Below are 576,716 nucleotides of genomic sequence, written 5' to 3'. Positions count from 1 at the left end.
AGAGAAATGCAAATTAAAACATCTCTGAGGTAACACTTCACACCTATCAGAATGGCTAACATTATAGAAAAGGAAAATGACAAATGCTGGAAGGGTTGTGAGAAAATAGGAACACTGGTGGAGGAGCCAAGATGGTGGCTGGAAAGCAAGGGCTTGCTTAAGCTCTCCCCCAGGTCACTATAAACACCTATAAAAATGGCTCTGAACAAATTCTAGAGCTGCAGAACCCATGAAATAGCAGAGGGAAGCAGGGCTTCAGCACAGGAATGCCTGGATGGTGGCTGGGAAGGGTCTATTGCACGGAGCTGGGAACAGAGTGGAGCAGAGCACAGTGTGGGCCATGCCAGGACCAAGCAGACAGGCAGAAGAGAATGTAGTGCCCAGAATCAGTGAGCTGAGGCAGTTACCAGACTTCTCAATCCACAAACACCAAAGACAACAGAGCAGATTAGTGGGAAAGACTGCTGGGACAGAGTGAAAGGAGTCAGTGGTCAGCCATGGCCCTGGAGGCAGCAGAGGTGGTGCAGCTCTGAGGCTACTTCCAGAGCTACAGCTGCAGTTGCTTCTGGCCCCAGGCCCACCTGGTGGGAGGAATTAAGTGACAGATTAAATCGGGAGTGCAAAGCCTGCTTTGCCCTGCTTGGATCTGAGCCGCAATCCTGATTGGCAGTTCTTGGGGGAGAAGGAGCGCTGGTGTGGCAGAGCTTGCTGTGTAGAAGTAGCTCTGAAAATAGCAGCACAAGGCCCCTAAAGCTTGGGACAAAATACTCTCTACTCTACAAGCAGTCATACCCCGAAAAAAGTTCAAGAGTCAAGTAGTTGGCTGAGAACATGGCCAGGCAGTGAAAACAGTCTTAGATTCAGACTCAGACTTTGAAATCTTTTTTGGTGACAAAGAAGACCAAAACATACAGCCAGAAGAAGTCAACAAAGTCAAAGAGCCTACATCAAAAGCCTTCAAGAAAAATATGAATTGGTTTCAGGCCATGGAAGAGCTCAAAAAGGACTTGGAAAAGCTAGTCAGAGAAGTAGAAGAAAAATGGGAAGAGAAATGAGAGAGATGCAAGAAAGCCATGAAAAACAAGTCAATAACTTGCTAAAGGAGACCCAAAAAAGTAGTGAAGAAAATAACACATTAAAAAATAGTCTAACTCAAATGTCAAAAGAGTTCCAAAAAGCCAATGAGAAGACTGCCTTGAAAGGCAGAATTAGCCAAATGGAAAAGGAGACCCAAAAGACCACAGAAGAAAATACCATCTTAAAAATTAGATTGGAGCCAGTGTAAGCTAGTGACTTTATGAGAAATTAAGATATTATAAAACAGAACCAAAGGAATAAAAAAATGGAAGACAATGTGGAATATCTCATTGGATAAACCACGGACCTATAAAATAGATCCAGGAGAGAGAATTTTAAAATTATTGAACTACCTGAAAGCCATGATCAAAAAAAGAGCCTATCTTTCAAGAAATTATCAAGGAGAATTGCCCTGATATTCTAGAGCCAGAGGGTAAAATAGAAATTGAAAGAATCTGCTGATCACCTCTTGAAAAAGATTCTAAAAAGAAAACTCCTAGGAATATTGTTACCAAATTCCAGAGTTTTCAGGTCAAGGAGAAAAATACTGCAAGCAGACAGAAAGAAACAATTTGAGTATTATGGAAACACAGTCAGGATAACACAAGATCTAGCAGCTTCTACATTAAGGGATCAAAGGGCTTGGAATACAATATTCTGGAGGTCAATGGAGCTAGGATTAAAACCAAGAATCACCTACCCAGCAAAACTGAGTATCATGCTTCAAGGCAACATATGGATTTTCAATAAAATAGAGGACTTTCAAGCTTTCTCAGTGAAAAGACCAGAGCTGAATAGAAAATTTGACTTTCAAACACAAGAATCAAGAGAAGCATGAGAAGGTAAACAAGAAAGAGAAATCATAAGGGACTTACTAAAGTTGAACTGTTTTGTTTACATTCCTACATGGAATTATGATGTATGTAATTCATGAGACCTTTCCCAGTATTAGAGTAGCTGAAGGGAATATACATATATATATGCAGAGGGCACAGGGTGAGTTGAATATGAAGGGATGATATCTAAGAAAATAAAATAAAATTAAGGGATGAGAGAGGAATGTATTGGAATAAGGAGAAAGGGAAAGATAGAATGGGGTAAATTATCTCACATAAAAGTGGCAAGGAAAAGCAGTTCTATTGGAAGGGAAGAGTGGGCAGGTGAAAAGGAATGAGTGAATCTTGCTCTCATCGGATTTGACTTGAAGAGGGAATTACATGCACACTCAATTTGGTATCTTATCCCACAGGAAAGAAGGAGGAAGGGGACAAAAAAGGGGGATGATAGAAGGGAGGGCAGATAGGGGGAGGAGGTAATCAAAAGCAAACACTTTCAAGAAGGGACAGGGTCAAGGGAGAAAATTGAATAAAGGGGGACAGGCTAGGATGGAGGGAAATATAGTTAGTCTTTCACAACATGAGTATTGTGGAAGTATTTTACATAATGATACATGTGTGGCCTATGCTGAATTGCTTGCCCTCTTAGGGAGGGTGGGTGGGGAGGGAAGAAGGGAGAGAATTTTGAACTCAAAGTTTTAAAAGCAGATGTTCAAAGAAAGTTGTTTTTGCATGCAACTGGGAAATAAGATATACAGGCAATGGAGCATAGAAATCTATCTTGCCCTACAAGAAAGTAAGGGAAAAGGGGATGGGGGGAGTGGGGTGATGGAAAGTAGGACTGACTGAGGAATGGGACAATTGGAATATATGGCATCTTGGAGTGGGGGGGAGGGTAGAAATGGGGAGAAAATTTGTGATTCAAAATCTTGTGGAAATCAATGCTGAAAACTAAAAATATTAAATAAATAATAAAATATGGAAAAATTACTATGAGGACAATATAAAAATATACTGTAAAAAGATGTATCCTAACATCAAATTTTAACATGTGTTTTGATCCAATGAATATTTTGTAAAGGGTAATATATCTCTCACTTGCTACAGTGTCAAACCCACTGCTGTCCTTTGTAGTCAAATGTCATCCCTGTGGTAGGAAGGTATTAGATACCCCATTCCCCACCTCATTCCTTTCCAGAGGCAGGGAACAGATTTTCATTGTAGCATGCCTACTTATAAAGCCATTTTTTTGATAGCTTTGATGTCCACATTATTGGTGTCTTATGCTAGAAGCATTATAAATATAGTGAAGATAATAAAGAGAAAAGCTTTCCTAACAAAAAAAAAATAAAGAAAATAGGAACACTAATGCATTGTTTATGGAGTTGTGAACTAATCCAACCATTCTGAAGGACAATTTGGAACTATGCCCAAATGGCTATAAAACTGTGCATTCCCTTTAACCCAGAAATACCATTACTAGGTCTGTATGCCAAAGAGATCAAAGAAAAGGAGAGAGGACCTGCATGCATAAATATATTTATAGCAGCTCTTTTTGTGGTGGCAAAAAATTGAAAATGAGGGGATGTCCATCAATTAGGGAATGAACGAATGATATATGATTGTGATGGATTACCGCTGTAATATTAGAAATGATAACCAGGATGATTTCAGAGAACCCTGAGAAGATTTGTATAAACTGATACAAAATGAAGTGAGCAGAACCAGATCATTGTTCACAGTAACAGCAATATTATAATGATAATCAACTGTGAAAGACTTAGCTACTCTGATCAAGACAATGATCCAAGACAATTCCAACAAACCCATGATGAAAAATGTTATCCACCTCCACTTCAAGGGAGAAAGAGAAGTGCTGAACTCTGAGTGCAAAATGAAGCATATTTATTTCATTTTATTTGTGGTTCTTATTTTTTATTCTTTTTTTTTGTTTCTTACCATATGGCCAATATGAAAATAAGCATGACTTCACATGTATAATTGGTATAATATTGCTTGCCTTTTCAGTGGGTGGCAGAGGAGCTGAAGGGAGGAAGAGAATTTGAAACTCAAAATTTGGGGGAAAATGGATGTTAAAAATAAATTAATAAAAAACAAACTGCAGGAAAATACTGTTCTCTGAGCAAGGGATTGAGGGTAGAAAAAGATCTTGGGAAAGAATTCAGACCTCTGAGTCTTGCCAAAAAAGAAAGGAACAAAATTAATAACTCTCTCCTTTTGGATGAACAGATTTTTTAATTATCTTATGAAGAAGCAACAAGATTTAGTGGAAAAAATAAAGAACACCTGAGTTTGAATTCCAACTCTGCTATATTATCTTCATGACCTTGGGCAAGCCATTTTCCTTCTCTGATCTTCAATTTCCTCATCAATAAAATGGGGGTTTCTATCCAATCTCTCTCACAAGGTAATTGTGAGAATCCAATGAGATTAAGCCTTTTCTACATATAAATATAAGTACCTTATTTTATTTAATTTAATATGTTATGGTATTCTATCATGGATTATTTTCCAAGAATGAATCTTCCCTACATTGCAAGAGCATATTGTATAATACACATGTAATTCCATTAGTTGGATATTTATTGAATTGAATGAGCCTTCTTATAAAGCTGTCCAGGGGCATTTTGATATTCTCTTTATTATTAGTTTTAGTTGACTGCCTCTCATCTAACCAATCTAAAAGCATACATCATGGCACTTACTATGTACAATTCACTGTTTTAAGCACTGTGTAAACAAAGACAAAAACAAATGAAATAGTCCCTGCTCTTTTTAAAAAATAATTAATTAATTTTTAATTTTTAGCATTCACTTCCATGAGATTTTGAATTTTGAATTTTCTCCCCTACTCTCTCCTCCCCCCTCCTCAAGATGTCATGCAATCTGATATAGGCTCTACTTATATATATATATATTCTTATTAAACATATTTTCACATTAGTCGTGATGTAAAGAAGAGTTAGAACTAATGGGAGGAACCACAAGAAAGAAGAAACAAAATGAAGCAACAAAAGAAAAGGAGAGCAAATAGTATGCTTCCATCTGCATTCAGACTCAAAAGTTCTTTCTCTGGACGTGGATAGTATTTTCCATCATGAGTCTTTTGGGGGTTTTCTTAGGTCCTTGCATTGCTGAGAAGGGCTATGTCTATCAGTCAGTCATCACACAATGTGGCTGTTACTGTGTACAATGTTCTCCCGGTTCTGCTCATTTCACTCTGCATCAGTTGATATAAGTCTTTCCAGGTTTTTTTAAAGTCTGCCTGCTCATCATTTCTTATAGTGCAATAGTATTCCTTACATTCATGTACCACAACATGTTCAGCCATTCCCCAGCTGATGGATATCCCCTCAATATCCAATTTTTTGTGACCACAAAAACAGCTGCTATAAATATTTTTGTACGTGTGGGTCAATAGTTTCTGCTCTTGTGGAGATTATATTTTCCTGGGAAAGACAATGTATATTTGCAATATATAGGTATAAAAAAATATGCCCAATCATTTAGGTAGAGAAGGATCTAGGATGCACCACTAGAGACAACTGTTCTGCCATAGTCTAGTTTGCAGGAAAATGATAGATTTAGAGTTGGAAGAAATATTATATTCATCTAGTCTAACCACCTCATTCTATAGTTAAGGCAATTGAGACTCCATAGAAGATAAGTGACTTACCCAAGGTTACACAGGAAGTGAGTAGCAAAGCTTAGATTTGAATTCCAGATCTCAGATTTTGAATCCCACACTATTTTTGCTGTACCTCCAAAGGAAATAAGTGAAAAATATAGACAGGCCTTGTAATTCAGATTTTTGATCAAAAAAGCCTAAAGGAAAGGGCTACAGCTCTGTTCTGTGTTTTAAAAAATAATATATCTGTTTCTTTTCACCTTTCAGAGATAGCACATAGAAAAAGTAAAGGCAATGACAACCTTGGTTGCCCTGACAGCAATGAATTCCAGATTTGTCCGGTTGTTGTTGTTCCAATGAAGAGCTCTGCCTTCATAATTTTGACTTTAAATGACTCTTAAGAGAAAAGACAGAATTGCATACTTCTCCAAGAACATTAAAAATGAAGTCTATTATCTGTAGAATTACCAAGATCATATGTCTTTTCCAGTGCACCAACTATTTAATAAGTGAAATTTGCAGAAGAAAAGAGTTAAGTATACCTGCTTCTCCCTCTTATGTTCTCCTACATGGGTTGAACTAGAAAAAAATATACATATATATATATATATATATATATATATATATATGTATACACATATGTGGATATACACACATGTACACACACACTCACACACACATATATATGTATATATATGCATATATATATTCTATTGGGATATGAGATGTATGATGTTTTGGTTGAAAATCTTGAATGCTTTTATTCACATAATTTGGGAAATCCATGTTAATTTCATCTTTAAAATTAATGATGAAAGCTTACTTTTTCCTCTGGGAAATCCTACCTTATTAAGCTCACCCAAATCTAATAGGCCTTTTAACTTAAGATCTCTGAAAATCTATAAACATAACATGTTATATTTATTTGAACTTATCCTTGTATTTACTTTGTAAGTGCTTTTCCATTTCTTTTTGTTGTGTATCCAAATCTGAACAATAAACTCCTTGAGGTCATGAACCATTTTTGTTTCTTTTCTGACATCCAAGGCCCATTGCTATAGTAGCTAGTAGAGTGCTTAATAGGTGCCTCAATAAAGTTGATAGACACTAGAAAAGCAATTATAACGGCACTACAGAAGACTGGAATGATCAACTAATAATATTTATAGAAAATCTTTGCAAAGATATTTAAAAATAGACTCAATATTCATGTTTATAAAATGGCAAAATAGAGTCTACCCTGAGAGGTATTTATTTAGTCCAAATTTCTATTGTGTTCTCAGGATTTATCCACAGCAATCTTGTATCATTTAAATCTGTTCCCAGGTAAAGTACTTACATAAATGTCTTATATCTTAGCTACTCTATGGTAATGTTTTTACTAATAGTTAATATTCACACCAACTAGTACAACCTCAAATAGATTCTAGGAAGAAATCTATTTATAGAGTGTGTTCCTAATAATAACCTGATGAAAATACAATTGTGTAATTCATTTTCACATCTGGCATTTAAGATATTGTGCTTCAAATCTTTTGCAAGAAAATGAATTGGTTGTTTTAAGTGGAAAAATTCTCTGATTTTTAAAAGTTATTTAACAAAGCTGTTTAGCTCAGATATTTGTATCTTTGGTGATGGGGGCAGGGGTAGTAAAAGGAGATCAACAGTATAGATTTGGATCTATAGGATCTGTTATTCTATTTAAGTAATATCCATGTCCATTTTGGAATGCTATAAGTTGTGAGTCAGATTTACTCAGGACCCAAGGAGTAAAAGCTTCAGCTTAATTCCCCAGTCATTTTTCTGGGGTTTTATCATTGTTGTTATTGTTAGGTTGGGGTGGGGGATGGTGGGCATGGGCTATTTTTGAATGGAGAAGAAACCTTAGGAATCTGAAGGTTAGATTTTCTTTTTTTCACATACTAGATAAGCAAATAGTATCTAAGCAAGTAAAAAGAGATTTACACCTTTTTCTCAAACTGCACAGAGGAAAGCATTGTAAAAGCCAAAGTGAATCAAACAAGATTATAGAATCCCAGGACTTAGAACTTTGAGATACAAAAACAGTAATGACAAGCAAATGTTTAACCCTAAATCATAACAGAAAGAAAATCCAGGATTTTTCTAAATATTTATTTAAAAACCATTGAGAAAAGAATAAAAAAGATAATCTGTCATATTTTTCAACTTTCGCACTAGCTTGCACCTTATTCTTATGGTTTTTCTTTAATTGATTTCACTTCTATCATAATTTTGTTTAAAATAAATGTCTACATTGTTTATTATATGATCCAAGACATCTGTTACCCACAATTGGAAAAAATGTACTAGTAAGGCCTACATCATCCTAAGTACCACCATCTACAAGGGTAGGTAAGACTGAGATTATAACTTAGTTAACTTATTAACTTAGTTATCATATTGAGTGCCTATCATATTACTACACATTCTTGGTTACTTTAAAAATGTTTGTTGAAACCAAAATGAAAAATCTAAAAAGAAATAAGCAGCTTCTAGAAAATTCAGCTCTATTAAATGACAACAACCATCACTGAAACTTGGAACTCTAAACTCAATGATATGTAGAATTTCTGAAAACTCACTAAAGAATAACATTTACTAGATAATAGTGACAATAATCACAATTTAGATATTAGTCATAATATACATTTCAATGCCTGTCTGAATGGTGGGCTTAGGGTTAAGTACGGGATAAGTATGTTGTAGTCATCTAGGACATAGAATTTGAAGAATATTGATAAAAGATTCATCCACTGTCTTAGATCTACTTGAAATAGCTTTTTAACAGGTAAGAAAAGAGCATGACAGGGTAAAACAAATCACTTAATGCTACTGTGGAAAGCCCTAAAACTATAGCAGCATGGTGACATGATGTGGAAGGAAAAGAAGGGGAAAATAGACACCTTTTCTGAGCATATTAACATAGAAAGCATGGAAGAACACAATTCACACTTTCAATAGTCAGAATCTAAAATAAAACAGAATCTAGTCCAACTTCTCTGAAGTGAATTAGCAAGTGAAACAAAGTATGCTAAGTCCAACAGTTTATGAGAATCACTTCCTCCTCATTTCAGAATTTTCCTTTGCTTTCTTTGGTAGTTTGAAAGCCTAGGAAAGTTTTTTTTTGTTTGTTTCTGAAAGAGGTGATTCAATAATTTGTGGGGAATAGGATGAAGAGAATTGATGGACAAATTCAATAAAGGGCAAAAAACAGTGAATTGATCAAGCTCCACTCACCTCATCCCCTTTTTCTCTTCCCCATATCCAATTTAACAGTACACAATCTGATGTTTCCCTAATGCACAAAGACAATTACATGAGCAGAGACCAGGGAAAGCATTTACTTTTACACTGTAAAGTTTACAGAATTATTCATAGTTTAAAAAAAACTCATCACCAGATGATAAACATTTAGAGAGAGAGAAACGAAAATGCTAAAAATGCTTTTCTTCTCTAATACACATAAAAGTTTGATTAAAACTTAATTAGCTCTAGGGCATTGGTTTTCAAACTTAATGAAGTAAAGGAGATATTTTTATGGAAAAATGTGTGCCCCACAAACACTTTTTATAAAACATGCACTTCAAATAATATCCCAGCTTTTATTTTATTCAAAACAAATCAAGAATTTACTATTATTAACATAATATACAAATCTTTTTTTAAAAAAATAAAAAGTAACATTCAGATATTTGTATATTTATTAAAAAATTATGTTATCATTTAAGAAAAATAATAAGACCATTATTAGTCTGATGTTTGAATTCTTTTGTGGCATGACTTCTCAACTTGTGATGTCACTCATGATAATGCCACTCATAATTATTTTCCAAACACTAATCAAGACCAATAGTCTGTATTCATAACAACTATAGCAACAAACTCCCATTTTGCATGAATAAGAAATTCAGATATGAGGAAAAATTGCTTCACTTTTGTCAACTAATGTACTCTTCATTCACCATAACCAAAATACAGTGAGATTGTCTCATTCAAATATTTATTTAAACATACTATCACAAGATAAGTCTATTAACATTATTTTTCTAAAGGAGTAAGAATAAATGCATCCTATTTGTCCATAGCAAATGTATTCCTTATCTATCCTTACTCAGAAATATCCAGTTTTTTAAAACAAAATGAGAGTAGCTTCTCTGGGTCAATCAAGAAGGTATTTTTTCTAGTTTTATTTTTCAAATCAAATGCTTTCTTTTTTAAAATGGGGACCATATTAAATATCATTTTAATATGTTTTGTAAATATATTTTTGAAACTGCATTTGCACATTGTGCATTTTCATAAATTCAATAACTATCTTTTTGTATCAGAGTATGAATTTGAGCAACGTGCATTGATTCATTTGTGACATTCTTTTTTTAGCCCACCAAAAATACAAATTTCAGGAGAAAATTTTTATTAGAAAATGAATTTGCTTTATATTAATTATTATCACTAAAATGCTATTTTTTATTTAGGGTAACTCTTTTTGTGGTGGCTAAGAATTGGAAATCAAAGGGATGCCCATCAATGTGGGAATGGCTAAACAAGCTATGATATATGATTGTAATGGAATACTATTCTGCTGTAAGAAATGACAAGCAGGATGATTTCAGAAAAAACTGGAAAGACGCACATGAACCGATGCTGAGTGAAATGAACAGAACTAGGAAAACATTGTACACAGTAATAGTCACAATGTGAATGACTGATTTTTATAGATTTAGCTCTTCTCAGCAATGCAAAGACCTAAAACGATTCCAAAAAACTCAGAATAGAAAATGCCATCTGCATCCAGAAAAAGAAATATGGAGTCTGAATGCAGATCAAAGAAGATTGTTTTCTTCTTTTTTTTGTTTTGTTTTATGTTTTTCTTTCTCATGGTTACTCCAATTCATGCAAATTCTTCTATACAACACAAATAATGTGAAAATATGTTTAATAAGAATGTATATGTAGTGCCTATATTGGATTGCACGCTGTCTTGGAGAGAGGGAGGAGAGAGAGGGGAAGAAAATTTAAAACTTATGGAAGTGAATGTTGAAAACTAAAAATAAATAAATTAACTTTAAAAAAAAAGGAAGAAAAACCTGGAAAGACTTATATGAACTGACACAAAGTGAAGTTAACAGAACAAGGGAAACATACATAGTAACAGTAATGTTGTTTGATTGTGAATGACTTAGCTATTCTCAAAAATAACATATTACCTAACTCCAGAAAAAGAACTAATATTGTTTGAACACAGATCTTTCTTTCAATCTTTTTCTTTTGAGTCTTTTTGTACAAAATGACTAATATGGAAATGTTATACATGATTGCACATGTATAACCTATATCTGATTGCTTACCTCTCAAGAAGGGGGAAGGAATTGAAGAAGGGATAGAATGTAGAAATCTAAACTTTAAAAAACCAAAATGTTAAAACATTGTTTTAACATGTAATTGTGGGGAAATAACACACAAACATATGTAATATATAGATATATATGTGTGTATAATATATATGCTTTCTTTTAGCTAAATTTTTGAAATATTTTGGCATGGGATTGTGGGGGCTGCTAAGTTTATTGCTCTTATTTGGGGAAATGTATGTAGCTCCCCAGTCACATTTCTTTATGTAAAGGATTGTTTAGCACTGAATATATTTTCTTCAGTGGTCTTTTGGACCTCCTTTTCCATTTGGCTAATTCTGCCTTTCAAGGCATTCTTCTCATTGGCTTTTTGGAGCTCTTTTGACATTTGAGTTAGTCTATTTTTAAGGTTTTATTTTCTTCAATATTTTTGGGGGTCTCCTTTAGCAAGTCATTGACTTGTTTTTCATGATTTTCTTGCATCACTCTCATTTCTCTTCCCAATTTTTCCTCTTCTTCTCTTACTAGCTTTTCCAAATCCTTTTTGAGCTCTTCCATGGCCTGAGACTAGTTCATGTTTTTCTTGGATGCTTTTGATGTAGGCTCTTTGACTTTGTTGACTTCTTGTGGCTGTATGTTTTGGTCTTCCTTGTCACCAAAGAAAGATTACAAAGTCTGAGTCTGAATCTGAGTGCATTTTCACTGCCTGGCCATGTTCCCGGCCACCTACTTGAGGTATAACTGCTTGTAGAGTAGAGAGTACTTTGTCCCAAGCTTGAGGGGCTGCGCTGTTGTTTTCAGAGCTATTTCTGCACAGCAAGCTCTGCCACACGAGCCCTCCTCCTCCCCCAAGAACTGCCAACCTGGACTAGACTCAGATCTAAGCAGGCTCTGCACTCCTGCTCTGATCCACTGCTTAATTCCTCCCACCAGGTGGGCCTGGGACCAGAAGCAACTGCAGCTGCAGTTCTGTAGCTGCACGTCCTCTGCTGTCCCCAGGGCTGTGGCCTACTGTGAACTCCTTTCCCTCTGTCCCCCACAGTTTTTCCCACTAATCTTCTCTCTTGTCATTGGTGTTTGTGGGTTGAGAAGTCTGGTAACTGCCACAGCTCAACGATTCAGGGCACTAGGGCCTGTTCTGCCCGGCTGCTGGTCTGCTTGGTCCAGGCACAGCCCACATTGGGCTCTGCTCCCCTCCACTCCCAGCTCAGTGCTATAGACCTTACCGCAACCATCTAGGCTGTCCTGGGCTGGAGCCCTGCTTCCCTCTGCTATTTTGTGGGTTCTGCAGTTCTAGAATTTGTCCAGAGCTATTTTTTATCATTGTTTGGAGGGTCCTGGGGGAGAGCCCTAGGCAAGTCCCTGCTTTCCAGCCACCATCTATAATGTTATTATTAAAGAATTGTTTTTAAAGACCAATAAAATTAAGAAATCAATAACCAGTTTATTTTGCTGACAGGGAAATGAACATTATAATCAAAACCAAACATGAAAGGGGACAACCAGAAAAAAAAAACAATTCTCAAGCATAGTTACACATCGTTACATGACAGCAAAACTGAACATTTTGGTGAAATGGGTTGATATCTGCAAAAATGAAAAATGTTTAAGTGGATAAAACCAGAAATCAAAAATCTATAAAACCCAATCTCAGAGGGAAAAAATGAATAAGCCATAAATGAACTGCTGCAGAGAAAAAGCACCAATAACAGAGAGATCCTCAAGTGAATTCTTTCAACAAATAACCCATATACTATATCACCTTTTCAAAAATAGGAAAGGAAAGCATTCTGCCTACTTCTTTGTACCCCAAAGTTATGGTCATGGTACCAAAGTCAGGGAAGGTGAAATTCTTCCAGCCCTATGCTAAAAACAAGTTTAGATAGTGTTCAATTTTCTGTTTGCTTCAGTAACTTTAAATAGCTTAGAATTCTATAACTAAAATTCTATTCTTTCTCTCTTAAAACATTTTCTTGAGGAAGCTCTTAGGCAAAGCTGTTAAAACCCATTGCCATAAGCTAAGATATTTGAGGAAGATTAAGCTAAATAAATATATAAGTGGTAACTGTTCTGTACCTAGGAGAAAAAGAAAGGGATGCTACCCAGCTCCGTGGTTGGAGGAATTTAGACATAAGATTTTATGCTCCCTGTACATGACAGGATGCTTCCATCCTTGTGGTCTAAAAAGATCTAGAAAGTGGAAGTTAGAATGAGATGAGATCTTTCCAAATGGGCAAGAAAGACTTGGAAGCAGCTACAATTCCCATTTGTGGACTTGGGGACCAATTAATCAATCAAAAAAACAAGCACTCACTATGTTCCGGGTACTATGCTAAGCACTGGGGATACAAAGAAAAGCAAAAATATAGCCACTGCTCTCAAAGAGCTCACATTATGATAAGGGAGACAACATGCAAATGATTATGAACATAGAAGATATACACACTAAAAATGGAAGGTAATCTCAAAGGTAAAATCACTTGAAGGAAGAAAAGGGATGGGAAAAGCCTCACACAGCAGGCAGGATTAGAGCTAACTCTTGAAGAAAACCAAGGAAGCTTGAAGGCAGAGGTGAGGAGAGAGAACATTTCATACAAGGGGCATAGATAGTGGAAAAGCAAAGTCAGGAGATGGAATATTGTATGTGGGGAGGAGAACAAAAATTTCATGGTAGCTGGATCAGAGAATAAACCTGTAAGAAAACCAGAAAGGTAGGAAAAGCTGAGGTCATGAAGGGCTCTAAAAGCCAAACAGAGGGTTCATTTGATCATGGAAGTAATAGGGAGCCACTGGGGTTTACTCAATAGGGAGGTGACAATCAGACCTGAGCTCTTCAGGAAAATCACTATCAGCTAAGTAGAGGATGGATTGGACTGGGGAAGGCTTCAGGCAGAAGAATCAGTTAAAAGACTATTATAATAATCCAGGCAGGAGATGATGATGGCCTCTAGTAGGACAGAGCAGTGTGAGTGGAAGGAAGGGGACAGATATTGTAAAGAAGTGGGGGTGCGGGAGGATGACAATTTGGCAATAGATTTCACCTATAAGGTAAGTATGAGTTAGAGGCTGCCTATTTTATTGAGACTGAGTTTGGATGCCTGGGACTGTACATTTTCATTGTGTATTTACATTGCACTAGAACAAATAGCCATATTTTACACTAATATAACTTCCAATAGTTTGAATATGAATTCATATGAACAGATCAGGGGATTCATTGTTCATAATAATTGGAACACAGCTCTAATAGAAAAATGGCGGAATGGATGGTTTGGGTCAATATTGCTTCCTTATAAGGAGGGAGAAAAAGGAAGCCAGAAACCAAAGTAAAGAGCAAGTGCTAGGATATAGAGAATCCTCACAGCTTAGTTGAGTGAAACATACACAAAACATCACAGGAGACTTAGTCTATAATCAGGAGGCCAAAATTATGATTGGGATTATGCTATGTTATGTTATGAAAACTCAACTACTAGGTCCTTCTAAGTCTTGTCTTCTCTATCTAGACATGCCTAAGCACTGCATCAACTCATCCTTACATGACATGGTTTTCTGTTCCTGCACAATCCTAGTCATACTCTTCTGCAATACAAATTTTCTGTATCCTTCCTAAAATGTGGCACCCAAAAGTAAGCACAACAGTGCTTCAGAAATGACTTGGCCAGGTTGCAGTATATACAACAGCACTGTCACATCCTTTGTTATAGGAGTTATACCTTTCAATGTAGCCCAACACCACAGCTTGTATGTTTGTTTTGATTGCTATATTACACTGTTAACTTATTTCAAATGAAATGAATTTTGTTTATTCTTCACCATTTTAAGTATACCACAGAAATCACAGATTTATCCAAAATCGCAATTTTATCTTTAATAAAAGTCTACCCAATTTCAAGAATTACCTGGGGAAGCAAAATTATAGGGTGGTTAATCAAAATGTTTCATAGATCCTTTATCCAGTATTTAATAATGATGACAGTATTTATGTTCACATATACATAACAAAAATAATAATTAAAATATACCTAGTGAATAATGAAGGTATAGTTTATCTTTAGTCCTTCTAAAGAGAGATTACTAAATGGACCACCATCAATTAGCAATTTATGCTTACCTGGAGCGTCCTCAAAATTCAAAGATTTAATTATTTCCATAAAATTCCTCCTCACTTATAGAGTTTTCAAATGGGACTTATTTAGAAACTTAAAGATTAAATTACTTAGGGGGCAGAGCCAAGATGGCGGCTGGAAGGCAGGGACTTGCTTAAGCTCTCCCCCAAATCCTTCCAAACACCTGTAAAAATGGCTCTGAACAAATTCTAGAGCTGCAGAAACCATGAAATAGCAGAGGGAAGCAGGTCTCCAGCCCAGGACAGCCTGGACGGTCTCTGGGAAGGGTCTATCGCAAGGTGCTGGGAGCGGAGACTCAAACCCAGACTCTAGAATCTTTTTTTGGTGACAAAGAAGATCAAAACATACAGCCAGGAGAAGTCAACAAAGTCAAAGAGTCTACATCAAAAGCCTCCAACAAAAAGCAGGGCTCTAGCCCAGGAAAGCTTGGATGGACACAGGGAAGGTTCTATCGCACGGAGCTGGGAGCAGAGCAGAGTAGAGCCCAGCATGGGCCATGCCAGGACCAACCAGAACAGGAGCCAGGCAGAACACGCCACAGGGCCCTGAATCATTGAGCTGTGGCAGTTACAGGACTTCTCAACCCACAAATGCCAAAGAAAACAGAGAAGGTTAGTGGGAAGAACTTCTAGAACCTAGTGAAAAGAGTGCGCCATCAGCCCCAGCCCGAGGGGCACAGAAGTGGCGCAGCTCTGGGGCTGCTTCTAGCTGCAGTTGCTTCCAGCCCGAGGACCACCAGGTGTGAGGAATTAAGCAGTGGATCAGAGCAGAAATGCAGAGCTTGCTTGGATCTGAGTCTAGGTCCAGGTTGGCAGTTCTTGGGGGAGGAGGAGGGCTGGTGTGGCAGAGCTTGCTATGTAGAAGTAGCTCTGAAAACAGCAGCACAAGGCCCCTAAAGCTTGGGACAAAGTACTCTCTACTCTACAAGCAGTCATACCCTGACAAAAAGATCAAGGGTCAAGTAGTTGGCTGGGAACATGAACAGGCAGCAAAAATGGTCTCAGATTCAGACTCAGACTTTGGAATCTTTTTTTGGTGACAAAGAAGATGAAAACATGCAGCCTGAAGAAGTCAACAATATCAAAGAGCCTACATCAAAAGCCTCTAACAAAAATATGAAATTGGTCTCAGTCCATGGAAGATCTCAAAAAAGGATTTGGAAAAGCAAGTAAGAGAAGTAGAGGAAAAATTGCAAAGAAAAATGAGAGTGATGCAAGAAAATCATGAAAAACAAGTCGATGACTTGCTAAAGGAGGCCCAAAAAAATACTGAAGAAAATAACACCTTAAAAATAGACTAACTCAAATGGCAAAAGAACTCCAAAAACCCAATGAGGAGAAGAATGCCTTGAAAGGCAGAATTAGCCAAATGGAAAAGGAGGTCCAAAAGACCACTGAAGAAAATACTACCTTAAAAATTAGATTGGAGCAAGTGGAAGCTTTATGAGAAATCAAGATATTACAAAACAGAACCAAAGGAATGAAAAAGTGGAAGACAATATGAAATATCTCATCGGAAAAACCACTGACCTGGAAAATAGAGCCAGGAGAGATAATTTAAAAATTATTGGACTACCTTAAAGCCATGATCAAAAAAGAGCCTAGATATCATCTTTCAAGAAATTATCAACGAGAACTGCCTTGAGATTCTAGAGCCAGAGGGTAAAATAGAAATTGAAAGAATCCACTGATCACCACTTGAAAAAGATCCCAAAAAGCAAACTCCTAGGAATGTTGTTGCCAAGTTCCAGAGTTCCCAGATCAAGGAGAAAATACCACAAGCAGCCAGAAAGAAACAATTTGAGTATTGTGGAAACACAATCAGGATAACACAAGATCCAGCAGCTTCTACATTAAGGGGTCAAAGGGCTTGGAATATGATATTCTGGAGGTCAATGGGCCTAGGATTAAAACCAAGAATCACCTACCCAGCAAAACTGAGTATCATGCTCCAAGGCAAAATACAGATTTTCAATAAAATAGAAGACTTTCAAGCTTTCTCAGTGAAAGGACCAGAGCTGAATAGAAAATTTGACTTTCAAACACAAGAATAAACAAGAAAGAGAAATCATAAGGGCCTCACTAAAGTTAAACTGTGTTGTTTGCATTCCTACATGGAAAGATGATGTGTGTAATTCACGAGACCTTTCTCAGTGTTAGGGTAGTTGAAAGGAATATACGTATATATAGACAGAGGGCACAGGGTGAGTTGAATATGAAGGGATGATATCTAAAAAAATAAAATCAAATTCAGGGATGAGAGAGGGAGAAAGGGAGAGGTAAAATGGGGTAAATTATCTCACATCAAAGTGGCAAGAAAATGTAGTTCTGTTGGAAAGGAAGAGGGGGCAGATTGCGAGGGAATGAGTGAATCTTGTTCTCATCGGATTTGATCTGAGGAGCGAATAACATACACACTCAATTGGGTATCTTACCCAACAGGAAATTAGGGGGGAAGGGGATAAAAAAGGGGGGATGATAGAAGGGAGGGCAGATGGGGAGGGGGAGGTAATCAAAAGCAATCACTTTTGCAAAGGGACAGGATGAAGGGAGAAAATTGAATAAAGGAGGACAGGATAGGATGGAGGGAAATATAGTTAATCTTTCACAACATGAGTATTGTGGAAGTGTTTTACATAATGATACATGTGTGGCCTATGTTGAATTGCTTGCCTTCTTAAGGAGGGTGGGCGGGAAGGGAAGAGGGGAGAGAATTTGGAACTCAAAGTTTTTGCATGCAACTGAGAAATAAGATATATAGGGAATGGGACATAGATGGGATATAGATATCTATCCTGACCTACAAGATAGTAAGGGGAAAGGGGATGGAGGGGGGAGTGGGGTGACAGAATGGAGGGCTGACTGGGGAATGGGGCAATCAGAATATATGGCATCCTGGAGTTGGGGGGAGGGTAGAAATGGGGAGACAATTTGTAACGCAAAATCTTGTAGACATCAATGTTGAAAACTAAAATATTAAATAATAAAATAATTGTTAAGAAAAAGAAGATTAAATTACTTAAAGAACCATTATCTCAGTAGATATATGACTAAAAGATAGTAATAAACAGTTTTCCACAAAAGAAAGCATCAGATAGTCAAAAGCTATATGAAAAAAATTTTACATCCCTAATATGAGAAAAAGAAATTAAAACCTTTACCTATAAGGTTTAAAAAATTTATAAATGATGGAAATTCTCAAGTATTATTGAGGCTGATGAAAGGAAGACAGTAGATTATTACAGATTTGAATGCATTCAACTATTCTAGAATAAAATTTCAAATTTTACAAGAAGTTAATGCCATTGGATTCAGTAATCCTCTTAATGAGTATAAACAATCAAGGAAGTCAAATATAGAAAAGAAGTTACTACATAAACCAAAACAATCATGGTAGGAGAACACTAGGAACAAAATAGGTATCCATCAATTAGAAAATGACTCAACCATAAAGTGTCATATGCTTGTAATGGAATGCTACTGCACCATGAGAAACTATGAAATATTTGTATGAACTGATAAAGATTGAAATATGGAGAATAAAACTTATACATAGTTATTATGAGAATTCAAACTGAAAAGCAATCACTCATATAATGGCCAATCTTGGCACCAGAAAAAAGATAACAATAAAAACTGTATGCCACTTAGTAGAAAGATGGGAAACTATAAATGAATGAATGAAAATTAAATGAATAAATGAATGAAAATGTATTTATTAAGCAATTATTATATGTCAAGTTCTGTGCTAAGTTTTAGGTATACACATACAAAAGTAGAAATAGACCTTGCCCACAGTAAACCTGCATGCATTGGTAGAGACAGCACATCCTAAGATAATTGTACTCAGGGCTATTTTATTTCAGAGAGTCACAAGATTGTAATTGGAGTCATTATGGAGTAAGTGACACATACCTTCCAACAGCAATGACAGTATTGCTTTGATGATAGTTCCAGATCTAGAGAGAAGAAGAAAGAAGTATAAGCACCCAATGACAAGACAGCTGGTGCTGGTAGGAAGCAAAATGAGAAATGCCAAGAGCCTAGATATAATGACATGTGACACTTATCAACCAGGATGTTATTGGTACATTTGAAGCCTAGGGCAGGGGTTCTGGAACTGAAAAGGCTAATTCTTTGAGGGTATGGTCATTTCTTGCATATGCTATCAAAAACAGTCACTTATTCAATTGGTTTTACTTGACTATTTTTCTTTGTTACAAGGGCATGTTCAATGTGAGGTAGGAAGGAGGCAGTGTATTGGGAAATGATTATGGTATGAAAAACACAAATGTTCACAATAACCAAATAAGATCTCATGAGGAATTTTCTCTAATGGGTTACAACACTTCCATGCCTCCCTAGCTTATGTTAATATTGTCCACATCTTCCCATAAATTTGTTACAGGGGGCTCCACTCAACGTGCTGAGGGTACCTTCATGTTCTTTGATATTACACGGTTGATCGGTTGTTGTCCTTCATTCTCGAAGACACCAAAATGATGTAGCTATGTTGGGGCGAAGGTACGGTGTGTCCAACTGTGGCTGATCAGACCAATATCAGGTCAGAAGTCTCTACCATAGGTCAGGCACAAATAGTCCATGACAAGGATAGCATTGAAGAACACAATCACACTCAGTCATCTCTTGCTCTCATCACATTATCAGTATGTATTTTTCTCACACATTTCTTTGATAACATCCTTTTCTGCTGCTTTCCCTTCATAATTCCTTATTTATAATTTATTTCCTGCTATGAACCCCCCAGATTATTGCTTGATTGATCCTCAATTTCAATTCTTCAGAATGTAGTTTTATGTGATTCGCAACCTATATGTGTATTTATTATGCTCACCTATGCCCACTTTTGCATTGAAGTCACTGATTATCCATTCTCTACTCAGCTGCCAGAATAATTTTCCTAAAGTTTAAGTCTGACCACATGCCTCAACAAACTCCAATGACTCCCTAGTACCTTTAGGAACAAATACAAACTCTGTTTGGCATGTTAAGCGCATCATAATGGGAACCCAACATAACCTTCTGGTCCATTATATAGCATTCCTTTTCACACATTTCACATTCCAGTAAAACTGTATTTCTTACTGTTCTACACACACAGCACTGTGTTGCCTTTGTCCTTGCCTTTGCACTGGCCATCTCCAGACCTTGAAATCACTCCTTCCCAATATCCACCTCAAAAATTTCTAATTTTTTTCAAGACCAAGCTCAAATGCAACCTTCTACTTGAAGCCTTTCTTGATCCTCCTGTCAGTGCCCCTCATCATCTTGCTTCTATGTTTCTACATTTTATATCTCTATGAAGCTATCATCCATCTATATTTATGTATCATTGCCCCCAATAGAATATATACTCCTTAAAAGCGGAGATTGTTTCACTTTAGCTTGTATCCTCAGTGCCTACCACCTGATGAGTACCTAATAAATGCTTATTAATAGATTATGAAAGTATGTGCTGATTTAATTTAAACCTTATCAAAGACTTCACAGAATTTCTCTACCTCTTCAACCTCTGCTGTGGTTATTAGTATATAAACTACAATCATTTTGAAATTGTCTTTTTGCAAATACTTGTGAGCACTGCAATACAAACTTGCCAAGTGTCCCATGAAATCATATTTCCTGCGGCTTTTATACACATAATAAAAGCAACTGCTCAAATTCCTTTACTTGCTACACCATTGAGAATGTTCAAAGCCATCTTTCCATGTAACTGCAGCTGCCTTCTGTCTTTTGGTTTCATATATAGCAAGAAAGTCAGGGCAGCTAGATGGTGCAGTAGACAGAGTGCTGGGCCTGGAGTCAGGAAAACTGAGTTCAAATCTGACCTCAAACATTTACCAGCTGTATCACCCTGGGCAAGTCACTTAACCCTGTTTGCCTCAGTTCCTCATCTGTAAAATGAGCTGGAGAAGAAAATGGAAAACTGCCGCAGTATCTTTGCCAAGAAAACTCCATACAGGGTCACGAAGAGTGGGATATGACTAAAATGACTGAATGACAAAATAGCAAGTAAGTCAAATCAACACGATTCAATTCTTAAAGCAGTACGTCCACTCACCAGTAATTGTACGTGAATTTCCAATTGACATTACAAGCAGCTAAACTAATGTTTAGAATGTTATGTGCAAGATTTTTTGAATCTATTTCCTTCTCTTCTGTCACCCTGCTATCATCACTTTAAATATAGAAATAGTCCACATAAAATTTCCTTCTTTTATGGGTAGCCATATTCAAAGAATCCATCACCAAGTATTCAGCCTACTAGTTGATGAGCAGTTCTGTATTTGGCTAGACAGGTCCTTCGCAAGCAGACACTATCTATTCCCACAACTACATTCAAAAGCTTTCAAGGGTGATAAAATAGGCCAGAGCTCATAATCTACTGTCATAGTCTTCCAAAACCCAAGGCCACCTCCATCCCATGAGGCCACATCAGACTACGTGAAGGTATATAAAAAAAGAAAAAGCATTAATAAAATAAAAATAATAAAATTTTGAAAGTCAAGCTTATTTGTTTAATTTTATCTCTTTAACAAACCTGAATTGTCACTACCATATACTGTACTTTTACAATAAATACAGAATCCTGGGGCAATAATGTAACCCACAGGCTTCTAAACAATTACAAATGGTATAATGCTTTAACATGTTCTCTTTGAATAAGTGCTAGCAAAGATCTCTGAATTTATAATGGTATTTTCAAAATACGGTGGGGTGGGGTTTTTTTTGCTTTTTTGTCAAACAAAACATTCAATTCATTAAAAACTATTCACCATTCTTCTCTCTTAGTTCTTGAGTTGTTTTTTTTCCCAATCACATCATGTATTTTTGCTTCATGTATATTCAATTTTTATTTCTTCTCCTTAGTGTCACATATTTTTTTCACCATTAATGTTCCTTAAACTAAGATTTAAGAGCTTTCCACATAGTTCTCTGTGAATTTACTGAACCCGGGTGGCTGAACATAAATAATTTTTCTATCCTTTTTTTCAGAATCTTCATCTCAGTCAGCCAAACCAAAGTTATATAGATGTGCTATCAATTCCCCTTTGGGGGCACCTAGAAGCACCAACATGATGCTATGAGAGAAATGCAAAAGTTCATTTCTAGACAGCTTTGTCTACCTAACCCCAGACACTGTACTTTTATGACCTAGAACATAAATTGGAAGGGCCCACAATGGCCATCTGGTCCAACACATGGCAGGAAAAGAATTCCTACTACAACATACCTCTCCATAGTCATCTAACTTGAAGACCCCCGATGGAAGGAACCCACAGCTTCCTGAGGCAAGTCATTCCACTATTTGATAGTTCTAATTATTAGGAAATGTTTCCTGATAATAAACCTGAATTTGCCTCTTTGTCATTTATATCCATGTTCCTGGCCCCAAAGTCTCCCTCTCCACTCTCCACCTCACCCAAGGTCAAACAGAACAAATATAATTTTCTCTTTTCTGAATAACAATGATTCAAGTACTTAGATAAATCTATGTCTACCCCAAGTAATCTCTTTTTAAGACTGAAAACATAACCCTTTTTTCAATGGTTCTCATGAAGTACGGCCTTTAGGCCCTTCACTATTCTTGTTGCTCTTTTCTGAACATTCTCTAGCTTATCAATGTCCTTCCCAAACTGAACATCAGTCTTCTAGTGTGGTCCGATCAGGACAAAGCACTGTGGAATTATCACCTCCTTATTCCTCAGATCTGGGCCTCTCAATGTAGCCTAAGATCACCTTAGCTTTCTTGGCTGCCATATCACACTGCTGACAAGTGTTAAGATTTCAGAAGCCATGCTTCTTTTTTAAAACAAACTACTATCTAGCTATGCCTACCACTTATACCCATCTTATACTCTTAAAAGTGTTTTTTAAACCCAATTAAAATATAGGTGACTAGAGACAAGTTCCAATCCAAAAAACATTTGTTAAGTGCTGATGATGCACTAGGCACTGTGCTAAGCACCAGGGATACAATAAATTAAACAAAAGAAAGTCACTGCCCTCAACAAGCTTACACTCTAAAAGGGGAGATAACACACAAAAGGAAGCAGGAAATGGGGGGCAATAGGACACCAGAGCTTAGCCAACAGGCGAGCATCTTGTTCCCCCTAGCTGAAACCAGGCAGGGCAGCAGATGCAAAGTGTAGTGATTAGGAAGTCCAGTTAAACAAAGGCATTGGGAGGAGTACGGTACTTTGCCCTCCAGCCCTACAAACAGAGGGGAGAGGAGACTAATGGAGGTGAAGTCAACCAAGTCTTGAGTTGACAGCATACTGATAAGCTTAGAAATGGTGAACTTATCTTGGAGGGGAATCTTATTCTGTGGAGTTGAAATCAGACAGAGCAGCAGGTATAAAGTAAAGACAAGGTAGAAGTGAAGATAGTTATACAAAATACAAAAACTTGTCAGTAAATTATGATTCTATGGGGTAAACTTTTTTAATTTTACAGTTGAAGAAACTGAAGTTAAGTGACTTGCCCAGGGTCACACAGTTACTAAGTTTTAGAGGCTAGATTTGAACTCAGTCTTCCTGACTCCAGGCTTAGTACTCTATCCATTTGCCACCAGATGCCCAAGTAATTTTATTAAAATACTATTTAGATCAAAGTTAGACAAAAATATTTTTGTTTAGCTTCTTTAAATTATCTGGTGATAGAGATTTATGCATAAAGGGAAATAAGTTAGATTTTCTTTTAATATATCTTAGAAATTGCTGCAAAGATTTGTTTTCATAGATAACTTTCTCTTCTAATTTAATAGTATTTTGTTTGTGCAAAAACTTTTTGGTTTTTTTGTAATTATAATCCATCTTATTTTCTGTCATCGTCTTTATCCCTTGTTTGGTCATGAACTCTTGCCCTGGCCATAAATGTGAATGGTAATTGCTTCCTATTCCTCTAATTTGTTTATGATGTGGCCTTTTATATCTAAGACATACCAATTTTGAGATTATCTTAGTATACAGTGTGAGGTGGTGATCTATAACTAAACTCCTGCCAGGCTGCTTTCCATATTTCCTAGTAGTTTTTGTGGAATAGCAAGTCCCTACCCTAACATCTGCAGAATATTTGAGTTCATCGAATTCTGGCCTACTAACTTCATTTGCTTCTTTATATTGCGTGCTTCATCTATTTCACTGATCAATCTATTTTAATCATATGAAACTATTTTGATCATTACTTCTTCAAAGTATGATTTGAGAACTGGAATTGTTAGGCCTCCTTACTTCTTTTTTCATAATTTCTCTTGTGATTTTTCACTCTCCTCACAAACATCAGTTCTTGAAATGTGATCTGGGAACCCCTGGTGTTCCCCAAGACTCTTTCAGGAGACTTCCAAAGTCAAAACCATTTCCATAATCATACTAAGACATTTTAATTTCTAAGGTTGTAAATATCAATAGTGATCCACATAAACAAAGCCATTTCCTTTATGGGGCAGCATCTTCAATAATTTTTGAGGGGAAGGGTCCTAAGATGAAAAAGTTTGAGAACCATTGCTCTAGATGAATTTCATTATTATTTTTTCTTTCTTGTTGCTGTTCAGTCATTTCAATGGTGTCCTACTCTTCCATTTGGGGTTTTCTTGGCAAAGATGCTGGAGTGGTTTGCCATTTCCTTTTCCAGCTCCTTTTACAGATGAGGAAATTCTATAAAATAATTTCTTGATAGTTTGATTGGCATGACACTGAATAAGTAAGTTAATTTTGGTAGGGTAATTTTATTATATTGACCTAGGCTACTCATAAGTAATTATTATTTCTGAAATTATGTAGGTCTATACTTATGTAAAGAGTGTTTTTGAAGCTCTATTTCATATTTCCTCTGAGTGTCTAGGTAGGTCAATTCCCAAATATTTTATATGTAACCCAGACTTGACTGGGCATGCCTGATTTTTATAAAATGGATACCTCTGGGTCCCCCCACCGCATGGGTGGAGGGTAGCTTCCTTCGAGTGGCTGCCTGTGTCTTTAAAACTGGTGGTTCTTTTCTGTCGTTCTCTTTCTGCTACTCTTTTTCCACCACATTTAATGGCTTCATCCAGTGGGTGAAGATGACAATTCACCCATATCAGGGGCTCCATGAACTGAATTGGCAAGAGAGAAAGGACTTTCTTCCCCTGTACTCCCTCTTTCAGCTCCTTCCAAGAAATGGGCCTGGGAGGTGTTTGTGTTCTGTGTTGGTTGTCCTCCTCACCTCAAGTGCCAGAGATAATACTTACAGCACCAGAGTTGAAAGGCCAAACCCCACCTCAGTGTTAAGTTCCAAGCACCTTAGTTTCTCAGGGCTCCCATACCAAACTGACTGGCTGCACCATCCCACTTGCAATCCTGTCTACAAGATGATCAGCCTGAAACCTGAGGAGGAGAAACACAGAACAGAAACAAATATCCCATATTGACCATTTGCCAGTCACGGTAAAAAAGGGAGAGGTGGGGAAGGAAATCCTTTCCATCTCACAGGATCAGTTCAATGGGACACAGAGGCCTGCCTGCATGTTAGGCAAAGTGGGTATGTCCAGTCAAGCCTAGGTTATACAGATATTATGTAGTGGGGTTGTTTTGGCTTAAAAATTGGGTAGGTAGGTTTTAATAAATTTAAAAGTTGTAAAAGACACATCTGTTAGCACTGAATATATTCAAAATGACACATGAAAGGAGTGCAGATTTATTTTAGACCTTGATTAATTGCATGAGCTTTCTTTTTATTGTTTTGTTACATTTTTATTTATTTTGTTAAATATCTAATATTTATTTTTCATTTTTTTATTTTGAGTTTCTCCCTCCCTCCAACCGTCCTCCACTCATCGAGAAAGCAATGCAAAACATATTTCTATATTAGCCATGTTTTTTTTAAAAAGCAAGAGAAATGATATTTAAAATGTATGCTTCAATTTGCAATCAGAGTTCATTAGTTCTTTCTCTGAAGGTAGATAGCATTTTTGGCAATGGGTTCATTGGAATTGTCTTGGATCATTGTATTTGTATAGTTATTTTAAATGGAGTTAATCTTTCTGTTCCTGCTAAAGGTTTTTGGTAAGGTATTAAAAATGTTGATGATTTATATAGGTTCATTTTATATCCTGAAACTTGACTATATTTCTTAATTCTTTCAATTAAAATTTTTATACAATTTATGGATATTTTTGTTTGTTATATCACCATAGCATCTCATGCATTCCTTCTGCTACCTCTCCCCAATTTGTCATCCCATATGGCAAATAGTATTTTTTAAGAAAAACAAGTCAGTACAATAAATTAAGACAGTCTGAAAATGAGCAATATTTGACCCTTGTGGACCTCCCACATACATGAAGGGGTAGGTTAAGGATGTCTTCTCATATCTCTTCATTTGAGTCCCACTTGATTTTTATAATCTTGTTACATTTACTTTTGATTTTTTGATGTATCATACTTCCCATTTACATTGCTGTAGGTACTGTGTATATTGGCTCTACTTACTTCATGATGTATCAGTTCATATTGATCTTTCCATGTTTCTCTATATTCATCTCACACCTCATTTCTTACATCACAACAGTATTAAATTACATTCATGAATCACAATTTGTTTAGCTATACCTCAATTAAGGAGCATTTACTTTGTTTCCAATTCTTAGATCTTCCCCCAAAAAATGCTGCTCTAAATATTTTAAATTATACGGGGACTTTTTCTCTTATTGATGGGTTATGAGCTTGGGTTATAAGCTCAGTAATAGAGTCTCTGGTTCAAAGGGTATAGACATTTTAGTCACTTTATTTGCATAATTCAAAATGGCTTTCCAAAATGGTCATACTACTTCATAACTTCACCAATAATGTAATAGAGTTTCTATCTTCCCCAAACCCTGCCAACATTGACTGTTGCTATTTTTGTTATTTTTGACAATTTGAAACCTCACCATTGTTTTGATATACATTTCTTTTATGATTTGAAACATTTTTATATGAGTTGTGAATAATTTTCAGATCCTATGAGAAATGTTTGTTCATACTCTATGGTCATTTATCTATAGGGGAATGGCTATTAGTCTTACATAGCTTTCTATGTCTTACATCAGATTTCTATGATAAAGGGTTGGTATACAAGATATAGAAACAGTATACATACATATATGTATATGCATATATGCATATTGTTTCTATATCTTGGATACCAACCCTTTATCATAGAAATTTGATAGAAAGATTCTTTCTCCATTTGAACATTTCCCTTCTTATCCTAGATTCATTAATGTTATCTATATAGAAGCTTTTCAGTTTGAAGTTATCAAGGTGATCTATTTATCTTCTGTAATTGCTTCTATCTCTCATTTGGTTAGGAATATATTTTTTATTCATAACTGTGAGAAGTTTATGGTCAGTTTCATTTCTAATTTTTTAGATTATAATCTTTAATATTAGTATCTTTAATATTATGTATCCATTTTGAATGTACTGTGGTGCATGGTGTAAGATGTTGCTCTAAACCTAATTGCTGTGTGACTGCTTCATCAGAAAGCATGGTTCACATCTCATGACATATACAAAGCTAAATTTAAAATAGGTAGATGATGTAGATATAAAGGGTGATTACACAAGCAAAGTAGGGGAGCATAGAAAACTACCATGGAAAACAGACCTATGGAAAAGGGAAGAATTTATGATGAAACAAGTGATTAAAAAGATCATGGGAAGTAAAATGAATAATTTTGATTACATGAAATTAAAAAAGTTTTTGCACAAAAACCAAAGTAGTCAAAATTAGAAGAAAAAAGAAAAGTGGGGGAAATTTTGTAGCAGGTTTCTCTGATGAAGGCCTTATTCCTAAGATGTATAGGTAACTGAACTAAATTTATAAAAACAATAGCCATTCTCTAACCGATAGTCAAAGGATATTAACAGGCAATTTTTAGAAAAAATCAAAGCTGTCTATAGTCATATATAAAAATGCTCTAAATACTTAAGAAATATGTGACCTTGGGCAAGTCACTTAACCCCAATTGCTCTGCCTTCACCTCTCTGAAAAATGTTCTAAATCTTTATTTATTAAAGAAATGGGAATTAAAACAACTCTGAGGTACTACCTCCCACCTGTCATATTGGCTAATATAACAGAAAAGGAAAATGACAAATGTTGGAGGCGATGTGGAGAAATTGGGACACTAAAGCCCTGCTGGTGGAGTGGCGAACTGATCCAGCCATTCTGGAGAATAATTTAGAACTATGCCCAAAGGGCTATAGAACTGTACATTCCCTTTGACCTAATAAAACCACTGTTAGGTCTGTATTCCAAAGAGATCAAAGAAAACAGAGAATGGTCTACGTGTGCAAAAATATTCATAGTAGCTCTTTTTGTGGTGGCAAAGAATTGGAATTTGAGGGGACGCCAATTAGGGAATGGCTGAACAAGTCATGGTATATGATTGTGAAGAAATACTATTGTGCTGTAAGAAATGACAGGAAGGATGGTTTCAGAAAAACCTGGAAAGACTTATATGAACCGATGCAAAGTGAAGTGAGTAGAACTAGGAGGACATTGTACACAGTAAAAGCAATATTGTAACATTGAAAGACTATAACATACTTATCTACTCTGATCAATAAGATGATTCAAGACAATTCTGAAGGATCCATGATGAAAATGACTATCTTCCTCCAAAGACAGAACTAATGAACTCTGGTTACAAATTGAAGAATAATTTTTTTTACCTTCTTTATATTTCTTGCTTTTATTGTCCTTTTTTGCAACATGGTTAATATAGAAATGTTTTGCATTATTTCCACATACAATTGATATCATATTGCTTCTCAATGGGTGAGAAAGGGATAGGATTTGGAACTCAATTTTTAATGAATATCTTTAAAAATAAATAATTATTAAAGGAAGGTGCCATTCACAATGCACTCTATGAGATTGGAGTTTGATTTGCTTATGACTTATTCAAAGGAATTAAGTGTACCTTTTTATTCTGCTCTCTAACCATCTCCCCATTCCTTCCTGTTTTCCTATTACGTTGAATGTATATAACACCAATTTCATGTGAAAAATTTGTACATTTGGGTTCTTTGCTATTTTGATTAGTCCAAAGAAGATGAGGCTCAAATAATACCTGCTTCCCCCTCCCATCTCTAACTCATTATTGTATAATATTCTACTTACCCAGGTTATTTGAAAGAATAACTTCAATCATTCCCCCCTTTCTTCCCTTTCTTCTCTAGTGTATTCCTTTTTTCATTCCCTTATTTTAAGATCATCAAAACAAAATAAAACAACTTCCAGGCCCTTATTTAATTTCCTCTTTGACCCCTGATGTATTAGGGTTCAACGGGAACACTTGGGTTTTCTTTTTTCCTTCCAATTAGAATAAAAACATTTCAACTTTGTGTCATCCTTCTTAATTACTCAAAAGGGTTCACATTTTTGTGTTTCACTTGATTCTTTTGCTTGTATTTCAACATTTCTACTGAACTTTGGCATTTTCATCAGGAATGCTTGCATATCCATGTTTTCCTCATACAATTATATTCAGTTTTGCAAAGTAACTCATTCTTGGGTGTAGCATTATATCCTTTGCCTTTTGTAATATCATATCAATCTTTTCTTGTCATATATTGTATGATCCTGACTGAGACTCCTCAGTACCTGAACTCTTACTTCTGGTTCACTGCTTTTCTAAGGTATAAGCTTTCAATCTTGGCTAAGATGTTCCTGGGAGTTTTCATTTGGGGAGTTCTTCCAGGAGGTGACCAGTAGATTCTTTATATTTTCACTTTGCCCTCTGCTTTCAATGGGTCTGAGGTGTTTGTATTCAGGATCTCTTGATATATGCTGTCCAAATTCTTTTTTTTCTTTTGGTGAGATTTCAAATGGCCCAGTGATTCTTGTGATTTTTGTTTTCTTTGACCTTTTTACTAGGTCAATTGTTTTATATGGGATACTTCATGCTTTCTATTAATATTTTCAGTCTTTTTACTTTATTCTAAAGTAACTCATTGTCTCATAAAGTAATTAATGTCTCTTTTGGTCAATTCTAATTTTTAGCATAATTACTAAGAGAATAATTCTTTGAAGCATTACCTCTACAATTCTCTTTTCTTCACACAATCATTCCTTGGGGGGTCTTATTTCACTAATAATATGATGTTTAAGTTTTGCTTTATTTATTCCTGAAATTCTAGTTGTCCTTGTGGCCAAGCTGTGTTTTTCTTTGAGACTGTACTTGTAGAGGTATAATTGTAGATGTGGAGATATTCTCTTCTTCTTGAGCATATGTGGTTCTATATTAGCTCTTTATCATAAGTGTCTTTTTTAAAAATGCATTTATTCTCTGAGCCTTATTTTCTGAATTAAGACTGCGTTAAGACCACATGCTGGAGGACTGTTATGATCTTGATTGGTCCTGATCTTTATTCTCTGATGTCCAACTGCTACTTTCTTTAGTTACTGAGTGATGTGTTCTTCAAGGATCTCAAGGGAAACTCAGGTCAGAGAGCTACAAACTTTCACTGAACTCTAAGCGGTCTGATCTAGGAAAAAATCTGATGATCTGAGTCCAGATATGATAGATGGATTCTGTCTCCCTTATAATTAACTGAAATTTTATTCAGGTTCAAAGTTATAGAAGCAGCTTTTGCCATTTTTGTTGTTGTTGTGGTGGTGGTGGTGGTGGTTGTGGTTGTTGGTCTCCACACTGGTTCCATGACCCTCTCATTGCTCTGGTACATAGATAAAAGCTCTAGCCAAGTATGGGACTTTCTGATTTGCCTTCCACCACCACTCCCACTCCCATCCCAGTTCTTATATGCCTCTAGCTGTCTCTCTATGCTAACTTGAACTGGAAAATGATCTGTTATGGTTTGTAATTGGATTTCCCAATCACAGCTGAGTCTGGTGCTCTTCCTTGATCTTTGTTGGAGAAAATATGGAAGAAAGCTGGTTTATATGGCTTCTTCCTACTCCACCATCTTTTCTAGTCTTTCTATACCAATCATTCTCTGTTCTAATAAAATTGGCTGGGGGTCTACTATCCTCTTCCTTCTGTACTTGACAACCCTGGTGACTAGACCAGTTCTTTTCATATCTCCATAAGTTAAAAATCCTTCTTTCTCTTTGAAGATCAACTCAGATGTTACCTCTACCTATGATTCCTAATTTCTTCCCTAATTCCTCAACCGAAAGTGATCACTCCTTCCATATGTCCCTCAATACTCTCTACTCAACTTCTCCTGTGCACTTATATCACTCTCTCTTATATTACAGTCATACTTTTACATATTTCATCCCTTTTCTAGATTAAAAAATCCAAGTATCACAGCACCACGAAATTTGAGAGCTTGGAAGGGATTTGTGAGGGTTCATGGATAAAGTGCCAAGAAAGAACATAACCACTCAAAGGATCATAAATCAGGGACTTTATTATGCATAGACATGCAAGCATGCAGCTCCTCAGCCTTACAATGGTACACAAGCAAATGATGGCTCACATGTACTTTTCAGATATACCCCAACAGAGAGCCCAGATAACTTACATCTGCCCTTATATCTGATTATTCTTGATGGGAAAATACACAGGAACTGAATGGGAAGAGGACTTTAAGGTGAGTCAAACAGCCGGTAGTCTGTACTACAATCCTCTTTATTGATTGAGTGTTATGATTAAGAAAGTTTGCTAAGCTCATATATCTGGATTAGATGAAGCTTGCTAAGCTGATAGTTTGCTAACCTTGCATTCCTCACCTAAATGTAGCTGACCATGCCAGTTACTGAGTCCACAGGAACTTCCAATACATAATCAGGCTAATCAGTGATCAAATATGGAATTGCTTCTGCCAACTACCAAGGGTCCAAACCCCACAGGAGCTTAGTGCTAATCTAGTCCAACTTATGCACAAAAAAGAGCCCCCACTATAACATGCCCAACAAATCATCATCTAGACTTTGCTTAAAATTTCCAAGCAAGGGGAACCCATCAACTCCCAAAGATGTTCATTTTGTTATTCAACCATGTCAGTCGTGTCTGACTTTTCATGACCCTTTGTATCAGGAGGGCCGAGTTTATAATCTCAAAGAGGATCATAAACATGTCTGAAAGGTTCGGAACCGCCGGATATAAGAAACTCTCAAAGTAGAAGGCAGAAGAATCAAAACATTTATTTAGGCTCCACAGTAACCAACCCATGAACCAGAAGCCCCATTTTGATATGTTGATCATAATCTTCCAGGCCCAATAAGTACGCCTTGCAAGAGTAACCAGGAGGCTACAGAGAAGCATGATTGCGTAAAGCAAAATCATGCTTCCCCCTCGATGGTAATAAGATTACCCACTGGCCTGAAGTCTTTGTTCAGCTTCCTCCCGTAGATCAGCTCTGCTACTGGCAGCTCCTGCCTCAGCTGTGTCTGTGGCTGAAACTGACGTAACTGTCGTAACTGCCTCTGTAACTGCCTCTGGCTCCAACTGTCGCTGTAACTGTCGCTGTAATGGCCTGAAGTCTTTGTTCAGCTTTCTCCCGTAGGTTAGCTCTGCTACTGGCAGCTCCTGCTTCAGCTGTGTCTGTCGCTGTGGCTGTAACTGACGTAACTGTCGTAACTGCCTCTGTAACTGCCTCTGTAACTGTCGTTGTAACTGTCGCTGGCTCCAACCGGAAAAGGAAGAGAGGAAGAGAGAACTCTCCGAGCTGTCCTCTCCCCTCTTATAGGGTCTCTGACATCATCAAGCTCCGCCCAAATGACCAGGGCCGATTGGTTCCTGAGTTGGCCCCTCCCCCTAGCATAGACATTAACACCTCCCCTCAGCCAGCCCCATGACTCCTCACACAGGAAGTTCTGGTCCTGCCCCGGAAGAGCAAGCCCCAGCGTCCAGGGAAGCTCAATGAGGTAAACTGAGTCATTCAAAGAAAACAAAAGCCATTCTGGCTACACCCTTTTTGGGGTTTTTCTGGCAAAGATACTGGAGTGGTTTGCCATTTCCTTCTCCAGCTCCTGCAGATGAGGAAACTGAGGCAGACAGGGTTAATGTCTTGCCCAGAGTCACACAGCTAGTAAGTGTCTGAGGCCAGATTTCAACTCAGGAAGATGAGACTCCTTGACTCCAGGCCCAGTGTTCTAGCGGCTTTGTCACCTGGCTACCCATTTTGGCTAACTCCGATTGTTAGGAAATTTTTCCTATCAAATCTAAATTGATCTCTTTGCCATCTCCTGGTACTGCACTCTGGGGCCAAACACAATAAGTTTGACACCTTCTCCACATGAAAGCCTTTCAAAAACTTGAAAATGGTTATGCTATACGCTTAAGTCTTCCTTTTGCTAGGCTAAACATTCCCAGTTCCTTCAACCAATCCTCCTATGTCATACTCAAGGCCCTTCAACATCCCTGCTACGCTCCTCTGGATATTCTCTAGCACTTCTATGTCCTTAAACCATGGTGCCTAGAACTGAATCCAGTACTCCAGATGTGACTTGGCAAAGGTAGAGTACAGCGTGACTATCACTTCTAAATTTCTAGAAACTATACCTCTCTATTTCATCTCAAGGTCACATCAGCTTTCTTGGTGGTCATATCTTACTTCTGACATTTATTGAAACTTCAATTCAATAAAACATCCAGATTGTTTTTAAGCACAACTGATATCTAGCCACACATCCCTAATCTTACGCTCATGAGGTTGATTTTTTTGTACCTAAGTATAAGACTATTGAATTTCACATTATTAAATTCAGCCTAATGTTCTAACCGTAATACTCTACTGTCAAACTCAAAAAGAAATGGATGCCTATCTCTCTATATTGACTTCAAAAACCACAAATTAACATTAGCCATGCTGTATTGTGTTTTGATTTTTTTTGTTAAACATTTCTAAATTACATTTTATTCTGGTTCAGCTTCAATCTGTAACTTTGCTGACATTAGTGACCTTGAGTCTGTGAGTTTGACACTTTTGCTATAGCCTATAAAGACCTTTTTGCATCCTAACTCTATCATCCTAGTCTTAACTATCCTTCTTTGCTTTGTGGCATCTACAAATCTGATGAAAATGCCATATTTACCTTCATCTAATTTATTAATAAAAATATTAAACTTTAGATCCCTGGAGTACTTCACTAGAAAATTCCTGCCACATTAACAATGAACCATTAGCAACTACTCAAGTCCAGCCATCCAAATAGTTCTGAATCCAACTGATTAGACTATCATTTAATCCGTCAGTTCTCAAAATGTGGTCCAAGGATTCCTAGGTGTTCTTAAACCCTTTCAAGGGTCATACAACATCAAAATTATTTTCATAATAATACTAAGACATTTTAATTTCTTATTTGGTCAATACCAATACACATATTATGGACATATGTATATGTGTGTATATGAATCATATAATATGTATACATATATTATGTATTCTACATAAACAAAAGTTTTTAAGATCCTCAATCATTTTTAAAAGTGTTTAGGATTCCTAAGACCAAAAGGATTGAGAATCATTGATCTAACGCAGATTAATCTGTTTTTCAACAAGAATAATGAGTTACTTTATCAAAACTTTTCTAAAATCTAGGTTAAACTATCTTCATAGGATTCCTTTCATCGATTATGTTAGTGATCTTACAAAAAAGAAAATTAGTTTAGCTTGATCAATTCTTGATGAAACCATATTGATTCTTTGTAATTAATGAACTTTTCTAGAAGTTCTCCAATCATCTTTTTGTGAAGTTAAATGATTATAAACACTTTGAGAGAAGAGACAGCATGCTATGTTTCATATACAGTTAAGAATTCAAAGTAACTTTGGCTGGTGGAGTTGTGAACTGATCCAGCCATTCTGGAGAACAATGTGGAACTATGCCCAAAGGGCTATAAAAACTTTCATACCCTTTGACCCAGCAATACCACTTCTAGGGTTGTATCCCAAAGAGATCACACAAGTGGGAAAAGGACCTGTATGTACAAAAAATGTTTATAGTGGCTCTTTTCATAGTAGCAAAGAATTGGAAATCAAGGGGATGCCTATCAATTGGGGAATGGCTGAACAAGTTGTGGTATATGAAGGTAATGGAATACTATTGTGCTATAAGAAATGGGGAAGATACAGACTTCATAATAACCTGGAAAAACCTACACAATATAATGCTGAGTGAGTGGAGTGAGTGGAGCAGAACTAGGAGGACATTATACACAACCACAGATATACGGATTCTGTGATGGCTAACCTTGATAGACTTAGCTCTTCTCAGCAATACAAGGTGCAAAGACAACTCCAAAGGACTCAGGAGGGAGAGAGCTATCTACATCCAGAGAAAGAACTATGGAGACTGAATGCAGATTGAGGCAAACTGTTTGCTCTCCTTTTTTTTTTCTTTTGCTTTCTCTCTTTTGTTTTTGTTTTTGGTTTTTTTTTTTTTGGTTTTGTTTCTTCTTTCTCATGATTCATTCCATTGGTCATAATTCTTCTTTACACTTTGACTATTGTGTAAATAAGTTCAATGTTATATGTAGAAGATATATCAGATTCCATGCCGTCTTGGGGAGGGGGGGGGTAGAAAATCTGGAACTCAGGATCATGAGGAACTGAGTGTTATAAACTAAAAAAGAATCTTAATAAAAAAGAGATCATCTATCTAGCACAAAATCATTATTTTACCAATGGCAATAATAATTTTGTTGTTCAGCATCATGTCTCCATGGCTTAGCATAGTGCATATAATGGGTTTTGATGAATGTTTATTAGATATCTGAATTAAGTAAACCTTTGTCAGTCACCAAATTTTAAAATCCAAATTTCTTCTAACCTTTCCTCATAGGCCAATCCTTGAAAAAATTGTTTGCTTTTTCCCTTCTTTATTCATATTTCAGAATAAAGCACAGGGGCTTACAATTCACATTTATCCCTAGAACATGAGACCTGATTTGTTTCTTTAGTATAAATGGCATTCACCCATTTACAGCATTCTTTTTGAATAATAATTAAATTTAGGCATATACATTAAACTTCCAAAAAATGAAATTAAAAATGTTCCTTAGACCTGGAGACTATTCTTTAATCAGCTTTCATAAAGTATTTGGGGCTATGCAGCTACATTTTCTTAGAATGCACATTTTATATGCCCATGACCTGAACCACCACTTGATTGTGACTAACAGAGGTTCTTAAGTCAAGTAATTTCAACATTCATGTCTTACCCCTTTCCTCCTATTTCTTAATACTCCCAAGATGTCTGGGACCAATAAACTTTAAAATTTAAATTTAGGTTTTAGCTACTCTTCATTGCATTAATCACTCATTTGAAGTACTTTTAACTAGTAGGAAAGTAAATCAGCATTAAGTGGGATAAGCTGAAAACTTGCTTCAGAGCTAATAGAAACCGGAACGTAATTTTGAGGAAAATTGGTACAATATGAAACCTGTTGATTATCAAGGAAACAGCCTTAAAAGGAAAGGAAAATGGCACAGGAAAGAGTAAGGTGGGGGGATGTAAATCTATTCTACTATTTGTATGAGTATAATACATATATATATATATACATATATATGTATATTTATATTATATAAAATACACACATATATAACACACACACATACATATAATACAACCATATACGTTTAACAAATAGATATACTGTCCATTCAGGAAATTTGATAGTGGGATGTAGTCATGAAGTAATTCCTACCTTATACTCTGGCTTTCCTACATTAATATATTTAAATTTATAATTGATATTATGTGTTTATTTTTTAAAAAAAATAAAAGAAATAACAGCTAAGGGACTAAATCTAGAAACAACTATAGAATTGCCAATGTCAAAGCAAATAAATTTCCCATTCTCCCCCCAACTCATCATGAGACTGCCCACAGCATAGAGAGTAAACAAGGTGTCCTAGCATAACCAAGATTACAAGTTCATAGGATTTAGAGCCAAAAGAAATACTACCATACCATACATCTTACCTCACTAATCTTTGCCCCACCACCATCATGGTCTCCCATTCAGTGGCCTCATATCAGTTATCCCAGCCATTGAACAGTGGCACCCAATCTCAAATACAGGTACTTTGCATGCAACTTGCCTAAGTGAAATTTGCAACATCTGCCCAGGACACAAAATTTGTAAATGTAGTTTCCCCTAATCCAGTCGTGAAGCCTAGATAAGTGAAGCAATTTGACTGGAGTAGTATAGATGTTAAGTGCTAGAGGCAAAATTTGAACCAAGATATCCCCTGACTTAAATTTATTATCGTAACATGCTTCATTCTTCGGTAGTATACACTTGTCCCGTACTCTAGAGAGAGATAGAACTAATCAATCGTGTTTAAAAACAATCACAATTTCTAACCAGGTTCCATTTTAAAAAGGAGTCTATCTCTGCTTCTATATATTACGACATAATATTCACATAACCTTAGTGTTCACATTATGTAAAAGTAAAAAAGTCATAAGGAATATATGTATATTTTATACTTACTGTATATTGCCAAAGAATTATAAGTGAAACATCTTTAAAACTCCATCTGATTTGAAACAATTGGTTGGTTTATTAGCCAAAAGACTATTATTCAATAATGCTCTGTGACCAAGAAGAGTAAGAGTTGGAAGTTCTCAGAATTATGGTGTGGGCAGGGCAGACTATGCTGCTATGTGATTAATTTCCTATTTATTCCAAAATACTTGGAAAAAAAGTATTGCATAGCATCAATATGATGAGCCACACTGAGAATTCTTCCAAGAACCTGAGCTTTTCTAATTAACTTTTTGGGCATTTTACCAACTATAAAAAAGTCAGAAAAGGTTTACATAAGAAAAATATTTTCTTTATGATTCAATTTTTCTAACTTTGGCATTTTTCCTGAGTTTTCATTCCTTCTTGAATATTTGCTACTGGTGATTATTCATTTATTATTAGCACTCAATATACAGCACAGTACAAACCATTCTCTTGCATTATTTTTGTTGTATTAGTTTTTTACAAATGTCCTGAGAGACAAAGCCATCCTTCAAATTGTGTTTCAAAATGTGCTCTCCTATTCTGTTTGTGTTAAAGCAAACCAGAGCAAGCTTTGCAATATCCTGTTTGATCTGGTTTTGTGGCTCTTCCTTAGAACTTAAGACTCCATAAACTTGAAGAATCTGTGTTTGCTTCATGGATAATAATTAATCAAAAACATAGAGGCAAATTATGATAAAGATAGTTTATGTGGCAACCAGGACTGGATTGACAATGGAATGGGTTAGATCAGAGAAGGTTAGTAACTAGAAGAATCATAAAGAAACCACCAAAGAATCCAGAAAGTTTCCAAAAGTTAATGATAGGAGAAAACCAGGACAAATGGGTCACAAATCAAGGGATGGGTGGAAGTCTGTGCAGACAGGCCATTGATGTTGGGTAATTCCAGGGCAGAGAAGTTAGTGCATACTATTGTTCACAAAAACAAACCCCAAAATCTGAAATGGTTTTAGAAAGGAATTTATTAGGTCATTTTGTGGAAAAGAGCAAGCTTCAAAGGAGGCATGACTCCCTTTCATCCAGGCCCTGGAAGGATGACATTGTATGATTTAAACAAGGAAACCCACACATGAACCATGCATATATAGTTAAGGAATTTTGCTGAGAGGACAACTTGAAAGCAAGGTAGATTGAAATGGATATTAGCAAATATAAATATTAATTAAAATTTGGGCAAAACTAAAACACAGAGGACCTTTTGAGTGGACTCAAAATAAGACCTAAATGTGCGGTCCCAAAACAACAATGTGGGTGGATCCAGGATCTAGGAGAGCCCCAAATTCCTTGTAGTAATCTCTGACATTCCTGGACAGTTACTGAGGTAAGGGAGATATTTGGGATTCAGACAATCTCTAGTTTGATTTAAACAGTATAATAATTTTTATTAATCATTATTAATAAAAATATAAGTTTTCCAAACAACAAAATAAAGCATTTTCTATAGTACCAATTACAAGTCAAGGGAGTCTGATGACAGGCAATAAAAGTTCGGGCTAGCAGATATCATAAAGAATAGCAAACCTTCAGAACCTGAAATCTGGTAACAAAAAGTTCCAACTTGTCATTTTATATTTATATAAATGGGAGCTATACTGGAGGTACTTTATCCTTCATAAGGAGGATCACATAGGTAGAATGACAAAAAGATGATTGACTGCCCCACTCACAAATCAGATCCTCCAGCATTTAATAAGGAAGCCAAAAACTCAACTGGAGAAAGCCAATGATGAGTTTATTTGGTTAGAGATACAAATGATGAACATAGAATCAGCAGTTTAGGTGTTCAAGTGAATTTGCTATTGTGATAACTGAAATTGATCTTAATGTTACAAAATCCATTGTCATGGAAATTACTTAGTTCATTTGACAAATGTTGAGTAAGTATCCACTCTAGGCAGCGCACTATGGTAGGCTCTGGGTTAGATACAAAGTTTAGGTTAGACTTGATCCCTGTTCTCAAATACACAGAAGAGTAAAAAGATGGCTCAAACACACATAAGAGTAACAAACAATAGTATGAGATAAATGCTTTAGAGAACTTCAAATTAAAGTGCAAGGTGATGTCCATGCAGGAAGTTCTTTTATTGATCACAGGCTAGGATGGAAGTGGGTATCATTTGAGTTGGGCTCTTAAGGAAGAGTACAGAATTCAACTGGTAAAGAGTAAAGAGAACAAGGAAGGGGATTCTAGGTATAGGGAGTAATATGTACAAAAGAATACAAAAATAAGAGCAGAGGACTCATTCTGGGGACAGAAAGATGACCAGGTTGGCTAAAAGGTAGAGTGATTGGAATAGAGCAACAGTAATGAAAGGTGGTAACAAAGAACAGTGGCAAATTTGAGGAGGCCTTTGAATGTCAGGCAAAGGGAAATAAACTTACCCCCATAAGCAATATGGAATAAGTGGAGATTTTTGAGCAGAGAGATAATATGCAAGATCCACGCATAAGAAAGTTGAGTCTGGCTGTGCTGTGAGGTATGGCTTGGAAGAAAAAAAAGAATGGAAACTATTAGAGTAGTCCAGAAGGTTGGTGATAGGGGCCTGTACTAGGCTGGTGGCAATGGGAATAGAAAGGAAGAAACAGATGAAACAGATGTATCAGTGAAGGAATTGGCAAGACTTAATAAATGATTAGATAATAAGGGAGAAAGTGAGGGAAGAGTCAAAGATAATACCATGGTTACTATGAAGAGGAGATAAATGGTAACGCCCCACACAGAAATGGAGCAGACAATTTAAGATGAATGAGCTTTATTTTAGACTTGATGGAGGTACACAATTGGAGTTCAGAAGAGAAGTCAGGACTGAAGATAGAGACCTGAATTCCATCTGTATAGACCTCGTAATTGAAGCCATGAGAATGAATGAGAATACCAAGGGACAGAATATAATGAGAAAAGAATGCCAAGGGCAGACATTTGAGGAATATCCACATAAGGGATCTCAAGAGTCAGCTGTTAGAGAAGTACAAAAATGAAAACAATGCACAGCAGAAAACAAAAGAAAACACAAGGAAGCAAAGAAAAGATGGACAATTCTCAACACAAGGTGTATTATTTATCATACAGGCTTTTTTGAAATGAAAATTTATTATTACATATTTTGAATCTTCTTTTATGTTCTGCTATGCACATGATGTTTTTTTTTCTTTCTTACTTTGTATTTAGGTTTATGATATGTTTTAGTTTCTTTTCTCTGTTCTGTGTTCGTGTTCTGGTAAAATTTTAAAAAAACAAATTTTTTTTTAAAATGAAAACAATGCAATTACAAGATCATGGATTTAAAGCTATAGAAAAGACATTAAAGGTCACTGAATCCAATGCCAGAATTTTACAATTAAGAAAATTGATCTTCAGAGAAATTAAAGGGCTTACCCAGCACAAGAAGGCTAGCATTTATTGAAGGCAAGATTGAAGCTCAAGTGTTCTAGATCACACAGCCAGTGCCCTATCTATGACACCATGTTTATTATGTTGCTAAAGCCAAGAAAGGAGAGTATCCAGTAGGAGAAAAGGGCTATTTCAATAATTCAATTCAACATTCATTAAGGGCCTACTTAGTGCCATCTACTGTCTTAGACTCACTCAAAAAGCAGCACCCAAAGACTTAGAAGGCCATATGTGGTCTTGAGGCCACAAATTCCCCACCCCTAGTCTAGGGATGAGGAATACAAAAACAAAAAATAATTCCTGTACTCAAGGAGCTAATATTCTGCTGGAAGTATATAATATTTACAAAGATTGAATAACAATAGTATAATTTGTGGAAGGAAAAAGTGCTAATAACTAAGGGAATCTGAAAATGCTTCCTATAGGAGGTAGTACCTGAAACGAGACTTGAAAGAGCTATGGATATTAAGAGATGGAGGTGAGGAGGGAATGTATTCCAGAAATACAAAGGCCTGAAGGCAGGAGATGGAATAGGTATGAAAAAAGCAAGTAGAATGTTTTGGCTGAAATGGAGAGAACATAAAATGAAGTAATATAAAATGTCTGGACAAGGTAGACTGGAACCAAAATAACACTAATAATAACTGATATTCACATAGCATTTTCAAGTTTGCAAAGCACTTTATGTAATTATCACATTTGAGCCTTACAACAACCCTGTGGAGAGATATCCCCATTTTACAGATAAAGTAACAGAGGTTCAGAGTATTTTAGTAACTTAGTTATAGTTATGCAGGTAATACACATTTTGTGAGCAGTATCTGAACCCAGGACTTCCTGACTTCAAGTCTAACACTCTACCATAGTACAACAGTGTTTAAAAAAAAGTGCTGCAGAGGGGTTAAAGAGGATGACAATGGAGAAAAAGCCTTTGGATTTGACGGGCTATTGAGGTTTCACTGGTATGTCATGAGATGAAACACCTAATTATGAGGGATTGAAGGAAAAGTACAAAATGAGGAGGTGAGATCATCAGATAGAAATTTTTTTTCAAAGAAATTAGGCAATGAAGGGGAGGAGATAAATAAGACAGAACCTAAATAAAATAGAAAAATCATAGGACCAATGATAAAGAACTGGAGGGATCTGAATTCTCTGACTTTACAAGTAGGAAATCAACACTCAGTAAGGGTAAGTTACTTGTACAAGGTTGTAACATAGTAAGCAAAAAGAAAGGTGGGGATTGAACCAGGTCCTCTGACTCCAAATACAATATTCTTTCCAACCTCCTAGGACAGTGGAAGGATTTTTACTTGATTTTAGCATTGAGGAAACCAGAGCATATTTCTAGGAAAATAATAATGATACAATAGAAAAGTTTTGAATATTACAGGGATGATTGAGATCCTAGAGAAGGTGACAGAAACTTAGACAGAAAAATGAGGATTAAAGATTCCTCTTCTTTTATAACTGAAGGAATGAGAGAGCAGGTAATGATGCTTAGAAATGGAGGCCACCCGGTGACGGAACCAACATGGCCACATGAAAACAGCATCTTACCGGAGCTCTCTCACAAGGTCTGTCAGATTCCTATGAAAAAGTGAATTTGAGCAGATTTGAGAGAGTTAAAAACGACGAGCAGTCTGAGTGGGGCAAATTTCCAAGCCGTGAGAGTCTGAAAGGCCAAAGGCACGAATCTGTAGGCTCGGAGAGTGCTTGGCTTGCGGAGCTTCTCCAGACCAAAGCGGAAGTTGCCAGCCGGGAAACCCACGTGGGAGACAGGCTGGGAGAAAGCTGGGTGTCCGAAACCGGTGGAGATCCCTGGGCCTCCCAACACAGGACAGCAGTCTGTGGAAGCCACGAGAGGCAGCACAATGCCACCAGCCCATGAAACACCAACTCATTCCTTCAGCCCAAATGAATGAAACCCGGATTCTTGAACTTCCAGGAGGCATAACGGCCAGGTAAATGGCTCTAATCCCTTCCCCCCTCACCCAGAGAATTCCTTGGGGAAAAAAAATAAAGAACACTGGAACAGAGGAGAAAGAAATGGGGCTTCAGTGGTCAAATAGTAGAAGTTCATTAGTCCCAGACGGGCAGAGCCGGCAGGGGTCAACACCAGGAGCCTAGACATAATTTTGCTCCCCCAGGGGAAGTGCCAGACATCAGCTCAAACAACAAACAGCTGAGACCATTGCTGAAAAGCATCAGTGCTGGAGAACACCCACAAGGAGTGAGAAGTCAGGGAGCCAGACCCCTACCCCACACCTCAGGAAATTGAAGGCTATAATTCTAGACTCACAACCCCCAGAATAAGAAAGCTGGGACAAAGAACCCTGAGCCCCAAAGTCAGAAATTTGTTGCAAAGCCAGGAAAAGGCAAAACAACATGAAGAAGAACACAAAAAAACCAAGGACAATAAATTCTTTTTATGGAGACAGGCATGATCAAAATAACAATTTGGAAGAGGGCAGCAACGACACTATAGATACATCTGATACCTCAAAAGATAATGTGAACTGGTCTCCAGCCCAAAAAGCATTGCTGAAAGAGCTAAAGGAGAATTTTAAAAACCAAATCAAAGAGTTAAAAGAAAACATGGAAAAAATGGGAAAAGTCCCTAAAGAATAAGATTGGCAAAATGGCCACATAGATTCAGAATCTAAATAGAGAAAATGACACCCTGAGAGGTAAAATCAACCAATTGGAAAAGGAGACTCAAAAGCAAAATGAAAACACTAACTCATTAAAACTTAGAGTTGAACAAGTAGAAGCTAATGAATCTATGAGGCACCAAGAAGTAGTAAAACAAAATGTAAAGAATGAAAAAATAGGAAAAAATGTAAAATATCTGATTGGGAAAAAAACTGACCTAGAAAATAAATCCAGGAGAGACAATTTAAGAGTTATTGGTCTACCGGAAATCCACGATGAAAAAAAGAGTCTTGACAGTATCTTCGAAGAAATTATCAAAGACAACTGCCCAGAGGTCCTAGAACCAGAGGGCAAAATAGTCATTGAAAGAATTCACTGATCACCCCCTGAAAGAGATCCCAAACTGAAAACACCAAGAAATATTATAGCCAAATTTCAGAACTGCAAACTCAAGGAGAAAATACTGCAAGCAGCCAAAAAGAAGCAATTCAAATATCGCGGAACTACAGTCAGGATCACACAGGATCTCTCAGCTTCCACATTAAAAGACAGGAGAAATTGTAATATGATATTCTGAAGGGAAAAGGAGCTGGGACTACAACCAAGGATCAACCACCCAGCAAAATTAAGCATAATTTTTCAGGCAAAGAGATGGACCTTCAATGAAATAAGGGAATTCCAGACCTTCCTGATGAAAAGGCCAGAACTCAATGGAAAATTTGATCTCCAAATACAAAACTCAAGAGAGACATAGAAAGGTACACAGGGGGAAAAATCCCCACAAACCGTATTAGCCAATAAGGGCAGGTTGTTTGCATCTTTATGTGGGATTATATCATCTTAAGTATGTTTTATATATATACATATACATGTCAGTCTTGAGAATGGTACAGCTATTATGGCAATTGAAAGGGATACACATAGATTGTGAATGCCTGTATAAATTAACTGGTGTAAGGATAAAAAACATAAGTAAGAGATGTAAAGGGAGGGCTATGAGAGAAGAGGTAAGGAGGTAGTAGAAAAGGGTAAATTACACCAAATGAAGTGGCACAAAAACATATTATAGTAGAGGGAAAGAAGGGAGGGAGAAGAGCAGTACTTGAGCTTTACTGTCATCTGTTCTGGTTCAAGAAGGGAATAACATGCCCTGATAAGTTTAGAAATCTGACTTGTGGTGGCATACTCAGTAGAGCACCAGCCCTGGAGTCAAGAGGACCTGAGTTCAAATCTGGCCTCAGACACTTGACACATGTACTAGCTGTGTGACCTTGGGCAAGTCACTTAACCCCAACTGCCCTGCCAAAATGCAAAAAAAAAAAGAAATCTAACTTGTCCTATGGGAAGTAGGAGGGGAAGGGGGGGATAAAAAGGGAGGGGGGTGGTCAGAAAGGAGGGGAGAAGTAGCAAGTGGGAAACAGTAAGATAAGGGAGGGAAATAAAGAGGGAGGGTAAACTGAGGAAGCAAAACTTTGTTGAGGAGAACTGGAAAGGGAGAAATAAAAGCACAAACAGGAGGAAATAGGATGGAGAAAAAGACACAGATAGAAATCTTAACTGTGAACGTGAATGGGATGAACTCTCCCATAAAACAGAAGTGGATAGCAGAATGGATTAAAAACCATAATCCTACAATATGCTGTTTACAATAAACACATTTGAAACAGGGGGATACACACAGGGTAAAGGTAAAAGGCTAGAGTAAAATATATTGCACCTCAGCTAAAGTAAAAAAAGCAGGTGTAGCAATCCTAATCTCAGACAAAGCAAAAGTAAAGATAGATTTAATTAAAAGAGATAAGGAAGGACATTATATCCTGCTAAAAGGAACCATAAACAATGAAGCAATATCATTGTTTAACATATATGCACCAAGTGGTAAGGCATACAGATTCTTAGAGGAGAGGTTAAGGGAGTTACAGGAAGAAATAGACAGCAAAACTATAATATTGGGAGACCTCAACCTCCCCCTTTCTGAACTTGATAAATCTAACCTCAAAATAAATAAGAAAGAAGTTAAGGAGGTAAACAGAATGTTAGAAAAGGCAGATATGATAGACCTCTGGGGAAAACTGAATGGGGATAAAAAGGAATATACTTTCTTCTCAGTGGTACGTGGCATATACTCAAAAATTGACCATGTACTAGGGCATAAAAACCTTACAATCCAGTGCAGAAAGGCAGAAGTAGTCAAAGCACACTTTTCAGATCATGATGCAATAAGAGTTATTTGTAACAAAGAACCATGGAAAAATAAGCTAAAAATTAATTGGAAACTAAATAATCTAATTCTAAAGAATGAGTGGGCCAAAGAACAAATCAGAGAAACAATTAATCACTTCATTCAAGAGAATGACAATAATGAAACAACATACCAAAACTTATGGGATGCAGCAAAAGCAGTTCTTAGGGGAAGTTTTATATCTCTAAATGCTTACATGAATAAAATAGGGAAAAAGGAGATCAATGATCTGGGCATACAGCTGAAAAAGCTAGAAAAAGAGCAAATTGAAAATCCCCAATTAAATACCAAATTAGAAATACTGAAAATCAAAGGAGAGATTAATAAAATTGAAACCAAGAAAACTATTGAATTAATAAATAAAACAAAGAGCTGGTCTTATGAAAAAACCAATAAAATTGATAAACATTTGGTCAATTTGATTTAAAAAAAAGAAAGAAGAAAATCAAATTACCAGTATCAAAAATGAAAAGGGTGAGTTCACCTCTAATGAAGAAGAAATCAAAACAATAAGGAATTATTTTGCCCAATTGTATGCCCATAAATTTGACAACCTTAGAGATATGGATGAATATCTACAAAAACATAAACTGCCCAAGTTAACAGAAAAGGAAGTAAAATTTCTAAATAACCCCATCTCAGAAAAAGAAATTGAGCATGCCGTCAATGAACTCCCTAGGAAAAAATCTCCAGGGCCAGATGGTTTTACATGTGAATTCTATCAAACATTTAAAGAACAACTAATTCCAATACTTTGTAGACTATTTGGGAAAATAGGTGAAGAAGGAGTCCTACCAAATTCTTTTTATGACACAAATATGGTACTAATATGCAAACCAGGTAGAGTCAAAAAAGAGAAAGAAAATTATAGACCAATTTCTCTAATGAATATTGATGCAAAAATTTTAAATAAAATATTAGCAAAAAGATTGCAGCAACTTATCACAAGAATAATATACTATAACCAGGTAGGATTTATTCCAGGAATGCAAGGCTGATTCAATATTAGGAAAACTATTAGCATAATTGACCATATCAACAACAAAACTAGCAGAAACCATATGATCATCTCAATAGATGCAGAAAAAGCCTTTGACAAAATACAACACCCATTCCTATTAAAAACACTAGAAAGCATAGGAATAAATGGAACCTTCCTTAAAATTATAAATAGCATCTACCTAAAACCATCAACAAGCATTATTTGTAATGGGGATGAGCTAGATGCATTCCCAATAAGATCAGGGGTTAAACAAGGATGTCCATTATCACCCCTACTATTCAATTTAGTACTAGAAATGTTAGCTGTAGCAGTAAGAGAAGAAAAAGAAATTGAAGGAATTAGAATAGGAAAAGAAGAAACTAAATTATCACTTTTTGCAGATGATATGATGATTTATTTAGAGAATCCTAGAGAATCAAGTAAAAAACTACTTGAAATAATAAACAACTTTGGCAAAGTTGCAGGATATAAAATAAACCCACATAAATCCTCAGCATTCCTATACATTACTGACAAAGCCCAACAGCAAGAGATAGAAAGAGAAATTCCATTCAAAGTTACTGTAGACACTATAAAATATTTGGGAGTCTGCCAAGTCAAACCCAGGGCTTATATGAACATAATTATGAAACTCTTTTCGTGCGAATAAAGTCAGATATAAATAAATGGAAAATATCAGTTGCTCATGGTTAGGCCAAGCTAATATAATAAAAATTACAATTTTACCTAAATCAATCTATCTATTCAGTGCCATACCAATTGAACTACCAAAAAATTATTTTACTGAGCTGGACAAAATAATAACAAAATTCATCTGGAAAAACAAGAGGTCTAGAATATCTAGGGTATTAATGAAAAGAAATGCTAGAGAAGGTGGCCTAGCCATACCAGATATTAAACTATACCGCAGAGCAGCAGTCATCAAAACTACCTGGTACTGGCTAAGAAACAGAGGTGTGGATCAGTGGAATAGGATAGGAATACAAGATGGAGAAGTCAACAACTATAGCAATCTACTCTTTGATAAACCCAGAGAGGCCAGCTTCTGGACTAATAATTCACTATTTCACAAAAACTGTTGGGAGAATTGGAAAATGGTAGGGAAGAAACTGGGCATAGACCAATATCTTACACCATATACCAAAATAAATTCAAAATGGGTTCATGATTTAGGAGTAAAGGCTGATACTATAAGTAATTTGGGAGAGCAAGGAATAGTTTACTTTTCAGATTTACAGTAAAGAAAAGAATTCATGACCCAACAAGAGACAGAGAGCATTACAAAATGCAAAATGGATAATTTTGATTATGTTAAATTGAAATGTTTTTGTACAAAAAAAGCTAATGCAACAAAAATTAGGAGGGAAGCAAAAAATTGGGAGAAAATCTTTACAAATAGTATCTCTGATAAAGGCCTCATTTCTAAAATATACAGGGAACTGAGCCAAATATATAGGAATACAAGCCATTCCCCAATTGAGAAATGGTCAAAGGATATGAACAGACAGTTTTCAGAGGAAGAAATTAATTAAAGCTCTCTCTATAGGCATATGAAAAAATGCTCTAAATCACTACTGATTAGAGAAATGCAAATCAAAACAACTCTTAGATACCACATCTCTCCTGTCAGATTGGCTAAAATAACAAAACAGGAAACTGATAAATGCTGGAAAGGATGTGGGAAAATTGGAACATTGTTACATTGCTGGTGGAGTTGTGAGATGATCCAGCCATTTTGGAGAGCAATTTGGAGCTATGCCCAAAGGGCTATAAAAATGTTCATACCCTTTGACCCAGCAATACCACTTCTAGGATTGTATCCCAAAGAAATCACACAAGCGGGAAAAGCACCCATATGTACAAAAATATTTATAGCAGCTCTTTTTGTGGTAACCAAGAATTGGAAATCAAAGGGATGCCCATCAATTGGGGAATGGCTGAACAAGCTGTGGTATATGAAGATAATGGAATACTATCGTGCCATAAGAAATGGGGATGATACGGACTTCATAACAACCTGGAAAGACCTACATGACATAATGCTGAGTAAGTGGAGCAGAGCCAGGAGAACATTATATACAACCACAGATATATGGATTCTGTGAGGTCCAACCCTGACAGACTTCGCTCTTTTCAGCAACACAAGGTACAAAGACAACTCCAATGGACTCACAATGAAGAACGCTATCTACATCCAGAGAAAGAACTATGAAGTTTGAATGCAGATTGAGGCACACTTCATGCTCGCCTTTTTTTCCCCTTTTTTTCTTCTCTTTCGTTTTTGTTTTTGGGGGTTTTTTTTTTGGTTCTGTTTCTTCTTTCTCATGATTCATTCCATTGGTCATAATTCTTCTCCACAACTTGGCTAGTGTATAAATTAATTCAATGTGAAGTTATATGTGGTAGTTATATGAGATTCCATGCTGTCTTGGGGAGGGAGGGGGGAGGGAGGGGTGAAAATCTGGATCTCAAAATTATGTAGAACTGTGTGTTGCAAACTAAAAATTTTAAAAAACAATTTCCCACAAAAAAAAAGAAATGGAGGCCATCCAATAAGAGATCGCTCAACTCTTGTCCTCAATTCCTGAAGAAAGAGTTCATGATATATGTCATAAATGTGAGAATGTAGGGAGCAGGGATGTTTGGAAGGGTAGAAAGAGAAGAAAAGATTTGGAACAGGTTGCTGTGGGAAATCAGACTGGAACTGAATAAGAGTAGAGTAGAATAACTTCCAGGTAGCAGTGAGAACTCAGCTGGGGTTATGTAATATTAGTCTGTCAGCAGTTGGAGGAGCTCAATTTAACAATTTTCTCCAGAAATGTTCAGCAGAAGCAGAGAAATTCGATGATGGAGGTTACCTATAGGTCAGCAATGGTGGAAATTTAGAGGAGCAAAGGATTCTAGGGAAGTACTTAGTGATATATTAAAGAGTATAACCATGGGTCTTGAAGAAAGTGAAACCACAGTGTAGAATAAGGGCTGGGAGAACAGAGATTTGTCAGTGGAACAGAAGTCACAATAAGGGGAATTTTAAAGTTAGTATGAATGAAAGGAAAGGTAAAAGAGTAAGTAACTGGTCAAAAAGTCTCAAAGTTCTTTATCTTTTAGGTGGTACAATTCCAAGAGATGGGAAAATTTAATGTCTGAAGGAAATGGGGTGGAGGAAAAGGTCACTGAGGTGAGAATATGGAGAAATTGAAAGGTTGGTTTTTTAGAATGGCAATTAACATAAATATCAAAATTTTGAAGATGGTAGGAGATGGGGTGGAGACAAAAATCATGATTCAGGTACTGAAGTTATTAAACAAGCTGGGAGAATGACCTAGAGGTCAGTAGATGGCATTAACAAGGATAAACAAAGAATGATGTAGATGGATTGTATGTACATCAAAAAAATGAAAGAACCTATACGAACGGTCTAGAAGTGGTAGTGTGTCACAGACAGCATACATATAGAAGAAGTGGCCTTTCATGCTGGGGAGGGTTGAAATGGATATTTTTTTTCCATTTCATAGCAAGGGTTTGATTAAAGTGAGGTAGCAGACATAAAATTGGTTTAAAAGGTCAAGGACGTAGGGCACACACATTTTCACATAGTGAAACTAGGAGATGAGTAAAAAAGATAAATAGGAGTTGGTTTAGGGAGGTCTGAGCCTGATTTGAAGTATTCTCATCAAAGAAGAAATTGTTCCCTTGACTTATGTTAGAGAGCATAGAGAGAAAGACAAGAAGTATTGACCTCAAAGTGTGAAAGGTTCAAGTTCTGCCTCAAAAACTTACTAGCTATGGGAACCTGGGAGAGCCAATTAACTTCTCTGAGTCTGTTTCTTCAACAGTAGAATGTTGGACTTGATGACCTCTAAGCTTCCTTCTAGTTCTAAAATATATTATCTTATGATCTATGACCTTACTACTCAGAGAATCCCACTTTGGCTTGCTTGTTGTGTCTTCTGGATCACCTCCATGTCAGTGGCAAACATTATTGGCAAGTGTGTTTCCCTGTTTTATGCCTTGTTTGATATTACTAGTCAGAGGGTGACTGAACAAAGTTATTTCTATCATCATACATTCCAAGGAATCTTGTATATGCATATTAAAAGATAATCTTTAAGGCCGCATTTTGCTCAACTTAATCAATTGCTATTTTAGCACCAACAAGCAATAAGCCAAATTTGAGCTTGTATTCTCTACATCAGTTAGTCAACTTAAAAATTATAAAATTGACATTTACTACATGTGTGACCTTGGGGAAGTAGCTTAACCTCTCTGGATCTCAGTTTCTTCATTTGTAAAATGAGGGGAGAATTCTAGGTGGCTCTGAGATCATGTCCAGCTCAAACTCTATTATCCCTTGTGATCTGCTATGAGATACTACTTGCAAAAGCTTATTATTCCCTTCTAATGTTCTCATTAGGGATGCTCTGAATGCAGATTTAAGTTATTCTCATTAAAATTTTATATAGAAGGGAAGGGAAGCGTATGGATCAGCAGTTATCGATTTAAGTGACACAGTGAAGCAAGTCCCAGACCTGGAGCCAGGAAGACCCAAGTTCAAATCTGGCCTCACACATTTACTGGCTGTGTGACCCTATTTATCTCCATTTCATCATTTGTAAAATGAGCTGGAGAAGGGAATGACAAACTACTCCAGTATCTTTGCCAAAAAAAACCCCAAATGGGGTCACAAAGAGTCAGACACAACTGAAATGACTGAAAAAAGTCATTGATTTGCTCTTGTTTGTGATTTGGAATGAATCTAAGTTTTTTTGTCAATGCCTTTAGTATCTTTCCTTCCTTCAGATGCCTTAAGAATAAATCCCCTCAAAGTCTCAGAGTTGTATGGATTTCTTTTAAGAGGTTCTACTATGTTCTAAGGCTTGACACCATCAAGCACAACATCATTGAAAATAGAGGAATATCTGGAGGAACTTGCTAAATGAAACCTATGCATACAGCGCAGTAAAAGGAACACTGTACCTAGAATTAGAAGAACTGGAGTCTGTCTCTAGCTCTGCAACTTATCAGAAGTTGTGACAACCTTAGGCTGTGGAGACTTAAACCCTCTGAGACTCAGTTTCTATATCTGCAAAATGGGGAGAAAGAGGTATGCGTTTCCTAACTCATAATATGGTGAATGTAAAACGAGATAATGCATGTGAGACACTTTGTAGCATATAAACATCAGCTGGTACCTTGTTATTGGTATCACGACTTATTTATGCATACCAAGCCAGACACAGATCACCGCACTAGTGGTATGTTTAAGTATAGTGTTGGTCTTCACCATGAGGAAAGAATAGCCCCAGGAGAATGGGACCAGCAGTAACTGTAGCTTTTAAAGTAAATAGACAACAGGGAAAACTTAGACAATTACCCTTTGTTCACTCCCTGAGCCACGAATTTGATTTCTCTGAATTAGGCTTATTACAATAAATATAAATGCACAACATGATTATTTATGGGAAGGAAATAGACAAAAGATGTTGATTTGCTACTACCTAAACCTCATTTTCTGACTGTCTCCCCTAGAGGCCCTTCCCATTTGTTGCTCCAGTGTATTCTCATTGTTGTTCAATGATACAAGTCTAAGCTGCTCATCAATTCGCCTCCCCTCCCCCATTCTCTCTTTCTCTCCCTCTCTCATTCCATGTTAATAGTTCCCCTGAAATCCTATCACTTTGCTGGAGGATTGATGTAAGTCTCCAGCAATTAACATAATTACAAGCCTGATTATCTTCTAATTGCATTATGAGTATTTGGTTATTCACTACACAAATTAGGGGAAATTAAAGAGGAGTAAGATCCCGTGGTGTGGGCGGCATGCTTTCTAAAACAGTGATGAGCCTCTGAATGCCAGCAGATAAAGAGAAGGTGAAGACCATTTTACATTCCTGTTGGTTAACAGTTGTTACCTTTCATCTCAGCAAGTGGAGGCTTTTCTTCTTCTTTTGTTTTCTTTGCTAATGGCAGGCATAGGTCTTAACTGAATTGTTCCTAAGTTCCCCTCCCAGATACAAGGTACTTAAAATAAACTACACCAATTCCACGTTGGTTCATGTAAGTAAGATATGTGGCAAAAAGATGACAGTTGTAAGTGCTTGCTGTTAGATGTGTCGGCTGGGGAGCCAAATCACTGAAAGATATCAATAATTCATAAATATAATCATGGGATGATGTTCATGGTGGTGAAGAAAATGAAGTTGTAAACAGCTTGGAGGGTTGTAAGTGCTTTGATGTCTTTTTTATGCTCTGTGTGATGTCATATCGGGGGAGTGGCTAGAACTAGAACTTGAGGAGAGGAAGTTTGAAAAGTCAAGTCTTTTTCAAGGGTGAGTTTAATATACATAATTCATAAAAGACAAGCCTCGACCTGAGATGAGATGAGATGATTCGACATGTGAGTTCCCAAGGACAAGGGTTCTTTTGCAGGGTGGGGATGAAGGGAGAGTTGAGGTAAAATTTGAGAGAGAGAGAGAGAGAGAGAGAGAGAGAGAGAGAGAGAGAGAGAGAGAGAGAAATGTGACACTAATCTATTTCTTTTCTGTTCTAAAGCAAGCAACAAGTACTTTTATATCAGGAAGACAAATTGAAGATGTAAGTCGAATAAAGCAATCAACTAATGAGAATCCCAAACTACACATAACAATCAATTACCAGATAACAAAACTATACTGAAAGGACTTGTGTTTTGCACTTTATCCAGGATCCCAAATTGATCCCAATTTGATCCCAAATTGGATCAAATCATCATGGAAAACACTTCTCTTCTTTTACTCAAAATAAAGAAAGTGTTTCATAAAACCACGTGACCTTGGAAATGGAAAAGACTTAAGTGTCCATCCAGCACAACCCATTCCAAAAAGAGAATGTCTTCTAAAACATTCATGACAAATGGTCGTTTAGATTCTACTTGAAGAGCCCCAGTGATTGATAATTCACTTCCTTCTGAGGCTGATCATTCCCTTTGGACAGATCCAAATTGTTAAAAAGTAGAATAGTAGAATACTGTGTATTGGAAAAATTCTGGTTTTTCTTTTCTTCTTCTTCTTTTCTTTTCTCCAACAAGGCTGGATATCTCCATCTTGCCCAGGTGAGAGATATAGTGGCCACTAGTAGATCTATTTCTGATTAGGAGGGAAAATTAAATCTGCTCTGTTTTTGACTTTGGCAAGTTTGCACTTCCTTGGACAACCTGGTGCCCTCCCCCATCCTTGAGAGTATACCGTATTAGTGCCAGACTTAGTATGGACACCTGAGTTGCTTTAGCCCTACTGCAGCTCAAAACTCCTGAGTTCAAGTGATCTTCCAGCCTCAGCCTTCCCAGTAGCAGAGATGACAGGCATGACATGATGTCATGCCAACACCAAGACTGGTAAAATTGGCTTTTCTATAACTGATAGCTATTGCTTGAATTCCTCCCTCTTAGGTCACACTAAACAAGCATAAACCCTTTTTGTACAAGACAACCCTACTAACGAAAACTCAAAAGTGCACCAGGGGAAAAGAAGAGAAACAAGTAGAAGTGTCACCTGAGAGGCTCAGCCTTAATGAACTTAAGCTGTGACATGAAGAGTGAATCCACAATGGTCTTGTGAATGACTTCTCTTAGGACTCTATGCAAAATTCACTGAAACTGCTGGGTCCATCCTCACTCTATGCTTTAGGACAGATATGATGCCTTCCCAACCCCCTCTCTATAAAGAGCCTTGTACAGCCTTCCATTCTAAGCTCCCTCTTCTGCCCTCTCCTACACCTCAGACTTTCTTCCTTCATTTGCTCCACTTTCTAACTAGGAATTGGTCATTTTTACCTGCGCCAGGTCAATCCCTCCTTCTCTTCTAGGAAGTTACCCACTTGGTCATTCACTCCTTCTCTTACCTTCCATTTCTTCTTATCCGCTGGTTCCTCCCCTGTAATCCACAAATAGGCCTAGATTTTACCTAATCTTAAAATTATTTACTTGACTTTGTCATTTCCTCAAATTCTTATCCTAATCTCTTCTCCTTTTCACAGGGAGAAAGAAACTACTTACACTGTCTAGCACAGTACCATGTCTGGAGTCAGGAAGACCTGAGTTCAAATCTGACCTGAGATATTTACTAACTGTGTGACCCTGGTAAAATCATGTAAGCTCTGTTTCCCTCAGTTTCCTCATCTGTAAAATAAGAGCAATAATAATAGTACCAACTTTCCAGGTGTGTTGTGAGGATCAAATTAGATAATAATTGTAAAGTGCTTAGCACCGTGCCTGGCACATAGTAGGTACCACATAAATGTAAGCTATTACTTATCATCATATGGTTTTCTTTCTAGACTGAAACTGCTCTCTATGGTTACCAATGACCTCTCCTCTTTTTTTTGAAACCTGATCATAGGTTCATATTCTTCCCTTACTTTTAATCACTCCCTTCATAGTCTGCCTTCCAGCACTGTAGTTTGTTTTGATTTTGACTTCTCCCTCACTTATCCTACCCCCTCTTTTGAATCAACTTCTCGTCCCCACCTAGATTCCTGGTAAGTTAATGTATTTCTACATCAACCTCTTTTTATGTCTGCTGTTCATAACTGTGTGTTCAAACCTTCTTTGTCTGGTTCAGATGAAAATGAAGTTCATGTAATACCTGTTCTCCTTACCCTTTCCTTCAGGTTTACATAGTTTTCATCTATCCCACCTTATTATATGATATAGGCTCCCTACTCTCCTGATCCTTTCTTCTCTAGAATATTTCTTTTTTCCTCCCCTTTATTATTTCTTTTAAGATGATCAAAATATAACTAAATCACCCCCAATCCATTTTTTTATCTTATTTAACTGCCTCTGTGACACTTGAAAACCTTAGGATTTTGAAGGGATATTTGTTTCTTCTCCCCCAAATAGAATGTATGCACTTCAACATCCTCTAACCCCTTTCAAGTACTCAAATATATTTATCTTTATAGCTTTCTCTTGACTCCTGTGTTTGCATTTCAAAGCTTCTACTCAGCTCTAGTCTTTTCATCAGGAATGCTTAAAAGTCTCCTATTGCATTACAGATTCTTTTTCCCTCATGGAATTATAATCAGTTTTACAGGGTAAATTATTCTTGATTGCAAGCCTTTATTTTTACCTTTCAGAATATCATATTTTGAGGACTCTTTTCCTTTATGGTGGAATATGCTGAATCTTTTTTAATTTTATTTTTATTCCGAAATTAACAAACTCCAAATAAAATAAGTATTTCCATATACAAGGTAGAAGCCAAAAAAGCAAACCACGATTGTACATGAAACTTTGACTATCATGTACAGCCTGTTTCTTCTTTTAAGAATATAATAAATTCAAGATGTAGATATCAAAGCTGTCCTATTTATTTGTGTCTCCTTCTGGCCTTCTTTCTGTTCTCACGCATTCTTAAAAATACGTCAATAACCTTTTTTTTTTCTTTCTTTGCTTTTCTTTTTCCTTTGTGGTAACAACATTCCCACAGTAGCCATGTTCTGAAAATAAATTTCTCATTCTGTAGGTTGAGTCACTCACGTCTCTAACAGGAGGTAGGTAAGAAGCTTCTTCACTGGTCCTCTGGAACAGTAGTTGGTCATTGCATCAATTAGCATTCTTAAATCTTTCGAAGTTGTTCCCCTGGTTCTGTTCACGTTATTAACTTTGCATTAGTTTATACAAATCTTCCCAGATCTTTCTGAAACTATCCTTTTTAACATTTCTTACAAAATTATAGTGATACATTTGTATTCCATATAACACTTCCAAACTTCTCCCATCTTCCTCAAACCTCCCATGGTTTCACCTCCTCCTACCATAACTTTGCCTTATATTTTCCTGAAAAAACTGAGGTCCAGAGTTCACCTCTTCTCCCCTCCTACTCACCACATAATACTCAGACCTTTCTGCCCCATCTGCTCTTTCACCCTTATCTCACATGAAAACATGGTCCTTCTACTTGTTGACGCAAACACATTTACCTGTACAAGTGATCTCATTCCTTTCCATCTTCTCCAGCAAACTGCTCCTTCTATGATTTCCATGGTCACTTATATTCAATCTCTCTCTCTGTCTAGTGGCCTCTTCCCTAACTGCCTACAAACAGGACCATGTCTACCTCATCTTCAAAAAACCTCACTTGATCCATCCCATCCTCACTATTGCCCTGTAACTCTTTTGTCTTTTGTAGCTGAAATCCTTGATAAGGCCATCTAAAATAGGTGCTTACACTTTTCCTCTCACTCACTTCTGGATTCACATCTACAATCTGGATTCTTGCTTTATTATTCCACCAAAACTATTCTCTCCAAAATTACCAGTGACTTCTTAATTGCCAAATCCAATGACTTTTCTCTGTTTTTGTCTATCTTGATCTCTCTGAAATTTTGACATTATTAATCACCTCTTCTCCAAGATATTCTCTTCTCTCCAGGTTTTTGGAACTCTCTGCTCTCCTGATTCTTCTCCTACCTGTGTAATTGTTCCTTCTCAGTCTCATTTACTGGATCTTCAGCCATGTTACTCCTGGTGACCACAGATGTCCCAAAGGGACATCTTATGGGCCTTTTTCTTTTTTCCCTCTACTCTACTTCCCTTTGTGATCTCATTAGCTCCCATGGATTAAATTATAATCTTCATGCTGATGATTCTCAAATCTACCTATCCAGTGCTAACTTCTCTGCTGACTTTCAATCTCACACTTCCAACTGCCCAAAAAATGAGTTCAGACTCATTATATTTGCCCCAAAACACTCCCCTGCTTCCAAGATTCCCCTGCTACTGTCAAGGCCACCGCGATTCTCCCAGTCCTCCAGGCTCACAAGCTACGTGTCAACCTCAACTATTTACTGTCTCTCATCCTTTATATCCAATCTGTGGCCAAGGCCTGTCAATTTTACCCTTGCAATATCTCTTGAACATTACCCTTCTTCTCCTCTGATATCACCACCAATTCTCATGCCTCAATATGTTCAACCAAAATAGCCTGTTGATGACTCTGCCTGCCTCAAATCTCTCCTCACTCAATTTTCCTGAAGTAAAGATGTGGCTATGTCACCCCCTCCCCCACTCAATAAACCATATTAACTCCCTACAACTTCAAAGTTCAAATACAAAATCCTCTATCATTCAAAGCCATTTATAACCTAGCCTCACTCCTCCACCTTTCCAGTCCTCTTACATCTTATATCCCCACCACCACCACTACCATCACATATTCATTAATCTTATTGTTCTTCAAACAAGACTCCATCTCTTGTCTCCAGGTGCTTTATGTGTCTGTTTTTCAGGATTAAAATGCTCTCCTTCCTCATCTTAACCTCCGAGCTTATTTCAAGTTCCAACTAAAGCCCCACCTTCTATAGGAAGCCTTTCCTTGTCTCTCTTCATTCTATCACCATGCTCTGTTGGTTATTTCTGATTTATCTTGCATATATTTTATTTGTCCATAGTTGCTTGCATGTTGTCTTCCTCATTAGATCGTGAGATCCTCAAGTATTGGGACTGTCTTTTGCCTTTCTTTGCTTTCTCAGTGCTTACTTAACACCATGTCTGGTATGTATAGTACGGATTTAATAAATGCTTGTTGACTCACTCACTGACTGACATTGATATATCATACATTACATTGGCAAAAGGCCCTTGGAGAATGCTCAGATTACCTAAGATGAAAGGCTTCATGAAAGGGCCTGCCTGGGCATGCCCAGATCTCCCAACATAGAGAAACCCTTCTCCTAGAAGTTTCCCTCCCATTATGCATTTTCCCACCACATAAATGGGAGTAGCCTCTGTTTTATGAGAGTTGGGCATGTTCCAGGGCCCTTACACATCCATATGCCATAATTTGTTCAGCCATTTTCCAATCACTGCACACCACCTTTTAAGTTTCTGCTATAACAAAAAGAATAGCTATAATTTTTTTATATATTGTTGCTTTTCCTCTTCCATTGAACAACTAGTAATAGAAGCTAGTAGTCACATCACCAGGTCACAATTTAGTGATATTTTTGGTCACAGTTCCAAACTGCTTTCCAGAATGGTTGTATCAATTCACAGCTCTACCATGATTGCATTAGTGTACCTATTTTCCTGCAGTGGCTCCTATTGTCATCATTTTCCTCTTTTATCATCTTCAACATTCTGATAGACATGACGTAGATCTTCACCGTTACTTTAATTTTAATTTCTTTAATTATTAATGATTTGGGTCATTTTTAATATGGTGCTGATATAGCTGTCAACATTCTATCAATCTGATGGATTCCTCATTACTTGAATGCTTGCTTCATGGCTTCTTACGGCAAGTTTTCCTGAGTTGAAGCTCTGGATTTTAGCTATGATATTCCTGAGAGTATTCATCTTTGGATTTCTTTCAGGAAGTGAATTTTCATTTTGACAATTGATTCTAACAGATCTGGGCATTTTAATTTATTATTTCTTGAAATGTGATATATAGGCTTTTTCTTTTGTCATATTTTTCAGATAATTTGATTACTTTTAGATTGTATCTTTTTGTTCTATTTTTAGGTCAGTAGTTTGTGCTGGAATATATCTTACATTCTCTTCTGTTTTCTTTTTCAGCATTTTGAATTTGGTTTAATATTTCTTGTTGTCTCATGAAGTCATTGATTTCTCTTAGGTCTGTTCTAATTTTATGAATACATTTCTGGACAAGTTTATTATTTTATTTTCTAAGCTATTACTTCTCCTAACAAATATTTTCTGTGTAACTGTTATATAATTTATAATCTCTTCTTTCACTTATTCCAAGTACTCTTGCAGTCAGTCTTGGAGTCATTATTTTCCTTTCTGAGGCTCTGCTTGAAGTTTTTTATGACATTAGTCCCTTCATCTTGGTTTTCCTCTTGGAAAATTTTTGACTGATAATATTTCTTAGCATTCAGTGTTAGCTGAAGCTGCAAGCCACCTTGAGGGAAAATCAGGAGGCAGAATGTTCCAGGCAAGTCAAAACACTGCGTCCACCTTGAATATCATGTCCCCTCAGATCTTGATGGAGATAGCTCAGAACACTAAACCCAAGGGCCTTGAAAATAGCAATGTGTCCTCATACATCCCTTCCATTTGAATGTGAGCTTCTTTTGAGTAGGGATTTCTATTTTTGATTTGTATCCTCAATACTTAGGTTTGGCCAGAGTGGCCTTTGTTTTCCTTGAGTGACTCAGCTTACCTTGCTGGTTGCTGCTGCTTCTCTTCCAGGAAGTGGAGAACTTCCTTGTGATGAGTCATGGGGCTGGCTGAGGGGAAGTGTTAACTCCAGAGCCACGCCCTATTGGGTGTTAACCTGGTCTATGCCAGGGGGAGGGGCCAACTCAAGAACCAATCAGCCCTGGTCATTCAGGCGGTGCTTGAGGATATCGAAAACTCTATAAGAGGGGAGAGGACAGCTTGAAGACCCCTTTTTTCCTTTTCCAGTTGGAGCCAGAGATGCCTACAACTGAAGCTGAGCTGCCAGTAGCAGAGCTGACCCACATGGAGCGAGGAGTGCTGAGTAAGGACTGGAGGCCAGTGGGTAATCTTCTTGCCGTAGAGGGGAAGCATGTATACGATTTTGCCTTATACCATCTTGCTTCTCTGTGGCCTCCTGGTTACTCTTGTGAGGCGGACTTATTGGGCCTGGAAGCTTTTGATCAAAATATCAAAATGGGGATGCTGGTTTGTGGGCCTGTTACTGTGGAGTGTAAATACATGCTTTAGTTCTCCTGCCTTCTGCCTAGAGAATTCCTTATATCCCGCAGTTCCGAACCTTTCAGGCACATATGAGATTCTCTTTGAAATCAGAAATTCTGCCTTCCTAATATATTAGGAAAGTACTTTGCACATAGTAAGCACTTAATGATTTTGTCATTTATTCAATGTCTTCTTCTGTTTACTCAGGCTCAGTTCTTGATTAGAGATTTTGTGGCAAACTCATGGATGAGGTGGTCAGGCCCAGTTTACTCCTGACCTCAATTTTCTGAGTTCTTGTTGCTGGTTTATACTTCCCTTGTTATGAATAATTTCAGAATAGTAGTTGACTTCAGTATACCCCGTCAAAGCTCTGTGGTTGGCTCTTCTTAATCAGGACACTGGATATCCTAGAACACCTTCTAGGAATACAAGAGAAAACCAAGCTGCTTAATTTAGAGTTTGGGCAGTGGATAAAGTACTGGACTTGGAGTCACAAAGACATGGGTTTAAATCCTACCTTTGATATTAACTATATAAGCACAGATATCAGCAGTTAACATTCTAATTTCAATTTATTTCTCATCTTTAGGTAATTCCTGCATAGGTCCTTGAAACATTATTATGAGGAGTTACTTTTCATTTCCATGCCACTCTTTGTAGTGTTTGTTTAGGTGAGGTTACTAAGCCTGGTGACTCTGAATGGAGTAAAGAAAGAAGAGTGGATTGGGGGAAGGGTGGTAGGAAGGAATAGGAATAGTAAAGTCCCTAATTACTAGAACAGTGGCGTCAAACTCAAATATTAATGGGGTCACTACACCATAGATAAGAATCCTTCCTGGCCCTTTATTGACTTAGAGAACTACTTACTGAGATTGTCTATTTCCTACTATTTATGTTGTTAAAAATTTGCAGGTTTATGCAGAATGCAGCTGTGTTTGACACCTCTGAGCTGGAACAATGCAATGAGTTTTACTTCTTTTCCTGTTGGTGGAGGCAAGGAATATCACTAACAACCATCTTGGTACTACCAACTAAGGCTCTAAGATAATAACGCACATTTATGTAGCCAGTAAAGGTTTACAATCTTCACAATCATCCCTATGAAGTAGGCAATAGAATCATAGATTGAGAATTTAACCTCTAAAGGTCATCTAGCCCAACTCCTTCACTCAATAAATGGGGAAACTGAGGCCCAGAGAAACTAAGTGACTTTCCTGAGCTCACACAAGTAGCAAATGTCAGGGTCAAGAATCGTACCAGTTCTTTTAATTATACTTTGCAAGTAATATTGTTAACAATACGCATTTTTTAGCTCAGTTAGCTGAGATTCAAAGATTAGAATTATTTGCCCAGAAATACAGAGCAGTGAATATTGTACCTAAAACTCAAATCCAGACCTTTCTTGATTCCAAATCCAGTGTTCTTTTCATCATGTCATTCTGTCTCCACTGAAAAGATTCCAAACCATCAATTAAGGTTTTGTTCTTATCAGTATATTCAACTGTCTGTATTTCTAGATATTCTTGAAACATCTGTATCAATAAACACATTTGATAATTCTGGTGCTTAGAGCCTTGATGCATACGTTATTCCCTACACGATAGACCCTGGGACCTACATGCAGCAAGACATACTTATACGTGAACTCAAACAAAAACATTTATTGTTGAAAAACGTGAAACTTACATATAGTTTCTTGGCAAAAAAAAATCAACCAAGGGTATTTCTCTACTACAGCTGGCATGAACAATGCATAATACCAAGAATAAAAAAGCAAGAACAGCCTTCACACTATTAGTTACCCAAGGAATGATGGTTGTATTTTACAGTGTTTAAAGGGAAACTTTACCCTGCAGTCATTGTTAAAGTTAATTTATATGATGATGCAAAACTTTCACAAAATACTTTATACTGCCATCACTATATTTTCTCTTTATTGGTTATATAGATAACATTTTCACTGTTATCAGCCTCCTGATTTTTTTTTGAATTTTAGAATATATTTTATAGGAGTGGAGTTTATTACCAATTACAGTAACATAGTGCTACACGAAAATACATAAACAGCAGTGAATCCTGGAAAATCAAGGTCAGGATACTATAAATTCCTATGTGAGAAAAGGGAATTGACTGGACCTTTACTTTTTGCTCCCATCTCATATTCAAGTTCAAGTTCAGCCACTTACTTTGTGACCATGGACAGATCATAGGCTCCAAGGTTCAGGGTCATAGCTCTTGCTCTTAAGCTTGAAGGAAATCCATATCTATTCAATTTTACCTCCTCATTTTCCCCATAATAAACAGAGTGCAAGGTGGTTAAATGACATGTCCAAATTCATATGGTAGCAAGATTCAAAAATGTGATTTAAACACTAGTCTCCCAAGTTTTGAACCAGTTTTTTTTCCTCTGAATAAAATTCCTCCACTTATTCTCAGTGGTCTCATGTGAAAAATACATATGATACCTGCTCCTCTTATCTTACAAGTTGTTGGTGATGAATTATAGATGCAACAATACATATAGAATGTCTTTGGAAATTACAGAAATCTATATATTTCATGGCATCATTTAGTTATTCATATTTTTCTTTAAAAGTATTTGGTATGGCATTTTTGCTTCTTTTTTTAATTTAATATTTTATTTTCTCTGATTATGTGTAAACATTTTTAACATTCATTTAAAAGTTTTTTCAGTTTCAAATTCTTTCCCTCCTTCCTTCTGCCACATTTCCCTCAATAAGAAGGCAAGCAATTTGATATAGATTATACATGTGCAGTCATGCAAAACATATTTCCATGTCAGTCGTGTTGTAAAAGAAAACACAGATTTAAAAAAGAAAAGAAAAAGGAAGTAAAGAAAATATATGCTTTAATCTGCATTCAGACTCCATCAGTTCTTTTTCTAGATATGGATAGCAATTTTTATCATAAGTCCTTCATAATAGTCTTAGATCATTGTATTTCTGAAAATAGATAAGCAATTCACAGCTGATCATCATACAATATTGCTCTTACTATATGCAATGTTCTTTGGTTCTGCTAATTTCACTTTGCATCAGTTCACATTAGTCTTTCCAGATTTTTCTGAAAGCATGCTGTTAGTCATTTCTTATAATACAATAGTATTCCATGACAATCACCCATACCCAATTGATGGTCATTCCCTCAATTTTCAATTCTTTGCCAGCAGGGCCATGTCTAGTTGTCCTGACATATATCTTGCCACTGGACCCAGAAGGCTCCGGAGGAGAAAGTGAAGCTGGTGACTTTGCACAACCCTCCCTAATTTAAATCGAATTCACTTGCAAGTCATGGCATTACCTTCCTGATTTCATGGTCCTCTACAAGAACAAAAGACAAAGCAACAATTCTTTGCCACCGTATAAAGAGCCACAATGAATATTTTGTATATCTAGGTCTTTTTTCCTTTTTCTTTGATCTCTTTGGCCTACAGACCTAGTAGTGGTATTATTTTTTCAAAGGGTATGCATGGTTTTATACCCATTTGGGCATAATTCCAAATTGCTCTACAGAATGATTGAATCAATGTAATACTTCACCAACAATGCATTGGTGTCTCAATTTTCCTACATTCCTTCCAACATTTGTCATTTTCCTTCTCTGTCAAATTAGCCAATCTTATAGGTTTGAGGTGGTAGCTCAGAGTTGTTTTAATTTGCATTTCTCTAATCAATAGTGATTTAGAGAATTTTTTCATATGACTATAGGTAGCTTTGATTACTTCACCTGAAAAATGCCTATTCATATCCTTTGAACATTTATCAATTTAGGAATGACTCATTCTATAAATTTGACTCAGTTCTCTATATAGTTGAGAAATGAGGTCTTTATCAGGGAAATTTGCTATAATTTTTTCACAGTTATGATTGCTAAATATGTATTTCCCTCTATCCTATTTTTCCTTATTTATTTTTATTTTCTCACTCTCTCTCTCTCTCTCTCTCGCTCTCTCTCGCTCTCTCTCTCCTTTCACTCTGTCCATTCTCAAAAGTGTTTCTTAAAAGTGTTTTGCTTCTGACTTTTACCTCCCCCAATCTCTCCCTTCTGTCAGTTCCCCTTCCCTTCTCTTATTCCCCTACTCTCTCACTTTCCTGTAGGATAAGAAAGATTTCTATACACAACTGAGTGTGTATGTTATTTCTTGTTTGAGTCAATTCTGAGGAAAGTAAAGTTCACATGCTTTCCCCCCACCTCTCTCAACTTTCCCCCACTGTAAAAGCTCTTTCATGCTTCTTTTATGTCACATAATTTAGCCAATTCTACCTCCCCCTTTCCCCTTCCCTCAGTATTATTCCTCTTTCTCACCTCTTAGTTTTATTTTTTCACATAATTGTCCCATAATATTCAATTCACACCCATTCCTTCTGTCAATGTATACTCATTCTAACTGATAAGGAATCACATTTCCATTTGGTCGATTCTACTTTTTTGATCATGGCTTTCAGGTAGTCCAATAATTTTTAAATTGTCTCTCCTGGATCTATTCTCCAGGTCACTGGTTTTTCCAATGAGATATTTCACATTGTCTTCCATTTTTTCATTCCTTTGTTTCTGTTTTATAATATCTTGATTTCTCACAAAGTCACTAGCTTCCACTTGCTCCAATCTAATTTTTAAGGTAGTATTTTCTTCAGTGGTCTTTTGGACCTCCTTTTCCATTTGGCTAATTCTGCCTTTCAAGGCATTCTTCTCATTGGCTTTCTGGAGCTCTTTTGCCATTTGAGTTAGTCTATCTTCAGTACTTTTTGGGTGTTCTTTAGCAAGTCATTGACTTCTTTTTCATGATTTTCTTGCATCACTCTCATTTCTCTTCCCAATTTTTCCTCTACTTCTCTTACTTGCTTTTCCAAATCCTTTTTGAGATCTTCCATGGCCTGAGACCAATTCATAATTTTCTTGGAGGCTTTTGATGTAGGCTCTTTGACTTTGTTGACTTCTTGTGGCTGTATGTTTTGGTCTTCTTTGTCACCAAAAAAGATTCCAAAGTCTGAGTCTGAATCTGAGACCATTTTTGCTGCCAGTTCATGTTCCCAGCCAACTACTTGACCCTTGAGCTTTTTGTCAGAGTGTGACTGCTTATAGAGCAGAGAGTACTTTGTCCCAAGCTTGAGGGGCTGTGCTACTGTTTTCAGAGCTACTTCTACACAGAAAACTCTGCTATATCAGCGCTCCTCCTTCCCCAAGAACTATGAACCAAGACCACGACCCAGATTCAAGCAGGCTCTGCACTTCTGCTCTGATCTGCTGCTTAATTTCTCCCACCAGGTGGGCCTGGGGTGGGAAGCAACTGCAGCTGGAGCTCTGGAAGCAACCCCAGAGGTGCATCACTTCTGCCCACCCCCCTGGGGCGAGGGCCAACCGCACACTCATTTCACTCCAATCTAGCAATTTTTCCACTAACCTTCTCTGTTGTCTTTGGTGTTTGTGGGTTGAGAAGTCTGGTAACTGCTGCAGTTCAATGATTCAGGGCCCTACCACCTGTTCCACCTGGCTCCCAGTCTGGTTGGTCCTGGCATGGCCCATGCTGGGCTGTGCTCCGCTCTGCTCCTAGCTCCATGTGATAGACCCTTCCCAGCGACCATCCAGGTGTTCCTGGTCTGGAGCCCTGCTTCCCTCTGCTATTTTGTAGGGTCTACAGTTCTACAATTTGTTCAGAGCCATTTTTTAGAGGAGTTTGGAGGGACCTGGGGGAGGGCTTAAGTAAGTCCCTGCTTTCCAGCCACCATCTTGGCTCTACTTTTTAAGTCAATTCTACTTTTTAAGGAATTATTTTCATCAATGAATTGTTGTCAATTCTACTTTTTAAGGAATTATTTTCATCAATGAATTTTTGTACTTTTATCCATTTGGCCAATTCTGCTTTTCAAATGGAATTTTAAAAGTTAAAACCTAAATAAAACAAGGAAAATTCCAAATAAAGCAGAATACAAAAAAAAAATTAAAAAGAAAAGAAAACCTGATTGCCAAGTACTTAGAATGAGGGTGTAACTACAATTGAACCCTGGGTTTTAATTCTGAGTTTCCTGGTAGCTAAATCAAACAGAGTAACATGCTGGGTCATATAGTTCTCACTGTTTTGTTTTGTTTATTTTTTTAAAGCAAAGCATATAAAATGCATTAGGAGCCATACTCCTTTTCCTGCTGACAATAGATATCATAATGTATGATGCCTTCAATAAGAGTTTGGTAAAAAGATACAGAAATGTACTTCAAATGCACATTTTTTTGTGTTGTCCCTTTCTTAATATTATTCTTACCTGTTTAAGTAAGAGGTTATACGTAAGTTCCTTAAGTGACTAAAATACCAACAATTACTGCCAGTCTACGGTATTCCAGGCCTTGAATATTTAAATAGCTAATCTTTAATTCTTAATGCCACTCTCAAGTTTTTTACATTTGTAAGTACGGAGCTCCATGAAGATAGAGATCAAATAAAATAAGGAAGCAAAGGACTATGTGAAGGAATATAATAGAAAAAAAATTTTTGCTTTAAATAGTATTTATTTTTCCCACAATTATATATCAAAAAATATTTAGCATTCATTTTACAAGATTTTGAGTTCCAAATTTTTCTCCCTCCCTCCTTCCCCTGCCCTCTTCTGAAAATGGTAGGCAGTTTAATATAATTTGTACATGTGTTATGATGTAAAATATATTTGCATATTCATCACAGTTGTGAAAGAAGAAATAGATCAAAAGGACAAAAAACTACCAGAAAGAACAAAGTAAGAAAAAAAATATGCCTCATTCTGCATTCAGAATGCCTATCAGTTCTTTATCTGGATTTGGATAGTATTTTCCTTCATGAATCCTTTGCACTTGTCTTGGCTCATTGTGTCGCTGAGAAAAGCTGAGTCATTCATAGCTTATTGGCACACAATGTTGCTGATATTGTGTACAATATTTTCCTGGTTCTGCTCATTTCACTTTGCATCAGCTTTTTCAAATCTTTCCAGGTTTTTCTGAAATCTGTGTGTTCATCACTTCTTATAGCACAATAGTATTCTCTTACCTTCATATACCACGGCTTGCTTAGCCATTCCCCAACTGACGGGCATCCCCTCAATTTCCAATATTTTGCCACAATGAATAGGGCTGCTATAAATATTTTTTGCACATATAAGTCCTTTTCTCTTTTTTATGTTCTCTTGTGGACACAGACCTAGTAGTGGTATTGCTGGATCAAAGGGTATGCACAGTTTGGTTGCCCTTCAGGCATAGCTCCAAATTCCTCTCCAGAATGGTTGGATTAGTTCTCAAATCCACCAACACTGCATTAGTATCCCAAAAGAAAATATTTAAAAAAAATAGAAACCACCAATAATAAACTTACTAGAGTAAAAAAAAATGCCAGTATAAATGAAGAGACCAAAAAGTTCAGAAAATAACTCAAATATATTAAAAATTAAAAGACAGACTTCATCAAAAGCAGCCACCTCAGAACTGCTAATGTCCCAGAAAATTTAGAAAAACAAAATAATTTGAGTATCATATTCAAGGAAATAATTCAAGAAATCTTTCTAAAATTATCAAAAGCAAGCAATAATAAACACGTGAAAAAAATATACAGGACATTAACATTAGAAATTTCAAGTTTCAAATCACATAAAAACATTATGATTAAACTGTGGCATATCAGAAGACAAAGAAAAAATCCTGTAATCTGCCCAAAAATATATATATTCCAAAGGTTGCTTCAAAAGAAATACAAGGAATAATCAGAGAAATTAGAATGTGCTATATGCAAAATTAAGACATATAGGCCACAATCTCAATTTCTATCTAGTAAAACTCAACATGGCTGATTTAGGTAAGAGATGGACATTTTCAAGTCACTTGAGTTTTTAAAACCCGTCAGGAGACAGACTCATTTCAGGGAAATTTTTGAAGAAAAGCCAAGTCTTTAAGCCAAAAAGATAAATGCTTAAAATATTCCTCATTTATCAAATCAGGAGAAATTGTTAATTAACCCTGAGAACTTTTATAATATTGCAGGTAGGAAAAAGAAGAAAAATTAAAAGAGGGTTAAAAGGGGAGAAACAGGATAAACTCAAAGCTTAGAGTGAGAAAGACTAGAGGTTCAAATCCCACTTCACATACTAACTGGATGATCTTGGCATGTCTCTTAACCTCTCTATGATTCAACTTCTTTAACTTTAAAATGAGGACGTTATTCTTTAAAGCTCTTCCTAAACCTTTGATCTTATGAAATCAAATCAAAAAGAGAAAAGATTAAAATTAATAAATATACTTTTAAGAGCGCAGGTAAGCTAACCAACCTCACTCCACTCCCCAAAATAAATATTAAATGGAAAAGGGATAAATAAGCATAGGAACAAAAAGAGAATAATCTCTTTCAGGTGAGGAAAAAGGAAAATACCAGGAAATGAGCAAACTCTAAAAATAATAAACAAATATTTTAGATTAAAATGTTATGAAGAGAATTTAACAAAAGAGGAGGGGAAATTACTGTTTAACTTTAACACTGGCCTCAGAAAGAAAATGGTATCTAGTATAAGACATATCAAATTGGATTTTAAGAAAAAAACACTTGAAAAGAAATAAAAGAGGATGTAAACTCAGTGAAGATTTAAATTCAGTAATGTGAGAGCTGTCATCAGTAAGTATAGAGCAAGACAAAATAATAATAAAAATCAACAACCTGGAGAAATCCATGAAATATTTGAATAAAAAAGAAATAAAATTGTCATGCTGGGAAAAAAATGGACACAAGATAAAATATGCCTGAAGCAAAGATAAAAGAATGAGAATAGTTTGGAGAAGTGATTTAAGATTCATCAGACTATCTAAAAGAATCCAAACACTATTTTTCAGGAAATTACTAAAGAAAATTTCACATCAGTATTATGATCAAGAATTGACTTTTGATAAGTAGGTTCAACCTAGCACCAACAGAAAGAAATGTCATTTTCAACACACATTGTCAGCTAATGCTAGAACTTCATCAATTAAGAAAGGATTTTGAGATAAGGCGAAAATAATTTACCAAGGAATTCTGATTATTGGAAGAGATAGAATTATTAGAATAGATAGCACAGGATGTGATTTGTCAAATTCAAGAATTGAGCTTCAACAATTAATCTTCTACCCAGTTTAATTTGGATTAATATTTGGAAATAAGATAAAAAGTAATTTTTTAAAGTTTCCATATTTCTAAGCTTTCAGTGGGAGAAAGGGAACTTTGCAAGGGCTTTGCATATTCATGTTAATCCAAGAGCAAATTTCTAGTAATTTCTGAATAGGCCACTCCAGGGGAGACTTTTGCTATGCTAATCAATGGTGAACTACGGAAAGCCATAGTAAACAGGTTAAGTCAATGACACTGAAGAAGATTAAAAAAACACCCCCGTGGATGGTATCATAAAATCATAGATCTGGCCTAATGAGGAAATAATTATTCACTTGGAGACTTAGAATACTAAATTTCAATTTCTATTTTTACCTTCTTTCTACAAAGTGTTCAAATTGCAAATCAGGAAATCTTAATTCAAGGTTTGATTTTTTCAGTTGGGAGATCACAATATTCCAGGAGAATACAAAAAAGTCTAAGACCACCCAAAACCAAGTGGGCTTATGGGCTTTCTGCTTCACCCTTCTCTTTATGAATATTATTATTCCAGTTCATTACCTAACAGTCCTGTTGGTTTCTGTCCATGTCAGACACTCTTCCACTCACTTCAGTTCATCATTCTTAATAAAGTGAGTGACATATTCTCTTAAACAAAACAAAATAAAACAAAAAAAGAAAGTTTTTTCAGTAATTTTTGTCAAATGCTGGATTTTTGCCCCTAATTCTTAGATTTTTAGTTTTAGCAAACACTAAATCACTATGGTTCCTTATTACTCTGTATCGTGTACCTAATCTATTCCATTGATTTACCAATCTATTTCTCAGCCAGTATCAGATTGTTTTGATAATTAATGCTTTGTAACATAGTTTGAAAGATGGTACTGCTAAACTCCCTTCCTTTACATTGTTATTGATGCCATTGGTGTTCTTGATCTTTTATTCTGTCAGATGAATTTTGTTATTATTTTTTCTAGCTCTATAAAATAATTATTTAGTAGTTCGATTGGTATGACACTGAATAAGTAAATTAATTTAAGTAGAATTGTCATTTTTACTATATTGGCTCAACCTGTCCATGAGCAATTAATATTTCTCCAATTGTTTTCATCTGTCTTTACTTCTGTGAAAGTGTTTTGTAATTGTGCTCATATAGTCCCTGGGTTTGTCTTGGAATTTAAATTAAATATTTTGTAACATCTGCAGTTATTTTAAGTGGAATTTGTTTATCTGTTGCTGCTGGGTTTTGTTAATTTAATTTAATTTATTTATTTAATAACATATAGAAATGCTTATAATTTATGTGGGTTTATTTTATATCCTCCTACTTTGCTGAAGTTGTTAATTGTTTCAACTAATTTTTTTAGTGGGTTCTTAGGATTCTCTTAACATATGGTCATATAATCATACAATCACAAAGAGTGATAGATAGTTTTGTTTCTTCATTGCCTATTTTTATTCTCTCAATTTTTTTCTTGCCTTATTACTATAGCTAGCAATTCTAATACAATATTGAATAACAGCAGTGATGATGGTCATCCTTGCTTCACCTCTGGCTGGGAAGCCTTCTAGTTTTTCCCTATTACAGATAATGCTTTCTCTTGGATTAAGATAGATGCTACTTATTATTTTGGGAAAAGCTCTATTTATTCTTATGCTTCCTGGTGACTTTAATAGGAAGGGATGTTGCATTTTGTCAAAAGCTTTTTCTACATCTATTGATATAATTGAATGATTTTTGCTGTTTGACTATTTGTATGGTTGAATATGCTTATAATTTTCCTAATATTGGGCCAGTGCTATAATCCTGATATAAATCCAACCTGGTCATAGTGAATGATCTTTCAAATATACTGCTACTGTTTGGAACTATGCCCAAAGAGCACTCAACATCCAACAATACTACTATTAGGTTGGTATACCAAAGAGATCATAATAAAGAGAAAGGGACCTATATGTACAAAAATGTTTATAGCAGCTATTTTTGTGGTGGCAAAGGATTATAAATTGAGGGAATGCCCATCAATTGGGGAATGGCTGAACAAGCTCTTATATCTGATTGCAATGGAATACTATTGTGCTATAAGAAATGATGAGCAGGTGAGTTTCAGAAAAACCTGGAAAGACTTACCTGAACTGGTATTGAGTGAAATGAGCAGAACCAGAACATTGTGCATAGTAACAGCAACATTATGTGATCAACAACTATGATTGACATAGTTCTTCTCAGCAATGCAATGATCCAAGACAATTCCAAAAGACACATGATGGAAAATATTATCCACATCCAGAGAAAGAACTGGTGGACTCTGAATGCCGATCAAAGCACACTATTTTCACTTTATTTTTTTATGGCATTTTCACCTCTTTTGTTCTGTTTCTTCTTTAACAACATGACTAATATAGAAATATGTTTTACATGATTGCATGTACATTACCAATACAAGTTGCTTATCATTCTGGAAAGGGGGAAAGAGAGGAAAAAGGGAGAAAATTTGGAACTCAAAATTTTATTTAAAAATGAATGTCAAAAACTGTATTTACATATAATTGGAAAAAATAAAATATTATTTAAGAAGGCAATCATTATTTTAAAAAAGATATATTACTACACTCTCTTTGATAGTGTTTTATTTACAGTTTTTTCATTGATATTCATTGGAGAAATTCACTTATAGTTTTCTTTTTCTGATTCTGTCCTCCCTGAATTAGGCATCAAAATTATATTTGTGTTGTTAAATGAATTTGGTAGGACTCCTTCTTTATTCATTTTTTTCCAAATAGTTTATATTGTATTGGGATGAACTGTTCCTTAAATGTTTGGTAGAATTCACTTGTTAATCCATCTAGTCCCTGGGATTTTTTTTCTTAGGGAGCTCATTTATGGCTTGTTCATTCTTTTTCTATTCTAGGGTTATTTTAGTATTCTATTTCCTCTTCTGTCAATCTAGACAATTAATGTTTTTGTTAATATTTTATCCATTTCACTAAGATTGTCAGTTTTATTGACATATAATTGAGCAAAATAACTCCTAATAATAAAGAAGTCCTCTGCTTTATTAATTGCTTTAATTTAATCTTCATTGATGGTATCTTGTTCCTTTCATTTTTGACATTGCTAATTTAGTTTTCTTTTTTTAATCAAATTAACCAATGCTTTAATCTTTTTATTATTTTACTTTCATAAAGCCATGTCCTAGTTTTATTTATTAATTCAATGGGATTTTTTTTACTTTCAATTTCATTAATTTCTCTTTTTATTTTTAAGATTTCCTTTTTGGCATTTCATTGGGGGTTTTAATTTGTGCATTTTTCCTAGTTTTGTAGTTGCATGGACAATTCATTAATCTTCTCTTTCTCTTTTTTATTGATGCATACATTTAGAGATATAATTTTTCCCTAAGTACTGCTTTGGCTACATTCCACAAATGTTGATATGTCATCTATGTTGTCATTCTCTTTAACGAAATTATTGATTGTTTCTATGATTTGTGCTTTGAACTGTTCATTCTTTAGGATTAGACTGTTTAGTTTTCAAATAATTTTTAAGCTGTGCTTCAATGACCCTTAATTGAATGTAATTTTTATTGTATTTTGGTCTTAAAAGGGTACATTTAATATTTTTGCCTTTCTGCATTTGGTTGTGAGGATTTTATTCCCTAACACATGATTGGTTTCTGTGAAGGTGCCACGTAGAGCTGAGAAAACAGTCTACTCTTTTCTATTTCCATTCATTTTTCCCCCAAAGGTCTATCATATCTGACTTTTCTAAAATTCTATTTATCTCCTTAACTTCCTTCTTATTTATTTTATGATTAGACTTATCTGCCTCTGAGAAGGGAATGTTAAGGTGCCTCACTAATATAGTTTTATCATCTCTATAACCCATTTAACTTTTCCTTTAAGTATTTGGATGCTATGCCATTTGGTACAAATATGTTTAATATTTTTATTACTCATTGTCTATGGTACCTTTTAGCAAGATATAGTTTCCCTGCCTATTTCTTTTAGTTCAGTCTATTTTTTCCTTTTGCTTTGTCTGAGATCATAATTGCTACTGCTGCTTTTTTTTTACTTCAGCTGAAACATTTTAACTCTCTGTGTTATATTTTAACATTTTAACTCACTTTGACTCTGTGTGTGTCACTATTTCAAGTATATTTCTTGTAAACAACATATTGTTGGATTCTAATTTCTAATCTAGTCTGTTATCTACTTCCATTTTATGGGTGGAATTCATCCCATTCTCATTCACAATTATCACTATTAACTGTGCATTTGCCTCCATCATATTTTTTCTTCTATTTACCTTTCTCTCTCTTTTTACTCTGTCTCTCCTCAAAGGCCTAATTTGCTTCTGACCACTGCCTTCCTTAAGCTTTTCTCCCTTTTATCACACTCACCCTTACCCTTATTCTTATTTCCCTGTTGGGTAAGAAAGATTTCTATTACCAAGTATACACACACACACACACACACACACACACACACACACACACACACACACACACATATCTTCTCTTTCTGAACCAATTCAGGTATGATTGTGTGTCTTAATCTTCCCTGTCATCATAGTTGTTTTTTTATGATCAGGTTCTTTTTTGTTGTTTGCTTATTTTTCCAATCTATTTTTTAACTTTATTAGGTTAGAGTTGGACTCTGTTCTTAGGATGGGATTGAGGTGGGGGGTACTGTCCCAAGTTTTAAGCTTTTTTGCACTGTTGTTTTCAGAATTAGTTCTGGAGGTTTTGCAGTTTTCGATGCTTCTGAAGTGATGTGGTCTAGGGATAGGTATAGTCGCTGCCTTGCCAGCCCTTACCCAGGAAGAGACCTCATTCCTTACAGCTGCAAGTGATGCTGCTCCTCAGGGCCCTATTCCCTTGGAACTAAAACTGAAACTATTCCTCAGGGCCCCTGATCACTTGTGATCAAAGGCACTCCTCTAAACTCTGGAACCATGGGTATAGGCAATAGAGTTGCCAAAATGCACCTGTTCTGTATGCAATATTAGCATAGGAGTTCCCTGTAATCTCTTTTTGCCCAGTTGCCAGATCCCCTTACCATCTCCCAAAGCTTCTCTTGCTGCTGTTGCTATTGTGAAGGCCCACACCTTGTGTTGCTGCCATGTGAGCTCCAGGCCAGTCCCCACTCCAGTGTCCCAAACCTCTCCTCCTGAACTCCTAAATTGTCTGATCTTTTGTTGGTTCTGCCACTCCAGAATTCAATTTGAAGCATTATTTTGAAGTCCTTTGGAAGGGAATGTTGGGGAGCTCAGCTGTAGTGCTGCCTATCCTTGGCTTCCATCTTGATTCTTCTCCTCCATGACTGACTATTCCTTAGATTTTTTTGTTCAAACTTCATTAAAGCTATGACTACTAGGTCCCTCCAAAGACAGTGTTGGGCCTTTTTCTCTAATCTATCTCTCATGCTGATTTCTTCAGCTCTTATAGGCTCAATTATCATCTCTATGCAGATGATTTCCAGATCTCCAACACCAATCTCTCTCCTGATATCCATCCAGTCCTGTATTGCCAATTACTTCTTAGACAGAACATCTCATAGGCACCACAAATCCAGTCTTTCTAAAGCAAGAACCCATTATCATTCCCCAACCCAAACCCTACCTTCATCCTGACTTCCTTATTATTGTTGAAGGTATGACCATCCTTCCAGTCACCAAGGCCCACAAACTCAGTATTATCCTCAATTCCTCATTTATACACACCCCTACATATCTAATCTGTTATCAAACCTTTTGAAATCTACCTTCACAACATCTCTCTTATACTCCCCCTTCTATCTTCTCACACAGCCCAGTCTATCACCTCTCCCTTGGACTATTGAAATAGCCTTCTAATTGTTCTCCCTACCTTTAGTCTCTCCCTGCTCCAGTTCATCCTCCACTATTCTTAAATTGCAGGTCTGACCATGTCTCTTCCCCCATACACAATACACTCCAGTGGTCATTTGCTAGTCTATTTGATACCTACAGTACAGGTACCTCTACATAAGCCATTTATTAATATCTCTACATACTAAAGTTAGAGTTTCTCTATAGCCTGTATTAGCCTTCTTATAAGGGATATTTTGACTCTCCTTTTCTAAAAAGTCTTTGCTGATTATACAAAAAATCTAACAGTGGCTCCAGAGAACTAATGATGAAACACGTGCTATGTAAAGCCCTTCACCAGCAAGCCTCTTCTTACCTTTCCAGTATCTTTACACATTATTCCCATCCATTCAATCTACAATCCATGCAAAACCCTATTTCCTGTCCTGTCCCCTACACTTGGAATTCTCTGCTCTTCCACTCTGTCTCTTAGCTTCTCCACCTTATTCCAAGATTCAACTTAAATCCCACCTTCTGCAGGAAATCTTTCTCAGTTCCCTTAGCTGTTAGTGCCTTCCCTATGAGATGACTTCACATCTACTCTGCATGTATCTTCAATGTACCTACTTATTCACATTTTGTCTTTTCCCGTTAGTGTGTGGGCTCCTTTAGGGAAGTGTTTTTGCCTTTTGTCTATCCAGGAATTATCACAATGGCACATATTAAGTGCATAATAAATTCTTCTTGACTCACTGACTAATTGACTGATGGCCTACTTCTATAGATTGTTTATTCAACTGTATTTCATGGTCTTGACATTCAGCATTTTCATCCACTTGGTTCTTTCTATGTAGACAGTTAGTCCAAACTCTTTTAATGATTATGAACCTCATTTAAGTGGCTTTGCAGTGCTTAGGGGCTTGATGCAAATTGCATTATATCATCCACACACAGAACCTATTAGGAATGGCCTTTCTCCATGTGCTCTGAGCTAGCCATTCTCTGTGATGGTGCAAACATCTCTGGTAAAGCAGGTCTCCCTTGCATGATATTAATAATCTATAAAATGGGGGTGTTGAACTAAATAGTCTTGAAGGGTCCTTTTGGTTCTAAATGCCCATGAACCTATTAACCAAATGGATGATAATAAAGAGAGTTTGTGAATTAAAATAAATGTCAAAATGCTGTTTCTTGAGCCTGTGCACCTGAATTGTGGACTCCCCAGGGATGCAGTTCCTTTAACAAAGGTAAAAAACAAACAAAGTAGTTATTTGTTGTCTTATTACTTCAGTGAGGAAAGTTGACTCCTTGCTTAGCTGTCAGGGAAAATAATGTATTTCCTTGTCACTTTATTTATCCACCTGCAGTAAGGTAAATATAGGCTAAGTCATTATTTATTTAGCTTTTGCAAGACATCCATCCAATAATAGATCATAAATGGTATTCAGAAAAGAAACTTTGTTTTTTCATTGCAGAGAAAGTGTATTAGAGCATTATATTTCAAAAGAAACAAGTAATATATAAAAGTTAGCATTTTGAAGGAGAACAGATGTCCAAAAAATCAGTTATGTTGCTTTCTTACCTTATTCAACCACTTAAAAAGTAAAGGTTTGCAATATTTACATTCACATAAGCAAATATATATATGTTCCATGTGGCAAATAGTTTTTTTAATTGACATTTACTTTGCTGAGTCATATATATTCTTCTTAGAAAAAATGCCCATATATCTTCATAAAGTCATTATGTGATTTTAAAACTTTACCTTTTGAACTTGAGTGATGTATGTTATTGGCATGATAGAACCATATGGTTTGAGGAAAGAAATAAAATGGTGTATTTTCTTCACAGTTTCTAAGGGCTTGAATTCTACTATCGTATACAATCTACCTTTCTATCTATGCACCAGTTTTCTTTTTACCATAGGCCCTGAGATAAGAATATTGCTTATATGATGGTGTGATGTAGCTGTCATGAACTTTAATGAGTGTTCTTTTAACTAATGTTTAGATTAGGTTGTTTAAACCATACTATATGCTAAGTTAAATATAATACCAGAATAAGTACACATAAATTTCATGAAGACTATAAGCTATTTATAGTATCTATCATACATGTACATATTATATACAATAAGCTTTAGGTATATTTTCTAAAATAATATTAACTATAATATTCCTTTAGGAAATTACATCTTTACCACAAAGTAAAATGTGAAAGTTTGAAAAAGAAAAAAGTTGATGCAGAAAAATCATTGAATGGAAGTCAGAAAACCTCAGGCTGAATACCAGCTGTGACACTAAGTAGCTATGTAACCCTGAACAAATTACTTAACTTCTCTGGGCTTCAGTTTCCTCATCTGTAAAAATAGAGGTTCACATGAGATGATCTCAAAGGCCCCTTCTGGCTCTAGGATGCTATGTTCCTACAGCTTTTAAAGTCAAATTTTATGAAATATATTTTTATTCTATAATTACATATAAATAGCAGAGTCTAGGTGATACACACCTGGCCTTGGGGTCAAAGGATCTGAATTCAAAACCTGCTTCTAACACATACTGGCTGTGACATTTCCTGAACAAATCACTTCCCGTCTTAATGTCTCAAGCTATTATAGGAGTCAGCACATCATGACTAGAGGACCAAAACATGTTTTGGTTAGGCCAGCAAGCTGAGAATGTTTTTTACATTTCTAAATAAAATAAAATTTTATTTTAAAATTTTAAAAAAACAACCTCAGTTGATGAGGTCGCACAGATCAAAGTTGGTTGGATTTGACTCATAGGCCATAGTTTCCCGACCTCTGTTCTAAGACAGTAAATTGCAAAGGAGGTGCTAACTTTAAGCTCTTTACTTGCATAAGGGATAAGTTCAGTAGTGTGCTGGTAAATGTTTAACACCTATCTCTCTGGGGAAAAAAATGTGCCCATACCACATATTCAAATGATGTTAAGCTTTCAAGTTTCACAGAATCTCATCAATCAAAGGGACCTCAGAGGTCATCTGGCCAAACTGACCCTGTAGAGAAATGCCTTCTATATCATTCCCAAAAAGTGGTCAGTCCATGGTGTTTGAAGATGGCTGGTAAGAAGCCCTATTCTTGTGCATTGCTCTTTTTTGATAGCTTTAATTGTTAGAAAGCTTTTCCTTGAACATTGTACGCAGAACAGCAATATTGCATGATGATCAACTGTGAATGATTTTGCTATTCTCAGCGATACAATGATCCAAGACAACTCCAAAGGACTCATGATGGAAAATGTTATATACATCAAGAGAAAGAACTGATGGAGTCTGAATGCAAATCAAAGCATACTATTTTTCACTTTATTTTCTTATGTTTTCTTTTTTTGGACTGTCTTCTTTCACAATATGACTAATATGGAAATACGTTTTACATGATTCCACATATATAACCTAAATCAAATTGCTTACCATCTCAGGGAGGGAGCAGGGAAAGAATAGAAAGAGGAAGGAAGAGAATTTGGAACTCAAAAATTTTTAAATGAATGTTAAAAATTGTCTACCCATAATCAGGAAAAAATATTTTTTTTTAAATTTTAAAAGAAAGCTTATGTAAAGCTGACATCTCCCTACACCTTCTACACATTTTTACTAGTTGTACCCTCCATGGCCAGACATAATCCTTGTACATTATGATAGTTACTGTGAATAATGCTCTCCTAGTTCTGCTCATTTCACTCAGCACCAGTTCAGGTAAGTCTTTCCAGGTTTTTCTGAAATCTGCCTGCTCAACATTTCTTATAGCACAATAATATTCCATTACATTCATAAATCATTGTTCAGGCATTCCCCAACTGATAGACATTTCCTCACTTTCCATTTCTTTGCTACCTCAAAAAGAGCTACTATAAACATTTTTTTTACATGTAGATCCTTTTCCCCTCTTTTAGTGATCTCTTTGGAATACAAACCTAGTAGTGGTAGTGAAATCAAAAGGTATGTACAGTTTGATTGTCCTTTGGGCATAGTTCCAAATTACTCTCCAGAATGGCTGGATCAGTTCACAACTCCACCAGCAATGCGTTAGTGTCCCAATTTTCCTACATCTTATCCAACATTTGTCGTTTTCCTTTTTTGTTATATCAACCAGTCTGATAGGTGTGAGGTGGTACTTCAGAGTTGTTTTAATTTGCATTTCTCTAATCAATAGTGATTTAGAGCATGTTTTCATATGGCTATAGATAGCTTTAATTTCTTCTTCTGGAAACTGCCTGTCCATTTCCTTTGAGCATTAATCAGTTGGGGAATGACTTGTATTCTTATAAATTTGGCTCAGTTCTCTTTATGTTTGAGAAATGAGGCTTTTATTGGAAACACTTGCTATAAAAATTGTTTCCCATCTTTCTGCCTTCCTTCTAAGCTTGGTTGTATTGGTTTTGTTTGTGCAAAAGCTTTTTTTTGAGGGGGGGAGGTAGGGCAATTGGGATTAAGTGACTTGCCCAAGGTCACACAGCTAGTAAGTGTGTCAAGTGTCTGAGGCTGTATTTGAACTCAGGTCCTCCTGACTGCAGGGCCAGTGCTCTACTCACTGCACCACCTAGCTGCTCCCAACTTTTTACCTTATTTATGATGGTTTTTAGAATATTGCTAGGAAATAATTTCAAGGTATTGACTTACTAGCCCACAGTTGAGAAATCTTCTTGTCCTCCCTTTCAAAAACTGGGGCGATGTTTGCCCATCTTTAATTTTGTAGCACCTTCCTGGCTACACAGAATTTTTCAGAGGTCACTGACAGGAATTCTCCAATGACAACTGCAAGTTTCTCTGTTTTATGAGGTGTTGTACAGTAACACCTTTGGGGCAAAAGATTGTTTTATTTCAGCAATGCTTATAAAGCTAGCATTTCCTGTTCTTCACAATGACTGATTTAATTCTATAATAATGTACACATGATCCAGTGCTTTTCATTATCCTTCGTCATCATTCTTCATCACAATATTATTATTCCCATTACATAGATGTGGAAACTGAGGTACAGAGAGGTTAAGGAACTTATACTTACAAAAACAAGTGAGAGAGTTTAGATGATAAAGGGAATATATTCCCCAGCAGATTGCTCCCTCTATAATTGCCCTCTCTTAATTATCTCCAGTCTCTCCCTGCCTACTGTCTATTATGCTGCTACTTATAAACATGTCGCTGTATCTCCCATCGTCAAAAACACTCATTTGATCCATATACGCCTGCTGACTACCATCCCATATCTTTCTTTCCTTTTCTGGCTAAACTCCTTAAGGAGGCTATCTACAATAGGGATGGAGAGAACAAGCATTTATTAAGCATTTAATGTATTCCAGGCACTGTACTAAGCACTTTACAAATATTCTCTCATTTGTTCCTTGAAGCAACCCTGTGAGGTAGGTGCTATTATGATCCCCATTTTACAGCTGAGAAAACCAATGCAGATAGAGACTAAGTGTTTTGCCCAGAGTCACAAACCTAGTAAGTGTCAGAGGACAGATTTGAATTCAGGTCTTCCTGACTACACACTTAGCACTCTACACACTACACTACCTAGCTAGTTGCTAATGGGTGCACCCACTTCCTTTCCTCTCATTCTCTTCTGACCTCATCATTCAACCAAAACTGCTTTCCCCAAGTAACTAATGATTTTTTAATTACCAAATAATTGTAAAGTACTTAGCATAGTGGCTGGCACGTAGTAAACATTGTATAAATGTTAGCTATTAGTTATCATTATTAAATCTAATGGCCTTTTCTTAATCCCCATCCTTCTTGATCACTCTGCAGCCATTGAAATTGTAGATCAACCTTTATTCCTTAATACTCTCTTCTCTCTAGGTTTCTGTGACACTATTCAATCCTTCTCTTGCCTATCTGATAACTCCTCAGTCTCTTTTGCTGAAACTTTATCTGCATCATTCCCACTAAAGATGAGTGTCCCATAGGTCTCGGTCCTTCTTCCATTGCATATTCTCCTATGTTACTTCTCTTTATAATTTCATCTACTCACATGGATTCACTCATTATCTCTGTGCTGATGCCTCCTAAATCTACTTATTCATCCCTAACTTCTTTGCTGACATCCTGTCTTTCTTCTCTAATTGTCTATTAGACGTCTCAAATTGGATGTCCCGTAGACATCTTAAGTTCAATGTGTCCAAAACTAAACACATCATCTTTCCCCACAAACCCTCTCCTCTTCTGAACTTCCTTATTTCTATGAAGGATACCACCATCTTCCCAGTCTCCCAGTCTAGGTATCATCTTTAACTCCCCACTTCTCCCTCCCCAACCCCAGATCCAGGCAAAATTGTTGATTTTACCTTATTAAAACCTCAGTAACACCTACTTTCTCTTCTGATACTTTCACCATGCTGTTACAGGTCCTCACTACCTCATGCCTTGACTATTGCTCTCCCTGTATCATCTCTGTGCATTACAGCACATTCTTCATTCACCTGTCAAATTGATTTTAAAATAAAAGTCTGACCATGTTACCCTCCTATTCAATAAACTCCAGTAGTTATTTATTACCTCAAGGATCAAATATAAAATCTTCTATTTGGCACTCAAAGCCCTTCATAACCCACCCTTCCTACCTTTCTAGTCTTCTTCTATCTTATATCATCATCCTCCATGTACTCTGTAATCCAGTCACACTGCCTCCTTGCTATATTCCTTGAGCAAGACACTCCACACATTTTCGCCCACCGCTCTCCTGGAAATCCATGTCTGGCATTCTTTTCCTCTTCATCTCAAACTTCTGGTTTCCTTGGCTTCCTTTAAGTCCTGGTTAAAATTCCACCTTCCATAAGAGTTTCTTCCTGATCCCCCTTAATGCTAGTGTCTTTGATCTGTTGATTCTTGTCCAATTTATACAGCATATATCTTGTTTGCGCATAGTTGTTTGCATGCTATTTCCCCCATCACACTGTGAGATCCTTCAAATCAAAGATTGTCTTTTGCATTTCTTTGTATCTCCAGTACTTAGCACAGTGTCTGGTGCACAGTACAACTTAATAAATGTTTATTTACTACATGATTCATTCAAACTCACATAGTGAATAAATGAGGGCACCTTGGACTCCCTGATTCCCATAGGACTTTAATACTAAAAAGACCTTAAAGATGATTTAGTACAATTTCTTCATTTTCAAAGATGAGGAAACTGAGGCTCAGAGAGGTGGCATTCCTTAACAAATGTCACAAAGCGAATTAGCGTCAGAACTAGAACTAGAGATCAAATTTTCTTCTAGTCTAGGGAACATTCTACTACAAATATAATGATATTTCCCAGCTCAAGAATCCTTTTCTTTTTTCCCTTACATTAAATCAATGCAGCAAAATTTAATAGCAAAGAATGTATTTTATGATATATGGTATCAAATTTATTGTGGAGTTTTGGGCATTCCTATTTTGAAAAGTACCTTGCAAAAATTATTTCTTTGGAATATTAATGATAAGAAAATAATGTACCAGATGTCTTATCCTCAAATTCATTCACAGGGTTGGGTATCACCAGGAGTGTCTTTAAAACAAATCAAATAGGGGTGGAGCCAAGATGGTGGCTAGAAAGCAGGGACTTGCTTAAGCTCTCCCCCAAATCCCTCCAAACATCTGTAAAAAATGGCTCTGAACAAACTTTAGAGCGGCAGAACCGATGAAATACCATAGGGAAACAGGTCTCCAGCCCAAGAGAGCCTAGATGGTCACCGGGAAAGGTCAATCACACAGTGCTGGGAGCAAAGCACAACCCAGCGTGGGCCATGCCAGGACAGACCAGACCAGGAATCAGCTGGCCAGAACCGGCCTTAGGGCCATGAATCATTGAGCTGTGGCAGTTACCAGACTTCTCAAACCACAAACGCCAAAGAGCAGGTTAGTGGGAAACTGCCAGATCGAGTTCTGAGTGATGCAGCCACCAGCCCTGGGGGTGGCAGAGGTGATGCAGTGGTGGCAGGGGCAGCAGCAAGAAGCTCCTGAGGTGCTTCCACAGCTCCAGCATCAGCTGCTTCCCGAGTCCCTGGCTCACACGGTGGGAGGAATCTAGCAGCAGATCAGAGCGGGAGTGCAAGGCGTGCTTTGTGGGCACAAAGGAAGGTTCTCTTGCTGTGTCCTGCTTGGATCTAGATTGCGGTCCTGGTTGGCAGTTCTTGGGGGAGGAGAAGCACTGCTGTGACGGAGCCTGGGGTGACAGTGGAGGAAAAGTTGCTCTGAAAACAGCAGTGCTTGGACCCTAAAGCTTGGGACAAAGTACTCTCTACTCTACAAGCAGTCATACTCTGATGAAAAGCTCAAGGGTCAAGTAGTTGGCTGGGAACATGAACAGGCAGCAAAAACGAACTCAGACTGAAACTCGGACTCAAACTCAAACTCTAGATTCCTTTTTTGGTGACAAAAAAGATCAAAACATACAGCCAGAAGAAGTCAACAAAGTCAAAAAGCCTATGTCAAAAGCCTCCAAGAAAAATATGAATTGGTCTCAGGCCATGAAAGAGCTCAAAAAGATTTGGAAAAGCAAGTAAGAGAAGTAGAGGAAAAATTGGGACAAGAAATGAGAGTGATGCAAGAAAATCATGAAAAACAAGTCAATGACTTGCTAAAGGAGACCCAAAGAAATACTGAAGAAAACAACACCTTAAAAGATAGACTAACTCAAATGGCAAAAAGAGCTCCAAAAAGCCAATGAGGAGAAGAATGCCTTGAAAGGCAGAATTAGCCAAATGGAAAAGGAGGTCCGAAAGACCACCATACTACCTTAAAAATTAGATTGCAGCAAGTAGAAGCTAGTGACTTTATAAGAAATCAAGACATTATAAAACAGAAACAAAGGAATGAAAAAATGGAAGACAATGTGAAATATCTCGTTGGAATCCAAGAGAGAGAATTTAAAAATTATTGGACTACCTGAAAGCCATGATCAAAAAAGAGCCTAGATATCATCTTTCAAGAAATTATCAAGGAGAACTTCCCTGAGATTCTAGAACCAGAGGGTAAAATAGAAATTGAAAGAATCCAAAAATCGCCTCCTGAAAAAGATCCCCAAAAGAAAACTCCTAGGAATATTGTTACCAAATTCCAGAGCTCCCAGATCAAGGAGAAAATACTGCAAGCTGTCAAAAAGAAACAATATGAGTATTGTGGAAACGTAATCAGAATAACACAAGATCTAGCAGCTTCTACATAAGTGATCAGAGGGCTTGGAATATGATATTCCAGAGGTCAATGGAGCTAGGATTAAAACCAAGAATCACCTACCCAGAAAAACTGAGTATAATGCTCCAAGGCAGCATATGGATTTTCAATAAAATAGAGGACTTTCAAGCTTTCTCAGTGAAAAGACCAGAGCTGAATAAAAAATTTGACTTTCAAACACAGGAATCAAGAGAAGCATGAAAAGGTAAACAAAAAATAGAATTCATAAGAGACTTAATAAATTTTAACTGTTTTGTTTACATTCCTACATGGAAAGGTGATGCGTGTAATTCATGATACCTTTCCCAGTATTAGGGTAGTTGAAGGGAATATACAGATAGAGAGAGAAAGAGGGCACAGGGTGAGTTGAATATGAAGGGATGATATCTAAAAAATGAAATAAATTTAAGAGTTGACAGAGGAATATATTGAGAGAGGGAGAAAGGCAGAGATAGAATGGGGTAAATTATCTCACATAAAAATGGCAAGAAAAAGAAGTTCTGTTGGAAGGGAAGAGGGGGCAGGTGAGGGGGAATGAGTGAATCTTGCTCTCATTGGATTTGACCTGAGGAGGGAATAACATACACACTCAATGTGGTACCTTACTCAACAGGAAAGTAGGGGGAAGGGGATAAAAAAGGGGGGATGATAGAAGGGAGGGCAGATATGGGGAGGAGGTAATCGAAAGCAATCACTTTTGAAAAGGGACAGGGTCAAGGGAGAAAATTGAATGAAGGGGGACAGGATAGGATGGAGGGAAATATAGTTAGCCTTTCACAACACGAGCATTGTGGAAGTGTTTTACATAATGATACATGTGTGATCTATGTTGAATTGCTTGCCTTCCTAGGGAGGGTGGGTGGGAAGGGAAGAGGGGAGAGAATTTGGAATTCAAAGTTTTAAAAGCCGATGCTCAGAAAAAAGTTGTTTTTTGCATGCACCTGGGAAACAAGATATACAGGTAATGGGGCATAGATATCTATCCTGCCCTACAAGAAAGTAAGAGGAAAGGGAATGGGGGTGGGGGGAGTGGGGTGACAGATGGGAGGGCTGACTGGGGAATGAGGCAATCAGAATATATGCCATCTTGGAATGGGGGGGAAGGGTAGAAATGGGGAGAAAATTTGCAACTCAATATCTTGTGGAAATCAATGTTGAAAACTAAAATATTTTTTAAAATGATAAAATTCAAAAAAAAAAGAACAAATCAAATATCAGGGCCTAAGAGATTCTCTACCCCTCTCCATGTCTTGCCATGTTAAAAGGTATACAAAGGAGCCCCCATTCTGACAAGTACAAAGTTTCTGGTCTACATTTTGTATAACATTTTGATATTAGAGGGTCTTGCTATATAACATCCTTTGCATGTCAGAATTTTCTTCTGTTATTGGTCAAGATAATCTGTTTCTATGGAGAAAAATAATGGTAAAATTAGTGAAATGAAGAGGACTTCTGGGGGGAAATTTTACATAGATAATATGTTGTTATATAGTTTCACCAAAAAGTATATTTAACAGCTTTTCTACCTTATGGAAACTTTCTTCAATGATACTAAATTGTCAGTTGGACATGATAAGTGTCAAATTCTTAATGTATGCAAAAGAAGGACAAAGACTAGATGCTTTGAGTTTAAGTCTGTAGATCAAATTGAACCAATAGATGAAGGCAATATTTACAAATACCTTGCTCTCTTCCAACTAGGACTTTTAAAGCTTAAAGCTATCAGGGAGAAAGTTGCGGGTAAGGTATGTCAAGAGATTTATTGACACATTGAAATCAACATTTGATCAGAAGAGCACATTTAAAGCAATTAGCACTTAAGCAATACCAGCCTGTCAGAACAGGAAAATGAACCATAAATGATCTGGGAAACATTCTAACAAAAACTCACATGATATAACCAAAACATAGGTTTCATAACCCTAAGGCATCTATAAAAAAATTAACACTTCCTAATCAAAAAGTAAGAAGACTAGTAAATATTCTTTGAGTACATGACAAATAGTTTAAAAATCCACTAAGTAGGACCATAGATTTAGAACCTGGGAACAGGGGGAAGGAAACTGAAATAATCTAATAGAATCCTTTGTTTTACAGGTATGGGAAATGATGGGTAGAAATTACAGATGAACCTAAGTGATTCATCTCAATATTAAACTAGAAGCAAGAGATATGTAAATGACTTGTCGATAGTCACAAAGGAAGTAAGTGGAAGAGCAGGGATATTTTTGAGATAGGCAGATGTCCATTCCTTCATTAAGCAATATTAATGTTGAGAATAGAAACATGCCATGCACATTACTTTCAAAACTCTCATGCTTGTCTGGGCTTCCTTCAGAATGCTCTTCTATTCTCTTCTGTACTTTTTTTAAAAAAATGTTACAGTGGCCTTTTGGGGATGCCATCCCTATGGCAAACACCTCTCTATCTCTTCCCATCCCTCTCCACAATTAAAAGGGAGTGAAAAAAGAGGACTTTTGATAATCATAACAAATAAACAAAATTCACATAATGACCATGTCTAAAAATGTATGTCTCTTTCTGCATCTTAATGTCCATAAGCTGTCAGGATGTAGGTAACATGTTTTATCATAGTTCCCCTGAAGATATGGGTGGTCATTGCATTTGTCAGTGTTCTTAAATCTTTCAAAGTTTACCATTTTATTGTCCTTGTATAAATTGTTCTCTTGGGGTTTTTTTTCGCTTCAATTTGAGAAACTTCATAATTCCCAGAATTCTCTGAAATGATATATTTCATCATTACTTATGGCACAATAACATTCCGTTACATTTATATACCTCAATTTGTTCAGCCACTCTTCAACTGTCTAAGGGGCAATCTAAGGCAACTGCTTTGATTCTAATTATTTTCTTTTCTTTTTTATTCCAAATTCAGGATTGAGAAGTTTGTTTTCCTTGTGACTAATCCCTCCCTGGTATTATCCTCTCTCTTTACTTCATTCCCTATTGTATCTTGTTCTTTGCCTGTTGAGTTGTATGTATTTCCAGATAAGTTTTTGTATATGCAAATATATATGCATTTATGTAGTATGTATGTTTGTATGTAAAAGTAAGTAAAAAGGTAAAAGAAAGTAAAAAGTTTTATGTATTTCCAGATAAGGCTAAGGTAAATAAATATATATATGAACTAATTGGGGAAATAATGTTATGCTTAAAGGCATCATAGGTGATGAATCACTATCAATATTTATTTAAATTACATACATCTATTAACATAGCTTCTAAACACCTAAAAGAAAAGTTATTCAAATTGGAGTGGGATATAGTAAAAGGATAATACTGAAGGATTTTAAAGTACCACTTTCGGACATAGACAACTCCAACCAGAAGATAAATGATAAATAAAATGCCTCAATATAACTTCAGAAAAAATAGAGATGATAAATTTCTGACAATTACTGAATGGGAGTAGAAAGTATTAGAAAGTATAAAAAGAAAGTGGATATTAGAGATATCAGAAAGTATGTAAAGTACTTAATAGAAAGCATTTCCCCCCCCCTCCAAAAAATGGACTGTTTAACTGGATTATAATGATTTATCATTAGTATGTAGAAAAGAAGAAATGCTAAATACATTATCTGCTAATCATAAGGTAATAAAAATTATATTCCATGAAAGGCTCTTAAAGAAAGAATTAAAAAGTAATTGGAGACTAAATAACATGATCCTAAACAGGCTGTGCATCAAAGAAGAAATTATGAAAACAATAGAAAAGTTCATCAAAGAAAATAACAATAGTGAGACAATATGCCAAAGTAGTCCTAAAGTCAAAATGTATATTTGTATATGCTTTTATCAGCAAAAGAGGAAAAGCAAATAAATGAATTGAACATGTAGTTTAAAATGCTTGAACTTGAATATTTGAACTTGAAATCAACAATTCTCAACTAAAAAAAATAGAAATTCTGAAAATTAATGAAGACATCAATAAAATTAAATATAAAAATATTGAATTGATAAATAAAACAAAGGTGTATTTTTAACTAATAAAATATAAAATAAAATATGTAATTAATAAAATACGTAAAATATATAACAGTTAGATAACCTGATTTTTAAAAGGAGGAGCAAAAACAAAGTTGTTTCTATCAAAAATGAAAAAGGAGAACTTACAACAATTGAACAGAAAATAAAGGAAATTATCAGAAAATATTGTGCTCAATTACACGTTAACTAAACCAAATTTGTTATATCTACACCAAACCATTTCTGTTGGTGTTGTATTCAATCCTCCTTTGACCACTTTAGATGAGCGAGGTTCATCTGGTGCCCACTTTTCCCAACCCTTCTTCCATATTTGTGTATAATTCTCATTATAAGAAGTAGGGAATTCCACTCGTTTCTCCTTCAAGTATTCAGAAAAAAAAAACAATTTACCCTTCCCACCAGGACCTTTATTTTTCTTATAGAAGTCTTTGATGACATTAAGGTTCTGAAGAAGAATCTGTTTCTTCTTCCCCTGTTAGAATATAAATACAGAATCATCATACTTCTCCTTCCAATGGCTAAAATAAATTCACTAGGTTTTTTTCTGGATACTTGTATCTGTAATTGAAATTTCTAGTGAGTTTTGGCCTTTTCATCAGAAATATTTGAAAGTCCTCTATTCCATTGTTGTTGTTCAGTTGTATCTGACTCTTCATGAACCCATTTGGGGTTTTCTTGGCAGAGATACTGGAGTGATTTGCAATTTCCTTCTCCAGTTCATTTTACAGATGAGAACTGAGGTAAATAGGATAAAGTGACTTGCCCAGGGTCACAAAGTAAGTGTCTGAGTACAGATTTAAACTCAGGCCTGGCACTCCATTCACTGTTCCATCTAGCTGCCCTCTATTTCATTAATGTTCCATTTTTCTCCCAGATTGCAAAGGTTCATAAACTGAGATATATAAGTTTTCCAAACATATTGATAAGTATATTTAAATATAACTGATTTCCTTTATTATATTGCTGATTTTATTTCATACATTCAAAACCATTACTTGAAAAAAGATTTATAGGCTTACCCAGAATTCCAAAGGGGTCTGTAGAAAAAATTTTTAAAAGGGAAAAAAAACTCTGCTATAGGATTAAATTCAGTTTGGTATAGAAAGTTAATGATAATTATAAGCCTATGGCTTTTGTCTTTTGGATTATTGTATTCCAAGATCTCTTGCGATTTTTAGTAGAAGCTGTGTGAGTCTGACTGTAGTGCCTTAGAACTCTCAGTTGCATGCAAAAACAACTTTTTTTGAGCATCAGTTTTTAAAACTTTGAGTTCCAAATTCTCTCCCCTCTTCCCTTCCCACCCACCCTCCCTAGGAAGGCAAGCAATTCAACATAGATCACACATGTATCATTATGTAAAACACTTCCACAATGCTCGTGTTGTGAAAGGCTAACTATATTTCCCTCCATCCTATCCTGTCCCCTTTTATCAATTTTCTCCCTTGACCCTGTCCCTTTTCAAAAGTGATTGCTTTTGATTACCTCCTCCCCCATCTGCCCTCCCTTCTATCATCACCCCTTTTTTGTCCCCTTCCCCCTACTTTCCTGTTGGGTAAGATACCCAATTGAGTGTGTATCTTATTCCCTCCTCAAGTCAAATCCGACGAGAACAAGATTCACTCACTCCCCCACAACCTGTCCCCTCTTCCTTTCCAACAGAACTGCTTTTTCTTGCCACTTTAATGTGAGATAATTTACCCCATTTTACCTCTCCCTTTCTCCCTCTCTCATCCCTGAATTTGATTTTATTTTTTTAGATATCATCCCTTCGTATTCAACTCACCCTGTGTCCTCTTTCTCTCTATATATGTATATTCCCTTCAACTACCCTAATACTGGGAAAGGTCTCATGAATTACACGCATCACCTTTCCATGTAGGAATGTAAACAAAACAGTTCAACTTTAGTAAGCCCTTTATGATTTCTCTTTCTTGTTTACCTTTTCATGCTTCTCTTGATTCTTGTGTTTGAAAGTCAAATTTTTTATTCAGCTCTGGTCTTTTCACTGAGAAAGCTTGGAAAGTCCTCTATTTTATTGAAAATCCATATGCTGCCTTGGAGAATTATACTCAGTTTTTCTGGGTAGGTGACTCTTGGTTTTAATCCTAGCTCCTTTGACCTCTGGAATATCATACTCCAAGCCCTTTGATGCCTTAATGTAGAAGCTGCTAGATTTTGTGTTATTCTGATTATGTTTCCACAATACTCAAATTGTTTCTTTCTGGCTGCTTGCAATATTTTCTCCTTGATCTGGGAACTCTGGAATTTGGTGACAATATTCCTAGGAGTTATCTTTTTGGGATCTTTTTCAGGAGGTGATTTTTGGATTCTTTCAATTTCTATTTTACCCTATGGTTCTAGAATCTCAGGGCAGTTTTCCTTAATAATTTCTTGAAAGATTATGTCTCTTTTTTTTGATCATGGCTAGTCCGATCATCAGGTAGTCCAATAATTTTTAAATTCTCTCTCCTGGATCTATTCTCTAGGTCAGTGGTTTTTCCAATGAGATATTTCACATTGTCTTCCATTTTTTCATTCCTTTGTTTCTGTTTTATAATTTCTTGGTTTCTCATAAAGTCACTAGCTTCCACTTGCTCCAATCTATTTTTAAGGTGGCATTTTCTTCAGTGGTCTTTTGGACCTCCTTTTCTATTTGGCTAATTCTGCCTTTCAAGGCATTATTCTCCTCATGGGCTTTTTGGAGCTCTTTTGCCATTTGGATTAGTCTATTTTTTAAGGTGTTGTTTTCTTTAGTATTTTGGGGTCTCCTTTAGCAAGTCATTGACTTGTTTTTCATGATTTTCTTGCATCACTCTCATTTCTTGTCCCAATTTTTCCTCTACTTCTCTTACTTGCTTTTCCAAGTCCTTTTTTAGCTCTTCCATGGCCTGAGACCAATTCATATTTTTCTTGGAGGCTTTTGATATAGGCTCTTTGACTTTGTTGACTTCTTCTGGCTCTGTGTAGCCAGAATGGAGTTTGTTTTCTTTGAATGACTCAGCTTGCCTCGTTGAGCTTTCCTGGACGCTGGGGCTTGCTCTTCCGGGGCAGGAGGCCCAGCGACCATGCCAGGGAGCGGAGAGCTTCCTGTGTGATGAGTCGTGGGGCTGGCTGAGGGGAGGTGTGTTAACGTGGTCTACGCTAGGGGGAGGGGCCAAGTCAAGAACCAGTCGGCCCTGGTCGTTCAGGCGGCGCTTGATGATGTCAAAAACTCTATAAGAAAGGAGAGGACAGCTTGAAGATTCTCCTTTCCTTTTCCGGTTGGAGCCAGAGATGCCTACAGCCAAAGCTGAGCTGCCGGTAGCAGAGCTGACTAGAGGCTAGTGGGTAATCTTCTTACCGTAGAGGGGAAGCATGTATACAATTTTGCCTTATACCATCTCACTTCTCTGTGGCCTCCTGGTTACCCTTGTAAGGCAGACTTATTGGGCCTGGAAGCTTTTGATGAAAATATCAAAATGGGGACGCTGGTTTGTGGGCTTGTTATTGTGGAGTGTAAATACATGCTTTAGTTCTCCTGCCTTCTGCCTAGAGAATTCCTTATATCCTGTGGTTCCGGACCTTTTAGGCACATATGAGATTCTCTTTGAAATCAGAAATTCTGCCTTCCTAATATACTCTGTGTTTTGATCTTCTGTCACCAAAAAAAGATTCTATGGAAGTTGGGCAGTCTAATTCCTTCTCAGGCAGCCATTTTGTCAGGTGATTCTTTATCTCTATTTAACTAGTTTTGTGACCTTTTTTACTCTGGGCCTCAATTTCCTCCTCTGAAAAATAGCTAGAATAGCTAATTTCTAAGATTCCTTTCAATTTCAAATTTACAATCCCATAAAGATGATTTAAAAGTTTCTGCAAGAGATCAAAATATATGCTCTGTAGAATAGAAATTAGAAATAAGTTGATTACAATTACTCTTTGACATAGTATAATAAATGCTTATTATAGCAATGACACAAGAAAAAGAAATCAAAGGAATAAGACTACCCAAAGAAGAAAAAATATTCCTTTTTGTAGATGGTTCGATGATTTGCTAAGAAAACCCTAGATAGCCAACTAAAAATTAATTGGACCTAACCTCAAAAAAAATGCAGGATATAAAATAGATCATCAGTATTCCTATATATTATCCACAAAACCTACCTGGAAGACAAAGAAAGAGAAATCCCACTCAAAATAAATACAGAATGCACAAAATATTTGGGAGAGCTTCTACAAAGACAAACTTTAGAAATATAAAAACAGTTGTAAAACACTCTTGAGAAAAATAGACAGATATAAATACTTGAAGAAACATGCATTATTTGTTAAGACAACATCACAATATAACAAATGACAGTAACATCTAAATTAAATTGTTTATTCAATGCCATACTAATCAAAAGTATGAAATGACTATTTTAGAGAGCTAGAAATAAATAAGGGCAAAATTCAACTGGAAGAGCAAAGGTCAAAATTTCAAGGACAAAAAGCCCAAAAAAGTGTCAAAAAGGTAGCTAAGCAGTACTAGATCTTAAACTACACTACAGGCAATGGTCATTAAAAAAAAACTTGGAAGTGGCTAAAAAGGAGAAAGAATGAGCAGTGCAATAGATTAGGCACATGGTATTCAGAAGTGTTATAACCAGGAACTTAATGTTCAAAAAAGAAAAAATAAATAAATAAATGTGCCAGCTCTTGGGATAAGGTCTCACTACTTAAAGCAAGAAAGCAATATGTCAGAAATTAAATATTGACTAATGTCTCATACAGAAAATACAAAGATAAACTCCAAATAGATACATGACTTAAAACAGTCATAACACAAACAAATTAGAGGAGCAAGGGAAAAACTTATCTTTTGCAATTATGGGTAAGTAAGGAATTCATGACCAAACAAGCGATAGAAAGGATCATAGAAGATGAAATGAATGATTTTGATTGTATGTTTTTTTTAATTGCACAAACAAAATTAATGCTGTTATAATTAGACAGGAAATAAGTAGCTAGGAAAAAATCTTTTCATCAAGTTTCTCTAGTAGAGATCTTATATACAAGACACATAGACAACTGATTAAAATTTATAAGGACAAGAACAAATTTCCAATAGACAAATGATCAAAGAATATTGACAGGCAGTTTTCAAGAAGAGAAATCTAAGTTATTAATAGCTACATAAAAATTTTACAAAACACTAAAAATTAGAGAAATGAATATAAAAGCAATTCTGAAGTTTTATCTCACATTTGTCAGATTGGCAAAGATGACCAAAAAATGAAAATGAAAATAATTAGAGGGACTAATAGAAAACAAGCACTCTAATACCTTGTTGATACAGATATAATGAACTGGTCTAGCTATTCGGAAAAGCAATCTGGAACTATGTCCCAAAAGTCACTAAACCAATCATGCCCCTTGAGCTCAACAATACCACCACTAGGTCTTTACCCCAAAGGGATCAGAGCAAGGGGAAAAGGATATAGATGTAAAAAAATTATAGGTAATTAACTTTTGGTAGCAAAAAAACTGGAGACCAAGGAGATTTCCATCTATTAGAAAATGACCAAAAAATGTGCTAAATTGATGTGACATAATATTATTGTTCCATTAAGAAATGAATGGTTTTAAAGAAAACTGGGAAGACTCGTATGAACTGAGGAAGAATGAAGTGAGCAGAAAGAGAAAAAAATACAACAATGAAATTATATAGAAAACTTTGAAATATTTGAGAACTTTGATCAATGTAGTGACAAACCACAATTCCAGAGGACTGGAAGCAAAAAATACCACCCACATCCTGACACAACTACAATGGCATCAAGATGGGGAATGAGACATAATATTTTTAGAAAGAGACAATGTTTGCTTTCCTTTATGATGCATATTTGATTTTTTTTTATTTTTGTGCATGTTTTTGTTCAACTGGGGTTAGCAATGAAGAGTGGAGAGAAAATAAATATTTGTTAATTTTAAAATTACAATTTTAAAAGAAAAAATAGAGGAAAATAATAATGCTAAATCTATTTGATAGAGGAAAGTAATTTCAAATGGGAAAAAAAGTTAAAAGAAAAGGAAGTATATTAGTACTCTACCTGAAACTACTTTCAAAGGTCACAGAAAACTAGCATTTCATCTACTATGTAAAATTATATTTTGTGTGTCCCTGGTAATATTCTGACTATAAAAAATATTGGCAGCCCAAAAGCTCTTTTGGCATCATGTCTAAGAACTCATCCCTATGAGGAATGTTTCCATTGCCAGGGATTGGTTTTTTGTCAATTTATTGTATTTTCATGTTATCTGAATGTGAGACATGTCCAATCAAACTAAATAGGCTTAGCAAATTAAATGAAAGCATTATGAGTCTTTTCCTCATGCTGCCTACGTCATTTTGCCAATAACGAAGATGTTGGATAAAAATACTAGATATATTCAGCAGCCATTTGAAAAAATTTAAATTGCCAAATGATTTACCACTTATAAATAGATTTCAATTGCATAGGGAAATTTTAGTCAACACAAAGCACTAAAATGACAAGCCTTATACATTTTTATATAAAGAATTCTCATTAATTTTAATGATATTTAAGATTACTGTAGGATTGGACTATAAACACCTACAAAACATAAATTTTCTGAGTTAATTTCTTTTTGGGGGGTGACGGGGTAGAGCAAATAATTACTTTGACCTATTTTGAAACCAAAATAGAATCTGTGAGATTTTTATCACATAAAGAAAGCCATATGTAAAGAGGTGTAGTAAATCTATATACACAAGCAGTCTTGGCTAATTAAAAATACTAAATTGCATAATCTGAAAATTAGTGTTTGTAACAAAATCAGCTACTCAACCTTGAATACAGCATTATGTGTGTGCAGCTATAATGAGCTGCTTTCCTATGATGCACAGTCCTTGACATTTGTCCTAATCCTTAGACCACCCAAATATAGCAATCTGCTATTTGAAAAAGGCACCCTACAAGTTCCCCTTTTCTCTTCTTAAGGCTATATTTTTTAAAGAGCCATCAGTTATCAGTAGACTCCACTCATCATGTTAATGGCTTCTATAAATACTCTGACAGATCATCCTTCTCTAAATTGTCTCACAAGGAAAGGATGAGAAATTTGTACTTAGATATTGTGACTAGAACCACAAGACAGCATTCTGCCTCTGGTGAGCATAATGAGAAGGACATCAAAGGCTTTGCCTGTTGGATTCATTCCCTATTCAAAGAAAGGTAAGTTTAGTCTGAAAAAGAAAAATATCCCACCAAGACACTGTTCCTGTTTATTTTCTCCTTTGACAGAATAATGTTGTAGTCAGTGCACTAGGCTTTGAATTTCATTTATTGTGAAACTGCTAGTGAGACACAAGATATGCCTTATATGAACTACTTCTATGTATGTTCAGGGTAAGGAAGTTAGATAAAGGTTACTCCAGGGGGGATAGGGAGCCACCAAATAATTTTGAGCAAAAGAGTGGCATGCTCAGATCTATGGATAGAAAGGAAAAGAGAGGAAAGAGGGAGGGAAAGACCTCTTAGGAGCTTTTTGTTAATTCATATGGGTGATAATGAGGACAATGACAAAGAAAAGTCTGGAGTGAGAGATATTACTTTATTAGTTAAATGAATCCATGATCTTGTCAATGTGGTCACTCACCCTAGCAATACAAAATACAACTCATCTGTACCTACCCATCCTGTCCATTTACAAAGTCCTCTGCATAGCATTTAAAGCTCTTCATAATTTGGTCCATGAACTCTATGATTCTGCTCCATTGACCTGCTTGTTGCTCCTCAAATATGGCACTCCACCTCTAGTCTCTCTGTGTTTACACTGGCTCTCCCTAAGCCTGAAATGGTCTCCCTCCTTACTTCTGCCTCTTAGGTTTCCTTGGTTTCCTTCAAAACTCAGCTCATATCCCACCTTCTAGAAGAGGCCTTCCCCTGGCCCTATATATAGTGCTAATGCCTTCCCCTCTAAAACTACCTTCCATCTATTCTGTCCATATCTTATCGGTGCAGTTATTTGCATGTTGCCGCCTCAATTAGAATGTGAGCTTCTTAAGGGCAAGAACTTTTTTTTTGCCTTTCTTTGTATCCTCAGCACTTAGAACTGTGGCTGGCACATCATAAATGCTTAAGAAATGTTTATAGGCTTGATTTGCTGATTTTCATAAATCTTCCACAGGATATTTACCCAACATGTTGGAGCCTCTCTCTAGTTCTTTTGACATTGTAGGTTTAAGGGCAACAAGACAACAAGAGTTTATTAAGCATTTACTATGAGCCAGACATTGTGTTAAACACTGAGGATACAAATACAAACAAAAGAACACACAAAAGGGACCTGAAAAACAGGAGACTGGAGAAAATAAAAGTACCTATGTGAAGACCATGGTATTGAAATCCAGACAGTCAGAAGCATACCAGGAGAGGAATGAAGGTTGATAGGTCTCGACCCTCCCCAAAATGAAGACCCCATAAGGAACTCATCAATTGCAGAAGTGAGTCAGCATGGTAGAGGAAAAAGACATTCCTAGGTGAGAAGATTGAAGGATTCCAGGGTTACACTGCCACCGAGTCAATAAGTTAATTTCTGGGAAATCAGAAGCACAGGCAGGAAGGAAATGGTACACAGAACTATCCACCATAAAATATCCTTCGTCCTGCTCTTCTCCTTGGCCCATCTTTTTTCCAGTTATACATCTCTCTGATGAAATCCTTTATGCTGCTCCTCCTTTGCAATTCTTCTTTGTAATGTATTGCACGCAGCCTGCTTACACCCATCATGCACCTCTCCATGGCAACCCATAAAACAAAGGAAAATACAAACTGGTCCTCAGTCCTGTGAGAGACATTACAGAGGGTAACATTGATAGAACTTGGTGTTTAGCTGTGGGAAAGAAGGATTAGACTTGTTCTGCTTGGAACTAGAGTGCAGAACCAGGAGCACTGAAAGAAAGTTTCAGGAAATCAAATCAAATTAAAAACCATTTATGTGTTATGTGCCAGGCAGGTAGATGTTGAATACATTTAAAGAAAAACTTGTCAAATGGGATTCCAGGACAGATAATGGGTTCCCAACACTGTAGGTCATCTACTAAGAGCTGAATGACCACTTGCCAGTAATACTCTAGATGGAATTCCTTTCCAGATACTGGATAGACTAGATGACCTCAGGGATCCTTTCTAGTTATACAGTTTTGCAAGTCTCATTGAATATGAAAACATCGAAGATTGGGTGAGTAGTAGTATCTCTTAAAAAACTAGAGAAGTCAGAAAGAAAAGCAAATTTCAGGGGAAAGATGAGTTCAGTTTTTTAGATGTTGAAATTGAGATACTGAAAATCCAACCACAGGTTGCCCATAGGTACATGGAGACCTGGAACTCCCAAACAAGGGCAGGATTGACATGGCCACCCAGTAAGTTTCCAATAAATACTTGTTGATAATTGATAGATTATTGAAGCAAGTAGGTACAAGATTACCAAGACACACATCTTTCATCAGAGAGCTCTGTTTTTCCATTCACAAAGAATAACCATAGTCCTCATGTGTTTCCCTTTGTCCAGACTCTTAAGTCATTTGCAGATGTGTTGCAAAATAGAAATAAACTAGGCCTGGATGTCAAGAACTCAGCTGCAGAATGGAATTGATACAGGGAGCCCAAGTTTAACAGCCTGACCAACAGAGATGCTGCACCCAAAATACAGCAGCATAAGAACATCTTGAGAAAAGGAGGACTCGGACCTTCATTTACCAGAGGTATGAGTTGCCCTAGCCACATGTGTTTGTGTGCTTCACTCCCAGAGGAATATTTGCTCCCCCTCTTTCCAAAGATGCTATGTATATTTGTAGGGAATGCACACCAGATCTAAGGACAGGGATGTTTTTAACCATTTAGCAATTATCCCATCTTAGTAAATGCCTTTATCTTAAGCTAATTATATCTACCAGCTAACTATTAAGCGAAGTTCACAATCGAGTCTTGTGAACAATATTTTTATTAGTGAAGATCCAAAGAGGACCTTTGAATTTGGGTAAAGAGTAATGCTCCTAGGGACCAAACCTGCAAACCTGCGAGTGCCAAGTTGAAAAGGTAGACCAAAGGGTTTACTATTCAAAAAAAAATAAAATTTTTAATGAACTTTTAGCACATATATTCTAATTTTCTACTTTCTGCCTAGTGAATAAGAATTAAAATCACAACAAACTTCCAAGTTCAAGTTGAGCATTACTCCCACCACTTAACTATTAAAAGCTGTGTTTCTCTCAACTGGTTTTCTGCAACCCCATTCTGTTTCTCTAACCCACAGACTGCCCCCCCAAGCTCCTTTGAGAGACCCTGGACTTGGCAGTCCCTGGCTATTTTCAATGGCTCTCTGGACAAGGGGATAATTAACAACCTCTTATTTCCTTATTATTCTTAGATCACTTCACAATTCTGCCAGTCTTCATTTCCTGTTATAGACTATTCTTTTCTCTCAGTCTAGGCCACCCTTTGCCTGCTATTCAATTCAATTCAACAAATATTTATGGAGTGCCTACTATGTGCAAGGATCTGAACTAAGTTAAAACTCTCCATTCCTCCTTCTGTTTGCTTCCTGGCAACCATCTGCCTTTCAAAAAATGGAGGAACACTATGGTCTCTGCTTCAGCAGCATATGCTCCCTTCTGAATCTGCATTTGGGAACCCATCCTTCTATTTCTTAAAGGGACCAGATTCCTTTTCTCCTCTGCATTTTAGACATAAGAAATGGAACAGAACATGTTTTAAGTAAACTTAGGCAGTAGTTTCTTCCCACCAGCTATTAAATCTATATGGCATCATGATTTGTAAGGTAATATGCTTCTTGAAATTATTTCTGTATCTAAATCAGCCTGAAACCCTAAGACTGAGTATACAAGAGTTCTTTCCATGCCTAGTTAAGTCCTTTTCCCTTGAGCTTTGTGACCAAACACAACTCCTTTCCCAGCTCTCATCTCTAAATTCAGAATGAAGCAGTGCTGTCTGTTTATCAAAAATACATTGGGGCCATCTACCCTGCCAGTGCCTATTTTCTCAGATTCCAAGAGAAGCTGGTAGAGAGGGAAAGAAGAAATGCACACTTACACAGTCCTCAAATGAAATATAATTATTATTGTTCACATGTGTTTTCCTAAATGCTCACTTACCAAAAGAATCATAGATATGTGGCTATCCAATGGCATACCAATCTGGGAGTAAGCATACTATTTTATTTTAAATTAAGAATTGATTACCAAAGCATCCATTTCTTACTACTAGATAAATTGGATGCAACAAGCAGGTGCTTGGGTTTTTTTAAGAAGCAAATTTTGAAATAAATTAAACTCAAAGCATTTTAACTTGTTTGGCTAACAATACGAAGTGAATATAGTTTTTTTGGATTAAGGTAATTAATAGATCTTAAATTTCAGTCAGGTGATCCTTTTGTCTTCATGATTATGTTTTGTATAGCTCAAAGTTGTTGAATTTTTCATTCAAATTCCTAAAGAGTAAGGGTCTGAGCATTTCTGGAGCTCAAATCTACAAGTCAGTTCATTTGGCTTTTTTTTTTAACATCTACCTTTTTTTTTAACCAGGAAGGAAGTTGAGAGGTGTTAAGAAAACAATGGGTACATTTGATAACAGATAAAACCAGGGTCAGTGTCTCATTCACCAGCATTTTCCCAGGCAGAGGCACATTTTCTGAGGGGTCATCAGGTCTTCGTAGACAGCATTCTTTCTGCCAGGCACTTTGTAATGTGCAATGAACAGTGTCATTTATTTTCATTTCCTTATACTTAATTGCATGCTTCTTGCTTCCAACATTAAGCCAGAAGGCAGGTGGCAGAAGCAGTAAACTAGGTTGCTACTAGCTGTCTTAGTAGTTACGGGCCATGCTACCCTCCTTTTGAAGCAACCTGATTGTTTACAATTCAGCAGGAGCTATTGAACTGGAAAAACACTCTCTCTTCCATTGCACACTCAATACATTTTCCTTCTGCTTTGGAAAAAAAAAATCAGCCACTGTACAGCATGGCAGCAAGTAATAATAAAAGTAAAACTTCTTGTTCCTTTCAGCAAGATGGATCTGAGGGTGATGGGTGGGATCACCCCAATAGCAGAAAACAGAGAGAAAGAATTACCTTGTAAAATTCCTGCTATTAACTACAAAATCACAAAAAGCAAGAAATGATTGGTCCAAAGGCAACTCTTGAGTTAGAAGACAACAGAAGTGTTACTTCTGAAATGTTAGTATCTATTCATAAGTGTTGCACAAATCAACTTTAAATTGATGGCCTTAAGACCCATTAGAAGGCTGAGCAAGCTAACTCTCCAGTGTACTTAATTACTCAATGGAGAGGGACTAAACTTGTGATTTCATTGATAAAGGAAACTACCGATGAAGAAACAGCTAGTACCAGTGCAGGTCTGCATGTTCTTTTCAATTTAAGAGTTTTAAAGAGCTACCTAGAGCCACTGAATGATTAAGTGACTTTTCCAGCATCACACAGACAGTGTGCGTCAGAGGGAGGAATTGAACTCAGGTTTCCTTGTCTTACTTCTTGGCCAGCTCACTCTCCACTATATTATGCTGCCAGCCTCAGTGATATTTTTAAAATATGTGATCATTTCTCAATATTTACATTAATTTAATTTTAAGAAATAAGACCAAATAAAGAAAAGAGCCTTTTGGTGTTCCTCCTACCTTTCCCCCATCAGTGAGTCAATAAATACTTATTAAGAACCTACTATGAGCAAGGCACTACACTAATCACTTACCTCCCCTCCCCCACTCATGAACTTTTGTTGCTGAGCAAAAGCAATATTAATACCTTTTTTTCTTCTTTTACTAATAGATGTGACATTTAACTCATAGAGATTTATTGACATATTTAGACCAAATGATAATCCTTGTTTCTATTACTGTCTTCAAGTAGCATTTTATGACACATAAATTATGGTTTTACAATGATGTCCTACTAGTTGCTGTTCTGGTGTCCTTCAAAATGTGAGAAAGCACACTATATTGCCGTAGTAAAGAGTAGCAAATGTCAAAGGAGTTTAATTTCCTCAGCCTATTTAGTCTTATGTATACAGTGAAGCCATATTCTGTGAAACCTTTTTTCTCTTCCTGGTGATAACATTCCCCACAAAGGTTGTTGGAGGTGGGAGGGGACTAAAGTGAGAACTTAGCCAAACCCAGCCTTCAAATAGGGAAGCAGGGCCTGGGAGAGCAGATTGCCAATGCTAGCACTATCCAAAGGGTCAAAGACCATGAAAGTCAAAACCTAGAAGCAGGCATTTTTAGCTTGGGTCCCCGAACTTGTTTTTATTACATTTGATAACTATATTTCAAAAGAATAAGTTTGCTTTGTAATTCTTTGTTTTGTTTTGTGCTTTTAAAAACATTCTTTTGAGAAGGGATTTGTAGGCTTCAGCAGACTACCAAAAGAGCCCAGGACAAAAAAATGGTCTGAAGGCCTCCCTTGAGTTTCTCTCTTCTGTTCTATGAGGACTTCAAGAGTCTAAGCTCTTACTGTAAAGTAAGGCATTGTAGCACAGGAAAAATACTTAAAACTGAGGAAACTGAATGCTTTTCTTTTGGACATCAGCACATATCAGAATGCTTTTTTTTTTCCCCATAAACTTCGCCTCTATGCTTCCCTCTTTCCGTCTCACATTTCCATCTCCATATTTGCCTTTCCCCTTGATTATACCATTTTTATTCACTGTACCTATCTACAACTTCCCAACAAATGAGGTTCACTGCAAACTGTTTTCCAGAATTCTACAAAGATAAGATAATGCCATATCATACAGTATTTGAAATATTTATCAAACAAGTATTTGAGAAGCAGCATATTTACTGGCTAGAGAAAGCATGAGTTAGGAAGGGCTGATTTTTTTGTCTTTATATACCCTAGGTCTCAGAAACCATATGTCAGTAGTGGGCCTTAGATTTAAGAGATATAAGTTCAAGTCCTGCCACTGACATATACTGGCTATGAGATAAAAGGCAAGTTATTTAAATTCTCAGGCAGCTCTCAGAAGAACAGCGGCAGATCTGCTTTAGTAGAAGAATTTTCTTATCCTGAAGTTCTCTGTAGTCAAGATTTTTCTTGGCTTGTTTGTTTGATTATTTGGTTGGTTGGTTGGTCCAGACCTATGGTTCCATTAGCGTAAGATGTGAAAACTCCCTCCCCACAGAAATGTGCAAGTATTGGTAACTTAGGGCTCCTAGAGTTTTCTGGGGCACAGAGGAATTTGGTAACTTGCCTGGATTTAGAAGCTCTAAAGGTATTTTGGGGGGTGAAGTTGTTTGTTCAGTCATTTTGAGTCATGTCCAACTCTTCATGACACCATTTGGGGTTTTCTTGGCAAAGATACTGGAATGCTTTGCCATTTCTTTCTCTTACAGATGAGGTAATGTGAGCGAACAGGTTTAAGTGACTTACCCAGGGTCACACAGCTAGCATCCAAGGCCAGATTTGAACTGAGGAAGATGAGTCTTCCTGACTCTGGGTCCAGTATTCTATCTACTGCATCACCTTAAGGGATTAGAGTCACCCAATTACTATGAACTCATGGTAACAGAAACACTAAAAAAAACTATAGGGCAAATAAGACTGATACAGGTCAGTAATATACTCAAAATATTAGGTGTGCTTCTAAATTTGAATGTTTTTAAATATTCATTGAAGTTAGGCACAAAAACAAGACTTGTTCTTCATCAACAAAGATTTATTTAAGAGGGAGCAACAACTCAAAATTAAGTATCATCAATGAATAAATTGCTAAATCAACATTTGTTTAGCACTTACTATGTTTGTGACATTGAGCCAAATATTAAGGAAATAAGGGCAAAAATGAAGCTGTCTTTGCCCTCAAGGAGCTTATATTTTACTAGGGGGAAAAATTTTCACATGTGAATATGTGTGTGTATACAAACATATATATGTATATACATACACACACACACACACACACACATTATAGTACAAAGCATCATAACATTTTTTTAAAAACCTAAGTAAAGAAATAATAATTGTCATGATTAGGCTATATCAAAATAATTAAAATGGCAATCCTGCTTACATTAGTTTACTTATTTAGTGATATACCAAACAAACTACCAAATAATTAGTTTAAGGACTTAGAAAAAAATAGTGAAATTCATCTGGAAGAAGAAAAGGTCAAGAATGTTAAGAGATATAATGAAAAAGGTGATAAGAAATTGGGCTTATCATTTTAGATTCTCATACTACAAAGTAGTCATCACGACTATTTGATACTGGTCAAAAAATAGAGAACTCAAAAAATGCAACAGACAAGGAACACAACACAACATACAGAAGCAAATGAACATAGTATAATGTTGATAAACCACTACTTGACAAAAATTGCTAAGGAAATGGGAAAGCAATCTGGCAATAAAAAGGCAGGGGGGACTCCAAATGAATACATAACATAAGTTTAAAAGTTTATGCCATTAAAAAACTAAAGCAGCAAGAAATAAACTGTCTTTTGCAACTCTGGATGAGGAAGAATTGAAGATGAAACAAATGACAGAAAAAATCATAGAAAATAAAATGGACAATTTTAATTATATAAAATTATAAAGGTTTTGGATGAAAAAACCAATGCAACTAAAATGAAAAGGAATACAGATAACTAGGAAAAATACTTATATCAAGTTTCTCTGATAAAGGTCTTATATTCAATATATAAGGAACTGATTCAAATACAAAAGCTCAAGAGCTACTTCCCAATAGATAAATTGTCAAAGGATATGAACAAAATATTTTCAAAGGAATTAATCCAAGATTAACTTGAAAAATCACTAATAATTAGGGAAACAAATTAAAGCAACTCTGAGGTTTTACCTCATATTGATTAGATTGGTAAGTGTGTGCCCCCCCCCCTGCAAAAAAAGGAAAACAAAGCTTGATGGAGGGGCTATGAGAAGACAGGCACACTAATGCACTATATTAATTCTTCCAATCATCATAGAAAGCAATTTGACACTATACCCAAAATGTCACTAACCTGGGCATACTTTTTGATCCAATAATACCATTACTTGTCTATCTCCAAAAAGCAGATCAAAGAAAGAGTTAGTACAAATACTACATGCACAAAAAAAGAGTAGCATCTATTTTTGTAGTGGTAAAGAACTAGAAATGGTTGACCACAAATTGGGGAATGGCTGAACAAATTATGATACATGAATTCAATGGGATATTAGTGTGCTATAAGAAATTTGAAAAGGAACAGATTCAGACAAACCTGCAAAGGCTTTCATTAACTGATACCAAGTGACTTCAGAAGAACCAGTAGAACAATTTATACAATAACAACAACATTGTAAAGACAATTTTGAAGACTTAATAAATTTTATCAATGCAATAATAAACTATTTCAGAGAACCAGTGATAAAGCACACTATCCATCTCCTGACAGAACTGATAGACTCAAGATACAGTATAAGACATATATTTTTGGATAAAACCAATGTGGAAACCTGTTTTTTTGCCTAACTAAACACATTTGTTACAAAGGTTTTGTTTTTCTTCTTTTTTTCCAATGTAAGGGTGATAGGGGTGGTAGGAATAAGGTTGCCCCCCCAAAGAAAATAAAGAAAAAAGTACCACTGAAACATTTTAAAATGCACAAGTATGGCCAAAAAGATGCAGACCCAGACATTTTCTCTCTTATCGACTAATCAAAAAATTAAAAAATTGAAAAACCACTCAAAAGAGGAATCATTCAACAGTTAGAGCAGTTACAACTGAATCCATAGAACAATAAAGGAAGAAAACTGACAAGGTAACAGCTGTATAAATGAACACTGGAAACCTCTAATCCTTAAGCCAATCACTGAACACCCCTTTTCTATCAATCTCCAAGTTCAGACAGGAAGCGCAAACCATCCCAAGGGCTTATATTTTGGGACCCAAGTAGAGATTCTTCTCCTTTTACAGAGACTCTTCTAGGACTCCAATCCATTATAAGTGTTTTGGGAATAACAAATAGACTCTGTCCCTATGGCAGAGACCGCATCCTATTGCAAAAAGAACAGTAGGTATTGATGCTATTCAGCCATGTATAATGGGGTAAATAAGGTTTTCCTCTGCTTATAGGGTCCCTAAGTTATATGGTAGAACTAGTTCCAATTTGAATACCTACCCTGCCCTGCCCAAACCCAGCACAGTCAGAGAATGAATTCCAATTGATATGACTCCAGAAACTACTTAAGGTAAGGTCTGTTAGATCTTTATAATTTTGTTACATTCCCTTTTGATTTTCTTATGTGTGGTTGTTCTTTCCATTTGCTTTGTGGTAGTTATTGGGTACATTGTTTTTTTGCCTGTGCTTACTTCATTCTCTATCAGTTCATATAACTCTTTCCATGCTTCTTTGATTCAAAAGGTACAGACATTTCAGCCACTTCATTTTCATAATTCTGAATTGCTTTCCAAAATAACTATACCATTTCATGGTTCCACCAAACATGAATTACCATGCCTATCATTCCACAACCCCTTCAACATTAACTATTATGATTGTTTTTCATCTTTTTCAATTTATAGGGTATGAGGTGAAACCTCAAAATTCTTTCAATATACATTTCTCTATGACATAGAAGTTTAAAAAACACAGATCAAAAAGATATTTTTAAATACACAAGGAGATAAAAATGGATATGGGATTTAAAGAAATAGAAGGAATGAGAGTGGAGGAGTAAGCCTGAAACACTAAGGACTAACTCCACAATACTTCCCCCACTAGTGAATCAATATATTTTGTTGGGGTGGGGTCAACAACATTGATTTGGGAGGGTACATAAATGGGGAGAAAATGGAGGAGAATGTGTGATGAGCCCTAATCAACTGCATGAATAAACAATAAAGAGGTACAGATCCTATAGTCACTCAGAAAGGAGCTGGAGGAGAATGAAAGTGGTAGCAAAAGTTAGAGACTGAAACAGGGGGGTGGTCTCAACTCAATGAAGGAGGTTCTAAGTTCTATTTAAGAGTCCTAGGAAAAAGCTCTATGTCCTTTCTGGAAGATGGAGGTCTTATGATGGATCTAATCTGAGGGGATTTGGTGCCCAGGGAGAGCATTTTTCTCTGAGGAAATGTTGTGCCTCCATGGACATCCTACTTCAGAATAAGGGAAATAAGATCCCATATAAGTCGGGAATATTGATAGTAAAATTTTAAAATAAAATCCTATCAAAGAGACTACAGCAATGAATCCAAGAAATCATTGATTATGAACAAATTAGATACTGGGGATGCAAGTATAGTTCAACATTATGAAACCATTTAATGTATTTAATATTAAAAACAAAAATGCCCCAAACCACATAACTATCTCGATAGACTTTGGGGTGGGAGTGGGGAGAGGTGAAGGAGAAAACCTTTGACAAAGAACTCTCTTATGGAGAATGTTCATAGACATAGAAGGATCTTTTTTTAGTATCATAAAAAGAATCTATCAAAGACCAAAAGCAAACATCATATATGCAGTGGAAATATACTACAAATTTTCCTAATAAATACAGAAGTGAAGCAAGGATAGCCCTTTTTTGGTTATTATCTGATATGGTTCTAGAATAGCCAGCAACAGCAATAATAAATGAAAATAAAATTAAAACATAAAGATGGGCAACGAGAAGAAAAACTTGCCAGTGACATGACAGTTTATTTAGAAAATCCTAAGGAATCAGCAAAGAAACTGAAATAATTAATTATTTGAGCAAAAAAATATAAAAAATAAACTGACAGAATCAACAGCATTTCTATATATTAATAACAAAATCCAGGAGGCAAAAAGAAGAAAAATTTCATGGAAAATAGTTACAAAATGTATAAAATGTTTCAGAATCAGTCTACTACAGTACACCAAGCACACTCTCTACTTGTATTGATTCAATCACAAAGTGCTCTTTAAAGAAATGAAGAACTTAAATATCTAGAGTAATATTCAATCTTCTTGGTTGAGTCATGCCAATGTAATAAAAAATGACAATATAAAAAATGATGAGTCATGCCAATATAATAAAAATGACAATCAAAGTATGAAAGGGATACTTTATAGAACTGTATAAAATAATGCCAAAATGGATTTAAAGGAACAAAAGGCCTAAATTACCAAGGCAAATAATTTTAAAAGGCAGGAATGCAGAGGAAGTATTTCAAACTATATTATAAAGCAGTAATCATCAAAAAACATTTGGTATTCATTTAAAAAACCATAACAGTAGAAAAATGAAACAAATTAAGGAAGGAAGAATCAAAAATAATAGAACCCAATGATGTAGTGCTCAAACTAAAACTAAAAATATAAATTACATAAGAAAGAATTTGCTATTTGATAAGAGCTGCTGGGTAAATTAGAAAACAGTCTGGAAGAAATCAGGCCTAGACTAACATATTGCAACATATTCCATAATAATTCCAAAATGAATATATGATCTAAATATTAGAGACTATACCTTTAAACATAAGAGAAGTGGACCATATACCATCCATTGAATCAGTTACCAAAGAAAATGTGGAGTCAATAACAAAATATCATATAGATAACTTTGGTTACATGAAAATGAAAAGCTTTCCAACAAATAAAATTAAGGCAACTAACATAAGAAGGGATGTAGGCAACTGGGGGAAAATGCGTTGAATATACAAAGGTTTGATTTAAAACTAAAAGAAATACATAAGCCTAAAAGTGGTTAAAGGATTTGACCACTTTTCAAAAGAACAGTTCTTAAATGACAAATCATAAACTAATAGTTTATGACTATATGAAAAAAATGCTCCAAATCACTAAATCACTAAAGAGCTATGCAAACAAAATAACCAATAAGTTTCATCTCCTACCCAGCACATTGGCAAAATGACAAAAGACTAGAAAAGTCAATGTTGGAGGGATTATGGAAAGTCGTTACGATGTTGCTGTTGTTGTTCAGTCATTCAGTCATACCTGAATCTTCATGGTCCTGCAGACCACAATGTCCATGAGGTTTACTGGGTAAAGATACTGGAGTGGTTTGCCACTTCCTTCTCAAGGCAAACAGAGTTTAAATGACTTGCCCAGAGTCACACAGCTAGTGAGTATCTGAGGCTAGATTTGAACTCAGGCTTTTCTGACACCAAGCCCAACACTTTACACACTGAGACACCTAACTGCCTCCTAAGTATACTAATGCATTATTATTGATGTAACTTAGTACAACCATTCTGGAAAGTGATTTGGAATTATAAAAACAAAGTGGTTAAAATATTTGAGGCAGAGATTCCACTATTAGGCACACATCCCAGGGATATCAATTGCAAAAAGTAAAGGCTCCATATACACCAAGATATTTAAAGTACTCGTAGCAAAGAACTGGAAACAAAATAGATATCTCCCTATTGGATGCTTAAACAAATTGTATTTAGAAAATTACTGTACATTAAGAAGCAACAAATGTTATGAAGACAGAGAAACACGAAAAGACTCATGAACTAAGGCAAAGTGAAACAGAATCAAGTAAGCAATATACATAATGACTAGAACAACATAAAATGAAAAGAACAACCACCACAAAATGATCAAAACCGAATGTTGCAAATTTATAAAAAGCAGGCTTAACTCCAAAGAAGCAAGAGAAAACTTGTCCTCTTGATCTTTTGCAAAGGTTTGGATCCATGAATATGGAATATTGTATATAATATCAGATTTTCTTTCATATGTTGATTGGGTTTTGTGATTTTTTTTCCTCTTTCTTTTTAAAAAATTCTTTGTTATAAGGGAAAGGAGGGCTTTCAGGGGAAATCAAAATGATATAGAAACCAAAAAAATCTATTTCTAAAATGCATAAAAGAGAACAGAAAGAAATAATAAAAGAATCACAGACAGGCAGGACAACACTGAAAGTTATGTAATATGTCAGAAGCCAAGATGGCAGAGTAGTAGGAAGAAGCACAATGGGCTTCCCCCCATCAAAAAAAATTCCTCCAAACACATCTAGAAAATCCATTTGCTTGAATCCTGATGAGAAAGTTCAAGAAAACATGACAGTAGTAATGTTTTGCAGGCCAGGTCAGCAGAAGTAAACAGACAGAGTGATCTGAGGACATTAGGGACTTAGTCTGTGTTTCAACAATCTGGCTAGCAGCTTCTGTGGGGGTATAAGATCCACCCACAGCCAGCACCCAGAAAGCTGCCAACAACACAGGTTCTTTTGATCTGCTTAACTAAGGAAAGCAAAGTGAAGGGGTTTGACAAGCTTACTTTAATTCAGCACACAAATATCATTCACTTAGTTCAGGGAAAAAAGCCAGCACCCTGAACTTCAGAACAAAATACAAGCAAATCACAAACATCAACAGACAGACCTTGTCTGATTCAAATACCAATACATAGTTACCAGAGTTCAACAAAGTCTCAGCATCCGAGTTTACAAGGTAGAGGGCTCCTTAGCTACAGCTGCCCGGAGTCTCCTCATCAACACCATCTCAAGAACCCTGCACAAATGGCTCTGTCCTCCCTTCTTATAGGGCTTCAGATGTCATCAAACGAATAACTGTATATAGATATACAGATATAAAGCTTAGGCTCTGGTAATTGGTTCTTGAGTTGGCCCCTCCCCTTAGGACCCTGGGAGGTTCACATCCACATAGATTAGATTAACACCTAATAGTGCATGGCTCTGGAGTTAACACCTCCCCTTAGCCAGCCCCACCTTGGGCCCCACCCCAGTCACCAATCCACACCAACATAGGTTCCACACCTAATAGGGGTTTGGGTCTGGGGCTTAGCACCTAGTAAGGCTCAATGAAATACACTGAATTACTCAAAACAAAAGCCAAACTCTTCAAGGGCACTTGTTGAACTAAGTGCTAAGGAGCCCATTTTGCTTACCAACACAGTCTGAGATAAGTAACTTATAATCCTGGAAAGGTAAGTTGGAGTCAGGGTGTGCAGTGCTGAACAGATGTTCTAATAATCTAATTCTAATTCTAAATCTAATCTAATTCTAATAATCAAGGGAATGGCATAGTCAGACCTACGTTTTAGGAAAATCACTTGGCCAACTCTATGAAGGAAGGCTTGGACAGAAGAAAAAACCTGGCAGTAGACCAACTAGAAAGGTGATGAGCGTCTAATTTAGGCAGGTTGTCCTGTAAGAGGAGAGAAAGGGATGTATGTGTGAAATGTCAAAATGTCAAGAAGGTCAAAACAACAAAACTTGGATGACTTCCAGTCTGTGAACCTGGATAACTAGAGGGATGGTGGTATTCTCCACAAAAATAATTAGATATTATAAAATGACTCTAATTTAGGCAGCAAAATAAAGCTTATTATTTAAGGGCTTATTAGTCTATGTGTACTTGAAGTGGGTTCATATTTAAGGTCATTTAACAGTAGGAAAATAATATACCTAGAGTCAGGAGAGCTTGATATAAGCTGGGATCAAAAAGGGTAACCAGAATGTTAATCTGTGATCATAGGATTTAGAACTAGAAGGGAACTTGGGGGACATATAGTCCAATGCTTTCATTCTACAGATGAAGAAACTGAAGTCCAGAGGGGGATAAATGACTAGACCAGAGTCACATAAGTACTAAATGACAGAAGCAAGATCTGACTCTAAATCCAGGGATCTCTTTATTATATCACATGGTCTCTTTGGCCAGAGTTCATTGAGGTAAACTCATCCAGAAGACTAATCAGTCTTGAAACAGAGTTCAGAGAAGCAGGTCATACCTAGGGAGAACGGTATGGTCAGCTAACCCTAGAAAGGAAACTACAGGGAGAGAAGACTTAATAGAGAAGGGAAAAATATGAGCTAGACTTGAAAAACTGAAAAGTTTTGGCAGAAATGAGGAAGAATGCATCAACGCATGAAGAAAGATTTGGGAACAAGAAGCACAGGATATGTTTAAAGGACAAAAAAAATCCAATATGCTTAGAATAAAAACTGTTGAAGAGAAATGATGTAAGATACAGCTAGACATGTAGATTAGTGTGAAACTTTGGAAGGGTTTGAATATATTGGGATGAAGAACAAAGAAATGAAGAAAGGAAAGAAGGAAGAAAGGAAGGAAGGAACAAAGGGATGGAGGAACGAAGGAAGGAAAAAACAGCACAGGGAAGAAGAGAAGGAGGAAGAAAAGGAGGGAAGGTGGAATTAAGGGAAGGACGAAAGAAGGGAGAAAGAGAGGAAGGAAAGAAACATTCAAACTTTGTTGTGGTCAGTGTCAGAATAGTCAATATGGGAAGTCAAAGCATATAGATTCATAGAATTTCAAAGCTGGACAACACTTTATTGACCATAACAAAATCCTTTCATTCTAACAATGAAGAAATGGAGGCCAAGAGAATTTAAATGACTGCCTAAGGTTGCACAACAAATGAGTACTGGCAGAGCTAGAACTAGAACTCAGATCTCCTGACCCCTAGGTCAGTGCCCTTTCAATCATATACTACAGTACATTTCAAATATAATACAACAGTTATAAATACAGATGATTAAGAAAGTGATGGGCCAATAGCCAAAGTAGTGAAGGCAGGTGGCAGAGCTGGCTTGGGAGGAGAAGATGATACATTTTGTCATGCGTCTCCCTGTGAGTGAAAACTATATTACAGTCACTACTGCTTTCTAGGACATTCAAGACATTTTCTGACATTTTGCATTATTACTTACAGCCTCCTTAGGTAGATTATACCAGAGGAAAATCTTTGGTTTACAAATTCCTTGTGGCATCTTCAAAAATATTTGGGGAAAGCAGATAAGCAAAAATACATACATACACATATGCATATATGCATGAGTATATATCTATATGTATATTGTGTATATTTGACAACTTCAAAAATAATGAATGGCTTTTGCAGAATGCTTTCATCAAGTTCTCAATAAACTGAGGAGTTGAGTAGCAATAAAGCATAGTTAGAATTCAATAATTGTTCTGAATAGATTTTCTATCTTTATAAAACTTTATATCTTCCATCACATTGCCAGAAAGTTTGGCTGCCACACAATTATTTTTTTTTGCCACAGTAACTCATGAAGGCCATCTACCAAGCTGGCCACAGTACACAGAAGTGGAAGTACCACCCTCACACCACTTAAATCACAGACATTTTAAAAATTTGAATAGAAGGAAGAACACTGGACAGGGACCCAGGAAGATTTAAGCTCAAATCCTACTTCTAATATTTACTAACTGTTTAAGTTGACTCGGGCAAGTCATTTAATGTCTTAAGCCTCCTTTTCCTCACCTATAAAACAAGAATAATAATGCCTACAGACATGTTATGAGTTACCAGTGCTAAAGATGTATGCAAAGTGTTTTGTAAAGCTGAGAGTACTAATTGCATGTCCATTATTTTTTCATCTACAATTATGGTGGTCATAAATGCAGGCCTCCATGTTACCAGAAATAACATGTATAGAAATGGCATAAATGACATTATTTAGATATCCATGTTACCAGGAATAACATATATAGAAATGGCATAAGTGAAATTATTTAGATGACAAATTCAAGAGTCAAATCTAGTCATGTAGCAAGAATGAAAGACAGCAGAGGAACACCCCAGGGGGCGTTTCTATCAAAAGATGGATAAACAATGAGGACATTGGTACTCAGATAAAAGATTCAAAAGGTGTTGTAGATAATATGCACTAAACACTTTCCAAAAACATTACAATATATGCATTCAGATTATTGGCAGGAAAGGGTAAAGATGAAAGTAAATACTAAAATTGAAAAAAGATAAAACGTGAAGATTTCACTGTAACCCATTTTAATAAATTGTCCACACTAAAACATGAAGCATAGAAAGACACAAGGATATTGACTATTACCAATCCTGCACACATTAGTTAAGCCCAAAAAAACCAAGTTCCCACAACTAGAAAGCACAAAGAGTCTGAATGCTCTCTTTTAGTCAGGCAAAAAAAAAAAGCAGCCAAGGGCAATATCATTTGCAAATCACTACAGAGAGTCTGGCAAATAAAATAGGGAGAAGTCGTAGAGGAAACCAGTCAACAAAGGATTTGGCATGAGATCAAGCTAAGCCAAATTCCATTAAATCTCACAAAGTAGAAGTAAAAGTAATTAAAAATACAACTTCTTGCACTTTTAGAGCAATATATACATATTGACAATCACCACATTTCCATTTTATTGCCTTTGTGCCTGATATACTATTTGAAGTGGTAAAAAAAAATTTAGGGGGCAGTTAGGTGGCGCAGTGAGTAGAGCATCGACCCTGGAGTCAGGAGGACCTGAGTTCAAATCTGGCCTCAGACACTTGACACACTTACTAGCTGTGTGTGAACTTGGGCAAGTCACCTAACCCCAAATGCCCTGCCTTCTCCACTCCAAAAAAAACAAAAAAATTTAGGAAGATAATATCAGAAGAGGTTGGGCCTGATTAAATGCCTACAGAAGAATTTTATGCTGAAGATGATATAATTTTTGAAACATTGATGGACTTTTCTCAAGATATTTAAAGGTAGATGGAAAAGACTAGGAAAAGATCACAGACAGTGCTTTTTATGCCCCCCCCAAAAATAACCAAGAAGACATTAGCAGCTTTATTGAGCCATATACATACTTCTCTCTGCAAAATTTTGATGCATACATGAAGGAGTAACCTTGGTGAAACCATGAGAAGGAATAACCAGCATGTGCAGAGGACCACATTCTGATACTAGCAACAATAACTAAGAATATAAGATCTGGCTATGTTCACCATTTGATAATGTTAGGAACTCAACTGGCATAGGACAAAATGCAATCTTATAGATTCTCTTCAGAGGATATATCTCCCACACAGATAACAAAAAATAATAATGAAAAATAGGATGCTCAACTCTACTTGCAAGTTGAAACTTGAATTAAGAAAACAATTTTTATGCAAAGAAGTATATTTGTAGGTTGTACTGTATTGTTGCTTACCCTTCCTTAAGAGAAAATATTATTTCTTGTTTTTTCTATTCACTCTGAGGTCTTTTCTTCATAAATTACAAAAGACTGAGTACGGCTTATAAAGTTTGTATGTAATTAGTGTTTGTGTCCTCTATTCTATTTCATTCTGTCTCCATCAGGAATTTACCCCACTCATCATTCATTACAATCTAATTCAACTTCAGTCTGTTAACACAAGTCTCATACAACCTTCAATCTTTTCTTTTCTACTGATTCCTGCCACACATCCTACAAATTTCTCATACTTAAAAAAGAACTTCCCTCGACTGTGTCATGCCCTTAAGTTCACTCTCTTCTCTTTCACTACTAACTTCAGAATTAAAATAATCTATACTCACTGCCTCTACTCACCATCCACTCACTCTTCAGTCCCTTTTATAGATATTATATACCACTTCAGTCCACATATATATGTATGTATGTGTGTGTCTATATATATATATATATATATATATATATATATATATATATATATATATATATATATGTGTGTGTGTGTGTGTGTGTGTGTGTGTGTGTGTCATATACCTCCTAATTATAAGCTCCTTGAAGGCAACAATTCTATATTTTTTTCATTTTTGTATCCCCAATGCTTAGACTACCTAGGTGTTATTGCTGAACCAAGTTATCAGAGTTTATTATAATTCAACAATCTTCTAAGTATTGATGTTAAGTGAGGCATTAAACAGTGAGATATATTTTCACTAATGTCACTGTAGATGTCCTGCATCAAGACCCTCAAAAAAAAAGGAGCAATCACCAAATTCTTCTGATAACAAATAATATTGTTAAAATTTCACGGAGCCCCATAGCACCACAAAGCCTCTTCAGTGAAATTAATAGAATTGTAAAAGAGATGATCTAAATATCTACAAAAGAAAAACAAACTGAATAAAAAATTAGCATTGCCTAAACTGGGATATGCAATTGTATTAAGTGAAGAAAAAAGATGGGCCCAAAATTGAGCAATTTAGTAGCAGAGGGAGATTGGATTGCATTATAGCTGGGAATTTGCATGGTTGTTTCAATTTTCTGTGATTTGTTTTTTTGTGGGGGGTGGGGTTTGATGGCACAAAAGGTTATCTCATTAATGCCAATATTATGATACTGGCTGGTTAAGAATCATTGTATGACATCTCAAAAGAGTTAAAATTAAGGGGGCAGAGCCAAGATGGCAGCTGGAAAGCAGGGACTCCCTTAAGCTCCCCACCAGGTACCTCCAAACACCTATAAAAAATAGCTCTGAACAAATTCTAAAGCTGCAGAACCCATGAAATAGTGAAGGGAAGCAGGGCTCCAGCCCAGGACAGCCTGGATGGATGCTGGGAAGGGTCTATCACAAGGGGCTGGGAGCAGAGTGCAGCAGAGCACAATGTGGGCCGCACCAGGACCAACCACACCAGGAACTGGGCAGAACAGGCATAGTGTCCTAAATCAGTAAGCTGTGGCAGTTACCAGACTTCGCAACGCACAAATGCCAAAGACAACAGAGAAGGTTAATGGGAAAAGCTGTGGGGACTGAGTGAAAGGAGTTCATGATTGGCCACCACCTTGGGGGCAGCTGAGGTGGTATAGCTCTGAGGCCGCTTCTAGAGCTACAGCTGCAGTTATTTCTGGCCCCTGGCAGACCTCGTGGGAGGAATTAAGTGGCAGATTAGAGCAGGAGTACAGACCCTGCTTGGATCTGAGTGGAGGTCTGGGTTGGCAGTTCTTGGGGGAGGAGGAGAGCTGCTGTGGCAGAGCTTGCTGTGTAGAAGTAGCTCTGAAAATAGCAGCACAGCCCTTCAAGCTTGGGACAAAGTACTCTCTACTCTACAAGCAGTCATATCCTGACAAAAAACTCAAGGGTCAAGTAGTTGGTTGGGAACATGAACAGGCAGCAAAAACGGTCTCAGATTCAGACTCAGACTTTGGAATCTTTCTTTGGTGACAAAGAAGGGTAAAACATACAGCCAGAAGAAGTCAACAAAGTCAAAGAGCCTACATCAAAAGCCTCAAAGAAAAACATGAACTGGTCTCAGGCCACGGAAGATATCAAAAAGGATTTGAAAAATCAAGTAAGAGAAGTAAAGGAAAAATTGGGAAGAGAAATGAGAGTGATGCAAGAAAGCCATGAAAAATAAGTCAATGACTTGCTAAAGGAGACTCAAAAAAATACTAAATAAAATAACACCTTAAAAATAGGCTAACCCAAATGGCAAAAGAGCTCCCAAAAGGCAATAAGGATAAGAATGCCTTGAAAGGCAGAATTAGCCAAATGGAAAAGGAGATCCAAAAGACCACTGAAGAAAATACTACTTTAAAAATTAGATTGGAGCAAGTGGAAGCTAGTGACTTTTATGAGAAATCAAGATATTATAAAACAGAACCAAAGCAATGAAAAAATGGAAGACAGTATGAAATATCTCATTGGAAAAACCACTGACCTGGAAAATAGATCCAGGAAAGATAATTTAAAAATCATTGGACTACCTGAAAGCCATGATCAAAAAAAGAGCCTAGATATTATCTTTCAAGAAATTATCAAGGAGAACTGCCCTGATATTCTAGAGCCAGAAGGTAAAATAGAAATTGAAAGAATCCAAAAATCACCTCCTGAAAAAGATCCCAAAAAGAAAACTCCTAGGAATATTGTCCCCAAATTCCAGAGTTCCCAGGTCAAGGAGAAAATACTGCAAGCAGCCAGAAAGACACAATTTGAGTATTATGGAAACACAATCAGAATAATACAAGATCTAGCAGCTTCTACATTAAGGGATCAAAGGGCTTGGAATATGATAGTCTGGAGGTCAAAGGAGCTAGGATTAAAACCAAGAATCACCTACCCAGCAAAACTGAGTATAATGCTCCAAGGCAACATGTGGATTTTCAATAAAATAGAGGACTTTCAAGCTTTCTCAGTGAAAAGACCAGAGCTGAATAGAAAATTTGACTTTCACACACCAGAATCAAGAGAAACATGAAAAGGTAATCAAGAAAGAGAAATCATAAGGGACTTACTAAAGTTGAACTGTTTTGTTTACATTCCTACATGGAAAGATGATGTGTATAATTCATGAGACCTCAGTATTAGGGTAGCTGAAGGGAATATATATATATACATATATATACACATACATATGTACATACATATATATATAGACAGAGGGCACTGAGTGAGTTGAATATGAAGGGATGATATCTAAAAAAAATCAAATTAAGGGATGAGAGAGGAATATATTGAGAGAGGGAGAAAGGGAGAGATAAAATAGGGTAAATTATCTCACATAAAAGTGTCAAGAAAAAGCAGTTCTGTAGGAAGGGAAGAGGGGGCAGGTAAGGGGGAATGAGTGAATCTTACTCTCATTGGATTTGACTTGAGGAGGGAATAACATGCACACTCAACTGGGTATCTTACCCCACAGGAAAGAAGGAGGAAGGGGATAAAAAAGGGGTATGACAGAAGGGAGGGCAGATAGGGGGAGGAGGTAATCAAAAGCAATCACTTTTGAAAAGGGACAGTGTCAAGGGAGAAAATTGAATAAAGGGGAACTGGGTAGGAGGGAGCAAAGTATAGTTAGTCTTTCACAACATGAGTATTGTGGAAGGGTTTTACATAATTATACATGTCTGACCTATGCAGAATTGCTTGCCTTCATAGGGAGGGTAGGTGGGGAGGGAGGAGGGGAGAGAATTTGGAACTCAAAGTTTTAAAAGCAGATGTTCAAAAAAAAAAAGTTGTTTTTGCATGCAACTGGGAAATAAGATATACAGGCAATGGGGAATAGAAATCTATTTTGCCCTACGAGAAAGTAAGGGAAAAGGGGATGTGGGGGCAGCAGGATGACAGATGGGAGGGCTGACTGGGGAACGGGGCAATCAGAATATATGCCATCTTGGAGTGGGGGGGAGGGTAGAAATGGGGAGAAAATTTGTAATTCAAAATCTTGTGGAAATCAATGCTGAAAACTAAAAATATTAATTAAATAATAATAATTTTAAAAAGAGTTAAAAATAATCCAAAAGAAAATGGAAAGATACACAGTGGTCATAAATAGAGTACAGTGTGTTATCAACTACAAATTCCATGTAGAGTGACATAAACTGAACTATAGAAAACAGTTATGGATAGAAAAGAAAGTTTTTGCGCAGGTATCAAAAATGATAGACAATAGATAGACAGCCCATAATCCCTGGACTCCTGTGATACTAAATACATAAGAAGAAATTCTCCAATACACAAGATTGATTATCTATGGAATTTTTACAAGAAAAAACATGGATAAGAATTCCACAAGGTAACAAAGTTTGGATGGGATGATATGAATAGAGAAGTACCTACATCTTCACCAAATTAAACAAAACAGAAAGAAATTTTGGTGAGGCATCTTTGAATCTATACTATACATAGATATTCACAGGAATGTCACCTTTAAATACAAATGGCAAATTATGTGCATAATTAAACTTGAAAATTCTCAATTTAGCTTATGCTCTTGGATTCAATAGATTCAGCATTTAATTCTATGGCAGTAAATGTTTGTTTGTGCTTAGACAACTGCTAGAGAAGGAGGATCCTCAAGGGAAAATGATCCAGTATAAATGAGATTAATGTTTAGACCTAGGAAAATCACCCATGAAAGGAGCTTCATTGAAGGCTTTCCACATGTTGACACGAGTACCCTGATTGATAGGGAAAAAAACTCAATCAAGAGGACCGTCATGTCCCTGAGGGATACTGAACCTGCCTCAATTTGTCCTCAAACTACAGACCAAATGGATAGTCTACTGAATAGGGATAGAGAATGACTTTTTCTATGTTCTTGAGAAACTTGGCTCTTCTATAGATGTTATATATGTCTTCTTAGCTAATTACATTTGCACCATTTATGAGTCATCAAAACATTAGAGCTATAAAGAACTTTATAGGTCATTTAGTCCAACTCCATCATTTGAAAGATAAGGAAACTGAGGCCCAGATTGTATAAGAAATGTGTCAATATTCTCACAGCTATTAGCAGAGAGGAAAGAACCCCAATTAGTAAACTTGTTCCAATTTATCTTTCCACCCTTATTTTACTTTATTCGCTTTCATACACACAATATTCCAGCCAAACTGGGCTATTAACTATTCCCAGTTTCATCCTACAGCCCATGCTATTTCTCTGCATTTTAACGTGCAATCCTCCTTGCCCAGAAGCCATTACTCTATATCATCTCTACTTGTTGATATCCTTCCTAGAGGCTTTTCTTCATGTTAATATTTAGTTTGTCATAAATAATTACAATCATTTTAATTTTTAAAAACACTGGAGCAGGCATGCTTTTCATGCAACAACTTAGCCAGCTGATCAGAAGAAATGTTTTAAGCACATATTAATATACTCTTCAGATCATCTACCTATAGCATTGGTCAAAACAAACAAACCATATTTAAAAAAGGCATGCTGTGATTTGATTACCAAAGGCTTTTTAATTGTTAAATTCCAAGGGCCTTTTCTCAGTCTTTATCCTAAATGACTTCCCTACCACATTTAGCCCTGTTAAAGATCCCCCGTTCTTGGAAACTCTCACTGCCCTGGGTTTTCTCTACATTGTTATCTCCTGGTTCTCTTCTTTACTTCACGTAGTCACTTCAAAGGACTTGATGACATTGAAGGGTACTGACCTTTTGTTTGGGACTTTCTATTTCACCTTCCTATACAGCAGGGTTTCTTAATTGTGTGTGTGTGTGTGTGTGTGTGTGTGTGTGTGTGTGTGTTGTGTTGTGTTTTACAGACTCCTTTGGCAATCTGGTGAAGGTTATAGATCTCTTCTCAGAATAATGTTTTTAAATATGTAAAATACATCAGACTGTTAAAATATAGTTTTTAATTATTTTTTAAAAAAATTATGGCCCTCAAGTTAAGAACCACTGCTAGAAATATCTTTTGAGAGGACAAAAGTGATTTCCTAATTAGGTCTTAGTGATTAGAGTTTTGTTTGGCACAACATCTTGGCCCCTCCTAGAAGGAAGACTTCTGGGGTTCCATGTAGAAATCCAAGTTCAGATGCCCAAAGGGCTAAAAAACATGCGTACACTTTGACCCAGCAATACCACTCTAGGACTGTATCCCAAAGCAATCACACAAGCGGGAAAGGGCCCTGTATGTACAAAAATATTTATAGCAGCTCTTTTTGTGGTAGCAAAGGAATGGGAATCAAGGGGATGCCCATCAATTGGGGGATGACTAAACAACTTGTGGTATATGAATGTAATGGAATTCTATTGTGCTATAAGAAATGGGGAACATACAGACTTCATAATAACCTGGAAAGGCCTATATAATCTTATGTTGAGTGAGGGGAGCAGAACCAGGAGAACACTGCACACAACTACAGACATATTGCTTCTGTGATGACTAACTTTGATAGACTTGGCTCTTTTCAGCAATACAAGGTTCAAAGACAGCTCCAAAGCACTCAAAATGGAAAGAGCTATCTCATCCAGAGAAAGAATTATGGGATCTAAATGTAGATCGAGGCAAACTTTTTGCCCTCTCTTTTTTCTCTTCTTTTTTTGTTTTGTATCTTCTTTCTCATGATTCATAATTCTTCTATACAACTTGACTATTGTGTAAATAAATTTAATGTGATGGTATATGTATAACATATATTGGATTCCATGCCATCTTGGGGGGGGGAGAAGAAGGACAGGGAGAAAATTTGGAAATCAGAAACTTGTGGAACTGAGTGTTGTAAACTAAAAATAATTTTTTTTAAAAAAGAAAGAAAATCAAGTTGAGGAGTTTAGGAATCTAATTTTCTACCAAAAGGGAGTTAGATTTCCCAAAAAGTTTGCCTCTTGAAGGGAGAACAGGATTTTCTACATGGAACCCCACAATTAGATGAGAGACAAGTGACTACAGTCACAAGAGAGCAAAAGATTTGCTTTCCATTTCTCTTTTTTTATATAGTATACATCTAGTGCAAAGTTAATTTTTCTGGCATCCCCAAAGCACGCTTCCTTTATAGGAGGTTCAAACCCTCCTATTTATTATATAGGAGGTTCAAACCATGGATTTGATCTAATTTGGGGGGAAGAGGGAGGCAAGTGGGACTTCTAGAAAAGGAAAAGAATTGTGCTTATTGCTCTCCTGTTACTAGCAATTGCATTTATAATCCTTAGATATGTATGAGTTAGGGATCTCTTTATGAACATCTAGAAAACTAGATAAAGTCTAGATACTTTCTCAAGTCCCTTCTACCTCTAAGATTCTAAAATACTATGACCAGTCCAGTTTGGAACAAATATATACAGCACAAGGGAGATTGAAATAAGATTGGCAAAGAGGGTTTAAGCAAGATCATATAAAGACTTGAAGGTCAATCTAAGGAGTTTGTGTCAATGAAGGTTTGTTTGTTTGTTTTTTTAACATTTTTGAGATTACTTTAGAAATAATATGAAGGATGGATTGAAAAGGGTAAAAACAAGGCAGGGATATCAGCTAAAAGAATATTAGAATATTCCAGATGAGAGATAATGAGAGCCAGAACTAAGTTCGGTGACAAGTACATGGAATAGGAGAATCTATGTAAACTACCATGGAGAAGAAATTCACAGGTCTTGACATCTGACAGGATCTGAAGGGAAAAGGAGAATCCAAGGTTTTGAATCTGAATAGTATAATGATAACTGAAACTAGGGGAGTTGATGAGATTGCCACAGGAGAGATTATGAAGAAAGTTTTTTTATTCAACAGATATTTATTAATTTCCTAAGACTTGTGAGACATTGTGCTGAATGCTGAGTCCATTGGACTAATCATCATTTTTGGTGTAGGATGTGCAGGTACTTTGTTTTTCTTTGATCATAGTCTTTACTATATTTTCTTGACCTAATGATCCTGCTTCACATTGATAGGTAGTAACAGAACATAAAATTGTCCATTATACTATCAAAAAATAAATTCTAAAATGGTTAGAAGAATATATCAGTGCATTCTCAATTTCAGTTAAAATTCTTTTTTTTACAAAAAGTATCTCTCCCTCTTACAAATTAAATGTATGGTTTCTATCCTAAATCATATATATAGTTTAATAAAGATATTTCTATGACACAAAAATCACAGAAGCTCTCTTCATGCACAAAATTGTTCTGTGTACTTAATCATCATTGCTGATTACCAGTGCTAGAGGCAATGTAACAGTGGATAGAGAGCCACCAACAAAGTCAGGAAGATCTGAATCCAAATACTCTTTCTGACACATTCCAGCTGTGTGACTAGAGGCAAGTCGCATAAACTCTCAGTGTCCCAGGCAATCCTCTGAGAATATAAGTTGTGGAAGAGTTGCTGACCCACAACAGGGAATTTCTTCACAGAGAGCTCCCTATATTTAGGAAATCACATCCAGACTGAAAAAAAAAACCCAAGAATAAAAACTATACACAAGATAGATGTGTGTGTGTGTGAGTGAGAGAGAGATACACAAAGAAACAGACAGAGAGAGAAGGGAGGGAGGGAGGTAGATGTAGATAGACAGATGAACAGACTGACAGATGGATGGATGGATGGATGGATGGACAGATGGATGGATGGATGGATGGATGGATGACTAAGACAGAATTTGAATGTCAACTAGATGAGGTCATGTTGTAGATTGGATAACATTCTGAGCTTAGCATCAGAATGAAAGTCATGTATTCAAACTCTACCTCTAACATAAGCTGTGTCAACACCTGGAAGTCACTTCATCCCTATGACTGACAGTTTCCTCATCTGCAAAATGCAGGAAGTAATACTTGGACTATCTACCTCACAGGGCAGCAAGGAGACTCCAACGACATAATGTAGAAAAGGTAATAAAAATCTATTATCTATCACATGACATTAAATAATATTATATAAAAGATTAATGGAAAAATGTTTTACACATGGCTATACCTAGAATTGTTAAAGCATTTCACTAAAAGCATTTCAAATAATTTGGATTCATGGATTGAAAATTATTTTTCAATTCAATTGCCTAATTCAATGTTGACAAAAACATATTGACAAATTTTAATTGTTATAAGAACTCAAGTTAATTCTAAAAGAATTAAAATCCTAAGCGTCCAATTCATTGGAATCCTATCTGAATGCTGTGCTCTGAAAAGCTTTCTGATGTCTAAATCTTCCAATAGCAGAAATTACTTCCACCTCCTGCTATGTAAGTTTCATAAAGGCAAAGTAAAGAGGGCTGAGTATTTGCAATCATTTTAAAACTGACCATCACCTACCAACCAAATGTATACTAGGAATCGGATCAAGTAACTGGTCTTTCCCAAAGCATAACATAGAATTTTTCATGTATCATGAATTCTGCCAGTTTCAGTTCTCTCATCCATGAAGACAGAGTATAACTTCTCCAAGCCTCACATCAGAGTCCAATGTTTCATAAATGAAAAAATGGCATTTTCATTATAGTCTAAGTGTTTTTCCTTAAATTTTCTAATTCAGTCATGCCTAGCAGAAAAATATTTCTTTATTTCCTCATTCAAGAGTATTAAGAAATAATTACATCGAAGCAAAAGTTCAGACTTCGATGCATCTTACCAGAAAAAGGTACCTAAAAGTTGCCAGCATCCTGATTTTCAGTTTTTCATCAGTTTCACCAAAGGTATTTTAGCATTGTAGCTTTGTTTATAGTTGGCATTGATACTAGACGTAAAAATATGGGTTGTGTTTTAACTATATTTGGACCATCTGAAACAATATGAAAGGAGAAAAATCTTCATTTTAAAAATATAATATTGAAAAAAAAATTCAATATATATGGTGGATCTTAAGGACATTTCGAATTGAATAGTATTAGGCAATGATACATGCAACCAATATGGTTTGACAACTTGTCTTTCAAGAGAAAATCTAACATATCTATTAATTGATGCAACCTAAACCAGGTGATAAAATTGCACCAAATCAGAAGTCAAGTAAAGTCAACAAGTAATTATTAAGAAGCTACAATTTGCCAAGCTCTGTTCTAAGTGCTAGAGATACAAAAACGTCAAAACAAAAGAAAACCCCACTTTCTATCATTTTACCTTTTCAATAAACTTACATTCTAAGAGAAACAGGCAAACAACTATGTTAGCTCTCCCTCAAAGTGTTTAATTCTATTGGGAGAGATTACATGTGCATGTAAAAATGTATTCAAAATAGACACTAAGCTTGGTGGTACAGTGGGCAGAATGCCAAGCCTGTAGTCAGGAAAACTCATCTTCATGCATTCAAATACAGCCTCAAACACTACTAGCTGTGTGACCCTGAGAAAGTCACTTAACCTTGTTTGCCTTAGTTTTTTCATCTGTAAAATGAACTGGAGAAGAAATGGCAAACCATTCTAGTATCTTTGCCAAGGAAATCCCAAAAAGAGTCACCAAGAGTCAGACACTACTAAAATGACAACTTTTTGTGATAGACTACTAGTAATGGGGCGGGGCGGAATCAAGAAAGATTTCACATAGAACACTGAGCTTGAGATAAACTCTTTAAAGGAAAATAAGGACGAATTTCAAGAAGGAGAAGTGAGGAGGGAGCACATTCCAGGCTTGGTAGATAGCCAGTGCCAAGACTCAAAGATAGGACATGAAGACTAGAGATGTAAGATTGTACATCATATGTGAGAAGCAGCAAGAATAAACAAATACCATTCTCCTTAGTCTTATTCCTGGCTTGACAGCTCCTCATAGTGATGTGGGCTGTTTAGGAACACTATGAAAAATCACGACAAAATTATCTCTCTCATTGTTGGTGGGAATGAAGAATTCTTATCTGTGTTGCAACATCTTATTTTATTGTGAGCCTGTATTTAGGATTCTGGAAAGGATTATTCCCCTTCATGGGGGGAAGGGATGGATTGTTGCTGAAGTGTAACCCAATGAGTACCCATCCACAAGACAGCAGGTACTATTAATGCCTGGAAGAGTAATCTCTTATATGTTTGGTCTTCTCTAGCAAATCTGAACTCCCCAACTTGGTCCATTACTCTGCATTACTAATCCTGGCACTGTCCAGGATGCATTTCTATGGGTATAACAGGTGTCTTATCTTCTATTTGATGACCTTCCATGCCTAATCCCTGTTCTTATATGAGTACAGGTACCTTTCCCAGTGCGTGGCATTAGACTACTGAATCTGTCCTTTCCTGTCCTTGTACATAAGGGAAAACAGTTTCCTTGTGGACTCCTCAAAGAAATTTTAATTGTCTGTTAGTACTGTTAAGGAAGGTAAGTGAGAGTATTTAGTTTTATTATTTGCAGGGCCAATTAGGACAGAAGGTAAGCTAAACCAAGATACTGATCCCAGAGACATGGTGGTGATGTGATACTTCTTATTTGGACGATCTGAGAAATGGAGAAAGGGGGAAGTCGGTAGTGACAGGGCAGATATGTGGCATATCATCAGAGTACTAGGCAAAGGGCTGGAGCTATTCTTATAAACTGGAAAAGGTAGAAGGGAACTCACTACCATATCTCATTATATCCTGGTAGTTTTAACAACCATTTAGTGAAATAACTTTAGCGCAAGTGATAAAGGCAGAGAGGAATGAGAAAAAACAGGACAGCCAAGGAAATGGAATCATTACAAGCTACAGTTTAGGTGAAGAAGATTCTGAACCGGAAAGAGAAATCTTTGGAATCCAAATAGAGAAATGCCTTTCTCAAGTCTTGGATTCCTCACCTGAAAAAGAGACCAAGTTTGCTCTAAAAGTGTCTGAGAATTCTAAGGCTTTACCAACCCTTCTGTATCTTGTTCTAATAAATGTATCTGAGTTGAATATGGGATTAAGCTTGCTTCCTACTAGATAATTCTAAAGTGAAAGGGAATAGCTAAGGTATGTTGTATATAAGCCCTATGTCACTATTACATTAAAGAACAAAGTTTTTAGTTGTTTCTAAAACTAGAAGTATGTAACCTTTTACTTTTTGTTTAGCCCCTGTGCATTGCCCTGAAGTTACTTGTTACTAACATGTAAACTATAGAAATTCCCACACCCATCAAAATCTGAGGATGAAGAGTATTAGAATCCTTTAAGTCAGGAGCACTACAAGTGAGAATGAATTGAAGCAGATTGATAATTATAATGATAAGGAACAATAATAGCCAGCATTTCTATAGCACTTATTACATGCCAAGCCCTATGCTAAGCACTTTACAATTATTATCTCATATGAACTTCATAACAACCCTCAGACAAGGATGCTATTATTATCCTCATTTTACATTTGAGGAAACTGAGGCAGAGAGAGATGGAGTGTCTTGTCTTATCAACTGTGTTTGGGTAGTTGGTGTGATGATAATGGATACCTGAAAGAAGGCAGAACTTTTGTTAAAAATCAGCTTTATTTATCAAGGAAAATGACCTGTGGACTGAGAAGGAATAAAAATTGCTTAAGAGAAGATGAAAGTCAGGATAAATGGGGAAATAGCCAGAAAGCCCCTCACTGTCCTCAATGTGTTCAATTCACTCAGCCCTGAAGAACAATATCCCAAGTTACTGAAAGAGCTGACAGGTATGATGCACCAGCCATCGTCAGTAATTTTTGGGAAAATTGTGGAGAATAGGTGAGGCATCATGGGAATGGAAACAGACAAATTTTGTCTATGTTTTCAAAAAAAGATAAGGCAGAGTCTAGAAACTGTTGACTAGTAGGCTTGACTTTTTTTTTTCTCACAAAACTGTAAAATATATTCTAAAAGAGATGATCTGTTGTAAAGTCAAATAGTAAGTGAAAGATCTTTCCAGTCCATTGAATATGCTTCAGGTGGGGCCAACAAAGGGAAGCCTGATTAGAGACAGGCCCACACCCTTTCACTAACTAGATGTGAGGCTCCAGGCTAGTTAGCAAACTAGTTTGCTAGTTTGAGAGAGACATGAAGCCCTCAGGGCCCTAAGGGGAGTTGCTAAGACCAGAGCAAATGGTATGTGCACTGAGTTCTAGTCAATCAGATGACTAGGACTGTATAAAAAGAGAGCCCAGAACTGAGAGGAGCAAGATTCAGAAGCAGACATCAAGAAGACACTGAGGCAGCAGACATTGAGGGAGAGCCAGCATCAAGAGAGACTGCAGAGCAGAGAGTGCAGAACAAGAGAGAGTTTCAGAGATCAAGGAACTCGGAGTCAGCAGAGCTGCAGGAGAGAGTGCTGAATGGAGAAGTAGGATTCATGAGTGATTGTTATGAGAAGGCCCAAGCAGGGGAGGGGGAGATTACAGTATGGCTTGCCTCCTTGCTATAATACTTTGTTATAATTTCTTTGCTGCTACATTTGAGGTGGGCTTACTGGGTTTTGGAATATAATTGCTACTATATGGAATTGGAATTATTGGTCCTGGGATTGGATTCCCTTGTGTCTAAATAAATATTATACTTCCTCTTTCTTCTATCTAGAGAATTTCTTATACTTCATGATTCTGAACCATTCAGGCATGTTCATGGTCATCTTCGAGGTCATGAATCTTGCCTTACTGCTGTACTGTGAGCGTTGAGAATGAGAAGCTTCATCCTGTAAGTCAGTCCATCCATCAAAAGACAACAAATATTTATTAAGTCTTTATATAGGTACATGGGTACAAAGCATTGTGCTGGGTGCTAGGGGTACAGAAATAGACAAAAGATAGTCTTGTTCTCAAGGAAATCATAGTCAAATGGAGAAAGGATCATACAAGTTAGTTAAGTGTTCCAGCCAGAACTTTAATTGAAGGCCTTTGACTTCATGTGACACTAGTTCACATTCAGGTATCATGTATCTACATTCCATTCCACAGGCAGAAATATTGCCCTTGGACTCAAAAGCAGAAGAAAATAGAGGATGGAGATCCAATATGAGACTCTGAAATGACCCTGAGAATTTAACATGTAGCCATAGCCTCTTTCTCAACCACCTTCCTTCTTCCTTTCTACCACCTTGTTGATCCACTGAAGATGTCTGGTCAGAATCTGTTTTGAGGGGGGACAGAAACTTAATTTCTTGGACCATATGAGAATGATAAATTAAATTCAATGAAGCCACCAAATATATTAAAAATATGTCAGATTTCCAGTTTGATTTTTTAATTCCTTTTTAAGTTCTTCCAAGAACTCTTTCTGGGCTTGTGAACATTTAATGTTACTCTGTATTATATATTTAAAAGGAATAGCAAGTTGTATGTAATAGATTTGAAGTTTCATGCGCAATCATCTTTTTTTATTATACTATGTGATGGAAATGCTTGTTTTATTCCATAAATTAAAAATAAAATAATTTTTAAGTATCAGATTTCCTAGGAAAAATGTAGAGCTCTGAAAGTCCTATTACTTGCCACGACCTAGAATTCATTTTTTTTAATTCACATCTGCATATACTTGCTTCAAATTTCTGTACTGATCTATAGGAAGCATATTTGGTTTTGCCATACATGTGCTTCATTTATTTTTTATTATGTATTTCATTGTTCAATTATGCACATGCAGTAAACAATTTTGAACTTTCCAAAACCTCTCATGGATTCTCCAAAGCCTCTGTTATTATAGTTAATTATATCTCCTGTTTTCATATGAAATAGGTAAAAGTTGAAATCCCTTAAGGTTCACTTATTTTGTAGTGATTTTGTGATATGTATAGATAGATACAGATATGTAAGATATATGTGCATAAACATATATAAGTATACATGCATACACATACAATAGGAAAATTATTTAACCACAGAATACCAAAGGTCTTCAGCCTCTGAAAGGGATAGTATTGGACAAATATGTTTTTCTCCATATGCAAAACAGGTGATAGACATTGGACAGAAAGCTGGCCTCAAAACCAGGAAGACAGATTCAGGTCACACCTTTAACACACACCCTGGATCCCAGGGCAAGTTACTTATTAACCTTGCAGTGTTCTAAGTGAGAGATGTCAAACTCTCCGCCTCAAGCAGCTTGTAAAACTCAGAATGAGGCACTACAACAGGTTAAAATGTAATGGGGGAATATTTAACAAAATAAATAAAAATACAATGCAACATAGATCACGTTAATTTATGGCTTTCTAAGTAATATAGGGCCAGCCAGGATCTTTCCTATTGGAATTTGACAACACTCTAAGACTATAAATGGCAGCAAAGGTGCTGACTTGCGTTGATAGCATTTCCTCGCTTAGGAGAAGTCAACAACAGTGAAATCAAAGGTCTAGTCTTATCCCTATGCAAAATGGGAATTAATGGTAATAAGGCAGCTAGATAGTACAATGGAGAGAGTGCAAGACTTGGAGTTGTGAAGGCCTGGATTGAAATCCTGCCTCAGATACTTACATATCCTGTGACCCTGGGCAAGTCACTTTAGTCTCTCCTGGCTTTAGTATCCTCATCTGTAAAATGGAGATAATACTAGCCTCTACCTTAACAGGGGTGATACGAGGAGCAATGAGTTAACATATGTAAAGCACTTTGCAAACCTTAAAGTACAATATAAAAGCTAGTGATTATTACCCTATAGCTACATAATAAACTCTAATTTGCTGTTTTAAATGATGGCTATTGAGAAGTAATTATCCAGTTCAGAGTTCACACTAGCAGAGCCATTTATGTATTAATTCACTCAAAAAATTATTTAAGGCTTAACCTACACATAGCAGAGAACTGGCTGGAGGAGAAAGAGAGAAGGTCTAGCCCTGGAGTCAGAAAGGTTTACTTTTAACTGATCCTAGCTGTGTAACCAAGGGAAAATGACTTAACTTTGCAGTGTCCCAGGTGCAGAGGAGTTAAGAGATCCACACAGGTAGAAAGAATCCCCTACATTGATGAAATCACAGGTTTAGGCATAATAAGAATAAGAATATCAGCAGCCACATTATGCACTCTCTGCTTTCCAGAACGTGACAATCAAGGCAATATGTATGGAATAATTAAGAAATGTGGCAAGGCAATTTAATGTCACATGAGTAGTGGTGCCTAGATAGTAAAGTACAACCCCTAAATCCCATTTACCAGAGGGAAAAGGTCTTACTGTACTGATCTCTGTATTCAGAATATGTGATACTCTACTTCTTCCTAAAAGAGAAAATACTGCATCAAAAATCACCACTTCTTTATTTGCCTGTCTCTTTAGCCAGTAAACCTTGTTTTCTCTCAAAGGGATATCTAGTATCTCGTGGAGTTTACATGTGTATTCTGCTTGTGAAAAGAAAGTTTGCCTACTAGCTTTCAAAACTCACGTGCCCATATTCCCCTATTTCTATTTGTTCTAGAAAGGAGTCATCTCAATTGGAGAGATAATCTTAACGCAATCGAGCTTAAGTAATTCCTTATGGTTATCCAATAATTTGTTGAAATAATGTAACACATCTAGTAAAATCTATCTCCACTATTATATACATATATGTGTGTTTTCACACCCACATAAAATTATACTGTTCTCTCTAAATCCTTCGTCACAGAAAATCTGTTCCTAGAAACAGCCATCCATTTGTTCTCTTCTTTTACTGGCTTAACTATTCTTAATAATTTCTCACCCCAGTCAGCACCTCTGATGTGAAAATGATGCCTCCTCATGCAAATTACATGGGACTCCATGTATCCTCAGGATGTTCCTTCAAACTCTCAATTAAAAGCATTGGACCTCTCTTTTTCTTTCCCATGCAAGGAGAGGATGCCAGTTGAGTATGTATGCTCCAGGCTATTGAGAGAAGCATATGTATCTATCTCATATGTTTGCGTTACCAGCACCAGTAGGAAAGAAAGAAAACATGAAGACAAAACTGCTTCCTTTTTACCAAAAAATGAAGGCAGATAAAAATCAAATGCCTAGGAATGATGAGCAGAATATTTTAAAAATCATTTTATTAAAAAATTTATAGGCTACAATTTTCATTTTAATTTTGAGGTAATCTCTTAGGCCAGAGACCTTCTTGGAAAGAAGAATCAAATCCCTTTTCAGAAGTGTTACACACCTATTGGTCCCAACTGCATTTGAAGGAAAACAAGGCTAAAATTTGCATTTACTTCTTTTTGTGCACGTGTCATTTTATCCCCAATAGAATGTAAGTTCCTTGAGAGTAAGAACTGTTTCATTTTTTAAATTTTCCCCTTGCCTATCACATTGCCTGTCAAACAACAGATGCTTAATAAATGCTCATTGAATGAATATACATCCCACTGAAATCCATGATGAGCTGGTACTAACCCTAACCAGTGAACTAAGATGTGGAAGTCCTAAAGTAGAGTTTAACAAAATAGTCAGCAATGTTAGAAATTATAATGATAAGAGGGGAAAAACATACCCATTATTCCACCATATATGACAAAGTCACAATTTCCCCAGTTTCTTGCCACTACTTCCTAGTAGAACTCAGGAAATTCCTTATAATTAACTGCTATTATAGATACTCCTCTTTCCATAATTCTAACTTTCAAAAAATAACAAAAAAAGTTAAAAATCAATTAAAATCTGTACCTCACAGAGAATCTTAAATGCCATCATCTTATAGATTCAGACAAAACGGTCATCTTATGAAAACCCCAGAACTTTCCTCAGGAAGACCCCAGTTCTTTACTTTGATTGTAATAGTACTTTTTTATTTTTCATTTTCCTCTTCACTAAGTTCTGCTAAATTTCTTATCTCCTCCCCCTCTTTTTTCACTCTTTGGGCTTGTTGTCAAAGTTGGCAGGAAGTAAAGGAAGGCAACCTGGTTAGAGTTGAAGATTTCCCTTGGTATTATCCTGAAAAAGAAGAGCTTATTTGTTAATTGGGCAATATTGATCAACTCAAAATAAACCTTTGCTCCACATCCACCCTCTGGACATTATGAGGGTACTTTACAGTTTTCATTATGATGTTAAATGAAGTCTAAAGTCATGAAGGATTTGGTACCTCCTAGAACTTGTAAGCATGGCAGTCAGTGCCACTGGATTATGAAAGGAATACTTCCATGATCTAAATCTACAAAACCCTTCTTTGGAAAGGATCATGGGTAGGTTCCCGGTAGGCTCAAGGACTGTACTTCCTGACATTTTGAAGACTTTGACTCAATCTTAAAATGGAGACTTTCCAGGGAAACATGTTTCATAGGTCTCATAGGAATTAGAACTCAAACAGAGCTCAGATCTTGGAGAAAGCAGCATCTCCTCATTTTACTGATGAGGAAATGAAAATCTAAAGAGGTCTCTTAGGTAGTAAATGGCAAAACCAGGATCCAAATACAGATGCTCTAAACCCAAATCCAGGGCTCTTTCAATTATATCCATGTTTCATTAAAGTTCCAAACCCAGGATATATCTCATGGATGATTGTGCTCTCTCATTGATACATTAAGTCAACAAATATTTCTTGAGTATCAGCGTACTAAAGTAACTATGATATAGAGAATACTGTCAGCATTCCATTAGTAAACATAACACATTTTTTGAAAGGCTTTACAGTTTACAAAGTTTAGAAAACACTTTCTTCACAACTGCCTTGTAGGACAGGTATTACAAGTCTTATTAACACTATTTTAGAGATAAGGAAACTGAGGCCCAGAGAAATGAAAACTTGTCCATACTATAGTAAGTCTGAGCATGGATTCAACTTAGATCTTCTGGCTCAGAATCCAGTGCTTTTTCCTTTATGCCACTATACTTTGATTAACTTCAACTTGCTGGCCAACAGATACAGAAAACACTTCTTCCTCAGGATTGCTATTCCATGCCCTGATCTCAGGAAAAACAACACAGAGCAGAAGGAACAGCCAGGAATTTAAAGTCCAATGTCAGTTTACCTAGGCAAGTACATACTTGTCATACTTGGTGCTCATAACTTCTGTCAGGAAAAGGGGAGAGCCCTCCTCTGTCAATGGAAGTCCAAGAAGGAGCTGGCAGAAGCCTAGAAGACATGTGGTAAAGAGAGAGTGAGAGAAAGGTACCATCTTTGTTCCCTCCTTTTATAGCCTATTGAGAGGGTGACTTTTGATAACTCAGTTACCCATCCATCTTTGACACAGTTCCATAACTCAGGAGCAAATAAAGAATATTTCTGTGGTCCTCAAATGCAAGTCCTTCAGCACTGATTTAGAAGATACATCCATTTACATATATATATATATATAATATATATATATATATATATATATATATATATACATATGGTATGTGTGTATGTGTATATGTGTGTGTGTGTGTGTGTATGTATATATTCTTAACAAGTATACACAACTTAATGGAAGGTAATGTTGGAAGGAAGGTGCTACCAGCTGGGGGAGGGAGGACAGGAAAGGCCTCCTATAGAAGGTCGAATTTAAGCTTAGATTTGAAGGAAGCCAGGGAAACTGTATTAGAGGAGAACTGACACAGCATTAGAGGAATGAGGAAAACTCAGTGCAGAGGCAGAGAGAAAGGAGACTGAATGTCATAATCTGGGAATAGTAAGTAGACTGATATAGCTGTATTATAGAATATGCGGAAAGTAATAAAGTATAAGACCAATAGTATGGGCAGCTATGTGTCTCAGGGAATGGAGCACCAGATCACCAGCTAATGGAGTCAGGAGGACCTGAATCCAAATATTCAAATCCAGCCTCAGACACTTACTAGCTGTGTGACTTTGGACAAGTCACCTAAAAGAAGAAGAAGAAGAAGAAGAAGAAGAAGAAGAAGAAGAAGAAGAAGAAGAAGAAGAAGAAGAAGAAGAAGAAGAAGAAGAAGAAGGAGGAGGAGGAGGAGGAGGAGGAGGAGGAGGAGGAGGAGGAGGAGGAGGAGGAGGAGGAGGAGGAGAAGGAGAAGGAGAAGGAGAAGAACAAGAAGAAGAACAAGAAGAAGAACAAGAAGAAGAACAAGAAGAAGAACAAGAAGAAGAAGAAGGGCAAAGGGAAGGGGAAGGGGAAGGGAAGGAAGAATGAGAACAACAAAAAGAACGAGAACAAGAAGAACAAGAACAAGAAGAAAGAGGTAGAAAAAGTGTATGGGGGTAGGGAATCTGTGGCCTTGAGGCCATATGTGGCCTTCTAGGTCCTTGGGTGCAGCCTTTTGACTGAGTCCAAGTTTTACAGAACAAATCCTTTTATTAAGGGGCTTTGTTCTGTGAAGTTTGGATTTAGACAAAAGGCCCAACTTAAGGACCTAGAGGGCCACATGTGGCCTCAAGACCACAGGTTCCCCACCCCTGGAGGTTATAAAGAGCTAGCACAGTACCTGGAACATGATAAGCAATTAATAAATGTTGATCGATAGAAGGCAATGATTATTTCTAGGGATGGGGGTATGTATTATAGGAAGTTTAATGAATGCTAAGGAGGAGGCAGTGGCACAATAGATGATAATTATGGTGGTCATAGGATGGGATACAACAAAGACTACAAGTATCACACATAATAAAGTTACCAAAAAATACTGATGAATGGATCAATATCCAACTGGAAGGACCTGGGCCTCTGAACTCTGTCCTCTGCTCTGTCCTATTCAATATTTTTCTCAGTAACTTTGTTTGAAATGAAGCTGAAAAAGATGGCCAATATGTCAGGCAGCTGAATTATGATTCAAAAATAATGACAGATTAGAACACATGCCAAATCGGAAAAGAAGTGATTTATTAGGGATAAATGCAAAGTCCTACACTTAGGGGCATGGAAGAAAGAAAGAAAGAAAGAAAGAAAGAAAGAAAGAAAGAAAGAAAGAAAGAAAGAAAGAAAGAAAGAAATAAACAAAGAAAGAAAGAAAAAGAAAGAAAGAGAGAAAGAAACATACAAACAGTTCTATATAAGTATGGAAAGGTAGAAACATGACTTAACAGAAATATGTGTAAAAAAGAACTAAGGGCTTTATATCTAATTGAAGTTCAAGCCAAATAAGCAATATTATCTGATTTCCAAAAATATGAGTATTATTTTATGTGGCTTTGATATAAGTATAATGCCAAGACAAGGGATGTCTGCATTGGGAAAACTATAGCTAGAGTACTATGTTAAAGTCTGGACTCTGAAATTTAGAAGGGACATGTACAAATTGGAAGCCATGTGGAGGAAGACAAGGAGAAAGGTGAGGGAACTTTTAGCCAAGTTATTTGAGGAACTAGGGATGTCTAGCTAAGAAAAGGGAAGAGCTAGGGAGAATACAAAAGTCTTTTTCAGTTGTTACAATGGGAGAGCTGTCAAGTGGAAAGTGATTATATTTATTCTATGAAGAACCAGAGGACTATGACCAATTGAAGGCAGATTTCAACTCAATAAAAGGGAGCGCTTCCTTGGAATTAAAGCTACCCAAAATGGGAATGGGCTGCTTCATGAGACAGTGATTTTTCCAATACTCTAAGTTTATAAGCAGAGATCGGATAATCACTGATTAGGGATTTTATAAAGGGCATTATGGTAGAAGGAATTCCTAATTCCAGATTTGATAATGCAAGAGTAAGAAGCCCCTAATATGTTGCAGATGCAGCTTTAAGATGTTAGATATTAGCCCAAATTCTAAATGCAAAAATTCTAAATTAATGAGAAACAGCTTTATGAATTTTCATATATGAAAGTAAGTTTTGACTTTGAATAGTTTTATAAATTCATTTACAATTTTTGAGAACATATTGAAATGTTATCACTTTATACCAAAAGGTAGCCTTTCTGAAAAACCTTTTACAAAAATGAGAATAAAGTGGAGATTCAGAGTGTACCTTTACAATCATTTTACTTAAAAAAAAATCCTCATTACAGTTTTCTCTGAGGTGAAGATAAAATGACTTCTAAGAAAGCTCTAAACCTTTCTTCATGAAAAAATATATGAAACTGTTCCTAAATAATGACTAATAAATGCTTGATACATTAAAAAAAAAACTAAAAATCTTCTCTGTGGAATTCTCACAGATGAACTGAAAAGAACTTTAAATCTGAAAGATCTTTGGGGACTCCCTGACACTAGGGAATAGTCAGGCTGGGTCATCCCTGATCCTGCAGAGCTGAAAGGAATCCTCAGATCACTATGAAGTGGCTCTCCATTTTCCAATTATGGAGCTCAGAAGGATCTCCATCTCTGCCTCTGGCTTTGCTATTGGCTTTGAAGTGTCACATGTACCTCTGGTATCACCGTATAGGTGTTGTGAGGGATACAAAGACACTTAATACATTATATATCAGGTGAAAGAAAAAAATAAAAATATACATGAAAAGCCAAATAAAAATGCAGAAACTTAACACTGTGATATGAGAAATATTACAAGGCAGTATATGATTAAATACCAAGTGAGTGGTTTAGATAAATGTTATGAATTAATTCAGTTTTTCATAATTCATTGATTTAACAAATATTTTTGAGTATTTATTCTGTACAAGGGAATGTAAGAGGAAAGAAGTGAAAGACTTGGGAAAGAGGAAGAGATAGAAATTGATGTGGTTTATGAAAAAAAGGCAGGAGTAGGGTAGGCATGGAGGAAGGGATAGTATTCTGTAAGTAAAGGAATAGTGGTGGTGGAGGCAGGGGATGTGTGGAGTTGACTCTAAAATAAAATATAAAGTCCTCAGCTTGGCATTTAAACCCCTCTACCATCTTGCTCCAACTACCTTCTAGACAGTTCATTTTACACAAGCCATTCTCTATGCCAGAATTGATTTCCTTGTATCCTTTTTTTTTAATCCTAACCTCTTTAAGGCTGAACTCTTCTGAAAAACCACTTCCTCCACGAAGCCTTCCATATAGACCCCATTTGTCTGTGTTCTCATCCTCCTCCTTTCTCCTCATTATTTCTTATCTGTGTACAGGTTCTATCCTTCAAATAGAATGCAAATTTCCTGAGGCTAAGCATTTTGTTTTGGTTTTGTCTTTGCTTCACCTGTGTTTTGTACAAACTAGTTACTTAAAAAATGCTTAAGGACTTGAACAGAACAGAACTGACTTTAATTAGCTTGCTATGTGAGGGGGACAGTCAGGCTGGACTTGAGTGATCATTTAGGAAAGGAATGGGGGATAAAATTGGAAATGTAGGTCCAGATTGCGGAGCACTTGGATTTTTAAGGTGAGAGTTTGTGATGTGATTTAGGTGTGCTGGGACCCCAAAACGTCAAGGCACAGGGTGGTATCACCTAGAATGAATTCATGAACTTAAACCATCTTCTGGTCAAGTGGCAAAGTTTATTGTGACAACAAAAGAAGAGGCTTGCAACTTATTGGGGGTGGTGCTAAAGCTTATATGGATCAGGGACAAGGAAAGGATTGCCAAGTTTGCTAATTAGGTGAGGGTGGGGAGAAGGGGATTTGGGAGTGGTAAGTATATACAAGTGGTCTGGGTGCTGGGCTGTTGTAATGTATGGGAAAACTCAGGGAGTCAATAGAGATAGCTTTGATGAAAGGACAAGATAGAAGGGATGCCACAGTATGGTCCTTGGGCAGGCACCAGAGGCAGGATCTTTGGGCAGGTACTCCTTGTACCTGTGTTGATAGCTTTTATCTGAAGAATTACAAGGTCAACTCTGTATGTGCCTATAACAAAGATTTTCTCACGAGGTTCGGGGTTGGGGAAGGGGGGCTGAGATTCTGGGTTGCTTGTAGAGACAAAGTCTTATGGCTTTTGGGGTCCAGGTCCAAACACCCCATCATTTGGACTTCATCCCATAGATTACTGAGAGCCATTCAGGGTTTTAGAGCAGGTGAGTGACCAGATTAAAATTGTACTTTAGAAAGATTAACCTGGCAGCACGTATATTGTATATCGAATAGATCAGCAACAAAGAGGCCAATCAAGAGACTATCTTTGTAGTCAGGTCATTGTTGTTCCTCCTGTTCTTGAAGAGGACCAATGACATCAGGAGGGTGATGTTTTGACTTGCAAGTGAACTGGATTTAAATGAGGCAGAGCTATGCAAAGTCATCAGCTCCACTCTCTCCTTCAGAGTCATCACTCTCTCCTCCAGAGTCCAGCGGCAAGAAGTAGCAGGGGACCTTGGCCTTTTTAAGCTGAGGTCTTTCCCAGGTCTCAGTGTGAGAGAGAAATCCCTCAATAAAAAGATTAAAGCATTATCCACACGGATGTTAGAGATGTGGTGTGAAAATGAATGAGTCTTTTAAAGGAGTAAGTGTAAAAATATTAAAATACATTTACATAGCACTTCAAGTTTTATAAAGCAATTTCTTCTATGAAAAAAGTAATAAAAAATTTAAATGGCATTTATGTGGTGCTTTAAAGTTCGCAAAACACTTTACATATATGAACTCATTTGATCCTCAAAACAACTCTGTGAAGTAGGCACTATTACCACCCCCATTTTACAGATAAAGAAATCGAGGCGCAGAGAGGTCCACAGGTAGTAAGAATCTGAGGCAGGATTCAACTCAGGTCTTCTAAACTCCAAGTCCTGTATTCTATGCACCATCACCTAGCTGCCTATGTTCTCCCCATTCTACAGATAAGGAAACTGAGGCAAAGAAATGTTAAATTCCTTGCCCAAGGTAACAGAGCTCTTCAAGTAGCAAAACTGGGAAATGAGTCTAGGTCTTTTAACATCAAGTCTAGTATTCTATCTATTCTATTAGAGAGAGAAGAGGGCTAATTATAAAATTACAGCTTGGTTAACTCTATAATTCAAGTTTGTAGACAAACTTGAAAATATACTTGAGGTTCTTGTGAAGAATAGTCTAGCATATGTGGTCTAAAGTGACAATTGACAAACTATTATAAATTAAACTATTATAAAATGCCAGTTCATTTAATATTTTAGTGTGAAGCACATCAATGTTACAAAATGGCTGAAATTTAAATCTGGATGGGTAGTCTCTACACCAATGAATATCATAACATATACTTTTTAGTAGATGGTCTCAATGAATTGCAGTGGCCAAAAATATGTCATCACCTATTGACCACCCATTTGGTAATGACACATAGTTAGACTGATTCTCAGATGACTACCATGTAAGTCCATTGCCTAGCTCATATTCAAAGGATTTTCATACTTGAAGTCATTCCATCTTGAAAGGACCAAAACAGTGATTGTGACCCACTGGCATACTTTCAAGAATCCCAAGAAACTTTCATGCTACAATGAGCGATCTGAATATGGCTTATTATTGTGAACATCTTTAAAGTATAAGTATAACGTCAAACATTCCTCAATTTCTTTTCTTTAAATGGGCCCCTTTTTTCAAGAAGAAATAATATGTACATATAATAATTATTAGCAATAATAATAATAGTGAGCATATATGTATGTACATGTATACATATTTATGTACACACATATAGTGTTTTTAGTTTTATGAAATACTTTACAAATATCATCTCGTATTCTCACAATAACTATGGGAGGTTGTTCAGTTGTTCAGTCATGTCTGATTCTTCAAGATTCAGTTTTCTTGGCAAAGATATTGGAGAGGTTTGCCATTTCCTTCCCCAGCTCATTTTACAGATGAGAAGACTGAAGCCAACAGAGTTAAGTGACTTGCCCAGGATCACACAGGTAGTAAGTGTCTGAGATCAGATTTGAACTCAGAAAGATGAGTCTTTCTGACTCCAGGTCCAGCACTCTATTCATTTCACCACCTAGGTGGCCCATGAAGGGACTAATTAGCTTTTTTTTGTTAACCAACTCTGAAGAGTTATCTAGTACATCAATGTGATCTCAAATAGCACTTTATGTTCCATAAGCTTATATAGAAGAGAATATATTTATCGAAAAGATCTACAGATATGGACATATTGACAAAGTGATTCAGTGTAGAAGTTGGATGTTTCCAAAAGGTAGGGACAATTTTGGTAAAAAGAAGAAAATATTTCTGGAAGTTAATGGGATAAAACCTTCACTACCATCCTACCCTAATTCACACATCATAGTGCAGAGGTAGCTGTGGTCTCCCAAAAGCCATGCCAGCAGAGAACAATTTCTTGCAGGTTCTGACCAATCAAGGTGGAAAGGTTTTGAGTACAAGATGTCTGAGGGCCAATTTATGTAAATCTAGAGACGTTTATCCCCAGAATGTTGTTCACCGTGTGAGTTTTTTTTTCTTTTTTTTCAGCCAAGGCAACTCATGAAGAATATGCACTAAGGGATGGAGGGATTGTAATCATATTGATGAGCACTGCCCCAACCAATGAGAACACACATCCTTGAAATGATGGAATGATGAGGTGAGGGGACTTTGAAAAGTCTTGTTTGGCATCCTATCATTTAAGAATAGGGCATAATTAGATTTAACAGCTTCATCTGGCAATTCATGCCAGTATTTAACAACTCATATCTTCAGGAAAACTTCTGCACATCTAACAACTGTCAAACGCTTTAGTTTCAAATCAATTTCCTTATGTCTTAATCTTCACTGGAAATGGAGAAGTGCTAGCTACAATTTTTTTGTGAAAGAGTCTTCATATACAGTGTATGAAGTCATTAAATTGCCCTTCAGCCTTTTCCTCTCTAGGCAAGTCCTTTAATCTTTCCTCATAGGTCCTATTTTCCAATCCTTTAATCTTCATGGTTCTCCTCTGGCCTTTCCACCTTCTTTCAACTCAGACCTGGAAACAGTACTCTAGCAAGATGCCAGTATGAATCCTACATGCTACATTCCTATTTATTCACCCCAGGATTATACTTTCTTTTTTTAACTACAGTTATACATTACTGACTCATGATCCTTCTCTGGGGAAAAAAAAGCTATCATTATGAATACAAGAAATTGTACCAGGATGCTAAAGAAACATCCTTCAATTGTCTCACGAGCATCCACTCTAGCTTAGGTATCCACTTCCCTCGTAAAAATTAGATTTGATTATCCATTTTCACCAAAATAGCATTTACTAAAAAAGAAGCATTAACTCAGGTAAGCAAAATGCTGCTTCCTTTCATCTCAGCAATTCCACACCTACTCACTCCCCAATTGACTTTTATGGAGTATTACTTTGCATTAAAAATCCATTTAATTACGCTGAAAAAATACATCACTGTTATGCTTTGGGCCGGTACCATGTTGCAGCTGTTCCTATTTAAAGGATAATTGTAGCCTCACTCTTTTACAAGTTAATAATTCTGATTTTGAAAGGATTTATCCTTACAGTTTATCCTGATGAGAGAGGACTGGATTATTGCCTTGTAAAATAGCTGAAGTCTTATTATAGCTATTATACCACAAATGTTGTATATTGTTGAAGATCAAAGTACTGTACCACACTCAGTTGTGAGATGTACATGGATGGCATACTTCCCATACAGTGTTTAAAAAAACAACACTGGATTTCATGAGTCATTCAGTGCCATGAGATGTATCAGCAGACCCTTCCATTGAAATCTGTTTCTGATGCCAAGATCTGTTGTGTTCCTAGGTTGAGGTTAAAAAAAATAATCATTTCTCAAACTATGCCTACAAAAGAAGTTAGTTCTAGGTGCTCTTCCATTGTAATATTTGTCTTGCTATTTATCACCCTATTATACAATGTGATTATATCAGACAACCATCAAGGAGTTTTACATAGGCTATACTAGTAAATCACTGCTAATCATAAGGACTTTGATATTCAACATTATGATCACCAATAAATATTAGAGCATTCAGTATATGTATAAGGCACTGTGCCTTAAGTATTGATGACACATACAAGGAGGTACATGACATAAACTGTTGTCAAGGATCTCAGATAGTCCATTTGAAGAACAATATGGGTAATAATACTGAGCAATATAGATTAAGTGCCAAGTGAGTGGTGTTTATTGAGACATCTATCTACTGCAGAATATGTGGTCCCAGATAATATGGGGAATATCATTCCTTAATTTTAATAAGGAATGTATACCACAGTATGTCCTGTATACCATGCTTTCATTTTACTTTAAAAAAAAAAACACCATTCCATGAGACAGTCTTGTAGTCAATGTATAGAAGACTACAATATACATAGTAATTTTGATTCCTAAACTTAATGTGTTATAAAAAGAGCAGGATACATGATTGACATTTTTAAGGGCCTATTTAAAACATGGGATTTTTAATCTAAAGGAAGCCTTTCCAAGATAACTCATCTTGCATTTTCATTTTGGGACATGTAATTGATAAGATTAGGATGCCTTCCTATATGCTAACCACAGGTATAATTAATGAAAAATGATCTGTAAACTTAGAACTAAAATGTGCTACAACAGTAAGTTAAAATGAGAAAGGTTAGAAAGAAGATGCTATAATGGCGAAAGTCAATAGGAGAGTAGAAATGTTGTTACATCATGAACACAGTCCAGGGGAGAGGTGACCCATACTAACAAACATTAATATGTTTGTTAACAGACATTGTTAATAAACATTAATATGTTGGTCTATGTATATGGCATACCCCTATAATGGAGAAAGGAGATGAAAATATCTCTTAAGGGTGCTATTCTCCTTTTTCTCCATGATTCCAGAGTCAACAAACTACTTTATTATTGATTTACAGGTATCTTAATACCCTAATGAAGTATTCAGGTCAAAAGGCTTGATGATAGATATTCCACTGTTAATTAATAATTTGGCATTTAGTGTATAAATGTCTCCTATGAGTTGGGTTAGGGTGAATCATTTCTCTAGAAATGCAGAGGTGGGGCATCTTCAGCCTTGAGGCCACATGTGGCCTTCTAGGTCCTTGGGTGCGGCCCTTTGACTGAGTCCAAGTTTTACGGAACAAATCCTTTTATTAAGAGGATTTGTTCTGTGAAGTTTAGATTCAGTCAAAAGGCTGCACTCAAGGACCTAGAAGACCACATGTGGCCTAGAGGCCAAAGCTTCCCCACTCCTGTTAAAAAGTGGTTAAAGTTTCAATGTGCAGAGGACACAACTCTAAATAATAGTGCACTTGCCAAGATGTTATACTTTGTGAGTCTCAGTCCTAAATGGCCACCTGGTCATTGACCATACAGTCTCTATAGGGTAATCCTCTGTTTTGATTATTTCATGCATTGGTGTAGTTTATACACCCTATTAGACTTTAGTAAGCTCCTTGAGGGCAGGGACCATGTTTAATTGTTTTCTGTGTCCTTTTGAGAAGCTAGAGGAGTGCATTAAACATCACAGACATTAATGGATGCATGAATTGATGGTAGGTATTTAAACATTCTAGTAAATAGAAAATTCATATAATATCTCCCTAAAGGACTTTACCTTACAAATTAAGAAAATATACCCCAAGACTTAGCTCCAAATCCCCAGTTTTACCTTGGTATAACTTCATCTACTCAGTCCATGTCACAGAAAGTAGGGCTAGGAAGAAAACATTTCCCTAAGTATTGTAGGGTAGTCCTCACTCTATGTAACAGTTACAGAACTAACTCTGCACATCTCCCATTGTCCATCCTCAGTTTGCCTTTCAGACATCACAAATCCAATCAAGCTTCTGGATAAGTTGAAATAAATATGCAGAACTGGCATTTGAGCTTTCAGCAGTTGAGAGAAAGGTGCAGGGTTGAGAGAGATAGAATATCACTCCAAGTCCTTTCAAGATATTGTCAATAATAACTATAATAGTTACCATTTGTATATTGCTTTAAGGCTTAAAAAGCACCTTACATGTTATCTCATTTAATCTTCATAACATTCCTGTGATGTAGGTAATATTATTATCCCCATTTTATAGATAAGGAGACTGAGAGTTTCGTTGTTTTAGTTGTGTCCAACTCTTCTAGACCCCATTTGGGATTTTCTTGGCTAAGATACTGGAGTGGTTTGCCATTTCCTCCCTGCAGATGAGGAACTGAGGCAAACAGGGGTAAGAAAACTGCTTAGGGTCACACAGTTACTATATGAGGCAAGATTCAAACTCAAGTCTATCCTGAGTCTGATTCACCATCTAGCTGCCCCACTTATAACCCCTGGTTTTCCTCTCTATGATGGGCTTGGTTCAATCTGAGCAGGCGACTATTAATTTTTTGAGGGGATGAGGCAGTTCTGATACTATGATCTCACTGGTTTAGAGAACCAGTGATGAAACTCCTTCTACTAATACAGATTTACAACTTTTCTGCAATTTACTTTTAGAGTTACTTGGTGCAACAAAAAATTAAAAGGCTTTCACGGGGTAGCATAGCCAATACGTCAGAATAAGGACTTGAACGTAGGTCTTTCTGACACTGAAGCTTTTGGCTCTTTATACACTACGACACACTGTCTCATAGCTAAATATGTCAATTTAATTACATTTCCAGGTTTTATGTGATCTGGAAATAGGGCAGCATATTGGAAACAAGTGTCAAGTGATGATCAAAGACTTTGTTTAAAATGTATTTACCCAGGGGCAGCTAAGTGGTACAGTAGATAGAGTACCAGTCCTAGAGTCAGGAAGACCTGAGTTCAAATTCAGCATCAAATACTATCTGTGTGATGCTGGGCAAATCACTTAACTCTGGATTGCCTCCCCTTCCCCCCCCCCCCTCCAAAAAAGGTATATTTAACCATTCGTGTTTCCTTTCAGTAAAACATAACCTCTTTGAGTGTAGGGATGCCGCCATTTTCATCTCTGCATCCACAGCCTGCAAGCACAGTGCCAGGCACACAGATGAAACCCAATATGGCAGAAATTTGAGCTGAGATTTTAAATTAAAGCTGAAGGAAAATGTTATATTATTTAATCTCTAGTAGAGGGAAACAAGCACATTTGAACATCTATAACACTGAGTGAAGTTAAAAAGCACAGAACTTCATTTAAAATTTATTTTAATTAATTTTTATTAGCAGCAGAGAAATGTTCATTTTTCTGTTCTAGTTTGTATGTCAAAGAGTTCTGAATGTGGATCCTGGAAGCTCTTCCAGATCCCACTAGTCATTATTAGTGACTCTCTCCCTTTTCAAAAGATCAAGTCTATATAACCTATCTGGCTAAATGTTCTTCCATATTCTTCTATACCCCTCCTCTCCTCTCCCACCACTACCAAGTTGTAAATTCCTTGAGGGGCTGGGCTTTGCATTTAGTAAGTATTTATAAGTATAATTTACTTAAATGTTTGCTGAAGTTGATTGGGTTGGAGATACCACTTTTTCTGGCTCCCTTCCCTTCTTGGATGAATCTTGTGAGTTGGTTGCTATTTAAAAAAATGAAAAGAAGATATTGACCTAAAATGAAGAGTAGCTCGATTGGTAGAGGTTTTGGGACCTAATCCTGGCTGTGTCATTTACTTCTTGAGGGACTTTGTACAAATCTCTTGAGCTTTCCAGGATCATTTCTTCATATGTAAAAGCAAAGGGAGTAGGAGTGGGGGGTTAGCTCAGATGACCTGTAAGTTCCCTTCCAGCTCAAAATTTTTATTTTGATAATATAGGGAAGTAATCAAACTCACATATATGCATATATATATATATATATATGTAAACTTTAAAGAGGCAGACAGCCACAAGTATCCCCAATTCATAGATAAGGAAGAGGTTATATGACTTGCTCAAGATCACAGATAAATGCCATTACCAGAATTTGAACTCAGAGCTCTAGAAGCCAAGTTCAATACTCTTTCTACAATTTTATACCATGTTGCCATGCCTTGTGTAACATTCTCTACATATCTATTTAAAAGGAATGATGAAAAGGCATCTTGGGGCTTCCAGCTGACATTTTAACATTTCCTTTCCCTGGCTTTTGTTATCTTGACCACTTGACCTCTGTATTCCATAGTAGAAGTAGCAACATTTCAAATGGAGAAGTTGTGAGTACTGAGCAGGTTGTGAAGTGTACTGGAAAGACCATAAAATCGTATTAATCGCTTTCCCAGTGCCAAAGCACACGTGAAACAGATGGGAAGAACCCCATGTGCCCCAGTAGACACCAGGTTCTTGGTATCCTTACAACTCGGACGGCAAACGACACAGACTCCTCCTGGCTTCTTCCCCCAAGCTCTAGAAAGACTTTGGAAACATGGAATAAAAATGAGGTGTCCCAAACACATCATACTTACCCATAAAGTAGGAAATACTCGTAAAGTGAAAAAGCCCAGGCCACAAATCTGAGGCTGGATTTGTACAGTGGAAAAAATACTCTCTGAGGCTTCCTCATCCCACATTTCCATCGCCCTGCCAAGGAGACTGACCGTAGAGTGTCACTTTTGGCCAAGGGTACATTCCCCTTCGAAAAACTCAGCCATAGAAAAGAAGCCCAAGAGGTACCATTCCCTTCTCTTTTGCAACTGTCCAAACACGTGCATTCCCTCTCTAACTCTCTATTGGGCCTAATAACTATTTTCTTACTGACTCTGGAATAAAACTCTCTGACCTCTTCTTCATGGCTCCCACCCCCACCCCCACTCCCACTCCAAAGCAACCCGTGGTCCTAAGCCTGCTCAAGTCGTCCGGTGGGGCAAACGTAAAGGAGAGATGGAGTTTAGTGAGGGGGAAGGGAACGGGGAGATCGGGGCAACACTCCAGCCCATCTGTCTGCGCTTGAAGATCTCCCAGTGGGTTTGAGAATATCCAATAATATCATACACCGCCTCTGGTCATCCCCTCCAGCTCCGAGCCTCTTCTCTCTTCTCCAGTGGAGTTCCTTTGCGTGCCTCCTGCTCAGCAGCCCAGCACCTAGGAGGTCGTATTGGAACTGCTCGGGTCGGGATGCGAAGAAAGAGAAGAGGGTCTTAGTGGTGGTGGGTGGGTGTCGGATAAGGGGACTGGACTGGAGAGGTGGGCATGGGGGAGGAGGAAAGAGAAAAGATAAGGGAGGGTGGGTGCTGGTGTGGTGGGCGTGTAGAGGCGGGAGGGTAGGAGGTGCGGGCTGCGGGGGGTGGGGGGGGGCGGCGGGAGGGGTATTCCACAGCGCCCTCTCTCTTCATCTTGGGGATCAGTGCCCCAAAGCAGCAAATGGTTCTAGCTAGCCAACCTCTTTGTGTAAAACACAGAAGAGCCGTGTGGAAGCAAAGCAAAGCACTCCGTCCCTGCTTTCCTCTTCTTCCTCCTCCTCTTCCTCCTCCCCTCATTCCCCACCTCTTTCTTCTCTCTCTTCCTACCTCCTCTCTCCTCCTTCCCTTCCCTTCTCCTCCGGGTCTTCGACGCTGGGAGCCCGGGGCAGCGGCGGCGGCGGCGGCGGCAGCAGCAGTGGCGGCTTCGGCAGCTGCAGCCGCGGCAGCAGCAGCAGCAGCCGCGGCAGCAGCAACAGTAGCAGCCGCAGCGGCAACCGCAGCCGCGGCAGCAGCAGCAGCAGCAGCGGCAGCGGCCGCAGCCGCAGCCATTCCGCCTGCCTAAAAGGCCGGTGTGCGTCCAGTCCCTTCTCAGCCCAACCCACTCCAGGGAGAGTGGAGAGTACCGGCCGCTTGCTTCCTCTCCCCCCGCTCCCCGCCCCTGTCCCTGCCTACAGACACCCCCCCCACCCCCATCTATGAAGGTGGAGAGAATAAAATAAAACCAGAACTTAGAGAATTCAATAAAAAAAAATACCTACAGCTAGAAAACTAGTTAGTGTGTGTCGGGTTGGTGAGGGGAGTGGGTTGGGGTGGGGGATGGGTGGGGAGGGAGGGGGGAAAACAATAAGTACTTGAAGTTACCTGCCCTGCAGCAGCGGCTACGGCGGCGGCGGCGGCAGAGGCAGGAGAAGCAGCAGCAGTGGCGGCGGCGGCGGCGGCGGCGGCGGCGGCGGCAGGAGTAGCAGCAGCAGCAGCAGCAGCAGCAGCAGCAGCAGCAGCAGCAGCAGCAGAGCAGCAGCAGCAGCAGAAGGAAAAGGAGAGGAAGAAGAAGAAGAAGGGTTTGTTTCTGTTGCAGACATCTGCAGACTGGTGCTTTTTTGGAAGAGTTGTGCGTGTGTTTTTTTTTTTCTTTCTCTTTTTTTTTTAAACAAACCTCAAACGGATGTGAGGAGAGGAAGGTGTTTCTTTTACTCCTAAGCCCAGACACCTCTTTCTGTTCCTTCCAATCTTGTTTTGTTGGACAGTTTTTTTTTTTATTGAAAGGAAAGGAAAGGAAGGAAAGGAAAGAAAAGGAAAAGAGTTACTTGATGTTTGAGTGAAATGGACGTAAGATTTTATCCACCACCACAGCCTGCTGCCGCTCCCGATACTCCCTGTCTGGGACCCTCTCCCTGCCTGGACCCCTACTATTGCAACAAGGTGAATTGTTTGCTTTTGTTTCAGCCCTTTCCTTGTTTGTTTGTTGTTTTTTAAACCGTTCCTTGGGTTCACGGGAGTGGGGTTCCTTTTTCTTTCCTTTTCCCCCCTAAATGTAGGGGTGAGGGGTTGTTATTTTGTTGTTCTTGCCTTACTGGTTTGCATGGAGGGAAGCTCACGGTGCTGTGTATGTGCAGACTGCCTCCTGAGTTAACTAACGCTCCAGCTCGCAGCCCACTAAAGCCATTCTTGCAGTTTGGTAGTAAATATTGTAGAGAAGCTCCGGGTGTTTTCAAAACACCACGATTGCGCGGAAAGTGACAGGATTTGCTCTGTACGGTTCCTTCCTGCTGTTCCGGAGTAGAGGGACGCCTGCCGAGGTTCGTCTTGGAGCCCTTGAAAAAGAACAAAACCCCGGAATACTTTGGGGGTGGGTCTGGGATAAGTAGGGGACTGGTGGAGAGAGTAAGAGAGGGAATTCCATTTTCACTTCCCACACCACCCCCCTCCCTGTTTCATCCTAACCCCTTCCCCCTTCTCTCGGTACTGGCAGACCCCATGTGTTCCTTGCCACCTTTCTGACGGGGAGGCATTATTATTTCGAAAAGGAAGTAATTATGGAGCATTTAAATGTATATACAAGTGCTTTTCCCCAGTAACTTAGGGTTAGGGAGATGTAGTCCCCCAGCCAACCCCTCCCCCAGGCAAACTCTTTTGTTTTCACAAATCAAATCAGGCTGTTAAACTCTCGATTAGCACGCCAATTCACTTGTCAGGATTCACGCGGCTTAGTAGTTTAACAGTTTGGGGAAGATAGGACCCCCGCTTAGGGTGCGAAAGGAGATGACAAGTTTGTTCTGAACTGGACAAGCCCGACTCATTAGTAGCCTGCAAAATGCGTTACTAATTTCCCTCCAACCTGATTCGGTCAGTGTTGGTCAGGCTTCTAAGGAGAGAAGTTATGCGCAATGGCAGAGGGCAAGAAGGTGTTTCTGGACCGTGGGGTGGCCAGCGGGACCGGAATACTTCGTGCCCACTTGGCTGCAAAGACACCAGAGGACTTCGATTACCTTTGGCCAGAAGCAAGCCAGGATGATTTTCAGTGTGGTTCAGTGGAGTAAACCAGCTGGCGTTTATTTATAAATGGATCGCACTTTCTTTGCCTTTGGGGAATGTTTCTGCACATGAATAAAAAAGATTGTGGGAGGAAAAATTATCAGGAAGTGATTCTCCAAAACTCCCCGAACATACAAGCTTCAGCAAGGAAAGCAAATGATGAATAAGCAATACTAGAGTCAGTGTGTTTGTCCGTCTTTAGGCTTTTGTTTCAAATGTCTGAAAGTTCCATAGGAGGGACTTGGACAAATAGGCTAGCCAAGTTCCCTGCAAACACTTTTCTGAAATGCTGGTCATTTACCTCAGCTGCACAGTTTCTGTGTTGTTCCTTTACCAAACTGATGCCTCATAAGCTTTGGAGCAACTTATTCCAGAAGTGGTGAGATGCTCTTCAGTGAAATACCTTGGAAAATGTTTGTGTTCCTACTTTAGCCTTTAGTGGCGGTTCTTTATACAAGGAGAGAGAGAGAGAGAGAGAGAGAGAGAGAGAGAGAGAGAGAGAGAGAGAGAGAGAGAGAGAGAGAGAGAGAGAGAGAGAGAGAGAGAGAGAGAGAGAGAGAGAGAGAGAGAGCATCTCCATCCTCTGCTCTGCCTTGAAAAAAAAAAAACTACAGAGACTTGTAGATAGAAGCATTAGAAAAGTGAGCTCACACGACTTGGGTTAAGTAAACTACATCTATCAGAACACTGGGAATCAGCCACCCTGTGGCTAAGCACCGGTTGTGGGTTTTTTTAGGGAATATTTGTTAGTCGGTAATACACTGGACTCTTCTCCTAGAGTTGATACTTAAGGAAGTTTGAAGAGTTGACTTGAATAGTAAGTGGAAAGAAGTTTAAAAGTACAGTAAACTTTGGGAATTGGGAGAGAATGAATGATAAACATTAAGGTTGTATAGCTGTTTTAAGTTTAACTTGGGGTTTGCTTTTTTTTAAAGGTGTATTTGTTGTTCTTAATACTTTTGGTTTAAAACAAACAAGCAAAAATTAGTTGCCCTAAGTTGGACTCAGTGAGTGAGAACCCCTTTAGCAGTTAAACTGGACAAACCTTATTAAATCTTGCACTGATTTAAGGCTCCAGAAGGAAGGTAATGGGTTGGATACACATTTTGCTCATCATTCTTAAGATAGTAGGGCTAGATTTAATTTAAAAGTTAAATGCTTTGGAAAATCAGAAATTACTTTAATATATTAAATCATTTCCCAATTAAGTGTTTTAAATAATTTTGGTGGGTTGTGCAGCAAATTGAATAAATTAATTTAGAAAGTCCTCAGAGTTTCTTGACTAGCTCATTGAAGCTCCTTTTAAGTCATGCCATGTATGAAGCAGCAAACTGTTCTTTTTAAATGCAAATTAGCCACCCTTTCTATAGAGGAGTTGCAAGTCTTCTATTTAACTTATCTTGGGCAATAATGGATTTAAAAAATGCAAAGTCATAAGACATACTTATCATAGTTGGAAAAGACTTCTTGTGAATATTTCTCACAGGGTGCCTTCTCCAGAACATCTATTCGTAGCAGTCTATTAAATGTATTTGTCACTGATCCCTGATTATATTAAATGGGCTGAGTAGGTTTGCTAGGCCCCTGAGAGGCAGGCTTCTTTCCCTGAACATTGTGTTTTCCACTCCATCATGATTACCATTGATACAAAACTTGTGTCTAGATCAAATATTTCAATTGCTTAGAAAATATTCAACCATCCTTCATTTTTGTGAAGGTTCCAGTGGCTTCCCACTGCATTATAAAATACATCTAGGAAAGGTATTTGGTAAGAAAATTGTATCTTCATTTAGTTAAAACAAAATAAAACAACCTCAGTTGGACTAATCTAATACATACCAGATTGGAAAGCAATTTGAGTCTTTAAGACTGCAACGAAGCCATATTTTACAGTGAGATAACCTCACTACATTATTTCTACTTTTGAAAGTTGCATTAATAAAGCAAATTATAAATTGTTTATTCTGAATCTGTTACCAGATTATAACTTGTATTTACATATACAATCAGAATTGTACTTTGCCCACATGTTTTTGATACAGGATTACTGTAGTCTATAAAAATTAATATACCACCATCCCCTCCAAGTTCTCTTAAATGAAAGCACAAGTTTGGGTTATACTGGCACCCCTCGGCACTGCTGTTTTACAGATGGCAAAAAAAACCCCACTGTTTTCATTTTTCTAATAAACTCAGCAGAAGGAATTTTCCAAACAGTTCAGCCTAGTTGTGATCTATTTATTGTGAGAGCACATTACACTATGCACATATCTCTATGCAAACTTGCCTCCTTTTTCACACAGTCCATTGAGGGAGAAAAGTGAAAGAACAATGCAAACAATGTTGGTTATGGCAACTGTGTGAGGTATCTCTTATACAAACAGGCAAAATGGATGGTATGCTGCTGTATATAGGTCAACCTTTGAAATAACAGTGTGGCTTAAATACTGGACAGACAGATTTAGACTTGAAGTAACACTATTCACCTCCTGATGTTTTAAGCATAGTTATATTTCAGACATTTATAGATGAATAACATAGCTCTACCATAACCCTGTTTCAGCCAATTAAGACTATTTTAAGTAACATTGTATCCCTTAATTGAACTGAATGTTACAAAGAAATTGGATTAAATGAGCACACAGTATGAGTTCAGTAGTAAAATATAGTCCTATTTATTCTAGTTGAAGATGTCAGATCATCAGTTTAAATATATACCTACACAGTAATAACAGTTCCTTTGGTTTCTCTGTGTACTGTCATTTCTAAAGATTGTTTTCACTGATTTTGTGCTAAATTGGGATAAAGAGGAGGCACTTTTTTGCATTTGAAACTTTGTAATATATTTTCAAGTTGCTAAGTTATCTGCCCACATAAGGAGTAGCAATATAATTATGTTATGACATTACTAATGACAGAGAAGCTGACCTCTACCAACAGTGGGAGGGAAAATAATGGCCTCCACTGTTCTCAGTGGTTACTTTCGTGGAATCATGTTCTATACATCCTTCTTAGATTATTAGTTAAATCAGAAATAAAGGAACACAAATATGTCTTTGCTGATGAGCCCTTATCAAGTAAGTGAATAAGAGTAGGAAATATTTGGAATAGTACCTTTGTGTCAAAAAAGCAACAACAATGAAAATTTATTCAGCTGAAAGAGAAAATTCAATGCATTATTTTTCATATATATACAGAAGAAATGATCTGTTCACAATTGGCCTAGCATTAATTTATGGTACAACCCTGTAACATTATTTTACTTTTCAGAAGGAAAAACCATTATTCATCATCTCCCACCCACCCACTTTTTTTTGTGCACAGGTTCCTTTGATGATATTTCCATAGGATATATTTGCCTTTCAAATCTAGGATGATCATTCTCATTCATCCTAGTTACAAAATGTATAAAACCCAGGGTTCTCAAACTCTCAAAGATAGAATTGTATGTCAGCATTTTATTTTATGTTTTGCTTTTAATATCATTGTTCTTATGGTTCCAAACAATTTAGTCACATTAGCTCCAGAGTGGTCCTGCATATTATTGTGTTTCTCACTGAAACTTGCCTCCACCTCTGGGATTGCTAGGGCATTTATGAAAGTTCTCATACTTTTTGGTACCTTTTTCAAGATTGTTACTTAAAATATACTTGCTTTTGTGTGAGGGGGTTTTGTTTGCTAACTCTATAAGTCAAGAGGTCTTTAAACAGATTTTTAAGAAACTCACAGCTAAGAAGTAGAATATAGTTCTCTTACAAAGGCTACAGATTAAGATACGGAAGCAAAAAGAACACAAAATTCTAACTTGCCTATCTTGGCTTTGTTGGATACTTTATTATGCCAGTAATCTGAAGTTTAAACTTCTTTGTAAAGGGTTATCTCTGTGAGCTTTGGAAAGCAATACTATCACTTTAAGATAGTTATTCTATAAGCTGTTTAGTATTTCCACATTTTATGATTCATTTTAAGGGGTATGGAATGATTTTTCATGAAGCAATTTGATCTTTTGCCTAGTTAGCAAAAGAAACTGCAATATCAGAAAACTCTCATTTAAATATCTTCTACAGAAACTAGTGCTTATACAAGCATGAAGCTTCAAGCGGGCTTTAGTAGGAGTGGCATAATTTATATGGCAACAAAAGGAGCAAGGTATGGAAGAATTAGGGACATTTCCAGATTAAAGATTCACTTTGTTCAAGGAACTGAGAGTTCTAGAGCTAAGTTTTTTGGAGCTGGTTGGGGTACTTTGGTCCTCCCAGCAATCTTGCCTTTTTGAGAAAGAGATTTTATGAAAGGAAGGGGGCATGTTGAAAAATGTTACATGGCAGCCTGTACAACTTTATTACACTATAATTTGAGAAAGCCAACTCATCTTCTGTCTCCCATCTAATACTACACATTGGACATGCTAGAGAGTTAGAGGACCTCTTGGATGATTCATGTGTTTCTTTCCTTGCCGTCTACTTTTTTCCTTTAGAAGGATTGTCACCAGGAGTTTACCCATGTGTCCCATGTTCCGCATTGGCCCTTAGCAACTCCTTTTCTTTAACTTCCCAAATCAGAATATGGGGACAAGTATTTTTGGCTCCTGATATGTATATTCTCTCACCTCTTCATGGCCAGGATGTGTTGTGTCCATTTTGTGACATGTGCTTTCTTCTCTTCTTTTCATTAACATGATTATTCTGGTCAACTCTCTCCTTTCACCTGTTTCTTACCTTTCATCTAACCATCTTTCAACTCTTATCAGTAGAAATCCACTTCCAATCCACTCCATCTACCACACTGAATTTACAAGTGGAATGAAAAAAGGCCATGAGGCATTCATTCAGTAAACATTTGTTAAGTTCCTACTGTATGCAATGCACTGTTCTAGGCTTTAGGTTCGCAAAGAAAAAACAGTGACACACATAATATACTATAATTTAGAGATGGAGTATTATAGTGTATAGAGTTTTTGGAGTCTGAAGCCCTGCATTCAAATCTTTAATCTGACACCTATCAGCTATTTGCCGTGGAAAGTCACTTAATCCATAGGGCTACAGGTAACTCTCTTAAGATTTTAAATTATAATGAATTGCTGATCTGAGTAAATGAAGAGAGTCTTTCCTCCATTGGAAATTCCATACATTGATGAAATCATAGGTGTGATCCTTCCACCACCCCGCCCCCACCCCCATATTAATGAAGGAAAGGTCCAGAGTGATCTAGGAAGATGTGAGGAGAGAAAAATATTTCCAGCTGTTGGGGTGGAGTGTGGGACCAGGGTATCAGGGAAGGTTATTCAGCCCCTCAGTACTGAATGAGAGACAGCATGGCTTCTCATTAGATATGGCACAGGACGTAGACTCAGGAAGACTTGGGTTCAAATCCTGCCTCAGACACTTTGATTCCAGGCAAGTCACTTGGCCTCTTTCTGTCTGTTTCTACATTTGTAAAATAAGGTGGTTGTACTTGTCCTGTAAAGCCCATTTTTAGGTCTGATCTGTGATCCTGTGATTGTACTAAGCAACAAACTAGTGGAGTATTATACATCTAGAACTATATGGCAGGTCAAGAGTTAACTATTCCAACCAACCCTCCCATTTTGTGCATAAGGAAACTGAGTAATAGAGAATCTAAGTGACTTGCTCAAGTTAGTAAGTGTCAGAACTGGCGTTGCATGATATTATGGCAAGAACATTTGAAAGAGCACCAGGAATCCTAAATTCTAGTTCTAGCTTTGCCACTGATGAGTCTTAGGCCCTTGAGCTGGAAATTTACTTTCTTGGTCCTTAAAAGGAGAGTTTGAGTACATGATTTCTAAAGTACCTTCCAACTTTTAAAACATTGTGGTTCAATATAATTAAGATGTTTTAAGAAGTAAATTTATTGTCCTAAGGTATTGTTAGTTTGTCCTCATCAGTCCCATTCTCAAAAACTTTTAATGACTCCTAATTACTTACCATATAAAATATATACTTTCTAACCTAGCATTAAAAATCATCCTTTACAATATGGCTAAAATTTACCTTTTTACATTCCTAGTGTATTCTCTCTCTGTCTGTCTTTGTCTCTGTCTCTCTCTGTCTCTGTCTCTTTGTCACACACACACACACACACACACACACACACACACGTCCTGCCTGATACTTTTATGTTTAGCTTGCTCCATTCCTGTAATACTCCCCAAGAAGAAAATTCTTCCTTACATTCCTTCCGGGCCCAGCCCAAATACTAGCTTTTCCATGCAACCTTTCCTGATCCCTTTACCTATGAATTCCATTAAATTCAGCAAGCATTTATTTAAAAAACTACTATATATTGGTTCTATGCTAGATACTAGGGTTACAAAGATAAACCAAATAGCTCTTTCCCTCAAGGAACTTATATTCTATTAGAATAGAATAAATGATTGATCTCTCCCTCCTTAAATCTTTCGTGCTGTTCTGTTTGGCCCTCTCTTTATAATATAATTTATATTAAAGTTAGTTGTGTACTTGTTCCCCCTCCTAGAATGTAAATAACTTGAAGATACTTGGAGATATGGCGGGACTGTCTCTTGTTATCCCCAGTGCCCAGCATGCTGCATTGTACATGAAGCCTCAGTTAATAGATGTTGCATGAATTGAATCATTGAATTTTATATTTGAGATAAAATCTTCACAATTATATTGAAAGAATTGGATTAAAATTCCTGATATAAAAAAAGTCTTTGACTTCCAAGATCATACCTTAAGGATTTATAGCCGACATACTATTTGTTTGTAAGCGAATATAATATTGTACCTATATTCAAGATGTGAGTAGTGTTTTCCCATTCATATAGCTTTTCTCTCATCTTGTACCATGGCAAGTTTGAAAGGGAATGTCAGCATTTCTTGGCCAACGATTAGACATCACATATAGAAATCTAGCCCTGTATCCATATTTGTATTTTTAAAAATGGAAATCAATAATTGTGGATATTGATCAGATGCATTTCAACATTAAATATTCCATTGTCATTCTTTTTTCTTTAATAGTAAAATGATCTAGATGGCACCATGTAGGTATATAAAACTTTACCTTTTTTTGTAAGTTAGATTATAGTTAATCACAACTGCTAGATCTTATAGTAGTATTAATCACAGCTATAGTCTTTGTTCTAATTAAAAATTCTGACATTTTAATGGTCTAATTCCTGATATTTATTTACACTGAATGCTTACAAGAGCAACAACTTAATGTAACCCTGGCCTTGCAGGTATCAGTCACTGCAACACCACCTACCCTTTATCTCCATTCTACTTTGAAGTTAACCATATCTCAGGGTGAAAGAGCCTATAGCAGACCTCCTATTGTTGGTGGTGCCAGAAGCAGAGACAATGGTTCTTATTTTTGATCATGAATTTTGTTAAATGGACTAACTGCTGGAAAAATAGACTGCCAAGATACTCTGGTTTATACCTACCCTAATGAATTTGAGAAATTTTTGTTAACAAAATTTGTTAACTTGGCCCTGCATGCCAAGTTTTCAACCTAAAGAGCAATTTCTCATTAAAAACAGTTGAGTTATAAACTGCTTAAAAATGTGGTTTATAATGGAAGTGCCAACAGACTGTTAATTATAGCAGCACTTCTATAATACTTTAAGACATGGAATTCACATTAACCTGAATGAGCTTTTCCTGGTTATAACATGTTTCCCTACAGCATTCATTTTGAAAATGGCAACATCGTAATGTTCTGGGCTTAGATGCTGATTGTATAGCAGGAAAAAGGTTGGGGGAAGGGTGAGGGCCAGAATGAAAATCTGCCTTTGCTCATGGCGGGGAGTGCCAATATTTTCCAATATCTTTTATTTTGATATATGAAGAGTTTAACTTAATTAAATTTTTAAAGTTAGCTTTTAAAACTCTATCCTTGCATTTTCATTTTACATATGAAACATGATTATGTGTATATGTATGTGTGTGTATATATATATATATATGCATATCCACACATATCTTATACTAAAGGTCATTTTAATCCTTTTTTTTTTGGTTTGCCTGTTTTTCATTTGAGTTGTTAAAAGTGATGGTACAATAGCCAAGCATCTAATATATTTCATTGCTAGGTTATAAGAAGCACTTCTCTGTGACTGTTTTATAAGATTTCTTAGATAAACGGCAGAAATAGATGCCAATAGCTTTGTTCCTTCCTAAGAAAATACAGAGCATTCCAAGTTACAAAACACACTTGAATGTAATGTATGTCTGACAAATCCAGGTTAGTGCAAATGTCAGATTCTCTTAGCATTCCCATTCTTGACTGGTGTCGCCCGCCCATCATGTTCCTTTTGAAGGGGGAAGGTCTTTCTCACAGTTGTAGGTTACCTAACCAGAGAGGCAGATTTTTATTAAATCATATTGTTGTTTCCTATGGTTATGAGTGTATTTGTAGATCATAATGCCTGAAAGGCTATGCTGAAGAATCTTGGAAGAAGAAAAAGTATATTAGCTTGTGGAATAATACTCTGGTTATCACCTCTATTTAAGGAACTGAAAGCAAATTCATAGCTAACATAATATTCTGAAGCTAAGAAGGTCTAATCTAAAAGAGTCCTAAATCTAGTCCCTTTTGGGGACACTTGTGGAGTTCCTTCTGAGTGCATTTGGAATGGAAACAAACAAACAAAAACATTAAAGACCAAATGATGAATATTCCCTAGGCAAAACTAAAAAAGTTGGGGAAGGAGATCTTTGGTTCCCAGTTAGTCTCCTTCTTTAGCAAGCGTAAACTGAGTCTGTATTATTTGATAAAGCAGTGTATGGCTGGTATCTGAAATCTACCACCAGGTCTTTGTGGAGTACTCTGTCTCAATCATGTTCAACTTATTCAATGGAGGGAAAAAAAGTATTTGTTTGTCTCAAGGAAGCAGCATGGTAAGTAAAGATTAACATCGATACAGATAAACAGTACTTTGGAATTCTTTGTTGAAAGATGTTCTGTATGAAAGGTTTCCTCTTTCCACCCCAAATTATGCCCCAACAATTCTCTTGGATCAGCTAATAGTGTGCAACATGCCTTCCCTCCACAGCTGGGAAGAGAAAACTATTGGCATTTCCTGTCATTAGGTTAGCCGGATTCCCCCAATTTCCCCTCTGATATATGGGTCAGAAAAAGGCATGAATTGTGAAATATAGTATATGTAAAACAAAGTCAAGAGAGAAACAAGTGGGCTTGGGGAACTGGTTTTATCACTTTGGAACACATTTCCCCCCTTTTCCCCCTTAACTAGTGTAACTTATTTAATATATATGTGGTTGTGTGTATAGACATGTATGCATGCATAAATGTATATATACACATAATTTTTGCATATATCATATATATATAACATACAGTGTGTATACATGTATGTATAGGCAACAGTATATGAGTTGGTTGTCATCATACCACATTACAAATGAATTCTGCCTCTATACGCTAAGAACTCCAGCCTAAGATGCTAATAACAATTGTGGATAGGGGGAATATTAATAATAAAAAGGCAGGATAACCTTTCAACAAAAAGTATATTTTATCATTTGGCAGATGCAGTCATGAACATTAATCATAGAAACCTGCAGATAGTAGAAGCTTAATATCAAAGCTAATGATTTATTTTATGTTAATGACTTTCTGCTAGGGCATAAAAGACTGCTCATAATGGACTCTCAGTGCTATGTTCAGTTACTAAGGCTAATGGGATAATCTTTCCTTTCCCAAAATTAAGCTTTTTGAAGTAAATTATGCTGTTACTTTTTCAAGTTAACTCTTGAAAAATTTATTGCAAAACTAATCTTTTTAATAAATGCCTAAAGAAATAAAAAGAAAAATCCCAAAGTAGCTTTTCTAGTTCATTAACAGTTTTACCTAATTGTAGTGAGAAAATTTGCCTGTATGCCTTGCTGTATTTCTAAAGGTTAATATTCATGAACTTGTAGCGCTAAGTAATTTTACAGTTTGTCTCAGATGACTCAATCCCCCTTTTGAGATAAAGAGCCTACAAATACATTGGACAAAAGAAGAGATTTCCAAAGATTACTAACCAGTATTTTGCTACATGGTAGTGAAGTATTTAGTTTTGCATTGGGAAGTTTTAAAAATCATGTTTACAATTAGTTATAACCAACATTATATTTCAATAAGAGATAATTTGCCTACTAAAGTTCACATAATGTGCTAATCATGTCTAGTGGTTAATAAAGGCCTCCTATCTCACTCCCCTGATGGCTATAAAAGGCTATTATATTCATGGCAGCAGTTCAGGTACAGCTGCTGTGTGTTAATAATGCATCATTGTCCCACTAATAAACACAGCAAAGGTCAGCACCCCCAAGCACCTAAACTACCTATTCCCTTCCCAAAATATTTATTAACACCTTAAAAGCTTATCTTTTCATTTCATTTAGCCTCCTGTCAGCTAATTCTCAGAGCTACTTGTGTGAAAAAGGTTTTGCAACCTAAGCTAGGTTGTGGACAGATGAATAGATATCCATATACTTATCTTTTCCTCCTAAACAGTCTTTCCCATCTCAACGATCAATGGATGACTTAGTTTAGGTTTATTGGAGTCGTGAGCTTCTTTATAATTAACTTGGTGTCTTCTCAAATTAGGCCATTTTCAGATTTTATATGTTCATTTAAGTTGACATTCAGAAGAAAAGTGCCTTCTCAATAACCCAAATTATTTAAAATAAATATAATCAAGAGGGGGATTGGGGAGGTAGTATTTAACCTCTAAATAGACATTATGGAATTGTCATTAAGTTTACAGATCAGATAGGCTGGTGAAATATTATTTTCTTAATTGTCCTTTTGGCATAGAAAAGCAATAAGAGTAAAAGCTTTTTCAGCCCATATTTTCTGCACACAAAGAACATGTTCATATGGGATTTCCATTTTGCTAGGAAATCATGCAAATCAATAGACCAGCACTTATCTGCTTTAAAATTATGTATACAAAAATTTATAGGCATAGTGATAGTGTAGTTCTCTTGATAGCCTCAGTTTGTCTTGGATCTAATCCTGGCTATTGTGTCCTGAGAGAAAAGTCAAAATGTTAACTGAGCAAAATCTCCCTTTCTCATCTTGTGTTGCTTCTGTTTTCTGTTACTTATTTTTGATAACCCTGTGTTTTTCCCTATATGACTGAGAAATCTTTAGTGTTTAAGTAACGAAAAAGAGACAAAACTCCAACAGCATTTCCACCATCAAGAGAAATTTTTAAAAAAAGCCAAAGTAGTGGTAGGGTTTCTATTTGTGTAGCCCATAATGTACTATGGTACATTTGTCATGCTTTAAATATATAATGCCTACAATAAAATATGTACAGGCACAGTTGTGATATATGAAGTCTCTGGCTCCAATGCCATTGTTTGTAGTCTCTACGGTTGTCATACATTGTTCTTTGCACATCATACCCTTACAGCAGATTTTGACACAATTTCTAGCTTTCAGCCCTGCACCATTTTCATTGCACAATATACATGAGTTTGACAGGGTGTGTTGAGGACAACTCTGGCAAGCAATTGATATTTTGAAGTGGCAAGCGTTTCAGCAGCTGCCTGCTTGTGAAAAAGGAATGATAAGATATACTGTATTGTTAGTTTCAGGGAAAGCATTAAGGTTTAAGCTCTGTAAAAATGTACACATTATTCGTCAGTGGTGAAGCAAGCCTTTTATGTTTTTTAGAGCTTAGCTCGCTGGCTGATGTGAACTAGAATGACATTGGTCAGTAAATGAATAGGAGTACTTTGAATTTGAACTGCGGCCAATTTTGCACCAACAAAGGAACTGACAAAAGAAAGATTTTATGTGAAATGCAAAGCACAAGCAATGTTGGGGGGTTGGGGAGGGAAGTTGGGGGGAAGAGAGAACAAACACACAACAGAAATATTCTTTAACATCACTTTATAATGATACCAAATAGTTCAAACACATCCATTTGACATGGCTCATCAGCTGCAATCTAAGCTGTTTTATCTAATGTTCTTTACAAACCTGTTGTATACACATAGGCTTTTCTAATATGTTCATATGGAATTTACAGTGTTTTTCTAAATACCGCGCTATGCCCTGAAGGCGTGTTGGCAGAATATCAGAGCTGTCCATGCTGGAGCTCCCCAGTCTCTCTCTGTCTGGTAGTGGGGAATGGTAGCTTAATCAGTTGTGGCACTTCCAGTGTGTAACATTCATTAGTAAGGCAATTTGTCATGACTGTTAATAGTCAGGATGCATCTGCTCTCTCTTCAGCTACAGAGTATGAGAAGTAAGGAGGCAAAATATTTCAATATCTGGTACTGTTAACTCATTTAAAAATCATAACCCGAGATTGGTTGCTCAAAACAGATACAGCATCTGATTAACACACATACTACGTTCAATTTTTGCTGTGCCCTGTTTTTATGGATTTATAACTTTAAAGCACACTAATATGCTATTATCAAGGGCATAGACATTGATTAGATATTCAACAGAAACTAAGTTATGGGCCAGGGTGTCTTCTATGTTCATCTGGAAAGAATTTATGTGCATAATATTTTCTATAGAGCATCATAAATTGAAGAGTATGATGCATGCAGTATTTCTCACATATTTCATATTCTCCTAATGATTAATAAAGTTGCCTTCCTGTGTTACTTTCACAAGCTGGTCAGCTACTTTCTATGCCATCTTAGATATCTTAGATAAGTAGATCAATGTGCAAAGTTTGTTTTTACAATCTAGTCTATCACAAACTTTAAAATAGATTGGAAGATGCATTTCTCTCGGAAGCTCTCTTTTAAGAGCATTGTTCATTGTTCTAAATGTGAAAAGTTAAATAGTTTCTTCCAGTCAAAAAGGTTAAAATTTTCAACATATCTCATATTTTCTAGGTATTACATCACATAGCCTCCCATACAAAATCTTTGCTGACACATTTTTCATTTTTAAGGAAAGGCCTTCAAATTCAGAACATAATGATTTCTTAGAAACTGAACCCAATCTTGGTTTAAAAAAAAAATCCGTTCTTGCGAGTAACAAAAGCTGTTACTGTTTAAGTTCCTGTTCAGCGGTTAGTTGGTACGCTTCACTGAATGTTGTCAAAAAGGCTTTTCTCTTGATTGACAACCCGGTAGGAATGTGAATGGAGATTTTAATTGCATATCATGTGTGCATATCAGAGTGAGTGAATTCACTGACTCTGCTTAGCTCCATATCTCTGCAGGTCAGCCGTGCCAAAAAATGCTTTTTCTTTTCTTTTTCTTTTTGTAATGGCCATTTTTGAGAGAGAGAGAGAGAGAGAGAGAGAGAGAGAGAGAGAGAGAGAGAGAGAGAGAGAGAGAGAGAGATGTGTGTATAAGTACCATAGTCATTCCTTATTCATTTTCTGAAGGGGAACACTTCGAGTCCCTATAGCCTCTGCTGCTTGAAAGTAGAACCGAAATCCATTTGAGCAATTTTTACTTTTTACACCCATAATTTATTTGGATGATGTAAAGTCATTTCAGTTACACGTTGGGAAAAGTCTGCCAGACCATATTCTCCTTGTGTCACTATGAGAAGTGTGTTTATCTTTCTCCACCCCCTCCTTTTTTTTTTTCCTGAAGAGTACTTTGAACAGACTTTTTTTTAAAGCAATGGAAAAAATTACTGAGGTCAATTGCCTTTTAAAATCTAGCATCTTAAAGGAATTAAAGTGAAAGATAAAGTGGTGAGATTCTCACACAAATGAATGTGAATTTAAGTAGGAAAAAAAACAAGAGATTTTACTGTCCTGCATGACATTAAGAAGTATACTTAAGCATTGTTCTTAGAACACCTTTTCTGATGAGAAACTTTGAAGTCAAAGATTAATTTCTGACGACACTCATATCTTTGCCAAGGTTTGCTAGCCTGGGTGTGCCAGCTACCTTATTGAGATGTCTAAATGCAGGATCTTTACCTTTTCAAACAAGAGTACAACTTTCATTTTCAGATAACTTTAGCTTTAGATCACTAAACTGGTCAAGGGCTTATTATATGAAACAGGAAATTAAATTAGGAAAAATACATACGGGGCAGAGGAGGGGAAGACTTTTTCCCCCTTATTTTTATTTAACAGGATGTAAAAATTAGCCACTCAGGTTGTAAATTGAACACTGAGCCTATTTTTCTTTCTATGTGATCCTGAATTAGCAAGAATGAGATTAGCATCAGGGCTATTTTAAATATAGCCAGGGTAATAAGTATAGTGATGTTGGAAAGCTGTGACTCTGCAGCCTTAGGACATCCCAGAGGGATTGAACACTGTCCAGGGCTCTAATATGTTATCTCAACACACTCTGGCAAAGTGTAAAATTACAGCATCATGAGTCAGCCCTTTATATGGCAGAGAGTACAGTGTAATCGCTGTTTAAATGAACTACTGATCCTTTCAAAAGCAAAAGACTAAAAACTCATGGTATTTTAAGCTCTTAGCTTTATGTTCTGCCATACTGAAATTTTTCTAACTCAATGGAAGACTGTTTCATGCTTTATATTGGGAGTTCAGGCAAGGGGAAGGGGGGAGAATGCACTTCCAGAATGTGGGCTGGGGGAGGGGGAGCTCAGCTGAACACACTGCACTTTTATAGACGATAACTCTGGCAAAGAACTTTATCAAGCAGAGACCTTTATTGTAGACGTATTAAAGTAGTTACTTCCTCTTTGCCTTGGTTAAGACTGACACTGTTGCCTTTATACTTTCTAATTTTCAAGTGGATAGAATTAGAGCAACTGAGTAAGAATTTGCGCTTGGATGAAATGTTAACTTTCCATATTTAGTATGCACTTTACAGCAAGCTAGAGGGCTTTATTGATAATGCTTCGAGTAAGTTATTTTCATTGTACATTTCTAAAGCTTGAGTGTAGAATGATTTTTAAAGTAAGTATTAGCTTATTTTAAGGGGTTGTGACTCCAGGCTTCTATATAGTAATTGTTCCTACTAGGCCCATCAGACTGGAAAATCCAGATTTAGAATGCATGAAAGGATTCTTAGAGGTCGCGGAATCCAAACCTCTCATTTTACAGTTTGGAAAACTGAGGCCTAGAAGAGTTACATGACTTGCCAAAGGTCACACAGTTATTAAGTAGCTAAGCCAAGAGTTGAACCCAGGTCCTTTGACTCAAAATGCAGTATGCCCTCCACTACAACACAACTTCTATTTTCTTACTTTTAAAGAGCTAGATCAATGATAAACCTTAGTGACTTTGTAATTCAGCCAAAAGTCACATCTCTTAGATACAAACTGATTTCCAGAACACTGAATCCTTATGGCCTACCTGTAAATTCACTGTTTTGATTAAAAAGCATGAATGTTAGCAGTTAATACATTTTTCCATATAAGGTATACACTTTATTTAGGCAAGGATTTGACTCCAGGACTGCTTGAAATAACTTCTAACCTAGGATTCTATGGATTCTATGATTATGACCTTCTGAACTGAATTGGCCCTAACAGAGGTATGGATAAACAGGAGCAAAGCAGATTTCAGCTCCATGTTTAAAAAGGAAAAAAAAAAACCCTGGCTAAAAAGCAGCTGGCTAAATGTGGAATGGGCTAGCTCTTGAGGCAGTGGCTTCTTCCTTACCAGAGGTCTTTTAAAGTGTCTGGGTGAAAACTTTTTGTGGATATTAAGAGAGATTATCAAGCTTCAGATACTGTTTGGACATCTGAAGGTCATTCCAATTCTGAAAACCCATCATTCTAATTGTGGTATAACCATTAGTTTTCTGAAATTGCCTGCAAGAGATCCCCCTAAAATATGTTGTTCAGTGATAGCCTTGGCCAGGTTGAGTAGCAATTAAATCCGAGAGGAATTTTTAAATACCCCAGGATACTTACAAATCTCTTATCGGGCAACACTTTTGAGGTCCTCAAGCAAGGTTCAAAGATCCATTTAAAGTACTAATCTTCTGGACCTATTCTTCACAATGGATCAGAGAAAAGGGAAGCCCTAAGACCTCCTTAGGACAGGTTGGTTATTGAGTATCCAGTGGGAACTCTTTAGTCATCCTAAATCTTTTCCTGATTTCCACTAATGCCCTTATTCATTGGTAAGAAAGTTTTTAGAAAATGCTTTTTCACTAAGGGATAGGAATCCCACTGAGGAGTTATTTCAGTCTTTGGGCAGTAGTAATTGCCGAAGGCTATGAACATCTATCTACTCTATACCACACTTTGAAGTGAAGCTCTGGGAAGGGGGGAGGGTGAGCACTAGGGAACATTCACATAGTATAGAGCTTCGGGGATGGATACTGAGCCTGCTCAGTGCAGCCACCAGCTAGAACTTTCACCTGGAAAATGTTTAGCTATAGAAGGAGGGATTCAAGCCTTGGGCATTTTGTTAGGGGTAAACACAAGGAAGATACCTGAAAAGAACTCCTGAAATGCAGGAAAGGGGAAGGAGAAGATCTGGGTGGGGAAGAGAAATACATTCCAAACCTTTGGCTTGAACTAAGAAGTTGCATCAGGGCAAGACATTATTTCATTAAGACCATAGATTCAGAGCTAGAAGAGCCCTTAGAGATCATCCAATCTGACCCTCTCATTTGAGGAAACTGAGGCCCAAAGACCTGAAATGACTTTGCTAAAGTCTTATATTTAGTAGGTAGCAGAGGAAGGATTTGAATTCAGATTCTCTCACCCCAAAACGTTTTGTCTTTTCAATGCACTAAGCTGTCTTCCCTAAAAACAATATCTGACCATCTTGAGGTTGTTGAGCCATAGCTGTCTTTTTTTCCCCCTGGTCTTGTCAGAAGTGGGATTCAGATCCAGGCAGGACCCCTCGTAGGTGAACCTCCAAGCCCTCTTTAATAGACCTACTGCACTAAGCAGCCCTGCAATGTGATTGAAAAGTAGCAAACTTCCCTAAAAATAATTATTTGTGTTGTACCTCGAATTAGTTTCAAAGTGCACACCTTACTTTCTTCTTGCCCCAGTTAATTCTTCCACTGTCCATGTTCTTGAGATTCAGTTTCTGTGTAGCCATTTTTCAACCATTCCCATGATCATTAGGGTCTGGTAGAACAGATGATATCACCTCCTAGTTTAGTAATAATCTGCAAAGTGTCCTGGGTGGGATCGTAGGATTATGGAGTTTGAGTTGAAAAGGACCTGATAGGTCATTGAGTCCAAATTCCTCATTTTACCGATGAGGATATAAGACACAGGGAGATGAAGTGATTTGCCCACAGTTCTTCGGGTCATAAGTGGCAGAATAGATGCCAATAAATTTGATGATGTCCAGAGTCTCCATATGTGGATTTTACTATATGTTTAAGCTGTGGCAGGGAAAAGTGATAGGTGGTCTGTTCAGGGTGAAAAAAAAAGGAGCAACAAGGAGAAGGAAAAGCAGTTTGACTTTTAATTTATTTCTTTTTCCTCGGTCCTGTAGGGGGACCATTAGATTGGAAAGGGCAGGACTAAATGGTTAATAGGGACTTGGGACACAACATAAGAAGGGCAATGGTAAAGGAATACTTGGTTACCATTGAGTTCAAGATACTGACCTCACAAGAACTTCCTCTCGAGTCCTGAAAGAACTGACAGATGTAATTCTTGAGCCATTGACAATTGTCTTGGAAAAGATTATAGAGAATGTGGCAGATAATGCATGATCATTAGTCCAAATTAAAAAAAAGAAAGAGGGAGTCTGAAAACTATAAGCTAGTTAGCTTGCCTTTGATTCCTTTCAAAATTCTAGATTGGAATGATTAGTGAACATCTAGAAAAGCAGTTGGTGATGCAAACAGTTATAGGTCTTCATCAAAGAATAAGTTGTGCCAAACTAAAAGCATTTTCTTTTCTTTGAGTTGCTAAACTGGTGAATCAGGGAAATATTATAAATGCAGTTTTCCTAGATTTTGGCAAAGCAGTTGACAATGTAAGTGTCTTTTGCTACTATGGAGGAAAAGAGGAAGAGGTAAGAAAAAGGTGAAAATACAAGTAGATGGATTTGGGTCTGATTGAATGGTCAGACCCAAAGTATAGTCGTTAGTGGAAAGAAGTCACCAGTGATTATACAATGGGTCTGTACTTGGCCCTGTGTTTAGCATTTTTAATAAATGAGTTGGAGAAGTCCAACATGCAGATGATGGTGCAGAGCTGTCAGGGATAGCTAACATGTTGCATGACAAAATTAAGATGCCAAAAAATCTTGACAGGCTAGAACACTGGGCCTATATCAATAAGGTGATGTTAAGTCTTATGCTTGGATTTTAAAAAATCAACTTTATAAGAACAAGATGGTGGAAGGAAGGCATGGCTAGATAGTCCTTTGTACAAAAAAGACCCGAAGTTTTAGTTCGGGTAATTCAGTGTTGTGATACGGCAGACAAAAAATATAAATGCTTACTTTGGCAGCTGTAAGAAGCAGAACATCTTGGCTTAGTGGGGTGAGGATCTCACTGTATTTTCTCCTGGAGTGAGGAGAGTACTCCATTTACACCTGGAATATTTTGTTCATTTCTGGACATCACATTTAAGGAAGGATATTGACAAGTTTGTAAGCATCCATAGAACAAGATGATGAAGACACTAAAGGTCATGCCACATGAAGATCTTTTGAAGAAATGTGGGATACTTAGCCTGGAGAAGCAAAAACTTGGGAGAGTGGAGTAGGAGAGAAAGCAGTGCATGATAGCTGTCTTCAAGTATTTGAAGGTCTATCATGTGAAAAAGGAATTCAACTAAATCAACTAATTCAAACTCTGCTTGCTTCAAAGAGCAGAAATAGTAACATGAGTAGAAATAGTGAAGAGGCAAATTTAGCTTGATTTAAAAAAAAACAACTTCATAACAATTAGAGTTATAGCAACAGAAAGTGGAAAGGACTGCCTTGAGAAGTAGTGGGCTTCCTGTTACCATTGGTTTTCAAACAGGGGGCTAGATGGCTCCTTGGTGAAGATATCTCAGCACTTCTCAACTATTTTTGACAAAACAGCCACTGAGGGCCCTTTCAACTCTTGAGATTCTGAGACCTACCTGAAGTAACTGGTGGGGTTTTTTCTCATCCTTGTCAGCCAAATGTTATGATGGACTTATGCATACATAGTGAAATACTTGAGTAAATAGTGAATGATGAGAATGTTTTATTTCTTTTATCAGTGGTTCAATCAACTATGTCATAAACTAGTATTTCAGATTTTAATTTACCAAAATTTCATGGATTTTTACCCATGCTTAGCCATATCCATAACATTAGGCTAAGGGAAAACAACATTGGTCCAGGTACTATGTTAGGTTTTATGCTAACACAGAGTCCCCAGAAAACGTAACTGTAAGTTAGTAGCAAGGATAAGCAGAATTCATCTGATTACTTTAAGAACATCATGAAATTTCCTATAAATTTAATACCCTCATTTCTTTTAAATTCTAAGTATTTTGGCACATGCTACATGGAAAAAATGAAGATACAACCCCAAGTAATATGACTGACTTAGCTATAAATGCCCACCACCCCGCCCCAGCAATGAGAGATAGTTTAACTGATTCAAGTGAGAGGAAAATCCTAACTAAAGTGCCCATTCATCTAAGACTTCTACTATAATATGAAGCACAAAACCTCTTCGTCTTCATTCTTGTGTCTAGACCTTGTCTGGTCTCTTTTCTTTTCCTTTATTCTAGGTGGAGTGGCTCACAGCAGCAGATACAAAGTCCTTGGCCTTCTTTCCTTTGCCTCATTGGGGTGTTGGCCAATATAATAAAGTCCAACCACAGCTGGAGTCAATTATATTTTTAAAATATCCATTTGAGAACTATTTTAATGTCATGCTAATAATTTTAAGTATAAACCAATAAAAAGCTTCAGTTATGACTGCAAAATCATTTTTTACTATCTTTTTTAATTTGTGGAACATGCCCCATGTAAGCCTTAGTACGTTCTAAGAAAGAACTCTATATCACACGGAAACAAAGGTTGAGATTTCAGCCCAACTTTAAATGATTATTTTTTTTATTTTGTGGGCTACATTAGGGTGCTTAGCATTATTTAAATAGAATTGTTTTTATAAAAAGTTCAACCTATATAAAAGATATTTTAAAATAGTGAAATTATCAACATTTGCTTTGTTGAAGTCTGTCACATTAGATTTCAAAAGATATATTCCTCTTTATGTGTATATATTATTATTATTTTTCTGACAAACACTGCCTATTCCGGGAGACAGTCATTGTAGAAATTGCTTACAAAATAATTCTGTGAATCTCTTATTTTCTTACCATCTCATTCCTTACCCTAATATGGTATGGAACCAGACTGCAATTACAGCTTCACAATTGCTTTATTATATGGGTTGAAATATACTCCTGAAGCTCTTATTACATTTTACATACACCATTTGCACAGGATTGCTGATGGCTGTCAGCAGCTCTTCCTCAGTACAATCAGCCATTCTTAGCATGTTGTGTTTAAATTCAGAGAAACACAAATAGAAAGCTTCTCTCTCTTTGGTGATGAATTTTTAATGTTGAAGCATTTGTAATAATCCCCATGACTTCATTATAGCGTCGCGCAGAATTAGAACCACGCATTTTGTGATATTTGATTTTTATTTGTGATCTTTATTTAAGAAGGAAAAAGATAAACACAATAACAGTACAGTGGTGTGAGTTTGTGACTGTATCAACCTGAGGATTATTAATGTCATTAGGGGTTCCATTCCCTTTTTCTTGAAAGAGGCTGTTTAGTATTTCTTGCTTCAAATCATTCATTTAAAAGCTCTCCAATAATTGCATTTAATAGGAAAAATCACTCCAATTCTTGTCTCATTCTTCAAAAGGAAAAGTGAGATGTAAATATGAGATACCTTTACATTTAATAACAAAAACAAGAACCTTTCTTTTACAATACAAAGAGAAATGCTCTCCTTTTCTTATTGTATTTTATCAGTGCTTAGGGTCTTTGAGAATCTTCCAAAAAGAGATATAGTTGGCTATGGGAGCCATATGGCACAGTCTGTTACCCTCTTCTCTTCAACAGGAATTTTTACCCTTTTACTTATCTTATAAATTGCAGAACTTTCTTTTATACTAGTAAAACTAAGTATTACAACTTCTTTCCCAAGGTCAAGACCTTTTAAATATAAATTGACAGTATTAGTTTATGTGCTATATAATACTGAATGCCAAAATCGAGTGGCAGTATCTCCTTAGAAATATTTGAATGATTAAGTAAGCCAAGTATGGTTTTGTATATAGAATATCAAGTCTATACAATGTTAGATATTCATTAATATACATACAGATCATCGGTTGCTTGGAGTTGTATCAACACAAACCCAAATTAGAGTAACAAATTTTGAAATTATGTCTATAATTTGTTTAGCATTATATATGTAAAAATTTTGTTGTTTTTATTTGACACAACCTGTTATGTATCATATGTACTAAAAAACTATAGAATAACTAAATTAACTTTTGAAAATCAGCGTGATGTAGTAGAAAAAATGCTGACCTAGGAGTCAGGAGTTTAACCACGTATATGACCATGGACTACTCGTTATCTCTCTGGAACTTAGTTTTCTTAATTGTTGGGTCCCTTTCAGCTTTTAAGGTTCTGTGATTTGTATTGGGTGTTTAGAGGGTGAACTTCCCCAATGGCAAGCTATTTTAAGTATCCAAGTACCTAGGAGGTGGATCCTGGAGCATCAAGTGAAAAAAAATTGTAAAAAAAATGAAAATAGAGAATAAACAAATGATTTTTTATTTATTACAGGTTGTATGAAATAAAAACACCAATTTTTTTTTACTTCTAATAGCTACACAATAGAAAAAGATGAGCAAATTTTCATTCTTCTTATTTCCTAAAATTATCTTTGGTGTTCTCTTGAAACCTTTGTTCATTTTTCAATGCTGAAGTATAGCGCCCCCTTCCATGCTATCGTTTTTCCCACCTCATAATGTTTATTTGGAGAAATGTATGGTACAGTGGCAAGTGCTAGATTTGTGGTCAAAGGATGAGTTAAAATCCAAGCCTGGCCACTTAGTGGAAACTTTGGAAAAGTTTCCTTTTTGGATCTCAATTTCCTCCCTTGTAAAATGAGGTGGGTGGACAAGGAAACCTCTAAGGTGGCACCTAACTCTATATCTTTGATCCTATGAAGTCTGTCCTTTGACACTTTGTAATAGGAAAGCTGTTACTAATGTGAAGATCCTTATACTGCTATGTAGGGGATAAAATATTCATTCAATCATCTGAGGTTGTTTTATAGAAAAAAAAAACCCATGATATCCTGAATCCTGCCTACTTGTAAATGAAAGTCTTAACCCCAAAGTGTCATCTCCAATATGATATATATCTAACATAATATCTAATAACTATGCAATATAATATATAATGTGAAACACAACTTATACTATTGCTGTAAGTGATTGTTATATGAAAATTATTTTGACATTAAAATGGCTGAACCTCTTGGCTATAGGTGGTCGAATGTCATTGATTAGAATAAGAAACCTAAAGTCCAGTCTGCACCAGGGATGGGATGCCAGGCAACTGTGAGACAAACATTACTGGGAGAGGCCTGGAAAATAAGATGGGACCCAATCTGATCACAATGGGGATCAGGAATGGGGCAGGTAAGAAGCAGGCACAGCAAGTAATGACAGCAGAAATTTAGGGAAGTCTTGAGGAGGGGTGGGTCAGAAAAACAGGACACTGTGGCAAGAGGACACACAGAAATCTCAAGAAAAATAATTAGTTGAGATTTATACATTGCAAGAACAAGATAATAAAAAAAGCAGAAAGATAGATATATGTGCTATAATTAGGAAATGATTTCATTTGAGGCATTCTTCTTCCAACATGGGCTTTCATATGGTTCAATGTGTGGTAGGAACCAATCCTAGTGTGGTTGGTTGCAGTTCTTTGAGTTGGACCAAAAAATTAATTGAAAACTTCTGGCCAGTATGGGGTATCTCTGAGCTGAGGAAGCTGGTAGAGTAAACCTGCCTATTCTTCTCTAAGCTAATTTTGTCGAAGTTACCACCATCTTTCTCAGGTCTCGAACATCAGTTACCTCAGCATTGCGCTTGATGCCTCACTCTCCCTCATCTCCCACATCCATCCATTTCCTCAAAGCACTTCCCTTATCTGTCACCTTTCCCCCTCCCCCCTTTTTTTCAGCTATTGCCTTAGTTCAGGCTATCTATCCCTCTTGCCTAGATTATTGCAACAATTTCCAAATTAGTCTCCCTGTCTCAAGTTTCTCACTGCCCTAGTCTATGCTGCATACTGTTCCTAAAATAATTTCCCTTAAGCACTGATCTGACCGTGTGACTCCCCTATTTAATCAACCCCATTGTTTTACTATTGCCTCTAAGATAAAATATAAACTCTGTTTTGCCTAAAAAACTCTACACAACGTAGTCCCACCATCTTTCCAGTTTTACTGGATATTACTCCTCCTCCTATACAATTTGATCCAGTTAAACTGTCCTCTCTGTTCCTTTCACACAACACTCCCATCCCCAGGCCTTTATGTTGGCCTTCCCGTAGGCCTGGAATGCCTCATACAGTTCCCACTCTGCTTTGGAGGTGTAGTTCAAGCACCATTTTCTGCTTGAAACCTTTCCTGACCTCTTCTACTCTCATACTAGTGCCCACCCTCCCAGACTACATTTTATTTACTACTTTGTTTGTCTTTGTATGTATTAACTTCATATATACACTGTATATATTTTTCTGTGTATTAATGATTTGGGTTGTTGCTTTTGAATCATTTCAGCTTTGTGACCCCATTTGGGGTTTTCTTGGCAAAGATAGTGGAGTGGTTTGCCATTTCCTTCTCCAGCTCATTTTACAGATGAGAAAACTGAGGCAAACTGGGTTAAGTGACTTGCCCAGGGTTACACGGCTAGTAAGTGTCAGGTCCTCCTGTCTAAATCTTTCTCATTATTTAGTGCCCAGTTCAATTGTTGTCTGTTCCATAAAGCCTTCCCTGGTCCCCCAGCAAGAAATAATGTTTATCATTTAATGTACTTTGTATATCTCCTATTTACTTGCTATATTCCAGTTCATATTATAGATGTCTACCTAGCCCCTTACTAGACTGTAAATTTTTTAAGGGCAGAGGGCATATTTTATTCACCTTAATACCGCACACCATGTGTAGCATAGTTTTGTATATGTATCAGGTAATCTGTTGGAAGAATCAGCAACCTATTTTACATAACATCTTAAATAGATCTATTTTATAACAAGTACTTCTGTGTAAAAGTCAGCCAGTTGATAAACATTTATTAAGTGCCTACCATGTGCCAAGTACAGTGCTAAGGGCTGAAAGTATATCATAGCTCCATGATCCTAGGTTTTACAGAAGCATTTTAACCCCTTGAGGAGGATGAATGAAATCTATATTTCTCTTTCATTGAGCCAATTCTGTTACATAATTGTAGAAGCAATATGCCCAGTGTTAAAATCTAAATAAGGATAACTGTGTGATTTACTCTAGTGGATTGTGTACTGGGCCTGGAGTCAAGAAGACCTGTGTTCAAATCCCACATCAGACATTAGTACTCTCACCTTGGACAAGTCACTCTCTGGGCCTCAGTAGCATCCTATGAAGAATAGGAGTTGTTTTGAGGTTTCTTTGCAAATCTTAAGGTGTTAAATGAGAGTTATTATAGTTTAAATCATAATGATCTTACATTTTTAGAATATGTAGTTATTAAACATACCACCAAACCTACATTTATAAAAACATGTTTATATCTTTACAACTTGTAAAGCTGATTTCCTCTTCCAAGATGTCAGTAGAGTCCTTTGCATCATCTTGGGAAGAAGGGTTTTAAGACATATCCATCCCCGCCCAGATGAAGGTAACCACTTCAGGCACTCAAGGGAACCTGACATGGTTCAGTTGTCCATACTGCTGATATTAGCAAGTAGGTTGAAACAATTGACTTAAAATGAGAATACTTTTTCTTCTTGGTTACTAAGACAAGATGTGTAAATCGGGCAGACTATTGGATCAGACATGAAAATGCTGAAGTACACCAAAAATGTATTTCCTCCTTAGCCCCTTATAATCCTAGCTTCCTTTGAGATTCAATTTAGGTGTCACTTTCTCCTGAAAGACTTTCCTGACACCTTTAATTGTTAGTACTAGTCCTCCTCAAATTATCTTCTATTTACCCATCTGTTTAATGGAATAGCTTTGAGGGCAGGGACTGTTTAGCTTTTGGGTTTTGTTTGTTTTTTTTTTTTTTGCCATTGTATCCCTAGCATGATGCTTTCTATATGGTAGGAACTTTTAAAATTCTTCTTAAATTGTTGAATTGAATTATAGCAGCCATGGAATTATTAGAGCTACTTAATCAGCTTATGACAGTAAATTAACTCCACAGCTGCCTTGTAGGCAAGGAAAAACCCTGAAGCTGGCAACTCACTTAGGTTGTGAAGACCTGGCCTCAGGGATCCTTGTTATCTACAGTTTCTGACCTACTTCCTAGTTTAGTTGACTAATATTCCCTTCAATATTCATTTAGGTGTTTAAGAGCATTTTAACGTGTTATATATGATTTACAGAATGCTATTAGAGGCATGGATTCCATCTACAACATAGGACTAGCCGTATGTATGTGGTTGGTCCCTGGTCCAAGCCTAGTCCTTTACTATGTAGATGAAGTTGTTGGTTGTCTATATGGTATGATGTAGGTTGTAATTTATTTGACAAGGGGTATTTGTTTCCAAATGCCAGTATAACATTAATGCCATGGCCACTAATTATTAGAGAATTATTAGAGTATCCCATTGCTTAGATCAGTGTGGTCCGGTGAGTTCCCCAGACCCTTTCAAGTGGTCTGTGAGGTGAAAAACTATTTTCATAATAATGATGAGAAATTCAATTTCTAATACTTCTAATATTTTAATTTCTAATATACCATTATAAACAAAAGCTCTTTGAGGGGTTGTTAGGAATTTTTAACAGTGTAAAGGGGTCCTGAAACCAGGAAGTTTGAGAATCCCTGGGATAAACTACAGAAGGGGAAAAATAGAGGACAAGTAAATTTCAGAGGCAGGGAGCATAGCATGACAGCCTCTGACAGGAAGTGGAATGAAGGCACAAAGTTGGGGAGAGGTGGTTTCAGATGATAGGGTACCTCTGCCTAAGGAGCTGAAAGAACAGAGAAGAGTGCACACAAAACAAACTCATGTTATGGTGCTGCCTAGAGTCATAGTGATAAATTTCAGGCTCGAAGAGAAACCATCTAGTCCAAACCCCTTATTTTACAGATAATGAAACTGAGTCCCAGAGAAGTTAAAGGACTTACCCATGATTACCCAAGTGGTAAGTGGCAGAATAAGGATTCGAACTGAGATCCTTTGACTCCAAATCTGACACTTTCCACACTGTACTGACTCTAAAGAACTTTTCTTACATCTATATGTACTCTTAAAAGTGGGCAGCTAGATGGTGCAGCGGATAGAGTGCCAGGCCTGGAGTCAGGAAGACTCATCTTCCTGAGTTCAGATCTTGCCTCAGACACTAGCTTCGTGACCCTGGGCAAGTCACTTAACTCTCTTTGCCTCCTCTATAAAATGAGCTGGAGAAGTATATTGCAAGAAAACCCCAAATGGGGTCACGAAAAGTTGGGACGTGACTGAAAACAACTGAACAACCACTGTTGAAAGAATCCCAAATTTGGAATCAAAAGACCTGGGTTTGAATACCAGCTCTGTGTATTCAAATGACCTTAGACAAGTCAAAAAATTTCTCTGGCTCCTATTTAGCTTTTAAAAAAAAACTATTGTACTAGATGATTCTAAGGTCAGTTCTACCTCTGAATAATAGGATTAACTTCTCCTGGACTCAATTTTCATTGTCTGTAAGATGAGGTAGCAGGCTGAGATAGAGGATCTCTAACTACTTTCTTTCCCAGCTTTAATCCTTTGACTACAGGACATTAGCATTTAGAAGTAAGACAGTTCTTAGAATTCATCAAGTCCAAGACTCATTTTACAGATCAGAAAACTGAGACCCAAAGAAGTTAAGTAATCTGTTGTTGATCTGTGGTTATTCCGGCGAGTCCTCATGCTGGCTAAGGTCTTTGTAGTGATTCTATTTTCTAAAAATATAAAATCTTAATTTCTAATATGTATTGCACATAGACAAAAGCTCTTTGAGGGGTTATTAGGAGTTTTTAACAGTGTAAAGGGGTCCTGAAACCAAAAAGTTTGAGAATCCCTGGGATAAACAACAGATGGGGAAAAATAAAGGACAAGGATGATATGACTTATTTCAAGATGACTCTGAGACTGGCACCAAAGTACTTTTAGGATCTTAAAAGTTGTGTGTTCTTGAATTTACATAATTACACAGCCGTATTTTAATATACCATAACATTTTAATTTATTTTAAATACATTTTACTTCTATTTATGTGTTCATGATCATTTCTTCCAGCTAGCACATACGTCTATTTGTTGGCAATAGTGATTTGTGTATGCTATTTTAACATAGTTTCATTTTTGAAGATACCACTGTTAGAAAACCAGTGTATACTTTTGAAGATGTGGCCCTGTGTATAATTCAGTTGTTAATGGTCCCGAGCTGGGCTATTATTTAGGCAGACCTCCAAACACCCACACTTCAAACTAGCTGTTAGGGTTATGTTTTCGAGCCTGGCCAGACTGGAATAAAACCAACTTCAAAAGGCCACTACAATGAATATCTTTGTAAATAGATATTAATGGATATTATTAATGGATATTAAAATAATTTAATCAACAGTATACCATAGGCAGGGGCTAGGTGACAATAAGAATTATATCACCTATTTGATAAATGAATGAAATTTACATATGGCTTTTTTAGTAAGCTTGTTCTGCAGAATACTTGGAGCATTGGCACAATCACTACATCTTCTTAATTCAAATCTCTAGGGTCAGTGAGAACTCCCAAGGAAGTGCAAATTAATTGTTTGCTGTATTATATACTTGTACTTTTTAAATAGCTATAAATATATGGAGATTGTCTCTAATTGATTGCTTTTCCTTGCAGGAATGTTGGAGGGTTTGGGGTAGGGGCTGGAGAATTAAAAGCCCACTAACATTGACAAAGAATGTCTCTGGAAATAAAGTATTATGTGTGATTTTTATTATGTAGTAGAACTGATTTTTTTTTTCCTTTGGGAACAAGTCTCTGAAATTATTAAAGGGAAAAGATAATTTGATTTCTTTATATTCACTTTATACTCATATTTACAGGAATGGATCTAATGCTAAAGTATATCTAAAAAAGGTAGGACACATTTAAACTATGCGTTGGTCAAATTAATCAGCAGGTACATGGCACAGTGCAGGGCCTGGAGTCAGGAAAACTCATCTTTCTGAGTTCAAATCTGGTCTCAGATAATTGGCTAGCTATGTGACCCTGGGCAAGTCACTTCATCCTGTTTGCCTCAGTGTCTTTATCTGTAAAATAATCTAGAAAAGAAAATGGCAAACCACTCCAGTATTGCTGCCAAAAAAACCCCAAACAAACCAAAATAGATGGGGTCATGAAGAGTTGGACACAACTGAAAATAACTGAACAATAACAAATACTCAAATTAGTAGTTTAGGATACAAAAAAAAAATTCTACCACTAACTATCCATGTCAGCTTGGATATGTCACGTAAGTTCTCTTGGCCTCAGTCTCCTCATTGGTAAACTGAGGAGGTTGAACTCAATGACCTCCCTATAACTCTATACCTCTGACTCTTGATTGCAGTGCCAGCATGAGTTGAGTTCAAATGATGCTAATTAAATATGATAGTTACTGTTAGGTGACTTTTGGTTCGCTGTTTAAAAAATATATGGACCTATGGTTGATTCTTCTTGGGTCATTTTAGAAAAGTTGAATTTTGGAAAAATTAATTAAAACAATATTTAAAATTAAAAAATAGAGACGCCCAACTTGCTAAGATCATCATTTGGTCAAGGCCCTACTTACACAGGAAGCAGTTTTAATATGTAGGAGGCTCCTGTGTAAGTGAACAGAACAGAAAGAATTGTGATTGCATGCACAGAGTGAAGAGATAGTGTAGTATAGTGGGGAGATAGCCAACTTTGAAACCAGAAAGACCTGAGTTTTTGTCCTATTTCTTACGTATTAGCAGGGTAACCTTGGGAAAGTTCCTTTTATCTGTAGGCCAGAGGTGGCTAGCACACTGGCTGTACTCAGCCAGAACCAGATTAAAATGTCTTTCCTATAAGATTTTAATGTGTTGGTGTATTAATTTTTTTAAAACAGGATATATATAAACTTATGGTTTTCTAAGTCAACATGCAACTCACAGGGATCCTTATGGATACTTTTGTAGCCCCCTTTTCTATCCTTCTATTCTATTTCATTCTTTCTTTGAGTTTAACACCACTTTTCTAAGTCTTTAGGTTACAGGGAAGGTGCTGACATTAAAAGGACTTTTACTAGCAGGGAGTCTCCTGTCTTAATGCACACAGGTCCAATCTCTATTCCTATGTAAAAGAAGGGGTGGGGATGGCTTAGTTTTGAGCTACGATAGATGGGAAAATGATGAAAAATGAACAGAAACAAGAAATGCAGAGAAGGGTAAAAAGAAACAAAATACTTGAAAGGTCAGAGTTTTAAATTCGAATAGAATCATCATACTTTTGAACATGAGGATTGTGAAGTTATGGCAAGACATCTAAGTGGAAATACAATGAATTCCTAGAATTGAGAGAGAGGTAAGAGCTGGCTATTTAGATCTGGAAATGATCTACAATGGGTGTTCCCTTTAGGCCTTTGTATTGGAAAGTGGTACCTCTGACAGGGATTGCTAATACTGGTGTGTGTGTGTGTGTGTGTGTGTGTGTGTGTGTGTGTGTACACGTACAAGGACCCTGACTATAAATCAGTGGAAAAGAATTCAGGAAGAAAATTGCTGCTTTATGTTCCCTGATTTTACTATGTACATCTGGATTCAAAATGTCCTTAAGGAAAATATAAAACTCTCTCTCCAAAAATATCTCTATGACCTCTTCTTTGCTCCCTTAATTCTCTAGCTTGTGTATGCTTCATATCCTTAAGGTAGAGATTGTCTTTTAATCTGAAGCACCTAGCAATGTGCTCTGCACATAGTAAGCAAACAACCAATGATTATTTTATGTATATAGATAAGATCATAGAATGTCAAAGCTAAAAATGTCCTCAGAGATCTTCTAATCCAGTGGTTCTCAAACTTTTCAACCTCAGAATCAACCCCTTAAGTCTCCTGGCTTCATCTTTTGATATTTACTGTATTCGAAATTAAAACATTTTAAGAGTATTATGCAAAGGGTTTTGACCTCTAGGACCCCCAGAAAGGGTCTTGAGACTCCTAAGTGCCTCCAGGCCACACTTTAAAGACCCCTGCTAGTCCAACTTCCTTATTTTACTGATGGAGAAACAGATCCAGAGACCCAAAATGACTCATGAAGACTCACGAAACTAGTTTATGACAGAATATAAACTAGGCCCCAGGTTCCTGACTCCCAGTGTAGTGTGCTTTCCACAAATGAACAATACCTGCTTGTAATTAATAAGTTTTAGTAGTTCAATGTTTAAAATATGAAAACATTTTAAAAAGTTTTACTAGTGAGACATTGAGTCCATTCATCTTCCTTTTCCATGTCTGACCATAGAACAAGAGAATAAACCTGGGTCTTTGTTTTATTCTTTATATCTGAGGCTATAAACTCTACCCTATCTCACAAGAGACTGCTAGAACATCTAGAAAGAACAATCAGAAATGTACTGATAAATTGATTTATCATTTCTTTGTAGAACTTAACATCTCTTTCTGATTTCTTAAAGCAATGAATAAGAAGATTGCTGACATGTTTGATGAAAGTTTCCCTGGCTTTTTTTCTTATAAATCTTTGAAAAAGTACCCATAACCATATTAGGGTCACAGTAATAATCACAGTCATAAGGAGATTACATTTATGAACATAATTCTTGAGGCATCAGTTTTACTGTGTGTCTTCACTGGAGACCATTTTCTCATGTTGCTAAGACAATTGAGTTTAGTGTTTTCTAAATTAAGATGTATGCAAACGAGTACTTTATTTTTTCTCTATCTGATCAAACACCTAAAACTGGACCAGAGGAAGTTTAGCTTGTCTTGCAATGAGTGTTGGTGGTGGGTTAGTTTGTGAACTGTTTGCAGATTTCAGAACTTCATGTAAATTTTCTCATTTAGAAAAAAAGTAGAATAAATTGCTTTATGCTCAACATCGCTCAGATGCATTGAGTGCAGGGAGTGCAGGGAATAAAGAATCCTTTGGTAGAATGTTGCGGAATCCAGAAATATTGCCACATCATCCTTGTGCTGATTTAGACAAAAATCAACATTGTACCTGGTGTTGAAGTACAAGAAAGAAGGGGAAGAAGTCACAGAAGTCCAAAAGAGGACAGGATTAGATTATAAATTATTTGGAACACAGGATGACTTCATAGCCAGTGCTTCTTATTAAGTTTTTAACTCAATGGGTTCAAAGACAACGTACTGGTATATATCTTGACATGATGTTTTAGAAGAAGCACAAAAGGACTAAGTTGGAGAATTTTAAAAAATATATATATAAAAGTAGTAGCTATAGCCATGTGCAGGTAGGTCTCTCCTTAAGAAAATCCAGTTTTCAAAAGCTTGAAGGACAATTAATGAAGGGGTAATAATTTCTTTTACAAAAAGGGTTCCCTATAAGTTTTTCTAAGTTATTCAGTACTACCTACCATGGAAGCTGAGGAAGACCCAAAATTTTATTGGGATTGGATTTCCACAGAATTTTTCAAAAACACACAAGAAAAATGATTATTAAATAACCAAATATTGGGGAGGTCCAGGACTTTTTTCCCCTTCTTCGTTTGGAGATTAGGTCAAAGCTTGGTTCTCTGAAGGTCGGGGTGGATAATGAGGTGAAACCTTGGAATTATAGCCCTACCCGCTAGAGAACTTACAAAGAATTTGTTTGTCCTTCTCAAAGAGGACCATGACATCAGCGAGGTGATGCAGTGACATTCAAGTGAGTTGGATTTAAGTGAGGGAGGGCTGTGCAAAGTCTCCAGCCTCACTTTCTCCTCCAGAGCCATCTGGGTCCAGTGGCAAGATATAGATCAGAACTACTGCAGATGGCCCTCACAAAGAATTTAATCTTAGGTGAACTCTGGCCCATTGTGTTGAATAGAGGTAGACCCCCTAGATTGCCCTAGGCAGGGGTAGTAGGGATAAGAGATAAGTCTCTTTGTCTAAGATAAGTGTCATGTCCCCCAGCCCCTCATTAGAATAAGCCCACCTCTCATTATAATATTCATTATCTTTAATTGTTAACCAATCAGAGTTGATTGCCACCCTCAGGAACACCCACTCTACCAAGGGCATGTAAGTATTGAGTGGGTTCCATGAGGGGTCTTTGGCATTTGAGAATGAGATGACCCATTTTGTTAATAAAATGATTAATTACCCAGAAACTATGTCTCTTGAACTTTTTATATGTCACAAAAGTCTAACATTTAAAGTGAGGTGCATTTGTTTTTAGTGTGTTACAGATCCTTAAAGAAAGTCAAGATAATCCTAGGTTTGTAGTGTGCCATTAGTCATGTTTTTGCTATAGAACATCCCAGCGTTATTCAGAATAATACTGAGTTCTTTGAAACATGCAAATAAATAACTTTCCCAAAGTTGGAGTGCCTAAGCAGTGCAGTTGATAGAGTGCTGGACCTGGAGTTCTGGTCTTTCCTCTGACACATGCCCCAGGCCAAGTCACTTAACACTGTCTGCTCTGGCTTCCTCATTTATAAAATGGAGATGCTAATAGCATCAGTCTTACAGGTGAGAACCAAATGAAATAGCCTATGTAAGGTATTTTACAGACCTTAAAGCACTATATAAATAAATAGCTACTATGACTATGACCAAAACTACTACTATTATTGTTCAGTTGTGTCCAACTCTTCATGACCTCATGGACCATACTGTTTGGGGGGTTTTCTTATCAAAGATACTGGAGTGATTTGCCATTTCTTTCTCCAGTGGATTAAAGTAAACAGAAGTTAAGTGACTTTGTTGCCATCACACAGCTAGTAAGTGGCTGAATTTGAACTCAGGTCTTCCTGTCTCCAGGCCCAGTCCTCTAGTCATTGAGCCACCTAGGTGCATCTTCCTCTTATGACTACTGAAGCATAATAACGTAGTATTGTAGACCTAAAGCTGGAAGGGACCTTACAGCTCCTCTAGTGAAATCCTCTAAATTTAGAGAAAAATGAGAACCAGAGAGATTAAATCAGTTAATCTGTAAATAAGCATTTATAAAGAACCTACTATGTTCCAGGCACTGTGCTAAGTGCTAGAGTACAAAGAAAGGCAAAAAGTGATCCCTGCTCTTGAGGAGCTTACAGTCTAATTGGGGAGACAATATGTCAACAACCAGGCACAGATGAACTATATACAGGATAGATAGGAATCAGTAGAGGGGAGGCATTAGAATTAAGAGAGATTGGGAAAGGCTTCCTATAGAAGGTAAGATTTTAGCTGGGACTTGAAAGAAGCCAGGAAAGTGGTGATGAGGTAGCAAGAGCATTCCAGGCATGGAGGACAGACAATGAAAATGCCTCATGCTGGGAGATGGATTCTCATGTGAGAAACAGCAAGGAGGGTAGTGTCACTAGGTCCCAGAGTATTTTGGAAGTAAGGGAGATGTAAGGTGTAAGGGAAGTGTAAGAAAACTGAAAGGCTGGGGGATCAGAGGGCTAGATTATGAAGGATTTTAAATGCCAAAAGTAACTTTGCCAAAGTTAGATGTTTTCAAACCCAGGCTTTTGGAATCCATATCTACTACTTTTTCTACTGCATGAGGAAAATTGGTGTAACTTTTTAAGATGTTTGGAGCAAAATTCTTGTACAATCTGGATAAAAGTGTTTTGAGTTTGTTTTGTGATGTTTTATGGGGTTTTGTTTATTTATTTGGGGCTTTAGTGAAATAATTGCTTATACCTTGTTTAGTAGCTAAGGAAGTCAAATGTGTCAAATTGGTTAGAAATACTTATTTTTTTTTCCAGAGTAAAATTGTTAATATTTGGACATACAGAATCCTCTTCATGCTGCTAAAGAGTGAGCAAAATTATATTCTTTATTATGAATATCACATAATTCTCTCCATTAGCTCTTGCCCATACATATATTGGGATCTAGACATCATTAATTTCACATAGTAAGAAAGGTAGATGTGCCAATTTCTACTAGCCACTGCCAGATTTTTTTCCAGTGAGTGTTCATTGATGGGAGCTATAGAAATGAAACTCTACCCACTGTAATCATAACAGAGGTTGATGGAAATATGCATGTGACTGTCAGGATGAATCTATCAGTGTTGTCTTTGGTATTAGAGTTAACTACCATTTATTTGCCTTATAATAAAATCAAATATTTAGAACCTGTTATAGTTAAGGCCTTTGGGGTAAAAAGACAAGAACAAGACTATTCAGGCCCTTAAGAGCTTACATTTTCCCAACTTACATTCAAAAGAGGAAACTTAACCATATACATAGACCTAGACCTGCCATTCTGAGGCAAAAATCCAACGAGTTGACTGGATATATGCCATCACAGCTATAGAGAAGCTTACCTAGGTTTATGTCCAGTGATTTAGAAGTCAGTGTCATACTGACATTTGAATCTGTAGAATTAACTTTCTTCAGTAAGAGTAGTAAATTAGGACTACTTTAGGGAATTGGACCCCACTCTTAACCGAATTATCATCAAATTAGTTGAAAAACCTGGAGGGGCCACTGTGACAAATGGATTTGTCCTTGGTAGCTGTGGTTTTAAAATAGCAAACAACAATCCTTCCCAACATCAATGAAATGAAATGTCTACTTGCTAAGTCTTGACTTTTTGTGAAATATTTTCAATATCAATAGCAAACATAACTTGGTAAGATAAAATAAATCCATTTCAAAGAATAGGTTTGGTGATACATAATCTTTAATAAAATACAGGGAATTTTTATTACATATAATAAATGATCTTGTGCTAGGATTGTAATATTTTGTTTTACTTATTTTGAACAAACCTGGCTAAGCATATACTTTGAGCTTTACTTAGGTATATTTATTGAGTATTATGGTTTGTGCTAATGAGAATGTGTGTGTATACATATGCTTAGTACAGCATAAATTAACAATACTATTTTTAGTAAAGAAGAGACCATCATTTGGATGTAGAATTTGTGGCTAATAAGCACTTGCTAAAAATATGTAGCAAGCATACCAAAATGCCATTAGTTTGTTTTGATTTGAGAGCAATGATGTATGTGGCATTGTATGTGAATATTCCTGCTTTTCTTATACCACAACTACCTCATTTGCCAAATATGGGAATGATCCTTTGTTCATGTTAATTGAAAATGACATCCTTATTCATCATATGCATTTTTTTAGTCATTAAAATTCTGTCCAAAGACTATCCAACTGAGAACTGCAGAGTAGTACATGGTGCTTGTTAATCTATTGTTATAAGCCTTCTGTTTTATCCCCCTCTGAAATGAATAGAAACAGGAACTAGGATGTTTGAATACTGGCTATGTCTAGGCACTCATACTAGAGGAGTGATTCTGAATGATCTGGATAATTGCCATAGTTCTCCTTTGCATTTTATGATGAAGACATGGCCTTGGAGTTAAACTACAAAATAGAAAATCATATATATTTGAGATAAATTTTCTTTAAAGTTGTTATCAGGCTTCCCTGAGGTAAGTGAATTGGAGAATTAAAGCAATTAAACAGTTATTTGATAATATAGACAATCAAACTGAACTATTTAAAAGCAATGTTTTTTCTCCAAAGTGTGTGTATGTATGTGTGTATGAGTGTGTGTGTGTGTGTGTGTGTGTGTGTGTATGAGTGTGTGTGTCCTCCTGAATTACCCAACTAATTACTTGGACCCAACTTCATTTTACCCATGAAGACATAACCATAGGTAGTGTCTGTTTAATGTCTTATTTTTTTTCTTTGTGACCTTCTGAAAAGTAGTGAAAAACACATTAAAGTAATTTATATTAGATGTCAAAAATGTGTTTATTTTTTGGATAATAAAGGTTTCCATTCCTTTGATTAAATTTATGTTTATATTTGACATTTTCTTGAGGTCTATAAATCCACATGACAGTTAAAGTCTACATACTCCCTGTACCTAGTGCCAGGTTGAGTTGAATTTGGACACATCACATAAATAAAAGTGGTTTTATGTTTCACCTTCATCTGGTAGGTGAGCACTCCACCTTTTCTTGTGAAACATAATCGGTTGTGACATGGCAAAATTAGATCCTGGCTATTTATTATCTTCTGAAATCAAAAACCATAACTGGGAAAGCATGTGGTAAGTCCACTGGAGCAGCTTGCATGCAGAGAGGGAAAGAGGAGGCTTTCCAGCTTTATAAGCTCAAGGTGATTTTCTCTAACATGTAGAGCATTTTAATTAATTACCCTGAAAGATTGAGTAAATTATTATTTGAATACTTTATGGCATTACATGTTAACATTTCAAGGACAAAGTGCTGTACTCTGCTTTTCCACAATGCTTCATCTGTCAGAATATATCTTCCAAATTTATGTAGTATACTTCAGAGTAAAGGGTAGACAGAGCATGAGTACTTTAAATTATTGTGAGACACCTACTCCAATATGATCTATCCTGAAAAAGAAGAACTCCCATATTTACTGATATCTGATTCCAAAGTGAAAATTAACTGTATATGTTTGTTAGTCATATCCCCCAGAATAACTTTAGACCAAATTTGGTGGGTTTTTTTGATGATGAAAGTTGTTTTTAGTGAGGTTGACTCGGAAGTTCAAGCAAAGCATGGCCAAATAAAACAAGTAGTTAAATTTAAAATCTGGGGAGCCAGGGTCCTTTCCTGGCTGTGGCACTAGAGATTCAACTTTTCTGAGGCTTGTTTTCCTCATCTGTAAAGTATATATATGTATATGTATATGTATATGTATATGTATAAGTATATGTATATGTATAAGTGTATGTATATGTATAAGTATATATATATATATATATATATACATATATATATGCGAATAGTTGGAGGGGTTAGAAGGAAGGTAGAAGAAAACTAAGTTTGTGTTGCTGCTGCTGCTGCTACTGCTACTACTACTACTGTTGTGAGTGTTTCTTGTAAATAGCCCTTTGGCAGAGCGTGCTTACGGTGCATGCTTATTTGTGGAAGGGGATTTTCCATTTTGATACTGAAGTCTTTAAAAGACAAATCGAAGGGCGTGAAACAGATGCTTGTTGAGCAGCATTTCATGAAGTCTGCTTAAGCACAGAAAGTGCATTCAGTAGCATAGGCTGTTTAGCTGATCTTTGTAACCAATAACAAGCTGCATTCTACAGATATAATCTTTCTCTCTCTGTAAGGGCACTCAACCTTTTACTAACTTCATCCTACCATCAATAGATTAGATTAAATCCCCATTTACTGCATTATATTAATATTTTCAATGGCACACTAATCCAAGAAATAAATGTGTCAGTTTCTATGACTACATTGTAATGGGCACAGCCATAAGAAGAGTGCCTTAAGGCCACATAAAAGACTTAATGTACAGATTGAATAGAAGCACGTTATTTATTACTAAGCTATCAAGCCGAGAAATTTAGCGATCTCATTTTTTAGATTTGCGCATTTGACCTGGGCCAATTGGCTTGGTTGATAATATTGAATATTTAGCACCATGGTATTTTTTTTTTCACTTTTAAGGATAAAGTGTGGCTGGCTGGCTAATTTGTTTTAGAACATTTTGGTGAATTGAATGATTTTAATGTTCCTGAAATATTTATTGGTACTTCTTTTCTAGTGTTAGTGGTTTGGAAATTAAATAAAGCTCAGACTGCCCCTTTAGCAAGCACATACTGATGAGGAGAGCCAATTTGGCAAGAAATGACAGCAAAGAATGAGTAAAAACATATTCAGCCTGGTTCTCTGATCCAAGTATCAAAGGCCAGGGTGGCATGGGCCTTCCATGGGTTTATGTGGAATTGAAGAATTTTATTCCATGTCCACCCCTCCAACTCCAAGCCCACAGGGGAGAATTGTGTGCGTGCGTGTGTGTGTGTGTGTATGTGTGTGTGTGTGTGTGTATCTCATTCTCCTGTGCGTTGTTTCCCTATATAAAAACCTGGAATAGGAGAATCAAACTAAATGACTTGAAAGTAACTCTCTTTAGCAAATGTCTCTTTCTCACTCCTTTCCATGATGCCAAGAAGAACTTCAAAGGCATATGATATGTTGGGTTCAGTAAGAGATGCTTCCATACCAAAACAAATTTTGCTACACTGATATGTTTGCATTTGAAGCATGAATAGGCCTGTGTCTTCCCAAAGTCAAAAACAACCAGTGGGAAGGCCAGAACATCATGTTGACAAAACTAAGAACACCTTTTTAAAAAATTGATTTCAGTCTAATAGTTCCTCTGTTGACACAGCTTTAATTCCCCTGTAGTAATTGCAGTATTTGAAGCTGGCAAATCATTGTGAATAGATTCATTTGACAAATAGTGTAGGGCACTGAATTCTCAATCTTTCAAGAGAATAGCTTTGCTGAAAGTTGAGTTATGGAAGTCCATTGGATGGAAGTTCTGACCCATGTTTACAACAGCTAAAGGGACTGCTTATTTTTTGTGCAAAAGCTGATTCAAAACCTAAATTATATTTCCTTCCTGGAGTATACCAAACAGTTTCTTCAGAGAATGTTTAGGGATAGGCTTTTGACTTTGGTCTCTTCTTCTCAAGCCTGTGCCCTTCTCATTTACCTTTATTTCTTATTCAAGAAAAATGTGGGGTCACTGCAGACTGCTGGCTAACATGAGATATAGCTATATAGCTGATTACACATCTACTCACCATGACATTTGGAAAACCTGTGTTATATTGGACGAGATTGCTAGGAGGTTGTGTTGTGTGTGTGTGTGTGTGTGTGCGCGCGCACGCGCGCACACATATGTAGTAACGCCACACCGTATTCTTAAGATTTACTGAAAAACACATTTTTCCCATTAAACATTCTTTCACACTTCCTAAGAGAACTCCTTATCACAGTTGTAGACAACAGCCAGAAGCTGACATTTCCAGAATTTCACATGTCAATAAAACTGTTTAAAACATTGTAAGGAGGTAAAGTGAAGACAAGAGAGACTTAGCAGAACGTATTAGTGGTTTTAACAGAGGTCTCTCAATCTATTTAAGTCTTAAAATTTATGTTGTGGAAAAGTCCATTTCCAGTAAGTCAGAATAACCTTCATGACAACATTTCGTCAACATTAATGCTAAAGAAAAGTGAAAGATATTTACAGTATATTGCCCATGTGGAGCATGAACAAAAAATTATTACCTACATAGAACTGGTGGAAAATAAAGGGATATACACATGAATTAGTATTTACTAGGTAAAAAATAATGTAATCTTTATTATTGTTTCAGTGTTGCCTAACATTTACAAGTCTTTTGTGAGCATTTTTCAGTTTGCTGTTAACACTACAGTTGAGCTTTTCCTTTAAGGAATATTTAAGACAAATGTATGATGACTAATTAGCATTTGATTTATCATACAAGATTCAAGGTTTCTTCCATAATTCAAGTATAGTTTATTAGGAGGGAAAAAAAGTTTAACAATTTTTTTGGAAGCCAGTGAAAGGGGAAAGCTATTTCTGTGAGAAGTCACTGTTTCAGTAATGATGAAAGTTATTTCAGTCTTAAAAGTAAAAAACGAAAATTTAATGTTCCTTGCCACAGATTTCCTCTCTAGCCTGAACTTATATAGAATTGTATTATTAGTATTGATAAAACATCGAGTACAGCATTGCTGCAGGAAAATCAGGCAAACCATCAACAACAAGTGTCTTTAAAATGGAAACACTGGGAGATTTTTCTTTTCCTTCAGCTGAGGTATAACCACGATTTTGGAAAGTTTGAAAGCCTGTATTTTGAAAACAGAAAATGTGAATGGAAAATTCTGTAGCATTTTGCCCTTTGAGTTCTTAAAAGAGTGAATTATTGCTTCTCTCTACCATGGTCATTAATAATGACAGATGTATGTGGTACAGAGTTCACCTACCTTATTGTCAGTAACAGGGACAGGGAGAGAGTATTTATTAGAGAAGGAGAAGGTACGGAAAAGACATGAAGTTGAAACAAGACAAGAGCAGAGATGGGGGGGGGGGAATGTTGTGCTGTTTTTTTTCTGGATTGAAATGAAAAAATAGCATACTTAAAGCGTTCTTAATGCCCTCTTTCAGAACATTTCTTCAATGCAAATGTATTTCGCTTCCATAAATGTTCTTTGTGGTGTTGATTTTAAAACAGAAATAGGGAAGCACTCATTTTTATCTTATTCTAGCAGTAAACCTGTCAAATAGCCAAATATATTTGAATGGCTCTTAAAATATCATTTGGACCAGTGATAAAAATACCACAAACTCATTACCTTTTTTCTATGAAATAGAGAACTAAAGAGGATTTTGAAGTGAAGAGGTCCAGCAGTAAGATTTAGGTAGTCTCTTAACTGTGATTTGAAATATAACTTAATAAATATCACTGAATAATTTTTGTCAAAAAGCTCTGCAGAATAATTTACAAAGTAAGAATTAGATAAGGCAGAACTTACTTTTTACCCTATGCTCTATTTTTTTTTTTCCATTCTTGATTTCCATCTCTGAATGGTAACTGATCTTGAATTTCTTTCCCTGCAGTCTTTTCATTAACCACTAAGATGCAAAGTAAAGCCAATACCTTTAGTCAGATTTTCTCCTCTCTCATGGCCTCTCCCTTCCACTGCCACTCCCCCTTCCCCTCCCCCTCCCTCTTCCTCCCTCTCCCTCTCCCTTTCCCTTTCCATCTTCCTTTCCTCCCACTTCCCTCTCCCTCCCTCCTATTTTTTCTTTTCTTTTTCTATTCACTGAAAATGTCTGACAGTTAATTCTAGAGGACTGGGAGAGTGAGATTTAGGGAGGGGGAGAGAAATATTGTTAAACATGGGCCCAAGCAGAAGGATATACAGACTCGAGTTTTGTTTGAAAAATGCCTGCCTGTGGACTGAAACAATTACTTCTAAGTTTGAAGGAATACAGAAAAGTCACTATTCAAATATTATATTGTAGCAGCCTGACCATTTACATTCACATTCTCAATGCAAATTTAAATAAAAATAATAGGTATAAAGAACACACACAATATATAGATTCTTGGATTTTTGATTTCTTTTGTGTGGATACTTTGTCTGCTGGTACAGGTTACAACTCCTCCACATCTTTTCTGGTCCTGTGTGCCTCATAAATATATATTTCCATAAATTCCCTCTCCCCCAAAAGGATGCTGCCCAGTGTTCTGGAGACCTTCCTCTGGTTCATTTTATATTATCATGGTACCATTCTAGCACTCGGGCCATTGGTCAGTTGTCTCTTGTTCTTGATAAATATCTGTCCACCTCCTATTTTGGTTATTATATACTTATCCTTGATCTTGTTTTTGTTTTGTTTTGCTTTTGTTTATTTGCAGCATTTTTCTTAAACAAATCATTGGAAATATGCTGCTATACATTTTTTAAAAATCCAAATAACCATAGCTAGCATGTACACAGCATTGTAAAGTTTGCAAAACATTTTATGTATTATCTTATTTGATCTGCATAATAACCCTGCAAGATAGGTGCTATTCTTATTAACTCCTTTTTTGTGATTGAGGAAACTAAGTTTCAGAAGCAGTTAAGTGACATGCCGAGGGTCACACAACTTAGTAGTTGATAGTGGCGGGATTCAAACTTTGATCTTCCTGATAGCCCTTCAACTACTAGAAGATAGTTATCATACATCCTTTATGCTTTCTCTTTTCTAGACTAAGCATTTTCCAATTCTTTGGAGTTAGGAAGACCCAAGTTCAAATTATGCCTCAGATACCTACTAAGCCTTGTGACCCTAGGAAAGTCATTTCCTAATTCCAAGTCCAGCACTCTAGCCACTCTACCACTTCTCTGCCAAGATAGCTGACACAGAGAACCATAAAGGAACTAGAAATGCTTAGTCTAAAAAAGAGAAGATATAAAGTAAATGTGATAATTATCTTCTAGGATTTGAATGGCTATCCAAAATACCTACTATGTTCCAATGCTCAGGTGAGCTGAGGATTCAAAGACCGAAGTGAAACAGTTCCCAACCTGAAGGTCTATCCAGAGAAACAATACATATACACAAAATTCTCGCAAAAGAAATACAGGGCAATTGTGAGGAGGGAAGCCCTAGCAGATGGAGGGGATAAGGAAAGCCTTTTTGTGGAGGGTGGTCTTTGAACTGAGTTTTGAAGGAAACTAGAGATTCTAAGAAGCAGAGGAATCAAATTTGTTTTGTTTGGAACCACTGGACTAGAAGCAAAGGGTGGCAGTCACAAAGAGGCAGATTTACAGTTGATGTAAGGAGAAACTTCTGAGCAATCAGAACTAGCCAAAGACAGGATGGAATAGAATACCCTTGAAAGTAGCTGATTCCCCCACTGGAAGCTTCCAAGTAGAAAACACATGTCCACTCTCAGATGTAAAAGTGGTTCTTTTTCAGGTATGATCTAGACTGGACTGAACTGACCTCCTAGGTCTCCCCTAACTTGTAAGATTCTGAGATTATGTGACTGATTTTTTTGTCTACCACCATAACTGTGGTAGGAAAAGTAGACACAGAAACCGAACAATTTATTTTACTTTATTTTTCAAAATATAGAGAAACAAAATGCCAGAAATACAGACTGGCTGTTGAACAATGATATACTTTATAAGTGAACTCTCGTAAATATAAACTAAATGGTCACCTATCTTTTAGAAAGTAGTTGTGAATTAACTTGAAAAGAAGAGGGCACAGGTGGACCCATCAACTATCTTCAAACGAGTTGAGCCACTATCATCTCAATTTTCTGAAAAAGCTTTGTTGTAAATAATAATAATGATGGTGATGATGATGATGATGATGATGATACTACTACTACTACTACTAATAAACAAGCTAAGAGAAGATTGGAGAAGCAGCTTCAGAAAAACGAAATGAAACACAGAAAACAAGCCCTCAGCCTTAAGGGAGAAAAAAATTACAGGATAACTAAAGAAAATTAAATTAGCTTCAAAAGAAAATGCCTTTTTTATCACTCAGAAGTTGGCCAGTAAGAGGAGAAGTAAAAGTAAGATTGGTAGGAATGATTGTACTCTTTCAAGGGACTGGACTGTTCTTAATTGGTAAAAATGAAATACATTTCTTTATGTAGCTAACTGGTAGGTAAGAGGCTATAGTCAAATAGAGTTATCAAAGTGAGGTGATTAGACCTCTGTCCCTCAAGTCTCAGAAGGAGATGTTGTAATCAACCACTCTGTCAGCTACCATTTGATAAACACTTCACTATGTGTCGGGCACTGTGTTAAGTGCTAGGGATACAAAGAAAGTTAAAAAAATTATCCCTGCCCTCAAGGAACTAACATTCTAATGGGCTACAAATATGTAAATAATAATATAAGATGTATACAAAGTTTATGGAAGGTTGTCTCAGAGGATAAGGCAGTAGCAGCTAGAGGGACCAGGAGAGGCCTCCTGTAGAAGGTGGGATTTTAGCTAGATAAGAGGTAGAGTGAGGAAGGAGGGCATTTTGAGAGTAAAGGACAACTGGTATGAAGGCACTGAATTAGGAGTTGGGGAGACACTGGAGTTTATTGAATAGGAAATAACATGATCAGACCTTTGCTTTAGGAAAATCACCATGACTGCTAAATAGAGAATAGATTGGAGTAGGGAGAGGCTTGAGGCAGGGAGGCCAATTAGCAGACAATTATAATAGAGGGGTGATAGGGTGATGTAGACATATACTAGGGTAGTGGCTATGTAAGCAGAGGGGAGAGGACATACATGAGAAATGTTGCAAAAGTAGAAATTACAAAATTAATACCAGACTGGATATTACTTAGGAAGTTGAGAATGATTTGCATATGAGCATCCCTCAAGAAAGGAGCATTGTTCAGTGGTCAAAGAAAGTGATTTCTAGCTTGAAAGTACCTGAGATCAGTAGTCTTGTCCTTTGCAATGACTTTGTCTTTATATGACCCAAGTCTTATAATTAGTATTGTCGAGTATTTTTTTCCCTTCCTCTGTCCAATCAAATTCTAGTCTGTCAACTTTTGGCACATGCTCCAAGATTCATTCTATCACACTATATGCCCAGTGAACTGTCTACCTAACCACGGGGATATGTCAAAGTTGGCTAGGATTTATAAGGTCATAACACCTTGGAGTCCATGTGGGAATTTCCTGGTTTAGGAATGTTCTTAGGAAATTACTGGGTTTTTAGTTACACACTGAGTTTGTGTGAGTGTATTGCTGTATTTCTGAAACTAGAAGATTTCTCTTTTCTCTCCATTTTATTCTCTCCTGTCACTCCAGAACAGGGTATTTGTTCCCAAGTACACTCCAGGACCTTAGTATAAAGCAGATAGCATGAGCCTGGCCGTCTTTGGGCAGAACTTATTTCAAGTGTTCTGCTATGACTTGGACAAAGAACAACATAAAAAGGAAAAGAGAGAAGTTATATTTTAGCCTCTATTCCCAGACTTACTAACTTAGTACTTAATTTATTGTTATGATTTTATGCCTCCCTCCTCTTTTCACATGGATCATTGGCTATAAACCAGCATAAACTGTTACTTTATTACCAACTGTCTCATATAGGTCATTAAAATTTATTGATTAATCTGTTCTCTATGACTTTTTTTTAAAATGTAAAAGCAAAAAGTTTGAAAACTCCTGCTGTACACATAGGCATGTGTGTATGTGTGTATGTGTATATGAGTATGTGAGACTTTGGTTTCAGAAGACAAGGGTCTGGTCTGGTTATCTCCATATCAGCAGATTAGATGAGGTGATTCCACACTGTAGAGATTTCCTAGTTAGGAAAATCTCTGCAGTTCATCTATAGCTTACAGTAAAGCTGTCTGGTTCACTGAGAAAATTAAGGGCCTTGTTCAAGGTCATAGAGCCAGTATATGTCAAAGGCTGGACTTGAACCCAGGTCTTCCAGATTTCTGGTACATCTTTCTTTTTCTTTACTACACCACAATTTCAGCAAAAAGTCCAGAACTATATTTACTACTCTAGGCTCCTCACAATATGTCTATAAAGTTACAAGCACATAGAAGACACTTATCATAAATACATATGTACATATTACATGCATACATGACATGTATTTATAGACACAGATACACAATAAAACATTAGAAAGATATTACAGTCCAATGGAAGTAATTTGGAAGATTAGAGAAGACTTCAAGGAGGAAGTACTTTTTGAGCTACACATTGAATTATGAGAAGTATTTTGAAAGGCAGAAGTGGGATGCAGACCATTCCAGAAGAAACAGCATGAGAAAAACAGAGAAAGGAAATGGTATATGAAGGGCATTTAAGGGACTCATGGATTGTAAACTAAATTAGTGTCATATATCGAGCCTTAAGTGTCATGCCAAGTTTAGATTTTATTCTGCAGTAAGTGGGAAGCCAATAAAGATATTGGAGTTGGAATAATGTGATTGGAGCTATGCGTCTGACATTTGTTTTCACTTAGATTGAAGGTTGGAGAGACTGGATGTGGGAAGATAGTCATAACTCCAGGGTCTGCTGTAGCACATAGTAATGGCTTAATAAAGCTTCTTGAATTAACTAATTAGCTAATTAAATTAAAAAGTGAATGAATGGACAGTATGATGTAGTGAAAGAGCAGTCAACTTGGAGTCATGAAATTGGGGGTGCTTAGCCTGGAGAAGACTTCAAGTATCTAAAGACTGTCACCGACAAAAATGCATTAGACTTGTTCTTGTCCTGTTTGGCCCTAAAGGACAGAAGAAATGGGTGGCAGTTACAGAGAGGCTGACTTTGGTCCAGTGTTAGAAAAAGCTTCCTAACAGTTGAAGCTATCCAGAAATGAAATGGGCTTCTTGGAGAATGAAGGTCTTTTCCTCACTTGAGCCTTCTTAGCCCAAGGCTGGATAACTTGTTGGAAATGCTATAAAGGCGACTCTTGGTCAGGTACAGTTTGGATCAGATGGTCTTTCCCATCACTTTTAGTGCTTATTTTTAATGATTTGATATAATCATTTATGTGCTCCCACTTCATTTTTAAAAAAAAATTATTTGTATCCTTTGACCACTTATTCATTGGATAATGGCTCTTGGTCTTACGTATTTCAGTTAAATTCTCTGACTTAAGTTTGTGCTTTGGTTCAAATTAATAAGCGCTAATTCACTGCTGATTAGATTGACTCCATTACTTACTAGCTGCCCTACCTGTACCCTAGATAAGTTACTTTTCTAAGCCTCAGTTTCCACATCTGTAAAATGGAGGTTAAAAGTATTTGCACTAGCTTCTTGTGAAGATCCAATGAGATAATATACCATTCTAGCCATTACCATATTTCTTACTTTTCCCCAACTGGGACTCTATGTTATACCTTGGACAGAGATAGAAACTCAACCTGTGATTTCATTGGTATGCAGAAAACTCACTTCAACTTACAGCCTTAGAAAGTTTCAAAGCGGGGTGGGGGGAGAAGGGAAATTCAGTGACTTAGAGAATATGTCAGAGGTTAAGATCAGTTCTTTAACTACTTTCCTATGTTGCCTCTCTGTGCTAAGTATAGTTGTATACTGTACCTGTACCATGGGACAGCTGGGTGTCTCAATGGATAGAGTGCTGGGCCTGGAGTAAGTAAGACCTGAGTTCAAATTCTTCTTCAGACACTTACTAGTTCTGTGACCTGCTTGCATCATTCTCCTTATCTGTAAGATGCACTGGAGAAGGAATTGCATTTTTGACAGGAAAATTCCAAATGGAGTCATGGACGACCGAAAATAACTGAACAACAATAACAGTACCCACGTCAATGAAGTGACTTAAAAATGCAATGAAATAGACTCCACAGTGGACTAGTACTAGGCCCATGGAGGCTCTTTATCTCCTCCTTTGTGACAGACCTACACTAGGCAGCTACATTCAGACCAGAAAAATAAGTGAAAGAGGCTACTAGAGTAGAGGAATAACTTCTCCTGGCTGAAGTTGAAGTAGCAGCAGAATGTAGCAATAATAAATGAGGCCCTGGAGAAGGTATTAAAAGGCAGGATAGTCATCTTAATATTTCAAGTTAAAGAAAAATGTCTGTACTCTGATTTAATAGGTTGCCATTCTTTCTCATCATCTAAATCACATACAGCTCAATAAATAAATTTCCTTTTTCAATAATAAATTTCTATACCCTTTACTTTAGCAAACAGAAACAAATCAATAAGTATTGAAGTTAGTGGTATTTCACCCCTGTAAGGTCATGTGAGTCATTTAGTCCAGGAATATAATCAATGTAGTTGCTTTCAATCTTACCTTCTCAGAACACTTTAGAGTGACAATAATAATATCTGCCAGTGGTTTAGCACCTTAAAATCTGCAACATGCTTTTATGTACATTATCTCATTCGAGGGGCACAGTAATCCTAAAGTAGTAACTCAGAAATTATTATTCCCATTTCATAGTTGAAACTGGCATCCTCAAAGTGGTTAAGTGACTTGCCCATTGTCGCATAGTACATAAGTATCAGAAGCAGAATTTGAATCCTGGTACAACACTGTATCTGCCACGTTAAGTTGCCACTGTGATGCCCATAGATGGGAGAGGTGGGAGCGCAGGTAGGTATTGGAAGAAACATTTATTAAGTGCCTACCAAGTGCCAGGCACCGTGCTAAGTGCTTTAGAAATATTCCCATTTAACCAAGGAAACTGAGGCAGAATAAAGAAGGCATAGTCGTATTTTCCACTTTTGACCCCCATATACCTACATATATACATATATGTATGTATTTATGTATGAATAGATACATACGCACACGCACCCCAACATTTAAGAACCAATATTTCACCGCATGATATGTATTGTTACACTTTTCCCTAAAGCTGACTTTACCTTCCTTTCCCGTTTGCTTCAACCCGATTGACGTAAGAAGGAAGAACAAACAATATTTTTAGGTAGCTAGAAAGATTTTTTCCCCCTTTCAGTTATCTACAGGATAGATGGCCTCTTCATAAGAATGCACCTTAACAACTTGACAATGAAACCAACCATTATTTGGTAAAGTGAGCCTTTCTTTCCCTCAGAGAAACAAAGGGGTAGTTGAAAGTATGGATATGTTTATGTGATCTAAATCTACAATAAAGTTGTTAATTGCCTTTCAAAAACCATTGATCTTTTATGTAGATTGTTAAGACGTAGAAAAGAAGTTGTTAGATATAACATTTGTAGTTACTGAAAACTTGGTGGGTCAGCCTAGTGCCAATTAGAAAGATTTCTTTCTGGGCCACTATGGGGAGATTTAGATGTGAGGCATAGTTCATAAAATACATATTTCAGTTACTCTTGCCTTGAACACTGGGAAATCCTGAGTTTCCGAATGTTTAATCAACACATCCCAAATAAAAATCACAATCAAGCCCTTTCCAGCTCTCAATTTTTTTGTTTATTACTCTTAACCTGTCTCCTTCCAACTTACCTTTTAACCTTAACATTAGCAGTCTCCCCAGCTAAAAAATGTGTAATAATTTTCTTTGATTTTTCCCATCCCTTCAAATACGTATATTCTTTTAGTCAGTGAATCCTCCCTTTCTAATTCATCCATCCTCTTTAATCTCACTACCACCACCTTTGTCTAGAGTATAATGACTTCCATAGTTGGATTAGTTCAGTACAGGGGACGATTTTATAACAGATATCTCTGCCTTGAAACCATTTTGTTTAGTCCTCTCAAATTAATCTTCCTAAAATGTCATTTCCATTTTTTTCATTCCCTTGATCAGGAATCTAAAGTTCCTTTCGCCCCAAAAACATTTAGTAAGTAAATACCCACTGTGTGCAAGGAATCCTACTAGATTCTGGTGATACAAAAACAGAAATGTTTGCATATAAAAATGATCTATTCAACAATATTCCTCTGTGCTTTGGCCCTGTCCTACTTTTTATCTTATTTCCTACCACTTCCCAACACAAAGACAATTGCTGTAATCAAGCTAACCACCCACTATCTTCTGAGCATGTTTTTGGTCATTTCCACCGCTTTTGCCTTTATTCTTTCCTTTTAGACTTTTTGTCTGCGGGGCATGTTACCTTTCCATATCCACTCACCCATCATGGCCTAGTTCAAGCCCCATCCCTTAAGTAAAACCTTTTCCAAGTATTCCCAGTGAACTTCCAGACAGTATTCACTGTGTTTTATTGTTCTCTAATTGATCCTTATCCCCAAATATTTTTTTCCTAGCCAGATTCTAAAGTTTCATCTACCGCCCAATCTACCACGGTGCTAACAATATAATAGTGGATATAAGTACTTGCTGATTGATTGACACAATGGACAAATCACCAACATTGAATCTTTCTCTGAGAAATGTTGGTTTATTTCACTTGTATAAGCAGCATGCCTGGTAGTTAGTTATCTGCCAATATATTTACTAGGAACTTTAGACTATAATAATTTGAGTAGTAATTTTAGTAGAGAAAAATATTCGTAGAAAATGCTAGTGAGAAAATTCCTTTCTTTGCCACTCCTCAGTTGAAATTTAATAAGTATTTGTTCAGAAAGTTTATATATTGCATGGCTGTGGATGGATTTATAGTTGGAGAAATTTAGGTGTGGAGAAGTTAAGTGACTTACTCAGGGTTACCTTGGGGCAGTGTTTATTCACACAGAGTGAAATAGAAAAATGAGTCAATTTCCAAGATAATTCAAGCCAAAAAACAATTTTTGGTTATATAGGTGAGGAAAAATATTTTCCCCATGAATTAGCTAATTTTTTTTCTGTTTATTGGTATAATAATCATAATAACAATATGATAGCAATTATTATTTTAAAGCCAACAGGTCAGCTTGGCTCTCATAGTGGCTAAAAGTCTGTTTTCAATAAGGAATCCTAGAGAAGTTCAGAGAGATTTTCTTCCCTTTATGATTTTGGGTGGTGCATTTTTGTGCCCTTTGGAGGCTAGAGGAGAGAATTAGGCAGATTATATTATATCATTTTTAGATGGAACATTTAATAATGTTTAAGCCAGGTCTTCCAAATCTGTCCTGAGAAAGGCTTTCTATTTCCATTAAACAGATTTATGGAGACCCTGAACATTAAACCTTCCTTATTCTTTTGCTTAGGGATTTGTGTTTAATTTTCTGGGATAGCATCCAATGATAATGTCTTAAGGACTATACTTCTCTAGAAGAAGAGCTAAGAAAAGAAAATGCTCCATCATCTATGTTTAGCGTCAGAGCTATGTTAACATTAAAATAAAATGGACTAGAACTGAACACTCTAACTTTCACCTTGTGATACTCTGAATTCAGTGATGCTTGGGCAGATGCATCCCAAGGAAGGGCCCTCAGAGACCATCTAATCCAGCCTGTTCCCCAGTATGATCCCTTCTAAAAATCCCCAATTGGTCACCTAACCTCTACTTTTCCTAAATTGTGGTATATAGAGCTGCAAGCTCCAAATGAGTCCCTGGGTAGAGGAAAGTAGATCTGTCACCCTCCTTGTGAGCTTATAATTAATTCACAGAACCCTCTGTATATTTTTTAATATTAACTGTTTTCAAACTCTGTCTATATTATGTGGTTGTTTTTTTTAATACAAGTATAGAACCTTATCTTTACTTCTTGTACATGTTATTTAATTGGATTCAGCTCATTGTTCTAAGCTTGTAAAGATACCTTTGTCATTTAACCTGTTAACTCTCCCTTTCACATGCAAAATTCTTGGTTCTGAGTTTAGCTACAGATATAGACAACGGTATGTTTCTAAATGTTTAATGACCAGCTCTCTGCAAAAAAAAAAAAAAAAAAGCACACTTGACAAACTTTTAGGTTTAATTTGCATTATTAACGTTTTCCATCACTTTCTTAAGACTAGACAGAAAATATAATAAACCAAGCCCCGATTTGTAGCATTTGCCAGTTTCCAAGGTGTTTTCAGCTCACACTGAAAATTTAACTATCTGCTCATGATTAGAGCTGGCTCCAGCACACACCTACATATAGGTGTTAAAGCTCTAGGTCACATAATAACTATGATAAAACACATTTATATAGTGCTTTGAGAATTACAAAGTCCTTTCCTAACAAAAGTACTGTTAAGTAAGCAATGCAAGTTTTGCTATTCCCAGTTGTCTGTCGATGTAGACAATTCATCTCCTTTTGCGTTGACTGTTAGGACTTAGTTGTTTGTTTTTTTCTGACTAAGGTATAAAATATTGAGTATGAAAAAATCTGAAGCCATAATTTAGAAACTCCACTGTGTATTGTCATTGTGTCAGTGTGTAAGAGGAAAACAACCCAAAAAATTAATCTGGTCTGGATTTTCCATATAAGCTTGGGGTTTTAAGAGAAAGCCAAGATGTGGGAAAGCAATTTCTTTGTAAATGTATTTGTATGCCAGCAGTCCTATTACATGTTACACACACAGACAGATAGATGTATATTTATTACACACACACATACACACACACACACACACACACACACACACACACACACACACACACAGAGCTAGCTGGAGCATTGGATGATAGAGCACCAAACCTGGAGTCAGGAAGACCTGGATTCAAATGTGGCCTCAGCCACTTTCTACTTGGGTGACCCTGTTTGCCTCTGTTTCCTCATCTATAAAATGAGCTGGAGAAGGAAATGGTAAACCACTCAAATATCTTTGTCAAGAAAACCCCAAATGGGGTGATGAAGAGTCAGACACTACTGAAAAATGACTAAAACAAAAACAACACACACATATAATATTTAATAGGACCACTGACATACATATATAAAGAGTTTTCTGTATGTATCATTAATATATCTACTTGAAGAGAATTTTAAATAATTTCTGCCACAATGAATAAGGCTCTTTGAAACCTTTAATAACTGTTTTTAAAAAGGAAATCATTATAATCTTTTAGACTTTGTTAATTACAGCATAAGTAAAGAGCAGAGTCATTGAAAACACATTCAGAGTTAAGTCTGTTGAATGCCATGCTGGAAAATAGGCTGATTACATAAGGTCTCTCTGAAAAAAAGCCTTTTGACCAATCATAAAATATTACTTCTACTTCATGGCACTTGAAAGAACTGCAGTAAACAGTAAAAGGATTAAAAAAGTCACAGTTGATGATTGCAGTATGCACACTAGTCTAGTGCTCCGGAATGGTATACACACACAATATAGACACATAAATGTATATAGGCATATACATATCTGTTACACACATTCTAAAAGAATACCTAATCTCCTAGTCTATGTGATGCCTGAGTTTCTGTGCTAGAATAGCAGATCTGGAAGAAGTCATTGAGTCCAACCCAACCATTTTACAGATGAAGAAACTGAGACCTGGAGATATTAAGTTACTTGCACGGTATCACATAGAAAATTGGTGATGGAACTTCAATTGGTATCTATCTTCCAGTTTCTAGTCTGATGTGTTTTCCCCACTACTACATGATGACATCTCTTGGCTATATCATGTGGCTTCAGAGCCCCCAAAGAAATCTGAAATATTAACCACTTCAACTCATTAAAACATTAGCATCATTTGGCAATTTCTAATAGGATAATGTGAAACAAGAAGCCTGGACTGGAATTAATAGTGTCGTCATGTTTCTATAGGACATATATTGGGATGAAAGAAAGAAGAAAGACACTTGATAGTAATTGAGTTACTTATTGATACCTACTTTTCACTACATAAGAATATCAGACCTCTACCTAATTTATTTTTATAATGAGGTAGTCTCTGGCAGATGCCTCCAGCTGCCAGTGAATTTGACAGTGAGTACTTTTTCAAGACTGAGGCAATAGCAAAACTTTAGTAAGATAACAAAGCAAAGCAAAGCAACAATAACAATAAAAATAGTTGAATACAAATGATAACGCCGATATGTTTGCCTAGCTGGAATCATGCTTTCGTATTTTGTGGATACATAGTTTTACCAATGTGAAACACTGCCCCCACTCCATCCTCTCCACTCCCACTTCCCAGATCGTAACCCTCTGTGATTTAATAGATGATCTTCAAAAATTGCTGTGGCCAAAATACTCATCATGCTATAGATGACCTGGTGATAAAACTATCATAACTTAGCTAGGCTATACCAGGAATTCTAGATGTGCAGTGTGTCGTCTCATGGCGCCTAGACTCAAAGATTGTCTAAACTCCTCCAGAGCTTTTTTTTCTACCTAGGTATTCTTCAACCCAGAGTCACTGCTTTAAAATAGGACCAAATTGGAAAAGCAGTGCCGTTTTTATTGATAATTTTGTAAAAGGGCTCCATGAGATACAGAATTGAATGGTTGACATTTGTATTGCCAGTGGAGTGAGTACCTCACGTGGACAAAATCACAGACACAGTTGACTATAATGAAATGAATTATCAATTAAGAAGCATCTTACTTCCCCGTGATATCCTTAGTTGAACTGCCTAGAAAAGCAGAAATACTTTTTTGGTTATTAAATGAATTTATTTGTCTATATAGCATAAAATTAAAAAATACCACTGTTCAAGTATTCTATTATTCAAATCACAGCTGACTTCTGATGAGCCTTCTTTCCTTATAATTATATATATTTTATATTTCTTATGACTTTACTATAGCACTGTGGCATACTGGGTAAAGCACTGGACGTGGAATTTGTAAGGCTTAGGTTAGAAACCCATTTCAGACTCTTATTGTGTGACCTTGGGCAAATCACTTAAAATTTTTCGGGCTCAATTTCCATACCTATAAAATAGGAACTAATATACTTGAAGCACTTACTTCACAGGGGGAGGTTCCAGTGAGATAATGAACGTGAAGGAGTTTGCAAATCTTAAAGCAATATATAAATGTCAGTTGTTATTGTTAAATATTTCAAGGTTTCATGATTTCATTCATGTATGTACTCCTTCTGTCAATGAGATCACAGCCTCTCCATATCATTGTAGGCAGTTTCATGAACTGCTGTGGCCAAAACAGTTGTAATACCTTGGAAGCCACCTCTAGATATGTCTTTAAACTTAACCAGAAACCAGATTTTTGGTCTTTAGAAACCAGATATGAGATCCATCACCAAGGCTGTGTTCAAAGCTCTTCGATCATGGTAGTATATGCTGGGGCATTCACTTTGCTGGCAGCTTTCAGGAAGCCAGGGTTATCTCCATTCCATCATGTGGACAATGTGGGATAATGGGTTGAGCCCTGCACCTACACTTAGGAACACTGAATTTGATTTCTTTCCGCAGTTACTTATTAGCTGCATGACCCTAAGCAAGTTATTTAACACCCCTCAGTCTCTAAAACTGGAATCATTATAGAGCCTGCCTCACAGAGTTGTTGTGGGGATCCAGTGAGAAGATATATGTCTACAAAGTGGTGTGCAAGCCTTAAAGAGCTGTATAAATGTTAGCTAATAATGAATGAAGCATCTGAGTTACAGGTAGCTACGTGATATTCATTTATATAGCATGCTGGCCTTGGAGACAGGATGACTTGGGATCAAATTCTGTCTCAGACTGTTACTATCTGTGTGTCCCTGTATATCTGAGACTCAGTTTGCTCATCTTTTAAAAGCAATAATAAAAGCATCTGCCTGAAAGGGTTCTTGTGAGAACCAAAGAGATTTTCAAACCTTAAAACACTATATAAACACTGATTGTTATTATCTGAGTGAGACTTTAGTGGAGGATTTCTCTGCTTATCTTCTGTTTTTATTACACTGATGGAGTCGTAAGAGTCTTGGCATACCTTGGTAGTGTATTATAGTCAATGTGAAATGTGATGCACTTACCTCTCTAATTCAGTTAATTGGAAAAATAATGTGGCCAACCTTTTTAAGGTCTGAATTATCTGGATCAGAGGTGTCAAACACATAGTTTGCAAAACTCTGTAGTACCACCAGAACCAGATTGACATGTGATTGGGGCATATTTGACAAAATTTGAAAAATTTAAAACTATAACATATGTAATGTTAATGTATGGTTTTGCAAGTCAATATGTTGCTGCCTACAAGGATCCATTTCTCTTTGAGTTTGGCACCACTGATCTAGTTTGTTCCTGTGTAGCCATGTCTTTATATAACCACCAAAATGGCTACAGCACGGCTAGGGGAGCCATTAGAGCCACATTAGAGAGTTGATATAGGTCAAGAATAAAGTTTTATGGTCTGCCCAAAGGAAAGCCTTAATTCCTGCTCATCATTACGGTCTACCTGGTCACATTCACTGAATAAGTCTTCAGGTGTCTCTGTAACTTTCTCTGTGTGGAAACCATCATTTAAAACCTTTCAGTGCAGTATACCATAACATTGCCATTTGGGTGTTATAAACTAGTGTGTTCAAATCCTCCTGGAATTGTTCCTCTAGAAATTCTTTATATCTGTTTCAGAGTCAAATGCGCTACTTCATTTAATTAAGGAGTAACTAAAGCAAGCAGTAATTTAAGCTTAATAATTGAACAGTTAATTAAGAAAAGTGCAGGTTATTTTCTGGGGATTAATATCTGAGGGGGAAGAACTAGTAGTCCAATTCACTGTATGGAGACAGCTCTATCCAGTGAATTGTACTTGGTATTGAATGTTTTCATTTCCTATGGCCAAGCAATTTGGTCACAGTTTGGATACAGGATACCAGCAAACCAGTGTTTTGGCCACTAATAAAGGCCCTTGAGTAGAGAGCTCAACCCTATCTCTTCTTTCTTTCTCCTTCCACTTTAACTATACAGTGCTTGAGGAAGACTCAAGTTGGTCCTCAGTGAATCAGTTTCCTTATCTTATGATTAAAACCTGATCTGATTCTACTTAGAGCTATGCCTATGTAGATTACACAAAGGATCAAGTAACCAAAAAGATCCAATTTTTTGTGATTTAAAAAATATTATAAGGTAGTTCCCAGACACTTCTTTTATAGATGTATCTAGAAGGTTGCATTTTTTTCCATTTTCAAAAGGATAGTCTGTATATTCTGTTAATTGTGCCACATGTGTATGTGTACACAACTGTATGTGCATACATATATATACAATGTATATGTACACATGTGGCACAATTAATAGTGTGTACATATATCATCACTCTATTCATTATTTCTCCTTGCCAGTGTTAACAAATTTCAGTCATTCCCTGGAAAAATGTGGGAGTCTTTGGGAAACACATTTCTAATACTAATCAGACAAGAAAATACTGTACAGTTCTGTTGCTGAGTAGACAATACCCACCACACATTTACCCTCCAGATTGTCACCTTCTCTGAAATGTATAGTCCTAGAGAGTAGCCTAGAGCATTTGAGTAGCCTAGAGAATTCAAGTTACTTGCCCAGGGTTCCATAGCCCACTTCTGTCAGAAACCAAGTTCTTCCTGTCTCTAATGATGAATGTCTATCCCATACCATGCTACCTATCCAATAGGCATGGAGGCAAAATATTTATTAAAATTACTTTTCTATTAGCATAACTAAGCTAATTATATCTCTTTTCTCAAATTAAAAAGCTATCTTATAATCTACATAATTTCATGGGACTTGAAAAATCCAAAAAAATATGGGTATAGTTTTCCAGCTTCGAAAGACTTACTAGAATGGTGAGCTATTGTTAAATGGATTATATAAATGATAATGTTTATTTCCTGCTTTTCCTTGGGTTAATTTTTCTAAGCTGGAAGACATTTTTGAAGGTTTCTTCATTTTATGTTAATATAATTTATTGGACACCTCAAGAGGTATCAGTAATGTGATATTACCATGCAGTTCTGGATATATTTACTACTTTCATTTACTATTTTTCTGATGCATTGATTTTAATAATAATGAGCTTGAGCTTCCTATAGCATAAACATGCAGGTGCCTTTTAGCTGTAGAAAAGATATTACAAATTATAATATATAGAGGTTATATGGGAATATATTTAATACCTTTATACATTAATATAGAACTGATTTAGATGCCTAAGTATGGCTGAAGTCAGTATTATATAGAGTAAAGGATACCAGATTTTTCTTGACTGTGGAATCATGTAATTGGAAGGAATTAAAAAAAAGAAATTGGAAGAAATATTGACATAGATTTGAGCAGACTTCTGGATTTATATTTCATTGAGCTGTTGAGAATTTGTATAATTTGTTTTGGAGACTTCCATGTGTATTCCATAATTATTTGTATGTAATGGTGGAAGTTCATTTATTAGTCCCCACAATGAATGTTTAACATTTTGAAATATAAATCCATTTTTATTTGATTTGTTTATACTGTGTTAATGGCAGAAATTCACAAGATGCCATATTTTCATTGAGACTTGAACAATTAGTTAAGTAACCAAGTACCACATAATACATTGTTGGTCTAGTCTTAACTAACAACAGCTGCCCTGTTGTTTCAAAGATGTGTATGTTAGTAAGACCATGATAAGGGAAATCCCATTGTGTACAGCTTTGGTACAAATCCTTTCTCAGCTGTGGTTAAATCCTCCTCAGAAACAGAATTAACTAGCAGCCTATAAAAATATTGGATACATTATTTTTTCTTCCAAAATCTGAAAACTGGTTTGTTATTAGGCAAAGGCCACACCACAGGATGCTTTTAACTTTACCCATGCCAGGCATTCAGGAACATCCAAGAAGGAAGTGTGACATTCTGTTTCCTCTGTGGTTTTAGTATGCCTCTGCTCCCCATTTTAAGTGTTCCTCCTTTTTCCTGTGTGTACCCGCTATAGTGGCATTTGAGCATCTAGCCAATTCTGACAAGTAATCTTACAGTTTTTAGCAGTCTTTTGTTTATTAGAAGACACTCCAGAATAATTTTTTTTTCCATGGAAAAATTCATCCTCACTTAAGTAGTCACTAGGTGAGCTATGGAAATGATGTACATGCTCACTGGTTTTGTCAATATATATGATTCACTGGGGTTATTTGACAATTTATTTTGCCTTCTTTGCTTTTTCCCCACTCTCATTTTCACTCCCTTTTGTATTTGTCTCATGGCAACTCATAAAAAAAGACAAAAGAAGGTAACAAAAAATAATATTATTGACACTAAAGAAGGAAAGGAATTGTGCCACTGTTTCTGGCATGATTCAGTTACCATCATTGGATATATTAATTAACCCTTGGGTGATTTTACTTCTCTTGCCCCTGAAAGTTGACTTATTTTTGATTTGTATCAATGTGGTTCAGTGAGAAGAATGCTTTATTGGGAAACTGAAGATCTGAATTCTAATCCTCACCTTGTAACTAAGCAGCTAATTCCATTTAGAACAAGCCACTTCAGTTGTCTAGGCCTTCATTTCCTTTTCTGTATGATACAGCTAGAATGATACCTGAGATTGCTTCCAGATTTAAAAATCTTTGATGTTAATTTATGTGTACAGCAATATATAACAACCAGGAATTTATGGCAACCATTTCCTAACCAGAATGAATCATCAAGAATAAAAACTTGCTATCTTATTCGGATGGTATCTTTTCATGGCAAAGGCGATTCTGAACATTATTCACTAATACTTTGAGTACTGCTTGGTGGGGCATTAGAAATTTTTTTAAAAATCTAGCAAATGGTTAGAATGGTTAGAATGATCCTTACAATTATATTCTACCCAGGTGCATTTCAGGTCAAGATGACCATTTTGAGGGGGGTGGTGGCAATCGGTCTTTGAAAGAAAAGGGCATTTTTTCTTAATTATGAAAGTGTTATTTCAGTAAATACAATTTAATTGAAATCAGAACTTCTACCAAACACTTTCAATAGATACATTATGACTTTACCAGCATGAAAGGGGGCACTATTTGTTGTTTCATTTCTTCACTAATATGCTTACATATTGGGTTTGAACTTGAGCGTATGAAAGTTTAATCCTAAACAAAGCAGTTCCTTTTTCGTGTAAGTAGGAGAAATGGGAATTTTAGAACCTCCCCAGGTTCTTTTTTTTAATTAATTTTTTAAAGCCCCTTCAAGTTTGGCACCATTTAGAAAACTAGAATCGTTTGTTAAAAGGGTCAAGATGAGTTAACATTAGAATCTTTCACCTATGTTTTTAAAGAATTTATACAAAGTTTTTTTTAATATGCCAAATGGACATGGATTGAATATAATTGAATGCGGGTAGGAAATTTTCTTTTTTGTTCAATTTTTTATGGGAACTATGAAGTGTTAAAAAATTGTCTTCAGACTGTGTTAAGGAACAGTGCTGTATGATAAAATGTTATTATTGTCAAAGAAAAGATACAGGAGCAAATGTATTTATACAAAAGTACAAATTAACATCATTCATTTTCTTATAATTTCTACATTCACTCTTATGGTGTAAGCAGATCAGTGGTTTTGCTATGTTTTGACAACATTCAAAAGCCTGATTTTTTTCTTAAAATACTATATTAATAGTTCAAGAGTATGATATATTAAAATAATTCTGGTGATTGAAAACTGGCTATTTGGCCATTAGTTATATAATATGATGGTGCAATATGAATTTTTAAAGCCATGAAGCATTTTTTGAAAGTAAAAATGTCTCCAAATATTTATATTTGTAACAAAAGACATTGAACTACTGATTTAATGTAAGATTCCCCCAGAGTAATTGCAAAATGTCCTGGGTACCCACATGCCTATTTTTGCTGTAACACAGGACTATATAATAATGTTGATCCCTAAAGGCTTATATCTCCAAATAATCATAGTATAGTTATGATTTCCATACATATGCATTATACATACTAATAGTTTCGAAGTGAGAGAAGTCTGTATTTCAGTCAGATAAGGGGTACATTCATTTTCACCATTTCTGACCAGGAAGAACATAGTAATTACAAAAGACAGTAATATTAATCCTCCTTCTACCCTTACATTTCCTTGCAAGACCCTCTAGTAGTCCCAGTTGATTTAGTCAAAAAGACCTTTTCTAACATCTTGATGTTTTATAGAACAATTGACGTGTTGTTAGCTGTCAATAGTTCCAAACTCTGGACATTGGTCTGTAGTTCAATATTAAAATTAATCATGATGTAACTAATGTTTAACTTTTTAAAAGGAAACCATTTTTTAGAACTGTTATTAAATTAAAACTGTGGAAGATTAGCAATTATTATCACTTAAAGTATATGAGCAACACCTTCATTTAATAGGCATATTCCCTTGTTACTTGACAAGATTTTTCTGGCTAAGATTAGGATTACCTCCATCACCAACATCCTGCCTCCTGCTCCTGACTGTAAACTTTTTGAGGACCTATGTCTTATTCATACTTATTTCTCCCATGATGCCTCCTATAGTTTCACGTAGATAGTGAGTTCTTAGTCAATATAGGTTAAATTGAATTGTTGAGTAATAATACCTAGAGTTTGTACTTTACTTGAAATTTCTGTGTACTCTTTTGTTTCAAAATTAGTTCTTTAAAAACAATCCAATTCAGAAATGTGTATTTTTTAGTGACTTTGATTCTTTAAATAATCTTCATTTTCAAGTTTCATTTTCTGGTTACAATGCTTTTCCTGAGGTACTTTTGCATAGACATTATTTGTAAAGACAATGTAGGTGGTGTTAAAAGTGTGAAGTGAACTAGGAATCTAATATCTTAACTAAGTAGGATTCATATGATTTCATCTTCCTGTTGAAGATGTTCATAAACTAGAATTGATTAAATTAGGGTATACTTTTAGAGGAAAGCTGAATTAGAATAAACATATTTTTACAAGTTTAATGCCAAATCAGTTTGGTTCCCTTTTGTGCTGACTTCTTACGTCAGTTATTTGCTACAAATAACCTTTGATAGATCTCACAATTGTTGAAGAAACCACATGGCGTAAATAATGGTATTGACTAGGGAAGGCCAAAGGTTACGCTTTATGTATTTTACAGCTTGTTTCAACCTGTTACTGAGAAACAGCTATAAAACATCTGCACCTGTTCTTGTATTTATTTGTGTTTTTCTTTTTAAACAAAGTAAAGGTGATCAAATAAATATGAACTCTTTAGGCTGTTTCTCCAGTGGAATAATAAATACAGTGTACATTTCATCATCCAGTAAGTTGGATAAAGCATTTATTAATCACTTACTGTGTACCAAGTACTGTGCCAAGCACTGCACATATAAAACCAAAAGTACAAAGGAGTCCCTACTCTCAAGGAGCTTAAATTATAACATAGGAAGATAATGCATAAAGGGAAGTTGGAAAGTGTGTTGCCTGGGGAGAGATAAATAAGGCAGATGGTGTGGAGCTAGAAGAGACCAGTAAGTAATCTGGAAATGGGGTGAGCAGCATGGCTAACTAGGGCTTCTCTGGAACATAGCCATTCCAGTCAGGGACTCACCAGCCGTCAGTCAATACGTCTCAGAGTGGGATGGATCATATTTAAGGGGGCAAGGCAACTGGTATGGAAGTGGGAGTACCTGGGAGTCACCTGGAAGGGAGGAGAGCATATTGGAACTTAAAGATACCTTAGAAATAATCTAGTTTAACTTCTCATTTTACAGAAGGGTTAAATAATTTGTTCCAAGTTGCTTTCACAGCTCAGATTAGAACCTTTTGTCCGCCTTCATGGTAAAGGGAGCAGTAGCGTTGTTACACCAGTTGGTTTTCATTCATTTCTTTAAAATTTTGAGTTCTGAATTCTTTCCCTCCCCTCTTCCACCCATTGAGAAGGCCAGCAATGTGATATCAATTATACGTGTGAAGTCATGCAAATTATATTTTCATATTAGCCATGTAGTTTGAGAGTGGAAAACCTAAAGCCAAAGGAAGAGGCTTTAACCAGGTTCTCTTAAGCTAAGTGATACTGCTGTCATCTATGAAACTGATTGATAAACCTAAAGATAGCCTGAAGATGGCTTCTCCTGGCAGATGTTAACTACTGTTTTAAAGAAAGGAAGGCTGCCCAAATGGGATCAGAAAGGGTCAGACATGATCAAACAACTGAACAATAGCAAACAGCTATGGAGGTTTATGCTCAGAAAATACTTTTTCCAGTTTTTTTTCTTAAATATAGTAGAAACATTGGGGTGGAGAACCAAAAAATAGTAAATGCTACATAATTATTAACTTCTCTTTCTATTTGCTTTGTAAAGATGTATGGAGTGTCTGCCCATGTAGTGAACTGCTCCGGTGTGTCTTATCAAATCATTTGTCTGTCTTAATATCAATTTCTAGGGCTTCTTTTCTTTATGTAATGTTCCTTGGCAACAGCTAGGTGGTGCAGTGGATAGAGTGCAGGGCCTGGAATCAGGAGGACCTGAGTTCAAACCCAGCCTTGAACACTCACTAGACATGTGACCCTGCGCAAGTTGCTTAAGTTCTGTCTGCCTCAGTTTCCTCACCTATAAAATGGAGATCAAATCAGAACTTAACCTTTCAAGGTTGTTGTGAGGATTAAATGAGATAATATTTGTGAAGCACTTGGCTCATTGAGATGCCTAATAAATAAATAATAAATGTTTATTCTCTTCCTTGCTGGTTACTCTTCAGTAATGAGATTGTCAATATTAGGGCCTAGTCATGTGTGTATACACACATGCATGTATGTGTACAGTGTGTGTATGGATATATATGTATGTGTGAAGTTCAGAGACAAAAAAATCTGATTTGTAATTCACTGTACGCTCTTCATTTATCTAAAATGTAATTTTTAAAAATATTGCACAATTTCTTGATAATGTTTGCTGACTCAAATTTGTAGTGAATCAGTTACTCAGAATGAAAAGTAAGTCTTGGCTGGACTGGCCCAAGAGCCAGTATATGTTTTGTCAGGGAATAAACTAGGACATGTTCTGAGTGGTAAAGCCCACCTGATCTTTGTCATCTTAAAAACAAAACTTTTTCTGTGGAGCTGTTCTCCAGATAAGTCTCTTGACTGACTATTAGCAAGTCAGGTTCTCACCTTTCCTTGTCTTTAACCTAAAATATGGAAGGGGGAAAAACCTTTGAAGCTCAACAACCTAGTGTAGTTTATAAATGACTGTTTTAACTTAGCCTTAAACTCTATTAATAATACAAGGATTCATGATAAATTTCAGTGAATCATCCTGTGAACTCAGATGGGGAAAAAAACCCTTTATTTTCGTTAACCTTTGGTTTCCTTTGTAATCGTACATATGGTATTTTATGCATTTAAAAACATTATTCTGAGAAAGTGGCCATTTTTACCATTCTGTCAAAGGGAGGCCATGACACCAGAAAAGGGTTTAAGAACCCCTGAACTATAGGATACCAAACATCCAACTACATCATAACCTCTCAAATTTACCTCCCTCCCATCTACTTGGCCAAGGTTGTCTAGAGAGTTGGAAGGCTGAAGAGAGTATAGGCCAGAACAGCAGTAATGAGTTGGGAGTAATGAGTAAAAGGCTGTAATAGACTGGGCAAGAACTGTGTTCTAGGAAAAATGGACAAGAACCTATATTGTCAGAAAGTGGGGTATAACCAGTTCACAGCATAGATCAGCCCTTACCACAGTGCTTTACACATCACAGAGGAATTAAACTTCTTATTCAGTGTAGGTGCTTAGGTTGGACCCTTGGCATAGGTGCAGCATTAGAAAGGGGAGTCAGAGATGTAAGGATGGTGAGAATTCCTTGGAGAGGGTTGAGAGGAGAAAGGCAGGGGGAATTAAGACTGTTCAGACTTGCTGATACCCAGATGGTGCCCTTTCTTCAGTGATCTGGATATATAAGGTTCTATTTACATTTCCATGAAGGACTAGTGTAAAGATAAAAAATTTTTTTAAAGAGTTGCTTATGTTAAATGAACCAATGCCACTTGTCTAGAATCATCAGAGAAAAAGAAAATATTGAAGTCATACTTCTTCACTATCAAAGCCTAGAGGCCAAGATGTTTGTTGAGAGTAAAGAGAGAGAAGCCGAAAACCTATTGAGTTATGTAAAAAATGAAAATGAGAAAATAACCTCTCTAGTTGTTAACACAGTTTGGTGGGAAGTGAGGTTTGTAAGGGGAGACTTTCATTTTCTTGATCCCCTTTTGCTTGCTATTGGCTACAGTAATCCTACTGCTTTTCAAACAATTCCACAAGGCAGTGCCACTCGATATGTGCCTCCCCCACACTTCCTACAAGGGAATCATTTATCTCTCTTGTATCTCCAGAATATTAGGTTTTCTAGGTCAGGGACTTCCATTCCTCCACATAAAACAACAACAATGATCATAACCTTTCCAGTTATCTCCTTTTTGAGTGAAGTATAAATTGATTAAAAATTTAAAATTCTTTCAATTTAGTATGCCGCAGGCCCTTACACCAAAAGTCACATTACAAGATATTTTTTCTATTATCTCAATTCAATTCAACAGACGTTTGTTAAGTACTTATTGTATACAGGACACCCTCTACTGGGCATTGGGTACAAAACCAAAAATGAAGTATAATGCTTATCTTCAAGGAATATAGATTTTCCTTGAATGTACAGCATATGAAACAGATTAATAAAGAGTTTGAAATTTGAACTGCACTTTCACAGAAGCTGAGAATTCTAAAAAAAAGTGGCGTTGTGGAGGTGGGGAGTGAATTTCAAGCATTAGGTAGATATCCAGGGAACAACAAATAGACTGGTTTAGCTGAAACATACGGTACATGGAATAACAGAAAAGCCTGGAAAGGGAGACTAGAGCTAGATTTTGAAGGCCTTTAAATGCCAATCTGAGGAGATCGTATTTTGTTATCGAGGCAATAGGGAATTACTGAAGATTGTTTTTTTTGCAAGGAAGCAACTTAGTCAGATGTGTTCTTTATGAATATTACTTTGGCATCTGTGTTAAAGAGGATGGATTGAGGGTAGAGGACAGAGGCAGGCGATGCTGTAGAGACAGTGTCTATAGGATATGGCATACATTTGAATATTGAGGTTAGTGAAAAAGGAGATTTAAGGAATGACCCTAAAATTTCAAAACTGGATGATGGCTTTCAACAGTTTAAAAAATCAACTTGCAGTTTTTGTAGAAATGCAATCTGGCCCAACATTAGGACATACCCTAAAGCACCTAATTAAGAGGGACAAATAATGATGGAAATTCCATTTGTTTCAGAAAAAGGTAGCAAGTGATGTATTCTGAACTTTGACTGAGACTATTCTGTTGGGACTTTTTCAGAAACTTCCTACTGATGTGGGAGAAATACGGTTTTCATACTACAGTATCATTTAGTATAACTGGATTTGTGTATATTTATGTATGTATACATATATTTATGTGTATATATATATATATATATCTTATATTTTTGAATGATGCAAAAAGCAAATTTTCTCTCATGGTACATACAATGAAATCCCAACCCTCAGATGAAATTAATATGGCTCTTCACAGATAAATACACACATACCTATGTGTGTGTGTATATGTATATATATACATATATACATACATACATATATACATATGCATATACATAGATATACGTGTGTGTCTGTGTGTGTGTCTATAGTGTTTGAGGTGATATTTGAAGTCAAAGTCATCCTAGATCTACAGTTAGTACTCTGTCCATCTAGCTGCCAATGGCACCGTGTGTGTATGTGTGTGTGTGTGTGCGTACATATATGTAGATATAGATATAGATATATGTAGTGGAATAGTAGTTAAAGTGGAGATTGAACAGCATGCTTAAAGAAAAGCTCTACCAGTTCTTTGATCTTAATTCCAAAACAGAATCTTTAAGATCGATTTCATTTTAAATTGAATGGAGGAGTACTAAAATTCTGTACTGCTTAATAATATACTGTTCATAAGACAGTAGATTTCAGAATAAAGCTGGTTTGTCTTGGACCCCATCCAAGGAAGCTTCGTTATTGAAGTTGCAAAAATATCTCATTTTAAGACAATGTCTTACAAAGCAATTCCACCACATGGAGTCCAAGAATGGCATTACATCTGTTATAGCTATATATAGTTTCTTGAGATCCATGAGGATTAATTAGATGATCACATCTGTAAAATGCTTTGAGTTCCTTAGAGAGAAACATAAGTTACTATCTTTATGTGCTGGGTCTGAGCTCATATCTTGGCCTTGCAATTATAATCTAAGTGATGTTAAATCAGCTTATGAGTTGGATAGAAGAATTGTTAATTAAATAGATGTCACTTTAAAATTTTTATTTGTACTTGAGTTTTAATAGGATTGTAAAGGATAACTATAATGGTGGATTGTGTAGATGTAGATCCCTACATGAAACTATTGGATGAAATGTGAAACCAAGTTTCTCATCACTTATGCACTTAAGGTTTCAGTGGGTTTTCCCCCTAATCAGATCTAACACAATTCTAACTCAGATAATTATATTTTTTTTGGTTGCATTATTTATGTTGCCTTAATAGAGTAAAAACAGTTCCCTTTTATGGTTTAAACCAACATATGATATTTGTTACATATTTGGCTCAATTCTGCAACCAGTTATTGGTGTAACTCACTTTAGGCAAAGATGTACTCCTGAAAAGTTATATGTAAATCAAATCATTTAAAATGTCTTAGGGAAACTTGCTATTTTATAAAATCCTATGACAAATTACTTTGTAAAGTTATGCCTCAGTATAGTGAAGAGTCAGTTCTTAATCTGTTGTTCTTAACAACAATTCAGCATGTATTTAGTGAACTACTTCTCTGAGAGAAGTAGTATGGGGTAGATAAAAAGTAGCCAGGAAGAAGTGGGTTCAAGACCTATCTCTGACATATTGGTGTGTGATCTTGGACAAGTCACTTAAACTTTCAGTGTACCCTGCAATCATTTATCTAAGAAGGTAAATTGAGGGGAGGTACTGATACTCATTAATAGAAGCAGTTTCCTCTTCAAATATCCCCTCAAACACTTCCTTAGCTTTGTGACTCTGGGCAAGTCATTTGACCTCTCTCAGACTCAGTTTCCTCATCTATAAAATGGGGATAATAATAGCACCTAACCCACATGGTTGCTGTGAGGATCGAAAGGGATAATATGTAAACACTTTGCAAACCTTAAATTTGTGTTATAAAGTGCTATTATTATTACTATTAATATTAATCTGTGTGTAGTGGTACTCTACCAAGCACTACTGCGGATTATAAGGAAGTGAATTATAAGGAAGGGAATAAGGAAGAAAATTATAAGAAAAGGAATTGTGAATTATGAATTATGAACAAATTAAGAACAACAAATTATAAGAATTAAATTATAAGCACTTAAAAGTTCATTGGAAATGTAATTAGAATAGTTTGGAGATCATCTAGCATAATCCCCCTCATTTAACAGATAAAGAATCTGTGTAGCCTTGCCTAAGGTCATGCTGGTGGAAAGTGGCAAATCCCTGCCCCAAAGGAACTAAGAAACTAGTTGGGGATGTGAAGAATATGTACATATATAAACTACAGAGCAGTCTCAAGGCATGGGACAAATAGCCCATAGTACTGATTCAACAATTCATATATCCAGGACACAAAGGTCTTTTCAGTATCAATGTTCTTCTAGTAACACTATGTCAATATGAAGCATGAAGTGCTACAGTTTCCAAAGTTAAAGTTAAGGTCACTCAAGGGGAAATGGAGAGATACATAGTGAATGAGTGTAGGCTGTGGAATATTACCAATAAAGAAATGTGTGGAAGAAGTGATTTAAATAAAATTAGCAAATAAATGTACAACCCGAAAAGGAGAAGGACTCAGTTATAGATCTGAAATGAGAAGAGAAAGATCAATAGTCTGTGTGATGATTCAATTGGTGCTCCTTAATATCAAGAGATTTAAAGAAGGGTTCCCAGCATGTCGTATGGATCCCTTATGAGGATCTGTGGAAAGGACATGGACAAGAGGAGCATAGGTTGAGAAGATGTGGATGGGTTGTGATTTTCACCTTTTAAGAAGGACCAACTTTGGAGAAGCAATTTATCAATTGAAGGAATGTCAAGGCAACACATAAAGAAGTAGGTCACAGTGTGATTCAAGGCCGTATGCAAAATCCTAGGAGAATCTATGGCAATGATCATAAAGAACTATCCTAGATATAATATGAAAAGTAAATTCATAGGATTCTTGTTTTTCACATTTCCAGAGAATTTGTGGGGAAAATATATTTTTTATAAGTATTAGAGAACTTGGTGAGAAGTTTCTAGGGTTTTGAGAGGAAATAAAATGCCAGAAAGAAAAAAAAAAGCAGAGAGTTAAAAGACCACCCCTAGTTGAACCTTCTTTGGAAAATAAGATCACTGGTAGTATTAATATCAGTTGCTGTGCCTTCCATCTCATCTGTGGCTAACCTGGTTTTCTCTACTGCCCTATAGGTTTTCTAGCTTCCTCTAGAACCCTGTCACCTCTGTTTAACACTAACATTCTGCCCAGGAGCTCTTTCTGGCCCTTCCTATTCATTGTCTTGACGTCTTCGACCAAGGCTGCAAATGAGAGGCAGTGTCTAGAATAAACTCAAAGATGCCAACATAACTTGGCCTGGCTCTAGCCTATCAAAGGCAGAAGAATTTGGTGGGGGAAAGGGTGATGGCAGGTGTCTATAGGGATGCCTCAGGCACAGTAATCCTCATCTGGTCACCACTTGTAGTATTGCTCTAAGCATAGGGTTCCTGTTGACTTAAAAGAGAGTTTCTCTCTTGGGGCCTGTTTGCAGCTGATCTGAGCACAGTTCTCCCTTTGAAATCTCAGCAAGCCTGATGTTTGAATCAACTCCAGGAGGATACAAAGTAATACAGTAAACTGGTTGTCAAATCTGCTCAATGGGGCATGGAACAGTATGAGAAATGTCCCTGAAAATTTGTAAGCTTTTAAAATGAAACCTAACAAGTTAAGTGGTTCTGTGTTTTGGTTTCATTTTCTTTTCCATCTTCCCTTTTCCCCACATTCTGTCACTTTTGGAATCTGGTGAAGCAATGTGCAGAATTCATTTCTCTAGTTGATATTTGCACATTTAAAAATGAAAAATTTGTTTTAAAATCTTACTTTTTAAAAGTTGTAATAGGCAAGTCTATAAAAAAATTCAGAACCATTTTTTCCCCAGGAAATGGTACTAAACACTCTTCTATAATGTCTTTCAAAGTTTAAACACTAAAATCAGACCTCTCTTCCTTTTTAATTACTCAAATCATGACATCAGTAAATTACATGGACGGGATATAGAAATCATTCCCAATGAAAATACAACTTCAAAGAGAGGGTAAAAAAAATACTGCTTTCCTGTCACTGACTTTAGTAAATATTGGAGAATGCTTTGAAATCCTCATGCAGTTAAAAATTTCGCATCTGCAAGGGTGCATAGGAATAGTTGAATTGTGTACAAAATTCCAAGTGGTTTCTATATGCTAATGCATACTCTACTAATGTCTACTCATGGAACTGTTTATGATGGAGTTAATTATAGCTTAAATAATTTATAGCTATTATAATATAAGTATTTGATTAATAATTAAAATAAACTGCCTTTGTTAAGGTGAAGATTAAAAAACACTAGGAATTTCTATTAGAGGTTTTACTTGTTCATTCTCACATACTGGGTCATAAAGACTATGAATAGGACATTATCTTTCAAATTAGCCCAAATGTTCTATATAGTACTTAAGCTTTCCCATTTTTGAAGTTTGTTGGAATCAGTTAGAAAAATATACCTCAGGTTCCAATGGCAAGATTGAAAACTTTTTAAAATTAAATTCGATTATAGGGGAGAATTTTATGATCCTTACAAGACTTTGGAGCAAATGCAACTGTGAACCTTATGTGGAGATTTGAGCTAATGTTCATTACTAGGGGTTCTTGGGTGACATTATTTAGGAGTCTCTCTTTTCCTCTTAGGACCCTTGGAGGCAGGGGAAGGGGGAGAGTTGTGTGGTACTGTGGATGGGCCTGGAGTCAGGAAGACTTATCTTCATGAGTTCAAATGTGACCTCAGACACTTACTAGCTGTGTGACCCTGGGCGAGTCACTTAAGCCTGTTTGCCTCAGTTCCTCTTCTGTAAAGTAAATTGGAGAAGGAAACGACAAACCACTCCAGTATCTTTGCCAAGAATATCCCAAAGGTTGTCACAAAGAGTCGGACACGACAGAACAAAGAACCTTTGGGAGTGTCCAAAAATAATCAAATTTTAATCCATACGTATTTGGACATTTGTTCAAATAACACTTATTTATTGCCAATGGCTTATAGGCCTAGAGAATATAGTCTCAATAGATAAGATAAGGTTTCTGGCTTTGTAGAGTGAATAGTCGAACAGAATGTGCTCACTCTCATTCATGCATGTTTCTAGTTCTACTTAGAATTCTTCATTGATCCAAATTCTCCAGATTCTATCCTGAAAGCACTGACTCTTGAGCAATAACTCTTACTATAAAGCTGTTTGAAATACATGACACTTAAAGAAAAATGGTATAAAAGTGTCAGTATAGAACAAAACATGTTATAAAGACTGCATTGCTGGATAGAAGACAACTGAATTATTGGTCTTATAAAAGGAATGAAAACAACAGTCAAGATTATGTTTTATGTTTTTTTCTAGTCAAGGCAGACCAATATATTTCCTAGCCAGAACTGCAGAGATACTCAAGGCAGGGCAATGTTGAGAGAAGGATTGCTTTAGAATGTAAGAAACACAAACCATGAGTTCCATTGATCTTTTCCACTGGGGATTTTCAGATATCACAGTTTCACAAAAGACTGCTTTCTTTATTCAAATTGATTAATAAATGGGAAAGAATTGGGGATTTCCCTCAGATTGTATGGTCAAAACGTGATGAGTATTATACTGTTTTGTTTCGGTAGTGCATAGGGTTAGTCAATAATAATGTGTGTAGTCAGCATTAAGCAAAACATTTTTAGACTAAATTTTCATCTTATTTCCCTCCATCCACAGAAATGATTGTGAAGGCCTCTAAATACTCTGCATAAGTAGGAAGTGAAGAGTCATTAGGAGGTTTTGCCATGCAAATTTCTAGGAAGTATTTCAACTTCTGTGAGTCTGAATCACTGATAGCTTCATTCTTCATTACTGGGAAAAACCTGAGGCCTGGATTTTGATCCTGTTTAATATAAGTGAATTTGAAAGTAGGGTGCATAAACCCCATATACAGTAAATCAATTCAATTAAGAACATCACAGGTTTGTGTACCTTATTCCCTTCTTGTAAATGGAAGAATGAAATGCATTTTTTTAAAAAACACAGTCAACTAAAAGCCACAGTTGGATTAATTTTGAAAATTGAATCCCTGTATTATTGATGCTGTTTGAATTGTAGGCTATAACAAAATTCTGTGGAGAGTTTGAATATGAAATTATTAAAATAGAAGAAACATAAATTATATTATTTATGGTTATCTGATAATAGTAACTTTTAAGCTCATTTAAAATAGCCTCTATTGTTAATCAGATGGCAAGAGATTTTGCTGTACATCTTCTACAGTCAATCAAAATTAATCTTTAAAAGATTTAAGTACATGTTTAATCACAATGCCATTCCACAACAGTGGATCCATGACCTCCTCAATGTGCCAGTCCATCCTCTAGTGCAGATTGTGATCATTGATCACTGTGGACATTGCTTTCTGATCACTTTGCCACAGGGTCTCTGCTCAGTGATTTGAGAGGTTCTCCTCAAGAACTTTGGCTTCATCCAAATACCAATAGAGCACAAAAACTGTCTATTGGTTGGTCTTCATTCTTATCATATATGACCAAGCCATTTTTTAAATATCATCTACACAAAAAGAAAATTTGATCTAAGATAATTTTTCTAATAATAAATAGTATTTTTTCAAATTACACATGAAGAGAATTTTCAGCATTCATTTTAAAATAAGATTTTGAGTTCCAAATTTTTCTCCCTCCTTCTACTCTCTGCTCCCCCAGATAGCAAGTGATTTGATACTGGTTAAACATGCACAATTTAATTTTTCTAATGATAAAATGATTACTTTATGAAAATGTCCAACTGGTGGATGAGTTGTCATAATGTTTAAGTGCGTAGTTTTCTACCAACCTCAATATATTTATGATACTATTGATATAGGAAAGGTTTGTTATAAATTGGGATCACATTCTTATGATGAAGAGCTTTGTTAAATTAGTCAATCAGTCAGAAGGAATTATTTTTGTTTGGTTGCTTCAGTCATGTCCAACTCTTTGTGACCCCATTTGGGTTTTTCTTGGCAAAGATACTGGATCATCTACCATGTGCCAGGTACTGGGCTAAGCACTGGGGATACAAATATGAAAAGAAAGATAGACCCTGACCTCAAGGTGCATACAAACTGATGGGGCAAGACACCGCACAAAAAGGAGCTGAAAAGGAGGAAGGAGGAAAGGATAGATCCCCTGTGTAGGGGCATGATGATGGTGGATTCAAAACCAAGCAGTATAGGGAAATGAAGAGTTGTCTGAGGTTCTGGGCCCTTTTAAAGGGAGGGAGGATTTTTATTCTTCACCCTCTAGCCCTCCACTCAGTGGGACAAGGGCAACCGAGGAGTATGGGATGGAGTACCAAAGCTGAAGCAATCTCCTTGATGCTGAGTTTCCTGGTGATGAGCTTATCCTAGACGGGAAGTAGGGTATGAAGGTGGTGAAGTTGAAACAAGCTTGTGGGGAACAAATAAGTAAACAGATTTATGAACCTGTGAACCCTTATCAGAATCCTTTTTTTCATCAGTAACACCATGAAATGTGTTTTATAAAAGGATGGGAGGCATACTTCTCAGCCATATCTTCATGATGCTCCTTACACTATAGCCTTTATCCTTATCTCTGCTGCCTCATGCTGCTTGAACACCAGGTGTATTAAACAATATTGTTTTCCCTTAGTCACTTCTTCTGCCTCTTTTATCCATAAATGTATTTAAAACTTCACAGAATTTACTTATATTTTCAACCCTTGCAACCTGTTATCATAGTCATATGTTTACCCTGCCTAGTGGCAAATAGAATCTGGAGAGAGGTGTAATTGGACACTTTTAGCAAGTAATAGCATAAAATAGCCTGAATTAGCGAAGATAATAATTAGAAAGGTTTTTTTTTTTACAGATAGTTTGCATCCAGGAAAATTTTTTTTTAAAATATAGAAAATGTGAAAAAGAGTCATCATTCCACCAAATATCAAATAAATCTAATGTAAGATGCAGAACACCAATTTGAACTTTGTTTTACATATTCATTAGTCATTGGAATAACTTTTTTGTTTTTGTTTCTTTTTTAACCTTAAATTCATATTTTATTTTTTCCAGTTACACAAAAAAACAATTTTTAACATTCATTTAAAAAAATTTTTTTGAGTTTCAAAGTCTCTCCCTCCTTTCCCCTCTTTCTGAGAAGGCAAGCAGTTTGATATAGATTATATATGTGTAGTCATGCATTTACGTTTCCCTATTAGCCATGTTGCAAAAGAAAATACAGACCAAAAATCTCTCTCCAAAAAACAAGAAAAATAAAGTTTTAAAAAGTATGCTTCAACCTGCATTCAGACTCTGTCAATTCTTTCTCTGAAGGTGGATAGCATTTTTCACCATTTGGATCATTGTATTGCTGAGAATAGCTAAGTAATTCACAGCTGATCATTGCGTAATATTGCTGTTACTGTGTACAGTGTTCTCTAGGTTCCTCTCACTAAACTTTGCATCAGTTCATATAAGTCTTTTCAGGTTTTTCTTCAACCCTCTTGCTCATCATTTCTTATAGCACAATAGTATTCCATTATAATCATATACCACAGTTTATTCATCCATTCCCCAATTGATGGGCATTCCTTCAATTTCCAACTCTTGGCCTACCACAGAAAGTAGAATAACTTGTTCATCAATTTATACTTCAGCATTTGTGATTTTGTTGATGTCTTTCTTCAATGCATATGATACCCCTCTACGACTTAGCAGACAAGTCTTCCAGTCTTCTTGTGCCCAAAATTTTCATCAACTTGTGGCCAATATGGAGATGAACCTCTCAAAACTTAGCTAGACTGATATTCAGAAGATAGACAAGCAGTCCTTTGCTGGGACCTTATTTTGAAACCTTAATAACTTTGTATGTCAGAGCTTGTGTACTTGGAGAATTCAACGTTACTACCACACTTGAATGTTATTAGTATAAAACTTTAGCAGAGAATTCTATCAGGGAGAGATTTCATGCTACAGAAATACATGATTCTGGAAAAGGGAGTGTGGTTATAATGGGTAGAGGTGCTGGTCCTACTATGCAGAAGACCCAAGTTCAGGTCTAATTTCTCACTAAAAATTGGAGTTTCTCTATATGAAATCACAGGTTCACTTTTTGTCTATCCCCCAAAGGAGTTTTGACATGAATTCTTTTATAGCATTTCCTTGGGGTGAGGGAAGAGGTTAAATGATTTGCCTAAGTTCCCACATCTAGCACATAGGTGGTGTTGGAACTTGAATTAGGTCTTTCTGACTCCAAGGCTCACTCTCTATCTACTATATCATTCTGCCTGTCAACTTTTAGACTGTGTCAAATCTTACAGTAACTGTTCATCTGCATTGTAAAGGTATTTCCTTACTGTTTGTTGTGATCCCTATACCAATGAACTCACAGGTCTAATTTACCTCACTCCCTTCCCAAATAATGCTTTTTAAATGACCGGAAATTAAATTAAGAATTTCAAACCATAAAAAGAAATGCCTTAATTATGTTAAATACTTGGATTTAATGACATGATTTGTTTTCTGTATGGATCATGGAAAAGGGATGACTCTAGCTTAGAGATAGATATGTGACTTTAGTTGGTACAAATCTGTTTCATTCTTAAACTTCAATTGATTCCGTCTGTTTTAGATGATAGTTTAAACAGTGTTATTTGTTATAATACAGAACAAGTTGTATTACAGTACAGAAAAAGTGATCCCAAATTATGAAATTCTAAGTGACCCTGCTCTTAGTATAGTCTAGTGGTCTGGGAATGCCCAAAGGAATGGTTCATTGTAAAAACAACCTCACTTTCAAAGAAAATGGAGATCGATAAAAAGCTTAAGAAATTGTTCATGTCTAGCAGTCCCTGGAGATACTTTATTGCTTTTATTAGTGTGACTATATAATACAACAAAATATATATTATTGCTTTTAAATTCATAGTCTTCTTAGTATAGAAATCTTTGACCAATCCTTTCCTCTCTTCTTTGACTACATTTTTTAAAAGACAGAGGTGAGCTTTCGAAACACTCATATTTCAAACAGATACATATTCCCTTTGGAAACCATAAAGCACTTTTTGACCCATAGAAGTGATTTAACTTAGGAGTTCATAAAGGTATCAGTAGCTAACAGAAATGCTCTTCTACCTGAGGGGTTTGAAGAACCATTGTTTGAAATCCTATTGAAATCTTTTACAAGGGATTTAAAATAATTTTTAGATTGCAGAAATGGATAGCTAGGTAGAGTCACATCTAACTGCTGTTTTCAGTCAGCTGTATAATTGCTTGGATATAGGTCTGCTTCGGTTAAGCATATTCACTTAAGGATTTTTTATTTCTATCATGTATTATCTAGTTCTTAATTCTTAGTTTGATGTGTTGTAGATCTCATAGTTAGCAATCTCTGTTTTTCTTATATTTTAAAAAATAGAAAAAAAGATATTGGAGTTTCAGATCTTTACAATCCATTGCATTGATAAAAATGTAACATTAAACTTTGGGGTTTTTTGTATCTATTGGAGAGATTTCATTGATGAACTACTTAATTACCATTGATTCTTAGTGTGACTACATCATCTCCCAATAAAGCTTGAGTAACCTGTATTAGACATTGAGTGATTAATTAACCATTGTTGTGTTCCTGAAGTTGAGAGAGCAAGCAGAATATTGATGCTGATAGTATAGGCTTAAAGACCAATTACATACTTTTAGTATAAATTTCATGTTTATTTTCTTTATCAAATGTGATCCGCCTGCTTTTTTTCAGGGTTTTTTTCGTAATTCTATAGAGCCACCCCCTTCTAGTCTGGAGGGCAAGTAATTTACTTAAAATTTTCACCAATATGGTCAAGGAATGAAATGCCATACGAGGAAGAAACAAAATAGAGTGAATCAAAACTTTTGTCATATGACCTTCAGTGAATCCATGTGATTTTGAGGGAACATGGCACAATGAAAATGTTATCTGACCTTGGAGCTGAAGGACTTGGGTAAAATTCTGCCTATGTAGTTTGTTTACTGCTTGTATGATGGTGCACAAGTCACTTATCCTCTCTGGGCCTTTTTTTCTGCATGTGTGAAATTCGGTGGTTGGACTAGATAGGGTTTTAGATCCCTTCTAGCAATAAATTGACCATGCAGTTTTTATGTTATCTAAAATTTGAATAGGCCATTGGTGTAAAATATTATTTGTATTTATTGCAAATACAAGTGAGTTTTTTGTGGACTAAATGTTGAACCTGCATTGGGGTAAAAAAATCAAATGTAACTATATTTCAAAGCAAGGTTTTTAGTAGTAGCAATGCAAAAAAAAGAAAGAATATTTAAAATTATGCAAAGAGATTAGAAGCAAGTTCAGAAAAGGATAGAAAATTGGGGCAGTTTAATTTTAAATTTGAATGTTAAATTGTATATGTACTTTAAAAAACTATATCCCATAGAAGTTCACAGTTTCATATACCCAAAATAATGAAATCAAATTCCAGCAATTATCTCTTGGAAACTATCACCCACTAGCAAAGGGAAATGTTGACTGCTGCTAGGTATTTTCCCTTACTCTGGTTGCCCCAAAAAACTACATATGTAGGCTCCAAAGAACTACTGACCTTCTCTACTGATAGGAGTAGAAATATTAGTCCAGCAAATTGCTTTGGTTTCATTTTTTGTGAGGGCAATTTCAGGGAGGCTGCTAGTGTTTTGTGACAATGTGTGAACATATGAGGACAAAGCATAAGGATTAAGGCTAATTTTCGAAGTTATTCAATATCCTGGATTTTATCTGTGTAGGGGTAACCCAAGGCTTCATGATGTGTTGAACTGGATTATTTAGGTCTCTTACTTTTAGTGAAATAACCTTTCTCTTTCACAGAAACTTAAAATTATTTCCTATTATAGCCATAATAATGTTAATCTCAGTTGACACAGGTAGCAATTAAGTCACTTGTACCATTTATGCCACTTGAAATCACAACTTGGTTTGAGGAAAAAAAAAACAATTTCAGTTGTGTCTATAGTATAGGAATTTTCCTTCTTAAATGTCAGTGATTTTCTGCAAGTAACATAAGCACGATCTTTTAAAGTAAATTTTATTTAATCTAATATGGTCATGCCCTTGCACAGGCTGCTGCCCTCAACGTGCCTGGAATGCACTCCCTCCTCTCCTCTTCTTCTTATAATCCCTTGTTTCTTTTAAAGCTTAGCTGAAACACCAACTCTACGAGAAATCTTTCTTGATCACTCTAGCTGCCAGTTGCCCTTACCCTACTACCTTGTGTTTATATTGTTTAAATTTCTCAATGCACATGTCATCTCTGCCTGTGGAATATAAGCTTCTTGGGGGCAGGGACACCTTGATTTTAGTCTTTGCATCTACATCCAACACCCAACCTAATGACTGGAACTATAGAAAATATTTAGTAAATCCTTATTGATTTGTTAAACCCTTTAGAGGGGAGATATTTATTTGCTGATACCTTTTTCAAAAAATTATGAAAAGATAATTTTATGTTGTATTGCCCTAATTAAAAGGCAATGAAATATAAAAGAAAAAGTATTATATTTGGAGACAGGTTCAAATTCTGGCTTTTTACTTAGTATGATATAGAATAAATCACTTAATTTCTCTAAGTTTTATTTTCCTTTTGCATAAAATTTGGGGTTTCTGGAGCAAAATATAATCTCTAAGAATTTTCAGCTCTAAAACCTATGATATAATGGGTAAATAGGGACCACCAAAATAACTTCTATCTCAAATTTTGTCACTTGATATGTTCCTTTTGCAGTGTAGACAATATTTCTTTTTAAACAATCTAATATATTTTGGTTTTTAAACTGTCTAAAATTACATTTATTATTAGTGATTTGGAGCATTCTTTAATACGATTGTTAATAGTTTTTGGTTCTTTTGAGTGTCATTTCTTCATATCCTTTGAACACATACCTCTTGAGGAATATTCTTCTGGTCTTGTAGGGAGAGTGTCCCAAAAGTCTTTATGCAATATTAAGCTTTAGAAGTTTAATACTGCGCAAAGACTTTTGGGAACCTTTATATGTGTTAGTTTTCCATATATCTTTAATACCAAATTCTTACCTGAGAAGTTGGATTACAAGTTTTTATTTTCCCCCCATTCTACTACTTCTGTTCTTATCCTAGTGTATTAATGTTGTTTATGTAGAAGCTTTCGATTTTATGAAAATAGAATTATTATTTTTATTCTTTATAATTGCCTCTAGTTATTGTTTGGGTAAATTAAGTGAGTAAGCACTTATTAAGGGCTTACTATATTCCAGGAACTGTGCTAAGCAATGGGGATACAAATACAAGAAAAAAGAAAGACAATTCCTACCCTTTAGGAGCTTACAGTCTAAAGGGGGAAGAAAAACACAAAAGGAACCTGAAAAGGGGAGGGAGAGGAAGTATTCTCTGTGGAGGCAGAACTTCTTGGAGCTTAATGGGAAATGAAGACAGGCTGGCCTGGTTGCCCTCCTTAAATGTCAAATCTGAGAGGAACTCTCCATCCTCTAGAAGAGGAAAGGAGGGCCTCAGGGTCAGAGGGTGCTGACAAGGTGTAATGTTAATGGGGGAGGGGGGAAGTAAGCTCTTCCCACATTAATAGGCCTCATGTGCAGCCCATTAAGGGAAGCTTGCTTATAGGAAGGCTTGCACACCTTTTGTTAATAAGCTAATTAGGCAGTGAGTCAAGCTGTGATGCCTTCTAGCTCTGAGCCTATTAGCTAAAAGAGCATATATTTGGAGAGGTGAGCTTTTGCTTTGGGGGCTCATTTATGAGAAAGATGTTGTGATTCTCTGGTTGAGACTCTGAGTGGCCGGATGTTAAGAACCTCTGGACTCCTCAGAGGTAGAGGCTCTCTCGACTCAGTGGTGGATGTAAAGCTTTGATTCAGGAGGCACAGCCCTGTCTGCTCTTTATTTCTTTTGCATTTTTTCTATGTAATTAAAGAAAATCTTTGGCCCCTTTTAAGTTGCTTTCCTTAATAAAGCAGATCTAAGAATCTGCCCTAGCAGCCATCCTGGGTTTGCCAGTGTGGTTGCTGTTACACAAGGCGCTAAATTCTAGGCTTGAAGTGATCTTTCAGGATGAAGAAGTTCCTGTGGCATGATGTAGAAATCTAAAAAGTGTGCAACCAATTGGGAAAATTCATCTCTTACTCATAGCTGTTAAAGGCATAGGATCTGCTTCTCTTCTAATTATTTTTATGGTGTGATCTTTAATATTTAGTTTTTTCTTAAGTATTGAATTATTCAGTTTAAACTAAATGATTTTTAAAAAGAATTTCTTTGAAGATTATAGAGAATGAGATACTTTGGGTTGGCTCAAGAGGGTCTTAGCATGGTAGACTTCTTGAAAAATAAGAGAATGGAGCTCTTTCCTCCTGCTCAGTGTTTCCCTTGGTCTGGTCTTTCTTTTCTGTGATAAACAAAATGATGGATGATTAATGCTTCCTCCCCTGGCTATGTAAATATTATAAAATATTTACCTATATCTTTGTGGACATATTTCATATGGGAGAGTTACAACCACCTGAGGAAATTCTGGAGACCTGACTACCAAAGCATGGGCATTTTGGTGAGCTCTGTGTTTTGCTAATGAGTTGGGCATTCAAATTTGGGCCAAATGATTTAGTAACTTAATGACCTGTGCTTAAGAAGGACTGGTTCTTCCTGTTGTTTCCTCCGTATTTGCATTGTAACTACAATATAATGGTTCCAAAACCCCCCAAACTCCCAACATGACATTATATGTTTTGAAGTGGTTTCTCTGCTTCTAGTTTGTCCCCTCTTCAATCCATCCTCTACAGAACTATCAAAAAAATCTCAATATAATAATAAAAGTCTTAAGATACAGTAGCTTGCTATTGACATTAGAAGGGAAAAATATGAACTTTTCAGCCCAGAATTAAAAGTCCTTCACAATGTCTCCAACCTGTTTTTACAGATCAATTTCATTTTAATCTATCTCCATGCACTCTATGGTTCCGGCTACTAAATAGCATTCTGTTTTCTCTTCATGTGTCTTCCCACATCACCCATGTCTGGAGAACGTTATTTCCTCACCTATGTCCCTCAGAAGCTCTAGAACTAGAAAGGACCTTTGAGACCATCTAGTCCAAGCATTCTAACCTTTTTTTCTGTCATGAACCCTTTTGGCCATCTGGTGAAGCCTATACATTCCCCAGAATATTGTTTTTAAATGCATAAAATGGAATATATTAGATTTAAAAGGAAATATATCAAAATATAATTATCACAATATTTTAAAATAATTATTGGACCCCAAGTTAAGAGCCCCTCATTAAGTCCAATACCCTCAGTTTTCGTATGAGGAAATTGAGGCCCAGGAAAGTTACATAAATTGCCCAAGGAGACAAGCAATAGAGATGAAATTTCAACCCAGCTCTGACTCCAGAACCAATAAAGATGTCATTTACTTTATCTTTTAAAATTCAACTCAAGCGCAATCTCCCCTGTTAAGCCTTACCACCACCACCACCACCAGATGCTGGTACTCTTCCCTCCCTCTTCAAGTTATGATGTATTTCCTTATCTGTAGACATACTGTATTTCTTTAGTAGAATGAAAACTTCTTGAGGTCAAGAACTGCTCAACTGTCCTAATACGCTCTTGTCCTCCTGCCTCTCTCATGTAGTATTAGTAACATTAGTGGTACTAGTAGTAGATATTTTGTTGTTTAGTTCTTTCAGTTGTGTCTGACTTTTAATGAACCCATCTGATGTTTTCTTGGCAAAGATACTTGGAGTGTTTTTGCCACTTCCTTCTCCAGCTCATTTTACAGATGAAGAAACTGAGGCAAACAGGGTTAAGTGACTAGCCCAGGGTCACCTAACTCCTAAGTTTCTGAGGACAGATTTGAACTCTGGAAGATGAATGACTCCAGGCCTGGTACTCTATCCACTGCACCACCTAGTTGCCCTAGCAGGTACTTAATAAATGTTCATTAAATTGAATTAAAATATAGACTATAGCTCTATCTACCCTGAGGACTTCAGATTCACTTGTAAGCATTTGTCATTAGGAAAGATGGACTCACTCCTTCAGTTCCTAAACTACTTCCGAATTATTCACATTTGGGATTTTGGAGCTTCATTAACTCCTTAAGGCATTCAGGATACTATTTAATACCTTGAAGCAGCTACTTTAGTGGTACCCAGAGGCTGAAAGTGTTTTGAGCATTGGGAGACTTGGTCTCTTGTGACCTGTGTAAATGATGTACAAAAAGCCCTACCACATGAAATAAGGACTTTAAAACATGGAGCATTTGCAAAGATATTGTTTGGAGGTAAGAGAGAGAATCTAAAATCTAATTTTTCTGTCTTAGAATGTTTCACTTTGGATTTGAAATCTAAAATCTCAAAGACTGTTAGCGCTGAAAAGGGACTTGAGGTTTATCTAGTCCAACTCCTAGATTTCACAGAGGAAGGAAATGAGAAAGCTGAGATTAAATGACTTACCAAAGACAACATAATGGAAGATCTTTCTTTACTGTCATAAGGAACTGCTGATATCTGCAAATTGTTGTAATCGCCTAAAATAGGTCATAGAAAGACCATGTCGATCATGTAATCCAACCTCCAATTATTTTTAGAAGCAATCAGGGTTCAGTGACTTGCCCAAGGTTACATAGATATTAAGTGTCTGAGGGCACATTTGAACTCAGGTCCTCCTGACCATGGCCATTGCTCTATTCATTGTGCCACCAAGCAGCCTCTTATTTTTTTTTGTTTTGTTTTGTTTTGTTTTGTTTTTTTGGCAGAGCAATTGGGGTTAAGTGACTTGCCCAAAGTCACACAGCTAGTACATGTGTCAAGTGTCTGAGGCCGCGTTTGAACTCAGGTCCTTCTGACTCCAGGGCCGGCGCTCCACTTACTGCACCGCCTAGCTACCCTCTGCCTCTTATTTTTAAAGAGATAGAAACTAATTCTTTGAGAGTTGAGGTGAGTCAAGTGTCAAGTTTCCGTATACATTGAAGGGTAGATTCAGAATTTGAACTCAGACTTTCTGACTCCAAGTCTTATTAATTGATCTACAGTTGTCAAACTGGCATTTGTACTACATCAGAAAATGTGCCAACTTTGTTCAAGCCATGCCTCTATAGTGTTGGTAACAATAGTTATAACTCAACTCTACCACAACTGAAGGGAACTTAGGTGGTCATAATGCCAGAATAGAGGAAAAAAGGAGATTCTTCAAATATTTGCTTCGCCTTTCCTTCCTAGCCACTGGAGGTTTCCAAAGAAATCTTTCTTACAATTGTGCAAGATCCGAGGATCAACCTTCTTCCCCTTAAGCTCTGCTTAAGCCCCCTTCCTGAGGTCGAAGGGATCACTGTGAGGAGGAAAGTCATTTTCCCAAAGGAGAGAAGGAATAAAATGTAGCTGAAGGCCAGTAAATGTTTCTTATCTGATTTGCCAGTCTTCTTAATGTCCTTTATACTTTCCCCTATATAGAAATGCCAAGGCAAACTCATCCCAATGTGAATGACTGTCCCAGGAACCAAAAAGCTTTCTATAATTTACTGTGACCTTGCTGGATTCTGCAGCCTACTCTATACATTCTAGACCTTACCTTTATTCAAATGCAGCCACAAATATGAAATGAAATCCTGGCTATTAAAAATCAAACATGATTCCTCTGCATCCTTGTAGCAGAATTATTTTTGCGGTGGTGTTACAAGCCCTGCCTATGAATTATTTAAAAAATAAAATCTCCAGCTCTGAGGCATTTTTGAAGAATCTTCTTTATTGCTCCCCTCATATAAACACAGGAAAGAACAGATGTATCCTATCAGAGGTGAAACTCTCCTTCATATTTCAAATGAAGCACAGTATTCACTTCTAAATATAGCTTGTTTAAATGATAACTAAGAGAAATATGATGTGTTTGCAGGTATGTGAAGAGAGTAAAAATGAAGGAGGTTGAGGAATTATTTTTTTGTAATATAAGAGATTTAAACAGTGGTAATGTAATGAAATGAAATGAAGGGGAAAATGATACCGGACCTAGGGAAAGGGGAAGGGAGATGGGACATCATTAAGGGCTATACATAATCCTCCTGTATTATGCACAGGTCGGACCACATTTGGAGTAATGTTCACTTCTCCTTATCTCATATTATGAGGAATAGTGACAAGTCCATGCAAATGCAGAGGAGGACAAACAGAATGGAGAAGGGAGTTCAAAGTATGTCATGAAAGGGTTGGATTAGCCTAGAGAAAAAAAAATACTGGCAAGTAGGAGCCGTGATACCTATCATCAAAAAACATTTGTGGCAGAAAGATGATTTATATGTTTGGCTTTGAGGAAATAACTTGGGCCAATAGTTACATATAGCTCTTTAAAATCTATGTGGGTGGATAGTATAGCACAGCTATTATTCTTCCCACTTGACAGATGAGAAAACTGAGGGTGAGAAATTTGATCAAGATCATGTGGCTCGTGCGGGGATTCTTTCGAACCCAGCTCACATTCTGGCCGGTGAGGAGAAGGTACAGGGAAACAGAGTTCTGCTTGATATTAGCAAGAACTTAATAGAGTAATCTGAAAATGAAATGAAGTATCTCCAGAAGTAGTGAGTTATCCATCTCTGGAGGTATCACCTTTCCTGAATAACCACTAGCAGATAGGTGGGCAGGCAGTCAGTGTTTGAGATAAAGGTTTAGTTATACGATTAATAAATTAGAATCTTAGATTAAAAAGTTAAAGGTAAGTGCATGTGTTATAGAAATATATGTAGCAATAGTAAAAACAAACAAACACGGTAGAGAATTGTTGGTAATGTAATTGGAATCCTTCCTTGTCCATTATTATAGGGAACTTCTTTTGGTGTGGGTTGGACTAGATGGACAGAGATGTATGTTCTAGTTCCCAAATTCTGTGATTATTTCTGTACTTCAATTTCAAGTTATGAATGTAATATGCGGCGGAGGGTCAGAAACCAATCAATTTTATCACTTTGATTTTGTTTTGTCAAAATAATTCTCTGCTGAGAGCAGTTTGGGTAACAATTAAATACAGCCCCTCTACAAGTGATTTTTCAGCTAAAACATTTTTTAAAAAGAACTCCTTTGCATTTAATTTCAAGAGGTTTTCATTTGAAAAACTGATGGGTTTATTTTCTAATTCTGAATGCTTTGTCTTCAGATGTTGGGAAAGCTTTGCTAGCTTCATGCTTTCCCTACAGAACATCTACACAAATGACGCACTGCAGACTTGATTAACTCTCCTCTGATCCAGGCCAAACAATAAAACCAATTTAAAACCTAATCTTTTCTTCTTTTCAGGTGGACAATCAAGTCCTACTTCATTTTTATTATCAGGCCTAAGCAAATCTGAAGTATTTGATTCCCTTATTTTTGTCAGTAAATCTAAGCATTGTCCCTTGTATTTTTTCCACTCATTTAAAAATTACCCATACATTTCATTATTTGATTAAAAGAATATACTGAATAAACCTTTAAACATGGAACCGTGTTAATTAAAATGACTTATTAATGCCTCTAAAAATGAACACCTCTCACTGCCTACTGATAGGTCACTAATTGTAAATAGACTGAAAGGTATCTATGTGGGCATAGATGCAACAAGTAACACTTCACAGACAAGTGTGTGATTTCTCCGAACTCAAGCAATTGAGAGTTAGATTACGTTCATATTGATGAATTGGGGTTTCAATATGATTTTCAATGTGATAGAATAAAATCTCCTTAATGACAGGACTTTTGTATTGCTAATGTTGTTGCATTTCCAGCACCTAATTAAACACCTTCAACAAAACTGTCACTTAATGAATGACTGTCAATTTGACTCAGATTGTCCAGCCATAATTTTTTTTAAGTTTATTGATTTCTAAGAATTAAGTATCTTTCATAATAAAAGATTTCTGGGCCAGTAAAAATTTGCCACAGATAAACTTGATAAATATTGGTTTAATTGACCTAAATTTCTTTCACCTTCCTCTTTAGCCATTCCATAGTTAACATCTAGATTTCAAATGCTTTTTAATAATAATGTACCACTATATAATTATTGAGTGATTTGTGAAAATCTTGCTTATCTTTGGAGAAGCCATCTCATATTTGTTTGGGATTCTTTATATCATTTCTTCTTCAGATGACGTTCCTTAAGTCAGTGCTACTTATAATGGCATGTCATTGTTTAGTCATTTTTCAGTCATATCCAACTCTTTGTGATCCCTTCTTGGGTTTTCTTTGCAAAGATACTAAGGTGGTTTGCCTTTTCCTTCTGCATATAATAGTATAGAATAGATCAAATCTTAAACACTCTGAAAACGTAGCATCCAAAAGAAAAACACAAAACTGAGTTTTGAAAGATTCATCTATAAAATTGGTAAGCACAGTACGTGAAAGAGACATTTAGGATTGCAAATATCTATAGAGAATAAAGAAAAATTTGTGATCCACTTTTATAAAATGATAATTTTATGTGCATGTGTATGTTTTTAAAAAAATACCAAAGGAAAAACCCAGTATCACCTGAATATGATAGACTATATATATATTCTATTGCCTCCTCTGGTGTTTTAGATCACCTTACTTCTGTGTGGAAACATGGACCCAGTATCAACTTTCTGGTGCCAAAGTGGGACAGGTGGAAAATCATATTTTTGAGGGAGAGTACACTTATAGTAGCAACTTAGCGAGTCAACCCTCACCTCTACCAAATGTGTGATTGGCTGAAGCTACATATATTTTCAAATCTGTTAATTATCCACAGTTTTGGCAGAACTGTAATGTTTCACACAGTGTCGGTGGCTATAATCCACCTTTTTTTTAATGAGCTCCATATAAGGAATCTTAGCTATCTTTTTTTCCCTCATGTCTGAGAGTTAAAAAAAGGACAGACCCTCCCATGATATTTGCTAAGATTTGAAAAATCTCTCAGCTTTCTTTATTATGGATGGCATGGGTGCTAAGCTATGTACTTTAAAAAATACTATTATACATAAATGGGCTCAGGGGAATAGTAACACCTAAAGAATTTAATGGACTTTAGAAAGAAAATAAATCAGCAAGGGCAAATTCTGTGGCTACTAATCTATTATCTGTGGAGAGAAGGAGAGGGATACCTTGGGGGTCAAAGCTGCTCAAAGACAGCAACTCTTCATTTACTGTTTACAGTGGGAACATTCCATTCCCATTTATTGTACTTGACATGCCTGACATCAGTTAGAAAGAGTCGCAATCTACATAGCAACTAGGTGGTACAATGCATAGATTGCAGGAAAATCTGAATTTGAATTTTTTGTCAGATATTTATCAGCTGTGTGGCCCTGAGTAAGTCACTTGTTTTCTCTCATCCTCTGTTTTCTCTTCTGCAAATAGGAATAATTATAGCGCCTGCCTCCCGAGGCTGTTGTGAGCCTCAAATAACATGTGTAAAGTGCTTTGCAAACTTTACACAAATATAAATGCTATAACCATCAATAATAATATTGATGATAATAATAATAGTGGTTAACATTTAGATAGAACTTTGACAATTACAAGCACTTTACAGTCATTCTATCATTTGATCTTCATGACAGCTCCAAGGTGTCTCCAAAGAGAGCACTGATGCCATTTGGCTTATGAAGAAACAAGCCCCAAGGTGTTACAGGAGGACTGGTCCCTGGCTTTCACAAGACTTGTGTCTGAGAAACAATCTAATCCCAGGTCTCCTCTGACTACAATTCCAATACTCTTTTACTAATATCAGCTCATCTCATCTTATTTTACAGTTTCCTGTAAACTCCACGAGGGCAGGAATTGCATCTGTTTAAGTTATGAGCCCACATAGTAAATAGCCCACTTATTAGTAAATTTTTGATGAATCGAGCTTAAATCTTAATTGGGAGAACAAGCTTTTTATTACTATCATTATTGTTTGTGGCAACAAGGGCAGATCATTTATAAAGTCATTTACAGTTTACAAAACATTTTCCTTAATACCTGATGAGTCAGGGTGTTCCAGGGTCCCATAGTCACACTAAAGAATACCATTCTATTGGCAATATTAATGATATAGATAGCATTAAAGGATACCTGACAAACAGAGGAGCAAAGAATCTGTTGGTTCTAGCCTTGATTATTAGCTTAAAGACTTTTCAAAAGAAATGGGAAGCCATTGAAAGTTTTTTTGAGCAGAGAAATATATGATCAGAATTTTATGGGATCTAATTTAGAAGTCATCTGGCCAAACTTCCTGCCTGATGAATGATTCCCCTTTAGGATATCCCCCAGTGATCAGCCATATATTTAGAAGATTACTTTGGCAGCTGTGTGTAGGATTATTTGGGGAAGGGAGAGACCAGAGGGAGAGACACCTTATTAGGAAACTACTGCAGTATTTCTGGAAAGAGATAATAAGAGCCTGAATTAAGAGGTAGCAGTAGAAATGAGAGGATAGATTTGAGAACGAATTGTGGATGTAAAATCCATTGGGAATTGAGAGTTCATTGAATGTGGTGGTATGAATGAGAAGGAAGAGTTCAAAATAGGTTCCTGATTTTGAGCCTAGATGACTGGTAGCATAATCAAAAGAAACTTATTTTTTGGACAGAAACAAATAAATAGCACTCTTCAAGCAAGATCTTAGGAAATGGAACTGGAAGGGACCTTAAGAAAAAAATCTTGTCCAACTGTTTTATTTTTCAAAAGGGAGAACTGAGATCTGGAGAGGCAGTGACTTAATATGAAGTCACACAGCTAGTAAGCAGAACAGTCAGGATTAGAACCCAGATTTCCTAATTCCAAATTTGGTGCTGCTTCTGTAGCACCAGTTTCAGCCAAAGGCCAAATATAAACTGTGTCCTAGAAGTCTTATCTTGTTTTTAATGACTGAGAGAATTAACTTACCATTATTACGTTAATATTTTAGTATTTTCTCCCAATTTACATAATAGCATAACATTCAGGGGTAGGGAACCTGCAGCCTCAGGGCCACATGTGCCCCTCTAGGTCCTCAAGTGTGGCCCTTTGACTGAATCAAATTCACAGAACAAATCCCCTTAATAAAAGAATTTGTTCTATAAAACTTGGACTCAGTCAAAAGGCCACACCTGAGGACCTAGAGGGTCACATGTGGCCTTGGGACTGCAGGTTCCCCACCCCTGATCATATATAATAGCATAACTTTCTTTTGGATATTAATGGAAATGCCCTTTTTCTTATTGAAAGAAAGGCCATTCTCTTTTTTTTTTTACAAATTTTAAGAATTCTCATCAACAGCACTTAATTTTATGTTGTCCTCTTGGTGGCTTCATTAATTTCATTTCTGAAGACTGTGTCTTAGTGTTCTACTCCCTTTTTCCCTTGTCATTTGAGCCTTCTCTTTGTTTCCCCTGTTCCCATTTCCTTATCTTTGTATATTTGCTTTTTCCTTGTTCTCCTTATCTCTTCTTCCCTTTTCTGAATCTTCCTTTTTCCCCTTTCCTCTCCAAAGTCTTTCATGGCAAATGGGACCAGAAAGACACTTTCTTCGGAAGAGTGAAAATGTATTCTTAGGGTGTGGGTTTGAAAGGATAAAGAAACTCTCCAGTTCCCTTCTTGTCTAATCTCATACCCTAGGTATAAATAAATATATACAAATGAATAAATATGAATAAATAAAAAATGAATAAATGAATAAAAACATTTGGAGGATTTGATGTTATTTGGAGGGAACAAGGAAGTGGCTTACTTGTTATTTTGTTTTTTTCTTCTAAATATTCCATATTCAGATTCTTTCAGGTGGGAGAGGGAGTTGGGGAGATGGCACCCCAGGGTAAGGCTAGAGGTTGAGCTTTCAGTGAGCCGATAACTTCTCTTCATCACTACCTACGAAGAGCTTGTGTCTTGGCAGGGGTTCATCTAGTAATCATAGTAGAGATTACTTGAAAATAGGAATGGCATAGATTTCGATCTTATCAGGTAAGAGTTAATTTATTAATGATCGTTTGGGATTGTTGGCAGGCATTCTGTCTTTAAACTGTGACAGATAGAATCTCTCAAATTGAGAGGGATAAGTAATTGCAGGGGAGAATAAGGACTTCTTGGTAGTATAGAACATGTTTTTAAGGACTCCACCAGAGTCAGCCAAGACCAAACCAGAGCTCTAACGGAGTTTCAGCTCCAGGCTTTTAAATTAGATATGGAAATCAAAATGCCAGCTACTTGCAGAATCCAACCTGGTTAAATTTCCTGCTAGTGCGTTTCTCTCAGGAGTTCAATAGGTCTTTCCAGCCCGAACAGGCAATAATAACTAAACAAATCACTTTAGGTGGCTGTACTGAGGCAATCTCAAACTTCTTTTGTGCACTATCCTAGTTATTAGAAATTACTTTCCACAGCTAGATGAATTGAGGAGCTAGATAATAAGCTTTGTAGATAATCTTTTTGAGGGAATATATTTAGTCACATGGATTGCAGTGACTGTCTTATAATCGTTCTTTTACTGTTGCATTGTACAAATATTGAATATCTGAAGTCATAACTTGTCCCAAATTCTGTAAGACAACTTTCTTTTCTGATAAACTCCCCCTTTTAGTTCATTTCTCTGCAGCCTTGATTAAAAGTAACAACAGAGCAGACAGTTATATTCATGCCTGACATGAATTTCAACTGATTCTTCAGGCAAGATTAGATCCCTACTTTCATAGAGAAAGTGAGTTCAGAGCAAATGAAGAATGATGGAGGACAAACGGTTCAATGCTATGTCCACAAGTGTTCTTTTAATCATTCAGAAAATGTTTTCAGTATCATAAAGTCATAGAAAATCTTACACATCTCCTGGCCAAGTTCCCTTTCTGAGGAATGAATCCCCTGTGTGTGGTCATCCAGCTCATATGACAAAACATTACCTTGTTTCATTTGAATTTAGCACTATTTGACTGACCTAGTCACAAAATTAGGACTTTTAAATAAAAAGAATTCAAACTTTATCTTATACAATATGTGAAGCAATAGAAAAGACCTCACTCTGCCTTTCCAACTTTTATTACTATTTCAGCCCCTTACTGTCCGTCCCCCCCTACTGTAATTGTCCCATTTCATGAAAAGGTTCTCTTTTCTCCACCCTCTCTTCTTTTCATATTCTATCCATACCTAACAGCCTACATTCTCCATAGAAGTTTTCCCTTAATATTTTGGCTCCCATTGAGCTTTGCTTTTCATAACTCTTACAAGTATTTATTGTCAGTAGTACATAATTCGCCATCTTGGTTTCTAAATGTTTCCCAGATGGCTTTATGTGGTGTTTCCTCAGCAAGCTGATCAGTACCTTTTGAGCAGAGATGGCATCTTATTAAAGCCATTACTAACATATGCATGATTTGATCCATGTGATGGTTTAGAAAACAATTGTTAATTGTTCAATGCCTTATCCCCTCACTGGAATAGAAATTGGAAGATATCTGGGTTCAAATTCTTAAGTTTACTTCCTCCAGGATTAAATGTGAGTTACTGTGTTTACCTTTTAAGCCTCTTTTTACAACCTGGCCTCACTGGGCCTTTCCAATATTACACATTACTCTCCTTCTCACACTTTACAGTTGAACCAAACCGGCTAATCCTCCCACCTCCATCTCCCATCTCTGCACTTTTGCCCCAGTTGTCCTGGTATTCTGGACAAATCATTTCCTCATCTGTAAAATGGAGGTAATATTGCATCTACCTTGTAAGGTGGTTCTGAGGATTAAATGATGTGATCTGTGCCAAGTTCTGTATAAATGTCAGTTATTATTTTTATCATCATTATTGTAAACAGTGTTATAAATGGTTGTTGGGTCCCTAGGCCCATACACAGAAGTCTCTTTAACCCAAAAAGCACTAATAGGATCTCAGAATATAAGAGCCTTAGAGATCAGCTACTCTACTTCATCATTTAATAAATTTGGAAGACGAGGCTCAAAGAAGTTAGGTGGCTAGTAAGGGGTCATGTGGTTATGGGAGAGGTGAGGAAATGGATAGAACACTGAGCCTGGAGTCAAGAAGGCTTGCATTCAGTCTGGCCTCTGGTACTTACCAGCTGTGTGACAAGGCAACACCGAATTCTGCCTCAGCTTCCTCAACTGTAAGTTGGGGATAATAATAGCATCTACCTCACAAGGTTGTTATGAGGATCAAATAAGAGAATATTTAATTGCTTAGCACAGTGCCTGGCACTTAGTAGGTGCTTTTAAAATGCTTGTTTTTCTACCTCACAAGGTTGTTATGAGGATCAAATAAGAGAATATTTAATTGCTTAGCACAGTGCCTGGCACTTAGTAGGTGCTTTTAAAATGCTTGTTTCCTTAAGTAGTAAAACCAGGCTTGGACCCCAGGTTTCTGACTCCAAATCCAGTGTTCTTTCTATTTTACAACACTGTTTTTGATAGTAGTAGTAATGACCTGGTTTTTAAGTTTCAACTCAGGATGCCAAGAATATATCATCCTACCTCTCAAAGACAGCATAGTAGGATGCCTGTGACTTGCAAGGACAAGACAGTTATACTTTGGCTTAGAATCCTCCCTCCCCCTCCCCACCCCTTGTACATCCATACATTCACAGAGAAGATGGGATACCAAACTTTTACTGTTTATACATTATGAGGACTGCCTCCTCTTCCTGTCTGAGTATGGGTCAGACATTCCTTATATAGGATCTTTCTGTATTTATTTTGACCTCACAACCCTTAGAACTGTGCTAGACACATACAATAATGCGCATTGATATTCCTCTTTAAGATTGGCAAGGAGCTTTCCTCACAAATACCCCAAAGCTTATTATCTTCATTTTACAGATGAGGAAACTGAGGAAACAGGTTCTGAGAGGGTCATATCTTGGCATTATTAATGCCATTTAATAAGAATCTCAGGCAGGATTCATCCCCTGACTCACAAGTCCAGTATTCTTTTCTTTATTCTTATGCTCCCTGTCAATCAAGACTTGGTGACTGACACATTTTCTGAACTTGATGTCTTTGATTTTTTATTTCTGTGGGCCAGTTTTGACCATCTTCCAATCATTCTTATTTGCTTTATAGGAATGATCCTGGGTGGGAAGGTTTTCAGTAGAAAACAATGAAATATTGACTTCTTCATAGTGAAGCACCACTTGGTTAAATCCCTGTTTTGGAAGCTAAGGGAAGGAAACATTATCATTGTAAAACTAAAAACGAGAACAACGAAAACATTCATGATCAGCAGCCCCTACTCCATCATGTTTTATTACTGTTGTGATGGGCTTTGATAATGACCTTGTGGATCAGATAGCCTCCTTTCTCTCTTCTTTCCCCCCACCCCCCCCACCACGTGAGGTTACCTAGGAACACGAGAACATCCCCAAACCTTGAAAAGATGAACTTCCACCTGCTTTGTACCAGATGTATCAGTCTGTGAACTAGCCATGAATAAACGTTAACCTGTTTACTTTTGTTACTAGGAAATAGAAAATGAACAGCAGCATATGCTTACATTTCTCTGTTTCCTGGGTGGTTTGACACACCTTTGGTTCAGAAAAGTTCTTCAGCTATTAAACAAAAGGCTATGAAATATTACGTTCATTAGAACTGTAGTCACACTTTGCCTCGGCTCTGTGTGCAGCCCTGGCACAGCAAGCTTAGAGAAAGTAACGTGCACAAACATTACTTATTTCTGTGGCTGTCAACATTTAATTAAATGGGGGCCTTACGTCGTAAGATGTCACTGGTTTGTATCTGTGTAATAAAAGGTTCAAATTAAAATACTGTACAATTAGTTTGCATAGAAAAATGACTTTTGCAGACCTTGACAATAGACAGTTTCGAGAAATAACCGTTGTGTGTTTAAATTGTGCTCCTTAGTATTTTAAACAGATGGCAATGGCTTCTTCTCTTGATTATAACTTTGAGGCATGCTTTACTAAATGGAATCAGCGGGGTTCATTAAGGTCCCATTTGATGTATCAGTATTATAAAAATACCATGTTAATTATCCTCAAACGTTGCAAGTTACCTCCATTTTCCTGCAATCAGAAGATGAGAGAAACCCTGTGAAGCAAATTAGTCCTAATTGAAAGAGGACTGATTAATATTTAAATAAGGCATTGTGTGAGGGATTCTGCCATGAGAAAAATAGGCTGAACATCTGAATTAATTGCATAGCAGGTTAAATTAAATTTCATATAATGGGTTGGAAGATGAGTTGGCACAGTACTTTCGCAGGGTGTACAATGGCTGAAATACCAGCCTTTTCTTTCCCTCTTGGCTGGATTCCATTGAGGTCCTTGTAGCCCTTACCTCTTTGTTGTCTCTCTTTCAATGCAAACAAAGGTACTAACAGAAAATTGCTACCACTTTTTAAAAAATGTTAATCCTTTTTGGGAGACAGCACCTGTCTACATTTTCTCCATTTCTCTTCCACCTTGGCTGTAAAATTGGGAAACATTAGTATCTTTTTCCTTGCCAGGTTTAATGAGGATTGATGTCATAAAATGCTAATGGCTGGAATATAGTTAGAATTGTGCTATTAGTGGGTTATCACTGTCTGACATTTTCACTGCTCAGGAGCATACATGTGGAGCCTGTTTAAAGTGATTGGGTTACTTAAGGGTCCCTGTTAGGGATATTTAATCCAACATAAATTACTTATGCACTTTGTTAGTGTTCAAAGGAAGAGTGTCACGTTGTACATGCTGGCAGTTTTCCAGTCAAGAGCTGTTAATTACTGTACAGCTAGTGAATACATTTTGTGGCAATAGAAGCCAAAGGGGGAAAACTATATCTATATTCCATCTAACTAAAAATGAATAGATGAGAGTGTAGAGAGGGAAAAAATAGACTGGAGTCATTTTTGCCCTAAGGAATTACAGTTCCATTTGTTTTCATTTTGAAAATAAAAACAAATGACAGTATGATTCCCTGAGGGGGAAAGTACTTTAGTTATAAAGCATCCCTGCCAGAAACAAGCTATTATCTATTTGTATGGTGATAAGAAAAAAAAATTTCCAAAGCTTTAATTCAAAATTTCGCATCTCTCTGAAGTTCAAGGTTTGCTAAGATATTATTTGCTAATCAAGCCAGAAAAACCCCCACCAGTGATTACTGAGAAATCTCTTTATGCTTTATTGTTAAAATAATGTTTCTAAAATTCTGCTCATGGAGGTTTGGGGAGGGAAGGTAGGAAGGAATGAACTCTTCTTGATGTAACTTAGAAGGATCTACCAAAGTTTGTTTATTTTTATGAGATCCATTTTGTTCTACATATTGTCAGACAGAGGCAGAATATGATGGGAATTTACATTAATGGTTTAAAAAAATTTATCTTTAGGGACATATAGGAAGCTACACATAGGTAATATGTAAACAAGATGTTCCCACTACTGCCTATTTGTTGAAATAGCCAGAGGCATACGTCATTAGGTTTGCAAACAATCCATTTCCTAGGAAAACCATTTAAGAAGGTACTAAAAAAAAGTGGGGAGATAATCTCCCAGCTTTTTATAAACTAACCTTTCTTTTCAAATTATTGCATTTAACAAAAAGCTTCATTTCCGTAGTCGAGTTCTATGAATTGTGATTTAAATTAAGTTAAAAGCCTTCTGCCTTTTAAAAAAATGAACTCTTTAAAAAATGAAGAATGATTTCTAGATATAGTTAAGTCAAATACATTGCCAGTTGTCCTATTAACAAAATTAAGCCTTTTAGTAATAATATCAAAATGTATGGCTTCCTAAAGAGAGTTTATTGATATGTTGCATATATTGTTTGAAATATATACAGATGCTTATGACTTACTCTAATGTGTAATCCATTAACGAAGCTATGTTTCTGAAGGTTTAAGAGATATTTCTGTTTTGAACATAAACTTGTAAGGATGGATGTTATAGAGTTTAGATTAATAATCCCAAAGAGATAACAGTAAAATCTGAAATCTTCTTTAGTATAACTAATGTAACCATGTGAAAAGCTCAATTAGTCACATTTACATTGAATGGGGATATGTTACCATTTTGAAAATATAAGGTTCTCTATCCACCCCTTGATGAGAAGCATATGTATGTTGGTACCTCCCAATAATCCTAATGGGAATTCACCAGAAATGTCCTTTGTGCACTTCTGGGCAATGGACCAATCTCCTGAGTGTATTATGAGTGATGACACTATTTCAATGAAGTCCATAAAAAATCAGATTGAGCAAAGGTAATAATTCCTCTATAATTGGCTTAATGATGAGAGAGAACATGAAAAGATATAAATCTGTGCAGCAAATCAAAGATATTTCAGAAAGGTACTTAGACTCAAACCATTTGGCATCACTACATATAAAGACAAGTTTTACAAAGAAAACATTTAAATTTTGAACAACTATTAAAAGGATTTAAAAATGGAACAAACTTCTTCATATGTATGGGTGTGTCAAACAAGATTTTAACAGCCTTGAGACAAATAGAGATTTTTTTGTCCAGAAAAGTATATGGATTTCAAAGCCTAAATCGTGATCAGAGGTGGGATTGCAAGATTATTTCATGGTCTGTAGTTCTCTTAACATCTCTTAGATGGATATTTCTGCTGAGTGGAGCAGTATGTGTGTATATATTTTATGATTTGGGGTCCTCTTGCTTACACAGTACTTCAGGAGTGAGCATTATCCCTCTCTATAGTGACAGCTACAATTCTGAACAAGATTTTAAAATCAAGCCTCATAGGATCAAAGAATCATAGTTAAATTTAAAGCTGAAAGGAAACTTATAGGTTATCTGGTCCAAATCATTGCTTTTACAGATGAAGAAACTGAATTTAGAAGGGCAAAGTGATAATGCCTAAGGTCGTATAAGTAGTAAACAGGAAGGAAAGAACCATGAAAGACCTGTCCTAAGTACTTTATAAATATCATCTTATTGACCCTAATAATTGTTATACCCATTTTATAGTTGAGAAAACTGACGTTGAGAGAGGTTAAGTGGCTTGTCCAGGGTCACACAGCTGGTAAGTATCTGAAGCTAGATTTGAACTTCAGTCTTCCTGACTCCACTCCCAGAGCTCTATCCAAATGTACCACCTTGCTGCCTCTACTGAGGAAGAATTTGAACCCATGTCATTTGACTCCAACTCCAGCATTCTTTTGAGTTCACTTGGGAGTGTACAGATTGTTTGATACACCTGGTTTTGTTTTCATCCTGTAAATCTGACAGTAAGGGAGATCAGGTGTGTGGGGAAGAGCTGGGAGTATTATAGGATGTGTTACTACACTGAGATTAGCAGCTTTGCCATTTTAGGCTTAGTTCTCTTTTACAAGTTACACCTGGCTAAGGTTAAGGTATTTATGTACTTCACATAAGTTTTCATCTAGATTTTTCAATGCAGATGAAAACTGAGAAAGTCAAATTGATTCTACTTTGTAATTGATTTCATTTTCTGTCACCACTGACATTTTGTGTAACTACCTAAGTCACATTTCATTTGTCTCTGAGTTAAGTTTGGAAGTTGAGCTTTCCTGTAAATCACTCGTTGTCTCTGAGTTAAGTTTATAAGTTCAGTTTTCCTACTCATCAGTCTGTTATCCCTGAAGGATGCAGGTGGATGTCAGGGCATCTGGTCTGTTACCTCTGAAACACTGTCTGTTCTTCAAGAAAGTCTGGTCTGTTATCACTGTGACACTGACTAGCCATGCAGGTGGATACCACCAATGAGCTCTGCATTCCAAATTTTCAGCCAATCATATTGTGCCCCACATCTGTGATGCTTCTGACTTTGTAACCAATTGTATTATTTTTCTATCTATGATGCTGTCTTATAGGTTTTGGATGCCCCTCCTTTTGTCCATAAAAATGATCTGTCAGCCATCATTCAGGGTCTTAGCTAACTGAGGAGGCTGAGAAACTATTTATTGGCAAATTCACACTTTGCTAATAAATTGACCATGCTTGGAACTTTGTGACTCAGTTTACCTTAAGTAAAAGACAACAAACCAATTGACCAAAGACAACAGCAATTATTTTTTTCCTTAGATAATATATACCTGAATTACTGCTTTGAGGAAATTTCTTGGATAAAATATGCCAAGTTATTGACATATATACAATTTCTAAGAAAACTGTTGCCATCTTTTTAATATTGAGCTGAACCATGGCAGTGGACCTATTAGTTAGTATCTAGATTAGTAATTAGTGTAAATAGCAATTGTTTCTGATTTGGCCAGAAACCCTGAGGGTCTTCTCCCAAATTGATTTTTTTTTTTGACTAGGCAAAAGAAGCCATTCTTTGCCTCATGTCTTAACCTTAATCACTGAATGGGCATTGCCTCAGTCAAACTGAGACCTGGGAAAGACCTTCACTTAAAAAGGCCAAGATTTTCCAGTGTTATCTGGGGCCATCTCCAGTCATCCTGATCAGTATCTTGCCACTGGACCTACATGGCTTCAGAGGAGAAAGTGAGGCTGGTGACTTTGAACAGCTCTACTTCACTTAAATCCAATTCGCTTGCAATTCACAGCATCATCTTCCTGATGTCATAGTCCTCTTGGAGAACAAAGAACAAACAATAACAAATTAGTAACTGCAAAACCTTGTCTGAGTGATCTAATACAAATATATTTGTGGTATCCATTGGTCCCAGCAGTTTACAAGAATTTTGAGCTAGATAAGAGCCTGGCTGGCAGATGTCCCTCTACTTTCAGTATCTTCTGCCATCATTCTAGTTAGGGATAAGGTGGAAGAAATTAAAAAGCAGTTTCTCACCAGAAAAAATGTTGGGACTCTTTGGGATAGGTAACAACTGATATTTTTTAGTAAAGGACTATATCATTGCTCTGGCATTATGAAAAGTTTGTTTGCATTTATTATTAATGATTACAGTAATAATAGTATTTATATAGTGCTTTATGGTTTGCAAAGCCCATTGCATATTTCCTCATTTGAGTCTCACAACAGCCCTGTGAAATAGGTGCTATTATTATCCCCATTTGGCAGATGAGAAAACTGAAGGAGGTTAGGTGACTTTTCCAGTATCATACAGCTAGTAAATATGTGAGGCAAGATTCAAATTCAGGTCTTCTTGCTTCTAAGTTCTGAATTCTTAAAACTATGGAATCAAAGAGCAGATTATAGAGTTAATCTAATTAGTTTCATAGACAAACTTGTAGGATATCATAAGATACTTTAATAACACATCAACTTGTGCTCTCATAATTATAGAGTACTCTGATTTCTCATTTGTATAAAGAGTCAATTAAAGTTACTCATGAAGCCGGGAGGAATTATGGGATATTGTATAAAGAACTAGGCTTGGGGTCTTAGAACCCAGGCTCAAGTCTTGCCTCAGAAACCAACTGGTTCTGTGACCCTGGAGAAGTCAGTTAACTTCTCAATGCTCCCAGGAGACTCTAATACTGAATAATGCAGAACTATTCCTCTGTCTCATTGGTATGTGATCTTTCTTCACCAGGAGTACCCTACACAAATAAAAATCTTAATGGTCTGGGACAACAACAACAACAAAATCTCATAGAGGAATAATAAAATATTGGAAATGGGTTACACTAATCATAAGATAAAGATTAGTGAGCTAATCTATCTCCATGAATGTTAAGCATTTCCTGATCAGATCATTATACGGAAAAATAATCTTTCAGATTTAGAATAAACTACTTCAAACTGAGAAGGCCTTCAATGAGTTAACCAAGAAAGCCTTCTTTATTAATTAATTTGCACTAGTCATTGTGCCAAATTTTCTATAGCTTTTTCAATAATCTTCGGTACTTCCTCTCTGTTGCCTATTATACCAAAGGTATAATTTTTAAAAATAATGACAAAATGGATGTCTTATTTTAAGAAGGTATATTCAGATTATAAATATCTTATACTGGGTTAATATTCATCTGTTTGGTGCTCGGCCCATAAAAGGTACTAAAAATACTTATTAAATAATTGATACTTGATGCAGTGACTTAATGCTGACAAATATCTATTACAAATTACTAATAACCATAAATTCACAACTCAGCTGATAAGTTTTCCACTTGCTAAGACAAATAAGAAACTCTTGGGGGTGAGTGACTTTTAGGATCAGCATGCAATTAAGAGTGTGAGACCAGTTTCACAGGGATTCTTTTATGCCCTTTGAGTGGCAACAGAATGAGTAAGATCCATATAAAGATAATCCTATTGCTGGAGAAAACCTGGGAGGGAATAACAGTGGGTACAAAAAGGCAGTTGGAAACTAGGAAGTTATTGAGATAAAGAGAAGTGTCAAAGGAAACTCTAGGAGTTACCAAGAAGAGGGCAAAGCTTTGCCTCTATGATGGAAGGTGAAGAAACCCTGATCCCAATTATTAGGATCATAGAAATATAAATATAAGGCTGGAAGGGAACTTGAAATTCTAACCCCCTCATTTCACGGATGAAAGAACAGAGGCCCAGAGATGTTAAGGAGCTTGCTTAGAAGGTTTCCCAGCTAATAATTGGCAGAGCTAAAATTCGAACTCAGGTCCTTTGACTCCGGATCCAGTGTTCTAGGGAGCAAAGTGCTTTCAAATCAAAGCATCTTCTATGAACTTCTGTGTTCAATGTCCTGAATTCTGAAGCCAAGGTCAGAATACCAGTGATTTATTTGGACTGACTCCAAGACTGCATCTGGCCTCAGGAACTTACTAGCTGTGTGACCCTGAGCAAGTCATTTACCTTGTTTGCCTCAGTTTCCTCATCTGTAAAATGACCTGGAGAAGGAAATGGCACATCACTCCCTTATCTTTGCCAAGAAAACCCCAAATGGGGTCATGAAGAATTGGACATGACTGAAACAAACTGAACAACAACAACACATCCTGAACTGGTTATATTCTAGATTATAATCTAGAATTATAATTCTAGATATCAGGAGGGTCGTAAAGTATATGACTGGAAAAGTAGGTGGGAGACAGATTGTGAAGGCCTTTAAGAACCCAAACAGAGAATTTTATATTTGATCCTGGAAGTAATAGGGAGCCACTAGAGTTTATTGACTGGGGGGGGGGGGGTGACATGATTAGACTTGTACTTTAAGAAGATAACTTTGACATCTGAATAAATGATGAACAGATGTGGGAATTGACATGAGACAAGGAGACCAACCGATCAGCTATTACCATAATCTAGGTAGGTACTGATAAGGTCCCAGACCAGGGTGCTGACTAGCTGAGTAGTATAAGGGGAGGAGGGAACATGTTGGAGAGATATTACAAGTGAATGGCTATGTGAGGAGTCAAAGGCAATATCTAGATTGTGATCCTGGGCATCTGGGAAGATGATGGCACTCTCCACTAAAAGAGGAAAGTTGAAAGACAGAAGAGTTTACAGAAAAAGATTGTGAGTTCTGCTTTGGACACAATGAGTTTAAGATATCCATGGGATGCGTAGTTTGAGATGTACAATAGAAAATTAGAGATGTTGAGGCTGGAGATTGGATGAGAGGTTGGACCCGGACAAGTAGGTCTCAGAATCTATTACAACCTATAAACTCTCTTTTTAGAAATTTGACAACAAAAAAGAAAAGGAACAAGGTCAGATCCAATTACAACAAACTACAAAGAACTATAGAAGTTCTTCAGTTATGCTGGAATTTTTGTTGAATATTGTATAAGATTATTACACTGCCAATATTTATAAATCCTTTTTTTGTTACTCAAAGGTTCATTGTAATGGTATTTTCTATAAAGGGATTTAAACTGTATAAAATCTTGGGTTCTGGTCCTGATTGTGATGGAGGCATCGTTGTAGGACTCAGGATTTTACCTTCATGTGCCTGTGGTTAATCATCTGTAAAATGAAGATATTTGATGGAAAAGTGGTTTTATGACATTTCTACATTGGTGTAATTCATCTGTAGATTTACTAATCTGCCAGTGGAACAGCAATCTTCGAACAGCAATCTCCTAACAGCTACTGCAGTATAATCAGAATGTCCTGGGGCTTTGAAATGCAAAACTTTCCATTGGATGCTGCTTTTGCTAGTGGTTAATCAAAGTACAATTTGATGAGGAAGGGGAGGGGAAGGAGGAACAAGAGGACCAAGATCAGAAAGAAAAAGAAAATGCCCCTGGTATTAGGTTTATAGATGCCACCAGAGTCCCCAAACTGCCTTAAAATCCTTTCTATCATCAGGAATGTTTGCATATGTGTACTTGGAAAAGGGAGCCTTTCCTGGGAAAGCCAGTGCCCCTCCTGAATCCTATATGGCTCAAATGAAGTGGATTTGTACCTAAAGATCTGAACCTTCACTCATTTGGAGAGGAAAATAAAGAATTGTGTAAACAATGGAAAACATTTACTTTAGTCCATGGCACATGGCTGAATCATCCATTCATGACAAGGGATGCTAAATCCCATTTTTCTAAGGGTCAGCTGCCCATGCCAGACATTTATGGGACTGACATGATAGTAGTTCTATAGCTAGAGTCAGTATCCTTCAAAATTTCATATCTAAACAAAGATTATTTGACAAAATTCTATCTATCAGAATGATCAAAGACCTTGGAGAATTTCCATAGTAACATTGGAAAGAACAGTTATTCCAGAAATGCAGACAGCCAAGTCAGAGCAGTTTTTTTAAAAAAAAAAAAGTTATTATGATCATCACTATTTAAAAAAATATTTTATGCTTGATTGGCTTCCCAATATTAGTTAGCCATAGTTGAGTCTTACTTACCAGTAACTTGTATCTGATGTGGCTGTCCTAAGTTGACGCAGTCTAGGAACCTCTGTAAAGTCATCTAATAAAATTAATTAACAGTAATATCATGAATATTATAGTTTTCTTTTCCCATATTATAATGCCTACCATAATTAAATTCCAAAGGTACTTATTATTTGTACCACTCAGGGATTTTTTTGTTATAAAAAATGACAGTAGTTAAAATTTTGAAAAAAAATCAGTAGAGGGTTTTTAAACAATATATTTTATATTACCCTAAGTCAAGAAAATTGATGGGGAAAAAAGTTTGTCACTGTTTTAACTGTTCGACTATAAAGAACAGTATAAAAAATTAGCCTCTGCTTTAGGCACATAATTTATAACCTTGTTGTAACATCGCTAAACTGATTTGATTACTAGTTGGTACATATTAGTAAGGAATTAGTTGTAGGGGAGAAAGATATTTTGTAAAAAGGTCAAGAGAAGGACAGTAAAAGTTCTCACTTGTTGAGCTATACTGCATTTTTAGCCTCAGGTTTGGAAAATGTGCAACTAATGGCAGATATCAATGTTTGATAAGTGTGCTGATAAAAATGCATTGGCATATTGTAGTCATTTGTTTATATCATTTTCACAGTTTAACTACAATTTTCTGAGAGTGGAAACTATTTATGTACACATCATATTCCCAAAGTATAGGACTGGATTTGTACGTGATCTTTTCTATTACGAGGAACTATGGAAAGGTAAGCCTAATATCACTGAATAAATTCAAGAGCAGCACAAAGTTACATATAACCTAATGCACAGAGTATGGTGCCCATTTTAAACTCAGTAGGAATTCAGAGAAGACTGATTATTGGAGGGATAGAAAGAATTAGAATTAGAATCTGAATAGTTAAGGTAAACTTCATGGAAGAAGTAAGATTGAACTTGGACCTTGAAAGAAGGTTTATATATGGATAGTAAAAGGTACTGGATAAAGTACAGAGTTGGAAATTAACATGTTGTATAGGGAGGGTAATGAAGAAACTAGACGGGCTGGAGCAGAATATATAGATTATGGATAAGCGAAGACAAAGTTGGATTCATAGGTCTCTCAATAAATATTGGATGAGTGAATGACCTTGCCATTTTGGTCAGTTTCTATGCATTCCTCCTTTTTTTTTTTACTTTATTAAAATACTGAATTTATTTCACATGTATACTTTGTCTCCCCACCATTTCCATTTGTCTGACCACCACTACTACTATGCCCTATCATAACATTCCATACATACTTAAATGAAGAAAAGGGTGGAGTTCCATCTTTGAAAACTAAACAGGCATTTTGGACAACACATTCTTGGCAAAGTAATCTGGACGACATTTATCAGACACGGTAGCCTCAAATTACGTCTCAAAATTATTACAAAATATAGTCTCTGTGAAGTAAATGGTTCTTTGGAACCATTTCATCTTTTGTGTAAATTGTAAAAAATCCATTAATGATATAATAAGAAGTTGGTAGATAATAATTAAAGCACAAATAGGCTATGATCCCAACCCAGGTTATAATGTTACTTTCCAATATTCATATCAAAAGAGATATATGCAAAGGACTGTAAGACTGTGATTCTTTGTGTGTTTTTTTCCCTACACTTTCAGGTCCAAACTAGGTTGTTATATAAGGTGGTTTTTTTTTTTGCAGCAGATAGAATTTTGTGCCAGAAACAGATAATTTTTTTCTACTGCAAACTATATCAGAATAATTGAAAGTCCCTTAAGTTGTGGATTTTGTCCCTTTTTTTTAACATCTGGGGCAATATTTATTTATTTTGATCTGTGAAACAATGTAATTTTTAGGAGATATTATCATCATAATAAAACAAGGTGGCATTATAGCAAATCACCTACGTGAAATTCAACTCAAGGCCACCCTCACCTATCTGAGATATGGCACAGACTCAGAAAGGAAGTGAAGTAAGTAATTGCAAACAGAACTCACATTTATCTAGTGCTTTAATTTTGATAAACTGCATTCTTCATAACAACCCTCTAAGGTACAGAATAATAATCTCAGAGTTGGAAAGGAGCTGAAAGGCCATCTAGTCCCACCTGATGAGCAGTCATCCAGGCTTTGCTGAAAGTCAGCTATTGAAAGAAAAGCGCACTACCTCCTGAGGCAGTTCATCCACTGAAAATCTTTTTCAATTAATAAAAATCTATTTATTCTTCCTCTCACCCCCAAGTTTCATTGAAAAGGGGGAGAGGGAGGAATACATATTGTAACAAATATACACAGCCAAGCAAAACAAACTCCTTCATTGACCATGTCTAGAAAACATGTCTCATTCTGTGCCAGGTGGAGGGTAGCATGTTTTATCATCAATCCTATGGATCCTCTGGAGAAATGGTTGGTCATTGTGTTGATCGGGTTCTTAAGTCTTTCAGAATTTTTTGTTTTTACAGTGTCATAGAATTGTTCTGCTTTTGCTCATTTCATTCTGCATCACCTCTTATGTCATCCAGGTTTCTCTAAAACTATTTTTTTAATTTTTTTAATAAATTTCTTTATTTATTTTTAGTTTACCACACACGGTTCTACATAGTTTTGAGTTCCAGTTTTTCTCCCCTCCCTCCCCCCTCCCTCCCCAAGACGGCATGAAGTCTCATATAACTGTCATGTATAACTTCGCATTGAATTAATTTATGCACTAGTCAAGTCGTGGAGAAGAATTTTGACCAATGGAATGAATCATGAGAAAGAAGAAACAGAACCAAAAAAAAAAAACCTCAAAAACAAAAACAAAAGAGAAGCAGAAATGACGAGCATGTAGTGTGCCTCAGTCTGTATTCAGACTTTGCAGTTCTTTGTCTCGATGAAGATAGCATTCTCCATCGTGAGTCCCCTGGAGTTGTCCTTGACCCTTAGGTTGCTGAGAAAAGCGCAGTATGTCAGGGTTGGTCCTCACGGAATCCATATATCTGTGGCTGTGCACAACGTTCTCCTGGCTCTGCTCCGCTCACTCAGTGTTATGTTGTGTAGGTTTTTCCAGGTTGTTATGAAGTCTGCATCATCCCCATTTCTTATGGCACAATAGTATTCCATCACCTTCATATACCACAGCTTGTTCAGCCATTCCCCAATTGATGGGCATCCCTTTGATTTCCAATTCTTGGCTACTACAAAGAGAGCTGCTATAAATATTCTTGTACATATGGGTCCTTTTCCCGCTTGCGTGATTTCTTTGGGATACAACCCTAGAAGTGGTATTGCTGGGTCAAAGGGTATGAACATTTCTATAGCCCTTTGGGCATAGTTCCAAACTGCTCTCCAAAATGGCTGGATCAGCTCACAACTCCACCAGCAATGCAACAATGTTCCAATTTCCCCACATCCTTTCCAGCATTTATCATTCTCCTGATTTGTTATTTTAGCCAATCTGACAGGAGATGTGGTATCTAAGAGTTGTTTTGATTTGCATTTCTCTAATCAGCAGTGATCCAGAGCATTTTTCCATATGCCTGTAGATAGCTTTAATTTCTTCCTCTGAAAACTGCCTGTTCATATCCTTTGACCATTTCTCAATTGGGGAATGGCTTGTATTCCTATATATTTGGCTCAGCTCCCTGTATATTTTAGAGATGAGGCCTTTATCAGAGATACTAGTTGCAAAGATTTTCTCCCAATTTTCTGCTTCCCTCCTAATTCTTGTTGCATTGGCTTTTTTTGTACAAAAACATTTCAATTTGACATAATCAAAATTATCCATTTTGCATTTTGTAATGCTCTCTCTCTCTTGTTGGGTCATGAATTCTTTTCTTTACTGTAAATCTGAGAAGTAAACTATTCCTTGCTCTCCCAAATTACTTATAGTATCAGCCTTTACTCCTAAATCATGAACCCATTTTGAATTTATTTTGGTATATGGTGTAAGATATTGGTCTATGCCCAGTTTTTGCCCTACCATTTTCCAATTTTCCCAACAGTTTTTGTGAAATAGTGAATTATTAGCCCAGAAACTGGCCTCTTTGGGTTTATCAAAGAGTAGATTGCTAAACTTGTTGATTTCACCTACTTTTGTACCTGTCCTATTCCACTGATCCACACCCCTGTTTCTTAACCAGTACCAGGCAGTTTTGATGACTGCTGCTGTTTAGTACAGTTTAATATCTGGTGTGGCTAAGCCACCATCTCTAGCATGTCTTTTCATTAATATCCTAGATACTCTAGACCTCTTGTTATTCCAAATGAATTTTGTTATTATTTTATCCAGCTCTGTAAAAAAATTTTTTGGTAGTTCGATTGGTATGGCACTGAATAGATAGATTAATTTAGGTAGAATTGTCATTTTTATTATATTGGCTCAGCCTAATCATGAGCAACTGATATTTCTCCATTTATTTAGATCTGATTTTATTCACGTGAAAAGTGTTTCATAGTTATGTTCATATAGGCCCTGGGTTTGTCTTGGCAAATAGACTCCCAAATATTTTATAGTGCCTTCAGTAACTTTGAATGGAATTTCTCTTTCTATCTCTTGCTGTTGGGCTTTGTCAGTAATGTATAGGAATGCTGAGGATTTATGTGGGTTTATTTTATATCCTGCAACTTTGCTAAAGTTGTTTATTATTTCAAGTAGTTTTTTACTTGATTCTCTAGGATTCTCTAGATAAATCATCATATCATCTGCAAAAAGTGATAATTTAGTTTCTTCTTTTCCTATTCTAATTCCTTCAATTTCTTTTTCTTCTCTTATTGCTACAGCTAATGTTTCTAGTACCAAATTGAATAATAGGGGTGATAATGGACATCCTTGTTTCGCCCCTGATCTTATTGGGAATGCATCTAGTTTATCCCCATTACAAATAATGCTTGTTGATGGTTTTAGGTAGATGCTATTTATAATTTTGAGGAAGGTTCCACTTATTCCTATGCTTTCTAGTGTTTTTAATAGGAATGGGTGTTGTACTTTGTCAAAGGCTTTTTCTGCGTCTATTGAGATGATCATATGGTTCCTGCTAGTTTTGTTGTTGATATGGTCAATTATGCTAATAGTTTTCCTAATATTGAACCAGCCTTGCATTCCTGGAATAAATCCTACCTGGTCATAGTGTATTATTCTCGTAATGAGTTGCTGCAATCTTTTTGCTAATATTTTATTTAAAGTTTTTGCATCAATATTCATTAGAGAAATTGGTCTATAATTTTCTTTCTCTGTTTTAACTCTACCTGGTTTGGATATTAGTACCATATTTGTGTCACAAAAAGAATTTGATAGGACTCCTTCTTCCCCTATTTTCCCAAATAGTCTACAAAGTATTGGAATTAGTTGTTCTTTAAATGTTTGATAGAATTCACATGTAAAACCATCTGGCCCTGGAGATTTTTTCCTAGGGAGTTCATTGATGGCCTGCTCAATTTCTTTTTCTGATATGGGGTCATTAAGAAATTTCACTTCCTTCTCTGTTAGTCTGGGCAGTTTATGTTTTTGTAGATATTCATCCATATCTCTAAGGTTGTCAAATTTATGGGCATACAGTTGGGCAAAATAATTCCTAATTATTGTTTTGATTTCCTCTTCATTAGAGGTGACCTCACCCTTTTCATTTTTTATACTGGTAATTTGATTTTCTTCTTTCTTTTTTTTAATCAAATTGGCCAAAGGTTTGTCAATTTTATTGGTTTTTTTCATAAAACCAGCTCTTTGTTTTATTTATTAATTCAATAGTTTTCTTGGTTTCAATTTTATTAATCTCTCCTTTGATTTTCAGTATTTCTAATTTGGTATTTAATTGGGGGTTTTCAATTTGCTCTTTTTCTAGCTTTTTCAGCTGTATGCCCAGATTATTGATCTCCTTCTTCCCTATTTTATTCATGTAAGCATTTAGGGATATAAAACTTCCCCTAAGAACTGCTTTTGCTGCATCCCATAAGTTTTGGTATGTTGTTTCATTATTGTCATTCTCTTGAATGAAGTGATTAATTGTTTCTCTGATTTGTTCTTTGGCCCACTCATTCTTTAGAATTATATTATTTAGTTTCCAATTAATTTTTAGCTTATTTTTCCATGGTTCTTTGTTACAAATAACTCTTATTGCATCATGATCTGAAAAGTGTGCTTTGACTACTTCTGCCTTTCTGCACTGGTTGTAAGGTTTTTATGCCCTAGTACACGGTCAATTTTTGAGTATGTGCCACATACCACTGAGAAGAAAGTATATTCCTTTTTATCCCCATTCAGTTTTCTCCAGAGGTCTATCATATCTGCCTTTTCTAACATTCTGTTTACCTCCTTAACTTCTTTCTTATTTATTTTGAGGTTAGATTTATCAAGTTCAGAAAGGGGGAAGTTGAGGTCTCCCAATATTATAGTTTTGCTGTCTATTTCTTCCTGTAACTCCCTTAACCTCTCCTCTAAGAATTTGTATGCCTTACCACTTGGTGCATATATGTTAAGCAATGATATTGCTTCATTGTTTATGGTGCCTTTTAGCAGGATATAATGTCCTTCCTTATCTCTTTTAATTAGATCTATCTTTACTTTTGCTTTGTGTGAGATTAGGATTGCTACACCTGCTTTTTTTACTTTAGCTGAGGCACAATATATTTTACTCCAGCCTTTTACCTTAACCCTATGTGTATCCCCCTGTTTCAGATGCGTTTCTTGTAAACAGCATATTGTAGGATTATGGTTTTTAATCCATTCTGCTATCTGCTTCTGTTTTGTGAGAATGTTCATCCCCTGCACGTTCAGGGTTATGATTTCTATCTGTGTCTTTTTCTCCATCCTAATTCCCCCTGTTTATGCTTTTATTTCTCCCTTTCACCTTCTCCTCCTCAACAAAGTTTTGCTTTTAACCGCTGCTTTCCTCAGTTAACCCTCCCTCTTTATTCCCCTCCCTTATCTTACCGTTACCCACTTGCTACTTCTCCTCTTCCTTCTGCCCTCCCCCCTCCCTTTTTCCCCCCTTTCCCTCCCACTTCCCGTAGGACAAGTTAGATTTCTAAACTTATCAGAGTATGTTATTCCCTTCTTGAACTAGATCAGATGACAGTAAAGCTCAAATACTGCTCTTCTCCCTCCCTTCTTTCCCTCTACTATAATATGTTTTTTTGCCACTTCCTTTGGTGTAATTTACCCTTTTCTACTACCTCCTTACCACTTCCCTCATAGCCCTCCCTTTATATCTCTTATTTATATTTTATATCTTTACATCAGTTAATTTATACAGGCATTCACAACCTATGTATATCCTTTTCATTTGTCATAATAGCTGTACCATTCAGAAGAATGACTTATATGTGTATATGTATATGTGTATATATATATATATGTACATAAAAACATACATAAGATGATATAATCCCACATAAAGATGTAAACAACCTAAGCTTATTGGTTAATGAGGTTTGTGGGGTTTTTCCCCCGGTTACCTTTTTATGTCTCTCTTGAGTTTTGTATTTGGAGATCAAATTTTCCATTGAGTTCTGGCCTTTTCATCAGGAAGGTCTGGAATTCCCTTATTTCATTGAATGTCCATCGCCTTGCCTGGAAAATTATGCTTAGTTTTGCTGGGTAGTTGATCCTTGGTTGTAGTCCCAGCTCCTTTGCCCTTCGGAATATCATATTCCAATTTCTCCTGTCTTTTAATGTGGAAGCTGAGAGATCCTGCGTGATCCTGACTGTAGTTCCACGATATTTGAATTGATTCTCTTTGGCTGCTTGCAGTATTTTCTCCTTGAGTTTATAGCTCTGAAATTTGGCTATAATATTTCTTGGTGTTTTCAGTTTGGGATCTCTTTCAGGGGGTGATCGGTGAATTCTTTCAATGACTATTTTGCCCTCTGGTTCTAGGACCTCTGGGCAGTTGTCTTTGATAATTTCTTCGAAGATACTGTCAAGGCTCCTTTTTTCATCATGGATTTCTGGTAGACCAATAACTCTCAAATTGTCTCACCTGGATCTATTTTCCAGGTCAGTTGTTTTGCCAATCAGATATTTCACATTTTTTTCTATTTTTTCATTCTTTATGTTTTGTTTTATTACTTCTTGATGCCTCATAGATTCATTAGCTTCCACTTGCTCAAGTCTAATTTTAAATGAGTTAGTGTTTACATTTTGCTTTTGAGCCTCCATTTTCAAGTGGTTGATTTCACCTCTCAGGGTGTCCTTTTCTCTCTCTAGATTCTGAATCTCCATAGCCATTTCGCCAATCTTTTTTTCCATATTTTCTTTTAGCTCCCTAATTTGGTTTTTAAAATCCTCCTTTAGCTCTTCCAGCAATGCTTTTTGGGCTGGAGACCAGTTCATATTAGCTTTTGAGGTATCTGATGTATCTACCGTGTCATTGCCGTCCTCCTCCATATCGATATTTTGATCCTGCCTGTCTCCATAAAAAGAATCTATTGTCCTCGGTTTTTTGTATTCTTCTTCATGTTTGTTGTTTTCCCTTTTCCTGGCGTTACAACGAATTTCTATCTTTGGGCTCTCTGTCCCAGCTTTCTTATTCTGGGGGTTGTGAGTCTAGAATTATAACCTTCATTTTCCTGAGGTGTGGGGGAGGGGTCTGGCTCCCTGGCGTCTCACTCCCTATGGGTGCTCTCCAGCACTTGCTTTTCAGCAATGGTCTCAGCTGTTTGTTGTTTGAGCTGATGTCTGGCACTTCCCCTGGGGGAGCAAGGTTACGTCTGGGCTCCCGGTGTTGACCCCTGCCGATTCTGCCCCTCTGGGACTAATGAGCTTCTAGTATTTGTCCTGTGAGGCCCCACTACTCTCTCCTCTGTTTCAGTTCTCTTTTTTTTTTTTCCCCGAGGAATTCTCTGGGTGAGGGGGGGAGGGGTTAGAGCCTTTTACCTGGCCATTGAGTCTTCCGGAAGTTCAAGAAGCCGAGTTCCTGGGTTTTGCAAGCGTCAGGAGTGGGTGTTTTCACAGCCGGTGGCGTTGCACTGCCTCTCGTCGCTCCCACAGACTGCCGTCCTGTGTTGGGAGTCCTGGGGATCTCCGCCGGCTTCGGGCGCCCAGCTTTCTCCCAGCCCGTCTCCCACGTGGATTTCCCGCCCAGCCGCTTCCGCCTTGGTCTGGAGCAGCTCCGCACCGAGCACTCTCCGAACCTGCAGGTTCGTTCCTCCGGCCTTTCAGACTCTCCCGGCTCGGAAATTTGCCCCACGCAGACTGCTCGCGGTTTCTGACTCTCTCAAATCTGCTCAAATTCACTTTTTTATGGGAATCTGACAGACCTTGTGAGAGAGCTCCGGTAAGACGCTGCCTTCACGCGGCCATCTTGGCTCCGCCCCTCTAAAACTATTTTTAGGTCATTTGTTATAGCACGATAATATTCATTACATACATAGACCATAAGTTGTTCAGCCATTCCTAATTGATGGGTACTTCATTTCCTTTTTTTTAAATACATTTTTATTTTTTGACAGTTCTAATTGGTAGGAAATTGTTCCTTATATTGAGCTGAAATATGCCATTCTTTACCTCATTTCTCTTCTTTCTGACCTCTCTTAGGACCAAGTATATTCCTGTCAGAGGACTTGCCCCATAGACCAGATGAAGAAACTAAGACTCAGATTAGGTCACTTCCCCAGGGATACACTTTGAATAACCAAAATAGATGTACCACAAGTCAATGCATAAGAACTCAAAGCTCATTGCTTCTAAGGCAGTTTTTTTTAAATCTCCCTTAGACTGTTTACACATGATTTTAACAGAAGTTTCTAGCCTAGGCCAGAAAAGAAGTAGCAAGTTACATTGCGATAAAAGACTGCTATAGGCAAACAATCAAATAGCAGTGAAAAGAGATAACTGACAGGCTAATAGGAAAGAAAAATAAAACAAAAACTACAAAAATCAGACACAAGAATAAAGAAAGCATAGCAGTCTGGGACCATTAAATTTGTACAGGGGCAAATAGTTTTCTATACCTAAATGAGTATTGAGGGTATAACTGCATCATAGACCATTGCAGTAATTGATGTTCTTAATGATAGCCCTGACTAATCCAAAAAATTTTCAACTATGTTAATGGCTAACAATTAATCAGTTCTTGAATTAGATACCATAGAGTAATGACATCATAGTTTAAATTCAAATGATTTCTTCTGATATTTTCAGCATTTCTAAGGATCTGATAGGGTCATTTAACATCATTTGTTATCTCCATTGTTGACTGCCATATGCCATTTAGAAGTAGCATATCAATAATATACTTATATATATATATATATGTATACATATATATATATATATATACATACTATAATATACTTAGCCTCAAATTACGTCTCAAAATTATTACAAAATATAGTCTCTGTGAAGTAAATGGTTCTTTGGAAGATGACACATCATCTTTTGTGTAAATTGTAAAAAATCCATTAATGATATAATAAGAAGTTGGTATATAATAATTAAAACTCACTAACAGGGTTTTTAAGAGTGTCAGTGGATATCAAGCTATTGAAAATTATTAATGAGGTGCTACTCATACATAAAATTTAAGAGTAGAATCTTGGTTTGGTCAACATTCCAAAATACCAATCAATGTCTGACATGTCATATGGTACCATCTTTCTTTTTTTTCTGTCTTTACACTGTCCGTCGGACAAGAGAGTTGAAGCTATTGGTAGAATAATTTATATCCCACAGGGGCAGCTAGGTGGTGCAGTGGATAGAACCCGGCCCTGGAGTCAGAGGGACTACTTGTGTGACCTTGGGAACTTCACTGAACCCTCTTTGCCTCAGTTCCTCATCTGTAAAATGAGCTGGAGAAGGAAGTGATAAGCCACTCCACCATCTTTGCTAATAAAACTCCAAGTGAGGTCATAGAGAGTCAGACATGACTGAAACAACTCAACAACAAATAAGCATTATACCCCACAACCCACTACAATTAACTCTCCGTCATTCACTTGAATATTTTCCATTTTATGAATATCTGCAATAATGTTTTTAATATCCCAGACTGTATTTTTATTTATTTATGGTAAACCTCCAGGTTATATTCCCTATCACTAGTTGTATAATCAAGAAATTAAAACTAATTTAAGCAAAACAGAAACAGATAAGATCACATAATGCATTTTAAATAAACAAATATTTACTATGATGATCCACAGCATTTGGATGATCTGAAATATCCAATCCCTTTCATTTGTTTAACATGGTCTTAAAGCTAGGGACCAGAAACGTGCTGTACTAATCTTTGGCCTACAACTAATGAGGTTGACTATATTTAGCCTCATCTTTCTGGCTTCGTTTTAATGGTACTATAGAGTTTTGAAGTCATTGCGTAGTGAGAGCTGGGCTTGAGGCCTGATCTCTGATACTTGACAGGCATGTGACCTTGTATAGTCCCTTTAGTTTTCTGTATCTTAGTTTTTTCTTTGGTAAAATGAAAGGGCTAATCTCCAAGAATTTTTTTTTGGCACTGATAATCTTTGATGTTGTGGTTAAATGAAAGCTCCCTTGTTCTAAAGTCTGAAGTAAACCTCAGGAAACTTGTTTCAGAGGAGTCATAGTAATATAGCCATGACATATAGGTGTGGCTTGATGGAACTTAACAGACTATCTAGTCTAATGCTCTCATTTTACAAAAGAAGAAGCTAAGACTCAGAGGCGTCATCAGATTATAGATTTAGAACTCGAATCAATCAACAAGAATTGCAAAGATAAAAAATTAACAGACCCTGCCCTCAAGAAACTTATACTCTATCTGCCAGATAATATTTACATTGATAAGTATGTACAAAATAAATACCAGGTAAACTTGGGGGAGGGGGTGTCAGGATGCTACCATTCATGGTGCTCTTGAGCAGAGATTTGGAGGGAACAAGGAATTCTGAGAGGCAGAAGTGAGATGAATATGCATTCTGATCATGCGGAACAGATTGTGCAGAGATGAAGGGACCTTAAAAATCATCTAGTCCAACCCTCTCATTTTACAGATGAGGAAACCAACGCATAGAAAGCATGCATAGGAAGAAGTGATTCATCTAAGGATAGACAGGTGTTATCCAATCAAGGATCCAAACGTAGGTCTTTATGTTCCAAATCCTGTACAAGATCCACGGCATTAAATGGCAATAGAAAATGTCATTTTATGTGTAGACTGTTTGGATCCTTTACCTGTATCCTATGAGGAAGGAGTGATTTTGGTGATCTTTGGGGCAGTCTTTTACCTTGTATGCTATAATGGATCCTTTAGGGAATATTACAGCCTTTATCACCTAATAAAATTTAATGGAAACTTTTAGGAAAAGTTAATAAAAAGGCACTATTAACACAGGCAATGGCTTGGATTCCTCATGTGCCTTTTACACTCCGTATATGCTTTACTCAAGGCCTCTTTTTAAGAGGGGGGAATGAAAAGTTCACGTGCCTTTATAGAGATTGGCACTAGCATACTAGCATCTCCTGTTTTCGGAGAATTCTTTTTCAAAAGTGGGAGGCAGAAAGTTCCTAACCTTCATTGACCTACTTGGCATATCACCTACAAGTAAAAGCTGCTCTGTTCAGTGTGTTAATAGGATAAGTTTCTCTCCAGAATAGGGGGTATTTCAGCTGCCTGGTAGATAAGCAAGGGAAGCCAGCCAGTCCACCAGTGTCTGAAACATTGGCAGTTCATTTATCAGATCTTGGGGAATCAACCTTTTCCAAATCTCTGACAGTTTCCATCCAATTCAGTCATGTTCCAATTAATACAAAAGTGCTAACGAGGGAGAGAATTTCTAAGATTTTTGTGAGGAATAAATGAGATTTCATGGATATAAAAAGGGAAAAGGCAGTAAATGGCCTCACTGTTACAGAGAGAGTAGTAATGGTCTATCTCTAGAATTACCTACATGAAGCTACATTTCCATCTTGGGGAGTGTCTTGACAGCCCAACTAGTATGGCATTGAGTTGGGATTCTGTGGCATAAGGCATTGGGCCCTTAAATTGTGTTATGTAATGATAACTCACATTCGTGTATTGCTTAAAAATGTGCAATTAACTTTCTTTACAGTATCCTGACTCTAGTGCTTACTATTTGTGTGACCTTGGGGAAATCACTTAACCTCTCTGGGCTTCACTTTCTTCATCTGTAAAATGAAGGAGGTTGAATGAGACAATTTCTAACATCCCTTTCATCTGTAAATCTAGGATCCTGTGAATCTCATGAGATGGGTAGTTGAGTTTACTTTGATATAGTTTACATTTTTTATACACATTGATTCGCCATTAGTAGAATGTTAGCTCCTGAGGGCAGGAACAGGTCTCATTTTATTTTGTCACCTTCAGCCCCTCCTAGCCAATGCCTCATCCTATGTGGAAGAGACTTAATAAATGCTTGTTGAGTTGAATTGTCCCCATTCTACAGGTGAGAAAACTAGGACAGCAAGATTCAGTGATCTGTCCCTAATCTCACCGCAAGACAGTGTTTGAAGCAGAATTTAAACCCAGAATCTTGATGCTGATTCTCTTGCTCTATCAACTACAAAATGATACCAACCTATAGAATTCAGCCAAATGCACTAATATCATCTAGTTCAGCCCCTTCATCTTAACAGATGAAGAAACAAAAGCTTGGGGAGCAACGGAGAAAACTGTAAAAAGGTTTTAAGTAAGATTACATAATTATGTATCCACAATCAAACACAAGATTTCCTTTGATATTGGTAAGGATCTAAAAAATCTCACCAAAGCCACAGATCTCACACAGATATATCTGCAAAGAAATACCCATGATTTGAAATGTCATAGTGGAAGTTTTACTGTCTTTATTTCTTGCAAAACTGGGTAACATTTTCAGCTGAACCTTCAAAAATAAATAAAGGGTCTCAAATTTTATTGGCTATGCATTCAGAAGATACATTTCACATAAATATTTTGCATTTTAGGTGTTTGGCATGAAATGCAAGTTAAATACTTCACCGTACATCATTTGGGTTTCTAGTCTGTCCTCTGAGAGCATTACTGAATTCATAACAAGCTAATCAAAACACATTAAATATCTTCCACATGTTTTAATGAAGCTAGGTTCTGTTATAAAATATATTTTATTCCTGTTCTAGTATAACAGCCACATATATTTTTCTTCCTGTCCAAGTGTACCAGGGTGTGGTACCTTGTATTACAAAAGCTTAACATTTTGGTTGCTTTTAAATATACTCAAAACGTGCAGCTTCAAGTAAGTTTTGTTGCAAAGCCACAAGTAAATTGAAAGGGAGAGGACCATTTTTGCTATGAAAGTCAATTCTTAAAGTGTTATATAGCTACAGTGTATGTAATATTAAATCCACTGCCTAGCCAGCATAATAATAACCTGCAGCTTCTCTAAAGTAGAAATAGATTTTATTTGGAGACTTCATTCTAATATAAGTATTTTATACCTACTACATTTATAGTATATTTTGAAGTAAATGTATATATGCTTATATATCAACATCCCTGCAAAGGACAAGACTAACCCCAATTAAATTGGAATTTCGTTTTTGTTTACTTGAGAACATTTTCTTCACATTTAGTCAATTGAGACGCAAATTAAAATTTCCTTTTTGGCCAGGCAATCATTTTGCATTCTCTTCTCCTTTTGACAGTAGCTTCTATGCACTAAGTAAAAAGTAGAATGAGCGCCCTATTTCTGTCTCTTTCCATTACTGTACTGTTCTTCTTGCTATATACTTTTTTTTTCTCTTTGTGCCTAGTGGGACATTAAGGGTTCTGTAATTATTTCGATAAGATCAGGGTTATAGATTTTTTTTGTTCCACTTAGTTGTTCGCTAATAAACCTGCCTCAGTGCTGAAGGCCAACAAATTTCTTATTTAGCAGTGCATTTTGAAAACACAGAACTGAGAGAGAGAGAGTGGTCGTTCATCTACCAGATACAATTTTTCAAGATTACATATAATCTCTTAAGCTTCAGCAAATATTAGTAGAAATGAAAAATGTTTAAAATTTTAAATATTTAAAATAGTAAAACAAATGTATACAATTCTAACCCCACATAATATTGGATCACTATGATTTTAAAGATGAGTTTTTACAGTGATTGACCTCAGCTTCTAATTTTTTAACCAGGGTGGTCCAAGACTCAGTCTGTAGGTCTAAACAATATTTAATCAGGACCCCCAAAACACAAGATATTGTTTAAAATGAAAGCAGTTGTTCACTGAGAAATAATTTCGAATTTCATTATTTTAAAATTAGAAACTGAACCAAAACAATAAAGTGTTCTTGGCCAGTAGTCATAAATAAAAGGTGGAATTTTGCGTGTTAGGCAAAACAATAAGAAAGACATGGATAACTTAGTAAGAGAAAAGAAGTTCTTACAAAGGGATAACATGAAGGGCTGGCATAATAGCCCAATATTTTTTACTTTGGCATCAATTCAATTAATAATAGGGAGTGTCTACTGTACTTTGGTACCTCATGAGCAAGTCAAGAAGACAACTGCAACTATTATATTAGAAGCTCTAGAGCCCATGGGATTCAAAGAATCTTTGCTACATGACTTTGGGAATTCATGACAAGCCCCAACTCATTATCAGGTCTGCAGATCTTTAGGCATGGTGAAGATATTCTGTGTTCCCAAAGAGGTCAAAGACTGATTTGAGATACTTTGGAACAGATTCCACTCTTTCCAAATTCCAACAGTCTATCAAAACCCAAAGTGTAGCATTCTTGAGCATCTGTGATTTAGATTATGACCACTAGACAAAGGTCTGTAACCACATTCGGGTATTTGAAGGGCATCAACCCATTTAAGAATGTCTAAATCTTAGAGTGTTCCCCCTACCTCAACATTTTTTATGTCCTCCATAACTATTTGGGGGCCAACATTAGTATAAATTTCTTGCAAATGGACTCACTGTACCTAAACCATAGAAACATAGGTTTTAGGGCTAGAAGGGATATTCAAGATTATCAAGTTCTTTACCTCTCACTTTATCAAGAAGGAGAGAAGCCCAGAGAGAGTAAGTGAAATATCCAAGGTTACAACAGATGGCAATAAATATTGTACCTGAGATTTGAACACAACAAATCCAGTACTCTTCCCACCTTATTGATTAAACTTCAAAAGTGTAGTGGATGTCTTATAATGACAAATATTTATTATGTGCCAATAGTACTCTTGACAAAGATGTTGGAGTGCTTTGCCGTTTCCTTCTCTGGATCATTTTACAGATGAGGAAACTGAGGCAAACAGGGTTAAGTGATTTCTCAGGGTCACACAATTGGTAAGTGTCTGAGGCTGGATTTGAATTCAGGAAAAGGAGTCTTCTTTGCTTCATGCCCTGCACTCTATCCACTGCACTAACATGAACACAGGTATGCCTCTAAACACTGTAAATATAGTTATGGCAGGGGTGGGAGGAAGCAGAGGTACAGGAGGAGGGAATAGCTAATGGGAGATCAGGAAAGGCATCCTATGTAATTACGGTGACATTCAAACTGAGCTTAACAGGAAACTAGGACTTCTAAGAGTTAGAAGTGGGGAGGGAACACCTACCAGCTATGGGTAAAGGCACAAAGACAGGAAATGAGGAGACAGGTGGGAAGAAGAGCAGGAAGGCCAGTTTGGCCGGCCTGCAGATTGCATGAAAGGGCATAGTAGCAATAAAGCACTTGAAAAGTTTGGTTGGAGGTGGGACATATTTTCATATTAAAAGATGTATCTTTTCAAAAGAATTAATTGGAAAATTAGAAAAACAAAACTTTTAAAACACACAAATAGGAATGACACAAGTTTGCTTTGTAATTTTTGTTGAACTTTGCGGTTGTTAGTATATAATGAAGAACATACACTCTCTCTTTCTCTTCTTTTCTTTAACACATCAAGGTAAGCAGTTGAGGCTGGCGGAAACCAACTGTTTTTCCATTCACCTTATTATTGAGTTGTGGTTAAAGAACTTCCTTTTTAGTTATCAAAAAATCTTAACTAAAACTTCAGTTAAGCAAGGAGAAAGAGTTAACATTTTTAAGGGCAGGGAAATTGTGCTAGACACCTGTTCAAAGTTTGCAATAAAACATTCAGAATAATATTATCTGACAAATTATGGTTTAAAACTAGTATTAAAAACATGTCTTGTTATATTGTCTATCATATATCTAATATCATTATTCATTTCTATTCTTTTTACTTAACTTTTCAAGCATGCATTTCTTTTCGCCCAGTTGTCCTATACCTAACAGATACTTAATGACAGAATTTTATCTTGAAGGTACCATCAGCAAAAGACAAAAATGTAATTAAACATGAGTTTCAAAATGGTCCAACAAAGCTTTATAATTAACCAGCCAGCTACACTACCTGTGCATTTCCTTCTGAGAGGCTGGTATGATGTGGCATTTTAGGATGTTCTTTGAACCAGGGGTTCTTATCCTGGAGTCTGTGAACTCTTTTTAATATTTGATAATTATTTCAATATAACTGGCTTTCAAGATAACTAATTTTCTTTCAGTATAACTGGTTTCTCAGGAAACTTGCTAATCCATTACTCTGTGATATGTAATAGCTATTGAAAAAACCAGAAAAGAAGGGAAAATAGTGCATGATGCATAGGGCAATGACATCGTAGCTTATTTTTAAAAAAGAATTCCATTTGGGTCTAGAATTTTTAGCAGTGTCACAATTTCAAATAACATCTGTTTTGATGTGGCTGAGTAAGGATCTTGGTGCAGAATATAGAAGTACTGGCCTCAGTATTACTCATTGAAAGCATGACTCTTTTCAGTAGAAGGCTGGAAGAGGTATCATGCCACCAGAGATGAAATGTGACCTCTTCAAGGGGGAATGTGTACTGTCCCTGCGGAGTTGCGGCAGGTCCCTGCTAGGCCAGGCTTGATTAAGAAAGAGTCTAATTGTGTATCCCATGATTTGTTGTAATGTCTAGGCTGGAGCAAGAGGTAGAACCTTTTTTGATTGAAGAAACAGATTAATAGATCTGTCAGAGCATAAACTAAACGAAAATAAAATTAGTCTAATATGTAGAGTAATGTTTCATTGAAAATCTTGGGATTTTCAGGTAGAGAAATGGCAAAGTTTTATAAAATGCACGTATGTACAAGCATATTTGTCAGCACATCACAAGTTTTAAATACTTTTTCAGTCATGTTTTTGAAATTGTAATGACTGAGTATGAAGTAGGAAGCACTATTATATTTTAATTGACACTCTAGTTATATGTTTAATAACATTGACACACCCTCAATTATTTTTATATTCATCTTATAACCCTTGTCATGATTCCTGTGGTTTTTAGATTTTTTTTAATTTTAAATGAACTTGATGGGAGAAGTATAATTTGATTTACTTTCAAAATTTTGTAACTTTGAAATAAACACAATTTGATTTTATTATGGTGTTTTTATTATGATGTTAGCTTGACTTGTAGTAATAATTGCTAACACAGTGCTAGGCATTGTGCTAAGTGTGTTACAATTATTTTCTCATTTGATCCTCACAAGAACCTTGCAAAGTGGGTACTCTTATCCCCATTTTACAGATGAGGAAACTGAGGCAAATAGAGGTTAACTGACTTTCCCACAGTCAGCTAAAAAGAGAGGGAATTCAGATTTGAATTCAGGTCTGCCTGACTCCAGGCCCTGCACTATCCACAGTGCCAGTCTGAAACATTTGTTCATTGTCATTGTGATCAAACTGAATGTAGGGAAACATCTTTTGACTGTGTTAACTCTCTTCTTTTGGGATTTTTGAGCAAGTGTTGGGGGAAAAAACTTATCAATAGGGTAAAACAGCTAAACATAAATAGAGGATTAATTGACTTGAGATCACTATAGCTGCTTTACATGTTAGTCTTTCCTTAGAAGTGCTATTGCAGTCAGTGGCTACTAACTATACAAAGACTTTGTTCTGAACCCAAATGTCATTTCTTGATGGGCCAGGTTTATTATTTGAAGGTTTTTTTCCCCTACCATGACTGTGGGTCTTATTACATACAAATGCAAAACAAATATCCAGTGCTATGCTTCATGCTAATTCCTATTCCTTTGCATTTCACAAGCAGGGCTTTTAAGCAGTGAAGAAGGTTTAAGAATTAGATTCTTTAATGCATTGACTTGTCAGATCAGCTTGTAGGTAAAAGATCAAATAAAGCAAAAGTTTTTAACTTTGGCAGTCAGGTGAAGCCTGTGAGCGCCTTTGCAGAAAGTTTTAAATACATAAAATGTAATGCATGAGAATACAGAGGAAAACAACTTTATTGAAATCACAATTTTTAAACAACAAATTAATGTAACTCCTGGGAAAAAAAGACAAAGATATATTAGAAAAAGAGGAGCTGTTTAGATTTCTTTATCAAAACAAAACTCTTCCAAAACACCTTTTCTTCACCTAGAATAACTGAGCTGCTGTATGAGATCCAAGTTTCCATGCAGAGTATCCTGCACAGGTCCAGCATCCAGTAAATGCTAGCGACTGCCTAGTTGAGGGAATAAAGCCTCAAAAATGAATAACTAGTGTTGCAAATGACTTCCACACACAAATCATTGTGGTCTTATAAATATGGATTTTTAACCATTTGTTTTGGTGATTATCAGTATTCAGTATAGTAAAATGGGAGGTGTAGAAGGCTGAAGATGATCTTTAAAAATTCTCCCACTGAAGGCTGAAATAAAATGTGAGTCCTCTGTTCCTGGTTTTGTTTGCAAGTGTTAGCTCTGGTGGTGGGGCAGCCATTAAGAAGCTCAAATGACTAAACCACTCAAACTTAGCCTCCCCATAGCAATATTTGCACATCCTGGTAATTCTGCTGCTCTAAGTCCCATAATCACCAACCGCAGTACATTAAAAGAGTTGATTTTTCATTGTCTTTCTAGCTTTCATTCCCCATTTTTGCAATCATTTTTATAGTGTTTGTTTTTATTTCAGGGTTAGTCAGCTATTTATTTCATTAGCACAGAGCAAAGCAAACCAATAGATAAAGAACTGTCTTTCCTCCCTTCCTTTCATAATCATTTCTTTTTTTAAGTAATAAATTTACATTTTATAATCTTAATCATGAAATTGCAAATGAAATCAGTTCTAGAAAGATTAATCCAGGCGTGCTCACAGCTGTGAAGATTGTGGAAATAAATATCATTTTGCAATAATGTATTCTTGACAAAAGGCATAACAAAAGAATGATTTCTATTCAGAGATAGTGGGTATATTTATTTTGCATGTTGGGGGAGGGGTAGTGGTCTCTTGCTTTCGACCCTGACCTAGTTTTGTAGCTGCTTATTATTCAGCTATATGTTTGAGAAATCTCTGTAATTTAATTTGGCATCCTCTTCTGCATGTCTGCACCTAGCAGTAGGTGCTCATAATATTAGCAGTGTCCCATGCTGAATCATATTTATTTTAAAAAATCCTAATGTACTCATAACTCAGAAAGAAACTGTTAATTGTTACCAGGGAGCTGCCTGATTACAGACTGGATGTCTCGTCCAGGGCCCTGCCATAATTAGTAACCACTGTTGACATTTAGATTTAAATTGAATTTTCTTCTAATTAAACCCAGAGGGGGTTGATCCTCTCAGATGTACAGGTTAATAAAATTAGTCAGAAACTGTTAAACAGTAAGCTGAATTCTCCAAGAGAGCTGTCCCAATGTATTGTTAAGAATTCTGTAATTAATATTAAGAGCATTCATTAGATTTGAATTGTCTTTTTCTGTTTTGAGTTGCATATGGTTTTGTAGTAGTTATTTCTTTAATTAGGTCTGTTTCCTTTGATAACTTTAGTATTAGTAATTTCTCTCATGTTAGTAAATTTAGAATTATCAGTACTATAGCAATGATCCACTATTCCATTCAGTTATGCATAATTCACACTACCATCTTTTCTAGGTGTACTCAATGAATAATAATAAATGCTAAAAATAAATGTCATAGTGGAATGAAATTTTGGAACTCCAGACTACTCTTAACGGACTTCTATTCATCGCTGCTCTTGCGACAGTGATATTTAAGCTGTGGGCAGGTCATCAGAATTTTCCTCAGTCTGTTTTCCTATTGATTCTTTACAGGTTTTTGCCTAGCCAAAGTGATTTTGATGGAATCTCAAAAGCTTATGGTTTGGATTGCTTTGTTCTGGTTTTAGGAATTGTTTTCCAATCTACATCAAGACACATTTGATTTCTCAGACTTCTAAGGGGAAAACCGAATAATCTAGCAAAGCTCCCAGGACCTGGCAGGGAATTTCAGGAAAATAATTAGTAAAAGGAAGTGAAATTGGTGATATTATATTGGAGTATTTGGCTGCTGTCTTTTGATAGCATTTAGATCTTTGAGGAGCTTTTGAGGGAAACAATTTGTAGTCACTTCTTTAACAATGATCTCATTTATGACTTTCCATGTGATGAGTCATGGTTTATATACATCCTTGAGAATCAAGCAAAAATTCACAACTCCACAGAAACATTGTTTAGTGGAGAATTTTTTTTTAGGGGTGGTGGGTTCCTGGGCATTCCTAATCATTGAGCCCAGAACACAGTAGTGCTTTAAAAATGCTTTTTGAATGATAAATAGCATCCTTCTGCCCCTTAATAAATAGCATTTCCTAACTAAGCATTAAATGACTAATATTTGTTTTTCTCTTACTTTGCTTCTGAAACACTGCCCTTTCTTTTTCCTCCAAAAAATCCCACAAAGGAAGTCAAAAGCATTTTTCAGTGTACATGAAAAAGAGATTTCAGAACGTAAAAGATACATACAAGATTTGGCAATATTCCTCAATCTTACAAAAGAGAGGCTTCATTATTTTATGTACCTCTTTCTTCTTAATTTCCTAAATAAAACAAACAGAAGGAAACAAGATGACATTTTTTTTTGCTCAGTCTACTTAAATAAATTGAATTAAATAAAAAAAAGTTTCATTCCACAATTAGGTTCAGATGTCATGAAAGCGATGAATACATACATACACATTTGCAGGTATCACTCACACTAAGTAAATTTCTCCATTCTCCTTTTCCTTCTCCTCTTCCCTCCCCTTCTTCAAAAAAATCATGAGAATTAGCATATTTTTTAATGTAACTCAAAGACTCAAATGGCTTCGAGGCTGGGATACATAGTGGATTAGATAGTGGTACCTACTGGCAAAATGTGATATTGCAGAATGGTTCTATTATTGTAAAAGTCTAGACCAAAGAGAGTTAGGGGTAGGGCAAAAACCTGGGGTCTTTAAGTGAAGAGTCGTAATACTTCTGGGAACAGAATGAATTCCTGTGGCAACATTGAGTAGCATCCTGTGGCTTAGAGGAAAGCCTGGAATTAAGACAGTATCACTGTGCTGAAAAGGAGTAATGAACTAGTAAATATAGCCCACAGGTTCCCAGAGGAGTAAAACTTAAGAGTGCTCACCTAGCATGGGTCTAACTACTCTCTTAATCCTGTTCTCAACAATTGAACAGCATGGTGTAATGAAGATGTGCAGGACTCAGATTTCTAAGACCTGGGCTTTAGTCCTAGTTCTTGTAAGCGGATTTTTGCGGTTTCTGGGTGCTGGACTTATAAGTAAGAAAAACCAGAGTTCAGATCCTACCTTATACACAATAGTTGTGTGACCCCCAGGCAAATCACTTAATGTCTTTGGGCTTTGGTTTCTTCATTTGTAAAGTGAGGATAATAATAACACCTACTTCACTCATGAGCATATCATAGGGGATAAATGAGATCTCTCTCTCTCTCTCTCTCTCTCTCTCTCTCTTCCCACACTTTCTCTCTCTCTCTCCCTCCCTCTTTCACCCCCTTTTTCTGTCTCCCTCTCCCTCCCTCTTCTCTCCCTCTCTCTCTCTCTCCTCTCTCACTCACTCACTCACACACACACACAGCACTTTAAAAACTTTTAGAAGTAGCAATTGTTGTTATTTTTGTTGTTACCAGTCAGCATCGTCTTCATCTTTCTTGTCCTAGCTCCCTACATTGCAAAAACTAAGGAGTGATATTATCCCAAAAGTTTCTTCTGTCTCAGAGGTTCTATGATTTACAAAATCAATTGTAAAATAGGTACTTTTTGGAAACATACTTCAAAGCATCTATTTTTTTTTGAAATGAGTGGAACAATTAGTGTCAGTGCACCATGGAATAATTAATTTCATCAATATTTTATGGTAATTGTCTTTTATTTTGCCCAAAAGACTTCCTTTCTTTTTACTTGATATTAGCAGAGAATGTATATTACTCATTTATCTTAGCAAGAAAAATTTTTCAAGGAAAGTTATATAGTTGAGCTTTCATTAAGGACACAGCCATACTTAGACAAAATAAGAAAAAAAGCAAGGGTAGTTTTTAGCATTCCATTTTTACCAAATGGTCTTAGCTACTTCTATTTTCCCTCTCTTTCTCAAGCAGCAACTCCAGGTGTCCCATCACCCCAGACCTACACAGTGAGGATCCCCAACCCCACCACCCCACTGCTTATTGTTTCTCTGCTTCTCCCCTCACATCTTAATCACTCAGGATCCAAATTTATAATGAGCTGATGTGTGTTAACAATCCAATGTCTTGCCACCTAACATTCACATATTAACTATAGTCTCTGAAAATTTTCACACACTTATTAGCCCTATCTATCCTTGTAGGACTTTTGGTATTCACAGTGCATTGAAGTCATCAATTAATCAACAAGCATTTATTAGCGCCTACTATGTGCCAAGTACTGTACTAAGTGCAGAGGAATGTAAAAATAAAAAGGTAAGAACAGTCCCTGCCCTCAATGAACTTAACGTTCTTAGGAGCGAAATAACATGTATATATCTATAGGTATTAATAAGATGCATTAGGTATTTATATATATGTATATATATGTATGTATTATAGGCATTAAACATATATATATAATATAGATGATAACATCTAGGTATTAATAAGATATAGATATTAATAACATGCAAAGCAGACATGAGGCAACCTTAGATGAGAAGGCCCCAGCAATGGGAGGACTTAGAAGGAGCTCCTGAAGAAGATAGTAATTTAGTTGAGCCCTGAAGGAAGCTAGGGACTATCAGAGGCAGAGATTGGAAGGCAGAACCTTCTAGGCATAAGAAACAGCCTATGCATATAAAGGACCATGTTTAAAGAAAGGCAAGTGTAGGCCAGTATGGCTGGTTGCCAGGGTTTCAAATCGATCTTCAATCATGAATTTCCCTCCATGGCTTTATGCTTACATTATTAGTGAATCTCTGGGCAGATATAGTTCCATTGAGTCCAAAAAGAGATTGTTACTTTGCCTGGATTAGAAAGAGCATTTTCCACTAAGTCTCTTGGGTAGAAGAGAGAAAAGAGAGGGCACAGGAGAAACTTTGAAGGATAAGCTAGGTCCAGAAAACCAAATTCTGCTTCTTGTTAAGAAATGTGTCCATCTTCCCCTCTGGCAGAGCTATGTGGTCCCCAAAATTATAAGCAACCCCTCTGACTTCGTGGCCTAAGATCTGTTGTTCACATGCTTCCCAGCGATAATAAGGGATAGTCCTGCCACAGAAAGGGATGAATGTGAGAGGGCAATGATCATCTCTTAAGGATAGAAGCCTCTTTTTGACAAATTAGTCCTCTTGCTTATGACATATACTAGGAGATAGGTTATTTTTTTCCCATTGAGGTTTGTGATTGATTAAAATGGTGTTGTCAATGCAGTCAGACATCTCTCACTGCCTCCTTGGTTTAGACACAACTGTCTCCCAAACCCTAATTCCTTATATCCTTTTGACAAATGATAGGCAGAGGTTGTTCTTGAGGTGGGTGAAGGGTTGACTTCACAAATATAAAGGCAAAGTTTAATGTGGATTAACTGAAATTAGAGTGATAGTTTACACCCAGGTTATTCTTAAGATTTTTAAGCACTGTGTCACCTCCCATCACCCAAGGAAAGAGATCTGTATTTAAACTAGCTGAAATCTCTCTTCTCATAGTTGTCTCATGCCTCATTGCATTTCAGAAAGTATCTATGAAATGTAACTTTCCATCATATCCTGACTGTTATCATTTTAATTCAGCTAATAGGTTTTGTCCTAAGTGCTCAAGGGCCAAAAGAAATTAGACTGGTTTTTACAGAAACAACATATGTATTAGAAACTGGCCATAAACTACCTCTATTGTTTTTATTTATTTTATGAAGAACTCATGTTTTGGTAGAACTCAAAGTATATTTGCTACAGAAACATTTATGTGTTCTTTCAGTGTAATAAGAAAGAGTAAAAGAAAATGAGGTTGTCTAGAAAATAAAAGGAGTTGCATTAGTCAGTGGACATAAGGAACATTTCAGCTCTTACTAACCAAATGGAATTGGGGTAGCCTCTGGATTTTGGAAGATTACATGGAAGATGGATAATGCAGGCTTTTGGGGGCTCCAGGGCTATAACATTTTACTTCTTTTCCCTCTTTCCGGTTTCCTTCAGGGTGGTGTGTAGAAAATGTATGCTTCTGAGGTAATTTTCTAACTTGTGTTATGACTACAAGTTCTATTAAGATCACTACCATTTCCAATTATATGTATTAGGTAATATTGATACACATTTTGAACAAGCTTCTTGGATTCTTCTTCTATCTATACCACTATAATCTCCTTTGCTTTTCCACCCATCATTATATCTTACAACTAAATTTGCTTTTTATGACACATTTTTCATTGTTTTATTTCTCACTTCTTACAAGATTCTTCTTCCCTTCTTGGAGCTGTTCCATGTTGAGGATAGTCACCTTCACCTGAATGGAGGTCAGATGGGAAGGGGTTTGGTGCTGACTTTCCTGTTAACTGCTGTGGTGGGTGTGCTTGAACATACCTCAGGAGAAGCCTCTTCTTTTTCTTCCTTGACATTATGTTTAATTCCTAAACAGAGTATTCTCCTTAAAAGGTGGATAGAGTATTGAATTTAGTGTTAGAAAGACCTAGAGTTCAAATCCTACCCCCAGATGCTTACTAGTTTCATGACCCTTGGCAAATCTCTTAAACTTTCTGCCTCTCCGTTTCCTCTTTTTTAAAATGAGTACGTTAGATCTCAATAGCTTGTTTTAAAAAGGACCAGAATTTTAGAATATTACCAAGGACGGTGCAAATTGTCCGGTCCTTCTAGTGTTAAATCCCTTCTAGACCTAGATCTCTGGTCTCTTTGATGGGGTCTTTGTTCTGACTCTGTGTCAGATACCTGACTACTGATGTACCTACCTATAGCTTTTTAATTTTCCCCTTTTTACATTTTTGGTGTATTTTATTTTATATGATTTCATTTACTAATAGATGCTCCCTTTCTCTCACCCCTTAAACTAAAAACAAAAGAAGGGAGAAAAAAGCAATTCCACAAAGCAAACCAACAGATCAGTCCAGTCCAACACAGATCAAACCATGACACCCCATTATTTAAAACTTTTCAGAAGTTCCCTGTTCACCCTAGGATAATATATAAAATCCTCAGTTTGACATTTAATGCCCTCTACCATCTGGATCCCTCATCATATTTCAGTTATTTCATGTTATTCCTCTTCATATATTTTCTGTTTCAGTCAAATTAATCTGCTAGCTATTCCCAATACAAGATAGTCCATCATCTACCTTCATGCCTTTGCAAATCTGGTACCCTATATTTGGAATATACTTCTTCCTTGTCCTGCCCATTTGACTGCCCTAACTTCAATCCAGATCAACTTAAATGTTCTTTCCTATAAGAGGCCTTTCTTGATCTTCTCAGTTGATAATCTTTTCCCATCCAACCACCTCTGAAATTATTCTGTATTTATTTTGTGTGTCTATATAATATTTATCTAGGTATCTATGTATATGAATGTATATCTATGTATATGAATGTACATACATTCATATACATTCACATATATATGCAAGTGTCTGTAAATATGTTTGTATATATGTACACATATATTTATATGTGTATGTATATATATATGTTTGTGTGTATATATGTATATGTGTGTGTATGTATACACACACACACACACACACACACACACATTGTATCTCCCAGTAGAATCTAAGCTCCTTGAGGGCAGAGGCTGTTTTGGTTGTCTTTGTATCCCTAGCACCTGGCCAGTGTCTAGGCCTTTAATAAATGTTCGTTAAATGAACTGAATTGTGTACTTTACATGCATTATCTCTTCTGATCTCCTGACCAATCCCCTTCCGGAAAGAAAAAAAAAAGGGTCTTTTCCTAGAGAAGACTCAGTATTCAAAGAGGTAAATAGAAGCTGACAAATATTATTCCATAAAGAAACCCCTATCATAGTATAACTGTGGCAGAGAAAAACAGAGAAACTTTTTAAGCAGCCACTCAGAAGATAGGTTTCTTTGTATATATATTTTTGTCTATTGGAAGGTAGGCGCGTGCCACGTGTGGAGCAACCGTTGTTGTCCCGAGTAGCTCCTTCTCGAGCTATCACTTCACTCAGAAGTGGCATTGTTGTTAAGAGAGTTGGTCGTGGAATCAGGAAGACCTGCTTTCATGTTGTACTTCTGCCACATACTGCCTGTGGGATCCCGGAGAAGTCTCTTATTCACTTTCCAGTGGCACTCGGCAATTCTCTAAAACTATAAATTGCATATCTGCATTGATAACTGGACATCTCTCTCTTTCCCTTGCTCCATATGTGTGTGTGTGTGTGTGTGTGTGTGTATGATATATGACTTCAAATGTTCAGACTACCAAAAAAAAGTTTTGTCATGTCATATTTTGTCATTTTGTCATTGTCAGCAATTTTGGCCCGTACAATATCCTTTGGATGTTTCATTATTTTCTGAAATTAAACTCAAAAATTCAGATAATTGAAGATACCATATAAAGTTTGATTGCATTATAGTCATCTGTTATCCTCAAATACTCTTCTTGGTCAACTAAGATTGCTTAATCCTTGATGAGTCTTTTTCTGTTGACCTGAGGGGAAAAATGAAAATTACACTAAAAATATCTATTTCCATTTGGCTAATCAAAAAGGAGGGAGCAATGCAAATATTTTCAACCTAGAAAAGAAAATATGTGCACACATACGTGTTGTATTTTCTTTAATTTGCATATCAAGACAACCACATATTCAGAATTAACTGCAAAATGAGCAAAACACTGAAGGGTTTAATGTGTGGAAAAATGACTGTTTAGCCAAATTTGTAAGTAGTGAAAGACCTGATTAAGAGAAAAAGTATTCTTTCCCTAATTATGTTGCTTTAGAATTAATAGCATCACAAATAGTAAGGAGTTCCACTTGATTTCCAAAAGCTATTTCTCAAAAAAGTAAATATCTACATATTGACATGTGGCAAGAAAATTTTCATGACTGTGAAGCTGTTTATTACCTTTGGAAGACTTAGAGCCATTTTGGTATGTGTTCATGGGCAGTGAGAATTTATGTTTAAGGAGTATGCCAAGGTACAGTCAGCTATTCCAACACGCAGTGAATAAGCCAGTGATGGGAATACTAGAGTCAAAGTTGCTTTATTCCTGAACTGATCCTCCTTTAAAACAAAACAAAACTCTGTGGTCTCCTTATTGACCATGTTCATGGATTGAGTTTTAACCTCCTATGGGGTATATGAATATACTGTAACATAACATGATAGTAAGAAATACATTTTTAAACCTTTTTTTCCTTAGGTTTTGTAGTCTGTTCCTATAACCCTATTAATAATTAAGAAGATCCAGAAATTAGAGACCAATATATCCCCTACATTTATGAAACTTCTAAAATCATCTTCTGTACTGACAAAAGACTGATCTAAAAGTTTCTAGGGAGGCATTTTTGAGAAACAATTGTTTATGGTACACTTTTACTCGGAAAACCTTCCAACTGTTTCCATAAGAGGGCTGTTCAAAAATGAAATCTCTGTGACAAATTTTTTCTATTTTTCTATTTGTCTTTTCAAATTTCCATTCTTTGCTGGAAATTATGTATTCTTATGCCATATTGTATTCTGTCCCACCTTTACTGGTTGCCTTCCATTGTAATGTTTCCCATAATAAGATTTAAGTAAACATATTTAATGTGAATGGGCTGTCAGGAGCCCTGGTCCAGATTTCCACATTTCCACTTTCTATTCCTGTCCATTCATAGAGACAACTAAATACCCTTTCATCCATCCCCAATTCAGAATAGGTAGGAGCATTTCGGGTCCTTCTCTTAGGTCCCAAAATGCATAAATCTATACTTTCTATTATTCTTGTATGGAGATACAGAGAAAGGCTTTATTTTATTGCAAATGTAGAGAATTAATGAATTGTTAGTCCACCAGGAGTATCTATCACCAATCCATTTCTTTCCCATGAACCACTCAGTCAAGGAAGCTGTATTAGCTAGAGCCCATAGTTGGAACTTAGAGTTCATTTACCCCTTTAGGAATGATGGTCTAACAGTTGTTGGCTATGGAGTTCAACTTGTATTATCAGTAGTAAATTTCAGGTACATCATTGGATTAAATAGGCTTTTTGTTCACTGGCTTGGGAACCTGTCCACCATCTATTATCATTGTTTCTATGGGAAAATGAGTTCTGAGTTCCAAACCATTGAACTTATAAATGAACTTTTGGAGCACAGCTCGTTCGTAAACTGGGGACTCTGCCCACGCTGAAAGTCAAATCATATCTTCTTAAGCATACTGCTGTCATTTTAAAGTATATTCAGTCTGTGTACAGACAGTTCATCATTTTTTCTTTGTTCAACTCAGTTGTGTGTATTTTGCTCTTTTTCCATCTTCCTAATTATTTCTTTTGCTGTTTTTTTGTTGTCATGACTTGTCTAAGTTCCTCAAAAGAAGGACCTGCTTTAAATACTTTGGTATTCCTCAGAATGCCTAACAGAGTGGTGGATGCCAAGTGCAGACTTAATAAATACCTATTGACTTGGCACCTTGATTTAATAAATAATGCACATGTCAGATGCCAAATGCATATTCAAGCATCTAACTGTCAATCTCAGACCCGCTTTTCTGTATCACCCTCCTATCAAATATCTTTGGCATGGTGTTGTTAGTTCCTCAGGTACATTCATTAAGTTTTCATTGTTTAAATTTCCTTTGTTGTTTTATTCCCAACATTATAAACTCTTCCCTTATTGTCAGTTGTATTATTTCTCTTCTCTCTATTTTGTATCTCTTAATTCATTGTTCCTTATATTCAAGGACTATTTTCCTTTCAAAATCCCAAACTCTTATGCCTTTTACTATCCACTAACCTATCTCCATGTTTAAATTTTTAACCTTAGTCACTGTTGTTTATAACACTATTTCTTTCTGCCAATTCACAAAATGATTGAAGTAAAAACAAAGAAATAATGAGTATCATGCCCTAATGGATAGAGTCCTGGTTAGATTTAAGAACACCTGTGTTCAAATACCACCTATCACTTCTACTATCTGTTGGACCATAAACATTCAATCTCAGTAAGCATAAACAATTAGATGAACTAACCTCCTCCCCTACCTTGTGTTCATTCAATCTCAATTTCCTTGTACGTAAAATGAAAATGATAGTACCTCTCTGACTTTTGAGTTCTTGTGAGGCTCAAATGAAATACTATATATAAAGCACTTCTCAGACCTCAAAGTGCTATATAAATATCTGCTATCATTGTACATGAAGCAACCATTGAACAACTAAATGATAAGCTGGCTGGTTTTTTTTGTCTCTGAGGACAGTAAGAATTCAGAGATAGAAGAAATCAGTGGCCATTGGAGAAATAAGGGAAAACTTCCTGAGAGAGGTGAGACTTCTTTGGGCTTTGACAGACCACTAGGATCTGGATAATTCAGCCAACAAGTAACTTAATACTTCTGAATCTCAGTTTGCTCATCCATAAAGTGGGAGTGATAACACATATATTTCTGTCCTCATCAGGTTCTTGTGAGGAAAATTCCCCTTAATCTTTAAAAGTTACATAAATGTAGAAATGTAACTAGGATTTTTCATGCTGAAGTAAGGTGAGAAGATTACCTCCTGGAGGAGCAGCTTCAACCTGAAACATCTGAAGGTGTGTGTGTTGCTGAAGCACTGGCTGCTGCTGTGTGGTCAAGAGGAGACCAAGGGTGTGCCCACTAGGGGGAGAAGGGGCCCTAGGCTTTCATTGCCACCCAGCAGGCATGTGTCTGGGGTGCATAGAGAAAAAAGTGAAGATGTACTCTTTGGCAAAAATCTAGTTGTTAAGGCTCTACATGAATTGAATCTATCATGGTTAGGGTCTATGTTATTACTGACATTTTTAGTAATATTCTGTTATATTATGGAACACATAGATTTTTATGGACTGACCGAACAAATGAATAAGGACTTATTTAATACCATGTTCTAGATCCTTTACCCCTAAGCATTGGAGATACAAATACAGAAGTACAACAGCCCCTTCCCTTGAGAAGTTACATTTCAATTAATGATACAACATATATGGAGAGTAGCAGCCAGGGAAGGGAGTTTTTATATTGAAGAATCAGAGGGGTAGTGAATTGATCCATAGAGCAATCACTTGATACGTCCTTTCCAGATGCAATGGTATTATTGATTACTGTACCAGGACAAGAGGTAGAAATCCAGGTTTAGGGAATAGTCACCCAATCGGAGGGCAGATGGCAAGATGGTCTGGGTGCATAACGGGGTGGTATGTGAAACATATTCTGGTTTGATCTGAGATCACCTTGGTATAGTCAGCTAAGGAAGTCTGCTCAGCCCCAGGGCAGGAGTTCAAGAGCTGAGTAGACTAACTTCCCCATAGACTTAGAGTATGGATTCTGGAGGTCCATGTGTGTAGGGCATTGGTTTATTATTAATGGGAAAATGTGTTCTAGCTTCTGGAAAACTAATTCACAAACAGACTTGTAGAAATTTTATCAAATCATATAGTTAGGACTTTCTGTAAAGTACTAAGGTACTTTCCCACTAAAGGCAAATTACTCAACTAGTTCATAAGAACTCAGAGTTAGTTAAACTATTAGTGGTAGAAAGCGATGTATTATTGAAGCAGCACCCTAGCAAAGGCAATGCCTAAAAATGTCCGTTTGGGCTTTTTCTGTGGGTCCAAAATGTATTCTTTTCTCAATGGATGCATAGAATGGAGACATAGGAAGTCACATGGGGTCCTTATTTACCATTTAAAAGACACAGACATAATGCTGACTATCATACTAATGTTGAGAGATTTTGCTAGGGAGTGAAGATGAAGAACGCCATCACTTTGATTTCTGAAACATTAGAAACTATGAAATCCATATAGAATTCTCCAGTAATCAACACCACATGATAAAGAATGCTGTAGAGCCTCACTCTGTGCACATTTGGCTCACAGAACTTGGAAGGCCAGCCAGAGGCAGTGCCTATAATGGTTTTACAAGTATAGATCCTGGAATGTGCAGTTTTACTAATTAAACAATTTGGGGAGGGAGGGGGAACATAACAACAATGGTTTTCCATTCGCCAATGATAGTAGTTCCCTTGTCATCTTGGCCAAGTGGGTGGGGAGTATCAGCAAGTCCTTTAAGAATCATTTGCTGCAAAGTGAAGAAAACAAAAAAACTACACTGTTTAAAATCCAAGGAGATTGTCAAAGAATAGAGTTGTGTCTGTCCTAAAATGTAGTAGGCCTTTTCTGAATGCTAGTGCTTCCATTTTAAAAGTCACATTTTTAAGGTTTAGGGATCAACACCTGTCCATTCAGCAAAATCTAGCAGGAAAAGTGATCTCATTTTTTCAATATTTATGTACCAAATATGTTAGTATTACTTTGTTGTTTAATACCAACAATAATAACATAGAAGTTCTAATGACCTGCTATATTTATGTGTGAAGGATTTAATTTTTTAGTAATCTTTATCTAAATTACCTAGAACTAAGTATCTCATTTCTAGCTCCATTCTTTACATGAAATCATGACATCAAAGTTGTTATGCTTGCTCTGATCCCTTTGATTCTAATAATAACCAAACATTGCACTTACAATGCTGATATTCTCACTTTCAGATTATATGAAATAAATCACTGGAGAATTTTAAAAATTAGTACTTTATGCAAATTGAATATGGCTGTGAATGCTAATTATAATGACAAACTATTTTACATGTAGATGACTATTTAGCATTTCTTTCAAAAGTGGAATTTCATAGCGCATACACCATTATTTCCCATGGTCATGAGAAGTGGGTTCTTATAATAATACATAGCTACCCAGAATGAAATTATTTTTATGAGCCTAATAAACACCATATTTATGGTAGCACTGTAGATTTGTCCCTTTTGTAATGCATGAATCATGAAATATTCCTAATTTATTACATCTAAAATTTCCCATGAACAAAACCTAAAAATGATGGATCAAAACCTTGAAATTCTTTATTAACAAATAAAGTTGAAGGTATGTTTGGGGTAGTACCAAAAGCCAGCTCAGTAGGAGGAGAAAAGATAAAGCTAGAGAAAATTGCTGTTGACTGAATCAAACTACACTCGTTGCTTACAATTGATTGTGTGTTGTTCAACCACAAAGATAAATTAGAACATAGAATACTGCAATAGAAAAGTGGTTTAGATGTCATAGAGACAGTATGACTATTTTTATCTCTCAGTTGTAAACCATAGCTTACAGTGGCTGAAATGACATTGAACTGTTTTTCTCTTTGATGATTTACAGTCTGTATAGTGCATTTGTAAGAGCAGATGTCACGTTTTATGTATTTGAAAGTGTCAACACTGCTGACTTATGTCTGAAGATTCTGTTCTTGAATCAATAGAATGTAGTGATTTCCATTTCTTAAGAAAAGAGTGAATATAGTGAATACTGGTCGTCATAATGCTGCAGTTGAAATCTTACTTTTAGTCTTACTTTAATATGAATAAAACCGCTCATAATTATTTTGTAGATCTGTGTTTCAAAAGCCTAAGCAGTTACAGATGAACTGATACTCCCCCCTTCCCTGTGCTTAACCAGTTTTAGAAATGTTTGCTTTGAGTCTTAGATGCATCTGTCCAAAGCTCAAGATGGACCAAACAAAAGAAAATGCATGAAAGTTTTCATAATAAAAAAAATTCAAGAAGATCCATATATACTAGATTCTTCCCATATTTTAAATCAATTTTCATTTCAGCATTTAGGGTGCAAGTTACTGGTATTTTTTTTAGTCAAATTTGCATTTAAATAGAAAATGTTTCAATCATTTAACATCTGAAAACCTGAACGTTTCATTCATTCTTTTTTTCCTCTTTTCTATCTCTTTTAGTGTAGAAAAGAAGTTATGTAGTATTTTTCCGTAATAGCTGCAAATTCTGAACTTTCTTAAAAATACTAACTCCCAGGTATATATACTCTTTCTTCCTTAAGTCATACCCGTGAAATTCCTATTGTTAGGAGGTCTTTGATTACAGGTCACATATAAATGAAAAATATAAAAGGCCCTCTCATTTACAAAGTAGGTATCCTTCAAGGTCATATGACTTTTTACAAAGGGTAAAAAGGAAAATGGGATTGTGAATAAAATTTAGAAGTTTGCTTAAATAGAAAAGGGAGCATGTGATAGTCTGACATAAATATGTAAGTTGTTGTTATTGGAAAATATCAAGCTTTGAATCAATAGAATTTCTTTGTTGCCCAGTAATGTAAATAGTACAATTAGTTTCTCATGAGAAAATAAATGTATGTAATATTTTTAATACCTTAGGAATTCTTCTGGTTGGTCAGAAATGAAGCAAAATAATTTGTTCTCCAGGGAAACAAAATTACAGCAAGAATAACATTATTAACTCAATCATTAAAACTAAAGAGTTGAGTACAAGACTACAAAGTTTAATATGTGAATAATTATATGAGAATTATGGTGCCATTCTTCAATACATGAATTGACAAATGCAGTATTTATATAGTGAACTTCTGAGTCTTTTTTCATTCATCCATCAAGTCACCATTTAACAGTGGACCAACAACAGCCCAAAAAAATGCCAATGGACCAGAACTAATACTTTGCCTATTTTAGACCCTAGAACTTCTTCTTTCTCCTAATCTAATCATTAGACCCCATTCTTTTCCCTAAAACAAGAAGTACAACCTTCCACTCATGCAAATACTAGTTTTAAGTTGCTGTTGATTCCCTACCATCACCAAAAATGTCCTTAAGCCATTGGTGCTAGGTGTGCATGGTGAACTCTCAAGAAAACCTCTTAGTGAAAAGGAGTCTATTTCCTTTGCCAAAGTTCTGTATGGATTACAGAAGAAACCACTTAAATGGACGAAAGTAAATTCCATTCTTAAATTGTTTAGCTTTAATGGCCAAGTTGTTATTAGTAACCAAGATAAAAGGCTGTTTCAACATTATTCATTGGATTGACAGGTTTTTTTAAAAGTGCCTTTTCTGTTTACAAAACAAAAAAAGAACTTAACAGAACTCTCAAATCACAATGATGTCATATAAATATTAACTTTCTAGAGAAGATTTTGGACAAGTGTAAGAACAGAAGTTTACATAGCATTATGTGAATGTATTTCTTTGAGGAGACTTTTCAAAAGCCCATAAGGAAGTCTATTTGACAATAGGAACACGTTTTTAGGAGTATCTATTGAATTTTCATTGATAAAGTAAAATTCACCATAAATACTGTTTATTCACAAAACATGTTACTACTGTTGTAAACTCCATTAAGGGCCTCATACCTCATTTTTCCTGGTCTCCTTTAATAACTTGTGTGTGTACTTAGCAAAGTATCTTACATTATTCTGTCATCTTACTGCCTTTGAAGTTTTCTTAGTGCTTGAATAGAAAATAGGAATTTAAAGAAATAATAACAATAATAGTTGACATTTGGATAGCACTTTAAGATTTGCAAAGTGATGAACTTAAAGTATCCTAAAGTTACACATAGAATCAGTATTTTTTTAAAATAAAATGCTCTTATCTATGAAATCTGTGATCACAGCTTGCTGATATGCTTGCAGGCCTAATAAAGCTGCTTGTATTCTGGGCTAGTGGGTAAGGCAAGCATGCCAGGCAGAGTATACCACATTATATTTTGCCTCTAATGTCAATCACATCTATTATTGAAATAGGAAAGCCTCGAAGAAAATGTTTCTATAAATACCAAAAAAAACTATATAAAAGCCAATATGAGGGTACTTCTCACTTAGACATTATGCCTCAGTGTATTGACCCTCTCATTTTCAGTGCTGTCATTTCAAGTCTCATCAAAACTAATGATGTGATTACAGTGAGTTACCAGGTGTCACTTTTTTTTCCCTTCTGGTCCTGGAGGTCTGCTTGGTGATGAGTGCAATTTTCTAGGGTGGAGGTGAGATGTAGATGGTTGAGAGAAATTGGATTAGAACTGCCTTGCACCATGGAAGCCAACAACATTATTAGTAATCGGGTGGACAAGGGCAGTGACAGTTATGGAGTAGGCTCCTGTTGCTTCATTGCTCCCTAAGTGTCATCATGATAACTTGCATGTGGAAAAAAATTAAAGCTGTGAGGTTGATTTTGTGGCCACATCTAGGAGATATCAAGCAATCATTTTGGAAAGGAATTAATGGAGGGAAATGGTAGCATGGGTGGTGAATCATCGCCCCCTAATGGGGAAATCAGAAGTCAGATTAATGGTGAATAAGGGCAATTACTCCAATCTTTAAAGGAAGAATCTCCCTGGTGAGAAAGAAGAAAGGTCTACAAGTGTCTCTCAGAGATAAGACAAAACCTATACTTGGTCAAGCCATAGGTCATTGGGAATCCCCAAGGCAATGAGAGAAGGAGGAAGCAGGAACAGAATTTGAAGTGGTGCACCATGGTGCAAGCAAAAGGAACATTCGATTTGGAGTCAAAGGACTGATTCTGCTACTTTCTTTCTGTGTGGTGTTGGCTTAGTCCCCAACCCTTCTGGACCTCAGTTTCCTCTCTTGTAATGAAGACCTTAGACAAGCCGACCTCCATGTTCTCTTTTGGCCCTAAGTCTTTTTCCTAAAGCTAGAAAATTAGAATAAAATCAGGGAGAAAAAGGGAAAGTTGGTGCCCTTATGAGCAACCTCTTTACTCTATTTAGGTCACTCTTCTGTATTAGCCAGTTTTGAATTCATGTCCTTCCCTCACTTCAGTGTTTTACTTTTCATACCAAATACTGGATGAGGTTAGATTAAGGAGTAATCGTCCCTGGTGGGAGGGTATTCTTTAAGTTTCCTCAATAGTCGTAAAAGAACCTAAAGTCTTACTTTCATTAATAAGTTGAATAAATATACTGTAATATCAACAAAGGTGTCTTCACATTCTGTCTCTATAAAACCACTGCAAAGAATTAAGGCATTTAAGATTTATAGCAAATACCCTGCTAAGTGACAACACTACAGGGCTTGATTAAAAATTCATTATAGATAATGGTAATGGAGTTAATTCTTAGTCCGAAATGATGCAGCCTAGGTTGCAAAATTTTGTAACTTTCAGTTGATCCCAGATAAATCTTTGTTAAATTGAGGATTGAATGGCTGTAAAGATATTAGATGGGTCAGACAACTTGCAATTCCATGTGTTGTATGTATGTGAACTAATACATTGGATTAAACAAGAGTTAATCAGTATTAATAAAGACAGTTCCTTACATAATTAAATAATAACATTCACCAAACCTCTGAATTGTTCTTTGATTTATATTTTGAAAATATTTCCCTTCAGTTTATTTTCCTACTGTGTGTTTATATCCCCAATTCTCCTTTCTTATCTTGTTCAATATTTAATAATATTTCTCCCTTTCCAACAATCAATTTTACTTAGCTTTACTCTTTTATAATCCCCTAAGCTAACATCTATAAAAAGTGAATATGCATATTTTTTCCATTTTTCCTCATAGGGCTTTCCACTCCCTTACCTACTATACAGTGTGTATGTTTACATCTAATTTTTTTCTTGTATACATTTCTCTTACTTCAAAACGAATTTCCAAAAAGTCACCATGGCATACTCACCTCAGGGTTAGGATGATCTGAGTTCAAGTCATTGTGCCAGTTACTCAACTTCCCAGAGGTCCAGGAAATTCTAAGATAATAAGTTTCAAAGAAGATCTGCATTGGTAGAGAACAAAGTTCCTTACTGGAAATTCTACTTATAAATATAATATAATATAACTGTTTGTAAATATTAATATTAACAAATATTAATTTGTTTTTCTTGTTTTTGAATGGAATTGTGAGTTCAGCAGTAGAGGGAAGCAGTAGAGGAGCTTGCTTTAACTTGCAATTTGCAAAGTTCTCTGCAATTTTTTAGTTGTAAAGAATTGCCTGGTGGTAGCAAAAGATTAATTGACTTAAACAGGGTCTCAGAGATAGTAAATATGAGGGGCAGGACTTGAACCCAAGTCTTCTTAGCTGTTAGGCTGGTACTCTATCCAGACTACACCATGTTGCTCCTCATGAGTTAGTTTTCTGAGTTTCATGAGTATTGTAATCCTCTTTCTTCTGATATTTAAACCTTATATAGGGTTTCCTAATTTCACCATAATCTTGCTTTTCTGATTTTGATACTAGTAAAACCCAATGAAAAAAATGCTGTGTTTTGGAATCTCATAAGTCTATTATAAAAACTCCAGCCTGCACCACAGCTAATATTTGGTTACCTTTTTCCCATTTATGATAGAATAGACCAGGAACCCATTCTCGTTAATAAATCTAATTTCCAATAGAACTCCCCCAGATTCGTGTTAAGAAGATGGCTTAAGAGCTGTCATTCTTGCCCCTTAAAAAAAGAAGATAAACCACTCCATCATCTTCGTTGGCTCTATTTTGCCTGAAGTGATCTATTCTGCATTTTTGTTGGACAGTGGTAAATGTGGAAACAAATCTATGTGCTCACAGACAACATGGCTTCCAACAGTTCACCTTGAAATTAACCAAATGCTATCTCCTCAAAAAAAAAAGATTCATTAATTTTACATCTCTTGCTACAAAATATATCCTGACTTTCTTGGGGATCTGAATTAGCTGCTTGGTAGATTCTCTTCTTATCCTTGTTTGTTTGTTTTCCTGGAGACTTACTGACTGTGCCTCTTGGTTTTCCCCTTTTGACTTGCCATACTATTAAGGGGTTTAACTTTGTCTGGTCACAGTACAGTAATTTTTTATCTTTTCCTAAAACATTTCAGAACTGTTTAGAATATGTATGATGAGAAGTTTCATCTATGCTTAGGTCATAGGATTAAAACTGTGTCTACACTCACCTTTCCTTAGCTTCATTTTCAATGCTTTTGGCATTTTGCATAAAGAAAATATTTTCAGATCAGATGTAATAGCTTAAGACCTCACTTTTTTCATGTAAACATTTCCACTGGGGAGTTCCAGCATTGAAAGCAACAGAAATTCTTTGCAACTGGATGAAATTTATTTTTGCTCCAGGGATTGGTACTTTCACCCACTCAAAGAAAAGTGTGCCACTGAAACAAATGTTTTCATTTGAAAGCAAACATTTTGATTATAAAGACAGTGCCAAATAAAACATGTGTTAGCTATGACAAGCATCAGACTGAATTGAAATATTCAGTCAATTTTGAGTCACCCCCAGAAACTCTGGGTTGAGATATTTTTTCAGAAAGATTTAGAAATGTCTCTCTAGAGGGACAATTTGGAGGTGCTAGTCTAAATAATTCATGGCCATGTAGATTTGGCCATAGGTTATTTCTGTTCCAAAAATGAAAAAGAGACATTTGGTAATTATATAATAAATTAACTCAAAGTAAAAATCCAATTATAATAATTCAGGCGTAGTTTAGGGGTAGAGTAACTTTGGCTATCCATATTGATCAGTTACCTTCTTTCTTTCTATATTTTCATAGCCATCCTTCTAGAAAGAATAGAACACACTGACTGACTCAACCTCCTCACCACACATTCATTTCTTGGCCTTTTACAATTGACTTTTATACCCAACCCTCTCTTGAAGCTGTTACTCCAAGGTCAATTAATTCCCTGGTCGTCTTTATTGTTTTCTTCCTTGACTTCTCAGCAGCATTGACTTCTCCATTGATATCAACTTACTCTTCATAGTTTCTCATCTCAAGAAATCACACTACAGTTTTCTTCTGACTATTCACATCTGTTTCTCCTCTGCTAACTCCTCAGCCCTGCCCTGCCTCCCTAGATCTGTTCTTGTCCCTCTTCTCTGCGACTCACTCTCTGCTTTAGTGATCACATCTAATTCTATGTTGTAAGTTATCACTTTTAGACAGAATATTCTAAAAATCCACATCTCCATTGCATCTTATCTCTTGAGCTGCACTTAGGTGTCCCTAGCTACCTTTTAGATCGCTCCACCTGGATATCCATGTCTATAACTCAATTACTCATTTTCCCACAAAAACCTGCTTCTATCACTTACAACTCTATTTTTGTTGGTGGCATCAGTCTTCTCCCAGACTTGTAACCTCAGAATCATCTTTGATTCTTCCTTCTCCCTTACTCATGATTTTTAAGCATTTGCTATTACCCATTGATTCTACTTGCTAATCTCTCTCACGTAAGTCCTTATCTTTCCATTTCTACTCATATAAACACGTAAGTTCAGAGTTGGAAGAAACCTCAGAAACCATATAGTTTGTACCTGAGAAGCCCTTCTATATCATTCCCCCAAAAGTAGTTAACTATAGCTTTCTTGTCTCCAGTTTATCCCGTTCACAATCCATCATTTACTACTCTTCCTGGGCAGTCTCCTGTCATAGCATTTTAATGACATCACTCCAATTCTAGAAAGTCTTCAAGAGTATCTCACTGCTGAGCAAACAATGTATAAATACCTGACCTGTCTTTCCAGTATTAACTCATATTACTACCCTTCATATATTCTTCATTCTAGCCAAACTGGATCACTCTTGTATCTCTCCATGTTCATTATTTGCTGCTCAATGTCTTTGCTTACATGTCCTCCCTGTCTAGAATAGACTTGATCTATTGAAGTCCTTATATCCTAGTGTCACTGTGCCTGACACTGTATCTTTCACATAAAAAGAAAATGTATTGAATCTAATTGAAATAGAGATTGATCTGGTTTGGCTGTCTAGACTAATGAGTTAGCCAGAGCTGCAGGCCCATAATTTTCAAGTACCTTTTGGATAACCAGCTCTTTAAACTCAAGATGACCTAAATTCAATTTTAGATAGAGAGGTAGGTAGGTATATATAGATATACATCTCTGTACCTATGTGTACGTATATATAATTTTTATAACTCGTCCCCTCCTTCTAGTTTCTCTATTTCTGTTTATTGTAATGCCATCTTCTCAGTCACTGGGGATTGAAATCTCAGAGTCTCTCTTTTACTTTTTCCTTCCTTTATCCCACAAATACAGTCCATTGACAAGTTCTATCAATTTTGTTCCCAGAATCTGTCTCCTCCTTTCCATTCTAGTGTAACAATCCTAGACCCTTCTCCCCTTTCACTTGGACTATTATAATCCATCCTTACTTAGTCTTTTGCCTTGTGGTAACCCTCTTCCCAATGTTTGTGGTTGAATTGAATTCATCCTTTATTCACATTTCTCCCTAAGTTACTTTCCTGGTATTCTCTCTGGTCACTGTCTTCTAATCAAAAGTCTATAGAACCTACCTACCAAACAAACTTTTTGTGTCCTGGCATTCAGTTATCATCTGCCTTCCATCCATTTCTTCCTTATCTCACACAAACTCCAGTGCATGCTTCTATATTAGAGTCAAACTGAGCCCTCTTTTCATCACTTATTCGTGATCTCTGGTCTCCTACATCCAGGCCTTTGCTTTCTGGGCTGTAAAATGCCAACCTCCCCTTACTCCCTCTTTGCATTTATGCTTGCTGAAGTCTTTTAATCCTTCAAGGATCAATTCAGATACCACTTCCTCTATGGACACTTCCCTTTTCATGCCCTACTGAAAGTATCTTCTCCATCTCGACATTTATTATGGTACTTTATCTGGGCTTTTCCTTTACACTTACTATACTCTGTCTTTTGTAGAACTCTGTACAAGCCACTTAACAGTGTCTCTCAGCCCCAATTTCCTCATCTGTAAAGTTAGAATGGGCAGCTAGGTGGCACAGTGGGTTAGAGTGCTGAGCCTGGAGTTAGGAATTCTCTTCTTACTACATTCAAATCTGGCCTCAGATACTTACTAGCTGTGTGACCCCGGGCAAGTCATTTAACCCTGTTTACCTTAGTTTCCTCATCTGTATAATGAGTTGGAGAAGGAAATGGCAAATCACTCCAGTATCTTTGCCAAGAAAACCCCATATGGGATCATGAAGAGTCAGACTCAACTGAAAAAAACTAAACAACAGTAACACCAAAGTCAGGATAATATTAGCACCTGTGTGGATCAAATGAAATGATGTATGAGGTTCTTTACAAACTTTAAAGTCTATGAATGCTAGCTGTCCCATCGCCTATCAACAAGTAAATACTTTGAGGGCAAGTATCTTACTCTTTTTCATCTCTGTATCCCTGTCATCTGGTATGGTGCCTAGGAAATTAATCATTTCTTGATTGAATTGAACTGTGTTGTAGGTATTACCAAATCTTTCCTGTCATTTGTAACATGAACTCATAATGTAGCTATATAAAACATAATTATGTTAAATGCATTTGCCCATATAGAAGATACCAGATCTTTGTCTAGTCTGGTATTTATATCAAAATAATGTCTTGAGTATTAGAAATTTCCAAAACCAAATAATTTCCTGAATAGAATCTATAGGTTTAATGGCATATGCGGTGCCAAAAGCAATAAATTAAAATGTCATTGAGAAAAGGGTTAGGCTTCTAAAAAAAAACCACTTGAGCAATTAGAAACTGAACTTAAATTAATTTCAATAGGGAATTTTAGGAACTAAAATTCTTGAATCATAGAATTTTAGAACTGAGAAGGACCTTGGAGATCATCCAGTCCAACCCATTAATTTTACAAATGAGAAAACTAGGGACTAAAGAAGTTAAATGACATGGCTAAAGTCACGTAGGGAACCAGGTAATAGCTCTAAGTCACTTAAAAGAAAAACATTATCTTACCATGCTTAATGGACAAAGCTCACTTCTTACTGTATGTCACTCTCTTGAGCAAATTTCACAGAGCTTTATTTTTCACATTTGTTTTTGGTTTTTTTGTGTGTGCTATTTTAAAAAAACATGGTTTTCTGTTTTCTTTTTTTTTTTGACAAAATTTAATTTCCCACTTCCATCTAAAAAAAAGTCTAAACTTTGTCATCTTCACCAATGATTCAACAAGAAGCTTAACCTGTTTTCCTCAAACATGTACATTCTTCAGCATCCTCTGGAGGGTATTACAATATTTGGTATGGAGAGTTATATTCTTTCTTATGTTTTCTCCCAACTATGAAGAGGCTTTACTTTTGTGTTTTGGTTTTTTGATTGAGCTGTTTTTGTGCAAGAGGACAAAAATTACACATCCATGAAGGTTTGTCCTCTGTGTTCATTACTGAGATATTTTTGAAATGTAAAATAAAAGTAAGTATGAGGAATTTTTTCCATTATTAATGCTTTCCTGCAATCTTGTGCAAACAGATTTTGTAAATTGAACTTGTTTTCTCTATCACCGAGTATTGGTATGTTAGTGATTCTTGGCCTTTGTTTAGCTTTTTAACTTTTATTTTCTCTTTCTTCCCTCTAAGTAGCGGGTAATCTGGAAACAAATATATAAATATAATAGAGGGACTTGTTAGAGTTTCTCTTTAAGGAGAATTTAAAGGAATTGGACTTTGGAAGTTAAAATTTAAAACTGGTAGAAAGGAGAATCAGGGCATAAAGGATTTATTGTAAGACTTTGGGGCCAGAATATGAGACAAAAGGAAAAAAGCCCAAATGTCATTTTAAAAGTCTTTCTCATCACGAGTAGAGGGTGATGAGAAATGTAGACTGTATGTTCTGACCACCCTAGAAAGTGAGGTCTTTTATTGTTTATGATATATGGGCTTAATCCATACATACAAATGTGTGGAGGTTAAAATACAATATATGTATTCTTTTTTATAGTATTTTATTTTTTCCAATTACATAAAAGACAATTTTCAACATTCTTTTTTGATATGGTTTTGAGTTCCAATTTTTTCTCCTTCCACTCCCCTCTTCCCAAGATGGCAAGAAATCTGATATAGATTATACATATGCAATCAAAAACATGTATTCTTAACCCATTTATCTGTCATATCCCACTTTCATCTTCAAGTTTAGATTCAGTCAAGGTTGATTCTGTAAGTGAGGAGAACCAAAGACAATGTGAGATGTATTTGTTGATCATCAGTCTCATTAAGAATTTGACAGTCTGATGCTACAATGTTTTTTCCGAAACAACCCTTGATATCTTATATGTATCAAACTCTATATTCAAGATATCTGTCATGTCTCACCTACTCTGAAACATTCTACTTTGTACCTGTGGACATTTGAGGGAAAGATAATTTTTCCCTCTGGGTATAATTTGCCAAGCTAAGGTCACTAGAGACAACCTCAACTGAGTATTTTTAATAATGTCTCTTCCAAAGGGTGTTGATACTGCAGTCAACCCTGTCTTTCTGATTCTTACATTGAAGATCTCTGCTTGGCAAACATACTGTTTTTATAAAAAATCTGTAGATGAGATATTCACCAGTAGAGATATGGAATCTTCCATGATGGAATGAAATATTAGTAACTTTACATTGTCCTCCCCACAGCAGACTCACTACATATAATTGAATTGCGTCTCAGATAATCCCATTTTCCAGCACACCCCATTCCTTGACCATTTAAAAATTCTGAAGTGTTCTTTTATTTTTAGAAAAAATTGTAAGGTTTGGTTAAAACAAAGAATTGGTCTATAACAGAGTTTTTGTAAATTCATATTTTCTTTATGTCAGGTTTTCTTAAAGTGGGACACATATAATTCATTGTGAAAAGTGTCAGTACAATGAAGTAGATTGGTAATGCAAACCCTTTCTATTAAAATGATATGAAGGTTTAGAAGAGGGGAAATGGTTGTGGGCAATCTCAGCTCAGGACTGGAAGTTTCTGAGTTTAGGCTTTCAGTGGGCTGAAATGGGACCCTGTGAGAGATGCCTGATTTGAAATCCGAGTTAGAATTCCATTTAGGAAGGGATTCTCTAGAGCTTTGGTCAAGTCCCTTGATCTCTATTTTGCCATGTCTAATTTCAAGGAATTTGAAAAGACTAATTAAGGTATATAGACAATTTGAAAACTAAAATATCCACTGCTGATGTAAAAAGTGCATTTTTTCATATTTTACAGAAACTAAAAGGAAGAGGTTAAAGTAGTATTGTCAAAAAGAGTAAAACTGCTATAAAAATTACAATGTTCAAACTGGACTAGGAATAGATTTCCATATTTATTGAGAAAGGGAAGAACAGGACCAGTAATGGAGGAATACCAACTAGATGAAATGTGGCATCTGGGACAAGTAAATTAAAATGACTCTCAGCCCCAGGAAAAAACCCCACTAAAAACAACTGCTTCTTACTCTATCTCATTATGGAGTGAGTCACCTCAGTTTGGAAATGGCACTCAGTAACAGAAATGATATTTTACCTGTTGGTGAGAATTCATTCAGGCAAGTACATCAGTCACTGAGCTTCAGCATGCTAAAGTGTATTTTTCATGATAGAAAAGATGACCAGCACATGAGGAGATATATCTGATGTCTCTCGGGTGTCATCATATTTTTTTACACATAAAAGAATTCCATTTATTTTTCTAAGTGGGGTTCAACCATGGTCACTGTTGTATCAACGGCTGCCAAACTTTATTGTTTAAGTTGTGGTCTCCCAGATGGAAATATTGTAGGAGTTGGGAGATTAAGAAAAATAGCATATGTGTCATTTATTTAAAACCATTGTTTGACATAAATAATGAGCAATACTCTTTTTGACTAGGGAAGTTTGACAGCATATAGGGTATCTGACAGGTACTCATTTTGACACTTGGGGTACTTGCTTCCATTGGCTGTTCAACCTTTAGGTTCCTTGTCCATCTGTCCATTTGTCTGTCTGTCTGTGGTGATGGTGTCTGTTTTTGAAACTGGGTCTCCCTGTATCACCAGGCATGGAAATACACCTGGCAGATCCCAATTCTGCCTAATAGTGATTGACAAGGAAGTTTTAAGTTGCTCCATTTTTCTGACCTAGGCCACCTTGCCTCTCCTTAGTCTCTGGCAAATTTACCATATTTGTGCCAGACAGTGTATATATTCCCAGATTGCTTTAGGTCTACTGCAGCGCAGAACCCCCTAACAAAAGTGACCCACCAACTTCAGCCTCACTTGATAGCTGGTTTTACAGGCCTATGCTTTTAGATTACTTTAGCATTGTAAAAATGGTAAAATGTAAAAAAAGGTGAAAATGAGGGGTCTTCAGGTAATTTTATCAGAAAGGCCTACTTATCCTTATAAAACAAGCAAATCCCATTCCCCCCCCCAAAAAAGTATATGTACTTTATATATATTCTTCATTTCCTCACATGATTACATGTTATGTCCCCTCTAGAATATAATAAGCTTTCCCCCCTCTAGCATGCTTCTTGAGGGCAGGCAGGCTGTTTCATTTTTGCTTTTATATACCCTTTGTATCTTATGCTTGGCACATACTGAGTCATTAATAAATGCTGATTGTTGACTGAAGGAAATACTTTAATAGCATTTGGCCATTTGACAGAAGAAAATCTTGTAGGGACTAAAGATGTAAATGTAGTTTTTTGAGAAGCTGTACCTCTGATAACATTTTATAAATATAACTTGTCAGGTACTCAGTAAATATGGATGGTAGTGGTGGTGATGATGCATGAGAAAAGCTAAGAGCTGTTACTGCGATTTCTGGATTCATATTTTAGCAGTCCCTCAAAGAAAGAGGAATGCATCTTTCTCACATTTTCATCAAGTAATATTTTTAGGAATAGAAGAACGGGTTTGGGGGAAAATGGTATCTGTAACCACATAAAAGTATCCAAAATTCTAGTTACTATTTGAATCATTTTCTTAGTTCATAAAACAATAACAATCTATACAATAGTGCTATAACGTTTTCAAAGTACTTTACATAGTTATGGAAAGGGAGGGAAAAGCCCATACAGTTCCTGTCCTCCAGGTGTATACATTCTAATGGGGGGAGACAGCATCTAAATGACTAGGTATGTACAAAAATGTACTGAGTAGATGAAAGTAATTTGGAAGAGGAAGTCACAGGGGATGGGGGCAGGGAAGAGAGGCCTCCTTCAAAAGAATTTGAGCTAAGTCTTGTAGGAAGCTCAGAAAACTAAGAGAGATTGACGAGAAGCCAGAGCATTCTTGGCATGGTAGGCCAGCTGGCCCTGCAAGGCACAGAGATGGGATATGGGGTGTCCAGTTTGAGGAATGGCAAGCAGACCAGTGTAACTAGATTGGAGATTGTGTGGAGGAGAGTAAAACGTAAGAAGACTGGAAAGGTAAAAAGGGCCAGATTATGAGGAGCTTTAAATGCCAGACAGAGAACTTTATACTTAATAGATCCTAGAGGTAATAGGGAGCTCCTGGAGCAGGGAGGAGATGGGGGTACAGAGATTTGGTTAGACCTGCACTTCAGAAAATTATGTTGGCTTCTGTGCAGAGGATAGCTTGGGGTAAGAAGAGATGAGGAAGGAAGACCAACTATAAGGCTATTTCAGTAGTCCAGGAATGTAAATGAGTGAGGTAGAAATGGCAAGATTTGGCAATGGATTGGATATGTGAGGTGAGCTTCTCCATTGGATTTTAAGCTCTTTGAGGGCAAGGACTGTCTTTTGCCTCCATTTGTATCCCTGACACTTAGCACAGTGCCTGACACTAGTAGGTGCTTAATAAATGTTTATAGATTGATTGTTAGTTAAGAGTAATGCTAAGATTATACAGGCCTAGTAACTGGTAAGGTGGTGTGCCCTTATAGCAGTAGGGAATTTGGGAAGCTGGGATGGTTTGGTGGGAAAGATAGTTTTGTTTTGGATATTTGAGTTTGAGTTTCATTTACATTAAAAAGAAGCATTGGTTTTCATTGGTTTTGTTTTTGTTTTTTCCAATATATGATCAAGACTAAGAGGAGAAGATACAGTTCTTGCCTTGACTGTCTTTTTAACTATTCAACATCTCATCTATCAGATACTTTCAGTCTTGCAAATCTTACTTAATGTTCTAACCTCTTTTAGAGCTTCAGTATATGCCTGTCACACTTCATCTCGCTTTCATTTCATTTCAGAAAACAACTATTTTTACATAAGCTACAAAGTCACAGCCAGTAGCTTGTGCAGCAGAGACAGATAGCCCGAGGTTGTCCTGAGACTTTTCATTTTATCATTGCACACACACAGCAAGGCCTGCCAGGTGCAACTAGTGTAACCAGGACTCCAGCATTTCCATCATGCAGTAAGCTCCTGCCAACCTAGAGATCTTAGGTGACGATACACTGGTTATATTTGACAAAGAGCGGAGATTCTGTAAATCATGCTGTTTTCATTGATTACAGTCTGAAAGTGCATTAACCCTCCTTAAGGCTTTAAGATACTCTTTTCCCACAAGTGTGTGTAATGTAAAACTGTTCAGGAAAGCTTTTCAAAGATTAATTCCTTGTTATAGATAAAAGCTCTCAAAAAAAAAGAAAGAAATTCATGAGTTGTTTCCAAAATCTGTACTGATTCAGTCATATATTTCTTTAAAACATTTTTTAAAGGAACAGATTCTTATTTATTTCTCATGAGGCTATTAATTGATTGGAAACACATTGTTTTTTCAGATTAACCAAAACACTTGAGGTCAAATGCAAATTCTGAAGTCTAAATGATCAAGTTTATTGTAACTTGGTCACATTTTTGCCTCCTTTGGTCTTGTTTTAATTCTCCATTTTTTATGATTCTCTTATTTATTTCTTTGTTTGTACACACACCACGTCTATGCTTTCTTAAACAGCGTTGTGAATTTATTCTGAAAAATGGGACTTCCAAAATGCTTGAAGAAATGTGATTTAGTATTTTCTGGTTTCAGGGCCAATGTTTAATGTCCTTTATAGTGCATTCTTAGTTTACAATTCCCTTTAGATTCGATGAGTAAAGGAGTTTGGGTTTCATAATTTTAAACCATGTGCTAGTACCACCAATATTTATATTATCAAATTAATAGTAACTGCCATCATTTATAGAGTGCTTTTAAGATTTACAAAGTACTCTACATGTGCTATCTCATTTGATCCCCACAACAGCCCTCTGCGGTGGAAGCTATGTCCCCATTTAACATGATAAAACTGAGGCCCAGGAAGGCTAAGGGACAGACCACATAGCTAATAAATATCTGAGCCAGGATTCAGTTCACACTCTAACCTCTGCACTACCTAGCTATCTATGATATATAAATAAATGAATGCTAAATAATGGTAAATGCTTATAAAAAGATGATATTCTTTGATTATACTTATTAGGTGTTTTTCAAGTATGCCTATAAAATGTGATACATAAGATGCATGGCCTTATGACTATGAGTTAGTAGCATTTGACCTTTATCAAAGAGAGTATAGTAATCTATCTTTATACGTATATGCATATGTAGGTGCTTATACACACATACATGCATACATACATACATAGCTATTGTGGCAAGGGGGCAACCTATGTTTTATAGGGAATTCCTACTGGGGAAACTTCTTGCTCTGGTCACAGGTTCAACTCATCTGTGACTTAGGGTCTTATGGAGTTGTTTGGGACACTGAAAGGTTAAGTCATTTGTTTATGGTCACACCTCAATATGTGCTAGAGGCAGACCCTAAAACCAAGTCTTCCTGACTCCCAAATTAGGTTCACAGGCCACTGCACCATGTTGTCTTTCTTGCACCTTATGTACAGCAACAAAACATGGCATAAAGATCGTTGTCTATGACTTGTAAGAGTAGAAAAAATCAGGCATTTAATTGTGCTTAAAGAATTTAGGGAAAAATCTGATTTTTAACCTGATTTGAATGAATGCAAGAAAAAAAGCATTTATTAAGCAATATGTATAAAACACTTCTTCTATGAAATTCACAGTAATAAAGAAAGATTTCCTGATGCCATAGACACCAAAACTTAGGGATAATTTCCTTGTTTGTTATATCGAATAAGTGAACGAAATATTTATTGTTAGCATATTAGAAAAAAGATTTTATTGTACTACTATAACACCTTTTTAATGGAAAACAATATTATTGTTCTGGTTTTTTCTTTAAAAGATGTTTTAAACTTTAATATTTTAAGACTGAAATACAAAAACAAAACACTAAGTGATTTATTTTAAGTCAATTTCTAACATAAAATTTTTTAAAAACTACTCAAAAATCAAGTTGTTATAAATAAAACTAGAAAGGGACAAAAACAAGATAAATTTTTTAAAAGTTGACAATTGTTAAATGAAATATAAAATCTCCATAATAATGCATTTAAACCATAATACAGAATAGCTTCACATCAAAATTGTAACATCATGACTGTCCCACCAAAAGATTACTGGAGAAGGTAGACAGAGCAGGAAGAGCTATCCAATGAATAGTATTGAATCCTAGGCTTACTTCCTATGTGAGTAAATGATTGCAAATGGAGGCTGTGACCAAGTGCCCTGACTACCAGGGGTGTGCTTTGCCTATAGGCAAGGGTCCAAGGCTGCTACAGAAAAATGGTAGTTGGGAGCAGGGCCAACATGTGAACAAATGAGGTGAAACCTGTATCAATGCTGTAGGGCTTCCTTTTGCAGAAGCCAATTTGATAATGTTGTATGCTTCAGCTGATCTTGTTGGCCCATTGGCACATGCTAACTTTGGGGGCCGTTGGGCATGCCTCATTTGCCTATTGGTAATCTAAAAATGAAATAAAGAGGAGCAGAGAGAGGAATTGATAGTGTTTGGGGGATTTACATAGAATGGAGTGATTTATCAGTGCAACAATGCTCGATCATAGGACCTATTGACAAAGCATCCAGGAAATGGATCAGGATTGAAGACTGTCCACCAGTTAATATGAGGAAAGGTCATCTGCAGTTTACAGTGTTTCCCTTATGAAAACTATCCCATAATGCTTTAGGAAACATAAGCAAACAGGTATGGGATGAGCCTCTGGTAACTTGGTTCAAGAAGAATAGTTGATGAAAGAGGAAGTCATGGTTTCCCCTCTTTCCACTCAAAGGACACTGTGCTTTACAGACTATTGAATTAAATAAGAGTAGACAAATTCTATATTATTTAAAACATACTTTAATAGTAAAGGCTAACACATGCTTAAATATAATTAATAGGGGAAATGGCTCATTTCTTTAGAAATATAAAATCTAATGAATCATTAATATTTGAATAACCTGCTGGGAATTGGGGGAAGTAGTTATATGCTTCTATGTTAGGAAAAAAGGAGAAACAGTTACTAAATGAGATATTTAACCGGTGCCATCTTAGAATATGGAAACAAAGGCCCTAAAACTGAAGCTTTTGACTAAGTAAACCATAGAAAGTATTAATTGAGTCATTGTAACTCTTACCTGAGCCCTCTCACAGAAAAAAAATAACTGCATCTAAATCCCCTTGGCCAGAGGCTGGTTTGCCTTAATGTGAGATTGGCATTTATGGTGAATGTACGTATATACTTAGTATGCATGTAGCAGTTTATATTTCCTAAATGTTTTCTATTAATTAATTGATCCCACTCCCCTGAGTGGTAGATCAATACGATTATCTTCACTTTGCATATGAAGAAGCTGGCTCAACACAAAGAATGAAATGATTTCCTTCAGGTCCCAAGATTTTTCTCCTTCACTCTGTTCTTCTTTAAGCCATAATGGTGATGTGAGTCATCTGGGCTGATAATGGAAATAGGTCATTTTTCTGCATCTAGGATTAAATCCTTAAGACAGAAATCTCTATTTCTTCTGTGAGAATTATAGTACTTGGTCCATTGTTCATTCTTTTCTTCATTATCTACTGAACTCCACTCCTTTTTACTTAATGATGCTTTTGACTTGCTTTCTATCCATAGAATTTAGCAGAACCCTTAATAAATGCCTGTGGATTGATTGTTGGTTAATGGTCCACAACCTCTCAATTCACTAATTACTTCATTTAGGGTAATAGTAAGCTTAAAGCTTTAAAGCTGGACTGGAAGGAGATATTAGATTCAGAGCCAGAAGGAAACCAAGAGGCCAAGCCACCTGAGGCCCAGGGAGCATGTGACTTGTCCAAAGTAACATGTGTAATAAGCAGGTGAGCTGAGATTTAAGTCCATGCTTTCCTACTTCAAATCTAACATCCCCTGCATTGCACCAGTTGCCTCTAATTAGAACATTGACAAGCAACTCTTCACTGCCCCATGGCTGGAAACTATATTTAGCTGTAACTAACAACTGAAGAAAAACACAGGAATAAGAAGAGTCTGGGCACAAGATGCCTATCTCCACATTTGGCATGATAACTTCTATACCTAGGGTTATGGATGACAAGTGTAGACAATGTATTTAACTAATAAATAGTAAGCTTGGGGGGCATTTTTTGAAAGTGATAGAGTTCCATGGAAAATTAAGGGGAAAAATGAACAAGAGAAAGGTGATACTGTGAGCCAAAATCCATCGTAATTATTGAACAGAGCACTCAAGAGTACGTACCCCCAGATGCCAATTACCTTAGTTTGGGTAGAAATATGTTCAGTGAATAGACTCTGGTGACTTGAAGTAGACAAAAGCAGCAAAGGCACCAGAGATTCTGGCTTAACAGATAGAAGTCAACTTTATAAGAGATAATGAAGACACTTAGGAAACTGAGGCCCAGAGAGTCACCCAAGGTCACATAGGGATTAAGTAGTAGAACCAAGTCTTCCAACTTTGAAGTCCAAAATAGTTCTATTACATCCTTGGCAGCCGTGTTTCATGAATAACATCTGACTCCTTGGCAAATTAGATTATTCTATTGAGTATCCCAGAGTTATGTTCCTTTTGCTATGCTGAGGTTGACTGTTAGCTTGCCTTTTAAAATTCAAACCACCTTATCCTTACTTGGCCTAGTAGATAGAATTTGGAATCATGGTGGAAAATTTTTTTTTTACTTCAAAGTTGGAAGACTTGGCTCTTCTACTTAATCCCTATGTAGTCTGTTTATAAATATGTAAAATAAAAATACATAGGGTTATAAAGGAAACCAATTATATTAAATTGGTTGGACCCCATTTTAAGAATTTTTGTGTTAGAATGCTGCTTAGAGCATTGAAAGGTTAAGTGAATAGAAGATGGGGATTTGAACAGATGCTTGAGGGCCAGCTCCGTATTGACTATGTCATCCTGCTTCTTTAGTGGTATTTCTTCAGCAAAACTGAGCATGAGCAAATAATAGAAATGGATGATATGATAGAGTAGGATAGGTAGGTGCTATAATGATCCCTATTTTACAGATCAGGAAAGTGAGGCAAGCAGAGGTTAAGTGACTCAGTGTCACACAGATATTAAGTGTCTGAGGCTGGCTTCGAATTCAATTTCTCCTGACTCTAGATCCAGTGCTCTATCCATTGCTTCACCTAGCTATGCAACAGTTGAGGAGGTAAAGAGGAAGAGAGTTTCATGCCTGAGGGAAAATCTGTGCAAGGTTGTGGGGATGGGAGAAGGAATTTCATGTATGGTGAACAAATGTACATGATAGGTCGTAATGTGTTCATTTCTCTGGAAAGATAGATTCGAGTCATGTCATAGGGAGCTTTAAATGCCAAACGAAGACATTCATGTTTTGTCGTTAAGGAAATGGGGAGCAACAGAATTTTTTCTTTTAGGGGAAAAAGAACTTGCAAGAATACAGGAGAGATGAGTTTCTGTTCCAACATTTCTGTTATTTGACCATGTTCAATATGCTAAAGAAATACCACTGAAGAAGCAGGATGGCACAGTAGGTCAGTAAATATTTACTAAGCACCTACTATGTGCCAGGCACTGTGCTAAGTGCTGGTAATATGAAGGAAGAAAAAGACAGCCCCTATTCTCAAAGAGCTCACATTTCAATTTCAGAGACGAGACTAAGCAGATTACAAGACCTTGTCTTCTCTTTAGAACTCAACACCACCTCTTCCAATGATTACTTTTTACCCTTACTCCAGTCTTTCATTTCTCTATCTCTCTTTATCTGGTTTCTTCAAAGGTCCTAAAGCACCTTCATTTAATGCATTAGCCTCACCTAGGCCTCTTGGATGTTTTCTTTTTCCAGGCCTCAGTCTCCTGGGCCTGGGCCAAGTTATCCTTCATTCCTAAGATCCCCAAGTATGCCCCACGGCTATGACCACTCAATCTTTCTTCCAGGAGCTTACAACATACATGTATTTATGCCTGACACACCCATCTATACCTATATATAAAGGTACACACATACACAAATATAGAGATAGATAGGCAGATCTATCTCTATATCTGTGTGTGTGTGTGTGTGTGTGTGTGAATTACAGGTACCAGTAGACACCTAGATGGTGCAGTGGATAGAATACTGTGCCTAAAGACAGGAAGATTCATCTGACTGAGTCCAAATCAGACCTCAGATACTTCCTTGTGACCCTGGGCAAGTCACTTAATCCTGTTTGCCTCAGTTTCCTCATTTGTAAAATGAGCTGAAGAAGGAAATGGCAAACCAATCCAGTATCTCTGCTAAGAAAACCCCAAATGAGGTCACGATGAGTTGGACATGATTGAAAATGATTGAACAACCTCTATCCTCTTTTTCTGTCTCTGTCTTTCTGGGCAGAGACTGTTGCTGCTTTTTTCTTTGCATTCTCAGTTCTTAATTCAGTACTTAAAACATAGTAGGCATTTAATAAATTTTAATTGATTGATTACTTGATGGCCTAGGGTGAGTCACTTAAGCTCTGGAGGACTCATTTTCTCCTTGGTAAAATATGGGCATTATACATTAAGGCCCCTTCCAGCTCCAAGTCAAATGATCCTCCGAATTTTGTCACTGATGGGTAAACTATCCCTGAGGTTGTCTCTGAATTTCCCTTCCAGCCCCAGAAGTCTATGATTCTGTTAATAATTAAGAAGAGCAGTTTCCATCCTCCCAGTATTTGCTGCCTCGCTTGTGATAGTTTTTGTGAAACTGCTTCATAAAACTTTTTAACGGTTTATGTAATGCTGCCTTTAGGATATCCACCAGTTTACTCCTTTTCCCATCACTCCTTTCCAGACTTCAGTAAATATATAGATGTCACCTGTGGATTTGACTTAACAAAAAGAATGAGATTCATATGAAAGACCTCCAGTTCATTCTTCATTCACCCCCATTGTGCCTAGAAATTACATCCCATGTAATATGCATGGTAAGCAACAGTTCTTAGGCCTCTACCCAGCAGGAATGTTAGGGATGAATATCAAGGACCACAGAGATGTAAGGAAGTGTTAGGGCTTCCTTGCTCCTTTTTTTAATTCCCCTTTCTCTATCTTAACACATCTTTCTTTTCTCTACTCCAGGCCCAGAGTGTATCATTTATCGGTTAATAAGTTGTCTGACAAGATAGCCACTTTGTCCCTAATTGTTCGGTTTATTTATGTATTATTGATGAGCCCAGACTTGAACTCTGCTTTCCTCGGAGGCTGCTTGATAAATCTGTTGGCTAATCCTGTCTAAGACACTGAATTACCTGCTCTGGCATAATACACGACGGCCTTGCTCTTACTTTGTATTCCTCCAAGGCCTGAGATGTACATTTCCAACGTGCTGTGTTTAACAGTAAGAAACAATCAGATCTATAATTCAAATTGCTCTTTGTGTGTGGGGGTAGGGTAGGAAAGAAGGGGAGAAAGGCTCCTTAGTGATGTACTGGTCATAGAAAACCCATGTTCTAATAACTCTAGCTTCTGGCTGTTGTGGTTTTTCACACCCTGCACTATTTAAAGCTATTTTAAACCATCTGAACTTTGAATTAGGCTGAACTGTTAGGCGGGTAGGGCTAAGTTGTGTCCTCGTTTATTTTTCTGCACTTGAAATTGAGATGATGGACACAGAGAGGGAAGGTTAAAGAGAAAGATTCATGCCATACTTCTAAGTACAGTAATTGTTCCCAGTGTAAGTGAGAGAATATTTGGCTTTTAGAGGCAAGACAGAGGTAGCTACCTTAGCCAGAGGAAGCAGCATAGTGGATAGAGTACCAGGCCTGAAGTCAGGAAGGGTCATTTCCTGAGTTCAAATGTGGTGTCAGACACTTAATAGCTGTGTGACCCTGGTTAAGTCACTTAACCCTGTTTGCCTCAGTTTCTTCCTCTGTAAAAATGAGCTGGAGAAGGAAATGGCAAACTGCTCTAGTATCTTTGCCAAGAAAACCCCAAATGTAGTCACAGAGTCAGATGCAACTGAAACAACTAAACAACATATGTGAGGCACTATGCTAGGTGCTGATGATACATACCCCCCCCCACCCCCAATGAAACAGTTCTTGCCCTCAGGGGGATTATGTTCTACTTAGAGGAAACAACATGTACTCAGATAAGTCAATATATACAAAGTACTTTTCTTGTGGAGAAGACACTAAAAAATGGGAGGAGCAGGAAAGGATTCTTGAAGGAAATGGCATTTTAGTTTTGCCTTGATGGAAATTAGTGATTCTAAAGGCAGAAGCAAGTAGACTGCATTGTAGATAGAGGGAACATCCTTTGCAAAGTATCAAAATTGGGAAGTTGTGTATAGCCTGTGCTGAGGCATCTCTGGGTGGTGGGGTTGGAGGGGGGCAAGTAAGATAAGATCAAGTCAGTCTAAAAAGACAGGTAGGAGCAAAATTGTGAAGGGATGTAAATGCCGGGTGAGCTATTATTCCATGCTAGAGACAAGAAGAAACTGCTGAGCTTCTAGAACAGGAGAGCGACTTGTGCATTAGTGGTGGATGAATTGGAGAGGAGAGAGACTGGCTACAGGGAAACCAGGTAAGAGGCTACTGCAACAGGCCAGAGGTCATCAGGGTCTTGATCAGGGGAATCGTCATGTAATTGAAGCACAAGGGATGGATAAAAGAGATTTCATACAGGTTTAATCACCAAGACTTGGCTCCTGATCTGTGTGTGTTCAATAAATGCTGAATTAAATTGAGTTGAGTTTGGATAAAAATCTGTCATAAAAATATACTTTATCCATGTTTCATTGATAACATTTAAATAATAATTAAAACTATTTTAATACTTAGGCTTATTATTACTATATGTAGAATGAGATGCTTCTGGAGAAAGTAGGGTTGGTTCCCTCTGATTGGAGGTCTTTAAGAAATAATTGAATGGCCACTTTGGTATGTCATGGAGACAGTTTTAGGTATGGGACAGACAAATTAGCCTCTGAAGTCTCTTCTGAAATTCTATAGTTCCTGAACGCCCTCCCCACCAAAAGAGACATGATTTCATTCTCCCAAGAATATAAGAACCCCTAAGTATTTTTGGATTTTCCTCAATGAAAATTGTCACATGAAGTATTCTATCAGTTTTAAAAATGGGGGCTTGGTGATACGTTGAGTGTTAAATACCCTCTTCAAGGCCAGAAAAAGGACACAGCCCTTCTGCTTCCAAGGCTACACCCCTTCATTTAGGTTTTTTTGGAAGTCTTATAGAATTTGATAGACTTTTGCTTCTGCTATATATAATCATGTCTATGACTATACATTTCCCTTGTCAATTTCAGATTCTTCTTCAGCATGAGGGTCATCCATATTATGGATTATTTGAAACCAATTTGACATCCCAGCCTCATTTCTTTCTTACCCTTTGCACATTCCTGAGTTGTTGGCTGTCTTTCTCAACCCTTATATCCTCAAAGAATGTAAATAAATACTAATATTAGCCTCATCTAAATGTGACTTGGAAGGAAGACATCCTGCATAAAGTCATATAGGGTATTCCAAAGTCAACTGCTGTATAAATGAATTTTTGATTATTTGCTTTTTTGGATTAACGCTATCTCAGTCTGCTTTGCTTAGCAAAAGCAAGGTCTTCATCCTTCATTCGGAGACCAGAGAAAACACCAAGGGCATTAGGATACCTGACACAACACAAAAAGTTCCTTCTTTGTTTAGTACCAAGGTATGATCCTGGGAATATAGATTTCACCATATTCTTCATGGTGAAGACAGAAAGTAGTCAATTTCTATGTCATTAAAGCAATCACTTAATATTTATTAAGTGCCCACTGTATGCCAAGCACTGTACTGCATGCATTGAAAGAAAGGCAAAAACAGTCCACTCCCTCAGGGAACTCACAGTCTAACAGGCGAACAACTGTGGACAAATAAAATTTTGAAAAAAATAGAAAACATTTCCTATCAATCCTTTGGTTGGGAAGATGTATGCAATTGCTTGCATTTTAGCTGAAACCATGCTATTTTAATGTTGGAGAATATTTAAAGTGCACATATGAGATGGCAGATGTAGACAATCATCTGTAAGATGCTATATCCTGAGCTGGTGTTGTTTCCTTGAGTTATGTTTATGGGCAAGTGAACCCTGCTTTAGGAAGCCCTCCCTGCCTCATTGATATAAATTATACAGCTAAAAAGAGAAGTAAATGTTTACTTAATAAGAAATAATAATTTATCCTGAGCAATATAATATGACTTGGGTTTAGTTTGCAATTTCTTTCCACTTCTGAAATTATATTTAACCTATTTACTTCAAATTTCTACTGCTAGTAACCTTAAAGGATAATTCACAAGAAATATCATTAGATATAAAACCAAAACTGTGTACATTCAATTCAGCATTACAGGACTGCTCAAGGGGTATTTTCAAGGGGAAAAAATCCTGAGGCCTGTTCTTTCCATATTAATATTCATTTTCTTAATGGCTAAAGTAATGGTATACTGGGGATTTTTATAGAAAGCTTATTAAATGGAAGAACAGATAGATTAATAATATAATATTTTATACAGAAAGGTAAAATAATACCATATGGATTGTCGGAGATTACATAATTTCTTGGATGTCTGTATAATAAAGCACTTTAACTGATTAATAAAATAGCCAAAGTATCTGGCTAGGTTATGTGATAGCTGAACTAAACCAGAAATTATGATACAGTCGAGTAAAATACAAAGAGATATTGTGATTCTTTGGAGAAAATTAATGCTGAAAATGAATAAGAACCACTCTACTTAATAAAAATGTTATGATAAGCGTAGTTTTATCATAGTACTGTAATTTTAAGCATACAACCATATTGCTTTATTATAATATCATATCAGAGCTTCAATAACTTATAGAGAGTGAACGGTTCAACACGCTACTGTTTGGAGGGATGTGTCTATGTGGGTGTCTCTCTATGTGTTTGCATGCATACCATAGTTTAATATATGAGTTCAGTGAATATGTGGTACAATGGTACTTTGTATTAAAGTCAACTTGATGTGAATTGTACTTTTTGTTGTTCAGTAACTTTAGCTGTGTCTATCTCTTTGTGATCCAATATAGGGTGTTCTTGGCAAAAACACTGCAGTGGTTTGCCATTTCCTTCTCCAGGGGATTAGGCAAATAGAGGTAAAATGACTTGCCCAGGATCACACAGCTAGTGAATATCTGAGGCTGAATTTGAACTCAGGTCTTCCTGATTTCTGTTCCAGTGCTCTACCCACTGAGCCACCTAACTGCCTCCATGAATGGTATACTTTGTGCAATATTTGTGATGAACTTTTAATATTCTGTCCTGCTGGCTTCTCCCTATGTGCCACCATACTTTTGTGCCTCTTTACCCTTTTGACAGTCATTGTGTAGTTAGCAAGTGCAAACTGACTTTGATATGTTAGCCTGTTAAAGCATAAATGAAAGATAAATTTGCTTTTAAAAAATAGAAAGCATCCCAGAGTCATATCAACATCTTGGTAGTTCAGTACTATTTGAAATTATCTTTTCTTTTGAACTCCTTCATTATGGGAAGCTAATGAAATTTGGCGATCCAAATGGAAAGGGAATCTGGTGCAGGGAAGGCCATACTGGACCTGGAGTCATAAAGACCTGAATTTACCTCTCTTCTCTTACATCAGCTGCATGACCATGAGCAAGTCGTCATTTCATTTCCCTGAATATGTTTCCTCCAATGTAAAATAAGGATAAAATGCCTTTATTGCAAACCATTACATGTTGTCATGGACATCAAATGAGATAAGAACCCCCAGTCTAGATAGACAAATCAGCTGTGTGACCCTGGGCAACCTCTTAGAGGTTGTTTTCTCATGTGTAAAGTTGTGATAATAATACTTGTAAAGCATAACTCCTAGGGTTGTTGTGAGGAACAATGAAATAATGTATGTAAAGTGCTTTTTGAACTATAATGTGCTATAGAGATTTGGGCTATTATTGTTATATTTTATTATCTGCTATGTCAGAATCCATTTTAAACACATATTAACAAGGTCTCTTGAAGGCAATGAAGTATTATTGAGCTTGATTATTCCCATTCTCTTTGCTCCTATTAATGCCCTCGATTGAGGAAGGGAGGACTGGATAAATTCTCCACAGGAGGCAAGCACTTCATGCCCCAACACATTAGTATTATCACTTCTTTATGAAATAGTCATCCTTTACTCACACATAATCACAGCACACTGCTAAATGGGAAAAGATAAAGTTGGAACTAGTCAAGATGCTGCTACCCTATGGTTTTCTAGCAAATATTTTTCCATATTCTAGAACCTCCTAAAAATTGTGCAGAACCAAGCTGAATGCCAAAGAAGATTTATAAGGAATGAAGATCTTCAATTATCTGTTCAAGGTCTTTAAATGCACCTAGGCAATAATTGAGAATGTTTTTTTTCCATTTTGCAAATAAACCAGAAATCCAAATAAGTGATTTGCCCTGAGTAATTGAGTTAATGAAATAGGAAAGCAAGACTAGAACTCAGAGCTTAGAATGTCAAGACCTCTTTTCATGGTTCTCATTAGCTGTCACTTTTCCCACTCAATATTGTCTTATAAAGTAGGTGGAAATGATAGGGAGAAAAATGTTTCCAGTAGCATTGTGAAGCAACATATTAAAATGATCTAGTAGCAGCACAGATACAGCTGTCATTTCTCTGTTGGCTTTTAAAGGTCCTTCAGAACCTGAGCCCTGACTAACTTTCCAGTCTCTTATACCTTCCTCCCTGCCATGCAGTCAGTTATCCAATGACACCGGCTTCCTGGCTGTTCTTCTCATGTGACTGCATTGCTCAACCCCGCACATTTTCACTAGCTCCCATACCTGGAATGACCGCCCTCCTTATTTCTGCTTCCTGGATTCCTTCAAGTTCTCAGCAAGTGTCATCTTCTATAAGAAGGCATTCCCTTCTTAATCTTCTTCCACCTTAATTCCTTCCCTGTGAGATTATCTCTAATTTATCCTGTGTATATCTATTTCCATATATAGTTCTTTTCATGTTGTCTCCCCCATTAGACTACGACAGCAGAAACTGGTATTATTTTTGGTTTTTCTTTTGTCCCCAGAGCTTAGTACAATGTCTTGCACATGTTATTATCATCCTTGTTACTGTCGTTCACTTATTTCAGTCGTGCCTGACTCTTCATGACCCTATTTGGGGTTTTCCTGGCAAAGATACTGGAGTAGTTTGCCGTTTCTTTCTCGAACTCATTTTACAGATGAGGAAACTGAGGCAAACAGGGTTGAGTGACTTACCCAGGGTCACCCAGCTAGTAAGTGTCTGAGGCCACATTTGAACTCAGGGCTTCCTGACTCCAGGTTCAATGCTCTATCCACTGTGCCACTTACATTAAAGCACATAGTAGGTGCTTAATAAATATTTGTTGACTTGTGGACACTGCCATTAACGGTGAGAAGTCTCTAGCTGTTTTATATGCTCATCAAGTCGGGGTAAGGGTGAGGAGCGTAGTACCATGGAAAGAACAATAACTCAGAAGTCAAAGATTTAAGGTCCTGCTACTTAAGTGATCTTCAGAAAGTCTTAATGTCCATGAGTCTCAGTTTTCTCAATGGGAACATGAGGAGGTCGGGCTAAATGGTTCTAGGCACCCACTCCGAACTCAGTCGCTAAAATACTATGAATTTATTTGCAAATGGTTCAGGATACAATGTCATGCTCTAGTGGCTGTGCAAAGATATGTTAAAAGAAACAGTTGCTAAGGGGTGGTCTGTCCTGGAGAAAAAGAAACTTTGCTGAGATAGAAGCACTTTAGGGAACCACTAGAAATTTAAAAAAAAAAAAGCATACCGAAGCTATACATAATACATTATTTAACCTTCCTGGGCCTCAGTTTCCCCATCTCTAAAATGAGAGGGTTAGACTAGATACCACTAGCATTTCTTCTAGTTCTATACCTATGAGATACACTGTGATCTCTCAAGTGATGATGGAGCAGAGAGTTCTATGTGTGTTTTAATGGCTTCCATTTATGCAGAATGCAATAGTTTGTAAAGCAATTTCAGAAACATAATTTCATTTCATCTTCATGACAACCCTCTGAGATAGGTAGCAGGAGAAATAGCCATCCTTTGCAAATGAAAAATCTTAGGCCCAGGGAGGTGCTAGTAAGTGGCAAACACAGGTCTTCTAACTTTAAATCCAGAAATCTTTCCTTAACAATATTAACTCTTACAGCACTACATAAAATGGTAAGGTAAGAGACCTGACTCTAGGCTTAGTCACCCATACTAACTTATCATAATATGTAGGTGGCACAGTGGATAGATATCTGAACCTGGAGTCAGGAAGACCTGAGGAAAAAAACAGTGTGTGAAACTTACTGTTTGACCCTGAGCAAGTCACTTAACCGCTGTCTGCCTTGGTTTCTTCATCTATAAAATGAAGATAATATAACAACTTCTTTCCAGATTTTGAGGATCAAATGAGATATTTGTAAAGTATTTTGCAAACTGAAGCATTATATAAATGCTAACTATTAATGCTAATAATACCTGACATTTATATAGCATCTTAAGATTTGCAAAATGCTTCACAAACACTCTTTAAATTTGATTCTTAGAAAAATTTGCTGAGAGAAGTACTATGCATGTATTATTTTCTCCATTTTACAGATGAAGAAACAGAACTGGAAAAAAGTTACATGCCTTGCACACACAGTCACCCAGAAATCAAGTCTTTTTTTCTTATCCTAGGTCCAAAACTCTATGCACAATGCTACCCTGGCCTCTCAAGTTAGCTGACAGTCTAATCTAGACTATGTCAGGCAAGCATACTGCAGGTGAATTTTCTAACATTGAAGGGGGCTGCCTTGCACCATGCAGTTGTAGGAAGAAACTCATATTTTTGTGTATTCAGAAAAACCTTTGATTCAAATCTAACATAGAGTATCCAGGCATTCTGCATTCAACTTGAGATTCCTAAGACAGGAATTTTGGCTGATATAATTTTTCTTTTGAAAGCAGATGGAAGTTTGGAGGTGTGTTCTCTTTGGTCTTTCTCCACCAATAAGGAATATATTTAGGCATTTGTGCATGCTGTGGCTATGGGAAGCTATTACAGGTTAATTTTAATATACCAATAGGACCATAGCAGGTAGTTAAAGCCCTCTGGAACCTTGCCATGATAGTTTCTGCCTACAGTTTTATGCAAAAGAACAACAGATATTTCCATGCCAGGGCATATTCGTGGGGTGTAAAACAAAGAAAACCAATCATCTCTCTCCAGGCTACATAAGTAAGGCTATGGATAGAATACTGCATTCCATCTGAGGTAATGCACCATGCTATGAAAAGGACATTGACAAATGGGGAAGGAGCTGGCAAATGACAAAAAGGGATGAAATGTTTGGTCAAATAACCAAAGGGAAATGGATAGAACCACTATAAATATTAAAATTGCGAAAAGAAAAACAAAGAACAAAACTCTATAGTTTTGTGGGATTACTATAACTTGGAGGAAGAGGGACAATTAGTAAAAAAGATATAAACTAAGATTAGAGAAATTGCTATAATCATTACCAAAATGTAAATGAGGCATCAGAGAAAGCATAGGAGATTGTGGGCGCAGATATGGGAAGGTAGGCAAAAAAAAATCTATACTTAGAATGGTAGAAGAATTTTGAAAACCCTACATCTGTATTATAGAAAAATGGATTGAATGACCTTTGATATTTCTTACAACTGAAATAAAGTGTACAAACCAAGCTGGTGGATAAATCTCTGGTTGGAGTAAATGCTTTCTAGGCATTTTTCTGGTATTCAGTCAGTTAGTCAAAATGTTACTAGGCTTTTACTTATAAAACCTGTAAATACTTTATCCAGTCTGAAAGAGAAAATAGCAAATATATCAGAAAGAAAATGGTGCATGTCTGGATGATATACACTATAAAGCAGTATTTTTAATTTATCTAGGTTTTTGAAAAGTCACCAAAATACTACTGCTTCTATTAACTTTAAATGTTTGTCATATCAGAGGTCTCTACAACCAACATAGTTTAATGACAATATAATTGATCCATAGTGGTCTATCCTATTATGACTAGTTAGAACTATATTGAGCTGAGCAGTAATAAGTTAAATTTTCCATGGCAATTACTCTATACCTTTCAAATTTTAAAATTATTCCTTTTAAATCTTAAAGTTAAACAGCATGTTCTTGTACTGTTTACTATTTTTTTTTCTTTTTGAGAGATTATATCCCATTTTATCCAAATTCACTTAGCCAACTATTTTTTAGATTTTTCTTACTTGAGCGTCTTGCGTCCTAATTTTTCAATTATACTCCTCTGTACATCTTTCCTTTAATCTATTATCTTTATGGTTTTGAGAGTGTCAGAATTGAACACATTGTTCTAGATTGTCTACCCAAATTTTTGCAGAAAGGGACTCTTACATTTTCCCCCATATGACAGATGATGAAAAGTTCTCCGGGTGACAAGGAATTGTACTAGCAATGAAAGAATCAACACCCAAATAAAGTAATTAGCCTCAGATGTTTCATGCCCCATCTGTATAAGATTTAGGAACTGTGGTAAATGAGGTGAAAGCTGATAAAGTGTGGAAATTACTGAACATGGGTTAGGAGTGTTATCAAATATGAGTATATTTCATGAATTATTCTTTTAATATATAGATTCAGAACCATTTGACTGAAATATGACAAAGGGAAGCCAGACACTAAACTTGCCCTTCTTCCCCTGTTGCTCACCTAAGTTTCAACTAAAAACTTGAATTTTATAGCTATATACCTTATAGGTAGTTAGAAAGTACAAGTGACAAATGTAGTGCATATATAGAATTTTCTAAATATGGAATCCCATATGAAACAATAGATCATTGCCCAATTTTATTTAATGTACATTTTCCCCTTGCTGTCTTTTGGTGGTTTAGTCAATCAATAGAATTTTGTAATGGGAGTTTTGATTGGTTTTCAATCATTTCCATTATGTACACAAGAGTAGGTTTGGAATTGTGTCTAAGGTTTCTTCTTCTCATCAATCAAGAAGCATTTACTAAACACCTATTATGTAGCAAGCTGCATGCTAACCATTGGTGATATAAAGACAGAAATGAAATAGTTAGACGGCGTAGTCAATAGAACATTGGACCTGGAGTTGTGAATGTTTTGGACACTTTCCAGCTTCGTGACCCCATGCACGTCATTCAGCCTCCTCCATTTCCCCTTCTGCAAAGTGAGGCACCCACTTCCCAGGGTTGTTGTGAGGATCAGATGAGCTAATATTTGTAAAGAACTTTCCAACCTTAAATGCTACATAAATACTTGCAATAATGATGACAGTAATACCAGCTAACATTTATACAGCACTTACTGTGTGCCAGGCACTGTGCCAAGTGCTTTGCGAATATTAGCTCATTTGATCCTTTCAACAACCCTGTGAGGTAGCTGCTCTTATTACTACCATTTTACTGTAGAAGAAACTGAGGCAAATAGAGGTGAAGTGACATGCCCAAGGTCACACAGCTAAGTGAGCCCAAATTTTAACTCAGGACTTCCTAAGTACAGGCTCAGCACTCTAACTACTTTACCACCAGCTTCCTCTTAAAGATGATGATGATGATGATAATGATAACAGTCTCTGCCTTCAAGGAGCTTACATTGTATATGGGAATACAGCATGTACATAAACAAGTATATTCCAGTTTATTCAAAGTAAAAACAACCTCAATTTGGGCGAGGAGGACTAGCAATTGGGGAATTAGGAAAGACTTCATTTATAAGGTGGTACTTGAGCTGAGTTTTGAAGAAAATGAGATTCTAAGAGCAGAAGGAGAGTGTATTCAGTGGGGGCTAGGGGGTAGGGGATAGGGGGAGGACAACCAGTACAAAAGCGTGGAAATAAAAAAACAATGTCATGTGTGAGACAGAGCAAAAAAAATGCAATTTGTCTAGAACATAGAGTGAGAGAAAAGTGGCAATGTCTAACAAGGTAGGTTGAGGTCAGATTGTGAAGAACTTTCAGAGTTAAACAGAGAAGTTTATATTTGATCACACTGGCAATGAGGAGTCGGAGTTTACTAAGTAGGGGAATTATATGGTTGAATCTTCACTTCAGGAGAATCACATTGTCAACCATATGTAGGCTGTATTGGAGAGGGAGAGGTTTGAAATAGAGAAACCATTTATGACACTACTGCAGTCATGTAGGAGAAAGAAGGTCAGGGTCTGAATGCTCATTGTATCCTCCATGAATAGAAAGGGACAGGTGTGAGAGATTTATGTAAATAGAAAGGACAAGGGAGAGTGAAGAGTCATGGGTAATGCCAAAGTTGAGAAGCTGGATCACTTGGAAGAATGGTGATGCCCTCAAAAGAATTAAAGAAGTTCAGAAGCATCATTCATTGAATGATACATGGGGAGGACTAGTCCTTAATATGATACCAAGACAAAGTTACATTTGTCAGCATTTCCAGCTTCTGTTTCATTAGAACTAACTCTTTATCACTTGTGTAGTTACTGCCCTTTATGCCTTCCACTTACTTGTGATGAAATTTTTCTCCTCTCCCTTACACATCTGAATCATTTAAAATAGGATAAATCACACTTTAGGACAGAATGATAAAGATAAAAGAAATACATGGTTTAGCTGTGAAATAATGAGACTGCTTTACGGATCATATCAGAACGTTGCCCTTCAAAGTAGTTCCCATGGGAGGTGAAGCATTTATTCTGATAATGACACCCGGGCTCAAAACATTCTTGCAAATCCTTTTTTGGCATTGTTTTCAAAGATGGTTTATGGGCAGCACAAAAACATCATTCCCTTTATTTTATAGTCATATCTTGTTTCTGAGCCCTAGTTGCAGTTACCTATTTTAATCATTTACCTGATTGTCCAGATGCAGTTTGAAATGATTCTTGGCTTTTTGCAAAGATCAAATCCATCCTCAGAGAATGAAAATTTGTCACCATTCTCATATGGGAAAGTTTAGAGTCAGGGCCAAGATTAGGTCTTGATTTTGTAGAGTGGCCTTTGAGCAACAGCTTTTCCCCTGTGGAATGGTTAAGCTTATCAAACAGGTTTATGTTCAGCCCATCCTTCTTCATGCAGTTCAGAATGATAGAATAGTATTTGGTTCTCAATTTTAAATGAACAGAAGACCAGCTGAGAGGGTTACTATTTTCTAGTTCAGCCACATAGACTCACTGGTTCTAACACACAGTCACACAAAGAGCCAGTGTGGTACTCCCACTTTCTTCTGTTTGGACATTGATACACTCTTCTATGTCTGTTCTCTCTTCCCTCAGTCAGAGCTGCTTTTAATGACCTGCTGTGCTCAGTATTACCATTTCATTCAACTGGTGCACGGCATGGAGGCTGATGGATTCAAGACTCTATCTGACATCAACACATGCATCCTTGAAGCTGGAAACAAAATAAACATACATCCTCTCACTGATGCCTCATCACTCCCCACCCCCTTTTTGACATAATAGAGCTGCATAGCAAGCCGTGATGTTAGTTTAGTAATATATTATCTGATTCTTTTATGATATGTATGTACATACAGGATATTTATGTGCTTTGATAACATGTGACTTTTGCTGTCACTATTTTTTAGTAAGACTTATTTATTTGAAAACCTTGATGCTGTTAGAAAGATGCAAACAGTGGTAATATACCTATTCCCCAGGGTTGATATGAGGATAAAACAAGATTTTTGAAAAGTGTCTTGTGAATTATTAGGCTTTGTAAATATTATTATTATTACTACTGAAAACTCTGTTTATAATTTGAGTGCTATGTCTTAGAGTCCTTGGAGGGGAGTTAGGGTAATCAGCTAGTTGGTACAGTGCTATTGCACGTGGAGTCAGGAAGACCTGATTTCAAATCCAGCCTTAGATACTTACTAACTATTGTGACCCTGGACTGCTTAACCTGTCTGCTCCAATTCCCTCAACTGTACAGTGAGGATAATAATTGCATCTATCTCCCAGAATGTCGTGAGGATCAAAAAAGATAATATTTGTAAAGCACTTAGCACAGTACCTGTTACATAGTAGGTGCTTCATGTTTGTTTCCTTCCTTTCTTCCTTCCTTTTCCAGATAAGAGTGTGCAGGTTAGAGTGGACTGAGGAAAAGGGCACTGAATTAGAATCAGAAAACCTGGGTTCTCTGCCCTAACTAATCGTGTTACCTTAGGCAAGCTGCTTCACCTCTCAGTGGGTCCATTTCCTCCTCTATAATAGTAATAACTGAAATGAATGGCTTGAACTAGGTAACCCGTAAAGCCCCTTCTAGCTCCAAAATTTCAGGATTGTCATCTCTGCTGACAATTGGCTAAAATTACGTGATGCCAAGGTATTCAGAGAGTGCTGGCCCAGCATGTGACCTGCCAAAGTTTCCAGTATATATATTCTAAATTAAGTGTGGTTGGCTGCTACTGTCTTCATGGAAGCTTTCAGGAGCTCTGTGCTAGCAATATTGCCACTTTTCCCTCTGTGCTTACACCTAGTCGATCATATAACCATCTTCTTCCTGTGGGCAGAGAAAAGAACCCTATTTGTTCTTACATATTTTTGAGTGGTCATAAGCACTTTTGCAATAAACACAATTATATATGGCAGTGGGATTGATTGTTAGCTTCATTCAAAGAGCGCCTACTCTATAATTTCTATCCAGGCAATTAATATGCTTCATAATAAATAATAGCATGGTTACTATCTCTAGGAAAGTCTAGAGCCAAACTTTGAATACCTAGCAGTTTATATGTATTGTTTTCTTATAGATCCTTTGGCTTTCCTAGCAGCTAGGTCTGTATTGGCCATCTACTAATCCATCAAACAAACAAGACAGCACACTTTTATCAAGCACCGCTACTGCCAGGCACAGTGCTAAACACTGGAGGTGCAAAGTAAGACAAAACCTTCATGACGCTCACGATCTAACAATCAGTGCCCTTGCTGTATGGTCCTCAGTAGAATGTGAGCTTGTTAGGGACAGGGTGTGTTTCCTTTTCTAATGTAGTGCCTTTCATAGAGTCGATGCTTAAGAAGTGATTTCCTAACTGGAATGGGATTCCAGTTGGTTTTGTGCTAACCTCCTTAAAACTAAAGAAGACCAGAGTTACAGTTTTGTCTTAGGACACTAACTAGATGAGTGATCCTGAGCAAGCAATGGAAACTCTCTTGGACTCAGTTTCCTTATTTGTAAAATGGAAATAATAACACCTATTTCACATGGATGTTTTGAGAACTAAATAAGTCAAGTGCTTCATATACCTTAAAGAGCTGTGATCTTTGCCACATTCCAGAAACTGTCTCCCCTGTCTTCAAGCCAAAAACAAGCCCTTATTTCATTCATTCAGCAAACGTATATTAAATGCCTAGCATGTATTTTGCACTGTTAGACACTGTGAAAAATACCAAGATAAAGAAAACATGGTCTCTGACCTCAAAAAATTTAGGATTGCTTTGGAAGAGAGAAGTCATATGCATATAATTTTAATACACATTAGAATACAAGCACATTAAAAGTAAACATTGCTTCCAGCTGACAAACTATGGTATTTGGCCAAATCTCAACCATTATAAATATACTTCACAAGTAGTAATTCATTTCCTATTAATGATTTTTAATCATTAAAGAGAGAAAAAGAAAAGTCATGGGAAGTATTTCCCCCAAAAAAACTATTTTTTTAGTAGGACCACAAGTCAGTGTTACTTTGATTCACTTAAGAAACTGCTAGAAAAGAAGAAATATCTTAATTTCATAGGCATCCTGGCTAGGAAAATGCCTGCTAAAGAGGTCTCTGTTTGTTTTCTGCCCCATTATCAAAGCAAAGTAGGTAGGCTATATATGACCATAGTCAATTTTTTAATCCTGATATTTTGAGGTCCCCAGTTTTCTCCTATATGTTAAAATTTTACCCTAATTAGTTATATTTTAAAGAATAATAATTGTTTAAACCTTCTAGAGGCCTACTTGGTTGGGAGTCACATAGAACGTAGGCTTAAAACCTATTTCTGCCAAGTGTGTCACCATGGGCAAGAAACTAACCCTTCTGAGCCTTACTTCTCCATTTTAAAAATGAGAGGGTTGGATTGGATTACCTCTCAGGTCTTCTCTAGCACTAAATCCATAATCTCATTATAGCTTCATAGTCTTTCAGAAAGAACATTTCAGGGGAGTTGCAATTTCTTTGAGTAAATAGTAGAATCTACCTCTCAATTTTTAGTTGTTTAAATAAAAGTTCACTTTAAATCATTGACTATTTATTAATCATCTACTACATGCAATGATATTCAGCTTAATACTTATTGCTTAATTGGTTTATTTTTATGACACTTCAAAATGAGTTCTAAAATTACGCCCCGAAGGTTATGTGTTTGTTTCTGCTTTTTTTCCTCCAAAATTGAATAACTAGCTAACTCATCATGCTCCAAAATGTATATCACAGTATTTAATAATTCTTGCAGCCACATATCTTTTCATATTAAAGCATCATTTCTCAGTTTGGTTTTGCTCAGGTAATAACACTTTATGATAAAAGCGATCTTATCAAGAACATTAATTAACATTTTAAATTATGTATTAACATGAACATTGAATTGTTAAATAATTTGAAGATTTTCTTAATGGCATGAGAGTTTAGGAGCTGAGATCCACGGTGTGCATAAGATCATATGGAATTCACTGAACCACTTCTCCTTAGTTTTATCTGTTACAATCATAAGAACTGTCAACATTTAAAATATTTCTTTTGGGTCTACACATTAAGAACATTTGCAAACAAACCATAGTAGTCAAATAGTGAATAGATGATGCCAAAAATGTTAAGTAAATTTTTGCAATCCCAATATGATCTACAGAATATACCAGCTAGCCAGGATTTGAGTAGGGTGGAGAGGTCAGCCATCCGTTGTGTTGAACCAAAATATTTTAATTGGGGTAGACTAGAATATCACACTATCTTTTCACCTAGCTTACAATACAATATTAGGTATGTCCTTTGATTTTTGGTACCTTAGACCAATTGTGTTAAATTCAAATAAAAATGGAGGCCACTAAACCATACATAAGGATCCCTGAAGACTACATATGACTTAGTAAACCACATATTAACCATGTATGTTTTAGTGTATTTTTATTTTCTGAAATATTTCCCAATTATATTTTAACCTGGTGCACACAGCACCCAAGAGTGTTGTGGGCTGCATTCTGGTGATGTATTTAACACTTTGGCCTTAGATAACGTACATCAATTGAATGATCTGTCCAAGTGAATATTTGTTGAACCTTTATAAAAGTGCTATTTCTGAATGGTACTACCAACCATTTCTTTCATGATTACTTGTATTTCTGTTTAGGGTCATATATGAGCCACAAATTATGAATTTTTTTCACAGAATGAGACAAGGTAATGTTAAGAATGTCATGGACATCTTCAGCTTTGTATATTAGAAGAGAACCCAATATTCTTTCTATCAGAATGGTGTTTGTGTGTTTCTGTATCTGTAACACATAAATTTAATAAGGTAGCTGTTTCCTTGCATCACTATTGGTAACAGCAAAAAATTGTATACTTTTATATTTGCATTTAATATATACTTCATTTTTAAATGTATGTATATGCAAGTCAATGAAGTCAAGACTGGATAATAGAAAAATGGTAGAGTATTGCAGCCTGCTTAAGGATTAAGTATAAGCAGCCCACCGAAAATCTGAATAGAATGCTAGCACCTTCTCCTTTTCCTAATGTCGATGCTGCTGCTTAATGAATAATTTGAAATTCTCTTTCATTTGATATATCTTAAGTTGAACTTACTAATCGGTTTCTTCCTTCCAAATTTTTCAGTCGAGCCAGTTTAGAGAGACAACATGAGACATTTGTGATGCACTATATGAATTATTTAGATATATTTTTATATTTGTTGATCTATGTACAATAGACACCCTCTTCAAAAAAATCCATCCATACAACTCCCTCTATACAATGTACATTGACTGAAAACTGTTAATTTATCAATTATTAACAGAAAGAAAGAGAACGTCCTTTAATTGGTCTACAAGCCTTTGTTAAGCACCTACTACGTACCAGATACTCTAGTAAGTACTAGGGATACAGGGTAAAAAGTGAAACAGTACCAACCCCCTAACTTTGATAGTGTGGTATTTAACACTGACCATTGTAACTGACCAGAGCTGTGTTGCTTCGCAACATTACATCACTTCATACAAGTCAGCATTTTTCTGTAAAGTTTTTCATCTTAGTCCTTCCTCGTGGACCAATAATTTGCCATTTTTAATAACATTCTAATTTAGTCGATCATTCCCTAATTATTGGGCACATTTTGTTTTCTAGATTTTAGTAAACAGAACCTGCTTACCCAGATTAGAGCTGGATAATTTTAGAAGGATAGATTTAACAACTAATGTAGCATATTCTAAATTTTATGTACTAACTAATTCTTCCCCACAATTATTTGCCACTTACTCTGTCCAAATATATATATGTGTATATATATATGCACATATATATACACACGTATTTGTGACTATATACATATACATACAATGCATGTGTGCGTATTTATATGTGTGTGCGTGTATGTATGTATGTGTGCATGTATAAAACAAAGTGTTTTTTTTCCATCAAAATTTCACTTGAGTTGTCTGCTGAGACCAGTTTTAATTTGTTTTGAAAACTCAGCACTTGTTCATTTCTCAGATCTAAAGTTAGAATCCATTGAGCTGTGCCTCAGTACATTTTCCATTTTCATCTCCTCTTGTCAGAAAGTGTGCCATTCATTTAATCCTTCATTACGACCAAACAGCAATATGTAGACAGGGTGAACAAAATGAGCCATTTTGTTTTAAAACAGATTGCAGATGAAAGGAAACCATTCATTTCGTGCTTACTTGCTGTAATTACTAGACCACTAATTACTCCCAATCACTGACATCCAGGGTCAATGAGGATGACAACAGGAACATCAAAGGCAAGATGGGCTCAGCGAATGACAGGTTTCCCATATTCCAGGCTGCAGTATATTTTTATGGTTACTGTTTTCCAGTCGATGTAGAAAAACATTCAAGATTGCTGAATGTTTACTATTATTTCATTCGCAGTTTGACGGTGAGAACATGTATATGAGTATGACAGAGCCGAGCCAGGACTATGTGCCAGCAAGCCAGGTGGGTTAATTAATCTTCTCTGCCTTGTTTCAAATTGTAATTAAACAAATTCAAAGAGTTGCATTGCAAATGAGTGGCACTATCAGTAACTGCTGCAATCAGGAATAATCATAATTTATAAACAAAGCATTTAAGCCTTGTTTCCAGTTAATGAGATAGAGCTGATAAAACACCGGAGTTGGCGTTTGTTGAAAGATGCTACCTTGTTTCCTCTCCAGAATGCAAGCAGCTGTTTTGCCAGCATGATCTTTCCTAAACAGTTGTTTTACCTTTAGGAAATAAAGTCTTTACAGGTGCAGGTTATTTGTGCTCCTGACTGCAGACAAGTTAATCATTATAAGCTGCACATGTCACAAATAGCTTTAATTATCCGCTGTTAGGCCAGTTTTAGACCAAGTGTTGCATTTAGAGCAGAAATCATATGGCTGGAGAAGGTTTGCCAAGAATGAAACCATCAGCAGTACTATAATGATTCTCTCAAAATCTACTATGAGGTTTTCACTTCTAGGCCAAAATATATAGTATGATGAGGCTCTTCAAGGGCATAGTTGAATCCATTTTGCTGGAAAGAGTTGGCAAAGCCTTTAGTCAGGAGACACAATGATGACAAAAGTACAATGGAAACAAAAGGGACATTTATACTTTTAAAAGAAATGCTCATTTGTTTGTTAAGATTCTTAAACTTAGGTCTTTAGCCCAGAGAGAAAATTTAGAAGCAAAGTGTACTAATTATAACTATCCCAGACTATACACACAATATAGGATAACAGTTATATGGGAAAGAGGAGAGAAAAACCAAGGAAGATTTGGGTATGGTCATCATGTGGACCTTTTCTTCCTTGTATTTTATAGGAGTGGAAATCATTTCAGTTTTAAGTCTGATAAGTCAGATAAGTCAGAACAGCAGGAGTATAAATTCATATACAGTGATTTAAATACCTACCTTCTGAATAAGATAGTTTCCAACTCTAAGTCTATGATCCTGTAATCCTATTCTATCTTTAATAAATTGGCCAGAGATAGGCTGTTAAAATGTTGCACAATAATTGTTTTGAAACTTCCATTCCTTGATCATTAATGTTTTTAAAGTAAACACTTAGGGTTCAACCAAAAAATGGTATTTTGGGTTTCCTTGTCTCTAGACTCCATTTTCTTTTGGTCTGTTGCAGTAATGATTATGAGAATGCCTTTGGAAGCCTTACTTTTGCATTTAGGGTTCTCATGTGACTGAATTCATCAGCTAAAAATGCTCTAAGATCCATAGGTGGTTGTGAATGGAATTGTTTGATTAAAAAATGAAAAATGTTATTATTAATTTTTTTTTCTAACCATCAATCCCCAAACTGTACTGACAAGTTTAGTATTACTATTAGATTAAAGCAACCTCATGTCGTCTCATTTGTGCCTTTAGGGTTTTGAAGTGCAGGGGCTAATTGAATTTGTTTGAAACAGTAGAAACACAAACTCAGTGAATGATTACTGTTATAAAGCAGCTGCTCCCTTTCAGAGAATCATTAGGTTGGTCTTGAAGAGTTTTGAAGAAAGCATTGTAAATTTGCAGCTGATATATGCTTTCTGCTTCCCCTAGCACCACCCCCTAGATTTTTAATGGAAGCATCATGGATAATTTAAGCATCAGTCTAAAAATCAAACAACATTTTGAGTTTTAAATTTTTATGCCATGTATTCACCAAGCACATTTTAAATACCAGTGATCTCATTTACCGAGGTAAAAACAATCCCAAATGATTTTTTTTTTGTATTTTTGAAAATGATGGTAGGTTTAGATTCATTTTCTTTTAATAATTTAACCTTTTTCTGAAAGCATTTTTTAAAAATTGAGCTTTGCTAAGGATTCAGTTAGTGTAAGATAGTTCATACGCTGGGAGAAATTAACTTTACAAATTAAAGTCGCTGAATAATCTTAGAATTTACACTTGAGGTCTCCCCTCCCCCCCTTTCTTTTTTCTAACTGTAATATGGTATTTTCACAAAACCATTACCTGGTATTATTTTAGGGAATTTTAATCAATTTATCCCCTTTAGGCTAAAATAAATAAGGCTTCAGTCATCCTGCAGCTAAAAAATAGTTTTGTTCTTTTTCCTACATAACATCAAACATCTGCATAGTTTGGTAATCTTAGACAACTTGCCTCACAGCATCACTCAACAATTATAATTTCTGTTCAATTTTCAAATCCGAACATGCTCTGGGACTTATAGACTAAGTTGCTAAGTAGCAACATATGGCACACTACTGCTCCTGTGATGTTGCTGCAAGCAAATAGCATAATTCTATACTTGAAATGATTTTTATAGAAAGCCATTGTTGGAACTGAGCCAGAAGTGTAAGTATACTGTAAAAATTAATGATATTCTTTTAGACAGTCCCAAAGGGCTGTTTGGCACTGCTCTCTACTGCATGCATTCTATACCTCTTATGCTAGTGTACACAAGCCTTTTTTGGATCTAATTCTGTAGTTGGTAGGCAGCTTTTAAATTAATTACACCACCCATGATATGCCTGCCAACTATGTAATAAAAACACATGACATTTCTACTGCTCTCTGGATTTCATTCTTAGAACATTTACCACATTGCCTTATAATACTTCTAATTGTGGTGACCTCTTAGTGTTTCAGTTATAACCAATTTAACTTATTCTTTCAGGGGATTGAGTTTGAGTTATACAAATGGAAGAGGTTTCATGTTATTTAAGAAATGCATACAGCTCGGTACAAAATATGTTCTTCCTTTCTAAATTATTCACTCAATGGAGTGAATTGAAAAAAAATGTTAGCAAGTAGATCAGCCTTCTGGACTAGGAAATTCAATATCACAGACTCTGAGAGTTGGAAGAGTCTATTGAAATAACCGAGTCTGAACCTTTCATTTTAGAAATGAGAAAACTGAGGTCTGGAAGGGTGAAGTCATTTCACAATGTCTGGATATGATTATAACCAAGATTCAAACCCAGGCCTTTTGACTCCAAGTCCAGTAGACAGAGGTCACCTCTCATGTAATGTACCCTTTATCACTTCATTGATGTTGGTTTCTGTTCTAATGGTCTAGGCCACTCTTTCCTAACCTATATGTCAGCACACATCAGTGCTTAGGGAAAGCAAATTGGACCCTTCCAGTGGTTTGGGTATCTCCTATGAATAGACTTCCACATGAGCCAGTGGTGGACAATTAATCAATCAATCCCATAGACATTGGGACCTTGTTTCATCTAGTTGGGCCTTCTGAAGTGGTAGAAGCATGTATCATTTCCCTGCATGAAAAAGCTTAGGAAGCATGGTTCTCTAGTTTAAAAATAGTAGCAGCAACAATAATGACCACAAAACTCCAAACTTTCTTTCATTGAAGTGGACCTAGAGAATCCCTTATACCTTACTGTCAGACTGTCACATTCACATGATCTGACTAGGAGAAATTGAGCAGATTTAGTTCCTTGTCTATCCTCGTTAAAACTACATCCTGCATTCTTCTGAAAGCTTTTAAATATATATTTATATGTTCACTTTCCAACACAGCTAAGTTGGAGTTTGATCAGAGGTGATGCTGGAATTTGGGTCTCTGAGTGTATCTGACTGTGCTCTTGGACAAGAAAGATGAAAGATTCTAGCAGAGCAGTTGGTGCATATAGCTTAGAGCTAGCTCTAATGCTAACTTCAGTGACTTCAGAAATTATATTTATCTTATGTGAGGCTAGTGTGTTAGAAAAAGAAAAAAAATAAGGGAAAATCATGGAATCTTGGCCCTGTATTAGATTTCTTTTTTTAAAAGTTAATTATTTAAGGTGGGTTTTTTCCTTCAAACTGAATATCACTGCATAATAAATTTTTTGTTGTTCAGTCATTTCAGTCATACCCAACTCTGTGACCCCATCGGGGTTTCTTGGTAAACATACTGGAGTAGTTAACCATTTACTTCTCTGTATCATTTGACAGATGAGGAAACTGAGGCAAACAGGGTTAAGTGACTTCTCCAGGGTCACCCAGCTACAAATGTCTGAGGCCAGATTTTAACTCAGAAAGTTGAATCTTCCTGACTTCAGTACACTTCTGCACCACCTAGAGGTGCCCTTCCATAGTAAATAAAGTGGTTAAAAACATTTTTTATTTAATTTAGAGAAGTTTTTCAGCTAATCATGACAGCTTAAAATTATTTTAATTTTAATTTATAATTATTAAAAAATCTCACATATGAGACAAGGGTATTATTATTTTGACCATGTCTGTATTTTCGTCAATATAGTGAACTTCCAGTGAGCAACTTCTACCATTGCAGGTCACCACCTTTTTTCCAATATAGACTCTTAGAGAGTTGCTTGGAACACTGAGAGATTAAGTGGCTTGCAGAGGGTCACATAGCTAGTTTGTGTCAGAGATGATGCTTGAATCTCCAAGTCTTCCTGTCTCCAACACCCGGAAGCTCTCTCCGGACAGTACCTTGCTGCCTCCCACTTGCATTGTATGTACGTATGTATGCCAGTTGCTAAGGGAAGCCTACTTTAATGATGATGTAAAAATTATCTTGTGAGGCCCATCATACAAGGAAAGGAAAATTGAAACAATTCCTCTAACAAGCACTTATTAAGGATCTACTATTTACTGTGCTAAGCTTTATGGGTATAACAAAAGTGGAGGAAAAAAGTGAGACCATCATAGTGCTGTTTAGATTAAATTGAGGATTAAATTTATCTTTTTATGAATATATCACTTCAAGAAGATTTTGTCACTGTATATACATGCTTAATTAATTAGCCTTTGTTAATCTGATTTTGTAAGCTATACTTTTCCTTCGTATTTTGTATCTTGTCCAGAAATAATGTTTCAGGCTATTTTTTTTTCATTTGTTGCATTCAACATTCATTATTACACCTCCCATAAAGTTTTAAAATGGTTGAGTACCACTGCTTTTCTATCTCTGGTTCTATTTCTTACTTGCCCTCAAGATCAAGAGTAATAAAATACAGAATAAACACCTTTTAATTTTGTTTATTGGACTCTAACAAATATTTGGTTTTATCAGATTCCTTTGCAGTTGATATATCAATACTGCAAAGGCTGTGAAAACATACACACACATACACATAAACATATATATTATAAAGTTATAACTAGCACAATTCAGTATCATGCATTCATTTTAGATAACGGCTAGAAATTAGTATGTGCAACAGAAATATCTAACTTTGGGTATGACATATATACATACACATAAGAAAAAACATTTCCAGGTTCCTTTTCTGCAGAGGAATCTTTAACATCTGTGTTGCAATTATATACAGTTACATATGTGTATATGTGTGTGTGTGTGTAGATAGATAGATATATGCATATATATAATATACACACATAGATTTAGATTTGAAAAACAGTATAAACAACATACTTTAACGATATACTTTCCTGACAAGGAAATTCACTCACAGTTTGGGGGCTGGATGGGTTATGAGATATAAACCTAAGAAATACTCAAGGGAACATATTTTAAGGGTACTTTATTTAAAATACCTTTCTTTCTTTTGGTCCATAAAATACCTATGATCATGACATGAATTTGAACTACAAATTAAAACAACCTTCCTTTTGGCAGAGGCTCCAGAAGGAACATCGACTTGACCTTGTGACCTTTGACCCAATAAAATGATAAAACTGCCATGCTTTGATTAATCTAGTTAGTCTAACAGAGTCTGGCATCTCAACAAGCCCAAACTAGTTACTCAAACCAGTCTTCAGTGTAACATTCAAATGATTACTCTGTGCAATCCCGGAGGTATTCATTACAGACAAAATTGCTCTTGTTGCCTTGCATACAAGCTGAGTTTTCAATGGGAAATGAAAGGCTGCTTGGAAAAATAGGCCACCTAATTAAGTTAAACTACTCTAGCATTTGGCTTGACATCTTCATTACTCAAAATTAAAAAGATGCTTCACTTGAGCACACAAGTTACTATTGTTTATGTTGTTTTCTTCCTAAATTGGCTTCTTACATAGAAGTCTGTTTTTCAGAATTATATCTTGTAATAGCTCACATATTTCTTGCAGTTTATAAAAATGTCTTAATAGCCTGTATAGACAGTCATAACAGGTACGATCCAAGTAGGGAATGCTTGCCTTAAGAGTCCAGTGATTTTAAAAGGCCCACCAATCTTTTAGCATATTTTTCTAATATCGCTTGCATGTTGCTGTTAATATTCAAACTATTCTCTCCCCTTCCCCCTGCCTTTCTCTTATTTACAAGTTTAATACTGAATCTGTTTGCTCTACGTGGTCTCCTCGAGGAGTAATTGAATTCAGAGAAGATTTGGGGAACATCTGCAGGTTTAAACTGAATTCCATTTGTCCACTGCTTTATGTAGCTCCATAGTGCAGCTATTTTAAGAGCATTTTAAAATGTAAACACATGTAGAACACACCATCTACTGATTGCCAGATCCTAGTCAGTGACACTAATGAGGCTGTTGACAGGTTAAATGTTGTGTATCATATACATTTCCAAGCTGTGGGATTTGTGAGGGTAGGGCTCATTTTTTATTTCAGAATATAAATATTTGTTGCCGAATATGCTTAAGAATTTTATTGGGACTGTCTTGTAGTGTGTTTTTCAAGCATTAGGGAGAATATGTTTTCTTGATAAATTCTCCCCAAAAGATCTGAATTGTAGAGATTGTTAAAGTAAGATTGTTGCTTCAGCAGTAACTCTTCAAGACCTACTGAGACACATGAGTACCTGGCCAAGGATGTCATGTTGGTATCTCACCCATCCCAGCTAGCCAGTAGTTTTGATAACTTTTGAAAAGTATTACTTTATTACTTTACAATCTTGAATTTAGAAGTTTTTCAGTTGTGTTTAATAAATGAGCAGATGAAGAGATGAAAAATTAACCTGACTCCTTAATTTCACAATCTCACATTTTTCAACTTCATCTTTCTGACCTTCCATGGAACATATCTAACAATAAATACAGCAGAGAACTGGAACAGTTTAGTAAATCCAAAATAATTGAATGATGGATGATTCTACATCTCTAAGCAGTCTCCATTTCCAAAGAGTTGAAAGATAATAATAAATAATGTGTCATCAGTACCCCTTCTTGGTATTTAGGGATGAATTGTTTCTCCCCTTTTAATTATGTGAAAATCGAGGCTCCTAAAGGGTCTTCTTAAGGTAACTCTGCCACCTCCCATCTTTTGCTCTGCCCTGAGTCTATTTTCCTTCTTCCCCAAAGAAGATGCTTGTTTTGGCTTCATTCTTCTCTTTGGACAGAAGCTTCACTCATTTGTCCTTAAAATCGGATAAGTATTCTTAAGATATGCTAGAGAAGTAGAAGCACTATTTTTAATATAAAATGGGAGAATTTAGAGTTTGAAGACACAGTAGAGATCATCTTCTCATTTTGTAGATTAAGAAATTGAGGCCCATAGAGGTTAAGTGACTAAGGGTTAAGGCCACACAAATAGGAAATTAATAGTTTGGATGTAGTCTTATAATCCAAGAAATTCATAGTGACTTAAAAATGTATTTGTGATTTCTTGGGAGAATTTGCTTTGAAGTAGTGTTAGACAAATTACTTCAATGCTAGTGAATTGTCAAATTTGTTCATAAATAGTGGCAATTGACTCTCTGTGTAAGAAATCTAAAAGGGTGATTTCTGGAGGTCTGCCCAGGAATGAATTGTTAAGCTGACATGGACACAGTTGAAAGTAATAATAATGATAATATAACTAATGATGATGATAATAATTATTGATATAGCTAGCATTTATATAGGACTCTATACAGTTTACAAAGTGTTTTACACATGTTATTTTATGTAATCAGTAAAAAGGCTAAGTTTTGATAGTAAATATATTTACACAGGACATACACATCCCTTTCCTATAAATTTCTTCTCACTGTGTGTCAATAGCAACCATTAAATTCAGTCGGCCTGTTTTGGCCTGCCTTGATTTTATGTTAGAAATATGTGGTCAGAAGGTGAGTGGACTACTCTTTCACCTTTTCTTCCAGAACTTACTGTCATAACAAGTTAGGCTATTTTATGGTCTCACATCCAGTTTTTCAACAAGCAAAGTCATGGGCTAAATTTGAAAATATTTACTTCAAACCTCCCCCCACCACCACCAAAATTGTTCACTTTATTCTCTCTTTTGACTTACCTCATGGTGTTTCTGTGATAATCTAGTGAGGTGTGGAAAGTATTTTGAAAACAATAAAAACTTTATGAAAATGTAAAAGGGTGCTATCTTTTTGTCCCATTCTAAGGCTGCCCTTCTCTGTAGCTCTGCTACCCCTTCCTTTCCTATAATTTCCTCTTTCTTTTCTTAGGTATGCCTAATCTTGGCCTTCCTTGCTTCCTTCCTTTCCTATTTCTGTCCTTTACTTCCTTCTCTCCCTCCATTCCATCCTTCACAAAAGATTCTAACACTCTCTAGGACCACATAATGTATATACTCTCTAAATATGCCTTTCTCTCTGATTGATCCTAGATCAAATTTTAAGACCTAAAATTCCTGAATATTGGCTGAGACCTCCTGTAGTTAATCTTTTTTTTTTTTTGGTCCAGGCTTGGGTCATCATTGGTAGAAGGAACTTCTTCAATCATCTAGATTAACATACTGCCTATAGTACATAGTCTTAAATAGTTTCCTAAGGCAAAGACAAATTGATTTACCTGTCCATTGTCACACAATATGAGTCAGAGGTAGGACTTTAACCCAGGTCTTTCTGCTTCCAAGGCGTTATAATCCTCTTCCTCTATCCTGCCTGTCTTCATTAAACTAGAAAAAAATCACCCCTTTTCTTGAATCTACTTCTACATCCAGTCTCTTCTCTGGACCTCCTCTCTACTTTAGAACCAGTATCCTTAATAGTGCAGAATCCTCTTCTACCTCTCGGTCCATTTTAGGTGCTTCCTAGTAAGAGAGTAAGAATTACTTGTCATAGTATGTTGTAGAGAATTTTCTTTCATTCTAAATCTTTGAATCAGGGTGAGAGGGAAAACCCAAACAGAACAATGTGCCTTTAACTCTGTAAAGTTACCTCTCTTACTCAGTATTAATATTCTATCTACATTGTATATCTATGTATATACATATCATATATTGTGTGTGAACATATGAATATATATTATACATATATTATACGGGCCAGGTGTGATAAAGTAAGGCTTCCTTCCATATATGGATTGGACTAGATAGCTCCTGAGATCCATTCCAACTCTCAAATTCTGTGTTTCCAATTTTGTTGTATAACATTTTACCTACTTACTACCTGTATAATTTTTGCTGAATTGTTTAACTTATCTGGACCCCCTCTTACATGCACACAGACATACAGACACACATATACAAATACACATTCAACTCAAATTAACCTGTGATCTCATTAATGAAGATTTGCAGATTGTAACATATGCTTGCTCATTTTATATTCTTATCCATGACCTCCCCTAAGTTCATTGCAATGGTTGTGGTCCACAAACTGGGGAACTTACTCCCTCAAGTCTTGAGTTTTAGATATAGATATAGATATAAATAGATATGCACATATATCTATATATACAAATACATACATATCTATGTGTGTATATGTTTATTTATATTACATATATAATAGAATCTGCACATCTTCAGTAATGAGGTCACAGATTAATTTTAGTTGAATGTATGTGTATCTATGTGTACATTCATGTGAGAGAAGGTCCCAGTAAGTTAAGCAAGTCAGCAAAGGTTATAGAGATAGTAAGTAGGTACAATGTTATACAATGGAACCTAAATCATAGAACATGAGAGTTGGAATGGATCTCAGTAGTTATCTAGTTATAGATAGGGACAGAAAGAGAGAGATACAGAATAGATAGATAGATAGATATACCACTACTGGACAGAGAGATACAGAATAGATAGATAGATAGATAGATAGATAGATAGATAGATAGATAGATAGATAGATATACCACTACTGGACTCCACAGATACAGTGTCTCACTTACGTGCCATCATCTCTGCCTGTTGCAAATTTCTGGAACTTGACTCACCCGGTCTTTCTCCTTTTATTTGCTGGTTGTACCTCCTTCAATAACCTTTCCCACCCTGGAAATCTTTCTTATCTCTGGGCCTTTGTCATCTCCGGTATGACTTACCTCTCTATTCATTAAGCAGCCCCTGGTTTTGACAGCATTTCGAGCCTCAAAATGTTTTAGACTCAGTTCAAGTAGACAAACAACCACTTCCTAGACCCACTAATCATTAGAAATAAGTGAGATGTGTTGTCCATTCTGTCCATGTTACCTAAGGAGATAGTTTTGTCTAATTGTAGGAAGCAGAAACCAGATCCTCCTGTATTCCATTAATACATATGCCTTGGGTCAAAACACTATTTACAGGGTATATGCTTCAACAACTCCTTGGTTGTGAATAGAAGAGGAAAGAGATAACATCTGGATGGCCCAAGTGCAGCAGTGGTATTTACATGCTTTTAGAGAATAATAAAAACTAGAGGAAGGTATTCATTGTGTTGGGTAGAATGTCTATGTAGGATTTACAGAAGGAGACATAGACAAGTATTGCTTAAGATAAGACATGGATAAGTTGGAATCTCCAATGGTGTATAGAGTATTCACACCAACAAGATCAAGGATTCATAGAGTCCTAACCAGGAATAGTCTCCAGTTGTTTTGAGTGTATGGTAACTCCAGATCCCTTAACAGTAACACTGTATGTTGTGGAAATAACACGAGATTGGAAATCTGAATACCTCAGTTGGATCCCCAGGTATGCCTTTTCCCAGTTGTTTGACTTTAGTTTCAATCCATTGACTTAGCCCTGACTATAAACAAGGCACTATGCCAGGAGGTATGGATACAAAGAAAAAAAATCAAATAGTCTCTGACCTAAAGAAACTCATTGCAATGCAGCAGGGAGGAATGGTATCAGTGGGGCAGGGCAAGTGGCCTAATATCCATGGGCCTCAGTTTCCTGTTCTGTAAAATGAAGGTGTCAGACCAGTTGATCTCTAAGATCTCTTCTAGTTCTAAATCTTCTGATTGCTTGAAAATCCCTATCTATCCATATATACTATTCCAGAACCCCTGAAATTGATCACTTGCTGTGACAAAACAATGAATTCCTATGATGAGGGTTTTGCCCCTGACATCATATGGCCATGGCCCAAGACCTTGATGCGGAGAGCTCATCATTCACTGTGAATACAACTTGTCACAATACCTGAACTTTGTCCTTATGACAAGGCTGATACAAAGATGTCTCCTTCCCCAGTAGGGAAACTCTAGTAAATGATACTAGTTTCACAGAGGATAAGGCAGCAACTCTGGAAAAGAAGCTTGAGTATAGGACTCTGAGTAATTAACCCTAGTAGAACAGTCACTAATGGGATGGGAAGGCTCTAAGCCATTAGCCTAGGGTTATGATTGATGTCCATTGAACTGAGCTTAAGATGTAACAAGAATCTATGCCAGATCAATTAGGTCAGTCAGTAAGTCCCCAAGAATTTGTTATCTGCTTACTATATGCCAAGTGCTATGCTAAGCCTAAGGAATAAAAAGAAAGGGAAAAAACTGGTCCCTGACTTGAGAAGCTCACATTTTAGGGGGGAAATCAACCTGCAGACAACCATGTATAGGCAAGATAAATACCATGCAAATGGGAGGCAATTTCAGGGAAAAGACAACTGGTAATAGTGGAGTCTCTGGCAAAGTCCTCTTGAAGAAGGTAGAATTTGGGATAAGTATAGAAGGAAGCCAAGGAAGACAGTATATAGAAATGAGGAGAGAAAGCGCTGTTGGAAATCCTGAACTTGACCATGGTGAACAAGAGGACATTTTAAATAAACTTTTGAATAGGTTTCATAGGGAAGCTTTGTCCCTAGACAACAAACCTGTGAAAATAATCTCTCTTTTTTCTTTGGAGTCAATAAAATATAATTTTAGGTACAAGCTAATATTGCCCCTTGGATATTCTCTAGTTGCCTGCCTCATCCCTTGCAGGTCTACCTGATCTCTAGCTTCCAGATAACCTTTACCCACCCCATCCTGCTGTCACCTGAGCTTATTTTGTGGCAACTTTCTAGAATTTCCCCTTTTACAATTTTACTTTTTCCACACATGGCCATGCACACAGTAGGCTCCGGGTAAATATCTATTGAGTAAATGAATGTCATGTCAGAAAATTAATGGTTTCTTGAGGCATTGCCCTTTCCCTAACCTGAGAAAGAAAAATTGATGTACACAACGAAACAAAAGTTGTACCTTCCACAATCATATATTTTGATAACTGTTGCTTGATAAATTAGTACATTGTATGTTTTTATAAATGAATGTGATTTATTGCCATTGTCTAACATGTGAAGAAAGACAAAAAAATTGTTTGCAGGATCATTGGCTTGAGCACATGAATGGCACTGTTGGACAGTTCTTGCTGAATGTTCAGATGATTTATGTAACAGACCGAAGGTTGCCACAGTAATACATTATAGTCTCAAGCTATCAAACTTGGTTCATGCAGAGACAAAAGAAGCTGAAAAATACTTACTTCTGAAGGTCCCCATCCACCCTTGGGGGAAAAAAATGAGAGATAATACTGATCTTTTTTAAACTCTTGGAGAAACATGGGAGGGACACTTTCCTATATTATTGTAATTTCAGAATGTATACAGAGTCCATTTATTTTTATATTCTAATGACCTCTTTCCTTCATTTTTATTTTGAATTAATTATTTGAACTGTGGAAAAAGAGCATCTAAAAAAGATGAAATCTTTTTAAATGACATTTACTTACTCTTGGTTTTAAGGATGTATGTTAGATATTAAAAATTAAGGCATAATGTAATGGTAATGCATTTTTCTTTTCATAATGAAAAACATTTTAAAACGATAGCTAAATTTATAGTAAATTAAATTTATTCATGATTATGTGTACACTCACAGAGGTAAATTTGCCGTATATGAAAAGCCATGTGATATAGCAGAAATAGTGTTGGATTTTTGGAATAAGAGGTCTTGGAATTGAATCTTGGTTCTACTTATTACTACCCCTGTGACCTTGACCTAGAAGCTTAACTTCTCAGGCCCTCCATACATTGATATTAGTAAAATGAGGGAGTGGACTAGATTAAGGTGCCTTTCAGCTCTAACATTTTGTGAAGTCTGACTTTTTGATAATAAGGCTTCCTGTCATCAAAGATAATATTCTGTATTCTGATTGTTCTGGGTGGGCAGAGGCTTACAGATGCAAAGAATCATGTAGAAAAAGAAGAAAGGAAAGGTTAAGAAGAATTTCCTCTTCTTTGATTCTGGTCAGCAAAAATTAGTACTCTATCCTTGACACATGTGAAAATGAGAAGTATCTGTAGTCAAAAGGAAAGCCTGCATAAATTAGCATTCCACTTCCACATATATCAGCATACCTATAGCAAAAGAGAATGTGAATTGTACAGAGAAATAAGGGAAACACCAAACTCAGGAATGAGATATGTAAAATATTGGCTTTGAACATGGTTAAGAATGTGGAAGTGAAATGATGGCAGAAATGAGACCTTAAATAAATGAGATGAATTGATGAAAATTAGATAGTTTGTGAAATTGGTGTCTTGCAACAAGGACATAGGTAATGTATCCATAGTCAGTAGATAACATCTCAAGGAGAATGTTTAGTTTACACAAGTATGGTTTTCAAGACAGATATCCTGCCCTAGACTGGGGCAAGGTGATCAATCACGAACTAATCTAACTCAAAAGAAAAGATCACTAACCCCATGGTCTCTGAATTCCATTCTCACCAGAATGACTGGATCATTAATAGGGTTTCTTCATCATGATCTTCCTAAGGAGGGGAGGTCTTGTCAGGGAACAGGAAGGTAATTTGTTGCATAATCAAATTGATGATTTGATTTGACTTTGTTTTTTTAAAAAAAACACATAATTTTTTTCCTTTGGGGATGATAGGTACATAGTAAATCTCTGTATTTTTTAATCTTTGCAAGTTGCCTAGGGCACTAAGAAGACCATGGATCATAGATAATAGCTAGAAGAGGCCTTAAAACTCAGCAAAATCAGCCCCCACCCCACACCCCAGTTTTATAGATGACAAAACTGAGGCCCAGAAAAGTTTAATGGTTTGCCCAGGGTTGAACGGCTAATAATTGTCTGAGGTAAGAGTCAAATTTAGGTTCTCCTAATTCTAGGCCTAGCCTTCTGTCCACTACATAACACTCCCTTTTAAGTATAGTTTTTTTATTACAAATTAATAAATTGTTATTCTTGTTTGCACCAAGCTACCAGGAAAGGATCACTCATGGTTGAATTCACCACTGAGTTACACAAACCAACACAGGGAATCAAACATATGCTGGAGAAGATACAACACAGAACAATCCAAACTAGCCCTAAGTGGTAACTTCAGTAATCTGTATTTATCAACACTCAGTATAGAACCCTGTCCCAATTCCCTGCATACAAAACTTTCTAGTCTCTTTTTATTGTTAATTTGCAGAATTTGATCTCATTCCACTAAAACTATGGCAGCAAGAAAGGGGAGTAGACCATAGGATCCAGAATTTTGCTAAAAATATCTCTAATAAATGATCATTAAGCCACTGCATGAAAGCTCCCAGTAAGAGAATACCTACCATGCCAGGGCAGCCCATTCTATTTTTCAACAGCTCTGAGTGGTAGATTTTTTCCTTACACCAAACCAAAATCTGCTTTAGACAACACCCATCCCTTTTCTCTAGTGTCATGGTTCAGCATTCCAGGATCAAGCTAAACAAGTCCAGTCTCCTTCACATGATAGCCCTTCAAATACTTAAGGATGACTTTCATCGATTCATATCCCCTCATAGAGAATTCATATAAAGTTTGCAGTCCACTCAAATCCCCAAAATCTTGTCCCCCAAAATTGCTATCTAACCATGCATCTCCTATTCTGTGGTACTTATGAAATTGATTTTTTGAACTTGTGCAAAATTTTGCATTTATCTCTATTGAATGCCATTTTATTAGATTCTGCTCAGGACTCTAACTTGTCACATCCTGACTGCACAACATGTTAGCTGTACTATCTCTTTCAACTTTGTGTCATCTGCAAATTTCAGAAAGTTATATATGTATGTACATATATATATATATATATACATATGTATGTATGTGAATATATATACATACACACACACACATTTTTTGGAAATAAAAATATTAAGTAGTACAAGGCCAAACACAGATCCCTGGTGTTTCCCACAAGAGACCTAATTTCATGTTAAAATTTATCCTGATTAATTCATGACTATAGATCTAGATCATTCTCATTGATCTGTGACAACTCAGATCTTTCCACTGTGCTAATAGTGACAACATGAGAGACTTTAACAAGAGATTCCTAAAATTCAAATTATATGCTGAATGTATTTGGTTTTCCAGACTTGTTTAAATGCATCAGGAGCCATTCTAAATTGTGGTACTTAGAACTAAAACCGTAACACAGATGTGATCTAGCCAGGGCAGCCTCTAGTGTAGCAGACCTCTAATCTCCCACATTCTGGACTTACTGCTTCTAATGTACCCTAAAATCTCATAGTTTGGGGGCTGCCACTTCACATTCTTGAGTTATAGTTAGCTAGCATATGGACCACTAATGCCTTCAGATCTTTTCCACATGAATTCTTGTCTAGCCACATTTCTCTCTAACTATATTTGTGCATTTGATTTTTTTTAACCCAAATGTAATTTTTGCATTTTATTTCTATTAAACTTCATTTCTTTAGATTCAGTCATTTTTTAAAACCTGTTAAAATCTTTTGTCATCCACATTCTGATATTCAATGTATTTCCTAGTAGATAATGTAGTACAGTTGGAGAAAGGAAGACCTGGACTCAAATCCCTCCTCACACACATAATAGTTATGTGACAATTTGGAAGATATATTTTATAAGTCATATTTAAATTGTCATTAGCCTGCATTCCAGTTTCTTGGAGGGCTAACAGTCTTTCCAACTTTGGGATTCTGGACCTTGTATTAACCTTGTCTTTATAACTTTTCTTCAATAAAGCCAGGATCTTCCATCATTACTCACATTTTGATAAATTCATGAAGTTAACATTGTCATTTATAACCCTAAAATGCAATCTTGCTTTATAATGGTCAGCAAACCAATAAATAGATAATATACATCCAGCTAAAGAAAAATACACTTGTTTACAAAACTCAGTAAAGGTGTAAATTTTCAAATGCGAGTTTAATACATAGAGAAACAGTGTATAGTAGTTGTGCCTGGTGGTAGTAGGGACAATAGTGATTTCCTGTCATCCAGAAATGTGAAAAAAATACCATCTATACCTTTGTCCGAATCATCAACAAGTATTGAACAGTACAGGGTCAAGGACAAGAGCTCTGGCTTGCCACTACTCTTTGTGTCTGATTGTTCAACAAGTTCCAGATTCACAGTTCTACTTTTATTCAGCCTATATACTTTCGTCTTGCCCACAAAGACAGGTTATACAGGTATATTATGGGTTTGGAACTTTCACAATATACCATTCGGGTGACCCTTTTGCAAAATGAATTGGTCTAATATAATGTGTTCTTCATGAACCTATGATAGTTTATAATGATCACTTTTCCCTTTCTAAGTATTTACAAACCACTCCTTGGATAATAAGCTATAGAATTTTTCCAGGAATTAAAGTTAAGCTTCCCCACCTATTGTTTGAAGACTTCTGTGTATTCCTCTTTTGGGGGGGATGGGAGAGGGCAGGGGAAATAGAAACAACATCCAGGAGGAAATAATAGAAACTACAGAATAACTACAAATTGCATCAGATATCTGGGTATAATTCCACCAAGGCATATGAAAGGTTTGTTTTAATACAATTACAAAATGTCGCTCAAAAAAAATAATGAGGAGTTTAAGAAATTGGAGAGATATTCATTGCTCATGATTGGATAGAGCCAAGATAATGAAAATGATACTACCTAAATTATATATTTAGCACAATACCAATTAAACTAACAAAAGATTAATTTAAAAAGTTAGTTAAAATAGTAACCAAATTCATTTGGAGCAACAAAAGATCTAGAATTTGAAGGGAAGAAATGGGGAAAAGTAGGAAAGAAGATAAAATAGCACTTCTAAACCTCAAATTATGCTATATTTGGTGACATATTTCCAGTTTGACAAGAATCAATGGGAAAGCTGGAATGCCATTTAGCTGAAATTAGGTTTAGATCACCATCTTACTCTGTGTATTAGCAAGGCAATAAACACAACATCGACGATAATTGTGAATGTGCCTATATAGTTCTGTATTACAAAATATAAGAGACTCTCTGTATAGAAGGTAGAAGGAGTAAAACATTTATTCAGACACCAGATAACCAAATCCCATAACCATAAGTCCAACCCATCCAAGCAGCAAGCAACTCCCAAAACCAGTAAGCCTACTTTATCATAACAGCAAGGAATTTAAAACACAATATCATAGCATGGAGCCTCACCATCTCATAACCTTCTGCCCCCTGCTGGGGCCTTGCCACAAACACACTCACAGCATAGCCATATCTGCTCTCTCCCTCAGCTCTAACTGCTCTCTCTCAGCATTTCCTGTGACACACTTTCCTCTTCCTCTCAGCAAGCTCCTTCCATCACATGTAACTTAGGCTTCCTCTGGTATGCAGGTCACATGGCCTATTAGTGGATGGGAAAGATTTTCAAATCTAAATTGTCATTACACTGTGTATAGCACAATTAGCTTAAAATGGAGAGACCAAATATTAAAGGAGTTACCAGAAAAAGGATTTACCAGAAAAAAAATTACAGAAGAATATGGTTAAGGAAAATTCTCCCCCTAAACACATTTATAAAAAGTAGATACTTTACATAACTATGTCTAGGGGGAGAATCTGAACTGAGAGATAAAGGTGATCGCTAAAGATAAAAAAGATGATTTTTTTACATAAAATGGAAAAGATTTTGCATATTTTTCTGTATGCCTCAGGTACTTGAGTCCAGGTATGATGACCTGACTTGGCCCAATAGCATACACAACTTGTGCTAACATGGTAATGGTCCTTCAAACTCCTTATTACTTCAGATGAAAAGATAAAAGCTTCAAATCAGAAAGACTATCACTCCCATTGGCTGTCCACAGTTCTGTTCTCTGGTTGAGGTTTCTCGGAACTTGATCTCATTTGCCAGTGCTCCAGCCCTTCCATGCTGGCTGCTCCTTTGAGGTCTGCCCTCCAGTTTTTGCTTGCTCCTGTGACCTGACTTCATCTCTAAAGACTCTACGCATATGGCCATGCCTGTTAGATTGTAAGCTTATTGAAGGCAGGAACTTTCTTTTGCCTTTGTATCCCCACACTTAGCACAGTGCTTGGCACAGAGTACACACTTAATAAATTTTTTTTATCACTATCATCTGCACAAAATTGGCTGCCTTGAACTTCAGCAGCCCTAGTAGGTAGGATATCATCATCATTTTGCCTGTATAAACACTCTCCTCCCTTTCACTCCCTCACTCCAAAGATTTCTCAGACACCCTGTTCAAGAGTTCTAGATGTAGAGAAAAAATCCTGAAGTTATGAACTACACAGAAACTCTCCACCTCCTCATAAGACTTTGATTCAAGTTCTAGTTCTGAAATTTCTAGCTGGGCAAGTCTTTTAGTCTTTTTGCAAAATGAGGATTATCATTCTTACACTTCTTACCTCACAAAGTTGTAGCGAAGAAAGTGCTTTAAAAACCATGAAGTGCCATATAAATGTGAGCTATCTGTTATTGTTGTTTTTGTTTCCATTCTCCAATAGCAATCATGAAAAAAGAAATTGAAAGACAAAAGGGATCTTCTTTTGTGATTTCACAATGGTTCTAATGGGAATGTCCTTCCCCCAGAGTCATGGAACATAGCGCAGGCTGCACATTGTACTATAGGCCAGCAGCAGCCACAATGGGGTACCAAAGTGAAGTATCAGATGTCAAATAACCCTGTAGTTCTTAATGCTTCCTATAGACTAATCATCTCTCACTTGATGCATTTGGTTGGTTGCCTATGCCTTCGAATATCAACAAATAGCATCTTGGTGTCACCTGGCAAATTCAAATGTTCTGGGAATAAAAGACGCTTAGTCAATCTTATGTAAAAGGAAAAGGGACATTATGTGAAATGTCCTTAATCATCCTTTTAACCAATTTGTAATCCTCAGAGTATTGTGATGATCATTATGACTTTGAGATGTATAGAAGAAATTTGATCTAGTGGAAAGAACATTCTATTCGGAGCCTGAAAACTTGTTTGAATCCTAGCTTATCTATTTACTTGTGACTGAGTGTGACCTCAGTATCTTCATCAGTAGTATAAGGAATCAGACTGGATTGTCTTTAACATCTTTTTTAACTCTAAATCTGTGATTTGTGTTTCCTAAAAAACCAGCAAAATGTAGTTAACATGGAACTTGGCACTGTTATTTTCATAAACCCTTTATCAAAGGAGAGATGTGTCTTGCAAAGAAATTTTTTATGGATTTTCTAATTCATTTCCACACACATATAAAGATTTCCAGTAAAGTTAATCTGACACCATAGTTAGTTCTTTGTCAGTATTGGTACATCTAGATTTAAATGCCACTATATGATTACATGGCTCCAATTACACCATAACAGGCTTGTACCAAATACCTCTATCATGATTTTCAAAAAATTTTCTTTGTCACAAGTAGAAGCTGCTTAGTAACCTTGTACAGTTATATTTAATGATCACTCTAACTACCCATTTCTGGTTAAGTTGTGGAATCTGCGGTTCTGGTATGTAATTACATGGGTTAAATGAAGTTAATGTGTAATTACATGAAAATAACCATGTAGCTGAGTTAAATTGCAGTACAATTGTTATCACTGAATGTAAAGTGATACCAATTAAACCTCCCTTTGAAACACCACAAATTAAAACCTAACTACCAGGGAAATTCTATTACAGAAAGATACCATACACTAGAGAGAGTATCATTGAGTATTTTCATAGGTTTAAGTATCTCTTGTTAAAACCAGAACTTTATTTCCCCCTTGTTATTATACCGCTTCTGCCTCATTCAGTGAAGGATCAAATGGTAACCTCTATTTTCCCCATAGCTACTTAAAGGTAAACATCATGAAATCCAAAACTTGCCACTTTGATAAGAGAGGATCCATGCTTCAGGTAGGACTAGATGACCTCTGAGGTCAACCCTTTCAACTTTAAAAGTCTATGATTCAAAGATAAGAAGCCCAAATATTAACATAGCCATTCCACATAAATATAAAAATTGACGGAGAGGGCAGTGCTGGGAGAAGACTCAGATACTCCTGCAGTATAGAACAATTACATGTTCTATGTAAAATTCCCCCTTTGCAAAAAGAGAACATCTACTTCCCCTCTATTAGACCACCCTTCGTGCCACTGCTCATGTTAAAACCACACCAAAGCCCAAAGCAGCCCTGAAAATTAGTACAAGCTTAGAAACCCAGAGCCTGAAGGTAATCTGGCTGATGACAAGTAAGAATTAAATTTAAAATTATACATATCACTAACAGTGTATTTCCTCAAATTAATGACATGCACTCTAAGCTTTTGAAATAACTAAGAAATAGTGAAAACATTACATCTGGTCATTTCCTGGTTTTTACATTTTAAGATTCTATCTGCAAAGCTGAATTAAGCTTCTCCTTTATTCCCTCCTCCAAACTCTCTCCAATCTCCTATTACACACATTCTCTGTCTCTCTCTTTCTCTTTCTCTTCCTCTCTCTCTGTCTCTCTGTCTGTCTCTGTCTCTCTCTGTCTCTCTTCTCTCTCTCTCTCTCTCTCTCTCTATCCCCCTCTCCCTCCCTCCTCGCTTCCTCCCTCCCTTCCTCCTCCCCGCCACACACTTCTTGCTCTTCAGGACCTGCTTCGGTTCCAGATGTTACTAGTAGCTCTTCATTTAATCATGTCTTCTAGAGGCACCTAAATAAATATATCAGAACTTGTAAAACATTTAGCAAGTGTAATTCAAAGATTTTCTTTCTGTTAGACAAATAGATACCATCTGGAGAAAATAACCCCAAGCTCTTGGATGCAATTGCATGAAGCTTGATGGCAGAGCTCCCAATGACTACCTTCTAACTACTGTCTTTGGCTTTCACTTTTTGGCTGCCCTCCTACATGACCATTGAAAATCTTGCCTATCTCAGCATGCAGTGTTGTGTTACATTATACAAGGTAAACCTTGTTACTGGTGATCCTGAAGACTGTAAAGCTTCTCTCAAGTCAAATAACGGGATGCATGAAAATATTGGGACTGAGATTGTCTCATAATACCACCTGCTCCAAGTAAACATGTTTGTCCACAGATATGTTCATCGGTATTGTCTCGTATGCTCTTCTTATCATATGATTTTTCTTAATTCTCTTTGAATATTGCCATTTTCCCTTTTTGAGCTAGAATCTCCCAAATACTCTTCCATTCCCATAGTTTTCTCCAATGATGCCTTCCAGGGGAAAGCATAAATATCAATAGTTGTTATTTCACTGATTAATTCCTACTGTTTAATTTGCATTATTACTATTTTACAAAATCAGTACAATGAATTTAGGTAACTGCAATATTTAGTTTTGATTTGATTCCCAAGGAAAATAACTCATAGAAATTAATGTTAATAGTCTGAAACCAAGAAAACTATCTCCCTTTGAATTTATAGCTAAAAATAGGCCTTCCTATTGAGAAAATAAAAATTTGTTCCATTTTGTAATTGAGTCTATTCTGTATCTCTGCCACCATTTTGTACAATTGCCTAAGTCATATTTCTTTGTCTTTGAATTAAGTTTGAAAGTTCATGGGTTCAGAAGTTCAGTTTCTTCCTCTCTAAGTTTAAAAGTTCAGTTTTCCTATAAATCACTTTAATTAAAAGAAACCTGTTATCTCTATGCCACTAGTTGTCCTTGTACAATTAAAGGAAATCTGTTATCTCTATGTGTACCATTAGTTATTCTTGTAGGAGGACTAATCAATTAGAAATTCCTAGCAAGATGGAAGGAGAGGTTGTGGCTATCCCTGAATCCCTGATTTCCAACCAGTCATATTGTTCCTCATGTCTATGATGCACCTAACATTGTAACCAATCATCTTGTCTTCCCCATCTATGATGTTGCCTTCTTTTTTTTTGGACAATCTTCCTTTTGTCCATGATCCATTAGCTCTCATTTGGAGTCTTAGTTTGCTGAGGAGGCTAGACCCTGTATATTGCTAAATGTGTGCCTTGTTAATAAATTGATTATATTGCAACTTGTGCCTCAGTTTATCTTCATTTCAATTGTGACACTTTCTGTTTTGTTTATTTTTGGTTTTGTTTATCATACTTTCAATGAAGCTGCTGTACCACAATATTCACAAGTAACTTCTTTATTGTTATTGTTTGTTTTCTCTAGTAGAAAGGTGAGCGTATGGGTTTTTTTTTTCAAAACTTAAAAGTTTCTGGAATTCATTTTATTATAGCCCATGATCTGAGCTGTAGGGATCCCTATGAAGCACATTTGATCAAATATTAATTTTATAAATTGCCTGCCTTCCCCACAATTCCCATGAAAAAGGTATTCAGCTAGATTAAGACTCTGGAAAATTTTAATGGGACCCTTGAAATCTGTTTGATTTAAGCCTTTTTTGGAGAAAAAAACCACCCTGCCTAATGGAGGGTATGTGCATACCAGACAGGCTTATGCCTCTGAGGCACTTTCTCTCCATGCATAATAGCCAAACTGCAACAGGAGAATCTATGACTGTTTGAAATATTCCGTTTGCTAAATTGATACTACTGCCTGAAGTAACATAAGCAGGTTATATGAGGGCATGCTCATGTGTGTGTGATGATTTTCAACAGTATTCTTATTTTCATTTCACAGTCTTACCCTGGCCCAAGTCTTGAAAGCGAAGACTTTAACATTCCTCCAATTACACCCCCTTCACTACCTGACCATTCACTGGTGCACCTGAATGAGGTAGAGTCTGGTTACCACCCTCTTTGTCACCCAATGAATCATAATGGGCTGCTTCCATTCCATCCACAAAATATGAACCTACCTGAAATTACTGTATCCAACATGCTGGGCCAAGATGGAACACTGCTTTCAAACTCCATTTCTGTGGTAAGAACCTTTACCTGTTTGGGCAATATGGAGGGAGGTAGTGGTGAGCTGGATTTAATGAGCAAAACTTTTAAAATGATCATAAAACAGTGTTATGAAAACCGAATTACCGACAACCGCTTAAAATGTTCGCCACATGACCTGCATTTCTGTACTATATTCTGCAAAATGCTAAAGTGATTTTCATCTATATTAAAAGTTGAAGTGAAATCATCACTTATTTATTTCAAATGTTCATATAAGTATGAGAAATCCTAAATACAGGATTGATGAACTTATTATCATAGAACCTTATAATCCTAGAGGTGGAAGAGAACTTAGCATCCTCTAGTCCGATATCCTAATTAACAGTATAATTAATCCTTGCAACAACAACTCTGACAAGTGGTCATTCACCCTTTATTTGAATATGTTCTTTAACAGGATATGTCACTACTTTTGAATATAGTCCATTCTGCTATTGGTTAGTTATAGATGTTAGAACTTTCTTTCTTATGCTAAACCAAAAAATGTGTCTATAATTTATTCATTGGTCCTAGTTCTGCCCTCTGAAGCCAGGAGTTATAAAGAATAATTCTAATCTCATTTCCACCAGATAGACCTTCAAATATTTGAAGAAAGGTGCCATACCCCAAATATCACTAATTCCTGTGGCTGTTCCTTAGAACATGGTTTCCAAATCTCTTATCATGCTGGTCATCTCTACTGGATACAGTCCAGTTTGCCATGTGTTACGCTTCATGCCTAAAATGTATCGTATCATTCTGAACATAATATTCTAGAGGTTCCAAATAACACTAGTTTGACTAAATCTGACTAGCACCAAGCATGGTGGCACAATTAATTATATCTCCTTTGATCTGGATATGATGGTTTTTTATTTGTTTTTTTCCTACGCAGATCAAGATTGCATTATTTTTTTAAAAGCAATGTTAGCTCATATTGCCAAATGTACTTTCACACAGACCCCCTATTCACCCAGGTCTCTCCTACCCTGTACTCATTTAATTGATTTTTTTTAACCTAAATGGAGAGTTTTAAAATTATCTTTATTAAAACTCATCTTTTTAACCTTTGGTCCACCATTCCAGTCTGTTGAGGTAGTTTTTATCTTTATTCTGCTATCCAATGTGCGAACTATCTCTACAAGCTTTGTGTTACCCACTAATTTGATAAGAATGCTTGCTTTTTGTCTTCCTTTGAGTAATACAGTAGTTGAGCGTGAAGGACCACAGATGTCTGCAACTTGTCTCTAGATACCTTTCTCTTTTATGACAACAATCCATTTTTAAAATTTATCTGTGGAGCTATCTATGAATCTATCTGAATATGCTATTATAGTCAGGATGATCTGATTGATTAACTTGTTAATTTTAAGCACAATAACTCTTCTAGGCAACATTTTTATTACCAGAATCATTAATGCATTTTGACTGTGAGATGGATTACTTGATTATCTAGTCTTAACTAAGGAAGTAGAGTTTTCAGTCAGTTTTTCTGATATGGATATGAAAAGATGTTTCAATGGATTTCTATTCGAAGCTGAAATTAAGTCTTTTAGACAATAGATTTTTTTGTATCTTTTATGCTTTAGTACACTATCTGGCATGTAGCAGTTGCTTAATAAATGTTTACTGACTGACTAAACATAGACTATAGCTTTTCTCCATGGTTGTACATGGAATCATATGCAATTTTAATTTTATCCAAACTGATATGGCAGAAGGGTGTATGGCATTACCTATAAAGACTGTCAATATCAGTGCACCGCCTCTGACAGATTATTTCCGCTCAGGAAACCCTGCGTAGGAGAATGAGTAGTACATAATGAGACTTTAAAAAAAGAACAAACTAAAACTTAAATGTTTTGAAGATAGTTTAATTATTCCTTTGATACTGCCATTTTTCAAACATGAGTGGAACTCCTTTGAGGAATTACCACCTTCAGGAAGAGTTTACAAACCATCAAAGAAAACAGGTTCCTTTATAACCATGTGAGTGAGAGAAAGGGATATTATATAAAATCTTTTTCCTGGAAATGCTCACTTTCCCTTCTATCACATGACCTAGGGGGCAATGAGTCATTTATTTCTAAGTCACAAAATTAATTTTTTCTTCTCATTTACATTCATTTGAATTCCTTCATATTGACAACTTGATATTCTCCTAAAATTTCCAAGAATTTAAAAACAATAATCACAATTGACACTTATATGTTTTATAGTTTACAGATAACTTTAGTTATATTATATGTTCTCATTAAAAAAATTTGATGATTTTTTTAATACTACAGTTATTTTCTATAACTTCCAAAAAAGCCTTAAAAGGAGAGGTAAGTAAAACCAGCCAACACCATGACTACATCTGACAGTATATTCAACATTCAGTAACCATAATTTACTGCTGCTCTACCAAGAGAAGAAAAGTGTATTTCATAAATGATTTTCTGAAACTAAGCCTGGAATAGCATTTAATCTAAATTCTGGTGTCCTTTACTATTATTTTCATTTGCATCATGATAGGGTCATATATCTAGAGCTACAAGGGGCCCTAAGAGGCCATATAGTCCACCCTCTTCATTTTATACATGATGAAATGAAGGATGAGAAACATAAAGTGACTCGTTTAAGGTCACACAAATAGTGACAAGGCTGGGATTCAAACCAAGATCCCCTCACTCCAAAGTCACTGCTTTTTCAACATTTCCTCATTAAGTCCTCATAACATCTCTGGAGTATAAGTGATGCTAGCATTACTACTATCATCATCTTCTTCGTCATTATTTCCATTTTACATATAAGGACATTGAGGCACAAGACATATGTAAATGACTCTCTTAAAGTCACATAAGTGACAAATGATAGATCCTGGAATCGAATCAAGGTCTTCTGTTTTCTTTCCACTAAAGTAGTGGTTACCATTTAGTGGTCCAAGACAGAAGTGGCAAATTCACTTTCTGGATCAGATTAAAATGTAATTGATAAGTGTTTAACAAAATATATAAAAATACAATACAACATAAATAATGTTAAATTTGTGAATTTCTAAGTCAATATGCAGCCAGCAGGAAACTGTTTCTATTTGAGTTTGATACCATTTATCCAAGAAGTTCACACTAAAAATTCTTTAATCATGCTGTAAGCAGTATATGCTTACATAATACTTCAAACAGTATATTAAATTATCCTAGAGTTCACAACATATCCCATCTCAAAATTCTGCTGTCAGTGAAAGCTCTTATAAACTAATTCATACTAAAATGTAAATGATGACTAAGTGCTATTTCTTCCAAGAATTTAATATTTTTTTCCCAAGGAACAAAGTTCCATTTTGCCTAAGGTTGAAAAACAAATCTCAGATTTTACAATTTTTCAATACAGGGATAGTGGGTAGAAATAATATTCTGGGAAACAAAATGTCCTGGCTAGTCTACCTGAACTTCTAATACACAGGTGGATACCTACTCTGCCTAATGAAAGAACATCCTATGGAATGGTACCAAGAGGCCTTCCCTGCCAGACAGTTCTGTTTGGCTATGTCTTGGAGTGTTCTAGCTGATGGCACATATTCAACCCTCTATATTGAATTCATTTTTCTGATCTATGATGGTGTGGTCTGGTATCGATAGGCTTGGGCTTTTAGTGAAATTCCAAAATCACTTTAGCTTATGATACAAGGATGAAAAAACCTATATTACATTGAGATCTTTGCCAAGGCTGAAGTACAAGCTTTTTGCTAATTACATGCAGCAAAAATACACTGTTAAAGTTCGATAGGAATCTAACAAAGAAAGTTAGTGAATAAGGAGTTCTCTTCTACCTACCAACATTCCTTTTAGAAGGTTCTTCTTTATGTCTTGTCCTTAATCCAAGTATACCTGTGATACAGACTTGTCAATTACTGAAAGTCTACAGGTTCTGAAGGACTTATTGAAGAAATGCTAATAGCTACCTAGAGACAGCTAAATGGCCCAGTGGATAGAGTGCCAGGCCTGGAGTCAGGAAGACCTGAGCTCAAATCTAGCCTCAGATCCTTACTAACTGTGTGACTCTGGGCAAGTCATTTTACTTCTGTTGGCCTCAGTTTCTTCATCTGTAAAATTAGGATAATAATAACACTTACTTCCCAGGATCATCATAAAGATCAAATAAAATAATAATTGTAAAGTGCTTAGCATAGTATGTGACACATAGTAAAGGCTATATAAATGTTTGCTATTATTATTAACTATTAGTAAGATATGGCCCCTGCCTCAAAGAGCTTGTAATCTTGTTAAATAGGCAAAAATAATGCAAGAATCAATTGGAAATAAAAGACACCATTTTATTAGCTAGCAAGAACACAAATATGACAAGAATTCAGAGAAGGAAGCAGTCAGGAGGAAGGAAAGGTTCTTTTTTAAAAATAACTTTTTGTTCAACTTATTTTTGCATCATCAGATTTTCTCCAGTATTCTTCTCCCTCCCAGAAAGCCATTTCATTTAATAAATATTTTTGATAAAAAAATCAGTAAAACTGATCAATACATTAAAATAGTCTGAATGTGTGTACAATGTTTCATACCTGTGGACCCCCTACCTCTTCAAAAGGGTAGGGGGGAGGGTATCTTCTGATATCTCTTCTTTGGAGTCGTGTTTGTTCTTTGTAATTTGTCCTTTGTAATTCAAAACATTCATTTTTGATTGTTTGGCAATTGTCTTTTCCATTTCTATTGTTGTAGTCATTGTGTACTTTTGTTTTCTTGGCCCTGCTTACTTCACTCTATATCAATTCATGTAACAATTTCCATGTTTCTCTGTATTCATCGTATTCTTTGTTTCCTATGGCCCAGGCATAATCCATTGCATTCATGTAACACGATTTGTTTAGCTATTCTTCAGTTGATGGACGTTTACTTTGTTTTCAATTCTTTGCTATCACAAAAGATGCTCTTTAAAATATTTTGGTGTATATGAGAACTTTCTTTTTATCAATGGTAGAGAGGAGCTTCTTGGAGGTGTTTAAGAGGCCTTGGAAGTCTATACTAGATTTGATGACTGTAGGAAAGGAGACGGACAATATGTAGCTAACTTATTTTCACATTTACCTCAGTTCCCAAAAGAATACGAATGTCAAGGTAGATGACCTTCCATTTTCACACCTTGGAAGTTTATAAGTCTTTAAGGGATTATTTGCTTTGAAAAGTACTTTGGAAATAAGAGATTTTTCAAAAGCATTTTCAAGCCACTCTTCTTGAGGAGAATTTACTCAAATTAATTCTAAGTCTTTGGACCTTTTACTGGTACTCACGACTGATGTGATCCAAAAAAATTTAGCTATTGAGCTACAGTGACTTGCCTGCCAATAGCTGAGACACTGGTGAATAGCTCACAATTTCTGACCAAACTGCTTATGCAAACACTGAACTAAAAGCTGATGAAATTAAACAGTGAAAGGGGCCTGGAAGAAACCTGGTATTTCCCTTTCAAATCTCCTCTCAAAAGCTCACACACGATATGAGCAAAAACTCCTCAAAGCCACCATGCAGAGCATGAAATAATGTCCTTTCCATAAGCTCTGACTGTAAATGGCTAGTTGAATATAGAATATAGCCTACGTGGATTTGTGTATAAGGGCAAATAACTTTAATTGGATTAAAGAGCAGCATCACCACTGTTAATAAAGAAGTCCCCCTAGATTTTGACAGCATTACATTTATATCTTCTCAGGTTTTTAATCAATGCAGCATAATTAAGTATTTTTAGCCTAATTCAAATGTGTATATTTTTCCTGAGATTTGCCTTAGAAAATGGTTTCATTTTAGAGAAGGGACTGCCCGTCATCACTCACAAAAAAAACATAAATGCCACAGATTCACTATCATGGGCTTTTCCTAAATAATGCTAAACAGACAGATTAAGAAAATGAAAAATAGAGTCAGCCCAATATTTCATGCTGTATAGAGTCATTCACAGAGTCTATAGTTTTCATAAATCCTTACAGAACATTTCTCTCATTCATCCTCAACTAATACTTGTCCTTTATCCCATCCAGGCTAATCAGTAAATGGAACATTACATAGTTCAAGGTGCCGGCAAATAATACTGACTCACATTTCTTTAATGCTCTAAGACGGAGTTCTCCATTTCTGTTGAGAGCACCACAAACCTTTCAGTCACTCCCCAGTCAGCCCACTGCCTTGGAGTCATCTTTGACCCTTCATAGTCCCTGACCCTGCCATATCTAGTTGCCAGTTCTTGTCAATTACACTTCCAAAACAGCTCTCATATCCCTACCCTTCTCGGCACTCATATAGCCACTGCCCCAATTCAGACTCTTGGTGTCCCTCACCTGCTCCATTTCAGTAGCCTCCTATGTGGTCTCCCCACCTTCTCTCTAATGAATTCCTTCCTAATCCATCCTCCACCAGACTGACAAATTAGCATTCCTAAATCTCGTGTCGCCCTTCTAGGATAAAATTCAGATTCTTCAGGCTCCAATTTTTTAAGATGGTTTTACATACTCCTTCCTTCCATGTTCTATGTTACCACCAAATTAAACCACTTTATGACATCATGGACTTAGTGTTAGAAGGGACTTCATTGAATCTAACCTCCTAATTATTGAGGGGAGAGAATGAGACAGAGGTTAATCCTATGTACGGGTAGTATATAGGAGAGCTGGGATTTAAACTTGGGTGTTCTGATCTGAAATCCTGCATTTTTTCTACTGTACAATGCTGTCTCCTTTGCTCCTCCCTGTTCCTTGAATTTCAAACTCTATTTTCTGCCTGATGTCTTTGGAAAGCTATTACTCCATTCCTGAAATGCATACCTTCTTCACCTCTGCCTCTTAGAATCCTTAGCTTTCCTCTGAGACTCAGCCCAGGTATCGACTCCTATGGAGAAGCCTTTTCTGACCTCCATAGATTTTGGAGCACTCTGGGTCATCAAATTATCTGCTGTTCACTTACCCATTTGCGTATTCCATTCAATAGTTGAACGTAAGGTCATTAAAGACAAGGCCTGCTTTTTATCGTTGTCCTTGTATTCCTCACATTGAGCAATGACTTGTACATAGTAGGCATTTCATAAATGCTTGCTGCTTATTGCAAATGCTTCATTTACAGCAAACCTTTGAGATAGGTAATGCCATTATAATTACTCCCATTTTACAGATGAAGAAACCTGAGGCCAAGAAAGATTAAGTCATTTTTAAATTATCAAACATCCGTCGTTTGGCAAAATCGTTATTCAAGTGATCATCTTTTGAATCCAAGTCCAGAAGTCGTTAACAGATCTACTTGCAAAACTCAAGCGAGGTTATATGATTTTGCTGGTTGATCTCTTGGCTAATCAATGCATCAATAATTTCTTTTCATCTATCAAAACAAACATCGTGACCCTGAGAACAACAGTTTCCTATAGAAGGTCTTACATTTACGTGCTTTAGTGAATATGCTACTATAAAGTTTCTACATTCTTATATTTCTCCTTCCTTCCAAACTTTCTCAATGCTTCCCTGCACCCCCCTGCTCCCCCACCAGCCTTCTTTTTAGCATTGTCCCAAGTTTTTCTCTCCTGGCTTGTGCTACCACATATGTTACATAATCATTGAAGAGCCCTACTTCCTCTTTAAGGGATTCAAGAAATTGAGTTTTTCACATGGTTTATAGGTGCAATATTGGAAAGATATTCCATTCCTAACCTCTTTGCAGAGGATGGACTGTCAAACAGGGTAGCTATTTAGAGCACGGTAAATATGTATTAGGTCTAGTTCTCCTGGTCAAAACTAAGCCCCCCCCTTTCAAAAAGATATTTTTCCTCAATATTAGTGGTGGGTAGATGAGGAGAGGAAGATCATTTTCCATATTCTAAATTTTTTCAGTTATTGGCGTTGATTGTTAAAAGGCATAATGATTCATTGATGAATTTCCTGTGCAGAATCCATGGAAATGACATCATTGGTTAGTGAAGTCAAAAGCTTTGATTCTGGCTTCCCCACTGACTGACTGTTTGTCACCTAGTGACTTAACCTCACTCCGCTATACTTTCCTTTCCTCAATTTCTTTGTAATGACTTGCCTTTCAGAAATGCTTTGTAGGCTAATGAGATATCTGAGAGTCCTTAAAGGATCATTTCATGTGAAGGAATAGTTGTTATTCCGCAGTTGGGACTGACCTGGCTTCTTATTGCTTTGTATTAAGCGTTTGCCTTTTTTATTTTTTGCTTTCCCCATGTGTGGCAGGACAGGCTTATTCCAAGTCTTTCAGCTGGTTTGTAGAAAGGTGAATAAAAAAAAGATCCCCATTAATTATTCATGGCTTATGTGAAAAATCTTTGACTCTTGAACCTAAAATTGAGTTCTTCAATTTGTATATTTGTTTTTAGGCATTTATTTGCCTTACCCCACACACAGACACACATTCATTGTTTGCTTTAACTAGGTTTGGTCCATAGGGAAATGCAGACTTGTACAAAGTCATCCCAGCCTTGTTGCTTGGCCTACATGTAGTGATTGCTTGCTCTTTGTGCAAGCCACAACCCCTCGCTCATACAAAGGAAAACGTTGCAAAGTTTGAGAAGGTAATCACCAAAAGGCTTCATTTAGAAACAAGGCTTTTTGTGGAGTATGGTTCCTAACGACATATTATAGAAAATTTACACTGAAAAAGCAACAAAAGAGATTGCAATTTCTCTGAATGCTTCAAATGTCCAGTTTTGAAGTTTAAAAATGGAAAAGATGTTAAAAAGCAATAAAATTGAGGGATTTATTTCCCAAATGCTCTATTTTTCCCTGGCAACAAAAGCAAAGCATAATGTATATGCTCGGATTTATTGTCACTTCTTAGCATACAGTCGTGGCACACTCTGAATTCAAAGGCCACTGTACAACTGTTTTGACAACCATCACATCAGTAGGTGCTGTGCGGGACACATGAAACTGAAGCATGAGTGTTTCTTTAGGTCTATAGGGAGTGCAGTACATCAGTGAATTCAGCTGTATTACAGCAGCATGAATTTCTAATATGTCGCCATTATGGAAAAGACCACTGGCATATTGAATAATGCAGCTTTCAAAGCGGAGCAGAAAATGTGATTACAGACAATTTGATTGCTGTTTTTAAAATAAATATTTTCAAAATCTTGAGGTATTTTATTTCATGTAATGCATAAAACATGTAACAGTGGACGAGAGCTAAAGATCTTTTAGGACACTAAAGAGCAGATGATGTCAGCTCCATTTAGATATGGAATAATAGAAGCATTAGTTTAAAATGAAATGGATGTCACAGTGGCTTGTTTCCTTATTTTAAAAAAAGCAATAAAAAGAAATGATTTTGCCCACTTTGACAGAAGAATAAAGGCAGCAAATAATTATTTAGCATTATGACACAGTTCATCAAGTGCTTAGCAATTACAATCTTTTTTTTCCACAAATTGTCCTTTTTTGAATTTTGCAGCACATGAGAACAATGTACTAAACCACCTTAATAGGGTAAAGAAATAGGATGTCTTTTCATTTTTATTTTCTAGGTTGTTGAAAATACAACTTTTTATTTATTGTGAAATTGGTAATAAGGGCAAAACAAGAGGCTATCCTCAGGTAATTGTAAGGTGCTTTTAAGGATTCTCTTTCTCAAAAGCTAATTGTAAATTTAGTAATTAGGATTATCCTAGGGTTCCACTGAGTTGCTGCTTTGGGAGGTACCTTTTAGTATTGCAGCAAATGATTCAATGGAAGCATTCTGGAACAACTTCCAGTAAAGTCACCAGACCAAAGAGGAGGCTTTCTTTATTGAACTAAGTAATGAAATTTAAAACCAGAATATATAATAGTTTGTTTCATTATTAAGCTCTATATTTCCTGTGAAATTCAGAACATTGTCTCATCACTGCACTATGAAAGACAAAATGATCAAAAGATATATTTCATAGATTTAGAGCTAGAAAGGGCCTTAGAATTTCTAGAATTTTATGAGGAGACAGGCCCGGAGAAGTTAATCAACTTTTCCAAGGTCACAAAGAAAGTAATGACAAAGCAAATATTTGAACTCAACCTCTCAATTTCCAAATCCAATCCACTCTTCATAGAGAGGTCTGCAATTCTTGAAAAATTGAGTCAACCCTCTGTCTCTTAAGTTGTGCTAACCTGAAAACATTAAGATAAGTAGGTGGTTTTCTGTCAAGAGATACAGGTTCTACAATCCCCTTGGTAGCCTGTTTGTGTTTAATTAAATTAAATTGCAATGATAAGTAATATTGCAGAAATACTGTAGTTGAATGTTTGGATTCCATTTAGGAATTTCCTATTTAATATAAAGCTTTAACCTCTTACTGTAATTTTAACCCACTCTGTTTATATTTTTACCCCAGATACTTGCATATCAGTGGATTTCATGTACTTGACATTTATTAAGTCATTCTGCAGTTGGCTTTTCCCTCAACAAAATAACCCAACTCCTTTAACCTTTCCTCAAAGGTCCAGCTTTTCAACCTGTTAATCATATTAGCTTCTCTTCTTTTAACCCTGTCTTTATTAAGCTATGTAGATTAGTATTGGGCACAATAATTTAATGAGGACCAAAAGAGACTGACTTTGAGAAAAGGATTAACTCCTGACTTCTGCAAGTCATACTCCGGCTAAGTTTTTTTTGAAAATATAATTATTGAATTGTTGATGTGTGTTGAATTTATAAACTGTTATGACTCCTAGGTCTTTTTCCCTTGAAAATTGTCTCTAGCCAGTTATTCCTCACCTTGTCTCTAGGTATGTCATTTCTAGTCCTAATGCAAACATATGGGAAGTCTATAATAGTATTGATCTTCTAAGACATCTTTTGCTGGATATGCACATACACAAATGTGTGTGTATTATTTAAATAATCCATAGAATAAGCAGATAAAGAAGAAAAATACTGAGGTGCAAGTTGTCTTTGGGATGCATGGTTTCCTAGTAAGTAGAAAATCAAGAATTTTCTGAGCAGTGAGCTTTTAGTTAGTCCTGATAGTGCCTGAGATTGTTTTAAGAAAAAGAATGTTTTCCGAAGTGATTAATGAGTAATTAATTTTCTCCTGGCCGGGGGGGGGCGGGGGGTTGGTGTTCATGGAGAACTGTTGTGGAGGCTTAGAAGAAAGATCAAAAAGTAAATAGGGAAACAATCTTATTTAGTACAGAAATTAAACATGGAACAAAATGAGGATGTAGGGTAATTCATATGTCCAGATTTCATGATGATGATCTTTTCCTCGGTGCCCCCAGTAATCACCTTATCCCTCTCTATATTTTCATTCCCTTTTCAGATTTGACTTCAAACTGTTTCTTTTTCTTTCTCTCTTCTATATCCCTTGCATTTCTCTTTTCCACTTTACTCATCTTTCCCCTTCTTTTTGTCAGCACCTATACAATTGAAAAGAAGGGCATATTGGTGTGATGGAAGGACTTGGGATCAGAAGAGACTTGGGTTCCAATCCTGCCTCTGGCACCTAATAATTATGGGATTATGGCAAAATCACTTAATCTCCATGAGTTAAAATGGTGATAATACTCATAGTGCATACATCATAGGGTTGTTTTGAAAAACAAGTGGAAAGGTGTCATAAATCTGAATATACCGTATACATATCACATCTAATTATGAGCCACCAGGATGGCTTTGCCCAGTAGCTAATGCAGGTATTAATTAGATTAAAATTGGTTTCAGCATCTTCTTTGCATGAAACTTCCTCAGTTTTAACTGTACAAACCATCTGAAAGTCTTGCGAAACCAAATCGGTTTCATTGGTTTAAAATAACTTGATTTTTGCCCCCTCATGTACAAGCCATTGACACATTATTAATCTTAGCCTCAGGACTAAGTCCATGGGGACTCCATTTGTTATGTCCACCTTAACCCACATCACCATCGCACTGATTACTGCTTTGAGGGTAACCTTGCCAATAGTACAGCCTCCTCAAAGAGGGACTCATGTCACATTTCCCTAGATTTTTTTATTATAATGTAATGTAGGATTGAGTTAAAGGTTACTGTAAATGGCACCCACTGTAATTTATTTGCTATTCAAAGAAATGCAAGCCCTAGCATCTCAACTTAGCAGGAATCCTTAATGGTAGTCTATTGGTACACTTTAAAATACATTATAATGTATAGTTGTTAACTATATATAATCAAGTGTTAACTTGATCTGTTTGCAGATTTGCAGATCTGAGATATTTGTGATGGTGAAAAAATTTTCACTTAAATTCTGATCCCCCAGAAGAAGAATTTTTCTCTTCCTGATGAAATGTTCCTTTCTGTTCTTAGGGATTAATACTTATCCCTTAATAACAGACCATGTGGGTAATGATATATTGGTGATATATTGGATTAGTCTATATATCACTAGTGCTGTAATTTTTTTCTTTTTTTTTTTTTTACCTAGAGTATCCCTTTGATAAAGTATCAGATAGTTAGAGCTGGAAGGTACCTCAGAGGTTACCTAATTCATTCCCCACATTTTTCACATGAGGCAACTGAGGCCTAGAGAACTTAGGTGAATTGCCAAAGATCATAAAAGTAATAAATGCCATAACCAGGATTGCTGACTTGTTTGATTGTTGTGTCTAAGATGGAATCAGGGTCATCAGAAAGGCTGAATTATAAATCCACTTAGCCACAGAGTTACAGAACATTAGTTCAAAAATGCTTTATAGGAGAGGAGTGAGGGAATATCTTTTCAGGACACTGCCTTTTTAATTATTTAATAAGTTCTCCCTATCCAGGCAATTATGATAAGTCTTCTACTTAAGTTTCTTTTGATTAGAAGTTCTGGGGTTTTCTGTGTTTATGATAATTAACTACTTTTCAGAGAAACAATATTTTTTTTGGTGAGGGGCAGACAATGGGGAGATAAGCATTTAAAATATGGCTTTTGCCTATGTGTTATTTTTGTTAGAAAATAATAAGTTTAATTAATCCTCTTAAAATCACTTAAAACATTAGTAAATAGAATTATTATCCTAGGAACAGATTTTTTTTGTTTACCTAGTAGATTCTTGTTATATTTTGATAAATTTCATCCTCAAAATTTGATAGTTTGATCTCTGAAGTTATTGTACTGTATAAATTCGGGAGGAAAAATAACAACTAAATTAAATTCAATCTTATTGTGGGGGTTAAAGTGTTTCTTTTACAGTATCAGCTTTTTCCTATAAATTTATTTGTCTTTCTCTTTTTTTCCCCTAAAATTGAAGGATTTTTTTTACCCAAATTATCAACTGACTTAAGAAAAAATGATTCAACTCATGAAAACTGAAAACATTTGTTAAAATATCTCATTTTTTCAAATATGTATTTTATCATGGTCTGTACTGACTAACAGGAGTAAATGATTGGGCACTAAATTCAGATAGGGCCATACTTCATCCATTATGACACTTGGTAATAATGGTGGGGATAGTAAAAGACTCTCTATTCAATTATCTGAATAGTAGATCCATAAGTGTCCTAGCTGAAATTGTCAAACGATAAAGGATGGCAAAGGGGGGGAAGGGCAAAAAATGTTCAAAATGAGAAATTCTGCCTTCTTAACATTATGGACAGCTTCTCTTGACTTGTTCCTTCTTTCCTGGTGTGGAAAGGTCTTGAAGTGGAAATTATTTTGTAATGGTTACATAGGAAAAGTTGGTTAGTAATGTAAGAATATCGGCACATTCCCACACACACACACACACACACACACACACACACACACGCACACACACACACATCCCAAAAGTCATTATTAATAAATAAGGCATTCTCCCTTTCTCTCCACATTCACAAAGGATGCAAACAGTTGCCCCCTTACTGTGAAGATATTTCTTCTATTTTATATGCAAATGAAAATATTCATCAGGACACATGTACAGTTTTTTAAAATTTTGGTCTAGACCTCTGATTTTATCGGTGTGGGGCACTCTTGGTGAGGAAATGTCCTTCACTGATGCAGAGCAGTACCTCTTCTATAATTTACAGTCTTAGAGAGTTGTTTGGGGCACTGAGACACTAAGTAACTTGCTCATGTTAACACATGTGGTAGAAGCAGAATTGGAGCTTAGGTCTTCTTAGTTCCAAGGCTGGCCTTCTGTCCATTATGCTATGGTACCTCTCCTATGTACGCATATATTAAACTTATCTGTAAGTGCCAGGGAGATACACAACTCAGTGTGTTTTAAGGTACAGCTACTAGCCATGACTACGATCTGTATGTTCAGAAGTTGTTGAAAAGGGTAGGAAGCATACTACATACTCATGAAGTAGGTCGTGTGGTTTCTGGATGGTGAACACTTACAGAGCCTAATGTTATTTGTGAATCTATTTTCCCTTGAATAGAGAAGCTGCATTTTCAATGGCTTTGTACATTAGACTGGCCTGCCAGCAACTAAAAGATGCGGAGTGGTGTCCTTTGGAATTGTAATTCAGTATAGCCCGTAGTTCAGTTCAACAAATTTTTGTGGTTAGGAAATATCAGATTGGTGCCTAGCCAGCTGAGCACTGGGTGCATGGTGGACAAAAAGATAAGTTTAGATCCCTGGCAGACATGTGGAGGCCATACACGGACACAAACAAGAGACGATGGGCATCATGTGGGGCCTGGGGACAGACACATGGTACCCAAATAGAGATGGACAGAAGAGAGGCACATGGGAGTGGAGATGGCAGTCTCTGTGCAACCATTCTTCCACTTTCACTTGTAGTATTTTTTGGATGGTTTTCTTTTTTTTAGGTTTTTTGTTTGGGGCAAGGGAGGAAAGGCTGTGGAGCACCAAGCCAGGGGCAGGAGCAGAGAAAGAGCAGAGGACTGAACAGTGAAGTTAACATAGGTGTTTTTTTGGAATGTGGATTTCTTTCAGAATTCTTTACCTAAAGTCAAATTTGTGTACTGCACATTTAGATAAAGCAAGAACAGTCTATATTCTTAGAAGGAAGGCAGTAAGATTAAAGAGGACTAGGAATAGCTTCTTGCCGAAGGTAGGCATTTATCTGAGACCTAAAAGGAAGGCAGGGAAGCCTAGAGCCAGAAATGAGGGAGGAGTGAGAGTGTTCCGGGAATGGGGTACAGCTAATGAAAATGTCTAGAATCAGGAGGTAAAGTTTCTTCTGGGAGAAATAGCAAGGAAGTCAGTGTTACATATCACAGAATATGTGGTCGGCAATAAGGTTATAAGAAGACTGGAAAGTCAGGAAGGGCAAGGTTAGGAAGGGATTTAAAAGCCAAACAGAGAATTTATATTGTATCTTGGAGTTGGATACAGGGAGCCATTGGAGTTCATTGACTAGGGAGGTGACATGGTCACTTGCACTTTAGGAAGGATCAATTTGAGCGGAGGACAGCCTATAGTGGGGAGAAATTTGAGGCAAGAAGACCAACCAGCAGGTTTTTGCAATAGCTCAGGCATGAAATTTTGAAGGCTTTCCCCAGAGTAATAGCAGTGTCAAGGGAGAGAAGGAGGTATGTACCAAAGATGTTGCAAAGGTATGATTGACAGAACTAGGTGACAGATTAGATATGGAGTGACAGAGTAAGGAATCAAAGATGAAACCTAGGTTGTGAATTAGGTGACTGGAAGGATGGTTGTACCCTCAACAGTAATGGGGAAGTTAGGAAGAGAGCAGGGATTGGAGGGAACCAGAAGGATTCCAGGTTTGAATCTCATATGTCTAGTTCAAGCTGTTCAATAAGCAGTTGTAGATGTGAGAATGGATGTCAGGAAAGAAGTCTGGATATATCGATCTGAAGATCAACTGCATAGGTATGATAATTGAGTTCAAGGGAACTGATGAGCTCACCAAGAAAACAAATAGTGTAGAAGGAGAAGAAAAGAAGGCCATGGGAGACATTCATGGTTATCTGTCCAGACTTGGATGAAGATCCAACAAAGCAGACTGAAAAGGAGCAGACGGGCAGGAGGAAGAACACAGCGAGCAACAGCATGAAAACCTAGAGAATAGAGTATCAAGGAGAAGTGATGTATAGTGTCAAAAGCTGAAGTGAAGTCGAGGTGGATGAGGACTGAGAAAAGGGCATTAGATTTGGCAATTAAGAAACCATTTGGTAACTTTAGCAGGAGCAGTTTCAGTTAAGTAAAATCTTAAAGTTGAAAAGTCCTTAGTGGTTGGTCATTTAGGACACCCTCAGCTAATTACCCATTATCTCTAGGGTGAATTTAAACTCCTAGCATTTAAAGTCCTTCACAGTCTTGACCTATCCTATCGTTCCAGCCTTCACACTCATTTATTCCCTTTCAGTTTTGACTTCAACTGAGATAAATTTAACTTCTTACTATTCTTCACACATTCCAATTCCTATCTCTTTTCCTTTACACTTGCCATCCCGTGTGCCTGGAATGCATATTCTACCTCTTAGAATCTTTACCTTCCTATGAGGCTAAGCTTAAGCTTTAATCTTGACACCCCCCCGCCCAGGTCCTGGTGATTTCCCTCTCAAATTATCTTGTATCATTTTATAGATATTTTGTATGTAGGTATATATGTACATGTTTCCCATTGTAAGACTGTAACTTTCTTGAGGGCAGGAGAAGTTTTACTCTTGTGTTTGTATCCCTAGTACCTAGCATAGTGCCTGGCACAGAGTAGGGGTTTAATAAATGTTGATTGATTCATTGGTTGACTAGTGCAGGGTATCATTAAGTAGTCATCCATCTTCTATTGAAACACTTTCACTAATTGCCAGATCAGTATTTAACAATCTGTCAATTAATTAATTAATCCAATCTATCTGTTACTACAAAGTTCTTATTGTGAAATGAATTTTGTCTCCTTTATAACTTCTACTACCCATTGTTCTAGTTTTGCCATTGGTAGCCATACAGGATAAGTCTAATCCTTCTTTCACTTTTTGTTCAGTTATTTCAGTCGTGTCCAACTCTTCATGATCACATTTGGTTTTTTTTGGCAAAGATACTGGAATGGTTTGCCATTTCCTCCTCTGGATCATTTTACAAATGAGGAAACTGAGGCAAACAAGATTAAGTAGCTTGCCCAGCTAGTAAGTGTCCAAGGCCAGATTTGCACTCAAGAAGATGAGTCTTCCTGACTCCAGGCCTAGCACTCTATCCTCTGCACCACTGAGATGCCCTGTCTGTCTTTCACTTGACCTTCAGATCTTTGAAGGCCAGTAACAGGCCCCTAGTTCCTTTAACCATTCTTCATAACCTCATTTCAAGTTCCTTTATCGTTATAGTTGCCTTTCTCTTCAGGTACTCAAGTTTTGTCAATGCTCCTTTCAAAATGCACCACTCAAGTTGTGATTTGAACAACAGAGGACAGTATTACTGTCTCCACTGTTCTGAAAATTGTACATCTTTTAATGCAACTTATATTTACATTTACTTGTTGAGTATATCTTTGAAACATATATATGTATGTATGTATATATATATATATTTATTGATCCATATCTTTGAATTATACAAGCTTATAGTCAATAGAATTTTTCACATGCTAACATTCTCATCAAATGAAAGAAACAGCAACAGATAGAAATAGACAGGTTAGCCGACGATTTTTACAGTATCCTGTGGCCAAATTCAGATCATTAGAAAGGTATTCTGAAACCACTGAATAAAGGTCAGGTGAGCTTACCATAACCTAGTAATATCATCACTAGTGTTTCTGTGAGATTTTGGAGGGGATGCAGAAGTTGTCTTGAGAGACAACAACTAACCACTTGCTTCCCTTCCCAGGTAGCTAATGGAACAGTTGAGCAATAGATGAAAACTGAAATCAATCTAAATTGAAAGCAAAGTTAAAGATTATTTAATAAAAATAGTCATTTTAGGATAAAAATAATTAAAGCCAAGAGAGATGAAGTGATATAAAGGGATTTGTCTAGAACCCAGATGGTCCTATTCTACCTGCAGTGCTTCTTTTACCATACCACACTTTTGATTAAATCCTCTGTGATCATTTGGAGAAAGTAGAGAGAAAAGAAAAAATGTCTAAAATGAATAAAGCCTGCAGGAAGAGAAGTTAGGAATTAAGCTTTCTTAAGCAATCTAGAAAAACATGTGGAAACATGTATTATTAATAAGCAAATATCAAATATCTCTTGTGAGACAAATAAACTCACCATGAACCATGCCTCATGAAAAGTTTTCCTAAGGCAAAGAGATGACAACTTTATGGTGCATAAAATGCTATATTCTTCCTATTCCCAGCTTATTGGATAAGAACTAGCAGTGAATCCAATTGACCACCCCCACTCCAAACCAAAGGATTTTGGGTTCAGTTCAGGATGAAGGAATTCAATTTGAGCATAAAATGTATTAGGAGAAAAAGTGAATGTAGACAACCAAATACTTGAACCCAGAATAAACCCTAGTATTAGGTTAGTAGTATGTTAACTTGAATGTTGACTTCACCCTTCGTTTTAAAGTATCTGAGGGAGTTTTCAAAATAACCACCCTCATGATTTTAAAGCCAAATAGGAGAAATAAGGCAAGCTTATGTCACAACTATGACAAAGGACTTTTGGAGGGAACTACAAATTTGGTTGGTATATAAGTTACATGGAAAAATATAGTGGAGTGGGACGTAAATCCTTGGAAAGGAGGACTGAAAGAAGGATGGGTACAGAATGGAATAATGAGATCTTATGGAATTCAGAGAGATGGGATCATTGAGTGATAGTACTAAAATGACCTGGAAGCAGCAGTTGAGGGCAAAAGACAGGTCACACTCAATTCTAGGTACCTCAGTATGATAAAACTGGATAGAAGACATGAAAAATTATAAAAGACATTCCTTATTGAACCTCTTGTTACTTCTTCTAATGCTAGTTCATATTTATTTGACTCGTTCCTTCTGGTGGATTTCAGAATTATAGAACAACTTTTATTAGTGGTTAAAAAAATACCCTAGAGGAGAGTAGGCAGCATCTGGCATGCTATAAAATAAGTCAAAGAAGGAGAAACCAAGGACCTGGGCAAGATTAAGTCAACAGGCGACTAGGTCCAAATGAGTAATAGACAGGATAAACTGGAGTTAAACAATGGAAGAACGGCATTAACATTAAGGAGGATTAGAAAAGACTTCTTGTAGAACATGGGATTTTAGCTAGAATCTGGAAGAAGTTAGAGAATCCAGGAGGAAGAAAATTCTGGGCATGGGGAAAACAAGCTGTGAAAATACCTGAAACTGGGAGATGAAATGTCATGTGTGAGTAACAGCCAGGAGGCCAGTGTTACTGCATCACAGAGTGCTTGGAGGGAAATTAGGTATGAAAATATTAGAAAGGTAAGAAGGGGCCAGATTATGAAAGGATTTAAAAGCCAGACAGAGGATTTTATATTTGATCTTGAAGGTGATAAGAGCCAAAGGAGTTTATTGAATAGAGACCAAAAAAAAATCCCATGCTGCCTTCTTCTTGATGTTAAGATCAAATTCTTCTTATTGGTAAAGCCTGTGTTTTTGAACATCACATCTCATTACACAGTATACTGCTATGGGATCCTAAAGCATTTTGTAAGAATAGAAATTAATATAATTTTAATAGAGATGAGCATGTAGTGGATAGAGGGCTGACTTAAGAGGCCCAGATACCTGGGTTCAAGTCTCAAATCTGATATAATAATAGCTATCATTTATATAACCCTGACTATGTACCAGGCGCTGTGCTAAGCCCAAAATATTATCTCATTTGATCCTCACAACCACCCTGGGAAGTAGGTGCTACTGTTATCCCCACTTAGCAGATGGTAAAACAGGCCAACCGCGGTTAAGTGACTTGCCGAGTGTCACACAGATGGTAAGCAGCTGAAGCTGGATTTTAACTTGTCTTCCCAACTCCAAGACCAGTGTTCTATCCCCTGCTCCACCACCTTGCTGCCCAAAAATACAGGGTCTACATCTGTAGAGTAGTCACCCCCTCAGTGTGTCCGGTGACTTTCTAAAACTGTAAGTGAAAGACAAGTGGATTTATATCATTGAAAGGAGTTTCCCCACCAAGAATTTGTTTGATACACTGATAAAATCACAGGTCCAGACAGAATCAGGAAAAAAATAAGAACAATAAAAAATATTTAACTTTCAACTGTTCAGTCACTGAAAGGTAGTAATAACTAAAACCTGAGATTTAAAGATGATTAAAAGAGTGCATTTAGGAAGCAGAATTTGAAATGAAGTTATATAATTTTAAGCAATAAAATTGACAAACGGTAAACTCTGGGAGTCTGAAAAATTGTCTTCCCAAAGAAATGTGAAGATTTTCTCACTCAATTCTTTTACAAATAAACTAGGCATAACACCTGTAAGTATGTGTTTAAAAAAACACAGTGAATACGAAAGATATAACAGGAAAACTAGAGGCTTTGGGGGTGTTTTCTTTTTCATTTTTTATTCTCAGAAACTGTGCAAGAAAAATATTTCCATGTTTTAGTGCATTGGGCACTGGATTAGAAGTTAGGAGACCTGAGCTGTAGATTTAATTTTTGCCACTGATTAGTTGTTTGATCTTAAGGAAATCGCTTAACTTTTCTGGCTCTGTTTCCTCATCCATAAAGTCAATTATGTGATTCTTTGTTAACTATTTGGGTTTCTCTGAAAAATAATTCAGCCACATATCAGTTGATACCTTAAAAGAATGGTCTTGAAATGTAGAATAAGTCTCAGACTCATTTTGTCTTTATATCCCCAGGGTTTAGAGCAGTACTGTTAATAAATGTTTGTTGATTAATTAATCGATTCCTATCCAGACTGGATATCCACCAAAAGTCAGACTCAATCATGCTCTTTCACTCTGACCTTTTATAATCTCTTGCTGCCCTGCCATCAGACTATAAGGGACCATGCCCTAGAGCCAGACTTCCCTGATTGGTGAGACCTCAGCATATGTAGCCAGCTCTTTCACCCATCCCAAACTGCTACCACAGTTGACTTATTTTTATTTCAACTAAATAAGTTATGACCTTTCTCACTAGATATCAAAATGGAAATCTAGGAAAATTGACTGACCATGGGTTTAAATATTTGAAAAAAAGGAAAATTTCAATATTTGTGTCATTCGAGAATGAGAATAGCTATTACTTAGAATGTATATACCACAAAGGGTGAAACCTTGATCAATACAGATATAAACTCACTTGCTCAGAAGGTCTACAGCTTATAAAGTAGATGTCACTTTCTTTCCATTTTCCCAGCACAGTCTAATCTTTTTGCCTAGGAGAAGGGGAAATTGTTTGACAGTTTAATTCATAGGATAATAGATTTACATCTTGAAGGGACCTTAGAGGCTATCCACCTACTACCACCATCCATATAGATGAAGAAACTGAGGCCCAAAGGGATGAAGGGATTTACCAAGGATTACACACCTTAAGTATCAGGGGTGGGATTTGAACAATACTCTCCTTGGTTTTCATTGAAAGCCATAAAATAAATGAAAGTAAACTTGTCCAAGTACTCTTTGATAAGTTTTGAAATAGTGGTCTGCTCAGTTTTAAGAATGTTGGTAGCTGATAACCTGGAATTACCCATCTGAAAGCAACTCCTCTATCCAGACAAATGCAATTGCAAACGTAAAATCTATCTCAAAAAGACTTTGTGGAAGACCATCAGACCTTTTTCAATTGAGCTCGTGTCTACCGCTTTAACTAGAGTGTCAATAGGGGGAGTTAAATTGAGAAATCATGGAAACTGAATATTATATATTTGGATTGCTTGTGCTTGCAGACGAGTTGGTCATCTTACACCGAAGCTCAAAAGTGATCAACTCCAGCTCAATCATATCAGAACATAATCAACATTGAGCAAAACATAACTTTCAATGAAGGCTCAGCTGTACCATATTATTTCATGAAATTGTGCATGCTTCTGAATTCAACCTTTTCATTATTTGTAATCGTACATTCCTTGGACATTGAGGTCGAGCATATACATGGGCAAACTAACCAAGCTGTAGAATAAGTAGAAACAGTAAGATGAAATTGAACAAAGAAAATTTAGTCTATCAGGAAATACATTCAGCCAGTGATAGATAGCAAGTAGCTAGAGCTGGAACTGGATATTTCTAATTCTGCATAGATTCCCACCCACCCCCCACTCCCTCTCTCATGCATTGTCATGAAAATGCTTAAACAATGTCTCCTGTCACCTCTCCTGCTACATGGCCAAAGGATTCAACTCAGTTGCTCCACCCTTCTCCTGACCCTGACTGTGACCCATTTAAAACAGGCCTCCATTTCATACTTTTAATAGGGAACTATTTAAAGGGGGCTATCCTATGTTAAACCATGAAATAACCCCCCCAAGGGAATTTGGAGAAAATCCAAGAGCTGAGATGATTTAAATGTGAAAAGGACAAAGGAACTTAAAATACATTATAGGGAATTATATTCCTTTGGCAAAAAATTGTGAAAAACCAGAAGACAATTCATTGAGCAGAGTAGAATACAAACCTAAGAACTGAACAAATATTCTTTAAGAGTTGGTTCAGGTCAACTCCAGACAATAAATTTCATAGAACTATGATATCTTCTCCACCCCCATAAATGTGCTTTGAAATTTGAAATATGAATGTTGGAGGGAAAAACTTAACCTGTTGAGAAGCTAAGTGCCTCAATGATAAAACTATAAGGAAAGGAACTTTATGGGTAGAATATAAGCTAGAATAGAAGATCTCTATAAGGCTTTGTCATATGAACAATTCACATTTTCAATAGGAATTTATTGTTCCAAAGCACTTTATAAGCCTTTCCATTTGATAGCCAAGATAAGGATAAAGAAAATGTATGAGTGTAATGCTTAATAAAAGTTATGTCCTTGAAATTTGTTTGTAAAACACATTTCTGACAATTAAATCATGTTTTCCAATTTACTTACAATATAGTTTAGCAGATTTCCTTCCCAGGAATGAAAATTAAGCTTCCAAGAAAAAAATTATTGCTTACTGTCAACATGTCCATCGTGAAAAGTCTTATCTACTGTGAAACATCTGCAAGACATCCAATGCCTAGGACTGGTCACTAACATAGTAATACATCATAGCTGTTTAATAACTGAGTGACTGTCCACTGTATAAGAGAACAGAACCTTCAATTATCCATAAGCCTCATCTCATGACAGGTGGTGGTTGTATTCCCCAGTTTTACAAGTGCTCTACAGATTAACCAGCCTTGCATTCTAATAAATGGATGCAGTGTGATGCCTATGGAATGCATCTCAATCCATACTAGCAATAACTTGCCTCACTTATTGTCCCACTCTTCCAGTTTGTCATAGAATGCGACACATTTATGCTAGCTCTCCATTCCATATCCACCCATGGCTCTCTACTTCCATATGATATGTAGCAGATATTACTTGATATTTGATGGACATCACAGATATTCATAGCCCTTTTCAAAGATTAGATACACAGGAAGATCCTTAAACAAGGTCCTATCCTTAAACTATATTCAAATATTTAAAGGGTCATCATGTAGAACTAGACTTCTCTCTGGTTACTGCTCCAGGAAGAAAGACCAGAACCAAGAAATGGAGACACTCTTCATTTTCATGTGAAAAAGAAACTTCCAACAACCACACGCAGTTTCCTATTGAATTATCACCATTTTTATTCTTAAACATTGGAATTCTTTCAATAAAACTTGAAAAAAGAAACTATTATTATATGCTCTATGTTGTCCCGTTTATGTAAGCTATCCAATTGATATATATATAACCATGGCCTGATCTGCTTCATTAGGTAATAAGTCACTGACAGTATTCAAGAAATATAAAAATGATGGTCTTTCATGGATGCTTTTTTGGTGAGTTTACACTGGCTGGGAGATAGGGCTAGAATTAGAGCCCTTCTCACTTTAAGTAGGAATTCTACTTTGAAGATTTTTAAGTCAGTAATTCCACCCATGGATCATAGGTCCACTTGTGCTAATTTATATGTTCAAGTATTCATAGGTGATCTCCATATGGGGAGCTATAGAATATGTGATACTTTTGTTCTTTAAAAAAGCTTTGTAGCTTCAGCCTTTTGGTGGCTATTTTTAAAAATCCACAAGGTCTTTGACATCTAAACAAAATCTTGATATGTTACATTCTTCCTTAAATCCTGGAAAATAATGTTCCATTGAGAGGTAGAAAAGGGGCGATGAGAAAATGGGAAAGAGAATGATGCAAAAATGTTTGTTTTTTTAACAACCAAGAGGAAAGTTATATATAGGTTCAGTCCTAAAAATCCCAGAATCAAGATGGTAGTAGTCAAAATTAGAGGCTAGGTCTCCTTTTGCACCAAGGTTCAAGTTGCAGTGGCCACTCACCACCCTGATTGACACAGGAACTTTAACATACTTTATTTCTTACCTGGGCCAATTTGATTCTAGACAACCATCTGTTCCCAGAAGGTTGCTATAATGGTGCCATGATTAGTATGGATACCTAATTAGCTTTAGCACTACTTTCAGCTCAGAACCCTCAAGCCCAACTGATACACCAGCCTTGGCCTCCCTACTAGTAGGGATTGTAGGTGTGCAATGGAATGCACCAACATGTCTAACACATTCCGTTACTCCTTAACACACCAACAGGGATAGCTATGGTCATGCAGGCATGGTCGTTACAATACAATAACATTACAGTACAATGTAAGACAATATAATACACAACTATTCAGTACCTACTATGTGCAAAATATTTTGCTCAGTGCTAGAGATTCAGAAACAAAAAACACAATAGGTCTTGCCTCCTTAAAGATCCTATATTTTCCTGGGGGTGACAGGGAATATAATATATAAGCATTTAAATACATAATTGAGCACTTGATTGAAGATGAAAGCACTAACAACTTAAAGATATCAAGAAACGCTTTCATAGGAGGTAGCTGTGAGCTGAGCCTTGAAGGAAGCTAGGAGCTCTAAGAGACAAATTGGGGTGGGGATACATTCCAGGCATGGGAAATAATCTTTGCAGAAGTATGGAGGTTGGAAATGGAATGCCAGTTTATGAAAACAGCAAATAAGCCAATTTGATTGGACCATGATTGAATCTTTCCTTCTCTTGAATACCTATTGTCGTTACTGTTCAATCTGATTCATTGATTCATTCATTCAGCTCCTACTTATTATGTCCCTACGTAGGTCCCTGGGAAGAAATAACCATGAATAAGCATAATTCCTGCCCTCAAGGTATATAAAGTATTGGACATTATTTCTGTGATATCATTCATATAGAATAGCTCTACAGTATTTTAAGGTTTACAGTGTATTTTCTTCATAATGACCCTTTAATATAGGTTATTTCCATTTTACAAATGAGGAAACTCAGAGAGACAAAGCAATGACACAGTGCCTGGCACACAGTAAGCGCTTAATAAGTGCTTCATTTGTGCATCTGTTGATCATGACTATACCCCTTGAAGAATGGCATCTGCTCATATCCATCTATAAAATAGGAATAATAGCACTTGCTTCCTAGGCTTGTTGTGAGAATAAAAAGATAATATTTGTAAAGTGCTTTGCAAACCTTAACATGCTATGCCGGGTGTCCCAAAAATCTTCATGCAGTTTTAAGCTTTAATAGCTGAAAATTGATCTAAGACTTTTAGGACAACCTGTACAATATCAGCTATTATAGCGAATTCTTATCTTGAACCCAAAAGAAATGAGACAAGGTGTATGAACATCAAATGATATAATTTTCACCTAGTTTTAACATTTCACAATAGCACACTTTTCAATCATTTACAAACCTTTGTCACCTTGGGCTAGTTGGACTAGATGATCCCTTATAACACTCATTTAGGACACATGATTAGAATTACAGAGTAACTGATGTTCATCATCTCATTTAATTCTCAGAGCAGTTTTGTGAGATGGGCATGCAAATATTACTAAGTGTTATTCTCTCTAGTTTATAGAGAAAGAAACTGAGGCTCAGAGACATTAAATGACTTGCCCAGGGTCACATGGCTAGCAAGTGGAAGAGCAGAGTCTTGAAACCAAGTCTTCTGTTTCAAAATCTAAGAGCCCTTTCTCTTGCACTGTACCATTTCTCAAGGAAAAACAGAGTAATCACCTTTTGCATCCTGAGACTTGTTACCCGATTCATAAGAATTCTTTTTTGGACAGACACATGTGATGATTGATACTTCCAAAAGATTAAAGGATTATTAAATGGAAAGAGATCTGACTCTCTCTTTTAGGCCCCAGAGAGCAGAGGTAGGAGCAGCATTTGGAAGTTGCAAAGGGGACAAATTTAGACTCTATGTAAGGAGAAAATTCTTAACAATTTGAGCTATACAGATTTAGTGGCTTCCACCAGGAGTGGAGGCACATACCTGTAATCCATGCTACCACAAAGGCTAAGACTCATGGATCTTTTGAGGTGGGAGATCTGATCTGCAGTGGACCAAGTCAATTAAATTTGACATCAGTATGGTGAAGCCCCAGGAAATGGGGACTACCAGGTTGCCTAAGGACAAAATGAAACAGGTCAAAGATCCCCTGCCGGTCAGATTGGGACTGAGCACATGAGTAGCCCCTTTTACTTCCAGCCTGAGCTATATAAGATAAGGGAGACCAAGTCCTTAAAAAAAAAAAAGACATATTGGCTTCTATTAGATCTTGTTAAAGGTCTTCCAGTAAAGACTAAAATGCCAGTCATTGGGGGTACTGTAGAGGAGATGTGTTCTTGTGATATATGTTGGACTATAGAGTCATCAAGGTCTTTCCCAACTCTGAGATTCTTTCATTCTGTAATCCCATCTCAACTGGTGGGTGTCCAGACTTATTTGATATACAGGACCAGCCTCATTCAGAGGTTGCAGGTAATCCATGCATTTTGATGTGAGATAGTTCACAGTGTCTTCTGTGTGCACAAAATTTTCCCCTAGCCACCTGTTATTATATCTGAAAATAGTTTTAGATTCAAACACAGAATCAGAATATCCAATGTCCTTGAACAAAAATCCCCTGTCCAAATATTCATCCAACTTTGCTTAAAGATACCTGGTGAGGAGGAACGTTTCAAGGAGTCCATTCTACTTCTGGGTAGTTCAGATTATTCTGAAGGTCTTTTTTCCCCTTTTGTGGCAATTACTTTTGCTTCTCAGTCATGTCTGCAAACAAGTCTATTTCCTCATCCTGAAAACAGCTCAGAAAATAATGGATGTCCCCATTCAATCAGCTCTTCTATTTTCCCCTGCCTTCCCTCCCTTCCTTTTCCTTCCCTTCTTTTCCCTTTCTTCTCTTCTTTCCCTTCCTCTCCCCTCCGCTCCTCTCCATTCCATTCTTCTCTTCTCTTCTTTCCTTTTTCTCTCCTCTTCTTTTCTCTTCTCTTCTCATCATGTTCCCATTAAGTCTTCTCTTCTCTATGCTAAACACTCCCAGATCCTCCAGCCAGTCCTGATATAACATGATCTCAAGGACCTCCTGGTCTCCTCTGGGTCTTCCTTAGCTTATCCATGCCTGTGCTAAAATATGGCATCCAGAATTAGATGCAGTTTTCCAGAGGTAGTCTGAACAGGGTCAAAATATTATAGAATTGTCAATTCACTAGTTCTGGATATAGTTCCTTTTTTAATGTAGTCCAATATTATATTAGTTTTTTAGCTTTTATCATAATGTTGACTCATCCTGAGCTTACCCCCCAGTAAAACTCCTATATATATATTAAACAAAGTGCTACCTAGTCACACTTTTCCTGTGTTTTATTTGTGAAGCTGGCTTTTGGAACCCAAGTGTAACATTTTAATCCTATTAAACTTCATCTTATTAGATTTGGCTCGATGTTCTAGCCTGTCAAGATGTTTCCAGATACAGATTTTGTCATTCAATGTATTACCTAACCCTCCTTGCTTTGAGTAATATGCAAATGCTTTTATCAAGTAGATTGTATGTTCCTCGAGGACAGAGACTTTTCTCTGTATCTCTAGCTTCTAGCACTGTGCCTTGTAGAGTTGGGATGGGGAGGAGAGGGGAGGGATAAGTAACAGGACTGGGAGAAAGGGTGAACCTCTAATTACATTGGTATGTGGAGTTCTCATATGAAGAAATTTCTCTAACCAATGAAGATCCCCACTGTTATGCAACTTACAGTATTAGAGAGTTGCCTGAGGCACTGGAGAGTTCAGATAACTTGATGAGGGTTGAAAAGCAACATGTCAGAGACCGACCATTAATCCTGCACCTCCTGATGTTAAGACTAGTGTTCTTTCAACTATGCTTTGCAGCCTTGCACATATTAGGTGCTTAATAAATATTTTCAATATGAATTTGGATTTAACTAAAATGTTTTAGCACAGGGTCAAGCATAGATCACAGAGCCCTTCTTTTAGAGACCTCCTAAGCTGATCTAAAGCCTTTAATGACAATTCAATGGGTCTAGCAGTCTAACCAGTCACCTCACAGCATTTCTAGAAAGTTCTGTTTAAAATTTAAATATGTTATGTAGTTAGGGTAACATAGTAAGCCATTATCTCCTATTGACACCTTAGCACAAATCAATTTATTAAATCAGCTGGTCACTTGCCTATCAAGGCTCCAAGGAAATATCAATAGATAAAGATGTTGGGAAATAGAGAAAAGTTCAAAGGACGTATCCTGCTTGTTGGGGAAACCTGCAGAGAGAATGGGGTAGGAGAAAATTATGGTGGGGACCTTGGGTAAGGATTGATATTTTGGCATATCTCACCTCACATTGTACAGGTTCTGGCCTCTGTTTTGCAGTGGCTTATTCCTGTATATCAAGCAGGTTCGAAAATCTGTTATCACAAATATATGCTAACCTGACTGTAGAGGTCCTTTGGGCCAAGTGGTAGATGACAAACCATCTGCTTGAAGAGTGGAAGACAATAGTTCCCTGTATGAGAGTATCGTCCCTTAACTATAAAAGCCAGATGAAACCTCATCCTTACTATCATGAAGGTCCTTGGTTCTTGAGGAGAGGGTGGAGGACAGGGAGCATGGAGCCCAAAAAAAGGATGTGACTTTGCTTGAGAAAACTTCATTGTCAGACATTGTTGGAGTCCAACAACTTTTCTCCACTTTTGTTGGCAGAAGAAAGTGGGACTTAGCAGGTCCAAATATAATTATATAGACAGAGACAGGACTGAATTTCATCTCTGCACACCAAAAGGATATCATGGTATCCAAGACAATTAGAAGTAAAGTGACAACAGCAGCCAAATTTGTTGGTTTTACTCAATTCCATGCCAAGAAAGAGAAGGACATAAGCAAATATTTTTATATTTTGAAAAGAGTGTTTTATTTTATAACATCTTGAAGGAAAAAAGCAAACCAACCCAGCTAATGCCTTTATAAAAAAAAGGGAGAGAGAGAGGAAGAGAGAGAGAATGTTTTTCCTAGTTAACTACAAAGATTTCACTGAGATGCAAGAAAAAAAAATCAAGCATTTATAAAAATGTTGATGTAGATATAATTAGATCCATTTTAGGACCAAAAGTTTTATGTAGAAACTGACAGAAGGATACACAATAATTATAGTTTGCTGACAAGCTGAATAGAGTTTCCTTTTTTTATCTTATGGTTTTAGGAAACCGAACTGTAAATAAATATGCAGTTTGACAGATTGTAATTGCGATCAGCAAGGCGTCTTTTCATTTAATCAGATGGTGTTATTAAAATGGGGTTACAATTAAACATTTTATAATGTGACGTAGAACTCCATTAAAATTCTCCAGCAAACAGTAATTTACATCTGATGCCTCTGCAGCCCGTTTCTATTTGCAGACATGTTATTGGCTGTGACCTTCTCCTGCTTGGGTCTCTGTTGCTGTTTTCTTCCTAGTTTGATAAATGAGAGTGAACATACACTTTTCTTTGCCTCCTCATTCAATGTTAGGTAATAGTTTGCATGTTCTTCTTGAATTATTATGACCTTTATGCTATAGGGTACTGGACCAAACAGAAGTTTTAAAATAGAAGAAATTGGGTCCAAATGACTGACGATTCATTTTCTGCACTTATTTTGCGGGCATAGGATCATAGATGTAGAGATAGAAGAGATCTTAGCGGTCATCTTGTCCAATAGCTTCATTTTATAGATGAGTATAGTGAAGCACAGGGAAGGAAAGTGACTAGATGGCCCATTGGATGGAGCAACAGGCATGGAATCAGGAAGACCTGAATTCAAATCCAGCTCCTGGCACTTACTAGCTCTTACTAGCTGTGTGACCATGGGCAAGTCATTTAGCCTCTGTTGGCCTCAATATCCTCATTTGTAAAATGGGAATAGTAATAGAACTTACCTCCCAGGATTATTGTAAGTATCAAATGAGATAATAATTGAAAAGCATTTAGCACAATGCCTGGCACATAATATAAATGGCAGCTATTATTATTCAAGGCCATATAAGTAACAAATGATAGAGCCAATATTTGAGCCCAGATTCTCTGACTTAAAATCTAATAAACTTTCCATTTTACTATGTTCCTTTAATTACCATAAACATTAAACCCATAATCAACTATAGATAAATTTCTTTCAGGAAAAATTAATGAGAAGTTTAGCAAAGTGTAATTCTCTCTTCGTGTCTTATGTTTCCTAGAAAAATGCGTCTCTAAGCAAAGAATAGAAAGAAGGTATCTTTCTATGAGATCGTAGATTTAGAGCTGGAAGAGACCTCAGAGCCTATCCAGAGTCTAACCTCTCATTTTCCTCCTCAGATTTTGAAACTAGAGAGGGGGTAAGTTACTTGCCCATAGTCACAAGGTATGGATGGCATTGAACTTGGAAGTCACTAAAAGGAAAATTATATCAAAATGTTGATGAGACTTCATTGACAAGCTGCCTTTTGCTATTGTCCATAGTCTTCCCCATGATTGTGGTGGCTTGTAGGATGATTTGCTCCTCCTAATGAATATTCAAACATATTGGGAAATGCTGCTGAAGGATCTGAATAGATTGATTGGTTAATTGAAGATAATAGATGATGGAATCCAAATATGACTCTGCACTTTTGGTTGTAGTAAGTCTTTGCCCAAATGCCATCAATTTGCACTTTGGAGCTGTTCCATACAGGGAAGCTAAGCATGAAGAGTGCTTGGATTAACTCAGAAAAAAGAGGAAAAAAACTCAGCAAGGTCTAAACCAATATCTCTTTGCTGCTCTTGATGAAAAAACAAACAAATACATTTTTTAAAATAAATTTTCAGATGATAGGAGGCTACCCTCTGGAAAGAAAGGAATATAAAAAATGCTTTCCATTTCTAGAACAGTGCAAAACTAATATAACAAATTTCATTTCAAGTGTTTTCCAAAGGAATAGAAACAAGACACATAGGGAAATGAGAAACCTTTCCTGTCTGGGTAAAACTAGGTGAAGTCTTTGAAGCATATTTAGAAGGGTGTAGGAGTATTCTTTTAAAGCATATTTGCCATTGAAATGTTTTTTTTTGTATTCAAAAATGAAAATAGTTCCAAATTCTTCAGTCTTGATTATCCTTTTTAAGTAGTAGGATGTAAGTTTCTTGAAGGGAAGGATTAAAATGAAGGATGGATGATCTCAGGGATTTCTTTCTTTTCGAATCTATAAGTCTATGACCATCTCAGTTTTAATCTTTTTATCTCAAATGTGTAGCACATAGTAGGTAATTAATAAATGTTTGTTGAATGTACAATAAAAAAGCTTCTTTTCTTATCCTTCTGCCTACTCATTTCACTGTCAGTCCATTATTAAGCACCTACCATAGTATATGCTGGGCTCTGTGCTAAGCACTGGGAACACAAATTCAAATTTTAAAAAAAGCAGTCCTTGCCCTCAAGGAGCTTACAATCTAATGGGAGAAGACAACACAGAAAGGAAACTGAAAAGCCATGGGGGCAGGGAGAAGAGAAGATGGAGGTACCTGATACAGGGACATGAAGTTCAAAGAAGTCCAAAAGCAGTGTAGATGGTGGGAAATGGGGAGACAATGCTGAGCCCCTTTCTGAAATGGAGGCCCTGGGATTCTTGGCCTTGCCCACTAACCAGAGGGTCTAATCGGGTCATCAAGGTCCTGATTAGATGTGATTACCAGGCAGATTCAATCTTGTAGTATAATGAGATTTCCCAAAGATGAGTTTCCCGAGGAAGGAAGGTACACTGTCCAGAGAAGTCCAAAAGTACCATAATTATGGGGAAATGGAAATGTTCATTATTATATCTAAGAGGAAGAAAAAAATTTGAAGTGAAACTTCAGATCTCTCTATCTCCAAAGCAATGGTAATAGTTGGTTGTTGTCCTTCATTCTCAAAGGGGACCAAAATGACATTACGATGCTAAAGTCAAGTTTCAGTGTGCGCCCAACTATGGTTGATCAGACCAACATGAGCTTGGAATGCTCTACCACAGATAAGGCACAAATAGTCCATGTGAACATTTGGAGTGGATTCTCTAAATTTGCACATTCTGCATTTCCTTTGAGCTGTTTCAATTCTGCTTTTCTCATAGAGCCCTGCACCTTCTCTGATGTGGGCATGCCATGCTAAGCAGTCTTGTGCCAGTGTGTCCATGTCACACAGTCAATACCAAAGTTCTCCAAAGTACTTTAGAATTAGAAGAAACCTTGGAGATCATCAGTCTAATACTCTCCTTTTACAATTAATGAAAGTGAGCCACAGAGATTGTAAGGCATTTCCTACAATCACACAACTATTCAATGGCAAAGCAATGACTAGAACTCCTAATTCCTCAAACAAGTACTCTTTGCATTGTGCTGCTTCCCATTATATTTTCATATCATTTTAAGAAAGAAAAGATACAGTAGTATAGTTTTAGCTATAGGTATCCTTCATTATAAATTCACCAAGCAGAAATCAATCTTGGTGTAATTTATAAGGTAGATAAATTAATTCTCTTGTAACCAGACCTTTGAAGTTAGGTATGTCTCTATAGGTAAATTCAATATGCAAAAATTAGCCCTAAAGAAATTTTTCATCCTAGTTTACTTAGCTGATTGATTTTATTTTATATGGTTTTTTAAAAGCATGGCTCAAACTTATGTGCTCTAACAGAAGAAGGTCTCTTTTATAGGAAGATCCTAGCTCTCAGTAAGATTTGATGTAAGATGGTATCTGGAAAGGCAACCCAAGCTGTTCCTCTGTGCTGAACTACTGGTGGAATGCATGATGGAACTTCGGCTCTCAGGGGAGATAGTTGGTCTAGGACTCAGGGGTGGGGAACCTGCAGCCTCAAGGCCACATGTGGCCCTCTGGATTTCAGTCAAAGGGCCACACTTGAGGACCTAGAGAGCCACATGTGGCCTCAAGGCCACAGATTTCCCACACTCATAGTATGATAATTAATCCACCCTAGGCCAGAACTCTCTCAGCAATAGTATTCAGCTTACTGCAATTCATTTTTTTCTTCACCCATTAGAACAAGTTACTAGTTTTGCAAGACAAATAGGACTTGATAGGTAAATAGGACTTAATAGATAAAATTGTTTTTTTTTTATGTCTTTTCACAAATCATCTGTTTTCTAAACCAAGAGATATATATTCAATGAAAACATGTTTAGGGATTATTTGCATACCTTTCTAGTTCTTTTGAATTACAGGGAATGTCAGAATTATACCTAGGAGAGATAATATGAGGCCAGGACAAGACTCAGAAGACCAGAGTTTTCATTGAGCTTCTCCCACTGGGTAACCTTAGGATATTTCTGACCTTATATTTGCATAGCACTTCACATCTTAAAAAGTGCCTTCATACATCCACATTGTAGGCTCATGTGAGTCAATTCAATTCACAAACATCTTTTAGGCTTCTACTATATGGAAGGCATTGTAAGATAAAGTGTGTGGTTTTGGAGGGATATAAAAACAAACCCCAAAGTCCCTGCCCTCAAGGAGCCTGGATTCTACTGGGGGATATAACATGTATACAGATGAGTAAATACAAGATAATTTGAGGAGAGAGAATACTGACAACTGTGTGGATCTAGGAAGGTTTGTTGAGTTGATGTCATTTAATCTGGTTCTTGAAGAAAGCTAAGGTCTCCAAAGACGAGGTCAGGAGGAAGTGCATTCCAGACATGAAGGGTTGCTCCTACTGCAGCTGGCATGCCTGAGTATGGAGGCAGCAGAGAGCATGTCAAGTTTAGGCAACAGTCAACACGTCACCTTGGCTAGAAAGTAATAGTGTTTGAAAGGGAATAATGCAAAATATGGCTGGAAAGGCAGGTTGGAACCAGGTCATGGAGGACTTTAAAATACCAGGTTGAGAAGTTTGCATTTTATCTTGTAAATTGTTATTGTACTAATTAAACCCTGAAACAGTACAAAAGCTCCTGATAAAACTCAATCACTTGAAAGGAAATGACTTAGTAAGCAGTGACCATGGGAAAAGAATGTGACTTAAAAAGCACATACTGGTCATTCAGTCAGTCAAAGCTATAACATATAATGGGATAGGAAGGTCATTGAGTTAGTTCATTAGTAAATGTTTCTTTTTTTTTAATTTAAATTTATTTATTTAACATATTTAGTTTTCAGCATTGATTTTCACAAGAGTTTGAATTTTCTCCCCATTTCTACCCTCCCCCCACTCCAAGATGGCATATATTCTGGTTGCCCTGTTCCCCAGTCAGCCCTCCCCTCTATTGTCCCACTCCCCTCCCATCCCCTTTTCCCTTCCTTTCTTGTAGGGCAAGATAAATTTCTACGCCCCATTGCCTGTGTATCTTATTTTCTAGTTGCATGCAAAAACTTTTTGTTGTTGTTTTTTGAACATCTGTTTTTAAAACTTTGAGTTCCAAATTCTCTCCCCTCTTCCCTTCTTACCCACCCTCCCTAAAAAGTCAAGCAATTCAACATAGGCCACATGTGTATCATTATGTGTAACTCTTCCACAACACTCATGTTGTGAAAGACTAACTATATTTTGCTCCTTCCCAACCCATCCCCCTTTATTGAATTTTCTCCCTTGACCCTGTCCCCTTTCCAAAGTGTTTGTTTTGGATTACCTCCACCCCCATCTGCCCTCCCCTCCATCATCCCCGCCTTTTTTTTTATCTTCCTCCCTCTTCTTTCCTGTGGGGTAAGATACCCCATTGGGTATGTATGGTATTCCCTCCTCAGGCCAAATCTGATGAGAGCAAAGTTCACTCATTGCCCCCTCAACTGCCCTCTGCCCTCCTCCCACAGAACTGCTTCCTCTTGCCACCTTTATGGGAGATAATCCATCCCATTCTATCTCTCTTTATCTCCTTCTCTCAATATGTTCCTCTCTCATCCCTTAATTTTATTTTATTTCTTTTAGATATCTTCCCTTCATCTTCAACTCACCCTGTGTCTGCTCTCTCTCTCTCTTTTATATATATACACATAGATATATACACACACATTCACTTATATATATATACATAAACATAAACATATATATATCTATACACATATATATATATATGCATATTCCCTTCAGCTACCCTAATACTGAGGTCTCATGAATCATACATGGCATCTTTCCATGTAGGAATGTAAACAAAACAATTCAACTTTAGTAAGTCCCTTGCAATTTCTGTTTCTTGATTACCTTTTCATGCTTCTCTTGATTCTTGTGTTTGAAAGTCAAATTTTCTATTCAGTTCTGCTCTTTTCACTGAGAAAGCTTGAAAGTCCTCTATTTTATTGAAAATCCATATTTTGCCTTGGAGCATGATACTCAGTTTTGCTGGGTAGGTGATTCTAGGTTTTAATCCTAGCTCCATTGACCTCCAGAATATCGTATTCCAAGCCCTTCGATCTCTTAATGTAGAAGCTGCCAGATCTTGGGTTATTCTGACTGGGTTTCCACAATACTCAAATTGTTTCTTTCTGGCTGCTTGCAGTATTTTCTCCTTGATCTGGGAGCTCTGGAATTTGGCGACAATATTCCTAGGAGATCTCTTTTTGGGATCTATTTGAGGAGGAGATCGATGGATTCTTTCAATTTCCATTTTGCCCTGTGGCTCTAGAATCTCAGGGCAGTTCTCCTTGATAATTTCTTGAAAGATGATATCTAGGCTCTTTTTTTGATCATGGCTTTCAGGTAGTCCAATAATTTTTAAATTATGTCTCCTGGACCTATTTTCCAGGTCAGTGGTTTTTCCAATGAGATATTTCACATTGTCTTCCATTTTTTCATTCCTTTGGTTCTGTTTTGTAATATCTTGATTTCTCATAAAGTCACTAGCTCCCACTTGCTCCAATCTAATTTTTAAAGTAGTATTTTCTTCAGTGATCTTTTGGACCTCCTTTTCCATTTGGCTAATTCTGCCTTTCAAGGCATTCTTCTCCTCATTGGCTTTTTGGAGCTCTTTTGCCATTTGAGTTAGTCTATTTTTTAAGGTGTTGTTTTCTTCAGTGTATTTTTCAGTATTTTTTTGGGTCTCCTTTAGCAAGTCATTGACTTGTTTTTCATGGTTTTCTCCCATCCTTCTCATTTCTCTTCCCAATTTTTCCTCTACTTCTCTAACTTGCTTTTCCAAATCATTTTTGAGCTCCTCTATGGCCTGGGGCCAGTTCATGTTTTTCTTGGAGGCTTTTGTTGTAGGCTCTATGACCTTGTTGTCTTCTTTAGGCTGTATGTTTTGGTCTTCTTTGTCACCAAAGAAAGAATGCAAAGTCTGAGACTGAATCTGGGCATGTTTTCGCTGCCTGGCCATATTCCCAACCAATTAACTTGACCCTTGAGTTTTTCAGTGGGGTATGACTGCTTGTAGACTAAAGAGTTCTATGTTCCACGTTTGGGGGGGAGGTGCCAGCTCTGTCACACCAGCACTACTCCTTCCCCAAGAACCCCCAATCCGGACTGGGCTTAGATCTTCAGCAGCCTGTGCACTCCTGCTCTGATCCGCCACTTAATTCCTCCCACCAGGTGGGCCTGGGGCCAGAAGCAGCAGCAGCTGTAGCTGCCCCACCTCCGCTGCCTCCGGGGCTGGAAACCGAACCAGGAACTCCTTCCACTCCCGCAGCTTTTCCCACTAACCTTCTCCGCAGTCTTTGGTGTTTGTGGGTTGAGAAGTCTAGTAACTGCAGCAGCTCACTGATTCAGGGCGCTTGGGCACATTCCGCCCGGCTCCTGGTCTGGTTGGTCCACGCTGCTCACAGTGGGCTCTGCTCCGCTCCCAGCTCCCAGCTCCCAGCTCCCAGCTGTGGGATAGACCTCACCCAGAGACCATCCAGGCTGTCCTGGGCGGGAGCCCTGCTTCCCTCTGCTGTTTTGTGGGTTCTGGAGTTCTAGAATTGGTTCAGAGCCATTTTTTATAGGTTTTTGGAGGGACTCGGCAGGGAGCTCACACTGGTCCCTGCTTTCCAGCCACCATCTTGACCCCGCCCCTCCATTAGTAAATGTTTCTTGGCAGGTGTGATAGACAATGAACTGAACTCTGAACTGGATAGAAGAGTAGACCAGATTACAATTGGTAAATGATTCTAGTAGCAAACTTTGAGATGTATAGGGCATATATTATGATCCCTGCTTTTTAGATGAGGACCCAAAGTCCCAAAGAATTTGAGGAGCTTTCCTGGGGTTATACAGTTAGTAAGCTGTAGAGTCAAGTCTTCTAACTGAATATTTAGGTGTTTGGTTTTTTTTAATACTTGTTATTTCTGTTATCCAGATACTCAATATCTTCTTTGCAAATTGAAAGGGTTGGACTAGATTACATGTTATTGATGGGTAGAGGGTGTCTATAGACAGATTTCAGGGAGTCTGTGGTAGAGCCACTATCTACTAGGGTTTCCCCTCTACCACCTACAAAAGGGCTGCAACCAGCCCACAGTGTGATTTATGGGCCAGCCTACAAGCATAGAAATTTACATAAATGCTTTAGTAAAGGAAGCCTAGCTACCTCAGAGCTCTCACTAAAATGGCAAATCAAAATATATTGTCTGTTGTTGCAATGAGGTTGGAGAGCCCTGACCTACAACATGAATTAAGCTAGTTTTTTCCCTGAAAGATAGCAAAGATGGTAGTTGATTGGCCTAGAGATACAACCTCCCTTGATGTAGCCTCCTAGTTGTATATGACCCTGTTGATTTTACTTCCTGGTTACCTAAGGGCATAAAAAGACCCACCCACATATGATTAGGACCCTTTAGACTTGGCAGAGGTCTAATCAGATCACCACACCTGCTGACCAAATGCTCTTCCATCTGAGGGAAGCTAAGTATCATTGTTAAATAGTCTCTGTTTTAAAGCTAAGTAAACCTTTGTTGTTGTTGTTAATTGTCCAAGGACCTATGAATGCTTCATTTTGCCCTAATGTTAATCTTGAACAGGATGCCAGTCTGAGTCAGGCAAGCCTCTAATAGGGTCCATGAACTTGAATGGGAAAAACATTACATCTTTATTTTCGCTTATTGCTAGCTGAAATTTAGCATTTCTCTCACTTATTTAAAAATATTACTCTGAGAAAGGGTCCAAGGCTTTACCAGGTCTTCAAAGTGGTAGGTCAGTGACACACACAAAAAAGTTAAGAACCCATGGACTAGATGATCTCAAAGGATCTTTCCAGCCTTAACATTCAATTATCCTCTAATTATTTTGTATTCCACCTTATAGGTACAATATAAAAAAGATTTCTTAGGGCTATAAATATTGGCAAGCATTGAAAATGATGAGCAATGATCCTCTATTAAACTTTGAAAAATAACACAAGTACTACTGGGGAGTGATAGAAAATTTGCCTTTATATTTAAATTGGAATAGAGTGAGGTAGAAGATATCAGTTGTTGAACAGTGTAATAATATACTGAATCTGAAATTTGTACTAGAAGTTAAAAAAATAAAAGATCATTTCCCTAGTTGAAACTACATGGAGAATTTAGATAGAATGCAATTACACAGTTGGAATTTGGCCAGGACCCTTTGACTAACATGTCTCTTCTTGCAAAAAGGACATTTACCAAGGGACCTTTAATGATGGTGCATGATTGGGATCCTCAATTTAACATCCAATCTAAAACAATGGAGTCCAATACCCATTTGTAATGGAATTTATAAATTCCCTTAACAATCATGCTGAAACATTTGTTTAGTACTAGATTTCAACAAAGCCAATTTTTCAGAATTGGATACATTCCTTAGAGTCCCTAATCTCACTATGAGTCAGCTCTCTACCTTTTCTTAATTTTTGCTTTCCATAATCTGTCTCATCTCATAAGGTGAGGCCTTTGATAAAACTTAAAGCTTCATTCAATAGTAGATTTTAAAACTTTCTAATAGTGATGTTCGCTAGACTGGTTACCATATTTCTCATGCTCCATGTTTTTGCCTCACTGTGAGCATTCGCCCAGCCAGTTAACTATGATAGCACAGGGAGATACAAAGTCATTCAAATGCTTTGTAATAACAAGGATGACAGAGCACTGAACTAGGTAAAATCATCTTAAGAGAGCTGATACAGAATTCATAGATGTTCATGATAGGACAGGATTTCCGAACAATCAATTTAGGTATTTCAACACAACGAAAACATAAGGTGGCCAGAAACCAAAGTATCACTATGGACGATAATTTACCCTGTTATTTCAAAATAAATACATTTTACAATCCAAGCCCCCAACAAATAATAAAAACTAATATTCCAGTTCTGATGATGCATTAGTTAGTGTTTTCATCTCAACTGCTTTCCCGCAGAATAGATAGGTTGAATATTCATAACTCCAAAACACCATGAGAGAAGTCATAAATTCAGGCAATGCTTACTTTGCCAGATATTGACTGAATATCCCCATATTTGGAAACATCCAGATTTGGTGGTTTTTATGCTGTCATTTGGACAGAGGACTGCAGTTTTCCACTCTCCATCTTTACATTTTCATGTCATGTCGCTAGAACCATAAATCTTGTTTCAATCCTGAACTTGGTGTCATCCAGCAAGTAAAAGCCATCAGGGACAATTTAAATGTATTGTCAGTAGATGGTTTCTCCTTTATCATTTGCAGAAACCACATACCCTGTAATGCAGAAAACAGAAATTTTAAAGGTGATGGTACTGAGGTAAAGGCCAAGTGGTTTTCTTAAAAGACTATAATTAATATACATCCTCCTCATTTTCTTTGAAAGTATTCCTTAGGAACAAGTAAATTTCTTTGCAATGCAAATAATCAGAATAGTAAGTTAGTATACCTTACATTTTCCAATTCGTATTGAGGTAAAAATTTACCACAGACAGACTAATCATTCGGATTCAGTAAAAAACATGGGTACATTTGAATGATCCACATAAGTATTTCTAGCATCCATAGACTAGTCCACAAAGCTCATCTGGGTTGTTTTAAGAGATTTCCTTTATAGCTATTGGACTGAAGCCTTTGTTGTATTTTTACATTTTAGGTAGCATATACTACATATTGATATATACCTCTCTAATCATGCTGAAAACTGCTTGATTACTTTTGACTTATGCTGTAGAATTTTGTCATTCTTACTAGAAATTTCAAGACATTTTACTCTAAACCTATTCTTTCTTTCCTTTAGATTTATTTACTACCTTTAGAAGTAGAAAAGTCCAATTTCAATCATGTTTGAAATAACTCATTTTAGACAAGTACGTGCTGCTCTGCTTACAAAACATATATGAGTGGAATATGCAATTACCCCAACTCAGTTTCCTGCCACAGAAACATTTCAGCATTATAGCATTACAGAAATAGAATGACATGCATAATGAAAGATTTCAAGATTCACCCAAGGCATTTATTCTCTTCACCTTAATGTTCTCAGCAGTAGCAGAGTATCCATTAAAAGGTACTATGAATTATGGTTGCCTAGCAACTGGAAGGCGCTTGTAACAGCACCAAAGAATGAAATGGCTGGTTGATAAAATGAATTTTCTCTGAGCATTAGCCTGTTGAAACTGCCTTTTCTTGTGGAACATAAAGTGCATTTATTTGTCTCATGCATTTTTTATTAGAAAATTATTTGAGTTCCAGGGACTTGAATCGTTTTGCTACAGGAGATATTTGATTTTAATGTGTTGTACTAAAATAAGTAATAAAAGACATTTTCTTCAAAGTAAAGTCACCAAACAATCCTATGTGGATTTTTGAAGGAAGAAATAAAATATTCGATAAGCTGTGCCATTACTGGTTTCTAATTAAGAATGGCATTAGATAGGGCTGAAACTCAGACTCTGGGCCTAAAAGTTTAAGGATAAAATATGAAAAATAGAAACATTCTGTTGTCATTGGAAAGCAAGCAAAATATAAGAATTTTTTTCCTCCTGCACAAATTCCTTGGAAAAATTAGTTTCATTGACTATAGAGTCCCAATACTATAGAGTCCCAATACATTGACTATAGAGTCTCTAGCAATCATGCATTCTCTTTCTCTCTCTCTCTCTCTCTCTCTCTCTCTCTCTCTCTCTCTCTCTCTCTCCTCCCCTGTCTCTCCCTCTCCCTCTCTCTGTCTCTCTCCTCCCCCTCTCTCCCTCTCTCTCTCTCTCAGTCTCTCTCTGTGAATGTATCACTGCCCTCTCTCTCTTTCTCTCTCTCTCTCTCTCTCTCTCTCTCTCACTCTGCATCTTCAATGTCAGCTTATAACTAAATTGAGGAAATATGTACATTTCACTGTCATCTCTAGATTTTCCTTTAGCTGCAGCTGTTAAATTATGGTCTATATATTATTGACTTGCAGGTTTCTTTGCCCTAAGAACTACATTCAGATGACATGAATAGATGGTGTCAGATGCTGCTAAACGTACATATTTGAAATTGTTACATTTTATGAACATTTTTGCAATTTAAAGTAAATCAAATCTACTGCTTAGGCAGACAGAAACAGTAAACAAAAAATAATTCAAGAAATCCCAGTGAAAAAATGCCCCAAGCAAAAAAACTATTAAAAGGGAAATTCATATGCTTGGGTTATTTTTTTTTATATTAGCTTGTTTCATGTCCTCTCCCCATCAGAGGAAATATAATTAGCTGACTCTCCTGTATTGTCAAATGGGTAGATTTTTACAATATCACACGTACCATATTTATTATACTTTGTGGGATATACAATCTTAAGTATTCATACTCTCAGGTATTGATAGTAATTGTACCTCTTAAATGACAGGGATTATATTTTAATAGTTATTTTGCCTAAGAGGTTCTTCTAGTCGCTTGGTACACGATTCATTTTTATGATAACATAATCTGCTATTGGATGAGTAAGTCTGATGGCCCAATACCCATTTCATTAGGTGAGCAGTGGAGACTTCTTTGTCCATAAATAACTATTCAATTCAAGGCAAGACAAGGGCAAGTTAGCCAGTGAGGGGGAAAGTAAAATGAGAGGGGTGTTCCTGATCGCTTGTACTTAAAGGCAAAGCATTTCATATAAAATTATTACCCATATAGGTAGTCCTAGGAATAGATTTCCAAGAGCTTCTTGGAATAATTGTCTCTGTCCCTGTCTTTCTTTACAAGCAAAGTAAATAAATACATGAACAAATATCTGTTGAATTGGATCAGTGTAGAGGTAGGCAGTTCTTGAGCCTTTAGGTCAAACCTCTATCTTTTTTTTTCATGAATAGCCATTTATTTCTTCCCTGAATTATCCAAATAATATCCTTGACACACTACTTCACTTGATCTGTTAGATAACCATGCTTTGACTCTCCAGTAATGCTTCTCCACATTAATCTGCAGGATTTTTATATTTTCTGTTCAGTCCCAACGTATTTTACCCACATGTAATTTTGTCAAGGTGGACAAACTGAGAAACATAATCTGTGATGTCTGAGATTCAAGCTGCTGTGGTCTTACCAAAAGCACTTACCTAACTAACCCTTAGCACTTAACCAAAAGAGACAGAATTTCTGTCCCTTGAGAACCCTGGTTCCAAAGCTGAAATTCTAGCCCACCATTGACAATTGAGGACATAATGCCATTTTACTTCATACTGTCTTTGCTGAAGTGTGAGGCTCAGCAAAGTTTTGTTCTCCCAAGTACAGAAGCAGTAGCTTCAACACTTCAAATTGATTGGTAGGAAGTATAAAGTAAAATAATTAAAATTAGGGTGTTACCTCCCAAAAAGGAAGCAGATACAGGAAATGGTGTGTCTACTTAATTTTAAACGATTGTGGTCCCCACCATTTTTATGAGTCCAAACTTGTACTTCAGTTGTCTCAAAGTCAATTCTTCTGGAGCATTGTGTGGTAGAATAAAGGCTATATATGGAGTCACAGGACTTGAGTTCAAATCCTGATTCTGCTACTTACTATCAATCACCACCCAGCATTTATTAAGCATCTACTGTGTGCCAAGTACTGTGCTAGGTGCTAGGGATATAAATACAGTAAATGACATAATTTAAGACTATAGACAAGTCACTTCACTTTTCAATGCCTCAATTCCTTCATCTGCAAAATGAGGGGGTTGGATAAGATGACCTCTAAAGTCCTTTCAGGCTCTGAGTTTATGATCCTTTTTTCCTGCTCCCAAACTATCATCCCCTCATGTGTTTTTTTGGCCGGGGGCCTTGGCACTGGTCACAAATGCCTTACCATCAGACACAGCTTCAGTTTGCTTTCCAGGGAACAGAGAATTTCTGTACAACATTTTTGCTTTGAACTTGAATGCATTAGCAGTAACATTACTGGAGTTAATTATAACCTATTGGGACTAAAACGTATAGTCATTCTGCCTAAGTAAAGATAAAAGAAAACAACCACTCAGAGGTGAGATCCGTGCTCTTAAAAGGTGTATATTAATAATCAAACCTTAAAACAGTGAAACGCTGCTAATCTTTTATAAAGGTGCAAATTGAAATTCCGGAGAGAGCGTGAATGATTTGTTTAACAATGAGTTTAATTCAGCAGAATCCCACTTGAACATAAAACTATTACACTCATAATAATCCTGTGTAGCTATTGGGAGACCCAAATTAAAACTCTTGCTGATATTTGCTTAAATCTCATAAACTGTACAGAATTAGAAGATACAGGTGGTGTGTATTTACCATGTTCTTTCTGTCAGAAAGCTTTTTTCAGTGCCCAAGGATAGTCCGAAAAATGTTATTGTGTTTTGACTCATTCATTCCCAGACATTCTCATTTAGGATCTAGTCATTAAGTCCTGCCACCTCGATAGAGCCGTATTAAGCTCAGGGAAAATGTTTTGTTTTCTTTTTTTTTAACTGATCATCTTTGATAAAATAATTTGTCTTCTACTTTTTAGGATCAAAAGCTACCCGGGTTAACAAACTTCCAAGCTATTTGTTTGTATATGTATGTATGCAGTGGGGGGTATGAGGGGATTCAGGGAGGAGGCAAGAAGGATGATTCTTTGTGGGGAATATCTAGTGTAAGAGGGCAAATATCTTTCAACAGTCATGAGAAATTGTATTCACAGTACAACCACAATTGTTACAGACTCACAGACACAAGATGTGTTTTTTTTTTTTAAAAAAAATGACATCTATTTAAATAAAATCCCACTTCTACAGCCATCTATGAAAAAGTGGCAGAATCTAACATTTTAAAGTCTTGGAATGACTGCTGCCTCATGAATATTCCATCACTGACAGTTGCCAGGATCTTCAAATAAGCAACAACAGAAGGTCAAAAAGAAACAGAGAACATATTACTGAGTTTGGGGTAATTTTTGTTAGATAAATTTCACAATAAGATGGGTTATTGCACTCACAGCTGACATGCACTTAGAATGCATAGCTCAGACACACTTGTTTGGGTTACAAAGTCACTCCCGACCCAGGTATTGTTTTCTTCATACGTTAATTCTTTCAATAGTGACTTAGAGCCTCTACTTCTGAATCCAGAATTTTGTTGTTCATATATGAAAGGAAATCTTTTATGAATTAAAGTGAAAAAACTAAAAGTATGGTGCAACCTCCTGGAAGGAAGCAGATACAGTAAATGATGTGTCTGTTTGGTTTCAAACCACAATTGATCATGGTCACTACCGTTTTTATGAATCCAAACTCTTACTTTACTTATTCCAATACCAAAATATTTGATCAATTGCAAAGAAAACCAAAATTAAATGTCCAACAAGCAAAAACAACAAAATTTTAAAATGCTATAAATTGTTTAATAGAACACTGTGCAAATGATAATGGCAATAATGGGGGTAGTACCTTTAGATAAAGGAGTATAATTTCATGGGAGTTTTCTCCTATGAATAAAAAAACCCACAAAACTTTACAACCCAAACATTAAGGCCTATGACATTTCAGACTTGGTGGTGATAATGATTCTTTTAGATCATGATTCTAAAAGAGATAGAAATCCAGAAACGTAGTATAGAATCCTAGAGAAACATCAGAAACAGTCTAATAAATGGTATAAATTAATAAAAACTATTTTTTTCTGAACTCCAATCCCACATTTCCACCTCTTGGCTTGATATTGTTGCCTGAATATTTCACTGGTATATCAGTCAAATTCAACACATTCAGAACTGAACTCACAGTTATTCCTTCCCTCCCCTCATCTTTCTTCCCATTATTGCCTTCTGCTTGGCTTCACTATTTCTGCCAATCACTCTGCTGTTCCCCAAACCACCTGAGCTTGGGATTTTACCACCATTTTTGACTCTTTCCTCTACCTCAGATAACTAATCAATTGACAAAAATCTGTTTTCCATTCCCAGTGCCCTAACCTCTTACCTAGACTACTGTCTCCTAACTGAACTTTTCACTTCTATTCTGAAATCCCTCTAATACTCCTTGTACGCTGACTGCCAGAATCATCATCCTGATATCCATCAGATCATGTTACTTCTCTGCTCAAAGACTGTCGGTGTCCATTTAAAGAAGATTTCCTACCAAATAAAATCTAGCTGGTGAGCTCTATAAGTATCTCAAAATCCATAGATCCAAAAGAGAACTCATTTTTGTTTCCCCCAAACTCACCCCTCTTCCTAACTTCTTTGCTTCTGTTGAGGGCACCACCATCTCTCCAGTCATCCAGGTTCCCAATACTGTGCCTAATAGATATGTTTTCATTCATCTTCTTTGTGCACATACGGACAGATATATGTTCACTCTTGTTTTTGTATGTAGAGTACCTGTCAAAGAGTAGGCATATAATAATTGTTTGTTTGACAATCTGATACACTGAGTCTCTTTAACATGGAATTCCAGATCCTCCATACACTGCTCCCAATCTAACTTTCCAATCTCATTTCCCACTCTTCCTTCCCTGTGCTATAGCCAAATTGAATGACTTCTTGTTGTTTAGTCGTTTCAGTCTTGTCCAACTCTTTGTGACCCAATATGGGGCTTTCTTGACAAAACTATGGAAGTTGTTTACCATTTCCTTCTCCAGCTCATTTTTATAGACAAAGAACTGAGGCAAACATGGTTAAATGACATGCTCAGAGTCACACAGTTAATAAGTGTCCCAGGCCAGATTTGAACTCAGGAAGATGAGTCTTCCTGACTTAAGGCCCTACACTCTATCCACTGAGCCATCTAGCTGCCCTTGAATGGCTTGCCATTCACCAAATGTATCCATTGAATCCATACCTCTACTTTAGCTCCTTTTTTCCCAGAAATAACCTTCTTCCTTTTCTACTTCAGAAATCCTAATTTTTCAAAGCTTAGCTCAAATTTCACCTCCTTCATCAAGGCTTCCCTCGATCTCCCTCCAGATATTAATTAGTGTTCTTTGCTTAGATTTCCTAAACTCCACTTTGTCTTTAACTTTCTTATGGCACTTGTTATATTTAAGTCTTATAGTATAATTTCTTAAGCTCTTACTAGATAATAAGCAATTTGAGGGCAAGGACTGTATCTCATTCATCTTTCTCCTACAGCACATAGTAGAGTGCATCACAGAGTGCTCAATAATTGTTTATTGAATAACTGAATGAATAAGAAAGTATTTTCTCTTCACAGGTAATGAAAAGTAAATAAGGGATTTGTTAAGTTAACATGATAAATACTATCTAGACAGATAAAGTGTTCATATCACTCATACCCCTTCTGATGGAATCACTGATGGCAAGAATAAATCAGCATGGCACAACGAGAAGCTCTGAAGAAGAATACCTCTAACCTTAAGTTTCGGTTAAAAATAATTCACCCACAGTCCTCAGTCTGACAATTACTTGTCTTTTCCACTTGAAGTGCCTTATAGACAAACCAGAGATGATCACTTCAACTAAAATTGATGATGGGAATGGTTTTTCTTCTTTTTTTATTTGTATTCCTCTCTAGTGCAGTGCCTGAGATACAGTATGCATTTTTAAATGCTTATTGATTGAACATAGTAACTGATTAGTCATGTGGTATGAGGGATTTTGAGAACTGAAGATACTTCCAAGTTTACAAACCTGGGAGACTAAACAATAGTGGTATCTTTGAAAGAAATAGGCAATCTTGGAAGAAGGAATGACACAGGAGGAAGGAGCGTGAGGTCAATTTTGGACATGTTGAGCTTGAGATGTCTCTGGGACATTTAGTTTGAAATGCCCAGGAGGCAAGTGGTGAGTTAAACTCATAGAATCTGAAAGTGTAAAGAGAAGAAAAGAGGGCCTGGGACAGAACCTGGGCATGGTATGGAAGGTAAGCAGCAAAGGAGACAAAGAACCATGTATGGTCCTCAAACATGTATGAGGAGAATTAAGAAGGAAGTAAATACACTTTTATTGAGCTGCTACTATGCACCAGGTACCATGCTAAGGGCTTTACAAGTATCATCTTATTTGATCCTGACAACAACCCTGGGAGGCAGGGGCTATTATTATCCTTATTTTATAGTTGAAGAAATTGAGGCAAACAGAGGTTAACTTAAGGTGTCTTTCTAGGGTCAGACAGCTAGTAAGTGCCTCAGGCCTAATTTGAACTCATCTTCCTGAGTCCAGGCCCGTCATTCGCCTAGGTTCCTCAAGAGAGAACAAGGCCACAAAAAACCAAGACACAAAGAGTATCCACAAGGAGTGGACATCAAACGCAGCAAAGAGCCAAGAAAGCGGAGCACTGAAGAAAGACCATCCAATTTGGAGATTGAGTTATCATTGGTAACTTTAGAGAGCATAGTTTCAGTTGAGTCATGAGGATGGAATACAGATTTTAAAGAACTAAGAAATGAGTGAGAGGAGAAGAAATTATGGCAGTCTGTAAAGACAGGATTTTCTAGAAATTTGGCTGAAGCAGAGAAGAAAAATAAAAAATGATAGTTTGAGAGCAATGTAAAAGGTTTTTTAAGGATGAAGGAAATATGGGATTTTTAAAGACAATAGGTAAGGATCCAGAAGGCAGGGAGAGGTTGGAGATTCAATGGGGTGTGAGGATGATGGATGTGACCTTCTGCTAAAGAAAGCAAGCTAGAGTGGAATCAAATGTACAAGTAGGGTGAATAACTTTGGAAAGAAGTGCTACTTCATTGTCAAAGACTAAGAAAAAAGAGCCAAGAGTGGGGAATGATGTCAAAGGGAGATTAAGATAAAGTGAATGGGAAAAGAGGGAGCCCACATCAAATGGCCTTCATTTTCTCAGCAAAGTAAAGGGGCTGAGATCCTCACCCGAGTAGGGGGAGAGGTATGAGAGGGATGGAGGAGGGAAGAGAAGGATCGGAATCTCCTCTATGGGGAGTGAGATGGGTACAATTGATTCCAATTATGTCTGTGTAATGTGAAATAGTTTATCATTTCAGTGATTTGGAGAAAATAGAAATGGAAATCATCCAACATTCTCACTTTAGAAATGAGGAAACTGAATCTGGAGGGGAGGGGAAGGACTAAACTAGTAAGTGGCAAAGATTAAATCGGACCTGTGTCTGCTAACTACAAAGGTATTATTCTTATATCCCTGTGCCTCTCTCATTCTATTCATTCTAGCCTTCAGTCACACTGGATGTTGATGTCATTGAGACTACAAAATGTGTGCTCTTAAAGTTCCTTATGTTGGAGAGTGTCATATCCAGCTCTTTATAGGTTAAGGACAAGGATGGAATTATAAGAACAAGGAACCGCTAGGTGGCAAAATGAGTAGTGCACCGGCCCTGGAGTCAGGAGTACCTGAGTTCAAATGTGGCCTCCAACATTTACACGTTTACTAGCTGTGTGACCTTGGGCAAGTCACTTAACCCCATTTGCCCTGCTTTCCCCCCTCAAAAAAAAAAAAGAATTATAAGGACAAGCATACATTGCAGGCTTAGATTTGGAAGAGACCTTAGAGGTGACCTAGGCCAACGCCTTCATTTTACTGATGATAACACTCATGCATAGAGAGCTTGTAACTGACTTGTTATGATCACACCCAAGTAGTTTTCAGCCGTGTCCAACTCTTCGTTGACCCTGTTTAGTGTTTTCTTGGCAAAGATACTGGAGTGGTTTGCCGTTTCCTTCTCTAGCTCATTTTACAGATGAGGAAACTGAGGTAAACAGGCTTAAGTGAGTTGCTCAGGATCACACAGCTAGTAAGTGTCTGAGACTAGATTTGAACTCAGGAAGATGTGTCTTCCTGACTCCAGGCCCAGCACTTTATCCACTGTGCCACCTAGCTACGTGTACAAGTACTTAGGGGCAAATCAAGAATTTGAACGATAGCTTTCTACTCCAAACAATACTGAAGATTTATCCTTAGTGCCAGAATTCCTAATTATATCCCTCCCTTTACTGGTGGTCTTTCCAGCTGTGTAGCATCTGTCAGAACTTGTACTTTACCAACATAACCTTCAGTAGTGCAGGGTGACCTCCATGACACAATCAGGCATCTGAGTAGAACTCCAGTAGTGGATGATAATAATTATAATGCTTCCAAGAACCCAGTGAAATGAAAGTATTAGTACAATTTTTTTTAATGTTTGCTCTTCTTAAGAAAGAATGACCCATAAACAAGCTGATATCGGGCATTTTCTGGTCATGTAATAGTAACAATTATTGTTATCAATATTTTTAAATGTATATATATATATATATATATATATATATATATATATCTTAAAGACTTGCAAAGCACTTCACATATATTATCTCACTTGATCGTTGCAATAGCATTGTAAGGTAGGTACTGTTGTATTCATTTTGCAGATGAGGAAATTAAGGCTGAATTAGATTAAGTTACTTGCCCGGAATCACACAACTGACAGGTTTCCAAGACACAGTTTGAACTCAAGTCTTCTTGACCCCAGGTCCAGCACTCAATCTATTCTGCCACCCTTCTGCTTTCTTATTCCATGTGATGTAATTAGTTCAAATATAGTATAATCATCTACATTCCTTAAATTTAGATCAACTTCTAGCTGAGAATGATAGTCCTAAGACTTTATAAAATTTTTTCAATCACAAAGGAAATACTGAATTGTAGCCATAAATCTAGACTTACCAAAGCATTGATCTTGTTAGCAACATGTCAACCAAAAGGTCATGGTGTATACAAGGTTAACTATCAGCCAGAAAGTTTGTTTAACTAGAATAACTGGAACATTCTGGTTCATTAATGTTTTGTTAAAATAACTTAGTAACTAAAAGATGAACTCATTTTCCTCTAATCAGAGAGATGAATTTGGGTCAAAATATTTAAATGTTACAATCTTTATTCTTAGAAAAGAGATTAAAATAACTCAATTTTTTAATTAAGAAGGTGACACAACTTTGCCATCTGTTGTGTTGAATGTCTCCCCATTTTTACCTGTTGCCTTAGAAGCATGAAATGTTTTAAATCCCATTTCTTTTTTATTTATGCTGAAATTTACTAGTCTGACATAGACCTTTCATGTGATATGTCCCTGAGCAATTCTACATGATAGTTACCAAAGATTCAGTCCTACTGAGAAATGTGTTAAACAGCATGGATGGTTTCCTTCCATGTAGTGTTGTAATAGTGGCAAATCTACCTTGATAGATTTTTTTAAAAGAAAGAAAAGAAAACAAGAAAAAATGAACCAAATTCAATAAATTATAAACTTCTCAAATTTATAGGGCTGGCTAGTTTTCGTTTGTTTGTTTGGTTTTTTTTAGAGAACTACTAAACTATCTCAGTTAATTTTTTTTGAATTGCCTAAAACTATATAGCAGATAGAAGATAATCTCTACAGACATGCACTCAAAATTATTCTTGTGCTAAGGAGTAAAACCCGTATTTCCACTTATGGAATACTTTTCAAACAAACTATTAATGAGAAATGAAATTTAGGCATTATTGTAATGGTGACTGTCAGGTAGGGAATATGGATCCCAAACTGGCCATAGTTTTAGAGCAGTTGTTCATTACAGAAGCAGAAAGTTAATTTTATCATGAAAAGAAAAAAAAAAGTGAACCCTCACTATTAGCCAGCCAAACATGAGAATTAAAGTATTAAGCACTCAATTTTGATATATATATATGGCAACAAAATGGGGAATGAGAAGCAATTTCAGGGGTTAAGAATAACCTTCCAGCAAAATGATTACTTCACTAAATTACTATAGTCCCAGGGTAATAAAAACTTAGTGGGTTAAATGGTAATGGGGACAAAGTGTGAATAGACCATTGGAGTAGAGGCATGGAAAAATTAATTTATTTATACTTGTGTTTGACCTCAAGCATATGGAGTTAGCCCAACAAATTCATCTGTCTCTAGTTATTTTATGAGACTGGGGATTTATTTTCTACTCTAGCATTTTGAATTATTATTATCTTACAACAGTTCCTCCATTTCTCAATCAAAAGGATAGCCCCATTTTTAGAGCACATTGGGCCACTTGCTTCGAGTCATGTCAAATCAAGGCAGAGATGAGGAATCAATAAGCTTCTGATTCTCTATCTAGCATTTCTGTAGGGCCCACCTCCAGAGAGCAATTGAATCCATGAAGTTAGCAAAATAACTAACATATGCAAGCAGCATCTGAAGCATATTTAATAGGTATGTGTGATTTTGCACATATTTCAGCTCACTCAGACTTCTAAATACAGCACTAGCAGATCTCTCGTGGATATGCAACACTTTCATGGGGACCCAAAGCCATATGTACTCTTTTTTTTTCATTTGTTTTGGAGAGAATATGGATAACATCCTCCAGGTAACAATAATTCAAGTGGATTTCAAGCTACTATTATGTCAGCGTCTATTTGTAATATTTACTTAGCATAGATTAACTGCTGTAGAACCCCCTTTCAAAAACACTTAAGTTAAAGCTCTTTAGACCAGTTGGAATTAGGGCTCTATATTTGTGTGTGTGGCAGAAAGGAATAAGCAACACAAGGGTGCTAGAACTTGCTTGAACTGGTCCACATTTCTTAAATTTTCATCATGAGCATTTACACTTCAAAACTCAGCCAGTGCCACAAATCAGGGCTTGATTTGTTGTTTCATTGGTTGTCTAGACTTAAGAAAGCGATGGAGAAAATGTTAGTCAAGGTTAATAATATTAATAATAATTAAACTTAAAAATGTGTCCTGCTTATTCCTCCCCTACCCCCTCGGAAGGCCCATTGTAAAACATTTACCAGTATACCCCTGAGCAAGCCCCACCTGGATCTGCTTAGGGTAGGATACTCCCATTTTTTCCACCAACATACGCTACACCCTCTGAACTCTGAACAGCCTGGGAGGTAGCTTGCTTGCTTACACTTTTTCTGCTCAGACACATGTTTGAAAAAGAGAAAACATAGAGAACTGCATGGTATAGACATAACTTTAGTTCTGCATGTGTTGCTTTGACTCTGAGATGGGTGAAAAATATTAGGAAAGTATTTTTGACGACCATGCACTTATTCCTTCACCTTGCCGATTAAACTATTTAGAAATAGTTTCTACCCAGGAATGTTTTTTTTTTCTTTTTCCCCCACATAGAATGTCAGTCTCTGTTACTAATTTGGTCCATAGCATGCTTTCAATATAAATGACTCTTTAAAAAAACACGCTGGATTGCAGAAGAAGGATGATATCAGTGAGTGACCAAAAAGTGTAAATAGAGACCATAGATGGTCATAGTTCTCTGTGAAAGCCTCCGTTTGCCAGGAACAGAGATAGAGAAACTGCCCACAGCAATATCTGCTTAGTGATCTACTAAACAGAAATAACATTATTGTACGTAGTGTTAATTATATTTATAACAAAGATGTGCTTTCTTATTTTTAAATTGTGTTTAATTGGATGCAACCCCATTCCTCAAGTTTACACGCACACACACACGCGCGCGCACACACACACACTACACACACACACACCCAATCCTCTTACTTTATTTAGAAGATAAAACCTGCAGTACATCCTTATTTAACTCCCTTTGTCTCTACCTCAAGATGTATCCAAGCATCCTACCTTCCTTCTCCCAAATCCCTGAAGGAAAAAAAAATTCTTCTCCTTTCTGAGACCAATCCTACGTTTTCAATCCCATCTTCTCCTACCTCTTTCTATCAATTTTCCTCTCTCTTGCATCTTTGATTCCTCTTTCTTCATTCACCTCTGATTACAAAAATATTCTGGTCTCCCCATCCAAGAAAATATCAATAACAGAAACCAAAAAGCCCTCTCCTTTACCCTGTGTTTAAATTCCCTTGACTCTCTTTCCTTTCACTTTCAGATTTGTTGAAGGAATAGCCCACACTCATTGCCTCCCTTTTATCACCTCCCACATACCCTTTGGAGGGTTGGGGATCTGAGGACCAGATCTGTAATTTCATTGGCATGAGGAACTTTCCAATAAGGAAACCCACTCTACCAAAGCAGAAATGCACCAGCTTTTCAATTTTTAGTCTCAGCGCCCAGAAGCAGCTGTCTAAGACTCCCTTTGTAACTTCTTGTAATCTAGATTTCACCACTCTGCTAAAACTGCTCTCTTCATGTTCCCCAGTAACTTTCAAATACAGTGACTTTTTCTCAGTCACCTTTATCCCTGGCCCTTTTGCAGTATTTGGAACTGTTGTCTACCCGCTCCCTCTTGGAATTCTTTCTTCCCTTGGTTGCTGGGACGCTGCACTGTCCCGGTAGTCTTTTTTTAAGCGTCTCAGATTACTCCTACTCTGTCATCATTATTGGCTCTTCTTCCTTGTCCAAGCCTCTCATTGTGGGAATTCTGCAACGTTACTCTTGCTCTCTTCTCTCTACTATTTCTTCCTGCTTTAAACAATCACATTCACTCTGATGACTTTAAATATCCCTATATACAATTGCCTTTTGGAGGCAATACAATGTAGTGGGAAAGAAACATCTTACTAATGATAATAACTAATATTCATGTACCATTTTAAGACTTACAAAATGCTTTTGTTGTCAGTGAGGTAGAATGAAAGGAGGGTTGAGTGATCAGAGGACCCAAGTTCATATCCTACCTCTGACACTACTTTTGTGACCTTAGGCAAGCCCTTTAACATCCCTGATCTAGATAGATATAGAGATAGATGATAGATATAGAAATAGATAAATATAGACATATAAATAGATTGATAGAGATAGATATGGAGATAGAGGGATAGAAAAAAGATAGTCAGATGGTTAGATATAGATAAAAATAGAGAGAGAGAGAAATATAGGTATAGAAATAGATAAAGATAAAATAGAGATAGAGGTAGATAGACACAGATATGGAAATAGATATAAACATAGATTGATAGAGATAAGAGATAGGTAAATAGATAAAAGTATAGACAGATTGATATAGAGAGGTAGAAATAGATATCAATATAGAGATAGAGATAGATATAAAGAAAAAGGGAGGTAAAGAGATATAGATATAGATATATATAGAAATAGATAAAATATGGATAGAGGTATATATATGTATATGTGTGTGTATGTGTGTATACATACATGTAAAGAGAGAGAGAATCTGTGATCGTATGAGGTAGGCTGTATCAGTATTATTATCCTCTTTGTGCAGATAAGGGAACTGAAGCTCAGTGATTTGCCCATGGACACAGTATCAGAGCCAATATGCAAACTTAGTTGAGTGTTCTTTAAGCTACCCTATTCTGCTTCTTAATGTCACCTGTACCTCAGACTCAACATGGCCAAAATTAAGCTCCAAATATCCAACTCTAAACCAGCTTCTCCTTGAGACTTCTCTGCTTCTATTAATGACAACTTTAGTCTGAATATCCTGAGCCAGATTAAAATGTAATTAGGAAATATTTAACAAAATAAATAAAAATACAATGAATCATGGGTAAAGTTAGTATGTGGATTTCTAAGTCAAATATGCAGAGATCCCTATGTGCTATTTCTGTTTCTGTTTTAGTTTGGCATCACTCCTGTAGAGCAGGGAGTGGTGTTTTATTCTTCTTTGTATCATCCATAGTACCATGCACATGGTAGTCTTGAGAAAAAGACAAGAAAGGGAGAGAGGAAGGAAGGAAGGGAGGGAGTGAGGAAGATTTTCACCTTTGAAAAGAATCTTACTATATTCTCTGGCATCTATAAACCTCATTTCTTTATATTTCTTACTAGTTTTATTTTAACATTTTAATAACTCATTATTTTCACACCACATGTTCAGTGAATGTCCAATCATCCAAGTGTGAGTTAAGTGACATTACATAAATCAGATCTCTTGAGTGATGAGTTTTAAATTTGCTGAATTGTTTATGTAGTGTTAAAGTAAGAGGGTACTTTAGTCATAGTATGGTTTCCAATTTTATATCGATTGCATCTTTTTCTTCTTATAACCCAGAATTGAGGTGTTACAGTACAAATTTAGCAATGCTAATTCAAGTGAAATCGAGACATTTGGACTTTGAAGTGTTGATCTGACAATGCTTATGGACCCCAGAGTTCTGGGAACTCGTAGTCCTTACAGTTTTCTCTTCTGTGAAGGAAAATGTTGTATTTCCCTAACACCTCTGAGAGATCCATTTACTCCCAACAGAGATTTTTATAATATAATTGGCTTGGCTCCTTAATTCTTCACATTTGTTTGTTTGAAGAACATGTTTTCACAATCTTCTGTCAGCTGTCTAAGCACTAATAACTGATTATTACAACTGCCAATCATCTGTCTTTTATCTAATCTTTTGACAGTGCCCATGTACTGTGTGCAACCTATCATTGGTCTTGCCTTCTCCATTTTCAGGCAGGAGGAAATTCACTTCAGGCATATTTACATGTACACGTGTGCATGGCTGTCTCTCACCAAGTGGTGCCTCCGGTTAACCCCAATTTTACCTCCTGACAGACATTCTGCTGCTGTAATTTAAAATAGAAAATGGCAGGCTTATGAAGCGGAATTGATGAAATAGTTTTGGTTAATAGTTTTTTAAACTAACCCTCATATTACTCATTTCCACTTTGTCCTTTCCTATTAACTGATGCTTTGCTTTTGACATGAGTTGGAAGGATCTCAGCAATATAAGTATATACGTCAGGTCTGGTCCTCAGAATTCTTCCTGGTGGAGTCTCTACACTCTTCAGAGTTGTGGAGATTCTACCGTATTTGAAAAATCCTAACGAGGGAGTCTTCATATGAAGTTAAGTCGTGTCCTTCCGATCCCTCTATGTGGATGGGCATAGGGAACGGAAGTGGAGGATTAATTTATTCATAGTGATTAGGGAGCAAATGTGACTGCTGAGAACGTACAACAGAACCTTAATGTAATACCACCCTTCAGGACTATGTCATGGGTTACATTAGAGATGAGATTCTGTTATAATATGCATACTCAGTAACCTCTCATAATTTCTCATATGCATTTGTTTGGATATTGGATATTTACCAAATCCTGATGATTCTAGCATAGATTCTGAGGAGAGCTAATAAGATATTAGCACTTTAGGGATTTGCAAAGGGCTTTACAAATACTACCTCACAAGTGCTGCTGTTATCCTGAGTTTTCATTTGAGGAAATGGAGGCAGACAGAAGTTAAGTGAATTGCCCAGGGTCATATAGCTAGTAAGTGGCAGAAGAAATTCAGGTCTTTCTGACTCCTGTCCCAGTGCTCTATCCCTGGACCTATCCCTGATTTAGGCTTAGAATTCCTGGGTTTGAATTCTAGCTCTGACACCACCTATGTGATCTTGGGTAAGTTACTTAACCTCTCTGAGCCCCAGCCCCCATAGTAAAAAGAGAATATTAGACTAGAGGATTTAGGTCCTTTCCCCCTCTCATTCAATGATCTATGATTCTTAGAACTTTTATGGTCCAAGGGGGATGTCCAGATATCCAGACAGATATCAGGAGATAGTGTCATAGCTACAAAGCATATTAATTATTTGTGAATCTGTATTGGAAATCATGAATCAGTCTTTCATGTCAGGTAACATTCATACATGGAAGTATAAGAAAAATTTCCTTTCAAATGTCACCATAGAGAAACATTTTACTATTTAAGTAATTGCAAATGGGCTCTTTGAAACATGACAAGGTAAATTGGGTCTTAGGAATGCTGGATTAGAGGATCATCCAGTTAGATCTGGTAGAGACCTTAGAGGTGTGTAGTCTAACTCCTTCATTTTATAGATGAGGAAACTGAGGCACCAGATGAGTGACTTTTACAAGATCATATAGCTAGTAGGTATTTGAACCTATGTCTTTCTGATCCCAAACCCAGTGCTCTTTCTGTTATGTGACATGGTCCTTCCTAACTTTGCACTTATTTCACTACACTAACTCTACTGAGTGCTAAAAGAATTGGACCCAAAATTTCTACGGCCAATAAAGACCCTATTTTTAAGTACTTCAAAGGAAAAGTAAACTTGTATTATCCATGAATTGTTCCCAAGGTTGGGAATTTTACTCATGTACCCTGTCAGAAGCCTATTCTTTAAGTTGGACTTTGTCCAGCTCATCACAATTTCAGGCTATTTCCTCCTTATCCCCCAGACATCAAGTAATATTTGAAAAACATGGCAAACTGCTTCAAATGCTCCATAGGAATATAAAAATTAATTATTACAGTGTGTTCTGAAATCAACATGTTCAATTTAGAATCACTTTATTACTGTGTGTTAAGACAGAGTGTTAAATACTTGAAAGAGTATTTACTATGCATATTATTATGCATGCAGACAATCTCGAGGGAGGCCCCAGGAGCTGGAAGCCACCATTCAAGAAAGGTGGACTAAAATGGAATTATGAGGGGTCACAGTGGAGCATCAAAGGATAACAAAGGGAGAAAAACATTTTTTAAAAGGATATGAGAGAAGCAGGTTAAAACAAGGCTAGGCCTCCACTAGATTAACAATGATTTAAAAATTCTTTAACAACTATTGCTACTATATCCTCGGTCATCTCAATTTGGGGAGAAGGAGCCTAGGTGATTCTTCTTAGTCTCCTAGAGCAGTTCGACAGCCTTTTGTAACGCATTTTAACCAACTTATAAATCATTTTGTGGAGACTAATGATTTATTACTGCTGTAATGAACTTCACAGGCATCAATGCATTAAGGATCCACTTTGAAAAAAAGTGTCAAATCCTATTGGAACGATGATCAGTTAACTCTTGTTATTTGATCAGCTTGTTGGATCTATGAATAACCTTTTTAGTTGACAGAGGTCTTCCATGGGAGGAGGGAGAGAATCAATGCATATGTAAAATAAAAGTATTTGGTGTTCTTTTTCCAGGCTATTTATCAATGCCAGGGTCTGTTGTCAACTTCCCAAGCTGCAAAATTATTTTTTTAAAAAAATTCACCTCATTCAAAGCTATTTAAAATGCTTGGTGAATGCATCTTAAAAGGATATTGTAATTCCAATTGCCTGTCTTTATGTTACTAAATTATGGTGTTTTCTTTCTTCCTATTTGAAGCCACAGCTGGCCCTTCATGGCCTGACTAAAATAGTAATTACCATGTGAGAGTTGAGTTTTTTTTTTTGGTTGGGTTTTTTTTTAATGTTCGGCGATGTCAGACATTTGACCTATGAGGCTTTTAAAATTGACCTTTTTGCTTCTTTCCACTCATTAAACCACAACCTTTGCTCCCTTGTCATAAAAGATAAATGAAGATTCACACAATCTTTGTTTAAGAGAAGATTTATTGTTTACATTAATGTAGATTAAGTGGAAAGATACCAATTATTTATCATGCCAATCAAATGTCTTCTGAGAGGTTTAAATTTGTGGCCTGGTTTTCATAATTACAATTTCTAAATACTCATAGGAATTTAATAAGAAACAAAACAAAATATATAATTGGACATTTTTCAAAGCAACCTTCCAGCTTGCACAATGAGACCAATGAGTTCTAAAATTTAATGGTGTAAAAATAACTTCTTAATGTTCTAAGACATGTATTTCTCATACAGAGAAGTGAGACATCATTCTCCACTACATTGTCAGATTTCATTAAAAGCAGAAGAGTGATTTCCAGAATTGGTAAATGTTGTCAAAGGGCGAACATTATGAATTTTATTTAAAACCAAACTATTGTTGTTCTTTTTGCCCTAAACCTAGCATTCTGATAAGTAGATGCCAAGACCCTAACAGAGAGCCAAAATAATTTTATGAGTGCTAAATTTTGGAAGACTGATGCTCATTTATGTGTGCACCTAACATTTATGTTAAAGGTGGGCAGATGTTTCAGATGAAGAAGATTTATTTTAAAAGTTATATGAATTAGGATCAGAGAATCATACAATGTCATATCAGGAATGAACATTAACTTCTTTTCCTGTAAGTTAAAGGTAGATACCTGAAGCCCAAGATGGTTAAATGATGTGCCCAGTGTCACACAGTTAATTGGTGACACAGAATGGGGGGCACACAGATTGCAGTAATGACTGGAGTGAAAAAGGAAAATAGGCATGGCAGGCCCTGATCCCAATATTCTAGAGCAATTGTATTTGGAATGTTTGATGAAAACACACCCTTAGCTAGAGCCCACAGCCCATGCTCATAAAAAGGGGGCATTCAAGAGTATTCTGGAGTATGTTCATACCAGCTTTTGAGAGACAGTTAAGTGTTCAGTGTAAGTGTTTATACCTCGGAAATTGGCTAACACTACAAATCTTTTTTGTTGTTGTTGGTTGTCTAGACTTAAGAAAGTGATGGAGGAAATGTTAAATATGCAGATTAAACTTAAAAGTGTTTCATGTGTACATTTTGTTTTTGTATAGCTGGTTGTTAAACATTTCCTAGCACACCTGTAGACATATACAAATGAAAAATTAAGCTCCTTTTTTCTTTTTGTAGAAAACTTTTGAAGGAAGTTCCCAAAGCTTAGGTAGTTGTGTTCTTAGTTTTCCCCTACATTTATAAAACCCCACAAAACCAATGCCTCTTCCTTGTCCACTTGAACGTACCTTCAGATTAGAAGATGGATACTATTCTGTTCATTATTTATATAGTTCCTATTGCTTCGAGAGTTGTGCTAAATGATTTCCCTAGCCAGACACTCTGACCACACTATCCCTCTTTTCACACCTGCTCTCAGTGATTTTCAATAGAGCTTTCCATTTCATATATAAACCCTTCACCATGCCCTTCACATTCATGACTGCTTTGAGCCAACCTATACCTCTGCTCCGTTTACTTCCCAACACTCAAGTCCTCTACAATTTCTTTTATCTACCAAATTTTACCAACATTTAATGGTTATTATTGAGGAACAGTCATGTGAATCTTAGGGTGTTGAACAAAATAACATTGAAATCTATCATCCTAGTCAACAGATATTTATTAAGTGCTGCTTACTATATTCCAGGCAATGTTTACAAATATAAGCCCTACCCTCAAAGAGCTTACATCCTAATGGGGGAAGACAATAACACATAAAAAGTAAGCAGAAAGGGGAAGAATGAGAATAGATGAAGGTACCTGGCTCAAGGACATATGTAGTAGGGAATGTCCAGAGAGTCAGGAGCATTCTGGAGAAAAATGAAACCAAAGATGGTCTCAATCTTCTCCTTAAAATGAAAGTTCAGGGAGGGACCAGCCAATTGGAGGGAGAAACTTCAGTGGCAAAGGACATTTATAATGTGAGAAGTCTAGGAGTACAATGAACTTTCTGGGTAAACAGGTTTCTGTACTCTGAAATGGAATAAAGGTAAGTCTATACTATCTTTTATGTGACATCCATTCAAGTAGTTGAAAATATGCTCTTTGAGTCTGCGTACTTTCATCATATTGTTTCGCATTAATGCTTCTCTAATGCTTCTGACAGTAATTAGCAGTGGAAGAGACAGATAAGAACTTTGTATTTGAGGTTTAAAGCTACCTTAGAGATCATTCAGTCCAGGGGGGCAGCAAACTAAGGCTCATAGGCCAAAAGTGGCCAACCATGTAGTTTTATATGACCCACAATCTAAGAATAGTTTTTTAAAACTTGAACCAATTATAGTTTTAAGCCATACAAAAGCAGGCAGCAACCCATAGATTATAGTTTACTGACCCCTGATATAATGGAACCCCATTATTTTAAGGAAGAGGAAATGGGTGCCTGAAAAGATGAAGTGACTTGCCCCAGATAATTTGGATATTAAGTAGTAGGAAAGAGGAGTCTTCTCACTCTAAACCTAATTCCCTTTCCACTTTTTAAACTCTGTTTCCTTTTAAGTATTTACTGTATTATTGGGTCCAATTGGTTTCTTCATGTCAAAGGTACAGTCATTGCTTTGTTAAAAAAATGTACTGATCTTGGTGCATGATAGAGAGATTTCCTACAATCAAGATAAGTGGTAAATTGAATGAAGTAAAGAGAAATAAGTAGAAATGTCTTAAAAATCTTTATCATTCTTAACAAAAATTCAGTGCTGGTGAGCATGCCCGGTTCTAACAAAAGTAGTTCACCTTTAGGTCTTCATTTGAAGTCAATGCGACCATGTCCACATATCAGTAGGATCATAATTGTCTCTAAATCTGGAAAGGATCTCTTATCTAGTCCATCCCCCTCTCCCAGAGGCCCAGGGAGATCAGTGGCACAACAGTACAAATCCAGAAGCAGCCATAGTACTTTCAAGTTAGACTGAATTGATATACCAGAGGCCTAGGGAATCCCGACCACATATGAATGGCCAAAAAAACTTCTCAAGTAATATGTTCAACAGTTCATCACAATTCCAATGTGGCAATCACATTCAATCAAAAATCATACCCATCATCCTACTACGTTCAGGTCCCAACTTCCTTATTCATTAGCCATGTGAATTTGGGCCAGTCACTAAATTTCTTAGAACCTCAATATCTTTATCTTTAAAATGCTAATCATATCTGGCGGGGTTGTTGTCTGAATTAATTGGTCTAATGTTTATGAAGCCTCTTTGAAAACTTTTTTTTTGTTTTGTTTTTTTTTGGGGGGGGGGCAGGGCAATTGGGGTTAAGTGACTTGCCCAAGGTCACACAGCTAGTATATGTGTCAAGTGTGTGAGGTCAGTTTTGAACTCGGGTCCTCCTGACTCCAGGGCCAGTGTTCTACTCACTGCGCCACCTAGCTGCCCCTGAAAACTTTAAAACACTGTACAAATATAAGGTAGTATTAGCATTATATGGCCTTTTTATTGTTTTATACTATACTTATTTGCACACAAGAATTTTTCCTCATAGATTGTAAGCTCTGGAAATGTAGACACCATATCTTACACCTTATATAATCTCCTAAAGAATCTATGAAAATGCCTTTGACGTAGTAAGCATTCAATATTTGTTGAATGTATTAATGAATCACCCAGGCATGTTCACTTGAAGTGGGCTACCCCTTCTTTAGGGCTATCACCTATATTTTCTAGTAAGTGCCAGCCTTATTTACTTACGTGATATATGGATATAGATAGCTGAAATAGGGTGATAAAAGCACATCTTTCTTTTTTCCTGCAAAATGAAAATTCTGATAGAAATAGATTAGCATGTCATAATTCATTTAAACATATAATACAGAAATGTCTCTTGAGTTGTTGTTTGTCCTTTGTTCTCAGAGAGGACCATGACATCAGGAAGGTGATGCAATGACTTGCATTTAAGTGAGGGAGGGCTATGCTAAGTCACCAACCTCACTCTCTCCTCCTGGGCCATCTGGGTCCAGTAGCAAGGTATAGATCAGGATGACTGGAGATGGCCCAGAAGGCAGTGGGAGACTTGACCTTTTTAAGCTAAGGTCTTTTCCAGGTCTCAGTTTGACTGATGCAACACCCAATCAGTGTTAAGACAAGGTAAAAAATGAGGCAAAAAAAAAATCAATCTGGGAGAGGAAGACTCTTAGGCTTTCTGGCCAGAACAGAAACAATTGCTATTTGCACTCACTTGAGTAAGATTTAAAGAGAGATAAGACCCAGCAGAAATGAGTACCCTTTTTTTCATTGTCGTTTCATTTTTCATTGTACTGGCCATTACTATTTGCCTAAACCTTACTCTGATTTAACTTTTCCTAAGTATCAGAGATTCAGTCCTATCATAGCCCTGTTTCTCTTCTAATATTGCTTTGGCAGATTTTTGCTTCTATATTCTTTTTTTAGTAGCAAGCTTTCAAACTTCATCCATTTATTTATAGTTTTAGAAAGATGAGGGGCAGCTAGGTGGCATGGTGAGTAGAGTACCGGCCCTAGAGTCAGGAGGACCTGAGTTCAAATCCAGCCTCAGACACTTGACACACTAGCTGCATGACCTTGGGCAAGTCACTTAACCCCAATTGCCCTGCCTTCCCCCCTCAAAAAAAAAAGAAAGAAAGAAGAATTCAGCTTTTGGAATACCTATCCTGGATCTTCTAAAGGAAAATCCAGCAGCTGCCACTCATCTCTGCTCCCCAGTTGACTGTCCTTGTTTAGGTAAAGGCCTTAGCAAAAGAACGTCCTCTGCCTACTTTATCTAATATCTCATCCTGACATCTTTGCTTCCTAAGTTATTTTGAATACCAGGAAACTTCTAGTCATTTCTTTCTCAACAGATTTGGATTCCTTTGTCAGTACTGTCTCAGCCACAATAATAATATTTAACTGTTAATGATAATGATTATTTTTATTACTACAGTGCTTTGAAAATCTAAACACTATATAAATATTTCCTAGCATCATCATTATGAGTAGTGTTGGTATAAGTCACTATTATTGTAATGGCAGATAGTACAAAAAGTGCACTGAGGTTTATAATTCATCTTACATACACTATCTCATTTACCTCTTATACTAACCCTGTGTTGTAAGTACTAGGATCCCCAAGCCCACTTTACAGGTGAGGAGACTGAGATGCAAAGGAGTTGCCCAGAGTCCTCCATTCAGGAAATATTGGACATGCCTATATCATCCTGAATCCAAGTCGTGCAGACTTTATGCTATGCTGACTCTCTTGTGGCTCTATCCTACATAGATCACTTCCCAAATCCTGGCAGCTGCTTTTCACAAGGTCAGTCCCTGTGGCTATAATGTTTAATTAGGAGAGACACATATTTCTGACTCCTCTTCCTTACCTTTCTTTCTCCTCCTCATCCATGCTGAAAACTGTAGGTGTATCTTCCACCCTCATCTCAGCTCATTATAGCAAAATGCTTAGAGTTCGAGAAAAAACAAATGAGAAAACCAAATCAGAGACTTTATGTGATTTGCTCCAGCTTATACAGGTAGCAACATTTGACTTAGTCTAAATTTGGCATTGTTTCCTCAAAACTCCACTTTCAATGGAATAGATATTCTACTGAGAACCTCTGAAATGGATATTTGTTTTGTTTGGGGTGTTTTTTTTAAGGAGCGACCTCTTTCTTTTTGAATGTTTAAAAACTATCCCAGTCATTTAGAAATATAACAAAGACAATAGAACATAACAAGATTTTAAAAAGAACAATAAAAGTCATAATGTAATAAAGTCATTCACTAATGTTCCATTCTGATATGTCTTCATCGTTTGAGGGTACTCTGAATTCTCAGTGGTCAAGCTATTCAGCTAAGTATAGTTTTAGCAGCCTGCAGAAGCTCTGGGTACCAGTCCACTAACAGACTACATTTCCACCATACCCAGATCAACCTAACAAAGTCTGGACAGGCTCACACCCAGAGAGCTGACCACTAAATACTTCCATTTATTTCCATCCAGCAAGCTTACTATGTGCCAGGCACTGTGCTAGCGTTATGGATACAAAGACAAAAAGGAATCATTCTCTGTCCTCAAGGAACTTGTATTTAATGGTTTGGCCTGCAGCATCTCATAAAGACCATCTAATAAGCACATGGATGGAATTTACATGAGTACAGGGAGCTCTCCTATACCTATATAATCACCTATGAAAACCTTAAAGTACTGAAATAATAGAATATAATATTGTTTCCTCACACATAGTTCTATTAGAAAGGTGCAAACACTGAAACAAGCTTACCTGGTAAGAATCTGTTGCCAGCAAAAAGCCCGTTTGCAAAAATGGTTGAGATGATTCACTATGTATGACTGGCCATACCCTCCCTCCCCGCCCCCCGCCAAAAAAAAAGGTTTCCTATGAGATTTGCATGTAATTTTAGCATGTTTAGTAAAAATCTGATTAGTTTCTGATTTGGTTAAGTATCAGCACAAAAACTTTAAGTAAGAAATATGTTTTCTTGGTGTAAGTCCCTTGGTATTCTGCAGGGTAAGGGGCATGGTGTTCCCCAAAAAGCCAGTTGAATCCAACAGTGTTTATTGAGCTGTTAGGTCACTTGACTATGCATTGTTCAAGTACAATTTTCATGTTTAATAAATTTTATTTGCTTGATGTAGTATCTTTGGCTTGTAAAAATATATATTTGTTCATATATCCAACCCACAAAATTGGCTAATTCATAATGGTTCCTTCTGTCTTTAAATAGGAATTATGGGATTTTCATATAATTGAATAACTTCACTTGGAAAAAAGTTGTGGTTTTTTTAATCTTTTTAAAAACAGTAAGAAACATAGGTTTTTTGGTTGAAGGTTTAGGAGAATTGAATTTGTTTTATAGATTGAGAGTGCTATATGATATCTCATTTTAACCCTGGATTCCTTAAATAAAAATAGCTAAAATAATTACCACAGGAACTCACTCTCTTTTGGTCATGGTCCTACTGTTGCATTTTGAATCAAAATAGCACAGATTCTATAAATGATTATTGTAGTATTTTGCAACTAAATGAGGCATTGTAATTTTAATGAGATTTTATCTATTTTCTTTCTGTTACTCTGATCAAGTACAATTCAGATGTGTAGAGTTACCTTCCAACAAAGCAAAGAGACTTAAAAAACGCCTTTACAAGGGCTTACACAAACACACACACACATACACACACGCGTGCGCACGCACATATATACATACTTCTTATCTAGTAATATTTATGGCAACAGTAAGCCCACAATTTCTCCAAATCCAGAAAGAGTCTAAGACAGAAGGCTCTTAGGAAAAACAAACAGACCTCTTAAGCCAGGAACACAGCCTTCTAATAATTTGTTGTTGTGAAATCTACTTCACTTGATGAGTTTTCCAACTGTAAGTGGAATGGGCTATTTCAAGAGTCATCTAAGAAGCTCTGGACTATTTGGACAGAAATTTTTAATGTGAATCGAGAAAAACCCATTCAGTTCCAGGATTATTGAGTAGATACTGGCTAGAATAGGAGACCCAAAAAAGATACATTTGGATACTTGAAGAGGCTCTTGTTTGGAGTTTTTTTTTTTTTTTTAAGTATTCTTTGAAAGTATACCCTCTAGTGAACACAGCATGGACTTCCCAGATTGCCGCATTTGCCAGCCATGAGATCCCCTGTTCCTGGCACTTTGGTTTGAGTGCAAGGAGAGCCGATGAAATACCCATGGCATTTACCCTCCTATCCCAAGAAAGAATTAATTCTGTGTTCTTGGACTGTTTTCTTCTTCTTGACTCTGAAAGAAATCCCCGTTAGCCAAGACAGTCTAATCTGAAAGCTGATTGTGGTGCCTGGGGTGAGCTTCAGATCTCAATCCTTACAAGCAAGTCTGCACATCATGGCTTCTGGGAGCCTTCAGATCCAGCACATGTTGGTACTTGATTCAGCCCTGCTTCCTTGCTTAGAAGAGGAGACTAGAAAACCTAAAGCAGTATATTTGTTATCCTTGTTACCCTGAGCCATCAGAACAAAATATTGAGAGCAGACAAAAATCAATTGGAGAGATTTCCTGCAGGGTTTGTCTTTGAGTGAGTGAGTGGTGGGGGTGCGGGGGGGGACTTTTCCCAAATATTCATCTACTCTTCTAATGAAAACAGAGGCTTTCACTGGGATTAAAAAGTATTTGATAAGGCTACGCATTTTAGTACACTGCACGACTTCATATTTGCTTTGGATGACAGATGTATATTTTCTCTGTGCCTGAAGAGACTGTTTGTTTTGTCACGTACAAGTTAAAAAGAGACTGAAGCTAACCTGGAGGACGTTCTCTCAGATCCTTGATTATATATATCTTTGGTGGTGTGAGCTTTATTGGATTATAGGAGTGCTGTGATTCCACTAACTGTGTGTGCAAACAGTGGGCAAAGTATGGAAGGATATGAAAAGGAGGCTTGTTGATGCTCTGCTTTACAATATTGGGAAAGAGGGAACCTTTAGCCAAGCACATGGAATTCCAATTTGGATAAGAATGAATTGAGGGAAAGCTAGGCTGAATTACAACATGTTTCTGTTCCTACTACAACCAGTATTTCTAATGATATTTGTTATTAACATATTCATATTCATTCAACATTCATTTATTCAATAAACATAATTAAGTATCAGCTGTCTGATCCTCTGTACTAAACATCATAAGAGACACAAAGACAGCCCCTGCCCTTTCAGAGCATATAAGCTTTTAGGGAGATAAGACACATAAACAACTGTGATAACAAAATAGAATAATATGATATGTACAAAGTGATATCAAAAATCTGAAGACTTGTGAAATTGCTTCTACATAATGAGATCAGGGAAGTCCTCATTTTAAAGGAGGTAGACTTAGAGTCTTACCTCCTTGGAGGTGAGACTTAAGGTATATGTGTGATTTCAGCAGACAAGGAAGAAAGTAAAAAAGCCAACAATGGCGTGAGAAGAAGCACAGAATCGAGGAAGTATGGGCCATGAATGCCAGGCAATGGAGTTGAGTAGGAAATGAGGATGGTATAACCAGAATTTTTCATTAGGAAGATTAATCCAGCAGTTATAACTGGGACAGAAAGGAAAGGAGACAAAGATGAAAGGCACAAAGACAGCTTAGAAGGTGATAACAATATTCATGGGAAAAGACAATGAGGGGGCCTGAACTCAGGGCAACAGGGAAAGGTGCATGGAAACGTGTCCAGAGTTCTGGATAGGATACAAGAAACCTGGTTTCAAAAAGACCTTGGGCAAGTCATTGCTTCTATTTGGTCTTCAGGTCCCTTTTAGAGATAGATGAATAGACTAGATGGTCTCTGAGTTCCTTCTGACATCCTATTATCTATGAAAACAGGAGAAAATGGATGAAAAAGATATTGTCTTAGTCACCCAGGTTTATGACTTAAAAGCCATCTTTGATGTCTTCTTCTCTCTTGTACTTAACAATCCAATCAGTTGCCAAGTATTATTTTTATAGACATAAAACTCATGGTATTTGGCAATGATTGGATTGTGTGGTACAAAGGAAAGGAAAAACTTAAAAGTTGGCTCCAATGTCTTGAACCTCGGTGACGAGGAGAATGGTGATGTTTGTAATAGAAATAGGAAGACAAAGAGTTAAAGCTCTATCATAATATTAAGTTAAAGAGCATAGGCACCAGTTATAGGTCTTTTATACTTTCATGGAGAAATTTTCAGGTGAGTGATTGGGGCAGCCAGTAAGCTCTGTAACTGTACCTTTAAAATAATTACTCAAAAGAAAAAGCATAAAAAATTTTTAAATAGTTTAGAAATGTTTAAGATTAGAAATTTGGTTCCAGTTTTGTCTTTCTATTTATACAATCTTCACAAACGCTGGGATATAATTCATTGTATGGAGTCAATCCTGGAATCAAAATGTGGCCTTCTATAATATAAATGTAGCAGGTATATATACTTAGACATGTGTGTGTACATATGCATATATGTACACACACATATATGCATATGTAACTACTGTTTTTTGTTCTGAGCTGAATCTCTTTAGTTTTCTTCATATCAATAAAGCTAAATAAATTTAGTTTTATTACTACCTTTCATTTAATTTTATGTATAATAAGCTGGATGGACTTTTTCAATTGAAGTTCAGGATTTTCTCTTTTTGTTGTGCCAGAAAGTACATTTTGAATGTTTCATTTATGGTTTGATATGAAAGCTCTCCTGCTATTCAAGTCTCCTTAGAATGAAAAACTTTGTATAGGCTAGAATAGGGTTTGCTCCAGGTAATATTTCTTCTATACTCTGCCAGCTAATATAGTGTGCTCCCACTTTCATACAGTACCCCACAAGGTACTCATTTTGCTTTCTCCCTTCCCAAAGTCCCCAACTAGGTTAGCCCTCTTGTGGCAGCAGCACATCCATGCTCAAAAGTTGCTAATTTCCCCTACTCTTACCCTATCAAAATTCCTATTCCTGAGGGAAAATGATGTTTGACTATCCATATTTGTTACAAGGGTTTTGCTTTTCTCTTTCTTCCTCAATGGAAGAGGGGGGAGAAAGAAGTGAGAGAAAAAAAATAAATACTTCCTAATGGAAAAAAGGTTAAAGTTTAATTTTTTAAAAAACGTTATGAAAGAATCTGTTTCAAGTAACTCCCACTGAGGTATGAATGACTTGCAACTGTTTATTTTGTTCATCATTGTAAACTTACATTTTTAAGGAGTGGAGCTTATTAATACAAATGAATATAGTTCTAGAAATGCCATTCTAGTGGAGAGGGATGTTTTGAGGATGTGAGAACTCTTATAATCTCCTTAATTTATGTTACAGTTCATTTGACTCACACTCAAGACATACTTTAGGCAGAAGAAAAATAGGAACTATATCCCTTGCCTCAGTCTTCTAACACTGTAATTCCTGTTAATAAAAGAAAACAATCAGATTGTCAGATCTTGTTGAGATTATCCTCGTTAGAGAGCATGGCTTGCTCCTATTACCCATTCAATTATTGATAGAGAACTGACCAAACATTTTTATCAGTCCTGCATACTTATATATATAAATCCTAGCAAAGTGAAGAATTATGGAAGACATCATTTAAATTAATCAATATTTATATAAAGAACAATAATAAAAGTTTTTCCTCTTCCCCTTCCCCCAAAGTAAATGAATGCTTCACGGAGTTATTTTAATTGCTTTCAGGGCATTATTTCTGGGCCCCTTTAGTTAATTAAGGGAGAAAAAAAATGAACTGGCCTGGTGCTGTGGTTTAGCCACAAAAACAGTGGCAAATACATGACAATAGCTCTTACTTGAGTTATTCTAGTGCAGGGCTACAAAAGTTAAAAACTGTTACTTTTTCACACCCCTACATACAAACAAGATAAACTTGCTTCTTGGTTGTAAATAATGGTTGTTTTACCATTACAAAATTAAAACACTTCCAAAGTCAGCCAGCATTGGCCAGCTGGTGTATCCAAGCTGGCCTGGGAAAGCCCTTGAGATCAGACACAACTTACAGGAAACTGGATAACAGAAAGTGTTAGAGATGAAAAAGAAAAGAAATCTATTCATTTCTCTCTATTATTTGTGTTGTGTAGAAGTAGAATAAAACCTTCATGAGGGCAATGACCTGGTCTGTTTAATCTTTGTTTACTTCTAGCATTTAAGGATAGTGATGAAATAGGCAGCACATATGTGTTTCATTGTACTGACATATTTAGATTTTTCAACATCACTTTCCTTCTTCACTTTACTGCCAAAATATTAGCATACTCTTTATCCAGGCGACTGTTACATTCCTGCCGTATTAAAAAAAAATTAAATTAAACCTATACATAGTAAATTGTCTCTGGTCTCTGTCCTAATAGGCTTGCTCTAGGTCCTTTATTAAGACAAACAAACAAAAGCAAAAAAACAATGACAAAGGCAACCGGTGAAAGAGATTTTAAGTGTGCTGAGTCTCAAAGCAACAATAAACATACCTGAAAGAGATTATAAATTCAATCTAATTTAGTAAAGATTAAATAATCACCCATGTCTGAAGGAATGTGCTCAGTGCAGGGGGTACGAAGTTCAATATGACACAGGCCTTGCCTTTAGGAGGCTTTCATTCTAATAGAGGAAAGGGATGTGTACACAAATAACTGTGATAGAAGTGAGGGTGATAAACAGGCAGACTAGCAACAAGAATTTATTAAGTCCTTGCTGGGGGCTAAGGAGCTCACCATCTAATGGGGGAAACAGCAAGAAAACAACTTTGTACCAACAAAACAAGAACAGCAAAAGTACATATACATACATACACATATACAGAGAGAGATAGATGTCTACATTTATAATCTGACAAACAACATATTTTATACACACTCTAACAAGCAACATATATGTATAGTATATATACACATATATGATATATACTATGTGTATGTACATTCATGTTGTTTCTTAGATTGTGAGCTCCTTGGGGGCAGGGATTTCTTTGTATCCCAAGAGCTGATAGATATATAAATATGATATGAAATAAAGAAATATATACAGATTTGACAAATTGAAGATAGTCTTCATAGGAAGGCACTAGCATTAAGCAGGACCAGAAAAGTTTTCTTAAAACATATGAGATTTTGTTGTTATTTGTCTTTTGTTCTCAAAGAGGACCATGGCATCAGGAAGGTAATGCCATGACTTGCAAGTAAATTGGATTTAAGTGAGGAGGAGCTGTGTGAAGTCACCAGCCTCACTTTCTCCTCCAGAGCCATTTGGGTACAGTGGCAGGATATAAATCAGGAGGACTGGAGATGACTCCAGTGCAGTAGGAGACCATGACCTTTTTAAGCTAACGTCTTTCCCAGGTCTCAGTTTGGCTGAGGCAATGACCATTCAGTGATTAAGGCTAGGTAAGAAGTGAGACAAAGAGTGGCCTCTTCTACCTAGTCAAAAAAAGAAAAAAAATGAGAGAAAATTTGTAACTCAAAATCTTGTGGAAATCAATGTTGTAAACTAAAAATATTAAATAATAAAATAAGAATTTTTTAAAATTTCAAGTTTTCAGAACAAATTTTTAAAAAGAAAAAATCAGTCTGGGAAGGGAAGCCCCTCAGGGCTTCTGGGCGCATCAGAAACAATTGCTGAGCTATCCCAAAATGCTACCTCAAGAATCACAGAATATAGAGTTGGAAAGGACCTCAATGCCCATATAGTTCACCTAATGCCCAAAGGAATCATTAGCATATATAACGTAGCTGAGAAGTGATCATCCAGCCTCTGTTTGAATAATTCCAAAAAAGAACAACTAACCACCTCCAGAAATAGCCCATTCTAACTACCTCCAGAAAAAGCCTTTTCCACTTTTGGACAGCTCTAATAGGAAGTTTTTCTGGCTATCAAGACTAAGTCTTCCTCTTTGTAATTTTCATACACTGCTCCTAATTCTTTGCTGTAGTACCAAATACAAGTCTAAACTTTTCTTTGATTTGGTAGCCTTTCAAATACTTGAAGGCAGCAATCATGTGACTCCCCGCCAAAGACTGTTTTTCTCCAGGTTAAATAAGCCAAGTTCCTTCAACTGATATTCATATGTCATTAATTCAAAGTCCTTCAATTTATTTATTTCATTATATTGTTTTCCAGCTTATCAATGTCCTTATTAAGATGGGGTGTACAGGATTGAACAAAATTTGCCAAATCGGGTTTGATCAGAACAGAGTTAGCTAAGACTTGAAGGAAGCCTGCAAAGGCAGGAGGCAGAAACTAGGAGAGAGAGCCCAATGGAAGAAGTTCAGTTGAGGCATAGGGCTGACAAAAGTAAAAATAAAAGATAGGAGAGGCCTTGACAAGAATTAAAGCTGACAAAGTAATCCAGTTTGCCTGGGGAAAAAAAGACTATATGAAGAGGATACAATGAGATAAGATTGGAAAGAAAGGTTATAGATTGTGGAGCATGCTAATTCTCCATATAATCAAATAATTTTCCTTTGTTATCCTTTGATAAACTTGTCAATAGAAAACACAGTTAAAAGAAGCGCAATTAAAACTAAGAATAGATTCTTCTTTTTGTTCTTGGCCTGTATTTAGTCACTGTCTTACAGAAAGAATGGTTAGTCACAATCCCCAAGAATATCCTGGAATCACTTTGCCAAAGATAGTCAAACATTAAGTAATCCAGCATTCTCAAACTTCTCAATGTTGTGATGCCATACTTTCTGTTACTTTTTGAAACAATTTTTCTCTTCCTCTGAAAAGTGTTGCGTGGGTACATAGAGCTAAACTAGACAGCATTTTAAATTTTTGTTTTGTTTTGGGGTAAGGTGAATTAAAAAAAAAACTTTCAAAGGATAATTTTCTAGAACCTGTCAATTTCCTGAACTAAAAATTCCTTCCTAGGAAGAGGAATTTCTCTTCCATAGGAAGAGAAATGTAAAGTATAAATCTCTGCTGAGGCAAATCTATATGCCAAGATTACCTTGGTGAATACAAAGGTCTCGAGCAGACAGTGTCGTCTTTCAAATACACATATTCAATGAACAATAAATACCTTTCACACCTTCTATTACCTGACACAGAATAATTTTTTCTATCATGTCCTGAAATCAATTCTTCCCTATTTTTATATAGACTCATTTTTGGTAGGTATTCTAAATTCAAAATCAAAAGAATGCTGAGTCTAATTTGGGGGGAGAGATGTGTCATGGACCCGGGGGATGCTTTAACAAATCTTCAGGGCTCCAAGGCTGGGTTGAAAGAGAACTGGAATCCAGCACAAGAAGCTATGTGTAAAATAGTCTATTCACCAGCCAGGTAAAATGAAAACTCTGAAGTTCGTTAACTTTTAGGATGATTAATGATATAGCCCAGGACTCTTGTCACACTTGGCCAACAATAGGCCCTCATCCATCATGATGAGAAAAGATTTCTGGCATTCAAGTTGGATATTCCTTTCAAAAGCACAAGTTATTCAGGGGATCCCTAGACTCTGCACTTACAGAGATGATGGAGTAGAAATACTCTCTTCCCAGTGAACTTCTGGCGCCTAGACAACCAAATAGAGACTCTACCTCATGAGGGAGCACTAAGGAGGGAAAAGTTTGAAGGAAATTTTTTCTCTATCCCTTTGAGGGCTTCCTTCAAATGGCAATGCAAAGGATCTTTACGGGAAGCAAACAGAAGTGCAGGTAGGGAAGTTGACTTCTTCCTCTTCTCACTGTCTCATAAATGGGAGGGGTGTCTTAGGGGGTACTATCTGCCCAATACAAGGAACAGATTTCTTTTCTGTTCTTCCTCTTTGTTCATTTTTTTTGTTTGTTTTTGTAGAGGGGAATGCAGGGCAATTGGGGTTAAGTGACTTACCCAAGGTCACACAGCTAGTAAGTGTGTCAAGTGTCCAAGACCGGATTTGAACTCAGATCCTCCTGACTTCAGGGTCGGCACTCTCCTCACTGTGCCACCTAGCTGCCCCTGTTCATTTTGAGTGGGCAAATGGTGGATCTTCTAACAGATGTCTAATTAAATACAAATTGTGTAATTACCTAATCACTTTTCTCTCCCGTAGTATCTAGTACAGGAGTCAAAACTATGTCTTTGGTATCAGTGATATACAGAACTGAGACTTTTTTTTTAGTGTTCCTTTCATCAGGAAAACTAACCTTCAACTGCTTTTCTGTCTGATAAGAAAGAAGTTAAGATAATTGGACTTGACAATGGGATTTGTCAGTTTCAGTATTAGGTTTCATAGCCCTTTTAATATACTGTTTTCAGGCATCTAGAAGATGCTGTGGATAGACATCTAAACCTGGAGTCAGGAAGACTTGAATTCAAATCTAGACTCAGACATTTACTAGTTGTGTGACCTTGGACAACTCACTTATACCTCTCCCTCAGTTTCATTATCTGTAAATGGGGATAATAATACCACCTACCTCCCAGGATTGTTGTGAAGATCAAATGAGATAATATCTGGAAGGTACTTTGCAAACCTTAAAGTGCCATATAAATGCCCACTGTTATTATTGTCTCTGACACATAGTTTCTAGCTCTCTGTCTTTGAAAAAGTCATTTAATCTTTCTGGACCTTGATTTGATCACCTAATCAGAAGATTAGATTAGCTCTACTATCTCTCCCAGCTCTATAATTTGGTGAATCTATAAATCCATGAATAAGATGTCAGAAATAAGATTCTATCATGGAAAGCTTAATTTGTTGTATTTATGACAAGTGTCCTCAGGGTTTTCCAGGTTTTCTGTTGATTTATTCTAAAACATCTCCATGGCCATTTTCTTACATTCGTCTCCCATGTTCTCTCCTTCAGTCTTCATTTCTTCAGAAATCATTTTTACCATTTATTGTCCTAACTCATAAATTTCTTCTGTCAACATTCTGAAATGCTTAATGCCTTATATTGATGTTGGCCCTATCTTATATTTGAACACACAGCAAAATGTGTTGACATAGTATGTGAAGGAGTGGGTAACTGAATGTGCTAAGCCATGCTCTCTTCGTACCTGCCAGGGTCATAACTTTAACTCAAGACATTTTATTAACTCTTTTATACCAATGGGGAATTATGAAATGTTCAATTCAATAAATATTTATTGCACACCTTTTATATTTAAGATGCCAGAGGGATATGCGCTCCAAAGGAGTATGAAGTTGAGTAAGACATGGTCTGTGCCCTCAGGGAGCTCACAATCTTGATGTAGGAATGAGACAAGTAGTCAAAATAACTATGGTGTAAGCCAAATTATGAAAAGGGCTAGTAAAAGAGGATGAGAATATAAGAAAAATTACTTCTGGATGGAGCAGGTGGGGGAAAGAATCAAGAAAGGTTTCATGAAAAAGGCAGAATTTGAGCTGGATCCCGGAGATAGGTTTTTAATAGGCAGAGAGTAGCAGAAGGTTAGAAAGAGGGGCAGCTAGGTAGCGCAGTGAGTAGAGCACTGGCCCTGGAGGCAGGAGGACCTGAGTTCAAATGCAGCCTCAGACACTTGACTCACTAGCTGTGTGACCTTGGGCAAGTCACTTAACCCCAATTGCCCTACCTTCCCCCCCTCAAAAAAAAAGGTTGGAAAGGAAGAGAGAATGGGGGGCATGGCATATAGTCCAAGCATAAAGAATAAGAAGAGCAAAGGCAGAAGAATGTGAGCCATATTTAATCCGTTTCTCTTACTGGTGAGTTACTTTCAGTACCTCCACTGGGGGAGTGATCCAGGACAACTTTATTCCTCTCCTGTCTCTGTTCTGACTCTCAGTGCTTTGCCATCATGCCTCCACCTGGGTGTCTCTTATGCCCAACTCCGCCCTTTATTTAATGTATCATCTCCCCCAGTTAGAATGTAAGCTTTTTAAGGACAGGGACTGTCTTTCCCTATGCTTCTGTCTGTATTCCCACTACTTAACTCAGTGCCTGGCAAATATTGAATACTTAATAAATGCTTGTGACCTGGTTATCTCAAGGGAGAAAAGATTTCCAAGAAAGTGGAAGTGGCTATCATTGTCACACTCCATAAAGAAGTCAAGAAAGATAAAGACCACAAAAAAGTTACTGGATTTCCTAATTAGGCAGTCACCAAGAAAAGTTTCAGTAGGTTGGTAGATGGGGAAGCCAGATTGTTTGAGGTGAAAGAATGGTAAGGAATGTAGAAACAATGAGTGCCCACAACTCTTTCTAGAAATTTACCAGTAAATCAAACAATCCATTTATTAAGCCCATATCATGTGCCAGGCACTGTGACTGTTGTTGAGCAAAAATGTTCCTTCCCTTCAAAGAGCTTATTTTACTAATGGAAGAAATGGCATGTACACAAAAGATACATACAGTTCAAATGGAAGGTAGCCTCAGAGAGAAAAACACTAACAGTTGGGAAGATCAAGAAAGACCTCTTACATAAAGTAGAATTTGAGCTGAATTTTCAAAGAAGCTTAGGAAAATTACTTGCTATTTGGGGGATGGAATGAAGTGGGAGGCAGGGTGGAGACCTAAGACAGGGAGTGAGAAAGCTACTTTCAGGTGAGAGATAGATGAGGGCATGAACTAGGTTGAAGACTGTGTGAAGAGAGAAAAGGAGACATGTATGAGAGATATTATGATGGTAGAAATTAGTATTTTGCAAATGACTGGCTATATTAGTAAGAATAAGGAGTTGTATCAGTAAGGCAAGATTCATGACCTTGAGGATGACCATGAACATGCCTGTATGGTTCAGAATCGCAAAGTATGAGAAACTCTCTAGGTAGAAGGCAGAGGAAGTATAACATTTATTTAGACTCCGGAAGATCAAATCCAAGGACCAGTACCTCCAATCTGATATAGCAGTGATTATATTACAAAACCAGTAAGCCCACCTCAATGTAGCAAAAAGGAAATTATAACAGTATTATAGCAAGGAACAAGTAATCCTTTAACTCCCCCCCCCACTCCTTCCTATAAACAATTACTCAGGAAACCTATCTGTTTGCCTTCATTCTCTTCTCCCCTCAGTTCTCTGGTTTCTGCAGCTTCCTGGTATCTACTCTGCACTTCACACTCTTTCTGCAGCCTTGGGCTGAATTCTGGCTTCTGAATTCTCAAATCTCAGTTCTCAATGGCTACCTTCTGGGTATATGTACTCTTTTTTGGGGCGGAGGGCTTCTTGCCCAACTGGCAAAAGGGTGTGGGCCTGAGTCTTAGTGCCTAGTAAGTAAAGGGATTAGGCCTGCCTAAAAACAAACCTCTGATTAAGTTTCCCTTAAATGGCTCCACTTGAGGTCTATTGAGTGGGTGGGAATGGTCTTTAATCCCTGATTGGCATCACAAAGGTGTGGGCCTGCCTCTAATCAGGCCTCCCTTTGTTGGCCCCACCTGAGGCCTATTCAGTGGGGAAAGATCTTTCACTTACTGATTGGCCTCACTGGGGTGGAGGGTTACATTGACGTTGTGAATCTGGGTGACTAGAAAGATAACAGTGCAGTAAACTGGAAATTCAGAAGAATGGATTTGAAGGAAAACAATGAATTCTGTTTTGGCCACAGTGAGTTTCAGATTCCAAAAGAACCTCAGTTCTTCATGTCTAAGACTCATTTTGTGATAGAGCACTGGAGTTCAGGAGAGACACTAGGGATGGATATATAAATCTGGGAATCATCTCCATAGAAATGATCATTGAACCTATGGAATTTAATGAGATCACCAAAGGGGAGAATATAGAGAGAGCATTGACATAGATGAATCAGAAGAGAGAGAGATGGAATAACCATACAGGTAGGGGCTAAGTCAAGAGAACAGAGTAGAGAGAAATGAGATGATAAGATAAGCTTAAGTAATATAGTATAGGAAAGGATTTCTTGGAGGAGGCTGGATCATATTTGCAGGCACAGGAACTACAGACTTATTCCTTTAATGGACCTGCTAGTTTTACTGTAGTCCAAAACCACAGATTGTACTCCTAATCCTGACTGATTCTGTTGGCCAGAGGTCAGTTTTTTTCCTTTCAACAAACCTATATTTTAAAAATGTATTCTTATGCCACCTTAAATTTTCTTTTTTTAATAAATGTATTTATTTTTAGTTTTCAACATTCACTTTCACAAAATTTTGAGTTCTAAATTTTCTCCCCATCCTTCCCCCTCCCCCTACCCCAGGAAGGCATGCATTCTGATTACCCCTTCCCTCAATCCACCCCCGTTCTATTATCTCCTTCAACTTTTATTTTCCTGTGGGATAAGATAGATTTCTGTACCCCATTGCCTATGTATCTTATTTCCCAGTTGCATGTAAAAACGATTTTCAACATCTGTTTTTAAAACTTTGAGTTCCAAATTTTCTCCCTTCCTCCCTCCCCATACACCCTCATTGAGAAGGCAAGGAATTCCATATAGGTTATACATTTGTAGTCATGCAAAACACTTCCCAAATAGTCATGTTGTGAAAGACTAACTATATTTCCCTCCATCCTATTCCACTTCCCATTTATTCTATTTTCTCCTTTCACCCTGTCCCTCCTCAAAAGTATTTGCTTCTGATTACCCCCACTATAGGCCCTCCATCCTATCTTCCCCCCTCTTATCCCCTTCCCCCTACTTTTCTATAGGGTAAGATACATTTTCATACCCAATTGAGTGTGTATGTTATTCCCTCCTTAAGCCAAATCCAATGAGAGCAAGGTTCACTCATTCCCTCTCACCTCCCCCCTCTTCCCCTCCAGTGCAAAAGCTTTTTCTCAGCTCTTTTATGTGAGATAATTTACCCCATTCTATCTCTCCCTTTCTCCTTCTACCAGTATGTTCCTCTCTCACCCCTTAATTTTATTTTTTAGATATCATCCCTTCATAGTCAACTCACCCTGTGCCCTCTGTCTATGTATATTCCATTCAACTACCCAAATAATGAGAAAGGTCTCATGAGTTAAAAATATCACCTTTCCATGTAGAAATGTAAACAGTTCAACTTTAATAAGTGCCTTAAGATTTCTCTTTCTTGTTTATCTTTTCATCCTTCTCTTGAGTTTTGTATTTGAAAGTCAATTTTTCTATTTAGCTCTCATTTTTTCTCAAGAATGCATTAAATTCCCTTACATCACTGAATATTATTTTTCCCCTCAGTGATTACACTCAGTTTCGCTGGGTAGGTGATTCTTGGTTTTAATCCTAGCTCCTTTGACTTCCAGAATATCGTATTCCAAGATCTCTGATCCCTTAATGTAGAAACTGCTAAATCTTGAGTTATCCTGATTGTGTTTCCACAATATTTGAATTGTTTCTTTCTGGCTGCTTGCAATATTTTCTCCTTGACCTGAGAAATCTGGAATTTGGCTATAATATTCCTAGGAGTTTTCCTTATGGGATCTCTTTGAGCAAATGATCAGTGGATCCTTTCAATTTCTATTTTACCCTCTGGTTCCAGAATATCAGGGCAGTTTTCCTTGATAACTTCTTGAAAAGTGATATCTAGGCTCTTTTTTTTATCACAGTGTTGATGTAGTCTAATAATTTTCAAATTATCTCTCCTGGATCAATTTTCTAGGTCAGTTGTTTTTCCACTGAGATATTTTACATTGTCTTCTACTTTTCATTCTTTTTTTTTATTTTGTAATTTTTTGATTTCTTTTAAAGTCACTAGCTTCCATGTGCTCCATTCTAATTTTTAAGGAATTATTTTCTTCAGTGAGCTTTTTGACCTCCTTTTCCATTTGGCCAATTCTACTTTTTAAGGCATTCTTCTCCTCATTGCCTTTTTGGACTTCTTTTGCCATTTGGTCTATTCTGTTTTTTTAAGGTGTTACTTTCTTCAGTATTTTGGGGGGTCTCCTTTACCAAGCTGTTGACTCATTTTTCATGATTTTCTTGCATCACTTCTCATTTCTCTTCCCAATTTTTCCTCTACTTCTCTTACTTGATTTTCAAAATTCTTTTTAAGCTCTTCCATGACCTGAGACCAATTCATATTTTCCTTGGAGGCTTTGGACATAGGAGCTTTGACCTTTTGGCTTTTCTTCTGAGGGTATCTTTTGATCCTTGTTACCAAAGTGAGTTTCTATAGTCTGAGGGGTTTTTTTTCCTCTTTTGGTTCATTTTCCCAGCTGATTGTTTGGCTTTTTAACTCTTTCTTAAGGTAGGGCTCTGTTTCCTTTGTGGAGGACATGTTGTCCCAAGCTTCAGTTTTCAGTTTTGTGCAGCTGTTTTCAGAGATGTTTCTAGGTACCTGTAAGTTTTCATTTCTTCCAAGGTGGTATGATCTAAGGAGAGGTGTTTACTCCTCTCCTGGCCTGTGCTCTGGTCTGTGAGTGACCAGGAGCACTCTTTTCTGCCCTGGAGCTGTGAGGAGGGTTTCCTCTCCACTGCTGTCACAAGCTCTGCTATTCCAGTGCTCCTTCTCTCTCCAGGAGTGCTACTCAGATCCAAGTATGGGCAAAGCAACAAAGTCCTGCCTCAGTGCCAGCAAAGAGACCCCTGTGATCTCCTTCTGACCAATTGTTCTATCCCCTTACCATCTGTGGGCTGAGAGCTTTGGAAGCAACTGCCGCTGCCCTGGAGCCGTGCTAGGGCCAGGACTGGACTACACTCCTCCCTCACCCAAGTCTGACAGACCTTTCTGACTGACCTTATAAGTTGTCTTTGCCATTTGTGGTTTGAGAAGTCTGGAAACCACCATTGCTGCCTGAGATTCAGTCCCCTGAGGCCTGCTCTGGGTTTGCTAGGACCCTTCTGTGCTAGTGTGGCTTGCACTGGCCTGTGTTCTTCTCCAAGCCCAGTGCAACAGACCTTTCCTGTTGATGTTCCAGGTTGTCTTGGGCTGGAAATTTATTTCACTCTGTCTTTTTCTTGGTTCTGCTGCTCTAGAATTTGTTTAGAGTTGTTTATTACAAGCATATGGAGAGGTTTGGGGGAGAGCTCAAGCATGTCCTATGTTTACTCCTCCATTTTGTCTACTACCTTAAATTTTCACTCATAATTTGCAAACTAACATCCACAAGGGCAAAAACAAGAGATAAAAACAGTTTGTAAAGGTGGAAATCTTGCTTACCACTATGTGTGATCTGACACCACTTGAATCTTGCTTGACAAGGAAATATTTCTCATCGTCATACCTAACTTACTGCCAAAGTATGATAAAACTGCATTGAAAGACTGAATAAAACTTTCATAAAAAGTTCCTTTTATCAGGTTTCCACATATGATCTCTTCCGATTTTGTCATATCATATCTCATCCTCTTTCACTTCCTAAGATATTTTTATCTATTATAATGACTTGTTTCTTGAAGTCAACTTCTCTATAACTTACAGTCCTAGGGAGTTGTCTGCTACACACTAACAAGTTAAGTGACTTGCGTAGGGCTACACACTAGTATCTGAGGTAAAACTCAAAATCAAGGCTTCCTGATTCCAAGGCCAACTCCCTATCCACTGTTACCCTGCCTTCTTGTGAATTATATGATGAACATAATTGAAAATCTACATTTGAAAAATAGGCAAATGTATGTGCCTCAAATGAAAAAATATATATATTCCAACCTCTGTTAAAGCAAGAAGAAAGAGGGACTATAAATATTTTTTTAACTATATAAATGTTCTAAGAAAGAAGAAAGACACTCATTCTGATTAGGGGGAAAATATTACTTTTCTTCATAAGATTTTGTCTTCTGTCATTTCCAAGAATATTTTTCTCTAAGAAATCAAGTATTACTAGAAAAGTCCCATTAGCATTTAGAAATGTAGATGAAGAAAAATGATCAGGTGGTCTTAAATCTTAAAACTGCTGGGTAGCCATTCTTTGCTGTTCTCTTATAATAGGCACTAAACTTTAATGCTGAGAGTTTTTCTCTTTTCCTTACAGTCCATCAAAGTAATTGAGATTTTTCCTATTTCAAAAATACATTATTGGAGTTGGCATCTTGTGGTCATATAATTATACTAGAGATATTAAATATGTTTTAGACACAAAATTGTAGATACAATGCTGAGGAACTGTGAACTTATTACCATATCATTAAACCACATTTTTCCCCAAGAGCAAAGTGTGTGTGTGCGTGTTTGGTTTTTTTTTTGGGGGGGGGGGGTAACTTACAAGAAATATCTTGCCTTGCAGTAACACACATGTTTAACATTTTTTAAAAGCCACAATATTTAACTGTGGTATTAGGTTTCTAGTTATTTGGGTTCACAATGCTGGGAATGTGGTGAAATGTAGTTGTTAATATCAGTAAATATTTAATGAATTAATAACAAATTCATACTCACAAAAATGGATCCATTCTGACAATTTGTTGTTTTAAAGGCATGGTATGGTATTTTTACATAAAAAAAAATTTTTTCCAGACTAAAAACATGTCACGGCTCTGCTTAGGAAAAGGAAAAACTTGAGGAATAAAATTGCAACCTCAATAAAGATCTGCTCATTCATTGATTCATTTACTCATTAAACACTTATTAAGCTACTGCTGTGTACAATTTCAGTGACCCAAGCACTGGAGAAATAGCAAGTTAAATCAGAGCTAGCTACTTGCTTCTAGGAATTTATAATACAGTAGAGGTGATCAGATGTACACAAATGAAAAGTATATAGTTGGCGCTTGATCCACCCTTGATTTGAAAGTGACATTTGAGTTAGACCTTGAACAAACATTTACCAAATCTTGCAAGGCATTGAAGGATAGGTATGATGTAAGCAGGCAGAGATGGGGCCAGTGTGAGAGGAGCAAATGTCCAATATAGGGAAAAGCATGGAATAGAGTAGGTATGCCCAGAATGAGTTTGGGAAATGATGAGTTTGGCTGGAATATAGTAGATTAGAGAGAGATGAGACTTGCAAGTACATCATAACTAGATTGTGCAGGGTTTTAGAAGTCAAGTGTTGATACCATACTTGTACCAGTATTGGTATTCATCCATTCATGGCAACGTAATTTCCATTAATTTTTACGTGACAAATAAGAAATACTCATAGAATAATCTTGTTAATGTGTTCAATTTTTCTTGTCATTGAGGTGGTTGAAGGCTAAATTACACAATAATTAAGCAAATCTTAAAATAATTTAATTTTTTAAAATATGCAACCATTGTCCTCAAACTATGTAAAAATTAGCCTTTAGTTTAGAAGCAAGACATTTATAAATATATCAGTGTAGAAATTAATACAGTAGTTATATAATTAAAAGTAGATAATCATTCCTTATTAATGACCTTGAAATTTATCTCTAAGTTATGATGTTTTAAGCAAAGCCATTCCTTTGTAAGGAGAGTGGATATTTTCTTTGTTTTCATATGATGAATGGTACAGTAATTAATTGTTTTCAGGTGTGAGGACACATTAACATCAAAGGGTATGTTCTAACAGACATACACAGACACACATACACACACACAACTGTTAACAGAAACCAAGTAACAAAAGCTTTTAATCAATTGGAATTTTTTATTACCTTTCATTTTTAAAGAAGAGAATCAAATATCAAGAAAACAAAGTGAGCTCAGAGATTAAGGGTGATTTTTTTAAAAGAAATTTATAAGATATAAAATGAGGTCAGCACAAATTCAACCCAGGTTTAGGAAAAAGGCAATATGGTACAGTTAGTTGGATAGTAGCTTTGGACTGTTAGCACCTTAGTTCAAATGTGAGCTTTGTTCCTTATTATATTTGTATCTCTGGGCAAATCGTGTACTGATGCTTTGGCCTTTGTTTTTTCATCTACAAATTAGAGAATTGAACTATATAACCTCTGTAATCTATCATCTATAACTAAATCTCATGATCCTCTGACCTTCTACGGTTGTAGCACTAGAAATGGTATTTGAGGTTCAAAATGATGCTCTGGAAGCAGTGTAAGAACCTCAACTACTAAACATTAAATTTTAATTTATTTTCATTACGAGATATTTACTGAAGCATCTAAGTGGACTTTTGCATTCCTAGAAGACTCTCAGAAATGAGTGTTGAAACAAAAAGGAAAGTTAATATAGATCTAGAGGTGGAAGGAATGCTTCTAATGGTTCATCTAGTTGTGGGTTCTTAACCTGAGGGTCTGAAAGCTTTTTAAAAATATTTTGAGGGGCAGCTAGGTGGTGCAGTGAACAGAGCAACAGCCCTGGAGTCAGGAGGACCTGAGTTCAAATCCAACCTCAGATACTTGATACTTATTAGCTGTGTGACCTTGGGCAAGTCACTTAACCCCAACTGCCTCACCTCCCCCCTCAAAAATATTTTTTGTGGCAATTGTATTTTCACTATGATTGGCTTCCTTTGTCATCCTATATGTTTTACTTTATGCATTTAAAAACATTATTCTGAGGAATTCATAAACTTCATCATACTGACAAAGGGGTCAATGACACAAAACTCAAGAACTCTTGAGCTAGGTCTCTTCTATTTTCTCAATCATTTTCAATACATAATCAACACATTTTTTCCATTTCATATTTCTCTGATGACATTATACTATTTCTCCTGTGAAATCCCTCATTTGCAGCTTATTACCTCCTGCTTATGCCTGCCATGAGCCTCTCCCTTGCTCATTGGGTGATCCTCAACTTAAATGGTATTCTATGAATCCCATTCATATAGCATCACCCAAAAAAGCATTTTTTTAAAAAGATAGGCCACCATCCACATAATTTCATTATACACTTCAGATCACATCATATCATATATGGCAATCTTATCTTCCTTTTCTTGGTCAAGGTCCTCCTCAGTATCCAAAACTTTATCCTGGGATAGTCCATATCTCTTTTTGAAGCATGTCATTCTCATTTATTCTCCATTTAAAGATATGTGATTTTTATAGTGATATTTCTTCCACCAATGGCACCCCATTGCCCAGAAGACAAGAAATAAACTGTTGGCTTTTTAAGTGCTCCACCATCTAGTTCTCATTTACCACTTTGCACTCATTTCGTATACATAAATTTTATACCCATAGAGAATATGTAGGATTTAGCCAAACTGGGCCACAAGCTATTCCCTAAACTAGACACTATAGTGTCTAGACAGTAGACACCAGTTATTTCCCTCATCACTTTTCCTCTAACCGTCCTTATTTATGTGTATGCTATTTATTCTAGTAAAATGTAAATTCTTTAAATCCAGAAACTGTTTTATTTTTGCCTTTGTATCTCAGAGAGGCAGCCAATAGCACGGTGAATTAGAGCTCTGGAACTGGAGGCAGGAAGATTTGAGTTGAAATACACCCTCAGACTCTCAGTAATTGTATGACCTTGGGCAAGTCACTTAATCATTGTTGCTTCCGTTTCCTCAACTGTAAAATGAGGGTAATAAAGTTGCTGTGAGGGTAAAATGAAATATTTCTAAAGCACTTCCCACCGTGCCTGGCACATAGTAGACACTTCACAGATGCTTGTACAATTGACATGAAAAAGGCTCAGTCCTAGTACGGGGTCTTAATGGCTTTAAATTTATGAAACCCCAGCAAAAATCATTAACCCTCTGGCAATTTGCCTCACCTTAGTGAACTTTACAGGTCCTGAGATGATAGGCATGGGCATGTTGTGGCCTGGTCTACACTCAATCCTCTTCCAACTTTGTAGGATCTTCCAAAACGTATGCTCTTCTTCTGTGACCTTTGAGAACTCAAATCACATCCACCTTGGAGTAGAACTTCATTAAGGATCATCAAAATAAATACATTGGTTCACAGCAATAGTAATTCAGTACTATCCTTTGCACAAACTCATTAATGTACTTTGTAAAATATTTAAGAAGCTTAGGATTTCGCTTGGAAATTGTCTACACACAAGTTTTACCCTTTCTCTGTGCTTTTAAGAACAATATCCCAACAGTTGTCCCAGTTCTCTATTACTTCAGAAGTGAAAACAGATGGGAAAACCCTCAGTTTGCCCAATAAACAGAAAATTGCTTTCACTGGTATTACAGAAAAACACTTTAGTGAGGGGGAAGAATAAAAATGTAGATTTGGATCTATGTGAAGAAATACAAAAACATACTTTTTAAAAGGCTGCATCTACAATAACAACCTAATAATGTCCTATATTGAAGTAAGAGAGACTCAGAACACCTTGTGGAGTTAGTTTTCAGTAGCTGCTAAGATAGACAAAACATTTCATTTCAGCTTTGGCAAAATGTGCCACCTCTGCTATCTTTTCGACAAACTAGTCTGACCAGTTTTCTGTTTATTCCTCTGGCTTGTTACTCCTGGGCTTTGCTGCCTGATTGGCTAGGAGATGGAACTTCCTCACAGGTGGAGCAGTGAACATGCAAACACCACTTTGGCCTTTGGGACAGGAATTTATGGCTCTGTAAATACAGCACTTAACTCAGCACTGAGCACAAAGTACTTTCACTTAAACACTCCTGGGATGGTCTGCAACTTGCTAAAGGCCCAGAAAAATCCAGCCACAAGAACATTTTATTATCCTTAAAAACATTTTTGGTGCTGTCATGTAGCCATACACTGAAATGAAAATAAAAATGTTGACCAAAAGTTTGTTGGTGGTTACATGCAAACCCAGGCTAAAATCAGCCACATTTTTGGCTAAAGCAAGACACAAGCTAGTGGTAATGTATTAACAAAGGTATTTTAGGACTCAGTGAAGAAAGCCGAATTGTTTTTTCAACATTAGACCCGTATTTGTTTTATTTTTATTTTTTATTATTTTGACCTTGGCAGATATTGAATGTTTCCATTTTCAATGAGCAGGAAAAAGGATGGCTTACAAAACTGTAAGTCTGTTAGGTATAGTTTGTGTTTTTCTTTAATTATTTTTTTCAAATAAATATTTATTTTCTCTCCCCCACATTTCTCTGCCCACCCCTTCACCAGTGGGGGAAAAAAGAAAAATACCTTCATAACAAATACTCATAGTCAAGCAAAAACAAAATTCCACTGTTGCCACATCCACAAATTTATGTCTCATTCTGTATATTTAGTCCATTGCTTCTCTGTCAGGATATGGGTAAGTACTCTTTTTCATCAGTCCTCTGGGATCATTGCATTAACAGTCTTCAAGTTTTTCAAATTTGTTAATTTGATAATGCCGTTGTTATGATATAAATTTCTCTCTTGATTCTCTTCCCTTCAGTCCGCCTCATGTCAGAGTCCCAAGTTTCTCTTAAACCATCCCCTTCATCATTTTTATGATACATTAATATTCCATTTCATTCAAAAGAGGATCATTGAAATAGTTTAAATATGCAAAAAGTGGGAAATTTTTATTTTTTTAGGGTTTATAACAAATTCAATAGTTGGTTTCAAAGTTGTCCTACTAGTCTGTCTCTCCCTTTGAGCTTTCTTTCATTCATTTCTGTGCATATAATGACCTTCTTTTGAGAGCACCACTATCCCTAAACCCCTTTCTCCCAGAAATAGATGGGTTGGTAGGTAGGTAGATAGAGCAGCCTCCCTGGCTTTAACCATAGGAGAGTAAAATAGCTTTAAAGATAGGCCATATCCAAAAATTCATTTCTATTTTTGTACCTGTAGTCCATCATCTTTTTGTCAGGAGGGAGTAAGTATGCTTCATCAATCCTCTAGAGTCATGCATGGTTCCTCTTTGCATTGATCAAAGTTATGAAGACTAGACATATATTTGCAAGTTGGGATATTCTGTAATTTAATATTAAGTCTTGGATCACTTGATAAGGTATCATTGCTTCTCCCTAGAATAATAAATTCAGAAAATTTTCATTCAACTTTTAATCTAATTTAATTTTCTAAATTAAATAGATTAAATTAATTTAGATTAATTCAAATACAACTTAATAAGTTCCTACTGTGTGCAAGACACTGTGTTGGGTACTAGGAATATAAAGATACAAAATATAAAGTCTTTGCCCTCAAGATTACATTTTCCTGAGGAGGGGCCATGCAAGAAATGTACCACATACCCATAACACAAAGTGGTTGAGAGTTCCCCCCCCCCCCAAAAAAAGCGCTCCACGTTGGAAAATATTCTCAAAAATGGTATGGTATCTCAGTGATGGAGGTTCTCTATCCCATCATTTCAGAACAAGAAAACAATAGGTATATTTTGTATATACTACATAGCTCAAGGCATAAAATGAGCCGTCAGCTCCCAAACCCGAAGTATTTTGATTGTTTTTAATTTGTATTCATTATGTATGTGTGTATGTATATAGTGACCTAATTGCATGGTGCAACTATTTTTATTCAAGGTCAGAATGATTCTATAAATACTTCACAGGAAAACATGAATTATTATTCTATTTTAATTTCTTCTGTTTATTGAAATCCCAGCAATTCTGAGGTTGAAGGGACCTTAGGGACAATCCCATCCAAATCATACCTTCGGAAGAATCCCTTTTATGGCATTCTTTGTAAGGAGTCATCCAGCCTTTGATTGATGAGCTCTCATTGTTAGGAATTTTTCCTTACATATGGACAAAATCTTCTCTGTAGCTTCCCCCAGTTGCTTTTAGTTCTGCCCTTTGGGGTCATGGAAACCCAGTCTAAAAGCATCCATACCCTTCACACATCTAATCCCTCTTCCACATGACACCTCTTCAAATACTTGAACACAGCTATGATGCCCATCCCCCATCCAGTTTTCTTTTCTTCAGGCTAAACATCACCAAGTCTTTCAACCAATGTTCCTATGACAGGTTCTTGAGGCCCTTTACCATCCTGATTGTCATTTTTCAGATTCTCTCTAGCTCTTCAACACCTTTCTTAAAATATGACACCCCAACTCTCCAGATGTGGTCTGATAAGGGAAAAAGTGCATTGGAAGGATCCCTTTTGGACATTCTGCCTCTCTTAATGTAGAGCATGAGGTTGTTTTCTTGGCTTCCATACCATTCTATGAAGAATGTGACTGATTTTTCCTTACCACCCACTTAATCCTCTAACTCTTTTCTACAAGAATTGTTGTCTAGCTTCACCTCCCTCATACTGTACTTGTGGGGTTTTTTTTAAATCAAAATGTAAGGTGTTACATTAATTTCTATTGAAATTTACCTTTCTCAATTCAGATTGTTGAGATTTCGTTGAATTGTCTGTCATTCAACATATTAGCCATTCCCATCTCATCTACAGTTATGACAGCTATACTTCCTATAACTTCATCCTAGTCACTGGCAGATAGATAGCACTACAGACCTCTCTCCATGTTCTTTTTAAGAGAATATAAAGCACATATGTAATGACATCACTGCCCTACTCAGTGGAATCCACTGGCTTCCTATTAGCTCTCAAAGCAAATATAAACTCACATAAAACTTTTCTCCACCAAACCCCAACCTAATTCTTTATATCTCTCTCTCCATGTACTCTATAGTTCAGTCAAATTGGCCAACTTAGTGTTCTTCCTATATGGCCCTCTGTTTCTGTCTTCAATGCCTGGAGTGCACTTTCTCCTCACCTTTACCTCTTAAAGCTACCTCCCAAGTTTCCTTCAGGACTCAACACATGCTCCACTTCCTACAAGAAGCATTTCCTAATACTTCCAACTCTTAGTGTCCTCCCCCCATTACCTCATATCAAGCTTTTTCTCATATTCTCTGGCTCCTTGTGTCCCCACCCCACAGTAGAAGTCCAGAGAAAACAAACTTTGTTTTAAAGACAACAAAGCTTAACAATTGCTTGTTTCTGGAGTCTTTCCAAAGGAACTAACAGGTTTCTTTCTAGAAAATTTAATCATTATGCAAAGTAGGAGATATCAGGTAGTAAAGCTTTTTACTGTAGTTCTTTCACAAATGAAGTTCTTAAAATACAAAAGACTTGTTAAGTGAATAGTGACAAATACTTAAAACATGAAACATTAATATATCACAACATACTCACTAAAGCCTATAAACAAATACAAAAAACACTTGAGGCCCTCAAGGGACTGATCGCCTTCTGGCAGTGCTGACCCTATTTCATTTTCACTTGACCCTTAAGGTCCATGTGTTCTAGATAGGCAGCTGTTCATGGCTCAACCTCCTGGCTATGGCAGTCTCCTTGAATGAGATCTTAGTTGAGAATCCAGGACCCACTCCTCTTAATGGCTGCATACTTTTACCTCATAATATAGCAGTTGAGGAGAGCAACACCCATTCTTGGATTACTATTTTAATCCACTATTCTCAGGGAAAGAAACATAAAGAAGAAGAGGCAGTTGGGGACTTATTGCTGAGGAAAGGGAGAGGAATCCAGCCCTCAGTGTAAGAACAGTAGAGAACTTCAGAGTCTTATGCTGCACGTTCAAAACCGGGAAAGAAAGGAGAGTGAAAGCTGTTTCTCCTTTTAACCCAACGAAATTGACAGTTCTTGCTTAGTCATCAGTCATCCTCAACATTGCCTCAGTGATTAGGTCTATGGGAACCAACTGGGGCCCTCTGGTTATATGTCTATTTTGCAAGGGCCCAGAGCAGAGGGTGATTGACACACACAAAATCCCAAATTGCAAATCCTTCAGTATTGGTCCACAACAAATGTTTCTCCTCATGGAACCTCCATTGATTATCCCTCATCCAGTTTGTATATATTTGTTTCCGTGTTGTTTCCACTATTGGACTGTGAGGACTTTGAGGGCAGGGACTGTTTAATGTTGTGGTTGTTTTCGATTTTTTGTTGTTGTTTTTGTATCCTCAGTGCTTGCTTAGATCAACGTCTGACAAATAGTAGGTGCTTAATAAATGGCTGCTGACTTCAACCAGAGTGAATTCTTCATGAATCTGCCTCTACTCCCACCTCATAAAGCTTATATCTGTAGATGCTGACTCTCTCTAAAAGTGATTCACTTTTATATTTGTATGCCAAGGGCCTAGCACATAGTAGCTGCTTAATAAATTCTTATTGATCAATTGCCCTCTGACAGAAATTAAAATGGTTCCTAGAGTTACATTAAACAGTTATTTCCATTCTTATAATATCATCCTATTCTAACAATATTATCAACTTTGGTATTATTGACCTCTTTCATTCAGATGACCTAGCAATGGTATCATTATATTAGAATCCATTCATTCTAGATTCCTGCTATTCCTCCTGGTGTTCCCACAGACATAATACCCAAAAGCAGCAGAGAAGACTCAGGGTTAGAAAGGAGTAAGAATTCAGGATGTAGTCCTGAAGTCAAAAGAAAATGCAGTGATTGGTCATAGCCTACTTTAATAAGTTGCTAAATAGACAATTGTTCCAATCAGTAAACTAGATTACAGTGGGGAATGAGGTATTCCATTACTTACTGCAATATTAAATTCGTTGTCCCAGATCCACTCATACTGAATTATGTAATCATTTATGCCCTCCATTGTTTGCCTTCAACCTATACCTGCCATTGACCCTGTAGGAATTAGACACTTAAAGACAGATAATTCAATTTATTAGCTATTAACACTTTAAAATGAGTGACTATAAAAAGTCTAATTGTTTTCTGAGAATGTCCACATTAGTGGACTTTGCCAAATCAAACAAAAATTGAAGATATTTGTCCAAATGAAAATTAGAACATACAGCTCAAATATACTAAATGAACATGTATGTTCCTGTAATAATAATTTTTATTATCTCCAAGTTACAGGACAAAATTTTAATTATGGCCCCTTTATATCAGCAGAAACCATGTATTTGGGATTAAAAACCCATTGCTTTAACTAGTATAGTTAAAGACTATGGTTTGATACATTCTCTGCTCTAACTTTCCTAAAAACCAGAGAACACTTCTAATAACACTTTTCTAATTTCATGGTTCAGTGCACAGTCAGTAAAGATTTAAATAATTCAGAAAGAAAGCCTATTCTATTTCTTTATTAGAAGTTTGAGTCAGGAAAATTCTTTGACATTTAATAGGTTTTTAACCCTTTTAATAACTTCTTATAATGAAATTTATTGGAAGTTGTTTTAAAGAAAGGGTTATTATCTTAGCATGAATAGCAGTCAGTAGTTTTTATGATTAGTTTTGAGACCTTGACCCTGCATGACTCAAAGGCCATAAAGGGAGAGGAATGTTAATAGTAACAACATTAAACATACACCCAGAAATATGGAAACTGTATATGACTACATTCTTATCATTATCCGAACATGCTATAAAATTTTGCAGATAAATATTTGAATATATAATTGTTTTAAAGGAGCTTAAGGTCACTTACAGAGACAGTCATTTTAAAGGAACAGAAGGTGGCTTTAATTTTTCTAGACTGATTTTCCCAGGCTATTAATAATGTGCTTAATAGAAGAAGATTCTTTGCTTCACCCCATCTTGGTTTTTATTTTGCTCTCGTGTTTAATATTATATAAGATTATTAGGTGATTTCAATAATAAAATACAAACATAGAATTAAACTTTTCTTAAGTCCCTGATAAATTTGCAGAAAATAATGGTATGTCCAGAGAAGCTACTAAATGTACAGTCCAAATGTTGCACACGAACCTACTAGTGCTCATAAGATTTTGCATAGATGAATGAGAGTTTGTTTTCAATGACCAAAGAACTCTTAAATGAACTCAATTTTCCATTTTTTCTGCTGACATGAAACCAGATGACACTCCTTTTACTTGGCCTTTCTGTCTTCATTGTAATACTTGGTTACTGTGGAAAGAAAAAGAAAAGGAGCACAGTAAATTCTAAAGCATAAGGAACCTTTCTGAGCTGAATTGCTCCAAATGTAAATGCCTGGGTAAATTTCTAGTAGTCACATTACAGCTACCATAGGACTTGTCTAATGGATGGACCAATTGGTGTATTACTAACTACCCAGTCAAGCCATTTTATTTGTTTCAGTTCACACAGCCCTTTGAAAGTGCTTTGAAAATAAAGTGACACATTATGCAAGCACTTCTCTGGACATCAAAGCAAGCAGATGTGAGGGACATTAGCATATTTGAATACACATTTAAAGGGAGAGTTAGAGAGTCCAGTTGAGAACAAAGTACTGCCTTGGGCATTTTGTAATGCAGATGCAAAAAGTGAGATCTGTACAGCCAAAGTCTTTCCTGCCTATCACTCATAAATAAAGCCAAAGCAGCTTCATAAACACTTCTTGCCAAACAATAAAGGGCCTTTGAGGAGCTACTCATTCAAATGTCCTGCATACCAGAACTTGTATGCAATGGTGTTGTGGTCTCAGTTTGGGGATGCTCTGATTGGCTAAGATATCCATATAAAATTTCTGATAGTCATTTCATTGGAATCATGGTAGATTCTCAGAAGCATTTAAGGGACAAATGTTGCCTGCTGTACATATGCATATTTCTCATTCACAACCCCAGCAGAGGAACCATTTTCAAGGACACACAGAAACACTATTTCAAGCTTGGTAATATGGAAGTTGATAGTTTAAAAATAACAGCAGGACACAAATAGTGTTGGAATGAAGTAATCAGAGATGGTATGGCTCAATTGAAGTAAAAAACATCTTTCCAGCTGTGAGGTTAAAAAGCATCACTATGTGCCATCACAGGCCTGGCCAGTCATGATCCAAAAGACACATTATATTACATGTACAGAGCATATGGAAGAAACACATTTTTACTTGTAAAATGCTATGTATAATGACCTCTTGGTCATTCAGCTCAGGAAGGGTAAGCACTGGGCTCATAAAACTGTTTGTCATTTCAGTGTTCATTTGGCCTAGTTAACTTCACCAGGTGGAAAAGTTCACTTCTGCTGTGCCTCTATCCCAGATCTTCATTTCTACAGACATACTGTTGGTCTGGTTCACAGCATGTGGATGGCTCACCAGACACCAGTTGGAAAAGTAACCCAATATTCAAGTCATTCATTCACTGACAAGGAGCATCCTATTATAAAATATATATATATATATATATATATATATATATATATATATATATATATATATTATACATTTTGGGGAATGGTCCAAAGCTATGATTTCTTGGTTACATAGAACCTCCATGTAAGAAAGTTTCCTCTATTAATATAAATTAGTGACTCTCTTGTAATTTATAGTCTTAGATAGAAGTTGCCAAGGGTACTGGGAAGTTAAGTGACTTCCTCTGGGTCATATGGTCATTTCACGTCAGGCAACACTTAAATTCAGGTCTTGATGACTCTGAGGGCCGTCACTATGCACTTCTACCTCCACTCTTGTTTTCATTTACATACACACATACATTTTATATATACACACATATACATATATGCATACATATTTGCTTACATGTACTACACTTTATATAATACAACTTGAATGTGTCTGTAGGCACATGTATTTGTATGCATTCGCATATGTATTATGTATGTTTGTATATGCACATAGGTATATGTATATATTAACCTGTACATGTGAAGAAAAAAATAAAATACAAGACATGAACAAAATATGGACATCTGGACACTCATCCATTTGTGATACAATAGACAAAATGAAAAATCTATGATTTCTTTAGGATGGAGAACTCTCTCCTCAAGCCATCTAAGATCTAGTTGTAAATCCTAGGGAGCCAAATGAGACACAAGAGATGATATCTGTAAAACCTTGAGTTACTAGTTAAATATTGTTATATTTTGTTATATAGTACTTTCTTTAAAATAGTTCTTTCAGGTGATCAATGCATATGTTTTTGTTCTTATTCTGAAGATGAGGAAACTGAGATTCAGAGATGTTAAATGATTTTTCTTATCATCACATAGCACCAGTAATGAATCCAGGTCTCTTGACCCCATGACCAACACTCTTTACAATGCTCATTTGTAATTGTTACAACAAACCTTTAAATAAAATGAAGGGATTATTATTATTATTATTAATTATTATTATATATTCAACTCCTAAACAATAACCTAGAATAACCTGGCATCTTTAGGAATACAAAGAGTTAACCTTGGAAATGGATGCAGACACATGACCTTTTGGGTCACCTACCTGAGTGGACTATTCCTAGAAGTCCCATCTCTGGTGAAAGATAGGAACAGTGGTCCTACAAAAGTAGTGGCCAGGACCAAGGTCACTGAAGCATGAATAATGAGGGTACTCTTTCCAATTCTTCCTCTTGCCATAACTGTGGATAATCTTGTGTGAGGGATGCAAGGAATTGTTGGGGAAATGTTTCTTGTCTTGTGAGATTTTTGTACAAGAATTTTGCAGCTTGCCAAGTGCAATTCTTCCTCTTGTTCCCTGAGCTCCCTGGGAACTATTCTGTGTGCATTCACAGGAAGGTAGTATAATAGGAAAGAAAATAGATTGCAAAAAATGTCTAGGGTCAGGTAGTATGGAAGCTCAGGTATCTATGAGCATATGCTTTCTTCAGAAAGATTTAATCTTTCTCAAGAGTAAGCACTTCTAGAAAGTGATATTTCCATTGTGCAAATCTCCTATGAATTGTACACCAAAGAGACCCTGCTTTGCTATGCTAATTACTTTTACTGTGCCTATTTACACTGTTTAAAATACAAATATCCCACTAGTGCACAGAGATGAACTATGAATTATAACTCACATTTATAGAGCACTTTAAGATTCACAAAGAGCCTATCCTGTGAAATACAATCACAAAATTCAAGTTAGAAGGGACTTCTGAGGCCATCTAGCCCAACCCCTCCATAAGTTGTAAAGTCTGTCCATAACTTCCACCAACTGGAGGTTAGCAGGTTTCCAAAGACCTTCAGTGACAATGAGGAAGTCACTATCTGTCAAGCCCATTCAGCCCTTGGACAGCTCCAGTTGTTAAGAAATTGGCTTTTAAAATTCTTCCTACATAGTCTAGTCTACCTTTCCAGGCTTATTTCATATGATGCCCCTTTACCCACTCTATAGTGCAGTCAAACTGGCCTATTCTCTGCTTTCCAAACTCAGAATTCCATCTCCCATCTCCTTGTGCCTTTCCTCAGGCTGTCCCCCATTCTTGAAACCACTCTTTTCAGCTTTTCATAACTTAGTCTTGCTTCTCTCTAGGTTCAGCTTATGTGTCACCTCTGAGGGAATCCTTACTTGATTCTCCCATTTGTTAGTGCTGCCTCCCTCCTCCTCAAAGTATTTTGTATACATTTAACTGTTTATATATTATATCCTAGCCACACCTCTCCTCTCTCTCACCTAACAAGTAGAATGTAAATTTCTCGATGTTGTGGATTATTTTTAATTTGGTTTTTGTATCTGCACTGGTATAGTACCGTACATAAAATAGGCTGTTTAAAAAATGCTGATCAGACTACCCTACCACCCACATACTCATTGATCCAATGACAGTGTTTTCTATGCTATTCCTCTAACAAGATACATCATGTCTTCTGTTACCATGCCTTTTATAAGGCTGTTCTCTATTACTGGAATGTTCTCTATCTTCACTTCTTCCCTATCATTTCCTTGGTCCCTTTCAGAATTCATCTCAAATCCCACCTTTCTTAAAGAGACCCTTCTTGCTCCTCCCTTATCCCCTACTTCTCAGCCTTCTCCTCTGAAATTATATCCTATACTCTGTATATACTGAGTTGTTTACATGTTGTCTCCTTCATTAGCATATGTACTCCTTTAGGATAGGGGTTGGTTTTGTCTTTCTTTGTACCCTTAGAACCCAATTAATAGAGTACCCGGAACATAGTAGGCTCTTACTAAATGTTTATTGATTGACTGTCTAAAAAAAGTTATAATGCATCAACTAAATTTTTGTAGCTGTATTTTGTTTTTGAGTCTGACCACAGAAATGAATTAAAAGGCAACATGTAATATTTAATTACAGAACCTTAAAAGTAGGAAAAACTCAGAGGTCTTCTAGTCCTACTTATACGTGAGTAGGAATCTCTTCTACAACATTTAAAAGTAGGAAGTCTCCTTGAAGATCTCCATTGACAAGAAACTCACTACCTGTGAAGGCAGCTCTTCCCACCCCCTGTAGAGCTGTGGACAGCTCTAGTTTTTAAAGAGTTTTTCCTTATAAAGAGACAAAATCAATCTCTCTGCCAATTCCTTTCATTCAATTCAATTTTATTTAATTCGACATTCATCAAGTACCTATCATATGCAAGGCACTGTTCCTCCAAGTTCTGCTTTTCAGTGTCACGCAGACCAAGCCTAATCCATTTCCATAAGGCAGCTTTTCAGTTACTGTGGCAGTCAAGTCGTATCCCCTCTATCCTCGATCCCATCAACCTCTCTCCATTGAGCATGGTACCTGGTATGATCACCATCTTTGTCTCTCTTCTCTAAATGCATTCCAGCTTTTCAATGCCTTTCCAAAAATGGACCACCTAGAACTGAAAATGGAAGTCCTGATGTAGTCTGGCCAGAACAGAAACAACAATAATAATATATACAGCTAATACTTATACAACTCTGTAAGGTTTACAAAGTACTTTACATATATAATGTCAAATGTCATATACTTATCTGGCATATATTGAGCACCTACTATGTGCTTTATGACATTATGCTAAGTGCTGGTGATACAAAAAAAGGCAAAGATCGGTTCCTGCTCTCAAGGAGTTTCATAGTCTAATGAGGGAAAGAACATGCAAACAACTATGCATAAATAAGATATAGGCAGGATAAACTAGAGATAAGCAATAGAGGGGAGGCACTAGCATTGTGTCAGAAATGGCTCCTTGCAGGCAGTAGGACTTGAGGTGGAACTTGAAAGCCAGGGATGCTAGGAAGAAGAGATGAGGAGAAAGAGAGTTCTTCATGAAGATTTAGGGGAGCTTCATTCTGTTGTCCAATGTGTTAATTATCCTCAACTTTGTGTCACCAATATATATGATAAATATTATCATATTTGCTAAAAAATATACCATCCTAAAAATGTTAAATATAACAAAATCCAAGACAAAGCCTTGTAGAAATCTACTAGAAACTTCCTTCAGGTGAGTCTAGATATTCAACTAATTCAAAATCCAAATTTAATTGCCCTAGGGAAGTACCATAGCAGGTGCGAAGAGTGCTGAATTTGGACTCAGAGATTCTGCTTTCAAATCTTGACTCTGCCATTTACTCCCTATCTGAAGTTGGATAAATTCTTTACTTTATCAGCCTCAGTTTTACCACTTCTAAAATAAGAAGGCTAGACTAGATGACCCCTGAGGTCCATTTTTAGCACCATATCTACACAGCTCATGAAATTTACTGCTAATGAGTTGCCCATATATGAAAAATAATGACTGTGTGCTACATTTCAATAACGAAGTATTTCCTAAATTAGTTTGGAAAAAAACTTCATTTTCTCTTTGAGAATGAATTTTGGAAAATAATAAATAAAATTTGATTACTCCATCCCTAGATACAATATACATTTACATATTAATTGAATCACCGACAAAAATATGTAATTAATTTGAGTACTTTAAAAAAAAATCAACATTCACATTCTTCTCATAGATACTCAGAACATATTCTTCCTATGAAAAATGAAATTGTTTTGCCTTTCCAACCTAATTTATCATGGGAAGCTGAAAGGACTACTAGTAGCAGGGATCAGAAGTCCCCTTTGGATGATAAGAGAGAGATGCATTCAAGAGCTTGTTCAGAAGGGCTAGGATAAGCTCTCTTCACAGTTTAACTCCAACAGGGTCTCACAGCAGCCCTGGGGATAGCACTCAACAATGTTCAGTGTCAAATGATGACAGACAGGGGTAAATGGAAGGGCTTCAGAGATTCCTTACTTTCTCTTGTTTTTGCTGCAACTGGCATACTTCCAGGCCTTGCCTGCTAACACCACATAAAGCAGCAGCTGGTGAGTAACATTAGCAAATAAGGCCTCAGGGCTACCCATGTTCCAGCTCTCCATTCACCAACTGCTATTCAGTGAAACAGCTGGATCAGAAGAGATACAGCCAAGAAGTAGTTAGAGTTTTATGTGTACAACTGTTTTGATATAGATTGTCTGCTAGCGGCAGAGATAATGATAGCTTTCAAGGCTCATATGTTGGATTGGGAGGGATGCTGATATTTGAAAGAAGGAAGCACAAAATCACTAAAGATTTTGAAAAACATGCAGTTAAAAAAAAGACACCTGAAACTTAGCTCTTCAGTCACCCTGGTCCTTTCCATGTGCACAAATACCTTTATTCAGCACACTGTAGTTATAGAACCTAATGCAACTATTTTTATTCTATGGATTTTTTTTCTCTGTAAATTGAGGCAAACAATGCTTACTCCCCAATAAAAGTTGTTGTCTTTTTTGAAAAAGCAAACCCAACCTAGCAACATTGGTATTTAAAATAAAAAGGGAGTTTCCCACAACCATTGAAATGTTGACACTACAATAAATACTGGAGGAAAACACTCAATAAAATGTGTACAAAAAGTATGTCCCTATTTTCCCAGTGTTTTTCATCTCTCAGTATGGAGCATCTCTTAACAGAAGGACTGTTTTGAGTCTGCAGAGAAGACATATGTAGGGAAATCTAGGAAACACTTACTTGTTAGGTCATGAGAAGTGTAATATGTACCTGTGCTCACAGTAGGCTCTGCATCTCTCACTTTTATCAATTAGTTTCACCTGAACTTAATGTTTTCTACCAGTTTGGGAGATTTCACAATACTAAATTGTTATCATCAGTGTCTTCTTTACTGGAGTCAGTGTGTCGCATGGTGAATCCTCATCTGGGTTCAAATCTTGAATCTTGAGGACTGACTATTTCTGGGCAAGTTACATAACTTCTAGTCACTTTGGGCAGCTCCCTAGGATTTTTCTACTAAGTCATAGTTGAGTCACAATTTGCTATGTAAAATCCAAACTTATGCATAAGAAATCATAGATCCTTCGTATCCTCAAATATTCTTACAAAGCCCTATGTTATTCAACCTGCATCTTTATTTCATAAGTTAACAAAGCTAGTGATGTTCCCTTAAAAAATGAAACAGTAGAAGAGTTTCAGTGTTAAAATAGAGGAGGAAAGGGATCAGAAGAGGCAAAAGGGAATTCTGACCTGTCTCAGGAGGTAGGCAAGTGGGAAATTGTAACACAGGAGAAAGGAAAGAAGGACCGCTGAACATTTGAAATTAAGTAAGAGAAATGAGGCTTTTTTCTGATGAGTGGGGAAGAAGAGGAAATGATAATGTAGATCTATAGATCATCTCCTAAGGGCTACAAGAAGAGACAAGTAAGTAGTTATAATGACTTCCTCTGCAGGGGCAGTGAAGCAGCTATTTGTTGACATGATAATAACAACAGGCTTGGTGTCCAGCTTTCCTAGATCATGTGTTCAGGATGTTAGTCAGTTAATTGATAAACATTTATTTGTGACAGGTAAAATCTGAAATAACTGAGGAAACAAAGGTTTGAGCTTCTGAGCTTATCGATTTATCAAGCAATGTGTGCCAATTACATAACAAAATGAGACCAGGCCTCCTCAGCTTGGCACTAGACCCTAAAAACAAGGGGATACAGATTTTTATGCATTAAAAGAAAACAATTAAAAAGATATAAACTGGATACAGGATTAGGTAGTCTGATTTCTAATTGGAGGAAAGAATAGAGAGGGGGATGAGTCAGCTTCAAGAATTGGGAAGGGGGAGAGCAAGCAGGTGGACTTTTTCAGGTGTGAAATAGGATGTCACCCAGTTCCCATGATTAGCAAGCAGGTAGAATTTACAGAAAAATAAAACTCAAAATGGAGTCAGTTTATTTCACAATTTCTACAGTTCTCTCAATGCCCCCCACACTTTGATTCATAAGGGAAGAGGCTAGCCCCTTTACTCATGGATCACTTATCTGTTAGCCAAATTTATGAGGTTTTTACTGTCCCCATGCTCACTGTCAATATTGCATATCAAGAAAAAACACTGGAAAGCATCCTCTTACGTAGCTTAGTACAACAGCTAACACAGAGTCTAAGAACAACAATGGTAATATGCAAGCCTTGTTAAATAGACTTTATAAGTAAACTAAGTCAGGCTACAAATGAATCAATTTGGAAGGCTCACAATGGATTCATTTTGAGAGGGGAGATTTAAATGTCACCAAGGCAACCAAGAAAATTCATCATAAATACCATGAAACAAAAGACCAAAGAAATACAATAGTAACTGCAATATTATATAAATCAAGTCTCCATGTATCCTAATGTCCATTTAACCACCACATTTTGTCTAAAGTCCCAGATGTCCCATATAGTCATTTAGTCTCTGGAAATGTCTTTTTTTGAACATTCTGGAATACATCTTATTCTCAGGGCAGCTCTGAAGGGGACTCTGCCTCTCCAGTTCTAAAATCACTTACAGAAATTCCTAGGTAATTCCAAAACCTTCCAGTAACAAGACAATACAATTTAGCACAATCTCTTGTTTAGTTTTCCAATAATTAGTTCACTTGATGAAAATCAGGTCAAGCCTTGTGATTCTGATCCTATGAACAACAGAGGTATAAGATGAACATTAAATTAGGAACCTACAATTCACCTGAAACTTTAGAGCATTTCAGTTTTTACATATTACTTGCTATTCTTTGTCTGAACCCTGTTCCTAATGTAAGAATCTTAAAAAAAATCCATGAGGGTCTGACTTGTAAAATGAACCCTCTGTCTTTTAAAATTATTAGACAGGTACTTTAAAATGGGAAAAAATAATTTCACTCTATTCAAAATTGCCAATGTAATTTTATATGTAAAAATCATTAATCCTATTTTGCAAACTTATCACTAAAACATAAAATCTGAACTCTTAAGCAAAATTCATTGGAAAATTAATCATATACACATGCATATAGTTCTTAGAAAAAAGTCTAATCCTGTTGCTTTCTCAAAGTTTACTATTCCATGTAATTAGAAAACTTTTACATTACATCTTTGTCTTATTACTTCATCTAATTTCCCCTTAGGAGTATATTATCCTTATATTATAATTTGACCACAAAAACTCTAATGTTTCAATATTGACCTATTAAATAATAGATACAGTATTGTACTTACTACTTCCTTGCCCTGACTATAAAAAATTTGCTGTGAAAGGAAAAGGAAGGACACAGTTACAACAATGTCAAAACTCATCCCCTCAAGGGCACAGACTGACCTGACACATACCATAATAAGGGGAAGCCTCCCTTAGCTTCATTTGATTCCAGGCATGAGTGATATCTGATAGTCATGTAATAAAGCTCCACATTACTCATGGGGTATCAGAAGATAGACTAAGGATTAACTGGTCAGAAAAATTTCCTGTTCAAAAAGGAAATATCACAATGGGGAAACTGAGACAAGAGGATTCTATGATAGGCCATGCTAAGGTCATCCCCTCAACTTTTCCCAGGGACAGTCATCCACTTGTAGCAGTTTTCAGACTGTACTATATGCCATTTTCTCCTATTTGCTTTATGATAATTCAGGCAAACATCCCTATAATCAAAACTCAAAATAATATTAAATTACAGTTCCAAAAGTTTTTACCTCAAATAGTAAAATTTCACTAATCATACCATAGAGTTTGAATATTATTAGTTTTCTCATGTTTCCCTAACAGTTACTTGTCATTTATCTTTTTCTTGTAAATTAAAACTAACCACATTCTAGGGTTTCAGACATACAGGAAATAACTGATAACTTATTCATATTGATGTATTGAAATTACATCTTTAAATCACCCTATACATCTTCGTAATTTTTATAAATGATAGCCAAATAATTTCACATGAAAACCCACTTTTTATTACAGTAAACTTGTAAATTGCCTCCCTTTGACATGGAGTGGGGGTTGGGGGGATCCTCTTTTCCTAGTTCTAGGTTCTCACATTTCAGTACTTTAGCTTTTGCAACATGCAGTCAGTAGAGCTAATAAGATCTTATGGCCCTCTCTGAATGCAAAGTTTCAAGGGACCTCACAGATAAAAGGATCTATGTAACTTTTCCGCCAAACAGTAAATAATTATAATTATTATTTTAAAACAAAATATGCCCAATTAAATATTGACAGTTTCCAAGTGTTTCTACCACATTGTTTTAACAACTAAATTCATAATCTATCAGCATCCAGAATAAAAAAAGAGAAGTTATTTATCTAACAGCTTTTCTGACACAATATATATTTAAAATATGAAACAAAATTTATTATCAGTCAGATGATGTCTATTTAGCATAATGCATTTCTAAATTATCTTACATAAAAAATCATTTTATCACATTTGGCATTTTATACTAATTATATCTAAAAAGCAGTATAGAATTATCAAGTATGGAACAATTACATCCAATTAATGAAAATATAATAATAGTTAACATCCATATAGCACTTAGCATATGCTAGGTAATATTTTAAGCACTTCACTATCACTGCATCATTTTGACCCTCACAACATCCGGGGAGGTGAGTACCATTATTACCTCTTTACAGATCAAGAAACTGAAACAAAAAAGATAACTTGCTTAAAATCACACAGCTAATAAATTTCCACGACTGGCCTATAACTCTGCTTTCCCTGCATTTTTTCAGAATTTTTTTGCATTTGATGCCACAATTAATCAATACATTTTACCACATCATAATTTAGTTACAGGACAAATCTAATAAAATCCAGACTTAGAACCACAACATCAAAATCTCAATTTTCCAGGACTATTAGGCACCTACACTTTAAAATTTAGAGCCCAGAGTTAACAATTATCTTATTTTCAAAGGTTCAAAGGAGCACTTTACACTTTTCCATAAATTTTTCATTTATGTTCTTTCAAAAATCACCCCAATTCCTTCCATGTTCATAACCAAACCTCACAGTCTCTTTTCCTGAGGCTTTTCAGTTTTAACCTCGGGCAAAAGCTAGAGACTGCAAGTGACTACTATCAGATGATTCATCTGGATACAAATGATACTGCTAGAAAGTAAAGATAAATATTATGAAGACTTAGGTAAGAAACCAAAGATCTTTAGGACACAAGTAATGTTTCTTTCAGTGGTCCTGATCAAAAGCAAGGACTTCATAATAAAAGGTCCGATTCTGGAAGTGATCAATTGGTTACAAATATGTTATCTGCTTTTGGTTTGTGGAGTTGGTTTTCCGAATCATAGCATAAAGTAGAATAATTATGAGCTCCTGGTTAGGGATAAAATGGCTGATAAGAGTCTATTTGCTAAGAATCAAAAAGGAGTCTAAACTGAAAAGGAAGAGAAAAGAATAAAACTGCCAACATACTTCTCCCATGCTAGTTAACAGAGAGTAGCTGTAGCTAGTGTACAAAACAATTCAGTAGAGAGGTCCAGAATTGTTAAGGAGGAAAAAAAATCAGGAAAAAAGGAGCTATCCACAAAATTCATAGCCTCGGATTTCTCTATATAAATATACAAAGTATGTGTCATAAGCAAGTAATTCAAATAGTTTTCACAAAGAAAAACAATTCTGACAAAAGTTGAAGGACAGTTGTCTAAAAAGACCAGTGTGAATTCACTAAGAGCTCATTAGCTCATTGACTACTTTCAGTTTCTAAAAGACATATACAGAATATGGAAGCAAGTGTAGATAATGAATGGTAAAGGCAAAAGCATGGCATGGGTCTGTAATTATGGAGTTGGATGCATTAAAACTTATAATAAGTTTGTATAATCAGTGATCTTTCAAAGATCATGGCAAATGGAAGAGGTAGTGCAGGACTATAGATGAGAAAATATTCTTATTTGCAAGAAGGAGAAGAGACATAAATCTGCTAAAATAGGCCAGCAAACTTAACTTTGATTCCTATTTTAAAAAACACATAAAATTTGGATGGTAGGGGCAATCTAGAAAAAGAAGCAATGATCACAAAAAGTGAGCATTACTTTACCAAGAAAATGCCGTGCCAAACTAAGCTTATTTTCTCTCTCTGAACAAACTGAGTAGATGAGTAGATCTAAAAATCCTATAGATAATAGTTTACCTCTATTTAGTAAAACACTTGACAGTTTCTTATTTTATTCTTTTAGATAAGATGGAGAGATGTGAGCTAGATTATTGTATGATGAGTTGGATATATGACTCTTTGAATGACTATATTCAAAAAATAATCATTAATGTTTCAACAAGGAAGGAGATCTCTGATGGAGAGCCTCAGTGATCCAGGCTCTGTCAGATTCTTTCACATTTTTTATCCACGATTTTGATGAAGACATAGAGGGCATGCTTTTTGAACAAATGACTCCATACTTAGATGATGAGAGATATTTGGATAGAAATAGTTCATCAAAAGGTTCTGTAGATTTCAGTAAACTGAAAGGTCAATGTGAAGTAACACTGCGGTATACGGTAGCTAAAAACATTAATGCAGTTTTAGACTGCATTAAATACATGGTGTCCCAGATCAAAAAGAGTATGGTTGCAATATAAACTGTCCTTGTTAGATCAGATCTGGAGATTTTTCTTTTGTTTAGTTGTGGAAGTCACATTTTAAGAGGAATATTGCTTAGCTTGTGAATTTCCAGGGAATGGCTTCAAATTCATGTAACAGGAAGATCAGTTGAAGGGACTGGAGATGGCTGGCTTTGAGAAGACTAAGGGAGGGCATGACAGCTGTCTTTAAGTATTTATTTCAATCATCTTATCAACAGCTATTTGGTGCTGGGGATATCACTACAAAGAATAAAACAATCCCTGCTTGCAAAGTGTTCAAATTCTAGTGGGCTGACACATGGCCAAGTTCTTAGCTTGGCTCTTCTTGGCATGCTGGTACTGGAATCAGGAAGACTTGAGTTCAAATCTGGACTCAGACACTAGCTGTGTGACCCTGGGCAAGTCAGTTAACCCATTTCCCTCCATTTCCTCAAATCTGTAAAATGGGAGTAATAATAGCATCTACCTTTCAGGGTTGTTATGAGGGTCAAATGAAGTAATGTTTGAAAAGCACTTGGTACAGTGCCTGGCAAAGAGAAGGCCCCATATAAAAGTTTATTACCATCATCATCCATTATTCTTATTACTATTATTATTGTTAACTGGAAGTAATGCATAAAAATTGTGAAGAGGCATATTTAGGCTGGGTGATGGGGGGAAATCCTAAGAATCCTATCAGAAAGTGAAATCAACTGCCCCAGGAAGTGGTGGATTTCCCCCTCACTTGAGATTTTCAAACAAAAGCTGAACCACTTCTCAGGTATATTGAGAGGGAATTCTTAATCATGTATTGGGTAGACTATATCACCACTGAGTTCCTTTTAACTACGGCATTCTATTATTCTGTGAATGATACTTCTGTTATCAATCAATATTTAGCACAGCGCTTGGCAAATAGTAAGTTGTTAATAACTGTTTGTTGACTGACAATCAATAGACAGGAATTTATTAAGCACCTACTATTTGGCAGGTACTATGATAGGTTCTTTCTCTCTCTCTCTCTCTCTCTCTCTCTCTTTCTCTCTCTCTCTCTCTCTCTCTCTCTCTCTCTCTCTCTCTCTCTCTCTCTCTCTCTCTCTCTCTTCCCACCCGCCACACACACAGAGTGAATAAATACAAATAAACAAGAAAATTTAAGAAGGAAGGCAGTACCAATGCCTTCTAAAATCATCTGTGTATTTTAAATTGGATGTTATACAACCATTGAATCAATGGTGGCTGTCAATAAAATGTACCATGTTTCCTTTTATACAATTTATATTTTACAGGAAATACCTAAGTTTAGTCAACATCTCATTATAATGACATTAATTGTCAAGGTTCAATGTTTCCTATCCAAGTTAACAAATGATGCTTTCAGAATAAGAATGTAAGCAGAAGTTACATTAATGAATTTACTCATTGTTAGCACATTGAACAGTATTTGGTATTGTTGCCCAGTGCATACATGAACACGTGCGCATGCAGACGCGCGCACACACACACATACACGCACGCGCGCACACACACTCACACACACACCCGTGTGCATGCATACACAAAAATATGGCCTCTAAAGGAAAGGCACTATCTAAATCTATATAAAACTTCGTAATCTGAAGAGTCTGCCACTGATGGCAGTGACCTACCATCAGCAAGATTGAAGACATGGATATATTTTCTAATATACACTTCTTACACTGTACACATATTAAAGATACTCCTTGATTTGTTGCTATAATTTGCTGCTGTTTGCAGAGCCTGGCACATTAGACTTAAGGTCATGCTTTTTTAAAAAGCATGTCACCCTTGATTACTGCAGTGACCTCATCCATAACTACTCAGGCAGCTTTTTCTCTTTTTAGCCCTTCAGAACTATTTGTTCATTCCAAAGGGTGAAAGAATGCAAGCTTCTGCAAATACAAAATTAATATAAAATACCCAATCAATTTGACTCAATTCAACAAACCAGTAAACATTTAAAAATATTTTATTGGTATCTTTTGTTTTCATATCACCATTATTTCTAAATACAGCCTTCCTTCCACTGAGTGAGCCATTCTTTGTGAGAAAAGCAAATAATTAAAAAGAATGAAGAATCGATACAGCAAAACTGACCAGCACTTTAAATAAGTCTGTCAATTTATGCAGCATGCAACACCACCACCTCTGCAAGAGAGCTACATTTTCTCACGTATCCCCCAGAGCCAAGTTTGGTCTTTAGCATTCAGCTTCCTTTTTTATCACTTTCATGTAATTCTTTCCATTTATGTTGTTTTCATTATTACATGTATTGTTGCCTTACTAAACTCTTAATCAGTTCATATAAGTCTTCCTGTGCTTAACTCTTAATCAGTTCATAAAAGTCTTCCCATGCTTCTCTAAATTCTTCATATTAGTTTTTTCTTATGGTAATTTTCTATTACATTTAGATACCATGATTTGTTTAGTCATTACCAGTCAATAGGATTTTACTTTCACAAACATTTAAGTGCTTATCCTGTTCCAGGAACTGTGCTAGCCACCAGAATTACAAAAATAAAGCAGTTTCTGCCCTCAAGGAAGAATCAAGGATGTACTGTGAAGGTCAGTTAAGTCCCCACATAGGAAGTGCCCCTTGAGCTGAGCATTGAAAGGAAGCTTTCAAGGGCAGAGGGAAAAAGGGAGAACAGTCCAGATGTGGTGGACAACCTTTATATTAGACATAGATGGAGGTTGATTTTCATGTGCAGGGAACATGAAATAGGCCGATTTGCCTATAACTTGGAGTATGTTAGAGGAAGTAATACATCATTAGGCTGGAAAAGCAGAATAAAGTCAGACTGTGAAGATCTTTAAATACCAACAAAGGAGTTGTATTTTAATCCAAAGGCATTAGTCAGCCATATGAAACTTCATTAGTAGAGGATTCACATGGTAAGATTTGTGCTTTAGGGTAGGGAAAAAACCAGAAAGCAAAAGGGCAATGTGGAATCCATTGACATTCCGCCATCCAAGACTTCCATCTTTTTATCACGAGGTCTTCAGAGTCCAGGAGCCCTGGGCTCACTTCCTCCTTCTGACACATATTGGATATGTGACCTCTTGCTGTACCAAACAACTCTAACTCTCTAAAACTAAATAGCAGAATAGTTGCCAATCTGCATTATAGAAATCGACAGTTTTCTCAGTAAGAATTCTCTTTACCCGTGATTCAAATGACCAGTCCCTCCCTCCTCACAGCCAAAAGAATATATTTGTATAAGTAGATATGTCTGTATATGTGTGCATGTGTGTGTGTATACACACACACACACACACACACACACACACACACACACACATATATATATATATATATATATATATATATATATATATATATATATATATACATTTGTGGGGTTTTAATCATGTCTGTGGCTTTATCGGTGTATATGGCTATAGATAAGTGTTTGAACCTGTGATTTCATCAGTGATGTTACTCTTGATGTGAAAACTTCCTCCATCAATGCAGATCAATAATTCTTCGATTACTTACAAACTTAGTATTTTCTGGGCAAGTTATTTAACTGAGTCCAAGGCTAGGTGCTAGGATCAGGCACAGCTTGGCATTGATAAAGGGAGTTCCTTACCTAGAGTAATGAAATCAAAAGTCTAGTATATATATATATACATATATAAATGTTTGTGTGTGTATAGATATATAGATATCACTTATTATCTATAAACACAAACACATACCGAAGTGACATAGTTTAGTGAATTGAGAACTGGCCTCAAAGCCGTGAAGACCAGGGTTCAAGTCCTGCTTCTGACACATACCGTCTGTGTGACCCTAGTGAGTCAGTCAATAAACATTTACTCTTACTGTGTGCCAAGTGCTGCACTAAGCAAGGATACGAAGGAAAACAAAAATAATACCCAGCCCTCAAGGAGTTTATAGTCTAATGGTCAAGATAAGATAGAAATAAGCAAGTATATACACAATATACAGTGTAGATGGAAGGTAACCTCAGAGAAGGCTCAAGCAGCTGAGCGGACTTGGAAAGGTGTCTTGCAGAAAAGGAGATAAGCGCTAAGTCTTGAGGGAGGTCAGGAAAACTGAAAAGTCAGAGGTGAGAGGTTAAAGCGTTCCAGGCATGGTGGACAGCTCAGGTAAAGATGTGAAATGGAGAGTATTGTTCAAGGAATGGCAAGTAGCCAGTGTAGCTGGAACTTAGAATTCATGGAGTCTATGAAGGGGAGAAAAGTACAAGACAAAAGTACAAGGAAAGGCAAAAGGGGGCCAGATTATGAAGATTTTAAATGGGACTGCAAAGTTTATATTTGTTCCTGAAAATAACAAGGAGTTTATTGAGTAGGCGGGAGACATGATCCGAATTAAACTTTTAAAATCATCCCTTTGGCCACTGAGTAGAGGATGCACTGGAGTGGGAGAGACTTGAGGCAAGGGGGGAAGGGTGTGCAGCTAGAAGGCTATTGAAATAGTCAAGGTAAGATGTGATATGGGCCTATAAAAGGACTGTAGCTGTGTAGGTGGAGATTAAAGGGCATATACAAGAGATGTGAAAGTATGAGTAGCAAAATTTGGCAATAGAATGGATTTGTGGAGTGAAGAGGGAGGAGAGCAGAGAGTTGAAGATAATACTGAGCTTGACATCTTGGGTGACTACAAAAATGTTGGTGATCCAGAAGGCAAGTCATTTGAACTTCTAGTGACCTAAGTAATTCTCTAAGACTCCTAAGGTGCAAAGAAAATGTCGACCTGCATTGGTAGAGGGAATTTCCTCACCTAGGAGTTTCCTGTAGCAGCGAAAATACAGGTTCAACCCATATATACACATATATGACATATGTTACAAGTCCAACCCATATACATGGAGCTACATGTATATGAATATATGATAACAGTTCTAATCCATATGCCTACAATCACACATATATAGATATTTCAAGTGTGTGTGTATACATATATAATGGATCTATTTTCTGTTAAGGAAAGATAACTGAGGTACGAAACAAAAGCTCATTTGCAAGAAGAGAATACATCACAGAAGAATAGATCCATGTGTTACAGTTTGAAACAAGGAAAAAAGATATTTGGATTATGGGACAAAGTTGATTCATGCAGATTGTCAACCAGGTCGACAAAAAGAACCCTTATGTTGAAGAGTTTAACTGTAAAACTGACAGCAGTAGAGAGCCGTTTCAGGCCCTAAGTTTCTACATGTAGCCTAAAATGGGCCTAACCAGTTTGGTGAAATAACCTATATAGTATGGATAAAAGGGTTATAGTCAAAATGCATGCTATTACATACAATTAATTATTCTCCACCATGTTTTCATGATACAGTAGCATTTATAGACTGGTAATTACGGTCAGATTCAAACTCACTGTGTAGAATGTCATAACTACATCAATTACATTTTTTTGAGTTTTCTCTGTGGGACCATTTATGCCCCACTAATACATTTTCCAATTGATACAGGTCACTTGACCCTTCAGACCTCTTTGTATCCATCTTTGTATTTTCCCCTTTTTCCTTCCCCATCCTTTCATCCTTCCTTCTTGTATACATGCTTTTAAAACCACACCAGCAAGAGAAACTAAGCTGCCTTATCAGCACCTCAAAATGTTCTCCATTGAGGGGAATTTGAGAATACTGGAGGAACAGTAAGTGAAATCCTCCGTCCCCCTCCCGCACTGTACATCTGACCTCTGGATAAGTTAAGAGCTTCATCCTCCAATGCTTTTAATTCTAATCCTTGCAGAGTCTAAATTCATTGCTTGAATTAAAAGAGAGGGTCTCATTAATGCTAAAAAGCAGTGACCCAGATAGCACAGTGGACTAATATGGTAACCTTCAAAGCTTTATTTTCAAATCTGACTGTTCAGTCCAGTCGCTTCAATAGTCAATTAATTGATCAGTCAACCTGAGGCTATAAGTGCTATGAATCTAGATGTTATTACTTCATATGGGCCAGTTCTAACCTATACAGAATTCAACCGAGGACCATACTATATTCAGTATTCATCTAAACCCTATCTAGAATGAGCAAGGAATGATAAATAGAGTTTAATGAATTGATGTGTCTGCTGTAATAGCTAATAATTGTTTAATTTTGTCAAGTGCTCTCATAAGCATCAATATTTTGAAACATACACCATGCAAAACTGTTAGTGATATGTGCTTACATTTCATTAACGTGGAAAGAATACAAAATTTAATTAATCAGATTATGAGTACCAGAATGTACTGTTCACTTATGAAATGCCTTTTTTGGTTGTTACTTAAAACATTTTTGCTGATTTAAATTCTCAGGATTATTCTATGTTGGGAATAATGTATAGATCGGCAGGACATTCTGCAGTCTCAAGAAAGCAAAATACCTTTTGCTAGAAACATGTTTGTGGAAAATTATTCCTTTCCAATTTTCCTTTTGTAGATGCAAGATATACAGAGTACAGAAGGAGCTCAATATAGTTCCCACCCTCAGATGGCAGCCATGAGACCAAGGGTTCAGCCTGCAGATATTAGGCAGCCAGCAATGATACAGCATGGTCAGCTGACTACCATTAACCAATCACAGCTCAGTGCACAGCTTGGTTTGAATATGGCGGGAAACAATGTTCCCCATAACTCACCATCTCCACCTGGAAGCAAGTCTGCAACTCCTTCGCCATCCAGTTCAGTCCATGAAGATGAAGGGGATGATACCGCTAAGGTATGGTGAGACTGTTTCTTGGGAGCTACCGAATAAGATAGTCATTTACAAGTTTTACTTTGGTGTCTTCCTGCCTAAACTGTGGTAGGCAAAAGTTGTGAGTGAAAGTGGGAGCCACAGCAAGTGGCATGAGAGAGCACATACTGAAATGACTAAATAGTTTGCTTCTCCAAAACTACTTTGCAGTATCCAATTAATCCTTTGAAAAAAAAAGTTTTAATGCTAAAATAAATTCCATACATAAAGACTTTTAAGATTTGCAGAAGGGATTTTATGTGTGTGTGTGTGTGTGTGTGTGTGCATGCACGCGCACGCATGTGCACACACACACACGCGCGCGCACACACACACATAAATAAGAATGCTTACCAAATAAATATTGAATTTTGTAGCAGGAACCACAAATTATCCAATTCAAAAGAGACTTCAGAGATCATCTAATCCAATCCCTACCTGAATAAGAAATCCCATCCAAGCTATACCTAACAAGGGGCCATCCAGAATCAACTATCTCAGGAGGCAGCTACTTCCACCTTTAGGAAGCTCTCCTTGTTCAGAAGCTTTTTCTGACAAGGCCAAAAATATGTCTCCTGGAACTTCCATTTATTGCTTCTATATCTGCTTTCTGGGGCCAAACAGAATAAATTTAATCCCTCTTCCACATGACAACCCTTCAAATACTTGAACATAGTAATCATGCTCTGCCCCCAAATTTTCACTTCTTAAGGCTCAACATTATTAGTTTCTTCAGATAATTCTCATGTAGCATGTTCTTTTTTTTAAAAAAAATATTTGTTATTTTTAGTTTACAACATTCAGTTCCAAATTTTTTTGAGTTTTTTGGGTTCCAAATTTTCTCCCCCTCCCTGTCCTCCCCCCCAAAATGGCATGTAATCTGTTATAGGCTTTTCATATACCTCTACATTAAACTTATTTTCACAAGTCAAGTTGTAAAGAAGAATTATAACCAATGCGATGAACCATGAGAAAGAAGAAACAGAACCAAAAAAAAGAGAGCAAATAGTTTGCCTCAATCAGCATTCAGACTCTGTAATTCTTTCTCTGGACGTGCATAGCTTTTTCCATCATGAGTCTTTTGGAGTTGTCTTAGAACCTTGCATTGCTGAGAAGAGCCAAGTCTATCAAAGTTAGTCATCAGAGATACCATGTGCCTGAAGTCATGTATAATGTTTTCCTGGTTCCATGCAGCATGATGCTGTGGTCTTATGCCATTCTGGTTGCCCTCCTTTGGAAATCCCAGATTATCAAGACCTTTCCTAAAATAGGATTCCTAGAACTTGACATGATTTTCGATCTATGTATGACTAGGGCAGAATATAGCAGAATTCTCACTTCCCTATGGACCCTGTGATACCCTTAATGTAACCTAAAATCACATTAGCTTTTTGGATTGTCATATTGACTCATCGATTGATTCATCTTTAGTTTCTAGTCCACTGAAAGCACCAGATCTTTTTCAGACAAACTGCCTTGTGCTTTAGAAGTTGATTGTTTTTTGAGGTATAAGACTATATATTTCATTTTGTTGTTTTTGGCCCAATTTTCTACCCTGTTGTGATTGGGTTTCTTTTGGGGGGGAAGGGGAAATGGGTTTTTAACTTTGTCATTCAGTGAGTTCACTACCCCCAGCTTAGTGTCATGTGAAGCTTTGATAAGCATGCCATTTTTACTTTTAGTCACTGATAAAATTGTTTTTAAAAAACATAGCAACAAACACAGATCTGAAGGACATTCAACTAGGGCCTTCCTACAAACTAAATTAGACTATTAATAACCAGTCATTATTCAGACATTGAACCAATCTGGATGCATCTAATGGTCTACTGTCATCTATCCCATATCTCTCCATCAAAAGCCACATGAAGGACTTTATCAAATGCTTGGCAAAACTCTCTGTTTCCTAGAAAAGTATATCTCAGGGCTGTCCAACCTTAGGTTTTTATTGAAACAATAGACAATATATTTTGAATTTGTGAGAGCTCTGCAGTAGCTCAGCTTTGTTTACCAAAGCATTTATGTAAATTTCTATGCTTGTAGGCAGGGGCATAAAGACGCATGAGGCCTGCTGCCCACATTTTGGACCGCCCTGGTATATCTTAAGCTCTTTACAGTCACCCTCCATATTGTCTTAATATACTGATTTCACACTTTATGTTCTAGACAAACTGGTCTATTTGCTCTTTCCCATGGAGGACACTCATATTCTGCCTCCTTGGCTCTGTACAGGCCAGTCTCTGTCAGGAATGTTCTCCCACTTCACTTACCTCTGCCTCTTTTTTAAAAATTTTATTTTGTGTTTTATTTACCCCCAGTTACATGTAAAAACAATTTTGAATATTCATTCTTAAAACTTTGAGTTCCAAATTCTTTCCCTTCCTCCCTCACCACACCCCCTCTTTGAGAAGGCAAGCAATTTGATATAGGTTATACACGTTTAGTCATGCAAAACATTTCCTTTTTAGTCATGTTGTGAAAGAAAACATAAACCCCAAAAAAAAACCTCAAGAAAAATAAAGAAAATTTAAAAAGTGTGCTTCAATTTATTCAGACACCATCAGTTCTTTCTCTGAGGAAGGATAGCATTTTTCATCATAAGACCTTCAGAGTTGTCTTGGATTATTGTATTGCTGAGAATAGGTGTCATTCACAGCTGATCATCTTACAATATTGCTGTTACTTTTTACACAGTACATTTCACATCACATCAGCTCATATAAGTCTTTCCAGGTTTTACTGAAAGCATCCTACTCATTGTTTCTTATAACACATATTCTTTGTTTTTGTTTTTGTTTTTTTGAAGGGGGGAAGGCAGGGCAATTGGGGTCAAGTGACTTGCCCAAGGTCACACAGCTAGTACATGTGTCAAGTGTCTGAGGCCAAATTTGAACTCGGGTCCTCCTGACTCCAGGGCCGGTGCTCTACTCACTGCACCACCCAGCTGCCCCTATAACACATACTCTTAAAGTCCATCATAATCACATACCACAGTTTGTTCAGCCATTCCCCAATTGATGGGCATCCCCCAATTCCCAATTCTTTGCCACCAGAGAAGAGCTGCTATAACTATTTTTGTACATATAGGTACTTTTCTTTTTTGTTTTTTTTTTAATCTTTTGGAATACAGAGCTAGTAGTGATATTGCTAGGTCAAAGGGTGTGTGTGGTTTTATAGCCCTTCCAAATTGCTCTATGTCATGGTTGAATCAGTTCACAACTCCACCAACATTTGTCATTTACCTTTTCTGTCTTATTGGCCAATATAATAGCTATAAGGTAGTATCTCAGAATTGTTTTAATTTGTATTTCTCCAGTCAGTAGTGAATTAGAACATTTTATATGGCTACAGATAGCTTTGATTACTCCATCTGAAAACTGTTCACATCTTTTGATGATTTATCAATTGGGGAATGGCTCTTATTTTTATAAATTTGACTCAGTTATCTATATGTTTGAAAAATGAGGCCTTTATCAGAGAAAACTGCTTCAAAATTATTTTCATAGTTAGTATTGCTAACTGTATTTCCTCCCATCCTATTCCCCTCCCCCATTTATTCTGTTCTGTCTCCTTCCTTTTACCCTGCCCCTCCTCAAAAGTGTTTTACTTCTGACTATTCCCTCCCCCTATCTGCCCTCCCTTCTTTCAAAACTCCCTCAACCTCCTCCCCACCCCTGTTCTCTTATCCCCTAAACCTCCTATTTTTCCTATAGGGTAAGATCTCTATTCCCAGTTGAGTGCATATGTTATTCCCTCTTTGAGCCAATTCTGATGAGAATAAGGTTCACTCACTCTCCCTCACCTTCCTCCTCTTCCCCTCCACTATAAAAACTTTTTCTTGCCTCTTTTATGTGAGATACTTTACCCCATTCTACCTCTCCCTTTCTTTTTCTCCTGGTACATTCTTCTATCACCCCAAAATTTCATTTTTTATATGTCATTTCTTCATATTCAACTCACACCTGTGCCCTCTGTTTATACTCCTTCTAACTGCCCCGATAATGAGAAAGTTCTTATGGGTTACAAGTATCAATTTTCCCATGTAAAACGGTTTGACTGTATTAAGTCTCTTGCGGTTTCCCTTTCTCATTTACCTTTTTATGCTTCTCTTAAGTCTTATATTTAAAAGTCAAATTTTCTGTTCATCTCTGGTCTTTGCATCAAGAATGTTTGAAAGTCCTTTACTTCACTGAATGTCTGTTTTTTTCCCCTGAAGGATTTTACTCAGTTTTGCTGGGTACATGATTCTTGGTCCTAGTCCTAGGTCCTTTGCCATAAAGAATATCATATTCCAAGCTCACTGATTCTTTAATGTAGTAGCTAGTAAATCTTGTGTTATCCTACCTGTGGCTCCATGATGCTTGAATTATTTGTTTCTGGCTGCTTGCAATATTTTCTCCTTAACCTGGGAGCTCTGGAATTCGGATATAATATTCCTGGGAGTTTTCATTTGAGGATATCTTTAAGGAGGTGATCAGTGGATTCTTTCAATTTCTAGTTTACCCTCTGGTTCTAGAATATTGATGATTTCTTGAAAGATGATAGGCTCTTTCTTTGATCATGGCTTTCAGGTAGTCCAATAATTTTAAAATTTTCTCTTCTGGATCTATTTTCCAGGTCAGTTGCTTTTCCAATGAGATATTTCACATTTTTTTTATTTTTTTGGTTTTGTTTTATGGTTTCTTTATTTCTCATAAAGTCATTATCTTCCATTTGTTCCATTGTAATTTTTAAGGAATTATTTTCTTCAGTGAGCTTTTGTACCTCCTTTTCCATTTGACCAATTCTCCTTATTAGGGAGTTTTATCTTCAGTGAATTTTTGTGCTTCTTCTTCTGTTTGGCCAATTCTGCTTTTTCTACCTCTTTTACCATTTGGCCTAGTCTGTTTTTTCAAGTGTTATGTTTTCAGTATTTTTTTGTGTCTCCTTTACAAATCTGTTGACTAATTTTTCATGATTTTCTTGCATCACTCTATTTCTCTTCCCAATTTTTCCTCTACCCATCTTGATTTTCAAAATCCTATTTGAGCTCTTCTGTGTCCAGAGACCAATTCATATATTTCTCAGGGGCTTTAGACGTAGGAGTTTTGACTTTGTTGTCCTCTTCTGAGTGCATGTTTTAATCTCCCTTATCATCACAGTAACTTTCTGTAATCAGAATTTTTTTGTTTGCTTTTTTTATTTGCTTTTTTTCTTACCTATTTCTTGACTTTCAACTCTTTGTCAAAGTAAGGCTCTGCTTCCAGGGTGGAGGGCGCACTGTCCCAAGCTTCAGGAGTTTTGTGCAGCTATTCAGAGATATTTCTGGGGACCTGTAAGTTTTCAGTTCTTCCAAGATGATATGATCTAAGGAGAGGTATGTTTTCTTACTCTCCTGGCCTGTGCTTCAGTCTGTGAGCAACTACAAACACTCTTTTCTGTCCTGGAACTGTGAAGAGGGTCCCTGTTCCACTGTGGCAACTAGTTCTGGTCTGCTAGTGTTCCTCTTTGTCCTGGGACGGCCACTCAGGACTGTGACCCAGATCTGAGTATGGAGAAAGCTTACAGAGTCCTGCTCAAGTGCTAACAAAGAGACCACATAATTTTACAGAAATTGAAGTCAAGTAACATTGTTGTAAATTGAAAATTCTACTCTCTTCCCTTTTTTGAAAGAATAACAGTCATTTTGGAGAGCAATTTGGAACTATGCTCAAAGGGCTATTAAAATATTTGTACTCTTTGACACAGCAATACCACTTCTAGGGGTGTATCCCAAAGAGATCACACAAGTGGGAAAAGGACCCATATGTACAAAAATATTTATAGCTGCTCTTTTTGTAGTAGCAAAGAATTGGAAATCAAAGGGATGCCCATCAGTTGGGGAATGGCTGAACAAGTTGTGGTATATGAAGGTAATGGAATACTATTGTGCTATAAGAAATGGGGGTGATATGGACTTCATAATAACCTGGAAAAACCTACACAATATAATGCTGAGCAAGCGGAGCAGAACCAGGAGAACATTATACACAACCACAGATATATGGATTCTGTGATGACTACCCCTGATAGACTTTGCCCTTCTCAGCAATACAAGGTACAAAGACAGCTTAAAAGGACTCAAAATGGAGAGTGCCATATACATCCAGAGAAAGAACTATGGAGTCTGAATGCAGGTTGAGGTACTTTATGCTTGCCTTTTTTTTTCCTTTGTTTTTTTTTTCTCTTTTGTTTTTGTTTTTGAGGTTTTTTTTTTTTTTTGGTTCTGTTTCTTCCTTCTCATGATTCATTCCATTGGTCGTAATTCTTCTTTGCAACTTGACTATTGTGTAAAAAAGTTCAATGCGAAGTTATATGTAGAAGATATATTGGATTCCATGCCATCTTGGGGAGGGAGGGAAGAAAATCTGGAAATCAGAATTACGTAGAACTGAGTAATGGTTTTTTTTAAAATTTATTTAATATATTTAGTTTTCAGCATTGATTTTCACAAAAGTTTGAATTACAAATTTTTTCCCCATTTCTACCCTCCCCCCACTCCAAGATGGCGTATATTCTGGTTGCCCCATTCCCCAGTCAGCCCTCCCAACTGTCACCCCACTCCCTTCCCATCCCCCTTTCCCTTCTTCTCTTGTAGGGCAAGATAAATTTCTATGCGCCATTGCCTGTGTATCTTATTTCCTAGTTGCAGTTGCATGCAAAAACTTTTTTTTTGTTGTTGTTTTTGAACGTCTGTTTTTAAAACTTTGAGTTCCAAATTCTCTCCTCTCTTCCCTCCCCACCCACCCTCCCTAAGAAGGCAAGCAATTCAACATAGGCCACATGTATATCATTATGTAAAACCCTTCCACAATACTCATGTTGTGAAAGATTAACTATGTTTTGCTCCTTCCTACCCTATCTCCCTGTATTGAATTTTCTCCCTTGACCCTGTCCCTTTTCGAAAGTGTTTGTTTTTGATTACCTCCTCCCCCCTCTGCCCTCCCTTCTATCATCCCCCCTTTTTTATCTTCTTCCTCCTTCTTTCCTGTGGGGGAAGATACCCAATTGAGTGTGTATGGTCTTCCCTCCTCAGGTCAAATCCAATGAGAGCAAGATTTACTCATTCCCCCTCACCTGCCCCCTCTTCCCTTCCTACAGAACCACTTTTTCTTGCCACTTTTATGCTAGATAATTTACCCCATTCTATCTCTCCCTTTCTCCTTCTCTCAATATATTCCTCTCTTATACCTTAAATTGATTTTTTTTTAGATATCATCCCTTCATATTCAACTCACCCTGCGCCCTTTGTGTGTGTGTGTGTGTGTATACCTACATATATACATACATAGACACACACATAGGTATATATATGTATACACATATATATGTATATATATGCATATTCCTTTCAGCTACTATGATATTGAGGTCTCATGAATCATACACATCATCTTTCCATGTAGGAATGTAAACAAAACAGTTCAACTTTAGTAAGTCCATTATGATTTCTCTTTCTTGTTTACCTTTTCATGCTTCTCTTGATTCTTGTGTTTGAAAGTCAAATTTTCTATTCAGCTCTGGTGTTTTCACTGAGAAAGCTTCAAAGTCCTCTATTTTGTTGAAAGTCTATATTTTGCCTTGGAGCGTGATACTCAGTTTTGCTGGGTAGGTGATTCTTGGTTTTAATCCTAGCTCCATTGACCTCCGGAATATCATATTCCAAGCCCTTTGGTCCCTTAATGTGGAAGCTGCCAGATCCTGTGTTATCCTGATTGTTTTTCCACAATATTCAAATTGTTTCTTTCTGGCTGCTTGCAGCATTTTCTCCTTGACCTGGGAGCTCTGGAATTTGGCTACAATGTTCCTAGGAGTTTTCTTTTGGGGATCTATTTGAGGAGGCGATCTGTTGATTCTTTCAATTTCTATTTTACCCTCTGGCTCTAGAATATCAGGGCATTTCTCCTTGATAACTTCTTGAAAGATGATATCTAGGCTCTTTTTTTGATCATGGCTTTCAGGTAGTCCAATAATTTTTAAATTATCTCTCCTGGATCTATTTTCTAGGTCAGTGGTTTTTCCAAGGAGATATTTCACATTGTCTTCCATTTTTTCATTCCTTTGGTTCTGTTTTATAATATCCTGATTTCTCATCAAGTCACTAGCTTCCACTTGCTCCAATCTCATTTTTAAGGTAGTATTTTCCTCAGTGGTCTTTTGGACCTCCTTTTCCACTTGGCTAATTCTGCCTTTCAAGGCATTCTTCTCCTCATTGGCTTTTTGGAGCTCTTTTGCCATTTGAGTTAGTCTATTTTTTAAAGTGTTGTTTTCTTCAATATTTTTTTCAGTATTTTTTTGTGGTTTTCTTGCATCATTCTCACTTCTCGTCCCAATTTTTCTTCTACTTCTCTAACTTGCTTTTCCAAATCCTTTTGAGCTCTTCCACGGCCTGAGACCAGTTTATGTTTTTCTTGGAGGCTTTTGGTGTAGGCACTTTGACTTTGTTGACTTCTTCTGGCTGTATGTTTTGGTCTTCTTTGTCACCAAAGAAAGATTCCAAAGTCTGATACTGAATCTGGGTGCGTTTTCGCTGCCTGGCCATGTTCCCTGCCAATTTACTTGACCCTTGAGTTTTTCATCGGGGTATGACTGCTTGTAGAGCAAAGAGTACTTTGTTCCAAGTTTGAGGGGATACACCGTTGATTTCAGAGCTATTTCTATATAGCCAGCTCTGCCACCCCCGGTACTCCTCCTTCCTCAAGAGCCACCAACCCGGACCTGAGGCAAATCTTCAGCTGGCTCTTCACTCCTGCTCTGATCTGCCACTTAATTCCTCCCACCACATGGGCCTGGAGCCGGAAGTAACTGCAGCTGTAGTTCTGTAGCTGCACCTCCCCCGCTGCCCCTGGGGTGGTGGCCAAATGGCAAACTCTGTCCCCCACAGCTTTTCCCACTAACCTTCTCTGTGGTCTTTGGTGTTTGTGGGTTGAGAAGTCTGGTAACTGCCACAACTCACTGATTCAGGGTGCTAGGGCCTGTTCTGCCCAGCTCCTGGTCTGGCTGGTCCTGCTGCCTCCCACACTGAGCTCTTCTCCCCTCCACTCCATGGGCGATAGACCTTGTCCAGTGACCATCCAGGCTGTCCTGGGCTGGGTCCCTGCTTCCCTCTGCTGTTTTGTGGGTTCTGCAGTTCTACAATTTGTTCAGAGCCATTTTTTATAGGTTTTTGGAGGGACGTGATGGGGAGCTCACACAAGTCCCTGCTTTCCAGCCGCCATGTTGGCTCCACCCCCGGAAGTCTAGAACCAAGTATTGTAAACTAAAAATAAAAAATCTCAGAAAAAAGAATAACATTTTCACTTTCATCCAGACTTCTCCCAGAAAATCAAAGACAATGCTAGCATAATCAACAGTGTAGTATGCTACTTTATTTCATACTGCAGAGAATACCCCATAAAATCTGCCCCCAACCAATCTCATTTCTCATACCTTCACCAATACTCTATTACTAAAACCAATCACAAAGTTTCCAAATTCTGCTATAATATCATTCTACTTGATGTTTTTTAATGAACCCATTTAATGACATTCAGTGTTAGCAGGCCTGTATGTTTGTAGACATTTCTAGCTTTTCTAGGGGAGTGTGCTTAATAAGTGCTCTTTTGAATGACTAGTATTTTGATACCCATGGTGCACTTTCTTTGACAGTCAGTTCTCCAATTGTTTTGCTATTGAGGAAGAGATAAAAATAAGTAGAGATTAATATAAAGTATAAGAAATTTTAAACTATATGGCTTTAGAATATAATCTTAAGTGTGCAATCAAATATGAAGAAGCAGACTCCACCCTTTCATAATTTCTGATTTCTTTCCTGTTTTCACTAAAATAGTATATAGGTTAGAATGATAGATGTCATCATGGGTAATAAATAAACCAAGTATTCTGATATTTGGGGATATTGACAGTCCAAAATCTTAAATTATGGATTCAGTATCTTAAATATGATTATTAAGCAGTGTGGAAAATTCTACTGGCATCTCTCCAACATTTGTTGGAGCCAAAATGAAGCCCAAAAGCATCTTTTTCCCCCAATAATGTCAAAGAGCTCATTTCCCATGTATAATTACATCTCCTTACAAAATAACATCATCGAAAAATATTGCCTTTACCATTACAAACATGGCTATGATTTGTTTTGCTTTTTTCCTTTTTGGCACAAGGAAGGATTCTACTGGGGGCCCAGGGATAGAGAGAAGAAACAAGAGTTAAATGGGAAGTGAAAGTGATAGAACCACATGAAAAAGTATAAATAAAATATTCACAGAGAAAAAATTATATTGCGATGTAGCAATTATCTCTTTAAAGACCAATTTATGCATTTCTATTAGGTTTTTAATCTTAAGCCTTACTTTTGCTGAAATTGTGTAACTCTAAATCAGAAAAGCATTACTCTTTTACTAGTATATTTGTCCATTCTCCTCTATTAGTACAAAGCATGCGTTTGAATATTTTTTTTCTCTAAGACATTAGCTTTAGTCTGATCAAGTCTGTGTAGTTTTCTGTGTCTTGTTTCAATTCTCAGTTAAATTCATACCCCCATCCCATTTGTAGATTGAGTTTTTCACCTCCTTTCCCTGCTTAAAATTCACCAGTCCAAGTCTCTGCAGAAAATATGTGAGCATTCTGCTGGTAAAACCAGAATTCTTCCTTCACTAGGTAACTGGGATTGATCTGCCACCTTAGTTAAACCACCATTTAGAACTTGGCCACGGCGTGCACTGAAGAGAGACCCCAACACTATAAACTTTGTCTTTCCCCATGATACTTTTTCTTCTTCTTGAGAAGTTATACATTTTAGGTAAATGATTGCTTTTGAAAGGGCCACTAACCTCAGTTGATCTAGGTGGATAATTATGTACAAAAAGCCTGTCTTTAAGGAGATAAGAGATTGTTGTGGCAAAATGGGCACAACATAAGTAAAATAAATATCACCTTCCAAAATAGTGCTGAACACACCTTTCTTATTGTTATAAAGCTGCTTCAGTAGCGTTAGGCCATAGGCATCATTACAGAAAAGCATATGGATTGAACAAAAGTAAGCCTGTGCACTAAATGCTTATTTTTTTAAATCATATAATTCAGTGCTCATAATGCAGCTGATGCGTTAGAAAACTGAAAAGTTGCTGGCATTGGAAGCCTATTCATTTGGCAATGCCTTGCCTTTATCAATTGCCAGGCTAAGGATCTTTAAAATCCATGTGCTTCTGTTCTTTAATAGAGCCTTACCACTTATACAAAAGATCTTGTTCAAGGGATGTACAGAGGAGAGAAAACTCAATTTTCTAAACTGTGTGTATATAGCAAGGCAGCATGGAATAGTGGATAGAGAGCTAGTCTCAGAATCAAGAAGACCATTTTCCAAGGCCTGATTCTGACGCATACTAGATGTTAGTTATTTCGCCTCTCAGTGCCCCAGCAAGCTCTTTCTCAAATGTTATAGTACAGGACAATTGCCAGTCTGGAGTAGTTAAGGCAGTATCCTCACCAGGAATTCCCCCTATACAAATGAAGTCACAGATACAAAACAAAACAAAAAACCAAACAATTGAAGTTATATCTTACTTTTCAATCAACCAATCAACCATGCACATATCTGGTCCTCTGAATTTAAAGGTATATATAATCTCTGATTCATGCTTAAGATTTGGGGCTGATGAGGAGGTTGTGGAGTAGTCAGTAGAACACTGGACTAGGAGTGAGGAAAACTTGGCTTCCAGTCTTATCTCATACACTTAGTGGGTCTGTGACCTAGGCAAGTCATTTGATGGCTCTAAAAGGCCTCTCGGAATCCTTAACTGTAAAATGAAAGGTTGGATTCAGTGACCTCTAAGGTCCCTTTAAACTCTAAATCTATGATCCTGTGAGCCTATATTTAAAAATAAAAAAGGTCTGTACATTGACATCTCCCATTGGCATTTCTTATAATTTCATGGCCATTTTTATCTTTATTTTTGACTATTTCTTTTGTCAGTGGTTTTAAATCCATCCTCCCCATCTTCATTATCTTGCTGTCTTTCCTTATGCCTACAAACTCAAACCTACTCCATCCCTTATTAACAGAAAGAAACAAACCAAAAAATGCATTATTTGACCCTACTGTGTTCTCAGGCTATCATCTTATATCTCTTTTACTTTTCACAGCTGAACTCCTAGAAAAAGCTATTTACACTCATTTTTTAATGCTTCCTCTCTTCTCATTCATTTCTCAATCCTTTGCAGTCTGGCTTCTGACCTCATCACGTAACTGAAAGTTGTCTCTCCAAAGTTACCAATGATATTTTAATCTCTGGATTCCCTGGCCTTTATTCAGTCTTTATCTTTATTAAGTAATCTCTAACTCTTGACATTATTGGACATCTTTCCTCCTAGATATTTTCTCTTCCCGGGATTTCCGTGATACCATGCTCCCTAGTTATCTTCCTACCTGTCTGATTGCTTCTGATCAGTCTTCTTTGCTGGATCATCATCTATATCCTGCCCCTTAACTGTGGGCATGCTCCTTAAATGTAGTGGATAGAGCTGAACTTGGAATAACAAAGATTTGAGTTCAAATCACATATTTACTAACTGCAGTCCTGAGGAGGTCACTTTTAAATTCTTTGTGCCTCAGTTTCCTCATCTGTAAAATGAGTGATTTGTAATTGATGGCCTCCTAAGTCACTTTCAGCTCTAAATCTATGATGTTATGATAACATGAACTTAGCATGCAAGCAAATTCGTATTTTCATATCTCTAATTTCTCTAACATAAGGGACAACTGTACCAATTCTTCTCGAGGCTTATACATGGAGAACACAGTAATGAAGAAGTAGGCACTTGGGGAAATATCCTTCTTTAAAGAGAAGAAAATACCTTAATCAACCAATCAGTCATCAAACATTTATTATGTACCAGGCACTTTTCTAGACCACGGGATTTCAAAAACACTACCACCCCCCAATAAAATTAAATAAACCTTGTTTTCAAGGAACTTACATTATTGTTTTAAAGTTTGTTTTGTTATATGCTAGAATATTGTCGACAACCATGAATATTTTCACATGCAAAGAAACTCTGTCAATGGGGATGGTACTTGAAATCTTGAATACATAACATACAGCTTGTTCCTTTTACTATGTCTTAACTTTACTGTAGTTGTACCAAGATTGCCATACTTGTCTGTGCAATTAGCGAAGACCTGCTTTGTTCTCCTCTAAACAGTTTTCATTAATATTTTTTCTTTTTTCTCTTTTTTGTGTTTTTTGTATCCACCACTTCCCCCCACCTCTGCTAAATTAAAGCCCTCCCTTGTACCGAAAGTATATTACAGCAAAAACAAATTTATATTGGAAGATTGTAACTGGAAATGTAGGTCTCCTTCTGTACCTACAGTATATCACCTCTCTACCAAGAGGTGAGAAATACAGTTCATCATCAGTCTTCTTTTTTTCTCTTTTTATTTTTTCTTTCTTTTATATTTTTAAAATTTTATTTATTTTATTATGAACTTAAGAAATAAAGCAATCATTTCCATATGACAGTAGAAAAAAGATTATTGTACATGAAATTGCAAATTTATTATGTACAACTTGCTATTCCTTTTAAAATATATAGCAAAATTGTTATGTAAGTTTCTTTTTTCCCTTTTTTCTTCTTCCCCCACCCCACCCTAGAGATAGCTACCATTAGACACAAATATGTATATATATGTAAAGCTATTCTATACATACTTCTGTTTATTAAATCTTTCTCTGGATGCAGATAGCATCTTCCTTCATATGTCCTCTGTAGTTCATTTGGGCATTTATAATAGTGAAAATGACTTAGTCACTCAAAATTGTTCTTAAAACAATATTGTTTTACTGTATACATCATTCTCTTGCTCATTTTGCTGTTAGTTACTTTGTGCAAGTCTATCCATGTTTTTCTAAGATCACTGAGCTCATCATTTCTTAGTGTACAGTAGTATTTTGCTCTTAGTTATTTTGTGCAAGTCTATCCATGTTTTTCTAAAATCATTGAGCTCATCATTTCTTAGAGTACAGTAGTATTCCATCACAATCATATGCCAAGACTTTTTCAGCCGTTCCCCAATTGTTGGGCATCTCTGCAATTTCCAGTTCTTTGCCACCACAAAGAGAGCTTCTATAAATATTTTAAAACATATAGGTTTTTTTTACCCTTTTTCCCCTGGTCATCTTTGGAAATAGACCTAATATTGCTATTGCTGGGTCAAAGGGTATAGGTATTTTAATAATTCTTTGGCCATAATTCCAGATTGCTCTCCAAAATGGTTAGAATATGTCACAGTTCCACCAACAGTTAATTAGTATCCTGATTTTTCCACATCCCCTCCAATGTTTATCACTTTCCCTTTCAATCATTTTAGCCAATCTCTCAAGATTGCTTTAATTTGCATTTTTCAGACCAATAATGGTTTATAGCATTTTTTCATATAACTATAAATTGTTTTGATTTCATCATCAGCACACTGCCTTTGAGCATTTATCAACTGGGGAATGACTTATAGATTTGACAAAGTTCTTTATATATTTAAGATATGAAACATTTATCTGAGAATCTTTCTGTGAATTTTCCCCCAATTTTCTGCTTCCTTTCTGATCTTAACTGCATTTATTTTATTTGTACAAAAACTTTTTAATTTAATGTAATCAAAATTATCCATTTTATACCTCAGAGTGCTGTCTATCTCTTGTTTATTCATAAATTCACCTGTTCATAAGTCTGATGGGTAATATATTCCATGTTCTTCAGATTTTCTTGTAATATCTCTCTTCATATCTCAGCCATGTATGCATTTTCACCTTATCTTGGTAAATGATACTAGATATTGGTCTATACCCAATTTCTGTCAGACTGTTTTTAGTTTTCCCAACAATTTTTACCAAATAATAAATTCTTACCCCCTAAATTTAAATCTTTACACTTGTCAAGTACAAAGATACTATATTTATTTGCTGCTGTAAATTATATGTCTACTCTGTTCCATTGATCTACTTTTCTATTTCTTGGCCAGTACCAAATAGTTTTGATAATTACAGTTTTATAACATATTTAAGATCTGGTACTGCTAAACCTCCTTCCATATTTTTTTATTAGTTCCTTTGATATTCTTGACCTTTTATTCTTCCAAATGAATTTTGTTATTGTTTTTCCTAATTCAGTAAAAAAAAATTAAGTAATTTAGTTGGGATGGCATTGAATATATAAATTACTTTAGGTAAAATTGTCGTTTTTATTATGTTGGCCCTGCCTACTGATTAACAATATTTCTCCAATTATTTAAATCTGATTTTATTTATATGAAAAGTTTTTTGTAATTATGTTCATGTCATTTCTGGGTTTATTTTGGTAGATATATTCCCAGGGATTTTATACTGTCTAGAGTTATTTTAAATGGAGTATCTCTTACTATCTCTTCTTGCAGGGTTTTGTTTATGATATATAGGAATGCTGTCATTGTGAGTCTTCTAGAGGTAACAGTTGTTCGCTGCACCAGTCAGAGTTCTTAATCCTTTCAAAGTCCCTTTTCTTTGCAATTTTATCGTCATTTCAATAAATACTTTCCCTGGTTCTGCTTACTTCACTCTGCATCAGTTTATAAGAAGTTATCTTAGGTTTCTTTGAATTGATTCCTATCATTTTTAGGGCATGTAATATTCCACTACATTCCTAGGCTATAATTTTTTTAGTCATTATTCTATTGATATATGCCCCTTTTGTTTCCAATTCTTTGCAACAAAAGATGGTGATATATGTGCATATGGGTATGCACATGCATATATATATTTATGTATACATGTATGTGTGTGTGTGTGTGTGTATATATATATATATATATATGTATAGATATATATTTTTTTCTCTCTCACTCTCTTTAGCCTCTTTGGTATGTCTTTCTATTAGTGGTATTGCTGGTCAAAGGGCATAAATAGCTTAGTGACTTTTTGGGTATAGTTCTAAATTACTTTCTGGAACACTGGGGTCAATGTATAGCTCCAAGAGCTTGCACTCTTTTTAATAGGAGTAATATTTATTGTGCATGAGTGGGTAAAGCCAACATAACAAAAAATGGCAGTTTTACCTAACTAATCTGTGTATGCAATGCCAAAACAATTAAATTACAAAAAATTATCTGAGTTAGAAAAAAAAATAATAACAGTTCATTTGGAAGGACAGAGGGTCAGGAGCTTCAAGGAAACCAGGGTGGAAAGATGTGAAAGAACTAGATTAGACTTTAAACCATATTATAAGGTAAGAGCATTGTTAAAGTGTAAAATGGATAATTTTGATTATTTTAAATTAAAATTTTCTTGCATAAATAAAACCTATATAGCCAAGAGTAAGGAATGCAGAAAATTGGGAAGAAAACTTCCATAAACAATATCTCAGATGGGACATGATTGGGTTGGTAAAGAACTTTCACTCTTAGAGGAGAACTGTATCAATATATACAAACTGATTTTTGTAAATATTTCATGAACTCACCTCAAGGCAGTAGTAGTAAAGTTACTTTTTCTCTGACATTTCTAGCATTTCACTTTTGGGTAAAGAATTTATCTTTAATACTTCCTTTTAATTTGTGCCTCAACAGTTAAATTAGTGTGAGTGCTTATGTAATTCAAAAAACATTTATTGAGAGCCTATTCTATGCTACACATTGTAGCATGGGTGCAGGGAATTTAAAGACAAAAAAGTGAAACTGTCTCTACCTTCAAGATGTTTACTTTCTGTGTAGAGAGGAAAGGTGTCAACAGATAAGTAATAGGGAAATATAAAACAATTAGGGGAGTACGATATACTGGGAAAATAGGAAAAATTTTACTAAAACACAAGTGCAGTAGGTTAAGACTGAGCCTACAACAGAAACTCGAAAACTTTTTTTCACATTGGTTGAATTCAGTTACCCAAATCTTTGATGAATAGTTATCTGTAAATGTTTCCAAAAGCCACAAAACAAAATTCTTCTAGACTGTTTTCTTCCCAAGGACTTTATGCTTCTAGACATGGCCTAAGTACCATGTATATACTCACTTATCAAATTAGTGAAAACACAAGGAATGGAACTCCTATGCACAGTCTTCAGGCTTTTGGGCAAACTGGCCCAAGATAATCTTGCTCCCTCATATACAGGAGAAACCTGGATCCAACAATTTTTTAAGTAAATTTTTGTTTACATGGGCAAATTAAGGATTGAACAAGGAAATCTAGTAAATTTGATGTACATAGCTAGTCATGAAGTAATTGACTTAGAGCTAGACCCCCTCATTCACCCTTAAAGAAACTGGGGCCCAAAGAGGTTAAGTGACTTCCCAGGTTGTGAGTGTTAGAGACAGGAATTGAACCCAGGTCCTCTGACTTCATATCCAGTGTTCTCTTCCCACTGCATTCCACTCACCTCCTATTTTTTCATGCAAATTGTCTATCAACTGCTTACTTCAGTTGAAGATTATAGTCTCCGAGTGACTGCTTTAAGGTCATTGGAACTTAATGCTGAATTCTACTTAATAAAAGCCAAGATGTTTATCCATCAATTATTTTAATAACTTTGAAATATATACAAAACAGTCTGTGTGTATTTTTTTCTATAATTCATGTTTTTGCATAATGTAGTAGCTATTCTATGATTATAGTAATAAACATGACTGTGAGGGGGAAAAAACCAAAAGCTTACTAGATTCACCATAAGTTTGGTCTGATTTCCCATACTTCTGTGAATTTGTTCTCAAATGTGATAAATAAAATTTATCTCCCAAATTCTGAAATTCTCATATATTTTCAATTTATGGATGGCATAAGGAAATAAAGGGACAGTTTAAATAGTCAGTCCAAAGCATTTATTAGCAAAACCTTCACCAAGAGAAACACCATATCCACCAAAGTTCTGTTCTAGGTCTTGTATATGCAGTGGAGACTTTACAATATTTACTTTTTATGATAAGACTTATAAGTAGAGTTTGATGTTGTTTGTTCAGCCTATTATGCAGATGGCGCTTGATTAAAATCTATTTTAAACTACAGCGATTACTGCAAGATAGTGTGCATAAAACCGCTCTCCTAGCTCCATTAAAGGCTTGAGTACGGCTGCCGTTTATTTTAAATATGCTTATAGACATTTTCAACTTCTCCAGGGACATTTAGATATCAGTGAGGCACTTTCCTTGGGTCTTAACTCCTAGATGTTGTAGTCTTAAGATCTATTATGTGAGCAACACAGTAAGCACATGCTTTTTTAAAGTGAAAGATTATTGTTTTCTTGTGATAAATAAGTTAAATACATCACTATAATTAAGCAATAAGCCATGACAGGAGGTGGATTACTAAGAGCTAAGTACACCTCTAGGGATTTTGAGGAATAAATCTGTGCCTATCAGTAGGTTACAAAAATATGTGCGTTTGTGTTTGTGTGCATGTGTGCATGATTCATATATAAAAATCATTTTCTATGCCTTTTGCTTTAATTAATGGCGACATATCCATGGCTGATAGGAGTCAAAATTAAGGTCTCATCCTAACCACTTTCCGTGTTGCTAGCATTAATTTTTTGCTGTTTCTTGACAAGTTTTGTGTCTGTGTTGGCTTGTCATTCTAAGCCCTAGAAAAGCATCATGGAGAAGAATGTTAGAACTATTGGAATTCTGCATCCTTGGGGGGTGAGGTGGGGGGGAAACCTTCATATGCTTTCCTCTCTATTTTTAAGATCATTGTGACATAGCTTAAATTTGATTTCATAATTTCTCATCTTAAAACCCTGGCGACATTAGAAATTTTATGATTGGATATAGTGCTTAGAAATCCAAGCTTCTTTATAGACACAGACTCATTTGTTTCCATTCAAGTACATGGACTTCAGAAGTTGGCCAAAGCTCAAAATGATTGTTTAATGACTGATGATGCATCCATTTAGTTAATTTCAGACAAACCGTATCCATCCTTGTTGTGTTCATCTCAAATAAGGCATGATTAGAAAACCAACTATCATTCCAAAATATGATCAACAACTGGCCTATACAGTCATCCCAACCATAGTTATGCTCCTTCAAAATATAATATACACAATAATAAGCAACTTTATTTTTTACATACCAGAGTCTACAGAGCAGACCAGGCAAATCTCCCTGATTCTGGGATAAGCAACAATCACATTCACGGCAACAGACCATTGTTACATTCTCTACCATGCTGGAAAAATACCCCCCAGAAAGCCAGAAAATGGCCAGTTGCCTCATACTATCCTTATAGACTGCCTTAGCACTTAGACTCATCAGATCCCAAACCACAATGAGGTGGAACATTCTCGTTTCATAATATTAGACCTCAAGGCACAAAGATTATCCACCTAGTCAACTTGCTATGTACTTTGGTATCCTAAGTTCATGGAAAACTCAGGATTCACACACCCAAACCACTTTTGGTTCCTGGTTATTTCTATTTCTTTTAGACTTCATTGCCTTTCCTATTTGACAAAAGAGGAAAATCAGACCTTAATGTTGGCTCATGTTCTTTAATTTGTGCCCTATGTCCTTCATTGGTAATACATGTGTTGTAAGGTACTTAAGTCTCTCCTTAAAGAACTTGGAGAGAATGAATTTGCAATGACTTCAGAATGTAGTTCTTTCAGCTCAACTGAATAGATATTGATGAAGTGCCCATGTTGGTAGGCACTGGGCGAGCTATCACATAGCTGGACATGATTTCTGTGATCGTTTAGTCCCATCTCCATTGGACTAGAACAGGTAAACATCCAACTTCCTGTTTAAGACCACCAGGGATAAGGAAATCTTTACCTTCTGAAGTTGCCCATCCTACTTTGCTGGGCCATTCTTCCTCAGATCAAGCAGAAATCTACTGCTCTTCCATTTCCACTCATTGCTTCTGTTCCATATTCTAGATAAAGAAGAATAAGTGTGAGTCAGTTAGTGACTGACTTTGACTTAAAGACAGCTAACATGGCTCTACTAAGTCTTCTTTTCTCCAGGCTAATGGCCCTATTTCCTTCAACAAATTCTTTTATGGCATGGCCTCAAGGCCTCTCACTATTTGGATTACTGACTAGAAGTACATTAGTCTGTAAAAGTCCTTCATAAATTGTGGCACCTTGCCCTGAAAATAATCCACCAAATACGGTCTTACTAAGGCTGAATAAAAAAGATTGCCACCTTCCTTATTCAGGATATTGTGTTTATATTAACTCAACTTAAGAGTGAATTATCTCTTTTGACTATTGTGATCACACCATTTACTTTATTAGGTTTGTATTTCATCAAAAGCCACAGGCCTTTTCCATATGAAGTATTATCTAGCCTACTCCCAAACACATACACATACTTATGTAGTTAATTTTTTGAACCCATGTAGGAATTTACATTTGTCCTGTTAAAATTACATCTTATTAGATTAGGCTGATCTTTCTAACCTGTCTTTATCTAGCTTACAGTCTAATACTTACCCAGAATACAAAAATCTATATAAAGTTCACTTTCTTGAATAATAAGCAAATCCATTATTTTATACAGATTGTCAAAACTTGATATTTTGGTTAGCAAATATTCCATCATTTAATTATTACAAAGTCTTAATATGGATCATATTCACTTTGAATGGGCACAGCAGCTAGGCTAAAGTCTGCCATACCATCAGTGAAGACAGTATTTGTTATGGAGATTAATACTGTAAAGAGGAAGGTAAGGTTGGCAGAGATTATTAAACAATGTAAAATAACTATTATCATGCACATTAGCCCTTACTTATTGAGAGTTTAGTCTCTTATCACAAGCATTTCCTTATTCAGAAGAGTTTAATATCCACAAACTTAAGGGATTTCACTTCATATTTCCTCCTTTGTTTAACTCAGAAAAACATTTTATAAAAATGGATCTGATACTAATACGTACGTACATAGAATGTGAACACTTTGCCCTACTCTTCCTATTTCTTGGCCAATTTTCTTTCCATTAAAAAAAATCCCTAAACACCAATGATTCCTTTAAAAAAAATTACTTTTGATGAGGACCATCGTCAAAAGTCTTTGAAAGTCTAACTAAATTATGTCTTCTATTTCCCTCATATTAGAGCTTTGTTGATCCTTCAAAGAACTATGGTAAATTAGTTAGGAATAATTTCCCTTTCAGAATCCATGTCATTTGCCTAAATATTCAGAGATTCTTAGGCAGATGATAAATTCCATTAGCTTGCCCAGTATGAACTCCAAAGTCTATAGTTTCCAGGTTTCCTCTGACAGCTCTTATATAGATGAGAATACTAAAGAAACACTGCCAGTCCTCTTACCCAGTAGCTGTTAAAACACAGGCATTTGTTTAAGCTGCAATTTATATTTTTTCACTTAAGTTCTATCCAGCGGATATAATTGGGTTTTGGTTACATGTCTTATGTCAATTAAGTAGATCCTGTATATTTAGCACACTTGGATCTAGCACATCCAACTCTCTACTCCAAAAGTTAGCAGTTACTGAAAGGTCATTTGAGAGTTGAAATTCTTTGCTTTATTAGCTCTCTTTTCCCCCTGTTAGCGTGACCCTGGGAATACAGACTAACTTGAATGCTTTATGATGTAAGCATTTGCTACAGCTACTTTTATCACTCCATATATGGCTTGCACAGGGAGCAGTATGCATTTAGATCCCAGCTCAATTTTGTTGATGCCTAGAAGGATTTGTACACCCCCTGCCATTATGTGTACCTGTGCCTTCTCACCTCCCTCTCTACCTATACCATTTGTCCCAGCCATATCTCTTTAAGATCAAATTCCTTTGCCAAAATGGAATGTCTAGCCAATTAGTGAACTCTACTTATCTATGTAATTCAGGTCCTCCATAAGTACAATTAAAATGTGCTTCCCCTTAAACATAAAATTCACATCCATAGTATCTACTATTTATCTATTACCTTTGATATACTTCCTAATTGAAAGTCCTTATGTGACAAGCAAGGGTCCCACACCAAAAGAGAATCAGTTGTAGAGTCTGAGGTTTGAATTCTGACTCTATTGCTGAATCTACCTGTGTGATCTCAGACAAGTTACTTAACATCACTGGGTATCAGTTTCTTCATATAAAATTAGTGATTGGATTAGATGACCTGTACTGTCTTTGTCAGTTCTGTATTGATGATCTTTTGATCCATCCTAGAAGCCTCAGCAAGCTCAAGTCAAATGATTCATTAAACCCTTTTTGCTATAGACTTTTGATTATTGAGGAAATTGTTTTTTTTTTTCGCACTATCATCATGGGATGTCTCCATTGTTTCTCTAATTGATTTATTTCATTTCACATATTTAAAGAAACCCTTATTATTGGCTTTTCATTCTTTCAGATGAGCCATGCCACCAGTTAGTCTGAACAAGTGAAGTTTTTGTTGTTTATGTAATGTGAGTCTCTGGTATAGTAATCACAAATGTAAAGTTTCAATACTTTAAGGATGTATGATTGCAATGGCATGGGTGTTCTCTCCATGCTTTAGTAGATGGTTTCCCAAGCTTGTCTGCCCTCCTCCTTCCCCCAAAAAATCATCTCATGGCAGCCAATATTTGAGTAATGAACTAGCTAGGTTGCTCCACAGACAATAAACCAGTAGTCCATTTCTAGGACTTATACTTTCTAGCGTCCTAGAAATTGACAGAATTCTCACTCTGTTGGCATAATGATCAAAAATGCAGAGTTCTTCTTACATCCTGATGAAGAACTAGAAGGCATGGGAATGGAAGGACAAACCTCTAAAACATGAGGATTCTTTCTGAAGATTCAGACACTGTTAAAAACTGTTCAGAAAGCTTCCCGAGTCTGCGTAAATCAGTGCATTAACATGTGATTGACCCAACCACCAAGTAATTGTCATGATTACTATCAAACTATCTTTACTATCGTGAAAAAAGAGGAATAGCTGGGTCAATATAATAGGGTAATAATTCTATAAAGACAATCAAAAATTATTTTTAAAGACTTGTTATGTAAGCTGTGAGGGACTGAGTCATAGCTTACATGAGATATCAAGTTTTATATGAGCCCAGAGCTACAAATAAAAATGCTACTTAGGATTGTGCATGTACGTCTGTTAACCTAAATGAGAAACAGCAATTTGGTTTGGCCCATGCTTTAGTGGGCCCCTCTGTAATTCTACTATGATCCTATTCCAGATAAATGGTGGAGAGAAAAGGCCTGCTTCTGATATGGGAAAGAAACCAAAAACTCCCAAAAAGAAGAAGAAGAAGGACCCTAACGAGCCTCAAAAACCTGTGTCTGCCTATGCATTATTCTTCCGAGATACCCAGGCAGCCATCAAAGGCCAAAATCCAAATGCTACATTTGGTGAAGTCTCTAAAATTGTGGCCTCAATGTGGGATGGTTTAGGAGAAGAGCAGAAACAGGTAAGAAATGTTACAAAAGGAAGTGGGTGTTAACTTGATTGTAGAAATTGGGTAAGCTGCAAAGAAATAGCTTCTAAGTGCTTTGAATGGCTTCTTCAGTGGCTGGAATGAATGAGAGAAAATGGGCTACATCAAAGCGCACTTAAGGAGACTTTCATATAATTTTATACCACTTTATTGCTCTACTATATGTTCCTTTCTTTGTTTCAAGGTTTATATAATGCAGTTACTTTTGAAAGGGACTTTACATGCCTTAGCCAGCAACTCCCTAGAGTTGCTGGTGTGTTCATAAAGACTAAAAAATCCTCAGGGTGTTTTGAAAACTGTCCACACCTCTCTTCAGCACTTACTGTTTACTCATTTGTCATCAAAACTCAGTTTTACTCTTTGCTAAATTAACTTAAGGCTTAAGTTCTTCTATCCTCAGCCACTCCCTAAAGACCACCAAAATATGTTACCCAAACCCTTCTAGAACATAGTCCATGTTGGGTTTAGTGGGAACATATGTGCAATTTGCTTCTTCATTTAATGTATCCCAATAGTATCACCAAATACTGAACTGGGGAAGACCAAGTGAGAGACTGCTTCTGAGCCATGTCCTGAGGTGTTTCAGGAGTCCTTAGGGGATAATGGGGAATCAGTTTCCGAGGTGGTCCTCGGAATCACTACCCTCCCTTGACTGTGACCCAGTTTTACCCCATTTTTCTGAACTTCGAACACATTTACCGTGGTCCATCAATGACCAGACAAATTAGCATTCTCATTTAAATAATGGAACAGCTAGCATGAGATTTATGTACAATGAGGGGGAACACACTGGTCATTGAAATGCTTAAATATCTATAGCTTGAGGATTTGGAGAATATGAATATCTTCTTAATGATGAGTTACTCCCACATTTGGTGGCTTTGCCTCTTAGTTGATTTGTAGAGTACTATATCTCTTTTTATCAGGTTCTTAAACAGAGAATCTTGTCAGGTGAAACAGAATCTTAGAGTCTAAAAATGCCTGTATATTGTGAAAATTAACTCAGTTGTGGGTTTTCCTAAAGTAGAAACTTCTGCTGACGTCACACAAAGAACCTTCTCCACCAACCCTCTTTTGTGTTTTAGAGACGTAGGGGCTACAAATGTTGATTTAGCCTGTGAGAGATATGTATCTCAAAGGGTCCCTTTGATGAAATAAGAAGAGGGCTGTGCCACTAAGTCATAAGCTGCCCCAGAGTTCCATTAATGGAGAGGAAAATACCCCATAAGACAAACCTCTTAAGCATGTTACTTAAGCCAAGGTCAGAGGCAATGTAGATATTGCTTAAATAAGAAATTAATCGAATAAGTTAAATACGTTATTGCCCTACGTTCTTCAAAGTAGTGCTCCAATTTCTGACCAAATTTCTGTCTTACTGGGCAATATTCAGAAATCAGAATGGTTATAGACAAATAATGTTCAAAGTGCCTTCAAAGAGTTCCCTTAGGCTGTTCTCCTGTGGTGTCGATGTATGTAATAAAATAATGGTGTAGGAGATAGGTTGCTGGACTTTGGAACAAGGAGTCTTCAGTTCATGTCCCATCTGACACTGTCACCATGGGCAAGATACTTAGCCTCTCTAAGCCTCAGTTTCCTCAGCTTTAAAATTAAGAGGTTGGACTTGAAATGGCCTCTAAGGTTTCTTCCATCTCTAAATGTGTGATCTTATGTTTCCGTAAAGAACTAGTCACTTTGCAATTTAAAACATAAACTAAAAAACTCGAACTCTAGCTAATTCTCCTCTTTCTAACAGTAGTGCCATTTTTCAATTTTGGTAAGGCTGTTTGGGTTTTCTTGAGTCCGAAGAGGAAGAAAAGAGATGACAGGTGGCCTTCAGGAGGTCATTTTGCCCTAAGAGATTCATAAACCAAAAGATTATCCATTATCATGTTCCAACTCTACTCTTATGCTAAAATAAACTGCAGCAACATTGACTTTCAGAAGGAAGTTAAGCCTTCCCAGTGTAGACATTCACTAAATGACAAAGACATAGAGCAATGTTAAAGGCCTCTTCATAAAATCTTCACAGGCTTCTAGATGGAGAGCTGGAAAGACTGCATTGTTTTCATACATGTATGATAACATAGCTTGCTGTTTTAACAACCCAGCTAGCAGCTTCGGTCGGGGCACAAGATCCCTCCCCCACAGCCGGCACCCAGGGGGCTGCCGGGAAAGCACAGGTTCTTTTTATCTGCTTAAACAAGGAAAGCACGGTGAAGGGGTTGATCAGCTTACTTTAATCCAGCATTCAGTTTGCATACAGACAACAATCATTTAGTTCAGGGGAAAACGCCAGCATTCAGTTAGCATTCATTTAGTTCAGGGGAGCATACAGACAAGCATCAAGAGACAGACCAAATACAGATTCATTGACTTACTTCAGGGGAAGAAACCAGCACCCTGAGGTTCAAAACATTCATTTAGTTCAGCGGAAAAAACAAACCAGCACCCTGAACCTCAAAACCAAAATACAAACAAATTACAAATATCAACAGACAGACCCAATACAATTCATAGTTACCAACATCTGGGCTCGGCCCGAGAGCAAGGGCTGGCCCAGAGTCACGCTTGCTTGCCACTGCTCCCCACACCAACCAGAAAAGGAAAAAGAGAGCTTCAAGCTGTCCTCTCCCCTCTTATAGAGTTTTTGACATCATCAAGTGCCGCCTCAATGACCAGGGCCGATTGGTTCTTGACTTGGCCCCTCCCCCTAGCGTAGACCAGGTTCTGGAGCTAACACCTCCCCTCAGCCAGCCCCATGACTCATCACACAGGAAATTGTCTGCTTCCTGACATGCTCTTTGGGCTTCCTGCCCCGGAAGAGCAAGCCACAGTGTCCAGAGGCTCAATGAGGTAAGCTGAGTCATTCAAAGAAAACAAAGGCCATTCTGGTTACACTTGCTCCACATTCTTTCTTGTATTTACTTTCTCATTCATTTTTAAGTTACATATAATTAGACTGCCTTTTGTCTCTATCTTACTAGAGCTTGCTTTGGAGCATCCAGCTCAGAAATAAAAATTGAACTGTTCTATTACTTAGATGGCACGACACAGTAGGTATTGTGAAGCAAAAGCCTTTGCCAGAGCCCAGTTGGTAACTGGGTGTCAAGTGTTGCATGGGGGAGGAAAATAGATACGAGAAATGGGATTTCTTATGCTTTTTATTCTCTTTTAGAAAAAGCATCCTAAGACACGAGTACTGAGACAAGGGATTAGCAGAAACTCCAATCCGTATCTCCAAATAGGAGACTGTTTTTATGTTACTGCCGACCTCCCAGCACTGTTGGAGGAGGAAAATGCTTGGTGAACTTTAAAGCACCAAGGAAATGAGAATTCTTATGACAGACACCTTGGCATTGTTTTTATTTATTTATCTTCATTAAAATGTCCAAATGCTCCCATTTCCTCCTGGCAGAGGGGCTTGCTTAAATAGGGATGGTGAGATTTTCCTGAAAGGGACAATAACTGTCTTTTTCACGACTATAGAAAACACTACAAATAGGCCCAACCCATCCCAGGAACAGAATGAGGTCAAGGAGATGAAACCAGTTCATAATTCCTAGAAGCAGTATCTGGCATGTGGAGGACCAGGGCTCTGTTCTCAGGAGACAGCCCTGCTGGAGCTTGAAAGGACTCCCAACAAAGTAAAAGCACTTGCCTAGTTTTTACATTTTAGCATCATGAGAATTTCAGCAAAATATCCATAAGTGTTATTATGGTGTATTACCACCTGTTCATTCCCTTTATGTTGACTCACTGTGCCAGCATAATGTAATATCTGTGTTTCAAACTAAATTAATTCTACTTCGCCCTCGTTTAATATTCAAATTGGAGAGCATACATACTGTTATTTATTTTTAAAGGAATGTCGCTGGAGCAGATTAGAGGCAGGCTGTTAAGCTCCAAAATTTAGGACAAATGTGCATGTTAGAAAACAAAGCCACATGATGCAATTGGCATCGTGCAGGCAGCTGGTTCAAATGGGAGGCTAGGATTCCATGGACTGCAATTGTGCACAACTCCTGTTGTCCTAATAGCCCACAATTACGAACAGCTACAAATGTAAACACAAACTGGGAAAAATGGACAAAATTATTGATGACTTATTGGGGGCTTAGAAAATTACAATATTTAAGAAAAACTAGCTATTAGGGAGATTACAGTTGAATGTTTTCTTGACTATACATGAGAGCATGACTAATAGAGTTGCCATGTGTTTATATCACATGCTCCCTCATTGGGGACTGTGGGAGGGAAAAAGAAGCCATGGAGAATGGCAGGTCTTTATTTTCAGGATCTGTGGTGAATGAAAGACGAGAGAGAGAGAGAGAGAGAGACAGACAGACAGACAGACAGACAGACAGAGAAAGAGAGAGAGATGGATGTGGGTCACTGTGAAGTTCTATATAAAGAAAGAATTCAAAGGAGTGCAGAAAGAAGAGATCAAATCTTCTGAGGGACACAATACCACATATATACATACACACACACAATCCTTTTCCCAAAGCCACTTAAAAAAATGCACCTATCAGAAATATCTTCATTTTAATACCTTAGAAAATGGTGCTGACTCTGGAGTGGGAACAGAATCGTGTTGGGGATTCCAACTGGAAGTTTTAAATGCTAATGAATCGTAAGACAATAGATAGCGCTCATTTCAGTAAGCTAGTATGTTGTCTATTTTTTTTTTAAAGAAGGCACCAGATGGGGAAAGTAATATAAAACAAGTTATCAGTGTGATGTTGTTCTTTGCTACTTATTTTTCACTGACTAGAAACTATAGAGGGAAAAATAGAAACTTAACTATGTCCCATCTTTTGTATTAGTCTCATTGGATTTCCAGCAATCCTCAGCATCCTTTTTTTAAATGAGGTTCCGGTTAAATCTTCTGTCTATCTAAGTATTCTTGAATTCTTTTCTACTGCTCATCTCAATATAGATCCCATGTGCACTGGCTACTGTGAAGCTCAAAGTAAGCCTATTAAATAAGAGTCTCTCTGGCTTTAAAGCAGACAGGAATGGTCCAAATAGCTATAAAGGGCGCTCGGGTCATTTTCAGCCAAGTCAAAGCAGCTCTTAAATGGAAAAGGAAAGTCACTTTAAATCAGAACCAGATGTAAATGTACTAAATGAACCTTAAGTTCCTAATTGGAGACACAGTAAGGCTGTAATACATTTAGCAAATTACAAACAAAATGTTCTTGTTTACATTACGTTAAATGGCTTTAAAGCTTCAGCCAAAGAGCTAAATAAACATGCTGTTATGCTAAAAATGGAATGGAATGCCTGTTCAGAGTTTGGTATATTCAGAAGGGACAACAACCTGCGTGTGTTTATGTGTATGTATATATGTGTACGTGTACAAGAGGGAGAGAGGCAGAGAGACAGACAGAGAGACAGAGAGAAGATATTTACTTAAAAATGCTAGACCTTGTGGTAGAAAAGGAAGATAGATTTACCTCGGGCTCCAGAATTTAATGATCGGCAAGCACTTGCAAGGCAAGTATTGGAGTACTGTAACATATGCCTTCTTTCAGGCTGCATAATTCATATCCAGCAATATTAGCCATAGAGGTTCAGCTCACTAGCAACACCTCATTATTTTATCCCTCAGTATTTATTCCTATGTTTGACGCCTCATGAAATTACTGTTAATGTGTTTATATAAGGGCAGATCTGACACAAGTGGGAAGAATTTAATTTCCCACTCATTCTTTCCTGCTGATGTGTCCTCTTCCCCTGGTAGAAGTGGCAAGTGTAAATAGTTAATTTGCTTCAATTATGAGCCTGTCCTGCTAAATTAGAAGCAGCAGGGATATGAAGAGCCAGAATTATACTTATGAGGCAGCTGACAAATCCTCTGAGCCCACAAAATCAAATCATTTACTCCTCATTGGTGCTCAAACACCCACCAGATAAATGATGCCATTTATCCTTTATCATCTCATGGAACTTAGATTTTATGTCACCAGTACTTACATTACCTAAAGGCCTGTTATATTCTAGAATTCACACATGGACTTCTCTTGCCCTTCCTATTAAAACTCCCTTGCATAATGGGTATTCTCTACTGAGGTCCTCCATTGAAGTTTCATTGTAGTACAGAAACAGATGTGGAACTCCTAACATCAATGCCCCTTGAGTGCAATCTTTAATCAGTCCTACCAGGTCAATCCCATAAACATTTATTGAGCACTGACTTTGTACAAGACACTGTGGCAGGTGCTAAGGATAAAAAGTCAAAAGGGAAAAAGTTCAGCCTTCAAGGAACTTACCTTCTACTTTGACAAACTGGAAGGACTCCACTTGTGGGCCTAGCAATGGACTGTGTCTTATCATTGGCTCCTAGTCCAGCTAGTTTCAGAGAGACTCATCACTAAAAGATTGGCAACCATGTTTTTCAACCTCAACAAATCCCAAAGACTACCTACTCAAGTGGAAGGGTTGTAAGCAATATTGGGCAGATGAAAGACCCATACCAATGATTATGGACTCTTTTGAAAAAGTTTATATCTCTACTATGACTATATTGAAGTCATATCAGTGTAGGATAATACTGAGTAAATGTACTTTGTGCCATTCTAAAACTAGTAATAAGTAATTTTTTAATTAAGCAAACATTATTATATTAAAATATCATGCATATTTCATTTCTGTGTTTCAGGTATTCTGTACATGCACATAAGTATTTGCACGCCAAATAGATTCACCATGATAACAGCTGCATGCTGTTTGTTAATGCAAACAATTCCTACATTGTTATCAATAGTAATTCTTCTAAAGTAATGGCACGTTCGAGTTGATCTCACATGAAATGTAGTCATGAACATTTGTATATGAGGTGAATTTTGTGTATCAAATCTCCTTATTCCATTGATTTCCACTTTAATTTAGGCTGTGTTTCTATAGACGGAAAAGAAAATGACAACACACTGTTTTGAAAAATACCTTGTTTATAGCAACATTCTTCCTTTGTCCGTGTATGTATTTCTGTGTCCCTTTTACAACTTCCACTCCAAAAAATTCTATAGAAAATCAGAGTAGGAAAAAAATCTGTGTAGGCAGAGGTGATTGGATGGTTGAGCAGACAGTGAGGAAAGAGGAGGACATTTTAAGGAAAGGAAGGGAAATAGCAAAAATCAACAAGTATTTATTAAGTTTCTACTGTAGTATGTGCCAGCCTGAGTAAATGCATAGGAGTGAGGCAGTTCATGTAACAATGAAGAAATTAATTAACCTGATTCAAGTAAAGAGTTTTAGTTGGAATGTTTGGTTGGATGGCAAAGGTGAATGCAGAGGGTCCTGATGGGAGGAGGAGTTTGGACTTCACATTTGCATTATCTTGAAAACTCATGTAAAACCACACACATATTAAAATATTATGTTCAGTCATCTCCAACTCTTCGTGACCCCATTTGGGGTTTTCTTGGCAAAAATACTGGATTTGCCATTTCCCTTTCCAGATCATTTTACAGATGAGGAAACTGAGGCAAACAGAACTTGCCCAGGGTCACATAGCTAGTAAGTTGCTGAGGCTGAATTTGAACTCATGGGTCTTCCTGACTTTCAGGCCTGGTGCTCTGTTCACTGCACCACCTAGCTGCTCATAGTAAAATACAGCCCATGGTTAATTTTTAATTTGCTGGACACTTTCATTGACTCCATGGGGTTTAAATGTCTAATCAGCCACACAGGTAATGTCATTACTTCAGGTATTTAGCAAAGACTCCTAACTAGAAGAGCTAAGTGGGAATGTATTTAAAGACAGCAAAGACAGTGTATGACATCTTTCATTTCCATTTAAAGTTAAAGGTACTGCTGTGGCTTTAAGTGCAGTTGCCAAACTGCCAATAAATACTTGTTGCTTCTAATGACTAATTGATAACCGAGAGAGTCTAATAGGCTTCTTACCTGAGAAGACCATTTGCGGTGCTAGAAGAACCAGCAGGAATCTTCTGCAGCTCTGCAGGACGGCAAATAGGAGTGGACCTCCTGCTAAGTGTACTCAAAGTGAGAAATCAGACACTTGTCTTGGATAACTGCTGCACTTTATCAAACTTGGAAATGGGAATTTTCATGGCATATGCTCGAAGTGAGATATATGCAATCATCGTGTTGCTAATGATACATTGACCTTTTCAAAATATAAGGCAAGCCCTTTGATATAGATTGTACATGCAGAGTCATGCAAAACATTTGCATATTAGCCATATTGCAAAAGAGCATGCAGACCCAAAAAAATACCCTAGAAAATAAAGTCTAAAAAATTATGCTTCAATCTGCATTCACACTCTATCAGTTCTTTCTCTGGAGATAGATAGCATTTTTCATCAGAATTTTCTTGTATCATATTACTGAGAATAGCTAAGGCACGTATGGTTGATCATTGTACAATATTGCTATTATGTATATGGATACAATGATCTCCTGGTTCTGCTCACTTTACTTTGCATCAGTTCATGTCTTCCCAGGTTTTTCTGAAATCATCATTTCTTATAGCACAACAGTATTCCATCACAATCATATACCACAACTTGTTCAGTCATTCCCCAATTGTTGGGTATCCCTTTGGCACCACAAAAAGAGCCACTATGAATATTTGTTCATATAAGACATTTTCTTTTTTCTTTGATCTTTGGGATTCAGACCTAGTAGTGGTATTGCTGGATCAAAAGGAATGCAAAAGTTTTATAGCTCTTTGGGCATAGTTCCAAATTGTTCTCCAAAATGGTTGGATGAGTTCACAACTCCACCAAGTGTGTATTAGTGTTCTAATTTTTCCACATCCCCTCTGAAATTTTACTCTTCTGTCATATTAGCCAATCTGATAGGTATGGAGTGATACCTCAGAGCTGTTTTAATTTGCATTTCTCTAATCAATAGTGATTCAGAGCATTTTTACATATACCTAGAGATAATTTAGGTTTCTTCTTCCAAAAACTGCCTACTCATATCCTTTGACCACTTATCAAATGAGGAATGGCCAAAGACCCAATTTTCAAAGAAAAAATGTAAATTTTCCTACAAAGTATTGTCACAGAAACAACATAATTGGTAAAGGAGGCAAGAAGTTAACAATTGCTGCCCTCAGCTCAAAAAGGACGTTAGTCTCTGTTCCACTCTGAGGCTGCTGGTAGGAAATATGTTAAAGCATGGAGAACTAAAGCCCTTTATGTTGGCATTTCTAAATTGACCCTTATACTGTGGCTGTAGAGCTGGTTATGTACACAAGAGGGGAAGTAGAAGATCCAGGCAAGACTTCTATAAAACAGAGCAGTACAGTTATGGAAAGTCTGGTTCCTTGGGTTACTTTCTTTGGATGTCTGGCTTGGTGTCATCTGTGGTGTGTATGTCCCAAGAAAAATTTTGCACATTGGGCTGTGTTGTAAATTGTTTGAGTTCTAGGGCAAAGAGTACAAAATGATGCTTCTGTGTTCGCAGGTCAGTTGCACTTTTGACAGTACCTTCAAAACTTTTCTTAATTCTCTCTGTCAAAGATTGTTTATCCTTGCAGTCACTGTTTGGGAAGACTCCCTACTACTAAACCTGTGTTCCTCTAGTTACTCCTGCAGCATTTCTATTAAAATGCCATGTTTAAATCTACATAACTCTATTTAAAAATTCTTTGTGTGGATCTCACTGTCAGATGAGTGGAATAGAGGGATAATTCATGGGAATATATCACTTTCTATTCTGTCGTACTTAGGCTAGGCCACCTTCACAACTAGAGTGTGGCAGTCGAGCCCTTCCACATGTCTCAGAAGACTGTCATTACAGAGGAGCTCCATGCTGGTCCTAGAGTCAGGAAGACAAGTTCAGATTCACCTTAGATACTTACTAGCTGTGTGACCCTGAGCAAGTCACTTAACTGCTCTGTTTCCTCCTTGTAGGTTGTTGTGAGGATGAAATGAAGAGAATATTTGTCAAGTGCTTACTTAGCACAGTGCCCAACACATAAGAAATGCTCTATAGTTATTTATTCCCTTCTCCTTTCCCTTTTCTCCTTCCCCAGATGTTTCATAGTGGACCTCATGGTCATTCAGTAAATACTGGTTTTGACATCTCCTTGGGTTTTATTATTCTTAGACATCTTCCGAGCAAATCACATCATGACTAAATGTGGCTAGTTTAGTTATTTTGAGAAGTTCAATTATGGGTAAGCAATGTTTATGGGAGGCAGTGTGTTGCAACAGAAAGAGTGATAGATTTGTCATCAGAGGGCCCTGGTTCATATCCTAGCTCTGACGCTTACTACTAGAGTGATTTTGAGCAAGTCATTTAATTTACATGAGCCTCAGTTTCCTGAAGTGTAAAATGAGAAGAGGGGACAACCTGACCTTCAAGCTGTAGATGTGTGTGCCCTATAGCTTTAGTTGACTTAGAAGTATCTAAGTCCCATTGAATAATAGCGGTGCTATATTTATTTCATTGGACATTTGTATTAAAATATTGTACCCTATGAGAAATTCAGGGTGTCCTAAAAGTCTTAGTGCTGGTCTAAGGTTTGAGAGCTGAAACCAGCACTAAGACTTTTGGGACACTTTGTATTTTGAGTATGCATCAAACACTTGGTTGCCAGAATGTAAACTCCTTAAGGACAGGAACTGTTATGTTTTTGTCTTTGTATCCTCAGCTTTCTAGCTGCATAGTAGGTACTTCATAAGTGTTTGTTGATTGATTGATAGATGTTTTCTCACCTCTCAAATATACTAAAAGAAGTCCTTGGGCACTCAATTTCTGAAGTCCTCCGAAAATTAAAGTACTTATTTGCTATACGCTTGCTGTTATTATGGTTCATATATGATACAAATTAAATTTTCTATCAAATACGAACTTTGGGGATAGTGTATTATATGTTAACCAGAAACATCCTAATTTGACTTCATAGAATCCAAATTTAGGTGGAGAATTTTATGCTGCCTTTCTTTCGACTATAAAGTATTTGTTGAAATAACACATGCTTGGATACAGGCTATGGACCAAGTCAGTGAGAAAGGAAGGAAGAAGGGATTAGAAGAGATTTTAAAGAGTTTCCCTTTCTATGAGTTCTTCTCAGTGGGGTGGTGAGAGAGATTTATAAGAAATTTTCCTAAGCATAAGGTTGTTGGGTTATTTTTCCTTTTCATGTCTATCACAATCAGTAATTTAAAAAACCTTAGAGTATATTTTCATTAGGGACTATTCATCTGTTAAAATATACTTAAATATTAAGAACATTTTTCAAATGAATCACAAATTCAGATCACATTTTACTGAGTTTTGGCTCCCTTGGAGAAGCCATTGATTAAGTTATATCAACCCATAAAAGTATGTATAAATTTTATCTTAGTTTCCCCACTGAGCTGCATTTCTAGGAGAAAACATGCAAACTCTCTCACAATACCAAACAGTATCATCTGACTGTTAGTACAGGGTAGATTCAAAAGTCTTTTGATAAACTGGAATAAACAGTCTATATAATGTATTATGATATTCTAATCCTCCTCTGTCCAGCTTTTCATTTTATTTCAACCAGCTGTGCACCATTTGGAAGCCATTTTGCAGCTCAACGAAGCACTAATATTTAGAGTATAAATCACATTCCTTTTCAGTGTTTGTCTTTCCCTGAGAGGTAGAGAGAGACCATTTCCATCACAAACTTGCAAATCAGACCTATCCTTATCACATGTGAAGGCTGAGTAAAGTGGTCATCACAGAATGTTATTCCCCTAAGTTGGAGACCACTTCTAAATGCATTCGCTATCACCCTTTTTAGCATGTCATGCTACAATAGATGAGCTTCTTGAGCCCTGCCCTTCCCAGGGGCCTCTGAGGCAGCTTCTTGCAGGAGTCTTTTTAGTATCTGTTCAGAAGAGAGAACACTTTCTTTGAGGCAGCCCTACTCTGTGGAAAATATGCACAATTTGGAGTGAGATCTTTATGTCACAGCTCTGCCACTTATAATCCGTATGACCTTGAATAAATAACTTCACCTCTCAGCCTCAGTTTCTTTATCTGTAACTTCAGGCAATTTCAGACAGCAGCTAGGTGACATAGTGGAGAGAGTTCTGGGCCTGGAGTCAGGAAGAGTCATCTTCCTGTAGTCAAATCTGTCCTTAGACCCTTAATAGCTATGTGACCCTGGGCAAGTAACTTAACCCTGTTTGCTTCAGTTTCCTCATCTGTAAAATGAGCTGGAGAAGGAAATGGTAAACCACTCCAGTTTCTCTACCAAGAAAACCTCCAAAGTATTGGACACGACTGAGAATAACTGAACAACAACAACATTAGGGAGTTAAGCTATATTATTAGTCTTAGGTGCCTTCCTGCTCTAAATCTATGATCCCAATTTTGCCATGCTTGGGTAGGAATCTTAAAGGCTCAGAAGCAGTTCTATATACATATTCAGAGGCCAAGTGGCATGTTGAGGACTTCCTTAAGGCATTTTCATCAAAAACAGCATCTGGAACCAGGTTGGCTCTCATTAATTTGAGTGTTTTTATATATAAAATAAACAAAGAGCCATAAGATGTGAAGTATCATAAACCTTGGCTAGTTTTCAAATCTGTGAAGGTCCCAACGAACTGGAAAGAATTCACATTAGATTTCCATTCTGATCTGTCCCATTGCCCCCTGAACACTAATACAGAAATATGTCTCTTATAATCATTCCTTTAAATCCTTCCTCTGAACATTTACAGCTAACAAGAGAAAGTGGATCCATCAATCCATGTAATGTGACGTGATGAGTTTACTCTTTTCTAAAGTGGTACTTAGGCACTTATATGAATGATCCCACACAGCCGATCATCAATAGCCAATGGGGAGCCATTTGTGGAAAACATGGGAATATGAATGCTAGTCAGGTACCTCATAACAGCATTGATCCCCAAATGAAACTCAGGGGCAAATATTCAGCATGAAATGCATGGAGAAAGCCCTCCCCCACTCCCTACCCTTTCCATTAATGTTAATGGACAGTTAGCAAAAGAAATTAACTCTTTCCTATAATTTTAGCAGCATGAAGTCCAACAAAGGAATTGTAGCATGTCCTTTGTTAGGCACACTGTCAATTAATGTAAACAAAGGGTTCCAAGATGTCGTGTCTGTTTTAGTAGACAACAAATGATAAAGGAGTGTAAAGGCTGTAATCAGACAAGCCTGTATGTGAATGGAAGACTGTCTCTTGGTCTGATTCTTTCACAATTATCCGTTTGAGGAATAGTACAGACAAAGGTGTGACATGGACTGAACAACCTTTGGAAACTGAATGGACCCTAGTTACCTGAATGAGGGTCACTTTGAGTATCATATTAATAAAAATAAAATAGAAATGCTTAGGTTATATAAATGCATGTTACTATCAAAAATGTCTTTACTAAAATATTTGCTTTGTAGCTGTAAATAGGAACTCTATCTTTATGGGAAATAACCTCTCAGAAGGTTTCTGTGGTATTAAGAATAAATGTAAACCCTGCCAGTTTAAGGCCATTCATTACAATTTATGTCTTGAAGAGGGGCTCTAAAGAAACTATATACAGAAATCTGCTTCTCCTAAGGAAAAATAAATCAGTAAATAACTGTAAAACCATGTGTTTCTCAAGGGCTGAGTAACCAAATTGACTGTATAAATAGCACCTCCTATTTAATGAAATACATGCAATGTTAGTGTTTGATCTAATATTTCATTTTTTTAGTTTGCAGACATTTATCTCCAAAAATAAATACTAGTTCAGACTCAAATGATTAGATATATGCAACTAGACTACTAGAAATAAAGAATTTAAAAATGTATTTCTAGATAGAAACTTGTTCCTCCTCTTAGTTTCCGTCCTCCAAAGTTCTCCATTTTTGTTGAAGACACCACCATTCTTCCAGGATTGCAACCTGAGAGTCATCCTCCAGTCATCCCTCTCTCTTACTCCTTATATCCAATCAGTTACCAAGTCTTGTCGATTTTACCTCTACAACCTCAGTTATCCAACCCCTTCTCTCCATCCCTATGGTGACCAACATAAGTCCTCATCATTTCTCACCCAGAGCACTATAATCATCTCCTGGCTTTTAGTCTCTCTTATCTCTAATATATCCTTCATTGAGCTGCCAAATTGGTATTCCTAAAGCCCATATCATTTCTCTGCTCAAAAGTTTTCTGTGGCTCCTTACTAGCCTAATAAGGACTCAGCTTGGCATTATTTGAAGTCCTGCACAGTCTGGCCCCAGCCTATGGTTCCGGCTGAATTTCACATTGCTGCTCTTCATGCCTTCTATAGTTTAGCTAGGCTGACCTGCATGTTGTTTGCTGAATTTGGTATTGCCTCTTCTGCTTTGGCGCCTTTGGCTGTAGCAGCCTACACTCAGAGCTGGAAGGGACCTCAGAGTCTAACCTAGGCCAAATTGTCATTTTACAAATGAGAAAACTGACGATGTACCTTCTGCAGCTCTTGTCCATGTCCTACCATAAATTTAAGAGGTCTGTCCAGTGTGCTGGGGGCCTTCTTTAAGCAAGGAAGAAGGAAGGAACTAAACATTTATTAGCACATAATATGTGCCTAACACTGTACTAAGCACTAAAGAATACAAATAGAAGTAAAAATAAATACAGTCCCTTCCCTCAAGGAACTTACATTCTAATTGGAAAAGACAACACACAAAAGGGGAGCTGAAGGGGAGGTTGGAAGTTCTGTGGCATGAATGCATAATTGTGAAGTGCAGAGAAAGTCAGGAATGGGGTCAGGAAGGGACTGAAGACAGTCCAGCCTGGGCCACTTCACAGAGTGGAGGCTCTAGGAGAAACATCGATGGGAGAAGGGAAGAGCGCCTTGTGGAAGGACATTCCAGAATGCACACTCTTGGTGTTGTCCCAGATGTTCCAGACTGAGGAAGCCCCAGGATGAGACTGCAGTAGAGGCATGATTTTAAGTGCAGAGAAAGTGAGGAACAGGGCCAGGAAAGGAATAAACAACTAGTAAATGTATTAATTAGGTTTCTATTTCTAATCCCTTTGTCAAGGCTGATCGTTTGTTTACCGTGAGATAGTCCATCTTAATTAAAACCACTAGTATCCAGGAATAAATAGTATTTCTCACATATTGAATTTCACAGCAGGGAGTTAGGCTCAACTAACAATTGTCTGTTCTGGAAATAATGAAATGGTGTTTGTGTGTTGCAGGCCTTTGTTCAGTGTTTACCCATTATATGTGTTTTGATATTTTATCCAGAGCCAAAGATAACATGTCCAAATTAACATTTCTTTTCTCATGAATTTCAATGTTAGAAAAAGGTAGATGAGCCTGGCTCCCTAACGTGAGCTTCAGTACATGAAAAAGTCAGACTTAATCTTGCTAAACCGAAAGCTTTGCCTTGTGTACAGTAGCTAGTATTTGGAAAGTTTGGGGAATTCTAAGTACTGGCAGCAGCAGATGGGCAGAACTATCATATAATGTAGAGAAAGTGGGGACTAAATCTACAGATTGCCACCTATTTTCATGTCCCCAATCTCTTCTTTTATGATGAAATGATTTTTCTTTGCTCAGCTTATTAGTATGACATTTGCCTTATACCTAGCAATTCTTATTCATTTCAGACCATGTTTATTTTCTGAAATAATGGTGGAATAGTTCCTTAATAATCAGTATTCTCCTTGGAAAATTCAGTAGAGAATAACCCTTTGTATAATGCCTACTCCATTTTAGGCACTGTGCTAAGCACTTTTACAGATGTCATGTTTTTTGATCCCCACAACAACCCTAGGAAGTAGGTGCTATTATGATCCCAATGTATAGCTGACAAAACTGATACAGAAAGTGCTTAAGTGACTTGCCCAGGGTCACACTGCTAGTAAGTATATGACTGGAGATTTGAACTCAGGTCTTACTGACTCCAAGCCCGGTGCTCTATCCAATGCACCACCCATCTACCTCCAGTATCAGCAGAGGATCAAGGCAGAGTGGTCCATGTACAATCCTCACAATCATGTGCTGTTCCCATTCTGTACTCAGAATTTTCATAAGTCTGTACAAGATTATCATGGGAAGAAAGACAATGAAATTGAACGTGTTCTTAAAATCAATCCAAAAGAAGAAGATGATTAAAATTCAACTTCTGTGAGCCTGACTATAGATAAAGGGTTGGGGGGGGGAGGGGCAAACAAAAAGAAAACAATAAAGTTAGTGAACCTGAAGAAGTTATTAAGATTTTTGGAAACCATTTCTTATAGGCTGCTAAAGGGCAACTTTTTGTTTTTCTGTTCTGGTCAAATAATCTCACTGCTATATAAATGGAAAATGCTTTGCTTACATGCATGTCTTCTCACCAGTGTTCATAAGTGATAACCAGCCAGCTCAAAGCTCATACTAACCTAAATAAATCTTTTCATATGACCTAGGTGACCTAGGTACTCTCTTGCTTGTAACAATCCATAGCCACATTCTTCAGGAGAAAGAAAATCTTTCAATAAAATAGGTGTTTCTAAGTGGACTATTGGGAAATGAATATTTTTGGTGGTATGAAAGAGGTTATTGATATAAATTATGCTTCTCAGAAAACAAAAGCAGGTGTACTCTCTGATTTGGGACTCTCTCTCGTTCTTGTAGGTCTACAAAAAGAAAACCGAAGCAGCAAAGAAGGAATACCTGAAGCAGCTAGCTGCATACAGAGCAAGCCTCGTATCCAAGGTAACACATGATTGTCTTGTATTGTGACAGATTGTGGCCATCTAGGTACAGGCTTTGATAGTAATTTAAAAAACATAAAAGGACACTTTGGCGTTTGCTACAACCGCTTGCCTCAACTGAAAACTAAATCTGAACTAAACCCCACTTTTTTGGAAATAGACATCCATGCTTCACAAACCTAAGCAGAATAGAAAGACCTGTTCATCTTAATGAAGAATTATCTATTTGGGGGTGGTCATTTTTCAGGAGTTCCCCATAGTTGATGTTTTTTTTGTACTAGATCAACTTTCTCACAATTAATGACATACTCCTAGGCTTCTTTCTTCCACAGTCTAGTTGGTGAATGCTTAGGAAAATAAGGAACAATTACTAATCTAGCAGCAGCATACAGGTAGCAAATATAGACACAGAATTGGTGACTAGAAGCTGGGCTTGGAGTCACAGCAATCTAGGTACAAGTTCTAGTGTGCCAGCTCATCTTAGTTGTTGTGTAACTCTGAGTAAATGATTTAACCTCTCTATGCTTTAGGGCAGGGCTGTCTAACCTTAGGTTTTTGTTGAAACAATAAACAGTATATTTTGATTTGCCATTTTAGTGAGAGCTCTGCAGTAGCTCCGCTTCATTTACTAAAGCATTTATGTAAATTCCTGTGCTTGTAGGCAGGCCCCATAAATCCCGAGGCAGCCTGGCTGCATGCGGCCTGTGGGCACCCTTTTGGACAGCCCTGCTTCAGGGTAAGGACACAAAACCTAATTAGAAACTTATCATTGTGGACTGCATATTGATTTAGAAAGCCACAAATTAATATCATCTTTGTTGTGTTGTATTTTGTTGTGGTTGTTGTTAAACATTTCCAAATTACTTTTTAATCTGGTTCCAATCTTGGCAATTTTACAGGCACTTGGAGTTTGATATGTCTACCTTACATAACTCCCTAGGACTTGAAATCACAGATCCTTCAAAGAAAAAAAATCTTACTTTCCAAAGCAAAGTAGAATATTTTAAATTGAAGTTATAGAACCATCCAATCCATCAGGAAACATTAAGTATCTGCTATGTGCCAGGCTCTATGCTAAGTCTTGGGGATACCAAAAGACAGTTCTTACCCCCAAGGAGCTTACAATCTAATGGGGAGGCAACTTGCAAACAGATAATTGTACAAAGTGAGCTATATATAGCATAAATATGAAGTCAGTAATAAAGAATTAAGACCCTTTTGAAAGGCTTCTTGTAAGAGATAGGATTTTAGATTGGTACTTAAAGGAATCTAGGGATCACCCAATATAGTGGAATGGTGAAAATGAATGCTGGCTTTATAGGCACATGGCCTGTGCATGAGCTCTGGCTCTGTGACTGACTGACCACCTATATGGCTTGGGATTAAGACAACTTCCAGATCCAAATCTTCTATCCCTCCCTCGATTGCCCTTTATCGTTGTCTCAAATTCTTAAGTTGTCTCAAATTATTACAGAATAACAGGTCACTTTGATACAATACTTTATATTGTACCAGATTATACCTTCACAGCATAATGCAAATGTATTCATCTCTGTTTTATTGATAAGAAACCATCTTCTCAGAATTGTGACACGGACATTAGCTTGTGTCAGGGCCGAAACTCAAACCCAGGTCTTGTGATTCCAAGTTGAGTGCTTTTCTCAGGATGTTGCCTTACAGACGACAAGGCCTATACCTTTATAGTTTCCTTTCCTGCAACACCTTAAAGTTAGCTAACCCACCCAAATTATCTAAGCTTAAGTTTGGACATTTGTTTGGACATGTACGATATGTTCTGCCCTGGGTCTCAGAGAAGCTATTGGATATATCATAATTCAGTCTTGAATATAACAAGATATATATGTAACATACCTTCTTTAAAATTTACTTAATTCTCCATTCTAAAAAGAAAAGTCTTAAATACTTTTTTGAGTGTCTTACTAGGTGTATGTTTTTTTTAAGCAAAACAAGTCAGAATAGACTAAGAATGTATAGATTTTAAAATGCAAAGAAAGAAATATTAAGATATTGGGACCAAGATTTTACAATATAAGATATTTCATATTGGTTTAGGTGGCCTCATGCTCTATCCCTGGAAGAGAAGAAATTTCTTAATCCAGGGGTTAAATTTAGTAAATTGTTCTCCAGATGACAACTGAAACCCAGCAAGGTACAAGTGATTTAACCTTGTAAACAATACCTGGTCTAGTCTTTTTTCTCATATATCTCCCAGGCCAGAAATGTTAGGAGTTTACCTAAAAAGCCTTAACTCTTCCTATATCAGCCTATGATTTATTTCTCATCCATCCATTCATCAGAGCCTATTTTTATGGTTATATTTTCCGGCCTTTCTTGTGAATGTTAAATTATACATAAATCATATAAAAATTATGTGAAATTAATAGTTTTTCACTGATAAAAATTAAAGTTCATCATGTGGATTCCATCAACACACATTTAAAAGTCTTCATATTCCATGACTGATATTATGATGGAGGGGTTAATCTGTACGAAATATGAAATAATTCATTTGCTACATTTTCCATCTCAGTTTAGTTTCTTAATAAAACAAATTGAATTTTAGTCAAGCTACTTCCAATATGTGGAAATCAATACATAAAGTAAAAATTCCAGGACAAAGCATTATAGGTAACACTATGCAGATTGCCAGAACACCATAACACTGACTAAGCCTTTACTTTCAAAACAAGTGTCCTTAGATTTGCTCTTAGTTGCAACTTTGGGTATTATTCTATCTCAGAATTGCAACCTACCATACATAGCAATTTGTATAAATGCTTGGAATCACCATTTCTGCATTTAAAAAACCAAGCACTTTTTTACAGCTTACTCTGACATTTTTCTCCTCTTTGGCAGTAGGAATTTTGCTGGAGCTGTTAAATGTCTATTTATGTACAGCTATCTATTGTATGTATACAAATTGAAGTAGAGGGGTAAACACCCACTACCCAGACAGAAAAAAAAAAAACACCCTGATTCTATGTATGGGTGGATAGATATGCAGCGTAATCTTTCAGGTGACTGCAGAAAACTTACCAGTGCATTATCATATCAGTCAGTAAACATGTACTAAGCACCTACTATGTACCATTCCGTGTGCTAAGTTCTGGGGACACAAAAAGAGGCAAAAGACAGTCTCTTCCCTCAAGGAGCTTACAATCTAATGGGAGACACAATATACAAACAAATATATACAAATCAAGCTGTATACAAGATAAATAGGAAATCATTAACAGAGGGAAGCTGCTAGAATCAAGAGGGGTTGGGGAAGGCTTCCTATAGAAGGTAGGGTTTTAGCTGAGACTGAAAGGAAACCAAAATGGTCAGTAGTCAGAGCAGAGGAGAGAGAGAGAGCATTTCAGGCATTAGAGACAGCCAGAGAAAATGCTCAGTGTTTAGAGATGGAGTGTCTTCTTCAGGGAACAGTCAAGAGGCCAATGTCATTGAATTAAAGAGTATGTGTCAGGGAATAAGGCATCAGAAGACTGGAAAGGTAGGAGAAGATAAGTTATGAGGGCTTTGATTGCCAGAGTATTTCGTATTTGTTCCTAGAAGCAATTGGAAGCCTCTGGAGTTTGTTGGGTAAAAGAGGAGGGGAGGTGCAGTGCTGACATGATTAGACCTGCTCTTTAGGAAAAGCACTTCAGTGGCTGAATGGAAGATGTATTGCAGTGGGGAGAGACGTGAGGAAAGCAGACCCACTAGCAGGCCATAGCAATAATCCAGGTGTGAGGTGATGAGGGCCTGTACTAGAATGGTGGCAGTGTCAAAAGACATTGCAGAGATGAAATCAGCTGACCTTGGCAACAGCTTAGATATGGGGGTTGAGAGATAGTGAGGAATCCAGGATCTAGCTTGTAAGCCTGAGGGACAGGGAGGATGGCATTGCCCTACACAGTAATAAAGAAGGTAGAATTTGGGCAGGGGGAGGGTTTAGGAAAAAAGAAAATGGATTCTGTTTTGGACAATACTGAGTTTAATATGTCTACTGGACATCTGATTCAAGATATCTGAAAGGTATTTGAAGATGTAAGATTGGCAGTCAGCAGAGAGATCCAGGCAGGAAAGGTAGAGTTGATAATTATTAGCAAAAAGATGGTAATTAAATCCATGAGATCACCAAGTGAAGTAATATGGAGGGAAAAGAGAAGAGGGCGCAGGACAGAACCCTGAGGGACACCTGTGGTTAGAGGGCATGATCTAGAGGAGTGTCCAGCAAAGGAAGACAGAGAAGCAGCAGTCAGATGGGTAGGAAGAACATCTAGAGAGAACAAAGCATCGAGGAGGAGAAAGGGATCAACAGCGTCAAAGGCTGAAGAAATATCAAGGAGAATGAGGATTGAGAAGAGAGTATTGGATTCGGCAACTAAGAGATCACTAGTAACTTTGGAGAGAGTAGTTTTGGTGGAGTGATATGGTCAGAAACCAGATTGTAAAATCCTAAGAAGAGAGTAAAGAGAAGAGAAAGTGGAAGCACTTATTGCAGAGGCCTTTTCAAGGAATTTAGCTACAATGGGCAGAAGAGATATAGGATCATAGTGGGGATGGAAAGATTAAGTACGGGTTTGGTTTTTTCCAGGATGAGAGAGACATAGGCACCTTTGTAGACAGTAGGAAATGAACCTGTAGAAAGGGAGAGATTGAAAATAAGTGAAAGAGTGGGGATGACATAGGAGGCAGTCTGTTGGAGGAGCTAGGATAGAATGGAATCGCTTAAAGTAGTAGAGTGGTTAGTCTTGGTAATTAGTAAGGCCACTTCATCATGTGAGATGGGGTGAAGGAGGAGGGGGTGGCAGAAGGCACCTGAATGCCTATGAAATTGTACTATACTCAAAACAAGTGAGTCTTTGAGCCATAGAATGCACCTGAGTAAGACATCGTTTAGTCTAATCTCTTGTTACCAACATGGGCAGTGAGGGGAAGTAACTTATTCTTGTTTTCTTTTAAACTACCATTCCCTTCTTAAATGGTTACATGAAGCGAAAGGAAGGGGGAGAAGTATATAAACATTTATATAGCACCTACTACATGCCAGTCATTGTGCTAAACGCTTTACAGATATTATCTTATTTGATCCTTGCAACAACTTTGCAAGGCAGTTCTTATTATTAGCCCCATTTTACAGTTAAGGAAACTGAGGCAAACATAGATTTTTTTTTTAAGTGTCTTGCCCAGAGTCATAGAGCTAGTAAATAACTGAAGCTGGATTTGAACTGAGGTCTTCCTCAGCACTACACTGCCAACTGCCTCCATAGGCATGAAAAGTATAGCATGACTTGTTCACATTTTAACAATAAAATATAAATTTTTAAAAATACTTTAAAGTATACTATTTTAGAAAATCTAAAGGCACCTTGATAATGAAATATTAGATTCATGAAACAAAACCAGGAAATGGAAATAATATTGGTGCAACTTATATTGTTGTGAAGAAAGTGCTTTGTAAATCTTAAAGAACTAGATAAGTGTGTTATTATTAATGTTTATTTTTAGAGCTAAACATACTTCGACTTAATTCAACAAATATTTATCAAATGCTCACTAGGCACAGCCAGTGTGATAGAAACCCTTCTCTCTAGGAGCTTACAATTTAGTGATGTTTAAACAACACCCAAGTAAACGACAAAAGAGAGGTCTAGGCATTCATGTGGAATTATATCAATGAAATTTACCCTATTTCATCAGAATAAATGTCTATAATTTAACATAGCTGCATGTTCCTCCCCTAAGACCTTGCTGCCATCTTGAATTGTCTATATGGTCTCCTTACCTCAAGTCTTTCCCTGCACCAATCCATGCAGTAGCAATATAGAAGCAACTACAGAAAAGTACCAAGGGCATGACAAGTGGGTACTGAAACACAAAGTTGCCAAGGTATCCTGGCATAAATGGTGCCATGTGGCTTCTGGAGTTAGAGTTAGGAACAAGAGGAAAAGGAATACAGATTGAAAGGTGGAGGAAAAGGGAGGAACAGGCTCAGATATTACCAAGCATAGTCTTTTGAAAGCATTTCATAGGACCTAAGATGGGAATAGGATAACCAGTGCTTTAAGAAAAAAAGGTATGGTGCGTTGTTGTCTTCCAAAGTCACCTTGGAAAATTGTGTGTTTTAAAAAGCAGAGTAGAACAGTAGGTGTAGTGTCAGACCAGGAATTCTTGTGTTCGAGTCCTGTCTTAGGCAACCATATGACCTTGGGCAGGGCATTTTACTGCTTTCAGGCTCAGTTTCTTCATCTATAATATGAGGATTAAATAGATAGATAGATATAGGTGTGTATGTATGTGTAAAATCACTCACCTCAAAGAACTGGTATACAGATCAATTATAAAATATTAGGCAAAGTGCTTTAGAAATTTTAAAGCACTGTTTGAAAACATTCTAATTCCAGCGATGCTGCCGTTGTGCCAAATTTGGAACCCACCTCTGCTTTTGGATTTGCTTTCAAAGAAAGCCTTTAAGCTAGTCTACAAGACAGTGAGCCTCCTTACTTCCTAATCACACTGGATTTTTGACCCAAAACAATATTAGCAACTTAATTACCCAACTCAGTAATTGATTTGGTTCCACATGGTTTTAGAAAGTTCCTGAAAATCAAATCTACCCTCAGCGGATAAAAATTATCATTGTATTTAAAATCATTGCCAATAGTCAGGAAGGCAATTCTTAAGCAGACTTTTAAAAAAGGTTTGGAGCAGTGTCAACATTCTCATATGTTTAAAGAACTTATCTTCTCATCATCTCATGAGATTACAGGAGCTGGAAAAGACCTTACAGACAATCTAGTTCAACCCCCTTATCTTACAAATGAGTGATCTGAAGATATGTGACTTGCCAAAGATCATAGATAGAAAGTAGCAGGAGTAGCACTTGAACCCAGATCCCCAGCTCCAAATCCAGTATTTTTTCCACTTGACCAGTGATGTCAAACTCAAATAGAAATAAGGCCACTGATCTGTACATAAGGATCCCTGTGGCCACATATTGAATTAGTTTTAAATTGTAATGTTATCTATGTTTTATTGTCTTTCTATTTCTTTTGTTATTTCCCAATGACATTTAAATCTGGTTCCAGCACCCATGGGCCACATGTTTGACATCTCTCCACTTACACCAAGATGGTGGAAGACCCCAGCTTATAAAGAGAATGCCATTAGAAGCCTCCCTCTCATGTACAAGGGAAGGGAAGGAGGATAAAGTTCAATCAAATTATGAAGTATCCTTTTTACCATGCCCATAATACAGAAACACAGCACTCAAATTAAATTGAAGGGCAGTAAATTTAAAACAAATAAAAGAAATGATTTCTTTTTACAGCATGAGGTAAAGTGGCAGAATTCAATGCCATGGAAAGCCATTGAGACAAAAACTGTGTCTGAATTTTAAAATGGGCTGGATAATTTTATGACTGTTAACATAAAATTTGCAGCTCTGTAAGCCCAGACAGTGATTTAAAGATAATAAAATCTCATGCTTCAGGGTGCAAGTTAATCACCTGCAAGGGCCAGGAAGAATACCCCCCCCATATGTAACAATGCACAATAGAGTGGGTACATAAAATTTTGTTTAATTCCCAATGCATTGAGTAGTGGTCAGTGCTGAAATCAGGGAATCAAATTAGATGGTCTATTAATTTGATTTGGTTCAGCAACTCCCGTGGTGTTACCTCCAGTGAGTTTTATATCTTCTGTTGATACTTCCCTATTTTAAATAACAATTGCTTTGTCAATCTTTCACTTTTATAGCACATATCGCCATAGTATGGAGGCAGTCACATATACAGCAGTGTCTTCATTATCCAGGGTAAATGGGACTGAGATGATTTGAAATAACCAAAAACTCAGTTAATAATGAATCCTAGAGAATCCTGGAGCATAGAGCAGAGCAATGGATACTGCATATTTTTAACATCTCAAAAGGATATTGAAAAGACTGCTCTGTGAGGGGCCCTAGCTGGGAATATCATTGAGTTCTTTAATGAAGTCACCATGCCTTATGGGAAAAGACCTTCGGCATATGTCCAGGTGTAGGAGATAGTGCACGCCCAGAAGTTAACCACAAATTCCTCTCATAACAATGTCAACTTCACTCAGGTGATTTTCAAATGAGTGTTCACTGGACAATTACATTTGTCAGGTGAAATGTAGATCAAAGAAAAGTTATTAGTGTTGGAGGTTATAAACAGAGATTTGATTCATTTTATTTAAGTGAGAAATTCAACTCAATTCAACAGGCATTGAATTGAAAGACACTTCCCTACAAGCATATTTGACTTGCTTTTGTCACATTCTTTTTACATTTACAATAGAGAAAAACAAAATTAAGCATCACCTTTTTGAAATTTAAAAAAGTTTTTTTTAATGTTTAGTAATTGAGCCTGCTTAAGTACTGGCGTGATCTGTGACAGAAATAGATGCCAGTATAGACTGCTAAACAAAAGAACTTTTAAAGAGAAACTGTGCAGAAAAAAATAGTTTACAGTGTTTACAATGTTAATATCAATATGGTTACAAATGTTTACAGTGTTAACAATGAAGAGTTTCTATTCACTTTGATAGGCCTTGACCATAGACTTGAAAAATGAGTCTGAATTTGGGTTCAGCTTTGTTTGTTCAGTTTTGGGTGATATTTAATATCTTATTAGCTAAACTCCTCCATTTATATAATGGGGAAAATGGTACTTCAAACTGTCACAAAGGAATGGAAATAAATAGATTAATTTATTTTTATAAATTAATGAATAAAAAGAATTTTTAAGGGCTTCTTCTATGCCAATTTTAACTCTTATAGAATGTCCTTAGGAAATATTTTGTAAGGTAAATTGTGTCAGAATCCATAGATAATAGTGGGTTAATGGTCATCAGCTATTAGTTTTTCCCTAATACTATGTTTGAGAAAATTCAAAAGATGCATTTGACAAATATTAATGGAAAACCCAGTATATATGAAGCACTATAGGAGATGAAAACATACACACACACACACACACACGTTTTAATGTATGTTTACATGTGTTTATATGTTTTCATCTCCTACAGTGCCTCATACATACTAGGTTTTTAATTAATATTTGTCAAATGCATATATATATGTGTGTACATGTGCATACGTAAATGTGTATATGTGTATATAATAAAGGTTTATCATATATGCAATATATATAAGCCCTGTCCTTATGGAGATAAGGTATACATACATACGTACATACACATGTATATGTGTATATATGTATGCTATATATATATATACATATATATGTAGTATATACATATGTATTTAAAACAATCCCTGTACTTAAGGAGAGAAGGCATACACACAAATAGCTGTAATGCAAGCTATAATGTGAATGTAGAATGAAAAGTTAATAGAGCTTTGCTGGGTTAGAGGAGAGAAACCGCATCTAAGTGGGAGGATCAAGGAAGTCTTCATCAAGGGGTTATCAAGCTGAACCTTGAAGAATAAGAATTTTATAAGAGGGAGAATGGTATGGTCAAGAAAGAGTAGACCAGCATAGCTGCCCTGCTGTGTTCATTAAAGGGAATTTAGGGAGAAAAAAGTGGAAAATAAGACTAAGGTCAAGTCACAGAGGATCTTGAATGACAGCTGAAGGAGTTTGGTTTATTTAGTAACAGGGAAACACTTGGAATTTTTATAGAGACCAAAGCAAAGGAAATCTGTATGATTAGAAAGATCATGGTACTATTGACAGACACTGGGAATTCAGGAAGAAAGGTATGTTAAGGAGTTCAGCTTGAGTTATATCGAGTTTGAGGCACTGGTAAAGCTTCCACTTGCAGGTGTAATTAGTCATTTAGAAATGCTGATTGAGAGCTCAAGGGAGAGGTTAGGGCTGAAAATAAAGATTTGGAGATACACACACACATACACATACACACTTTAAGGTTTACAAAATGTTTAATAAATATTATCTCATTTTATCCTCTGGGAATAACTCTGGGAACTAGGTACTGTTTCTATCATCCCCATTTTATGGAAGAAAATAAGTATTTTGGTAATATTCTGATATTTAAAGGGCAGGCATGTAGACATGGGTTTAGCCTCATTTTGCTTGACCCAAGGCATCTGAACTAGAAATAACAGGTAGAAATTATGGAGGGGTTGCTCTATTTATCAAATAATTTAAGTCATTCAAAAGTGGGATGAGTTGCCTCAAAAGGCTTCTCTTCATTAGAGGTCTTAAGGTGAAACCAGGATGGCCACTTGTCAGGGATCGTTGTAAAGTGATCCCTATTCCAATATGGAATGGACTAGATAACTGCTGATGTCCCTTCCAACTCAGAGATTCTGTGAATCTATGAGATTGTCAAAAGGAAGAATAGCAAAAAGAAAAGAAGAAAGAAAGCTGAGGACAGAGGACTAAGAAGTATCCCTTTTAGAGAGAAGGAAGAGGGAGAGTCATCCAAAGAGAGTGCCATGTGATAGTCAGAGTCAGGAGAAGAACCAGAAAAGCTCAGTAAATTTAATAAATAGAAGCAGTTTTGGTCAATATACATTGCTTTCTTTTGAGGCAAGAAATACAATTCTTTAAATAGAAACTTAATTTATATTTGCCATTTGGGGGTTTAAAAAATGTGTGTGGAATTCACTGATTTCTCTGAACAGAAAAAAAAAAGGCAAATTCATACTGCAGTGCATCTGGGCTCTCCTGAATTACTTATTGCTGTTATAAATTTATCATGAATGTATTTATTTAAGTCAAATTTATTTACATAAATTTGCTTGTGCCAACAACACTGAAATAACAGCTATTATACACTAAATTCGAATTCCTGGGGTGATTATGTGAGTACATCTGAAAAACAAGGTTTATGTGTATGAGATTTTACACACACACACACACACACACACACACACACACACACACACACACACACTTCCTGTGTTCAAATCTGACCTCAGACACTTCCTATTAGTATAATCCTGGGCAAGTAACTTAACTTCTGTTTGCCTCAGCTTCCTCAGCTGTAAAAATGTGATTTTAACAGTACCTATCTCGCCAGGGTTGATCTGAGGATCAAGTGAGATATTTGTAAAGACACAACACAGTGCCCGTCACATAGAAGGCACTACATAAATCCTTATTTCATACGCGCACACGTGCAAGTGTGTGCACGCACACACACACACATATTACATTTTGTTAACTGGTAAAAGGCACCTAGATAACGAAGTGATTTATGCTATAGAGAAACATAATGGAAATATTTTCAATTGCATTCACCCCCATAGAAAAAGTATAACTGTCCTCTCCTATTTAGAGTAAAAAACAATTGGAAAGCATCATATAAATTAAATTTTAGTTGAAAAATTGAACCTGCTTTTTAACTCATTATTAACATTATGTAATCCTTTGTTCCTTATGTGAAATACAATTCAGTAGTCAGTTAACAAACATCTATAAATGACAGAGTGGATAGAGTGCTGGACCTGGAGTCAGGATGACCTCAGTTCAAATTTAACTTCAGATACTTACTAGCTACGTGACCCTGGTCAAGTCATTTAACTTTTGTTTGCCTCAGTTTCCTCATCCATAAAATGGGAATGATAAAAAACCGGTACCTCGTTCCCAGAGTTGTGAGGATAAAATGATGATATTAAACATTGTGTAAACCTTAAAGCACTAGCGTGTGTGTATGCTACCTGTAAAATCTAGTTGTTATTATAATATAAATGCTAGTTAATATAAGTTAGAAATGACTAATCAAATACATGTAAAAGAGACTATGGTTTTAACTTTTCTGCTAATAAAGAAAATGGGAAAGAAAAATTTCAAAAACATTGAGAGAAAGACCTGATTAGAAATTATATCTCATAAAATGACTGTGACTCCAGTGCCCTCATGTGAAAAAGAAATTACATCTTTTATGTTGATAATTCAGGTGGTACCTTTAAATATTTGTCTTTATTTAAGGAGGCTCTTTCAGCATTGATAGGACACATAGAACTATGTCACGATTAGAAAATTTTTAGTGTTCATTTGTGTGCACTCTGAACAGAGTATTACTGAGTTTAACAGATCCCCGTGTTTTAATCAAATCGAATATGCCTCTGATTTTTTTAACAGTTCTCAGATATGGCCTTTCATATCACCTCTTATGTGCTAGGCACTGTGCCAATTAAATACTTGAGAAATATTGTCTCATTTGATCCTCATAACAAACCTGCAGGGTAGGTCCTATTACTATCATCATCCCCCATTTTACAGTTTTGGACACTGAGGCCAACAAAAGTTAAGTGACTTGCCCAGGGTCACGCAGCTAGTAAGTGTTTGAGGTCAGATTTGAACCCAGATCTTCCTAATTCCAGGCCTAGCTTCTGTGTTAGTATATAGTTTGTGGTTTTCTCCGAGTCAACATAAATATATGCAGCATTATTCTTATTGCTGTTGTCACTGAATTTTCTTACTTTATTGGCCAGAACGTTTTTTTTTAATTGCTACCAGGGTGGTAGCTTGACTTGTGAAAATGAAGGGGTTTTTTGAAGTCCTATATCACAATGCATGACAAACCATTTATTGTAATGTGAGTATTGTTTGGTTGTTGGTGATGATGCATAGATTAGGAAGAATGCAAATGGACCCCTCCAGGCTCAGCGCATCCTGCAGTGCTGAAAGTAACAAGAAACTTATTTTGAGTTGTGAACTGAATAAATGTGACTTGGAGGTCACAGCACGAGGGCACATATGCGTCTTCAAGGCCTTGTTTTGACAAAGTGACTTATTCCTCCAGGGGGGCATTTTAGCATTTTTCTCCAGCTGGTTTCACCTTTCACCAGTTATTTTGTCAATCTCTCCTCCCCATGCAAAATTAGTAGGTACATTCATGACTGTGGGTGATTCTTGTTTGTTTTTCTTCCCTAGTCCACAATTGTCATTACATTGTGATGGGAAAATTCTGAGATACAAACTCCCCCCATCTTTGTCCATAATTCAGATGAGGAACTCATCTATAATTTATAGTCCTAAAGAGTTGTCTGGGGCACTTCGAGGTTAAGTGACTTGCCTATAGCCACATAGCTGAGGGAGGATTTGAACACAGGTCTTCCTAATTTCAAGGCCTGCCCTTTATGCACTACACCAAAGAAAAATACCTACAAGCTAATTCTGAACAATTTTCTGGCTTTCGGTGGAATGAATTTAGTTTATAAGTCAATTAAAAGATCATTAGGGAATTAGTATATGACTGTGTGGAAAATTTTTAAGGCAAAATTACAGTAATTTATGATGGAGTTTCAATATTAGGAAAGCGGTTATTTTTATCCAAATCATTATGGAGAACAATTCATCACTAACTACTTAAAGAAATCAAAATGAGCTCTGCAGTGAGTTACTTTAAAGATATGTTAATATGGTTCTTTGCAATTTAAGTAATTTATTTCAGCAGTCTGTTTCTCAAAACCCATTCCAACAATTCCTGTTCTCTCATTACAGTTGTGGTCAATTTTCTGGGAATAAAAATATATTCCAAAAGAGTAATCCATAAGAGAAGCCCAGAGATGAGCTTTCATAAAGTACACTACAGCTCTGTTTCAGAGTGGAACAATAGTGGTACCCTCTTATTTTCAAATAACCTAGAAAGTCAGCAAATTAGATGTTGGAATTTAGAGAGAGAAGGAAAAATCTAGACAGTAGATTATTTTAGAGGTAATATGACAGCTGGAATAAGAAAGGCAAGATGGAAAAGTGAAAGAATGATGGGCCTGGGTAAGGAGACACCGATTCAAGTGTTTATTCTGTAGCTGGACCAGTCACATAACCTCAGAAAAATCAGTTCACCTTTCTGAACCTCAGTTTCTTCATCTGGAAAAGGAAGATATTTGTGCTAATGCACAGTGTTGATGTAAGGATAGTACGTTGTAAATTGTAAAGTACTGTATAAAAGAAAACAAGAGCTAGTGTACAGAGACTATTATTTGAATAATGCCCTATTGGTAAGTGACATGAAGAAATTCTCTTATTTAGATCAGGGAGCCAAGAATGTAGTCCAGTCCAATAAGCGTTATTAAGTGTCTACAGTGTACAAGCATGCTCATGACTATAAGAACAAGTACTCTTGAATATAGAAATCAGCCTGTGTGCTTGTCAATCTTCAATACTATTTTTATCTGTTTTCTCCACAGAGTTACAGCGAACCTGTTGATGTTAAAACATCCCAACCTCCTCAGCTGATTAATTCGAAACAGTCAGTGTTCCATGGGCCTACCCAAGCTCATTCAGCCCTCTACCTAAGTTCCCACTATCACCAACAGCCGGGAATGAATCCTCATGTAACTGCCATGCACCCTAGTCTCCCCAGGAACATAGCACCGAAACCTAATAACCAAATGCCAGTGACTGTCTCTATAGCCAACATGGCGGTGTCTCCTCCTCCTCCCCTTCAGATCAGCCCACCTCTTCACCAGCATCTCAATATACAGCAACACCAGCCAATCACAATGCAGCAGTCAATTGGAAACCAACTACCAATGCAGGTCCAGTCTGCCTTACATTCACCCACAATGCAACAAGTAAGTATTATTTTGCTAACTCTTGACTCTGGCCTCTTTTGTTAACTGCAGAACAAGATTATTATAATAAGTGGGAAAGGACTTTTCTCTTTTTTCTGTTCTGCAGAATAGGTTTATTGTATTTTTATGGCATGTCAATGTAACAGAAGCTTTAAAAAGCACGAAAGAAGTAAAAGGAAGACTGAATAGTGCAGATGCAGAAAGGGAGAACTGTTAGTATTCAATAAATGTAGCTCTGCTCTTTGGAAAAGTAGAGTGATGAGCGTTGTGGTACATCATAAAGTCACAAGAATTCTTGATGCTGTTTCTTTTCAAAAGCATGGGTCACTAACTACAAAATCTGTTTTGTTGCACATTTCTGTCCCAATTTCATGCCACATGCTTGGGATTAGCAACACTTGTTTTTAATAGATGCTAAAGATCCTCAGGCTTCCATCTAAGTCAGAAATTCTTAACCTTTGTGGTGTTGTGGACCCCTTTTGTAATCTAGTGAAGCCAATGAACCTCTTCTCACAATAATATTTTTAAATGTATTAAATAAAATACATAGGATCATGAAGAAAACCAATTATAATGAAACAGTTATTCAAAAAAAAGAAAAAAGATAAGTTCATAGACTATCTCTGATTTAGGTAGAAGAGTCTATTATCAATTAATAATATGAGTGAGTGAGCTCAAAGCCTGGGAAGTTTTTGTGAGTCATATATACATAATAAAGGCGAGGTCCTGGCTAGGCAGAGGAAGATCCAAGCTTTGCCTCCTGGACTTAGTTTTATTCCATTTCTTTCCGTCCCCATCCCACATTCATTTACATGGACAAGAAACAGAATTTGGGCTTTGGGAACCTGGAGGACCTCAGAGCCCTGGGTAATCTATTGGAAGAGTCACCTTTACGTGAATGAAGACTAGGTGTAGATTAGCTCCTGGAAATTAGATTAGGAGTCACCTAGACTTTCTGGTCATAAGCTACTGAGAGAGGTCTGATGTGGACTAGAGCCTTGTTGTTCAGAAAGTACAGTTTATATACAGAATTAAGGCTGAGGGCACTAATTAACTGGTAATACTCTGCCTTGTCTTAAAAGAGCTTGGTTCTTGAGGCAAAGAACCTCGTTCTGTTGAGCAAAACCTATTTTAGCCCTTGGTCTGGAAGGAAATAGACATTCAGACAGACAGACAGAGAGCTGGCATAGGACTCAGGAGTGTGTTAGAGTTTCTGCCCTTTGTTCTAAAGCAAGGGTTCTTAACTTTTTATGTGTAAGTCATGGACCCCTTCTCAGAATAATGCTTTTTAAATGCATGAAATAAATTACAAAGGATAACAAAGGAAATTAATTCCATTGAAATAAATATGCATTTTTCCCCATCTAAAGTCAAAGACTTCATGACTCCATGGTCTGTGAATTGTAGTTTAATAATGCCTATTCTATCTGTAACAAGGAAAGCTTCACAGCTTTAATCCAAAGTAGCCAGGACCAAACCCACTCATCCTATTATGAGGAAGTAAGAGCGCCTCATCTAATGACTTCAAATGAAGCCAGAATCTGGAAGCAGAGAAGTATCACAACCACATGCCCCAGTGTTGTTGCCCCTGGCTGTGTACGGCAGTGGTCAACATGGACCAACGGAGCAACACTGAGGAGCAAACGTGCCAGACCAATTATCCAGTGCCCTCAGGTTCTTGGGAAGATGAGAAAATGTCTTTAATTGATATCCTTGTTGAACCCAGTTAATGTTGGGTGACAATCAAGCTCATACTTCCTATGGTGGAAGCATTACTGGGGCAACCCTGTTGCTGAACAAGAGTTTCAGAATACTGAAAGATCCATTGCCCAAACAAATTAAGATAACTGTGTGCAGCCATTAAAGTCAGCCTTATTTTTCAACCCAGATAATATATTGGTCACTGGAGTTACAACTAAAATATTCAGATTTTAGATCCTACAGAGCTAGAAATCTAAACCCCATGTAATTTATATTGTAGTGGACAGGAAAAGCAATCATATTCGGTGAAGAATTTGCTGTTAAGACTAACATTATTATAAATTACTGGCTGCTTATTATCAGTTAGAAAATTTCCAGGCCTGGGAGATCTGGCTCATTTTTGAGATCCAATTAGTTGAGAAGAATGATCTTTTTTCTCTAGTCCACCATGCTCTTTGAGCCAAGAACACTAATAATCATCAGCCCCTTTTGTCTTGACCACTTCCACCAAATCAGTTGCTCCATTCGAGAAGAGAAATAAGGAAAAATTCTTTTTACACCTGTGTTTTATCCATTTATGAGAGTTTATGTTGAAGGTCATATTTATTCTTGGCCTGTCATAAAGAATACAGCTTTGCTCTTTAATGATAAGTGAAACAATGATTACTTGAAAGGCTGTGATACATATAGTAAATTGTCTGCTTGTTATGGTGGGGGAAATTCTAGCTTATTCAAAATCATGGCTAATTGTGTTTAGTTCATCCATGAATTACCAGGTCTTAAACTATTACAATGCAATAAGCCAAACCAACAAGCATTTTTTAAGCACCTTCTATGTGCTAAGCACTGGAGATGTGATCAATAAAAAGAAAGGTAGTCTGTGTCCTCAAGGAGCTTACTTTGTAATGTGGAGAAACCACACACAGCAGAAGACAAGAAAGCAGAGTTGGAGGGATGTACCCAACATGGGGCCATCTTGCTTCATGGAGCTGGACAAGGCAGAACAGGAGATGCAGAGTGGAGTTGGCACAAAACTCCAGTTTCTGCCCTCCAAGAGGAAAGAATTGGAGGGAGTTTGGTACTCTATCCTCCTGCCCTCTAAACAGAAGGGAGAGAGTAAACTGAGGGAGGTGGGGTCAGGCAAGCTTGAATTAGGCCATAGTGATGAGATTATTGGCGATGAGCTGAACCTGGACAGGGGTATCTTGTGATGAGCATAACCTGAGAGGAGCATTCTCTTTCCTGGAGTTTATTATTACCTTGTAGTGCTTTAGGATCACCCTTATCAGCATAATTACTATATATTAATAAGCCTGGGAATACAAGTCATTAGTGATTTCTAGGAAGTTGCTTCATTTTGACACTGTATGCTCATCACCTAGCACAGGAACTTCTCTTTAGGTACTGGGCCTATGTTTTATTGGTATAAGGAACACCCAGATGAAGAAATTTCTTTATTAATGTAGGTCAGTGCCTTCTTTGAACCTTACAGTCTTAGAGAGTTATTTAATTAACTTTCGTAGGATCAACTACTAGTCTGTGTGTTTCAGAAGCAGAACTTGAACCCAGGTCTTCCAGACTCCAAACCTAACTCTATCTTCTTCACCACCCTCATGCAGAGCAGGAACATAAGTGGTCATTGACTGACTAATTGGTGGTAGGAGACTGAGGGTAAACTCAGTTTTTGTTGACGATAAAACCTGAAACCCCACAAGAAATCACTAGAATTGGTTGGGGAGTTAGAGGGGAATGAAGGAAAGGAACAGGCGGGGGGGTGGGGGGGAGAGGCACTAATGAAGAGAGCTAATACATGATGGGATGTAGAAGAGCCCAGTGAGCAATTATGACCTTCTATGAGTGAATCTTAGCTGAGTTTAATATTTTCTGAAGCTGCATTCTGTCCTTTTAGACCCAAGGTCATGACATACAAGACATGGATTTACATGTCAGAGAACCCTTTACCTGGCTCCATGGGGTGTAGCTGCTTTTTACTGTGGTTTAGCTCAGTTAAAAGGAACAGGAATATTCTTACCAAGTCCAAATTACACCCTAGAAAGAGAAGAATATAAGGGTATCCTAGCAAAGGGGCCTTATAGTTCTAGGCAGAGACAGCAGAAACTTGTTCATTTGCTTAATGCATTTGAGTATGATTCTTCTGAAAGCAGAGATTTCAGGATGATTATCACAGGCACATATGTGCATTATGTTTGTTCTCTTATCTGGAAAGGAAACATGACCCTTGCAGGCCATATTGGTGACCCACAAAGTCCATAGGGAAATAACTAATCTTTCTCAAAGTTAATCTGTTTTCTTTTCCTGAACCCAACCACTGTACAACCTGATTATATAACCCTATCTTGGAGCCTAAATATAGCCAATACCAACTTCTGAGTTATTGTTCTACACTACCTTTAAATAAGCCTTAGCAAGTGAAACATAGGGAAGAATCACAGACCCCAAATTAGAGAAAATTATAAATTATCATTTAGTTAAAAAAAAGTAAACATGCTTCAGATGGAAGAGGTGGGGTGGTCTTTTTAATTAAAGAATCCCAGATTATGTGTGATAAAAATCTCATTTCTTATAGGAAAGATTTTTAATTGGGTGGGAAGTCAGACTAGGGTACTTCTAAGATTAGATTATAGTTTTAAAATTGCAAGGTACTTTAGGTATCATCTAGCCCCAAACCCTCGTTTTACAGCTAAGGAAACTTAAGACCCCAGGAGGTTAGTCGATTTGCCCGAAGTTGTCACACAGGCAGAAATAAAGTGAGAATGGTTTCTAACTTGAAGAATCCATGATTCTTTGATTACTTATCTTACAATATTCATGCCAACGTCCTTTTAGAAGGTACTTGCCTAGACTGGGTGCACGAATATCAGCAGGAAGCCACTAGGCTTGAGATATTTAAGTATAAATAAAGAAGACAGGCATGGTGTAGTAGATATAGAACTAGTCAGAGACAGGGTCCAAGTTCCACCTTTGATTCCTACTGCCTGCCTTTGTGAACCTGGCTAAGTCACTTAATTTTCCAGTGCTTCTAGACAACAACATGAGACAAAGTAAGGTGCCGTTTACTTTTATGAATTATGTCCAGGGATGTGCTGGTAATTGTTTAACATCTGGTTCTCTGAAAAAAAAAAACAGACAAAACATATTTAAATTATATTCACTTTTAAATGACATGGGATTACTCTTACTTATGCTTACATATACCATCAAGTATTAGATCCTGTCCTCTCTATCTCATCCTCCTTCCCAATTCCTTTGCCTTTCAACTTTTTCATTGTTGTTGTAGTTGTTGTTCAGTTATTTCAGTAGTGTCCGACTCCTTATAACCCCACCTGGAGTTTTCTTAGCAAACATACTGGAGTGGTTTGCCATTTCCTTCTCCAGTTCATTTTACGGATGAGGAAGCTGAGGCAAACAGGGTTAAGTGGCTTGCCCAGGGTCACACAGGTGGTAAGTGTCTGAGGTCAAATTTGAACTCAGGAAGATAGTCTGTTTTCCCTCATTTTCAGCTTCTACCTTCAAAGAATCAGTCTGATAATTAACAAATATTTATTATATACAAGGTGCTGTGCTTAATGATCGGGATATAAAGACAGAAATGAAACATTCTCTGCATTCAAGGAGCTTACAGTCTTGTGGTCTTGAAATCTTAATTCCTTTAGCGTTTCACATGACTTACTCCAACGAAAGGGACAAAGTTCCCTTCTTGTGATGCCCATTAATAATTAAAGACTGGATGTTCAAATTACAGAATGAGGAATTTAAGTTGGCCATTAATAAGAATTCACTAATTTCTCCCCACTTCACACAAAAAACAAAAGTTCAGCATGAAATGAGTTATAAAGATAAGGTATAGAATTTTGTTTTCTGGGGAATCATATTTGTCTTTTTATTCCCTGTGCTTTGCACATCGTAGGTGCTGAATAAATTGCACTTGAATTGAATCGATGTTGTTTTTTAAATGGAATAGACATCCATTTAGGAGGTAGTTTGAGCATGATGTTGCCTGCAAGTAGGAGAGGGGGAAAAAGTAGATTAAATGCCATCCTAGCCTATCCAGGTTTATGAGACTAAGATCCAAGCATTTTCCAGTATGTCAATCATTCATTTATACTTTTGATGGCATTTTATCTGCTAATATCATGACAATTTTTCTAGAATCCAAATTATCCTTCTTATGAAACTATTTTCTGCCAAAGAATACTAGGCATGTTCATATATTTAAACAAAAAAAAGTTAATATCTATATAGTGTTTTAAAAATAATGTCTCATTTCAGTATTCCTTTGGTTATTTTCTTTTCCTTTAGAAAATGAATGTATACTGCAGAATGATTGCATAGTCCACCAGGAATAATAGTCTCATTTTTTCTAGTATATATTTTACACAGCAAACCGATGGACCTAGTTTATTTGTCCAGAATTCTTCCCTTTTTCCTGCTCTACTATATTGTTGAATGAGGTCAAGAGAAAAAAATCATTAATATCTGTCAACTTCCTTTATAACCTTAAGGAAAAATCTTTGTATGATATCATACAGACAGATTTTCAATTTCCTTGTGTAATAAACAGATGCTTTAGGATTTGGATGTAATTTAAAGGTTTAAAAAAATCACATTGAGATTGATGAATAAATCAGTTGTGAAGACAAAAACATTGATGCCTGTTGAAAATACCTCTCCAGACAGGCAGGAAATGAAATTAGTTCCCGGTAAAGTGTGGGGATGAGGATCACTGCTTAGTTGTGCTGCAGGCTTTTTAGGACTTGCAATAGTGGCACAAGGAAACTGCTAGGGCTACAGAAATCTAATTAAAGAGCAAATGTCCCTTCTGACATCAAATTAATCTTTATCAAGTTCCCTATTTTTATTTCAATCTGGCACCACAAAATGAAATTTAAAATTCTAGGCATGTTGCAAAACAGTTGGCAATTTTTCTCTTGAGCATTACAATGCAAAACATTCAGCATTGTTTAATTAGACCTCTCAGCGTCCCTTTTTTTAAAAAAAAAAATTTTTTTTGATCATCAGAGTTTGTTACAGACTGAGATAAATAATGCCCCTCAAATGAGCCTACAAGTTTAATCCCAGCAGCTATCTCTTCATTTGCAGCATCAAAAATAGATTCCATTTTGACTGGGAAGAAGTTGGAAGAATGATCATTTACATGATGGTTCTGCTCTTCTCTCTTTGGCCTTCACTTTTAATCTCATTAGTAACCTTCTAAAATTTAGACATTGTGGTACTGAGATCTTAAATGTTTTCATCTTGTATAGTTTCTGTTTTTGACCTTGCAAAACTAGTCACTAGTTTATCTAACCATAGAATAGATAAATGAAAATGATGCTTTCCTGATGGTCTATTCTCCAGACTGTTTTCTCTGTTATTGCAGAAAAGGCAATAGGATGTTTTTTTATTTTTACTTGGTTCTGTGCATTTTGCTAAATCAAGACATTTTTATCGTAATGTTTTAGAATATTTCATTATTGTGTGGTGTGTTGCCCTGTTCACATTGATCCATCATGCTCATTTCCTACATCTCTTCCACCAGAGTTCAGATAGTTCGTAGTAAGAATTCACAGTCACAGTTCTTTGATGGGTGCTGATTAAAAGTATAAAATGAAGCCATTGGGCCTATTACCTCATTTTACTTTTAAGAACTTACTCCCTCCTATGTGTCTAACACTGCCCTAGCATTATGTATCTAGGATTGTGAAAGGCCATAGCAGCAGTTATACAACAAGGTAATTAATGATAAAAGTAAGAATAATCAGTCTTCAATCAACCAGTATTTATGAAGTACTTACTATGTGCCAGGCAAGACCATAATGAAATGCATGCCAGCTCTTGGAAGATTATTAAAATTCTATGCATCAAAGAGTCATGTGGATGCCGAGAGAAAGATTTGGATTGGAAAGGATTGGTTGGAATTCTGTTCAATTCAATTTTTAAAAATAATCATTGAGCACATATTATGTGCAAGCATTGTACTTGCTTCTGGGGGTGTAAAAATACATATGACATAGATCCTGCCTGCAAGGAGTTTATAATCTATTATGGGAAAGGTGGCCTTATATGCACATAAATAACTTATGATAAAAGAGAGGGTATAATAAGTTTGAAATACAGATCCTGGGAATATAGCTATGAGAAATTTAAGGGAGACAGAGTGGGTGACAAAAGGAGGTCAGGAGCTGTCAGTCACTCAAGTAAAACCTTAAAGGAATGGAGAGACTTCAAAAGGAGGAGATAGAGAAAGGAGCAGAGATCATCCTAGGCATGAGGAAAGAAAAAAGCATATGAACAAAAGCAGGAAAACAGGAGAGAGAAGGATGAAAATGAGGGGTTCAGAACAGTCCAGTGTAGCAAGAATGTGGAGCATGGGAAATGGAGTAGGATGAGATAACTCTGGAAAGACAGAGAGGAGCCAGATTATTGAGACCTTGACTCTTGGGATCTGAAGTTAATGCTTTACTCAGTAAGCAATGAGGAGTCAGTCAAGGTTTTTGAGTGGAGGAATGATAAGAGGAATGACATCAGAGCACTGCATTAGGAAGATTACATGCCAGCAATGTAAAAGATCAATTGGAGCCACAGTCTGATGCCAATCTACCATTTTAGATTTATCTCATATACTCTATATTGTGACTAAACCCAGCTATCCCTCATTTTCATCCTGCTTTCTCCTTGGGGTGAATCAAAAAGGAGACCACCTGGTGATAGGAAGTCCATTTTGGAGGCCATTTTCCCCCTAAATTTCTCCGTTACACCGTCACACTCTACCTTGTATTGCAGTATGCTCATCTATATAACATCTTATAGCAGCATGGTGTGGTAGATAAGCTTGGCATCAGGAAAACCCAGGTTCAGGTCTCACCTCTGACCCATATTAATTATATGACCTTGGCTTGTGATTTACTCTCTCAGCATTGCCAAACCCCTCCCTCCTAAAACGTGATGTCTTATTCCCCTTAGGAAACTGTAAACCCTCTAATTTTAACTCTCTACCCTGTCTTTGTTTATGTAGCACTAGCTTTTAGCGTACTTCCTTGCAGGTACTTAATAATGCTTAATAGGTGCTTAATAATGTATGTGGAATTTGTTTAGAGATGCTGAGAGCCTGGGACAGTGGAAAGAAGGAGATAGATAAGGAGGCATATTGTCAACATTTTGGCAGTTAGATGGCACAGTGGCTAGCATGCCAGGCCTGGAGTCAGTAGGACTCATCTTCCTGAGTTCAGATCTGGCCTCAGACACTTACTAACTGTGTCACCCTGGGCAAATGACTTAACCCTGTTTGCCTCAGTTTCCTTATCTGTAAAGTGAGCTGGAGAAGGAAATGGCCAACCACTCCAGTATCTCTGCCAAGAAAACCCCAAATGGGGTCATGAAGAGTTGAATATGACTGAAACAACTAAGCAACAACAACTTTGCCAAGGTATAATAAACAGGATTTGACAACCTTTCCTATGTGATAGTTGACAGAGGAGAGCCAAAGATGACTCCAGTGACAAGATTTAGTGGTTGGGAAGATGGCAGTACCATGAACAGAAGGAAAAAAAGATCAAACTCATGAAATTCTCTACCACTCAAACCCCCCTCCAAAAAAGTCATCTGTGGCACGTTAATAAGAGACACAAACTAGTTCTTAGGGATTTAATTAAATAGGTATTATTTAGTCTATATTAATCCAAATAACCTGCTTAGCTGATTTGTTTATATTTTTTCTTCTGATTTTTTTACATCAAATGAATATTAGTTTCAGATTCAGGGCAGAAGGGAATAAGCATTTATTAAGTGCCTACTATGTGCCAGATACTGTGGTAAGCTCTTTACAAATATTATCTCATTTGATCCTCACAACAACCCTGCAAGGTAGGTGATGTTACTGTTTCCATTTTGCAGTTGAGGAAACTGAGGCAAACAGAGGTTAAGTGACCTGCCTAGGGTCACACAGCTAGTGTATTCAAGGTCACATTTGAATTCAAGTCTTCCTGACTCCAGGTCCAGCACTCTATAAACTGTACCACCTAGCTGCTTACTGAGTCGGGGGACCTGGCTGCAAATCCCAGTTCTGTTATTTACTTCTTTTGACCTTGGGCAAGTCACTTAAACTCTCGTGACCATAGTTTCTCCATATATAAGAAGAGGGAATTGGACTAATTGGCCCTTGAGGTCCCTTTCAACTCTAAATCTATGCTACTAAAGAGTCACATCTTTAGTGAGGATATGCACATCTATTGTGCACATTATCCCCATCATTCCATTTTGCAATTAAATTTAAAAAAGAAGGTGATGTCTTTTTGCCTCAGATAAGTTACTTCTTTCCTTTGTCCTCAGTTTCCCCATCTGTAAAAGGAGAATGTGGGGCTACACAATCTCTAATGTGCCCTCCAACTCTATCATAGAGATAGAGAACGTACCTGTGATTTCTTCAGTGAGACTCTCCCTCCACCTATTCAGGTTGGCAACCCATCAACTCTTTGTCTTAAAGAGTTGCCTGAGCACTAAGAGTTAAGTGATTGGCATTATATGGTATGATAGAGAGGACAATAATTATGATGATGATAATCAATGTCCATTTATACAGGGTGGTATTTCGCATATCAGTGTGCCCCGGGCATTTATATCAAGTTTTTTTTTTAATGAATAAAAAACCAAGGAAACAAACATGTTTAAATGAATTCTTGTACTGTCATACATTTAAAAATCTTCCATAATATTGTATCTTCCAAAACATAACCAATAAGTTAATAAATGGCAAACCATTTTTTAAGATCAAATGAGATTATTCAAATCTGGCATCAGACACTTACTAGGTGTGTGACCCTGGGCAAATCACTTAACCCTATTTGCCTCAGTTCCTCATCTATAAAATGAGCTGGAGAAGGAAATAGCAAAGCAGTCCAGTGTCTTTGCCAAGAAAACCCCCAACGGGGTCATGAAGAGTTGGATACAAATGAAATGACTGAACAACAACAAAGAATTAGGGCATGGGACATGATATTTTCCTCCTTTGTACTAAGTTGTCCTTGTCCTTATTGTAATGATTGACATTTAAATAATGCCTGGCACATAATATGTGTTATATAAATGCTTATTCCCTTGCCCTTCCATTCCCCTCAAGTCTCTGGATTTTTCTAGTATGAGATACATAGGCGAGATCTGTAGTAGAAAAAGACAGCCATGACATATTAATTGTTTTATTTTGGGTATTTCCAACAAAGCTTGGCTGGACTATTCTTGAATTCACTAGATAAGCTGGAAGTAATTCTTAGCATGATTTCTGTTTACTTGATCCATGTAAATATTTCAGAGATTCTGTCCTTGAATTTCTAATGACTCCTAGGATTGAAAGTGAACCCTTCACCATACTAGTGTATTGAAAGAATCTTCCTGAATTATTGTGTCTCAGCTAATAGGCTTTTCAATTAAAAAATATTTGCTCTACCTTACACTTTTCTCTTTCTCTGCTTTCCAGTGGCAAGTTGTTATGAGTCCTTCTCTCTGCATTAGTCCAACAACTGCTCAAAAGCTTTGGTTGAATTTTTGTTTAGTTGAGAAAGAAGTACAAATAAAAGAAGAAGCAGATGGTCTCTTTGTGATTGAATGAAGAAAAAGGGTTTTGAGAACAATGTGTGAATAGGTGTAGTCTAATAAAACACTCAGCCACCTGCTGCCTGCATCCTTCAAAAAAGATTCTGTTGCATATTCTGGGAATTAACTACTGGAGTATCCTTAGGTTTAATGAAGGAAAAAGTAAACTCTGAGGGTTATAGAAGCTATTTCCCCCCCCACCGTGTTTGGATTCAGTTATCATCTCTCTAGCTTAAAATTTTCCTTAGTTTAACAACTTTATGCTCTAGCGTATAACTACATGTGAACTAGCAGGCTTTCAAATCAAGGTGGTACAATGGATGGAGTGCCAGGCTTCCAGTAAGAAAGACTTATCTTCCTGAGTTCAAATCTGGCCTCAGACTAGCTAGCTGTGTGACCCTGGGCAAGTCACTTAGTCCTGTTTGCCTCAGTTTCCTCATCTGTAAAATGAACCAGGGAAGGAATGACAAATCACTCCATTATCTTTGCCAAGAAAATCCAAATGAGGTCATGAAGAGTTGGACGTGGCTGAAACTGAAACAACTGGACAACAACAAAGATCTGGGTCCATGGGACACGGCATTTTCTTCCTTTTTGTTAAGTTGTCCAAGTCTTTATTGTAATGCCTGACATTTAAATAAGGGTCTACTGTTTGCAAATCACCTTATATGTATAGCAGTACCTGATCTTTATGCTATAGTCATTGTACATCTTTCTCTAAAGAGGTTAAGTGATTTGCCCAAGGTGACGTAGTGAGCAGTGATTTGAGACAGTTCAAACCTTCCTACTCTAGGTCCAACTCCAGTTTGTTTGCGCTAAATGGCTAGTTAACGAGCAAGTGGCAATTCTAAAAGCTTGATTTCTTTTTCAGGGGTTCACTCTTCAACCTGACTATCAGACTATTATCAATCCCACATCTACAGCTGCACAGGTTGTAACCCAAGCAATGGAGTATGTACGTTCAGGCTGCAGAAACCCTCCGGCACAGACTGTGGACTGGAATGATGACTACTGCAGTAATGGGTAAGCAGCCAGGGAATGCCTCCTTTATTTTAAACTGCATGTAGCACGTAAGTAGGGTCCCCTGCTTTTATGAGGGGTGAAAGGAAGATGAAAGGCCGCACCTTTGTCTCTTTTTCTGATACTTTAAAAAAAAATTCATCCGGAAGAGCTCTTTGCATTTTGTAAGCCAGGAAATGCTTCTCCAGGAACTACGAAGCAGGCTTCTGGCTCTTCCAGTAAGCTACGCCTTTCAGGTAACTTCACAGTAGTTCCTCTGCTCACCCCTATTTTCCATGCTAGCAGTAAGGCCATTTTCTAGAACTACAGTGGAATAAGTCCATTAACAAGCACTGATTAAGTACTTACTGTGTGCTGGGCACTGTTCTAAGGGGAAAGCAACTGGGGGGGCGGAGGGAGGCGGGGAAGAACTTCTGCCCTCTATTGACCATCCAAGGGTGTGTAGCCAATATAATCACCTCTAAATATGTGTTTGTTTTCTCCCCATGCAGGAGCATGCAGAGGGACAAAGCACTGTACCTTACCTGAAAACGAGATCGCCTCTTCTTTCCAAGAAGGAATGCAGGGAAGTCTTTTCACCATGGATTGCTTTGTGCAGTCAAGGCGGTTCTGCAATTTATTAGAAAATACAAGTTGCTAAGCACTTAGGACTATTTGAGCTTGTGGGTCACCCACCCTGGAAAAAAAAAATAGTCATGCTTCTTTCTTTATTGTTTCTCTCCCTCCCATCCCCTAAATCCTTTACGGACATTGTTTTTCTTCTTCCCTGAGGGAAACTTGGACCATTCAGATTTTATGTTGGTTTTTTGTTGTGAAGTGCTTCGCTATAGTAACTGCCTTAGCAACTGTAGACGTCTCGGATTAAAGTCCTGGATTTTCCATTGGTTTTCATAATGGGTGTTTATATGAAACTACTAAAGACTTTTTAAATGGCTTGATGTAGCAGTCATAGCAAGTTTGTAAATAGCATCTATGTTACACTCTCCTAGAGTATAAAATGTGAATGTTTTTGTAGCTAAATTGTAATTGGAAACTGGCTCATTCCAGTTTATTGATTTCACAATAGGGGTTAAATTGGCAAACATTCATATTTTTACTTCATTTTTAAAAAAAAAACAACTGACTGATAGTTCTATATTTTCAAAATATTTGAGAAAAAAATATTCCCAAATGATTTTAATTTAAAAACCAATTGGCTTTGTCTCATTGATCAGACAAAAAGAAACATGTTGGGGGAAGCGCAAACACATTTATTTTGTACTGCAGAAAAAAAAATTGCTTTTTTGTATCACTTTTTGTGTAATGGTTAGTAAATGTCATTTAAGTCCTTTTATGTATAAAACTGCCAAATGCTTACCTGGTATTTTATTAGATGCAGAAACAGATTGGAAACAGCTAAATTATAACCTTTACATATGGCTCTGTATTATTGTTTCTTCATACTGTGTCTGTATTTAATCTTTTTTTATGGAACCTGTTGCGCCTATTTATGAAATAATAAATATAGGTGTTTGTAAGTAAATTTGTTAGCATTTTAAAGAGGTTTCTTTGATGTTTTAACTTTTGCTGGCAAAAAATATTCACACCTGGTGTGAATACTTTATTATTTAGTTTTTACAGTGACATGAATAAAGCCAAACCTGCTTTTCATTTAGCAGCAAATGAAAGTAACCAATCCTTATTTCTGCATTTCTTTGGTTGATGCAAAAGCAAAACGATCCTACATAAGAACTTCCCTTCTTAATCCAATGAAACAGGGAACTACCCTGAAAGACACACAAACCACAAGACTAAACAAACAAAAGCGTCCTCCATCGAAAAAGGGGTTGCTTCTTGGTTCTCAGTCCAGTTTTAGTTAATAAAGAAAACTTTAAAGTAAAAGAAGAGCAAAATAGAGAAAACCAGCCTGAACTGACCAAAATGCCTCCTCTAGTTACATTTAATGGACATTTAGAAAGCTTATGAGAATGAATGAATTAGGGTCAGGGTGGGGGTGGGGGGAAGGATGTGGAAAGAAGGGAGTTAAGGGAAACGCAGCCGTCTAAAATGCCTACAAAAATGAAAGGTGAGTGACCAAGGCAGCAAAGAGAAAGAAAAAGAAACTCAGAAGCAGAAGTCGATCATAAAGAATGAGATTCTTGTTGTCCTTTGTGGCCACTACATGTCTCTTCTCCCTCCAGAAGTCCTGTGCTTGTCAGAGGAATTCCATGGATGTAAGAGACCTGCAGAAGAACAGAGGGCTATGAGAATCTAGCTGGACAGATGCACGGCTTTTAGATCAGAGAGCACTAGCAAACCAGACCCTTCTGCAGGATTGTATCCAGGAAGCTAGTCTAGTTGGTAATCAAGGGAATGGCTGATGTCTCTTTCATGCAGTGTGTGAAATAAACTTAGCAATTTAACTAAATACAAATATATGCATTGTGTAATCCAGTCAGAATTAAAAAGACAATAGGTATGCTTGCTTTGGAATGATTTTAGGCATTGTACAACCTTGAATCACTTGAGCATGTAATAACTAATAAATAATGCAGATCCAATGTGATTATTAAAATGACTGTAGCTGAGAGCTCTAATTTTCCTGTCTTGAAACTGTATAAGAACTCATGTGATTGAGTTCACAGCTTATTGTTTGTCTGTTTAGCATTTTAGAAATATACCAGCACTACTAATTACCTAATGTCTTTTATTTATTATATTATGATAAAAATTTTCATTCGCATTAATTCTAAAATGAGAAGGTAATTACTAGAGTGAGAACAGCCCGATTTGACTTTGACAGGCAGTTTGTACAGGAAAGTACTATGTTGTTTACGTCCTTTCTAGAGCAGGTGTACAACCAGGGTAGGAAGAGTGTTGAAATTCAATACCAAATACAGTAAAAACATCAATGTAAATAAAAGAAAATACATCATGAATAAAAATACTTATCACGTGTGACCGGATTCTATTTGATTATCCATTGGTCTCTGAAAGAAAAACCCCAGTCAGATGAGAAATTCCGAAAGGATATCTTAGCAGAATTGATCAGGCAGAAGAAGAAATATGCCTACCCTGACCCCCACCCTGCCCACCCACTACCAAGATCCCCATACCCAAAATACTTAGAGAAGGTGCCTTTATCAGGATGAGCCTCTAGGGACATGAGACATTTTCTGAGGAGTCTTCTATATTTAGACATGGGGCTCATTCTAGAGTCATGTCGGACAGAGTAAAGAGCCACTGGTTCAGATAAAATGACATTACACATGGAGTAATAACTCTGAGAGGTAATGACAAAACACAGGTGAAAGTGAGGGTCCCAGTTACTGTCCTCAAGAAATATCTTGGGCAAATTCAGCCTCGAACATGAACAGGGAATTTCATCGGCACATTTGGAAAGCACAGACAAAAAGTACAGACCATTAAAAGGAAGAGAAATGATGGGGGCGGGGGCGAGGAAGTATAGAAGTAGGTAATCTGAGCATATTGATGTTCCTCCAAATGTTGTCAGAGCCAATAATGCAAAGATAGTCAAATAATGATTTCCAAAGTAACCAAATTAGCTAACGTTACTAAGGATAAAAGTTGTTCCCTGGGATTATTTTCATCTTGATACATTAAAGAGAATGAGAGTAGCCTAAGGAGGCATGAGTAGTCAATAGGAAACCATGACCAAAGAGATTCACAGTTTATAGGGAAGTAGAAGGAAAGCTCTCTAAATGCAGATTTAAGAAATGATGTATCAGTAGCCAGATTCCCCTGTTCCCCTAGATACCCTGGAATAGTTTTTGAGCCCTTGGGAAGGTGTTTGTGGGTAGCAGAGACAATCAGTTTGACTCCAACTTTAGAAGAAATCTGAACTTAAAATTATTGAATGATCTATGAACTCCTAGGAGAAATTACTAAGGAAGCAATGAGAAATTGCATGTGCTAATAACTTTATTTATTTTTATTTTTATTTACAAGATGGCTTACTTTGAACCATCTTAGAAATTACATTGTATTAACCAGACCATCTGGTTCATGACTCCCCCTATTATGATTTCATGTTTTTAGGGTATCAGTTACATTTTGCAGCAACTTCATTCTAATAAATTTGCAAAGGATTGTCCCATTCATTTATTGCAGTAGAATTTGGGGTTGTCCAATGTTAATAGAAACAAATAGGTCATCAGCCAAGGTTTGGAAAGTGTTTTACAGTCATGGCTACTGTATTGGTCTTTGTCATATTGGGCTTTTGACTCCCCTTCTTATTTCTATTAAAAAAAAAACCTCTGTTAAGCTAGTCTTCTTATACTCCTTTTAAATATGGAAAAAAGTGAAGCCCATCAGAATGAAGCTATTTGTTAGGGTTTAAAAGCAGACATTGACAGAGCCAGGGACAGAACTCCTTCCCCACAAGTCCCATTTATCATTTTCATTGAGATACACTATCTCTGAATGACCACCTCTGGCATCCCTTGCTAAGCACAAGACCTTCCTAATATGGCATATTTGTCTCCTTATATTGCTGCGTGCCTAGCACAATATCCTGTCCTTAAGTAGGAATTCAGTAAATATCTGTGGCTAGATAGGCTTCTGTAAACATTCTATTATGCAATGTTTATTAAGTACCTATTTGCAAGGCTCTGCAAGGAAATTTAACCAATTACAGAGGGACGCACACAACGCCCTCTTAATGCTATAGACACTCTTCAAATAAAGCACTTTGGTTCTATGGTGGATCCATGATTTCATCCTTGTTGTGGCGTTGGGAATGAGGGGGGGGTAGGCCTTGAGAAATAGCATTCCCACCATGCTTTTGTGTCATGTGCTGTCTTTATCCATACTTTCCCATGGATCCACCACAAGAGAATCTGTTGAATATCTGGAGGCCTTCTTGTTCTATTAGTTTTGAAAGGTGCTCCCAAAAGAAGGGTTATGTACTTAGCTAGCAGTCACTGTGGATTGAAGAAAAAATGAGGCCATTGTGCCCTAAAGCCTAAAACTGTGGGGATCATCATAGAATGGTAGGATTTAGTGCTCAAAGGGCCTTCAGAGAAAGTGAATAATCCAGTGGAGAGGAGTACAGAGAAGAAATTTCAAAATAATTAATGCATTCTTTCCTCAGGCTATATTATTGAACATGCCAGGAATTATGCTAGTGGTGGCAAGAGCAAAAAGATTCACATCAAGGAGGACAGAAAAGGAAGAGGTCCTAAAAAAGCCGGCGTGTTGGATGCTGTAGAGAAAGTTTAGGGGACAAACAAGAAAGTCTTATGGCAAGAAACAAGTCCAAGGCAATAAATACAACCGTACTAGGCACCAATATGACACCAGAAATTAACAAATCCAATCCTGCTTAGAGAATTTATATTCTAACAGGAAGAAATGTTTTATATATATACAAATAGCTACAACTATAAACTCAAGAGAAAAGGTGCACTTGTGAGAAGTACAAAGTGCTATAAGAGTCACGAACAGGCTAATTAGAGCCTTCTGTGATAAAGGGACAAAGTCTAGCAACACATCCCTAGTGAAGACCAGGCCTAAATCATCCCAGGAAAGAAAAAAGATACTTTGTTTTTAGAGATGGTCACAAGAAGACAAGCCCCTCTCTCCCTTAGATATACCAATGGACTGGACCTATGATTTCACCGGTGTAAAGGAACCTCCCAGATAAAGAAACCCCTTCTACCAATGGAGGCTGGCACCTTTTCTCCCACTCATAGTCTTAGAGAATTGACTAGGGCACTAAGAAGTTAAATGTCTTGCTCAAAGTCATACAGCCAAGCATATGTCAGAGGTGTGACTTGAACCCAGTTCTCCCAAGTTCAAAAGCTGACTAGCTATCCACATTAAATTTCAATTCTCAAGTACTAATATTCCTTAGTGAGGAACATTGTTTGAAGGAAAGGAATCGAGTTGCTTCTTGGCACCACTGAGTCCCGAGAAGCTTTATAGGCATGGGCACCTTCTCAAGGGCACGGAGTCAGTGGCTCCATGGACAGATGCTGTGAAATGTGCCATCTCATCTCTTACACAGCCGAGCATTTCATCATCTCATATCCCAAGCCAAATTAAATTGTAGGTAAGATTAAGTTCTTATTCGACTGACTTGGAGACAACTGAGAACAATGACTTGTTAGATTTCAACATCTGTCATAGCTACTGCCTAATTAAAGAAACCTACTAGCAAATGTAAGCCAGCATGGAGCCTACAACTGCCATTATTTCACATTTTATTAACAGCTTGCTAGCATAGACATTTTAAAGTAAAATTTCATTCACACTGGTATCAGAAGCCAGCCAAAAAAAAGTGACTAGAAAATAAAATGGAAAGAACTAGCAAATCTAAAGAGGAAAAAAGCCTTCAATGCGCAAGAAAAACTACATGCAAAACTACAGTATTTTAAAGGTTGGGGCATCACCATTTGACAATTGTGTGTTTACAATAAGCCTGAGCATAATTGCACTGATGGGCTGTCAGGGAAAAGATTAATTTGGCAAAGATTAGTATTGACTTGCTGTTTATTAAGGCTTTTAAACAGCTGTATCTGGCAACATTCCTGTAAGTGCCTGTCATATCTGAAAATCAGGCTCACACCCTGGTGCTTGCCAGCTGTTACTAAACAATCTTATACCACTTTGAATGTCTTTCTCCGGGCCAAACAGCAATGGCAAAGTATTGCCAAATGAGTCTTTTTCTCCTCCTGTCACTTTTCTGTGGGGCGTGTAGGGGGTGAGAGGAGAATGGGTTCTGAAAACTGAAATGTCAGCTTATGGTTGATGGCTTAGCTGATAACAGATCCTGGAAGCCAGAAGGTGGTTAGGTGAACATGTCCCACATATAGAGATTGGTATTTCTGTTAGTCACCTCACAGAGACAAAGAAGCCACAGTTTGCAACTGTTGCTGGCAAAAGGTTTTGAAAACAGTTAGAAATGGTGATCAAAGATGTGAGAGTCGTCCAAAGTCCAAAATTAATGTTTCATTTCCTCAGGCCATATACATGCTTTGTGTGCCATAGTGTTGAATAAAGACTGCGTAGTTGAAAGTTCGGCCAAAATACAGGAACGGGCCATTCATCTTTATAAAGTGGACTGAGTTTTTATCTAGAGATGCCTTGGAGTGAAGACCCAGTGGAGAAAGAGGGCAGAATTCGGGTTCACTGAGAATGGAAGCTCCATTCCAGGGTGGTTGTCTCAAGTCCATAAAGGAAAGGGCAATTAGATTTTTGTCTCAGAATAAGACCAGTTCCAAAGCATAATAATAAAGACAATGGAAAGGAAAACATTCCTATGTTGTTAAACATCTACCTCTAAAGAATCCTGAGTTACCATTAAGGTCAAATTAGCTTTTCCAATATGACTGCTTTTTTTTCTGGGATCAATCTCCACTTTTCGAGTATCATCAAGCTGAAAGAAATCATCAGAACAGATACAAACTATCTTAACAAAACAGCAGTTACAATCTGTTAATCCATACAGTGCCAGCAGGTTCTGGGCCATGAGGCCAACAAGCTTAGTGGGCAATGCATAGCATGCCATCGTTCATCCAAAGGAAGCCTGTGAGTTTAGGGTTCTTATTTCCTGAATGGACATTGAAATTGTTTTAAAAGCAAAGTCAAAATAACCCAAATGCCATTATTTATAAGACTCTCCTATTGTCCATGGCTATTGTGAGGTTTTTGAAGCAGGATCAAATCAAGTCGAGAGATTTCAGTGGAGTGTGGAAGCTTATCATACCACTTCCTGAATGCTGATATAATGCCTCACAGCTAAGGGTCTAAAAGAGCTTTATTTCCTTAATCTTGAACCTTCCTCCATGGATAAAGAGGGGTGATTAATTGCTCTCATTAACCCCATCTAATTGGAAAAACAAGGAGATTCACTACTGGGAATAGCAAACAAGACTCTGGCCTAGAGTCCACTGTATACCCACTTGCCAAGTTTCCTACCTACAGGTATATCCTAGTCATGTTGATAGCTAAGTCAAATAGTCCATAAAAATTAGTCATATGCCTATAAATCACAACATCTTCCCTGTCATAAGCAGGATTAGACTTCCTCAATCAACAAGCATTTATAAATTATATTCTGCATGTGCCATGCTCTGTGCTGGGCTCTAGGTATACAAAGAAAAAGAAAACAAGTCTCTGCCCTTATAGAAAGAAACAACATTGACTCATAAATAATAGCAAATATGTGCAAAGTAAATATATGGTAACTGGGAAAGGAGACGACTCTAGGAAATTGTGGGATTAGAGAAAGCCTAGGATAGTGTGTTGGTAAGCAAAAATGGGCTCCTTAGCACTTAGTTCAACAAGTGCCCTTGAATAGTTTGGCTTTTGTCCCCTTCGAGTAATTCATTGAGTCTTACTAGGTGCTAAGCCCCAGGCCCAAACCCCTATTAGGTGTAAAACTTTAGTGGGTGTGGATTGGCAACTAAGGTGGGGCCCAAGGTGGGGCTAACTCCAGGGAGGGCCTAGTTTACATGTCTGGGAGAGCAGAGGCTTTTGGACCACATGGGTTTAAGTCTGCCTCTTTGTGACGATTCCAGGTCACGTGGGTGAGTCGCACGTGTGACTCACCCCTGACTCTGAAAAAGATATAAAAACTAGGGGTTGGCTGTCTGTTCCTTGGAGGTCCTCCTTACAGCAGTGGTGGCATGTGACTCTGGGCCAGCCCTTGTTCTGAGCTTCCAGGCTGAACCTAGATGTTGGTAACTATGAACTGCATTGGGTCTGTCTGTTGATGTTCGTAATTTGTTTGTATTTTGCTCTGAAGTTCAGTGTGCTGGCTTTTCCCCCTGAACTAAGTGAATGATATTTGTATGCTGAATTAAAGTAAGCTTGTCAACCCCTTTAACCCTGCTTTCCTTATTAAAGCAGATCAAAAGAACCTGTGCTGTTGGCAGCTTTCTGAGTGCTGGCTGTGGGTGGATCTTACACCCCCACAGAAGCTGCTGGCCGGATTGTTGAAACAGATAGAAAATGGCACTTGAACTCAGCTTTGAAGGAAACTACAGATTTTAGGAGGTGGATAAGGAGGAAAACCAACCATAACATGTATTGCCTTTTTTTCAGTCCAGGGAAGGTTGTCTTTGTGGCCTCCCACAACTCTGCTAACTTGACTTGGTCACCTAGTATAAGTCCTATCTCTAGGCCAGAGCTGTCCAAAATGTGGCCTGCAGGCCAGTTTACATAAAGGCTTTAGTAAATGAAGCTGAGCTACAGGCAGAGCTCTCACTAAAATGGCAAATCAAAACATATTGTCTATTGTTTCAATAAAACCCTAAGGTTGGACAACCCTGCTCTAGGCCAAGGGGCAGTCCTAATATCAAGTTTACATTCTCTTTTTGTTTTGAAACCACACGTTTAAATGGATATGTCACACCTCTTACTCCAAAGAGTCTCAATCTTTTCCCCCTTTGACAATGGACTCAGAGAGAAAGTGGAGGAAATCTCAGCTGTATGTTTATAATGCCTGCCAGTGGAGCACTTCACAAATGTTACTGAGTTTTCACAGCACCCCTCTGAGTTCTGGACATCCCTCATTACCCTATGATTCTATGATTATTCAGATGAGTAAATGAGTTGTAGAGAGGTGACGGGATTGTGTATATTACAAGGTCACCAAAAGGGTTCTTGAAAGCATCAGGTGAAGAATGCAAAAGATTTCTTCATCAAGGACCCAGTTGTTACCATTCAAAAGCAGAAGATAGCAATAAACCAGGCCAGAGGCAAAAGGCTGCCCTCTTCAGCTTACCAATCACATTCCGCCAGAGGCCTAAAGCTCTGGGCAAGGATGCTCAAGTCTTACTGTATGATGACAATCACAACAGCAAAAATAATAATAATAATGCTAGATGGTATTTATATAGTGCTTTGAGATTTGCAAAGTGCTTTCACACATTTCACCGGATTCTCACAACAAATCTAGGAGGTATCTAAAATCTAAAAACATCTAAAGGTATCATTTCCCCTTTTTATAAGCGAAGGACCCCAAAGCTCAGAAAAGCTAACTGATTTGCTCACAGTCATAAGACTATTAAGTGTTAGAGGGCAAATGTGAACATAAGTCTTCCTGGTTCCAAGTTCAGCATTGGTGAGCAATGATAAGGAGTCAATGACAGATTTATCATGGTAATCAGCACCTCTCGGACCCAAAGTCCAACAGGAACCCCTAACGTTGATCAAGTCTTGAACTATGACAACTTCTGTGGAATCTTCTCTCTGGGGCATGGTGGGGTATCTCGCTTTATCAAGGGGAGCCACAGAAACGCAAATCTAGTCTCGTCAAGAGTTTCAGACAAACAGAAAGGAAGACATGTCTAAAAGAAACTGCAGTTTCCAGATATTACAAAATACATAGACTTACAAAAAAAACCTTTTCCTGGTTGCTAAGTTGGGCTAGTTTTTAACACCTGGTTTCATGGTGTGGTTTGAAGAGACCAATATAACAAAAGTGACGGGACTTGGCAACTGTTGGTTCCTAGAGGTTGTTTTAGGGTTTGAGGTGTACATGTGTTGTGTGTGTCAATCACTCAAAAAGCATTTATTAAGTGTCTACTATGTCACAGACGTAGTCTGAGTGTAGTCCCCAGGGGCAGCTAGGTGGCACAGTAGATAGGGTACTGGGCCTAGAGTCAGGAAGATTCATCTTCCTGAGTTCAAATCTGGCCTCAGATACTTACTAGCTGTGTAACTCTGGGCAAATCGCTTACCCCTTTTGCCTCGGTTTCTTCATCTGCAAAATGAGCTGAAGAAGGAAATGGCAAATCTCTGTAGTATCTCTGCCAAGAAAATCCTGAATGTCGTCACAAAGAGTTGTACATGACTGAAAAACAATAACAACGTATCCCAGACACTTTGATAAGTACTGGGGATGTGAAAAAAGGCAGAAGATAGTCCCTATTCTCAAGGAGATCACAGTCTAACGGTGACAAAGGAGAAAATCCTACATTCTACATCACTTAACAACTTGCTGAAATGATTTCTGGTTTTGCAGTCTCATAACAACTATAATCACAAAGCAATGGCCCCACAAGCCAAGTATATGTGGCAGAAGGAAAGTGAATTGGCTCATGCATGTACTTTGATGATCACTCCGTTAATGCCTAAATAAATGAGAAGGGAGAGAAAGATACCATATTTTCTCCCTTTTTTATTTTCCTTTCAATGTATGGTTATCAGAAGAAGTCTCTGAGGGCTTCCCTACGTGACTTCACATTTCAATGCCTCCACACCAACAGATGGTTTAGATAAAACCTATTAGTTTCATTTATACACATGGTTTCATCCTTTTCCTTCCCCTGAACCCTCCTCCAAAGAGCTTATTTTTAACATTTTTGCCTAAAGGTTTGGTTTTCACATTTTTGCAGAAATGAAGAAGTTTTGCCAATGTCTCATACTTTAATCATCATCACTCTTGCCATCAAACAAGCATTCAGATGAGAATATGGTTGATGAGTATTCTGCAATGGAATTTACGTCCAAAAAACTGCATTAGAATTACTTGGCAAATTTGATTTATGTATCTTTTCATACAACCTTTGAGTGTTTGCATTTTTCCATGAGGTTAGTTATGATCATTTCAATTTCAGTATAAGTACTGTATATGCTCTGTCAAACATAATGATGCCAGCTCTTTATCTTGGTTTTATCTTGATGTCATTACTTTGGAGAATATTTCCATTCAGAGAGCATGCCACAATGAGAAGCTAACTCCTCATAAGGCACTAGATTCTTGAAGAGAAATTGCAAACAAGCCAGTCAAAACTTGCCCCAATTTTGGCTTTTATGCAAAGCTGACATAAGTTGCTAGATGCTAACCTTATGTTCTGTTCCTATGGTTAAAGAAAAAATAAACTAAAGGTTAAAATGGTCAGTGGAAACACTATACAATAATCTACCCTACTGACACACAAGAACCCCAAGAACCAAATACAGCTCTAAAAACTTGGCTAGTCCTTCAAAATAGAATTTGTTTGGCCTAAGTAGCTTGGCTTCCAAACTCTGACCAGCCTGCCTTCATCCCTACCTTACCTTGCTGCTGTACTTCTGACTGTGTTTTCCCAAGATGGTATCAGATTTAGCAGAGGTGAGAGACGGAGGAAAAGTATCCCCTTTAATTTCCTTTTAGCCATTTTCAGCAACCCTTAAGTTCTCACAATTTAAAAGGGTCCTTTGAATACACATATTCTACCTTATGTAAGATTATTCTGTTTATGAGGGTGTTCACCCCTGTGTGATGAATGTTTTATTGACGCTTTCTTATGTCATTGTCACTTCTCAATGCCCATTTTCCATCTCCTCCATTTAACCTTCCTTTGCAACAAAGAAATATAGTCAAGAAGAATAAGCCAGCACATTAGTCTGGTCTGGTAATGCATGGTTTTTTGCACCTGTAGACTACCTCCTCTCTTCCTAGAAGAGGAAGACATACTTCACTATCTGTACTGTAGAACAGCAGGGTCAAAGTCAAATAGAAACAGATCCCTGTTGGCTGAAATAATGAATCAGAAAGCCCCAAATTAACTGTCTGTGCTGTATCATACTGTTATTTATCTTGTTAAACATTTCCCAATTACATGTTGGGCAATCCAAAATTTTGGGGTGGTGTTTGACACCCTGGTGTAATCATAGGAGTAGGAATAACTAACATTTATACAGTGCTTATTATGTCTGACCCGGTACTGTGCTAAGTGCTTTAGAACTATTCTTTCATTTGATAATAATAATGATAGCTATCATTTCTGTAGTATTTACTATGTGCTAAGCACTTTATAATTATTCTTTATTGGATAATAATCATAACTATTATTATTATAAAAGTTAACATTTGCATAATGCTTACTATGTATGTGCCAGGCACTGTGCAAAGTGCTTTAGAATTATTATTTCATTTGATACTCACAACAGCCCTGGGATATAGGTACTATAATTATCCTCATTTTTAGATAAGGAAACTGAGCAAACAGAAGTTAAATGACTTGCCCAGGGTCACACAGCTAGTAAGGGTCTGAGGTCAGTTTTGAACTCCAGTCTACCTGACTCCAGTCCTAGTGCTGTATCCACTGCACCCCCTAGCTAGGCCAGCTATAGAGTCACCCACCATTTGTCAGTACATTAGTCAAAGTTCTAAAGTCATTCACTATTGTTTTCCTTTATTGTGGTTATTGTAGAAATTGTTCTCCTGGTGCTGCTTACTTCAATCTGCATCAGTCCATGCTAGTTTCCCAAGCTTCTTTGAATAATTCATATTTGTCATTTCTTACATTACAGTAATATTCCATGTTACATTTAGTCATCTATTCCACAAGTGCTGATGTTGTAGGCCACACTTGATTGAAGCTGGTCTGGTGCTTGGAATTCCAATGGAATGAAGCATTTAAAAACCAACAGTTAACAAAGGGAAATTTACTTAGCTCTGGCAGGGAAAGGATCTTCATCAAGGACAGAGTATTAATTCAGCTGGGCCCAGTTTCTCTGCCTCATTGGCAGCCATGCTGTTACTTGGGTTAGAAACCTATGGAAGGAGTACAACCCTTTCTTCTTCATGGACTGTTTTTGGGGAGTTTTTTTGTACTTAGGTCACCAAGAAATTATGTCAATGGAATAAGTCTTATTCCCCTGAGTTAATTAACTCTGAAGGGTAGTTTTAATACCTTTCAAGGAAAAACTACCCTAGCCTATGTGGCAGATATTGTCCCCCCACAGATGGGCACTCATTTTGTTTCTAATTTTTTGGTAACATAAAAATTCCGCTTTATATATATTTTTATATATTCAACCCTGCCTCTCTATGAGTGTTGAGTCCTCAATTAATATCTTAATAAGTTCATTCTTTCACTATTCAACAAATATTTATGTGTCTTAAGTTATGACTGTGGATAAAGTTACTGCACTATAAAATTTAACTGTGACATAACCTCTGCTGTGATGTCATGTCAGTGATTTTACCAGAAGCCAGTATGACCATCTATCTGTGACTAACAGGAACAACTCTCTCTTCTCTCTCTCTCTCTCTCTCTCTCTCTCTCACTTTATCATGCTCATTCTTGCATATAAATATAGATATATATATATATATATATACATATATATACACTTATATGTATGTATATATGAGTATATGTGTGTGTGTGTGTGTGTATTTTAAATAAGGTTACCTCTTTAGGTAGCTACATATTGATGCCTAAAAAAGACTATAACATACTATACTTAGAAAGCATATAATTTTTCACTGAGAGGTAAAACGGTTTGTTCTAAGAAGTTGGATAATACAAAGTTGGACTAGCAACTGACCATGTGACAAAGGAAAGTAAAAATGTCAGGGTCCTTAAGTGCAACGATGCTGGAGCCAGTTTGGTTTTGGGCTAGAGCCATATGGGGGATTAACACTAATAATTAGGTAACTAATACTAATAATTATAAAATTCATCAGTTAACATTTACTAAGTGCCTACTGTATGCCAAACATTGTGCTAAGTTCCAGGTATACAAAAAAAGGCAAAAGCCAGTTCCTACCCTTAAGGAGTTTACTATCTAATAGGGAGAAATAATGCATAAACATACATATATATATATATAGAAAGAGAGAGAGATATACACATATGCATATGTATACACACATATATATAAAATGTGTGTGCACACACACACAAATATGTATACACACAAGTTATATACAGGATAAATAGGAAATAATTAAGAAAGGGAAGTTACTAGAATTAAATGGGGCTGGGAAAGGCTTCCTGTAAAAGCCAAATTAGTTGGGACTTAAAAGCTAGAGAAGTCAGCAGCTAGAGTTGAGAAGAGAAAGCATTCCTGTCATGGGGAAAAGTCAAAGAAAATGCTCAGTCAAGAGATAAAGTATCTTGTTCATGGAATATTTAGGATGCCAGCATCACTGGATCAAAGAGTACATGGTAAGAAATAAGATATAAGAAGACTGGAAAGGTAGGAGAGAACTAGGTTATGAAGGGCTGAAGGAAGTGAATGATGGAAATGATCCAAGGCTGAAGCCTGGAAGGGCATAATCAGCAATATGATAAGAGGGCTAGGGATTCAAGAAAGGAAGGCAGTGTAGAGTTGAATTGGTTCACCAAGGGATCAAGTTGGGGAAAAGAGGAGAGTAGTTAGTGCAGGTGAGATGACCTGGAAGAGAATTGAGGTGTCAAGGGATTGAAAGTCATGGTTCGGATGAAGAAGAGAATTCTCTAAGGGAAGGCAGGGGGAGAGGTGAAAAGTCAATAGGTTAAACAGTCAGATAAGGGGATTTTGGAATTCTTAACATGGAGGTGGTATATCTGTGAGTGATGACAAGATCAAGGCTATGATTACCTTTGTGTGGCTGAGGTAGGGTGAAGGAGCAGCCCATTGGAAGTGAGTAGGTTGAGGAAATGAGTGATTAGAGTGTTTGAGGGAGAGTCAATATGTCTGTTGAAATCTCCTAGTATGAGGACAGGCATTAGGGAGGAGAGAAAATTTGTGAGTCATGTACCAAACTCATTCATCAAGGAAAGATAGTGACATAGGGGTCTGGAGACAACAGCTACCAGGATTTTGATTGGGTGGTAGATAGGAAAAACATGAACCTCGAAGAAAGATAGATTACTGAGAGATGAAGGTAAGGGAAAAACCTGGGAGTGGCAACAGGGAGCAAGGAATATCCCAACTCCCTCCCCTTGATCAGTGAGCTGAGGAAAATGAGTGAAGGTGCAATCAGTACTGGAAAGGCTATCCAGGGAGGCTATGTGTGTCATCTGGGAAGCCCAGTTTCAGTAATAGTTAGTAGATGGAAGGAGTGGGAGAGGAAATAATTTAGGATGAAAGAAAGTTTGTGGCCTATGGAAAATGTATTCTATGGGGCACAGAGGAAGGGCTGGGTGGTATTTGATTGAAACTTTTTGAAAAGGGTGGAAATAAGGAATCAGGTAGCGGGGTTGGGAAATGGGGTTTTGATGGTTATTTAAATGGGTTCAGAATCACTGGGATGTGAAGGGTATGACCAGGTATGATTCATCATTGAATGAAGGGTACCACTCCTCTTCCCAACAGAAGCTGAAGATCTTCCTGGAAGCAAGTGAACTACAAGATAGGAGGCACAAATTCAAATGGTCAGACATCATGCTTTAGTACACCTCTTCCCTCCAAAGAGTAGAGATTAGACAGGAAAAGGGCATAGCAGGAGATGAAAGTCAAACCCGCACAGCAAGAGAAAGAAGTCCCATTACCCACCAACTTTCTTCTTCCTCTTCCCTCAAGGGACATGTGCAGCAGGAGAAGAAAGGCCTGAGGTCAAAAGGTCAGGTGTTCCTCTTTCTACTGGAGGTTCTCCAAGTCCTTGCTGGGAGATGGAGCTGGCAGCAGGAAATAGAAGTTGCCTTGTTCCGGCAAAGATGGAATTTGCTGCTTTGGGGCAGGTGGAAGGCACCTGGTCTAGCCCCTGGGCACCTTCCCTCAGGGGACTATATCAGTAAGGCAGAATTCATGACTTCAGAGATAACCATGAATATGCCCGAATGGTCCAGAATCACAGGATATAAGGAATTCTTCAAGTAGAAGGCAGAGGAGTTAAAGCATTTATTGAAATTCAAAAGTAGCAGACCCATGGACCAGTGTCCCCAATTCGACATCCTGGCAAGAAACTTCCAAGACCAGTATGCCCATCTCACAATAGCAACCAGGAGGCCACAGGAAAACATTATGGCAGCAAGCCAAGCCATATTGGTGCTTCCCCCACCAATGCCAGGGCCCTCCAGCAAGAAGACCACCCACTGGCCTCAAGCCCCTGCTCAGCACTCTCGGGTCTCCAAGGGGGTCAGTCCTGCTTTTTTTTGTAGCACCTGCCACCGTCACCGCCGCTTCCGCCGCAAACTCCAAGCTGTGTTCCAGCTAACTGACTGCTTCCTCTCTCCTTCATCTGTTAACTGCTTTCACCAACCACCTCTCCCACTGCCTCTTAGCTCTGCTCAAACCGTTCATCAAACTCCTCTTACCGCAGGCTTCCATTGGCTCCAGTCCTAGCCACTCCCCCCAGGACCCTGAAAGCCCCGCCCCCAAAGTCCACTCAAATGGGCGGGGAAGATCTTCCCATTCACTGATTGCCTTTACAGGGACACACTGTGCCCAGCAGGAGATGGAAGCCACAATGCGCACAGTCAGAGAAACGTTAGTCTCCTCTTCTCATCTGAGGAGGCTGGTCAGGAATCAGTAGCAGGAAGTGGTGCTAACAGAACTCTAGGAAAAATTAGGGGTAACAAAAAAATAAAAGTAACTTGTGGGGGAAGGAAGGGGAGGACCTTCAGAATTCCCAAAGAGAGAAATTCTCTCGATACATAAGGATCATTTCAGCTCTGGTGAATCTTTCACTCTCAGACGGTTGGAGGAGGAAGAAGAGTGGGATAGGGGACAAGGTAAGGAAAGACTTAGTGATTCCCAGAGTCTGGCTGCTTCTGGTTTGCCTATAGGTATGATTGGGAGAGAGGGGAGGCAGCTGAGAACGTTGCCTCATATTTTACAGAAAAAAAAAATGCTACTGCATCTCATCTGCTATCACTCTGGTGCCTTCTGCCACTCTGTCCTCCTTCACCCCTGTCTCACATGATGAATTAGGTTTACTGCTTCCCATCTCCTCCTACAGATTGCCCACTCTCTCATCCCCACTCTTTTACTTATTTTCAATCTCTCTCTACAGGCTCATCTCCAACTGCCTACAAATATACCCATCTCTCCCCTATCCTCAAAAAAACCATCATTTGATCCTTCCATCCTCCTTATCATTCTATATACAGTCAATCCTCAATGTTTGTGGGGATAATGTTCCTAGAAAACAGCCCAAAGTCAAAAACAAGAATGTTGATACATTGAACCTATGGGAAATATGGAGTTAGGTTCCCTCAACCATCAAAAACTGTAATATTTCACTAGAGATTTTTGAAAGTACATTTTTCTGCATACAATTATTTATAACAAAAAATTCTGGTAATATGCACATTTCATAACACAGTAACAATGAAACAACCTATAAAATGAAGAACACAAAATAAAACTGGTAACATGTAAAACATTTTTTCTCTCTAGTAGTTCCCTAGAATTCTGTGACCTTTGGTGCTAACAATTCGATTAAAAAAATTGATTTCAGACAATCTTCACTTTTCTACAGTACCATGAATACTGTATAGCAAATAAAATTCTTGAAACTAAAATATTTTTGACCTGAATCTTACCTTCTACTATGTCAGATGGTGGTGTGAGGGCTTTGTATTAAAAAGGCCAAGGTCTCCAGGGCTTTTATCTGGGTCATCTCCAGTTGTCCTGATCTATATCTTGCCACTGGACCCAAACGGCCCCTGGAGGAGAGAGTAAGGCTAGTGACTTTGCACAGTCCTGCCTCACTCAAATCCAGTTCACTTGCAAGTCATGACGTACTTTCCTGGTATCATGGTCCTCTTCAAGAACAAAGGGAAAACAATAACAACAACAATACTGCTATAAATCTCTCTACCTTGGTCACCCTCTGAAAACCAGTAGAAAGGTTGCTGGGACTTTAGTTGCTGCTGTTGGAAGACACTGAGACTGATGAGGTCTTGTCATCACACACTGTCCTTTATGGTTGATGGGGTGGCATTGGAGTTTGTGAAGGACTCACCAGCTTGAAATAATCCACATTAGTATATATGTATCATTTATGTTAATATAATATATTACAAATCAGCAATATTTGCTTCAGGCAGTATTTGAGATCCTTAAGACTCCTGGCCAATCACAGCTGCAGACACTATGGCGCAAAGTTTATCTAGCACTTTTATTTTCTCACTAAATTGTGTCGCTGACTTTGCAACTTGAGGCTTAGAGCCCCAAGGACTTGCACTATGTTTTGGGGGCATAAAAAACTTGAGTTTTAAAGGCAAACAATGAAAATACACAGTGAATACAAGGGGAGCTCTTTACAACAGTAAGGTGAACAAGACTAGTGAAGTGCCTAGTAGGATACCAGCCTCTCTACAAACATCCACATCACATTTCTCATTTTTTTTCTCTACTGCACATACCCATGAGTGTGCTGTTGCCAACACGAAAGTGAAAAATGAAGTTGCTAATAAAACCACCAAATGCTTGAAGTCAAAAAAGTCAAAGGAGCAAATGATGAGCATTGACCATCTTCACTCTTTGTAACTAAACACCTAGAAAAGGCTGTCTAAAATAGATGCCTTCACTCTCTCTCCTCTCACTCTTTTCTTAACCCCTTACAGTCTGGCTTCTAACCTTGTCACTTCACTGAAACTGCTGTCTCCAAAGACAATTCCTAATGATCTCTTAGTTGCCAAATACAATGGTCTTTTCTCATTCTCTTCAACTTCTCTGCAGGTTTTGACACTGTTGATCCCCTTGTTCTCCTCTTCGACACTCCCTTCTCTCTAGTTTTTCTGAACACCACTTTCTCCTATCTGCCCATTATTTTGCTTGTTCCTCTTCCAGATTGTACCTGCTGATTTCACTTTTCCCTCCTCTGACACTTCCACCACTCTAGCGCAGGCTCTCATCACCTCACACCCGGATTGTTGCAATAGCCTGCTGCTGGGTCTGCCTGCCTCCAGTCTCTCCCCATGCCAAACTATCCTCCATTCAGCCACTAAAGTGATTTTCCTAAAATGTAGTTCTGATCATAAAACGCTCCCTATTCACTAAACTACACTGGCTATCTGTTGTCTCCAGGAGAAACACAAAATCTTCCATTCGGCATTCAAAGCCCTTCATAAATTAGCCCCCTCCTACCTTTCCAGTCTTCTTATACATTATTCCTTGACCTAGACTCTTTGATCCAATGACACTAGCCTCCTGACTGTTCCACAAACAAGATATCCTACTCCAGGAAGGTATTTTCTCTGATTGTCCTTCATGCCAGGAACACCCCTTCCTCCATTTCCTCTCTGGCTTCCTGTAAGTCCCAACTAAAATACCACCTTCTACAGGAAGCCTCCTCTTAATTCTAGTACCTTCCCTCTGTTAATTATTTCCTATTTTATCCTGTATATAGCTTGCACTGTAAATATTTGTTTGCATTTTGTATCCCCCATTAGACTGTAAGCTCCTTGAGGGCAGAAACTGTCTGTTACCTCATTTTGGTATCCCCAGCACTTAGCACAGTATCTGGCACATAGTAGGCGCTTAATAAATGTTTATTGGCTGATTGATTGTTTCAGCTGCATCCTGTTCTTTCCCTCTAGCCAGCCCTTCCCCCTACCGCCCAAAGAGGAACCTAGACCATGTTTAAACTAGTTCTTCTGGGCTCTCTCACCTTAGTTCAGGCTGCCTAGACTCCCTCTTTTGCACTCTCCTGGCACAGCACAGGTTCATCTCATCCGCTGTGTCTCAATCCCCCACCCCGTAGCATATTTTCTACTGTCTAATTTATACCCCTTTACGCATTTCTTCCAGAGTTGAGCAGAAAAACTTCACTTACCTTCTCTCAATTTATACCGTAGAGATGTCCCCTTATTAATAAATAATAATAAAATAGCACAAAAATAATCTAGAGAATTGTCTCAGTATCCATGCATATGTGTCTATGTTTGTCAATAGACATTCATTAAGCACTTCATGTGAGCTACTCACTATGTTAAGCACAGGGGATACAAAGTAATTAAAAAATAACTGTGTGTGTGTGTATGCGCAAAGTATTTGTATGAGTTTTACAGGTATATATAGTATATGGATTTGTGTATGATCTTAAAAGTGTTTATGTGAGTCATAATTCTTCTTTACAACTTGACTATTATATAAATAAGTTCAATGTGAAGTTATATGTAGAAGACATATTGGATTCCATGCCGTCTTGGGGAGGAGGGGGAAGAAAATCTGGAATTCAAAATCAGGCGGAACTGAGTGTTGTAAACAAAAAATAAAAAATCTTAATAAAAAGAAGTGTTTATGTGGGTTTTCTGTATACTATGATACCACAGCTAATTAATAAGGGTCCATTTACATAGTATAATTTCATGGATCCCAGGGTGGCTCCCTTGCCCTTCATAACACTCTCCCTACTTGTTTTTGATGCCTATAATTCTAAAATTAATGATTAATTCTTTTGTCTTAAAACTTAGGATTCCCTGTTTATTTTTAAGTATATAGATACAGAGCACTGGGCCTGAACTCACAAAAATCTGAATTTAAATCTGGCCTCTGACACTTACTTGTCATGTGATCTTGGGCAGTTCACTTATCTTCTGTTTGTCTCTGTTTTCTCAACTATAGATGGGGATGATAATAGACTTGCCTCCCAGCAGAGTTTCAGCAGTGTCTGGCACATAGTAGGCACAATTTAAATACTAGCTATTATGGTTATTATTATCATCACCATCATCTTGGGGGGGGGGAGGCGCTACACTCATACCTACTTATTATCTTTTGGTGTGAAATAAATTAACAAGATTTTTTCTGGAGAGCATATTTTACTAGGAGGGAGAAAAATATATGAGAATACTAGATGTTTGAGTCAAAACAGTGTTGAATCTCTGCCCCATATTTGGCAAGGGCAGAAGGGAGCAAGAGGATATTAAAAATTAGTGGTACTTACTAGGTCTGGAGGAAAGAAACATGCTTTGAACGAGTTAGAAGGTAAGGAAGGCCATGATCCAAGACAAGACTTGAAGGAATAAATAGAAAGCTGAGTTGGACTCAAAGCCAGGAGTTCCCAAAGGCCACTGATTGGAAGAGTCAGTCAGGAAGTCACAGACTGAATTTGAGAACAGAAGATCTTAAGCCCATGGGTCTGCTTGGAATATCCCAGAAGTCCCAGGGAGATAGAAGCAGGAAGCATTGATGACTGTTGCACAAGAAATGAACCTAAAGCAGCATCCTTTTGACAGTGGTAGTTTGCTAGCAATGGCTGCTCTTTCTTCAGCTATAGCCACAAAACTTTACATCATCTCTCCTCCATAATCCCAATCTGCTCAGAGTTTGAGATTGTTACTAAGTGGTATAGTCTTGGTGGGTATTTTCCACTAACTCTGAGGAATGCAAATTGCCCATAGGAATTCCATGGTCTTTCATTAGGACCATAACCCTCTCAGGTACTGGAAGCCACCCCTCATTTTTGTAAATCTGGGATATCTTGAACTCCTCTTTAATGGTAGTGCTATAGTAATGATGCCTCCTCGTCAACCAAACAAGTCTGCTCAGTTATTGGGTCTGGACAATTATAAGGTGATATACCAGCCCAGAAAGATGAGGGTGAGAGTTTCGCTTACTTCACAAAATTGCCTTAGGCCTGAGCCTATCTACTCCCATGACCTCATATAAAATGGAATGGAAAAAAATGAAATAAGACAGGACAGGATGGGGCAGGGAAGGACAGAATAGGTTAGGAGGGAATAGGATACGATACGATACAATATGATACGATGTGATAGGACAATAGGATAGCATAGGATAAGATAAGATAGAATAGGGTGAATTGGGACAGGATAAGTTAGGAGGGGATAGGAGAGGATATTAAATTTACAAGAGACTTTAAGGAGAATGGTTTATTTCTAAGAGCAGCATAGTATAGTGCTCAGGGCTTTCATTGCTAGCCGGGTTGCTTCTGTTATGCAAGAGAGTAACCTGACATTTCACATTTAGGAGTTAATGACTTGATCTATTGTGCCTCCCCAGATATTGGTTGTTAAAAAAAAAAGCTGCCTAATAGATTCACTAAATCTCTAACATCAAAATTGGTCAGACCCTGGAAATTTATCAGCAAGATTCAAGAACTTGCCAGGATTTTCTTATACGGCATCCTCAGAAAAAAATCAACCAACCATGTTAAGGAAATAGAAGTAAGGGAGTTGGAGAGGCAAGGATGAAGGTGGAAACACTCTAAATGGGATATGTTTCAAAGATGAAGCAGCATTTAGAAAATCCTTAAGAATGTAGAAATTAGGCCTTGTGTCAAGTTGTTGCCATTTTGGTGTTTTAAAGGGGAAGGCAGTAGTAGAGATTATATCATCAGAGTGACATACAGCATGTGTGTAGTTGGAGGTGGGATCATTTGCATTTTGCCCTATACGGCCATATCTGAATCTCATTAAATTCTGGAGCTACAAATGACCTCAGAGGTCATCTCATTCAATTCAATAATGTTACCAAAGAAGGAAATTCGATCCCAAGACATAAAATCACTTGGCCAAGATCACAAAATTCATTAATTGTGGAGTTTTGAGAACCTGGGTCTTCTGATACCCAATCTAAATCTCCCTCATCCTTACCCTGTTCAAAATGTAAATATATAATGATTTCCAGATCTGGAGATACCAATCCTGTGAGATTTTTTCTTCCACATACAGCCATATTGTTACAAAATGGGATAAATTAATAAAGAGACACAGACACCCCAGAGGCTTTGAGGATTGATCACACCCTTCTTCCCCTCCCCCTGTCTATTTTGTTGTTGTTAAATTGTTTCAGTCCTGTCCGGCTCTTTGCAACCCTATTTCAGGTTTTCTTGGCAAAGATACTAGAGTGGTTTGCCATTTCCTTCTCCAGCTCATTGTACAGATGAGGAAACTGAGGCAAACAGGGTTAAGTGACTTGCCACAGCTGGTAAGCTTCTGAGACCAGATTTGAACTCATAAAGATGAGTCTTCCTGATTCCAAGCCCGGTGCTCTATCCACTAGGCCACGAAGCTATCCCCTCCCCCAACTCTATACCTTTCCTTTCACAGGCTCATCATTGTGTTTCATTCCAGCTGAGTGTTACAGCTGCACTCAGCTTAAAGAAACACAGCAGTGAACAGTCCAGCTTAATGCCCCCATTTGTCTGTGCGATGAACAAGTCATTCGAGATGATAGGATCACAGATCTAGAGCTGAAAGGAGTCTTAGAAGCCATCTGGTTCAATGCCCTCATTTTACAAATGAGGAAACCAAGGCTCATGAAAGTTTGGTGACTTGTCCGAGGTCACACAGGCAGGAAGCGGCAGAAGTGATATTTGAACCAAGAACCTCTGACTTCATAGCCAACATTCTTTCCTGAGCCTCAGTTCCTTCATCTGTGAAAGAGGCAGTGGTAATCCAAAGAGTACCTGAAAAATACTTCGCAAGCCTAAGAGGATCAAAAGAGGAAATGCATTTAAAAAGTGCTTCTTGGATCTTAACGTATTATATAAATTTCTGCTATGCTATAAGGAAGGGAATAAAATTCATAGCCAAAAGGAGCCTCCAAATAATCTATTGATTTAAAAGAATAATCAGTTCAAAATTGTCCCCATCTCACCATATTCACAGATACTTGCGAATGTCACCATTTCAGTTCATTCTTACCTTCAATGATACAGGAACCTAAAACTAGAGGCAGATGGAAAAAGTGACGAAAATTGACTTCTATAAACAGAAGATCCCTCAAAAAAAACCTGATATAATCAACAGAGATGATGTAAATTTCACCACCTCAGAAAAATTAGATGAGAACCTCCAAACTCCCAAGTTTCTCCAAACCAAAGTTAACTCTGAAATTCTTCCTGGCCAAGTCACTTAACTTCCTTGGGCCTCAGTTACCTCATCTGTAAAATGAGGAGATTAAATTAGAAGTTTTCTGGGGTTCCTTCTAGTCTTAAGTATGTGATCTTTTGATTCCTAGGTTCAGTCTAGAGTTACTCCCATCCACCCCTAGATTCCTGTGTGCTAGCACTTTCAGACCTGTGGTCTCTCCCAAAGAGGCCCAAAGTAGTAACAGTCCACTATTCCCATTTTGCCTTATGAAAAGCTTTTAGCTTTTAAATGAGTTATTTGTTTAAGTGAGTTCCAAGGGAGGCAGCTGTGTAGGAAAATGTCACTTAGAAACTCAAATGGTGCCAATTGTTTTTATTTAAAAGCTGCATTTTCTGGTCTTCTTTGGATCACAGCCAGTAAAGGAAGGGTGTGGGGACTGGCATTTACTGAGGGACCCCCTAACCTTCAGCTTTCAAGTTTTTTGTTGTTGATACACATTCATCTTTAAAGTTGGGGACTATTTAATTCTCCGGTTTAGTTTATTTTAACAGTAAATGAAAACTCAAAGAAGACATTGTTGGATGCATAGTTTTTTTTAAGAGTTCCTAGTTTTACTCTTAATTTTTTCAGTTAAAATGAAAAGTTACTGTTAGAAAAATAAATCACTCTTTCCTCCTTCAACCATGTGATAGAGAAAATCTTGAATAGTGTATTTTCTTGAAAATTATAGACCAGCAAAGCTACTCAAAACATTTCAAACCACATTGTAACCCAGAGAAGCTTGTTTGCTAATAGTTTCAATGAGAAAGAAAGTCATTGTTTATAAAAAATAGAAATAGAAGTACCTTGGCAAAACCAAGATGGTGTCCTCCAAACATAATTGAAGCAGGAGACGGCGTGACAAAATGCCAGCCAGAAGCCATCATTCTGAGTGTCAAATCAACCAGAATTCAAGTTCTCTTGAGTGTTGTTTTAATGACATTGCTTTCTTCTGTTTCTCACCTTCCCTGTCTGATCTATCCTCAGTCTCCTTTGCTGAATTTTCATTACTAATCTGCTACAAGGCTTTACCCTAGGTTCTCTTCTCTTCTCCCTCTATACTGTTTCATTTGGTGTTCTCATCATTTCCCATGGATTTAGTTATCATCTCTCTACAGATACTTCTCAGATCTACTTATCCACTCCAACCTTTCTCCTCACTTCCAGTCTTCTGTCTCCAACTGCCTATTGGACATCTTGAACTGGATGTCCCATAAGCATCTTAAACTCAACATGTTGAAACTAAGTTCGCTATTTTCCCCCATCTCCACCAGTTTCCTAACTTCCTTATTATGATCTAGAATGTTAGCATCATCCAAGTCACCTTGCATCACAGCCTATATTAATTTTTCAACTATTCACTCTCTTTCACACCTCCCTCATCCAATCTGCTGCCAAGTCCTGATTATTATACCTTGACAACAACATCTCTCATATTCTCTGCCTCTTTCTTCTGATGCCATTTAGACTCTCATTAACTCAAGCCTGGACTATTGCGATAGCTTTCTAGTTGGTTTCCTTGCCTCAAACCTCTCCCCACTCTAGTCTATCCTCCACCCAATTATCAAATCGATCTTCCTAAAGCGTAAGTCTGACCATTTGTTATTGTTGTTGTTCAGTTGTTTTGGTAGTATCTGACTTTTCATAACCCCATTTGGAGTTTTTTTTGGCAAAGACACTGTAGTGGTTTGCCATTTCCTTCTTCAGATCATTTTACAGATGAGGAAACTGAGGCAGAGTTAAGTGACTTGCCCAGGGTCATATAGATAGCAAGTGTCTGAGGTCAAATTTGAACTCAGGTCTTCTTGTCTCCACTGTGCCTCCTAGCTGACCATGTTACATCCCTATTCAATAAATTGCAGTACCTCCTTGCTGATCTTTGCACAAGATATACTATTTCCCTACTCCCTTCTCCCTGTACTTTTACTGGCTGTCCCCCATGTCTGGAATTTTTTTCCTTTCTCGTCTCTATTTCCTGACTTCCCTGGATTCCTTTAAGGCTCAGCTCAAATCCCACCATCAGCAAGAAAGAATTTCCTAATCTCTTCTAATATCTTCCCTTTGAGATTATCTCCAATATATCAAATATGTTATATGTATACATACATATGCATATATTGTTCTTTGCATATTGTCTTTCCCATATGTAAGCTCCTTGAAGGTGGTGACTATTTTTGCATTTCTTAGCACATAGTAGGCAGTTAATAAATGCTTGTTGACTTATTATGGATGATTTTCATATTTGGAAGCTATTTTAAAGTACCTTTTCTAAAACCATTCTTTATAGCTATTCTTCTTCCATTTCATTAAGCCAAAAAGGAAGAGAATTTCACTCTAGAAGATAAGGAGGAGAAAAGCTTTAAGGTTTTCATCTCCAGCTCTTTGTGTTTCTGATGGAATTTTCCCAGGTCTTCCAAAGCAAAGCATGATTGTAGATTGTGGATTTCTGATGGTAATGTACTTTCAATAGGCCAGCCTCATGAATGGTGCTCACTGCCAATAGTCCCACTCTGGGAGTGGTTTAGCCCAGTTTTATTGGCAGTTACATTAACACTTTTATTTTCAAGGATCATATTAAGTACATTGCTCCAGGGGGTTAAATACCTTAGGGAGGCCAAGAGTTATTCCACTCCCTACAAAGTACACAGCTTGGTCATAAAAAGAGCAAGTACCTGGAACCTACAAGAAATCAAGAGAGAATTAGACAATGGACATGGAAGAAATAGACTGTTTTCTGCCATCTTTCCATGTTCCCTTTTGGTCTGGGTTTCATGAGAACCTATGTGTGGCAAAGCTCAAAGTAATATCAATTCCAGGTACACACTTAGGTTTGTGATGTATAAGGTAGTGGGCAGAATGGAAAAAGAAAAAGGGGCTGCCTTCACCAACTATGGGGTGGGCAAGTATACATTTTTTTGTTACTCAAAGGATCTAGGATTCATCAGAGATCAGATCTACTTGTATGGAAAATTCCTGCACTGAAACTGGTCGATAACAAAAACTGTGACTTTGAAGAAACACAGGAACATAGATTTAAAGCTGTAAGGAACCTTAAAAGCTACCTGCCCTAACTCCCTCATTTTACAGATGAGGACACTAAAACCCAGGGAGGTTACTTGCCCAAGGTCACATAGATAGCAGTAGGGATGGGATACAAACCTGTGTCCTCTACCTCTGCTATACCACTGACTTCTCCTTTGTAGATAAGCCCTCAGGAACTGCCTGAAGCATGCTGAGTGAGGTTAAGTGATTTGCTCAGGACCACACAACTAAAGTATAAGACCAGATGAGAACCCAGGTCCTTCTGATGCCAAGCCCAACACTATCCACTGAATCAGGCCTTCTTCATATTTTATTTTTTTATACCAAAAGTAAATGTGCATTTATCCATTTGGAGACCAAGCAAAAGGCTTATAGGCATAACGACTTTCAAAATGGTTTGCTGTTTTGTATATTACTAACAAAACTCGGCAAGAAAATATACCTTTCATTCAAAATTATTACAGAATGTATAAATAATCTTGGAGTTTAGATACCAAAATACATGCCAAAATTACATGAGTGCAACTAGAAAATACTCTTTGCAAAACTAAGACCTAAATAATTGGAAAGGTTTTAATTGCTTATGGTTGGACAGTTCTAATATAATAAAAATGACAATATGAGTTAAATTAATTTGCAAATTTAGTGTCATACCAATAAAACTGACTAAGGATTACTTTATAGAGCTAGAAAAATTAAAATAAAGTTCATCTGCAGGGAAAAAAGTACAGGAATTTCAGAAGAAATAAAGAAAAGTGGGGGTGAAACAAGTTTGGCAATACCAGAATCTCTAATTATACTAAAAGAAACCCGATAATCTTCAAAATTATTTGGTACTGGTTAAAAATATAAAAATTGATCAGTGGAATAGATTAGATATACAAGACTTAGAAACAAGTAAACATGGTAGCATAATGGTCAATGAGCCCAGAGACTCTATTTACTAAGGTGAGGACTCATTCAGCAACATTTTCTCTTGGAAATCCAGAAAGTAATCTGGCAGAAAATGGATTTAGATGAACACCTCACACCATATATGATGATAAGCTCCGTATAGATAAAAGTTTATATATTAAAAATCATATAATACAAATTAAAAGATCAAGAATAAAAATACATTTCACAACTAGGATAGGAGAATTCTTGATGAAACAAAGGGTAGAGGAAATCACAGGAGATAAAATGGACTGAAAAACTTTTGCACAAACAAAATTAATGCAGTTAGAATTGAAAATTAAACAGTAAAGTAAGGAAAATCTTTGCAGAAAAATTTCTCTGATAAATGTCTGATAATTATGTAGAGAATAGGTATAAATATATAGGAATAAGAGCCATTCTGTCTTCAGATTTTCAAAGGATATGAACAGGAAGCTTTCAAAGGAACAAAGGCAAGCTTTCAAAAGCTAAATGAAAAAAATGCACCAAATCACTAATAATTAGAGAAATAAAATTAAAACAACTATGAGCTTCCATTGTATAGCCATTTTTAAGAGACAATGGCTATTGTTAGGTAGAGGGTTACGGGGAAATGGGCACACTAATATATTGTTGTTATAGTTGTAAACTATTTATTATAATCATTCTGGAAAGCAATTTAGAACTATACCCCTAACATCACTAAACTGTGCATATCCTTTGACCAGGGATACAGGTAAATAGGTTTATACACAAAATATGTTTTTTTAAAAAAGAAGGAAATAAAGGGGATGCTCATCAATTGAGGGATGCTTCCACAAATTATAGTACATGAATGTAATGAATATTATTGAGGTAAAAATAATGATAAGGATATTTTTTAAAAAGAAAAGAATCAATGAAGCATTTAAAAAATAATCAAAAGAGGGCGAAAGAAAGTTCAGAAGGAGACAGGAACAACCAGTACAGTTTTAGAACAAACATGCTAAATTTGGAATATTAAAAATTAATTTAAAACCCAAGCTATATATAGTAGAGCTTTGTGGTTTCTTAAGAAGTTCCATTTTTCTGTTCTTTTTTTTGTATAGGGAACTGTTCATTTCTGCTGCTATTTGTCAAAATCTTATTTAGAAATGTACAAAATAAATTCCTTTGTTAATTTTATTCTCTAAATCTACTGGATTTCACTGTCTTTATTTTTACAGAATTAATTGCCTTTAAAAGTACCTGGAAATGTCCATGAGTGTTACAGCATCCATTGTAATCTTGTTAGAGAGGAGATCTCCAGGAAATGACACCTCCAGGAGGTTTGGATGGGCACAGCTAGCCTTGGGCACACTCATTCAGGGTAATTTACAAGGCTGATATATATAAATGACACTCAAAGTAATTTCTCTGGTCAGCTACTTAATACTTTGCAAATTTTTTCCTTTTACTTTAACCCCTTGAAAAAAAATCTGCTGGATCTGAGTAACAGAAGGTTTTTTCTCCTAGTTGTGGCTCCTCTGTATGGTGTCCAGTTCACAAATGTTAAGATACATTTCACCTTCTAACAACACCAAGGGATCACAAACCATTTCTTGTGGGCAGAGTGTTTTTGGCATGTATTCATATGAATATGTAGCTATGAGTTGAGATTTCTGTGGTCATAGACAGAGTTAAGGAATTTCAGAGCTGCAGAGGACCTTAAGACCTTGGATCATCGGATCAAAGATGTAGAAGTTAAAGCGACCTCAGAAGCTTTCTAGTTCAGCCCTTCATTTCACAAATGAGGAAACAGGCCCAGAGAAGTTATTTGCCAAAATTTGCACTGGTAGTAAGTGACAGACCCAAAAAACCAAGCCAAGCCTTCTCATTCTAATCCAGCACTGTTTCCAGTGAATCTTGTCCTATTTTCTTTCCTCCTTCCTTTAGCCCTTCCTCATTTTCCTCTTCCCTTTCCTATGTCCTTCCCTCTTCCCCCCTTCCCTCTCTCTTTCCCTCCCTCACCTCCCTCCCTCCTTCCCTCCCTCCCTTCCTCCTTTCCTTCCTTCTTTCCTTCCTTCCTTCCTTCCTTGTTCCTTTTTTCCTCCTTATTGGGGGAGGGAAAGAGATAATTTTCATTTTTAAAAACACTGTCATAAAACTTCATAGTCTTTCATGTAAGCACACATTAAGTACAAATTTGTTTAAATTAACCTTTTGGCAAATATAAGTATATAGCTCCAGGGAGTAAGATGATGGGGACAAAAGTAATTTTGTAAATATTTTCTGCAAAGGAATTCTTGACACAGACTCAGGAGATCATTTGAGAGGAGAGAGGGAAGGAAGGGGTGATAGAAAAACTAACCCTAGCTTGATCAGAAAAAAAAAGAAGTTACTGGGTTTTATTTTTGTAATGAGAGTGTCGCCCACATGTGGCATAGAGGTGTTGTGTGGCACGAAGGAAGGCAGCATAGACATCCCTAGTCTTTGGTATCCCCACCCTTCTGGAAGGAAGACTTTAATTCCTGCCAAGAGGGGAAACAGGAGGTTAAGGTCAGAAGCTTGATCACTCTGTACTCCTCAGAGAGAGAGCATACTGGACCAGAATTATATCTCTCTGCTCCCTTAAATACTGTTAGTCTAGAGAATGTGATTTTCAGGACTAAGATGTGATCTCTGTTTATTAATAGGAAAAGACTCAAGACTGCAAGTTTATATCCAAGATTTGACCCCCTTCCCACCAAATACCAGGTCCACAATGAAGACACTTACTAGATAGAAAAATATTATCCATGTCTATAGCAAAACAGAAATCAGAGAAAGTATACATAGAAGAATATATACCAGACAATACGGAGTGAAGGAGCTCTCCCATTGGGAACAAGGTAACTCAGCTCAAACAAGAGAGTGTCCTAGATCGCACCAAGTGGAAAATTCCCCAAAGTCTCTAGTGTAGCAACCTGGGGATAGGGACATGATGGAGAACATCCAGTTCCTTTCATGTAAGCTTCTTCCTGGAGTCTTATTCTCTCTTTAGCAACCTGAAGTAGGATTGGCATCTTTCATTTCTCTCTCAAAAATAGAAGCACCAAAAGCAACTGCAGAGCCGTAAAAGATCAAAGAGACTGAAGAGATTGAGGAGACTTGAAGGGCCTGGCCACTCTCCTCCATCACTTTCACCAACCCCATCCTGCTCCTCAGACAAGATCAGGGCATTAATGTACACCAATGAGGAGAAAGTCCTATACCGATGGGCTTTGGGACAGAAATTATATTTTTTTATGCAGACATTTTAGAAATACTGTCTGTTGTATATACCTTTCTCTATCTTTCCTGTTTTTGAAATGAAAGAGGAAAAATAGTAAGCATAGGAGATGACAATTTAAAGACTTCCTTGAGATTAATTCTCCAGACCGACTCTGCTAGCTAGTGAGAGAGTTATGAGACCAGCTAGCAGTACCAGAGCGCTAGGCCATCAGTGCTTCCTAGGTAAATTAGTAACAGGAAAAGAGCTTTCAATCGTTTCCTGTTAGGCCATGGCCGGGGAAGGGGCCCAAAGCATTTGAACTATGAAAGTATAAGTGAAACAGTCAAATCGAAAAGTATTTATTAAGATCTTACTATGTGCAAGGAGACTTAGAGTTTTGTCAGGAGAGCAAAAAAGGAATGCCAGAAATGAATTAGATAATAGGTTGAGACTTAGTGTGATAAGACACGTAGAATCTATAGAATCACCTAGGTTTAGGTGTTTTTTTTTCTTTTGATCTTGTTCTATAGACTATCTCTTTGTTTACACTTGGCAATTAATGAACAGTAAAGTAATATATTCTATTATTCTAAATATGATTTTAATTGAAAAATGCCACAAATAGATCATGTGCTAATATTCAGTTAGCCATGCCCATCTAGTGAAAATTTAGACAAGTCAACAAACATTTATAAGTGCCTTCTATGTGCCAGGTAATGTTGATAAGTACTGGAGACACAAAGAAAGGCAACGATATTCCCTGTCTCCAAGAATCTTAAATCTAATAGGGGATAAAACATGCAAAAAACTATGTACATATAAGATCATGTGTGTATATGTATACATATAGATATATAGATATAGATATATACAGAGAGAGACGGAGAGAGAGAGAGAGAGAATTGAAGGTAATCTCAGAGGTAAGGCACTAGATTAAGATGGACCAGAAAGCCTTCTTATAGAACTTAAAAGTTTAGCTAAAACTTGAAGGAAACCAGGGAGACCATGAAGGTGGGAGTGAGGAGGAAGAGAATCCCAGGCATGGGGCCAGGGAGTGAAAGATGTGCAGAGTAGAGAGATATTGTCTTATGTGAGGAATAGTAGTGAGGCCAGTGTCACTGTATTGTAGAGTATGTGGAGAGGGGTAAGGTGTAAGAAGACTAGAAAGGTAGGAAGGAGCAAAGGTGTGAAGGGCTTTAAAAACCAAGCAGAGGATTTTATATATGATCCTGGAAGTGATAAGGAGCCAAGGGACTCCCTATTATTGAATAGGGGGATGAAATGGTCAGACCTACACTTCAGGAACATCCCTTTGATAGCTGAGTGAAGGGTGGACTAGAGAGAGGAGAGACTTGAATCAAGGAGACTTTTCCTGAACGCCATTATGATGGTGCAGGTATGAGATGATAAGGACCTGCATCAGCATTGTGGCAGTGTCAGAGGAGAAAGGGGAGTATATGAGGGATGCTATGAAGACAAAATCAACACATTTGGCAACAGACTGGGTCTGGGAAATGAGAAGAAAAGAGGAGTCAAGGACAGTACCTAGATTGAGAACTTGGAAGACAGAACTTGGATGGCAGAACCTTAAAGAACAATAGAGAAGTGGAAGATTTTTGGGAAAAGATCAACGAGCTTAGATTGGATGTGTTAAATTTAAGATTTCTATGGGACATCCAGTTTGAGATACCCAATAGGCAGCTGGAGATGTGAGAATGGAGGTCAGGAGAGAGGTTAAGTAATTGACCTTTTTTCTGCCGTAACTCAAGAGACCTTGGAACATAGTCCTTAATTGAAGGTTCATTTCACAGAAGGAGATTATTAACTTTTATTTGCTGTCGTTTCAGCCATTTTTCAGTTATGAAAGTTCCTCTTTGTGACTTCTTTTAGGGTTTTCTTGGCAAAGATGCTAAAGCGGTTTGCCATTTCCTTCCCCAGGTCATTTTATAGATGAGGAACTGAGGCAAACAAGTGATTTGCCCAGGGTCATGCAGCTAGTAAGTGTCTGAGGCCAGATTTGAACTCAGGAAGGTGACTATTCCTGACTCCAGGTCCTGTAGCCTATGCACTGAGCCACTTAGTGGTCCATCAGGTTTTATAGGGTTATATAGAACATAATGGGTAAAACTAAACCTGTTATTTGAAGCTAAACATCTCAAGAATGTGTGCCCCTAACATATATTCTCAAGCACTAGCTAACCTTCTCCTCCACAGGAATCTGAAGACAAGGGATGGTGCTAGGGGAGGGAAATCCCTGTCATGTTTGACCTTGTCACATTTCATCACTGACCCACATAAAAGACCTTGCTAGAGGAATTTCCCTAGGGCGTCTGATTGGACAGGAAGTCTCATAGTTAGACAATGAGAATTCCTCCAAAGTGGGTCAGTCAAATAGTCACTCTCCAGACAAATATAAAAACGGTCTCACAGGTGTAATGAGTTAGTGTGTCTAAAGCACCACCAGCTCCAGGGAGAAAAACCACTATAGAATAAAAAATGTTGGGTCCCACTCCAAAATTACTATGTGCACATAAATCTTCTCTTTTAAATAATGAATCATAACACTTGAACAGTAAAATCGAAACTAGGTGAAACTCAAGAAATCAGGAAATAGCACCTAGTGTCTGTGATATTGGGTCACAGTTTATGCTGAATACTAAAGGGGAAAGTGAGCTTGTACAAACAGAAGCAGGAGTGGGATTGGGAGTTGGTAGTGGGGTTTGGAGGGAGGAGAAAGAATATTGGATTTGGAGTCAGAGGCCATGTGACTGAATATCTGTGTGACCTTAGGCAAATCCCTTAACCTCTCTGGGCCTCAGTTTTCACATCTGAAAATGAGGAGAGTGAACTTTGATCATCTCTAAAGTTCCTTTCAACTATAATTCTGTGAGCCTATGAGAAGAGGGAAGGGAGGGAATAAGCATTTATGTAGCACCTACTATGTGCCAGTCACTGTGCTAAGCACTTTTTACAGTCATTATCCCCTTTGGATTCTCACAATGACCCTGGAGGACCCTGTTATTATTATCCTAATTTTGTAGTTTAGAAAACTGAGACAAACAGAGGTTAAGTGACTTGTCCAGGGTCACACAGCTAATAAGTATCTGAGGCTGGGTTTGAACTCAGCTCTTCCTGCCTCCAGGCCAAGCACTCTATTTACTAAGCCAGTAGCTGTCTTGTCTTTTGTTATTATTATCTTCATGGACTTCCGAACTGTGATAAGTTCAAAAGAAAACTGGGACCCAAGAGACTTAAAGGGAATCTCCTTGCATACCTCCAGGCTTGTGGAATGTAGGACTCAGAAATGAGCTCCAAAGAACTCCCAGGAACTCTGATGATGAAATATGCTTCCCATCTCCTGACAGAGAGGCAGGAGACTCAAGAGGGCAGAATGAGACATACATACACATACACATGTGTATATAGAGTAGGTATATATGCATATGTTTATATATACACATAAATATTTACATATCTAAATCTGGCTTCAGTTGCTTACTAACTGTGTGACCCTGGGCAAGTCATTTAACCCTATCTGCCTCAGTTTTTACTTGTAAAAAGAGCTGGAGAAAGAAATAGCAAATCATTCCAGTATCTTTGCTAAGAAAACCCCAAATGGGGTCACAGAGAGTCAGACATGACTAAACAACAACCACATATAGGAATACACACACACGTGTGTCTATGTAAACACACACACATATTTCTCTTTTAGACATAACCAATGCAGCAATTTTTAATGCTTGATTATACATGTTTATAACAGGAGTTTTATCTTTCATTTTCAACTTTGGAGGGGAGAGAAGGAAGAAGAGAAGATGGATTTTTGCTGATTGAAATCTATAAAATTTAATTTAAAAAAATGAGCTCCAAAAGCCATGTACAATAATAACTACATGCCACTTGACCTTTCAGAAATCTGACTTTTGCCATTAGAAGTAGCAAGAATCTGGAAACACTAGAGATTAAGCCGACACTCTTATTTCAATCAAAGAATGATAGTAATGTGAATTAATCTATTGTGATTTTTGTAAGAATTTCTCCAACTTCTTCTTTGTTAATGTGTAACACATCCGGGAGCTCCTGTTTATAGTGGAACTGAAGATTTGGAAATAGGGCAGAAATAGCTCTGAAAGACATCATGATGGTAGTCACAGGCCTGTATCTACTGAGTCAGAGGATCTTGAAATTCCAGGAGTATAGTGACCAAAATAGCCATGCTCCCTATTTCAAATCCCTTCTTCCTGCATCGTCTTCCTGCACACCTTCCAATTGCCACAAACATCCCCTTCTGATTTTTCACAAAATTTCCCAAACCCTAAAATGACCTGATTCCTATACTATCAATGAGTAAGTCCTGTAAAAGTGGAAAGCAGGGGAGGGAGGAGAGGAAGGACAAAATGTAGTGGAAAAACCACTAAACTTGAAATCAAAGGGCCTCCGTGAAAATTCTAGTTCTGCCACTTATCAGCTCTCTGATCTTGGACAAGTGACTCAAACTCTCTGAGCCTCAGTTTCTTCATCGATTAAAAAAAATAATTATTACACTTCCTATCTCATGGGATAATTGCAAACGTAGTACAAACGGCTTGCTCATTTCAAAACTTTGGAGGCAGTCAAGTGCCTGTGGCCCTCCACAGGAAATCAGTGGATCAAAAAGAAGGCTTTTAGGTGCTAGAGACACAAATACAGAAGTAAAACCATTCCTGCCCTCAAAAACTTACATTCTATTGTGAGAAACACCACGGATATACATATATCCAACACATGGAGAGGGAAGGAGGAAGGAAGGGAGGGAGGGAGGTGAGGGAGGGAAAGAGAGAGAGAGACAGACAGACAGACAGACAGACAAACAGAGACAGAGACAGAGACAGAGACAGAGACAGAGAGAGACAGAGAGAGAGAGAGAGAGAGAGAGAGAGAGAGAGAGAGAGAGAGAGAGAGAGAGAGAGAAATAGGTAGACGGAGGCATGATGAACAGACAGACAGATAGATACAGAGATACATAGAAAATAGATAGAAGGTGTCTTTGTGTGGAGAGGGCACTGGTAGCTGAGGGGAATCAGGAAAGGTTTCCTGTAGAACGTGACACTTGAAATGTCTTGAAGTAGAAAAGGTAGTGCACTTCAGGAGTGGGGGGAACAGCTTATACACAGGCCTGGAGACTAAAAATCAAGTGCTTGTCTGAGGAAGAGTAAGAAGTCTGGGTTGATTGAATCATAGAATATGTGAAGGGAAGTAGTATATAATAAAGTTGGTAAAGTAAGTTGGTGCCAGGTTGTGAAGAGCTTTAAATGTCAAATAGAAGAGCTTGTTTTTAATCCCAGGGGTAAAAGGGATTCACTAAGTCTGCTTTCTGAGGGCCAGTCTAGCTAAGTAGGGAGAGGATCATCACCAGGAGACTTGTCATTTAATGATGAATTCCTTGGTTATGAAACAATGAGAAATATAAAAAGTCCCCAGGCCTGTGTAGCTCTTATATTACCCTTCAGTGATGCAGGCAGTGGTAGAAAAGTCTTTAGACTGATGACAAACATTCACTAAGCATGTCCAATGATGGGTGATCATACTGCTAAAGGAACTGACTCATCCCAATCCTGACATTCTCACTTAAAACAAAACCAAAAGATAAAAGCTAAATGAATACTCCTTTTTTTTTCTTGGAAAAGCAAACAAAAGGAGTTGGATGAGTTCATTTTATTGTGTATTCAAACACAACAACTTTTGAGACATTTGTATCTGGATAAGTGTTTGAAAGAAGACGACTATGAAAACAGTGGCAGCCTACATGCAAACATCTGTAGCAAAGGAGGAAGAAGTGAAGAACTTGACAGGACCCTCCAAATTCAATCAATGTAAAGTCTGATACTTAGTGACTTCAATGCAAAGATATACCATAGTCAAGGATGGTGAAAAAAAGATATTGGATGGGGAATGGCTAAACAAGTTGTGGTATATGAATGTAATGGAATACTATTGTGCTATAAGAAATGAGGAGCAGACGAACTTCATGATAACCTGGAAAGACTTACATGATCTGATGCTGAGTGAGGGGAGCAGAACCAGGAGAACATTATACACAGTTACAGACACACGGTATCTGTGATGACTAACTTTGATAGACTTGGTTCCTCTCATCAATGCAAGGTTCAAAGACAGCTCCAAGAGACTCATGATGGAAAAAGCTATCCACATCCAGAGAAAGAATTATGGAGTCTGAATGCAGATTGAGGCAAACTATTTGCTCTTTTATTTTCTTCTTTTTTTGGTTTTGTTTCATCTTTCTCATGGTTCATTCCATTGGTTATAATTCTTCTTTACAACTTGATTATTGTGTAAATAAGTTTAATGTGAAGGTATATGTAGAACCTATATCAGATTCTATGCTGTCTTGGGGGGCAAGGGGGGAGGAGAAGGAGGGGGAGAAAATTTGGAACTCAAAAACTTGTGGAACTGAGCGTTGTAAACTAAAAATTAAAAATAAATTAAAAAAGATATTGGAAATGGGGTTTAGGAGGGAGGAATGAGAAGGCCAAAGATTGGTAGACTTTGCTCCAAGAGCTGCTAAAGGCAGCTTTGGAGAGGGACATATTGAAATAAGATGTGCACATCCTTGAAGTCTGAGGAGGGATTTTTTCTCTTTTTTTGTTCTTTTTAAAAAATTATTTTTTAATTTATGGAAAACAATAAGCATTTCCATAATATAGCACAATAAAATAATGATTGCGCATGAAACCACATGAGTTTGAATTTGAGAAGTCTGAGAAGGGCCTTCTTAACGGAGAAAAAAAAAAGAAAATTATAGAAACACATGATTTAAAGAGATTGACTGATGCTGAGAGTGATTTAGGGCTAACCAGTGGATAGCCTACATCATACCCAGGACATGTCAGAAGTTCAGAATGCTCTGTCAGGGAGCGATGGACTTCTGGGAGACCATGCACAAGAGTTGCATGGATAGGTAAGCATGATAAGTGGGGACGTGCATTGTTGGGAGGAATACCCACATCAGTAAGATCATAGTTCACTTGAGAAATGAATATATAGGTCATATTCATACACCTTTTCTCCTACCCTCAGGCAGAATTTCACTCTTCTTTTTACCTCCAAACCCAAGTAAAATGTAGCAACAGTTTCTCTTTCTTTTAACTTGACACTTCTAGAGTAAAACCTAATAGACTTACTTCCTTTTCCCTTTGATGTTTCACTTTGGTTCAAACCTGAAACTCAAAGCATCACTCATACTGGGGAAGAGAAGGGGAAAGTAAGGGAGAAGGAACCTCAAAGTTTGGCCCCATGGGGGCTAAAGTCAAAAACAGGGTCAGAATATTCTCTCAGCAAAACTGCTGACTTTCTGCTGACTCAAGCAGCTCGCTGGCAAAGGTGAGGAGGCCCAGGACTCCGGCTCCTCTACCAGCTTAACAGACAGAAACACCCTTTTGCAAGTCTCCAAAAGGAAATGTCTAAAGATTTGTTCACGTTTACCTTTCATTCATCAAGTCCAAAATTCTCCCTCCAGCTCCAACAGGGAGTTGAACAAGGGTAGTAAAAGAAAGAGAAACAGGATGGAGATAAATCACAGAGGGGAGTCGAGAGCTGTAATTCACCAAAGAGCTAATATGACTTTTTAATGTAACCGATGCCAATCATATTGAAGTAGTGAAGTCAAGAAATTAGATGCAATAAAGGAGAAAGAAGCTGATGGAGAAATATATTTGAGGTGCACTGGAGCCCTCCGTCTGACAGTTTGTCTCTGCTCAGCATCATGTTCTTTACTGGTACTACATTTAGCCATGTGAGTTATCATCACATTAGTTATGCTTCATCCTATAATCTGAAAAAGGCTGTGTTTGAAAACTGATCAACATAAATTATGTGGCTCGTAAGTAATTTCTAATTTATGTTTTGTTTTATAGCATGACTTATAGCTAGAGTGATATCTTGATCCCAATGCACTTAAGAGTCTGTTAGATTTTTAAAAAAAATAAAAGAAGGAAGGAATGGAAAAAGGGAGGGAAGGAGAAAGGGAGGAAGAAAAGAATGAATGAAAGGAAGGAAGGAAACAAAAGAAAGGAAGAAAAAGAAAGGAAGGAAGGAAAGAAGGAAGGAAGGGAAAGAAAGGAAAGGAAGGAAGGAAGAAAAAGAAAGGAAGGAAGGAAAGAAGGAAGGAAGGAAGGAAGGGAGGAAGGAAGGAAGAAAGAAAAAAGAAAGAAAGGAAGAAAGAAAAAAAGAAAGAAAAAGACACTGGAAGACAAGAAGACAGTTACTCCACAAGTAGTAAATTTCCTCCACCAAGCAGGGAATTCTGCTGCACCACTGATCTGACTCACATCACAAAAGCTGTAGCTGGTAATGGCTGGGATGTGAGAAGGCTCACTACTAAGTCATAATCCTGTCATTACCAAGGGAAGTCAGCAATGAAAGCACTAGAGTTTATACTCCTTGGGGAACTAGAACATGTCATTTCAGGAACAAGGAAAACCCAAAGCTTATCTGTCTTTTTTTTTTTCCTTCATAAATCAGGAGAAAATAATAGCTTTCTGAACCTGAGGAGAACAGTATCAGGCTCTCATCGTGGCGCATGTAACAAAATTCTGGTTGCTCCTGGGATCATCACATTTTCAGAGCTACCTAAAATTTATGACCTGAAATTAGAGGAGGAATAAGGAAAAATGCCAGCAGGAGGTGAGTTTGTGTGGTAAAGACAGAAACGAAAATGTCATCCAGTTCTGCTGGCACACACAAAAAAGTATTTATACTAAAATGAGCCTGGACGATTGAAGGCCAATATATCCTTCAGTTTGCCTAGGAATATAAAGCCAGAGCCTGGGGGGGGGGGTGCGGGGGTAGGGAGTTGGGGTGGGAGGGATGTGGAGAACATAGCAATGCAAAGAGGCTGCCAACCAAGTGGGAATCAATTGTCTCAGCCATTTTATCCTTCCTTGATTTCTGTTACCAGACACAAATGAAGCAAATGATCCAAGAACAGCATCAGTGAGAAATAAGCAATTGTATGACGAATTTTAGTTTCAGAAAGAAGATAAAAAGGAATGTTGATTAGGTGAAAGATGAGTGTATTGTTGACATCTTCCCCAATGAAGATTAGGGCAAGCTTTCATGAGTTGACCTATTCTGAGTTATCCTGTACTAAGAAAGGCCAGGATGATTACAAGGGCAGCATGATCCACGAGAGAGGGGTGTGTGTGTGTGTGTGTGTGTGTGTGTGTGTGTGTGTGTGTATAGGGGAGTTGAGCGGGGGAGGGGGAAAGAAGAGAAAAAGAGAGAGAGGGAAAGATAAAGAGAGACTGAGATAGAGACAAACACAGAAAAAACAGAGACAGAGACACTAGAAGCTAGGACTGCCAGAGGTATATGGAATATAATAGAGCACTGGTTTTGGAGTCTGAGGACTTGGGTTCAAATTGCCCTGATGATACTACCCATGTGACCTTAATCAAATCACTTAACTTTCCTGGGCCTTATTTTTCTCATTTGTAAAATGAAGAGGTTGGATAATAGCCTCTGAGGCTCTGTCCAGTTCTACAGTATAGAAATACTTGTAGAGTTACTGGTAGATCACATTTCGAGCCTTTAAGCACAGGTGCTGTGCTCTTGATAGAGATTTCCTTGCCTGGTCTAGTCCTAAAGCCAGACTTTATTCTTTGGGAAACAGCAGTTAAAGGGAAGCATCTGTTCACAATCACTCATGAGTTTAATTGCTAGGTTCTTATCACCCAGAGGTGTTTGTCTATGGACCACATGCACTTCCTTATGTCCAACATCAAAGGAAAAATCCAAACAAAATCCAAAGCAGCCCTCTAGAGCTGATTAGTTATTTGATTCATGGCCCTGGTACTTTCAAACAACTTGATTTCCTGCTTTGATAAGGAAGACAAACAGAGAGGGAAGAGGGCCTTCTAGATTCGAAAAGATTGACTTAAAGGAAAGGCTTAAAGAGTCCAGCATTCTGAAGAAAATGCTGCAGAAACTCACATAGCCTGCTTTTGTTATTCCTTCCAGGCCCCCAGAAGGAGTTGCATTTTCCACTGGCACATCTGCTTCGCTCTCTACTTCCAGTCTGAACAGGACACCTTTACTAAAAAAACAAAAACAAAAAAAAAAAAACCCAGAGCTCAAAGCTTTTGGCCAAGAGTCATTAAGCTGACTCTAAGCAAAACTTCAAGGTGTTTTTGTCTCTCCAAAATCTCTTTTCAGAGTTCAGAATTTTGACCAAAATATCAACCAGTCATGATTTCATAAGTCTTTCACTTCCTGGAGAGAAGTGATGGACAAGCATACATACTCAGATATGGCCAACATATTGGTTTGTTTTGCATAATTATATATATTTGTTATAACAGAGGGTTTCTATTTGGAGGAGAGGATAAGTTTGTGAGCAGTGATAGACAGGGAAAAAAAAGAAAGGATCATCAGTAAAACATTTAAACATACATAGAAAAAATCAAACAGATGTTCAAAAGAGGACATAAACAGGGAAACTTTTTTACTACCTTGTTAAGTTTATTATACACTTGAAAACTACACATAATAGAAATTTACAGTTTCATATAAAATACTTTTTTATATTACTTTTTGTATAGAAATATTTGTGTTTAGTGATGATTATGCTTGCAATAAAAAAGAAAATTAAAAATTTGAATAATCAGTAAACTTCTCTGAGTTTCCACCTGATCTGGGCCCTTATAGGTAGTTCTGTAAGTTTTGGACGAATTCCTTGGATCAGCTTTTACCTGTCCTCAATGAAGTGCTTTCAACACATTATTCTCAGGTGACAAGAGCTAATTTCTTAAATTAATCAAAGCTAATGGATGCTAAGGAATTACCCATTATTTTAAGGGTGAGGATCTCTAGCAGACTTAGGGAAATGGAATTGGCCTTAGATTCTTAGAATGAAGTAACAAACAGGAGGCAACCAGTTGTGCCTGTGGCACTCAGTTCTTTTTAGGGAAAACTCCAATTGTTGCTCAGTCACAGACTTTCAGAATTATTGAATGTCACCTAGGACAACTTGAACCCAAACAGAAATTCATTTATGGCACCAATCAATCAGTAAAAATCTATCAAACACCTCCTATGAGTCAAACACTAGGGACAGATGCAAAAGTAGCAAAAAAAGACAAAAATGAGGGCATTGGATTAGATGCCCTCTGAGGATAGGTTGCTGCCTTCCAGTTCTGGATTTATGAGCCATTCTATGATAGTGAGACCACCACACTTAAACTAACCATCACATAGTTCCCAATATGCTGAATTAGGTAGTCCAAATGGGACTAAAGAAGACAAAGAAAGAGCAGTGGGCAATACTATACACAGAGGAGGTCTATTGAAGCAGCACAGTTTTTGAGATGTTCATGGATCAATTCTCAGGGCATCTGAAAGAAAAGAGGATACCATAAGTGGGGGGATCGCAGGGGGGGTGGGAATCCCAGACCTTTTTATTATCCCCAAAAAGGTCACCAAGAAAATATTAATAACCACCACCAACACGTTCTCATCTCTACAAAGTATCAGAATAATCTACACATATGTGAAAGGAATTCTTCTTGAAGGTGTGAGAAAGGAGCAGGTAGGTTTTCCCAACAACCTATAGCATATCCTAGTCTATCTTAACAGTGACAAAATTGACTACAAAAAATATAAATTCTCAATGGGTTTATTCTCATTGGCCATAAAAATCTTTGATTTGATAGAGAAAAACGTAATTTTAAACGATCTTCTCCAACAAGCTATCTACCCATGAGTATGTAAAAATCATACAAGATCCCTTGAAAAGTATCACAATAGATAACAATTTTGTTAAATAACCCTTTGATTATTAATTAAACACAGAGACATACACTCGCTATGGCAGCTGCCCACAAAACTCCCAAGTATAGCCCAAACCAGATTAAAATATAATTGGGAAATTGTTATATATTTTATATTATAAAAAATAAAATATAATGTTAATTTGTGGTTTTGTAAAAGTCAGTATGTAGCCAGCAGGGGTCTGTTTGACACCATTGGACTAAATAACCTCTAAGGTCGCTTCTGACTATAAATCTATGATCCTAAATTTGTGGATAATGTTCTAATCCAGGGTCCAAATAGAAGAGATTTGTTGTGGATAATGAAGTCTTCCAGGTCCTATATGACATTGTGCTGATTGTATCAAGCCCAAAAATGTTGCAGAACCTCAGAAATAACATCTATAATCATTATAAAGAGTTCAGCCTACCTATCCACACATGAAAAACAAGCGGATGAAAAAATGCCTATTGTCTAGACATATGTTGTCATATGGACAAACCAAAGAGCTCATCCATCATCACTTATATCTTGGGCAGACACTGGAAATGGTGATCCAATGGAGATCAAGCTGGATTGTCTTTGGGAAATTGCAGTTTTCTTAATGATTCCAAGCTTCTCCCTGAAGCATTCTCACTTCTCATTCTCATTCTCTTCTAAATCTTTTGCAGTCTGGCTACTGATTATATCATTCAACTGAAATGGTTCTCTCCAAACTTATCAATGATTTATTTATTAATTGCTAATTTTAGTGGCATTTTCTTGACCTCCACATACCCTCTCTGAATACTGTTTCCTATCCAGATTTTTGTGACATCTTTCTCTCCTGGTTCTCCTCCTACCTGTCTGATCATTCCTCAGTCCCACTAACCATGAGTGTTCCCCAACAGGTCTATCTCCTCTTCTCTTTTCCTTCTAAGTTCTCTCACTTAGTCCTCCCATTAGCCTCTCAACCTTGGTGCCTTCTCTCAAAGATTATCTCCAATATATACTGAATAGATCCTGGTAATACATGGCACACTCTAGGCGCTATGCTAGGTGATGAGCATATGAGCATACAAATACAAAGAATGAAACAATCCCTATTCAACAAAAGGTTTATATTATAATGGGGACATATTTGTTTATTCAGAATAAATATAAAGACAATAGTAGTAGAAATGTAAGGTAGTTTAAGAAGGGGGTCATAAGCAGCTGGGAGATCAAGTAAAACTTCATATGAAAAGGAGAGCTTGAGCTTGAGCTTGAGGGATTCTATAAGACAGAGGGAAGGGTACGTGAAGCCTGCAATAGATATAGCAGGAACTGAGACTTCTGAGATCCTCATAGCAACCTGGGGAAAGTACTCGGGTGGCTCTGGTGCATTGGACTCAGCCTAGCTTCCAATCTTGTCAAATTCAGTTATTCTCGAAATATTGTCCACACCACAAATTAAGGGTGTTGGAATTAAGAAGAAAGTTCAGGAATCTCTTCTTTAACTGTGTATATATGACAGACTGGTCCTGTCTTTGTCCTCCTTGCCTTGTCCTCTTACACACTGAACACTGCTCTGAACATCTCTATCTGGAAAGCCTTTGGTTAACACAGCAGAAGAAAATAAAAATGTTCCCCAAGTTCTTTTCCAAAGGCATTACTTACTTTCTCATGAAAGAAATAAGTAATCACTGACAGTCTGAAGTAGCACTCTCTGTGTGAGGTTAATTGAAGCAAGATAGTCCCTGTGAACCCTATAGAAATTTCCATCAAAAACAGTCTGGTAACTCCATTGCTGCAGATGAGGGTTTTTATTCATGCCTTCAGTCAGATTTGTATAATGCAGACATGACTCAGCTGATCTAGGTACTTTACGTTCTTTTCTTCTGATTTCCATATTGTTCTGCATTCATAAACCTCTGAAGATGAAACCCCTGCTATGAAGGATGAGAGGCAGTTTCTGGGCCCGGCCATAGTGCTACAGTTAGAACTCCAGCTTCTCAGAGTTCATTTTGACATGAATTCAGAGCCCAGGGATGGTTACAACTGTGGTTACAGAGCCTGAAGAATTGTCCTTCCTTGCTGGTGATCCCTCATGTCTGAGCAGAAAAATTCCATGGCCAAAGTGACTAGGGGCTGGAGGGGTCAGAGGAGAGTCAGCAAAGAAGGTGGACTAGGTGATGAGTCAATATCAGTTCTGAGGGGATAACCAAGTACAGAAGTCTTTCATTGGGCCCTGGTGTCTCCATTGTCATTTATGAAACTTTAACTATACTGTTTTGTTCTGTACTTTTCAGTATGTCATTCCATATTGAGGATTTGTTTGGTTTGGTTTGTCAGAGAGGGGAGGGTTGGCAGGTTGATACTTGAGTGGCCAGTTTTCCATTAATTCTAGAAGCTTCTTGCCTTGTCTTTCATAATCTGTCTTGGCTATCATTACATCCATGCAAGGTAAGATGGGTAATATTCTTTTTAAAAAGATTCCTGGCTTTGCCTTTGTAAGCTACAAGGTTCAGAAAGACAATTTCTTGCTTCACTTGTGTATTAGAAAGAATGAGTTGATTTCCAAATACCTGGGCTTCTTGATAGGCTACTCTCCTTATTAGGTTATCATAGCAAGAAATTCTTCTTGTTATCTAGTCTAAATTTCTGTGTTGTCATTTTCCAGCTACTTCTATTCAGCATTTCATAAGAAAGCTATTTCTCATGTATGCAATAATTTTTCCAGAAAAATTATCTGAAAATCTAATTTCTATAAGAAATCTTTATTCCCTCATTGATTTCTATTGTAACATTGGAGACATAATTCCATAGAAAAAGATTCTTCAAAAGATATAACATACCATAAAGGTTACTGGCTGGGGAGTTAGAGGACCTGGGATCAAATCCATCCTCAGTTACATATTGTCTATGGACCCTGACCCTTTGTTTTCTCATATATAAAATAAGGTGTTTGAGATCCTTTCCAGATCTTAATCTATGACTCAACCTCCACAAACTTTTGAAAAATAAATAGCTAATAAGGTGGCCAACGCCATGGCATGCTGGGTATTATTCCGCACCAGTAGCATTAGACTTTCTTACCTGGAAGCCATAATCATTACCTAACACTTGACAGTTTCTCTAAAATCCTTTACCATCTCCAGGGTTACTCTCCCTTCCACAGTCATCAACTTCTATACTAAAACATACGAAATAGGCATTTTTGTTCCATGTCTGGCGATCCTCTGCCTTAACACACCGAGCTTCCTAACCATTATTCCACCTACTTGAAAATTCAAGTGTCCAATAGAACGAGTCTGTAACATTAAACTTTCCCAGTCTTTTCCTTTCCTGTTTGGGGGGAATCTTTCAAAAAATTTATTAGTAGTTTTATGGGAGAGAGAATACAGTGAAATTGTCAAATGTGCAGCTGACATCAAGCTCTTCTAAAGAGTGAAACCTATAGCCAAAAGAGGTGAGGGAGATCCTGGATGCATACAAAGAAAATTGCTAAGTAGAAAGAAAGGCATTTAGGCAATAATAAGACAACTCTTTCTGGGTTCAAATAAGTGGTATAGTGGAAAGGCTTAGGATTTAGAGTTAAAAGACTTGGGTTCAAAACCTGAGCTTCAATTATTTATTAGTTCTGTGACCTAGAGCAAATCCTCAGTTTCCTCATCTGTAATATGAGATGGTTGGACAAGGTATTTCTAAAGCCCCCTTCAGTTCTAAATGCTATGAAACAATAAGTGTCCAGGAAAACAGAATTAAAAATTATTGTCCACTATTTCCTGAAGCTATTGACTTTTATTTTTCAGCTATGATCAAAGAAGTAAGATGATCTGTGATTCAGGTCTGCCCCCAGACTCTGGAATCAATTATAACCTTGGTCAGAGGCAATTTTCAAAAGACTTAAGTCAGTAACTCAGTATCAAGGTTTTCTTGGGGCTAGTCATGTTCTGGCCTTGTACCCTAATTCTAGTAATCAGGTTTGCATCTTGTTTCTTGTGATTAAGTCACCATCTTTAATCTCAGTTCAGTACCTATGTCCCTGTCTTGTTCTCTCATTTGTTATCACCATGTTTGTTCCCTGCCCACTAGGCCAGTTTCTCTATTAATAATCTCTGTCTGTATTTTTGCTACTACTACTCACTACCAGACTTCAGTGATGCATAATGCCTTCTCACCAGGACCTCCATCTATCTCCTACCACAAGACCCTGAAGCAGGACTTCAGTCAGTCACGTAACATTTGTTTAGGGTTAGGATTAGGTCACCAAGTATGTGCCAAGCCCTGTGCCAAGTGGTGGGCCTAATTTCCTCACCTCTAAAGTAGAGGGGAACTAGATAATTTCAAAGGTGCCTTTCAAATCTATTCCCCTATGTTCTCATGCTTCACTTATAAGGCAGGACATGTACCTATTGCTATTAAGTAAGGTGGATGGCACCACGTGGATGGAGTGCTGGGCCAGGAGTCAGAAGACTTAGCTGGTCAAATTGCCCTGGTCAAGTCACTTAATCTGTCTGCCTCAGTTTCCTCAACTGTAAAATGGGGATAATAATAGCATCTACTTCCTAAGATTGTTGTGAAAATCAAATGAAAGAATATTTATAAAGCCCTTAGCAGAATGTCTACATAACACGTGCTTAATAAAAGTTTGTTTCCTTCCCTATAATGCCTTATTTTCTTTCATCAATTATGAACCTACCTGAACTTCCTTAAATTTTCCATTGATAGAACATTTTCTAATACAGTATCCTATGAGTCTTTCTGAGGTTCAAGTACTAGCCATTCCCTATCTGACACAACTCACCACTGAGGTATTTCCACTTATGACAGGAATTATTAGGAAAATACAAGAAATAAAACTGAAAAAGCACACGGTATATACTAGCAGGGGCTATTGTTCCCTGCCCCACCCCCTGCCCCCAATGAAGCATATTTTATCATCTTGCGTGGTTCTAGTTGACTTCAAGTGAGCTTTGGGAACAGCTTCTGAATACACAGTACTGTCAATTTATTCCATTGTGTGAAGTGAGCATCAGAGATAATAGGAACAAACCCGCAAATATTTCATAGTTCTTACTGTCTAGAATTTCTCCACCTGGTAACAGCAAGTAATTGTTGTCAATTAATTATCATATTGACAGTGAAATAGATCAATGGCAGGATCCCTTGGAATTTACCTAGTTCATTTGGCGTTGGTGATGGAACCCACTTGGCCATTCCTTTTGAATGACTTAAAGAAGTGCGGAAATAGGATTAAAAGGTACGCTTTTGGAGAAAAGAGAAAAGCATCCAGGAATAATTAAATACATACTAGAAAGGTGGTTTTGAACAAAACCCAAGCAGCAGACAAAAAAGAAAGAGCAGCTTAGAAAGATTAATTTAGACATAAAACTGGATTTCACACTTGATTCCAATTGTAAATATGTGTTTACTCCAGGGAGATAAGCACTCACAGAGCGTTCAACCTAATTGTTATAGAATAAAGCCACAAAAGCCAGAACATGTATTTGTTGATATCAATTCTCTCTTTGGGCTCAGGAGACACTAGTTTTGTGTCTTCTTGGATGTATAAAGGAGATAACCTTCTTTTTTTGTCCATTCTCAATATTCACCTGATAATACTATTTCAACCCAGATCACAGGTGCCTAGAGAGAAGAATATTGATGTTAGTTACAGAGAAAGAGGCTACAGTTAGGTCTTTCCTTTAGCCTGGTGCAGAGCTACTATATGTGAAGAAAGTCATCAGCTTCGTTCAAAACAAAATTAATAAAAGAACTAGAATTTCCACCCTAAACCATAGAATTGAACACTTTCCTTCCACCCCCAAATGTTCATTCCCTATTTGCCATTCCCTAGATATCACCATTCTCCCTTTGTTTTCTATCACTTTGGGATTAGAAGGGAGAAAAAAGTGAGAGGAGTAGAAGAAAAAGTCAAAAGGAAAATACATGAAGGAAGAAAGTGGAAAAAGAGAGGGTTCAGACATGCATGGAAGCAGAAGGGATGGGTGCCTCAAAGGAGTCTGAAAACATTCAATAACGGGGAATCAGGATTAAAGTTGCTGAAACACCTGAAGAGATCCATTCTCTCCCACACTTCAAGCACTGTCTATGCAACTTGAGATTTTTTTCATGGCTGACCTCCCAC

At 36.8% G+C, this 576,716-nt stretch overlaps 1 protein-coding gene across 1 annotated transcript; it reads left to right on the top strand.

The window, feature by feature from the left end:
• The first annotated feature begins 148,019 nt into the window (after positions 1-148,019).
• Positions 148,020-529,821, top strand: TOX (thymocyte selection associated high mobility group box). Its single transcript, XM_036741561.1, has 9 exons — positions 148,020-148,575; positions 324,868-324,933; positions 347,867-348,109; positions 459,902-460,180; positions 483,366-483,596; positions 500,198-500,278; positions 514,436-514,822; positions 527,001-527,152; positions 527,641-529,821. Exons 1-9 carry the CDS (start codon positions 148,477-148,479, stop codon positions 527,675-527,677), a joined length of 1,575 nt encoding a protein of 524 aa, XP_036597456.1. The 5' UTR covers positions 148,020-148,476; the 3' UTR covers positions 527,678-529,821.
• Positions 529,822-576,716: the final 46,895 nt, after the last annotated feature.

Source organism: Trichosurus vulpecula, chromosome 1, assembly GCF_011100635.1.
Source record: "Trichosurus vulpecula isolate mTriVul1 chromosome 1, mTriVul1.pri, whole genome shotgun sequence".
Taxonomy (NCBI): Eukaryota; Metazoa; Chordata; class Mammalia; order Diprotodontia; family Phalangeridae; genus Trichosurus; species Trichosurus vulpecula.
This window is presented reverse-complemented; position numbering and strand designations above follow the sequence as displayed.

Excerpts from the sequence above, each read along its gene's own strand:
- TOX (XM_036741561.1), top strand. The coding sequence starts at position 148,477 with ATGGACGTAAGATTTTATCCACCACCACAGCCTGCTGCCGCTCCCGAT. Across the intron at positions 348,110-459,901 it reads TTTCAAACTCCATTTCTGTG|ATGCAAGATATACAGAGTAC; the intron begins GTAAGAACCTTT and ends TTCCTTTTGTAG. Across the intron at positions 514,823-527,000 it reads ATTCACCCACAATGCAACAA|GGGTTCACTCTTCAACCTGA; the intron begins GTAAGTATTATT and ends TTTCTTTTTCAG.